The 576,716-nt window shown below is 44.2% G+C and overlaps 6 protein-coding genes across 19 annotated transcripts; 3 read left to right on the top strand and 3 right to left on the bottom strand.

Moving 5' to 3' along the window:
* Nucleotides 1–94,928: 94,928 nt before the first annotated feature.
* LOC130313982 (jeltraxin-like) lies at nt 94,929–114,471 on the bottom strand. The gene is made up of 4 exons (XM_056552714.1): nt 114,354–114,471; nt 113,552–113,785; nt 96,377–96,465; nt 94,929–95,623 (listed from the first exon to the last, which is right to left on the bottom strand). Exons 1-4 carry the CDS (start codon nt 114,469–114,471, stop codon nt 95,180–95,182), a joined length of 885 nt encoding a protein of 294 aa, XP_056408689.1. The 3' UTR covers nt 94,929–95,179.
* Nucleotides 114,472–118,072: 3,601 nt separating this feature from the next.
* Nucleotides 118,073–118,450, top strand: LOC130313967 (H/ACA ribonucleoprotein complex subunit 3-like). Its single transcript, XM_056552702.1, has one exon. The coding sequence runs from the start codon at nt 118,127–118,129 to the stop codon at nt 118,319–118,321; it is 195 nt and encodes a 64-aa protein (XP_056408677.1). The 5' UTR covers nt 118,073–118,126; the 3' UTR covers nt 118,322–118,450.
* Nucleotides 118,451–136,815: 18,365 nt separating this feature from the next.
* Nucleotides 136,816–401,732, bottom strand: LOC130313964 (SLAM family member 9-like). 10 transcript variants are annotated; one of them, XM_056552695.1, is made up of 9 exons: nt 401,625–401,732; nt 221,151–221,250; nt 192,089–192,136; nt 190,850–190,912; nt 188,498–188,687; nt 184,730–185,047; nt 161,327–161,626; nt 158,275–158,370; nt 136,816–136,974 (listed from the first exon to the last, which is right to left on the bottom strand). In XM_056552695.1, the coding sequence occupies exons 5-8, from the start codon at nt 188,646–188,648 to the stop codon at nt 158,282–158,284; spliced, it is 858 nt and encodes a 285-aa protein (XP_056408670.1). In that variant the 5' UTR covers nt 188,649–188,687; nt 190,850–190,912; nt 192,089–192,136; nt 221,151–221,250; nt 401,625–401,732; the 3' UTR covers nt 136,816–136,974; nt 158,275–158,281. The 10 variants fall into 10 exon arrangements, 9 of the variants coding, with proteins under 9 accessions (XP_056408670.1, XP_056408669.1, XP_056408663.1 ...); XM_056552694.1 differs by lacking the exon at nt 136,816–136,974 and adding an exon at nt 157,421–157,536; XR_008861756.1 differs by lacking the exon at nt 136,816–136,974 and adding an exon at nt 159,542–159,639 and having other exon boundaries at nt 158,335–158,370.
* LOC130313980 (olfactory receptor 1019-like) lies at nt 241,492–242,570 on the bottom strand. The gene has a single exon (XM_056552713.1). It carries the CDS (start codon nt 242,560–242,562, stop codon nt 241,492–241,494), a length of 1,071 nt encoding a protein of 356 aa, XP_056408688.1. The 5' UTR covers nt 242,563–242,570.
* Nucleotides 262,395–381,046, top strand: LOC130313966 (uncharacterized). Of its 5 annotated transcripts, XM_056552699.1 has the most exons (10): nt 278,118–278,202; nt 323,785–324,040; nt 325,597–325,782; nt 337,340–337,636; nt 346,615–346,683; nt 354,581–354,685; nt 358,921–359,013; nt 359,739–359,791; nt 361,134–361,186; nt 379,548–380,292. In XM_056552699.1, the coding sequence occupies exons 4-10, from the start codon at nt 337,354–337,356 to the stop codon at nt 379,618–379,620; spliced, it is 729 nt and encodes a 242-aa protein (XP_056408674.1). In that variant the 5' UTR covers nt 278,118–278,202; nt 323,785–324,040; nt 325,597–325,782; nt 337,340–337,353; the 3' UTR covers nt 379,621–380,292. The 5 variants fall into 5 exon arrangements, with proteins under 5 accessions (XP_056408675.1, XP_056408672.1, XP_056408674.1 ...); XM_056552698.1 differs by lacking the exon at nt 325,597–325,782; XM_056552700.1 differs by lacking the exons at nt 278,118–278,202; nt 323,785–324,040; nt 325,597–325,782 and adding an exon at nt 262,395–263,173.
* A 128,632-nt stretch (nt 401,733–530,364) lies between the features above and the next one.
* LOC130313979 (uncharacterized) lies at nt 530,365–537,163 on the top strand. The gene is made up of 6 exons (XM_056552712.1): nt 530,365–530,407; nt 530,713–531,039; nt 534,217–534,519; nt 535,447–535,566; nt 535,693–535,736; nt 537,017–537,163. The coding sequence occupies exons 1-6, from the start codon at nt 530,374–530,376 to the stop codon at nt 537,083–537,085; spliced, it is 897 nt and encodes a 298-aa protein (XP_056408687.1). The 5' UTR covers nt 530,365–530,373; the 3' UTR covers nt 537,086–537,163.
* The last annotated feature ends 39,553 nt before the right edge of the window (nt 537,164–576,716 follow it).

Below are 576,716 nucleotides of genomic sequence, written 5' to 3'. Positions count from 1 at the left end.
ATAATTTTTGGCCAGGTTGTTCGATAACTTGGCAAAGTGAAAACAGTATAAGTGCATGATGGTTACCCCTGCTATCGGCGCTGCTGCCCCTTCTCTCCCCCTGGCTATCAGTCCCGCTGCCCCATTGCCGGCGCCGATAGCCAGGGGGAGAGAAACGGCGCCGGCAATGGGGCAGCGATGTCGACAGACAGGGGGAAAGAAGGGGCAGCGGCACCCATTGCCAGCGCCGCTGCCCCGTTGCCTCCCCCATCCCCGGTTGTATAATTACCTGTTGTTGGGGTCGGGTCAGCGCTGCTTCAGGCCTCCGGTGTGCATTCCCTGCGTCGTTGCTATGCTTTGCATGGCGCGGCGCAATGACGAGAGACGTCACTCGTCATTGCATCTCGCAACGCATAGCAATGATGCAGGGGACGCACAACAGAGGCCTGAAGCAGCTCGGACCCGACCCCGGCAACAGGTAATTATACAACTAGGGATGGGGGAGGCAACGGGGCAGCGGCACCGGCAATGTGTGCCGCTGCCCCTTATGCCCCCTGGCTATCGGTGCCGTTGCCCCATTACCGGCGCCGCTTCTCTCCCCCTGGCTATCGGCGCTGGCAATGGGACAGCGGCACCGATAGCCAGGGGGAGAGAAGCGGCGGTAGCAGGGCTCCAGACCCCAGGAAAGGCAGGGGGAGAGAAGCAGGCAGCGACGGCCTCTCTCCCCCTGCCTTTCCTGGGGGCTCTGTGGGTTGAGAAGCAGTGTATCGGGGTACACACATGCACACAAACGCAGCCTCATTTTATGAAGGATATTTGGGTAAAAACTTTTTTTACCCAAATATCCTTGGTAAAATGAGGGTGCGTGTTATAGGCCGGTGCGTTGTACACCCCGATAAATACGGTAATGTTCCCTTATGCTGCTACCCTTTTATAATCCATAATTTTTGGGCCAGGTAGTCTAATTACTTGGCGACATAATAACAGTATGAGTGCATGGTTTGGGAAAATAGATGCAGAAGGACAAATGGATGAAAGGATGGCTGCTTCTGGCAACTTTACTGTTTGCTTTTTTTCAATGCAAAGGAGGAGCGTATAATTATTAAAAAGGGTATTTTTGGAAATGGACAGGCAGGCTGTAGGGGAGGAGGTAGGCCTGTATTTTGAACTTAAAAACTCAAATGGGTTTTTGGGTTCAAAATGTGTTTTTTTCACTAATGCTACTATCCTTTTATAATCCATAATTTTTGGGCAAGGTAGTCTAATTACTTGGCGACATAATAACAGTATGAGTGCATGGTTTGGGAAAATAGATGCAGAAGGACAAATGGATGAAAGGATGGCCGCATCTGGCAACTTTACTGTTTGCTTTTTTTCAATGCAAAGGAGGAGCGTATAATTATTAAAAGGGTATTTTTGGAGATGGACAGGCAGGCTGTAGGGGAGGAGGTAGGCCTGTATTTTGAACTTAAAAACTCAAATGGGTTTTTGGGTTCAAAATGTGTATTTTTCACTAATGCTGCTATCCTTTTATAAACCATAATTTTTGGGCCAGGTAGTCTAATTACTTGGCGACATAATAACAGTATGAGTGCATGGTTTGGGAAAATAGATGCAGAAGGACAAATGGATGAAAGGATGGCCGCATCTGGCAACTTTACTGTTTGCTTTTTTTCAATGCAAAGGAGGAGCGTATAATTATTAAAAATGGTATTTTTGGAGATGGACAGGCAGGCTGTAGGGGAGGAGGTAGGCCTGTATTTTGAACTTAAAAACTCAAATGGGTTTTTGGGTTCAAAATGTGTTTTTTTCACTAATGCTACTATCCTTTTATAATCCATAATTTTTGGGCAAGGTAGTCTAATTACTTGGCGACATAATAACAGTATGAGTGCATGGTTTGGGAAAATAGATGCAGAAGGACAAATGGATGAAAGGATGGCCGCATCTGGCAACTTTACTGTTTGCTTTTTTTCAATGCAAAGGAGGAGCGTATAATTATTAAAAGGGTATTTTTGGAGATGGACAGGCAGGCTGTAGGGGAGGAGGTAGGCCTGTATTTTGAACTTAAAAACTCAAATGGGTTTTTGGGTTCAAAATGTGTATTTTTCACTAATGCTGCTATCCTTTTATAAACCATAATTTTTGGGCCAGGTAGTCTAATTACTTGGCGACATAATAACAGTATGAGTGCATGGTTTGGGAAAATAGATGCAGAAGGACAAATGGATGAAAGGATGGCCGCATCTGGCAACTTTACTGTTTGCTTTTTTTCAATGCAAAGGAGGAGCGTATAATTATTAAAAATGGTATTTTTGGAGATGGACAGGCAGGCTGTAGGGGAGGAGGTAGGCCTGTATTTTGAACTTAAAAACTCAAATGGGTTTTTGGGTTCAAAATGTGTTTTTTTCACTAATGCTACTATCCTTTTATAATCCATAATTTTTGGGCAAGGTAGTCTAATTACTTGGCGACATAATAACAGTATGAGTGCATGGTTTGGGAAAATAGATGCAGAAGGACAAATGGATGAAAGGATGGCCGCATCTGGCAACTTTACTGTTTGCTTTTTTTCAATGCAAAGGAGGAGCGTATAATTATTAAAAGGGTATTTTTGGAGATGGACAGGCAGGCTGTAGGGGAGGAGGTAGGCCTGTATTTTGAACTTAAAAACTCAAATGGGTTTTTGGGTTCAAAATGTGTATTTTTCACTAATGCTGCTATCCTTTTATAAACCATAATTTTTGGGCCAGGTTGTCCGATAACTTGGCAAAGTGAAAACAGTATGAGTGTATGATGGTTTGGGAACATAGGTGTAGAAGCACAAATCGATGAAAGGATAGCAGCATATGGCAACTTAACTGTTTGTTTTTCCAAAGCAAATGAAGAGTGCATAATTATTTAAAAAGGGTATTTTTGGAGATGGACAGACAGGCTGATGGGGAGGAGGTAGGCCTGTATTTTGAACTTAAAAACTCAAATGGGTTTTTGGGTTCAAAATATGTATTTTTCCCTTATGCTGCTATCCTTTTATAATCCATAATTTTTGGGCCAGGTAGTCTAATTACTTGGCGACATAATAACAGTATGAGTGCATGGTTTGGGAAAATAGATGCAGAAGGACAAATGGATGAAAGGATGGCCGCATCTGGCAACTTTACTGTTTGCTTTTTTTCAATGCAAAGGAGAGGCGTATAATTATTAAAAATCGTATTTTTGGAGATGGACAGGCAGGCTGTAGGGGAGGAGGTAGGCCTGTATTTTGAACTTAAAAACTCAAATGGGTTTTTGGGTTCAAAATGGTTTTTTTTTCACTAATGCTGCTATCCTTTTATAATTCATAATGTTTGGGCCAGGTAGTCTAATTACTTGGCGACATAATAACAGTATGAGTGCATGGTTTGGGAAAATAGATGCAGAAGGACAAATGGATGAAAGGATGGCCGCATCTGGCAACTTTACTGTTTGCTTTTTTTCAATGCAAAGGAGGAGCGTATAATTATTAAAAAGGGTATTTTTGGAGATGGAAAGGCAGGCTGTAGGGGAGGAGGTAGGCCTGTATTTTGAACTTAAAAACTCAAATGGGTTTTTGGGTTCAAAATGTGTATTTTTCACTAATGCTGCTATCCTTTTATAATCCATAATTTTTGGGCAAGGTTGTCTAATTACTTGGCGACATAATAACAGTATGAGTGCATGGTTTGGGAAAATAGATGCAGAAGGACAAATGGATGAAAGGATGGCCACATCTGGCACCTTTACTGTTTGCTTTTTTTCAATGCAAAGGAGGAGCGTATAATTATTAAAAAGGGTATTTTTGGAGATGGACAGGCAGGCTGTAGGGGAGGAGGTAGAAAGAAAGAAAGAAGGGGCAGCGGCACCCATTGCCGGCGCCGCTTCCCTGTTGCCTCCCCCATCCCCGGTTGTATAATTACCTGTTGCTGGGGTCGGGTCAGCGCTGCTTCAGGCCTCCGGTGTGCATCCCCTGCGTCGTTGCTATGCGCTGCATGGCGCGGCGCAATGTTGAGTGACATCACTCGTCATTGCGTCTCGCAACGCATAGCAATGATGTAGGGGTCGCACACCGGAGGCCTGAAGCAGCGCGGACCCGACCCCGGCAACAGGTAATTATACAACTAGGGATGGGGGAGGCAATGGGGCAGCGGCGACGGCAATGGGTGCCGCTGCCCCTTATGCCCCCCTGGCTATCGGTGCCGTTGCCCCATTACCGGCGCCGCTTCTCTCCCCCTGGCTATCGGCGCTGGCAATGGGACAGCGGCACCGATAGCCAGGGGGAGAGAAGGGGCAGCGGCGCCGATAGCAGGGGGAGAGAAGCAGCGGTAGCAGGGCTCTAGACCACAGGAAAGGCAGGGGGAGAGAAGCAGGCAGCGACGGCCTCTCTCCCCCTGCCTTTCCTGGGGGCTCTGTGGGTTGAGAAGCAGTGTATCGGGGTACACATATGCACACACACGCACCCTCATTTTATGAAGGATATTTGGGTAAAAACTTTTTCTACCCAAATATCCTTGGTAAAATGAGGGTGCGTGTTATAGGCCGGTGCGTTGTACACCCCGATAAATACGGTAATGTTCCCTTATGCTGCTACCCTTTTATAATCCATAATTTTTGGGCCAGGTAGTCTAATTACTTGGCGACATAATAACAGTATGAGTGCATGGTTTGGGAAAATAGATGCAGAAGGACAAATGGATGAAAGGATGGCCGCATCTGGCAACTTTACTGTTTGCTTTTTTTCAATGCAAAGGAGGAGCGTATAATTATTAAAAAGGGTATTTTTGGAGATGGACAGGCAGGCTGTAGGGGAGGAGGTAGGCCTGTATTTTGAACTTAAAAACTCAAATGGGTTTTTGGGTTCAAAATGTGTATTTTTCACTAATGCTGCTATCCTTTTATAAACCATAATTTTTGGGCCAGGTAGTCTAATTACTTGGCGACATAATAACAGTATGAGTGCATGGTTTGGGAAAATAGATGCAGAAGGACAAATGGATGAAAGGATGGCCGCATCTGGCAACTTTACTGTTTGCTTTTTTCAATGCAAAGGAGGAGCGTATAATTATTAAAAGGGTAATTTTGGAGATGGACAGGCAGGCTGTAGGGGAGGAGGTAGGCCTGTATTTTGAACTTAAAAACTTAAATGGGTTTTTGGGTTCAAAATGTGTATTTTTCACTAATGCTGCTATCCTTTTATAAACCACAATTTTTGGGCCAGGTAGTCTAATTACTTGGCGACATAATAACAGTATGAGTGCATGGTTTGGGAAAATAGATGCAGAAGGACAAATGGATGAAAGGATGGCCGCATCTGGCAACTTTACTGTTTGCTTTTTTTCAATGCAAAGGAGAGGCGTATAATTATTAAAAATCGTATTTTTGGAGATGGACAGGCAGGCTGTAGGGGAGGAGGTAGTCCTGTATTTTGAACTTAAAAACTCAAATGGGTTTTTGGGTTCAAAATGTGTATTTTTCACTAATGCTGCTATCCTTTTATAAACCATAATTTTTGGGCCAGGTAGTCTAATTACTTGGCGACATAATAACAGTATGAGTGCATGGTTTGGGAAAATAGATGCAGAAGGACAAATGGATGAAAGGATGGCCGCATCTGGCAACTTTACTGTTTGCTTTTTTCAATGCAAAGGAGGAGCGTATAATTATTAAAAGGGTAATTTTGGAGATGGACAGGCAGGCTGTAGGGGAGGAGGTAGGCCTGTATTTTGAACTTAAAAACTTAAATGGGTTTTTGGGTTCAAAATGTGTATTTTTCACTAATGCTGCTATCCTTTTATAAACCACAATTTTTGGGCCAGGTAGTCTAATTACTTGGCGACATAATAACAGTATGAGTGCATGGTTTGGGAAAATAGATGCAGAAGGACAAATGGATGAAAGGATGGCCGCATCTGGCAACTTTACTGTTTGCTTTTTTTCAATGCAAAGGAGAGGCGTATAATTATTAAAAATCGTATTTTTGGAGATGGACAGGCAGGCTGTAGGGGAGGAGGTAGTCCTGTATTTTGAACTTAAAAACTCAAATGGGTTTTTGGGTTCAAAATGTGTTTTTTTCACTAATGCTGCTATCCTTTTATAATTCATAATGTTTGGGCCAGGTAGTCTAATTACTTGGCGACATAATAACAGTATGAGTGCATGGTTTGGGAAAATAGATGCAGAAGGATAAATGGATGAAAGGATGGCCGCATCTGGCAACTTTACTGTTTGCTTTTTTTCAATGCAAAGGAGGAGCGTATAATTATTAAAAAGGGTATTTTTGGAGATGGACAGGCAGGCTGTAGGGGAGGAGGTAGGCCTGTATTTTGAACTTAAAAACTCAAATGGGTTTTTGGGTTCAAAATGTGTATTTTTCACTAATGCTGCTATCCTTTTATAATCCCTAATTTTTGGGCATGGTAGTCTAATTACTTGGCGACATAATAACAGTATGAGTGCATGGTTTGGGAAAATAGATGCAGAAGGACAAATGGATGAAAGGATGGCCGCATCTGGCAACTTTACTGTTTGCTTTTTTTCAATGCAAAGGAGGAGCGTATAATTATTAAAAAGGGTATTTTTGGAGATGGACAGGCAGGCTGTAGGGGAGGAGGTAGGCCTGTATTTTGAACTTAAAAACTCAAATGGGTTTTTGGGTTCAAAATGTGTATTTTTCCCTTATGCTGCTATCCTTTTATAATCCATATTTTTGGGGCCAGGTTGTCCGATAACTTGGCAAAGTGAAAACAGTATGAGTGTATGATGGTTACCCCTGCTATCGGCGCTGCTGCCCCTTCTCTCCCCCTGGCTATCAGTGCCGCTGCCCCATTGCCGGCGCCGATAGCCAGGGGGAGAGAAACGGCGCCGGCAATGGGGCAGCGATGTCGACAGACAGGGGGAAAGAAGGGGCAGCGGCACCCATTGCCGGCGCCGCTGCCCCGTTGCCTCCCCCATCCCCGGTTGTATAATTACCTGTTGCTGGGGTCGGGTCAGCGCTGCTTCAGGCCTCCGGTGTGCATTCCCTGCGTCGTTGCTATGCTTTGCATGGCGCGGCGCAATGATGAGAGACGTCACTCGTCATTGCGTCTCGCAACGCATAGCAATGATGCAGGGGACGCACAACAGAGGCCTGAAGCAGCTCGGACCCGACCCCGGCAACAGGTAATTATACAACTAGGGATGGGGGAGGCAACAGGGCAGCAGCGCCGGCAATGGGTGCCGCTGCCCCTTATGCCCCCCTGGCTATCGGTGCCGTTGCCCCATTACCGGCGCCGCTTCTCTCCCCCTGGCTATCGGCGCTGGCAATGGAATAGCGGCACCGATAGCCAGGGGGAGAGAAGGGGCAGCGGCGCCGATAGCAGGGGGAGAGAAGCGGCGGTAGCAGGGCTCTAGACCCCAGGAAAGGCAGGGGGAGAGAAGCAGGCAGCGACGGCCTCTCTCCCCCTGCCTTTCCTGGGGGCTCTGTGGGGTGAGAAGCAGTGTATCGGGGTATACACATGCACACACACGCACCCTCATTTTATGAAGGATATTTGGGTAAAAACTTTTTTTACCCAAATATCCTTGGTAAAATGAGGGTGCGTGTTATAGGCCGGTGCGTTGTACACCCCGATAAATACGGTAATGTTCCCTTATGCTGCTACCCTTTTATAATCCATAATTTTTGGGCCAGGTAGTCTAATTACTTGGCGACATAATAACAGTATGAGTGCATGGTTTGGGAAAATAGATGCAGAAGGACAAATGGATGAAAGGATGGCCGCATCTGGCAACTTTACTGTTTGCTTTTTTTCAATACAAAGGAGGAGCGTATAATTATTAAAAAGGGTATTTTTGGAGATGGACAGGCAGGCTGTAGGGGAGGAGGTAGGCCTGTATTTTGAACTTAAAAACTCAAATGGGTTTTTGGGTTCAAAATGTGTATTTTTCCCTTATGCTGCTATCCTTTTATAATCCATAATTTTGGGGCCAGGTTGTCCGATAACTTGGCAAAGTGAAAACAGTATGAGTGTATGATGGTTTAGGAACATAGGTGTAGAAGCACAAATCGATGAAAGGATAGCAGCATATGGCAACTTAACTGTTTGTTTTTCCAAAGCAAATGAAGAGTGCATAATTATTAAAAAAGGGTATTTTTGGAGATGGACAGGCAGGCTGATGGGGAGGAGGTAGGCCTGTATTTTGAACTTAAAAACTCAAATGGGTTTTTGGGTTCAAAATGTGTATTTTTCACTAATACTGCTATCCTTTTATAATCCATAATTTTTGGGCCTGGTAGTCTAATTACTTGGCGGCATAATAACAGTATGAGTGCATGATTTGGGAAAATAGATGCAGAACGACAAATGGATGAAAGGATGGCTGCATCTGGCAACTTTACTGTTTGCTTTTTTTCAATGCAAAGGAGGAGCGTATAATTATTAAAAAGGTTATTTTTGGAGATGGACAGGCAGGCTGTAGGGGAGGAGGTAGGCCTGTATTTTGAACTTAAAAACTCAAATGGGTTTTTGGGTTCAAATTGTGTATTTTTCACTAATGCTGCTATCCTTTTATAATCCATAATTTTTGGGCCAGGTAGTCTAATTACTTGGCGACATAATAACAGTATGAGTGCATGGTTTGGGAAAATAGATGCAGAAGGACAAATGGATGAAAGGATGGCCGCATCTTGCAACTTTACTGTTTGCTTTTTTTCAATGCAAAGGAGGAGCGTATAATTATTAAAAAGGGTATTTTTGGAGATGGACAGGCAGGCTGTAGGGGAGGAGGTAGGCCTGTATTTTGAACTTAAAAACTCAAATGGGTTTTTGGGTTCAAAATCTGTATTTTTCCCTTATGCTGCTATCCTTTTATAATCCATAATTTTTGGGCCAGGTTATCCGATAACTTGGCAAAGTGAAAACAGTATGAGTGCATGGTTTGGGAACATAGGTGTAGAAGCACAAATCGATGAAAGAATAGTTGCATATGGCAACTTAACTATTTGTTTTTCCAAAGCAAAGAAGAGTATATGATTATTAAAAAAGGTATCAGTATCTTTACAGTTCCCGGGTTTCCCGCGTGACTAGCGGCAGAATGTCTAAGAAAAGAGGTCTGAGTGTCGATGAAAAAAAGAACGAAGATGATGGAAATATTTTTCGAAACTAAAGATGTATTCTAACTAAAGGATCTGGAGAAAATTGCCCCAAAGCAGAAGGAAGATGGACAGGCAGGCTGAAGGGGAGGAGGTAGGCCTGTATTTTGAACTTAAAAACTCAAATGGTTTTTTGTGTTCAAAATGTGTATTTTTCCCTTATGCTGCTATCCTTTTATAATCCATAATTTTGGGGCCAGGTTGTCCAATAACTTGGCAAAGTGAAAACAGTATGAGTGTATGATGGTTTCGGAACATAGGTGTAGAAGCACAGATCGATGAAAGGATAGCAGCATATGGCAACTCAACTGTTTATTAGTTTTACCAAAGTAAAAGAAGAGCGTATAATTGTTAAAAAATTTATTTTTGGAGATGGACAGGCAGGCTGTAGGGGAGGAGGTAGGCCTGTTTTTTGAACATAATAACTCAAATGGGTTTTTCGGCTCAAAATGTGTACAGTATTTATCGGCGTATAACACGCATTTTTTAGGCTAAAATTTTTAGCCTAAAGTCTATCTGCGTGTTATACGCCGATAAGCCGATGCAGTTCAGTGATTTAAAGCGGGCGCTTTAAATCAATGAACTGCAGCAGCTTTTGCAGTTGCAGAGACCTGCTGTCGCTGACTGCTTCTCTCCCCCTGCTATCGGCACCGCTGCCCCTTCTCTCCCCCTGGCTATCGGTGCCGCTGCCCCATTGCCGGCACCGATAGCCAGGGGGAGAGAAGCGGCGCCGGCAATGGGGCAAAGGCGCCAACAGACAGGGGGAGAGAAGGGGCAGCTGCAGCCATTGTATAATGTTGTATAATTACCTGTTGCCGGGGTCAGGTCAGCGCTGCTTCAGGCCTCCGGTGTGCATCCCCTGCGTCGTTGCTATGCACTGCACGGCGCTTCGCAATGACGAGTGACGTCACTCGTCATTGCGTCTCGCAGCGCATAGCAACGACGCAGGGGACGCACGCCGGAGGCCTGAAGCAGCGCACCGTCACCGGCAATGGCTGCCGCTGCCCTTTCTCTCCCCCTGGCTATCGGCGCCGCTGCCCCATTGCCGGCGCCGCTTCTCTCCCCTGGCTATCGGCGCTGGCAATGGGGCAGCGGCACCGATAGCCAGGGGGAGAGAAGGGGCAGTGGCGCCTATAGCAGGGGGAGAGAAGCGGCGGTAGCAGGGTTCTAGACCACAGGAAAGGCAGAGGGAGAGAAGCGGGCAGCGACGGCCTCTCTCCCCCTGCCTTTCCTGGAGGCTTTTGTGGGGTCAGAAACAGTGTATCGGGGTGTACACATGCACACAAATGCACCCTCATTTTATCAAGGATATTTGGGTAAAAAAAAATTTTGCCCAAATATCCTTGGTAACATGAAGGTGCGTGTTATAGGCATGTACGTGGTATACCCATATAAATATGGTAATTTTCCCTTATGCTGCTACCCTTTTATAATCCATAATTTTTGAGCCAGGTAGTCTAATAACTTGGCGACATGATAACAGTATGAGTGCATGGTTTGGGAAAATAGGTGCAGAAGGACAAATGGATTAAAGGATGGCTGCATATGGCAACTTTACTGTTTGCTTTTTTTCAATGCAAAGGAGGAGCGTAAAATTATTAAAAAGAGTATATTTGGAGATGGACAGGCAGGCAGAAGGGGAGGAGGTTGGCCTGTATTTTGAACGTAATAACTCAAATGGGTTTTTCGGTTCAAAATGTGTACCTTATTTATCGGCGTATAACACACATTTTTTAGGCAAAAATTTTTAGCCTAAAGTCTATCTGCGTGTTATACGCCGATAAGCCGCTGCAGTTCAGTGATTTAAAGCGGGCGCTTTACATCAATGAACTGCAGCGGCTTTTGCAGGTGCAGAGACCTGCCGTCGCTGACGGCTTCTCTACCCCTGCTATCGGCGCCGCTGCCCCATTGCCGGCACCGATAGCCAGGGGGAGAGAAGTGGCGCCGGCAATGGGGCAGCGGCGCCGACAGACGGGGAGAAAAGGTGCAGCGGCACCCATTGCCTGCGCCGCTGCCCCGTTGCCTCCCCCATCCCCGGTTGTATAATTACCTGTTGCTTGGGTCGGGTATGGGCTGCTTCAGGCCTCCAGTGTGCATACCCTGCGTCGTTGCTGTGCGCTGCATGGCGCGGCGCAATGACGAGTGACGTCACTCGTCATTGCGTCTCGCAGCACATAGCAATGACGCAGGGGACGCACACCGGAGGCCTTTAGCAGCGCGGACCCGACCCTGGCAACAGGTAATTATACAACCAGGGATGGAGGAGGCAACGGGGCAGCGGCGCCGGCAATGGGTGCCGCTGCCCCTTCTCTCCCCCTGGCTATCGGTGCCGCTGCCCCATTGCCGGCACCGCTTCTCTCCCTCTGGCTATCGGCGCCGGCAAGGGGGCAGCAGCACCAATAGCCAGGGGGAGAGAAGGGGCAGCGGCGCCGATAGCAGAGGGAGAGAAGCGGCGGTAGCAGGGCTCTAGACCCCAGGAAAGGCAGGGGGAGAGAAGCGGGCAGCAACGGCCTCTCTCCCCCTGCCTTTTCTGGGGCTTCTGTGGGGTCAGAAGCAGTGTATCGGGGTATACACATGCACACACACGCACCCTCATTTAATGAAGGATATTGGGGTATAAAACTTTTTTTTACCCAAATATCTTTGGTAAAATGTTATGTGCGTGTTATAGGCCGGTGCGTGGTATACCCCAATAAATACTGTAATTTTTCCTTATGCTGCTACCCTTTTATAATCCATAATTTTGGGGCCAGGTTGTCCGATAACTTGGCAAAATGAGAACAGTATGAGTGCATGGTTTGGGAAAATAGGTGCAGAAGGACAAATGGATGAAAGGATGGCTGCATGTGGCAACTTTACTGTTTGCTTTTTTTCAATGCAAAGGAGGAGTGTATTATTATTATTAAAAAGGGTATATTTGTAGATGGACAGGCAGGTTGAAGGGGAGGACGTAGGCCTGTATTTTGAATTGGTTTTTCGGTTCAAAATGTGTATTTTTCCCTTATGCTGCTATCCTTCTATAATCCATAATTTTGGGGCCAGGTTGTCCGATAACTTGGCAAAGTGAGAAGAGTATTAGTGCATCCCAACCTCATATTCTGTCCTCATATCAATCCTCTTGTCACGACCTAATATCCTGTCCTCATATCCCGACCTCACATCCTGTCCTCACATCTTGTCCTCATATCCCTACCTCATATCCCGACCTTATATCCCATCATCTTATCCTGTACCTCATATCCTGTCCTTATATCCCATTCTCATATCCCGACCTCGTATGCCATCCTCATATGCTCTCCTCCTATCCAGACCTAATATCCCATCCTCCTATCTCGTCCTCATATCCCATCCTCATATCCCGACCTCATATCCTGTCCTCATATCCCATCCTCATATCCCGTCCTTATCTCCCATCCTCCTATCCCGTCCTCATATTTCATTCTCATATTCTGTCCTCATATCTCAACCTCATATCCCATCCTTATATCCTGTCCTCATATTCCCACCTCCTATCTTGACCTCATATCCCATCCTCATATCCCGACCTTATATCCCATCCTCATATCCTGTCCTCAGATGGGACTGATTTGTGATGAAGATATTGTAAGCTGAAAATAGAAGGGGACGTGGCTTTGTGGGACTGGGCATGATTTGCAAGCCAGACCGATGCACATAAAAGGTAGATAATATAAGGAGTGGGGCTTAAAATGTGGGCTTGTCTATGTGAGATGGAGTATGGCTTACAAGCCGGATTGACACATTCACCATGAGATGCAGAACGGAGCTTGTGGAGTAAGGTACTGGAAGTTCCATATACTTGCATGGGACTTGAAACAAAAACCCATCTTTTATATAAGGTTAATTTAACTATCATATCTTTTTATTTGACATATAAGTAATATGTGTACCAGGTATTATTGAAATATCTCCAGCTGTACGGAAGTTATGTCGGAACATACATTTCCCAATGATTTGCATGGGACTTTAAACAAAAACCCCGACCCTGACAAATGGGGGTAGTTAAGGGTTAAATTAATTATCCTATAGTTTAAGTGGTCATATAAGTAACATGTGACCAAGTATTATCGAAATATCTCAAGCCATTTTGGAAAGTTATGCAGTAACATATATTTTCCATAGACTTGTATGGGACTTTAAACAACAACCCTGACCCTGGCAAATGGGGTGTAATGGGGAGTAAGGGTTAAATCACCTATCATATCTTTGTTGTTGACATTTAAGTAACGTGTGTGCCAAGTTTCATGTTTATATCTTTTGCCTTTTAGACGTGATGCTGGAACATACACACACATACATACACACACACACACACACACACACATTGGGGGAGATTTATCAAAACCTGTCCACAGGAAAAGTTGTCCAGTTGTTCAGTTGCCCATAGCAACCAATCGGCTTGCTTCTTTCCGTTTTTAATAAGGCCTCTGTAAAATGAAAGAAGCAATCTGATTGGTTGCCATGGGCAACTGCACCACTCTTGCTCTGCACAAGTTTTGATAAATCTCCCTCATTGAGTTTTATATATATATACTAGCTGAATACCCATCATTGCCCGGTTTTTCCTTCCTAATGCTTGTTGGGGAGGAAAATAAACAAAGGAGGAAGCTTTTGACTTCATATCCCGTCCTCATATATTGTTTCATATCCCAACCCCATATCACGTCCTCATATCCCAATCTCCTATCCCGTCATCATATCTCGACCTCCTATCCCGACCTCCTATTCCGTCCTTCTATCCCGTCCTCCTATCCCGTCCTCATATCCCATCCTCCTATCTCGACCTCCTATCCCGACCTCCTATCTCGACCTCCAATCCAATCCTCATATCCCTTCCTCATATCCCGACCTCATATCCTGTCCTCATATCCATCCTCTTATCACGACCTAATATCCTGTCCTCATATCCCGACCTCACATCCCATCCTCACATCTTGTCCTCATATCCCTACTTCATATCCCGACCTTATATCCCATCCTCTTATCCTGTCCTCATATCCCGTCCTCCTATCCAGACCTAATATCCCATCCTCCTATCCCGTCCTCACATCCCATCCTCATATCCTGTCCTCATATCCCATCCTCATATCACAACCTCATATCCCATCCTTATGTCCCATCCTCATATCCTGTCCTCATATGCTATCCTCATATCCCGTCCTTATGTCCCAACCTCATATCCCATCCTCAAATCCTGTCCTCATAACTCGACCTTCTATCCCGTCCTCATATTCCATTCTCATATTCTGTCCTCATATCTCAACCTCATATCCCATCATTATATCCTGTCCTCATATTCCCACCTCCTATCTTGACTACATATCCCATCCTCATATCCCGACCTTATATCCCATCCTCATATCCTGTCCCCACATCCCGTCTTTGTATCCCGACCTCATATACCATCCTTATATCCCATCCTCATATCCTGTCCTCATATCCCGACCTCATATCCCTTCCTTATGTCCCATCCTCATATCCTGTCCTCAGATGGGACTGATTTGTGGTGAAGATATTGTAAGCTGAAAATAGAAGGGGACGTGGCTTTGTGGGACTGGGTGTGATTTGCAAGCCAGACCGATGCACAATAAGGGTAGATAATATAAGGAGTGGGGCTTAAAATGTGGGCTTGTCTATGTGAGATGGGGTGTGGCTTGCAAGCCAGATTGACACATTCACCAGGAGATGCAGAACGGAGCTTGTGGAGTAAGGTACTGGAAGTCCCATATACTTGCATGGGACTTGAAACAAAAACCCATCTTTTATATAAGGGTGTATGTAAGGGTTAATTTAACTATCATATCTTTTTATTTGACATATAAGTAATATGTGTACCAGGTATTATTGAAATATCTCCACCTGTACGGAAGTTATGTGGGAACATACATTTCCCAATGATTTGCATGGGACTTTAACCCCTTAAGGACGCAGCCCATTTTCACCTCTGGGACGAAGCCCTTTTTTGCAAATCTGACCACTGTCACTTTAAACATTAATAACTCTGGAATGCTTTTACTTATCATTCTGATTCTGAGATTGTATTTTCGTGACATATTCTACTTTAGCATAGTGGTAAATTTTTGTGGTAACTTGCATCCTTTCTTGGTGAAAAATCCCCAAATTTGATGAAAAAAATAAATATTTTGCATTTTTCTAACTTTGAAGCTCTCTGCTTGTAAGGAAAATCTGTGAGGGGTGTAGTTTCCAAAATGGGGTCACATGTGGGTGTGTTTTGTCAGAACCGCTGTAACAATCAGCCACCCCTGTGCAAATCACCTCAAATGTACATGGCGCACTCTCCCTTCTGGGCCTTGTTGTGTGCCCCAGAGCACTTTGCGCCCACATATGGGGTATCTCCTTACTCGGGAGAAATTGCGTTACAAATTTTGGGGGGGCGTTTTTCCCTTTTACCTCTTGTGAAAATTAAAAGTATAGGGCAACACCAGCATGTTAGTGTAAAAATGTTTATTTTTTTACACTAACATGCTGGTGTAGACCCCAACTGTTCCTTTTCGTAAAAGGAGAAAAAGCCCCCCAAAATTTGTTAGGCAGTTTCTCCCGAGTACAGGGATACCCCATATGTGACCCTATACTGTTGCCTTGAAATACAACAGGGCTTCAAAATGAGAGCGCCATGCGCATTTGAGGCCTGAATTAGGGACATAGGGGTATTTTATGCCAGTGATTCCCAAACAGGGTGCCTCCAGCTGTTGTAAAACTCCCAGCATGCTTGGACAGTCAATTGCTGTCCAGAAATGCTGGAAGTTTTCGTTTTGCAACAGCTGGAGGCTCCATCTTAGAAACACTGCCGAACAATAGGTTTTTCATTTTCATTGGGGAAGGGGGGTGGTAGGGGGGGCAGTGTATGTGTGTATATGTAGTGTTTTACTCTTTATTTTATGTTAGTGTAGTGTAGTGTTTTTAGGTTGCATTCACACTGGAGGCAGATTACACTGAGTCTCCCGCTAGGAGTTTGAGCTGCGGCAGAAAATTTGCTGCAGCTCAAACTTGAAGCGGGGAACTCACTGTAATCTGCCGCCAGTGTGAATGTAGCCTGTACATTCACATGGGAGGGGGGGTCAAAACTACAACTCCCAGCATACACTGACAGACCATGCATGCTGGGAGTTGTAGTTTTGCAACAGCTGGAGGCACACTGGTTGGAAAACCTTGAATTAGGTTCTATGACCTAACTCAGTATTTTCCAACCAGTGTGCCTCCAGCTGTTGTAAAACTACAACTCCCAGCATGTTCTGATTGCGGAAGGGCATGCTGGAAGATGTAGTTATGCAACGGCTGGAGGCACGCAAGTACAACTCCCAGCATGCCAAGACAGCCTTATGCTGTTCCTGAATGCTGGGAGTTGTAGTTTTGCAAGATTTAGAGGGGTTCAGGTTGTAAATCACTGTCCAGTGGTCTCTAAACTGTGGCCCTCCAGATGTTGCAAAACTACAACTCGCAGCATGCCCAGACAGCAAACTGCTGTCTGGGCATGCTGAGAGTTGTAGTTTTGCAACATCTGGAGGTCTACAGTTTGAGACCACTGTATAGTGATCTACAACCTGAACCCCTCTGTAAACTGTGGTCCTCCGGATGTTGCTAGGCAACAACTCACCTGGCAGGACCCGGATGAATTGCTGCTGCCACCGCACGTGGTGGATCCCCGCATGGAGGATCGCGCTCCGGGATCCAGGTAAGGGACCTTCGGCGCCGGTCCCTGGACAGTTCCCCCATTTTGCCCGGACACTGATAGGTGGGCAAAGCGGGGAAACCGAACTTTAACCCCCCCCCTTCCCCCGGTCTGCTATTGGTCGGTTGCTCGGCCGACCAATAGCAGGGATAGGAGGGGTGGCACCTATCCCTTCAGGGGGATCAAGAGTGTCTCGGACACCCCCGAACCCTCCAGTGACCCGTATGACCCGGAATCGCACAGATCGCAGGTCTGAATTGACCTGCGATTGGCGCCCATCGCGGTCATGGGGGGGTCTCAGTACCCCCTCGGCGATGTGCCGGGATGCCTGCTGTTGGATAACAGCAGTCATCCCGGCCCGATCACCGCTACCGGTGACGCGGCGCTCCCGGAACCCCGCGACGTACATGTACGTCGCCGCACGCCAAGTGTCACTTCGTGGCGCCGTACATGTACGTCACTCGTCGTGAGGGGGTTAAACAAAAACCCTGACCCTCACAAATGGGGTAGTTAAGGGTATTATCGAAATATCTCCAGCCATTTCAAAAGTTATGCAGTAACATATATTTTCCATAGACTTGTATGGGACTTTAAACAAAAACCCTGACCCTGGCAAATGGGGTTGAGTAAGGGTTAAATCACCTATCCTATCTTTGTTGTTGACATATAAGTAACATGTGTGCCAAGTTTCATGTTAATATCTTTTGCCGTTTGGACGTGATGCTGGAACATACACACATACATACACACACTCACATTGGGGGAGATTTATCAAAACCTGTCCACAGGAAAAGTTGCCCAGTTGCCCATAGCAACCAATCAGCTTGCTTCTTTCCTTTTTTAAAAAGGCCTCTGTAAAATGAAAGAAGCAATCTGATTGGTTGCCAAGGGCAACTGCACCACTCTTGCTCTGCACAAGTTTTGTTAAATCTCTCCCATTGAGTTTTATATATATATACTAGCTGAATACCCGGCATTGCCCGGTTTTTCCTTTCTAATCCTTGTTGGGGAGGAAAATAAACAAAGGAGGAAGCTTTTGATTTCATATCCCCTCCTCATATATTGTTGTCATATCCCAACCCCATATCCCATCCTCATATCCCAACCTCCTATCTCGACCTCCTATCCCGTCCTCCTATCTCGTCCTCCTATCTTGTCCTCCTATCCCGTCCTCCTATCTCGACCTCCTATCCCGACTTCCTATCCTGACCTCCTATCCAGTCCATCTATCTCGACCTCCTATCCCGTCCCCTATCTCTTCCTCCTATCACGTTCTCATATCCCATCCTCCTATCCCGTCCTCATATCCCGTCCTCCTATCCCGTCCTCCTATCTCGACCTCCTATCCCGACCTCCTATCCAGACCTCTTATCCTGGTCCTCCTATCCCGTCCTCCTATCCCGACCTCCTATCCCATCCTCCTTTCCTGTCCTCATATCCCGACCTCCTATCCCGACCAGTAATATGTGTACCAGGTATTGAAATATCTCTTGAAGTTATGTGGGAACACACATTTCCCATTGACTTGTATGGGACTTTAAGCATAAACCCCGCCCCTGGCAAATGGGGGTGAGTAAGGGTTAAATCACCTATCCTATGTTTGTTGTTGACATATAAGTAACATATGTACCAAGTTTCATGTTAATATCTTTAGCCGTTTGGACGTGATGCCGGAACGTACACACATACACACATTGGGGGAGATTTATCAAAACCTGTCCAGAGGAAAAGTTGCTGAGTTGCCCATAGCAACCAATCGGATCGCTTCTTTCATTTTTAGGAAGGCCTCTGCAAAATGAAATAAGTGATCTGATTGGTTGCTATGGGCAACTGGGCAACTTTTCCTCTGCACAGGTTTTGATAAATCTCCCCGATTGAGTTTTTATACATATATATATATATATATATATATATATATATATATATATACATATATATATATATATATATATTAAAGCATGCAGAATAGAACTACTATGTAGAAGAAAATGGCAGAAAAATTCAAAAATTACCCTTTTCCATAGCAATAGAGACAAGTATCTATCTATATATATATATTATATGTGTGTGTGTTTTTTACATTTCTTCCCTCGCTTATAGAACTGTGAGACAAGGTTGGTGACATCACACATGTGACCTCACAAGGGATTAGCTATATCTTTGCCTTTCTTATAATCAGGCAACAAAGAAGACAAGACATTTCAAGGATCAGAGGGAGGATGGCCAGGAGCAGCCGAATACAACCAACAAACCAAGAAGATTGGTTCCTAGCATGCCTTCAAAATGCCTAGGACAGGATAAAGAAAACATTCAGCAAAGAGAAGTTGAAAGGGGTAATCCAGGATGAGAAAATCAGAGCTGATTTCTTCTGAAAACTGCACCACCTCTGTCCTAATGTTGTGTGTGATATCGCTGCTCAATTCTTCAAAAGTGAATGGAGAAAACTTGTAATATTACATACAACATGAGGACAGGTATGGTGCTGTTTTTGGAAACAAATAGCTCTGTTTTCTATTCCCTTTTAACAAACTCCTAGGATGCAGCAACATTCATCTGATGGACGGCACAGGTAGGACACTACATGTTTTTCTATACATTTCTCACTATTAACACCAGATTCATGTAACTAACACAATCATTTCAATGGCCTCAGTGCTGAACTTCTAGACACATGGGATATTTATCAAAACCTATGTACAGGAAGAGTATCATCTTTCATCCTTTAGAGATTTTTGGTGAGATTTATCAAAATCTGTGCAAAGGAAAAGTTGACCAGTTGCCAATAGCAACCAATCAGATTAATTTTCATTGTCAGATTAAAATTAATTTTGCAGAGGCCTTGTTAAAAATAAAATAAGCAAGCTGATTGGTTGCTATGGGCAACTGGGCAGCATTTCCTCTGCACAGGTTTTGATAAATTGTGAGCTGCTGGAGGGGACTTTTTTTGTGCGAACTTGGCGAGTAGTACTGGTTGCTAGTTTTGGTCACCCCAATGTGAAATCAGTCAAATGCATTCTACACCTCCCCCCTTTTTCTTTATACACTTTCCCTACAATATCTTTCACCCCCCTGCTATTTGGGGAAATTGGAGAAGGGAGTGCTTACACACATTGTGTTAAATTTTTTGCGCAAGCAGTTTTTTTGCGTCTTGTTTTGCGCACATTCTGGTGGAGCATTTCCTCCAGATGTGTAAGTTTTGGTGTACCTTGGAGTGACATATTTAGTACACACAAATTTATTAACTGCATACATTTCATTTACCGACAGAAATCTTGCGGGATGACCATATTTTTAAAGCCATCTTGGACTGCACTTAGCAAGATGCTCTAAATCATGCATTTAATTTTCCATTTGGATTGCGGAGATTACTATGCTTTTGTCGCCAGTCAGATTATCTCTGTGATACTTAAAATCTTTTTCATGTACCTTTTAAAAAATTTTTAATGATTATAGACCACTTATGATCACCCCTTCACCCGCAGTCTAACCTGATTCAACTGGAAAATACATCAGGTTATAGTGCAGGTGAAATACTTCCGGCACAGTTCAGACTTCAAACTGTGTGAAATTCAAACTCCCCAGCTGCTCTTGATGAGTGCAGGAGATTGCACCTGTGTAGTGTAACCATGGTGACCACAGCTAAGACTATACCACTGTATGTGCAGGGAGAGACAAGAAGATATCGCTGTTAGGTCTATGTATATGTGTGAGTATGTGTATGTAGCAGAGGCAGGTGTGTGAGTGTGTGTATGTAGCAGAGCTGGGGGGTTAGAGTTAATTTCCCCCGCTCTGGCCACCGATCGGAAGTCGGTACAGAGCGGGGAAACACGAGCGGAGAGGGGGGAGCATGACCCGACTTACCCGGACCTTCGGAGGCGGCATCCCGTAGCAGTGGCGCAAGCAGGAAGAACGGCGGCCGGAAAGTGCGGCGGAGAAGGCTGCAGTGAAGATCGCACATAAGTGATCTTCACTGTGGCCTTCTATAAGCTGCAAAACTACAACTCCCAGCATGCCCACACAGCCAAAGGCTGTGTGGGCATGCTGGGAGTTGTAGTTTTGCAGCATCTGGAGGGTCACAGTTTGGAGACCACTGTGTAGTGGTCTCTAAACTGTGGTCCTCCAGATGTTGCAAAACTACAAATTTCAGCATTCACTGACTGTCTGGGCATGCTGGGAGTTGTAATTTTGCAACATCTGAAGTGGCACAGTTTGGAGACCACTATATGGTGGTCTCCAAACTGTAGCCCTCCAGATGTTGCAAAACTACAACTCCCAGCATGCCCAGACAGTCAGGGATGCTGGGCGTGTAGTTCTGCAATATCTGGCCCTTCAAATGTTGCAGAACTACAACTCCCAACATGCCTGGACAGTCTGGGCATGCTTGGAGTTGTAGTTTTGCAACATCTGGAGGGCTACAGTTTGGAGGCCACTACTTAGCGGTCTCCAAACTGTTCTTCCCCAGTTGTTGCATAACTACAACTCCTAGCATGCCCAGACTGTCCAGGCATGCTGGGAGTTGTAGTTCTGCAACATCTGAAGGGCCAGATATTGCAGAACTACATGCCCAGCATCCCTGACTGTCTGGCCACGCTGGGAACTGTAGTTTTGCAACAGCTGTAGGCACACTGGTTGGGAAACACTGAGCAAGAGTCTGTTTCCTAACTCAGTGATTCCAACCCGTGTGCATCCAGCTGTTGCAAAACTACAACTCCCAGAGTGCACTGACAGACCGTACATGCTGGGAGTTGTAGTCTTGCAACAGCTGGAGGCACATGGGTTGGAATCACTGAGCTAGAGTCTGTTTTCTAACTCAGTGATTCCCCACCAGTGTGCCTACAGCTGTTGTAAAACTACAACTCCCAGCATGTACGGTCTGTCAGTGCATTCTGGGAGTTGTCATTTTGCCACCGCTGAAGGTTTGGGGCGCCCCCCCCCCCCTGTGAATGTACAGGGTACATTCACACAGGCGGATCTACAGTGGGTTTCCTTCAAGGAAACTTATTGTGAACCCCTGCCTGTGTGAATGTACCCTAAAAACACTACACTAACAAATAATAAAAAATAAAACGCTACATATACACCCCCTTGCACGTCGCCCCCCCCCCCCCCCAATAAAAATGAAAAACGTCTCATACGGCAGTGTTTCCGAAATGGCGCCTCCAGCTGTTGCAAAACCACAACTCCCAGTGTTGCCGGACAGCCATAGACTGTCCTGACAGGCTGGGAGTCTTGCAACAGCTGGAGGCACCCTGTTTGGGAAACACTGCTGTAGGGTTTTGGTGGAGACAAGCCCCGTCCTTGTAACCGGGTCCGCCCCTATTGAAAATTCCTTATTCAGGCCTCAAATGCGCACTTCAGAGCCCTGTCGTATTTCAAGGCAACAGTTTAGGGCCACATATGGGGTATCTCCATACTCGGGAGAAATTGTGTTCCAAATTTTGGGGGGATTTTTCTCCCATTACCCTTTGTAGAAATGGTACATTTGGGGGAAAAAACTGCACTTTAGTGAAATCTTTTTTTTTCATTTACACATCCGAATTTAACAAAAAAGTCGTCAAACACCTGTGGGGTGTTAAGGCTCACCGGACCCCTTGTTACGTGCCTTGAGGTGTGTAGTTTCCTAAATAGTATGCCATGTGTTTTTTTTTTTTTTTTTTTTTTTGCTGTTCTGGCACCATAGGGGCTTCCTAAATGTGACATGCCCCCAAAAACAATTTCAGCAAAATTCGCTCTCCAAAATCCCATTGTCGCTCCTTCCATTCTGAGCCCTCTACTGCGCCCGCCGAACACTTGACATACACATATGAGGCATTTCCATACTTGAGAGAAATTGGGTTACACATTTTGGGGGGCTTTTTCTCCTATTCCCCCTTGTAAAATTTCAAAAACTGGGTCTACAAGAGCATGCGAGTGTAAAAAATGAAGATTTTGAATTTTCTCCTTCACTTTTCTGCTATTCCGGTGAAACACCTAAAGGGTTAACAAACTTACTGAATGTCATTTTGAATACTTTGAGTGGTGCAGTTTTTATAATGGGGTAATTTATGGGGTATTTCTAATATGAAGGCCATTCAAATCCACTTCAAAACTGAACTGGCCCCTGAAAAATTGCTTCTGAACTTTTAAGCCCTCTGATGTTTTACAAAAGTAAAAACATGTCAACTTTATGATGCAAACATAAAGTAGACATATTGTATTTGTAAATCAATATATCATTTATTTGGAATGTCTGTTTTCCTTACAAGCAGAGAGCTTCAAAGTTAGAAAAATGCAACATTTTCAATTTTTTCATCAAATTTTTGCATTTTTCACCAAGAAATGATGCAAGAATCGACAAAAAATTACCACTAACATAAAGTAGAATATGTCCAGAAAAAGCAATCTCAGAATCAGAATGACAAGTAAAGGCATCCCAGAGTTATTAATGCTTAAAGTGACAGTGGTCAGAATTGCAAAAAATGCTCCCGTCCTTAGGGTTATAATGGGCTCCGTCCCCAAGAAGTTAAAGGGGTACTCCGGTGAAAAACTTTTTTCTGCTGAATACTACAGTGGAAATTCTGCTGACAACTGCTGAATACTACAGTGGAAATTCTGCTGACATTATGAGCACAGTGGTCTCTGCTGACATCTCTTTCCATTTTAGGAACTGTCCAGGGTAAAAGGAAATCCCCATAGCAAACATATGCTGTTCTGGACAGTTCATAAAATGGACAGAGATGTCAGTAGAGAGCACTGTGCTCGTGATGTCAGCAGACAGTTCTGTGTTTCAAAAAGAAAATAATTTTTGCTGTAGTATTCAGCAGCTAATAAGTACAGGAAGGATTAATATTTTTTAATAGAAGTCATTTACAAATCTGTTTAACTTTCTGGCACCAGTTGATTTAAAAAAAAAAAAGTTTTTCACCGGAGTACCCCTTTAAAGATGGACAGGTAGGGTGAAGGGGAGTAGCTAGGCCTGTATTTTGAATTTCAAAACTCAAATGGGTTTTTGGGTTCAAAATGTGTATTTTTCCCTCATGCTGCTATCCTTTTATAATCCATAATTTTGGGGCCAGGTTGTCCGATAACTTGGCAAAGTGAAAACAGTATGAGTGTATGATGGTTACCCCTGCTATCGGCGCTGCTGCCCCTTCTCTCCCCCTGACTATCAGTGCCGCTGCCCCATTGCCGGCGCCGATAGCCAGGGGGAGAGAAACGGCACCGGCAATGGGGCAGCGGTGTCGACAGACAGGGGGAAAGAAGGGGCAGCAACACACATTGCCGGCGCCGCTGCCCCGTTGCCTCCCCCATCCCCGGTTGTATAATTACCTGTTGCTGGGGTCGGGTCAGCGCTGCTTCAGGCCTCCGGTGTGCATTCCCTGCGTCGTTGCTTTGCTTTGCATGGCGCGGCGCAATAACGGGAGACGTCACTCGTCAGTGCGTCTCGCAACGCATAGCAATGATGCAGGGGACGCACACCGGAGGCCTGAAGCAGCGCGGACCCGACCCCGGCAACAGGTATTATACAACTAGGGATGGGGGAGGCAACGGGGCAGCGGCGCCGGCAATGGGTGCCGCTGCCTCTTATCCCCCCCTGGCTATCGGTGCCGTTGTCCCATTGCCGGCGCCGCTTCTCCCCCCTGGCTATCGGCGCTAGCAATGGGACAGCGGCACCAATAGCCAGGGGGAGAGAAGGGGCAGCGGCGCCGATAGCAGGGGGAGAGAAGTGGCGGTAGAAGGGCTCTAGACCCCAGGAAAGGCAGGGGGAGAGAATCAGGCAGCGACGGCCTCTCTCCCCCTGCCTTTCCTGGGGGCTCTGTGGGGTGAGAAGCAATGTATCGGGGTATACACATGCACACACACGCACCCTCATTTTATGAAGGATATTTGGGTAAAAAAATTATTTTACCCAAATATCCTTGGTAAAATGAGGGTGTGTGTTATAGGCGGATGCGTGGTACACCCCGATAAATATGGTAATGTTCCCTTATGCTGCTACCATTTTATAATCCATAATTTTTGGGCCAGGTAGTCTAATTACTTGGCGACATAATAACAGTATGAGTGCATGGTTTGGGAAAATAGATGCAGAAGGACAAATGGATGAAAGGATGGCCGCATCTGGGAACTTTACTGTTTGCTTTTTTTCAATGCAAAGGAGGAGCGTATAATTATTAAAAAGGGTATTTTTGGAGATGGACAGGCAGGCTGTAGGGGAGGAGGTAGGCCTGTATTTTGAACTTAAAAACTCAAATGGGTTTTTGGGTTCAAAATGTGTATTTTTCACTAATGCTGCTATCCTTTTATAAACCATAATTTTTGGGCCAGGTAGTCTAATTACTTGGCGACATAATAACAGTATGAGTGCATGGTTTGGGAAAATAGATGCAGAAGGACAAATGGATGAAAGGATGGCCGCATCTGGCAACTTTACTGTTTGCTTTTTTTCAATGCAAAGGAGGAGCGTATAATTATTAAAAAGGGTATTTTTGGAGATGGACAGGCAGGCTGTAGGGGAGGAGGTAGAAAGAAAGAAAGAAGGGGCAGCGGCACCCATTGCCGGCGCCGCTTCCCTGTTGCCTCCCCCATCCCCGGTTGTATAATTACCTGTTGCTGGGGTCGGGTCAGCGCTGCTTCAGGCCTCCGGGGTGCATCCCCTGCGTCGTTACTATGCGCTGCATGGCGCGGCGCAATGACGAGTGACATCACTCGTCATTGCGTCTCGCAACGCATAGCAATGATGTAGGGGACGCACACCGGAGGCCTGAAGCAGCGCGGACCCGACCCCGGCAACAGGTAATTATACAACTAGGGATGGGGGAGGCAACGGGGCAGCGGCGACGGCAATGGGTGCCGCTGCCCCTTATCTCCCCCTGGCTATCGGTGCAGCTGCCCCATTGCGGACACCGCTTCTCTCCCCCCTGGCTATCGGCGCTGGCAATGGGACAGCTGCACCGATAGCCAGGGGGAGAGAAGGGGCAGCGGCGCCGATAGCAGGGGGAGAGAAGCGGCGGTAGCAGGGCTCTAGACCCCAGGAAAGGCAGGGGGAGAGAAGCAGGCAGCGACGGCCTCTCTCCCCCTGCCTTTCCCTGGGGGCTCTGTGGGGTGAGAAGCAGTGTATCGGGGTATACACATGCACACACACGCAACCTCATTTTATGAAGGATATTTGGGTAAAAAAATTATTTTACCCAAATATCCTTGGTAAAATGAGGGTGTGTGTTATAGGCCGATGCGTGGTACACCCCGATAAATACGGTAATGTTCCCTTATGCTTCTACCCTTTTATAATCCATAATTTTTGGGCCAGGTAGTCTAATTACTTGGCGACATAATAACAGTATGAGTGCATGGTTTGGGAAAATAGATGCAGAAGGACAAATGGATGAAAGGATGGCCGCATCTGGGAACCTTACTGTTTGCTTTTTTTCAATGCAAATGAGGAGCGTATAATTATTAAAAAGGGTATTTTTGGAGATGGACAGGCAGGCTGTAAGGGAGGAGGTAGAAAGAAAGAAAGAAGGGAAAGCGGCACCCATTGCCGGCGCCGCTGCCCCGTTGCTTCGCCCATCCCGCGTTGTATAATTACCTGTTGCTGGGGTCGGGTCAACGCTGTTTCAGGCCTCCGGTGTGCATCCCCTGCGTCGTTGCTATGCGCTGCATGGCGCGGCGCAATGACGAGTGACGTCACTCGTCATTGCGTCTCGCAACGCATAGCAATGATGCAGGGGACGCACACCGGAGGCCTGAAGCAGCGCGGACCTGACCCCGGCAACAGGTAATTATACAGCTAGGGATGGGGGAGGCAACGGGGCAGCGGCGACGGCAATGGGTGCCGCTGCCCCTTATCTCCCTCTGGCTATCGGTGCCGCTGCCCCATTGCCGGCGCCGCTTCTCTCCCTTCTGGCTATCGGCGCTGGCAATGGGACAGCGGCACCGATAGCCAGGGGGAGAGAAGGGGCAGCGGCGCCGATAGCAGGGGGAGAGAAGCGGCGGTAGCAGGGCTCTAGACCCCAGGAAAGGCAGGGGGAGAGAAGCAGGCAGTGACGGCCTCTCTCCCCCTGCCTTTCCTGGGGGTTCTGTGGGGTGAGAAGCAGAGTATCGGGGTATACACATGCACACACACGCACCCTCATTTTATGAAGGATATTTGGGTAAAAAAATTCTTTTACCCAAATATCCTTGTTAAATGAGGGTGTGTGTTATAGGCCGATGCGTGGTACACCCCAATAAATACGGTAATGTTCCCTTATGCTGCTACCCTTTTATAATCCATAATTTTTGGGCCAGGTAGTCTAATTACTTGGCGACATAATAACAGTATGAGTGCGTGGTTTGGGAAAATAGATGCAGAAGGACAAATGGATGAAAGGATGGCCGCATCTGGCAACTTTACTGCTTGCTTTTTTTCAATGCAAAGGAGGAGCGTATAATTATTAAAAAGGGTATTTTTGGAGATGGACAGGCAGGCTGTAGGGGAGGAGGTAGGCCTGTATTTTGAACTTAAAAACTCAAATGGGTTTTTGGGTTCAAAATGTGTATTTTTCCCTTAAGCTGCTATCCTTTTATAATCCATAATTTTGGGGCCAGGTTGTCCGATAACTTGGCAAAGTTAAAACAGTATAAGTGTATGATGGTTTGGGAACATAGGTGTAGAAGCACAAATCGATGAAAGGATAGCAACATATGGCAACTTAACTGTTTGTTTTTCCAAAGCAAATGAAGAGTGCATAATTATAAAAAAAAAAGGGTATTTTTGGAGATGGACAGGCAGGCTGTAGGGGAGGAGGTAGGCCTGTATTTTGAACTTAAAAACTCAAATGGGTTTTTGGGTTCAAAATGTGTATTTTTCCCTTATGCTGCTATCCTTTTATAATCCATAATTTTTGGGCCAGGTAGTCTAATTACTTGGCGACATAATAACAGTATGAGTGCGTGGTTTGGGAAAATAGATGCAGAAGGACAAATGGATGAAAGAATGGCCGCATCTGGCAACTTTACTGCTTGCTTTTTTTCAATGCAAAGGAGGAGCGTATAATTATTAAAAAGGGTATTTTTGGAGATGGACAGGCAGGCTGTAGGGGAGGAGGTAGGCCTGTATTTTGAACTTAAAAACTCAAATGGGTTTTTGGGTTCAAAATGTGTATTTTTCCCTTATGCTGCTATCCTTTTATAATCCATAATTTTGGGGCCAGGTTGTCCGATAACTTGGCAAAGTGAAAACAGTATGAGTGTATGATGGTTACCCCTGCTATCGGCGCTGCTGCCCCTTCTCTCCCCCTGGCTATCAGTGCCGCTGCCCCATTGCCGGCGCCGATAGCCAGGGGGAGAGAAACGGCGCCAGCAATGTGGCAGCGATGTCGAAAGACAGGGGGAAAGAAGGGGCAGCGGCACCCATTGCCGGCGCCGATGCCCTGTTGCCTCCCCCATCCCCGGTTGTATAATTACCTGTTGCTGGGGTCAGGTCAGCGCTGCGTCAGGCCTCCGGTGTGCATTCCCTGCGTCGTTGCTATGCTTTGCATGGCGCTGCGCAATGACGAGAGACGTCACTCGTCATTGAGTCTCGCAACGCATAGCAATGATGCAGGGGACGCAAAACAGAGGCCTGAAGCAGCTCTGACTCGACCCCGACAACAGGTAATTATACAACTAGGGATGGGGGAGGCAACGGGGCAGTGGCGCCGGCAATGGGTGCCGCTGCCCCTTATGCCCCCCTGGCTATCGGTGCCGTTGCCCCATTACCGGCGCCGCTTCTCTCCCCCTGGCTATCGGCGCTGGCAATGGGACAGCGGCACCGATAGCCAGGGGGAGAGAAGGGGCAGCGGCGCCGATAGCAGGGGGAGAGAAGCGGCGGTAGCAGGGCTCTAGACCCCAGGAAAAGCAGGGGGAGAGAAGCAGGCAGCGACAGCCTCTCTCCCCCTGCCTTTCCTGGGGGCTCTGTGGGTTGAGAAGCAGTGTATCGGGGTACACACATGCACACACACGCACTCTCATTTTATGAAGGATATTTGGGTAAAAACTTTTTTTACCCAAATATCCTTGGTAAAATGAGGGTGCGTGTTATAGGCCGGTGCGTTGTACACCCCGATAAATACGGTAATGTTCCCTTATGCTGCTACCCTTTTATAATCCATAATTTTTGGGCCAGGTAGTCTAATTACTTAGCGACATAATAACAGTATGAGTGCATGGTTTGGGAAAATAGATGCAGAAGGACAAATGGATGAAAGGATGGCCGCATCTGGCAACTTTACTGTTTGCTTTTTTTCAATGCAAAGGAGGAGCGTATAATTATTAAAAAGGGTATTTTTGGAGATGGACAGGCAGGCTGTAGGGGAGGAGGTAGGCCTGTATTTTGAACTTAAAAACTCAAATGGGTTTTTGGGTTCAAAATGTGTATTTTTCCCTCATGCTGCTATCCTTTTATAATCCATAATTTTGGGGCCAGGTAGTCTAATTACTTGGCAACATAATAACAGTATGAGTGCATGGTTTGGGAAAATAGATGCAGAAGGACAAATGGATGAAAGGATGGCCGCATCTGGCAACTTTACTGTTTGCTTTTTTTCAATGCAAAGGAGGAGCGTATAATTATTAAAAGGGTATTTTTGGAGATGGACAGGCAGGCTGTAGGGGAGGAGGTAGGCCTGTATTTTGAACTTAAAAACTCAAATGGGTCTTTGGGTTCAAAATGTGTATTTTTCCCTTATGCTGCTATCCTTTTATAATCCATAATTTTGGGGCCAGGTTGTCCGATAACTTGGCAAAGTGAAAACAGTATGAGTGTATGATGGTTTGGGAACATAGGTGTAGAAGCACAAATCGATGAAAGGATAGCAGCATATGGCAACTTAACTGTTTGTTTTTCCAAAGCAAATGAAGAGTGCATAATTATTAAAAAAGGGTATTTTTGGAGATGGACAGGCAGGCTGATGGGGAGGAGGTAGGCCTGTATTTTGAACTTAAAAACTCAAATGGGTTTTTGGGTTCAAAATATGTATTTTTCCCTTATGCTGCTATCCTTTTATAATCCATAATTTTTGGGCCAGGTAGTCTAATTACTTGGCGACATAATAACAGTATGAGTGCATGGTTTGGGAAAATAGATGCAGAAGGACAAATGGATGAAAGGATGGCCGCATCTGGCACCTTTACTGTTTGCTTTTTTTCAATGCAAAGGAGGAGCGTATAATTATTAAAAAGGGTATTTTTGGAGATGGACAGGCAGGCTGTAGGGGAGGAGGTAGAAAGAAAGAAGGGGCAGCGGCACCCATTGCCGGCGCCGCTTCCCTGTTGCCTCCCCCATCCCCGGTTGTATAATTACCTGTTGCTGGGGTCGGGTCAGCGCTGCTTCAGGACTCCGGGGTGCATCCCCTGCGTCGTTGCTATGCGCTGCATGGCGCGGTGCAATGACAAGTGACATCACTCGTCATTGCGTCTCGCAACGCATAGCAATGATGTAGGGGACGCACACCGGAGGCCTGAAGCAGCGCGGACCCGACCCCGGCAACAGGTAATTATACAACTAGGGATGGGGGAGGCAACGGGGCAGCGGCGACGGCAATGGGTGCCGCTGCCCCTTATCTCCCCCTGGCTATCGGTGCAGCTGCCCCATTGCCGACACCGCTTCTCTCCCCCTGGCTATCGGCGCTGGCAATGGGACAGCGGCACCGATAGCCAGGGGGAGAGAAGGGGCAGCGGCGCCGATAGCAGGGGGAGAGAAGCGGCGGTAACAGGGCTCTAGACCCCAGGAACGGCAGGGGGAGAGAAGCAGGCAGCGACGGCCTCTCTCCCCCTGCCTTTCCTGGGGGCTCTGTGGGGTGAGAAGCAGTGTATCGGGGTATACACATGCACACACACGCACCCTCATTTTATGAAGGATATTTGGGTAAAAAAATTATTTTACCCAAATATCCTTGATAAAATGAGGGTGTGTGTTATAGGCGGATGCGTGGTACACCCCGATAAATACGGTAATGTTCCCTTATGCTGCTACCCTTTTATAATCCATAATTTTTGGGCCAGGTAGTCTAATTACTTGGCGACATAATAACAGTATGAGTGCATGGTTTGGGAAAATAGATGCAGAAGGACAAATGGATGAAAGGATGGCCGCATCTGGCAACTTTACTGTTTGCTTTTTTTCAATGCAAAGGAGGAGCGTATAATTATTAAAAATGGTATTTTTGGAGATGGACAGGCAGGCTGTAGAGGAGGAGGTAGGCCTGTATTTTGAACTTAAAAACTCAAATGGGTTTTTGGGTTCAAAATGTGTATTTTTCCCTTATGCTGCTATCCTTTTATAATCCATAATTTTGGGGCCAGGTTGTCCGATAACTTGGCAAAGTGAAAACAGTATGAGTGTATGATGGTTTGGGAACATAGGTGTAGAAGCACAAATCGATGAAAGGATAGCAGCATATGGCAACTTAACTGTTTGTTTTTCCAAAGCAAATGAAGAGTGCATAATTATTAAAAAAGGGTATTTTTGGAGATGGACAGGCAGGCTGATGGGGAGGAGGTAGGCCTGTATTTTGAACTTAAAAACTCAAATGGGTTTTTGGGTTCAAAATGTGTATTTTTCACTAATGCTGCTATCCTTTTATAATCCATAATTTTTGGGCCAGGTAGTCTAATTACTTGGCGACATAATAACAGTATGAGTGCATGGTTTGTGAAAATAGATGCAGAAGGACAAATGGATGAAAGGATGGCCGCATCTGGCAACTTTACTGTTTGCTTTTTTTCAACGCAAAGGAGAAGCGTATAATTATTAAAAGGGTATTTTTGGAGATGGACAGGCAGGCTGTAGGGGAGGAGGTAGGCCTGTATTTTGAACTTAAAAACTCAATGGGTTTTTGGGTTCAAAATGTGTATTTTTCCCTTATGCTGCTATCCTTTTATAATCCATAATTTTGGGGCCAGGTTGTCCGATAACTTGGCAAAGTGAAAACAGTATGAGTGTATGATGGTTTGGGAACATAGGTGTAGAAGCACAAATCGATGAAAGGATAGCAGCATATGGCAACTTAACTGTTTGTTTTTCCAAAGCAAATGAAGAGTGCATAATTATTAAAAAAGGGTATTTTTGGAGATGGACAGGCAGGCTGATGGGGAGGAGGTAGGCCTGTATTTTGAACTTAAAAACTCAAATGGGTTTTTGGGTTCAAAATATGTATTTTTCCCTTATGCTGCTATCCTTTTATAATCCATAATTTTTGGGCCAGGTAGTCTAATTACTTGGCGACATAATAACAGTATGAGTTCATGGTTTGGGAAAATAGATGCAGAAGGACAAATGGATGAAAGGATGGCCGCATCTGGCACCTTTACTGTTTGCTTTTTTTCAATGCAAAGGAGGAGCGTATAATTATTAAAAAGGGTATTTTTGGAGATGGACAGGCAGGCTGTAGGGGAGGAGGTAGAAAGAAAGAAGGGGCAGCGGCACCCATTGCCGGCGCGGCTTCCCCGTTGCCTCCCCCATCCCCGGTTGTATAATTACCTCTTGCTGGGGTCGGGTCAGCGCTGCTTCAGGCCTCCGGGGTGCATCCCCTGCGTCGTTGCTATGCGTTGCATGGCGCGGCGCAATGACGAGTGACATCACTCGTCATTGCGTCTCGCAACGCATAGCAATGATGTAGGGGACACACACCAGAGGCCTGAAGCAGTGCGGACCCGACCCCGGCAACAGGTAATTATACAACTAGGGATGGGGGAGGCAACGGGGCGACGGCAATGGGTGCCGCTGCCCCTTATCTCCCCCTGGCTATCGGTGCAGCTGCCCCATTGCCGACACCGCTTCTCTCCCCTTGGCTATCGAAGCTGGCAATGGGACAGCGGCTCCGATAGCCAGGGGGAGAGAAGGGGCAGCGGCGCCGATAGCAGGGGGAGAGAAGCGGCGGTAGCAGGGCTATAGACCCCAGGAAAGGCAGGGGGAGAGAAGCAGGCAGCGACGGCCTCTCTCCCCCTGCCTTTCCTGGGGGCTCTGTGGGGTGAGAAGCAGTGTATCGGGGTATACACATGCACACACACGCACCCTCATTTTATGAAGGATATTTGGGTAAAAAAATTATTTTACCCAAATATCCTTGATAAAATGAGGGTGTGTGTTATAGGCGGATGCGTGGTACACCCCGATAAATACGGTAATGTTCCCTTATGCTGCTACCCTTTTATAATCCATAATTTTTGGACCAGGTAGTCTAATTACTTGGCGACATAATAACAGTATGAGTGCATGGTTTGGGAAAATAGATGCAGAAGGACAAATGGATGAAAGGATGGCCGCATCTGGCAACTTTACTGTTTGCTTTTTTTCAATGCAAAGGAGGAGCGTATAATTATTAAAAAGGATATTTTTGGAGATGGACAGGCAGGCTGTAGGGGAGGAGGTAGGCCTGTATTTTGAACTTAAAAACTCAAATGGGTTTTTGGGTTCAAAATGTGTATTTTTCACTAATGCTGCTATCCTTTTATAATCCATAATTTTTGGGCAAGGTAGTCTAATTACTTGGCGACATAATAACAGTATGAGTGTATGGTTTGGAAAATAGATGCAGAAGGACAAATGGATGAAAGGATGGCCGCATCTGGCACCTTTACTGTTTGCTTTTTTTCAATGCAAAGGAGGAGCGTATAATTATTAAAAAGGGTATTTTTGGAGATGGACAGGCAGGCTGTAGGGGAGAAGGTAGAAAGAAAGAAAGAAGGGGCAGCGGCACCCATTGCCGGCGCCGCTTCCCTGTTGCCTCCCCCATCCCCGGTTGTATAATTACCTGTTGCTGGGGTCAGGTCAGCGCTGTTTCAGGACTCCGGGGTGCATCCCCTGCGTCGTTGCTATGCGCTGCATGGCGCGGCGCAATGACGAGTGACATCACTCGTCATTGCGTCTCGCAACGCATAGCAATGATGTAGGGGACGCACACCGGAGGCCTGAAGCAGTGCGGACCCGACCCCGGTAACAGGTAATTATACAACTAGGGATGGGGGAGGCAACGGGGCAGCGGCGACGGCAATGGGTGCCGCTGCCCCTTATCTCCCCCTGGCTATCGGTGCAGCTGCCCCATTGCCGACACCGCTTCTCTCCCCCTGGCTATCGGCGCTGGCAATGGGACAGCGGCACCGATAGCCAGGGGGAGAGAAGGGGCAGCGGCGCCAATAGCAGGGGGAGAGAAGCGGCGGTAGCAGGGCTCTAGACCCCAGGAAAGGCAGGGGGAGAGAAGCAGGCAGCGACGGCCTCTCTCCCCCTGCCTTTCCTGGGGGCTCTGTGGGGTGAGAAGCAGTGTATCGGGGTAGACACATGCACACACACGCACCCTCATTTCATGAAGGATATTTGGGTAAAAAAATTCTTTTACCCAAATATCCTTGATAAAATGAGGGTGTGTGTTATAGGCGGATGCGTGGTACACCCCGATAAATACGGTAATGTTCCCTTATGCTGCTACCCTTTTATAATCCATAATTTTTGGGCCAGGTAGTCTAATTACTTGGCGACATAATAACAGTATGAGTGCATGGTTTGGGAAAATAGATGCAGAAGGACAAATGGATGAAAGGATGGCCGCATCTGTGAATTTACTGTTTGCTTTTTTTCAATGTAAAGGAGGAGCGTATAATTATTAAAAAGGGTATTTTTGGAGATGGACAGGCAGGCTGTAGGGGAGGAGGTAGGCCTGTATTTTGAACTTAAAAACTCAAATGGGTTTTTGGGTTCAAAATGTGTATTTTTCACTAATGCTGCTATCGTTTTATAATCCATAATTTTTGGGCATGGTAGTCTAATTACTTGGCGACATAATAACAAAATGAGTGCATGGTTTGGGAAAATAGATGCAGAAGGACAAATGGATGAAAGGATGGCCGCATATGGCAACTTTACTGTTTGCTTTTTTTCAATGCAAAGGAGGAGCGTATAATTATTAAAAAGGGTATTTTTGGAGATGGACAGGCAGGCTGTAGGGGAGGAAGTAGAAAGAAAGAAAGAAGGGGCAGCGGCACCCATTGCCGGCGCCGCTGCCCCGTTGCCTCCCCCATCCCCGGTTGTATAATTACCTCTTGCTGGGGTCGGGTCAGCGCTGCTTCAGGCCTCCGGTGTGCATCCCCTGCGTCGTTGCTATGTGCTTCATGGCGTGGTGCAATGACGAGTGACGTCACTCGTCATTGCGTCTCGCAACGAATAGCAATGATGCAGGGGACGCACACCTGAGGCCTGAAGCAGCGCGGACCCGACCCCGGCAACAGGTAATTATACAACTACGGATGGGGGAGGCAACGGGGCAGCGGCGACGGCAATGGGTGCAGCTGCCCCTTATCTCCCCCTGGCTATCGGTGCCGCTGCCCCATTGCCGGCGCCGCTTCTCTCCCCCTGGCTATCGGCGCTGGCAATGGAACAGCGGCACCGATAGCCAGGGGGAGAGAAGGGGCAGCGGCGCCGATAGCAGGGGGAGAGAAGCGGCGGTAGCAGGGCTCTAGACCGCAGGAAAGGCAGGGGGAGAGAAGCAGGCAGCGACGGCCTCTCTCCCCTGCCTTTCCTGGGGGCTCTGTGGGTTGAGAAGCAGTGTATCGGGGTATACACATGCACACACACGCACCCTCATTTTATGAAGTATATTTCGGTAAAAACTTTTTTTACCCAAATATCCTTGGTAAAATGAGGGTGCGTGTTATAGGCTAGTGCGTTGTACACCCCGATAAATACGGTAATGTTCCCTTATGCTGCTACCCTTTTATAATCCATCATTTTTGGGCCAGATAGTCTAATTACTTGGCGACATAATAACAGTATGAGTGCATGGTTTGGGAAAATAGATGCAGAAGGACAAATGGATGAAAGGATGGCCGCATCTGTGAATTTACTGTTTGCTTTTTTTCAATGCAAAGAAGGAGCGTATAATTATTAAAAAGGGTATTTTTGGAGATGGACAGGCAGGCTGTAGGGGAGGAGGTAGGCCTGTATTTTGAACTTAAAAACTCAAATGGGTTTTTGGGTTCAAAATGTGTATTTTTCCCTTATGCTGCTATCCTTTTATAATCCATAATTTTGGGGCCAGGTTGTCCGATAACTTGGCAAAGGGAAAACAGTATGAGTGTATTATGGTTTGGGAACATAGGTGTAGAAGCACAAATTGATGAAAGGATAGCAGCATATGGCAACTTAACTGTTTGTTTTTCCAAAGCAAATGAAGAGTGCATAATTATTAAAAAAGGGTATTTTTGGAGATGGACAGGCAGGCTGTAGGGGAGGAGGTAGGCCTGTATTTTGAACTTAAAAACTCAAATGGGTTTTTGGGTTCAAAATGTGTATTTTTCCCTTATGCTGCTATCCTTTTATAATCCATTATTTTGGGGCCAGGTTGTCCGATAACTTGGCAAAGTCAAAACAGTATGAGTGTATGATGGTTTGGGACCATAGGTGTAGAAGCACAAATCGATGAAAGGATAGCAGCATATGGCAACTTAACTGTTTGTTTTTCCAAAGCGAACGAAGAGTGTATAATTATTAAAAAAGGTATTTTTGGAGTGGACAGGCAGGCTGAAGGGAAGGAGGTAGGCCTGTATTTTGAACGTAATAACTTAAATGGGTCTTTCGGTTCAAAATGTGTACCGTATTTATCGGCGGATAACACGCATTTTTTAGGCAAAATTTTTTAGCCTAAAGTCTATCTGCGTGTTATACGCTGAAAAGCCGGTGCAATTCAGTGATTTAACCTCCCTAGCGGTACGATTCCGTCTGGAAATTTGTACCAAAAGCGGTACAATTTTTTGCATTGAAATTCCACATCTCCCCCCGTCACATTCCCCCTCCCTTGTCACATTTCCCCCCCCCCCATATCACATTCCCCCCCTGTCACATTCCTCCCCTTGTTGCATTCTCCCCCCCTGTCACATTCATCCCCCCTGTCACATTCCCCCCTTGTTACATTCTCCCCCCCCCCCTTGTTACCTTCTCCCCTCTCCATGTTACATTCCACTCCCCCCCTGTCACATCCCCCCTTTGTCACATTCCTCCCCCCTGTCACATCCCCCCCCCTTGTCACATTCTCCCCTCTGTCACATTCCCCCCTATGTCACATTCCCCCCTATGTCACATTCCCCCCCCCTTGTCACATTCCCCCCCCCCTTGTTACATTCCCCCCTATGTCACATTCCCCCCCCCCCTTGTTACATTCTCCCCTGTGTCACATTCCCCCCTTGTTACATTCTCCCCTGTGTCACATTCCCCCCTTGTTACATTCTCCCCTGTGTCACATTCCCCCCTTGTTACATTCCCCCCTCTGTCACATTTCCCCCCCCCTCCCCCCTGTCACATTCCCCCCTTTGTCACATTCCCCCCCCCTGTCACCTTGTCCTGCAGCAGCATACACTGGGTTTGCCGGGCAGATTTCAAACCTAGTGTATTTGCTGCAGAACAAGTCCTTTCCCCTTCAGCCAATCACAGGCTTTACACCACTGCGGCCTGTGATTGGCTGAAAAGGGAAAGGTCCTGTAAGATGAAGAGAGCAGTGAACAGAGCGCACGGAGGGGAACGACATCTTCAGGGACCGGGACTAGGTGAGCAAAAGGTTTTTTTATTTTCTTCCTTCTTACTTTTACACTTAGTTCAGGGTTTTCTACCAGGGGGCCTCCAGCTGTTGTGAAACTACTGCTCCCAGCATGCCCGGACAGCCTTTGGCTGTCCGGGCATGCTGAGAGTTGTAGTTTTGCAACATCTGGAGGCCCCCTGGTAGGGAAACACTGACTTTTAGTATATGTCTTTACCTGCTCTGGCCGGCCCCCGCAACGGGAGCCGACCCGAGCAGATAATCACATGTTTTCCCGGGGGCTGCATCACTATATCGCAAAAAGCAAAAATCGCGATTTGATTGCTTTTGCGATATATTGTGCAGCCCGCACAGCAACTCTGCAATTCTACCCCGAGCGTGACTCGGGGTTACCGCTTCTAGCAGCGAAAATTAACCCCGAGTCACGCTCGGGAATACCGCTAGGCTGGTTAAAGCGGGCGCTTTAAATCAATGAACTGCAGCGGCTTTTGCAGGTGTAGAGACCTGCTGTCGCTGACGGCTTCTCTCCCCCTGCTATCGGCACTGCTGCCCCTTCTCTCCCCCTGGCTATCGGTGCCGCTGCCTCTTCTCTCCCCCTGGCTATTGGTGCTGCTGCCCCATTGCCGACACCGATAGCCATGGGGAGAGAAGCGGCGCCGGCAATGGGGCAGCGGCGCCAACAGAAAGGGGGAGAGAAGGGGCAGCGGCAGCCATTGTATAATGTTGTATCATTACCTGTTTCCGGGGTCGGGTCAGCGCTGCTTCAAGCCTCCGGTGTGCATCCTCTGCGTCGTTGCTATGCGCTGCATCGATGAAAGGATAGCAGCATATGGCAACTTAACTGTTTGTTAGTTTTTCCAAAGAAAAAGAAGAGCGTATAACTGTTAAAAAAGGTATTTTTGGAGATGGACAGGCAGGCTGAAGGGGAGGAGGTAGGCCTGTATTTTGAACTTAAAAACTCAAATGGGTTTTTATGTTCAAAATCTGTATTTTTCCCTTATGCTGCTATCCTTTTATAATCCATAATTTTGGGGCCAGGTTGTCCGATAACTTAGCAAAGTGAAAACAGTATGAGTGCATGGTTTGGGAACAAAGGTGTAGAAGCACAAATCGATGAAAGGATAGTTGCATATGGCAACTTAACTGTTTGTTTTTCCAAAGCAAAGAAGAGTGTATAATTATTAAAAAAGGTATCAGTATCTTTACAGATCTCGGGTTTCCCACGTGACTAGCGGCAGAATGTCTAAGAAAAGCGGTCTGAGTGTCGATGAAAAAAGAACGAAGATGATGGAAATATTTTTTGAAACTAAAGATGTATTCCAACTAAAGGATCTGGAGAAAATTGCCCCAAAGCAGAAGGGAGATGGACAGGCAGGCTGAAGGGGAGGAGGTAGGCCTGTATTTTAAACTTAATAACTCAAATGGGTTTTCGGGTTCAAAATGTGTATTTTTCCCTTATGCTGCTATCCTTTTATAATCCATAATTTGGGGCCAGGTTGTCCAATAACTTGGCAAAGTGAAAACAGTATGAGTGTATGATGGTTTCGGAACATAGGTGTAGTAGCACAGATCGATGAAAGGATAGCAGCATATGGCAACTTAACTGTTTATTAGTTTAACCAAAGCAAAAGAAGAGCGTATAATTGTTAAAAAAGGTATTTTTGGAGATGGACAGGCAGGCTGTAGGGGAGGAGGTAGGCCTGTATTTTGAACGTAATAACTCAAATGGGTTTTTCGGTTCAAAATGTGTACCGTATTTATCGGCGTATAACACACATTTTTTAGGCTGAAATTTTTAGCCTAAAGTCTATCTGCGTGTTATACGCCGATAAGCCGCTGCAGTTCAGTGATTTAAAGCGGGCGCTTTAAATGATGGAATTGCAGCGGCTTTTGCAGGTGCAGAGACCCTGCTATCGGCGCCGTTGCCCCTTCTCTCCCCCTGGCTATCGGTGCCGCTGACCCATTGCCGGCGCCGATAGCCAGGGGGAGAGAAGCGGTGCCGGCAATGAGGCAGCGGCGCCGACAGACAGGGGGAGAAAAGGGGCAGCGGCACCCATTGCCGGCGCCGCTGCATCGTTGCCTCCCCCATCCCTGGTTGTATAATTACCTGTTGCTGGGGTCGGGTCAGGGCTGCTTCAGGCCTCCGGTGTGCATAACCTGCGTCGTTGCTGCGCGTTGCATGGCGCGGCGCAATGACGAGTGACGTCACTCGTCATTGCGTCTCGCAGCGCATAGCAATGACGCAGGGGACACACACCGGAGGCCTGAAGCAGCGCGGACCTGACCCTGGAAACAGGTAATTACACAACCAGGGATGGGGAAGGCAACAGGGCAGCGGCGCCGGCAATGGGTGCCGCTGCCCCTTCTTTCCCCCTGGCTATCGGTGCCGTTGCCCCATTGCCGGCGCCGCTTCTCTCCCCTGGCTATCGGCGCAGGCAATGGGGCAGCGGCACCGATAGCCAGGGGGAGAGAAGGGGCAGCGGCGCCGATAGCAGGGAGAGAGAAGCGGCGGTAGCAGGGCTCTAGACCCCAGGAAAGGCAGGGGGAGAGAAGCGGGCAGCGACGGCCTCTCTCCCCCTGCCTTTCCTGGGGGCTTCTGTGGGGTCAGAAACAGTGTATCGGGGTATACACAAGCACCCTCATTTTATGAAGGATATTTGGGTAAAAAACTTTATTTTACCCAAATATCCTTGGTATAATGAGGGTGCGTGTTATAGGCCGGTGTGTGGTATACCCCGATAAATACGGTAATTTCCCCTTATGCTGCTACCCTTTTATAATCCATAATTTTTGGGCCAGGTAGTCTAATAACTTGGCGACATGATAACAGTATGAGTGCATAGTTTGGGAAAATAGGTGCAGAAGGACAAATGGATGAAAGTATGGCCACATCTGGCCACTTTACTGTTTGCTTTTTTAAATGCAAAGGAGGAGCGTATAATTATTAAAAAGGTTATTTTTGGAGATGGACAGGCAGGCTGAAGGGGAGGAGGTAGGCCTGTATTTTGAACTTAAAAACTCAAATGGTTTTTGGGTTCAAAATGTGTATTTTACCCTTATGCTGCGATCCTTTGATAGTCTATAATTTTGGGGCCAGGTTGTCCGATAACTTGGCAAAATGAGAACAGTATGAGTGCATGGTTTGGGAAAATAGGTGCAGAAGGACCAATAGATGAAAGGATGGCTGCATGTGGCAACTTTACTGTTTGCTTTTTTTTCAATGCAAAGGAGGAGTGTATTATTATTATTAAAAAGGGTATATTTGGAGATGGACAGGCAGCTTGAAGGGGAGGACGTAGGCCTGTATTTTGAATGAGTTTTTCGGTTCAAAATGTGTATTTTTCCCTTATGCTGCTATCCTTCTATAATCTATAATTTTGGGCCAGGTTGTCCGATAACTTGGCAAAGTGAGAAGAGCATTAGTGTATCCCAACCTCATATCCTGTCCTCATATCCATCCTCTTATCACAACCTAATATCCTGTCCTCATATCCCGATCTCACATCCCGTCCTCACATCTTGTCTTCATATCCCTACCTCATATCCCGACCTTATATCCCATCCTCTTATCCTGTCCTCATATCCCGACCTCATATCCTGTCTTCATATCCCATTCTCATATCCCGACCTCGTATGCCATCCTCATATGCTGTCCTCCTATCCAGACCTAATATCCCGTCCTCCTATCCCGACCTCATATCCCGACCTTATATCCCATCCTCTTATCCCGTCCTCATATTCCATTCTCATATTCTGTCCTCATATCTCAACCTCATATCCCATCCTTATATCCTGTCCTCATATTCCCACCTCCTATCTTGACCTCATATCCCATTCTCATATCCCGTCCTCACATCCCATCCTCATATCCCGACCTCATATCCTGTCCTCATATCCCATCCTCATATCACAACCTCATATCCCATCCTTATGTCCCATCCTCATATCCTGTCCTCATATGCTATCCTCATATCCCATCCTCATATGCTGACCTCATATCCCGTCCTTATGTCCCAACCTCATATCCCGTCCTCATATCCCGACTTCATATCCTGTCCTCATATCCCGACCTTATATGCTATCCTCATATCCCATCCTCAAATCCTGTCCTCATATCTCGACCTCCTATCCCGTCCTCATATTCCATTCTCTTATTCTGTCCTCATATCTCAACCTCATATCCCATCTTTATATCCTGTCCTCATATTCCCACCTCCTATCTGACCTCATATCCCGTCCTTATGTAAAAAAAAACTCATATCCCGTCCTCATATCCCGACTTCATATCCTGTCCTCATATCCCGACCTTATATGCTATCCTCATATCCCATCCTCAAATCCTGTCCTCATATCTCGACCTCCTATCCCGTCCTCATATTCCATTCTCATATTCTGTCCTCATATCCCGACCTTATATCCCATCCTCATATCCTGTCCCCATTTCCCGTCTTTGTATCCCGACCTCATATACCATCCTTATATCCCATCCTCATACCCTGTCCTCATATGCCGACCTCATATCCCTTCCTTATGTCCCATCCTCATATCCTGTCCTCAGATGGGACTGATTTGTGATGAAGATATTGTAAGCTTAAAATAGAAGGGGACGTGGCTTTGTGGGACTGGGCGTGATTTGCAAGCCAGACCGATGCACAATAAGGGTAGATAATATAAGGAGTGGGGCTTAAAATGTGTGCTTGTCTATGTGAGATGGGGTATGGCTTGCAAGCCGGATTGACACATTCACCAGGAGATGCAGAACGGAGCTTGTGGAGTAAGGTACTGGAAGTTCCATATACTTGCATGGGACTTGAAACAAAAACCCATCTTTTATGTAAGGGTGTATGTAAGGGTTAATTTAACTATCATATCTTTTTATTTGACATACAAGTAATATGTGTACCAGGTATTATTTAAATATCTTCAGCTGTACGGAAGTTATGTGGGAACATACATTTCCCAATGATTTGCATGGGACTTTAATGCAGCCCATTTTCACCTCTAGGACGAAGCCCTTTTTTGCAAATCTGACCACTGTCACTTTAAACATTAATAAATCTGGAATGCTTTTACTTATCATTCTGATTCTGAGATTGTTTTTTCGTGACATATTCTACTTTAGCATAGTGGTAAATTTTTGTGGTAACTTGCAACCTTTCTTGGTGAAAAATCCCCATATTTGATGAAAAAAATTTAAATTTTGCATTTTTCTAACTTTGAAGCTCTCTGCTTGTAAGGAAAATCCGTGAGGGGTGTAGTTTCCAAAATGGGGTCACATGTGGGTGTGTTTTGTCAGAACCGCTGTAACAATCAGCCACCTCTGTGCAAATCACCTCAAATGTACATGGCGCACTCTCCCTTCTGGGCCTTGTTGTGTGCCCCAGAGCACTTTGTGCCCACATATGGGGTATCTCCGTACTCGGGAGAAATTGCGTTACAAATTTTGGGGGGCGTTTTTCCCTTTTACCTCTTGTGAAAATGAAAAGTATAGGGCAACACCAGCATGCTAGTGTAAAAATGTTTATTTTTTTTACACTTACATGCTGGTGTAGACCCCAACTGTTCCTTTTCATAAGGGGTAAAAGGAGAAAAAGCCCCCCAAAATTTGTTAGGCAGTTTCTCCCGAGTACAGGGATACCCCATATGTGACCCTATACTGTTGCCTTGAAATACAACAGGGCTTCAAAATGAGAGCGCCATGCGCATTTGAGGCCTGAATTAGGGACATAGGGGTATTTTATGCCAGTGATTCCCAAACAGGGTGCCTCCAGCTGTTGTAAAACTCCCGGCATGCTTGGACAGTCAATTGCTGTCCAGAAATGCTGGGAGTTTTCGTTTTGCAACAGCTGGAGGCTCCATCTTAGAAACACTGCCGTACAATGTTTTTCATTTTTATTGGGGAAGGGGGGTGGTAGGGGGGGCAGTGTATGTGTGTATATGTAGTGTTTTACTCTTTATTTTATGTTAGTGTAGTGTAGTGTTTTTAGGTTGCATTCACACTGGAGGCAGATTACACTGAGTCTCCCGCTGGGAGTTTGAGCTGCGGCAGAAAATTTGCTGCAGCTCAAACTTGAAGCGGAGAACTCACTGTAATCTGCCGCCAGTGTGAATGTAGCCTGTACATTCACATGGGAGGGGGGGCAAAACTACAACTCCCAGCATGCACTGATAGACCATGCATGCGGGGAGTTGTAGTTTTGCAACAGCTGGAGGCACACTGGTTGGAAAACCTTGAATTAGGTTCTATGACCTAACTCAGTATTTTCCAACCAGTGTGCCTCCAGCTGTTGTAAAACTACAACTCCCAGCATGTACTGATTGCGGAAGGGCATGCTGGGAGATGTAGTTATGCAACGGCTGGAGGCACGCAAGTACAACTCCCAGCATGCCAAGACAGCCTTATGCTGTTCCTGAATGCTGGGAGTTGTAGTTTTGCAAGATTTAGAGGGGTTCAGGTTGTAAATCACTGTCCAGTGGTCTCTAAACTGTGGCCCTCCAGATGTTGCAAAACTACAACTCGCAGCATGCCCAGACAGCAAACTGCTGTCTGGGCATGCTGAGAGTTGTAGTTTTGCAACATCTGGAGGTCTACAGTTTGAGATCACTGTATAGTGATCTACAACCTGAACCCCTCTGTAAACTGTGGTCCTCCGGATGTTGCTAGGCAACAACTCACCTGGCAGGACCCGGATGAATTGCTGCTGCCACTGCACGTGGTGGATCCCCGCATGGAGGATCGCGCTCCGGGATCCAGGTAAGGGACCTTCGGCGCCGGTCCCTGGACAGTTCCCCCATTTTGCCCGGACACCGATAGGTGGACAAAGCGGGGAAACCGAACTTTAACCCCCCCCTTCCCCCGGTCTGCTATTGGTCGGTTGCTCGGCCGACCAATAGCAGGGATAGGAGGGGTGGCACCTATCCCTTCAGGGGGATCGAGAGTGTCTCGGACACCCCCGAACCCTCTTATTTTCCAGGTCACCGGGTCACCAGTGACCCGTATGACCCGGAATCGCGCAGATCGCAGGTCTGAATTGACCTGCGATTGGCACCCATCGCGGTCATGGGGGGTCTCAGTACCCCCTCGGCGATGTGCCGGGATGCCTGCTGTTGGATAACAGCAGTCATCCCGGCCCGATCACCGCTACCGGTGATGCGGCGCTCCCGGAACCCCCGCGACGTACATGTACGTAGCCGCACGCCAAGTGACACTTCGTGGCGCCGTACATGTACGTCACTCGTCGTGAGGGGGTTAAACAAAAACCCTGACCCTCACAAATGGGGTAGTTAAGGGTATTATCGAAATATCTCCAGCCATTTCAAAAGTTATGCAGTAACATATATTTTCCATAGACTTGTATGGGACTTTAAACAAAAACCCTGACCCTGGCAAATGGGGTTGAGTAAGGGTTAAATCACCTATCCTATCTTTGTTGTTGACATATAAGTAACATGTGTGCCAAGTTTCATGTTAATATCTTTTGCCATTTGGACGTGATGCTGGAACATACACACATACATACACACACTCACATTGGGGGAGATTTATCAAAACCTGTCCACAGGAAAAGTTGCCCAGTTGCCCATAGCAACCAATCAGCTTGCTTCTTTCCTTTTTTAAAAAGGCCTCTGTAAAATGAAAGAAGCAATCTGATTGGTTGCCAAGGGCAACTGCACCACTCTTGCTCTGCACAAGTTTTGTTAAATCTCTCCCATTGAGTTTTATATATATACTAGCTGAATACCCGGCATTGCCCGGTTTTTCCTTTCTAATCCTTGTTGGGGAGGAAAATAAACAAAGGAGGAAGCTTTTGATTTCATATCCCCTCCTCATATATTGTTGTCATATCCCAACCCCATATCCCATCCTCATATCCCAACCTCCTATCCCGACCTCCTATCTCGACCTCCTATCCCGTCCTCCTATCTCGTCCTCCTATCTTGTCCTCCTATCCCGTCCTCCTATCTCGACCTCCTATCCCGACTTCCTATCCTGACCTCCTATCCAGTCCATCTATCTCGACCTCCTATCCCGTCCCCTATCCCTTCCTCCTATCACGTTCTCATATACCATCCTCCTATCCTGTCCTCCTATCCCGTCCTCCTATCTCGTCCTCCTATCTCGACCTCCTATCCCGACCTCCTATCCCGACCTCTTATCCTGGTCCTCCTATCCCATCCTCCTATCCCAACCTCCTATGCCATCCTCCTTTCCTGTCCTCATATCCTGACCTCCTATCCCGACCAGTAATATGTGTACCAGGTATTGAAATATCTCTTGAAGTTATGTGGGAACACACATTTCCCATTGACTTGTATGGGACTTTAAGCATAAACCCCGCCCCTGGCAAATGGGGGTGAGTAAGGGTTAAATCACCTATCCTATGTTTGTTGTTGACATATAAGTAACATGTGTACCAAGTTTCATGTTAATATCTTTAGCCGTTTGGACGTGATGCCGGAACGTACACACATACACACATTGGGGGAGATTTATCAAAACCTGTCCAGAGGAAAAGTTGCTGAGTTGCCCATAGCAACCAATCGGATCGCTTCTTTCATTTTTAGGAAGGCCTCTGCAAAATGAAATAAGTGATCTGATTGGTTGCTATGGGCAACTGGGCAACTTTTCCTCTGCACAGGTTTTGATAAATCTCCCCGATTGAGTTTTTATATATATATATATATATATATATATATATATATATATATAAGCATGCAGAATAGAACTACTATGTAGAAGAAAATGGCAGAAAAACTCAAAAATTACCCCTTTCCATAGCAATAGAGACAAGTATCTATCTATATATATATATTATATGTGTGTGTGTGTTTTACATTTCTTCCCTCGCTTATAGAACTGTGAGACAAGGTTGGTGACATCACACATGTGACCTCACAAGGGATTAGCTATATCTTTGCCTTTCTTATAATCAGGCAACAAAGAAGACAAGACATTTCAAGGATCAGAGGGAGGATGGCCAGGAGCAGCCGAATACAACCAACAAACCAAGAAGATTGGTTCCTAGCATGCCTTCAAAATGCCTAGGACAGGATAAAGAAAACATTCAGCAAAGAGAAGTTGAAAGGGGTAATCCAGGATGAGAAAATCAGAGCTGATTTCTTCTGAAAACTGCACCACCTCTGTCCTAATGTTGTGTGTGATATCGCTGCTCAATTCTTCAAAAGGGAATGGAGAAAACTTGTAATATTACATACAACATGAGGACAGGTATGGTGCTGTTTTTGGAAACAAATAGCTCTGTTTTCTATTCCCTTTTAACAAACTCCTAGGATGCAGCAACATTCATCTGATGGACGGCACAGGTAGGACACTACATGCTTTTCTATACATTTCTCACTATTAACACCAGATTCATGTAACTAACACAATCATTTCAATGGCCTCAGTGCTGAACTTCTAGACACATGGGATATTTATCAAAACCTATGTACAGGAAGAGTATCATCTTTCATCCTTTAGAGATTTTTGGGGAGATTTATCAAAATCTGTGCAAAGGAAAAGTTGACCAGTTGCCAATAGCAACCAATCAGATTAATTTTCATTGTCAGATTCAAATTAATTTTGCAGAGGCCTTGTTAAAAATAAAATAAGCAAGCTGATTGGTTGCTATGGGCAACTGGGCAACATTTCCTCTGCACAGGTTTTGATAAATTGTGAGCTGCTGGAGGGGACTTTTTTTGTGCGAACTTGGCGAGTAGTACTGGTTGCCTAGTTTTGGTCACCCCAATGTGAAATCAGTCAAATGCATTCTACACCTCCCCCCTTTTTCTTTATACTCTTTCCCTACAATATCTTTCACCCCCCTGCTATTTGGGGAAATTGGAGAAGGGAGTGCTTACACACATTGTGTTTAATTTTTTGCGCAAAGTTTTGCGCAAGCTGTTTTTTTGCGTCTTTTTTTGCGCACATTCTGGTGGAGCATTTCCTCCAGATGTGTAAGTTTTGGTGTACCTTGGAGTGACATATTTAGTACACACAAATTTATTAACTGCGTACATTTCATTTACCGACAGAAATCTTGCGGGATGACCATATTTTTAAAGCCATCTTGGACTGCACTTAGCAAGATGCTCTAAATCATGCATTTAATTTTCCATTTGGATTGCGGAGATTACTATGCTTTTGTCGCCAGTCAGATTATCTCTGTGATACTTAAAATCTTTTTAATGTACCTTTAAAAAAAAATTTAATGATTATAGACCACTTATGATCACCCCTTCACCCGCAGTCTAACCTGATTCAACTGGAAAATACATCAGGTTATAGTGCAGGTGAAATAGTTCCGGCACAGTTCAGACTTCAAACCGTGTAAAATTCAAACTCCCCAGCTGCTCTTGATGAGTGCAGGAGATTGCACCTGTGTAGTGTAACCATGGTGCCCACTATAAGCTGCAAAACTACAACTCCCAGCATGCCCAGACTGCCAAAGGCTGTCTGGGCATGCTGGGAGTTGAAGTTTTGCAGCATCTGGAGAGCTACAGTTTGGAGGCGGTCTTAGCGGTCTCCAAACTGTTCTTCCCCAGTTGTTGCATAACTACAACTCCTAGCATGCCCAGACTGTCCAGGCATGCTGGGAGTTGTAGTTCTGCAACATCTGAAGGGCCAGATATTGCAGAACTACATGTCCAGCATCCCTGACTGTATGGCCACGCTGGGAATTGTAGTTTTGCAACAGCTGTAGGCACACTGGTTGGTAAACACTGAACTAGAGTCTGTTTCCTAACTCAGTAATTCCAACCCGTGTGCCTCCAGCTGTTGCAAAACTACAACTCCGAGTGCACTGACAGACCGTACATGCTGGGAGTTGTAGTCTTGCAACAGCTGGAGGCACATGGGGTTTGGATCACTGAGCTAGAGTCTGTTTTCTAACTCAGTGATTCCCCACCAGTGTGCCTACAGCTGTTGTAAAACTACAACTCCCTCCATGTACGGTCTGTCAGTGCATTCTGGGAGTTGTCATTTTGCCACCGCTGAAGGTTTGGGGCGCCCCCCCCCCCCCATGTGAATGTACAGGGTACATTCACACAGGCGGATCTACAGTGGGTTTCCTTCAAGGAAACTTATTGTGAACCCCTGCCTGTGTGAATATACCCTAAAAACACTACATTAACAAATAATAAAAAATAAAACACTACATATACACCCCCTTACACGTCGCCCCCCCCCCCCCCCCCCCAATAAAAATGAAAAACGTCTCATACGGCAGTGTTTCCTAAACGGCGCCTCCAGCTGTTGCAAAACCACAACTCCCAGTGTTGCCGGACAGCTATAGGCTGTCCTGACAGGCTGGGAGTCTGACGAAGCGCATTGACGAAGCGCATTGGCGTGAAACGTGCGTTGGGGTAGGTGCAGGTAACTACATGGCTCGGTTGTGGTAACATACTTCTGTAATTCTTTCTGACTGCTGTTGCATTTGTACTCAAATATTGAACTTTATTGCATGGTCTGCATCTTCTCATGTGAGTCTCTTGTTTATGCAACGTTTGTCAGTGTTCTTTGTATTCATATACCCCTTACCTTGAGCCTGTATGTTTCTGCCTTTTCTTCCAGCTGTGTACACTGTGCTTTTTAATAGCTATGATGCATTGTTTTATTCTCAATAAATAAACTTTTGTAATGTTTCATACATCTTTGTTGCTGACGCTTGTTTTGTTGGTGTTGAATTTTCCCAGTGGGTGGCCTCGGTAACATATTCTTTGTTATATTGCCTTATAGGTGACAGGCTGGGAGTCTTGCAACAGCTGGAGGCACCCTGTTTGGGAAACACTGCTGTAGGGTTTTGGTGGAGACAAGCCCCGTCCTTGTAACCGGGTCCGCCCCTATTGAAAATTCCTTATTCAGGCCTCAAATACGCACTTCAGAGCCCTGTTGTATTTCAAGGCAACAGTTTAGGGCCACATATGGGGTATCTCCGTACTCGGGAGAAATTGTGTTACACATTTTGGGGCGATTTTTCTCCCATTACCCTTTGTAGAAATGGTACATTTGGGGAAAAAACTGCACTTTAGTGAATTTAGTCGTCAAACACCTGTGTGGTGTTAAGGCTCACCGGACCCCTTGTTACGTGCCTTGAGGGGTGTAGTTTCCTAAATAGTATGCCATGTGTTTGTTTTTTTTGCTGTTCTGGCACCATAGGGGCTTCCTAAATGTGACATGCCCCCAAAAACCATTTCAGCAAAATTCACTCTCCAAAATCCCATTGTAGCTCCTTCCATTCTGAGCCCTCTAATGCGCCCGCCGAACACTTGACATACACATATGAGGCATTTCCATACTTGAGAGAAATTGGGTTACACATTTTGGGGGGCTTTTTCTCCTATTCTCCCTTGTAAAATTTCAAAAACTGGGTCTACAAGAACATGCGAGTGTAAAAAATGAAGATTTTGAATTTTCTCCTTCACTTTGCTGCTATTCCTGTGAAACACCTAAAGGGTTAACAAACTTACTGAATGTCATTTTGAATACTTTGAGGGGTGCAGTTTTTATAATGGGGTTATTTATGGGGTATTTCTAATATGAAGGCCCTTCAAATCCACTTCAAAACTGAACTGGCCCCTGAAAAATTGCTTCTGAACTTTTAAGCCCTCTGATGTTTTCCAAAAGTAAAAACATGTCAACTTTATGATGCAAACATAAAGTAGACATATTGTATTTGTAAATCAATATATCATTTATTTGGAATGTCTGTTTTCCTTACAAGCAGAGAGCTTCAAAGTTAGAAAAATGCTACATTTTCAATTTTTTCATCAAATTTTGCAATTTTTCACCAAGAAATGATGCAAGAATTGACAAAAAATTACCACTAACATAAAGTAAAATATGTCACGAAAAAACAATCTCAGAATCAGAATGAAAAGTAAAGGCATCCCAGAGTTATTAATGCTTAAAGTGACAGTGGTCAGAATTGCAAAAAATGCTCCCGTCCTTAGGGTTATAATGGGCTCCGTCCCCAAGGAGTTAAAGGGGTACTCCGGTGAAAAACTTTTTTCTGCTGAATACTACGGTGGAAATTCTGCTGACAACTGCTGAATACTACAGTGGAAATTCTGCTGACATCATGAGCACAGTGGTCTCTGCTGACATCTCTTTCCATTTTAGGAACTGTCCAGGGTAAAAGGAAATCCCCATAGCAAACATATGCTGTTCTGGACAGTTCATAATGGACAGAGATGTCAGCAGAGAGCACTGTGCTCGTGATGTCAGCAGACAGTTCTGTGTTTCAAAAAGAAAATAATTTTTGCTGTAGTATTCAGCAGCTAATAAGTACAGGAAGGATTAATATTTTTTTAATAGAAGTCATTTACAAATCTTTTTACCTTTCTGGCACCAGTTGATTTAAAAAAAAAAGTTTTTTACCGGAGTACCCCTTTCAAGATGGACAGGCAGGCTGAAGGGGAGAAAGTAGGCCTGTATTTTGAACTTAAAAACTCAAATGGGTTTTTGTGTTCAAAATATGTAATTTTCCATTATGCTTCTACCCTTTCATAATCCATAATATTTTGGGCCAGGTATTCTGATAATTTGATGAAATGAGAAGAGTATGAGTGTAGGATGGTTTGGGAAAATCTGTGTAGAAGGACAAATGGATGAAAGGATGGCAACATATGGATACTTTTTTCAAAGCAAAGGAGTGTAAAATTGGTAAAAAGTCCAATTTTGGAGATGGAGAGGAAGGCTGAAGGGGAGGAGGAGACCTACATTTTGAACTTGAAAACCCTCATGTGTTTTTGGGTTCAAAATGTGTAATTTTCCCATATGCTGCTACCCTTATATAATCCATAATTTTTGGGAAAGGTAGACCGAAAACTTTGCGGCAAGAGCACAGTATTAGTGTAGGATGATTTCGGAAAAGGCTATTTTTAGAGATGGACAGGCAGGCTGAAGGGGAGGAGGTAGGCCTGTATTTTGAACTTAAAAACTCAAATGGGTTTTTGGGTTCAAAATGTGTATTTTTCCCTTATGCTGCTATCCTTTTAAAATCCATAATTTTGGAGCTAGGTACTCCGATAACTTGTTAAAGTGAGAACAGTATGAGTGTATGATGGTTTTGGAACATAGGTGTTGAAGCACAATTCGATGAAAGAATGGCCGCATATGGCAAGTTTACTGTTTGATTTTTTTCAATGCAGTGAAGGAGCTTATAATTATTAAAAAGGGTATTTTTGGAGATGGACAGGCAGGCTGTAGGGGAGGAGGTAGGCCTGTATTTTGAACTTAAAAACTCAAATGGGTTTTTGGGTTCAAAATGTGTATTTTTCCCTTATGCTACTATCCTTTTAAAATCCATAATTTTGGGGCCAGGTTGTCCGATAACTGGGCAAAGTGAAAACAGTATGAGTGTATGATGGTTTGGGAACATAGGTGTAGAAGCACAAATCGATGAAAGGATAGCAGCATATGGCAACTTAACTGTTTGTTTTTCCAAAGCAAATGAAGAGTGCATAATTATTAAAAAAGGGTATTTTTGGAGATGGACAGGCAGGCTGATGGGGAGGAGGTAGGCCTGTATTTTGAACTTAAAAACTCAAGTGGGTTTTTGGGTTCAAAATGTGTATTTTTCTCTTATGCTGCTATCCTTTTATAATCCATAATTTTGGGGCCAGGTTGTCCGATAACTTGGCAAAGTGAAAACAGTATGAGTGTATGATGGTTACCCCTGCTATCGGCGCTGCTGCCCCTTCTCTCCCCCTGGCTATCAGTGCCGCTGCCCCATTGCCGGCGCCGATAGCCAGGGGGAGAGAAACGGCGCCGGCAATGGGGCAGCGGCGTCGACAGACAGGGGGAAAGAAGGGGCAGCGGCACCCATTGCCGGCGCCGCTGCCCCGTTGCCTCCCCCATTCCCGGTTGTATAATTACCTGTTGCTGGGGTCGGGTCAGTGCTGCTTCAGGCCTCCGGTGTGCATCCCCTGCGTCGTTGCTATGCGCTGCTTGGTGCGGCTCAATGACGAGTGACATCACTCGTCATTGCGTCTCGCAACGCATAGCAATGATGCAGGGGACGCACACCGGAGGCCTGAAGCAGCGCGGACCCGACCCGGCAACAGATAATTACACAACTAGGGATGGGGGAGGCAACGGGGCAGCGGCGCCGGCAATGGGTGCCGCTGCCCCTTATCTACCCCTGGCTATCGGTGCCGCTGCCCCATTGCCGGCGCCGCTTCTCTCCCCCTGGCTATCGGCGCTGGCAATGGGACAGCGGCACCGATGGCCAGGGGGAGAGAAGGGGCAGCGGCGCCGATAGCAGGGGGAGAGCAGCGGCGGTAGCAGGGCTCTAGACCCCAGGAAAGGCAGGGGGAGAGAAGCAGGCAGCGACGGCCTCTCTCCCCCTGCCTTTTTTGGGGGCTCTGTTTGGTGAGAAGCAGTGTATCGGGGTATACACATGGACACACATGCACCCTCATTTTATGAATGATATTTGGGTAAAAAACTTATTTTTGGAGATGTACAGGCAGGCTGATGGCGAGGAGGTAGGCCTGTATTTTGAACTTAAAAACTCAAATGGGTTTTTGGGTTCAAAATGTGTGTTTTTCCCTTATGCTGCTATCCTTTTATAATCCATAATTTTGGGGCCAGGTTGTCCGATAACTTGGCAAAGTGAAAACAGTATGAGTGTATGATGGTTACCCCTGCTATCGGCGCTGCTGCCCCTTCTCTCCCCCTGGCTATCAGTGCCGCTGCCCCATTGCCGGCGCCGATAGCCAGGGGGAGAGAAACGGTGCCGGCAATGGGGCAGCAGCGTCGACAGACAGGGGGAAAGAAGGGGCAGCAGCACCCATTGCCGACGCCGCTGCCCCGTTGCCCCGTTGCCTCCCCCATTCCCGGTTGTATAATTACCTGTTGCTGGGGTCGGGTCAGTGCTGCTTCAGGCCTCCAGTGTGCATCCCCTGCGTCGTTGCTATGCGCTGCGTGGCGCGGCTCAATGACGAGTGACGTCACTCGTCATTGCGTCTCGCAACGCATAGCAATGATGCAGGGGACGCACACCGGAGGCCTGAAGCAGCGCGGACCCGACCCCGGCAACAGGTAATTATACAACTAGGGATGGGGGAGGCAACGGGGCAGCGGCGCCGGCAATGGGTGCCGCTGCCCCTTATCTACCCCTGGCTATCGGTGCCGCTGCCCCATTGCCGGCGCCGCTTCTCTCCCCCTGGCTATCAGCACTGACAATGGGACAGCGGCACCGATAGCCAGGGGGAGAGAAGGGGCAGCGGTGCCGATAGCAGGGGGAGAGAAGCGGCGGTAGCAGGGCTCTAGACCCCAGGAAAGGCAGGGGGAGAGAAGCAGGCAGCGACGGCCTCTCTCCCCCTGCCTTTCCTGGAGGCTCTGTGGGGTGAGAAGCAGTGTATCGGGGTATACACATGCACACACATGCACCCTCATTTTATGAAGGATATTTGGGTAAAAAACTTTTTTTACCCAAATATCCTTTGTAAAATGAGGGTGCGTGTTATAGGCTGGTGCGTTGTACACCCCGATAAATACGGTACTGTTCCCTTATGCTGCTACCCTTTTATAATCCATAATTTTTGGGCCAGGTAGTCTAATTACTTGGCGACATAATAACAGTATGAGTGCATGGTTTGGGAAAATAGATGCAGAAGGACAAATGGATGAAAGGATGGCCGCATCTGGGAACTTTACTGTTTGCTTTTTTTCAATGCAAAGGAGGAGCGTATAATTATTAAAAAGGGTATTTTTGGAGATGGACAGGCAGGCTGTAGGGGAGGAGGTAGGCCTGTATTTTGAACTTAAAAACTCAAATGGGTTTTTAGGTTCAAAATGTGTATTTTTCCCTTATGCTGCTATCCTTTTATAATCCATAATTTTGGGGCCAGGTTGTCCGATAACTTGGCAAAGTGAAAACAGTATGAGTGTATGATGGTTACCCCTGCTATCGGCGCTGCTGCCCCTTCTCTCCCCCTGGCTATCAGTGCCGCTGCCCCATTGCCGGCGCCGATAGCCAGGGGGAGAGAAACGGCGCCGGCAATGGGGCAGCGGCGTCGACAGACAGGGGGAAAGAAGGGGCAGCGGCACCCATTGCCGGCACCGCTGCCCCGTTGCCCCGTTGCCTCCCCCATTCCCGGTTGTATAATAACCTGTTGCTGGGGTCGGGTCAGTGCTGCTTCAGGCCTCCGGTGTGCATCCCCTGCGTCGTTGCTATGCGCTGCGTGGCGCGGCTCAATGACCAGTGACGTCACTCGTCATTGCGTCTCGCAACGCATAGCAATGATGCAGGGGACGCACACCGGAGGCCTGAAGCAGCGCGGATCCGACCCCGGCAACAGGTAATTATACAACTAGGGATGGGGGAGGCAACGGGGCAGCGGCGCCGGCAATGGGTGCCGCTGCCCCTTATCTACCCCTGGCTATCGGTGCCGCTGCCCCATTGCCAGCGCCGCTTCTCTCCCCCTGGCTATCGGCGCTGGCAATGGGACAGCGGCACCGATAGCCAGGGGGAGAGAAGGGGCAGCGGCGCCGATAGCAGGGGGAGAGCAGCGGCGGTAGCAGGGCTCTAGACCCCAGGAAAGGCTGGGGGAGAGAAGCAGGCAGCGACGGCCTCTCTCCCCCTGCCTTTCCTGGGGGCTCTGTGGGGTGAGAAGCAGTGTATCGGGGTATACACATGCACACACACGCACCCTCATTTTATGAAGGATATTTGGGTAAAAAAACTTTTTTTTACCCAAATATCCTTGGTAAAATGAGGGTGCGTGTTATAGGCCGGTGCGTTGTACACGCCGATAAATACGGTAATGTTCCCTTATGCTGCTACCCTTTAATAATCCATAATTTTTGGGCCAGGTAGTCTAATTACTTGGCGACATAATAACAGTATGAGTGCATGGTTTGGGAAAATAGATGCAGAAGGACAAATGGATGAAAGGATGGCCGCATCTGGGAACTTTACTGTTTGCTTTTTTTCAACGCAAAGGAGGAGCGTATAATTATTAAAAAGGGTATTTTTGGAGATGGACAGGCAGGCTGATGGGGAGGAGGTAGGCCTGTATTTTGAACTTAAAAACTCAAGTGGGTTTTTGGGTTCAAAATGTGTATTTTTCCCTTATGCTGCTATCCTTTTATAATCCATAATTTTGGGGCCAGGTTGTCCGATAACTTGGCAAAGTGAAAACAGTATGAGTGTATGATGGTTACCCCTGCTATCGGCGCTGCTGCCCCTTCTCTCCCCCTGGCTATCAGTGCCACTGCCCCATTGCCTAGAGGACTTAGATCAACGAAGACACCTGCACAATTCCAGGACGATAAGATATTCATGGACATGTGGAAAAAAGCTCATAATGAACATGCATTGAAATTATTGCACTTGGTTCTGACCAGAAACCGCATTGAATATGACCGTATAACCAAAGATCTAAACAAAGTCAAAACAGTTTATAACAAAAGAGCTGAGAGCGCCACCGCAAGTGCGTTTTTTTCTAAGATCAGACCTAAACTGAAGGCTATACAGAAAGACACAAAAATCAATAAACGAGAACATTTTCTTCGTGATAAAACAGATTACAATACCGAGTATTTAATTGGCATGTGAAAATCAAAAAAAATTTATCTTACCCGCCTAAAAAGAATAATTGCAAGATGATTAAAAGTACCATATCTCTACCTACCAATCAACAGTCTGAACAACCTCATAACACTGCAATAAATAGCCTCTCTTTAGAAAAACTCACACGCGACGCTCCAGAAGAAAAGGGAACAAAAGATCAAAAGAAAAGGAAAATAAATCCTTGGAGGAGTCAAGATTAAACACTAGCATCAATGTAATAAATCTTACAAAAGAAACCCTGGATGCCGACACAATAGCTCTACTATCAAGAGGACTGAACTACGGACTGAATGAAGACTTTAACCTCACTACGTTCAAGATTGACTTAGAAAGATCAATAAGAAATTATAATGTAATAATTTTTTTTGCAAGTAGGCCTGCAGCAGACCAGACATTACACCCAGGAGAAATACCTGTTACAACCGAGACTTTGAGACTGATGCCTACTGGGTTTTCTGAGACAGACAGAGAATGCATAGAAATGCTAGTTACTGAATTTGGTACAGTAGATGTTAATACCCCAGAGTACACATTACAAAGGTTTACTAAAGGAAAAAAATCGACATTTTCCCACCCAGTTGCTTCGGGAGAATGTGTTGATTTGTTCCACAAAGCGGTCTTGAAAGATTTAAAATCTATCCTATACCCTGTTTCTGCCAATAATCTGCCGAACAACGAAAATGAAGCATTAAATAAGCTTAAAAAGCATAATGACATTGTCGTAGTTAGAGCAGACAAACGAGGGAGTGTAGTAGCGGTCCCCAAGACTCTATACAATGAAGAAGCCGAAAGGCAACTGTCTGACCGCATTACTTACACACCCCTTACTAAATGATCCAACAAGCAAGATATTGGAGAATTTAAAGGGTTTTGTTAGTAAATCTGTATTCACAGGGGTTATATCTAAAAAAAAACTGCGGATAAACTAATCCCTGATTGTCCTAAACCTGCGAAGTGGTACCACCTGCCGAAGGTGCATAAGCCACTGAGCCGACCCCCAGGACGCCCCATTGTGGCGGGGATCGGTTCGGTGACCGAGCACCTGTCCCAGTACATAGATTTTCTGCTACGACCTATTCTACCCACTATACCAGCCTATATCAAATGGGAAGAAGGATGGAGTCTGTGCTCAATCGACGTCACTAGCCTGTACACCCGTATCCCCCACAATACGGGTGTACAGGCAGCAGTCGATATTCTTAAGAGAACCAATAAGTCAGAGCAATTGCTTCATTAAACTCCATTTTACAGCGTTCCAGGCTATTGGAGAGCTAAGATGGCGGATCCACATGTGAGTACATGGGGCAGGGGATTATGGGAGGGCGGGAAACAGCGGCGGGAATGAGATAGGCGGGCTGACCCTGAATCACATGTGAGATGCAGCTCATCAGTGTTTACTGACCCCTGTGATGTCACAGGCCCTATATAATCATTGGCCATCTTGCCTCTCTTTATTTCATCTATGCAGTCAGATAGAGAGGACGGGACTGCGTGTGTGTGAATAGCTCATACCACAGCGTTACACTGCAACTGCTAGTCACATCAGCATTAGGGAAAGGGAGTGCTTTCCTATTACACTGAGAAGAAGGATCATTGATAGCTAAACCTCCTATTCATGTTATTGAGCATTGCAGCAGAGAGGGGCAGATAGCTGTCAGCTGCCTTATACAGATCTCCAAGCTGCCTGAACTTTCTGAAGCATCTTATCATGTCCTAATTTTTCAGCACAATTGAGTTTATTTTTATTTGCTCCACAAATCTTCTGCTGCTCAGAATTGTGTGACAGAGTGCAATTTAGGGTTTAATCCCTGGATTATTTTTTTTTGTGGTGCTGCACTGTTGGGTCCTGCTGCTGTTCAGAAATACGTGATTGTTCAGTGGACGGTAGTGCATTTGTACCATTTTGTACCTGTTCATCTGTCAAGGGGCTACATACTGTGCAAGTCCAAACAATACTATTCACTGTCTTTTTTTTTTTTAATCGTTTTTTCTGCGTATAGTTACGCATATAACTGCCCTCATCAGTGCATACCGCATAGGTACATCCAAGTATTGTACCATTTAGCACCTGTTAAGCTGTCAAGGTGCTTCATACCGTCAAAGTCCAAACCATAGTATCCACCGGCTGGTGTTTTTCAAAAATACAGAGTTTTTCTGCTAATAGTTAGGCATATTACTGCCCTCATCAGTGCATAGCGCATAGGTACATCCAAGTATTGTACCATTTAGCACCTGTAAAGCTGTCCAGGTGCTCCATACCGTCAAAGTCCAAGCCATAGTATCCACGGGCTGGTGTTTTTCAAAAATACAGAGTTTTTGTTTGCTAATAGTTAGGCATATTACTGTCCTCATCAGTGCATAGCGCATAGGTACATCCAAGTATTGTACCATTTAGCACCTGTTAAGCTGTCAAGGTGCTCCATACCGTCAAAGCCCAAACCATAGTATCCACTGGCTGGTGTATTTAAAAAAATACAGTTTTTTTTCTGCTAATAGTTCGGCATATTACTGCCCTCATCAGTGCACAGCACATAGGTACATCCAAGTATTGTACCATTTAGCACCTGTTAAGCTGTCAAGGTGCTCTATACTGTCAAAGTCCAAACCATAGTATCCACGGGCTGGTGTTTTTAAAAAATACAGTTTTTTTTCTGCTAATAGTTCGGCATATTACTGCCCTCATCAGTGCATAGCGCATAGGTACATCCAAGTATTGTACCATCTAGAACCTGTTAATCTGTCAAGGGCCTACATACTGTTCAAGGGCAGCCGTAAGTAATCACCTGCTGCTGTTCTAGACAAATACTGTTTAAAGAGTAGTGTAGCGTATTGTAATACCCTCATAAACGCACTAAGTATGTCAGGCAGAGAAGTGCCAGGACGTGCACAGAGGAGTGGCAGAGGCCTAAATACTTCAGGCAGAGTTGGAAGCAGACTTGGGGCGAGTGGCAGCAGGAGTCGCAGCGAGAGGCCTGAGCTCCCTTTATCAGCCAGCGGTCGTGTCTCTACCAGCAACCCATCTGCTGTCGTGGATTGGTTAACACGTTGATCCACATCATTACAAGTGACATCTGACACCCCCAGTCAACAGTCAGTGGGTTCCTCAGACACAACCCTCAGTTGGCATGGCCCGGGAGCAGTCCCTGTCCTCCCATTGCCTTTGTCCTATGCTGTTCCCTCTCCTAAAGAAGTATCTTATGCTGTGGGTTCAGCTCCACTATTTACTGAGGACGATCTAATAGAGCACGGTCAGCAGCTACTGAACAGCCAAGAAGGGGAGGAGACATGCGCTGCTTGCTCCGCTAGGCGGCCAAGTAGTGATGCGGAGAGTGACTTGGGAGGCGGTGTTGCAAGTGTTCAGGGTCCTGAAACAGACACTGTTGATGATGATGGAGGACATCAGTGACGTGCACACAACTGTTGATGATGATGAAGCCGATCGCAATTGGGAGCCGGTTGCAGAAGGGGCTTCATCATCATCAGGAGAAGAGAGTTGCAGGTTGCCCTTGAGGCAGCAAGGTGGTAGAACGGTTGGCAGTCAGCGTGGTGGTAGTAGTGGAAATTCAGGAGCCAAACGTTCCCGGGGGAGACCACCTGATTCGCGGCAGCCTACCTTTCCGGGAAGTAGTGGAACAGTGGTTCCTGGAGACGGCGCCAGTAGCAGTCCATTAGTGCGGACTGCGGGTGGGAAAATCAGCTACTCGGCGGTGTGGAAGTTTTTCATAAGGCATCTGGAGGAGGCTCACGTAGCCACATGCAAGATCTGTCGGCAGAAGGTAAAGCTTGGCCAGGGTCCCAATGTCGGCACCATGGCCCTGCATCAACACATGCTTTGCCACCATAAAGCGGCCTGGGAGAACCATGGCTCCGATGTAGTGGTCCAGCCTGCTGCATCACCCAGTGGCCATCCGCTCCCTCCTTCATCCAGCTAAGGCTCCACCACCTCAGCCGAAGGGAGCTGTGTGTCAAACCCTCCTTCTGTCACTCCTGCTTCTCCTGCTTTTAGTCAGCCATTCCGCCAACAATCCATCGGTGAAGCCATGTCCAAGAGACAACAGTATGCGCCCACTCATCCAACGGCGCAGAAGTTGAATGTGCTCCTGTCCGAGTTGCTGGTGTTGCAGTCCCTTCCTTTTCAAGTGGTGGACTCTGCACCTTTCAGAGAATTGATGGCTTGTGCCGAGCTGAGGTGGAGAGTCCAAAGCCGTCATTTCTTTGCGAAGAAGGCAGTACCAGCCCTGCATAAGTTTGTACAACAGAAGGTGGGCCAGTCCTTGAGCCTGTCGGTGTGTTCAAAAGTGCACGGCAGCGCCGACGTGTGGAGCTGTAACTACGGGCAGGGACAATACTTGTCTTTTACAGCTCACTGGGTAAATGTGGTTACTGCACAGCCACAACAGCAAATTGGACAGGTCACACCGCTTCCTCCTCCACGCTCTTGCTCCCAGGCAGTTGGTCCTGTTACTGTGTGTGACACCACCTCCTCATCCTCCACCCTGTCCTTGGCCTCCACTGCACGGCCAAATCTCGGTGGCCCTTCATCATACCATGTATGTAGGGCACGGCGGTGTCAAGCTGTTCTTCACATGGTTTGCCTTGGTGAACGGAGTCACACAGGGGAGGAACTGCTAAAGTTAATTCGTAAAGAAATCCGAGTATGGCTTACTCCACGAAATCTGGAAATGGGGACCATGGTGACCAACAACAGGAAGAACATTGTGTTTGCGCTGCGACAAGGAAGTGTGAAACATGCGCCCTGCATGGCACACGTGTTGAATCTGGTTGTCAAACGCTTCCTCAAGTCTTCACCCCATTTGCAAGACATCCTGAAAATGGCAAGGAAACTGTGCATGCACTTCAGCCACTCGTACACCGCCAAGCACACCTTCCTTGAGCTGCAGCGTCAGAACGGTATCCCACAACATAGTCTTATTTGTGACGTCGCCACACGTTGGAATTCCACCCTCCATATGTTGGACAGACTATACGAACAAAGAAAAGCCATCACCGCTTTCTTGATGATCCAAGCAGATAGGATTACTCCCCTGTGTAACTTTAATGTGAACCAGTGGCAGCTCATATGTGACACCTGCCGTTTGCTGAGGCCCTTTGAGGAAGCCACATTATTTGTGAGTCGCCTGGATTACGCCATGAACGACGTAATTCCACTCCTACATTTCCTACAACAAATGATTGAAACCATGGCTGGTCATGGCAATGGAGACGTTGCGCCTACATCTCCAGGCTACATGGGCCCTGTGGGGGCTGAACTGGAGGAGGAGGATGATGAGGGGCAGAGCGGAGCACAGTTTAGGTTGGATGAAATGGCCGGTGTTTCTAGTCTTCGGACAGGAGAGGAGGAGCAGGAGCAGCCAGAGGAGCTGGAAGGTTATGAGGAAGTTGAGACAGAGGACCCAGTTGAGACAGAGGACCCAGACACACCGTGGCAGTATGCAGTGGAGATGGAGGCAGGAGTCACTGGCGCAAATGGCACGATGCCTTCTCTGTTACATAGTTACATAGTTACATAGTTAGTATGGTTGAAAAAAGACATACGTCCATCAAGTCCAACCAGGGGATTGAAGGGAAGGATGTAAGGGGATAAGGGAAAGGGATGTAGTTTTATAATTCTGCATAAGCATTAATGTTATTTTGCTTGCGTAGTGACCCCCGAATTGTCAAAATTCGTCAGCGGGATGACTTCTGGATATCCACCTTATTAGACCCTCGCTGCCGTCCCAATATGGGGGCCTTTTTTACACCCACTGCGCTCACCTTCCACTGCCATGGCTGCTGGGGAGGGGAGGGGTGGCAGGAGCAGTACCAGCTCAATCAGCAGCACCCTGAGTCTACAGTCGCTGATGAGTAGCTTTCTTCACCCGCATAGTGAAGCAACTCATCAACAGCAGGTAGACATGGAGCAGGACCTGAACCAGCAGGTGGTGGCATACCTTGACATGGCCATGCCAACAAGCATTGAAGATCCGCTGGACTTCTGGGCAGCCAAACTTGATTTATGGCCACAACTAGCAGAGTTTGCGAAGGAAAAGCTGTCCTGCCCGGCCAGTAGTGTGCCATCAGAGCGGGTGTTTAGTGCGGCCGGGGCCATAGTCACCCCAAGGCGAACTCGTCTGTCCACTAAAAATGTGGAGAGACTGACGTTTGTCAAGATGAATCAGGGATGGATCAGCCAGGATTTCCAGCCACCAATGCCAGATGGCTCGGAGTAGATTGACCATGCTCCTACAACAAAAATTTCTCAATTATGGTTGGTTATGAAACCTTCTGGGGCAGACCTGGGCATTGTATGGCCCTCTTTCCATATACGGTCCTTTGATTGGCTCTGAACGGCCCGCGCTCACTGGGTGACAACTATGCTGCCTAATCTGGGGGACATCTATGCTGCCTAATCTGGGGGACAACTATGCTCCCAATCTGGGAGACATCTATGCTGCCTAATCTGGGGGACATCTATGCTGCCTAATCTGGGGGACATCTATGCTGCCTAATCTAGGGGACATCTATGCTGCATAATCTGCGGGACAAATATGCTCCTAATCTGGGGGACATCTATGCTGCCTAATCTGGGGGACATCTATGCTGCCTAATCTGGGGGACAAGTATGCTCATAATCTGGGGGACATCTATGCTGCCTAATCTGGGGGACAACTATGCTCCTAATATGGGGGAAATTGATGCTTCTGGGCCTATAATTTTTTGAAGTTTAGCAGTAGCTAAATACATGCTTAATGCAAATGTCAAAATTGATCTTTAAATGTAAGGGGTAATGAAACCCTCTTGAGTACTGCGAATGACTGCTCTAGAATCATTCTGTGTCTTTCAGGAACTACTTGCCTCCCTGGCGCCTCATGCCTTGGGCCTTTAATTTTTGGATGTTTAGCAGTAGCTAAATACATGCTTAATGCAAATTTCAACATTGATCTTTAAATGTAAGGGGTTATGAAACCCTCTTGGGTACTGCGAATGACTGCTCCTGACTCATTCTGTGTCTTTCCGGAACTACCTGCCTCCCTGATGCCTTGGGCCTTAAATTTTTGGATGTTTAGCAGTAGCTAGATATATGGTTAATGCAAATTTCAACATTGATCTTTATATGTGGGGGTTATGAAACCCTGTTGGGTACAGCGAATGCTTGCTCCTGACTCATCCTGTGTCTTTCAGGAACTTCTTGCCTCACTGATGCTTGGTGCCTTGGGCCATTATTTTTGGATGTTTAGCAGTAGCTAAATACGTGCTTAATGCAAATTTCAACAATGATCTTTAAATTCTCGGCGTTCTGTCAGGGCCGTGGCCTACCCCGTCAGGGCCGATCCGAGGAACTCACTAAACCATCCAATCGGTAGTAGAGAGTGTGTACAAAGGTGAGGGACTTAATGAACCTGAGCTTATGACCCGCACTTAGTTGGAATTCTTCTTTCATGGCAAATAATTGCAATCCCCAATCCCTATCACGAACATGGTTCAGCAGGTTACCCGCACCTGTCGCTTGAAGGATACACACAGGCTGGTCCGTTCAGTGTAGCGCGCGTGCAGCCCCGGACATCTGAGGGAATAACACACCTGTTATTGCTCGATCTCACGATTGATGGTGCAATGTAAGGGGTTATGAAAGCCTCTTGGGTACTGCTGATGCCTACTCCTGACTGCTCCTGTGTCTTTCAGGAACTACTTGCCTTCATGATGCTTCTGGGCTTGGCCCTTCAATTTTAGGATTTTTGAAATAGATACATGCATGCTTAATTTAAATTTCAACATTTATGATGCAATGTATTGGGTTGTTAAACCCTCTTGGGTACTGTTTTTTCAAAAGTTTCTGATACTATTTTTGGTAATAAACTTGAATTTTCCAGAGTACTAACCATTACACCATGGAAAGCTTGTTGTGTATGATTTTTTTAATTTACATTTTCAAAAATAATACGGAGAGGGATGAACTCTGCTTCTTTATTTCAGAAAAAATTACTTTAGAGAAGAATGTCTTTTGGTGGTCCACCGTCCTGCATTATAGAGTCTTCTGGACTATTGGATATGCGCTTGTTCTTAAACAAAGGTACAAAAAAAAAAAAAAATGGCCGGTCAGGGCAATGGAGACGTTGCGCCTACATCTCACGGCCACATGAGCCCTGTGGGTGCTTGTGACATTACGTCCTTTGTACCCACACGGCGGAGTCCGGGACACAAATTTTGATCTAAATTAAAAAAAAAAAAAAATGTAGACATTTCAATGGTCTCCTCATGCTTCAGCCCACTCCAGGCTGCGTCATTCAGTTAATATATAGGTAACACCCGCTGTCTTAAATTTCCGTAAAAAATTTTCGTCAAAAATGTTTGTCTTTTTTTCGTAGGGATTGTGAAGCTTTGGTGCGTACTCATGCATCCGCCAACTCCAGGCTGTGTCATTGAGGCAATATATAGGTAGCACACGCTGTCCTAAATTTTCGTAAACATTTTTCGTCAAAAATGTTTGTCTTTTTTCTTAGGAATTGTAAAGCTTTTGTGCGTACTCATGCATCAGCCAACTCCAGGCTGTGTCATTGAGGCAATATATAGGTAGCACTCACTGTCCTAAATTTTCGTAAAACATTTTCATCAAAAATGTTTGTCTTTTTTCGTAGGGATTGTGAAGCTTTGGTGCGTACTCATGCATCAACCAACTCCAGGCTATGTCATTCAGGCAATATATGGTTTACTGATGGTGCTGCTGGGCCTGGGAATTTCAAATTTTCTCATAGGTAGCACCCGCTATCCAAAATCTTTTTAAAAAATTTCGAAAAATTTTGTGTTTTTGGGGGGGGGGATTGTGAAGCTCTATTGTGTACTCATGAATCAGCCAACTCCAGGCTGTGTCATTCAGCCAATATATGGTTTACTGATGCCGCTGCTGGGCCTGGGTCTGGGAATTTCAAATTTTCTCATAGGTAGCCAAAATCTTTTTCAAAAATTTCAAAATGTTTTGTGTTTTTTTGGGGGGGGGGGGGGGGGGGGGGGGCTGTGAAGCCCTGCTGTGTACTTGTGAATCAGCCAACTCCAGACTGTGTCATTCAGGCAATATATGGGTTACTGATGCCGCTGTTGGGCCTGGGTCTGGGAATTTCAAATTTTCTCATAGGTAGCACCCGCTATCCAAAATCTTTGGTTTAAATTTCTTAATTCATCTTTTAAACTTAGGGATTGTGAAGGCCTAGTGCCTACTCATGCTGCTTGCAACTCCGGGCTGTGCCATTCATCCACTATATGGTCTCCTCATGCTGCCAACACCTCCATGCTGTGTCATTCAGCCACTATATGGTCTCCTCATGCTGACAACCAGTCCATGCTGTGTCATTAAGCCACTATATGGTGTCCTCATGCTTCAGCTTTATCCAAGCTGTGTCATTAAGCCACTATATGGTGTCCTCATGCTGCCAACACCTCCACGCTGTGTCATTCAGCCACTATATGGTCTCCTCATGCTGCCAACACCTCCACACTGTGCCATTCAGCCACTATATGGTCTCCTTATGCTGACAACCTTTCCATGTTATGTCATTCAGCCACTATATGGTGTCCTCATGCTTAAGCTTCATCCAAGCTGTATCATTCAGCCACTATATGGTGTCCTCATGCTGCCTACACCTCCACGCTGTGTCATTCAGCCACTATATGGTGTCCTCATGCTGCCAACACCTCCACACTGTGCAATTCAGCCACTATATGGTCTCTTCATGCTGCCAACACATGCACGCTGTGTCATTCAGCCACTATATGGTGTTCTCATGCTGCCAACACCTCCACGCTGTGCCATTCAGCCAGTATATGGCGTCCTTATGCTGCCAACACATCCACGCTGTGCCATTCAGCCACTATATGGTCTCCTCATGCTGACAAGCTGTCCATGCTGTGTCATTCAGCCACTATATGGTGTCCTCATGCTTCAGCTTCATCCAAGCGGTATCATTCAGCCACTATATGGTGTCCTCATGCTGCCAACACCTCCACGCTGTGTCATTCAGCCACTATATGGTGTCCTCATGCTGCCAACACCTCCACGCTGTGTCATTCAGCCACTATATGGTGTCCTCATGCTGCCAACACCTCCACACTGTGCCATTCAGCCACTATATGGTCTCTCCATGCTGCCAACACATCCACGCTGTGTCATTCAGCCACTATATGGTGTCCTCATGCTGCCAACACCTCCACGCTGTGCCATTCAGTCAGTATATGGTGTCCTCATGCTGCCAACACATCCACGCTGTGCCATTCAGCCACTATATGGTCTCCTCATGCTGACAAGCTGTCCATGCTGTGTCATTCAGCCACTATATGGTGTCCTCATGCTTCAGCTTCATCCAAGCTGTATCATTCAGCCACTATATGGTGTCCTCATGCTGCCAACACCTCCACGCTGTGTCATTCAGCCACTATATGGTGTCCTCATGCTGCCAACACCTCCACGCTGTGTCATTCAGCCACTATATGGTGTTCTCATGCTTCAGCTTCATCCAAGCTGTGTCATTCAGCCACTATATGGTGTCCTCATGCTGCCAACACCTCCACGCTGTGCCATTCAGCCACTATATTGTGTCCTCATGCTGCCAACACCTCCACGCTGTGTCATTCAGTCACTATATGGTCTCCTGACACTGATGCCACCACCAGGCTCTGTAATTGTGCTGTTGTGCGGCAGTGATTCTCAAAGCGAGGCCAGTAATCTGCATGTTATTCTGAATAACAGTATTATTTCACTAACCCAGCACTCTCCATATGCGTTTTAGAACACAGCAAAGTGTTCTATACCCCTATAGAGGCTGTATGTAGGCTAGAAATAGCCTTTTTTAATAGCGATTCGCCGCAAAAAAATTCGAAACAAAACTAACTTTTTCGGAAATTTTTCGAATTTTTGAAAAGTTTGCTCATCTCTATTCTTAGACATTAAGCTAGTAGTGAAAGACGACAGGCTAATAAGTGAAGGCTACAGGAAAGAGGTAGCCAAAAATACCATACTCCACTAACACAGTTCCCATGTTCAAAGAGTAAAAAATGGAATTCCGTTGCGTTCACATTTCAGAATTCACCTGTCAATAAAATACTAGAAAGGGCAATTAGAAAAAACTGATACATAATAGAAACAGATGAAGACCTCAAAGAAATTGCAGAAAACAAACCCCTGATATCCTACAGAAAAACTAAAACAATAGGTGATACAGTCAAACAATCGCATAAAAATCATAAAGAAAAAGAAAAAAAGAGAAAAACTGATTGGCTAACGGATCAAGTATCAGTAGGGAATTTTCAATGCAGGAACTGTAATTTTTGCAAATACAATTTAGGTTTGAGAACATTCAGGATAGGTCCAATAACTCACACTGTCCAAGAGCTTATCACATGCAAATCCAAAAATATAGTGTACGTCATTTTTTGCCCGTGTGGCTTCTATTACATTGGGAAGGCGATCAGACAATTGTGCGCCAGAATTAGAGAACACTTTTATTCTCTACGCACTAAAAAGGGAGCTCCCAGATTCATCTCCCATATAATGGAAACCCACAAAGGAAGCCACGAGTCCTTGAGATTCACTGGCATAGAAAAAGTTACTGCTAAACCAGGAATAAAGTCAGACAAAAACCTACTGAGAAGAGAGACACACTGGATTATAACCACTGAGGCAACAGGGGTCCTTGGACTCAATGATAAAGTTGACGTCTCAGTACGCTTCCAATAGGTTTTTGGTTCCTGGCTCTCAGGTCTAAACTACGAGCAAGATCGCTGTAGGAGCAAGCTAGAAATAGTAACCTCCCTCTTTTTAACGTCACAAGGTGTAAGAATTGGTGATTGGTGTAGGTAATCCCTCACCTGTATAAAAGATGACACATTCCGGTTCAGAGACAGGCCCGTCGAAGCACTAATCAGTGTGAAACATCGGTGTCGCCTCTCTGTGATACCCCCCCGGTTACCATCTGCTGTTCTCCCTTTGATCATGTATCAGGCTGTGAGTATGTGCAATAAATCTTACTGGACTGGAAGTACCGGTGAGTGCCGACTTTTCATTCTTCTATCAAGTACACATGCAGAAATCAGCCTATCAGCAGCCAGTAACCCCTGTAATGTCACTGCCCTATATAATCGGCAGCCATATTGCAGCCAATCACTTCATCCTTTCACTGCAGAGAGAAATATAGGGAAAGACAGCACTGTGTGTTACACAAACTCTCAAGGGGCTAGATACTGCTTAACTCTCAAGGGCCTAGATACTGTGAAAGGACAGGAAAAAGTACACACCTGCTGTTCTAGACAAATACTGTTAAGTGTAGTGGAGCGCATTCTACTGCCCTCATAAGTGCATCCCACATACGTACATCTAAGTGTTTTACCATTTTGTTCCTGATAAAGTCTTAAGGGCCTAGTTACTGTAAAAGGCCAGTCAAAAGTACACACCTGCTGCTGTTCTAGAAAAATATTGTTTTAAGCGTAGTGAAGCGTATTGTACTCCCCTCATATACGCACTAAGTATGTCAGGCAGAGAAGTGGCAAGGGCCAAAATTCATCAGGCGCAGGCAGAGGTTGCAGTAGACTTGGGGCAAGTGGCAGCAGGAGTCGCAGCGAGAGGCCATTATCTCCCGGTATCAGCTAACAGTTGTGTCTCAACCAGCAACCGATCTGCCCTCATCGATTGGTTAACACGGTCATCCACTTCATCACAAGTGACATCTGATACCCCCAGTCAACAGTCGGTTGGTTCCTCAAACACAACCCTCAATTGACATGGCACAGGAGCAGTTCCTGTCCTCCCATTGCCTCTGTCCTATGTTGTTCCCTCCCCTACAGAAACGTATGCTGTGGGTTCAGCCCCACTATTCACTGAGGATGATCTAATAGAGGACAGACAGCAGCTACTGCCCAGCCATGAAGTGGAGGAGACATCCGCCGCTTCCTCCACTAGGCGGGCAAGTAGTAATGAGGAGAGTGATGTGGGAGGTGGTGTTGCCAGTGTTCAGGGTCCTGAAGCAGACACTGTTGAGGAACCTGAGGAGGACATCAGTGACGTGCAGACACTTGTTGATGATAATGAAGCCGATTGCAATTGGGATCCGGGTGCAGAAGGGGAAGAGGGTTGAAGGTTGCCCATGAGGCAGCAGCTAAGCCAGCAAGGTGGTAGCATGGTTAGCAGTCAGCATGGTGGCAGAAGTGGAAAGTCTGAAGCGAAATGTGCCCGGGGAGACAACCTGCTTCGCGGCAGCCTACCTTCCTGAGAGGTAGTGGAACCGGGATTCCTGGAGATGGCAGCAGTAGCAGTCAATTAGTGCGGACTGTTGGTGGGAAAATCAGCTACTCGGTGGTGTGGAAGTTCTTCATCAAGCATTCGGAGAAGGTTAATATAGCCACATGCAAGATGTGTTGGCAGAAGGTGAAGCTTGGCCAGGGTCCCAATGCTGGCACCACGGCCCTGGTTCAACATATGCTGCGCCACCATAAAGCGGCCTGGGGGAACTGTGGCTCCCATGTGGAGGTCCAGCCTGTGGCATCACCCAGTGGCACGCCGCTCCCTGTTTCAGCCAGCCAAGGCTCCACCCCCTCAGCCGAAGGGAGCTGTGTGACATACCCTTCTTCTGTCGCTCCAGATGCTCCTGCTCCTCCTTGTTTAAGTCAGTCATTCCACCAGTAATCCAACGGCGAAACCATGTCCAAGAGACAACGGTATGCGCCTACTTGGACAGTAGCACAGAAGCTGAATGTGCTACTGTCCAAGTTGCTGGTGCTGTAGTCCCTCCCTTTTCAAGTGGTGGACTCTGCAACTTTCAGAGAACTGATGGTTTGCGCCGGGCCAAGGTGGAGAGCCCCAAGCCGTCATTTCTTTGCGGAAAAGGCAGTATCAGCCCTGCAGATTTTGTGGAAGAGAAGGTGGGCCAGTCCTTTAGCCTGTCGGTGTGTACCAAAGTACACTGCAGTGCCAAAGTTTGGAGCTGTAACTTTATGGCTCACTGGGTGAATGTGGTTCCTGCACAGAAACAACACCAACGTGGACAGGTCACCCCGCTTCCATTGGGCCATTGGTCCTGTAACAGTTTGCGACTCCACCTCCTCATCCTCCACTGTGTTCTCAGTAGAGATGAGCGAATCGAAGCTGACGAACCTGAATTTGTTACAAATTTCATGAAATATTCGATTCGCGCGAGTCGCTTCATTAAATTCCATTTTACAGCGTTCCTGGCTAAAGGAGACCTAAAATGGCGTATCCACATGTGAGTATATTTGGCAGGGGATTATGGGAGGGCGGGAAAGTACGGCGGGAAGGGAGGTAGGTGGGATGACCCTGAATCACATGCGAGATGCAGCGTATCAGCATTCATTGACCCACAGCCCTATATAATCGGCAGCCATCTTGCTGCTGCTCATTTCATCCATGCACTCAGAGAGAGAGAGGACGGACTGCGTGTGTGTGAATTGCTTATACCACAGCGTACCACTGCAACTGCTAGTCACATCAGCATTGTGGACAGACAGAATTGCAGTGCTTTGGTGTTCTCACTGAGAAGGATCTTACGGTATATAAACCTCTATTCACGTTATTGAGCATTTCATCAGAGAGGGGCAGATAGCTTTTCGTTGCCTCATACATATCAACAAGCTGCCTGAACTTTATGAATCATCTTATCACCTTATTTTTCAGCTGAATTCTGTGCTTTTTTTGCTCCACAAATCATCTGCTGCTTAGAATTGTGTAGACTGTATGAAAACCAGTGCACACCATTCCTAACACTCTGTGACAGAGTGCAATTTAGGGTTTAATCCCTGTTTTCTTTTTTTTTTTGTGGTGCTGCACTGTTGTGTCCTGCTGCTGTTCACAAATACGTTTTTTCAGCAGACTGTAGTGCATTTGTCTACCCTCATACGTGCATACCATATGCGTACATCGAAGCAGTCTACTATTTTGTATCTGTAACAAGTCGAGATACAGGGAAAGTCCTGGCAAAAGTAATCACCTGCTGGTGTTTTACAAAGAAACAGATTTTTTCAGCATAATGTTGCGCATTTTTCTGCCCTCATCAGTGCATACCGCATACGTACATCCAAGTCGTGTACCATTTTGTACCTGTTAATCTGTCATAGGCCTACATACTGTGAAAGTCCAAACAATAGTACTCACCGGCTGGTGTTTTACAAAAATTACAGAGTTTTTAGGTTCATTGTAGCGCATTTTTCTGCCCTCATCAGTGCATATCACATACGTACATCCAAGTAGTGTACCATTTTGTACCTGTTAATCTGTCATGGGCCTACATACTGTGAAAGTCCAAACAATAGTACTCACCGGCTGGTGTTTTACAAAAATACAGATTTTTTCTGCATATTGTTGCGCATTTTTCTGCCTTCATCAGTGCATATCGCATGTGTACATCCAAGTAGTGTACCATTTTGTACCTGTTAATCTGTCAAGGGCCTACATACTGTGAAAGTCGAAACAATAGTACTCACCGGTTGGTGTTTTACAAAAATACAGATTTTTTTCTGCATATTGTTGCGCATTTTTCCGCCCTCATCAGTGCATACCGCATACGTACATCCAAGTCGTGTACCATTTTGTACCTGTTAATCTGTCATGGGCCTACATACTGTGAAAGTCCAAACAATAGTACTCACCGGCTGGTGTTTTACAAAAATTACAGAGTTTTTAGGCTCATTGTAGCGCATTTTTCTGCCCTCATCAGTGGATATCGCATACGTACATCCAAATAGTGTACCATTTTGTACCTGTTAATCTGTCATGGGCCTACATACTGTGAAAGTCCAAACAATAGTACTCACCGGCTGGTGTTTTACAGAAATTACAGAGTTATTAGGCTCATTGTAGCGCATTTTTCTGCCCTCATCAGTGCATACCGCATACGTACATCTAATTAGTGTACCATTTTATACCTGTTAATCTGTCAAGGGTCTACATACTGTGAAAGAACATCCAATAGTAATCACCTGCTGCTGTTCTAGACAAATACTGTTTAAAGAGTAGTGAAGCGTATTGTAATACCCTTATATACTCACTAAGTATGTCAGGCAGAGAAGTGAAAGGACGTGCACAGAGGTGTGTCAGAGGCATAAATACTTCAGGCAGAGTTGGCAGCAGACGAGTGGCAGAAGGAGTCGCAGCGAGAGGCCTGAGCTCCCGTTATCAGCCATCGGTCGTGTCTCGACCAGCAACCCATCTGCCGTCGTCGATTGGTTAACACGCTCATCCACTTCATCACAAGTGACATCTGACACCCCCAGTCAACAGTCGGTGGGTTCCTCAGACACAACCCTCAGTTGGCATGGCCCGGGAGCAGTCCCTGTCCTCCAATTGGGAAAATCAACTACTCGGCGGTGTGGCTGTTTTTCATTAGGCATCTGGAGGAGATTCACCTAGCCACATGCAAGATATGTCGACAGAAGGTGAAGCATGGCCAGGGTTCCAATGTCGGCACCACGGCCCTGCGTCAACACATGCCTCGCTGCCATAAAGCGGCCTGGGAGAACCATGGCTCCGATGTAATGATGCAGTCTTCTGCATCACCCAGTGGTCATCCGCTCACTCCTTCGTCCAGCCAAGGCTCCACCACCTCAGCCGAAGGGAGCTGTATGTCAAACCCTCCTTCTTTTGCTCCAGATGCTCCTGGTTCTCCCGCTTTTAGTCAGCCATTCCGCCAACAATCCATCGGCGAAGCCATGTCCAAGAGACAACAGTATGCGCCCACTCATCCAACGGCGCAGAAGTTGAATGTGCTCCTGTCCAAGTTGCTGGTGCTGCAGTCCCTCCCTTTTCAAGTGGTGGACTCTGCACCTTTTAGAGAATTGATGGCTTGTGCCAAGCCAAGGTGGAGAGTCCCAAGCCGTCATATCTTTGCGAATAAGGCAGTACCAGCCCTGCATAAGTTTGTACTAGAGAAGGTGGGCCAGTCCTGTCCTTGGCCTCCACTGCACGTACAAATCTTGGTGGCCCTTCATCGTACCATGTGTGTAGAGCACGGCGGTGTCAAGCTGTTCTTCACATGGTTTGCCTTGGAGAAAGGAGTCACACAGGGGCGGAACTGCTAAAATTCATATGTCAAGAAATCCGAGTATGGCTTACTCCACGAAATCTGGAAATGGGAACCATGGTGACCGACAACGGGAAGAACATCGTGTCCGTGACAAGGAAGTGTCAAACATGCGCCCTGCATGGCACACGTGTTGAAGCTGGTTGTCAAGCACTTCCTGAAGCCCTCACCCCATTTGCAAAACATCCTGAAAATGGCAAGGAAACTGTGCATGCACTTCAGCCACTCGTACACCACAAAGCACACCCTCCTTGAGCTGCAGCATCAGAATGGTATCCCACAACATAGTCTTATTTGTGACATTGCCACACGTTGCAATTGCACCCTCCATTTCTTGGACAGACTATACGAACAAAGAAAAGCCATCACCGATTTCTTGATGATCCAAGCAGATAGGATTACTCCCCTGTGTAACTTCAATGTGAACCAGTGGCAGCTCATACGTGACACCTGCCATTTGCTGAGGCCCTTTGAGGAAGCCACATTATTTGTAATGAACATCGTAATTCCACTCCTACATTTCCTACAACAAATGATTGAAACGATGGCTTGGGATGCGATTCACGAGCGAGCGCGTCCCGCTATGCGAATCGCATCCCCGCCGGCAATGTCAGTGCAGCGCTCCCGGTCAGCGGGTCTGACCGGGGCGCTGCAGAGAGAGGGACGCCGCGAGCGCTCCGGGGAGGAGCAGGGACCCGGAGCGCTCGGCATAACAGTGTCTTGGGCCTTTAATTTTTGGATGTTTAGCAGTAGCTAAATACATGCTTAACCCCTTAAGGACCAAGGACGTACCGGTACGTCCTTGGTCCTGCTCTCCTGATATAACACGGGGTTACACAGTAACCCCGCGTCATATCACGGCGGGCCCGGCGTCATAGTGAAGCCGGGACCCGCCTCTAATAGCGCGCAGCGCCGATTGCTGCGCCGCGCGCTATTAACCCTTTAGCGGAAAGCAAAACCGAAAGTGGCCGGCTAGCTCAGTCGGGCTGTTCGGGATAGCCGCGGCTAATCGCGGCATCCCGAACAGCTGACAGGACAGCTGACAGGACTGCCTCCTCGCTGTCCGATCGCCGAATGACTGCTCAGTGCCTGAGATCCAGGCATGAGCAGTCATGCGGCAGAATTGTTGATCACTGGTTTCTTATGAGAAACCAGTGATCAATGATAAAGATCAGTGTGTGCAGTGTTATAGGTCCCTATGGGACCTATAACACTGCAAAAAAAAAGTGGAAAAAAAAAGTGAATAAAGATCATTTAACTCCTCCCCTATTAAAAGTTTGAATCACCCCCCTTTTCCAATAAAAAAAAAAACACAGTGTAAATAAAAATAAACATATATGGTATCACCGCGTGCGGAAATGTCCGAATTATAAAAATATATCATTAATTAAACCGCTCGGTCAATGGCGTGTGCGTAAAAAAAATTCCAAAGTCCAAAATAGTGCATTTTTGATCACTTTTTATATCATTTAAAAATGAATCAATAAGTCCTATCAATGCAAAAATGGTACCGTTAAAAACTTCAGATCACGGCGCAAAAAATGAGCCCTCATACCGCCCCATACACGGAAAAATAAAAAAGTTATAGGGGTCAGAAGATGACAATTTTAAACGTATTAATTTTCCTGCATGTAGTTATGATTTTTTCCAGAAGTCCGACAAAATCAAACCTATATAAGTAGAGTATCATTTTAATCGTATGGACCTACAGAATAAAGATAAGGTGTAATTTTTACCGAAAAATGTACTACGTAGAAACGGAAGCCCCCAAATTTACAAAACTGCGTTTTTTTTCCAATTTTGTCGCACAATGATTTTTTTTCCGTTTCACAGTAGATTTTTGGGCAAAATGACTGAGGTCATTACAAAGTAGAATTGGTGGCGCAAAAAATAAGCCATCATATGGATTTTTAGGTGCAAAATTGAAAGAGTTATGATTTTTTTAAAGGCAAGGAGCAAAAAACGAAAATGCAAAAACGGAAAACCCCCCGGTCCTTAAGGGGTTAATACAAATTTCAACATTGATCTTGCAATGTAAAGGGGTTATGAAACCCTCCGGTGTACTTCTGATGCCTGCTCCGGTGTCTTTCAGGAATTACTTGGCTTACTGATGCTTCTGGGCTTGGGCCTTAAATTTTGGATGTTTAGCACGAGATAAATACATGCTTAATAGAAATTTCAACTTTGATCTTTCAATGTAAGGGGTTATGAAACTCTCTTGTGTACTGCTGATGCCTGCTCCTGACTGTGTGTTTCAGGAACTACTTGGCTTATTGATGCTTCTGGACTTGGGCCTTAAATTTGGATTAAATGCTTAAAGGGGTACTACCGTGCTGACAACTTATCCCCTATCTAAAGGATAGGGGATAAGTTGCCTGATAGCGTAGGGTCCCACCGCTGGGGACCCTCGCGATCTTGCACGCAGCTCCCCGCTCTCATCAGGCCCCGGAGCGAACATCCGCTCTGGGTGTGATGACGGGGCCGGTGATCGTGACGTCATAGCTCCACCCCCGTGTGACATCACGCTCCGCCCCCTCAATGCAAGTCTATGGCAGGGGCGAGACAGCTGTCTCGCCCCCTGCCATAGAATAATATTGAGGGGGTGGAGAGTGATGTCACATGGGGGGCGGAGGCATGACGTCACGATACTCCGCCCCACGTGATCGGCAGTCATCAGACCCGAAGCAATGTTTGCTCCGGGGCCTGATGAGAGCAGGGTGCTGCATGCAAGATCGCGGGGGTCCCCAGCAGCGGGACCCCACATGATCAGGCAACTTATACCTTATCCTTTAGATAGGGGATAAGTTGTCAACACGGTAGTACCCCTTTAATTGAGATTTCAACATTGATCTTTCAATCTTAGGTGTTATGAAATCTTCTTGTGTACTGCTGATGCCTTTTCCTGACTGTGTCTTTCAGGAACTACTTGGATTACTGATGCTTCTGGGCTTGGGCCTTAAATTTTTGGATTTTTGGACTAGATACATACATGCTTAATTTAAATATCAAAATTTATGGTGCAATGTATGGGGTTATTAAACCCTCTTGGGTTCCGTTTCTTTTTTTAATTTTCTGAAAATTTTCTCAGAAGTAAACTTGAATTTTCCAGAGTACTAACCATGACACCATGGAACGCTTGTTGTGTGTGATTTTTTAATTAAAATTTTCCCAAAATAACACGGTGAGGGATGAACTCTGCTTCTTTATGTCAGAACACATTACTTTAGAGAAGAATGTCTTTCTGTGGTCCACCGTCATGCATTATAGAGTCTTCTGGACTCTTGGATATGCACTTGTTCTAACACAAAGGTATTTCATCAGACAACATACCTAAAACAACTTTAATATTTTCTTCTGACTGAGGGAACTATTGAATTCTTCCAGTACACCTTTTAATAAACACTGAAGTTAGCTTTCTTATTCAGTCTATTCTTTATTGTGGGAATCTCGATTTTGTGCAAGCTTTTATTTGATGGAACTGGGCTACAGCTGACTGCTTTGTCATGTGACTCAACACTATTGTCCACTTTTAATGAGAGTGTCTAAAGGTTGTCATTTTTACTTTCTATTAAAATTGGAGTGTCAGTCTGAATTTCTGAGATAGAATCTGATATCTGGTGATCTCAAGTTAAATAATTAAAATCCTCGAAGGATTTACTTTTTGCTTCTTTGGATGGACCTATTTCCTATGTGTGTGAGCCATAGTGGTTTCCCATTGCTTCAGCCACCTCAATGATGTGGCATTCAGACACCGTATAGTCTAGAATCTGCTATCAGTTGATCTTGAGTTACATAATTAAAATCCTTGAATTAATTAGTTGTTGCTTCTTTGGATGTACCTATTTCCTATGTGTGTGAGCCATAATGGTTTCCCATTGCTTCAGCCACCTCAAGGATGTGGCATTCAGACACCGTATAGTCTAGAATCTGCTATCAGTTGATCTAGAGTTACATAATTAAAATCCTCTAATTAATTACTTGTTGCTTCTTTGGATGTACCTATTTCCTATGTGTGTGAGCCATAATGGCTTCCCATTGCTTCAGCCACCTCAGGGATGTGGCATTAAGACACCGTATAGTCTAGAATCTGCTATCAGGTGATCTTGAGTTAAATAATTATAATCCTCTAATTAATTACTTGTTGCTTCTTTGGATGTACCTATTTCCTATGTGTGTGAGCATTAACGGCTTCCCATTGCTTCAGCCACTTCAAGGATGTGGCATTCAGACACCATATAGTCTAGCATCTGCTATCAGGTGATCCTGAGTTAAATAATTAAAATCCTCGAATTAATTCATATTTCAATCTTATAGCTTATTAAATCCCCCGGAGTACTGCAGATGCCTTTTCCTAACTGTTTTTATCCGTAACTTATTTACTTAAAGTAGTAGTCTGGTGGTGATAGGGGATAAGTTGCAGATCGCGTGGGGTCCGACCGCTGGGGCCCCCTGCGATCTCCTGTACGGGGCCCCGACAGCCTGCGAGAAGGGGGCGTGTCGACCACCGCACGAAGCGGCGGCTGACATGCCCCCTCAATACAACTCTATGGCAGAGCCGGAGTGCTGCCTTCGGCAATCACTGGCTCTGCCATAGCAATGTATTGAGAGGGCTCGTCGGCCCCCGCTTCGTGCGGTGGTCGACACCCGCTATCTGGCCCCGTACAGAGAGATTGCAGGGGGCACCAGTGGTCGGACCCCCGCGATCTCAAACTTATCCCCTATCCTTAGAAAAAGGGATACATTTTTCACAACTGGACTACCCCTTTAATGCTGCTTCTGGCCCTCAAATTTGGTGATATTTAGCACTAGCTTAATTGAAATTTCAACATTGATCTTGCAATGTAAAGGGGTTGTTAAACCCTCGGGTGTACTGCTGATTCCTGTGCCTGTGTCTTTCAGGAATTACATGGCTTACTGATGCTTCTGGGCTTGGGTCTTACATTTTTGGATGGTAGCACTACCTAACAATAGAGATTTCAAAGTTCACCTTTTAATTTTAGGGGTTATGAACTCCTCTTGTGAACTCATGCTGCTTCCTGCTCCACTCTGTCAGCCCGTTGGTCCTGTGACAGTGTGCGACTCCGCCTCCACATCCTCCACTGTGTCCTAAGCCTCCACTGCCCGGACAAGTCTCAGTGGCCCTTCAGCATACCATGTGTGCAGGTCACGGCGGTGTCATGCTGTTCTTCACATGGTTTGCCTTGGCGAAAAGTCTTAGAAACAATGGCCGGTCATGGCACTTTGGTACGTTGCGCCTACATCTCACGGCCACATGAGTCCTGTGGGGGCTTGTTGGATATGGTCCTTCGTACCCACAAGCTGGGGTCCAGGACACTCAAACTTTGATTTAAATTTCAAATAAAAAAATCAGACATTTCAATGGTCTCCTCATGCATCAGCCAACTCCAGGCTGTGTCATTCAGGCAATATATGGTTTACTGATGGCACTGCTGGGCCTTGGTCTGGGAATTTGAAATGTTCTCATAGGTAGCACCCGCTATCCAAAATCTTCAAACATTTCTAAAATTGTTGTGTTTTTGGGGGGATTGTGAAGCCCTAGTGTGTGCTCATGTATTAGCCAACTCCAGGCTGTGTCATTTAGGCAATATATGGTTTACTGATGCCGCTGCTGGGCCTGGGAATTTCAAATTTTCTCATAGGTAGCACCCCCTATCCAAAATCTTCTAAAAAATTTCTAAAATTGTTGTGTTTTTTCTTAGGGATTGTGAAGCCCTGGTGTGTACTCGTGCATCAGCCAACTCCAGGCTGTGTCATTCAGGCAATATATGGTTTACTGATGCCGCTGCTGGGCCTGGGTCTGGGAAATTCAAATTTTATCATAGGTAGCACCCGCTATCCAAAATCTTCAGTTTAAATTTCTAAATTCATCTTTTAATCTTAGGGATTGTGAAGGCCTAGTGCCTACTCATGCTGCCAACACATCCACGCTGTGTCATTCAGCCACTATATAGTCTCCTCATGCTGCCAACACCTCCACGCTGTGTCATTCAGCCACTACATGGTGTCGTCATGCTGCCAACACCTCCACGCTGTGCCATTCAGCCACTATATGGTCTCCTCATGCTGCCAACACCTCCACGCTTTGTCATTCAGCCACTATCTGGTGTCCTCATGCTTCAGCCTCATCCAAGCTGTGTCATTCAGACACTATATGGTGTCCTTATGCTGCCAACACCTCCACGCTGTGTCATTCAGTCACTATACAGTCTCCTCACACTGATGCCACCACCAGGCTCTGTCATTGTGCTGCTGTGCGGCAGTGATTCTAAAAGCAATTCCTGTAATCTGCATGTTATTCTGAATAACAGTATTATTTCACTACCCCCAGCACACTCCATATGCATTTTAGATAAGAGCAAAGTGTTCTATACCCCTATTGAGGCTGTCTGTAGGCTAGAAATAGCCTGTTTTATAGATTCGCCGCAAAAAAATTTAAATCAAAACAAACTTTTTGGGAAAATTCGGTGTATTGGCCGAATCAAATTTTTGAAAAGTTCGCTCATCTCTAGTTCTTACCCTTAGGTGTTGCGCTTAGGGCACAACACCTACAGTAGCGTCTCAAAAGAAACGGCCGGACCCCTGCCACGAAGAACTTCCCGGAGTGACGTCAGTCTGTCCGGTGGAAGTAGAATATCAGAATTTTTGGAAACAGGTTTCTCTGAATGAAGACGCTGGTCCCCAAATGTCATGAAAAGGCTTTATTAGCAACGCGTTTCGATCACGGACAGGGATCTTCGTCAGGCATTACTTCCAAAGCATGTAAAAAAAGAAAATGGCAGCAGCACACTTGGTCAACAAAATGGAGGCTCTTAGCGCACTTTTTGATCAAAACGTGTCCCCCCATCCACCACGCGGAGGTGGCCTCTTATCGAATGGGTCCCTAAACACTCACCTACCTCAGGCTGGGTGACATGTTGGATCCACTAACGATCCAAACCACCTCCTGTGAAAATAGGGGAGGGGATGCACGGCTACAGAAGAAGCCACTCCCCCCAAATTTGCACAGCAAAGAAAAAAAAAAACTGAAAATGTAACCAGCACCTAAACCCAATACACGGGTGCACGCTGCTGTGGCAAGTACAAAACATGTAAAAAAAGAAAATGGCAGCAGCACACTTGGTCAACAAAATGGAGGCTCTTAGCGCACTTTTTGATCAAAACGTGTCCCCCCATCCACCACGCGGAGGTGGCCTCTTATCGAATGGGTCCCTAAACACTCACCTACCTCAGGCTGGGTGACATGTTGGATCCACTAACGATCCAAACCACCTCCTGTGAAAATAGGGGAGGGGATGCACGGCTACAGAGGGAGCCACTCCCCCCAAATTTGCAAAGAAAAAAAAAATGAAAATGTAGCCAGCACCTAAACCCAATACACGGGTGCACGCTGCTGTGGCAAGTACAAAACATGTAAAATAAGAAAATGGCAGCAGCACACTTGGTCAACAAAATGGAGGCTCTTAGCGCACTTTTTGATCAAAACGTGTCCCCCCATCCACCACGCGGAGGTGGCCTCTTATCGAATGGGTCCCTAAACACTCACCTACCTCAGGCTGGGTGACATGTTGGATCCACTAACGATCCAAACCACCTCCTGTGAAAATAGGGGAGGGGATGCACGGCTACAAAGACATACATTTATAAGTACAAGTTAATGACGACTTCCGGAAAACCGGAACAAAGCCGTGTGCAAATTTTTAAAAAAATGGGAATAAAAACAATACCATACACAAAATCTATAAAACTATTATTTTGAGAGGCAGTAATGGATTAAAACCGAATAAATACTCAATATTAACCTCTTCAGGACATAGGGCGTATGGATACGCCCTGCATCCCAAGTCCTTAAGGACCGAGGGCGTATCCATACGCCCGTGGGATTTCCGGCCCCCACCGCTAGCCAGTTGGGGACCGGAGCCGGATGCCTGCTGAAATCATTCAGCAGGCATCCCGGCATATCGCCCAGGGGGGTCATTATGCCCCCTCATGTCGGCAATCGCCGCAGATTGCTGGACAATTCAGTCCAGCAATCTGCGGCGATTCCTGGTCAATCGGGTCTCCAGTGACCCGGTGACCCGAAATTACTGGCTGTTCGGGGCCGTCTCTGACGGCCCCGAACAGCCACAGCCTGCAGGGGTGAGGTGGCACTGGTGCCACCTCACGATCGCCCTGATTCGTCGGCCGGATTACCAGCCGACCAATCAGGACGCCTGCTGCGGGTGTCACTACCGCACCCGCTCCGCCCCTCTTCCGGAGGACGTGAGCGGGTGCGGGACGTGCACCCCGGGTGCTGGGGACCCCGATCCCCGGCGTCAATGTTGGGATCGGGGCCCCAGGAGCAGCTGCGGTGGCAGTGACGACGAGGGACTGACTCTCCGGCGTGGATCGTTGGAGGTGAGTGACAGCCTCCTGCTGTTGCTTAGCAACAACTCCCAGCATGCAAAAAGGGCATGCTGGGAGCTGTAGTTATGCAACAGCAGGAGGCAGATCACCACAACTCCCAGCATTCCCTTATGGGCATGCTGGGACTTATGGTTTTGCAACAGCTGGAGGCACATTTTTTCTATGGAAAAGTGTACCTTCAGCTGTTGTATAACTACAACTCCCAGCTTGCACAAACAGCTAAAGTGCATGCTGGGAGTTGTAGTGGTGCATCTGCTGGTTGCATAACTACAACTCCCAGCATGCCCGTTGGCTGTCGGTGACTGCTGAGAGTTGTAGTTTTGCAACAGCTGAAGGCACACTGGTTGTGAAACTCAGAGTTTTTTTTTTACCTAACTCAGTGTTTCACGACCGGTGTGCCTCCAGCTGTTGCAAACTACAACTCTCAGCAGTCACAGTACACCATGCACCGTACATGCTGGGAGTTGTAGTTTTGCAACAGCTGGAGGCACACTGGTTGTGAAACACTGAGTTAGGTCACGAACTCAGTGATACATAACCAGTGTGCCTACAGTTGTTGCAAAACTACAACTCTCAGCAGTCACCGACAGCCAACGTGCATGCTGGGAGTTGTAGTTATGCAACAGCTGGATGTCCCCCCCCCAATGTGAACGTACAGGGTACACTCACATGGGCGGAGGATTACAGTAAGTATCTGGCTGCAAGTTTGAGCTGCCGCAAACTTTCTGCTGCAGCTCAAACTGCCAGCGAGAAACTACTGTGAACCCCCCGCCCGTGCGACTGTACCCTAAAAACACTACACTACACTAACACAAAAAATAAAATAAAAAGTAAAAAACACTACGTATACACATACCCCTATACAACCCCCCTCCCCTCCCCAATAAAAATGAAAAACGTCTGGTACGCCACAGTTTCCAGAAAGGAGCCTCCAGCTGTTGCAAAACAACTCCCAGTATTGTCGGACAGCCGTTGACTGTCCAGGCATGCTGGGAGTTTTGCAACAGCTGGAGGCACCCTATTTGAGAATCACTGGCGTAGAATTCCCCTATGTCCACCCCTATGCAAGTCCCTAATTTAGGCCTCAAATGCGCATGGCGCTCTCACTTTGGAGCCCTGTCGTATTTCAAGGCAACAGTTTAGGGCCACATATGGGGTATCGCCGTACTCGGGAGAAATTGTGTTACAAATTTTGGGGGGTATTTTCTGCTTTTACCCTTTTTAAAAATGTAAAATTTTTGGGAAAACAAGCATTTTAGCTAAAAAAAAATTTTTTTTTTACATATGCAAAAGTCGTGAAACACCTGTGGGGTATAAAGGTTCACTTAACCCCTTGTTACGTTCCCTGAGGGCTCTAGTTTCCAAAATGGTATGCCATGTGGTTTTTTTTTTGCTGTCCTGGCACCATAGGGGCTTCCTAAATGCGGCATGCCCCCAGAGCAAAATTTGCTTTCAAAAAGCCAAATGTGACTCCTTCTCTTCCGAGACCCGTAGTGCGCCAGTAGAGCACTTTTCACCCCCATATGGGGTGTTTTCTGAATCAGGAGAAATTGGGATTCAAATTTTTAGGGGTATTTTCTGCTATTACCCTTTTTAAAAATTAAAAAATTTTGGGAAAACAAGCATTTTAGGTAAAAAATTTTTTTTATTTTTACATTTGCAAAAGTCGTGAAACACCTGTGGGGTATTAAGGTTCACTTTATCCCATGTTACATTCCCCGAGGGGTCTAGTTTCCAAAAGTATGTGCTTACTCGAGAGAAATTGGGCTACAAATACAAGTAAAAATTTTGTCCTTTTACCCCTTGTAAAAATTAAGAAATTGGGTCTACAAGAACATGTAAGTGTAAAAAATGAAGATTGTGAATTTTCTCCTTCACTTTGCTGCTATTCGTGTGAAACACCTAAAGGGTTAAAACACTTACTGAATGTCATTTTGAATACTTTGGGGGGTGTAGTTTTTATAATGGGGTCATTTATGGGGTATTTCTAAGATGAAGACCCTTCAAATCCACTTCAAACCTGAACTGGTCCCTGAAAAATACTGAGTTTGAAAATTTTGCGAAAAATCGGAAAATTGCTGCTGACCGTTGAAGCCCTCTGGTGTCTTCCAAAAGTAAAAACTCATCAATTTTATGATGCAAACATAAAGAAGACATATTGTATATATGAACAAAAAAAATGTATTCGTAATATCCATTTTCCTTACAAGCAGAGAGCTTCAAAGTTAGAAAAATGCAAAATTTTCAAATTGTTCATCAAATTTACGGATTTTTCACCAAGAAAGGATGCAAGTATCGACAAAAAATTACCACTATGTTAAAGTAGAATGTCATGAAAAAACAATCTCTGAATCAGAATGATAACTAAAAGCATCCCAGAGTTATTAATGTTTAAAGTGACAGTGGTCAGATGTGCAAAAAATGCTCCGGTCCTTAAGGCCAAAATGGGCTCCGTCCTGAAGGGGTTAAGTGACATTGTCATTCATTCTTAGAATAAAATTTTTACCGGCAGGAGATTAGTGTCAGTACTGAAAAACAACCACTAGATGGCGGTATTGTGTAACTAAAGTGCTTCACTGTATGGATGTTAACTTGTAAAAGACCCGAAAAGGGAGCATATGCATAAAGAAAAACATAGTGGTAGGATTGTCGGTCAGAGATCCAGGATTTACACATCCACACTGCAAACGATATTCAATATGGTGAGTTGAAAATAGATTGAAAAGTCAGCATATCAGTTGAACAAGCTTAAGGAATAGGTATGTGTATTTTTTTGAGAGTGTTTAGAATGAAGAGGGAGTGGTAGAATTAATAACAGTGGTTGATAGTATAAAAATGAGGAAATCAATATAGAACTAAGAGCAACAAATACACTAGATAGCTGGATAAGGAAACAACATAAAGATTCAGAGTAATGAATACATGATGTATATGTAAGAGAGAGTGATGTGAAACTACAGAATTACTTCAGAAAATGTGTTCAATCCATCAGGAACCAAAGTTCCCATTCTATAAATCCAATAAACTTCCTTACGCTTGTCAAACACGATGTCTGGCCATGTGTGATTTCGTGTAACACATGCAGTTTTTCCTATTGCACTTGTAGCTCCCAGGCATGGCCAAAAAATCAGCTTTCTTTGAAACTTCTTGGTAACGATGTTGTAGTTGGCTGGGGGCTAGCAGACTCTTGAGATTCAGTGCCCTTCGGAAAGTCAGTTGCGGCATCGCGGGTAGAGATTTATTCAGATGGGTAGAGATTTAGGCTAAGTTTCCACTTGTTTTTTTTTCTGGCAGTTTCTGAATATCTGCCATAGTGTTGAGCGGCATAGGCCATATTCGAATTCGCGAATATTCGCGAATATATGGACGAATATTCGTCATATATTCGCGAATATTCGCATATTCGTTATACCCTCGTTTTATTTTCGCATATGCGAATATTCGCGTATGCGAAAATTAACATATACAAATTAACACATGCGGAAATTCGCATATGCGAAAATCAGCATATGCTAATTTTCGCATATGTGAATTTCCGCACGTCAGTCTCACACAGTAGTATTACAGCCTTCTTTACACCACACAAGCTGGAAGCAGAGAGGGATGATCACTGTGATGTGTACTGTGAAGAAAAAAAAAAAATAAAAAAAAAAAAAAACGAATATTCGTAATTACGAATATATAGCGCTATATTCGCGAAATTCGCGAATTCGCGAATATGCGATATTCGCGAATAATATTCGAATTGCGAATATTCGCGAGCAACACTAATCTGCCACTGCAGTTTTTGAGCCAAAGTCAGAAGTGGATCCATAAGGGAGGAGAAGTATAAGTCCTTTCTTTATATGTCCTATTCCTTTTGAATACACTTCTGGCTTTAGCTCAAAAAATGCAGTGGCAGTTTTCCAAAAACTGACAGAAAAAAAAACAAGTGGAAACTTAGCATGATTCAGATGACTATCCTGTTGGAGTATGTTCCAATGGGATTTCAAAATACCTCTGATAGAGTTGGTATTGCTATTAAATGTAGTGATAAAGTTAACAGCAAATGTATTGTTTTTTTCTTTGTCCCCTTTGTCCTTTTTGGGGGGGTATGGACAGTATTAACAGTATTATATCAGTATTGACTGATATACCGTGCTAATTTACCTTGATCTCAGTATTAATTAATGATATCATCTTGTGCGTATGTTCCTAATCTACGTCTAACTGAGAGTTAGCATAAAATAGACATCTAACCACCCGCTATGTCCGTCTCATGTGTGTAAATAGCTCATACGTGTGATATTACACTTGAACATAACATAATATAGAACTTACAATATTCTAGCTCTGCATTATCTGAGGAAAACGAAATAGGGTAAATAGAAAGAAGCAGAAGGATAGAATGGAAAGTGAGAAAGAAGATAGGTCAGGTCAATGATTGGCGGAGGTATGATGTGGAGAATGAATCCAAATGTCCCACAGCTACTCAAACCTAGCATACTTGAATTGAGCCAAGGCGTAAGAGTGTTCGTATTCACAGTTTATAGAAACATGTTGTAGTACTTCAGATAGACTAGGAGGCGTTACAGATTTCCACTTTCTAGTTATAAGTAGCTTGGTTGACATAAATAGGGGGGCAACAACAGTGCGAGAATGTATTGGGAAGTCATCTAGGTTGATTAACAATAGGGCCATGAGAGGAGTTATATTCCTTGGGAATCCAAGAAGTCTACATATTATCATCTCTACTCCCCTCCAAAGGGGCTGCAGCTTCGGACACTCCCATAACACATGCAGGAGTGAACCCACCCCCCACACTGTCTCCAACAGAGATTAGTACAATTGGGATCTAAGTGTTGGAGTCGAGAGGTTGTGTAGTACCACCTAAACATAGTCTTTGCAATAGCTTCCTGGTGATTAGTACATTTGAATATCCGTTTAAGATGATGGAATGCTCGCTGCCATTGATGTACAGTAATATGAATTCCTAATTCCTTTTCCCACCTTTTCATGTAGTCAAAAGTAATCAGCGATTGTTTGCCATTAAGAAAGTTGTAAAAATATGTGATACCTTTAGGTTTTGTGTGAGATTTAGGGATCTTAATATCATTAAGAATGTCAGTATTGACATTCTAATTTGTAGGCTCTTATAGAACTCTCTATTAGAAATCTCATATCTTACTCTCAATGAAGGAAAATGGATGTTTCCATCAGGTTCCAGCAAATCTCCCACCGATTCCACTCCCCGTTGTCTCCACGTATGAATGTCTATGCTAGGAATACACACTGAAAGAAAGTCTAGAGGTATGCTGGAGGGTGGGCAGGTTGTCACCTGTGATGATTGTAGCAGTGCTTTCCTCCAAATTGATTCTGAAACTGTGACTGAAGACAAGTATGATTTGGGGGTAGGTTTGTTAATAGAGATGGCTAGTAATCTTGAACTCAGCGAATAACCTGAGCTACATTTTTGTTCTAGATCTATCCATGATTTATGTGGAGTCGGTGTCCACCAATGTTATAATTGATCAAGGATACATTCCTTGTAGTAATCCTCTACATGCGGTAAACCCAGTCCCCTGTGTGCCTTTCCATGTACCATAACTTTTTTCTGAATCCTCGGCCGTCTTCCCTGCCAAATGAAGGTACTTATTGATTTGTTGGCTGCTTTAAAAACAAGGCTAGGATGGTTTTTGGGATGGCTCTAAATAAATACAAAAGTTTGGGGAGTAGTAACACCTTGAAGGATGCCATTCTGCCAAACCAGGAGATAAAATGTTTGGCGTAAGTGTGCATTGAATCAGTTAATGATTTTAGAAGAGGTAAAAAGTTTGTGTGATATAGCCTAGAGGATGGATGGGTAAGTTTTGTTCCCAAATATGATATCGAACTAGTTTGCCAGTCAAGATTAAATTTAGTCTTGAGCATTGACAACAGCGTTGGGGAAAGATCAATGGGAAGAATTTGCGACTTGGTAGCATTTAATTTGTAGTAGGAAATGTGGCTAAAAGTATGTATGGTTTGGAACAAAGCTGGTAAGGACGACTGGACATTTGTAAGCGAAAGCAAAATGTCGTCCGCAAACAACGCAAGTTTGTGGTCTGATGCTAATTCCCGAGATATCAGTGTTAAGTCTAATAGCTTGTGCCAAGGGCTCAATAGAAAGAAGAAAAATCAGGGGTGACAGGGGGCAACCCTGGCGTGTGCCATTCGGCAGGGTGAACCGGCGTGAGAGAGCTCCATTTGTGAAGACCCTTGCTACAGGGTTGGAATACAGAGCCCTGTTTGCTGATACTATCAGACCAGAGAATCCAAACATTTCAAGTGCCGAGAAAATATATTTCCAGTTCACCCTGTTGAATGCCTTCTCTGCATCAAGTGCCAAAAAGGCGGATGGAATGTGATTTGTTTCGCAATATTGTAACAATGAAATAGCCTTGCGTGTGTCATCTGGCGCCTGTCTGCCCAACGTGAAGCCAACTTTATCGGTGTGTAGAATGCTGGGTAGTAATGGTTGCAACCTGGCCGCTATTATTTTGGCATACATTTTAACGTCTCCATTTAGTAATGATATCGGATGATAGATGTCGTGTCGGTTGGTTTGCCTGGCTTGGGAATGGTAGAGATAAGGGCCTTGAGCATATCTGGAGGGAATGAACCTGTGTCCATAGCATTGTTAAGTACGGGTGTAGATGGGGTAGTAGAGTAGAAAGAAATCTCTTATAATACTCGTTAGGTAAGCCATCTGGGCCAGGAGTTTTATGGGAAGGCAAAGAGCGTACTGCATCAGCAAGTTCTTGGGCGGTAATAGGACCATTAATGAGAGTAAGAGAGCTGGGGTAAATTTTAGTCAAGTTGAGAGATGCAAGGAATGAGTTAATCAAATTCAACGAGGGTTGTGGGCAGGAAGAGTCATCTTTGAGGTTACATTGATCTGCGTAATAATCACTAAAAGCATTGGCTATGTCTCTGGGTGCCATTAGTGGGGTATGGTGCTTGTGGTGTTTGAGTAGCGGTATACGTTGCTTGTAAAATGCTGGTTTCAACTTGTTGGCCAGGAGGGACCCTGGTTTATTATCCTGAGAATAGAATTTCAGTTTGGACTTAGTGAGGGCCCTCTCATAGTCATAGAGCAAAATTTTCCGTAAACGCAACCTTTCTAGTCTAAGTTGTAAGTCTGTGGTTTCGCTATAGAGGTTTTTCTGCAAGGCCTCCAATGCAGCGATATTAAGTGCTTCAGTCATATTTTGCAGTCTGCGCTTTTTCAGGGTAGCACCCAGCTGTATGATTGAGCCTCTTATCACTGCCTTGTGGGCCTACCAGATAGTTGTAGGGGATACTTCTGATGTCACATTGAAATTAAAGTATTCCTTCAATGACTTTTGTAAAGAATGAGAGTGTTCTGTATGAGCAATTAGGTGGGAATTTGCTTGCCAGACAAAGTCACTATGTGTGTCTTGTTTATAAAGAATAGTGAGACTGACAGCAGCATGGTCAAGAGAAAGGGAGGAAGGCGCCTCATGTGCGGGATCAGTAGATCTTGCAGGTGGGGGTAGGGGACGGTAATTCCCAAGCCGCTTACCAAAGTTGGTTGTGCGCCCACACACAACAAGGTTAAGAGCAGAAGGGATATAGAAGAAGGTCCACTGCAGCCCTCCTGGGTAAGAGCAAAATCAAAAATGAATGACCAGGGAGTCAGGAGTTTGTCTGGCGCAGAGAGGAACCATCAGGCAGCCAAGTAAAATCAATGGATTTATTAGATGCAACGCGTTTCGCTGCGCATGCGCAGCTTCATCAGGCATCAATGGTCAGACCATGTGGGAACTCCAATTTTAGAGACCTTTACCTTATCAATGAGGCTCCTGTCAATGAGTATAAGATCTATCCTGGAGTAGGTGTGAAATCTGGGTGAGCAGTAGGTGTAATCTTGTTCTGAAGCGTGCTGTATACGCCAAATATCAAAAAGATCATTAGTGGCAATAGTGTCAGTTAGATAAAAAGATCTATGGCCTAGGGGAGCTGATAAGTCTAATGAGGGGTTTATCACTGAATTGAAATCACCACATACAATAAGAGCTCCTTTCCTGACAGATTGTACTTTTTTAAAGACCTTTTTCAAGAAGTGGTTTTGGTGTACATTTGGTGCATACAAATTCACAACGGTATAATCAACATTATTTATAGAGCAAACAACAATAATACATTTACTCCGGGGGTCTACAATCTGTTTTTCTATTGACAATGCCAGTCTGTCACTAAATGCTATTAACACCCCCCTCTTTTTTTTCTGAAAAGAAGATGTGATTATGGTAGGACATTTTCTATGCTTCAAAGGGGGAGGATTGCTTGCACCAATGTGTGTTTCCTGTATGCACACAACATCTGCATTATTTTGAGTCACCTCTCGCCACATAAAGTTACGTTTAGGGGGGCTATTAAGCCCGTTCACATTTAAAGAGAACACCTCCAAACTCATTGCTGTGTTATAAGTTGCGATTAGAAAGGAAGAAAAGAAAAAGAGGTTACCTCAGAAATACAGGTATTACAATAAGCAAAAAATATAACCTTATATTAACAGGTAATAATTGGCAAACAACAATGCAATACTTTTTGTCAGTATTTGAGATAAGGGTAATAAGGGGGAAAACTAGAAAGTAGTGCAACAAACTTGTAGTAAAGTGTCACAGTGTAAGGCACTAAGCCTTCCACAATAATTGGGGTAACGTGGAATAAAAAGTCATAAGAGGAAATAAAACAGAAGTATAACAGTCACTGATACGTCATTACCCTTCAAGGCACTGTGGAACTGTATGGGACGAGGTCCTCTCAAACAGCAACAGGAGAATCAGTCTTGCAGTATCCTTAGGAGATCAAACAGGAGAAGAACCCAAGGGACTTTTGATGGGTAATCCCCAGTTCCGGAGCGTCTGCATACCCTCCTCAACCCTGTTAAGAGCGAAGATCTTGTTCTGGCGCAGTATAAGAAGCTTGGTAGGGAATCCCCATCTGTATGGCATTCCAAGCCTGCGCAATTCCAATGTTAGTGGGTTAAAGTCACGTCTTGCCTGTAGAGTGGCTGATGAGAGATCTGCAAACATGAGAATGTCCTCATAAGGCTCAGGTAAAGATTTGTGCTTTCTGGAAAAGCGGAGCAGGAGATCCTTAGTGTTATAAAAACTAAATCGAGCTAGCACATCCCTAGGGACGTCATCAGGTAGGGCTTTAGGCTTGGGAATCCAGTGGGCTCGATCTATGCTGTATTTATAGTTTTCCAAGTTGGGCAAAAGATTTTGGGTCAAGTCTTTTAAATATGCTGCCAGCTGGGAGCCGGGTATGAACTCCGGGATGCAACAGAACTTGACATTGTTTCTCCTTTTCCTATCTTCAGCATCCACTAGTTTGACCTAGACTGCTTTCAGTTTGTCGTCCAGTCCATTGTGAGCATCAACAAGTTTGTTATGAGCATTTGCAAGGGAACCCATTTTGTTTTCAACATGTATGATTTTAGTGTCCATTTCCTGTATGGAGCAGCGGATCGGCTGTAACAGCATGGTAAAATCTTTATGTATCGACGATCTGAGTAACAGGAGCATGTCCTTCAGAGTGGACTCTGTTACTGTTTTGTCTGAGGTCTGGTACTCTGCAAAAGTATCCGTGTCCCCCACTGCCCCCACTTCCATATCTGTAATCACACATCTATTTGTAGTATGACTGTCCACATCTAGCCTGGGCTTTTGTTTAACAGGACTTACTTGTGGGGAATATTCAGACAGCACGCCCGCGTCCGGAGTTTGGATGTCGCTGTTAAACTCTGCTCTGAACTGCAACTGCGCCGCCGGGGATAGAGGCAGCGTGTCATCCGCCATTAGCGAGTCCCGGGAGTTCGCACTGCTCTGGAAGGCCGGCGTGCTTTGCTGAGTAGGCAGCTCACAGGATTTGGGGGCTCTGGAAGAAGGTAGGTGTTGTCCCACCTTAGGAACAGGCTGTTTAGGAGAGTGCGATGTACGCTGCTGGATCGCGGCTGCAGTGTTCCGCGAAGTCAGTGAGGGGGAAGACGCTCCAGCGCCATCTTTAACTCGCCTCCTGTTTGGCTTCTCCGTCTGGAAAAAGTGCTTTAGGGACCTCGTATCCCCAGTTTTGTTAGATCGCCGTTTACCCCAGGACACCATGTGGGTTCCGTGACCCAGTAGGTGGCAGTGGGAGTCACTGGTGGGATTTTATAGCTGGTTCTTACTGCTGGTGCCTTTGACGGAGCAGCTCTTTCAGGCGGCCATTCACTTCCGCAGCCAAGCCACGCCCCCCCCTGAACAAACTTTCTGAAGTATTTCTGTAGTTTCACATCAATCTCTCTTACATATACATCATGTATTCATTACTTTGAATCTTTATAGTCTTTCCTTATCCAGCTATCTACGTATTTGTTGCTCGTAGTTCTATATTGATTTCATAATTTTTATACTATCAACCACTGTTATTAATTCTACCACTCCCTCTTCATTCTAAACACTCTCAAAAAAATACACATACCTATTCCTTAAGCTTGTTCAACTGATATGCTGACTTTTTAATCTATTTTTGACTCACCATATTGAATATCGTTTGCAGTGTGGATGTGTAAATCCTGGATCTCTGACCGACAATCCTACCACTATGTTTTTCTTTATGCTTTATGCGCATGCTCCCTTTTCGGGTCTTTTACAAGTTAACATTCATACAGTGAAGCACTCTAGTTACACAACACCACCATCTAGTGGTTGTTTTTCAATACTGACACTAATCTCCTGTCGGTAAAAAATGTATTCTAAGAATGAATGACAATGTCACTTTATATCTAGTATTTATTCGGTTTTAATCCATTACTGTGTCTCAAAATAATTGTTTTATAGATTTTGTGTATGGTATCGTTTTTATTCCCATTTTAAACATCTTTTGCACGTGGCTTTGTTACGTTATTCCAGAAGTCATCATTAACTTGTACTTATAAAAGTATGTCTTTGGAAGTAATACGTATGCCTGACAAAGACCCCTGTCCGGGATTGAAACGCGTTGCTAATAAAACGTTTTCATAACATTTGGGGACCAGCGTCTTCATTCAGAGGAACCTATTTCCAAAAATTCCGATATTCTACTTCCACCGGATAGACTGATATCACTCCTGGAAGTTCCTCGAGGCAGGGGTCCGGCCATTTCTTTCAAGACGCTACTGTAGGTGTTTTGCCCTGAGTGCAACACCTAAGATTAAGAACCCATCTTTATCTCTTTTTGGCTACATCCATTAAACGGTCTTCACTAGGGGCGCACCTCTTGTTGTTTTGTCTTTCTTTTATATTTGAAAACAATTTTTGTGATTCCCCATAGTAAATAGAGGGAAGTCCTAGGAATCGGAAACAACATTTCACACTAGTAATAACCCAACACTCTTAGTAAATCAGGGCCAATGTATCTGCTGCAGGTTTGCTGTAGTGGATTTCCTGCTGGAAAATCAATAAAAATACATAAAATAGTTGAATCCATGCATACTTGATTTTTGCATGTAATGATGCTTTTACTTGTGAATATTACCTTGAAATAGAACTAGTGGGTCCCACTATCAACTGTCTTTACCAATAGAACTTTCCATCAAGCATTCATTTCCAATACTGCATATTGGTGAAGTAAACAGGCCCCCCACCCCCAAAGTAATGCACAAACATGCTAGATTCTCAAAATCAGTTGATGTCCTTCATATCAATTCTATACTGATATATTGGTAACTGAGAAGGGTCCTAAACAAACGCCTGTCATTAACTCCATAAGTACTAATATTAACCCCTTAAGGACTCAGGGTTTTTTCATTTTTGCGCTTTAGTTTTTTCCTCCTTACCTTTAAATAATTATAATTCTGTAAATTTTGCACCTAAAAATCCATATGATGGCTTATTTTTTGCACCTCCAGTTCTACTTTGTAATGACATCAGTAATTTTACCCAAAAATCTACGCAGTACATTTTTCAGTAACAATGACACATTCTCTATATTCTATAGGTCCATATGATTAATGAAATAAAATGATACCCTACTTATATAGGTTTGATTTTGTCGTACTTCTGGAAAAAATCATAAATACATGCACGAAAATGTATACGTTTAAAATTGTCAACTTCTGACCCCTATAACTTTTTTTTTTCTGAGTACAGGGCGGTATGAGGGCTAATTTTTTGCACTGTGATCTCAAGTTTTTAGCGGTACCATTTTTGTATTGATTGGACTTTTTGATAGCTTTTTATTCCTTTTTTCATTATATAAAAAGTGACCAAAAATTACGCTACTTTGGAACTTGGAATTTTTTTGCGCGTGCGCCATTGACCGGGCGGTTTAATTAGCAATATATTTTTAGAATTCAGACATTTCCGCATGCAGCGATACCACATATGTTTATTTTTATTTACAGAGTGTTTTTTTAAATGGGAAAAGGGGGTGATTCAAACTTTTATTAAAGAAGGGGTTAAATGATCTTTATTAACTTTTTTTCACTTTTTTTTTTTGCAGTGTTATAGTTCCCATAGGAGGCTATAACTGTCCCGAACAGCCCGACTGAGCAGCCGGGATACTTTCACTTCAGACGCGGCGGTCAGCTTTGATCGCCGCGTCTGAAGGGTTAATACAGTGCTTCCCCGCGATCGGTGATGTCCTGTATTAGCCGCGGGTCCCGGACATTGATAGCCGCCGTGACCCCGCGGCATATCGCGGGAGTCGGCGGAGGGCTTAAATATACGTCATTCGTCGTTAAGGGGTTAAATAGTTAAAGGGGTACTCCACTAGAAAACATTTTTCTTTAAATCAACTGGTGCCAGAAAGATAAACAGATTTGTAAATTACTTCTATTAAAAAAATTTAATCCTTGCAGTACTTATCAGCTGCTGTATGCTCCAGAGAAAGTTATTTTCTTTTTTTACTTCTTTTCTCTCTGCTGGCACCTCTGTCCATTTCAAGAACTGTCCAAAGTAGGAGAAAATCCCGATAGTAAACATCTCCTGCTATGCACAATTCCTGACATGGACAGAGGTGTCAGCAGAGAGCACTGTGGTCAGACAGAAAATAAATTCAAAACGAAAATAACTTCCTGTGGAGCATACAGCAGCTAAGTACTGTAACATAGTAACACAGTTCATGAGGTTGGAAAAAAGACCAGAGTCCATCAAGTTCAACCTATATCCCTACTGAGTCCCTACTGGAAGGATTAAGATTTTTAAATAGAATTAATTTACAAATCTGTTTAACTTTCTGGCAACAGTTGATTTACAAACATTTTTTTTTTATAGTGGAGTACCCGTTTAATTGGTCTCTTGTGCAATTAGGACACAGAGCAGAACAAGTGCTGTTTCAGAATAAAAGCCTCCAGTGGAGAACCACTTTGTGAATTCAACCTAAAATTATTACTGTTCCCGATCCACTCATTTGTAGCACCTTATTTACTGCACCAGGTTATAAGGCTTATATATCAGTAAAAAAAAATGACATGACAAGCTTTGCAGTTGTCAAGATAAGATTTATTAACCATAAGGATATGGAATTACAGGATTTAGATGGAGTATATACACTATGCATAATGAGTGGCACATGTTCAGGGCGTATTTATGTTCAATAAGATAGAGTGCTCACTACAGAAAACATATGGTAGTGCAAGAATGACTGAACATGAGAACAGGGAATACTACAGTAAATACAGTATATCATTATAATATCAAGTCAGACTAGATCATAAAATGTGCAGGTAAGGAAGTGAATTAAATGGCCTTACATTGCCTTTGGGGCTTCCTATCATAGAATTGATTAGTCAAGGAAACAATGTTCCCATGGACTTTATATGCACCAGTTACCCAGCTATAGATATTTCCAGTTATATTATAATAGTCATCAAAATAGGCCTTTATAACTTCTGGGGGCAGAACATAATCCCACATATTGACATCACATATTTCTCCTAGAAAAGACTGACTTGCCTGAAACCCACCACCAAAACTGTCCTGATCCTGCCCGAGGATGATGCTCATCTGAGGACCAATGGGAGATCTGCTTGTAGTAATTCTTCTGGGGTAGCGTTTGCCATTAATCCACAGTTGGAGCAGTCCTGTAACAGAGTCCCAAGTGACACAAGTGTGAAGAAGAGACAAAAAGGTTGGGGCGCTCTCTCTTGGATGATGGCTGCGTGATGAGTTGGTCGAAAACCACTACACCCTGGGTGGTGTGATGTCCCGCCGAGGTTATCAACGGGGACCGCACCTCACCAGGCGGGTGTAAAGTGGAGACTGATGGTGGCAGTTGTGCTGCTCGAGATCCCCTGTCCGTGACCGCGAAGGTGTACGGATATGTTATGACCAGGAAGAGGAGAGTGAAAAAAGGGGGTACTGGACGAGCGCTACTGCTGAAATAAAATGGATCCGGAAAGCCAATAAAGCACAGGACAGTTTATTATGGTTTAGAACAAACGGACAACGCGTTTCGGCACTAGCATGTGCCTTCCTCAGGTCCATAAAATGAATAATTACGGCATCCTCGAGCCTCTGGTGTGCTGTGGTGGCATGACCATAGCACACCAGAGGCTCCAGGACGCCGTAATTATTCATTTTATGGACCTGAGGAAGGCACATGCTAGTGCCGAAACGCATTGTCCGTTTGTTCTAAACCATAATAAACTGTCCTGTGCTTTATTGGCGTTCTGCATCCATTTTATTTCAGCAGTAGCGCTCGTCCAGTACCCCCTTTTTTCACTCTCCTCTTCCTGGCCAAGTGACACAAGTGTGTTTCCAGTCTAGACTATAGTGGTCGACCCTGAAGTATATATCTTCATTATTTATGGAGATGGACATATTTTTTGGAGGCATTGGATAAAAAAGGAAAGTGTTGTCCTTGCCTTGGCCTTTCACAGCTAAAGAAAAAAGGGCATGCTCTTGGGTCAGCTCAGAGTAGGAGCGAAGACATACAGTAATTTGCCTTAAAGCTTTGTCCGGAGATTGCAGAGTCACGAAGTCTGTGCTTGTTTGCTTGGAAAAAAGGATGATGGTTTTATCAGCTAAAGAAATAAAATAATACTATATTAATAATAATGTTAATAATTATAATAATACTCCACAACTTTAAGCATCATTACTATCACAAACAGTATGAAGGTCGCCATCAACCTTATTACCAAGTTCATCATCCTTACCCTTATTAAAGGGGTACTCTGGTGGAAAGCAATATTTTTTTAAATCAACTGGTACCAGAAAGTTAAACAGATTTGTAAATTATAAACTATAAAAAATATTGACTATAAAATATAAATAATTGGACAGCTCAGGTCATTTTGTTAGTTGGATAGACAAGAGCCTCTCCAATATATATTTTGTATTCAGATTTGTAAATTACTTCTATTTAAAACATCTTAAGCCTTCCAGTACTTATCAGCTGCTGTATGCTCCAGAGGAAGTTCTTCTCTTTTTTAATTTCTTTTCTGTCTGACCACAGTGCTCTCTGCTGACACCTCTGTCCATGTCAGGAACGGTCCAGAGTAGGATAGGTTTGCTATGGGGATTTGCTTCTACTCTGGGCAGTTCCTGATATGGACAGAGGTGCCAGCAGAGAGCACTGTGGACAGACAGACAATAAATTCAAAAAGCTTCCTGTGGAGCATACAGCAGCTGAAGGAAGAATTAAGATTTTTAAATTGAAGTACTTTATAAATCTGTTTAACTTTCCGGCACCAGTTGATTAAAAAAAAAAAGTGTTTTCCACCGGAGTACCCCTTTAACAAGATCATTCTCATAATTTGTTATATGAACATAATTTTACAGCACAAACATGTATAGTGGAGTCAACAGAGTCCAAAAACTCTTGATGCACATCCTACCAAAACCACAAGTAGAAACAAATCCCCATCCTTACTCTGCAAAAATGAAGATTGGTTTATTATGACATTTGCATAGGTAAAAATACATGGGATGTTTCCTTTCTACATCTCATGCTGTTACTACAGCTAAAAGCTAAGCTATAAGATTTAAGACATTGCCTGTATTTTACCTATGCAAATTACATATTAATCTGTGATGTCCCAGTACGGGATATAATCCCGTACAGTAGTTAGGCCCTGTCAAGTTGAGTCCCTCTGTGTCCTAGGGGCCCTCCTGCAGTGTCTTCCCCATAATAATGGATGAAATATATAGTGTCATGTGAGTTATGTATTAAGGACAGGTGGGTCAGCTGCTAGGGCTTTTGTTTGGAGAACTTGTGAGTAGGGGTGGGCCGTATATATTCTCGTTTTTTTTACACTGGGAAAAAGCTCAGAACCTGACTGTCATTATCCTGGGAACCTGGGTGGTGTGGTGGTACAATACAACCTACTAGAAGGCGGTGTCACAGGGCAGTTCACATAAGGCAGATTCCACCGAACAGAGATTGGCCAAGACATTTTCAATGGGGAATTCGAATAGGGTATGTAGTGTTAACCGACAATGGGTTAATACCGGTAATTAATACATTGAGGCATTGTGGACCCTAGGAGCCGCCGTAGTGATGTCACCATCTACCATCACACTTGGCAGCCGCTTAGCAGTTCGGTTGAGACGCTGCCAGCCGGGGCATTCTCCCGCTGCACTACGGCACTACCATCAGCCGGGAATACCAGACGGGATCTTCAGCACAGAGAATCACAGAAAAGCGCACATACGGCACGACAACAGTGACAGGTAACCTAGCCTGCCGAATGTATTAATTACCGGTATTAACCCATTGTCAGTACTCATGCTTATCCATTATCTTGTGACTGCCTTATTTACACCAAGGACATTTTGACTGGTGCCTACACCCTCTGGATATTTATTGGTTTTCATTCTTGTTTACACAGTTTTTAGAGAATGCACCAGTGCATAGTCAGGACGACCATCTTCCATAGCAACCGTTCATCCGGCTAACTTTCTTATACCGGCCTGGGGACATTCCATGTCAGGTATAACCCCAGTAGCTACGTGAATTTATTCTAAAGTAGCACCTCAATTAATTGTACTAATATTAATTACTAGTTCATTTTATACAGCTACACAGTCTGCTATATACTGCAATACTGTTACTTCTACTTGCACCACCGATCAGCTCTTCGTTGACAAGCTCTCCTCCACTACAGGATCAGGTAAGCACCATTAACACACCAATTCATTAATACCCCAGCAGCGCTTACGATTATGCTACCAGGGCTCAAGTCCTGCAGGAACTCATGGGAACGGATTTCCAGCACTTTTTACACAGCAGGAACGCAGTTCCCATTAGCAGGAGTCCTGCCCTTAAAGGGGTTCTCTGCCCCTAGACATCTTATCCCTAAATCCAAAATATAGAGGATAAGATGTCAGATCGTGGGGGGTCCCGCTGCTGGGGACCCCCGCAATCTCAACTGTGGCCCCCCCGACATCTGGTGCACGGAACGAGCTTCGCTCCTTGCCGGATGACTGTTGATGCGGGGCGGAGGCTTGTGACGTCACAGTAATGCCCCCTCAATGCAAGTCTATTGGCGGGGGCGTGGCGGCCGTCACTCCCCCTCCCATAGACTTGCATTGAGGGGCCATGACTGTGACGTCACAAGCCTCCGGCGCTGCACCCAATGCTCTAAACGAATGCCAGGTGCAGCAGGAAGAACGTTGGGGTCCCCAGTGTCAGGACCCCCAGGATCAGACACCTTATCCGCCTATCCTTTGGATAGGGTATAAGATGTCTAGTACCCCTTTAAGTGGAGTTCTTTTTTTTCCCAGGACTTGACCCCTGTATACTACATATACTTATAGAACATTAGCACAGCATATGGGGACGTTTGCTTTTAGTATAGCTGCAGTGAGCGGCTTTTTTTGTTCCATTTGACACTAGAGCTTGTGGCAATCTGATATATTTAAGTTACGAATTCAAATAGGGATTGATAAGGTCTTGGTGTTGTGTGGGGAAGCACATCCAATCTTGGTGTGAGTTGTTAGTTCTGGGAGAGACATAACATTACTGTTGAAGGGAAAGCCAATTGCATGTTTATTTGGGTTGAAAGACTTTGGTAGAACATAAGGAATGACCTAAATGGTTGGAAAATTACTACTGGTGATACCCTGGGACAGGAGCAAGTTTAGGGCTGACCATTAAAGGGAAATTGAAAATGACTATACTACTGTATGGGGGTGAACTGTAAAATTGGTGATTTTTCAGGGGAGCATGCCTGTGAAGACTGAATAACAAGATCTTCCTATGGCAGGCACATAGGCCTTTAGAAGGCCTCCAGCTGACATAGTAACCCCGGACAGACACACCACTAGTCAGTTCCCTCTCTGCATGCTGCGATCCCTATTGATACTGGCATGCAGAAGGTTAAACTGCTGGGATCAGATAAAGGGCTGTAAAAAGGTTTTTACACCCAGAAAAATGAAGTCAAAACTCACCACTTCACTAAAATTTATATGAGGAGATTTATCAATCAGCCTAAAACCCTAATTGTCTGGTTTTTTTTTTTCCCCAGAACAACCAATCAAAGCTCAACTTTCATATCTTAACGAGCTCTGGTAAAGTAAAAGTTGATCTGTGATTGGTTGATGTGAGAAAAAACAGACAATTAGGGTTTCAGGCTTATTGATAAATCTGGGCCATAGTCTTTATTAATTTACCATTAAAAACTTTACTATATACAGGGTGTTTGGGAGAAATCCTAAAATGTTCCATGTGAAGCGTCAATTTATAGTCATCATTTTTAATCCACTGAATCACAGATTTATAACTGTATGTTTTAGTAAAATATATCACTCTGGGTATATCATACAATATAGAGTATATGGTAGATCAAAATAAATATCTCTTCTCCACAGTATAACAAACCTTACCATGAAGTACATGTGCAATATCCCACTAAGATAGCTTTAGTCCCATAGCTACATCACAGCAATGGCAGACAGAGTATATAAGTAACATCCTGTGATATAGCTATAACTCCTAAGGCCTACATTGCATCACCAAAATAGTGCTAGTGCAGTATATACATCTTAGTGGTATATATAAATCTTACCCATGGTATGTATCAAAAGTGCCGCACCAGATCCCCAAACGTATGCTTTCATTATCTTCCTAAAGGGGATTAAACCTATAGAACGTATGCTTCTTCAGAGGGTTGTCCATCATGTACACTAGTCTTTTGCTGCTCCAATATAGCTATGGGACTAAAGATATCTTAGTAGGAAATTGCATATGCACTTCATGGTAAGGTTTGTTATACTGTGGATATAGAATATTTATTTTGACCTTCTATATACTCTGTATCGTATGATATACCCAAGGGGATATATTGTTTTTAAAATATACTATTATAAATCTGTGATGCAGTGGAATGAAAACTGATTAGAAACTGATCCCTCACTAGGAGAATTTTGGGATTTCTCCCAAACACTCTGTATATACCGTATATACTCGAGTATAAGCCGAGTTTTTCAGCACGATTTTTCGTGCTGAAAACACCCCCCTCGGCTTATACTCGAGTGAACTCTCCACCCGCAGTGGTCTTCAACCTGCGGACCTCCAGAGGTTTCAAAACTACAACTCCCAGCAAGCCCGGGCAGCCATCGGCTGTCCGGGCTTGCTGGGAGTTGTAGTTTTGAAACCTCCGGAGGTCCGCAGGTTGAAGACCACTGCGGCCTTCGACATCATCCAGCCCCCTCTCACCCCCCTTTAGTTCTGTACAGTACTCACCTCCGCTCTGCGCAGGTCCGGTGCTGCAGGACTGTCCGGAGAGGAGGTGGTCCAGTGGGATAGTGGTTCCGGGCTGCTATCTTCACCGGGGAGGCCTCTTCTAAGCGCTTCGGGCCCGGCCCCAGAATAGTCACGTTGCCTTGACAACGACGCAGAGGTACGTTCATTGCCAACGTACTTCTGCGTCATTGTCAAGGCAACGCCTCTATTCCGGGCCCGCAGCGCGGAGAAGAGGCGCCCCCAGTGAAGATAGCAGCCCGGAACCACTATCCCACCGGACCACCTCCTCTCCGGACAGTCCTGCAGCACCGGACCAGCGCCGAGCGGAGGTGAGTACTGTACAGAACTAAAGGGGGGTGAGAGGGGGCTGGATGATGTCGAAGGCCGCAGTGGTCTTCAACCTGCGGCCGATGGCTGCCCGGGCTTGCTGGGAGTTGTAGTTTTGAAACCTCTGGAGGTCCGCAGGTTGAAGACCACTGAGGGCGGATGATGACAAGAGGATGATGAAGGGGGGTGTGGGATGATGACAAGAGGATGATGAAGGGGGGGTGTGGGATGATGAAGGGGGGTTGGGATGATGACAAGGGGATGATGAAGGGGGGTGTGTGGGATGATTACAGGGGGATGATGAAGGGGGGGGGGTGGGATGATTACAAGGGGATGATGAAGGGGGGTGGGGAGGATGACAAGGGGATGATGAAGGGGGGATGTGTGGGATGATGACAAGGTATTGATGACAGGTGATGATGATGAGGGTCTGGATGATGACAGGCGGTGATGATGATGAGGATGTTAATGACGGGTCTGGATGATGACAGGGGGGGATGATGTATTTCCCACCCTAGGCTTATACTCGAGTCAATAACTTTTCCTGGGATTTTGGGTTGAAATTAGGGGTCTCGGCTTATACTCGGGTCGGCTTATACTCGAGTATATACGGTAGTTAGATTTTTAATGGTAAATTAATAAAGAATATGAATTTTAGTAAAGTGGGGAGTTTTGATTCTTGGTGTAAAATGATAAGAGTCAGTCCACTAATAATATGTTATGTGGGTTGGGTTATACTATGACAGAGTTCCAGGTGTTACAAAAATAAAATAAACCTCATGGAACTATTTGTGTTTAACTGTTAACAAGTACCATATTTTTCGCTGTATAAGACGCACTTTTTCTTCCCCAAAACTGGGGGGAAAAATACACCCCTATCGCTGCGGCCATCAACGGCCGGGACATGCGGCTAATATAGGACATCACCGATCGCGGTGATGCCCTGTATTAACCCTTCAGACGCGGTGATCAAAGCTGACCGCCACGTCTGAAGCAAAAGTGACACTAACCCGGCTGTTCAGTCGGGCTGTTCGGGACCGCCGCAATTTCACCGCGGCGGACCCGAACAGCCCGACTGAATAGCCGGGTTAGTGCTTACAGGACACCGGGAGGGACCTTACCTGCCTCCTCGGTGTCTTCTCCGTTCAGCGATCCCCTGTATGGCCGGCGCTCTCCTTCCTCGTCATCACGTCGTCGCGTACGTGCGTCGGCGTGCGTAACGACGTGATGGCGGCGACGGAGAGCGTGGATACCCGGCCGGCAGCAGAGACGTTCCGGAGCGACGGGGACACGTGGCAGCGATGGAGCGACATCCAGGGCAGCAGTGACGGGTCCGGAGCGGCGGGGACATGTGAGTATTACCTCCTATGCAGTGGTCTTCAATCTGCGGACCTCCAGATGTTGCAAAACTACAACTCCCAGCATGCCCAGACAGCCTTTGGCTCTCTGGGCATGCTGGGAGTTGCAGTTTGGCCTCCCTAGTGGTTGCCACAGTAAAGATCGATTTACTTTCACTTTCAATTCCCCCCCCTCCCCCCCCACTGTTGGCTGTCCGGGCATGCTGGGAGTTGTAGTTTTGCAACATCTGGAGGTCCACAGGTTGAAGACCACTATTGGGTTCAAAATCTTAATTTTTTTTAGATTTTGCACCTATAAATTGGGTGCGTCTTATACGCCGGTGTGAAAAAATACGGTATATATGTGGTATACCACAACATGTTGTCAGTTTAGCTCTTGGTGAGTGGGGGGGTTTTGGGGAGTTTAGACCATGGAGGACTCAATATGTTGGGATGTACCACCTTCTGCTGCACGAATCAAGTGGTAGGGATATAAAATAATGTTTTTTCCTATTGGCCTTCTGAAGTTCCAAATTTCAATGCCACTATCACTGTATAGATTATAGAAGCAGTATCTTATCACATGCACACATAGCGTTGTAATAGGGGGCACAAATGCAAGAAACATACCTCCAGTTTCATGACATCCAGCGAAAAGGCAAATTAAAATTGCAAGACTTTTCATCTACAAAACAAAAGCAAAATAAAACTCAATATTGTCAATTATACTCTCTATATAAGGTATATTTCTCAAAAAGCTATTTATCTACTCTATCTATCTATCTACAAATATTATTGTTAGGTGTTCAATTTGCCTTTATACTGTTGACACTGTCTTTTGCTTAGGTATATTTTACGTTGTATACTTTTAGAAAGGGTAGCTGGCACTACCGTACTATTCACTGTATTCTGTGGATACAGACTCACGGGTGATTGCTCCGAGGGTCCGGACGGTGCACAGGCAGACTAGCAGCAGCAGATCCAGTAACACATTTGTAGGAATAAAGTGTCTGTGGCACACGACATGGATCCAACACAACTTTATTGTCAGCTTATGCAGCGCACAGTCAACAATTATTTCGCTTCCAAAGCTTCTTCACAGCCTCGAAGAAGAAGCTTTGGAAGAAGCTTTGGAAGCGAAACAATTGTTGTCTGTGCGCTGCACAAGCGGACTAGTGTTGGGCGCGAATATTCGCATTTTGAATTTTTATCGCAAATTCATGAATATTGCGAATATATTCACTATATGTTCGAAATTGCGAATATTCGCTTTTTTCACATATGCGCATTTGCGCATATTCGCATATGTGAATATTCGCATATTCCTTCTTTTCACTTGTGGGCCAATTAGAATGATGCAAATACACTTGTCAGAGGTTATCAACAACATCCCTAGCAACCAATAGTAAAGTTGCCCACCCCCTCACTGTTTTCTTCCTCGAATACGCAAATATAACGAATACTCGTCTATATATACGCGAAATATCGCAAATTCGAATATAGGCAATGCCGCTCATCACTATTGCAGCACATTTGCTAAGCACCAGTTCTGTAGAACAATCCTTATCATTATAGAATATTTAAATATAATAAATAAGGGTTTGTCTAGCACTACCCAATACCTGAGAACTCAGGGATGGATGCTATCTGGGCCCTGTGATTTGTATGTTTTAATGTCAGTAAGACAGCGCTATACTTCTTGTTGAGTTTTGTAGGTGACATGTGCACTTTCTGTGGCAATCATTCTTACTGTTGCAATTTTTGCAACTTTTGTTTTTTACATAACCTATTTTTTCCCTTACAATTTTTTACTTCCCATTTTCCTCTTTTTTTAAAACATTTTTTAATAACCCTTTCTGGAGTATCCATAAAAAACTAGCACATCCACTGTGGCTATCACCCAGCAGCTAGGAATTATTGTACAAAAAAATACAAAACAAAAAAAAAACTAAACCATTTTGGTATTGACAAGCATTTAATTGTTCAAGCAATTAAAAAATATTGCTAATGAAACCATTTGGTGAGTAGCATAAATGTAAAAAACAAAAATAATAATTTCAGATTTTTGTATGGTAGAAAAATAAAAATAATAAAAATCTGTAGCAAAAGCAACATATCCCCTATCCACAAGATTGGGGATAAGTGTCTGATCGGGGGGTCCGAACACTGGGCCCCCACTCGATCTCCTGCACAGGCCGACACTCCTCCTCCATGGAGTTTTATGGGAGAGGCGGGGAGGCAGCGTTCGTACCGTCGACCTAGGCAATGCGACATAATTGAAAACATTTTGTAACTTTTGGGGGCTTCTGTTTCTACACAGTGCATTTTTCTGAAAAAATCATGCCTGATTTTTATTCTGTAGGTCCATACAATTAACATGATACCCTACTTACATACGTTTGATTTTGTCGTACTTAAAAATGTCCTCTTCTGGCCCCTATAACTTTTTATTTTTCCGCTTATGGGGATGTATGAGGGCTAATTTTTTTGTGCTGTGATCTGAAGTATTTATTGGTACCATTTTTGTTTTTAAAGGGGTACTCCGCTGCCCTGCTTCGGAAGCTCCGCTCCCCAGTGTCACGGGGGGAGGCCATGAACATGGAAGCCCTCATGCAGCCTTCAAAACAATAAACTTCCGGAAGCTGGGGAGCGGAGCTTGCAAAGCAGGGCAGCAGAGTACCCCTTTAATTAGACTTTTTGATCGCTTTCTATACATTTTTTATGGTATAAATAGTGACCAAAAGGATGCTATTTTCGACTTTGGAATTTTTTTAAGTGTATGCCATGGACCTTGCGGTTTTATTAGCTATATGTTTTTATAGTTTGGACACTTATGCAGTGGCGATACCACATATCTTTACACTGTATTTACTTTTATTTACATGTTTTTTTTTATGGGAAAAGGGGGTGATTCAGACTTTTATTAGGGAAGGGGTTAAATCACATTTATTATCTCCTTTTCTAAACTTTTTTTCAATGTCATAGTCCCCATAGGGGGCTATAACATGCAGTACATTGATTGCCAGCACTGTTCAATGCTATGCCATGGCATTGCATTGATCAGTGTTATCGGCGGCCGATTGCTCAATCCTGGATCTAAGGCTTGGAACAAACAATCGCTGATCAGACGTGCCAGAGGCAGGTAAGAGACCATCCTCTTGAGTCCTAGCTGATCGGGACACCACGGTTTCATCGTGGTGGTCCCAATCAGCTCCACTGAGCTGCCGGAAATGCTTTTTTTTATATTTTAGACACGCATCTAAAGGGTTAATAGCGCGATCGGTGACATGCGCTATTAACCCCAGGTCCCGGCTACTGTTAGACACTGGGACCGACCCGATATGACGCTGGGTCATTTGTTAGCCATGGGGACCAACCCGATTATATTGCAGGAGCAGGCGCAGGATGGACAGGTACGCCCTGCGTCCCCAAGAAGTAGTAATACAAAGCAAAACCTATGTATATACAGGTTATTGTTGTTATCATATTGACCTACATAATAAAGAAAACATGTAATTTATACCGTAATACCAAATATGGCCCAGTAGAGTTATGGCTCTTTGAAGAAGAAGAGGAAAAAGAAAAATTGTCACCATCAAAGGCACCCAACCAACATCACCCATCCAAGATGTGAAACCAGATTGTGACACTTAAAGGGGTTATCTACCATAAGGTTATTTTAGTATGTACCTGGCATACAGTAATGGACATGCTTAGGAAGGATCTGCGCTTGTCTTGGGACTAAATGGCTATGTTGTGAGATTACCATAACACTGTGGCTAGCTTTTTGTGAACTGGTATTTCCTGTTTGAGTTTTCTTCTTTGCCTACAAATCCCATAATTCAATTTTCCTCCCTCCCACACATCAGCCAACCCACCCATTGAAACATAAATGAACTGCATCCATTCAAAAAACCTGTGGTTTTCAATCAGGGTGCCTACAGCTGTTGCATTAGTTGCAGATTGATCTCTCTCCCACCAAGCGATCGCTCCACCCATTGAAGCAGACAGGCTCCCTGTCATCAGCTGACTAGTGAGTCAGGTCTCAGCCGCATTGCAACCTGGGAAAAATCTGAGACAACAGTAATTTTGTATGCTGTTAAAAATAAATATTGGGGTAAAAATCACATAAGAATTGTGAGAAAACCATCACACACAGGTACAGACACTATATTATGAACTACACTAACTTTACAGCCCCTGTAGCATAGTCAAAAAAAATCCTGGAATACCCCTTTAAGGGACTACGCCCCTCATCATCTATCTGTTTGCATCCCAATGGCCTTATGCTCCATTTTCCTATCTCATGCTTCCATATGCTACTGAAAATCATTGAGTTTTACTTACAGGCACAGCACCATATTATGGCTCCATGCAACTTAGGTGTAATATGGCACCCAGAGAGGTCTAATTGGTGTATTGCAGAACTGTATGCCACTGCTTTCATATGGAGGCATATTTATTATGGTGATATTCTCTCCTAGAAACATTATTTCTAAAAGGACTGGGGGGCTGCCTCTATAATAAAGTGCCATACAATGGCACCATGCATTACTCTGTGTGCCTATGTATTTTGTTCTACTACTCCTGTAAAGCTCCAATGCAGAATCTGTAATATAGTCCTTAACTTATCATGTGCCATTTCTACTTAATCTGTCTGTCTGTCGATCCATCCATCCATCCATCCATCCATCCATCCATCCATCCATCTATCCATCCCTTAGGCAAAGATTCAGTTTGGTGCTCAGATCTATCTCTTATCTATTTGCCAGCATGAATTGGTTCATCATAATAGACCTTACCTTTTTTCCTTTTCTCAACCAATGAAGTTTTGTAATTGCCTGCAAACAGAATTTTACAAACATCTATTACAACATTTGAATACATTAAAAACAGGACAAAAAATGAACAAAAGGTCATAATAGCACAAACTTAAAAGGTGACTTAAAGACAAACATTTTTATATAAAAAGCACAACAGCAAATTCAGAGAGAAATGTCATGATAACTGCAGGATATAATGAAATAGAAGTGATACCTTTTCCTCTGTCTCAAAGTGTAAGGTAACTACTGTATACAGATGCTTCCTTATATATACTTATCTCGACAACTATGCAAATCTTGTAAAATTATTAGTTGTTAGAAGTTCCGCCCAGGAGTTAATTTTGCCAACTATAATTATTATTATTTTTTTTTTTTTGTCTTTAAGCTGAAGCCGGCTCAACCAATCTCTGTATCATATAAGGCAATGTAGAACTCCAACATGTGAGGATAAGAAAATGGATCTACTTTTCCCCTACAAATAGCACCATTCTTGTTTACAGACGGTGCCTGATATTGCAGCTCATCTCATCAATTTAAATGTAACACCACATACATTTTTGTTAAAGAGTAGCTCCCCTCATCCTTTTTTTTTGTCCCTGCCTATTACCCATCTATCCCTAACCCCCTTCCATGCCTTTACATTTCTTTTTTACTATATGAGAAATGGCTTTTTGTATAGGTGTATACAGGTGTTTATAGGTGTATTCTGTATAGGTGAACTAAGGACGGAAGTCGGCCCCCCCAGCAGGCATCATTGAGCACACTACCAGGCAGACTTCCCCAGTAGGTGCGACGTCACTGATGCCTGCTGGGGGGGCCGACTTCCGTTCTTAGTTCACCTATACAGGGTGCCTCCAGCTGTTTCACCACTACAACTCCTAGCATGCCCTGACATCTATTGGCTCCCTGTGTTGAAAACAATAACCTTGTTAGGGCCATGGCTGCGGCTCTACCCCGAACCCCGCTCTCCTCCCCCTGTTGAAAACAATAGTTTATTTAGGGTCGCGGCACTACCCCAAACTCCGCTCTCCCCCCCCCCCCCCCGAGTGCAGAGCAGCAGCAGCGGCACATATATGCCGGGAGGCGGGGCCTGAGTGTGAGGCCAGGGAGCCAATGCTCGCTCCCGCCTGTCATATTGACAGGCAGGGAGCGAGCACAGGCTGAATTAATTAGGTCCGATTGCCCGGCCGGCATCGGCCCGAATTCAAGCATGATGTCACGCCAACCTGCAGCCGGCCACTAGGAGGGAGACCCCTAGTGGCCGGTTTTCAAAATTAAAATAAACAATTTTAATGAAAAATAATGGATTTGTATTAGAGATATGTTGTAGTACATAAGTACTACAACATATAAAAAAAAAGTTTGGTGACAGTGCCCATTTAACTTCATCTAATGGTCTTTCCCAATTCCCCCATGTGAAAAAAATTGAGAGAGTTAAGTATTCGTAAACATTGTTGATGGAGAACTGGGGCTGAAACTTTGGTTTAACTAGATATGTATTTTTCCCACTGCACTCCCAACACATTTTTATTGTTGGGTTACCAAGACGTCATCAGAGGAGATAGCACAGTACACAAAAATAACATGGAGTAGCGACAGTATCAAGATCTGTATGAATAATAATAATATTATTATGATGAAGCAGTAGCGAAAACGTATGTTCGGGGTAATTAGGTGAGGTGGTTTCAGGCAGAATGCATGGCAGGAATCTTTTAAAATGTGACTTATGCCTCTTTCTCTAACTCTGTTTTATACCGTGATCATTTAACAGTGTGTACAATATACCATCTTGATTTTGACCTGTGAATGCTGCTTTTATCAGCATCCATTCACATTGTATTTATACTGTTATGCTGCTCCCCATGATATTCCAGCTAACATCTTCACCCCCATTTTTCTGTATGTGTACCTTGGTGCCTTATCTTTAATCTGTCTATTTTCTAATAAAGAGTGCTTATTCTACAATCATAAATGGCCTCTATTTTGAGAGAGAATAATAATGTAAAGTAATGTACAAATAATGTAAAAATATTGAGAATCAAGAGAACCTCTGTTCTGCTGATCTGTAAGAGTCAGATTCCATTAATTATACACTTATACCATACTCTACAGCTACAAATGGGAAATATATTTGTATGGATCAAGAACTTTCCCACTGGTTTTTACATAACACATGGCAGTTGTAGGCAGATCTTCCTTGTTTACATGGATCAGGGCGTTATAACACTGATTGTTGGCCGCCTCCTCAGTAATACAGTTTTCTACATGTACAAACAAATCTACTTTAATGTTCTTTGGAAATTCTGTCTGGCAGAGTAACCACTTCTGTAGAAATTTGCCTGCACTGAGCTGTGTATCAGATTCACTCTAGGGATAAAATAATACACCTGGCAAATAACAAAAAAAGAATATTTGAAGTAAATGTATTATCAAAAAAATGACCTCTTGTTTAAATATATTTTTATGTTAAACATATCTTTTAAGAATTGGTGATGTTTTTATACATTTCCATTTTACTATCTATATTATAAAATAATCCTGATTTCAATCTGACCACTAAGCCTAAAGCTAAGCTCAGGCATCATGTTCTATCTGTGATGATGAGGAGGAGGCTGCTGGAAAGTGATCTGTACAGAATTACAGCGAAAGGTGACACCAGTAATAGATAGATGAAACCTTAGGAGCTCAGCCTCCCCTTCCCTGTAGAATGACCCCTGCACAGATAGCAGAGCTAGCTTACAAGTTTCCCCATACAAAGAATAGGCTCTGGAAATATCCATTGTGTCTATGTCCATGGGGCTTACTAAATGCTGTAAAAAAAAAAACAGTTCAGGCAAGATGGAGCCCCCCAGAATAGTGTACAAAAAAAAATTCCAATCAGAATTGTTTTTGCCAATTTTAACTATGCTTTTTTCTTTTTGAAAATGCAGCTGAAAGATGTTACAGAAGTGTGATAAAGGCAGATACCAGAGAACAACATTGAGTGAGTACTATATGTGCTTGTTTCTTTTTATTTATTTTTTTATTGTTAGCAGAAAATAGTGGTAGTTTACCCCCAAGTCCTTTACCCACCAGCTTAACCCTATATGAGCCTCTTTCCTGTGACCTCTGTAATTTTAGCCCTGTCACGTACTGCTCAGTATAACTGCCAATGTAATAAGGGGCCATGTCAGTAAAAAAAAAAAAAAAAAAATTGTTAAAAAAATGCTATATGTTCAAAAAATTTTAATCATTTTTTGCTAGCGACTAAGCACCTGTTCACTGCCGAAGAGACATATGCTGGTAGAAAGTGACATTATTAGTCTCTGCTTCAAATGCAGCGGCAGATTATTATAAAGGAAATCTAGACTATTACCTGAAAACCTGATCAAATCCTCCCTAAGATGTTTTTTTTCCAAACTAAATGACCCCAAGCTTGATAACCTGTCTTGGCCCTGTAATCCTCCCATACCATTAATTATCTTTGTCGCCCTCCTCTGCACCCTCTCCAGCCTTGTCCTTCTTATATACAGGGGCTCCAAATTGGACACAACACTCCATCTGAGGTCTGACTAATGATTTATACAGAGGCAAAGCTGTGTCCCCGTCACAAGCCTCTCTTGATACATCCCATGACTTTGTAGCCTCCGCAGCCACTGCCTGGCACTGATCACTAAAGTTGAGCTTACTGTCCACCAATATCCCCAGATACTTTTCATTAGTAGTTTTACCTAATGTCTTTTTACTAAGCACATAACTGTACAATTTGTTTTTATGGCCCAAGTGCATAAATTCATATTTATCCACATAACATTTAGTTTACCAAGCCTCCAGCTTCCCCAGATCCCTCTGTAATATTATGTTATCCTCCTCAGTGATGATCACCTTACCCAGTTTAGTGTCATCTGCAAATATTGAAATTCTACTCTTTAATCCCTCTACAAGTTTATTTATAAACATATTAAAAAGAAGTGGACCCAGTACTGACCCCTGCAGTACCACACTTGTAACTGTCACCCAACCAAAGTAAGTTTCAATGATACCCACCCTCTGCTTCCTATCACTTCATTTTACATACTAACCTTTTGTGTATCACAGTATCAAATGCCTTTTGGAGCAACTACCAAATTACTGTGAGTGACACACCTACCTATTGGGGAACAGCCTGCTCTGTACAATGGCATGAGCACTTCCCTTTTTACTGCTACTACCTCTCCCTATACATCAATCATTCTGCTAGCATTTTCTGCTGCTTTATTACATTGTCTTCCTACCTTCTAGGAAGTCTTCTAAGAAAGTTACCTCTATATCCCTTTCCTTAGATACTGAGGTCAGGAATGTGTCAAATATTCTATATTCTGCCTGAGGGTTTTTACACCCAAAGGTGCATTATCTTGCACTTATCCACATTAAATGTCTGCTGCCAGAGTTCTGACCATTGTTCTAGTTTACCTAGGTAGGGATCCTACCTATAGGAGAGGGAAAAAACCTACCTACAGGGAGAGCAATCTATCAACAGGGAGATCCTACCAACAGGGGAAAACTACCAACAGGGAATCATATCTATAGGAACATCAAACTACCTATAAGGTGAAACTACCTACATAGAGTTCTTTCTAAAGGGGGCAAACTAGCTACATGGGTAAACCTACATACAAAGGCAACCTATCTGCTTCCTTCCTATAGCTGACAAATTATGTACAGTGGTGCAAACTACCTACCTACAGAGGGACAAAATACCTACTGGGGGCACCAGCTTACTGGAGGTAACTACAACTGAGGTCACCCCCCTAACGGAGGAAAACTACTTACTGGACCAACCTATCTTACCTAATGATAACTATATGTGTATATAACTTTTTTTTTCTTTTGTGTGTGTGTGTGTGGGGGGGGGGGGGGGGGGGGTTGTTTGTACCTTGGGTCTTGTACCTTTGATCTTTTAAAGGCATCTTTTAACTTTGTAGTAGGTATGAGCTGCATACACCAGTGATTAGCTAATAGAAAAAGAGCTCTCCATCCCTCTTAGCTACTCGCCATTGTCTGCAGGTCTGTACCTGTACCTGCAGGTCTGTTCGCTTTTATATCTTTAGCAATGGTCTTTGGAGAGAAGGGTTGGGATGAGATGATGTATGTGGAGAGAAGGGCCAGATATGTTGGATTTTTGCAGCCCATCCCTATTGTTCTTGGAGAGATGGCCCCAGAGAAGTATGGCTGTAGCTCACCCCTTCCCAGTGAGGTCAGGTAAGATAAATGTCAGCTGAACGAACATTCGGCCAATGGTTAGTTAAATGTATGGACACCTTCAGTTCTTGTCTGCTTTCTTCTTCTACTGAATCTCTCAGTGTGGGTGATTAGAAAAGGGTTTTTGTCAGGGAAGATTTCAAAAAAGGCCTTTTTTTATTTCATTTTTTTGAGTCATTGACCGCAGTAACCATTTGTCATATTGACAGGATGTGGACAAGCAGGCTTTGTAACAGGACAGATGTCTGTTAACATTTGTGTTGTCTGAGTCACGGGCTGTAGCCTCACTGCTATGTTCTGCTATATTTTAATGCTGTGCTCATAGAGCAGGTAATAAGAAAAAACTATACTTACTTCCCCATACTCCCCCTAGAGAGACCGCTATATTACAAGGGCCGTCCTGTTCTGCCAATCAGAGGCTGAGGTGGGACACAGCTGCAGCCACTGATTAGCTAAGCAGGAGGACCCCTGTGTGACACAGACAAGGAAGTCCAGTGAGTTCGGGGACCAACATGGAAAAAACAGGCATGACAGGGAAAGGAGAGGGGTAAGTATAGGTTATTTTCTACTACTTAAAGATTTGGGTAAACCAGTCACTAGCCAATCTCTGAATGTCTAAAGTGCATAGAGCATAGGGGACACCTCTGAATGATAGTTTGGGGAAGACCAAGTAGGAAACGTTATACGCTTGTAGATATGTTTTAACAGTGCTTACAAAACTGTGTCTGTTGGTTTGGGTCATTGCATTCCAGAGAACTTGTAGGATGGTTGACAGAGATGAGAGAGAAGATGTAGTCAGGGGCAGCATTGTGTGGAGTTTTATGCTTAGAATTGAGTTTATATTGTATTCTGAACTGAATAGGTAAGCAGTGTAGTGACAGAGGGGAGATAAATGGCTGGAAAGGTAAATGAGTCGGGCTGCTGAATTTAGGATGGACTGTAGGAAGGCCTATAAGTAAAAAGTGAAAATAGTTGAGGCAAGAATGAATCAGAACTACAACAACAGTTTAAGCTGTTTAAACCTACGAAAAGGTCAAATTCTGGACATTGTTTTTTAGGTGTAGATGACAAGATGTGTAAAGGGAATGAATATCAGGAGTTAAATATAGACCTGTCGTTCAAGAAGATGATTCCACGGAATTCAAACTTAATTTTGAATCGGTACCTTGTAATACACTGGTTATCGGCCTTCAAGGGGTAAGTGGAGCGAGGAAAACACAATGTAAAGAAGGAATGGTAACAGAACTCTGGTCTTGTGTGAAACTTACCTAACACCTTCTTTATAACAGCCACATCAGACAACAGGCACAATTTTCAAGGGGAGTGGAATGGAATAGGACAACGGTCATTTTGCAGCGCCTCGCTACTTCAAATGGTCCCTGTGTCAGAACTCAGATACCACCCTTAAATGCAATTAACTTTATTAACACAGGCAATGTACTTTCCTAGTGACGTTGCCATACATCAATATAGGGTTGTAAAAGAGGAAAATATTTGTCCTGTTCAGTTCCACTTACTCTGAGAATTGTACCTGTTGTCTGATGTGGCTGTAATTTTTTTCAATGTGAATTGGAAGTCAAGACCTCGGTTGGCAACTGAATACCTGAGAGTCTGTGTCAAGCTGTTGGGATACATGGATCAAGCCCACTAATGAAACAGGTGGGATGAGTGGTGAGCAGTGCAGACTCCATTATAGTACTTAATGGGGGACTCCGGTGGAAAAAAATTTTTTTAATCAACTGGTGCCAGGAAGTTATATAGATTTGTAAATTACTTCTATTTCAAAATGTTTATCCTTCTCGCACTTATTAGCTGCTATAAACTACAGAAAAAGTTCCTTTCTTTTTGGATTTCTTTTTCTTCTGTCCACGGTGCTCTCTGCTGACACCTCTGTCCATTTAAGGAACTGTCCAGATTAGAAGCATATCCCCATAGTAAACCTATCCTGCTCTGGACAGTTCCTGACATGGACAGTGGTGTCAGCAGAGAGCACTGTGCGCAGACAAAAAAAGAAATCCAAAAAGAAAAGAACTTCCTCTTTAGTATAAAGCAGCTAATAAGTACTGGAAGGATAAAGATTTTTTAAATATATGTAAATGTAAATATTTTTACAAATCTGTTTAACTTTCTGGCACCAGTTTCTTAAAAATGTTTTCCACTGGCATACCCCTTTAACACCTTAACCCCTTAAGGACTTAGCCCATTTGGACCTTAAGGACTAAGACAATTTTATTTTTACATTTTCGTTTTTTCCTCCTCCCCTTCAAAAAATCATAACTCTTTTATATTTTCATCCACAGACTAGTATGAGGGCTTGTTTTTTGTGTGACCAGTTGTCCTTTGTAATGCCATCACTCACTTTACCATAAAATGTATGGCGCAACCAAAAAAAATGCTATTTGTGTGGGGAAATGAAAAAGAAAACCGCAATTTTGCCAATTTTGGAAGGTTTTGTTTTCACGCCGTACAATTTATGGTAAAAATGACATGTGTTCTTTATTCTGTGGGTCAATACAATTAAAATGATACCCATGATTATACACTTTTCTATTACTGTTGTGCTTAAAAAAAGTCGCAAACTTTTTAACCAAATTAGTACGTTTAAAATCCCCCTATTTTGAAGACCTATAACTTTTTAATTTTTCCATCTAAGCGGTGGTATGAGGGATAATTTTTTGCGCCATGATCTGTACTTTTTATTAATACCATATTTGCTTATACAAATCTTTAATTAAATTTTTTATTATTTTTTTTGGAATAAAATGTTATAAAAAAGCAGCTATTTTGGACTTTTTTTTTTTACATTCACGCCGTTCACCGTACGGGATCATTTACATTTTATTTTAATAGGTTGGATATTTACGCACGCGTTGATACCAAATATGTATATAAAATAATTTTTTTTACACTTTTTGGGGGTAAAATAGGGAAAATGGGACAATTTCCGTTTTTATTGGGGGAGGGGGTTTTTCAAATTTTTTTTACTTTTATTTTTACACTTTAATAGTCCCCATAGGGGACTATTTAAAGCAATCACTCGATTGCTAATCCTGTTCAGTGCTATGTATAGGACATAGCACTGATCAGGGTTATCGGTGATCTTCTGCTCTGGTCTGCTCTGGTCTGGAAGGCAGATCAGAGCAGAAGATTCCCGGGAGACAGCGGAGGCAGGTGAGGGGACCTCCGTCTGCCGTGCAGGATGATCGGATCGCCGCAGCAGCGCTGCGGGTGATCCGATCATCCTATTAAGTGACCGCGATGCAGCAGATGCCGTGATCGATATTGATCACGGCATCTGAGGGGTTAATGGCGGACATCCACGGGATCGCGGGTGTCCGCCATTACCGGCGGGTCCCTGGCTGTGATCCACAGCCGGGACCTGCCGCGCATGATGCCGGCATCGCTCCGATGCCCGCGGTTATGCTCAGAACGTAAGTACCACATCACCAGGACATACATTTACGTCCTGCGTCGTTAAGGGGTTAAGGACATGGGGCTGTCCGAGACCGATTACCAATCATGTGATTGATAGGTTGGAATGACCGACCAATCACGGACCTGCTCGGCGGTGATCTGGATGGCGATCGGAGCGGAGATAGGCGCCGGCGGGGGTCTCCTACCTAGCCCTGGTTCAGCGGGGGTCCCCTCAGGATTGGTAGCGGCGACAGGAGCAGCAGGATCGGTCCCAGCGGCAGTATACAGTAGGAGGTGAGCCTGTTCACCTCCTACTGTTGCTTAGCAACAATGCGCAGCATGCAAAGCCAAAGGGCATGCTGGGAGTTGTAGTTTTGCAACAGCTGGAGTTCCAACTAAAACTCCCAGAATGCCCTTTGGTAGTTTGTGCATGCTGGGGGTTGTAGTTTTGCAACAGCTGGAGGCACATTTTTTTCTATGAAAAAGTGTGCATTCACTGTTGCTTAACTTCAACTCCCAGCATGCACAGACTACCAAAGGGCATGCTGGGAGTTGTAGCAGTGTGCCTCCAGCTGTTGCAAAACTACAACTCTCAGCATGCCCTTCGACTGTCAATGCATGCTGATTGTTGCAGTTTTCTAACAGCTGTAGACACATTGGTTGTGAAACAGAGTTTGTTACCTAACTGAGAGACTGTGCATGCTGGGAGTTGTACTTTTACAACAGCTGGAGGCACACTGGTTGCGAAACACTGAGTTAGGTAACAAACTGAGTTAAGTAACAAACTCCCAGCATGTATGGTCTGTCAGTGCATGCTGGGAGTTGTAGTTTTGCAACAGTTGGAGGCTTGGCCCCCATGTGAATATACAGGGTACATTCACGCGGGTGGGTTTACAGCAAGTTTTCTGCTGCAAGTTTGAGATGCTGAAAATTCTCCACCACAGGTCAAACTCCCAGCTCAAACTCACTGTAAACCCAACCGTGTGAATGTATCCTAAAAACACTACACCTACACAAAATAAAAAGTAAAACACTACATATACACATATCCCTATACAGCCCCCCCCCCCAATAAAAAAAAAAAAAAAAACGTCTTGTACAACAGCCTCCAGCTGTTGAAAAAAAACAACTCCCAGTATTGCCGGACAGTCACTGAATGTCCAGGCATGCTGGGAGTTTTGCAATAGCTGGAGACACCCTATTTGGGAAACAATCCCCAATTTAAGCCTCAAATGCGCATGGCACTCTCTCACTTTGGAGCCCTATCGTATTTCAAGGAAACAGTTTAGGGCCACATATGGGGTATCTCCGTACTCGGGATAAATTGCGTTACAAATTTTGGGGGGCTTTTTCTCCTTTTACCCCTTATGAAAAGGTAAAGTTGGGATTTACACCAGCATGTTAGTGTAAAAAAAAAAAAATTTTTACACTAACATGCTGGTGTTGCCCCATACTTTTAATTTTCACAAGCGGAAAAAGGAAAAAAAAGACCCCCAAAATTTGTAACGCAATTTCTCCTGAATGCTGAAATACCCCATATGTGGGCGTAAAATGTTCTGCGGACGCACAACAAGGCTCAGGAGTGAGAGCGCACTATGTACATTTGAGGTCTAAATTGGTGATTTGCACAGGGGTGGCTGATTGTTACAGCGGTTCTGACATAAACGCAAAACAATAAATACCCAGATGTGACCACATTTTTGAAACTACACCCCTCACGGAATGTAACAAGGGGTAAAGTGAGACTTAACACCCCACAGGTGTTTGACAAATTTTCTTTAAAGTTGGATGTGAAAATGAAAAAAACGTTTTTTTTGTGTGTAGCGGGGAACGCAAGTAGTGTGGTGTGACCGAGGCTTCGCTGTACGCGGCAGACATGCTCCTGCAATTTTACCTGAACGAGCAGGGGGAGCGGGTGTACACAATGAAGAAAGTGTCTCCTAGTGGACAGCCAACCTCCTCAGCTCATCCTGCCCGCTTCTCACCAGATGACAAGTATTCCCAACACCGCGTCTCTATCAAGAAGAGAATCGGCCTGCTACTAACTCAGCAACCAAGACCTATTCTATGAGACCAATGGGAATAGATGCAAGTTTCTGGAGGAATGACTGCTGGACATAGTCATATAAAACCTTTACTTTATCACATGCAATCCTATTGGACATTTGTGACTATCATTTACCATGGGATGTACATCCTGTTTTTTATATGTACATTTGAGGTCTAAATTGGTGATTTGCACAGGGGTGGCTGATTGTTACAGCGGTTCTGACATAAACGCAAAACAATAAATACCCAGATGTGACCACATTTTTTAAACTACACCCCTCACGGAATGTAACAAGGGGTATAGTGAGCCTTAACACCCCACAGGTGTTTGACAAATTTTCGTTAAAGTTGGATGTGAAAATGAAAAAAAAAGTTTTCATTTTCACAAGGGAGAATAGGGAAAAAGCCCCCAAAATTATTAGCCTCCTTTCTTCTGAGCAAGAACATACCCCATATGTGGATGTAAAGTGCTCTGCGGGTGAAGTACAATGCTCAGAAGAGAAGGAGAGCCATTGGGATTTTGGAGTGAGAATTTGTCCGAAATTGAAGGCCATGTGTGTTTACAAAACCAACATAGTACCAGAACAGTGGACCCCCCCCCCCCCATGCGACCCCATTTTGGAAACTACATCCCTCACGTATTGTAATTAGGGGTACAGTGAGCATTTACACCCCACAGGTGTCTGACTGATTTTTGGAACAGTGGTCCGTAAAAATGAAACATTTTTCATTTGCACAGCCCACTGTTCCAAAGATCTGTCAAACGTCAGTGGGGCATAAATATTCACTGCACCCCTTATTAAATTCTGTAAGGGGTGTATTTTCTGTAAATTTCTGTAAATTTCTGTAAGGGGTCACTTTACATCCACCTATGAGGTATTTCCTTACTCGAGAGAAATTGGGTTACAAATTTTGGGGGGCTTTTTCACCTTTTAACCCTTGTAAAATTTCAAAAACTGGGTCTACAAGATCATGAGAGTGTAAAAAATGAAGATTTTGAATTTTCTCCTTTATTTTGCTGCTATTCCTATGAAACACCTAAAGGGTTAACACACTTTCTGAATGTCATTTTGAATACTTTTGGGGGGGGGGGGGTGCAGTTATTATAATGGGGTCATTTATGGCATATTTCAAATATGAAGACCCCTCAAATCCACTTCAAAACTGAACTGGTCCCTGAAAAATTTCCGATTTTGAAAAGTTTGTGAAAAATTTATGAAAATTGCTGCTAAACTTTGAAGCCCTCTGATATCTTCCAAAAGTAAAAACATGTCAACTTTATGATGCAAATATAAAGTAGACATATTGTATTTGTGATTCAATATATAATTTATTTGGAATATCCATTTTCCTTACAAGCAGAGAGTTTCAAAGTTAGCAAAATGCTACATTTTCAAAATTTTCATGAAATTTTGGGATTTTTCACCAAGAAAGGATGCAAGTAACGACGAAAATTTAGCACTGTGTTACCCCAATACGGACCCAGGGTTTTTCCGTTTCTGCATTTTCGTTTTTTTCTAACCTTTAAAAAATCATAACTCTTTCAATTTTGCACCTAAAAATCCATATGATGGCTTATTTTTTGTGCCACCAATTCTACTTTTCAGTGACATTAGTCATTTACCCAAAAATCTACGGCAAAATGGAAAAAAATCATTGTGAGACAAAATTGAAAAAAAAACACATCATTTTGTAACTTTTGGGGGCTTCCGTTTCTACACAGTACATTTTTGGGTAAAAATGACTCCTTATCATTTTTCTGTAGGTCCATACGATTAAAATGATTTCCTACTTATGTAGGTTTCATTTTGTTGTACTTCTGGAAAAAATCATAACTACATGCAGGAAAATTTATACGTTTAAAATTGTCATCTTCTGACCCCTATAACTTTTCTATTTTTCTGCGTATGGGGCGGTATGAGGGCAAATTTTTGCGCCGTGATCTGATGTTTTTAGCGGTACCATTTTTGCATTCATAGGACTTATTAATCTTTTTATTCATTTTTTCGTGATATAAAAAGTGACCAAAAATGCACTATTTTGGACTTTTGAATTTTTTTGCGTGTACGCCATTGACTGTGCTGTTTAATTAACAATATATTTTTTGTAATTTGGACATTTCCGAACGTGTCGATACCACATATGTTTATTTTTATTTACACTGTTTTTTTTTTATGGGAAAAGGGGGGTGATTCAAACTTTTGTTAGGGGAGGGGTTAAATGATCTTTATTCACTTTTGTTTTCATATAGGGGGCTATAACACTGCACACACTGATCTTTTACATTGATCAGTGGTTTCTCATAAGAAACCACTGATCGATGATTCTGCCGCTTGACTGCTCATGCCTGGATCTCAGTCACTGAGCAGTCATTCAGTGATCGGACAGCATGGAGGCAGGTAAAGACCCTCCGGCTGTCTTGTAAGCTGTTAAGGATACCGCAATTTCGCCGCGGTGATCCCGAACAGCTCCCTGAGCTAGCCGGCATGGTTTTACTTTCACTTTGGATGCGGCATTAAACTTTGAATGCTGCGTCTAAAGGGTTAATAGCGCACGGCACTGCGATCAGTGCCGTGTGCTATTAGCCACAGGTCTCGGCTGTTGTTAGAGGCCAAGCACGACCCGCTATGACGCGGGGCCACGCCGTTGCCCCGCATTATAGAACGGGAGCGGACTCATGACATACCGGTACGTCATGGGTCCTTAAGGGGCTAAAGTAGAATATGTCACGAAAAAACAATCTCGGAATCAGAATAATCGGTAAAAGCATCCCAAAGTTATTGATGCATAAAGTGATAGTGGTCAGAATTGCAAAAAATGGGCTTAAGGTGAAAAAAGGCTCAGTCCTTAAGGGGTTAAGGATACATACTGAGAAAGAATTGGTGATCTACACTGTCAAATGCAGCAGAAAGATCCAGAGGAATCGAAAAGAGAGAAGTCATCTTTAGATTCAGCCATCAGGAGATCACTAGAGACTTTGGGTAGGTTAATTTCTGTAGAGTGTAGGGAGCAGAACTGATTAGATGGAAAAAACAAATGTTTCAAAAGTTTTTAAATGAATGAGAGGTTAGAGACTGGTCCATAGTTAGCTGCTAATGACTGGTCTAGAGATGATTTTGTGAGTGGTGACAGCAGGGGAGAGAGATTGGATTTTCCTCCAGAGACTTTTAGCATGCCCGGAGCATTAAAAATAACAAAAATAACATTTCACCTGGACATAAGTATTCAGACTCTTTGCTATGACACTTGAAACTTAGCTGTGGGGCTCTCCCATTTCTAAACCCAGAGATGTTTTTTACATCCTAATAGCCAGTGGCATACCTACACTTTGGTGATCCAGACACCCTGGGGGATGCCACCACAGCAGAGGTCTGCTTCTAGCGGAGGGCCATGGGACACTTGTCCTGGATGTGAGCGAGCGTCGCTTTTAGCTGTGCACATGCGCATACCATTGAAAGCTTCCTCTCGTTGTCAGCCACAGGAAAAGGAGACTTAGCTGTATGCCTGTCATTACAAAAGCAACAAAGCATACAGCTCACCATCCTTGACAGCTATTCTGAGGCCCAGGCTTGTTTTTTCTCTGTCCCATACTACCCCTTCCCTACCTCAGCAAAGCATTCAGTGATTGTGGGGGCTCCAGGTAGCTACCAGAGGTGGAAAAATACTTATCTAGCAGCCAGAATAAAGAAATGGTAAAGAGATTTAGATGTTCGTGATAGACCACCAGGAAACTCAGACAGGAGCAAAGGGGCAGATTAGTTCTCATCAGTCACTCCAGTGATTTGTGCATTAGATTTATGACTTGTACCCAGAATTGCTGAATACCCAGAAATTGCTACAGGACCACCATATGTAATTCTTTGCACCAAACCCCTGGTTGCAGGCAGAATCAGTCTCCTGCCAAACTTTTCCAGTAAATGGCACAACATGACATGCAGAGGCGTTTACACAAGCTGTCACTGGGAAAGCTGCAAGATTGGTGTGTAGAACACTTTTCCTTGCTGTAACACGCATAGGGAGTGTGCTAGGTTAGTGAAATCATACTGTTGTTCACTTTGGCATGCAGATTACAGGCATTGCCTTTAGAATCACCGCTGCAGAGCATCTATGTGGCAGCAGCAGGGAGACCATAAGGTGTCAACATTGAAGAGGATAAAGAGATCATTTATGTCATATTTAATGTAATTTGATGTGAAAATTTAATTTTTACATGACCCATTCTGGCGAATTAAAAAATGAATACTGAAATCTCTATTGAAGATGTATGTTAGCTAGTGCTACCATCAAAACATTTTTGGGCCCAGGCCCAGCAGCAACATTAAGCCAAGTAGTTCCTGAAACACACAGAGTGGAGCAGGAAGCAGCATGAGTACACAAGAGGGTTCACAAGCCCTAACATTAAAAGGTGAATGTTTAAATCTCTATTGAAGATTAATGTTAGCTTGTGCTACCATCCAAAAATGTAAGGCCCAAGTCCCGAAGCAACAGTAAGCCAAGTAGTTCCTGAAAGACACAGGAGCAGGTATCAGCAGTACACTTGAGGGTTTCATAACCCCTTACATTGAAAGATCAATGTTAAAATCTCAATTTAGCATTTATGTTAGGTAGTGCTACCATAACCTATATTGAGTTAATATCCCAGTCCCAGCAGCATCAGAAAATGATATATTGGCTGAATGACACAGCCTGGAGGTGGGGAAAGCATAAGGAGTAGACATTGAGTAGACATTAGGTCTTCACAATCCCTAAGATTAAAAGATGAATTCATACATTTAAACTGAAGATTATGGATAGCTAGTGCTTCCTACCATAACAAAAATTGTATCCCCTTACCCAGGCCCAGCAGCGGTATCAGTAAACCATATATTGCCTGAATGACACACTCTGGAGTTGGCTGAAGCATGAGGAGACCCCAGGGCTTCACAATCCCCAAGAAAAAACACAAGAATTTTTGAAATTTAAAATGGAGATTTTGGATAGCCAGTGCTACGTACCATAGCAAACTTTGTATTCTTACACCCAGGCCCAGCAGCGGTATCAGTAAACCATATATTGCCTAAATTACACAGCCCAGAGTTGGCTGAAGCATGAGTATAAACCAGGGCTTCACAATGCCCAAGAAAAAACACAAGAATTTTTTTAATAGAAAATTAAGATTTTGGATACTTAGTGCTACCATAACAAAATTTTCAGTCCCAGACTCAGGCCCAGCAGCAATATCAGTAAGCAAGAGGAAAGAGGATATCCGGCTCCCAATACTGGATAAAAGTAATGGCTTTATTGATTCATATTAAAATCCAAAATAGAAAATGAAAATAGCTAAAAGCACAAACGAAACGCACCGATATGTTTCGACTTGTATACAAGTCTTAATCATGGTCAACATAGAAGACAACGAATGTACCTTAAATACAATTCTGACTAATGACGTCACACGCTGAAAACAGGTGGATTGAGGGTAAAGATAAAATACGGAGTGGACACATACCAATAAAAATATATTGCACATGAAAAATATTAATGAGAGACATATATATAAATATACACCAACACTTTAGTAAATGTAACTAAGATCATGTCTGAAATTGAGTCCAAGCGGGAAGTGAGTATCAAGGCAAAGAATCCAGTACGCTTCCCGTTTGAACACGGCCCTACTCCAATCTCCGCCTATACGTGGCGGACATACCCTTTCTAAGCCAGTCACAGAGATTTTTGGAATAATGCCTGAATGTCGATCGACAATGTGTTTCGTAAAGCCTGACATGGATTTGTTAGTAATTCTACTACAGGTGTCTGTAGATGATCTTCTTGATTTCGTGAAACTGTTTAGAAAATGATGTTGTGAATGTAGGTAGAACATGTGAGGTTGTATAGGTAGGCTGCTTGTCTTGGAGATAAAAAAACAGCTGGTTTAGAGTTGACTATATTTTCAGCTCTTTTAATTACCTGGGATGTATAACCTCAAGCATATAGTCGTTTTCTAATATCTGAGCAGGTATTAATGTATATGTGCTCCTCAGATGAAGCACGCCTAGCCCTAACAAATTTGCCTATGGGCAAGTTGCGAGTAACATGTTCTGGATGGCAACTGGATGAGTGGAGCAAACTGTTACCTGCACAGGATTTGCGAAACATTTTAGTATGTATACACTGCGATTCTCGATCACCTGTGAGGGTAATATCTAGAAAATCTATTTGCTCTGATGAAATATTACAGGTGAAAATCAAAGATAAATCATTATTATTAAGAAAATTAGAACAATCAATGCCTTGTGATTTGGTCCCCCTCCAAATCAGGAGGAGGTAGTCTATGTATCTCCCATACCAACCCACAAGATGGAGAGCAAGACGACCTCCTCCCAATAAGCCATATACAGATTGGCTAAAGAGGGGGAGAACTTGGAGCCCATCGGGCAACCAGTAACCTGTAAATTGAAAGTGGAATCAAAACAGCAAAAATTGTGAAGTAATAAAAATTGTAGAATGTCCAGAATATACTGCTGCAGAACCAAACTATAGGTGCTATATTTTTTGAGATGATAAGAAATAGCTAGCATCGTTTTATCATGTATACAGAGCAGTTATGTCACATGACATCCAACTATCTGTACTTTGCCATTTGCGAATCTTCATAGCCTGTAGTAAGGTTTTGGTGTCTCTGATGAATCCTGTAGTACGGGACACTAGTGGCTGCAGCAGTCCGTCAAGCCACGCACTTAGCCTTTCTAGTAGCGAGTCGATGCCCGCCACTATGGGCCTCAAAGGTGGAGGAAACTTGTCTTTATGTAGTTTAGGCAGCGCGTGGAACACTGGACATTTAACAAAGGTAGGTAAAAGATATTCTGCTTGTCTTTTTGTTATAATGGACATTCTTTTAGTAGATGTGATAATTTTTTCTTGACACAATCTGTCAGATCATTAGTTAAACAACGATATGTGTGTGTATCACTCAACATCTCTAGTACCAGTTTTTTGTAGAGTGAAGAGTCCAGTACAGCAACAGAGCCTCCTTTGTCAGACTGACGAATGACCAGTGTCTTATTGTTGGACTGATCACGTAAAGCCTGGCGTTGGAGGAAAGTAAGGTTGTGATGGGATATAGTGGATGTTTGTTGATACAGCTTTTTTAGATCCTCCTCTACCCTGGCTTGAAAAATATCCATGCCCTCCGATCTGGATTGTATAGGGTAGAAATCGGGATTTTTGACTGTAAAAGATCTAAATGTATTTTCAACAGTATCAAAGTGTTCAATTGTTTGAGATTGTAGATCTATTAAAGCTTGAATATTGATTTGTTCCATGAAATCACTATGAAGAGGTAGACTATTGTGTCCCAGACTATTGAGTGGATCCATATTCTCTGTTTGTTCTAGTATTTCATTTGTATCATGTACTTCATAAAAATGTTTCTTAACAGTTAAAAGACGAACAAATTTGTTGACATTAAGTAAGGTACCGTATAAGTCAAAGTTACAGGATGGCACAAAAGTTAGCCCTTTCTCCAGGACTTCTATTTGGGCTTGACTCAAGACCTGTGCTGACAGATTAACCACTGAAAAATGTATTACTTGTATTTGTGTTGATACTTGTTCACTCTTTTGTAGACAGTTCTTGTGTTTCCTGCGTCTCCTTTTATGTTTTGAGAATTGTCCTTGTTCACATATTGCGTTTATGTGTTTTGTGGTAGGGATTGCGTTTTCCCGTTTTTTGCCGGTGTCTGTTGTTGGGAACCGCTGTTGGTTGGTCTCATTGGCCCATCATTGCACTCAAAGATTTCACCTTCACTTTCTGTTCCATAGTCAATTACTTCATTTTCAGAAGAGCTTAAGCTGACATTTTTCCTAAGGTGCGAGGTGTCTTGGGTGTGTGAATTTTTCAGTATGGATCTGGGTCTGCACTGTCTTTTACTCTGCCAGTCATATACCGTATTAGTAGAATAGTCCTTTAAATCACGGTTAAACTTGGTTTTCTTTATATTTGTTACAGTATGCTCTAACTTTTGTATGTGCTCATTCATTTTATTTTGTAGGGCTTCAAAGTCCACAGTATCTTTATATGGTTCTATAGACAGCATGATTTAATTAATGCTGGACTCTAGGTCTGCAAGTTTGAGCTCTTCTTTTTCCACTATGAGCTTCATTAACTCCAGTGAGCACCTGGTTAGTGCTTCATTCCACCTGATGGAAAAGTCTATGGATGGAAATAGTTGATTTTTTTCAGATACGAAGACCTCTGGGAATCATGTGTTCCCTTACGTCCTAACCAGCAGCACAAGTGGGGTGTTCTGCCCCTGTGAAGCTGGCAGGACGGTGGAATTTTTAATTCCGCCCAAGTAATTAAAGACTTAATTAGACCCCCCATATAAGGCCTCCTCCCTTAGGCCACATTGCTTTTTTTCTGTCCTGTGCAGGACAGCAGGACGGTGCAGGCTCTGATTTTAGCAGAGCCTGCATGGAGTTTTTCCCTTCCCCCTCTTTATGTGGAGAAGGGTTTGTTTCTAGCAGGGTTGCAGCTTGCTGCCCCTTCTTTTCTGTCAGCCTGGGCGGCGTTGTTTGGCGCTGCCCCAGCTGAGTTTTTTCAGACTCTGTATCTATGACCCGGGACTCGGTACGGGTTCGTAGATACAGTTTATTTTCTCTGTTCAGGCAGCGCTGAGCGCCGCCCTCTATGGTTCAGGGATCCTCCGATCCCTCTGCTACTCGGGCATTCCACCCTTACCTTTCCGGCAGCGCCGCTGTCTCGCTCCGGTCCTCTGCTGTGTGCGGAGCCGCGGACCGGAAGTGCGTCATCTGACGACTTCCGGTCCGGCATCGGAGCCTTCTGGCGCAATGAGCGCTAGTTTTAACTATATTAGTTACTTGCCCCTTCCAAGGTAAGGAAGGGGCTCAGAGCAAAAATGGTTTATTTCAGATCGTTTTTTAGATTTCGATCTGGTTGGTGCTCTGACTTCCTGGAGGGGCGGGGCTTATTTTAAAATTGCCGCCCTCTCCCCTATTTAAGGCAGTACTGGCCTTCATTTGGCCTCTTGCTGCCTTGCTAGCTTGACTACACTTGTGTGGTTCCTGCTATTCTTGGGTTTTGTAAAAGAGCTTGTCTATTTTTCAATAGGTACTCTTTTTCCATTTGCGCTGCAATGGTAACAGTTCTGGTGTCTTTCTAACCTATTGTTTTAATTCCAGAACTATGTCCACTCCTCCGTCGAGTGATACACATGCTGGTAGTCGCAAGTCTGCTTCAAAGAAGCGCCATCTAACTTGCGCTGACTGTGGTACTCCACTACCTGATTCCTATGAATATAACAGGTGTCCTGGATGTCGTCCACCCGTTAATCCAGCTGAACCTACAGTCCAGGACATGTTCATCTGGATGAAAGAATTCATGGGAAATTCTATCAACGAGATCAAGAATTCCTTTGCCCCTAAGAGGCCTAGGACCGAGTCTGGTCCTCCATCTGTTGTGGAGGATTCCGTTATGTCCGTGGGCGATCAGTCGGAACAGTCAGTTGAGGAAGTGATCTCTCCGCCTCTTTTTCCTGTGGAAAAGACGCAGAGATTGCTTAGATCCATCCGATCAAGGGATCAGGATGTTGATCAAGGGGAAGCCTCTACATCCACCTCTAGAGGACCTCTGGTTTTCAAAGTGGATGATACACTCAGGAAACTGATGAAAGCCGAGTGGAAGCACCCAGACAAGCCTGCTGTTGTTACCCGGAGGTTCAAGCTGATGTCGGAATCCTGGATGCCACCGCCAAAAGTGGATATGGCTGTTAACAAGCTGTCCAAGAGGGTTCTAGTTCCTGCAGATGATGGCAGTAACCTCCAGGACCCCCTTGACAGGAAGGTGGACTCCCTTCTAAGACGCAACTATTCAGCGGCCTCAGCATCTGCCTCGGTGGCTGTCGCTTCAAGTGAGGTTGCCGACTTTGTCAAAGAACGCGTACAACGCATTCAGTCTGAGATTGAAAGTAATGTTGCTAGGGAGGATATTCTGGACAGCTTCAGAACGCTACTCCTTGGGGTAGACTTCCTATGCAAATCATCCCAACAGCACCTCAAACTTGCTGCCAAGTCCATGGCGCTCTCATCCGCAAGCAGGCGCCCCCTGTGGTTGCGTCCCTGGGTAGCTGATAATACCTCAAAGTTCAACCTCTGTGGGATGCCCTTTGAGCCTAATTGGCTCTTTGGGTCTGAGTTAGACCGAATCATGGAGGGTTTTGCGGATAAAAAAGGTAAATGCCTACCTGTACAGTCCTTTCGGGGCAAGGGTAGATCCAGGGGGGGGGGAAGTTCCAGGGCCCTTCCAGATCCCAGAGACGCCAGTCTACTCAAAAGCGTGGTGGAGGACGCGGCCGCGGTAAAGACCGTAAAGCCGAGCTATGACTCTCCTCTAAGGTCCACCAACGTTTCCCCTCTCCCTTCCCCTCGGGAAGTTCAGGTAGAGAAGCTATCTACCAATCCCCCTCCGGTCGGAGGACGTTTAAGTTTGTTTCTGTCAACCTGGATGCAAGAAATCCAGGATCCTTGGGTTCTGGATGTCATTCAGTCGGGGTACAAAATAGATTTCATTTCCCCTCCTCTAAGGAAATTTGTTTTAACAAAGTTACTTCCTCAGCCAAAACAGGCTATTCTAGAGGACTCTGTCCTACAGTATGTGGGGAAACATGCACTAGAAGAAGTTCCCCCCGACCAAAGAGGGTCAGGGGTGTATTCCCCAATATTTCTGGTGCCGAAACCATCGGGCGACTGGCGTATGATCATAGATCTTCGCTTTTTGAACCGTTTCATAAGGAAAAGGCGGTTCAGGATGGAAACCATTCGCTCAGTAGTCAGTATCCTGGACCCTCAAGATCTCATGGTTACCATCGACCTAAAGGATGCTTACCTGCATGTTCCTATTTTTCCTGCTCACAGGAAATATTTGAGGGTTGCTGTCACCATAAACGGTATGGTAAAGCATTTCCAGTTCGCTGTTCTGCCTTTCGGCATCACTTCAGCCCCCCACACCTTTAAAAAGGTGGTGGCTCCAGTGGTCTCTGCTCTAAGACTAAAAGGTCTAGAGATCATTCCTTATCTAGACGACTGGCTTCTAAAAGCCGCTACTCTAGACGTTCTACAGTCTCATCTTCATCTGGCTCTAGATTTTCTCCAGCGCTTGGGCTGGCTTATAAATTGGGAGAAATCAGAAATCAACCCGTCCACCTCAAGGAAGTTTCTGGGGTTTGTCCTGAACTCCTCTCAGATGACTCTATCCCTCACTCCAGAAAGGAAAGGTCGAGTCATAAGAGCCGCCGAGTTTTTGATGGTCCCTGGCAAGGTTCCCATCAGAACTTCAATGAAGATGTTGGGTCATATGTCAGCGTCTGCAGAGGCAGTCCCCTGGGCCCTATGGCACCTCCGGCCTCTCCAAGATCAAGTCTTGAAGGTCTGGAATCGCAACCCCAGTGGGTTGGACAAAAAGTGCAACCTGTCGACCGAGGTCCGTGCATCTCTCAGATGGTGGACGAATCTGACAGATGGGAAGTCCTTGATTCAACATCAGTGGATCACTTTAACCACGGACGCCTCCCTCCTGGGCTGGGGAGCCCATCTGGACGAGAATCCAGTACAGGGTACTTGGAACCCTCAGGAGAGACTTCTCTCCTCCAACATGAGAGAACTGAGAGCAGTTCGTCTAGCTCTTCTCCATTTCGCACCCCTTATTCTAGGGAAAGCGATAAGAGTTCGGTCAGACAACACCACTGTGGTGGCTTACATCAACAGACAGGGTGGCACAAAGTCCCAAGTGCTCCTCAAGGAGACCGGACTAATTCTTTCTTGGGCAGAGCTCAATCTAACCCACCTTTCTGCAGTCCACATCAAGGGGGATCTCAACATAGTGGCAGATCGTCTAAGTCGAGGGCTTCCGGTCCAAGGGGAATGGTCCCTGAACGAAGACATCTTCAAGAAGATAACCCTAAGGTGGGGTATGCCAGAGATAGATCTCATGGCAACTCGTCTGAACGCCAAGGTGAACAAGTTTTGCTCTCTTTACAAAGAGGACAATCCAGTGGCGATAGACGCTCTGTCCATTCCATGGAGGTTCAGGCTGGCCTACATATTCCCTCCACTTTCCATGATACCAAGGGTATTGATGAAAGTCAGGCAAGACCAGACCTCAGTGATTGCCATCATACCATTCTGGCCCAAGAGGTCCTGGTTCACCCAACTCATGAGGATGAGTCAGGGGTGTTATTGGAGGCTTCCCCACGTGCAGAACCTTGTGTCTCACAACACAGGCTCCTGCCTAGATCTGAGGAGACTCAATCTGACAGCCTGGAGATTGACAGGACCCTACTAAGTAGTGGGCTTCCTGCGGAGGTCTTGAGAACTATTGCACACTCTAGAGCAGAGTCTACAAACAAAGTCTATTCTAGGATAAAGAAGATTTTCCTTCGATGGTGTGCTACGAAAGAGGTAGTAACCTCAGATCCTCCTCTTTCGGCAATTTTACGTTTCCTTCAGGATGGCCTTGACAAGGGTCTTAGCCCATCCACTCTGAGGGTTCAAGTTTAAGCGCTCTCTGCCTTTTTAGGCAGATCTTTATCACAAGAATCCCTGGTTAGAAGATTCCTCAAAGGGGCTGAAAGACTTAAACCTACAGTTCTCAGACCCATTCCCAAATGGGATTTGACCATTGTTCTTAAGGGGTTATGCTCACACCCCTTTGAACCTCTGGAAGAAGTCGACTTTAGGTATTTGTCCCTTAAAGTCACCTTCTTATTGGCCATAACCTCAGCCAAAAGGATTGGCGAGCTTCAGGCCCTTTCGGCTTTCGAGCCTTATACGCTTTTTCTCCAGGATAGAGTCCTGTTGAGATTTTTGCCCACCTTTGTTCCTAAGGTCCCGACGTTCTCCAACATCAATCAAGCTATATCCCTTCCAGTTCTGTGTCCTAATCCATCCTCTCCCGAGGAAGCTGCTGACCATACTCTGGACATTTCAAGAATCCTCAGAATTTACATCTCAAGAACTGGAGAATTTAGAAGATCGGAGCACCTTCTTGTTTCCTTTTCTGGGAAGAACAAAGGTCTTAAAGCCTCTAAACCCTCTCTGAGTAGATGGATTAAAGAGGCAATCCGGGAGGCTTTTGTAGCCCAGGAGTTAGCTCCTCCTGCCTTTGTCACTGCCCATTCCACTAGGGCAGTCTCTACTTCTTTTGCAGAAAGAAAAGCTGTTCCTCTAGAACAAGTCTGCGCTGCTGCCTCCTGGAGCACGCATAATACATTTATTAGTCATTACAGGGTTAATGCCAAACGTTCGGAAGAGTTGGCCTTCGGGCAATCAATCCTAAGTGCCACTCTGCCGTAGTCCCTCCCTATTTGTGTTGTTACTTGCTAAGTCCCCACTTGTGCTGCTGGTTAGGACGTAAGGGAAGCGTTAATTTTTAACGTAAATTTGTTTTCCCTTAGTCCTAACAGCAGCACACAAATTTTCCCGCCCAAATTGTTTTGTTTTACTTGTTATTAAGCAATGTGGCCTAAGGGAGGAGGCCTTATATGGGGGGTCTAATTAAGTCTTTAATTACTTGGGCGGAATTAAAAATTCCACCGTCCTGCCAGCTTCACAGGGGCAGAACACCCCACTTGTGCTGCTGTTAGGACTAAGGGAAAACAAATTTACGTAAAAAATTAACGCTTTTTCTAGATACTGTGTGAGTATTGTGGCATCCCACCATACTTTAAGTTGCTGTGATTTCAAAGTCTCAAGGTCCCACATGAGTTTTTGTAGGTCAAAAACACATGATGCGTTTACATCTCCAGAGAAAACACTGGCTATTCTAGCCTTATGTAAAGTGTTATTAAGTGTAGAGAAGTCAGGTAAATTTAATGTACTGGGTTCAGGTAATGGTACATTCGCATCATTCGTTTGTACATACATTTTTCAAATAAAAATGTAAATCAATATTAAAGTACAATCAATCTGTGTCTGACAAAGTATTCCTTATAGGGTAACTGCAACGTTCTTGGGACACCGTTTGTGTACAAAATTAAAGAGTACGGCTTGCACGAATCGCTTCCTCAATTTCAGGCATGATCTTAGTTACATTTACTAAAGTGTTCGTGTATATATATATATATATATATATATGTCTGTCATTAATATTTTTCATGTGCAATATATTTTTATTGGTATGTGTCCACTCCATATTTTATCTTTACCGTCAGTCCACCTGTTTTCACTGTGTGACGTCATTAGTCATTAGCTATTTTCATTTTCTATTTTGGATTTTAATATGAATCAATAAAGCCGTTACTTTTATTCAGTCTTGGGAGCCGGATATCCTCTTTCCTCTTGCTTACCTGTTGCACCTGGGAACACGGCCCTTGTCTTCACTCCGAAGCTTCCGCTGGAGGGTGTGCTGAATACTATTACGATCTGGGTCTGCATGCTGTAAACGGTGAGCTGAATCTTACTATATCTACTTGGAACTAGCAGTATCAGTAAACCATATATTGCCTGAATGACACAACCTGGTAGGATGTATGATTTTTTTATTTAAATTTAAGATGTTGAAATTTAAATGAATGATTTTAAAATTGAACTTTTAACTCCCAAGTTTTAGTGTCCCGGACCCCAGTGTGTGGGTACAAAGGGCTAAATTTAACAAGCCCCCACAAGGATGATGTGGCCGTGAGCTGTAGGTGCAACATCTCCATTGCCCTGACCAGCCATCGTTTCCAACACTTGTTGTGTGAAATGAAGCAGTGGAATGACCTAGTTCATCCCATAATCCTGGCGACTTACATATAATGTGGCTTCCTCAAAGGAGCTGAGCAAACGGAAGGTGTCATGTATGAGTTGCCACTGGTTCACATTGAAGTTACACACAAGATTACCCCTATCTGCTTTGGTCATCAAGAAATCACTGATGGCTTTTCTCTGTTCATATAGTTGGTCCAACATATGCAGGGTGGAATTCCAACATGTGGCAACGTCACAAATCAGACTATGTTGGGGGATACAATTCTGACGCTGCAGCTCAAGGAGGGTGTGCTTTGTGGTGTACGAGTGGCTGAAGTGCACGCAAAGTTTCCTTCCCATTCTTAGGATGTCTTGCAAATGGGGGGAACACTTCAGGAACTGCTTGACAACCAGATTTAACACGTAAGCCATGCAGGGCGCATGGGTCACCCTTCCTTGTCGCAGCGGGGCCACGATGTTCTTCCCGTTGTCAGTCACCATGATTCCCATTTCCAGTTTTCGTGGAGTAAGCCATGCTCCGACTTCTTTATGAATTACTTTTAGCAGTTAATCCCCTATATGAGGAGGGTATGACACACAACTCTCTTCGGCTGAGGTGGTGGAGCCTTGGCTGGCTGAAGGAGGGAGCGGCTGGACACTGGGTGATGCAGCAGGCTGGACCACTACATCGGAGCCACGGTTCTCCCAGGCCGCTTTATGGTGGCGAAGCATGTGTTGACGCAGGGCTGTGGTGCCAACAATGGGACCCTCGCCATGCTTCACCTTCTGCCGACATATCTTGCATGTGACTATGTGAACCTCCTCCGGATGCTTGATGAAAAGCTGCCACACCGCCGAGCAGCTGATTTTCCCACCAACAGTCCACACTAATTGACTGCTACTGCCGCATGTTCCACTACCTTCCGGAAAGGTAGGCTGCCGCGAAGCAGGTGGTCTCCCCCAGGCATGTTTGGCTCCAGACTGCCAACCATGCTACCGCCTTTCTGGCTCAGCTGCTGCCTCACAGGCAACCTGCAACTTTCTTCTCCTGATGATGATGAAGCCCCTTCTGCACCCGGCTCCCAATTGCGATCGGCTTCATCATCATCATCATCATCGAGTTGTGTCTGCACGTCACTGATGTCCTCCTCAGGTTCCTAAACGGTGTCTGCTCCAGGACCCTGAACCCTGGCAACACTGCCTCCCTCGTCACTCTCCTCATCACTACTTGCCCGCCTAGCGGGGGATGCGGCACTTGTCTCCTCCCCTTCTTGGATGGGCAGTAGCTGCTGACTGTTCTCTATTAGATCGTCCTCAGTGAATAGTGGAGCTGAACCCACAGCATAAGATACTTCTGTAGGAGAGGGAACGGCATAGGACAGAGGCATTGGAAGGACAGGGACTGCTCTCGGGCCATGCCAACTGAGGATTGTGTCTGAGGAACCCAACGACTGTTGACTGGGGGTGTCAGATATAATTTGTGATGAAGTGGATGACCATGTTAACCAATTGACAACGGCAGATGGGTTGCTGGTCGAGACACGACCGCTAGCTGATAACGGGAGCTCAGGCCTCGCTGCGACTCCTGCTTTCCCTTGCCCCTAGTCTGCTGTGACCTTTGCCTGAAGGATGCCTCTGCCACTCCTCTGTGCACCTCCTGGCACTTCTCTGCCTAACATACTTAGTGCTTCACTATTCTTCAAACAGTATTTGTCTAGAACAGCAGCAGGTGATTACTTTTGCTTGGACTTTCACAGTATGTAGGCCCTTTACAGATTAACAGGTACTAAATGATACAATACTTGGATGTATGTATGCGGTATGCACTGATGAGGGCAGAAAAATGCGCTACAATATGCCTAAAAAATCTGTATTTTTTTTAAAACACCAGCCGGTGAGTAATTTTGTTTGGACTTTCTCAGTATGTAGGCCCTTGACAGATTAAGGGAGCATGCACACTACGTTTCCTAAGATACGGGACCGTATACGGTTGGGGAGAGGGGGGCAGAGAGTCGGGGGCAAGGCAACTGCACACTGCCATATGCGTTCCCGTATATAATGTATTTCAATGAGCGACCGGAGTGAAACGTTGCCTCCGGTTGGCTCCGTTTTGGCCCGTATACGGTTTCCCGACCGGACCTAAAAACATAGTCAACAGCATTTTTAGGTCAGGTCGGGAAACCGTATACGGGGCAAAACGGAGCCAACCGGAGGCAGCATTTCACTCCGGTCGCTCATTGAAATACATTAGATATGGGACTGCATACGGCAGCGTGCGGTTGCCCCACCCCTGACTCTCCTCCCCCCTCTCCCCAGCCATATACGGTCCCGTATCTTAAGAAACGTAGTGTGCCTGCACCCTAACAGGTACAAAATGGTACACTACTTAGATGTAGGTATGTGATATGCACATATGAGGGCAAAAAAAATTTCCACAGTACACTTGGAAAATGTATTTTCGTAAAACACCAGCCGGTGATTACTTTTGCTTGGACTTTCACAGTATGTAGGCACTTGACAGATTAACAGGCACAAAATGGTACACTACTTAGATGTACGTATGCGGTATGCACTGATGAGGGCAGAAAAATGCGCTACAATATGCATGACTGTTGCACGTGCCTCTATATATCCAGGGAAAGAAACAGTCTGAAATTTAATCAAAGACAGCAAAGTGTTCATCTTTTTCTTAAAAAAATCAATCAATGCAAGAATTGAACAATTTTAAAGCTTTTAAAGTCTCTAGGAAAGTGAGGATTACCCTTTTAACAGTGGTTTGGCCAAACAAAAATTTATATTAAACACCAAACAAAGGGTGCGTACAGTGACAACTAAAGTTTATCTCTGATACTACTACGTCCCCTGATACAGAAAAAGATACTCAGCTGATGGAAATCAAAAGATATCAGATTAAAATCTGGTACATACATAATATATCAGGAGTGCAATCAACCAAAAGTTACCAGGGACTTCGAACACAGAAATCTACGGCACTCTTAACTCCCTTGACCGAATCCACTGGATAGATCATAAAGTCAACAAATCAAAATTAAATCCAAGCAAGAAAAAGAACTAGATTTTTTAAAGACTCAAAAAAAAAAGGCTTTCATAGTTAAATTCGTGCCATCATAATTATGGTTATCATTGAGGAGTACATTTGACCATGTTTTGGTACACTGTGTTTAGCGTTTTTGATAAGCCATTCACAGTGAGCTGAGAGAGAAAAAAAAATGTTTTTTATAAGGCTGCAAAAATCTCCCTGCTTTTATGCCTTCTGAGCTTATTTAAAGCGGCAGTCAGTCACCAGCGACCAAAAACTCTCAGAACTCTTAGAAATTGAGACCACACTCAGCGGGGAGTTCCCCAGTCGCTTGAGCTAGTCCTAGTGGGTCGACAATAACCATCCCCCAAGCTTGTAAAACCGTCATATGAACATTGATAAGCTACATATTTATAACAATATCAGCAGACTTACCGCGTTCCGTGGAGTTGATCAGGCCCCTGGTTGAACAGCTATAGATTGCCCTGGACGGTTAGAGGTGTCGGCCCACCAGAGTGTAGTCCAGGGAACCGCAATCCCACTTCTGACACCATCTGTCAAGGATGCCTTAAGGTGAGGCCTTAAACTGTGAGTGACTACCGCTGTGCTATTTTGTTGAGTGTCGATATAAGCAAATTCACACCAGACAATGTTGGTATAAATCCCCTCATCAGCACTGACTCCCAAGGAGCTCTGCCCTTTATTAGAAAATCACATTAGTTTTTACAGTTGACAAAAAGGGGAGGGTAAAACTATTGCATCAATTCATCTTTTTATATGCTGATTGGTCATTTCAGCATGGCGTAGCATAGCATTCCATCCTTCCACAAAGCCCAATGTTTAGACTTCAACTGCTAACTTCTTGTATCTTGACTCTATCCAAGGTTCTCATCTTTATTACAGGAAAAGAGCAAGCTGAAATGTTTTGAATTAAAGGAAACAAAGTTCTGTGATATTTTAGCAATAGTATATAGCATTTAGCAAAGGCAAATGAGTATAGATGTAGCAATCAATATATCAGACTTTTATAGACCCAATAATTCTACTAACAGTTATTCTGGATAGTTCTTCTCTTTGAAATCTTCTGTCAGTATACAGACTTCTTTTTCAAAATCCGCTTGATCTGTTCAATTTCTTTTTAACAGTCAGTATTGTCCTTGTGATACATTTAAAAGCCAACGCGGTAAGTGGCAGCTGGAAAATAAAATAATTCCTAGCCGTCGATCAGCAGGCACCCGCGCAAATGCCCAGGGTGGGATCGGTTTGCGCCGATTCCTGGTCATACGGGTCTACAGTGACCCGGTAACCTGGAATATAAGGGGGATCGCGGTTGTCCATGACACCCACGATCCCCCTGAAGGGATAGGAGTGAGGTTGCAGGGGTGCCACCCCTCCTATCCCTGCTATTGGTTGTCAAGGAGCGTCAACCAATAGCAGATCAGGGGCGGAGGGGTTTACTTTCGTTTTCCCTGTTCTGCCCACCCACAATAGGCCGGGCAGGATGGGGAAACCGACAGGGACCGGGCGCCGAAGTCCACTTACCCATCGGCGACGGCTGCGGGCTGCGATCTGGACAGGAATCGGCGGAAGAAGAGTACAGCGATGTGACTCCCTGGATCCTACGGAAGCCGGTGAGTTGCCTAGCAACATCTGGAGGGTTACAGTCTGAGACCACTATACAGTGGTCTCTATACTGTAGCCCTCCAGAGGTTGCAAAACTACAACTCCCAGCATGCCAGACAGCTATTTGCTGTGTGGGCATGCTGGGATTTGCAGTTTTACAACAGCTGGAGGGCTACGGTTTGGAGATCACTGTGCAGTGATCCAACTGTGGCCCTCTAGATCTTGCAAAACTACAACTCCTAGCATGCCCACACAGCAAATAGCTGTCTAGGCTTGCTGGAAGTTGTAGTTTTGCAACATCTGGAGGGCTACAGTATAGAGACCACTGTATAGTGGTCTCAGACTGTAGCCCTCCAGATGTTGCAAAACTGCAAATCCTAGCATGCCCAAACAGCTGTCTCGGCATGCTGGGAGTTGTAGTTGAGTACCTCCAGCTGTTGCATAACTACATCTCCCAGCATGCCCTTCAGCGATCAGTACATACTGGGAGTTGAAGTTTTGCAACAGCTGGAGGCACACTGGTTGGAAAATACTGAGTTAGATAACTGAAGGTTTTCCAACCAGTGTGCCTCCAGCTGTTGCAAAAGTACAACAGCTGGAGGTTTGCCCCCCCCCCATGTGAATGTACAGGGTACATTCACACTGGCGGGTTTACAGTAAGTTTTCTGCTTCAAGTTTGGGCTGCGGAAAATTTTTCGCCGCAGTGCAAACTCCTAGCGGGAAACTCACTGTAAATGCCCGCCAGTGTGAATGTACCTTAAAAACACTACACTGCACTACACTTACACATAATAAAGGGTAAAACACTACATATAGACCCCCTTACACTGTCCCCCCCAATAAAAATGAAAAACGTATCGTACGGCAGTGTTTCCAAAACAGAGCCTCCAGCTGTTGCAAAACAACAACTCACAGCATTTCCAGACAGCCACTGACTGTCCAGGCATGCTGGGAGTTTAGCAACAGCTGGAGGCACTCTGTTTGGGAATCATTGGCGTAGAATACCCCTATGTCCACCACTATGCAATCCCTATGTAGTCCTCAAATGCGCATGGCACTCTCTCACTTCGGAGCCCTGTCGTATTTCAAGGAAACAGTTTAGGGTCACATATGGGGTATTTCTGTAGTCGGGAGAAATTGCACTTCAAATTCAAAGGGGGCTTTTTTCCTTTTACCCCTTATGAAAAGGAAAAGTTGGGGGCTACACCAGCCTGTTAGTGTAAAATGTTTTACTTTTTTATACTAACATGCTGGTGTTGCCCCATACTTTTTATTTTCACAAGCAGTAAAAGGAAAAAAAGACCCTCAAAATTTGTAACGCAATTTCTCCTGAGTAGGGAAATACCCCATATGTGGGTGTAAAATGCTCTGCGGATGCACAACAAGGTTCAGGAGTGAGAGCGCACTATGTACATTTGAGGCCTAAATTGGTGATTTGCACAGGGGTGGCTGAAAAAATAAATACCCACATGTGACCCCATTTTGGAAACTACACCCCTCACGGAACGTAACAAGGGGTATAGTGAGCCTTAACACCCCACAGGTGTTTGACGAATTTTTATTAAAGTTGGATGGGAAAATGAAAAAAAAAATGTTTTTTACTAAAATGCTGGTGTTACCTAAAATTTTTCATTTTCACAAGGGAAGATTTGTGTTTACAAAGCCCTTATAGGGCCAGAACAATGGACCCCTCCCCCACATATGACCCCATTTTGGAAACTACACCCCTCACAGAATGTAATAAGGGATACAATGAGCATTTACGCCCCACAGGTGTCTGACAGATTTTTGGAACAGTAATCCGTGAAAATGAAATTTTTTTTTCATTTGCACAGCCCACTGTTCTAATGATCTGTCATTTTCTCCTATTACCCCTTGTAAAAATGTAAAATTTGGGGAAAAAACTGCACTTTAGTGAAAATTTCTTTTTCATTTACACATCCGACTTTAACGAAAAGTTGTCAAACACATGTGGGGTGTTAAGGCTCACTGGACCCCTTGTTACGTGCCTTGAGGGGTGTAGTTTCCAAAATAGTAGCATGTTTTTTTTTTTTTTTGCTGTTCTGGCACCATAGGGGCTTCCTAAATGTGACATGCCCCCCAAAAACCCTTTCAGCAAAATTCACTCTCCAAAATCCCATTGTCGCTCTTTCCCTTCTGAGCCCTCTACTTCGCCCGCTGAACACTTGACATCCACATATGAGGTATTTCCTTACTCGAGAGAAATTGGGTTACAAATTTTGGGGGGCTTTTTCTTCTATTACCCCTTGTAAAAATTCAAAAACTGGGTCTACAAGAACATGCGAGTGTAAAAAATGAAGATTTTGAATTTTCTCCTTTACTTTGCTGCTATTCCTGTGAAACACCTAAAGGGTTAACAAACTTTCTAAATGTCATTTTGAATACTTTGAGGGGTGCAGTTTTTATAATGGGGTCATTTATGTTTTTTTTTTAATTTTTTATAAGAAAGCCTTTCAAATCCACTTCAAAACTGAACTGGTCCCTGAAAAATTCAGATTTTGAAAATTTTGTGAAAAATTAGAAAATTGCTGCTGAAATTTGAAGCCCTCTGATGTTGTCCAAAAGTAAAAACGTCAATTTTATGATGAAAATATAAAGTAGACATATTGTATTTGTGAATCAAAATATAATTTATTTGTAATGTCTGTTTTCCTTACAAGCAGAGAGCTTCAAAGTTAGAAAAATGCTAAATTTTCAATTTTTTCATCAAATTTTGGAATTTTTCACTAAGAAATGATTCAAGTATCAGCGAAAATTTACCACTAACATAAAGTAGAATATGTCACAATTTTTTTTTCTTGGAATCAGAATGAAAGGTAAAAGCATCCCAGAGTTATTAATGCTTAAAGTGACAGTGGTCAGATGTTTAAAAAATGGCCGGGTCCTTAAGGTATAAATTGGCTGGGTCCTTAAGGTGGTTAAAAATAAGTTCAATGATTCTTCAGTGCCTCTCCATATTCTTTGGCGATAAAACTGTTTCATTGGCGATAAAATTGTTGGTTAAAAATAAATAGTTATGTTGTAAGTTAAAATCCATGCTGTCTGTTAAAAATCCAATTTGGAGGGGTGGGATGTGGTTTTAGTTGGTTAAAAAGTAGAAAGCAGCTTGAATTCCTTGTTGGTGATTGATACAGGTGTACAAGGAACTCACGTCTAAGGTGCATAGAATCCAATCTTCTTCCCATTTAAAATTTTCTACGATTCTAATTATGTCTATCATGTCTTTCAAGTATGAGGGAATCTGTTTGACCAATGGTTGAAGGTATTGGTCCACGTATTTTGAAAGGTTTGTGGTTAGGGATTGTATCCCTGAAACTATGGGTCTTCCTGGAGGTTGTGTTGCATTTTTGTGTACCATTGGTAGAACGTAGAATAGTGGGAGTCTTTTTTTTGGTACCTAGTAGAAAGTCCCTCTCTGATTTGTTTAAAATGTGATCCGTGAAGGCTTTATTGCACATTGTTTGCATCTTTGTTGCATATTTCTCAGTGGGGTCCGATGATGATATCTCATAGGTTTCTTGATCTTGTAGTTGGCAATTACACTCCTGGACATAGTACTCTGTATTTAGGATCATGTTTGTCCCTCCTTTATCCGCAGGTAGAACAGTGATTTCATTTTCTTCCCACAATTCCTTTATTGCTTTTATTTCTTTTTGTGTGATGTTTTTGCGTACTTTCTTTGGGGTTGGGAGTTCTCTAATTTCTTTCTCTACCGCATACCGGAAGGCATTCATCTCCCCTACTACTTCATGTATGGGGAAAAATATAAACTTTTTATTTGGATAGCGGATAAGTAATTTTCTCGCGGGAGTACTCCTTTAAGTTAATAATACATGAGTCATTTGCTATCTTGTTTTCCGCATCTGCACAAGGCTTCCTCCTAGGTCTATTAGTTCTGGTTCTGATTCTAGGCCTCTTTTTTTGCGTTTCTCTTGGATGATGTGGATCATTCTTGACTGTTATTTTCGGTGATGATGTTTGGTTTGGATGTATTCCCTGTTGATGGATTTGTGCTGTTACTTTTATTTATTTATTTTTTTGTTCCAGTGGATTTTGTAATGGAATGGCTTGATTGTGGATGGGTTCTGGTAGTAATGTAACAGGTTGTATTAGTGAGGGTATTGAAGGTGGGAGGTGAGGGGGTGTCCGATGTATGGTCCTCTGTTTTCCTTGGTGAGGGGGTGTCCGATGTATGGTCCTCTGTTTTTCTTGGTAGGTTCTGGGTGGGTGTTTGTGGTTGTGCAAACCATTCCCTAAAAAAATTTTCTTGTGTGTTATAAGTTGTTCTCTGTGGATAGAAACGTTGGTAGTAGGGTCTGGATCTGTCCACTGGTTGTACTCGACTAAATTGCCTGTTGTTTTGATGCATTTCTGTCCTCTTGTTATAGTAGCCTTGATTGTATGAAAAGTTCTGTCTTGTATAGGGGCATCAGTCTTCATACTGCTTTCCATATGTTTTTCTTTCTAGCATAGCTTGTTCATTTGGTTAGTAAATCTTCTGTCTTACATTTGTTGTCAGCTGAATTTTTCCAGACTTTCTATCAATGATTTCACGTTCCAGTTGGTTTAGTGAATGTTTTACTGCTGTTTGGTATTTAAGGTATTCATCATTTTTTTTGGAACTTCTCTAATTCTATTTTGTGGATTTTTAGTTATTTTTCCAACTCCTGGGTTATAATCGTTCTCCTATCTATAATTTTTTTTCCATGTGATACTGAAGTCCTCATCATAAAGATCAGTAGCCAATTGTTTGTGCAATGTAAGACCCTTTGGTAAGATGTTTTGTTGTAGATGGTGTGTGAGCAATTTGATTTCCCATTGTTGTCTTAACATTTTTTTCAGCAGGTTTTCTACTTGTCTGAATGTTTGGGATAAGTTGTATGTTGTGGTGAGTGTTACTGTATGTTGTGTTGTGGGGTTTGTTGGCATACTTTCCTTTTGTATGTTTTGTTGTAGATGGTGTGTGAGTGATTTAATTTCACATAGGCGTGGAATAATTAATCAGAAATCTAAGTTTAAAAGTATGCATAGGCGTGGAGAAATTAATCAGAAATATATGTTTAAAAGTATACATAGGCGGGGAGAAATTAATCAGAAATCTAAGTTTAAAAGTATACATAGGCGTGGAGAAATTCATCAGAAATCTATCTTTAAAAGTATACATAGGCGTGGAAAAATTTATCAGAAATCTAAGTTTAAAATTTTTTTTCATGAGGAACAACCGAACGGACACCATGTACACCCACTTCGGTCTAAAGAAAAAGTCCACATTTTTCCCCATACATGAAGTAGGAGGGACAATGAATGTCTTCCGGTATGCGGTAGAGAAAGAAATTAGAGAACTCCCACCCCCAAAGAAAGTATGCAAAAACATCACAGAAAAAGAAATAAAAGCAATAAAGGAATTGCAAGAAGAAAACAAAATCACTATTCATCCTGCGGATAAATGAGGGGCGATCATGATCCTAAATGCTACTATGTCCAGGAGTGTAATCGCTAACTACAAGATCAAGACACCTATGAGATATTATCATCGGACTCCACTGAGGAATATGCAACGAAGATGCAAACAATGTGCAATAAAGCCTTCACGAATCACATCAGAGAGGGTCTTTCTACTAGGTACCGAAAGAAGACTTCCGCTATTCTACATTCTACCGAAGGTACACAAAAATGCCACACAACCTCCAGGAAGACCCATAGTTTCAGGGATACAATCCCTAACCACAAACCTTTCAAAATATGTGGACCAATACCTTGGTCAAACAGATTCCCTCATACTTGACAGACACGACAGACATCATTAGAATCGTAGAAAATTTCAACCCCTTAAAGGGGTAGTCCAGTGGTGAAAAACTTATCCCCTATCCTAAGGATAGGGGATAAGTTTGAGATCGCGGGGGGTCCGACCGCTGGGGCCCCCTGCGATCTCTCTGTACGGGGCCCCGGCTCTCCGCCGAGATAGCGGGTGTCGACCCCCGCACGAGGCGGCGGCCGACACGCCCCCTCAATACATCTCAATGGCAGAGCCGGAGATTGCCGAAGGCAGCGCTTCGGCTCTGCCATAGAGTTGTATTGAGGGGGCGTGTCGGCCGCCGCTTCGTGCGGAGGTCGACACGCCCCCTTCCCGCGGGCTGTCGGAGCTCCGTACAGGAGATCGCGGGGGGCCCCAGGGGTCGGACCCCCCGCGATCTGCAACTTATCCCCTATCCTTAAGATAGGGGATAAGTTGTAAACCACTGAATCACCACTGGACTACTCCTTTAAGGACGGATGGTTTTTCAGTCTTTGCACTTTCATTTTTTCCTCCTCACCTTTTAAAAATCATAACCCTTTCAATTTTGCCATATGATGGCTTATTCTTTGCGCCACCAATTCTACTTTGCAGTGACATCAGTAATTTCATCGAAAAATCTATGGCGAAACGGAAAAAAAAATAATGGCTTCCGTTTCTACACAGTACATTTTTTGATAAAAATGACACCTTATCTTTATTCTGTAGGTCCATATGATTAAAATGACACCCTACTTATATAGGTTTGATTTTGTCGTACTTCTGTAAAAAATCATAACTACATGCAGAAAAATGTATACGTTTAAAATTGCCCTCTTCTGACCACTATAACTTTTTATTTTACCGTGTATGGGCCAGAATGAGGGCTCATTTTTTGCGCCGTGATGTAAAGTTTTTAGCGGTACCAGTTTTTGTTTTCATCAGACTTTTTGATCGCTTTTTATTCATTTTTTCATGATATAAAAAGTGACCAATTTTTGGGACTTTGGAAATTTTTTGCGTGTCCGCCAGTGACCGTGCGGTTTAATTAATGATATATTTTTATAGTTCGGACATTTACACACGTAGCGATACCACATATGTTTATATTTATTTTTATTTACATGTTTTGTTTTTATTTATGGGAAAAGAGGGGTGATTTGGACTTTTATTAGGGAAAGGGTTAAATCACATTTTTTTTACACTTTTTTTGCAGTGTTATAGCTCCCATAGGGACCTATTACACTGCACACACTGATCTTATACACTTTTCAATGCAAAGCCATTGCTTTGCATTGATCAGTGTTATCGGTGGTCGATTGCTCAAGCCTGCATCTCAGGCTTGGAGCAATCAATTGCCAAAGGGACACGCCGGAGTGAGGTAAGAGAACCTCCGCTTGTGTCCCAGCTGATTGGGACACCGCATTTTCATTGAGGTTGTCCCGATCAGCCCCACTGAGCAGCCGGGCAGCTTTCACTTTCGTTTTAGACACGGCGTTCAACTTTGAACGGCGCGTCTAAAGGGTTAATAGTGCGCAGCACCCCGATCGCTGCCGCGCGCTATTAGCCCCGACCCGATATGACGCGTTATATCGCAGTAGCCGGCCAAGGACGTAAATATACGTCCTTGGTCATTAACGGGTTAAATTGGAGAAGATTGTATTCTATGCACCTTGTCCGTGAATTCCTTGTACCATGTATCAATCACCAACAAGGAATTCAAGCCGATTTCTACTTTTTAACCAACCAAAGTGACATCCCACCCCTCCAAATTAGATTTTTAACCGACAGCATGGATTTTATCTTACAACGTAACTATTTATTTTTTAACCAACAGTTTTATCGCCAAATAATCAATACCACTATAGGAACCAGGTCCGCGCCAAGCTATGCCAACTTGTTTATGAGCTCTTGGGAACATTCCACCATTGACCCACTGCTTGGCGCGAGCCTGGTCCTCTGGCAGAGATATATAGACTACATTTTTATGATATGGAGAGGCACTGAAGACTCATTGAACGTAGTTTTAACCACCTTAAACAACAATTCCTGTAATCTTGACTTCACTCCACAGACCAGCAAAACCCATGTGGAATTCCTGGACCTTACGATTAAGGTGAAAGAGTCTAAGCTAGTGTGTGAAACTTTTAGGAAACCGACAGCTAGGAATTATTTTATTTTATTTTCCAGCTGCCACTTACTGCATTGGCTTTTAAATGTACCACAAGGACAATACAGACGGTTAAAAGGAAACAGATCAAGCGGATTTTGATAAAGAAGCTCATTTACTGACAGAAGATTTCAAAGAGAAGAACTATCCAGAAGAATTGTTAGTAGAATCACTAGTTAAAATTAGAGAACAAAAAAGGGAAGACTTCTTCAAAGAAAAAAAGATGACGAATGACAAAAGAGAACAACAGATGAAATTGATCTTACCCTTTAACAACCAATATAAAAAAAGTAGAAAACATTATAAACAAGTACTGTTCCTTACTTCAACAGGACAAGACTCTAGCTCCACTCTTAACAAATAAAGCCAAAATCGTATATTCTAAGGTGCCAAATTTAGGTCTGAAATTGGCACCCATGACCAAACAACCAATCCAGCAAGAGAAAGAAGAAAAGAAAACATGGCTAGCCCTGAAAGGATTTTTTAAATGTGGGAAATGCAGCAATTGCACGATGACCAAATTCCCAAAAGTGACAAAGACTATCACGTTGAACAGCAATAACTACCAATATGATATCACAAAATTTTTTATGTGTACAAGCACCTACATACTGTATATTGTAACATGCCCATGCCAAAATCGGCAGAACAAAAAGAAGCCTGAAAATCTGAATAAGCGAGCATATACACAATATCAAAATAGGATTCAAAAAACATTTGCTATCAATGCACTTCAAAGAAGCACACAATTGTGATCCGTGTGGCATAGTTTTTTCAGCCATAAAAACCATAAAAAGAGACTGGAGAGGGGTAGACCACATCCCAAAAATGTCAAGAGAGGAAAGCAAAATGATCTACGAATTCAACACTTTGGCACCTTTTGGACTAAATGCGGACCTAGAATTATTTGATTTTTTAACATAATATACCAATCAGTACATCTCCCTTTTTCAACATGCTCACCTCCCATTTTTTCATTTTTATATACATTTTTATACACATTTCTATACATTTTTAAACATATATGTTTTATGTTTATATTTTTAATTATATCTTTTTTTATATATCTTTTTTTATGTTCATGACTCCACTTCCAAATCCATGCATTTTATGTTCTCCTCAAGTCTTTTATTTACCATTTATTTAGTATATATCATTCACTATTTATTTAATCCATGTTATATGTTATATATACGTACATTTTATATTATGGGAAAATACTTTCTTCACCATAGCACACATGTGACCACTGTTACTCTGCAAATTTATCTGCAAATACATCTACATCATGCACATCAAAATTTTCATCCTTTCCAGGTTTTACCCATTAGCCACCAAAAGTATGTGGAGGTAGTGATCCACTGCAGGTTTTTACAGCACCCATTAAGGACCCTATAAATACACTTCAACCCCTTAAGGACTCAGCATTTTTACGTTTTTGCATTTTCATTTTTTCCTCATCACCTCATCATAACGCTTTCAATTTTGCACCTAAAAATCCATATGATGGCTTATTGTTTGCGCCACCAATTCTACTAGTCATTGTACCAAAAAATCCATGGCGAAACGAAAAAAAAATCCTTGTGCGACAAAATTTCATTTTGTAAATTTTGGGGGCTTTCGTTTCTACACAGTGCATTTTTTTGGTCAAAATTACACCTTATCTTTATTCTGTAGGTCCATACGGTTAAAATGATACCCTACTTATATAGGTTTGATTTTGTCGCACTTCTGAAAAAAATCATAACTACATGCAGGGAAATTTATACGTTAAAAATTGTCATCTTCTGACCCATGTAACGTTTTTATTTTTCCGCGTACGGGCCGGTATGGGGGCTCATTTTTTGCGCCGTGTTCTGAAGTTTTTATTGGTACCATTTTTGTGTTGATCAGACTTATTGATCGTTTTTTATTCATTTTTTTATGATATCAAAAGTGACCAAAAATACGCTATTTTGGACTTTGGAATTTTTTTGCGTGTACGCCATTGACTGTGCAATTTAATTAATGAGATAATTTTATAGTTTGGACATTTACGCATGCGGCGATACCACATATGTTAATTTTTATTTTTATTTATGCAGTTTTTTTTATGGGAAAAGGGGGGTGATTCAAACTTTTATTAGGGAAGGGGTTAAATTTCCTTTGTTAACTTTTTTTTAAACTTTTTTTTGCAGTGCTATAGCTATAGCACTGCACACACACTGATCTGCTATGCTGATCCATGCAAAGCCATAGCTTTGCAGGGATCAGGGAGATAGGGGCTTGATTGATCAAGCCTGTAGCTCAGGCTTGGAGCAATAAATCGACGATCGGACGCCGCGGAGTCAGGTAATGAGACCTCCGCCTGCGTCCCAGCTGATCGGAACATCATTGATGAATCAGGACATTAAAATATATGCTAAAGTGCTAATTCTACCTTCTATTGTCCACACTGATCAGTCTTGTTTTGTAGCAGGCCACCAGGCCTCAGACAACTCGAGACACCTACTCAACATACTGGCCCAACTAGAAAGCTCCAAGGTTCCAGCTGTAATCTTAGCACTGGATGCCTAGAAGGCGTTCAACCGTCTTAGATGGTCGTATGCCTTCTCAGTCCTTGGACACCTGGTATTCTGGGGACCAATACTCTCTGCACTTTCCTCTCTCTACTCATGCCCGTCTGCTAGGGTTCTGGCAAATGGATCATTCTCTGATCCGTTCCACATCACCCGACAGGGATGCCCACTCTCATCATTAATTTATGTATTGTCCATGGAACCGCTTGCACAGGCACTCAGATTAAATTCTAACATTCAAGGAGTAACCATAGGAGATCAACAACATGTTATATCATTATATACACATGATGTAATACTGCCACTCATGAATCCTGGGCTCTCTCTGCCTGCGGTCATGGACACTATATCCTCTTCCGGTGCTCTACCTTATTACCATTTAAACTAAACTAAGACTCAAGCGCTGCCTATTAACCTATCCCCTTCTGCAATTAACTCCCTGAAACTTTCCCATCCATTCGACTGGCGTACCTTTTCCATACAATATTTAGGTAACCTCTCATATCAGCACAAAACACTATATGCTACTAACTACTTGCCACTCATAACTACAATCTGACAGGAAGTGGACAGACTGGCTCAAGCAGAAAGTTCATGGGTGTGTAGGGTAGCTACATTCAAAATTTTTCTGCTCCCACGCTTTCTCCATCTTTTTTCGCCCTTTGCCTATCTCCCTCCCCAATTACTGTGTTCTTTTGTTTGGGCGGGTAAACGTCTACATCTGTCATCTATGCTATTCATTAGAACGAGACTTACGGGGGGACTGGGTGTGCCTGATTTAAAAAGTTATTTTGTAGCCATGTTGGTATCTGCATTGGTGGTGCAACAAAATGAATCTTTCTTGGCTCGAAATTGAAAACCTGTCAGTATCTCCCTATAAAATCATAGATCTTTTCTATTTGCCATATTGGAAAACTCCTACTCAGACTTTTCACAATCCATTAGTTAAGGTGTCATTCCAAGCCCAGTCGATGTACATTTCCCGCTCACATACATACACATGTGCCAAGAATGGAGACCTACCCCTTACTCTCATACAAGCATCAATTCCAAATTTAGACTTAAGCTTATGGATAACCAACGGGTTGACACATGTCCACCAATTGCTTGAGGATGGGGAATTACTCTCATTTCATATATAAATATTTTCAACTCCGACATTTCTTATACCACCTAACACTGGTACCACCTGAGAAGGACGGGAGGGCCCTTCACCAACTTTATTCCCCTCATAAAGTACTGAATTTGTTATATAACAATTTTTCCCAGGTCACCATGTTTATTAACCCCTTAAGGACACATGACGTACTGGAATGTCATGTGTCCACTCCCGATCTATATGGAAAAAATTACCCTAGGGTAGAGGCGTACAAGAAGAGGCGAGATGGATTGGGCGACTACGTAGTCAGTCACCGTTGGGCCTGAATTAAGGTTTTTCTTTCGCAGCTTTTTTATAAATATTTTCGAATAAGTGCATATTATCAATTTCCCCAAATTATATTTACAAATTTTTGGTAGCAGCCGGCTGGCAACTGATCTAATAAAAATAATTCTATTGTATTTTGTATCGGTAGTCCCTTCATAAACCCTCCCTTTTTGTTTAGATGTCAGTCCATATTCTTTGAGGAATAGTTGGAATTCTTATTGCGCTACTTATCGTGTTCAAAGTTGGAACATTATAAGGAGGTTATATGCCTAATGTGGAATGACTATATACCCCACTCCTCTATTTCTCCCCCTTTTTTTCACCAACCCCGCTGTACTCTGTTAATTCACCTCTTGAATGGGAACATTGTAACAAGGTTACTAAACGATGAGACAAATGACCATATTGTAACAAGGTTACTAAACGATGAGATAAATGATTATATGTCCCCCCTCCTCCCCCTTCTTTCCTTTTGTTCTCTTGACAGCTATATATTGTTACTTTTAAGAGCTGGTCGTTATGTATCTTATATACAAGGCTAGGGGTTTGATTGAGGGCACTCAGAATCATGTTTTTGCTAACTATGAGAGAGCATCAAGTCACTGTGTGTTTTTTTCTAAGTTTTAGCGCATGCGCGGCGAATATCTGGGGAGACATTAGCGCAGGCGCAGCTGATCCCAGCGGACCGGCGGATGTTTGAAGTTCTCCGTAGACGGCTTCTGACATGCGCCGCGCATCCTGATGATGTCGGTAGTAAGTGCTGACATCAATTGATGACGGAGTATGACGTGGGACCGTCGGATCAGGTAATTCAGGTCCCGCATTGGTGAATGATTTTCGCACACAGATGGCGCTGATTACAAGCTACATTTTATTGGTTGCCCTAGCGGCAATGTCTGTTACAATGGACTACATTGGAGAACATGACTGGGCCCATATTGATGATATCAGAGGGATGGGTTATATATACCCCCTCCGCCATTTTGGCAGCTGCCATTGCCACCATTGCCTCTTGAGAAAGCCGCGGAGGCGGCGAAACATGTAGAGGCGGCAATTGTGTTTATGTTTTAAGCGACACCAGAGTGATCCCCTTAACAGGCAGCCACTGCAGGGCTACCTAGTACCTGAGAGGACATTGATCCTATAGATGCACCCACTGACATATTTGGATCACATGGTTGTCAGTTTTAATCGTTTTTGTTGTGGGAACTATATTTTAATAAATATCAATAAAAGCTAATTTTTAAGGGGTAAGCAATAGGGGTTTACACCCCGGGCTTCGGCCTTGGGGTTTAGTGATTGAGTCACTCCCGATCTATATCACGGGGCCCGGCCTCTAACAACGGCCGGGACCCGTGGCTAATAGCGCGCGGCATTGATCGCTGTGCCGTGTGCTATTAACCCTTTAGACGCGGCGTTCAAAGTCGAACGCCGCATCTAAAGTGAAACTGAAAGCATGCCGGTTAGCTCAGTGGGCTGTTCGGGATAGCCGTGGCGAAATCGCGGCATTCCGAACAGCTTACAGGACAGCAGGAGAGTCCCTACCTGCCTCCTCGCTGTCCGATCGCCGAATGACTGCTCAGTGCCTGAGATCCAGGCATGAGCAGTCAAGCGGCAGAATCGTCGATCACTGGTTTCTTATGAGAAACCAGTGATCAATGGTAAAGATCAGTGTGTGCAGTGTTATAGGTCCCTATGGGAGCTATAACACTGCAAAAAAAAGGGGAAAAAAAGTGAATAAATATCATTTAACCCCTTCCCTATTAAAAGTTTGAATCACCCCCCTTTTCCCATAAAAAAAAACACAGTGTAAATAAAAATAAGAATAAACATATATGGTATCGCCACGTGCAGAAATGTCCGAATTCTAAAAATATATCGTTAATTAAACCGCACGGTCAATGGCGTGCGCGCAAAAAAATTCCAGAGTCCAAAATAGTGCATTTTTGGTCACTTTTTATATCATGAAAAAATGAATAAAAAGCGATCAATAAGTCCTATCAATGCAAAAATTGTACCACTAAAAACTTCAGATCATGGCGCAAAAAATGAGCCCTCATACCGCCCCATACAAGGAAAAATAAAAAAGTTATCGGGGTCAGAAATGACAATTTTAAACGCATTCATTTTCCTGCATGAAGTTATGATTTTTTCCAGAAGTACGACAAAATCAAACCTATATAAGTAGGGTATCATTTTAACCGTATGGACCTACAGAATAAATATCAGGTGTCATTTTTACCAAAAAATGTACTACGTAGAAATGGAAGCCCCCAAAATTTACAAAACAGCGTTTTTTTTTTCAATTTTATCTCACAATGATTTTTTTTTTCCATTTCACAGTAGATTTGTGGGCACAATGACTGATGTCATTACAAAGTAGAATTGGTGGCGCAAAAAATAAGCCATAATATAGATTTTTAGGTGCAAAATTGAAAGAGTTATGATTTTTTAAAGGCAAGGAGCAAAAAACGAAAATGCAAAAACGGAAACCCCCCCGGTCCTTAAGGGGTTAAATTATATCCCCTACACCTCTAGGAAAGGGACTTGGGTCGTTCCTTTTCCTCAGAAGAATGACAGCAGGCTTTTAAATGTAGCCAACCAGCATTCCAATGCACTTCACACATAGAATACGCATATAAAACAATTTTAAGATGGTATTACACTCCTGATCACTTAGCCAAAATCTAAAAATCTATGCTGGGACATCTAATCTCTGCTAGCGAGGCTGCGGGGCAAAAGGCACCCTAACTCATGTTCTTTGGACTTGCCTGATGATCAGACCCTTCTGGATAACCTGCAAATTGCTTATTAGAGAACTGATTGGAAGTAGTTTTCCATAGAGCACTCAAGATTCTCCTTTTTTGCCAAAAGGTGGAGATGTTGGATCGCCTCACAGCATTGTAAGGACATTTAACAGACCATTGGTCCGTTAAGTATATCTGACTTCTGGCCCATCACAGACAACCGTTCTCCATTCACCCTAATGGTAGGGTAATTCCTTTCACTGCTCAACACTATGAATGTTCATTTTCTCATGTTAGTAGTCAATGCGATTTTCACTTCATATTGCTGTTTACTAGCTCCTCTGGGACTTATGGCACCCTCTTATCTAGAGACTCTTTCTTTTCATGTCGCCAATTAGTTCTGTTATGTTTTTTACTGTTTTCTTGGATACTATGAAAATATACCCAACCAACAACAGTACACCCTTGTTGTATGTACGAAGGGCTTTAACTGTATGTATCCACAGTTCTTTTCTTGTATATTGAAAAAATTGAATAAACACCTATTCACGAAAAAAATAAAAAGAAAAGAAAGAAAGAAAGCGTGTGCATTGTGCTCAGCTCCCTTGCTTTCAAGAGTGGACATTTAAATTTGGGCACTATTAAGGGGGATTCATCAAAACTTGTGTAGAGGAAAAGTCCTGTGACTGTAGATTTCCCATCAGAAGCTGTGATTGGCAGGTGAGGTCTGGACAATTCACCTTTCTGAAATGGAAATATAAAATTACCCTGTGATAATTACTTTTACTGGATGGACGCCTCAGCTCAATGGCCACACGCCCAAAAGCTGTTGGAACTACAACTCGTATCATGTCCTCACTTCTACGGGCATTTTTTGAGTTGCAGTCCTGCAATAGCTAGCAGGTAGGTGGTCGAGGGAATGAGATGTGTGGTATAATATATTGTAAAAAAAATATTACATGTTATATTCTTCTAAAAAGCAATTTTTTTGATAGAAATAAACAACATGTGGAAGCCTAATTTGTGGAAGCGGCGAGAGGGTATTTAACGCCCCTGGCCTTGACGTCAGGGCGTATGGTGTGTTTTGCAGTGTATTAATTTTGTTGCACCATGTGAGCCCATACGTCTGGAGCGGAGGAATTTTGTCAAGCGGAGGAGTGCAGCATCACAGTTATCCCGACACTGTTCAACTCGGGGGTGTAAGTGCTGGTTACCGGCACTTACCGACATTACCCACGTGGCGTCAGCTTGTACTTTCGGGCCTCACTCCAGTCAGCTTAGGTGCACAATGCCGGGTTCGGGGCTCAGTTGAATTCTACTGTGCTGTTATGTCGGCTAGCTGCCACTAGGGCGCAGCAAACAGCAATCGTGTGTCATAGCTCTGCCATAATGCTAAACGGCCAGCAGGTGGCAGTATGTAAAAGTAAAAAAAAAAAAAAAAGAATATATATATATATATATATATATATATATACACACACACACACACATGTGTATATATATATATATATATATATGTAATAAAATGGTTTCAATTAACTGTGTATATACATGTCATTTGCCTATGATTAAAAAAAATAATTTGAATGGTGTAAGATGCATGATTATACAAAAGTACAGACGAATTAGGTAATCAAGGTAAATATGTGTATATATTTGGTGCAGGTACATATACGGATATAGATAGACGCTGATGGAGATATATGTGCATACACATAGATATATAGATAACCCTAGTTTTATAGGTATTGGGGAGTTAGGTTGAGGGGGACTCAACATATAAGAGTTCCATTACGGCAAGTCATACCCGCATATATATATATATATATAAAAAAAAATTATATAAAAAAATATATATATAAAAATCTGCCCTTTATATACAATCAGTAAATCACAATATAGCATTTATGTTACTTACATTATTTTTATTGCAGTCAGGGTACATTCTGTACTATCCGTTATACCTATGTTTGTTACGTACATGGAGATAGGTGCGTTATCATTATCAGAGTTTGTTTGTCACATACATATACAGTACATGCATATAAAAAAAATTGTATGTCTGTATATTTAAGTATGCAAATAGGGTATGTATATGTGAGTATATATATATACATGTGTATATATGTATAAAATTTAAGTGACATAGGGCAGTGGTCACCGTATTTCCTGTTTCGCCTTCAGGAGGGTGCTCTGCTAAGTTATTGTTACTGACACGTCTTCAGAACAATAATCAGTCAGTGGAGTGTTTTGCCCACGACTTTGGGTGCTTCACGACAAAAAAAAATTTTAAATAAAAATCGCCATTGCAATGGTTTACGTTTTATACACATAGTTGGCGATTATTGTTTGATACCAACACGTCTTTGGTAAAGTCGCTACGTGGTTATTGTTTCTGGCACGTGGTTTCAGAGCAATAACATCGCTTACAAATAGTAGTTGGTCACCGTATGCCTGTTACGTTGCAGGTGGGGCCACTGCATTTTCAAGCTGTGGCCTACTTGTGGCAATACAACAACGCTTGAGGCATGGTCATTTCATTCAGCACGTTTACGTTCAGTCACGTTAAAGACATTGCACGTTTATTGTCATCACGGTCATGGCCGAACCTACTCCGGGGGCCAGTTATGAGGTGATGTCTTCTCAGTCCATTTCCACCTCCTTGGGACAATTACATGCAATGATGACCACCATGATGGGTTCCTTGGCAAGCGTCGAAGCAATGTTGGATGTGGTTGAAAGGGGCAATGGCAAAGATGCTTCCAGTAGCCAGTCAGTGGTGGTGCCTGCTACATCCCAGAGTTCCCCCGCTACCAGAACACAGGGTCCGAACAGGGGCACCCACCATTATTCCCTATCATTTCATTCCTGCCACAATGCGCACAGACATTCTGGATGGTAAGGACATTAAAGGGGTACTCCGGTGAAAACCTTTTTTCTTTTAAATCAACTGGTGGCAGAAAGTTAAACATATTTGTAAATTACTTCTATTAAAAAATCTTAATCCTTCTAGTACTTATTAGCTGCTGAATGCTACAGAAGAAAATTCCTTTCTTTTTTGGAACACTGATGACATCACGAGCACAGTGCTCTCTGCTGACATCTCTGTCCATTTTAGCTACCATGCATAGCAGATGCATAGCAGATGTATGCTAAGGGCAGTATGGTGGCTCAGTGGTTAGCACTCCTGCCTTGCAGTGCTGGGGAATTGGGTTCAAATCCCACTAAGGACAACAATAAATAAAGTGTTATTATTATTAAAATAACGTCAGCAGAGAGAACTGTGCTCGTGATGTCATCAGAGAGCATTCCAAAAAGAAAAGAATTTCCTCTGTAGTATTCAGCAGTTAATAAGTACAGGAAGGATGAAGATTTTTTAATAGAAGAAATTTACAAATATGTTTAACTTTCTGCCACCAGTTGATTTAAAAGAAAAAAAGTTTTCACCGGAGTACCCCTTTAACCTAGCCTCATTACTGATTGCGACTCAAGATGTGGCGGACACAAAAACGGTCAATTGTGGTGAATTATCTGTCACTTTTTAAAGCAAGACTGAGTCGTAAGTTGAGCATACCAGAGTTTGTACTAGCATTTGGGTTATACAGGGATGTAGTCTGCTCTGCAAAGCCCGATAGGAGAGAAGAGCTTGACTTATATCTACATCACGGTAGGGACCAAGTCGACTTTCTGTCCGCCAATACAGACAGGTACTCCCCTCGATTTATTTTTCAAAAAAGTACTAGAGGATATTCATGCATTAAGGTATCCGACTAACAGAAATAATTTATCTAAAGCAGGAATGGAAGCACTAGAGGTATTGAGGAAAAGGGAAGATATCATCACGAAAAAGTCAGATAAAAGGGGGCAATATAGTATTAATGTCCAGACAGTATTATTGACAGGAAGCCTATAGACAGTTAAATGATGTGAGGAATTATTGTAAGCTATCAGGAAATCCCATACAGAGACTTACAAATAAATTACATTCACTGCTTAGGTCTTACATGGAAAAAGGAGGGCTGTCCAAAAGAATGGCAAAAAAAACTGTTACCTAAGAACCACTGATCTGCCTAATGCTCCGCCCGTTACTAATGGAAATTCCTTCCTTAGTGAAGGATACTACCGAATTCTTACAAACCTTGGAAGGTATGGCTTGGCCAGAAAATAGTCTCTTGATGTGATTGACATTGAGAGCTTATATATCAGCATACCCCAAGACAAAATTGTGGCAGTGATGAGAGAAATTCTTAGAGATGCGGATAAGAGCAGCAAATACATTGACTTTGTATGTGACTGATTGGAATTTATCTTAACAGGGAATACCTTCCAATTTGAAGATTCTTGGTTTGCACAGACGGGAGGAGTGGCCGCCGCAGAGATCAGGATGGAGAGAGCCAACAGCGGGGACACACATTTCTACATCCCCAGCTGATGAGAGCCGTGGGGATCAGCTTCACAGTTTTACAGCAGCGGCAAGAGTGTGCCACAGCAGCAGTGACATGGTTTTCAACATCCCTGTTCTCCGCCTCTGTCCAGATCTCGCCACTCTCATAGCGAGGATACAATTTGCTTTATCCTGCTGTGAGAGCGTGGAGATTGGGGTGTAGGGAAATGTGTCCAGTGAGCTGGTGCCAAATACTGAGCTGAGCTTGCACAACCCCCCAACAACCAATATGGGTGGGTGTGCGCATCTCAGCCAATCACAGTGGCTTTGCTGACTCAACATTTATCATCAGCTGCTTGGACACATTTCTCTACAGGGAACAGTATTCTTCACTACATCGGTAACTATGACAAAGGGGCATACTCAACGTCTAGAAGAAAGAAGGTTTCACCATCATCAGAGACAGAGATTCTTTACTGTAAGAGCAGTGAGACTATGGAACTCTCTGCCGTATGATGTCGTGATGTCTGACTCAATTAACAACTTCAAGGGGGGGGCCTGGATGTTTTTTGGAAAAATATAATATAGCAAGTTATGGATACTAGATTTATGGGGATATAATGTTGATTGAGAGATTTATTCTGATCACCATATTGTAGCCGGGAAGGAATTGTTCCTGTCATAGGGCAATCGGCATCAGTCTCATGTTTTTTTTTTCCTTTGCAATTGACATTTGCTGACAGGAAAATAGTTTTCCATTACGGAAGCCTGTTCACTGAAATATAAGAATGAGGTTGGATTACAGATATGTATTCCTTTATCCATTGTATTAGCTAAGAAAAAGGTTCAATTTTAGGAGATCCAACTGAGATAAACTAGCCCCACCATTATATCTACATGTCTTCCTTTTTAAAATAACAAAAAAATCCCACACCTCAAAGGTCATTAAATATGCTAAAACATTGCATAAAGCAAATCATCTTCAAAAAACAGTTATTCACTTTTTAAATTCTTAAAGAGGTATTCCAGGTAAAAAAACTTTTTTTTTTTTTTTTTTTTTATATCAACTAGCTCCAGAAAGTTAAACAGATTTGTAAATTACTTCTATTAAAAAATCTTAATCCTTCCAATAATTATCAGCTGCTGAAGTTGAGTTGTTCTTTTCTGTTTGGCAACAGTGCTCTCAGGAACTGCACAGAGTAGAAGAGGTTTGCTATGGGGATTTGCTTCTAATCTGGACAGTTCCTGAGACAGGTGTCACCAGAGAGCACTTAGACAGAAAAGAACAACTCATCTTCAGCAGCTCATAAGTACTGAAAGGATGAATATTTTTTAATTCAAAGTAATTTATAAATCTGTTTCACTTTCTGGAGCCAGTTGATATATAAAAAAAAAAGTTTTTTCCTGGATAACCCCTCTAATATTACCAACACATTTTTTGTTCTTTGAACTTTAACAAAATCAGAGAATGGTTGAAATCCTGGTAATGTAGAGCAGTAATTTAGTGTTTTACCTGTGTATTATTGATAGTAGTGGCACACATATAAGAAGGACAGGGATATGAACAAGTAAGCCGCTGTTAGGCAGGACCTTAAATACATATAACATCCTAGAGGCAAGTAAGAGATACATATACAGTTAGAATGATCATTATATTGCAGAGATCTATACCAGTTAAACTTTAAAGGGGTACTACATTGCTGACAACTTATCCCCTAACTAAAGGATAGGGGATACGTTGCCTGATCGAGCGGGGTCCCACCGCTGGGGACCCCTGCGATCTCGCACACAGCGTCCCGCTCTCGGGTCTGATGACGGGGCTGGTGATCGTGACATCACAGCTCCACCCCTGTGTGACGTCACGCTCCGCCCCTCAATGCAAGTCTATGGCAGGGGGCGAGACAGCTGTCTTGCCCCCTGCCATAGACGTACATTGAGGGGGCGGAGCGTGATGTCACATTGCAGCGGAGCCGTGATGTCACGATACTCCGGCCCTGTGATCGGCAGTCATCAGACCCGGAGCGATGTTTGCTCCTGGGCCTGATGAGAGCAGGGCACTGCGTGCGAGATCGCAGAGGTCCCCAGCGGCGGGACCCTGCGTGATGTCACAAGGGGGCGGAGCTTTGATGTCGCGATCACCGGCCCCGTCATGAGACCTGGAGCGGATGTTTGCTCCGGGGCCTGATGAGAGCAGGGTGCTGCGTGCGAGATTGCAGGGGTCCCCAGCGGCGGGACCCCGCGCGATTAGGCAACGAATCCCCTATCCTTTAGATAGGGGATAAGTTGTCAGCATGGTAGTACCCCTTTAAATATAAGGACAGATGTAAGAAAACAGCTCTGCTTACTTCCATTTAGGAGCAAAGGACATAAAAAAAAGAGTTAAAAAAAGGATACATTTTTACCATAAACCTCATCACTTTTTCTACTGGGGCTGTGTCTATTATTGCAGCACTGCCTCATTCACTAGAATTTAGATGAGATGTACCCTCAGATGCAGGTCATGGACAGAAGTGGTCGTTATACATGTTTATAGGGATGTGCGCACATATACATAAAAGGGGGCTTAAGTCCCTGTCCTTTTTCTGACCTTAGCAAAAATGCACAATGCAAATGATAAGACATGCCTGAACACTGAGAATACCTGAAAACTGCCATACTATACTTGCTGCACAAGCAAATCTGAGGCAGTTAGTGCACATTTTGAGCAGATAGTTTGAACCCCAAAACAAAGATAGATAGATAGAGAATTAAGAATCAAAAAGTAAAGGCAAAATCAATACCTGCTTGAACATATCACTTTCTCTCATACTCCCCAAGACAATACATTTATCCTATTCTTCAACTAGTATTCCTGCAGAGAAGTTGTTTTTGACTGCCCCTAAAACCAGATGAGCACATTTTCCTTAATTTCCTCATCAGAAGACATTCTGGGACCATGTGACCTCTCCTTCAGTGGGCCGAAAATGTCTGGTTGGAGGATACAACATCCAAGCTGATGCACTATTTCTACTGTGGCTGCCGCTGCATATGGATGTGTATTGTCATCGTGCTGCTGCTACATGTTCAGATCAGTAAGCTGTTTGTATCTTAAGTCATTGTGCATTATGGCAAACGCAGAGCCATAGTTGATATTCAAATGTGCGGCCGATTGAGACACTGTTATCCATCAGTCTTCTCGTATCAAGGCATTGGCCTTGCTCTTGTGTGCAATGTTGATGGACAACCAAAAGGATCTCCATCAGTTACACCTGTTCTTCCCAGTTTAGCCCTTTCTATCAACTCATAAATGGGTTTTCCAGGAAAAATATCAACTGGCTCAAGAAAGTTAAACAGATTTGTAAATTACCTCTATTAAAAAATCTTAATCTTTTCAGTACTTATGAGCTGCTGAAGTTGAGTTGTTCTTTTCTGTCTAAGTGCTCTTTGATGACACCTGTCTCGGGAACTGTCCAGAGTAGAAGCAAATCCCCATAGCAAACCTCTTCTACTCTGTGCAGTTCCCGAGACAAGCAGAGATGTCAGCAGAGAGCACTGTTGCCAGACAGAAAACAACAACAACTCAACTTCAGCAGCTGATAATTATTGAAAGGATTAAGATTTTTTTAATAGAAGTAATTTACAAATCTCTTTAACTTTCTGGAACCAGTTGATATTAAAAAAAAAGTATTTTTTTCCTGGAATACCCCTTTAAGTTTCACAATGTAAAATGTAATGTATGTACATGAGTGCTAGATATTTCACACAGAGAGACAGATAAATATGTAGATATGAAATAAAAATATATGAGATATAGTAGATGTTTTGATTTAAGGCGCTGTTTATGGTTGCACACTCATAGAACAGTTTTGGGGAAATTCTGTTGGCACTATTGTTCTTAGGGGCAGTACGTTGGCATGATTTATTGAAAGGCGTTTAGCAGACATTATTGGTTATCGGGCACAAATGTCGAATAAAAAAGACATGGCTGCACATTAACACGTTGCTCACTGATCCACTGCATCTCAGCACAATTTAAAGCACAACTGTCACAAAGAATCCGCTTGTATATAATTACAGAATGCAGCTTTATAATCCATCCGGGAGTCGGGCTGACAGTCAGGGAGGCGGAGCCTAGGGTCCGCTCTGCTCAGGGCAGAACTGCTTTTTTTTGCCTGCGTTGCTTATTTGTTTGACAGGCAGAGCTTGTGTGCAGCAGAGCTACTCAGGACAGCTGCAATCAAGTGCGCAATGTAGGTAAAAAGAGGCGCTTTGGCCTGGAGCAGAGGAGATCCCGGGCCACGCCTTCTCGACTTTCAGCCTGACTCCCGGATGGATTATAAGGGTATGTTCACACTGAGGGTTTGGAGAGGAATTTCCGCAAGTAATTCTGCTCGCATATTCCTCTCCAAATCATTCAGCAGTGAAAAACCCATAGCATGTAATGAAAATTCTGCTCCTCAGTTCACACTGAGGAATTTCCGCTAGCGCTAGTTACTCAATTCCGTTCTACATGAAGAATGAACATGTTCTTTCTTCATGCGCAATTCACGTCGAAACTCCATAGAAGTCAAAATGTTTTATGTTACCTCTGTTTTGTATTATATTTGTTCCCACACAGAACTGTCCTATGTGAACAGAGACATTCTTCAGGTCAGCTGGGTTCTTGACTATACATAGGAATTCCATGTCCAGTTGGTCTGGTGGTAGTGATATCCGGATGCTGCTTCCAGTACTATACAGGTAAAGCTCAGAGTTCCTATGTCTACGTTTCCAAGTATATGAGAAATCTGGTGTAATTGATGGGACAGAACAATGAAGAGTGACATTACATTGATCTGTGGTATTTTCTTTCTGTTCAGTCCATATAGCTGGGGATGAAACAGGCTCTATAATGAAAATTACGTAAACACAGTGAAATTCAGGAAGGAGTGCAATGATGTTACTTTTGTGTCTCTCTTCATATCAATTGCTTTTTAAACTAAAAATATGCTCCAGCTGCAACACCATGTCTGACATACAGTGTTAGCTAGAAGAATATACACAGAGTACAAAGCACTTTCATTCACATGAATTAAAACATTCTAATACTATATTTAGTGGCATAAATTATTAAAATTATCATTTACAAAAACTTTAAAGTGTACCTGTGGTTTCACGTGAATTTTCAGGATAAGCTACCCTGTGTGTGTAAATTAGAAGCAGCACTAAACAGCAGCAGCAGCTTGGAAGGCATGATAAAGCAGCATTGGTTAGTCTAAACTGAGCAGACTTCTATCTGCTATTTCTCCCAATCTCATTGTAGCCTTGCACATCCCAGACCCATCGCGATTCTCTCCCTCCTCCTCCATAGACTGGTATTGCTTATAATTTGATTCCAGGCTAAGCTATATGATAAACCCTGAGCAGACTAGGAGAAAACTGAGCTGATTTTATGAGAGAAAGACAGTCTATAAAGGGAAAGGGGGAGGGCTGGGTAGAAGCTTGATAAAAGGAGAAAGAAGTGTTTTGTCTTGTATTCAGAGAAGTAACAAAATGGTGAGCAATCACTTAAAACGTTTAACTTTTTCATAGTTTTATGCAAAAATTTCACAAAAATTTGCTACCTTTTTCCTCCAATTGTCTGGTGCCATCATTGCAAAATTACACCCATTGTCTTTGTGATGTGCAGAATGAATGTGTAAATGGTTTCTATATGTGTGGTTCTCATCATGGAGGAAGAGATGTGATGGTGTGGGGTGATTTGGTATGATTTATTCAAAATTCAAGGCACAGTTCACTAGCATGTATATAAAAGCATTCTGCAGAGACATCCCATCCTATCTAGTCTTAGGGACCATTACAATAACCCCAAACACACCAACAGACTATGTGAGGGCTATTTGACCAAAAAGAAGACTTGAAGGGGTACTCCGGTGGAAAACTATTTTTCTCATATCAACTGGCTCCAGAAAGTTAAACAGATTTGTAAATTACTTCTATTTAAAAGAAATCTGAATCCTTCCAGTACTTATCAGCTGCTGTATGTTCCAGAGGGAGTTGAGTTCTTTGTTGTTCTTTTCAGTCTGACTACAGAGCTCTCTGCTTACACCTCTGTCCATGTCAGGAACTGTCCAAAGTAGGAGCAAATCCCCATAGCAAAACCTCTCCCGCTTGGGACAGTTCCTGACAAGGACAGAGGTGTCAGCAGAGAGCACATCCTGTGAACACAGCAGTTTCAGTGTGTGAAGTTGTCGGGTGTGTCTCCTTTGAGCTCCAGACTTCCACACAGAGAGAAGCAGCGTTTTTCACCTGCCTTCCCAGGGGTGTGGCAGGCCCCTGGGGAGAGCTTTCCTGCATGGAGCCAAGGGAGTCTCGGGCTTCTACCTCTCGTTCCCGGCTGGCGAGAGGGGGGAAGATAGCATCTACAGCCGGTTCCAAGGTCGGGGTGAGGCGTTCCAGCAGGGCCCGCAGAAATGCGGAGCCCGCTCCCCCGTCCAAACCCGAAGGACGCAAGGCTACAGCCAAGAACAGCGGACCTTCTGCTACCCCTGAACCCCAGCAATGGGGGGTACGGGGTCCAAGGGAGTCTCTGGAGATGTATGGGTCACGGATCCAATCCAAGATGGCGGAGTATGAAGAGTTGGGAAGAAAACTTAGGAGCCTGAGGGAAGACCTGAAGTTTTCACGCTACCAGGCTGACAATGCCTCTGCAGGTAAGAGGCAGAAGTTTACTGCTCAGGTGCGGGCTCTTAAGGCAAAGGTGGCTGAGGTGGAGGAGGCCAGAAGGAACATTGCTGAGGATGCAGGGTTCTTTAAGGAAAAACTTACTAACAATGAAAGATTTAAAAACCCGCATGCATGTGCAGACAGCCATGAGGACAGCAGTGAGGAGGAAGATGGAGAGGAGGAAGGTGATGGAGAGTCAGGTGAAGCTGTGGAGAGTGAGGGGGATGCTGCCCCTGGTGCATGTGACCCCCAGCCCCCCCAAGATAGCTACCCAGAGCCCTATCAAGTGGCGTTACCTTCCAGTGATGGGGAGATGGAGGATAGCTGTGAAGAGGACGCAGCTAGTGGGGGTTTGCTGAGAGCTATTGTGCAGCAGGAGTCACCTACCCGCTTTGAGGATTTTGCCTTTGGTGAAGATCTTGGCAAGAATGATGTAGTGAAAAAAAGGAAGAAGCAGAAAGTTCAGGAAACGGTATCTTTTGTTTTTCATTCATTCAAGCAGTCTGGGCCAGCTGTGAAGTTGGTTCAGGCTGCTGGGCCCCCCAAACTGCCAGACCCCGTTCCTGTCATGGACCGGGGCCAGCAAGGGGGGTACAGCATGGCGTCTGAAAAGGCTGTAGGCGCAATAGATGTGAAGCCCACCCATCCTGCCGGTAGGGAGGGGCAGGATGGGCTCATGGTGGGAAGTGGCGAGGCAAGCTATGCCGCCGCGTGCTCGGGGGGCGGTTCCCCGAGTGCTGTGGGCATTACCGGCGCTGCGGGGCACTCCCCTGTGAGGGGGGGGAGTGTCCAGGCGCCGTTGGCAGAGAATGGTGGGTCCAGGTGCTCAGGGGGCGGTCCTCCGAGTACTATATGTTCTGTGGGCGCTGCGGGGCACTCCTCTGTGAGGGAGGGGAGTGTCCGGGCGTCAGAGTCTGCTGCAGAGCCCGTGCGGACGGGCACAGCTGGCACGGTGGGGATTCCCTGCGTGTCAGAGAGTGTGGGCGGAGCTGGGGTGCGCCCGGGGGGGCAGCTCCAGACTCCAGAAGGGACATCGCCCATGGAGGAGGAGCCCTTGGCGTCAACCCCAGCAACAGCTAAGAAAGCAAAGAACATTATTAAACCAGCTATACTACAAGTCCCAGCCAGCCCAGAATCTGTTAGGCAGGTAATGAGTGGAGGATGTGAGAATGCTGAGTGTAGTAGTGTTGTGGATGAGAGGAGTGCATGTGGGAGTGTAAGTGGAGTGAATGATGGTGGGACTAGTAGTGGTAAGAGTGGAAAGTCGGGTATGAATGGGAATAAAGATGGGAGTAGTGGTGTGAGTGGCTGTACTGACGGTTCTGGGTCTGGGTCTGGTCTGGCTGCCCCCCCGGTAGTGGCTGCTTCTAGGAGCTATGCCAATGTCACTGCCGGGGGTTCAGGGGGGTCCCCATCTCTGTCCGGCTCTGGAGGCCACTTGCAACAGCACCTCCTGGAGGCTTTACGCAGGGGCGACAGGTCGATCCAGGTAGAGGGAAGGGGTGAGGTCGACCTGTCTTTCTGGATAGAGAGGCACGGTTTGGGGGCTTTCCGAGAGCGGAATGGGGAGGTGGTCTGGTCCCTCCCGACAACCGGGCAGGACAGTAACCGTAGGAATGTGGTCCGTCTGATTTGGAGGGGCGAGGATGCGTGCCCACCTCGCTCTAAAGTGGTTGAGCTCCTCCTTCAGATGGAATTCAGGGCAAGTGACATCTTTGCCCTCATTCACCCCTACGGTTCATCCGAGTTTGATGTCAGTTTCGTACGGCCAGAGGGTCTCGAACTCTTCTGGTCAAACTACGAAGTGGCAAAGAACGAGCCCGGCTGGCGGGATTTTGCCGTCAAGGCGATTTCCCGTCAGAACTCTGTCAAGAAAGTTACCGTTTTGACCCGTAACGAGTCACTTTCTTGTTATGACATCATGACCTGGCTCGGTCGGTATGGGGATGTGACGGATATGCCCAAGAAAAACTTGGATGAGCACGGGATCTGGTCCAGGGGCCTGGACGTTTTCCGTCAAACTCAAGCGTTCAGGGAGTACAGTTGCCCACATTCCGTCAGCCGCCTTCCTTGGACGCGATAGGATCCAGGTCTTCTACCAGGGGCAACCCAAGGTCTGTCACAGGTGTGGCAGCCCCACCCACTTTAGCGCAGCCTGTACTGTGCAGGTCTGCGCTTTGTGTGGTGGGGTGGGTCATCTGGCCGCATCCTGTAGGCAGATCCGGTGCCACCTGTGTGGTGTCCTCGGGCACCCTTTTAGCCGTTGTCCTAGCGCCTTCGCCCGTGCGGCGGCCGCTCCGGCTGAGGAGAGCTGCGAAGTTGCCTCGGCTGGGGAGGGTACGGGCAGGGATGGGGGCGCAACAGGGCTAGTGAGGAGGAAAAAGGGCCCCGCCAAACTAAGGCGGGAGGAAAATCGTAGAAGGAGTAGGGAGCTGGAGAGTGCCCAAGTGACGGGGGCAGCTTTAGCCCCTGCTCCTGAAGCTGGCCCTGTAACCGCTGAAGCCCTAGAAGAGAACGTGCTGGATGAGGAGATCAGGAGACTTCACAGAGAGAAAGGCAATATGGCCGACCCTTCTGATTCCTCCCACTATGAAAGTGTGGATGAGGAAAGTGGGGTGAGGCCCAAAAAGAAAGATAAGGGCAAAAGGAAAGGGAGAAAGAAGAGGTCAGAGCCCTCTGAAGTTCCTTGTACTACGGGCCAGGTCCAAAACGGAAGCCTGACTGCCCCCCCTCTGGTTGACCTGTCAAACCGATACCTCGTCCTCGATACCATCTCCTCCCCCTCCTTGGAGGGGGAAGGTGAGGACGGGGTGCCTAGGGAGAAGGAGCCTCTGGGGGGAACTGGGCCCTGTCCTGTTGAGGCACCTTCCTCAGAGGGCAGGGCTAGACCGGAGCCGGACAGAGACGGGGACCATATGGATCAATCGGAGTGTAAAAAAAGATCCAAGAGTGGTCCTGCCCTCTCGTCTTCTTCGGGGGATGAGGGGGCAAAAAAGAAGGGAAAGAGAAAGTAAAGGGTGTGGCCGTCTAATTTAATCACCCTGTATGGCGGCACTCACCCCATTGACGCTGGCATCTATTAACTGTGCCAGTATAAAGTCAGATACGGCTAGATTCGCAGCCTTTGATTTTCTCGGCCGTGTTGAAGCCGACATTTTCCTTTTACAGGAGACCAGGTTGTCAGATCTAGCCTCTCTGGTAAAAGCCAGAAGAGAGTGGAGGCGCGGTCCCTCCCACTGGTCTCTTGCGGCTGAGCCGTATAGTGGGGTGGCGGTCCTTTTTACCGCTCCTGTTGAATGCCGACGGGTTATTGAATTAGAAATGGGGAGGTGCCTGATCTTAGATGTCTTCATGAAGGGACAAGAGCTCCGGCTCATTAACATCTACGCCCCGCAAACTAAGCGGGGCCGTAAAGATCTCTTTATGAGGATTAAGCCCTTTCTTTTTACGAGTCGGCAAGTGATCTTTGGAGGGGACTTCAATAATGTCACGAGGTCCCAAGATAGGAGAGGCTCCAATGGTCCGCTGACTTGCGATAGTGTGGCACTGATTAGCATAGCTAGAGAAGCTCGCCTAGAGGACGCCCACATCCGGAGCCCCTCAGGCCACACGGGTTTCACCTATCATCAAGGTAGTCGCAGGTCTAGGATAGATAGGTTTTATTTAAAGGAGGAAGCTGTCTCTTCCGTAGTGTCCGTGGTTGAGGTGGAGTTCTCCGATCACTGTATGATTTTGTTTTCCCTGAATGTTTCAGAGACCCCCCGGATGGGAAAAGGTTATTGGAAGCTGAATTCGTCCCTCCTGGAGGAAGCGGAAGTAAGACAGTCCTTTGAGGATTTTCTTCAGAGCCAGGTACCTTTACTGGGCCTATGTAGTAGTAAGTCAGAGTGGTGGGAGATATTCAAGAAGCGGGTTGCGGGGTTCTTCCGCCAGCTCTCGAGCCTCAGGTCCCTGAACAGGTACCGCCTGTATCAGGGTCTGAGGAGGAAACTCGAGCTTCTCGTCTCGACTGGAGGTAGCCGAGAGGATATCTCCAGAGTGAAGTCCTTGCTGATGAGGTGTCAGTACGATAGGCACACATCTTTGGTTTTTGAGAGGGATTTCGGGAAGTACCGCTCGCCCGACCCTTACAGAAACTGTAAGATGTCAGTGAGTAGTAAAGTCATTTCAGGACTGATTGATAGTACAGGATCTCTGAATCGGTCCAGATCAGGGATCTTGGAGGTTGTCAGATCCTTCTACTCGCACCTCTTGGGAAGGAAGGATCTAGATCGAGACAGGATGTCGGTTTTCCTGACTGAAACCATTCCTGAGCCAGGGGTAGACCCCTCTCTTGATGTTTTGGCAGAAGAAATCAGGGAAGAGGAAGTGAGAATGGCGATCGAGGGGCTTGCCCCTAAGAAGTCGCCAGGTCCGGATGGCTTAACATCCGAGTGGTACAGGACCTTTAAGGAGTCTTTAGCTCCCCTCTTGACTGAGGTATTCAATGAGTGTCTCTCCTCGGGCACTCTGCCAAAGTCAATGAGGAGGTCAGCCCTGATTCTTCTGTCAAAGGGTAAAGATCCTAGCCGGATTGAGAATTGGAGACCCATAGCTCTTCTCAATACGGACAGGAAGCTTCTGGCTAAGATATTGTTTAATCGGCTGGTGAAGTTTGCACCCCGGCTCCTTTCGGGGGCTCAGCACTGCTCTTTTCCAGGCCGAAGCACCTTAAGTGCTGTCCTTAGTGTCAGGGAGGCAGTGGAGCGGAGTAGTGCAGGTCTCTGGAAGGGGTACTTGCTGTCCTTGGATCAGGCCAAAGCATTTGATCGGGTGAACCACGAGTACCTATGGTCCGTCCTCCTGAGATATGGCTTACCAACTACTTTTGTTAATTGGCTTAAGATCTTGTATGCAGGGGCAGAGAGTTTCCCGCTGGTGAACGGGTGGTCTGGCCGCTCTTTTGTGGTGGGTTCCGGAGTCCGTCAGGGTTGTCCTCTTAGCCCGCTTTTATACGTGTTCGCAATCGATCCCTTCGTCCGGAGGGTAGATTGTGGGCCGTTGGCGGGAGTCGGGATGAGTCTGGCGGAGCTGGATGTCGCCCAGAGAGTGGTGGCGTACGCTGACGATGTCACTATTTTCGTCTCCTCAAGAGAGGAGGTCGATGTGGTGATGTCGGAGGTGGACCGCTACTCGGAGGCATCCGGGTCTAAGATCAACCGGGATAAGTGTGAGAGTCTCTGGCTGGGAGGGGGAGACCCCACGTTTGATCTCCCGGACACCCTTCCAGGGCCCCAAGAGTCAGCAAAAGTCTTAGGCATCACATTCGGCCAAGATGATTATCCCACCAAAAACTGGGATGGTAAGCTCCAGGATGCCGCTCAGAAGGTGGACCAGTGGAAGGGTTGGTCTATGACCCTCAGGGAAAGGGTACACCTGATGAAATCATACCTGCTCCCCTTGTTTATCTATCTGGGCAGTGTATGTATCTTGCCAGAGGCTTACTACACTAGGATCTACAGCCTGTTTTTCCAACTGTTATGGGGGAACAGGATGAACCTAGTCAAGAGGGAGGTTACGTACCGCACGAGGAGACTAGGGGGTTTATCTATGGTAAACCCTGTGGTGTTCTTTACGAACACCTTCTTGAAAGCTAACATCGCAAACCTCTGGTCAGAGAGGGCTTCTCCGTGGGTACTCTCCTGCAGGGAATGGTTTCGGCCTTTCTTCCAGGAATGGGAGAGAGGAGGGCGAGTGAAGGACCTCCGTACACCCCATGGATATCTTCCGGCTTACGCTACCCCGACTCTGAAGGCGATACGCCGGTGGGGTCTGGGAGTGTGGGAGATCAGGACCCAGTCAAGGCAGTTCCTTGACAAACGGGTTCTGTTGACCCACTTCCAGAAGCCTCTGGCGCTCAGGGACTGCCCAGGTCGGGATCTGAGGGTGGGGTTGTATCTTTTGAACATGAAAAGGATCCCCCAGAAGTTTTGGGACTTGGCCTGGCGCTGCTTTCAGGGGAAGCTATATGTAAGGGACAACCTGAAGTGTAGGAACTCTGATGACCGGGGATGTCCCCGAGAAGAGTGCGGGGACACGCTGGAAAGCATGGACCACTTCCTGCTTCATTGTCCCTTTAATATAGGGGTTTACAACCGGGTGGGCGCTTCCATCAACTGGAGTCAACTTGCCGGCCTTACCTATCCGGAGTGGGCTTATGGGGCATTCAGGTCCCTGGGTGGCCGAGACCGGGGCACTTTATTCTTAGTTAGTTTAGTGGTTAGGTACTACACATGGAATGCACGGTGCTTAGTATCGACCCAACAGAAAGTCCTCTCCGAGGTGGAGGTCTGTAGGAACATCACTGGTGACCTCGGGAAGATCAGGTCTTTGGAGTATGGCAGTCTTGGTACCAGTAGGGCTTCTCTCCTATGGAGAGGTTTTTCTTTTGATGTGCCCTAGGTACTAGGCCCTTAAGGTGAAGTACCTTATTTTGGCCAGGGATAGTGTATATATCTTAGGGTGAGTATAGGGTCAGTTTCATGAAGGGATAGTGATAGGGTTAGAGGTTGATAGGGAGAGGAATTTAAATTTAATTTTATCAGGATTGCCATCCTTCTTCCTGGTGGGGGGCTATGCATGTCACCTTAGCCTTTTGTTTTGTTTTCTATGGATGGATTGTAAAGGGCTTGCAGGCAGCCAAACTTGGGCCTTGTGGTTTTGGTGTATTGTACTGTTAATATTGCTTTGTTGTAGACTATGTATATATTGTTTTGTATATATTGTTCTGTTTACATTAGGTGGGTAGGGGTGTATTTTAGGTTGGGTGGGGTTTCTTTTTTTGGGGGGGGGGGGGGTGGTGGTGGTGTGTACCCAGGACTGGACTGTTGCAGTGGGTACTATTTTGGGGGTCTGGTATGGGTCAGTTGTGGACAAAAACTGTGACCTATGGACTCTGACCCATGTCCAGAGGGGGTGGTGGGATAGTTTAGTATAGGTTGTTTTTCTGTGTTATTTTTTTTTTTTTTTCTGTGTTATTTTTTTTTTTTTTTTTTGGTATGTATATTCTGTATGGTTTTATGTATAGTGGGAATTTTTTTTTTTGTATTTTTATTTACATTTTTTATTTTTTTTTATTTTATTTTATTTTTATTATTATTTATATAATGTCATAATTATTTTGAGAGAAAGGCAGTCGGACCAGTTTTCAGTTACTATAGTATTATATTATTTTTGTTAAGGCAGCTAGCCATATTTTTGTTTTTAGGGGGGGGGGGGGGGGGGGAGTGTGGTTATGTTTCCTAGTTTGGATATTTTTAGTTTTTGATCCAAGCGAGGAAAACTTTATTTATGTTCATTAGGTATGTGTGTGTGTGTGTGTGTGTTGGACTATAGTAGGTAATGATTTATTTATTCATTTATTTTTGGTTTATCTGGGCTGGCCGGTTAGGAAGGTTTAAGTTGTTATTTTGAGACGGATAGTTTGTTTTTATGTTCAGTTTTGTTAATTTTGTTACAGTGAAATGAACTTGTTTTGTGTTTTGTACTTTTATAATAAAAAAGAGTGTCAGCAGAGTAATTAAAAAAATTCCTTATTCTAACCCCTTTATAGTTTTTAAATTTTTCTGTATAAGCGGCTGTATGAGGGCAAAATGTTTCCACCCTGATCAGTAGTTTTTATAAATACCTTATTGCTTGTATATGTGACGTTTTGATTACTTTGATATATGAACTTTATTAGTTTCGATATTTCCACATGCAGTAATACCAAATATCTCCTTATTTACTGGGGGGTGGGACACCCAGTCTATGAAGTATATGCAGCTCCTTCAATTGTTTCATACATTGTACAAGCCGGAGGACAAGGCATGCATTTTGTGTCAATACTTTTTATTTCTTTAATTCCATGACTGTTTCTTTAAATTCATTTTTTTATGTTTTTAACATGTATTCAAACTTTTGACTAGTACTGTTATTTCTAGACATATGCATCATGGCGAAAAGCGCAAATGCTACATTTGGTTTTATCAATATAATAAGATTTGATACTCTTTATGGAAGGACTAATATCTATTTTTATTAATCATTAAGTTAATAATTAAGTGACAGTGTTGGAAAATAACATCCGACTTAGCACCAACATGGGTTAATGTGGGATAGGTCCTGTCAGACTAATCTGATCATCTTCTATGAGGAGGTCAGTTATAGATTGGACCAGGGTGAAGCTGTGGATGTTGTGTATCTTGACTTTTCTAAGGCATTTGATACTGTGCCACACAAAAAGTTAGTACATAAAATGAAGATGCTAGGACTAGGGTATATATGTAAATGGGTTAGCAACCGTCTCAGGGATAGGAAGCATATGGGTATGAATGGTACTTACTCTGGTTGGGTGACCATTACAAGTGGGCTACCACAGGGGGCAGTACTGGGTCAACGTCCTTTCAATAAATTTATTAACCTCTTGGGGACTCAGGGCGTACCTGTATGTCCTGAGTCCCGCTCTGGCGATATAACGCGGGGTCACGCGGTGACCCCGCATCATATCGGGTCGGACCCGGCTTCTAACGGTAGCCAGGACCCGGGGCTAATAGCGTGCATCACCGATCGTGGCGACGCGCTATTAACCCTTTAGACACAGCGTTCAAAGTTGATCGCCGCGTCTAAACTGTAAAAAAAAAAAAAGAAGCTTTCCCAGCAGCTCAGTCAGGCTGATTGAAATAATTGCAGTGAAATCGCTATGTCCTGATCAGCTAGGACGTGAGCGGAGGGTCCGTTACCTGCCTCTGGTGCGTCCGATTACGTAACGTCCGATTTGATAATACTGATCAGTGCAATGCTATGGCTTTGCATTGTCCAGTGCTGGAAATGAATGTACTGCATGTTATAGCCCCCTATATTGCAAAAATAAAAGTGTAAAAAAAAAGGAGTTAATAAATGTGATTTAACCCCTTCCCTAATAAAAGTTCAAATCACCCCCCTTTTCCCATAAAAATGTAAATAAAAATAAATATAAGTGGTGTCGCCGCATGCGTAAATGTCCAAACTATAAAAATATATCATTAATTAAATGGCGTACACGCAAAAAAATTCCATAGTCCAAAATAGCGTATTTTTGGTCACTTTTTATACCATAAAAAAATTAATAAAAAGCTATCAAAAAGTCAGATAAAAAACAATTATTGGGATGGGTGGATTAGATACTAAGACAGGTTATCAAGCACTTTTTTTTAGTTTAGAGAAAAGACGTCATATAGACATCACACATTCATATATGTACATATATGCGAATGTACAAAACAGAGATCTTTCTAGTGATCTATTTTTTTTATATAATTGTTTTAAAGAAGTTTTTCATTTTATAACATATCAGGTACAGAAAAAGAAAATGGTACATCACACAATAATATAAAGAAAACCGAGAGGAGAAACATATTTTCCATACAGTAATATGCTCTACATTTTAAAGTGAAGCCATTATATTCCTCAAGTCGTGCAAAATGAAAACAAAATGTGATTCCTTTGGGTCTCTAGTTTTTGAAACTTATATTGTGTAAAGTCCCAAAGATTCAGTATGAATTAAATAATGGCCAACTTAGAGATTATCCTGAGAAACAGAAAGTATTATGACATATATATTTCTCATTGGAAGAGAAAATATACCACTAGAAATTATGAAGAATATATGTGAAGATCAAAAACATAGAAAAAGAAAGAGTAAGAATAGAGGTAAAGGAATAATACACATTGAGACTGGAGGAGGGAAAAAGAGGAGAAAATTATATCCACACAGTCTCATATTGTGGAGGGATTTGAAAACTGACTAGGGTCTGTATTGTTCCTCCTCCCATAAGTCCCAAGGCCGCCATGTCGAGTGAAATTGAGACAAGGTATGGTCTATAAGGGCAGAGAGATATTCCATCCATCTCACCTCCCTAATCCTGTCTAGTAACACCAACAAGGGTGACGTTTTGGTACGTTGCCACCACTGTGCTATGAGGCATTTGGATGCAGTCAAGACATGGAGACAAAGTTTGACCTGGAACTTATTAAGACAATTCGGGGGGAGATTAAGGAGGAATATGGCAGAATCCATCTGAGCTTGATAGCCAAGGAGCTCATGAATAACAGAGCACACCCTTAGCCAAAGCTGTTTCAAAGAGGAACACTCCCAGAATATATGAGGGAGAGTCCCTTTATCAATTCCACAATGCCAACATGTTTCAGAGACTTGGGAAAAGAATATGTGCAGTATATCAGGGGTGTGGTACCAAAACATAATGGTTTTAAATTGATTTTCCTTATGGGAAAGGCAGGAAGAGGACTTAGCAGCATTGGACCAAATTGACCGCCAGCATCCTAAGTAGGATTTCCATTTGGAAATGTACGAGTGGGGATTCAACACCAAATCAGTAGGCATAACCTGAATCTTGTAAATATTTGATATAAGGCCTTTGGATATCACCGTTCTTCTACATATTGCTTCAAATTAAGTTAGGGAGGGAAGTGGTGAAATCGTGTAGGAGGGGGAAAATTGATTAATGATTTCTCTATACAAGGGAAGGAAAGAGTCAGGAAGGTCATATTTATCCTGGAGGGTCTCAAATGGCAATGTGGCACGCCTAAGGGGGTCGATTATATCAATTAGTTGAAACAATCTAGCCTTCACCCAAGGAGAAATCACAGCACTGTCGTTACTCAATGGAATAAGAGGATTAAAGAGTAAAGGGGTTAACAAGGATTTGGGAGATATCAGAAGAAATTCAGAAAAAGATTTCTCCCATATGAGGTTAATAAGTTTCATAGAGCCCAGTAGGTCTCTGGAAGGTTTAGTTGGGTTCCAGGCCCATATATGGGAACTAAGAGGGGTAGGCGAGATCCAGTTTTGTTTGATTTTGCACCACCTATGGAAAATGAAAAAAGATGACCAGGCAGGTATTCTGCGTAAATGAGCGGCCATAAAGTATTTATAGAGGTCGAGGAATGCCAAAGAGGTGTCGCTTCAGTTTTCGTAGAATTGATTTTAGAACCCGAAACTTTAGAATACAAACAAATAGAGGAGAGGAGGTTTGGTAAAGAAATGTGGGGATTAGTTAATCTGAGAAGGATGTCATCTGCAAATAGAGACATTTTTAACTCAGAAGAGTTTAATCTAACTCCAGTTATGTCAGGGTTATTTCTTATACTAGCTGCTAGGGGCTCAATACTTTAAAAAAATAAATAAATAAAGGAGACAAGGGACACCCCTGCCTCATCCCATTGGAAATCTTAGAAAGGGGATAGTGCATGGGCCAAGCGAACCTGAGCTGATGGTGTAGTATAAAGGCTAGAGACAGCCGAAAGAAACATACCTGTGATACCATAAGATTTGAGGGCTTGCATGAGGAATGGCCAACTCAATCGGTCAAATGCTTTTTCAGCATCCAAGCTGAGGAGAAGACACAATTTAGGTTATCTCCGCTGCACATTGTGGGGCGAGCCTGCATCCTCCGCTCCAGGAATTTCAGTGATTTCTCCTAGTCAGAGGAGTCCTTTAATAACATAGTAACATGGGGAGATTTATCAAAACCTGTGCAGAGAAAAAGTTGCCCAGTTGCCCATAGCAACCAATCAGATCGCTTCTTTAATTTTGAACAGGCCCTTTTAAAAATGAAATAAGCAATCTGATTGGTTGTTATGGGCAACTGCACATCTTTTCATCTGCACAGGTTTTGATAAATCTCCCCCGTAGTTCATGAGGTTGAAAAAAGACCAGAGTCCATCAAGTTAACCAAATCCCTAATGAGACCCTACTGAGTTGATCCAGAGGAAGGCAAAAAACCCTCATACTAGAGGTAAAAATGTCTTCCCGACTCCAAACCAGCAATGTTATTACTCTCCAAGAATGTATCCAGACCTGTTTTGAACTCTTTTACAGAGTTCCCCATGATCACCTCCTCAGACAGAGAATTTGCTCTTACAGTAAAGAACCCCCGTCTGTGCTGGTGTAGAAACCTTCTTTCCTCTAAACGTAGAGGATGCCCCCTTGTTATAGATACAGTCCTGGGTATAAATAGCTCATGGGAGAGATCTCTGTACTGTCCCCTGATGTATTTATACATAGTTATTAGGTCTCCCCTAAGCCTTCTTTTTTTCTAAACTAAATAACCTTAATTCTGATCATCTTTCTGGGTACTGTAATCCTCCCATTCCCTGTATCACTCTGGTTGCCCGTCTTTGAACCCTCTCCAGCTCCACTATATCTTTCTTGAACACTGGTGCCCAGTACTGTACACAGTATTCTATGTGTGGTCTGACTAGTGATTTATACAGCGGTAGAATGACTTCCTTGTCGTGGGCATCTATGCCCCTATTGATGCATCCCATGATTTTATTTGCCTTGGCAGCAGCTGCCTGACACTGGTCACTACAGCTAAATTTACTGTTAACTAAGACTCCTAAGTCCTTTTCCATGTCAGTCGTCCCAAGTGTTCTCCCATTTAATACATAATCCCAGCCCGGATTTTTCCTCCCCATGTGCATTACCTTACATTTATCAGTGTTGAACCTCATCTGCCACTTCCCAGCCCAAACCTCCAACCTATCCAGATCCATTTGCAACAGTGCACTGTCCTCCACAGTGTTTACCACTTTACAGAGTTTAGTATCATCTGCAAAGATTGTTACTTTACTATTCAACCCATCTATAAGGTCATTAATAAATATATTAAACATAACAGGACCCAAGACGGACCCCTGTGGTACCTCACTAGTAACAGTCACCCAATCAGAATAAGTACCATTTATAACCACCCTCTGTTTCTTATCACTGAGCCAGTTACTTAACCACTTACACACAATCTCCCCCAGCCCCATCCTTCTCATTTTATGCACCAACCTTTTATGTGGAAGCGTATCAAATGCTTTGGAAAAATCCAGATATAAGACATCCAGCGATTGCCCCTGGTCCAGTCTGGAGCTCACCTCCTCATAAAAGCTGATCAGCTTAGTTTGACAGGACCGATCCCTCATAAAGCCATGCTGATATGGGGTCATACGTTTATTTTTATTAAGATACTCCAAAATAGCGTCTCTTAGAAAACCCTCAAACTATTTACATACAATGGAGGTTAAACTAACAGGCCTATAATTCCCTGGGTCACCTTTTGTTCCTTTTTTAAATATTGGTACCACATTTGCTATGCGCCAGTCCTGGGGAACAGTCCCTGTTACTATAGAGTCCCGGAATATTAAAAATAGCGGTCTGTCTATAACATTACTTAATTTCTTTAGAACACGGGGGTGAATGCCATCTGGACCTGGTGATTTGTCTGTTTTCATTTTTTGTAGGCGGCACTGTACTTCTTCCTGGGTTAGACAGGTGACCTGTACTGGGGATTTTAACTTATCACACTGTATTTCACCTGGCATTTCATTTTCCTCAGTTAAGGGGCCCACACTTTCATTTTGACCTTTTTGCTATCTATATAGTTAAAGAACATTTTGGGGTTAGTTTTACTCTCTTTAGCAATGAGTCTTTCTGTCTCTATTTTTGCGGCTTTTATCAGTTTTTTACATATTTTACATTTTTCTCTATAGCTTTTTAATGCTTCTTCACTGCTGTCCTGTATTGGTATTTTAATTTTTTTATTTTTGTCCTTTATTGCCCCATTTAATGTTTTTATTCATCCATATTGGCTTTCTTTTATTTCTGACCCTTTTATTCCCATAAGGTATATATTTATTACAGTGATAATTTAAGATATCTTTAAAGGGGTTATCCAGCATAAGGTGATTTTAGTATGTACCTGGCAGACAGTAATGGACATGCTTAGGAAGGATCTGCGCTTGTCTTGGGCTAAATGGCTATGCTGTGAGATTACCATAACACTGTGGCTAGCTTTCGGTGAACTTGTATTTCCTGTTTTCAGTTTTCTTGTTTGCCTACAAATCCCATGATTCCATTTTCCTCCTTCCCACACATCAGCCACCCCACCCATTGAAACATAAAAGAGCTGCAGACCTGTGGTCTTCAATCAGGATGCCTACAGCTGTTGCATTAGTTGCAGATTGCTCTCTCCACCCATTGAAGCTGACAGGCTCCCTGTCATCAGCTGACTAGTAAGTCAGGTCTCGACCGCATTGCAAGCTGCAAAAAATCCGAGACAGCAGTCATTTTGTATGCTGTTAAAAATAAATATTGGGGTGAATATCGCATAAGAATTGTGAGAAAACCGTCACACACAGGTAAAGACACTATATTATGAACAACCCTAACTTTACAGCCCCTGTAGCATAGTCAAATAAAAAAAAATCCTGGAATACCCCTTTAAAAGTCTCCCATTTAGTTTCCGTATTCTTGTTTTTGAGGACAATATCCCATTTTATATTGTTAAGGGCTTCTCTGAGCTGATCAAACTTTGCCTTCCTAAAGTTCATTGTTTTTGTGGCCCCTCGAGAGATTCCCTTATTGAAAAATAAGTTATAATGTATTATATTATGATCACTATTTCCCAGGTGTCCTTTTACCTGCACATTAGTTACTCTGTCAGGTCTGTTGGTTAATATTAAGTCCAGTAGGATGCCCCCTCTGGTAGGGCCCTGCACCATTTGGGACAGATAATTGTCTTTAGTTATAGTCAGAAACCTGTTTCCTTTATGAGATTCACAGGACTCAGTCTCCCAGTTTATAACAGGATAGTAAAAGTCCCCCATTTTTATCACATCGTTTTGATTTGCTGCCTTGTTTATTTGCCTCAGTAATTGATCTTCTGCCTCTTCCATTATGTGTGGTGGCTTATAACAAACCCCTATCAGAATTTTTTTATTCTTATCTCCATATATTTCTACCCATAATACCTCCACATTATCGTCTCCCTCCCATATATCCTCCCGCAGTGCGGCCTTCAGACTTGATTTCACATACAGACAAACTCCTCCCCCTTTCCGTTTTGTCTGATCCTTCCTGAATAGACTATAACCCTGTATGTTGACCGCCCAGTCACAGCTATCATCCAACCAAGTCTCTGTTATACCCACTATGTCATAATCCTCCTCAGACATTATCAACTCCAGTTTGTTAGTTTTATTGGACAGACTTCTGGCATTAGTAATGATGCAATTCAATGGTGTATGTTTTTTCTTCCTATGAAGCCTATCCGTATTAACTATTCTAACCCCCCCCCCTCTGCTCCATCCCCAGGTACATTACTAAGTCCCCCCTCTCTATCTACACTGTCTTCCCCCTCTATGTTATAGGTTCCCTCCCCCCAGTCCCTAGTTTAAACACTCCTCCACCCTTCTAGCCATCTTCTCCCCGAGCACAGCTGCACCCTCCCCATTGAGGTGCAGCCCATCCCTACGGTAGAGCCGGTAACCGACAGCTAAGTCAGCCCAGTTCTCCATGTTGTGATAAGCAAGTTTAAGAGGGGCCTGGAAGTTATGGATACTAGAGGATAGAACATTGATCAAGGGATTAAAGGGGTATTCCAGGAAGTAATTTTTTTGACTAAGTTACAGGGGCTGTAAAGTTAGTGTAGTTCATAATATAGTGTCTGTACCTGTGTGTGATGGTTTTCTCATAATTCTTATGTGATTTTCACTCCAATATTTATTTTTAATAGGATACAAAATGACTGTTGTCTCAGATTTTCCCCAGATTGCAATGTGGTTGAGACCTGTCTCACTAGTCAGCTGATGACAGGGAGCCTGTCTGCTTCAATGGGTGGAGCAATCGCTTGGTGGGAGAGAGATCAATCTGCAACTAATGCAACAGCTGTAGGCACCCTGATTGAAAACCACAGGTCTTTTGAATGGATGCAGCTTATTTATGTTTCAATGGGTGGGTGGCTGATGTGTGGGAGAGAGGAAAATGGAATTATGGGATTTGTAATAAAAAAAAAGAAAACTGAAACAGGAAATACAAGTTCACAAAAAGCTTGCCACAGTGCTATGGTAATCTCACAACATAGCCATTTAGCCCCAAGACAAGCGCAGATTCTTCATAAGCGTGTCCATTACTGTCTGGCAGGAATGTACTAAAATCACCTTATGGTGGACAACCCCCTTTACTTCTGATTGCCATATCAGAGTCAGAAAAAAACACATTTCTGTCATTGGACACTAGGCAACAGCCTCATGGAAGGTGGTGGGGTTGGGATTGCCTTTCTCTGGATCAACAAAATAGGGTTTTTGGTTAAACTTGATGGACTTTTTCAATCTTGGCACGATTAATAAATAGGAAAAGGTAAAATAATATTCATAGAATTAAAGAATTTTCATTACTGATATTCATAACATGATTAATAATAATAATGACCACTCATATTTATGAGCCTCAGTCTCAAAGTGATATACTGTATGCGTTAACAGGTTAAGCAATTAATGCCAATAAATGTTACTGTTTGTATCTTGGAAAGTCATAAAACTTTCTAATATATTTCTTTATTAATTCCTCCTATTTTTTAAGATCTCAGCTTGCTATTATACAGAGAAAACCTAATTGTTTACTTTCAGTGGATAATAACCTGTCCTGGTCATGTGATGGAGACACAGGTGCACGGCTCTGGACTGCCAACGTAACTATGTGTCCATAACATGACCAGGACAAATGAACACTAAGGCTGGCATTATTACTGAATGGGGGGCAATGAGGGGGCATTAATAATAAGTGGAGGCAAGAGGGAGCAATATTATTACATGGGGCAACTAAGAGAACAATAATATAAGTGTTGACAATTAGGGATCAATAGGGGAAGATTTATCAAAATCTGCCCAGGGGAAAATTTGCTGAGTTGCCCATAGCAACCAATCAGATTGTTTCTTTCCTTTTTGAAAAGCCCTCAGAAAAATGAAAGAATGATCTGATTGGTTACTATGGGCAACAAAGCAACTTTTCCTCTGTACAGGTTTTGATAAATGTCCCCCAATATGCCTAAGTAGAGGGCAATAAGGGGGCACCATTTTTAAATGGGAGACTAGGTTTTTTTTATTGTTTTTTTTATTGTTTTTTTAACTAATGAGGCATCATTACATAGTTGAGGCACTAAAAGGGGAATTATTACTAAGGGGCACTAAGTGTCCATTATTACTAATTGGGAGTATAATTGATAAAAGGGGCATCAATACTAAGTGAGGCATTAAGGGGCCTTATTGCTACCTGGAGGTGCTAAGGGGGCATTATTATGATTATAATTCTTATGTAGTTAAACTATTGCTTAACTTCTTGGGGATGAAGCCCATTTTAACCTTAAGGACCAGGCCATTTTTTTTTGCAAATCTGACCATTGTCATTTTAAGCATTAATAACTCTGGGATACTTTCAATTATTAATTTGATTCCGAGAATGTTTTTTCTTGACATATTCTACTTTGTGTTAGTGGTAAACTTTTGTCCATACTTGCATCATTTCTTGGTGAAAAAAATCCAAAATTTGATAAAAAATTTGAAAATTTACAATTTTTCTAACATTGAAGCTCTGCTTGTAAGAGAAATGGACATTCCTAATAAATTATATATTGATTCACATATACAATATGTCTACTTTATGTTGGCATCATAAAGTTGACATCTTTTTACTTTTGGAAGACATTAGAGGGCTTCAAAGTTTAGCAGCAATTTTTAAATTTTTCACAAGAATTTCAAAATCAGAATTTTTTTAGGGACCAGTTCAATTTTGAAGTGAATTTGAGGGTCTTTATGTTCGAAATATCCCATAATGACCCCATTATGAAAACTGCACCACTCAACGTATTCAAAATGGCATTGAGAAAGTTTGTTAAACCTTTAGGTGTTTCACAGGAATAGCAGCAAAGTGAAGGAGAAAATTTAAGATCTTCCTTTTTTACACTAACATGTTCTTGTACACCCCTTTTTTTCTTCATTCTTACAAGGGATAAAAGGAGAAAAAGTCACCAAAATGTGTAACCTAATTGCTCTCGAGTAAGGAAATACCTCATATGTGCATGTGAAGTGCTCTGTGGATGCAATAGAGGGCTCAGAAGGGAAGGAATGTCAATGGGCTTTTGGAGAACAAATATTACTGAAATGGTTTTTGGGGGGCATGTCGCATTTAGGAAACCCCTTGGTGCCAGAAGAGAAAAAAAAACACATAGCACACTATTTGGGAAACTACATGCCTCAAGGAACGTAACAAAGGGGTATAGTGAGTCTTAACACCACACAGGTGATTGACACATTTTCACTAAAATTGGATGTGAAAATGCTGGTGTTGCCCCAAATATTTCATTTTTACCAGGGGTAATAATAGAAAATGCCTCCCAAAATTTGTAACCCCATTTCTTCTGAGTATGGAAATACCCCATATGTGGATCTTAAGTGTTCTGCTGGTGCACTACAGGGCTCAGAAGAGAAGGAGCGCCATTGTGCTTTTGGAGAGAGAATTTGGTTGGAATAGAAGTTGGGGGCCATGTGTGTTCACAAAGCCCCCTGTGCTACCAGAACAGTGGACCCCCCCACATGTGACCCTATTTTGGAAACTACACCCCTCATGGAATGTAACAAGAGGGGCAGTGAGCATTTACACCTCACTAGTGTTTGCAGATCTTTGGAACAGTGGGCTGTTCAAATGAAAAATAAACTGTTTAATTTTCATGGACCATTGTTCAAAAAATCTGTCAGACACCTGTGGGGTGTAAATGCTCACTGTACCTCTTGTTATGTTCCATGAGGGGTGTAGTTTCCAAAATGGGGTCACATGTGGGGGGGTCCACTGTTCTGGTACCATGGGGGCTTTCAATTCAAGCCAAATTTTCTCTCCAAAAAACTAATTTTGCTCCTTCCCTTCAGAGCACTGTAGTTCGCCCGCAGAGCACTTAGCATCCACATATGGGGAATGTTCTTACTCAGAAGAAATGGGATTACAAATTTTGAGGGGCTTTTTTCCTATTACCCCTTGTGAAAAAGAAAAATTTGGGATAACCCCAGCATTTTAGTGAAAAAAATCTAATATTTCATTTTCACGTCCAACTTTAACAAAAATTCGTCAAACACCTGTGGGGTGTTAAGGCTCACTATACCCCTTGTTACATTCCTTGAGGGTGTAGTTTCCAAAATGGGGTCACATGTGGGTGTTTTCTTTTTTGCATTCATGTCAGAACTGCTGTAACTATCAGCCATCCCTGTGCAAATCACCAATTTAGGCCTCAAGGCCTCACATGTACATGGTGTGCTCTCATTCCTGAGCCATGTTGTGCACCCGGAGAGCATTTTACGTCCACATATGGGGTCTTTTTTTCCTTTTACCTCTTGTGAAAATGAGAAGTATGGGGCAACATCAGCATGTTAGTGTAATTTTTTTTTTTTACAATAACATGCTGGTGTAGACCCCAACTTTTCCTTTTCATAGGGAATAAAAGGAGAAAAAGCCCCCAAAATTTTTTGCACAATTTCTCCAGAATAGGGAAAAACCCCATATGTGGCCCTAAGCTGTTGCCCTGAAATACGACAGGGCTCCAAAGTGAGAGAGCGCCATGCGCATTTGAGTCCTGAATTAGGGATTCGCATCGGGACAGACCCGAATGCAAGCATTACACCAAATTACGCTACTGCACTGTTTCCCAAACAGGGTGCCTCCAGCTGTTGAAAAACTCCCAGCATGCCTGGACAGTCAATGGCTGTCAGACAATACTGGGCTGTCAGATAATACTGTTATTTTGCAACAGCTGGAGGCTTCGTTTTGAAAATAGTGCTGTAAAAGACGTTTTTCATTTCTATAGTGGGGGGGGGGGGGGTAGGGGTGTACGTAGAGTTTTACTGTTTTACTTTGTGTAGTGTAGTGTTTTTGGAGTACATGCACACGGTCGGGTTCGCAGCAAGTTTCCTGCTGGGAGTTTGAGCTGCAGCAGAAAATTTTCAGAAGCTCAAACCTAAAGCGAGAAACTCATTGTACTCGCCCGTGTGGATGGACCCTGTACTTTCAGTGGAGGGGGTTGCAAAACTACAACTCCCAGCATGCACTGACAGACCGTGCATGCTGGGGGTTGTAGTTTTGCCACAGCTGGAGGCACAATGGTGGGGAAACACTGAATTAGGTTACAGACTAATTCAGTGTTTCACCACCAGTGTGCCTCCATCTGTTGCAATACTACAACTCCCAGCATGCCCACCCAGACTGTCCAGACATGCTGGAAGTTGTAGTTCGTCAACATCTGAAGGGCCAGATGTTGCAGAACTAAGACTCCCAACATGACTGACTATCTAGGCATGCTGAGTTGTAGTTTTACAACATCTGGAGGGCCACAGTTTGGAGACCACTGCACAGTTGTCTCCAAATTGTGGCCCTCCAGATGTTGTAAAATTACAACTCCCAGCATGCCTTTGGCTGTCTGGGCATACTGAGAGTAGTACTTTTGCAACATCTGGAGTACCACAATTTGGAGACCACTGCATAGTGGTCTCCAAACTGTGGGACTCCAGATGTTGCATAACTACAACTCCTAGCATGCCCAGACAGCCAAAGGCTTTTATAACTTTTACAAGGCTGCAGTGAAGATCACTCACCAACGAGCTTCACTGCCACTTGCCGTCACCGCCGCCGAGCCGCAGCTCCGGATCACTGCCGCCCCACTGCTCTGGATCATTGCCGCCCGCTGCTGATCACTGCCACCTTGCCGCTGATCACAGCCGCCGGTAAGCAGCCCTGCAGCCCCCGCAACCCCCCGACCCCAACTTTAACCCTCCCACCCCGCCCTCCTGCCATAAGTCAGTTAGTCCTGACTGACCAATGGCAGGGGATAGGAGGAGGTGGCACCCCTGCCACCTCACTCCTATCCTTTATGGTGATCGGGCTGTCTCTGACAGCCCCGATCACCTTTATTTTCCGGGCGATCGGGTAAGTACTGGAAGGATTACGGTTTTTATGTAGAAGTAATTTACAAATCTGTTTAACTTACTGGCACCAGTTAATAAAAAATAAAAAAAAGTACTCCTTTTAAATGTTGCAGATCAAATATGCCAAGATATGTCACATCGAACTTAATATATATTATATTGCAATTGTAAACTAACTTGTATCATTTAGATATTATTGTAATTAATTTAATTTATTTGGTAAAAAAAAGAACCGAGAAAGAGTGATAGAGATTTCAACAATGATCTGATGCCCAATAGTACCTGGGTGGGTTCTTGTAACCCTTGCAGTTGTTTTCAGAACAAATACATTACTGGTATCCTAGGATATTTATTGGACAGTATTTAAAATAACCACAGGGTTAAATTATATAATTGAAGAATACTAGTGTTAGTGGATGGATTACTGTTTATAAGGTACCAGATTCTTAGTAGTTTGGGATTAGCCATGAACTTACCATACACAGTGAGGATAAATGACGACCTGCGCATCTCTTTGCTGGCAAGTATGATCTCAGCACAGTATTCTCCAGCATCCCTCAGGCTCAGATGTTGGATAACTATGCTGGTTCCACTTCTAAAAGCTTCTATACGGTTTTTGAATTGTTCACTGTATGTCAAAAGTGACACACTTCCAACTTCTGCCACTTTAACTGTCCTGCTATCAGATGTGAATTTCCATACAGTTTCTTGTACAGGAAGTAGAAGGTTAAGGCGGGTGGACAGTTGAATGGAGCTGTTAACAAGGCCTATCACCAGCTCAGGCTCTTGTTTGGCTATAAGGAACCAGACATCAAAAATATTATTTTAATAAAAAAAAATCCCAAAAAATCATCTATGAAGTAATTCATTGTAAGCTGGCTGGCAGCTAATACAGTAACCAGAGACTACCGAGTTTTCAACCATCTTTCCTAGCTTACTGAATGGTCTAAAAGCAGTCTTGTTATTCACAGACCCCAGACTAGAAACACTTAAAAAAATACAGACCTAGATTGAAATAACCCTAAAATAATAAAGTTTTAAAGAAATATAACAAGGGAAAATAAATACAATTTATTTTCTAAATTAATCAGAGAAAAAAAATTGGAATCAGTGGAAGGAGTCAGAGTTGGGTAATTTGTGACACCCGGCTGTGTACTGCAGAAATGTCTTCAGTCCCACTTTTTGTTATCCAAGAACAAACTTTTTGTTATCCAAGCTCCCTCCTCACAATGCAGCTGTTAGTCTCACCTATTCATTTGATCCAAAGGAACAATGGATAATTAACACCTTTATAAAAAATTTCTATTGGTCTATTTTCTAAAGATTATCTGGTCAGAGCAAGAGAATACCCTGGCTTTAGGCTAGTATTACGTACTCTCAGTGCTGTAACATACTTTCCAGAGGGGTGTAATGATGCACACTAATTGGCACATTCTCCTAAATTCTGTAATCTGCTAGATGCTCTACAATACCCAGTTTTAGGGTATAGGCAATGTTTTTCAGCGATTTCAGCTACCCTGATAACAAGGTCTAGCCTAAAGCTCAACAAGTCCTGGAATTAAGTAAAGTTGAGCAAGTTCCCTTCACTGGCAGTAGCTCTCTCAACCATTTTTAACAAGAATAATAAAGAAAACACCAATTCTCTAGAGATTCCCCTGGCACTGCTGCGGGGCGATCAATAAATATATCTTGTGGTCGCATGTTGAGCTCTATTCACACTAGCATTTAGGTGGTGGTGCTCTCACTAAGTAGTCACTGTATAAACACATTGAAGAGAAATGAAAAAAGACGCGGATCACTCACCACTGTTCCGATACCGTGTTCTTTATACAGATGATAAAAGGTGGCTATACATGGACAGATGGTATGACAGGGCAATGGGTCGTGGGGAGCCCCTGTCCATGTATATCCCCCTTTTATCGTCTGAATAAAGAACACAGCATCGGAACAGTGGTGAGTGATCCGCATCTTTTTTAATTTCTCTCCAATGTGTATAATAAAGAAAACCCCTTGATGTGGACTGGTACTCCTGATTAAGTTTTACCACCATCGGGCTGTAATCCTATACAACCCTTTGTGGTATCAGCATACTAGGCCTTAGGAGTGGGTGCCAGGCTGCTTTTGCCTCCTTGCTCTCCTCTACAGTACTCTCCTCTAGACTAGACAAAAACTTGGCCCCTAGGTGGAAGCAGAATAACAATTAAACAAAGTGTACTAAATGACCTCTAGGAGTATACACAGTAAATAAAGAAAACATTTGACCAATGTAAAAGATAGATTATAAATTGCATAACAACATAACATCTTGCATGGTTACATAGTTACATTTCATCAAGGTCAACCTATTGTGTCCCTACAAAGGACAAATGAAATACATTCTAACCCCTCCCATCACTCCACCCCCAGGTACATTAATTAGATCCCAGTTCTTTATCTACAGCGTCTTGTTCTCTACTTTTGTGTTTTCCTAACTGCCTAGTCCCTAGTTTAAACTCCACCACCTTCTGGTCATCTTCTCCTTGAGCACAGCTGCACCCTCCCCATTGAGGTTCAGTCTGTCCCTACCATAAAGCCTGAAGCCAGCAGAGAATTTGGCCCAGTTCTCCAAGATTCCAAACCCATCCTTCCTACACCAGCTTCTGAGCCACTTGTTTAGCCCCCCCCCCCCCTCTGCGTATTTGTAGTGACACATGGAACTAATAGTATTTCCTAAATAAAATATTCCATTCGAGGTCCATGCCTTAAGCTTGCTGACCAAGTATCTGAAATAATTTTTAAGGATGCTCCACCTACCGTCTTACTTTGTCATTGGTATCTGACATGTAGCTTACTTTACTGAGCTGTAGTATCAGATTCAGCCACATGGATGCTACCATAGTGAAATATCTAGCAAGTGTCATGGCATTTTTGTTCTGCTGTTTGGTGGTGGAGGTGGTTGGGGGGGGGGGGGGAAGGGTGGCTTCAGAGGTTGTTCTAAGGAAAAGCTGTGAATTTTATATAACAGGATATAGATACAGGTCAAAAGAAAATTTCAACTCCCTCATACAGTTACTTTAAAAAAAACTACCTTGATCCTGTTTAGATAATAAAGTAAGTTGACTTTAGTGTTAGTGACCATCCCACATCCTGTTTTCCAGACCAAGTTAAGGAACAAAGTTTTTAAAAGTTTCCTTTGCAACTTGTAAATATAACTACCTGAAAGTCCAAGAAATACCCAAAATGAGACTAAGACTAAGAAACGAGAACTTGTGCTGGTTACGTGTAGCTGCAGGCCTGGTGTCTGCTGGCTACAACATCATTGTGATGTTAACTGTAAGAAAACAAAATGAATATTCGTCATAACGAAGATATAGCGGTATATTCTAAATATTCGCGAAATCACAAAGTGCCAATATTCGCTGAAAAAATTTGCATTTCGAATATTCGTTCTCAACACTATTGTTGACTGGTGATTGTTTTAGCCATAGCGGTATTTGGTATTGCTATAATAGTACAGACCCATATTTAACATGTTAACTGTAAAAATGAAAGCCCCAACAATTAACAAAACTGTGAATTCAACTTTAATTTCATCCCACAAATATTTCTTTTTTCAAAAAGGCATCTTTTATGGTGAAAGGTATCATTACAAAATAAATTTGGTCCAGCAAAAATACTGTATGCCCTATTATGGCTTTGGGGATTGGAGTTATGGCTCTTAGATGGTAGGGAGAAAGAAAGTAAAATGCATTAACAAAAATTGGCCCTGTTAAGGAGTCAAACTCTATAGGGCTGCATTGTTTATGCATTACAATACTACACTGAAATAAGACCATGCAGAGCATTCACCCATGTTAAACCAAAGTGAAGAACATAAAAATTGCCACCATACCTGTCCCTACTTTCCTAAGTAAGTACAAGTTGTAAGTGCATACAGATGTAGCATTAGAAATATTGAAACATGTTTATCTTTAGTTCCATTGAAAACCATAGATAATTTCTTATGATATTTTTATGGGTTGTGCTGAATTAAAGGGGTACTCTGGCGCTAAACATCTTATCCCCTATCAAAAGGATAGGGGATAGGATGCTAGATCGCGGGGATCCCGCCAGTGGCGGGATCCCCACGATCTAACATCTTATTCCCTATCTTTTTGATAGGGGATAAGATGTTTGGCACCGGAGTACACCTTTAAGTCAGCCTGCTATATCATAAGAAAGGTGAATGCGGTTGAATATATGATAAATATACTTAGGGCTTTTACCTGCAGCCAGGAGAAGGATAGGCACCATCATAGAGAGTAGCTCTGAGGTTGCGTGCAGCATCTTCACACCCTTATAAGAATACTTATAATGTAAGCTTACTTCCTCTTTGGTGTGAATAACACACAGCATAACAACCTGTCCTGGCGTCATGTGGGCTGTGATTTTATTGTCTTTAAAATTGCGGTTTAGCTGAATAATAAAACAGAAAGTATATAAAAACAACTTTCAGAAGTTTTTATGCTTCAGGAAAAGCTGGATGCCAACTAATTCTGTACCCTACTGAGTAGTGTCGCAAACTATAATGTATTATCATAAAGTACGGTATATATATATATATATATATATATATATATATATTTTTATTATCTATATGTTCCACAAAAACTTGGGATATGAGGACGGGATGGGAGGTCGGGATAGGAGGTCGAGATAGGAGGTCGGGATAGGAGGACGGGATATGAGGAGGAGATATGAGGTCGGGATAGCAGGTCGGGATAGGAGGATGGGATAGGAGGACGGGATATGAGGATGGGATAGGAGGTCTGGATAGGAGGTCGGGAAAGGAGGTCAAGATAGGAGGTCAAGATAGGAGGTCGAGATAGGAGGACAGGAAAGGAGATCGGGATAGAAGGACGGGATAGGAGGATGGGATAGGAGGTTGTGATAGGAGGTCGAGATATGAGGACGGGAAAGGAGGACAGGATAGGAGGACGGGATAGGAGGACAGGATAGGAGGACGGGATAGGAGGTCAAGATAGGAGGTCGAGATAGGAGGTCGAGATAGGAGGTCGAGATATGAGGACAGGAAAGGAGGACAGGAAATGAGGTCGGGATAGGAGGACGGGATAGGAGGTCGAAATAGGAGCTCGAGATATGAGGACGGGAAAGGAGGTCGGGATAGGAGGTCAGGATAGGAGCTCGAGATTGGAGGACGGGATAGGAGGTCGAGATAGGAGGACTGGATAGGAGGACGGGATAGGAGATCGAGATAGGAGATCGAGATAGCAGGTCGGGATAGGAGGACGGGATAGGAGGACGGGATAGGAGGACGGGATAGGAGGATGGAATAGGAGGACGGTATAGGAGGTCAGGACAGGAGGTCGGGATAGGAGGTCGAGATAGGAGGACAGGATAGGAGGTTGGGATATGGGGTTGGGATATGACAAGAATATATGAGGACTGGATATGAAGTCAAAAGCTTCCTCCTTTGTTTATTTTCCTCCCCAACAGGGATTAGGAAGGAAAAACCGGGCAACGCCGGGTACTCAGCTAGTATATTTATATTGCACACAAACAAGTACAGTATGTTACTACACATCATAGCTACTCCCAGTTCTCCTGGGACATACTAGAAGCAGGGATTATCTAGTTCGTCAATCATCATAATTTCAGACAAAAAAAAGAATTATTAATGCAATGGCTTAGCTGCTGCTATAAGATGCATTGCCAGCAAGTGTCTTGAAGGTCGAAGACTCTTGTCTGGCATTGACAGCATCACAAATTGGGGAGTTAGAACATGATGAAATTGACATAGCCTGTTTATTCTAGATTCAATTTATTTCCAATAGGGAATGATTAATAGACAGTGCCCCCCTATATGGGACAGAGTCTATGGCCCTAAGACACATCCCCTATGTCTAGCAAAGAGATCCATTTTACATAATAGAAGTAATTTATAATGATTCTCCTGAAGTTTAATACATCTTGCGTAACCATGTGCATTTCTTAATATATAAGTACATTCTCAGTCCGAAAAAGTCTGCTTTTATTCCAATTTCCAAGCTTTAAAAAATCTTGGTTGGTCCTACTGTGTTCCTGCAGGAGAGGCCGTTAAAAAGCAGACAGATCCCATTTTACCATAAGAGCAGAGGTTATTACCCTCTCAATCCACATAAGGTTGAAATTTGCTTTATGTTGTTTTAGGAAATATTCTCGGGTCACTCTTCTTGTCTGCTCATGTAAATAGTTATTAGCTGTTGCAAGAGATTCTCAAGGAAAAAAACTGGAAAAGTTATTCCGGGTAATCGGCGCCAACTGTCAAAGAAACTTCAGGGTAGACTGGTACATATTCAAGTAATCTTTTATTTTGCTTTGCCATTGGCAAAGCAAAATAAAGGATTACTTGAATATGTACCAGTCTACCCTGAAGATTCTTTGACGGTTGGCGCCGATTACCCGGAATTACTTTTCCAGTTTTTTTTCCTTTAGAATTTACCAATCGAGTGTGGAGGAAATCCCCCTCGAAAATATCTGGATGGCAGCACCGTTACCCGAACATGACATAAAGCTACTAAGGTTGTTGTATGCTTAACACAACCCCATAAGGTGAGTGGCAATTCCTTACTACTCACCTTGAACACCCTTACGATCAAACGTACCGCTCAATGGAAGCTCTGTCTTGTGCTTTTTCTTGTCTGTTGCAAGAGATGGTATTAGAGAATATAGATTATCGTAGTCTGGAACTCTGAGATTCTGGGATAGTCTGGAATTCCCTTTAATCAAATCTATTATTTTAATTATAGTTAGAAGAGAGAATACAGAGCTATACTGTGCTAGTGGATTTCATGACTTATATGGTAATAATGAACTAGGTATCAGCAGGCATGGCGGAGGAACAGGGGTAATAATAGCAATTAACATTTCCTTGCTATAGGCTAATTTAACCTTTTAATGTCCTCCTCAAAAGAGGGTTTGCATGACAGCTCACTAAGTCTTTCTGGGGAAAACAAACTAGGTAAACAAAGTCCCTGCCGTCCCAGTTGTGTCAGTTCCAGCTCTTGCCCTCTCAACAGCTCTTGACCTATAATCATTTCTGTCCATCTCTGCAAGTAAACTGGCTTGTATAGAAATAAAACATCAGGCAGTCTAAAGTCTTCGAATAGGCAGGTCACACAAGGTTTTTCATGTGTCCATAAAAACCTAGATAATAGGCAAGTCCATGATTTAATATATAACCTTGGAATCATTCCCATACTATGTATAGAAAAGAAGGAACTATATAGGTTTGCAACAAAGTTTTGGATCCCATCCATGAAAGGTATGATATTTTATATACTGCCAAGTTAGCAGATAGTTTAGGGAAACGTAGATCACTCTTTCTTAGAGATAAAATTGGACCAACAGGAGAGGTTTTCTATGGGGATTTGCTCCTGCTCTTCACAGTTCCTAAATAGACAGAGGTGTCAGCAGGGAGCACTGTGGTCAGGCAGAAAGGAAATTCAAAAAGAAAAGAACTTCCTGTGGATCAAACAGCAGCTGATGAGTACTGGAAGGAGTAGGATTTTTTATAGAAGTAATTTACAAATCTGTTTAACTTTCCGGCACCAGTTGATAAAAAAAAAAAGGTTTTCCACCGAAGTACCCCTTTAAAAAGAGATGCATGTGCACAATGCACATGGCTGGATAGATAGCAGGGAATAAAGACTAAACATTGGTGCAATAGGTGAAAAGACATGCATCAACCAAATCAAAGAGAGCACACATGTAGTTAAGGCATATAGACCTGAAAATAATTGCTCAAGATATTGTAAACACATGAAAGGAAAGACAAAAGGATTACCAATGCAGAGCCATGCACAACCTGCACTTACCCCAACGTACGTTTCACGCTATTGCACTTCATCAAGGGGCTTCTGACACTGTAAGAAAAAGACAGAACTTTTCTACTTAAGTCTTGGACGAAGTATGTACAGTTCTTGATACTTTTCCTCCTGGTAAGAGACCCAGATGGCCTAACATTGGCATGTTATGAAAGATTTGGGGATGTGCTTATCCCCCATATGACTGAATTGTGTAACTCCCTTTAACTGGAGGGTGCCTACCACATCAATCCCTTAAGAATTACAATACTGTCATACCAAATAAGGCAAGGACCTCACTAAATATTCAAACTATCGGCCTATTTCTTTGCTCAACTTGGATTTTAAGATGTTGGCAAGTGGATTGTAGTAGATTGAATAATTATCTCCCTGAGTTATTACATCTGGACCAAATGGGATTCCTAAAAGGAAGAGGAGGAAGACAATGCTATTGCCATGATTTACAGGCAGGGAGAAGTGAGTCCTAAGCTATCCCTAAAAACCACTCTCCCTGCCTAATTGCACATCCACGCTAAACGATGGACCGACAACTGGGCACCGATCCCTTCTTGTGCTAAAGTGTATGGGCGTAAGAGTCAAACAAAGCAAACTGTACATGTCGGGAAACAAGTCAGGAACATAACGGGAATACTACAAAGCTACAGTTATATCAAGACAGGATATAGCATACTAACATACAGTTCAGAAACCGGGATCAAGATTAACGGCAGATATGATAATATGAACAAGACTAGATATGAAGATAAGTATACAGCAGACAAAACCAGGAGATGCAGGGAATGAACAGGTTAAATGAAAGTCAGAACACTAAATGGGTCAGGTAATCAAGAGCACTGTTCACACTGGACTTAGAACAAGAAACACACTAGACACCCCACTCCATGGAGGGACAACAATGCTAAAGCCAAATAGGCTCCTAGCTAACAGGCACTCCACAGAGTGATCAGGATACTAGCTTAGGAGGAAATAAAAATTCTAAATACAAGCAAACACGGGTACAGATACAAAGCCAACTCACTCCTAGATAGACGGATTAGCACAAGGCTCAGAACAGGATTCTATCCTAGGAGATCCAGGATCAAACAAGGTCACAAGAGGACTGACAAATGCACAATGTGAACATGGACTAGGGAACACACAGCAGAACGAACAATGCAAGAATACTAAAACCTGACAAAGGTACTAAAACAAGGCAAGCTAGAATCTATATATCCTCCCAGTGCTGAAGGGTTAACTCTTCTTAAAACAGGAAGAATAAACACAGAAACAGTTCAGACACAAACCTAATGTCTGAACAGGAATCAAAGCAGAAAAATGCAAAACACAGACAAACGGACATTACAGATATTAGGGTAATGCATGCTATACAATATGCACATGATTGTCAAGTGCCCATAAGTTATGCTGAGCATTAACACTGAAAAGGCATTTGACAGAGTAGCATCATACTACATGGAACAGGTGTTTTGGAAGTTTGGATTCCCTTTGCATTTTTTTTTTGAGGATATCCACAATGGTACGCCTTCTCCGCCCTGCGGTATAACCAATGGCACATGACAAGGATGTCCCTTCATCCCCCTTGTCATTCACTTTTGTTATGGTGACAATTTTTCAGAAATTACGTCAAGATAAAGTAATCAAAGGTTTGAAAGTAGGCCAACATATACATCTAGAGGCTGCTTTTGCAGACAACCTACTTTTACTACTAAGAAATTGGGAATATTTTCAACACCAAGGGGAACTACATTATGTTTGAGATAATGAATAAAACATTTTCTCAGACAAAGGTAACATGTCTGAAAAAGGGGTCCCCATTTCAATGGCCAATAAAAGGTCTAAAGTTAAAGAAACAGTATCATCTTATTCCAATATTTTCTAAAGCAATTGCCATACTTTAGCACTAATAGCAACCGGGATACAGTTTTCCAATCAAACCACAAGGACATTATGGGCTCTTGTGGATCGCAACTCTAGTTGTGTATTTATTGACCCATCCTTAAAGTGGTTATTTAGGAGCAGGAAAGGTATTATATTTCCTTATCCTTTGGCATTTAATCACTGGCCACTGCCATTGGTCCCCCATGTGGATGTGCTTTTGCTTGCATGCAATGATCGTGAAGGTGTCCCTACCCCTGACCACACTATCTCAAAAGTTATACTTCCAAGATGACACCAAAGAAAAGGAGTGATCATGATGAAGTCCAGCATTAACCCTTTAGATCCCGCGATCTCCATAGTAAAATACATCTACCAGTTAACTCAGGTGGCTGATCGTATTGTGGGATCCCAATCAGCTCAGGTGGTGGTCAGAGGTCTCCAGCCTACCTCTGTGTCACTAGGTGAGGCTCTTCTTGTATTTTTGACATGACTAAGGGCTTGTACTAAGCCCGAAAAGAGTCAGCGTGTATGTCTTTATCCCTTGGATCCTACCATGTTTTAATAGGAATCATTAAAGCTTGAATTTTAACACAATATCCGCTTGGAAGCTGGACCTACCACTTTTTGCTCTACATTCTACATGGGGAGGCGACCCGCTTTGTCCGAGCTCCAGCGCTGCAAAAATTGAGGAAGTCCATCTACATCTGGTTTAAATGGTGAGTGAGTTGAGTTGCAATCCATACTATTTTGCTTACTGTATAGTCGCTCTCAGCCACAAAGCGGTGATAACATTGATCAATGCTACGCTATGTCCAAACTGTAGATGTAAAAAAAAAATCAAATACCTGAATTGCTGATTTTTGGTCTCTTTATACTGTATATCAGGAAAAAAATAGAATAAGAAGTGAACATAAAGTCCCATCTTAACAAAAATGGTACGAAGGAAACTATGGATCACATTGCGAAAAATGAGACTTCATACTGTCACGATGCCGGCTGGCAGGAGGTGGATCCTCTGTGCCAGAGAGGGATTGGCGTGGACCGTGCTAGTGGACCGGTTCTAAGTCACTACTGGTGTTCACCAGAGCCCGCCGCAAAGCGGGATGGTCTTGCTGCGGCGGTAGTAACCAGGTCGTATCCACTAGCAACGGCTCAACCTCTCTGACTGCTGAAGATAGGCGCGGTACAAGGGAGTAGACAAAAGCAAGGTCGGACGTAGCAGAAGGTCGGGGCAGGCAGCAAGGATCGTAGTCAGGGGCAACGGCAGGAGGTCTGGAACACAGGCTAGGAACAAACAAGGAAACGCTTTCACTGGCACGATGGCAACAAGATCCGGCGAGGGAGTGCAGGGGAAGTGAGGTATACATAGGGAGTGCACAGGTGAACACACTAATTAGAACCACTGCGCCAATCAGCGGCGCAGTGGCCCTTTAAATCGCAGAGACCCGGCGCGTGCGCGCCCTAGGGAGCGGGGCCGCGCGCGCCGGGACAGGACCGACGGAGAGCGAGTCAGGTACGGGAGCCGGGGTGCGCATCGCGAGCGGGCGCCACCCGCATCGCGAATCGCATCCCGGCTGGAGGCGGTATCGCAGCGCACCCGGTCAGTGGATCTGACCGGGGCGCTGCAGTAGTGAGAGTGTAGCGAGCGCTCCGGGGAGGAGCGGGGACCCGGAGCGCTCGGCGTAACAGTACCCCCCCCCTTGGGTCTCCCCCTCTTCTTTGAGCCTGAGAACCTGAGGACCAGACTTTTATCTAGGATATTGTCCTCAGGTTCCCAGGATCTCTCTTCAGGACCACAGCCCTCCCAGTCAACCAGAAAAAAGGTTTTCCCTCTGACCTTTTTGGAGGCCAGTATCTCCTTTACAGGAAAGATGTCCGAAGAACCGGAGACAGGAGTGGGAGAAATAAGTTTAGGAGAGAAACGGTTGAGGATGAGTGGTTTAAGAAGAGAGACATGAAAGGCATTAGGAATACGAAGAGAAGGAGGAAGAAGAAGTTTGTAAGAGACAGGATTAATCTGGCACAAAACTTTGAAAGGACCAAGATAGCGTGGTCCCAATTTGTAGCTGGGAACACGGAAGCGGACATATTTAGCGGAGAGCCATACCTTGTCTCCGGGAGAAAAAATGGGGGGAGCTCTTCTTTTCTTATCAGCAAACTTCTTCATGCGTGATGAAGCCTGTAAGAGAGAATTTTGGGTCTCTTTCCATATGGTGGAAAGATCACGAGTTATTTCATCCACAGCGGGCAAACCAGAGGGCAAGGGAGTAGGGAGGGGGGGAAGAGGGTGACGGCCGTACACCACGAAAAATGGGGATTTGGAAGAAGATTCAGAGACTCTGAAGTTATACGAGAATTCGGCCCATGGTAGAAGATCTGCCCAGTCATCCTGGCGGGAGGAAACAAAATGCCGTAAATAATCACCCAGGACCTGGTTAATTCTTTCTACTTGCCCATTGGATTGAGGATGATAAGCAGAAGAAAAGTTTAATTTAATCTTGAGTTGTTTACAGAGAGCCCTCCAGAATTTTGACACGAATTGGACGCCTCTATCCGAGACGATCTGCGTGGGCAACCCGTGAAGACGAAAAATGTGTACAAAAAATTGTTTTGCCAACTGAGGCGCTGAAGGAAGACCAGGAAGAGGAATAAAATGTGCCATCTTGGAAAATCGATCAACGACCACCCAAACAACAGTGTTGCCACGGGATGGGGGTAAGTCTGTAATAAAGTCCATACCAATCAGAGACCAAGGCTGTTCGGGGACAGGCAGAGGGTGAAGGAGACCAGCAGGCTTCTGGCGAGGAGTCTTGTCCCGGGCACAGACAGTGCAGGCCCGCACAAAATCAACAACATCCGTCTCCAGAGTCGGCCACCAATAGAAACGAGAGATGAGTTGCACGGATTTCTTGATGCCCGCATGGCCTGCGAGATGGGAGGAGTGACCCCATTTGAGGATTCCGAGGCGTTGGCGTGGAGAGACGAAGGTCTTCCCTGGAGGAGTTTGCCTGATGGAGGCTGGAGAAGTGGAGATCAGGCAGTCAGGAGGAATGATGTGTTGCGGAGAGAGCCCTACTTCCGAGGCATCCGAGGAACGAGAGAGAGCATCGGCCCTGATGTTCTTATCGGCAAGGCGAAAGTGAATTTCAAAATTAAACCGGGCAAAGAACAGAGACCACCTGGCCTGGCGAGGATTCAGCCGTTGGGCAGACTGGAGATAGGAGAGATTCTTGTGATCGGTGTAAATAATAACTGGAAATTTTGATCCCTCCAGCAGATGCCTCCATTCCTCAAGTGCTAATTTAATGGCCAGTAGCTCTCGATCCCTGATGGAGTAGTTCCTCTCCGCCGGAGAGAAGGTCCTAGAAAAAAAACCACAGGTAACAGCATGCCCGGAAGAATTTTTTTGTAGAAGAACCGCTCCAGCTCCTACTGAGGAGGCATCAACCTCCAATAGGAAGGGTTTAGATGGGTCAGGTCTGGAGAGCACAGGAGCAGAAGAAAAGGCAGACTTAAGCCGTTTAAAGGCGTCTTCCGCTTGAGGAGGCCATGACTTAGGATTGGCATTCTTTTTGGTTAAAGCCACGATAGGAGCCACAATGGTGGAAAATGTGGAATAAATTGTCTGTAATAATTGGCGAACCCCAAAAAACGTTGGATAGCACGGAGTCCAGAGGGGCGTGGCCAATCTAAGACGGCAGAGAGTTTGTCTGGATCCATTTGTAGTCCCTGGCCAGAGACCAAGTATCCTAGGAAAGGAAGAGATTGACATTCAAACAGACATTTCTCCATTTTGGCATAAAGTTGGTTGTCACGAAGTCTCTGAAGAACCATGCGGACATGCTGGCGGTGTTCTTCTAGGTTGGCAGAAAAAATCAGAATATCGTCCAGATACACAACAACACAGGAATATAAGAGATCACAAAAAATTTCATTAACAAAGTCTTGGAAGACGGCAGGGGCGTTGCACAGGCCAAAGGGCATGACCAAATACTCAAAGTGTCCATCTCTAGTGTTAAATGCCGTTTTCCATTCATCCCCCTCCCTGATGCGGATGAGATTATAAGCACCTCTTAAGTCCAGTTTGGTAAAGATGTGGGCACCTTGGAGGCGATCAAAGAGTTCAGAGATAAGAGGTAGAGGGTAGCGGTTCTTTACCGTGATTTTATTAAGACCGCGGTAGTCAATGCAAGGACGTAGGGAGCCATCTTTTTTGGACACAAAGAAAAATCCAGCTCCGGCAGGAGAGGAGGATTTGCGGATAAAGCCCTTTTTTAAATTTTCCTGGATGTACTCAGACATAGCAAGAGTCTCTGGGGCGGACAGAGGATAAATTCTGCCCCGGGGTGGAGTAGTGCCCGGGAGGAGGTCAATAGTGTTGAGCGGCATAGGCCATATTCGAATTCGCGAATATTCGCGAATATATGGACGAATATTCGTCATATATTCGCGAATATTCGCATATTCGTTATATTCGCGTTTTATTTTCGCATATGCGAACATTCGCGTATGCGAAAATTAGCATATGAGAAAATTAGCATATGAGAGAATTAGTGTATGCGAAAATTCGCATATACGAAAATTCGCATATGCGGATTTTCGTATATGCGAATTTTCGCATGACAGTCTCACACAGTAGTATTACAGCCTTCTTTACACCACACAAGCTGGAAGCAGAGGGGGGTGAACACTGATGTGTACTGTGAAGAAAAAAAATAAAAAAAAAATAAAAATAAACGAATATTCGTAATTACGAATATATAGCGCTATATTCGCGAAATTCGCGAATTCGCGAATATGCGATATTCGCAAATAATATTCGAATTTCGAATATTCGCAAGCAACACTAGAGGTCAATAGGACAGTCATAAGGCCTGTGAGGAGGTAGAGTCTCAGCTTGTTTTTTGCAAAACACATCAGCAAAGTCCATATAGGCCTTAGGAAGACCGGCTACAGGGGGAACCACCGGGTCACGGCAGGGAGTACTGGGAACCGGTTTAAGGCAGTCCTTGAAACAAGAGGTACCCCAGCTCTTGCTCTCCCCTGTGGACCAATCCAGGGTTGGGGAATGGTGTTGAAGCCAGGGTAGTCCAAGGAGAATTTCGGAAGTGCAATTGGGGAGGACCAAAAACTCAATTTTTTCGTGATGAGGTCCGATGCACATTAGGAGGGGCTCCGTGCGGAAACGTATGGTACAGTCCAATCTTTCATTGTTAACACAATTGATGTAGAGGGGTCTGGCGAGACTGGTCACCGGGATGTTGAACCTGTTGATGAGAGAGGCCAAAATAAAATTTCCTGCAGATCCGGAATCCAAGAAGGCCATGGTAGAGAAGGAAAAGGTGGAGGCAGATATCCGCACAGGCACAGTAAGACGTGGAGAAGCAGAGTTGACATCAAGGACTGTCTCACCTTTGTGCGGAGTCAGCGTACGTCTTTCCAGGCGGGGAGGACGGATAGGACAATCCTTCAGGAAGTGTTCGGTACCGGCACAGTACAGGCAGAGATTCTCCATGCGGCGTCGTGTCCTCTCTTGAGGTGTCAGACGAGACCGGTCAACCTGCATAGCCTCCACGGCGGGAGGCACAGGAACGGATTGCAGGGGACCAGAGGAGAGAGGAGCCGGGGAGAAAAAACGCCTCGTGCGAACAAAGTCCATATCCTGGCGGAGCTCCTGACGCCTTTCGGAAAAACGCATGTCAATGCGAGTGGCTAGATGAATGAGTTCATGTAGGTTTGCAGGGATTTCTCGTGCGGCCAGAACATCTTTAATGTTGCTGGATAGGCCTTTTTTAAAGGTCGCGCAGAGGCCCTCATTATTCCAGGATAGTTCTGAAGCAAGAGTACGGAATTGTACGGCGTACTTGCCAACGGAAGAATTACCCTGGACCAGGTTCAGCAGGGCAGTCTCAGCAGAAGAGGCTCGGGCAGGTTCCTCAAAGACACTTCGAATTTCCGAGAAGAAGGAGTGTACAGAGGCAGTGACGGGGTCATTGCGGTCCCAGAGCGGTGTGGCCCATGACAGGGCTTTTCCAGGCAGAAGGCTGACTACGAAAGCCACCTTAGACCTTTCAGTAGGAAACTAGTCCGACATCATCTCCAAGTGCAGGGAACATTGTGAAAGAAAGCCACGGCAAAATTTAGAGTTCCCATCAAATTTATCCGGCAAGGATAGTCGTAGGCCTGAAGCGGCCACTCGCTGCGGAGGAGGTGCAGGAGCTGGCGGAGGAGATGATTGCTGAAGCTGTGTTAGTAGCTGCTGTAGCATCACGGTCAGTTGAGACAGCTGGTGGCCTTGTTGCGCTATCTGTTGTGACTGCTGGGCGACCACCGTGGTGAGGTCGGCGACAACTGGCAGAGGAACTTCAGCGGGATCCATGGCCGGATCTACTGTCACGATGCCGGCTGGCAGGAGGTGGATCCTCTGTGCCAGAGTGGGATTGGCGTGGACCGTGCTAGTGGACCGGTTCTAAGTCACTACTGGTGTTCACCAGAGCCCGCCGCAAAGCGGGATGGTCTTGCTGCGGCGGTAGTAACCAGGTCGTATCCACTAGCAACGGCTCAACCTCTCTGACTGCTGAAGATAGGCGCGGTACAAGGGAGTAGACAAAAGCAAGGTCGGACGTAGCAGAAGGTCGGGGCAGGCAGCAAGGATCGTAGTCAGGGGCAACGGCAGGAGGTCTGGAACACAGGCTAGGAACACACAAGGAAACGCTTTCACTGGCACGATGGCAACAAGATCCGGCGAGGGAGTGCAGGGGAAGTGAGGTATACATAGGGAGTGCACAGGTGAACACACTAATTAGAACCACTGCGCCAATCAGCGGCGCAGTGGCCCTTTAAATCGCAGAGACCCGGCGCGCGCGCGCCCTAGGGAGCGGGGCCGCGCGCGCCGGGACAGGACCGACGGAGAGCGAGTCAGGTACGGGAGCCGGGGTGCGCATCGCGAGCGGGCGCCACCCGCATCGCGAATCGCATCCCGGCTGGAGGCGGTATCGCAGCGCACCCGGTCAGTGGATCTGACCGGGGCGCTGCAGTAGCGAGAGTGTAGCGAGCGCTCCGGGGAGGAGCGGGGACCCGGAGCGCTCGGCGTAACACATACAGCACCATATATGGGAAAATGAAAAAGTTATAGATGTCACAAAAAGGCAATTTTAAGCATACTTATTTTCTTAGAAAAAGTAAAAAAGAAAAAAAATTAAAAGCAGTAAGTACAAAATCTATATAAATTGGACATCATTGTAATCAAATGGACCTACAGAATAAAGATAACCAGTCATTTTTACTGTAAAGTGTACTGTACAGAAACTAAACCCCCAGAAGTTGAAGAGGGGCAGGTTTTTATTTATTTATTTTTTTTCTATAAAGTTTGCCCCACAAATATATATTTTTTTAATTTCATTATAGATTTAGTGGTAAAATGAGTTATGTCACTACAAAGTACAATTAGTCCCGCATAAAACAAACTGTAGGTGAGATGAGGAGGAAAAAATAAAAATGCATAAATGAAAGATCACCTTAAAGGGGTACTCCACTGGAAAACATTTTTTTTTTTTATCAACTGGTGCCAGACAGTTAAACAGATTTGTAAATTACTTCTATTTAAATATTAATCCTTCCAGTATTTATCAGCTGCTATATGCTCCACAGGAAGTTCTTTTCTTTTTTAATTTCTTTTGTGTCTGACCACAGTGCTTTCTGCTGACACCTTTGTCCATTTTAGGAACTGTTCAGAGTCGGAGCAAATCCCCATAGCAAACCTATACTGCTCTGGACAGTTCCTGAAACAGACCCGAGGTGTCAGCAGAGAGCATTGTGGTCAGACAGAAAGGAAATTCAAAAAGATAATAACTTCCTCTGTAGTATACAGCAGCTGGTAAGTACTGGAAGGGTTAAGATTTTTAAATAGAAGTCATTTACAAATCTGTTTTTCCAGTAGAGTGCCCCTTTAAAGGACTGTTATACAATGGTGAACATGCTGATGAGAAAAGATGTGGCTGGACCTTTCCGTTTGCTGTGGGTGTGGATCATAAGTATTTTCCCACTAACTATTGGAGGGTGAGACCTGAATGAAAAGGCTTCAATTTCCTGTGGTTTTGCAGCGTATTAGACCAGTTCACAGTTTCCTGATGTTGGTTTACAGTCAAGTAGCAAGAAACAAATATTAATATCTGATCTACAGAATCAACTTTTAGCATGTCAGAGCAACAATTGTATAAGTTGAAAACCACTGATATAAAACCTACCCACAACCAACAAGTATGTCCATCAAACTTCACAGTGACATAATGCAGAAATCAGCCTAAACTATTTGATGTTAAAGGGGTTCACAGCCCAACTCTTGTTCCTAGACGGTGCCTTATATTGACCCTCATTTACATTCACTTGAATTGGAAGGGTTAAGATTTTCAAATAGAAGTAACTTACAAATCTGTTTAACCTCTTGGGGACGCATGGTGTATGCCTAGCACCCTGCATCCCCGATCCCTAAGGACTGGTGGGGACCGGACCGGGATGCCTGCTGAAATCATTCAGCATGCATCCCGTGACAATGCCTGGGGGGGGGGTCCTGAGACCAATTCAGATTGGCAATTTGCGGCAATTCAGGTCCCCGGTGACCCGGATAAAAAGGATGGTAGGTCCCGTCCAAGATGGCACTGATCATCCTTTAGCAGCAGGAGTGAGGTTGCACACCGGTGCCACCTCACGATCATCCTGATTTGTCGGCTTTTACAGGCCGACGAATCAGGATGCCAAGGGCTGGTGCAAGGATTTTTGCCGCCCTAGGCGAAAGTTAATTTTGCCGCCCCTTGACCCCGCCCACTGGCTACGCCATTTGACACGCCCCATCTTACAACTCCGGTGACACACTGTAACAAACCTCCTCATGTAATCTCCTTACTACTGGGTTGACACAATGTAACAAACCTCCTCATGTAATCTCCTTACTACTGGGGTGACACACCGTAACAAACCTCCTCATGTAATCTCCTTACTACTGGGGTGACACACTGTAACAAACCTCCTCATGTAATCTCCTTACTATTGGGGTGACACACTGTAACAAACCTCCTCCTCATGTAATCTCCTTACTACTGGGGTAACACACTGTAACAAACCTCCTCATGTAATCTCCTTACTACTGGGGTCACACACTGTAACAAACCTCCTCATGTAATCTCCTTACTACTGGGGTGACACACTGTAACAAACCTCCTCCTCATGTAATCACCTTACTACTGGGGTAACACACTAACAAACCTCCTCATGTAATCTCCTTACTACTGGGGTGACACACTGTAACAAACCTCCTCCTCATGTAATCTCCTTACTACTGGGTTGACACACTGTAACAAACCTTCTCATGTAATCTCCTTACTACTGGGGTGACACACCGTAACAAACCTCCTCATGTAATCTCCTTACTACTGGGGTGACACACTGTAACACACCTCCTCCTCATGTAATCTCCTTGATACTGGGGTGACACACTGTAACAAACCTCCTCCTTATGTAATCACCTTACTACTGGGGTGACACACTGTAACAAACCCCCTCCTCATGTAATTTCCTTACTACTGGGGTGACACATTGTAACAAACCTCCTCCTCATGTAATCTCCTTACTACTGGGGTGACACACTGTAACAAACCTCCTCCTTATGTAATCACCTTACTACTGGGGTGACACACTGTAACAAACCTCCTCATGTAATCTCCTTACTACTGGGGTGACACACTGTAACACACCTCCTCCTCATGTAATCTCCTTACTACTGGGGTGACACACTGTAACAAACCCCCTCCTCATGTAATCTCCTTACTACTGGGGTGACACATTGTAATAAACCTCTTCCTTATGTAATCTCCTTACTACTGGGAGGTAGTATGTGTAAAACTACAACTCTCAGCATACCCAGACATCTATTGGGCCTCTGGGCATGCTGGGAGTAGTAGTTTTGCTATATCTGGCACCCAGGTTGGGAAAAATTGCCTCAGAAGTTACAGGACACGGAGTAAAGATGGCGATAAGAAGTTATAGGTACATGATACTTTATGCACCAGGGCATACCTCCTCACCTCCATCTTTACTCCTTCTGTAACTTCTGAGGCAGTGTTCCCCAACCAGGGTGCCTCCCGATTTAGAAAAAAACTACAACTCCCAGCCAGGGTCGTTTGAAGGAATTTGGGGGCCCCAAGCAAAATGGACATGGAGGCCCCCCCCTTTGATAATCATGCACGTCACTCTCTAGGGCCGGCGTCAGGACATAGTAACGCCCGCCCTTGAATTCTGGGAGCGCAACGTGAGCGAACGTCGATACGATGCACATTAGGTGCAGCAGAGTTCCCCCCACATTAGGTGCAGCATAGTTGTCCCCACATTAGACAGGCAGTGTTCCCCCTTAGTAGGCAGGCAGTGTTCCCTACCCATACCCCCTGTCCACCCCACCCCCCCCAGGGCAATTTTTTTTGGTGGGGGTCTGACTGCTGAGACCCCCACCGATCACCTGGGTTGAAGTGGTTCTCCAGCTGTTGGAAAGTTAAAACTCCCATCATGTCTGGAAAGCCTCAGGCATTATGGGAGTTTTAGTTTTGTAACAGTTGGTGAGACACAGATTGGACACAGTTTTACTGAATGAAAAGGCTTCAATTTCCTGTGGTTTTGCAGCGTATTAGACCAGTTCACAGTTTCCTGATGTTGGTTTACAGTCAAGTAGCAAGAAACAAGTATTAATATCTGATCTACAGAATCAATTTTTAGCATGTCAGAGCAACAATTGTATAAGTTGAAAACCACTGATGTAAAACCTACCCACAACCAACAAGTATGTCCATCAAACTTCACAGTGACATAATGCAGAAATCAGCCTAAACTATTTGATGTTAAAGGGGTTCACAGCCCAACTCTTGTCCATAGACGGTGCCTTATATTGACCCTCATTTACATTCACTTGAATTGGAAGGGTTAAGATTTTCAAATAGAAGTAACTTACAAATCTGTTTAACCTCTTGGGGACGCATGGTGTATGCCTACACCCTGCATCCCCGATCCCTAAGGACTGGTGGGGACCGGACCGGGATGCCTGCTAAAATCATTCAGCATGCATCCCGTGACAATGCCTGGGGGGGGGGGTCCTGAGACCAATTCAGATTGGCAATTTGCGGCAATTCAGGTCCCCGGTGACCCGGATAAAAAGGATGGTAGGTCCCGTCCAAGATGGCACTGATCATCCTTTAGCAGCAGGAGTGAGGTTGCACACCGGTGCCACCTCACGATCATCCTGATTTGTCGGCTATTACAGGCCGACGAATCAGGATGCCCAGGGCTGGTGCAAGGATTTTTGCCGCCCTAGGCTAAAGTTAATTTTGCCGCCCCTTGATCCCACCCACTGGCTACGCCCTTTGACACGCCCCATCTTACAACTGCGGTGACACACTGTAACAAACCTCCTCATGTAATCTCCTTACTACTGGGTTGACACAATGTAACAAACCTCCTCATGTAATCTCCTTACTACTGGGGTGACACACCGTAACAAACCTCCTCATGTAATTTCCTTACTACTGGGGTGACACACTGTAACAAACCTCCTCATGTAATCTCCTTACTATTGGGGTGACACACTGTAACAAACCTCCTCCTCATGTAATCTCCTTACTACTGGGGTAACACTAACAAACCTCCTCATGTAATCTCCTTACTACTGGGGTCACACACTGTAACAAACCTCCTCCTCATGTAATCTCCTTACTACTGGGGTGACACACTGTAACAAACCTCCTCCTCATGTAATCACCTTACTACTGGGGTAACACACTGTAACAAACCTCCTCATGTAATCTCCTTACTACTGGGGTGACACATTATTACACACCTTCTCCTCATGTAATCTCCTTACTACTGGGGTGACACACTGTAACAAACCTTCTCATGTAATCTCATTACTACTGGGGTGACACACCGTAACAAACCTCCTCATGTAATCTCCTTACTACTGGGGTGACACACTGTAACACACCTCCTCCTCATGTAATCTCCTTACTACTGGGGTGACACACTGTAACAAACCTCCTCCTTATGTAATCACCTTACTACTGGGGTGACACACTGTAACACACCTCCTCCTCATGTAATCTCCTTACTACTGGGGTGACACACTGTAACACACCTCCTCCTCATGTAATCTCCTTACTACTGGGGTGACACACTGTAACAAACCCCCTCCTCATGTAATCTCCTTACTACTGGGGTGACACATTGTAACAAACCTCCTCCTCATGTAATCTCCTTACTACTGGGGTGACACATTGTAACAAACCTCCTCCTCATGTAATCTCCTTACTACTGGGGTGACACACTGTAACAAACCTCCTCCTTATGTAATCACCTTACTACTGGGGTGACACACTGTAACAAACCTCCTCCTCATGTAATCTCCTTACTACTGGGGTGACACACTGTAACACACCTCCTCCTCATGTAATCTCCTTACTACTGGGGTGACACACTGTAACAAACCCCCTCCTCATGTAATATCCTTACTACTGGGGTGACACATTGTAATAAACCTCTTCCTTATGTAATCTCCTTACTACTGGGGTGACACATTGTAATAAACCTCCTCTTTATGTAATCACCTTTTTACTGGGGTGACACACTGTAACAAACCTCCTCCTCATGTAATCTCCTTACTACTGGGGTGACACACTGTAACACACCTCCTCCTCATGTAATCTCCTTACTACTGGGGTGACACACTGTAACACACCTCCTGCTCATGTAATCTCCTTACTACTGGGGTGACACACTGTAACACACCTCCTCCTCATGTAATCTCCTTACTACTGCGGTGACACACTGTAACAAACCCCCTCCTCATGTAATCTCCTTACTACTGGGGTGACACATTGTAATAAACCTCTTCCTTATGTAATCTCCTTACTACTGGGAGGTAGTATGTGTAAAACTACAACTCTCAGCATACCCAGACATCTATTGGGCCTCTAGGCATGCTGGGAGTAGTAGTTTTGCTATATCTGGCACCCAGGTTGGGAAAAATTGCCTCAGAAGTTACAGGACACGGAGTAAAGATGGCGATAAGAAGTTATAGGTACATGATACTTTATGCACCAGGGCATACCTCCTCACCTCCATCTTTACTCCTTCTGTAACTTCTGAGGCAGTGTTCCCCAACCAGGGTGCCTCCCGATTTAGAAAAAAACTACAACTCCCAGCTAGGGTCGTTTGAAGGAATTTGGGGGCCCCAAGCAAAATGGACATGGACGTTCATGCACGTCACGCTCTAGGGCCGGCGTCAGGACATAGTAACGCCCGCCCTTGAATTCTGGGAGCGCAACGTGAGCGAACGTCGATACGATACACATTAGGTGCAGCAGAGTTCCCCCCACATTAGGTGCAGCATAGTTGTCCCCACATTAGACAGGCAGTGTTCCCCCTTAGTAGGCAGGCAGTGTTCCCCCCACATTAGGCAGGCAGTGTTCCCTACCCATACCCCCTGTCCACCCCACCCCCCCAGGGCAATTTTTTTTGGTGGGGGTCTGACTGCTGAGACCCCCACCGATCACCTGGGTTGAAGTGGTTCTCCAGCTGTTGGAAAGCTAAAACTCCCATCATGTCTGGAAAGCCTCAGGCATTATGGGAGTTTTAGTTTTGTAACAGCTGGTGAGACACAGATTGGACACAGTTTTACCCATCATCACTGCAGAACTTACAAGTGACTACAGCTCTGATGGGACAGTCAGGAGAATACACAATGATATCAGTGACCTGAGTGACGTCTTCTCACTTGAGTGATATCTTCTCTGTTATCTTTTCTTCTTTATCGGATCCAGAGACCAGGTTTTCCTCCAGCTCCATCTTCTCTGAAGAGTCTGACATCCAGACATCATTGGCTCCTCACTGTCAGCAGATCCTCATCCTCTGCATGAAGACAGTAATCATTATAACCTTGCCAGAAAGTGTACCCTAAATAAAATACTGCCCACACTGTACCCTGAATATAATACTGCTATACACTGTACCCACTATATATAATCCTGCCCCACACTCTACCCTGAATATAATCCTGCCACACAATGTACCCTGAATATAATCCTGCCACACAATGTACCCTGAACATAATATTGCTATACACTGTACCCTGAATATAATACTGCCACACACTGTACCAACTAAATACTGCTATACACTGTACCCACTAAATATAATCCTGCCACACAATGTACCCTGAACATAATACTGCTATACACTGTACCCTGAATATAATACTGGTACACACTGTACCCACTAAATATAATCTTGCCTCACACTGTACCCTGAATATAATACTGCCACACACTGTACCCTGAACATAATACTGCCACACACTGTACCTTGAATATAATACTGCCATACACTGTACCATGAATATAATACTGCCACACACTGTACCCTGAATATAATACAGCCATACACTGTACCCTGAATATAATACTGCCATACACTGTACCCTGAATATGATACTGCTATACACTGTACCCACTAAATATAATACTGCCCCACACTGTACCCTGAATATAATACAGCCATACACTGTACCCTGAATATAATACTGCTATACACTGTACCCTGAATATGATACTGCTATACACTGTACCCACTAAATATAATACTGCCCCACACTGTACCCTGAATATAATACTGCTATTCACTGTACCCACTAAATATAATACTGCCTCACACTGTACCCTAAATAAAATACTGCCCCACACTGTACCCTGAATATAATACTGCCATACACTGTAACCTGAATAAAATACTACTATAACCAGGGGGGGTATGGGGGGGGGGGGGGTGATGAGGAGAGGTGCAGGGGGGGGGGGCACCTCTCATCACCCCATAACACCCCTCCCTGCATCTCTTATCACCCCCATAACACCCCCTGCACCTCTCATGACCCCCATAACACCCCCCTGCACCTCTCATGACCCCCATAACACCCCTGCACCTCTCATGGCCCCCATAACACTCCCCCCTGCACCTCTCATCACCCCCATAACACCCCACATAACATTCCCCATAACACCCCTGCACCTCTTATCACCCCCATAACACCCCTGCACCTCTTATCACCCCCATAACACCCCCTGCACCTCTTATCACCCCCAACACCCCTGCACCTCTTATCACCCCCATAACACCCCCCTGCACCTCTTATCACCCCCACAACCCCCCCTGCACCTCTTATCACCCCCATAACCCCCCCTGCACCTCTTATCACCCCCATAACACCCCCCTGCACCTCTTAACACCCCCATAACACCCCTACTGCACCTCTTATCACCCCCATAACACCCCTACTGCACCTCTTATCACCCCCATAACACCCCCCCTGCACCTCTTAACACCCCCATAACACCCCTACTGCACCTCTTATCACCCCCATAACACCCCCTGCACCTCTTATCACCCCCATAACACCCCCTGCACCTCTCATCACCCCCATAACACCCCCCCTGCACCTCTGGACACCCCCATAACACCCCCCTGCACCTCTCATCACCCCATAACACCCCCCCTGCACCTCTCATGACCCCCATAACACCCCCCTGCACCTCTCATCACCCCCATAACACCCCCCTGCACCTCTCATGACCCCCATATCACCCCTGCACCTCTCATGACCCCCATAACACTCCCCCATGCACCTCTCATCACCCCCATAACACCCCCCATAACATTCACCATAACACCCCTGCACCTCTTATCACCCCCATAACACCCCTGCACCTCTTATCACCCCCAAAACACCCCCCTGCACCTCTTATCACCCCCATAACAACCCCTGCGCCTCTTATCACCCCCATAACACCCTCCTGCACCTCTTAACACCCTCATAACACCCCTACTGCACCTCTTATCACCCCCATAACACCCCCCCCACACACACACACACCTCTCATCACCAATGTAGTCCCTAACCACCATACAATCCCTTGACCCCCCCCCCCCCGGGCCAGTTTACTTACCCTGCCGCGGATCGTTGCAGCGGCGTGAGTCTTCTGCTGCTCCTGTCACTGCATGAGGAGGATGCTGGAGGTTCGCGTAGGGACGTAAGCAAGGACAGGTCAGGTGATCGGAGTGGACGTGCGTGCCTGCGTGGGGCACGTGACGTCTCTACTCCCATCAGCCCCTGACCTGTCCGGTGCGGCCCTGCGCTTTGTTTCTTAAGGGGCCCGCGCCCTACAAAGGTAATTTAATTGCAATGTGCGGGCCCCCCGAAGTGCCCCGTCGCTACTGGATGTGCTCCGGCTCTGCTCGGGGCCCCCAGCCAGCTCGGGGCCCCAAGCAATTGCTTGGTTTGCCGGTCCGGTAGCGACGGGCCTGCTCCCAGCATGCCCAGAAAGCCTTTGGCTGTCTGGGCATGATTGGAGTTCTAGTTTTGCTATATATAGTGAGGAGGTGGGGACACCAGGTTCAGTGCAGTTTCATTGAGATACCTGGTGTCCTGCATGACACGGGTGAGGTGGTGTAACCGCCGATGGGCCCATGGGTAGGGTAGGTGGCGTGGCGCTTCGCTCTTCCTCGGCACGTTTCAAAACGCCTCCCCGCCTGTTCTTCCTGCTCTTCAGAGCAGTCATTGCAGGTGGGCGTTTGTCTATTAAAAAAATATATTTTAAAACACAGGAAATATCTATCTATCAATGAGATAAAAGATAGATAGAAGATACATGGATAGATATGAGATAGACAGATATGAGATAGACAGATAGGTAGATAGATAGATAGATAGATAGATATGAGATAGATAGATATGAGATAGATAGATAGATAGATATGAGATAGATATGAGATAGATAGATAGATAGATATGAGATAGATAGATTGACAGACAGACACAGACAGACAGATAAATATTAGAGAAATTGATATGAGAGAGATAGGAGATAGATAGATAGATAGATATGAGATAGACATGAGATATATAGATAGATAGATATGAGATAGATAGATAAATATGAGATAGATAGACAGATAGATAGATATGAGACAGATACATAGATATAAAATAGATATATATTAGATAGATAGATAGATATGAGATAGATAGATATGAGATAGACATGAGATAGATAGATAGATAGATATGAGATAGATAGATATGAGAGATAGATAGATAGATATGAGAGAGAGATAGATAGATATGCAAAATACCCGATATATGAGATATGCAAAAAAGTAGATATGAGATAGATAGCTAGATATGAGATAGATAGATATGAGATAGATAGATATGAGATAGATAGATATGAGATAGATAAGATAGCTAGATAGATATGAGATAGAGATGAGATAGATATGAGATAGATAGATTGACAGACAGACACAGACAGACAGATAAATATTAGAGAAATTGATATGAGAGAGATAGGAGATAGATAGATAGATATGAGATAGACATGAGATATATAGATAGATAGATATGAGATAGATAGATAAATATGAGATAGATAGACAGATAGATAGATATGAGACAGATACATAGATATAAAATAGATATATATTAGATAGATAGATAGATATGAGATAGATAGATATGAGATAGACATGAGATAGATAGATAGATAGATATGAGATAGATAGATATGAGAGATAGATAGATAGATATGAGAGAGAGATAGATAGATATGCAAAATACCCGATATATGAGATATGCAAAAAAGTAGATATGAGATAGATAGCTAGATATGAGATAGATAGATATGAGATAGATAGATATGAGATAGATAGATATGAGATAGATAAGATAGCTAGATAGATATGAGATAGAGATGAGATAGATATGAGATAGATAGACAGACAGACAGACAGATAGATATGAGAGAAATTGATATGAGAGAGAGATAGGAGATAGATAGATAGATAGATAGATATGAGATAGATAGACATGAAATAGATAGATAGATATGAGATAGATATAAGATAGATAGATATGAGATAGACAGACAGACAGACAGATAGATATGAGAGAAATTGATATGAGAGAGAGATAGGAGATAGATAGATAGATAGATAGATATGAGATAGATAGATTTGAGACAGATACATAGATATGAGAAAGATAGATTGATGATAGATAGATAGATAATATACAGATGTATAGATCAGTATCTCCCAACTAGGGTGCATCCAGCTGTTGCAAAACTTTAACTTTCAGCATGCCTGGACAGCCAAAGGCATATTGGGAGTTAAAGTTTTGCAACAGCTGGAGGCACCCTGGTTGGGAAACGCTGAAATATAAGATAGATAGGAAATATATAGGAGAAAGATAGATATAGATAGATAGAGGGAAGGGGACAAAGTGCTGTTTAGGAGTCAGTGGGCAGAAAATGGGCAATTTCTCAATGTTTCCTCAGCAGGGTGCCTCCAGCTGTTGCAAAACTACAACTCCAAGCATGCCTGGACAGGCAGAGGCATGCTGGTAGTTGTAGTTTTGGCACAGCTGGAGGAACCCTGCTGAGGAAACATTGAGAAATTGCCCATTTACTGCCCACTGACTCCTAAACAGCACTTTGTCCTCTTCCCTCTTACCCCCAAGAAATTTACCCTATAGATGGTGGCCTCAGCGCGGGCAGGTGTAGAAGTGTGCGGCGCAGTGGAGCAGGAAGTTTAAAGTTGATGTTGATTTGTACACTGTTGATTTGCACGCTTGGAGGAGTGCAGTGCTTCATGCCGCATTCCTCCAAGATAAGAAGCACAAGGGGGTGAGCGCTCTCTGATCTCTGGTGAAGTTTTTTTTGCGGAGGTCAGAACTGCGCCCCCCAAGAAAGGCCGCTGTAGGCGGCCGCCTACTTTGCATATAGGCAAAACCGGCCCTGGGATGCCTGCTGTGGGGGTGTCCCTAACGGCACCCGCTCCACCCCTGTTTCATAGAGCAAGAGCGGGTGCCAGGAGTGTGTCCCTGAGGCTGGGCCCCGATCCCTGGCATCGGCAGCGGAGTGGAGTCAGAGGCATCGACGGCAGGCAGATCTTCAGTGTGCAGCAGGAGGTAAGGCTGGCCTCCTGCTGTTGCTTAGCAACTACTCCCAGCATGCACACAAGGGCACGCTGGGAGTTGTTGTTATGCAACATAAGAAGGCACAACTACAACTCCCAGCATGCCCTTTGGTTGGTAGTTTGTACATGGTGAGGGTTGTAGTTATGCAACATCTGGAGGCATATTTTTGTGCCTCCAGCTGTTGCATAACTACGATCCCCAGCATGCACAAACTACAAAAGGGCATGCTTGGAGTGGCAGTAGTGTGCCTCCAGCTGCACTTATAGACTGTACATGCTGGGAGTTGTAGTTTTGCAACAACTGGAGGCACACTGGTTGCAAAACACTGAGTTAAGTAACAAACTCCCAGTGTTTTGCAACCAGTGTGCCTCCAGTTGTTGCATACCTACAACCCCCAGCATGCACAGGCAACAAAGGGGCATGCTGGAAATTTTTGTAGTATGCCTCCAGCTGTTGCATAACTACAAATTCCAGCATGCCCTTTGGCTGTCCTGGCATGCTGAGAGTTGTAGCTTTTTGCAACAGCTGAAGGCACACTGGTTGCAAAACAATGACTTTGTTACCTAAATCAGTGTTTTGCAACCAGTGTCCCTCCAGATGTTGCAAACTCCCAGCATGCACTGATAGGCCGTACATGCTGAGAGTTGTAGTTTTGCAACAACTGGAGGCACACTGGTTGCAGAACATTGAGTTAAGTAACAAACTCTCAGTGTTTTGCAAACAGTGTGCCTCCAGCTGTTGCATAAATACAAACCCCAGCATGCACGACAGCCAAAGGGCATGCTGGGAGTTGTAGTTTTGCAACAGCTGGAGGTTTGACACCCCCCCCTCCCATTTGAATGTACAGGGTACATTCACACGGGCAGGGGTTTACAGTGAGTTTCTCGCTGCAAGTTTGAGATGCTGTAAATTGTCCGCTGCAGCTCAAACTCGCTGTAAACCCCCGCTGTTGTGAATGTACCCTAAAAACACTACACCTACACAAAATAAAGGGTAAAACACTACATATACCCCTACACAGTTATGCCCCCCCCCCCCCCCCCCCCCCCCCCGCACACACACACACACATACACATGCAAATATAAATGAAAAATGTCTGGATGTCTGGTACAGTACCCTTTCAAAAACGGAGCCTCCAGCTGTTGCAAAACAACAACTCCCAGTATTGCCGGACAGCCATTGACTGTCCAGGCATGCTGGGAGTTTTGCAACAGCTGGAGACACTCTGTTTGGGAAACACTGCTGTATGGTAATTTTGGTATCGGAGGCAAGTGTATTTCTTGCAAATCCTTAATTTAGACCTTAAATGCGCATGGCGCTCTCTCACTTCGGAGCCCTGTCGTAGATCAAGGCAACAATTTAGTGCCACATATGGGGTATTTCCGTACTCAGGAGAAATTGCCTAACACATTTTGGAGGGCTTTTTCTCCTTTTACCACTTGTGAAAAGGTAAAGTTGGGGTATAAACCCAAAAATAAATAGTTTACACTAACGTGCTGGTGTTGCCCCATACTTTTCATTTTCAAAAGAGGTAAAAGGAAAAAAAGACCCCCAAAAGATGTAACGCAATTTTTCCTGAGTAGGAAAAAAAAGCCCCCAAAATGTTTAACCCCATTTCTTCTGAGTAAGAACATACCCCATATGTTGATGTAAAGTACTCTCTTTTGGAGAGAAAATGTGTCCGGAATTGAAGGCCATGTGTGTTTACAAAGCCCCCATGGTGCCAGAACAATGGACTCCCACCCCACATGTGAACCCATTTTGGAAATGACACCCCTCACGTAATGTAATAAGGGATGCAGTGAGCATTTACACCCCACAAGTGTCTGACAGATTTTTGGAACAATGGTCCGTGAAAATGAAAAATAAAATTTTTCATTTGTACAGTCTACTGCTCCAATGATTTGTCAAACGCCAGAGGGGTGTGAATGCTCACTGCAGACCTTATTAAATTCTGTGAGGGGTGTAGTTTCCAAAATGGGGTCACATGTGGGGAGGGGTCCACTCTTGTGGCACCATTGGGGCTTTGTAAACGCACGTGGCCCCCGACTTCCATTTCAAACAAATTATCTCTCCAAAAGCCCAATTGTGCTCCTTCTCTTCTGAGCATTATAATTCGCCTGCAGAGCACTTTACATCCACATATGGGGTATTTCCATACTCAGATGAAATGGGGTTAAAAATGTTGGGGGGCATTTTCTCCCATTACCCCTTGTAACAATGTAAAATGATTTTTTTTTTCCATCTACACATCCGACTTTAACAAAAAGTCATCAAAAACCTGTGGGGTGTTAAGGCTCACTGTACCCCTTGTTATGTTCCTTGAGGTGTGTAATTTCCAAAATAATATGCCATGTGGTTTTTTTTCTTTTTGCTGTCCTGGCACCATAGGGGCTTCCGAAATGTGACATGCCCTCCAAAAACCATTTCAGCAAAATTTGCTTTCCAAAAGCCCATTGTCGCTTTCCAAAAGCCAATTGTGACTCCTTCCCTTCTGAGCCCTCTAGTGCACCCACAGAACACTTTACATCTACTGATAAGGTATTTACATTCTCAGAAGAATTGGGGTTACAAATTTTTCCTATTATCCCTTGTAAAAATGTAAAATTTGGGGAAAAATATCATTTTAGTGAATTTTTTTTTCATTTACACATCTGACTTTAACAAAAAGTTGTCAAACACCTGTGGGGTGTTAAGGCTCACTGTACCCCTTGTTACGTTCCTTTAGGGGTGTAATATCCAAAATAGTATGCCATGTGTTTTTTTTTCTTCTTGCTGTTCTGGCACCATTGGGGCTTCCTAAATGCGACATGCCCCCCAAAAACCATTTCAGCTAAATTCACTCTCCAAAATTCCTTTGTCACTCCTTCCCTTCTGAGCCCTCTTGTGCACCCACAGAGCACTTTACATCTACATATGAGGTATTTCCTTACTTGAGAGAAATTGGGTTACAAATTTTGGGGGGAGCACGCAGCTCCGCTCTGCCCACCATTTTCTTCTGATCTGGTGTGCAGGACGGAGCTTCGTACCGCAATCTCCCCCCTCAGTACTGAAAAAGGGAAAAAAAGTGCCCCCTTGCCCCCTTTCTGTGGCCCCTTGGCACAGAAAGCAGTCAGGGAAAGCATTAGATTAGGTAGGGACCGTTAGGTGTTAACATTTTTTTTTTTTTGGCGCACTGTCTGTAGGTGTCTGTGGGTCCGTAGCACCTTCAGCTGCATGACCCCGGCCCTACAGGGTCGCTGCTGTCTGCCCCCAGCATTTTTTGGGGGGCGCAGACCTTTTTTTTTTTGCTAAACATGTGGCAGGCCCTCTTAGCTATAAAAGAGCGGTCTGCCACCGTTAGCTAAAGCCCACCTGCCGCTGATCAGTCCCGTAATACTGATCAGCATTTTTTTGTGGTGAAGTCGCTTTTTCGGGTTATATCATCTTTTTTATTTTATTTTTTTTGCACCTATAGTTGGTCCGTGCCACCAGTAGCAGGCCTGTGCTGTGTGGACGGATTGTACCTGTGTGTGCGGCCTGCCCCACCCCTGTCAGTGATTTATCACTGATCAGCATTTTTTTGGGGTTCAGACGGGTGCTTTTTTGGGGGTTTTAATCGTTTTTTTATTTTATTTTTCTGTTTTTTTGTGTGGGGATCTGTGTACGTGCCACCAGCCACTGTTCTGGGCTGAGTGGCCGAACCCCCCACTGACTTCTTCACCCCCTGCAGCCACCAAGCACTAATCAGTGTGCACAAAACTGATTATGTGAACGCTTTTTTTTTGGCGCAGGTTTTTTTGCGTTAGAAGTCTTTTTTTTAAAGTTTCTTTTTCTTTTTTAAGATTAATTTTATTTTATATTTTTGTTCTTAGTGCGGGTTAGTTAGTTAGGTTAGGGCGGGTTAGGGAGGTATTATCCCACCACACCACATGCAGCACACACACCAATAAAGTTTCCCCCCACATTTATACACTCCACCCCCCATTAGAGTAGGGAAATGGCCCGCAGGGCGTTTTCAGCAGAGGAGGCATATGCCATAATTGCCTCCAACTCTGAAAGCGCCTCAGAGGACAAGGAAGACCCCACCTTCCTTATTTCCTCATCCTCCTCATCATCTTCTGATGATGAGCCATCAAGGTGGCTAACATCCCCACTCTGGGTGTTAGCGGGAAAATCATTTGGGGCATTTTGCACCCATTGCTAGATAAAGGTTACCACCTTTACGTGGATAACTTTTATACTAGTATCCCTCTCTTTACATCCCTCGCCGCCAGATCCACGCTCGCTTGTGGGACAGTCCGGAAGAATCAAAGAGGCCTTCCGCCCCATCCGCTACATGCTCCTATCCCCCGGGGTGAGTCCTGTGCCTTTTCCCAAGAAAACCTGTTGCTGGTCAGGTATAAGGACAAGAGGGATGTCCTTATGCTCACCACAATTCATGGGAATGGCAGCACCCCTGCCCCTGTGCGAGGTACCGCGGGATCGGTCCTCAAGCCCGATTGTATTCTGGACTACAATCGGTATATGGGGGGAGTTGATCTTTCTGATCAAGTCCTCAAGGCATATAATGCCATGCGGAAAACACGGACATGGTACAAAAAAAGTTGCGGTCTACATGGTACAGGTTGCCATGTACAACTCTTTTGTACTGTCCCAGTACACTGGCAACACAGGGACATACCTGCAGTTTCAAGAGCTAGTTCTAAAGGCCCTCATCTTTGGTGGCCGCCAAGGAGTGGGTCAGAGCACCTCTGGAACTGTGGGCCCCCGAAAGATGCAGAGTGTGTCACAGGAGGGGGATTTGTAAGGACACCACCACTCAGTGTGACACTTGCCCCGATCATCCGGGCCTCTGCATTAAAAACTGCTTCAGGGAGTATCACACTTCCATGGAGCCCAAAATTGTTAATCCTTTTCCCTAATTTTAATTCCCCAGAATTCAACTCCAATGTACCAGTCCAGAGTACATTGTCTTCCAAATTTTAAAACAAAAACACCCCCCCCCCCCCCAAAAAAAAAAAAAAAACCAAAACCTCTTTCCCAATACCCCGGTATATTTTTTTCCCCAAAAAAATTAGTCAAGGGACACAGAGTCAACAGCATTGGGGGTTTGCAGTTGCCTCAAATGCGCAGCACTCTCTCCCCACCTGAGGGGGGTGCGCATTTGAGGTAACAGAATTGGGACGACCACACACATGACATTCCTAGAATGATGACTCAGAGCATAGGGTTTGGGGCATCATTTTTATTTTGGGCTATACTCTGGGTCATCATTCTAGGAATTGGCATATCAGTATTAAAATAGCAATTTTCATCCCCCCCCCCCCCCCCCTATAGACACCATTCCTGGAAAAAAAATTTAGGGAACACCCATCTGTTCCAAATGTCCACTTCACTCCTATACACCTTCCCTAGGGGGTGTATTGTTTGTAACAGGCTCACATGTGGGTATTTTCCTCTGAATGTATGTAACTGCTAGGTCCGTAAGAAACATCGGCCTCAAATGCGAAGAGTTCTTAGTCATGAGCTCTGTCGTATTTCCAGAAAGATGAAGCAGAGTATAGGTTAAAAATTGCAATTTTCAAAAGCTACCCTTCATCCATTCCTGGAAAATAAATTTAGCAAACACCCGTGCTTTCAAAATGTCCTTTTTAGCTGTATACCCATTCCTCAGGGTGGGTACTTTCTGTAATGGTGTCACATGTGGGTGTATCATTTTTGTATTTTCCTCTGAATGTATGTAACCATCAGCTACTGCTATGCCATAGGCCACAAATGCAAACAGACCTCTATAACTTCTGAGCCTTGTTGTGCGCCCGCCCAGCATGTTACCCCATATGTGGATGTATTTCCATAGTCAGGAGAAAAAGCCCTCCAAAATTTGTAACCCAATTACCTCTTGTGAAAATGTAAAAAATGGGGTAACCCCAGCATTTTTGTGTTAAAAAATCTAATTTTTCATCTTACAGCCCACTGTTCAAAAAACCTGTGAGGTATAAGTACTTACTGTACTCCTTGTTACCTTTCTTGAAGGGTGTAGTTTCAAAATTGTGGTCACTTGCCAGGGTTTTTTATTTTAGATTTTATGTCAGAACCTCAACCATTGCAGTGCAAAGCACCACTTTAGGCCTCAAATCTCATCGGTGCTGTCTCACTCCTAAGCCCTGTTTTTGCACCCGCATAGTGCTTTACCGCCATATATGGGGTATATTATTATTCTGGAGAAATTGGGCTACAAATTTTTGAAACTTTTTTTCTCTTATTACTTGTGGAACTAAAAAAAACGTGGTTAATACCAGCAATTTAGTGTGAAAAATCTAATTTTTCACTTTTACAGCCCACTGTTCAAAAAAATCTGTGAGGTGTAAGTACTCACTGTAACCCTTGTTACGTTCCTGTAGGGGTCTAGTTTCCAAAATGGTGTCACATGTGGGGGGTTTCTGCTGTTCTGGCTCCATGGAAGGTTTGAAAATGCACATGACCCCCGACTTCAATTTCAGCAAAATTCTCTCTTCAAAAGACCAATGGTGCTCCTTTTGTTCTGAGACCTATAGTACACCAGCAGAGCACTAAACATCCACATATGGGGCATTTTCTTAATCAGGAGAAATTGGGCTTTACATTTTTTGGTCCATTTTCTCCTATTACATCATGTGAAAATGAAAAATTTGGAGTAACACCATCATTTTAGTGTTAAAAATCTAATTTTTCACTTTTACAGCCCACTGTTCAAAAAACCTGTGAGGTGTAAGTAGTCAGTGTAACCCTTGTTACGTTCCTGGAGGGGTCTAGTTTCCAAAATGGTGTCACATGTGGGAGGTTTCTGCTGTTCTGGTTCCATGGGAAGTTTGAAAATGCACATGACCCCCGACTTCAATTTCAGCAAAATTCTCTCTTCAAAAGACCAATGGCGCTCCTTATGTTCTGAGACCTGTAGTACACCAGCAGAGCACATAACATCCACATAGGGGGCATTTTCTTAATCAGGAGAAATAGGGATTCAAATTTTGTGGTCCATTTACCCCTTGTAAAAAAGAAAAAATTGGAGTAACACCATCAAGTTAGTGTTAAAAATCAAATTTCCCATTTTCACTTCCAACTATACCCTTGTTACATTACTTGAGGGATGTAATTTCAAAAATTGTATGCCATGTGGGTTTTTTATGCTGTTTTGGCACCCTGGGGACTTTTTAAATTCAACATATCCCCCAAAAACCATTTCACCAAAATTCTCTTTCAGAATTTTGCTCCTTCTCTTCTGAGCACTGTAGTGCGCCAGCAGAGCACTTAACATCCACGTTTTCTTAAATGGGGCGTTTTCTTAAATGGGAGACATTGGACTTCAAATTTTGGGATCCATTTTTCCCTATTACCCCTTGTGAAAATGAAAAATTTGGGGTAACACCATAATTTTAGTGTTAAAAATCAAATTTTCCATTTTCACATCCAACTTCAACGCAAAGTCGTCAAACACATGTAAGGTTCACTATACTCCTTGTTACGTTACTTGAGGCGTGTAGTTTCAAAAATTGTATGCCATGCGATTTTTTTTTGCAGTTTTTTTTGCTGCCGTCACACAGGGGCGGAGTCCTGACGTCACGGACTTCCATTCCCGTAGTCGCGACTCAGACCCTCCAGCGGTTCTGGTGAAAAAACAGGTGGGTGCCGCATGCAATAATGCGGGGGTCCCCAGCGGCGGGACCCCCGCGATCAGACATCTTATCCCCTATCCTTTGGATAGGGGATAAGAGGTCTAGGGTGGGAGTACCCCTTTAAGGGTTTAAGGTGAAAATGGGCTGAGTCCCTAAGGGGTCAACTTTCTGGCACCAGTTGATTAAAGAAAAAAAAATTCCAAGGGAGTACCCCTTTAAACAAATCCACATAGTGTGAAAAAATATGCATGGCAGTTTATCTTGGATGGAGATTTAAAATTTGCAGTGTTTCAGTTTGTTGTGGAAACATTACAGATTTGTTTCAGATGTTTTTCATTGATTTTAACGAAGAAATCAAAATCTGAAAAAATCTTCACAATTAACTCCTTAAGGACCCAGCCAATTTTCACTGTAGAACCCGGCCATTTTTTGCACATCTGACCACTGTCACTTTAAACATTAATAGCTCTGGGATGCTTTTACCTTTCATTCTGATTCCGAGAATGTTTTTTCGTGACATATTCTACTTTATGATAGTGGTAAAATTTCATTGATACTTGCATCATTTCTTGGTGAAAAATTCCTAAATTTGATGATAAAAATGAAAATTCTGCATTTTTTAAAGGGGTATTCCAGGCCAAAACTTTTTTTTTATGTTTTAACTGGCTCCGGAAAGTTAAACAGATTTGTAAATTACTTCTATTAAAAAATCTTAATCCTTCCAATAGTTATTAGCTTCTGAAGTTGAGTTGTTGTTTTCTGTCTAACTGCTCTCTGATGACTCACGTCCCGGGAGCTGTGCAGTTCCTAAACTTCAGAAGCTAATAACTATTGGAAGGACTAAGATTTTTTAATAGAAGTAATTTACAAATTTGTTTAACTTTCCGGAGCCAGTTGATATATATATATATATATATATATATATATATATATATATATATATATATATATATAAAAAGTTTTTTCCTGGAATACCCCTTTAACTTTTAAGCTCTCTGCTTATAAGGAAAATGAATATTCCAAATAAATTATATATTGATTTCACATATGCAATATGTCTACATGTCATAAAGTTGACATGTTTTTACTTTTGGAAGACATCAGAGGGCTTCAAAGTATAGCGGCAATTTTCCATTTTTCAAAAATGTTTCTAAATCGACATTTTTCAGGCACCAGTTCTGTTTTGAAGTGGATTTGAAGGGCCTTCATATTAGAAATACCCGACAAATGACCCTATTATAAACTGCACCCCTCAAAGTATTCAAAATGACATTCAAAAGGTTTGTTAACCCTTTAGGTGTTTCACAGGAATAGCAGCAAATTGAAGGAGAAAATTCAAAATCTTTATTTTTTACACTGGCATGTTCTTGTAGACCCAGTTAATGAATTTTTACAAGGGGTAAAAGGAGAGAAATCTTTCTAAAATGTGTAACCCAATTTCTCCCGAGTAAAAAAATACCTCATATGTGTATGTTATGTCAAGTGTTCGGCGGGCGCAGTAGAGGACTCAGAAGGGAAGGAGCGACAGTGGGATTTTGGAGAGTGAGTTTTTCTGAAATGGTGTTTGTGGGACATATCACATTTAGGAAGCCCCTATGGTGTGTTACGCCGAGCGCTCCGGGTCCTGTCCCGGCGCGCGCGGCCCCGCTCCCTAGGGCGCGCGCGCGCCGGGTCTCTGCGATTTAAAGGGCCACTGCGCCACTGATTGGCGCAGTGGTTCCAATTAGTGTGTTCACCTGTGCACTCCCTATGTATACCTCACTTCCCCTGCACTCCCTCGCCGGATCTTGTTGCCCTTGTGCCTAGTGAAAGCGTTCCCTTGTGTGTTCCTAGCCTGTGTTCCAGACCTCCTGCCGTTGCCCCTGACTACGATCCTTGCTGCCTGCCCCGACCTTCTGCTACGTCCGACCTTGCTTTTGTCTACTCCCTTGTACCGCGCCTATCTTCAGCAGTCAGAGAGGTTGAGCCGTTGCTAGTGGATACGACCTGGTTACTACCGCCGCAGCAAGACCATCCCGCTTTGCGGCGGGCTCTGGTGAACACCAGTAGTAACTTAGAACCGGTCCACTAGCACGGTCCACGCCAATCCCTCTCTGGCACAGAGGATCCACCTCCTGCCAGCCGGCATCGTGACAGTAGATCCGGCCATGGATCCCGCTGAAGTTCCTCTGCCAGTTGTCGCCGACCTCACCACGGTGGTCGCCCAGCAGTCACAACAGATAGCGCAACAAGGCCATCAGCTGTCTCAACTAACCGTGATGCTTCAGCAGCTACTACCACAGCTTCAGCAATCATCTCCTCCGCCAGCTCCTGCACCTCCTCCGCAGTGAGTGGCCGCTTCCAGCCTATGACTATCCTTGCCGGATAAATTTGATGGGGACTCTAAGTTTTGCCGTGGCTTTCTTTTACAATGTTCCCTGCACTTGGAGATGATGTCGGACCAGTTTCCTACTGAAAGGTCTAAGGTGGCTTTCGTAGTCAGCCTTCTGTCTGGAAAAGCTCTGTCATGGGCCACACCGCTCTGGGACCGCAATGACCCCGTCACTGCCTCTGTACACTCCTTCTTCTCGGAAATTCGAAGTGTCTTTGAGGAACCTGCCTCTTCTGCTGAGACTGCCCTGCTGAACCTGGTCCAGGGTAATTCTTCCGTTGGCGAGTACGCCATACAATTCCGTACTCTTGCTTCCGAATTGTCCTGGAATGATGAGGCCCTCTGCGCGACCTTTAAAAAAGGCCTATCCAGCAACATTAAAGATGTTCTGGCCGCACGAGAAATTCCTGCTAACCTACATGAACTCATTCATCTAGCCACTCGCATTGACATACGTTTTTCCGAAAGGCGTCAGGAGCTCCGCCAGGATATGGACTTTGTTCGCACGAGGCGTTTTTTCTCCCCGGCTCCTCTCTCCTCTGGTACTCTGCAATCCGTTCCTGTGCCTCCCGCCGTGGAGGCTATGCAAGTTGACCGGTCTCGCCTGACACCTCAAGAGAGGACACGACGCCGCATGGAGAATCTCTGCCTGTACTGTGCCGGTACCGAACACTTCCTGAAGGATTGTCCTATCCGTCCTCCCCGCCTGGAAAGACGTACGCTGACTCCGCACAAAGGTGAAACAGTCCTTGATGTCAACTCTGCTTCTCCACGTCTTACTGTGCCTGTGCGGATATCTGCCTCTACCTTCTCCTTCTCCACTAAGGCCTTCTTGGATTCCGGATCTGCAGGAAACTTTATTTTGGCCTCTCTCATCAACAGGTTCAACATCCCAGTGACCAGTCTCGCCAGACCCCTCTACATCAATTGCGTTAACAATGAAAGATTGGACTGTGCCGTGCGTTACCGCACGGAACCCCTCCTAATGTGCATCGGACCTCATCACGAAAAAATTGAGTTTTTGGTCCTCTCCAATTGCACTTCCGAAATTCTCCTTGGACTACCATGGCTTCAACGCCATTCCCCAACCCTTGATTGGTCCACAGGAGAGATCAAGAGCTGGGGTACCTCTTGTTTCAAAGACTGCCTTAAACCGGTTCCCAATACTCCCTGCCGTGACCCTGTGGTTCCCCCTGTAACCGGTCTCCCTAAGGCCTATATGGACTATGCTGACGTATTTAGCAAAAAACAAGCTGAGACTTTACCTCCTCACAGGCCTTATGACTGTCCTATTGACCTCCTCCCGGGCACTACTCCACCCCGGGGCAGAATTTATCCTCTGTCCGCCCCTGAGACTCTTGCTATGTCTGAGTACATCCAGGAAAATTTAAAAAAGGGGTTTATCCGCAAATCCTCCTCTCCTGCCGGAGCTGGATTCTTCTTTGTGTCCAAAAAAGATGGCTCCCTACGTCCTTGCATTGACTACCGCGGACTTAATAAAATCACGGTAAAGAACCGCTACCCCCTACCTCTTATCTCTGAACTCTTTGATCGCCTCCAAGGTGCCCACATCTTTACCAAACTGGACTTAAGAGGTGCTTATAATCTCATCCGCATCAGGGAGGGGGACGAATGGAAAACGGCATTTAACACTAGAGATGGACACTTTGAGTATTTGGTTATGCCCTTTGGCCTATGCAACGCCCCTGCCGTCTTCCAAGACTTTGTTAATGAAATTTTTCGTGATCTCTTATATTCCTGTGTTGTTGTGTATCTGGACGATATTCTGATTTTTTCTGCCAACCTAGAAGAACACCGCCAGCATGTCCGCATGGTTCTTCAGAGACTTCGTGACAATCAACTTCATGCCAAAATGGAGAAATGTCTGTTTGAATGTCAATCTCTTCCTTTCCTAGGATACTTGGTCTCTGGCCAGGGACTACAAATGGACCCAGACAAACTCTCTGCCGTCTTAGATTGGCCACGCCCCTCCGGACTCCGTGCTATCCAACGTTTTTTGGGGTTCGCCAATTATTACAGACAATTTATTCCACATTTTTCCACCATTGTGGCTCCTATCGTGGCTTTAACCAAGAAGAATGCCAATCCTAAGTCATGGCCTCCTCAAGCGGAAGACGCCTTTAAACGGCTCAAGTCTGCCTTTTCTTCTGCTCCCGTGCTCTCCAGACCTGACCCATCTAAACCCTTCCTATTGGAGGTTGATGCCTCCTCAGTGGGAGCTGGAGCGGTTCTTCTACAAAAAAATTCTTCTGGGCATGCTGTTACTTGTGGTTTTTTTTCTAGGACCTTCTCTCCGGCGGAGAGGAACTACTCCATCGGGGATCGAGAGCTACTGGCCATTAAATTAGCACTTGAGGAATGGAGGCATCTGCTGGAGGGATCAAAATTTCCAGTTATTATTTACACCGATCACAAGAATCTCTCCTATCTCCAGTCTGCCCAACGGCTGAACCCTCGCCAGGCCAGGTGGTCTCTGTTCTTTGCCCGGTTTAATTTTGAAATTCACTTTCGCCCTGCCGACAAGAACATTAGGGCCGATGCTCTCTCTCGTTCCTCGGATGCCTCGGAAGTAGAGCTCTCTCCGCAACACATCATTCCTCCTGACTGCCTGATCTCCACCTCTCCAGCCTCCATCAGGCAAACTCCTCCAGGGAAGACCTTCGTCTCTCCACGCCAACGCCTCGGAATCCTCAAATGGGGTCACTCCTCCCATCTCGCAGGCCATGCGGGCATCAAGAAATCCTTGCAACTCATCTCTCGTTTCTATTGGTGGCCGACTCTGGAGACGGATGTTGTTGATTTTGTGCGGGCCTGCACTATCTGTGCCCGGGATAAGACTCCTCGCCAGAAGCCTGCTGGTCTCCTTCATCCTCTGCCTGTCCCCGAACAGCCTTGGTCTCTGATTGGTATGGACTTTATTACAGACTTACCCCCATCCCGTGGCAACACTGTTGTTTGGGTGGTCGTTGATCGATTTTCTAAGATGGCACATTTTATTCCTCTTCCTGGACTTCCTTCAGCGCCTCAGTTGGCAAAACAATTTTTTGTACACATTTTTTGTCTTCACGGGTTGCCCACGCAGATCGTCTCGGATAGAGGCGTCCAATTCGTGTCAAAATTCTGGAGGGCTCTCTGTAAACAACTCAAGATTAAATTAAACTTTTCTTCTGCTTATCATCCTCAATCCAATGGGCAAGTAGAAAGAATTAACCAGGTCCTGGGTGATTATTTACGGCATTTTGTTTCCTCCAGCCAGGATGACTGGGCAGATCTTCTACCATGGGCCGAATTCTTGGAAAGAGACCCAAAATTCTCTCTTACAGGCTTCTTCGCGCATGAAAAAGTTTGCCGATAAGAAAAGAAGAGCTCCCCCCATTTTTTCTCCCGGAGACAAGGTATGGCTCTCCGCTAAATATGTCCGCTTCCGTGTTCCCAGCTACAAATTGGGACCACGCTATCTTGGTCCTTTCAAAATCTTGTGCCAAATTAATCCTGTCTCTTACAAACTTCTTCTTCCTCCTTCTCTTCGTATTCCTAATGCCTTCCATGTCTCTCTTCTTAAACCACTCATCATCAACCGTTTCTCTCCTAAACTTATTTCTCCCACTCCTGTCTCCGGTTCTTCGGACATCTTTCCCGTTAAGGAGATACTGGCCTCCAAAAAGGTCAGAGGAAAAACCTTTTTTTTGGTTGACTGGGAGGGCTGTGGTCCTGAAGAGAGATCCTGGGAACCTGAGGACAATATCCTAGATAAAAGTCTGGTCCTCAGGTTCTCAGGCTCCAAGAAGAGGGGGAGACCCAAGGGGGGGGTACTGTTATGCCGAGCGCTCCGGGTCCCCGCTCCTCCCCGGAGCGCTCGCAACATTCTCGCTATGGCAGCGCCCCGGTCAGATCCACTGACCGGGTGCGCTGCGATACCGCCTCCAGCCGGGATGCGATTCGCGATGCGGGTGGCGCCCGCTCGCGATGCGCACCCCGGCTTCCGTACCTGACTCGCTCTCCGTCGGTCCTGTCCCGGCGCGCGCGGCCCCGCTCCCTAGGGCGCGCGCGCGCCGGGTCTCTGCGATTTAAAGGGCCACTGCGCCACTGATTGGCGCAGTGGTTCCAATTAGTGTGTTCACCTGTGCACTCCCTATGTATACCTCACTTCCCCTGCACTCCCTCGCCGGATCTTGTTGCCCTTGTGCCTAGTGAAAGCGTTCCCTTGTGTGTTCCTAGCCTGTGTTCCAGACCTCCTGCCGTTGCCCCTGACTACGATCCTTGCTGCCTGCCCCGACCTTCTGCTACGTCCGACCTTGCTTTTGTCTACTCCCTTGTACCGCGCCTATCTTCAGCAGTCAGAGAGGTTGAGCCGTTGCTAGTGGATACGACCTGGTTACTACCGCCGCAGCAAGACCATCCCGCTTTGCGGCGGGCTCTGGTGAACACCAGTAGTAACTTAGAACCGGTCCACTAGCACGGTCCACGCCAATCCCTCTCTGGCACAGAGGATCCACCTCCTGCCAGCCGGCATCGTGACATGGTGCCAGAACAGCAAAAAAAAAAATAAAAAAAACACATGGCATACTATTTTGGAAACTACACCCCTCAATGCACGTAACAAGGGGTCCAGTGAGCCTTAACACCCCACAGGTGTTTGACGACTTTTCGTTAAGGTTGGATGTGTAAATGATTTTTTTTTCACTAAAATGCTAGTTTTCCCTCAAATTTAAATTTTTTACAAGGAATAATAGGACAAAATGCCCCCCAGTATGCCGAGTATGGAAATACCCCATGTGTGGACGTCAAGTGCTCTGCTGGCGAACTACAATGCTCAGAAGAGAAGGAACGCCATTGAGCTTTTGGGAAAAAAAATAGTTTGGAATGGAAGTCAGGGGCCATGTGCGTTTACAAATCCCCCCGTGGTGCCAGAACAGTGGACCCCCCCACATGTGACCATATTTTGGAAAATACACCCCTCACAGAATTTAATAAGGGGTGCAGTGAGTATTTACACCCCACTGGCGTTTGACAGATCTTTGGAACAGTGGGCTGTGCAAATGAAAAAGTACATTTTTCATTTTCCTGGACCACTGTTCCAAAAATCTGTCAGACACCTGTGGGGCGTAAATGCTCACTGTACCTCTTCTTACATTACGTGAGGGGTGTAGTTTCCAAAATGGGGTCACATGTGGGGGGGGGGGGTCCATTGTTCTGTCACTATGGGGGCTTTGTAAACACACGTGGCCTTCAATTCCAGACTAATTTTCTCTTCAAAATCCCAGTGGCGCTCCTTCTCTTCTGAGCATTGTAGTGCACCCGCAGAGCACTTTACATCTACACATGGGGTATGTTCTTACTCAGAAGAAATGGGGTTACAAATTTTTGGGGGCTTTTTTCCTATTTTCCCTTGTGAATTTTTTTTTTTTTTTTTTTTCATTTTTCCATCCAACATTGAAGAATTTTCATTAAACACCTGTGGGGTGTTCAGGCTCACTATACCCTTTGTTACGTTCTGTGAGGGGTGTAGTTTCCAAAATGGGGTCACATGTGGGTATTTATTTTTTTGCGTTTATGTCAGAACCGCTGTAAAATCAGCTATCCCTGTGCAAATCACCAATTTGGAACTCAAATGTACATAGTGCACTCTCACTCCTGAGCCTTGTTGTGCACCCGCAGAGCATTTTACGCCCACATATGGGGTATTTCCGTACTCAGGAGAAATTGCGTTACAAATTTTGTGGGTCTTTTCCTTTTACCTCTTGTGAAAATAAAAAGTATGGGGCAACACCAGCATGTTAGTGTAAAGCATTTTTTTTTTACACTAACAGGTTGGTGTTGACCCCAACTTTTCCTTTTCATAAGGGGTAAAAGGAGAAAAAGCCCCCAAAAATTATAGTGTAATTTCTCCCGAGTCTGGAAATACCCCATATTTCCGTACTCAGGAGAAATTGCATTACAATTTTTTTTTTCCTTTTAACGCTTGTGAAAATAAAAAGTATGGGGCAACACCAGCATGTTAGTGTAATTTTTTTTATTTTTTTACACTAACAAGCTGGTGTAGCCCCCAACTTTTCCTTTTCATAAGGGGTAAAAGGAGAAAAAGCCCCCCAAAATGTGTTGTGCAATTTCTCCCGAGTGCGGAAATACCCAATATGTGCCCCTAAACTGTTTCCTTGAAATACGACAGGGCTCCGAAGTGAGAGAGCTCCATGCGCATTTGAGGACTAAATTAGGGATTGCATAGGGGTGGACATAGGGTTATTCTACGTTAGTGATTCCCAAACAGGGTGCCTCCAGCTGTTGCTAAATTCCCAGCATGCCTGGACAGTCAGTGGCTGTCCGGAAATGCTGGGAGTTGTTGTTTTGCAACAGCTGGAGGCTCCGTTTTGGAAACACTGCCATACAATACGTTTTTCATCTTTATTGGGGGGACATGTAAGGGGTGTATATGGAGTGTTTTACCCTTTATTATGTGTTAGTGTAGTGTAGTGTTTTTAGGGTACATTCGCACTGGCGTGTTACGGTGAGTTTCCCGCTAGGAGTTTGTGCTGTAGTGAAAAATTTGCCGCAGCCCAAACTTGAAGAAGGAAACTTACTGTAAACCTGCCAGTGTGAATGTACCCTGTACGTTCACATGGGGGGGCAAACCTCCAGCTGTTTCAAACTACAACTCCCAGCATGTACTGACAGACCGTGCATGCTGGGAGTTGTACTTTTGCAACAGCTGGAGGCACACTGGTTGGGAAACCTTCAGTTAGGTTCTGTTACCTAACTCAATATTTTCCAACCAGTGTGCCTCCAGCTGTTGCAAAACTACAACTCCCAGCATGTACTGATCACCGAAGGGCATTCTGGGGATGTAGTTATGCAACAGCTGGAGGTGCACAACTACAACTCCCAGCATGCCAAGACAGCTGTTTGTGCATGCTGGGATTTGCAGTTTTGCAACATCTGGAGGGCTACAGTTTTAGAGAACACTGCAAAGTGATCTCCAAACTGTGACCCTCCAGTTGTTGCAAAACTACAAATCCCAGAATGCCCAGACAGCAAACAGCTGTTTGGGCATGCTAGGAGTTGTAGTTTTGCAAGATCTGGAGAGATACAGTTTAGAGACCACTGTATAGTGGTCTCAAACTGTAGCCCTCCATCTGTTGCAAAACTACATATTCGAGCATGCCCAAACAGCTGTCTGGGCATGCTGGAAGTTGTAGTTTTGCAACATCTGGAGGGCTACAGGTTAGAGACCACTGTAGCCCTCCAGATGTTGCTAGGCAACTTACCGGCTTCTGTAGGATCCAAGGAGCCGTCCTCTTCTGCCGCACGACGTCGCCGATCATCGTCGCCGCCCGCCGATCTCCGTCGCCTGCTGCCTCCGGACAGGTAAGTGGACGTCGGCGATCGGTCCCCTTTGTTTCCCCGTCCTGCCCAGCCTATTGTGGGTGGGCAGGACGGGGAAAACAAAAGTTAACCCCCCCGCCCCTGATCTGCTTTGGTGGTCGCGTCTAGACCACCAATAGCAGGGATAGGAGGGGTGGCACCCCTGCCACCTCACTCCTATCCCTTCAAGGGGGATCGTAGGTGTCTTAGACAAACCCGATCCCCCTTATATTCCGGGTCACCGGGTCACCATAGACCCAGAATCGGCGCAAATCGCAAGTGTGAATTCACTTGCGATTTGCGCCGATCGCCGACATGGGGGGGTCTGATGACCCCCCTAGGCATTTGCACGGGGTGCCTGCTGATCGATATCAGCAGTCACCCCGGCCCGCGGGGACCGAAATTCCTAAGGGCGTATGGATACGCCCTTCGTCCTTAAGTACCAGGACGCAAGGGCGTATGCATACGCTCTTCGTCCCCAACAGGTTAAAGCAAGCTCTCATCTAAAGTCATCTCATTCAAGCCCAAACTGTGAGCTGCAATTGACAAAAAGATTTGATGGGGAACACTTGCATGATAGTAGTGGAGTCTATTTTTCATACTAACACAACATTTGCACCTACTATGCGCATACCAAAAACCTCTCACAGATTGGATCAAATCAGAATTTATCAAACTTTTTGTCATGACAGATAGAACTGATCAGGTGGTACAATCATAAATAAGAGGAGATATGAAATATCCAGGTACATTAGGATATGTGGTGTACCAATACATCAATAAACCTAAAGGGGGAGTGGGAGGAGAGGGGGAGGGGGGGTCAAGGCAAATATACATCACATAGTATTGTTCAGTAAAAGCAAATTTCAGGAGTAGACAGGCTCAAGGCATTAAGATGTCTATAAACTTGGCATGGGTCCAAGTTGTCCAGTTAGTAAATTCTTCTCGTATGTAGATGTGATGAACATATACAAGACATTGTTGCTTGGACAGAGACAGTAAAGCCATAATAAAGGGATCCTGTATTTTTCTGCAGACAATAAATGTGTGGGAAGAGAGTCTTTAGGCGGCCTAAAGTCTTAAGAGCATAATCCTAAGGCTATAAGAGGCAGCAGGAGCGACAGGTGGGTTCAACATATCACATTAACCCCTTAAGGACCAGGCCATTTTTCACTGTAGGACCAGAGCGTTTTTTGCACATCTGACCACTTTCACTTTAAGCATTAATAAGTCTGGGATGCTTTTACCTTTCATTCTGATTCCGAGCTTGTTTTTTGTGACATATTCTACTTTATGTTAGTAGTAAAATTTAATCCATACTTGCATAATTTCTTGGTGAAAAATTACCAAATTTGATGAAAATTTTTTAAATTTTACATATTTCTAACTTTGAAGCTCTCTGCTTGTAAGGAAAATAAACATTCCAAATAAATTATATATTGATTCACAAACACAATATGTCTACTTTAGGTTTGCTTCACAAAGTTGATATGTTTTTACTTTTGGAAGACATCGGAGGGCTTCAAAGTTCAGCAGCAATTTTCCAATTTTTCACAAGATTTTCAAAATCAGAATTTTTCATGGAGCAGTTCAGGCTTGAAGTAGATTTGAAGGGCTTTCTTATTAGAAATACCCCACAAATGACCCCATTATAAAAACTGCACCCCTCAAAGTATTCAAAATGACATTCAGTAAGTGTGTTAACCCTTTAGGTGTTTCACAGGAATAGCAGCAAAGTGAAGGAGAAAATTCAAAATCTTCATTTTTTACACTCGCATGTTCTTGTAGACCCAGTTTTTGAATTTCTAAGGGGTAAAGGGAGAAAAATCCTCTAAAAATTTGTAACCCAATTTCTCTCAAGTAAGGAAATACCTCATATGTGTATGTCAAGTGTTCAGCGGGTGCAGTAGAGGGCTCAGAAGGGAAGGAGCGACAGTGGGATTTTGGAGAGTGAGTTTTTTTAAAAATGTTTTTTGGGGGGCATGTCACATTTAGGAAGCCCCTCTGGTGCCAGAAGAGCAGAAAACTCCCCACATGGCATACCATTTTGGAAACTACACCCCTCAAGGCATGTAACAAGGTGTCCAGTGAGCCGTAATACCCCACAGGTGTTTGACGACTTTTCGTTAAAGTCGGATGTGTAAATGAAAAAAACTTTTTTTTTCACTAAAGTGCAGTTTTTCCCCCAAATTTACCATTTTTATAAAGGATAATGGGAGAAAATGCCCCCCAGAATTTGTAACCCCATCTCTTCTGAGTATGGAAATACCCAATGTTAGGACGTAAAATGCTCTGCGGGCGAACTACAATGCTCAGAAGAGAAGGAGTCACATTTGGCTTTTGGATAGCAAATTTTGCTGAAATGGTTTTGGGGGTGCATGTCGCATTTAGGAAGCCCCTATGGTGCCACAACAGCAAAAATACCCACATGGCATACTATTTTGGAAACTAAACCCCTCAAGGAAAGTAACAAGGGGTACAGTGAGGCTTAACACCTCACAGGTATTTCATGACTTGTTAAATTTGGATGTGTAAAGGAAAAAGAAATAATTCACTAAAATGCAGTTTTTCCCCCAAATTTTACATTTTTACAAGGGGTAATAGGAGAAAATTATCCTCAAAGTGTGTAACCCAATTTCTTCTGAGTATGGAAATACCCTATGTGTGGACGTTAAGTGCTCTGCGGTCGAACTACAATGCTCAGAGGAGGAGCGCGCCATTGAGCTTTTGAAGAGTGAATTTGTTTGGAATGGAAGTCCGGGGCCATGTACGTTTACAAAGCCCCCCCGTGGTGCCTGAACTGTGGACCTCTCCACATGTGACCCCATTTTGGAAACTACACCCCTCACAGAATTTAATAAGGGGTGCAGTGAGCATTTACACCCCACTGACATTTGACAGATCTTTGGAACAGTGGGCTGAGCAAAGGAAAAATTACATTTTTCATTTTCACAGACCACTGTTCCAAAAATCTGTCAGACACCTGTGGGGCGTAAATGCTCACTGTACCCCTTATTACATTACGTGAGGGGTGTAGTTTCCAAAATAGGGTCACATGTTGGGGGGGTCCATTGTTCTGGCACTATGGGGGCTTTGTAAACACACGTGGCCTTCAATTCCGGACACATTTTCTCTTCAAAATCCCAATAGCGCTCTTTCTCTTCTGAGCATTGTAGTGCACCAGCAGAGCACTGTATATCCACATATGGGGTATGTTCTTACTCGGAAGAAATGGAGCTACAAATTTTGGGGGGCTTTTTTCCTATTTTCCCTTGTGAAAATGAAAAATTTAGGGTAACACCAGCATGTTAGTGAAAAAAAATTTTTTTTCTCATTTTCCCATCCAACTTTAAAGAAAATTTGTCAAACACCTATGGGTTGTTAAGGCTCACAATACCCCTTGTTACATTCCGGGTGTAGTCTCCAAAATGGGGTCACATGTCGGTATTTATTTTTTTGCGTTTATGTCAGAACCGCTGTAAAATTAGCCACCACTGTGCAAATCACCAATTTAGTCCTCAAATGTACATAGTGCGCTCTCACTCTTGAGCCTTGTTATGCGTCCGCAGATCATTTTACGCCCACATATGGGGTATTTCAGGAGAAATTGCGTTACAAATTTTGTGGGTCTTTTCCTTTTACCTCTTGTGAAAATAAAAAGTATGGGGCAACACCAGCATGTTAGTGTAAAGCATTTTTTTTTTACACTAACAGGTTGGTGTTGACCCCAACTTTTCCTTTTCATAAGGGGTAAAAGGAGAAAAAGCCCCCAAAAATTATAGTGTAATTTCTCCCGAGTCTGGAAATACCCCATATGTGTCCCTAAACCGTTTCCTTGAAATACGACAGGGCTCTGAAGTGAGAGAGCGCCATGCACATTTGAGGACTAAATTAGGGATTGCATAGGGGTGGACATAGGGTTATTCTACTCCAGTGATTCCCCAACAGGGTGCCTCCAGCTGTTGATAAACTTCCAGCATGCCTGGACAGTCAGTGGCTGTCCAGAAATGCTGGGGTTTGTAGTTTTGCAACAGCTGGAGGCTCCGTTTTGGTTAACACTGCCGTACAAGACGTTTTTTTATTTTTATTGGGGGGGGGGGGGGCAGTGTATGGGGTGGTGTATATGTAGTTTTTTACCCTTTGTTATGTGTTAGTGTAGTGTAGTGTAGTGTTTATAGGGTACAATCACACTGGCAGAGGTTTACAGTGAGTTCCCTGCTAGGAGTTTGCGCTGCGGCGAACAATTTGCCGCAGCTTATACTTGAAGCAGGAAACTTACTGTAAACCTGCCCGTGTGAATGTACCCTGTACGTTCACATGGGGGGGGGGGGGGGGAAAACCTCCAGCTGTTTCAAAACTACAACTCCCAGCATGTACTGACAGACCGTGCATGCTGGGAGTTGTACTTTTGCAACAGCTGGAGGCACACTAGTTGGAAAACCTTCAGTTAGGTTCTGTTATCTAACTCAATATTTTCCAACCAGTGTGCCTCCAGCTGTTGCAAAACTACAACTCCCAGCATATACTAATCGCCGAAGGGCATGCTGGAAGATGTAGTTATGCAACAGCTGGAGGGATCGCAACTACAACTCCCAGCATGCTGGGATTTGCAGTTTTGCCACATCTGGAGAGCTACAGTATAGAGACCACTGCAAACTGTGGCCCTCCAGATGTTGCAAAACTACAAACCCCAGCATGCCCATACAGCAAACAGTTGTGTGGGCATGCTAGGAGTTGTAGTTTTGCAAGATCTGGAGGGCTATAGTTCAGAGACTACCATATAGTAGTCTCAAACTGTAGCCCTCAAGCTGTTGCAAAACTGCAAATCCCAGCATGCCCAGCATGGGAGTTGTAGTGTTGCAACATCTGGAGTACTACAGTATAGAGACCACTGTATAGTGGTCTCGGACTGTAGCCCTCCAGATATTGCTAGGCAACTTACCGGCTTCCATCGGATCCACGGAGCCTGCTGCAAGTCATCGCCGCCCGCCGATCTCCGACACTGATCGTCGCCTGCAGACTCCGGAGGGGTAAGTGGACCTTTGGCGCCCAGTGCCCTTCGGTTCCCCGTTCTGCCCCACCGATTGTGGGTGGGCAGGACGGGGAAAATGAAAGTTAACCCCCCCGCCCCCGATCTGCTATTGGTGGTCACATCTAGACCACCAATGGCAGGGATAGGAGGGGTGGCACCCTTGCCACCTCACTCCTATCCCTTCAGGGGGATCGTGGGTGTCTTGGACAACCGCGATCCCCCTTATATTCCGGGTCACCATAGACACATAATGACCACGAATCGCGCAAATCACAAGTGTGAATTCACTTGCGATTTACGCCGATCGCCGATATGGGGGGGTCTGATGACCCCCCTGGGCATTTGCGCAAGGTGACTGCTGATCGATATCAGCCTGGCGCGCGGCGGGGACCGAAATTCCCACGGGCGTACAGGTACGCCCTTGGTCCTTAAGTACCAGGGAGCAAAGGCGTACCTGTACACCCTTGGTCCTTAAGGGGTTAATGAATTACAGCGTATTGTTTTCAGCATTGGCAAGGTGAATGGCATGTAATACTCAGAAATGTATGGTGTCCCTATCCTCAGGCATCATCCTAAACTGTCTTCTCTCTGTCAAAACTCTGTCCTCCCTCATCCCAAACTTCTACCTTCCTCATCCCTCAGACAACACTCCATCCTGCCTCACACCTGGGAGTTGTAGTTTTGCAACAGCTGGAGGCACCCTGGTTGAGAAACACTGCACTATGCTCCCGTGTGTGACCTGGAGCAGCGAGTTTGGTCTGAAGGAGGATGTAGTTTTACCTGAGGGAGGATGTAGTTTTGCATGATGGAGGAGGAAGTTTTGCCAAAGGGAGGATGCAGTTATGCCTGAGGGAGGAACAAGTTTTGCCTAAAGGAGGACAGAGGAAGGAGTTTTGCTTGAGGGAGGACAGAGTTTTGCCTGTGGGAGGAAGGAGCTTTGCCTGAGGGAGGATGGAGTTTTGCCTGAGGGAGGAGGGAGGAAAGAGTTCAGTATGATGCCTGATGCCTAATATGGACAGCATCTAAATTAGCAAAATGAGATTAAACCAAGGAAAAGAATAGGGCAAATAGGTGCCCAAGTAACTGGCACTGTATACTAGAATAGCAGAGTAGATGTCAGGAAAGACAAAGTAGAAAAAAGACGAGGTGAAGTAAAAAAAGAAGAGGTGAAGTAAAAAAAAAAAAAAGGGTAAAATAATATAAATATGAAAGATATAATCAATTATCTATGCAAGCTGAGCGTTAAAGAAACACAAGCTTAGGGATGACAGTAAGAAATAAGCAGTAATATAGTATTGCAGAAAACCTTTTAGAACACATAAAACTGAAATGTATTTAGTTATTTATGTATTTATTTACAGATATTATGTATTTTTAACAGACGTTTAATAACGGGTGAATTAAGGGATGCTACAAAACATCCGTCATGTACTGGACGTTTTTACACCTCTGCCTACAGACTCCCACAGCCAGGACTACTACTACTCCCATCATGGAACAGACTTGCTTCCATGATGGGAGCAGTAAATCCCTAAATATCCATGATAAAATGAGGGTGCGTGTGTGCGCGTGTATACCCCGATATACCCCCTGGAAAGGCAGGGGGAGAGAGGCCGTCGCTGCCCGCTTCTCTCCCCCTGCCTTTCCTGGGGTCTAGAGCGCTGCTGTCGGCCCTTTTCACCCCCTGGTTATCGGCGCCGCTGCCCGTTCTGTCCCCCTGACTATCGGTGCCGGCGCCGATAGCCAGGGAGAGAGAAGCGGCGCCGACAGCCAGGGGGAGAGAAGGGGCAGCGGCACCCATTGCCGGCGCCGCTGCCCCGTTGCCTCCCCCCATCCCCGGTGGCATAATTACCTGAGTCAGGTCCGCGCTGCTCCAGGCCTCCGTCGTGCGTCCCCAGCGTCGTTGCTATGCACGGCGCGGCGCTCTGACGTCATGCGCCGCGCCGTTCAGCGCATAGCAATGACGCCGGGGACGCACGACGGAGGCCCGGAGCAACGCGGACCCGACTCAGGTAATTATGCCACCGGGGATGGGGGGAGGCAACGGGGCAGCGGCGCCGGCAATGGGTGCCGCTGCCCCTTCTCTCCCCCTGGCTGTCGGCGCCGCTTCTCTCTCCCTGGCTATCGGCGCCGGCACCGATAGTCAGGGGGACAGAACGGGCAGCGGCGCCGATAACCAGGGGGTGAAAAGGGCCGACAGCAGCGCTCTAGATCCCAGGAAAGGCAGGGGGAGAGAAGTGGGCAGCGACGGCCTCTCTCCCCCTGCCTTTCCTGGGGGTGTATCGGCATATAACACGCACACAGACTTTAGGCTAAAAATTTTTGCCTAAAAAGTGCGTGTTATACGCCGATAAATACGGTATGTTTCAAACGTACATGTATTAACGGGAGAACCTCATAGTGTGAAAGCAGCCTAAAATACACATGTAGGTGGCACATATCTTGCTTAAAAAAAAAAGGGTACGCTAAGATAACACATCCTAGATCAGAATGAATGAACTAATCATATGAAATACTTTCGTCTTAACATAGTTGAATGTACTGACAACAAAATCACACAAAAATTATCAATGGAAATCAAATTTATCAACCCATGGAGGTCTGGATATGGAGTCACACTCAAAATCAAAGTGGAAAACCACACTACAGGCTGATCCAACTTTGATGTAATGTCCTTAAAACAAGTCACAATGAGGCTGGCCTCCACGTGCCCGTATGACCTCCCTACAACACCTGGGCATGCTCCTGATGAGGTGGTGGATGGTCTCCTGAGGGATGTCCTTCCAGACCTGGACTAAAGCATCTGCCAACACCTGGACAGTCTGTGGTGCAACGTGGTGTTGGTGGATGGAGTGAGACATGATGTACCAGATGTGCTCAGTCGGATTCAGGTCTGGGGAATGGGCTGGCCAGTCTACAGCATCAATGCCTTCCTCTTGCAGGAACTGCTAACACACTCTGGCTACATGAGGTCTAGCATTGTCTTGCATTAGGAGGAACCCAGGGCCAACCGCACCAGCATATGGTCTCACAAGGGGTCTGAGGATCTTATCTCGGTGCCTAATGGCAGTCAGGCTACCTCTGGCAAGCAAATGGAGGGCTGTGCGGCCCCCCAAAGAAATGCCACCCCACACCATTACTGACCCACCACCAAACCAGTCATGCTGGAGGATGTTGCAGGCAGCAGAAGGTTCTCCACTGCATCTCCAGACTCTGCCATGTCTGTCACATGTGCTCAGTGTGAACCTGCTTTCATCTGTGAAGAGCACAGGGCACCAGTGGCGAATTTGCCAATCATGGTGTTCTCTGGTAAATGCCAAATGTCCTGCATGGTGTTGGGCTGAAAGCACAACCCCCACCTGTGGATGTCAGGCCCTCATACCACTCTCATGGAGTCTGTTTCTGACCGTTTGGGTGGACACATGCACATTTGCCTGCTTGAGGTCATTTTGCAGGGCTTTGGCAGTGCTCCTCCTTGCTGCTGCTGGGTTGTTGCCCTCCTACAGCCTCCTCCACGTCTCCTGATGTACTGACCTGTCTCCTGGTAGTGCCTCTATGCTCTGGACACTACGCTGACAGACACAGCAAACCTTCTTGCCACAGCTTGCATTTATGTGCCATTCTGGATAATCTGCACTACCTGAGCTACTTGTGTGGGTTGTAGACTCCGTCTCATGCTACCACTAGAGTGAAAGCACCGACAGCATTCAAAAGTGACCAAAACATCAGCCAAGAAGCATAGGAATTGAGAAGGGGTCTGTGGTCACCACCATGCAGAACCACTCCTTTATTGGGGGTGTCTTGCTAATTGCCTATAATTTCCACCTCTTGTCTGAATAGCCAGCTATTCGCTGAGCTGCAGCATAACACCACGGGCCCGGGTGCTTCCCAGGCCTGACATGTTGCAGCTTAGAAAGAAAATATATTGTATCGGGGGGCCGAGTAGGACACAGGCGGCACTGTGGGAGCTCTGAAGGTGAGTAAAGCTTTCATTTTTTTTTCAGATCCCACACAATGGGCATAGTTTTCAACCCCCTCCCCCCATATTCACACAAACACACACACACACTGTATAACCCTTTTAATGGCCGCTGAGGGAGCCTTCACTATGAAGAAGCTACAAGAATGCAGGGGGCATCTTGCTCAGGTTGAATCAATGGTCGCAGGTATGACATTCAGCTTGTGGGATCTAGGAGATTTAAATTTCATCACTTTGGACCAGGAGGAATGTTCCGGCAGCCCTAGCCTGTCAGACTCTACCTAGAAGGGCAGCCAAGAAGGTATATCCATTGGCTAGATGCTTAGGAGTCCCCAAGCTGAGTGAAGGTTGGATGGCGTGTCGATAACAACCTTCTTAATGTCTTCAAAGATGGACTGGCCAAAAAGGTACATACAAGTGTATATGAGCTTACAATATTTTGAGTGTGTATGTAATATTTATGAATAGGTAATCAAAGTGTGATTGAGAAAGGAGTGACCCCTGCTCGCCATGCCATTGGTGTACAGAAGGGTACACAGCAATTGCTTAACCCAAGCTCAGCCTCATCACCCAGTAACATAGTAACATAGTTCATAAGGTTGAAAAAGACCAGAGTCCATCAAGTTCAACCTATAACCCTAATAAGTCCCTTCTGAGTCCCTTTTTGAACTATTTTACAGAGTTCACCATAACCACCTCCTCTGGCAGAGAGTTCCATAGTCTCACTGCTCTTACAGTAAAGAACCCCCATCTGTGCTGGTGTAGAAACCTTCTTTCCTCAAGACGTAGAGCATGCCCCTTGTTATAGATAACAGTCCTGGGTATGAATAGATCATGGGAGAGATCTCTGTACTGCCCCCTGAAATATTTATACATAGTCATTAGGTCACCCCTAAGCCTTCTTTTTTTAACTAAATAACCCTAATACTGATAATCTTTCTGGGTACAGTAGTCCTCCCATTGCCATATTACCCTGGTTGCTCGTCTTTGAACCCTCTCCAGCTCCACTATATCTTTCTTGTACACTGGTGCCCAGTACTTTACACAGTATTCCATGTGGCCATTTCCTTGTCGTGGGCATCTATGCCCCTTTTGATGCACCCCATGATTTTATTTGCCTTGGCAGCAGCTTCCCGACACTGGTCTCTACAGTTAAATTTACTATTAACTAAGACTCCTAAGTCCTTTTCTACATCAGTCATCCCAAGTGTTCTCCCATTTAATACATAATCCCAGCCCGGATTATTCTTCCCCATGTGCATTACCTTACATTTATCAGCGCTGAACCTCATCTGCCACTTCCCAGCCCAAACGTCCAACCTATCCAGATCCATTTGTAACAGTGCACTGTCCTCTATAGTGTTTGGTATCATCTGCAAAGATTGCTACTTTACTATTCAACCCCTCTACAAGGTCATTAATAAATATATTAAATAGAACAGGACCCAAGACAGACCCCTGTGGTACCCCACTAGTAACAGTCACCCAATCAGAATAAGTACCATTAATAACCACCCTCTGTTTCCTATCACTGAGCCAGTTACTTACGCACTTACACACATTCTCCCCCAGCCCAATCCCTCTCATTTTATGCACCAACCTTTTATGTGGAACCGTATCAAATGCTTTGGAAAAGTCCAGATATATGACATCCAGCGATTGCCCGAGGTCCAGTCTGGAGCTCAGCTCCTCATAAAAGCTGATCAGGTTAGTTTGACAGGACCGATCCCTCATAAAGCCATGCTGATATGGAGTCATACATTTATCTTTATCAAGATATTCCAAAATAGCATCTCTTAGAAAAGCCTCAAACTATTTACATACAACGGAGGTTAAACTAACAGGTCTATAATTCCCGGGGTCACCAGTTCTGCAGTACTAGTCACTTCTGTATGGATAAATATTTTAGCATACCTAGAATAGCATTAATGAGACCACAGTGCTAAGAAAAGCACTGCAACCCCTTCATTTTGTGGATTTTGGGGATCCTGGCTGTTAGACCTCCACTGATAATACATTGGTGGTCATCAGTGGAAATTCATGTGGTGAGGCTTGCCGGCAATCATAAATGAATCACCTGTTCTGGATAGGTCATAAATGTCCTGCATGGGATGGGTTTATTGAATTTTATTTTAATTGAACCTTTAATATCTTTATTTCTGATACTGTAAATGATGGGGTTTAGCATGGGCGTAACAGCTGAGTAGAGAATAGACACAGACTTGTCAATGTTTGGAGAGTAATCGGAATGTGGGCGCAAATACATAATCATGATAGTCCCGTAGTAGAGAGTGACCACAATAATGTGGGAGGCACATGTGGAGAGAGCTTTATATCTGCCATGAGAAGAACTGATCTTCAAGACTGTGAATACAATAAGGATATATGAAATAAAAGTCAAGAAAAAGGATAGACTAACTATGATCCCTGCTGAAATATACATTGCTACATAATGGAGCCAAGTATCATTGCAAGACATCTGTAAGAATGGAGGCAACTCGCAAAAGAAATGGTTGAGATGGTGGGAATGGCAGAAAGACATCTGGAAGGTGTAGGTCACATGAATCATGGAATTGATGAAGCTTGATGTCCAGGATGCAGCTGCCAGACCAGTACACATCTTCTTGTTCATGATGGTATTGTAGTGTAGTGGTCTGCAGATGGCAGCAAATCTATCATAGGCCATGATGGCAAGTATGAAACACTCTGTAGACCCGAGAGCCAAATGAAAGTACATCTGAACAGCACATCCTGGTAGAGAGATGCTTCTATCCTGGATTAATGTGTTCATTAGAATTTTGGGAACCACAGTAGTGGAGAAGCAAATGTCAATGAAGGAGAGATTACTAAGGAAAAAGTACATGGGCGTTTGGAGCTTTGGATTAATCTTAACTACAATGATCAGTAGAAAGTTTGCTAACAATGTTATTAAATACATCACCAAAAATGCAAGAAAGCCAATAACTTTTAAGTAAGGAATAGAGGATAATCCGCTTAGAATAAAACTGCTTGGGGAGGATTGGTTGAACAGTTCCATACCACGTAAATTGACACCTGACATGACAGAAACATGCGCTGAAAAGTTAAATAAGTGGGAACTATGGATAATGCCTGGTTTGAGATTGCTTTTCATATAATTACTTTTTATATCAAATCTTCTCATAAAAAAGAATCTAAATATCAAATTCTAAAAGAAACTAATTATATTGCCCTCTGGAAACCATGACCGTGTGGCCTGGTTGTTGCTGTATAAACTATTTTTTACTTTTTTTTGTGTGTCTTTATTTAGTATCTTTAGTGCACAATGGAAGCCTTAGTAAATATGTTGGAATTTTTCGAAAATGTCAGGGGCACGCCCCCTTCTCCGGTACTCATGCCTCTTTTCTGGGTTTTCTCAGTAAAATGAAAAGTTGGTTTTAGATTTTTTTTATGCAAAGTCTGGCAGAAATTCTAGCGCAGACAGGTCAGGTTTACAATAGTAAATCAGGGACAATGGGGGGGTATTTACAAAATTACTAACAACGTGCACCAAATGATAAATTTGGTGCATGTTCACAAAAACCAAAGTGAAAAAAAAGGGTAAATATAAACCATCAACAGGCAAAATTGATAAATACCCCCCAATGTGTATTAGTTGTATATATTTGGGCAAAATTTGACTTGACTTATTAGAACCTTATTACACTTCACACCCTTTTTGTAGCTAATCTTTCTGGCTTATAAAATGAGTTTCAAGGAGTTGAGCTCTTTCTATGATGTTCATATAGATTCATATCTAAATGAAAAAGAAGGGTATTACCGTTCTCAAGCTAAATCCAGTAAATGTGTGCATATGTGTTAGTGAGAATGGTAAGGGCAATGAGTACTAAAGAAATTAGTTTAAAATTATTTATATTTATTATTTTATAAAAACAAATGCACATACATCAGTGCTTTATGTGTGGTGTCTGCAGGGCCCATGCAGATCACCCACAAAACAATGTACAATAAAAGTTTCTAAATAAAATCTAAAATATGTAGTGCAAAACAACTACACCACTGGCTATGAGCCTGTATACTGTGGAGCTGTACGTGTATGCCACAATGAGTATTTAAGTTTTTTAGTATACCATGTGTGCGACGTTTGTTTTGCCATTATATGTGGCTACTGGTGGTAAGCATATTTAAAAATACTGGTAAAATATGTAAAAATACTGTATATACTCGAGTATAAGCCGACCCGAATATAAGCCGAGGCCCCTAATTTCACCCCAAAATCCCAGGAAAAGTTATCGACTGGAGTATAAGCCTAGAGTGGGAAATACATCATCCCCCCTGTCATCATCCAGACCCCCGTCATTAACACCCTCATCATCATCACCCTGTCATCATCACCCTGTCATCATCCCTCCTTCATCATCACCGCCTGTCATCATCCCCTTGTCATCATCCCACACCCCCCCTTCATCATCCCCTTGTCATCATCCCACACCCCCCGTTCATCATCCCCTTGTCATCATCCCACACACCCCATTCATCATCCCCTTGTCATCATCCCCACCCCCCTTCATCATCCCCTTGTCATCATCCCCACCCCCCTTCATCATCCCCTTGTCATCATCCCACATCCCCCTTCATCATCCCCTTGTCATCATCCCCTTGTCATCATCCCACCCCCCCTTCATCATCCCCCTGTCATCATTCCACACACCCCCCTTCATCATCCCCTTGCCATAATCCCCCCCCTTCATCATCCCCTTGTCATCATCACCACATGTCATCATCATGGTCTTCAACCTGCGGACCTCCAGAGGTTTCAAAACTACAACTCCCAGCAAGCCCGGGCAGCCATCGGCTGTCCGGGCTTGCTGGGAGTTGTAGTTTTGAAACCTCTGGAGGTCCGCAGGTTGAAGACCACTGCGGCCTTCGACATCATCCAGCCCCCTCTCACCCCCTTTAGTTCTGTACTCACCTCCGCTCGGCGCTGGTCCGGTGCTGCAGGACTGTCTGGTGGGGAGGTCGTCTGGTGGGATAGTGGTTCCGGGCTGCCATCTTCACCGGGGAGGCCTCTTCTCCGCGCTTCGGGCCCAGAATAGAGGTGTTGCCTTGACGATGACGCAGAGGGACGTTGGTAATGAACGTACCTCTGCGTCGTTGTCAAGGCAACGTGACTATTCCGGGGTCGGGCCCCAAGCGCGGAGAAGAGGCCTCCCCAGTGAAGATGGCAGCCCGGAACCACTATCCCATCGGACAGTCCTGCAGCACCGGACCAGCGCCGAGCGGAGGTGAGTACAGAACTAAAGGGGGTGAGAGGGGGCTGGATGATGTCGAAGGCCGCAGTGGTCTTCAACCTGCGGACCTCCAGAGGTTTCAAAACTACAACTCCCAGCAAGCCCGGACAGCCGATGGCTGCCCGGGCTTGCTGGAAGTTGTAGTTTTGAAACCTCTGGAGGTCCGCAGTTTGAAGACCACTGAGGGCGGAGAGTTCACTCGAGTATAAGCCGAGGGGGGTGTTTTCAGCACGAAAAATCGTGCTGAAAAACTCGGCTTATACTCGAGTATATACGGTATGTGGTATATAAACCAGTTTTGTTGTGCAAACTTGTTTATTTTGCAAAAAAAGGCGGACAACACGTTTCGGCACACTCAAAGTGCCTTCCTCAGGTCCAAAACGTACAAAGCAAACTTCTTGGATAGTATGCAGAGTTACTGGAGATGATCCTGTGTGCAGTAGTGCTGGCGAGTACTGCACACAGGATCATCTCCAGTAACTCTGCATACTATCCAAGAACTCTGCATACTATCCAAGAAGTTTGCATTGTACGTTTTGGCCCTGAGGAAGGCACTTTGTGTGTGCCGAAATGCGTTGTCCGCCTTTTTTGCAAAATAAACAAGTTTGTCCTGTGCTGGCCTGAGTCTCTCTATTCTGTTACTTATGTGAGCAGTACCTCCTAAAGACCAGTTTTTGTAGCTCCTGGTTGCCTATCTTGATTCTCTACTTGCTCTTGCATAAGAGCCCAGCCCCGGTCGGAGCGCAGCAGCTCCCTCTTTACCACTCACAACTATATTCTGTGAGCTACTAGCAAAATCTGATACAAGATTCAGCATTGCATTCTACTTTGGGAGTGCCCCTTATTTTTGTCCTTCTCTCTATATATCAACATTCAGGATGGCAATTATAACCTATAACAAACAGCTCCTTCTGGGTAAACAATTTTCTAACACAATATAAGTCCTGGTGTCTGCAAAAATGCAAGATGGCTTTGAGGTTGCTTAATAACATGTGTGCACACTAAGGTACACTAAGCCTGTAAATAAGGAAAGTCATGTGGCATTGTATGCCAACTCCAGAAATGCTGTGGAGTAAAAGGACAGTAAATTACTGTTTTCTGTAGAGGTTATTGCATCGGCGCTATGTGCCGTTCCTTATGAGTACGGAGTGAAAGTTTATGCATATATTTAGTGTGATGGGTGTGCGCTGCTCACCCGATGCGCTAGTCCTTATGGAAGAAAAGTTATGCTGTACATAGTTATTAGGTGTGCGCTGCTCGCGCTGTTCATCCAATGCGCTGATCTTTACAAGTGTGGAATAAAAGTTATGCTATGCATACAGTTAGTGTAACAGTTGTGCGCTGCTCACGATACTCACCCAATGAAGATCCCACGGAGCTCTCACACTTGCCCGTCATAAGCTCAAGCCAGTCTTCTCCTCGCTGTCCTGCTGGCCGGTGTAAGATCACGGTGGGCCTAAGGAGGGAGAGGTCAGGTGGTGGAGGTCTGATGCTAGAAGTTTTACAGATGATGATCGCTCTCCAACTTATTTGGAAATTCAATTGTGCTTCTTGATAGATATAAGCGGCTATGTGCTCCTTATATGGTGGTGTACTGAGTAACCAGGCTGGACGCGTTTCGAGACTTAGTCTCTTTTTCAATAGCTGCTGTAGTTTGAAAGCCCATTCTCATTCTTCTTATATAGTCTGCAAGTGTGTGATTGATTGTTAATCAAGTTCTGCAAAAAATCTGAACTGGACCAGAAAACCAGAAAAGGCCCAAGGGGGATTGAATTTTGTATATACAAATGATAGTATGTGATGCAGTATAAATAAATATAATATAATAGAATGGATTAAATACAATAAGTACACATTTAAGGTGGATACTCTGAGGTCTTATAATGATCATTATGTTCAAATGAAATATAATAAATAAAATAAAATCGGTAAAATGGGACAAAATATAAGACAAAATGCTAATGTGGTTTGTCATACAGATTATAATGTGTGTTCAAATTATTGGTTTATGGTGTAATATATTAACCCCTTAACCTCCTGCGCGGTAATCCCGAGCATGACTCCGGGTTAATTTTCCCTGCCAGAATCGGTAACCCCGAGTCACGCTTGGGGTAGAATTACAGAGTTCCCGGCCGGGCTGCACGATATATCGCAAAAGCAATGCGATATAGCGATGCGCCCCCCCCCCCCCCCCCCCCCGGGAAAACATGCGATTATCTGCTCTGGTTGGCTCGTGTTGCGGGGGGCGGCCAGAGCAGATAAAGAAAAATACTAAAAGTCAGTGTTTCCCTACCAGGGGGCCTCCAGCTGTTGCAAAACTACAACTCTCAGCATGCCCGAACAGCCAAAGGCTGTCCGGGCATGCTGGGAGTAGTAGTTTCAAAACAGCTGGAGGCCCCCTGTCAGAAAAACACTGAGCTAAATGTAAAAGGAAAAAGTAGTAAAATAAAAAAAAACTTTTGCTCACCTAGTCCCGGTCCCTGAAGATGTCGTTCCCCTCCGTGCGCTCTGGTCCCTGCTCTCTTCACTATTCATCTTACAGGACCTTTCACTTTTCAGCCAATCACAGGCCGCAGTGGTGTAAAGCCTGTGATTGGCTGAAGGGGAAAGGGCTTGTTCTGCAGCAAATACACTAGGTTTGAAATCTGCCCGGCAAACCCAGTGTATCCTGCTGCAGAACAAGGTGACAAGGGGGGGATAGGAAGAATGTGACAAAGGGGGGAATGTGACAGAGGGGGGGATGTGACAAGGGGGGGAATGTGACAGGGGGGGGATGTGACAAGGGGGGGAATGTGACAGGGGGGGAATGTGACAAGGGGGGGATGTGACAGACAGTGGCGTCGCTAGGGGGGGGCCAGAGGGGGCCATGGGCCCCCCTAGATCAGGCCGTGCCCCCCCCTTGGGCCCCCCCAATTTAAAATAAATAGGGATGTCCCGATACATTGATGGCTCCGCCCCCAGCACAGGAGAGAACGGGCAGAGAGCTGACAGGTCACACAGCAGAGTGGCCGCTTCATGTGAGGTGAGTGATGTCCCCATGTCCTGCCTCTCTCCCCCCTGATCAGCAGTATAACCCGGGGCTGAGTAATGTGTATAGTAGCAGTCCAGTGGGGTCACTTTATCACAACAATTTTTGGGAAAAATCGCGGCAAAAATTGCGCGCTTTTACCGCGATTTTTCGTAAATCGCGGTAAAACAGCGCAATTTTTGCCGCGATTTTTCCATAAATTTTTCTGGTAATGTGACCTGTTGGAGACCTGTGGACACTGGAGGAGGGAAAGTGACCCCTCTGGAAGGACAACATGTGAACACATTAACCCCTCATTAACCCCTCAAGGGTACATTCACATGTACAGGATCTGCTGCATATTTTTGCTGCATATTTTGTGCAGCTGATTTTGCAACCCATTAGCTTCAATAGGTAGTAAAATCAGCTGCAGAAAATATGCAGCAGATCCTGTACGTGTGAGCGTATCCTAAGGGCTCATTCAGGGGTGGATCCGCAGTGTATTTTACGCTGCGGATCCCCCGACAATGCACCCTACAGTGCTGCCTCTATCTGTGCCTGATCATAATGGCAATCCTCCGCTACCAGCAGACACACTTTGATGTGTATACTCGCGCACATCATGGCCGCTCCTGCTCTCTGAGCTAGGCCGAGAGCAGCCGCGATGTGCGCGAGTATACACATCAAAGCGTGTCTGCTTGTAGTGGAGGATTGCCGTTATGATCAGGCACAGATGGAGGCAGCACTGTAGGGTGCATTGTCGGGGGATCCGCAATGTGTACGTCCAGTGCCTGCTCCCACTGTGTTGTATAAATCATTAGCTAGAACCCTCGGCTAATGCCAGAAATCACCAATCAGGCTGATGTCTGACATTAACACTTTAGATGCCGCTATCAAAGTTGATGGTAGTGTCCAAAAGTTTTAACGCCTTAAGGTCCGAGCGTTTTTCCGTTTTTGTACTTTTGTTTTTTTCCTCCTCACCTTTTAAAAATCATAACCCTTTCAATTTTGCACCTAAAAGTCCATATGATGGCTTATTTTTTGCACCACCAATTCTACTTTATAATGACATCAGTCATTTACCCAAAAATCTATGGCAAAAACGGAAAAAAAATCATTGTGTGTTTATATATATATATATATATATATATATATATATATATATATAAAAAATATATATATATATATGTGTGTATATATATATATATATATATATATACACATACACACGTTTTAAAATTACCCCCCCACTTTTGTCACTGGCCCCCCATGTGCCCCCCCTAAATTTGAATGCTGGAGACGCCACTGGTGACAGAGGGGGGAATGTGACAGGGGGGGGATGTGACAGGGGGAGGGGAATGTAACATGAAGGGGGAGAATGTGACAAGGGGGGGGGGGGGATGTGACAAGGGTTGGGGATGTGACAGGGGGAGGGGAATGTAACATGAAGGGGGAGAATGTGACAAGGGGGGGAATGTGACAAGGGGGGTTCAAAAGTCCACGGCAGCGCCGACGTGTGGAGCTGTAACTGCGAGCAGGGACACTACTTGTCTTTTACGGCCCACTGGGTAAATGTGGTTCCTGAACAGCCACAACAGCAACTTGGACAGGTCACACTGCTTCCTCCTCCACGCTCTCGCTACCAGGCAGTTGGTCCTGTTACAGTGTGCGATGCCGCCTCCTCATGCTCCACTGTGTCCTCGGCCTCCACTGCACGTCCAAATCTCGGTGGCCATTCATCGTACCATGTGTGCAGGGCACGGTGGTGTCACGCTGTTCTTCACATGGTTTGCCTTGGTGAACGGAGTCACACAGGGGAGGAACTGCTAAAGTTCATTCGTAAAGAAATCCGAGTATGGCTTACTCCACGAAATCTGGAAATGGGAACCATGGTGACCGACAACGGGAAGAACATCGTGTCCGCGCTGCGACAAGGAAGTGTGAAACATGCGCCCTGCATGACACACATGTTGAATCTGGTTGTCAAGCACTTCCTTAAGTCTTCACCCCATTTGCAAAACATCCTGAAAATGGCAAGGAAACTGTGCATGCACTTCAGCCACTCGTACACCGCAAAGCACACCTTCCTTGAAGGGGGGATTGTGAAGCCCTGCTGTGTACTTGTGCATCAGCCAACTCCAGGCTGTGTCATTCAGGCAATATATGGGTTACTGATGCCGCTGTGGGGCCTGGGTCTGGGAATTTCAAATTTTCTCATAGGTAGCACCCGCTATCCAAAATCTTCGGTTTAAATTTCTTAATTCATCTTTTAATTTTAGGGATTGTGAAGGCCTAGTGCCTACTCATGCTGCTGGCAACTCCGGGCTGTGCCATTAATCCACTATATGGTCTCCTCATGCTGCCAACACCTCCACGCTGTGTCATTCAGCCACTATATGGTCTTCTCATGCTGCCAACACCTCCACGCTGTGTCATTCAGCCACTATATGGTCTCCTCATGCTGCCAACACCTCCACGCTGTGTCATTCAGTCACTATATGGTCTCCTGACACTTATGCCACCACCAGGCTCTGTCATTGTGCTGATGTGCGGCAGTGATTCTAAAAGCGATGCCGGTAATCTGCATGTTATTCTGAATAACAGTATTATTTCACTAACCCAGCACACTCCATATGCGTTTTAGAACACAGCAACGTGTTCTATACCCCTATAGAGGCTGTATGTAGGCTAGAAATAGCCTTTTTTAATATAGATTCACCGCGAAAAGTTTTGGATCGAAACGAACTTTATCGGAAAATTCGGCCGAATCGAATTTTTGAAAAGTTCGCTCATATCTAACCAGCATGTTAGTGTAAAAATATTGGTTTTTTTACACTAACATGCTGGTGTAGACCCCAACTTTACCTTTTCATAAGGGGTAAAAGGAGAAAAAGCTCCTCAAAATTTGTAATGCAATTTCTCCCGAGTACGGAGATACCCCATATGTGTATCAATCATGTGATCGTGAGGCGGCACCCGTGAGGCGGCACCCTCACTCCTGTTTGGTAAGGGGGAATGGGGCTGTCTCGGACAGCCCCATTCACCCTTTTTTTTTGGGTCACCAGAGACCCGATTGACCCCGAATAGCAGCAAATCGCAGGTCTGAATTGACCGGCGATTTGCCGCGATCGCTGACATGGGAGGGTCTCAGGACCCCCTGGGCGATGTGCCGCGATGGCTGCTGATAGATATCAGAAGTCATCCCGTTCAGATCACCGCGTCCAGAGACGCCGTGATCCAGGAAAGCTGCGCCGTAAATGTACACTGCTGTGCGGTAAGTACTTCTTAGCAGTGCCGTACATTTACAGCGCATGTCCTTTAAGGAGTTAAGGGGTTAAAAATCACATTGACCCCTTTGCCATTGGTTTTATTGCCGGCTACATTTTCACATCCCTGAATGCTCAGATAAATCATTCCCTGATAGAAGAAAAAAAAATTGGTTAAAAATCACTACTGCCAACAAGACCTTATTGATTTTTTTTTACGTCTTGATCCGTGGTTTTTTTATTGGTACCATTTTTGTTTTGATGGGACTTTTTGATCTCTTTTTGCAATTTTTTTCTGGTATTTTAACCCCTTAAGGACAATGGACGTACTCCTACGCCCCCGTTTCCGAGTCCTTAAGGACCGAGGACGTAGGAGTACGTCCTGTCCATTCCCGGCCCCCCGCCGCTAGCCGGAGGGGAGCCGGTGCCCGATGCCTGCTGAAATCGTTCAGCAGGCATCGCGGCATATCGCCCAGGGGGGTCATTATGCCCCCCCATGTCGGCGATGGCCGTAGATCGCTGGACAATTCAGTCCAGCGATCTGCGGCGATTCCGGGTCAATCGGGTCTCCAGTGACCCGGTGACCCGGAATTACTGGCTGATCGGGGCCGTCAGAGATGGCCCCGAACAGCCAGAGCCTGCAGGGGTGAGGTGGCACTGGTGCCACCTCACGATCGCCCTGATTCGTCGGCCGTCCAATCAGGGCGCCTGCTGCGGGTGTCACTCCCGCACCCGCCCCGCCCCTCTTCCGGAGGACGTGAGCGGGTGCGGTACGTGCACCCCTGGTGCTGGGGACCCCGATCCCCGGCGTTAATGTTGGTATCGGGGCCCCATGAGCGACGGCGGCGGCAGCGTCGATCAAGCAGCAGCAGGAGGTGACTGACAGCCTCCTGCTGTTGCTTAGCAACAGCTCCCAGCATGCAAAAAGGGCATGCTGGGAGCTGTAGTTATGCAACAGGAGGAGGCAGACCACCACAACTCCCAGCATTCCCTTATGGGCATGCTGGGACTTATGGTTTTGCAACAACTGGAGGCACATTATTTCTATGGAAAAGTGTATCTTCAGCTGTTGTGTAACTACAACTCCCAGCTTGCACAAACAGCTAAAGTACATGCTGGGAGTTGTAGTGGTGCATCTGCTGGTTGCATAACTACAACTCCCAGCATGCCCGTTGGCTGTCGGTGACTGCTGAGAGTTGTAGTTTTGCAACAGCTGAAGGCACACTGAGTTAAGTAGCAAACCAGTGTGTCTCCAGCTGTTGCATAACTACAATCCCCAGCATCCCCAGCCAAAGTAGTATGCCTCCCGCTGTTGCATAACTACAACACCCAGCATGCCCTTCCTGGGGGTTGTAGCTTTTGCAACAGCTGAAGGCACACTGGTTGCAAAACACTGAGTTTGTTGCCAAACTCGGTGTTTCACAACCAGTGTGCCTCCAGCTGTTGCAAAACTACAACTCCCAGCATGCACTGATAGACCGTACATGCTGGGAGTTGTAGTTTTGCAACAGCTGGATGTTTCCCCCCCCCAATGTGAACGTACAGGGTACACTCACATGGGCGGAGGATTACAGTAAGTATCCGGCTGCAAGTTTGAGCTGCGGCAAATTTTCTGCTGCAGCTCAAACTACCAGCGAGAAACTACTGTGAACCCCCCGCCCATGCGACTGTACCCTAAAAACACTACACTAACACAAAATAAAATAAAAAGTAAAAAACACTACATATACACATACCCCTACACAGCCCCCCTCCCCAATAAAAATGAAAAACGTCTGGTACGCCACCGTTTCCAAAACGGAGCCTCCAGCTGTTGCAAAACTACAACTCCCAGCATGCACTTATAGACCCTACATGCTGGGAGTTGTAGTTTTGCAACAGCTGGATGTCCCCCCCCCCCCCCCAATGTGAACGTACAGGGTACACTCACATGGGCGGAGGATTACAGTAAGTATCCGGCTGCAAGTTTGAGCTGCGGCAAATTTTCTGCCGCTGCTCAAACTGCCAACGAGAAACTACTGTGAACCCCCCGCCCGTGCGACTGTACCCTAAAAACACTACACTACACTACCACAAAATAAAATAAAAAGTAAAAAACACTACATATACACATACCCCTACACAGCCCCCCTCCGCTCCCCAATAAAAATGAAAAACGTCTGGTACGCCACTGTTTCCAAAACGGAGCCTCCAGCTGTTGCAAAACAACTACTCCCAGTATTACCAGATAGCCACTGACTGTCCAGGCATGCTGGGACTTTTACAACAGCTGGAGGCACCCTGTTTGGGAATCACTGGCGTAGAATACCCCTATGTCCACCCCTATGCAAGTCCCTAATTTAGGCCTCAAATGCGCATGGCGCTCTCACTTTGGAGCCCTGCCGTATTTCAAGGCAACAGTTTAGGGCCACATATGGGGTATCGCCGTACTCGGTAGAAATTGTGTTACAAATTATGGGGGGTATTTTCTGCTATTACCCTTTTTAAAAATGTAAAATTTTTGGGAAACCAAGCATTTTAGGTAAAAAAATTTTTTTTTTACATATGCAAAAGTTGTGAATCACCTGTGAGGTATTAAGGTTCACATTACCCCTTGTTACGTTCCCCGAGGGGTCTAATTTCCAAAATAGTATGCCATGTGTTTTTTTTTTGCTGTCCTGGCACCATAGGGGCTTCCTAAATGCGGCATGCCCCCAGAGCAAAATTTGCTTTCAAAAAGCCAAATGTGACTCCTCCTCTTCTGAGACCTGTAGTGCGCCAGCAGAGCACTTCTCACCCCCATATGGGGTGTTTTCTGAATTGGGAGAAATTGAGCTTCAAATTTTGGGGGGTATTTTCTGCTATTACCCTTTTAAAAAATGTAAAAATTTTGGGAAACCAAGCATTTTAGGTAAAAAAAAATGTTTTTTTTTTACATATGCAAAAGTTGTGAAACACCTGTAGGGTATTAAGGTTCACATTACCCCTTGTTACGTTCCACGAGGGGTCTAGTTTCCAAAATGGTATGCCATGTGTTTTTTTTTTTTTTGCTGTTCTGGCACCATAGGGGCTTCCTAAATGCGGCATGCCCCCAGAGCAAAATTTGCTTTCAAAAAGCCAAATGTGACTCCTTCTCTTCTGATACCTGTAGTGCGCCAGCAGAGCACTTCTCACCCCCATATGGGGTGTTTTCTGAATCGGGAGAAATTGGGCTTCAAATTTTGGGGGATATTTTCAGCTATTACCCTTTTTAAAAATGTAACATTTTTGGGAAACCAAGCATTTTAGGTAAAACATTTTATTTTTTTTTTTTTTTTACATATGCAAAAGTCGTGAATCACCTGTGGGGTATTAAGGTTCACTTTACCCCTTGTTACGTTCCCCGAGGGGTCTAGTTTCCAAAATGGTATGTCATGTGTTTTTTTTTTGCTGTCCTGGCACCATAGGGGCTTCCTAAAGGTGACATGCCCCCCAAAAACCATTTGTCGCTCCTTCCCTTCTGAGCCCTCTACTGCGCCCGCCGAACAATTAACATAGACATATGAGGTATGTGCTTACTCGAGAGAAATTGGGTTTCAAATACAAGCACAAATTTTCTCCTTTCTACCAATTGCAAAAATTCAAAAATTGGATCTACAAGAACATGCGAGTGTAAAAAATGAAGATTTTGAATTTTCTCCTTCACTTTGCTGCTATTCCTGTGAAACACCTAAAGGGTTAATACACTTATTGAATGTCATTTTGAATACTTTGGGGGGTGTAGTTTTTATAATGGGGTCATTTATGGGGTATTTCTAATATGAAGACCCTTCAAATTCATTTCAAACCTGAATTGGTCCATAAAAAATAGCGAGTTTGAAAATTTTGTGAAAAATTTCCAAATTGCTGCTGAACTTTGAAGCCCTCTGGTGTCTTCCAAAAGTAAAAACTCATAAATTTTATGATGCAAACATAAAGTAGACATATTGTATATGTGAACCCAAAAATGTTTTATTTTGAATATCCATTTTCCTTACAAGCAGAGAGCTTCAAAGTTAGAAAAATGCTAAATCTTCATTTTTTTCATCAAATTTTGGGATTTTTCACCAAGAAAGGATGCAAGTTATCATAAAATTTTACCACTAAGTTAAAGTAGAATATGTCACGAAAAAACAATCTCAGAATCAGAATGATAACTAAAAGCATTCCAGAGTTATTAATGTTTAAAGTGACAGTGGTCAGAATTGCAAAAAACGCTCTGGTCCTTAAGGTTTAAAATGGCCTGGTCCTTAAGGGGTTAAGTGACCAAATATCAGCAATTCTGTAGTTTGGTATTTTTTTTAATTTTCCCCATTTACCATGCAGTTTCAATAATGCTATATTTGAACAGATCAGACATTTCCGCATGCGGCTATACAAAATATGTTTATGTTTATTTTTGTTTACATGATTTTATTTTAAAAATGTGAATAGGGGGGATGATTTAAACTTTTTTTAGCGAAGGGGCTTTTTTTTACATTTATTAACATTTTTAATTTTTTTTCAAAATGTTCTTGTCCCCATAGGGGAATAATACATGGGAACATGCCTTTGCATACACCAGTGTTTCCCAACCAGGGTGCCTCCAGGTATTGCAAAACTACAACTCCCAGCATGCCTGGACAGCCTTTGGCTGTCCAGGCATGCTAGGAGTTATAGTTTTCCAACAGCTGGAGGCACCCTCATTGGGAAACACTGGCATACACTGAACCATTGTTTCCCAACCAGGGTGCCTCCAGGTGTTGCAAAACTGCAACTCCCAGCATGCCTGGACAACTAAAGGCTATCAAAGGCTGTCCAGGCATGCTGGAGTTGTAGTTTTGCAACAGCTGGAGGCACCCTGGTTGGGAAACACTGCACTGAACAATGCTGTCTGCCTTACTACAGTCTTGCTAGTAATCCTCTGTGCTGCTGGGAAGCTTCTCCATCATTCACTATTTTCTACCTGCCTTTTACCGCTCGCTACATGATGGTACAGTCAGACATATAAGTTACCAATGGTAAGAGAATGGTCGGCACCACTCCACCTGTGAAGTCTCATCAATCAGAGGCTGGATCCTGTCCGGAGGTCAGCGGACATACAGAAGACTACCCGGTGCTCGTGTCCAACACCAAGGCGGATACAATATCTTGTAAAAGATGAATGACACGACACTCTGGAAACTTCATGCAACCTGCAGCTTTATTGCTAGGAGCGGGGTACACGAGGATGCACAAACCAACAAACAGCGCGATTGTTTCACATTATTATGACGCTTTATCAAGGGAAGCTGGAAAGGAGGGCGGTACCTTCCATTAACCCTTCATGCAAACAAACAAATATAACAGTGCTATATAATAAAAAATGAAAGATACATGTACATATAAATCATATGCAATCGCTTACAAAAATGATAGCCTGACACACATATCCAGCATGGTATCAACTTTAGAAAAAGGCTGACAGATCATTCCTGTCATTAAGTCCCAGAGTGCCGGTGGCTCCAGTCTGGATTATGCTTTGGAAAACGCCTCATTACCCTATCGGAGAAAGACGTAAATCTATTTTGGACTATCAACACTTTACAATCGTATGTTGAAGCCAATCGGTCTCCTAGAGGTTTGAGGATTTAAGGTTTCACAGTACCAGGAAGAGAAAGTATTTATTGCTAAATGGTAGCAGGCACATTTAAAGCATGATTTGAATCTTACAAGGCTAGTTCTGGACAGATCCAACCTGGACTACGTGATGGTTGAAACCGATCTGGAGAAAGCAAAATGCGAGCTGAAATCTAGACTGACTAGTCTACAATGGACCAATCTCCTACGTAAACTGGACACTAAATTGATCCCTATACAAAATGAAATTAAGGAACGGAAACGTGATAAATTTATAAGGGACAAGCTGGACTTTGATCTAGATGAAGTATTTGACGTAAGCTGAGTAATTTATTATTCTTCAATGGTGACTGTGTCAAATGAAATTTGACCAGTATAAGAATGTAACAGGAATCAACAGCAACATCCGAGATCTAATAAAGGCAGGAACCAGCGGAGAAAACCCAGACGTCCAAGGCAAAAACCGGACTACTGGACGACGGACTCTGGGTCTGATTCCAGTAATACAGAGGACGCTATACAGATTTCATCTAAACAAGCAGTACGTGAGGGTGCCAATAGCACCAGCACGCCAAGGCCCTTTAGGCGAGGGACGCGGCGGGGTGGCCGAAGCAAAAGATCATTCCCTAATAGGGATCGGAGCGAAAAGGAAGCAGGTCTCCTGGAGACAGTAGGAGATGTTGCTACGAGGGATTCCAGGACAACCAATATGGTCAGTTCACCTTTGGGTGAAAAAGTTATTAACATTTCTAAAGTTACGTTATCAGATGCATGTTTATCACTACTATCTAAAGGATTAAACTACTGTACCATCAGTAAGTTTGATGTAGTTAATTTTGAGATCGATTTAGCAAAATCCTTGCGTAAATTAAATCTACACAAAATATTTAAAAATAAACCACCTCAGAGATGTGTAGAAGCCCACTCAGGAGAGGTACCTGCTGTTATTGGCCCCTTAGGATTTATAGCTAATCCGTCTTATACTGACAAAGAAGCATTGCAAGTGATTTATTCTCTTTATTAATGGAAGGGGATGATGTAGTGAACACACAAAATGCCGACACATTTTTGGGAGGAGTTAAATCAAAAATGTTTCCTCCTTTGTCACCGGGCTCAAGTCTGGACTATTTTTACAATAGTGTCCTCTCAGAAGTAAAAAGCCTGGTATATCCAGAGGCTGAAGAGAAGCATAACCTCTTAAGGACGCAGGGTGTACCTGTATGCCCTGTGCTCGGTCCCAGTGTTTAAAGCGTGGTCACGCCGTGACCCCGCATCACACCGGATTGGTCCCTGCTGCTATTGATAGCCGGGACCCTGGGCTAATAGCACGTGACACAGATTGTTGTGCTGCGCATTATTAACCCTTCAGAAGTTGATCGCCGCGTCGAAAACTGAAGTAAAAGCTTCCCGGCAGCTCGGGCTGATCAGGACTATTGCAATAAAATTGTGATGTCCTGATCAGCTAGGACGCCAGCGGAGGCCCCTTTATCTTGCTACGATCTGCGTTTAATTGCTCCAAGCCCGAGCTACCGGCTTGAGCAATCAACCCCCTATTATGCTGATCCATGCAATGCTATGGCTTTACAGGGATCAGTGTAAATGATCAGAGTGTGCAGCGTTATAGCTCCCTATGGGAGCTATAACACTGCAAAAAAAAACCTTCCCTAATAAAAGTTTGAATCCCCCCTTTTCCCATAAATAAAAAACAGTGTAAATAAATATAAAAATAAACATATGTAGTATCGCCGCATGCATAAATGTCCAAACTATAAAAATATATTGTTAATTAAACCGCACGGTCAATGGCGTATGCGCAAAAAAATTCCAAAGTCCAAAATAACGTATTTTTGGTCTCTTTTTATATCATATAAAAATGAATAAAAAGCGATCAAAAAGTCCGATCATTGCAAAAATGGTACCAATAAAAACTTCAGAACACGGTGCAAAAAATGAGCCCTCATACCGCCTGTATGCAGAAAAATAAAAAAGTTATAGGGGTCGGAAGATGACAATTTTAAACGTATACATTTTCCGGCATGTAGTTATGATTTTTTTCAGAAGTACGACAAAATCAAACCTATATAAGTAGTTTATCATTTTAACCATATGGACCTACAGAATAAAGATAAGGTGTCATTTTTACCGAAAAATGCACTGCGTAGAAACAGAAGCCCCCAAAATTTACAAAATGACAGTTTTTCTTCAATTTTGTCACACAATGAATTTTTTTTCTGTTTCCACGTGCATTTTTTTTGGTACAATGACTGATGTCACTGCAAAGTAGAATTGGTGATGCAAAAAATAAGCCATCATATGGAATTTTATGTGCAAAATTGAAAGCGCTATGATTTTTAGAAGGTAATGAGGAAAAAATAAAAATGCAAAAACGGAAAAACGCTGAGTCCTTAAGGGGTTAATCATGATGAGAGGGAAGCACTAAAATGGTTGCAGAATAATGAACAGATAATAATTAAGCCTGCTGACAAAGGGGAAAATATTGTTGTGATGGATAAGGACATGTACACACAAGAGGCAATGCGGCAACTATCAGACCCCCTCACTTACAAAGAACTTAATAAGGACTCCACAGCAACCTATCAAAGTCAATTACAAACACTCCTACAGAAGGGGGTACAGCAAAAAGTCATCTCAGAGGATATGGCCATAAAACTGTTTCCCACAAATCCCACTAAACGGAACTGGTACCATCTCCCCAAAATTCATAAGGATCTCGGGAACCCACAGGGGAGACCGAACGTCTCGAATCGAGGTTCGGTTACCGAGCCCCTTTCTCGATTCAGAGATTGGTTCCTGAGACCTGTATTGAATTCTGCTCCATCATACCTGGCAGACACTAAGGCCCTGCTCCAAAGCATGGATGACATAGACTGGCAGGGTGAGTGTAGCCTAGCCACCATTGATGTGGTGAGGCTATATACCCGGATTCGCCACAAGGATGCCATCTTTGCCATGAGGCAGTTATTGTTGAGAGCACGGAAAGGCACAGGTTGTACTGAGTATATTTGTGAGTCCATTAGATTCATTTTGGAGCATAATGCATTTAAATTTGGGGACCAATGGTATGCCCAGTGCCTTAGTACGGCCATGGGCATGCCCATGGCACCTACCCTATCTATAATTTCTTTGGCCGTGTGGGAGGAAAGCGTCATCTATGGATATGCTTTTTTAGAATATATTAATATCAATAATGTAAATATTTTCGGCTAAGTTTGGGGGCGATAGGGTACAGTTTCTTGATTTAGAACTGTCCTTACATCAAGGAACAATAGAGGTGAGCGTTTACCAGAAACCCACCACGACAAATTCCTTATTGGCATATACTAGTTATCAGGCCCGTCGCTACAAGACAGGCAAACCAAGCAATTGCTTGGGGCCCCAAGCTGGCCTGGGGCCCCGAGCAGAGCCGGTGCTTGCCTGCCGGGAGATAGCGCAAGCCGGGATGTCACTGATGTCCCGTGCATTCGCCCATAGAAACGGAGGTGCAGAAGACCGGAGTATCGAGGAGGAGGAAGACGCGCTCTGGCCAGCTTGGTAAGTGACTGGCGGGATGTCATCTTCGGTGTTCCGACCAACGCTTCTCCGGTCCCAGAAACTAATGCTATGGCCGGACCGGAGGAGCAGTGGTCGGAGCACTGAAGCGGGGCAGTACACAGGCATACAGCCTCCAGCCATACACTGTATATGGCTGGAGGCTGTATGTCTGTGGGGATAACTGCCTACCTAATGTGGGGGAACACTGTCTGCCTAATGTGGGGGGAACTCTGCCTGCCTAATGTGGGGGAACACTGCCTGCCTAATGTGGGGGAACACTGCTGCACCTAATGTGGGGGGAACACTGCTAACCTAATGTGGGGGGAACACTGCTGCACCTAATGTGGGGGGAACACTGCTGCACCTAATGTGGGGGGAACACTGCTGCACCTAATGTGGGGGGAACACTGCTGCACCTAATGTGGGGGGGGGGAACACTGCTGCACCTAATGTGGGGGGAACACTGCTGCACCTAATGTGGGGGGGAACTCTGCTGCACCTAATGTGGGGGGAACTCTGCTGCACCTAATGTGGGGGGAACTCTGCTGCACCTAATGTGGGGGGAACTCTGCTGCACCTAATGTGGGGGGAACTCTGCCTGCCTAATGTGGGGGAACACTGCCTGCCTAATGTGGGGGGAACACTGCTGCACCTAATGTGGGGGGAACACTGCTAACCTAATGTGGGGGGAACACTGCTGCACCTAATGTGGGGGGAACACTGCTGCACCTAATGTGGGGGGAACACTGCTGCACCTAATGTGGGGGGAACACTGCTGCACCTAATGTGGGGGAACACTGCTGCACCTAATGTGGGGGGAACACTGCTGCACCTAATGTGGGGGGAACACTGCTGCACCTAATGTGGGGGGAATTCTGCTGCACCTAATGTGGGGGGAACTCTGCTGCACCCAATGTGGGGGGAACTCTGCTGCACCTAATGTGGGGGAACACTGCTGCACCTAATGTGGGGGGAACACTGCTGCACCTAATGTGGGGGCCTCGTATCGACGCTCACTCACGTCGCACTCCAAGAATTTATGGGCCGGCGTTACTACGTCCTGACCCCGGCCCTAGAGCGTGACGTGTCTGAGCATCCAGCTCCATGTCTATTTTGCTTGGGGCCCCCAAATTCCTTCAAACGGCCCTGCTAGTTATCATCCCTCACATGTGACTAAAGCCTTGCCATACAGTCAGTTCTTAAGGTTACGCAGGAACAATTCTGATTTTGCCACTTTCATTGAACAGTCCTGTGCCCTGATGGATAAATTTAGGAAGAGTGGGTATCTGGACTCTTCAGTCCAACAGGCTTTCCACAGGGCTAGAACTCAGGAACGGCGAGAATTGATCTTTGGGGCCAGAAAACACAATAAGAAAACACAAGTTAAACGAGCTATTTTTTCATTTGAATTTAATCCCGTTGCAGTTTTAATTAAATAGAGTATCAACAAGAACTGGCATCTCCTTCAAACTGACAGGGATCTGTTAGAACTGACAAATCAATGCCCCGAAGGACACAAAATTTACGGGACGCACTCGTAAAAAAACGCATCTCCTCTACTAATGTGAATTGGTTGCAGTGGGGATTGCCCCAGGGCAACTTTCGATGCAAACAATGCTCATTCTAAAGCATTTGGACACATCTTGCTGTGTCTGCTTGGGTCCTGTAAATCATGTTGTGAAAGATTGTATAACTTGTAGGTCTTATTTAATTGTTTATGCTATTATGTGCCCCTGCCTTTTATTCTACATCGGTAAGACTATTCGCCCATTATTCCATAGGATACGTGAACATTTTTATTCTATTCGTACAGGTAAAGGATGTCCCCGCTTTATCACACACATGATTGATAGTCACAATGGGGACACAGCGGGAGTCCGTTTCGTAGGATTAGAACGCATTCATAACTCTGAGAGCAGCTTGGAGAGAAACACCAGGTTACTCCAGGCCAAAGCCAGGTGGATAATCCGGACAGGAGCCACCGGCAGTCTGGGACTTAATGACAGAAATGATCTGTCAGCCTTTTTGTAAAGTTGATACCACGCTGGATATGTGTGTCAGGCTGTCATTTTTGTAAGCGATTGCATATGATTTATATGTACATGTATCTTTCATTATTTATTATATAGCACTGTTATATTAGTTTGTTTGTTTGCATGAAGGGTTAATGGAAGGTACCGCCCTCCTTCCCAGCTCCCCTTGATAAAGCGTCATAATGACGTGAAACAATCGCGCTGTTTGTTAGTTTGTGAATCCTCTTGTACCCCGCTCCTAGCCATAAAGCTGCAGGTTGCATGAAGTTTCCAGAGGGCCATGTCACTCATATTTTACCAGATAAGTTATAGCTGTGACTGTACCACTGCCATCATGTAGGGAGCAGTAAATGGCAGGTAGAAAATACAACTACATTTATAAGCCACCCACCTGGCCAGGCTGGCTTGTTCTCGTGTCCTTGGCCCTGCGCCTGCAGACACCGACTGAGAAAGCTGAGAAAGCAGAGCAGGCAGTTATTTAATGGCCACGGCATTGCGAACTCCAGGGCTTATATAAAGTCACATGTGTGGCGTGACCTAAGCCAGAGTGGCTGTCTGGAAGAGGAGTGATGTCGACAGCCAGCTCCGGGCCCGGCTCTAACACGGGGAATCTCTGCAATAGCTCATCGACTGCGGTGGGCCTTTTCCCCGGGGCAGGCAGGGGTGTTAAAAAAATAAATAAAATTGTTGTGATAATTTGTGACAGGTGGCGGACTGCTTGCCCCTTTCCCGTCCGGGGCCTCGGACCACTTCCTAATGGACCGGCCGGTCAGTCCGCCCCTGTTCACCACCATATCAGGAACACATAGCCAATTACATCTATCAAGAAGCACAATTGAATTTCCATATAAGTCGAAGAGCGATCATCATCTGTAAATGTCATCACTACTTCCAGCGACAGATCTCCACCACCTGACCTCTCCCTCCCTAGGCCCGCCGTGATCTTATTCCGGACAGCAAAGAGGAGACCGGCATGAGCTTACGACGGGTTAGTGTGAGAGCTATGTGGGATCTCCATCGGGTGAGCAGCGCGAGCAGCGCACATCTATTACACTAGCTGTATGCATAGCATAATTTTTATTCCACACTTGTAAAGATCAGCACATACGTTATGAAGCAACCTCAAAGCCATCTTCCATTTTTGCAGCCCCCAGGACTTATATTGTGTCAGCAAATTGTTTAGCCAGAAGGAGCTATATGTTATAAGTTATAACTGTGATCCTGAATGTTCGCAAAACAAAACACGTTTATATACTACATATTTTTACATATTTTACCTGTATATTTAAATATACAGGTAAAGAATGTAAATCTTATACAAGGATTAATAAGTAACCCAGTCCAAAAGTATAGTATAGGACGGGTTTATTTCAAGTTTATATATTATCACAAAAAAATTGTAAAAGAAAATATTTTGTTTAGTTTGTTTCTAATTATCCATTTTACTATTTATATCCAAAAATATTCCTAAAACCTTATTTTTGTTAGACAAGCCACTAAACCTAATAATAAACTGACACTCCCTGTTCTGTAGAGAAAATGTGTTACCATTCTCCAAATTATCACATGCAGGATTACAATAAAAGGTGACACCAATATTTAGATAATAGATCAAGGTAATGACCACCCTCTTGACCTCCATGCACACTGACCTCTGCCCAGCCCACAGAGTATATCTAGAAAACATTTTCCTAGAGATTAAATAGTAAACCCTATTTTGTTGCCTCCTATGGAAACAATCTATAAACATCTATAAAGCTTTAAGCACTCAGACTTTTTTTTTTTGTGTTTTTTTGAAAATTGGAAAAAAAAATTTTTTATTAACTGGTGCCAGAAAGTTAAACAGATTTGTAAATTAAAAATATGTGGATGTGTGCAGCTCACAACTATTACGCACCGAGGTCAAACAGGGCAAGCAACTATACCTTAATTGCTAAAAAAGGGAAACCAGAAAAATGCAATGTAGCCCGGACCTTCTAGGTGAGTATAAAATAGATATACAAGGATCGTGCTTCAATAATAATTATCATTTATTTATAAAAATAAAATTTCATCACTTCTCACAGGGCCCTTGTGAGAAGAGCATACATAATAAAAAGGCAACCTAACAAGATATTAGGCAATAGTATTAAAATTAAATTCTACACTTGGCATAGAGTATAGAGTAATAGAATAAGATAGCAAAGTAAGAGCTGTACCATACAAATATATTAGAAAATTGCTCTTCTAGATGTTTAGGGTAAATATGTCCCTTTTTTTGGATACAGTGACAAACAGTCTGTATTGATAGCAATTGTTACCGGTCTGTCGATTGTGGCTCAGGCGGTAGATGTTGCTCCCGCAATAGCTAAGTGTCCGTAGTGTATACAGTCCACTGTGTGGTGCCTCCGATCATATGCCTGGTCCAGTAGGGTCTAAGCGTGGTGGCAGTCGCTGTCGGATAAGGCGCTGGCAGGCGCCAAAGATCGTGATGGTGTCCGGGGACTGCTGGCGCTGGCGTGCGCTAAAGTTGATATTCCTCACCGCTTCATTAGTTGGAAAGCAGGACCATATACTGGAAGGCTGGAGGTTCACCTCGTGGTGCCGGCGTCTGACGTCAGAGCCGGGATGGTTACAGCAGAATAGTTGCACCGGGATGATTGCGCCGGGATGGATCTGAACCGCTGGACCGGGTGAACAGCAAAGCGTGAGCACAAATGGTGGTACAGTTCATAGAATGTAACTGGCCATAGAATTTGGGCACAGTTTTGATACTACTATGCCAGTAGATAAAGACTAGACGCGTTTCAGGGTTGTATGGTATAACCCTTTCCTCAGTAGTCATAATGGTTGCCATAGATCATCAGTTGTTTTATATGGGCACAAATCCCACCCCTTAACACATTGATAGATAATAGTAAAAGACATGAATGGATTTAATGGATCGGTTCACCTAGAGAGCAATACTAGATATAGAGTAGTGTGTCAATTTTGTTGGAAAATTGTAGCAATGCGTTTTCAAATAAATGAGTTTTTCTTGTATAGTAAAGGAACATAGTATTGTATAACAAAGTGTTGGAAATAAATAAATGAGGGAATACAATGAAATACAATTAAAACAATATAATAAAACAAAATAAAACAGGAAGACATGAATGAAAATATAAATAGAAATAATAATAAAGAATAAAGATAAAAATGAAAATAAAAATAAAAATAAAATGAAATAAAATAAAATAACATGAAAATAAAAATAAAAAATGAAAATAAATGAAAATAGAAATGAAAATACAATAAATAAACATAAAAATAATGAAAATAAAAATAAAAATAGAAATAAAAATAAAAATAAAATAAAATAAAATAAAAATAAAAATAAGAATAAAAGTAAAAATAGAAATAAAAATAAAAATAAAAATGAAAATAAAATTAAAATAAAAATAAAAATGGATATAAAAATAAATGTAAATATAAGTATAAAAAATAGAATTACAATAAAAATAATAAAAAATAATAAAAATAAAAATAAAATAAGAATAAACTAAGATAAAATAAAATAAAATAAAAGATAAAAAATATACAATTTAAATAAATGAATGACTACATATAAAGATAATGGTAACCCAAAAATAATAATAATAAGACGTCATTGTAGATGAATCCATAGGGGATAAGGTCAGCCCATGGGATAACCCCTTGATGACCAAATAGGGGTGTTCCGATGGGCCGAGTGAATCCCCTATAGGAATCCGAAGAGTTCAAAGTTGGAGTTGAGTCCGCCAGGTTCTAATGTTGCAAATTCAAATATTTTCTTACTTTCCGCTTTGGACATTTTCAATAAGAAACTGCCCCCACGCCAATCTTTTTTGATTAGCTGGAGACCGGTGAAGGAGAGGGAGGACATGTCACTATTATGGACTGTGGAGAAATGTGCAGACAGTGGATGTTTCAGATTTTTGTTTTTAATATTATTAAGATGTTCAGCTATCCTCATTTTGAGGGCCCTTTTGGTTCGGCCAATATATTGCTTCTTACATCCACATTCTATGATGTACAAGACACCTTTTGAATTGCAAGTTATTAGATCTTCAATTTTCCATTTAAAAGTGTTGGTTTGGGAACAGATTTCTACAACTTTTTTGGGGCCCTTTATTTTTGTACAGTTAGCACATGTTCCACACCTAATAAATCCTTTGGTGGTTAGCCAGGAGTTGTTTAGTTTTTTTGGGGGTGGTTTTATGGATGGAGTACGTGGATAGGTTTCTCCAGCCATTTGTTCAAAAAACTCATACGTATTTAAAGGATACCACTCAGATCATAGAAATCTTGGAAAAATTCAAATGGACTAACAAACACATATTAGCCACTTTAGATGTATCATCATTGTACACCATTATTAAACACGATTTAGGAATAGCAGCAGTTACACACTTTCTCCAACAAGGTCATATCAAATCACCTCAGATTAATTTCATCACATCAGCTATTCGTTTTATTTTAACTCACAACTATTTTTATTTTGAAGGGGATTTTTATTTGCAGTTAATTGGTACCGCGATGGGCACCAGGTTTGCGCCAAGTTACGCCAATTTATTTATGGCAAAATGGGAGGAGAGTACCATCTTACCCCGGCTTGGCGCGGCCTGGTGCTCTGGAAGCGGTACATTGACGATATCATTTTAATTTGGGAGGGGGATATGGTTGATTTAGAACACTTTATAACTAATTTAAACACTAATGATCACAATCTTCACTTCACATCCACCATCAGTAAAACCAGTATCGAATTTTTAGATATTGTTGTGGGTGCTGATCGGGATAACCTTATATGTAAGACATATTACAAACCAACAGCCAAGAACTGCTTTATAGGCTACACCAGTTGCCATCTTCCTAGATGGTTAACTAATGTCCCAAAAGGACAATATCGGAGGTTAAAAAGAAATTGTACCTCAGACGATCAATTTTTGGAAGAGGCACAACAACTCACCAATCAGTTTAAAGAGAAGGATTATCCCGACCAGCTACTCCAACAGTCTCTGGATCATGTGAGAACATTAGATAGGACCACCTTTTTTTCAAAAAGAGAAAAAAACACTAATGCTGATATCTTTGGAGGTAAATTGGTGATTCCTTTCAATAGATCATATAAAAAAATAGAAGGAATAATTAAAAAACATTGGTATCTATTACAACAAGACCGAGAGGTGGGCCCACTACTACCGTCACGTCCCCCAATAGTATACACCCGAGCCCCGAATTTAGGCTTGACTATAGCTCCATCCATAAAACCACCCCCAAAAAAACTAAACAACTCCTGGCTAACCACCAAAGGATTTATTAGGTGTGGAACATGTGCTAACTGTACAAAAATAAAGGGCCCCAAAAAAGTTGTAGAAATCTGTTCCCAAACCAACACTTTTAAATGGAAAATTGAAGATCTAATAACTTGCAATTCAAAAGGTGTCTTGTACATCATAGAATGTGGATGTAAGAAGCAATATATTGGCCGAACCAAAAGGGCCCTCAAAATGAGGATAGCTGAACATCTTAATAATATTAAAAACAAAAATCTGAAACATCCACTGTCTGCACATTTCTCCACAGTCCATAATAGTGACATGTCCTCCCTCCCCTTCACCGGTCTCCAGCTAATCAAAAAAGATTGGCGTGGGGGCAGTTTCTTATTGAAAATGTCCAAAGCGGAAAGTAAGAAAATATTTGAATTTGCAACATTAGAACCTGGCGGACTCAACTCCAACTTTGAACTCTTCGGATTCCTATAGGGGATTCACTCGGCCCATCGGAACACCCCTATTTGGTCATCAAGGGGTTATCCCATGGGCTGACCTTATCCCCTATGGATTCATCTACAATGACGTCTTATTATTATTATTTTTGGGTTACCATTATCTTTATATGTAGTCATTCATTTATTTAAATTGTATATTTTTTATCTTTTATTTTATTTTATTTTATCTTAGTTTATTCTTATTTTATTTTTATTTTTATTATTTTTTATTATTTTTATTGTAATTCTATTTTTTATACTTATATTTACATTTATTTTTATATCCATTTTTATTTTTATTTTAATTTTATTTTCATTTTTATTTTTATTTTTATTTTTATTTCTATTTTTACTTTTATTCTTATTTTTATTTTTATTTTATTTTATTTTTATTTTTATTTCTATTTTTATTTTTATTTTCATTATTTTTATGTTTATTTATTGTATTTTCATTTCTATTTTCATTTATTTTCATTTTTTATTTTTATTTTCATGTTATTTTATTTTATTTCATTTTATTTTTATTTTTATTTTCATTTTTATCTTTATTCTTTATTATTATTTCTATTTATATTTTCATTCATGTCTTCCTGTTTTATTTTGTTTTATTATATTGTTTTAATTGTATTTCATTGTATTCCCTCATTTATTTATTTCCAACACTTTGTTATACAATACTATGTTCCTTTACTATACAAGAAAAACTCATTTATTTGAAAACGCATTGCTACAATTTTCCAACAAAATTGACACACTACTCTATATCTAGTATTGCTCTCTAGGTGAACCGATCCATTAAATCCATTCATGTCTTTTACTATTATCTATCAATGTGTTAAGGGGTGGGATTTGTGCCCATATAAAACAACTGATGATCTATGGCAACCATTATGACTACTGAGGAAAGGGTTATACCATACAACCCTGAAACGCGTCTAGTCTTTATCTACTGGCATAGTAGTATCAAAACTGTGCCCAAATTCTATGGCCAGTTACATTCTATGAACTGTACCACCATTTGTGCTCACGCTTTGCTGTTCACCCGGTCCAGCGGTTCAGATCCATCCCGGCGCAATCATCCCGGTGCAACTATTCTGCTGTAACCATCCCGGCTCTGACGTCAGACGCCGGCACCACGAGGTGAACCTCCAGCCTTCCAGTATATGGTCCTGCTTTCCAACTAATGAAGCGGTGAGGAATATCAACTTTAGCGCACGCCAGCGCCAGCAGTCCCCGGACACCATCACGATCTTTGGCGCCTGCCAGCGCCTTATCCGACAGCGACTGCCACCACGCTTAGACCCTACTGGACCAGGCATATGATCGGAGGCACCACACAGTGGACTGTATACACTACGGACACTTAGCTATTGCGGGAGCAACATCTACCGCCTGAGCCACAATCGACAGACCGGTAACAATTGCTATCAATACAGACTGTTTGTCACTGTATCCAAAAAAAGGGACATATTTACCCTAAACATCTAGAAGAGCAATTTTCTAATATATTTGTATGGTACAGCTCTTACTTTGCTATCTTATTCTATTACTCTATACTCTATGCCAAGTGTAGAATTTAATTTTAATACTATTGCCTAATATCTTGTTAGGTTGCCTTTTTATTATGTATGCTCTTCTCACAAGGGCCCTGTGAGAAGTGATGAAATTTTATTTTTATAAATAAATGATAATTATTATTGAAGCACGATCCTTGTATATCCATTTTATACTCACCTAGAAGGTCCGGGCTACATTGCATTTTTCAGATTTGTAAATTACTTCTATTAAAAAAGCTTTACCCTTCCAGTACTTTTAGCAGCTGTATGCTACAGAGGAAATTATTTTCTTTATGAATTTCTTTTCTGTCTTGTCCACAGTGCTCTCTGTTGACACCTGATGCCCATATCAGGAACTGTCCAGAGCAGGAGAAAATCCCCATAGCAAACCTATGCTGCTCTGGACAGTTCCTGACACAGACAGAGGTGTCAGCAGAGAGCACTGTGGACAAGACAAAAAAGAAATTCAAAAAGAAAAGAATTTCCTCTGTATCATACAGCTGCTAAAAAGTACTGGAAGGGTAAAGATTTTTTTATAGAAGCAATTTACAAATCTGTTTAACTTTCTGGCATCAGTTCATTAAAAAAAAAAAAAAAAGGTTTCCACCGGAATGCCCCTTTAATGAGGTAGGAGAAGTATAGGTCCTTCATTTATATTATCCATTCCTTTTGAATAAACTTCTGGCTTTGGCTCATAAACTACAGTTTCCAAAAAACACAAAAAAAACAAACTGTGTGTAAACTTTGCCAAAAATTTACATATATTTAAATTCTCTCTGAAGCCATTACTAGAGAAAGCTTAGGCACTGAGGTAGAGACATTTTTTTCATTAATCTCAATAATAAAATAATGTGAAGTAATTCCGAAACTCCCTCCCTTGTTATATCTGCAAGCTGACTGAATGTTATCATTGAATTACATGAGTATGTAGGGCATTTGTAGCTCTGTATTAGAAATATGGAGCCAAAACTGCTATAAAGATATTTGATATATAACATTATTTAGAATTTAGAATGAAAAACAACACATGAAATGTTGGGCATTCATTTTAATGATGATCTACAGCCACAACCTGAAAAATCAGGCCTGGATGCATTTTACCCTAATATGTTATATTTCTACAATTTCTGCTTATATGCTTATGTGTGATTCGGAAGCTGCTGCTTCTTCCTGCCCAGACTGCCAGATATGATATGATATGTCTCTCTTTCTCTAGCAGTCTATAAGGTGAGACGCATCACTGAGCATGGGACAGCTGCCAGGAGCCACCCCAATGACCTGTAACTTGTGTCCTGGCACCATTTTCTGAATTGTGATAACTCTAAAACACCCTAGTGTACCAGTATAATTCATAGTGTCCTGGCATCCCGCTGCCTGCACCAATTTTATGCTGCATGAGGTTTGGACAGGTTCCCTTTAAATGCTGCTGATGCCTGTTGGCAGAATTGACAAAAACACTAATCAATGTTGTTTAACCCCCAGATGTTGATGTCAATGGTGACTGCAGCATCTAGGTGATTAAATGCTGTGTGTTAATCCTCTTAGCATTCTGATCCTTATATAAAAAATGTATCGTGAACACACTGTAAATGAAAAAGTAGTGCCTGCCAAAAAAACATGATTTCGAAATTGGCAAAAATTTCCATCTACCCCAAAACATCAATGATAACCACAGCTCATCCATAGAAACATAGAATGTGCCAGCAGATAAGAACCATTTGGCCCATCTAGTCTGACATTTGTTAGGTCATTTTTTGAAAATTGTAGAACTTAAGTTATGTGGTATTTTTTTAAGTTTTTTAGTAACCATGCTGACCGCCAAACAAAATTTCAACTGAAAAAAAAATGAGAATACAACAAAAAGGTCAAAACATGATACAATTGTGTGCTTTTTTTTTTCAATTTTACACTGTGATTTTATTTTAAAACAAATCTTCTTTTGGTTTGCAAAACATTATATGGTAAAATCAAGGGTGCTGCTAAAAACTTTAGCCCACTGTACAAAAGCACACAACTCCATACACAGAACAATAAAGTTAAAGGGGACTGAATATGGCGATACAAAGGAGTTTATTTTTTAAAAGATGTACAACTATATAAACTTGTAAGCTTACTAACCTACAGATGAAAGTAACATGTCATATTTACCACACAGTACAACTTGCTGTATAAAAACAACCCCTTGCTATAAAAAAAACAAAAAAATTATCATTATAACCAAGCAGGAAAGAAACAAAAATCACTGTACCAAAATTAATAAATGGTGTGTTCTCCAAGCCCATTACCTCTCATCTGATGATGTCCCTCTGACTAGTAGTGGGGCTTCCATTACATTGCAGTCAACATCAGATCTTCAAGATGTGATCTTAAATAATGTGTGAACTAATTGGCCTAGAAACAATTACCGAGATCAAAACAAACCTGTGGGAAGAGGTGAATAATCAGCTTTCTCCTATGGGGACTATTTCCTATGACTTCAAGAAAAATGGTTTAAGACTTTTTATGAATCATTTTTCTTGACCTTACATGACCTTGTTTAACCCCTTAACAACAATAGAGGTAAATTTACGTCATGACACGGACTTCCCACACCTTGACGTACATTTTCACTCCATATGTTTTGGATCACCGCGTCTCCTGACACGGTGATCGGGTGAAGATGACTGCTGTTTTCTAGCAGCAGCCATCTTCACATGTCGCCCAGGGGGGATTTAACCCCTCCTGTTATGGCAATCACTGCAATTGGACGGAACTTTTTACTGTTCAATCGCAGCGATTCAGCTTCATTACAGCCCCCCCCGTGACCCAGTGACCCGGTAATACATGGTGATTAGCGCTGTCCGAGACAGCGCCAATCACCATTCAGTAAAGGAGGGAGGTGGCAAGGTTGCCACTCCTCCGATTACTGCCATTGGTTGGTTGGGACCAACCGACCAATGGCAGCACAGACTAACAGCCTTGAAAACTCCTTCCCCCGCTTTGCCTGCTCACTTGAGTCCAGGCAGTGAGCAGAGGAAGGAATTTTTGCGGCGGCTGTGTCGGGTCTAGTGTGCTGTGGTGCGGTGTGTGCGGCATCTACAGACCTGAGGGAGGTGTGCGGCGGCTGCAGCATCTGCTTCCAGTGACCAAGCATTGGTGACTGAGGGTGAGCTGTAGTACAGGCAGCGACAGATAGTGGGTTCTGAAGCAGCACTGCTCTTTGGGTCTAGGTGACCCATCAGTGCATTTTGTTGCTGCAGTCTGTCCCTATATATATATATATATATATATATATATATATATTTTTTTTTTGTGCAGGTTTTTTTTCCTGTAGTTTTTCCCCCCCAGTTTTGAAGCATTTGCGTTTTGTACTGTAGCAACATCACTACACTACACTACACCTACACTTCTCACTAATAAAGTACATAAAAACACTACATTTTCACACACCCACTTACAACCCCCGTCCCTGTCCCTACCCCCCCCCCCCCCAACAAAAAGGAAATGGCCAGTAGGGTGTTTTTGGCAGAGAAGGCATACACCATGCTTGCCTCCGATGCCAAATCAGTCAGTGATGGGGAAGAGGAAGATCCCAGCTTCCTCTTTTCTTCCTCTTCCTCATCATCCACTGATGATGAGCTCCCTAGAAGGCGGCGGCACGTGCGCCGCAGGGCAATACCGGTAGAGGCCCCCTAAACTAGCAGCCCTGTCCCCCAAACTAGTAGCCCTGTCCCCCAAACTAGTAGCCCTTGTCCCTCGTACATTGTTCCCTGTCCACCATACAAGTTTCCCTGTCCCCCATATAGGGGACCCCGTCTGGACCCCAGTTCCGGATGATTATGCGCCACTGATTGCTGGGTTTGCTGGCCTCCCAGAAATCCAAATTGACACCACAGACCTCACTGAAATAGACTTTTTACATTTTATTTCAGTGCGGAATGTCAATTTGATGGTGGCCCAAACAAACTGGTACGCTGAACAGTTTGTGACCCAGCACCCTGATTATTTTTTGGCTAGGCCCTATAGATTGGCTCCCATCAATGCAGCCAAGATGAGGACATTTTGGGGCCTCATGCTGCATATGGGCTTAGTCAAAAAGCCGACCATTAGGCAATACTGGAGTCTGGATGTTCTGTATAACACCCCACTCTACCGTATGGCCATGCCACGGGCACGCTTTGAGACTGTCCTCAAATGTTTGCATCATGTTTATAATGCAACGTGCCCTTTCCAAAATGATCCGCCATTTGACCGCTTGTTCAAAATCTGTCCAGTTATAGTTCATTTCACTAATAAATTTGCAGAGGGTTACATCCCCCGAAAGGAGGTTGCCATTGACGAGTCCCTTATTAGTTTCAAAGGGAGACTCCATTTCCGCCAGTACATTCCCAGTAAAAGGGCAAGGTATGGCATGAGAGTATACAAACTCTGTAAGAGTACCTCATGGTACACTTACAGGTTTAGAGTGTGCGAACTGAAGGATTCCCGCACTGAACCCCCAGAATGCACCCTCATCCTTGGAGTTAGCGGGAAAATTGTGTGGGAACTGATGTATCTACTGCTAGATAAAGGTTACCACCTCTACAAGGATAACTTTTATACAAGACCCTTTCCACCAGAGCCACTGTAGCTTGTGGCACTGTGTGGAAAAATCAAAGAGGCCTTCTGACAAGTCCCCCACTGATCCCTAGGGATGAGAGTGGAGCCGTTACTAGACAAGAGGGAAGTCCTTATGCTGACCACCATTCACGGTAACAGCAGCACCCCTGTCACTGTGCGAAGTACTGCTTCAATGGTCCTAAAGCCCGATTGTATCCTGAACTACACTTGGTATATGGGGGGAGAATCTCTCTGATCAAGTCCTCAGTAGTGTTGGGCGCAAATATTCGCATTTCAAATTTTTATCGCGAATATTGCAAATATTCGCTTTTTTTCTGCATATGCGCATTTGTGAATATTCGGATATGCGGATATTAGCATATGTGAATATTCGCTTATTACTTCTTTTCACTTGTGGGCAAATTAGAATGATGCAAATACACTTGGCAGAGGTTATCAACAACATCCCTAGCAACCGTTGCCCACCCCCTCACTGTTTTCTTCCTCGAATACGGGAATATGGTCTTCTACTTTTTTGAGCTTGCACCTTCATATGTGAAGAAGCCTGGGATAACGACTATCGGGTCTGTTGCCAGATTGTGGAGAAGTAAAGGACCAGCTCATCAACAGCAGGCACTCCTGAGGAAACTGGGAGCGAAAGAGGAGAACGGAGAAGGAGTCCATAGACAACAAAAAAGGGAGATGACCTTTTGGACTCGAAATCCTTAAGAGAATTCAGCCTTGGCGAGCTGAAACAAAATGCTGAAGATAAGTCTCAAGGATTTGATTTCGAGTATTGAAGGCCCTTTTCCATACATCTCCCTTGCGGATACTAATGAGGTTATACACTCCATGTAAGTTCAACTTGCAGAAGACCTTGGCACCAAGGGAGCAGAGTCTAAGGTGCCATTGGTTTTCACCAGAACCCGCCTCAAAGCGGGATGGACTTGCTGCGGCAGGCGGCACCCAGGTCGCCACCCCTGGTAAGGCTCAACAACACAGGCGGCTGAGTAGATGCGAGGCACAGGAGGGATAAGGCAGCTGATAGTCAGGATAGCAGAAGGTCAAGGCAGGCAGGACAAGCAGCTGTTTGCTGTTTGGGCATGCTGGGATTTGTAGTTTTGCAACAGCTGGAGGGTCACAGTTTGGAGATCACTGTGCAGTGATCTCTAAACTGTGGCCCTCTAGATCTTGCAAAACTACAACTCCTAGCATGCCCACACCGCAGTTTGCTGTCTGGGCATGCTGGGATTTGTAGTTTTGCAACATCTGGAGGGTCACAGTTTGGAGATCAATGTGCAGTGGTCTCTAAACTGTAGCCCTCCAGATGTTGCAAAACTGCAAATCCCAGCATGCCCAAACAGCTGCCTTGGTATGCTGGGAGTTGTAGTTGTGTACCTCCAGCTGTTGCATAACTACATCTCCCAGCATGCCCTTTGGCGATCCGTACATGCTGGGAGTTGTAGTTTTGCAACAGCTGGAGGCACACTGGTTGGAAAATACTGAGTTAGGTAACAGGTACCTCCAGCTGTTGCAAAAGTACAACTCCCAGAATGCACGGTCTGTCAGTACATGCTGGGAGTTGTAGTTTTGAAACAGCTGGAGGGCTAGAGTTTGGAGATCACTGTGCAGTGGTCTCTAAACTGCAGCCCTCCAGGTGTTGCAAAACTGCAAATCCCAGCATGCTCGAACAGCAAACAGCTGTCTCGGCATGCTGGGAGTTGTACTTGTGTACCTTCAGCTGTTGAATAACTACATCTCCCAGCATGCCCTTCGGCGAGTTGTATGGAGTTGTCGTTTTGACAGGGTAAATTCATATGGGCGGGTTTACAGTGAGTTTCCTGCTTGAAGTTTGAGCTGCGGAAAATTTTTCGCCGCAGCGCAAACTCCTACGGGGAAACTCACTATAACCTGCCAGTGCAAATGTACTCTAAAAACACTACACTACACTACCACATAATAAAGGGTAAAGCACTACATATACACCCACTTACACTGCCCCCCCCCCCCCAATAAAAATGAAAAAGTATTGTATGGCAGTATTTCCAAAATGGAGCCAATGACTGTCCAGGCATGCTGGGAGTTTAGCAACAGCTGGAGGCACTCTGTTTGGGAATAATTGGCATAGAATACTCCAATGTCCACCCCTATGCAATCCCTAATTTAGTCCTCAAATGGCGCTGTCTCACTTCGGAGCCCCGTCGTATTTCAAGGAAACAGTTTAGGGCCACATATGGGGTATTTCCGTACTCAGGAGAAATTGCACTACAAATTTTGAGGGGATTTTTCTCCTTTTACCCCTTATGAAAAGGAAAATTTGGGGGCTACACCAGCCTGTTAGTATAAAAAAATACAAATGTTTACACTAACATGCTGGTGTTGCCCCATGCTTTTTAAAAAAAGACCCCCAAAATTTGTAACCCCATTTCTTCTGAGTAAGATCATACCCCACATGTGGATGTAAAGTGCTCTGTGGATGCACTACAATGCTCAGAAGAGAAGTAGCGCCATTGGGCTTTTGGAGAGAAAATGTGTCCGGAATTGCAGGCCACGTGTGTTTACAAAGCCCCCATAGTGCCAGAACAATGGACCCCCCCCCACATGTGAGCCCATTTTGGAACCGACACCCCTCACATAATGTAATAAGGGGTACATTGAGCATTTACGCCTCAGAGGTGTTTGACAGATTTTTGGAACAGTGGTCCGTGAAAATGAAAAATGTAATTTTTCATTTGCACAGCCCTCTGTTCCAAAGATCTGTCATACACCAGTGGGGTGTAAATACTCAATGCACCCCTTATTAAATTCTGTGAGGGGTGTAGTTTCGAAAATGGGGTCACATGTGGGAGGTCCACTGTTCTGGCACCACCGGGGGCTTTGTAAACGCACATGGCCCCTGACTTCCATTCCAAACGAATTCTCTCTCCAAATGGCGGTCCTCCTCTTCTGAGCATTGTAGTAAGCTAGCAGAGCACTTGTCGTCCACACATGGGGTATTTCCCTACTCAGGAGAAATGGGGTTACAAATTTTAGGGGGCATTTTCTCCCATTACCGCAGAAAAAAACTGCACTTCAGTGAAACTGAAATATTTTTTTTTCATTTACACAACCGATTTTAACGAAAAGTCGTCAAACACCTGTGGGGTGCTAAGGCTTTCTGGACCCCTCGTTATGTGCCTTGGTGGGGTGTAGTTTCCAAAATGGTATGCCATGTGGGGGTTTCCTGCTGTTCTGGCACCATAGGGGCTTCCTAAATGTGACATGCCCCCCAAAAACCATTTCAGCAAAATTCACTCCCCAAAATCCCATTGTTGCTCCTTCCTTCTGAGCCCTCTGTTGCGCCCGCCGAACACATGACATACACATATGAGGTTTTTCCTTACTCGAGAGAAATTGGGTTGCACATTTTGGTGGGCTTTTTCTCCTATTACTCGTTGTAAAAATTCAAAAACTGGGTCTACAAGAACCAGTGCTCTGTGCACTGGTTGACTGGAGTGCCGAGCTGAAGATGACAGGGGGTCCCAGCGGTGACCCCCCCCCACGATCAGACATCTTATCCCCTATCCTTTAGCCTATACATGGCTGATTGGACAAGAAGGCTGTCACATATCTCAGCTTCATGCATGTGATAACTACACCATAGTGTTAAAAGAGCCATTTATTGACCACGTACCTAACCAGAACATTATAAGGCCTAGTGGATGGTACGAGCCCTCTGATGTCATGGGCCCATGGCAGCCACTATGGCTGCTACAGAAGTAATTTTACCTCTGGGACAGTCTTTTCCAGGCTATTCTGTCTGTGTCCATGGGGCTTGATGTAAAGGCTGCCCCCATACTGTAAATGTAAATAAAATTACAATCAGGAAATAGAAGCAGATTAGAAAATAGAATGTGTTTTATTATCTATCTCTAATCAGTACAAAAAACATCTAGGAACAGTGCTTAAGTATTTATAATATCTTGGGCACACCTTACCACAGTACAAGGAACTTTACCATTGAAGCCTAAACAATGATTGGCTTGATGTGTGGGTGGAGCTATTGGGAAAAGTCAGAACTCTAGGGAGCTTCCTCTCTTGTGCTTTATGCACTCAACAACATGAAGACATTACTGTTCCTAACAGTATATGTTTTATCTTCACTAGGTGAGTGACACTTGTGTAGCAGACTTAATGTGTAGTGAGTGACACTTGTGCAGCTGGCTGTATGTGTAGTGAGTGACACTTGTGTAGCGGGCTGTATGTGTAGTGAGTGACACTTGTGTAGCGGGCTGTATGTGTAGTGAGTGACACTTGTGTAGCGGGATGTATGTGTAGTGAGTGACACTTGTGTAGCGGGCTGTATGTGTAGTGAGTGACACTTGTGTAGCGGGCTGTATGTGTAGTGAGTGACACATGTGTAGCGGGATGTATGTGTAGTGAGTGACACTTGTGTAGCGGGCTGTATGTGTAGTGAGTGACACTTGTGTAGTGGGCTGTATGTGTAGTGAGTGACACTTGTGTAGCGGGATGTATGTGTAGTGAGTGACACTTGTGTAGTGGTCTGTATGTGTAGTGAGTGACAATTGTGTAGCGGGCTGTATGTGTAGTGAGTGACACTTGTGTAGCGGGATGTATGTGTAGTGAGTGACACTTGTGTAGCGGGCTGTATGTGTAGTGAGTGACACATGTGTAGTGGGCTGTATGTGTAGTGAGTGACACTTGTGTAGCGGGATGTATGTGTAGTGAGTGACACTTGTGTAGCGGGCTGTATGTGTAGTGAGTGACACTTGTGTAGCAGGCTGTATGTGTAGTGAGTGACACTTGTGTAGCGGGCTGTATGTGTAGTGAGTGACACTTGTGTAGTGGGCTGTATATGTAGTGAGTGACACTTGTGTTGTGGGCTGTATGTGTAGTGAGTGACACTTGTGTAGCGGGCTATATGTGTAGTGAGTGACACTTGTGTAGCGGGCTGTATGTGTAGTGAGTGACACTTGTGTAGCGGGCTGTATGTGTAGTGAGTGACACTTGTGTAACAGGCTGTAAGTGTAGTGAGTGACACTTGTGTAGCAGGCTGTATGTGTAGTGAGTGACACTTGTGTAGCGGGCTGTATGTGTAGTGAGTGACACTTGTGTAGCTGGCTGCATGTGTAGTGAGTGACACTTGTGTAGTGGTCTGTATGTGTAGTGAGTGACACTTGTGTAGCGGGCTGTATGTTGTAGTGAGTGACACTTGTGTAGCGGGCTATATGTGTAGTGAGTGACACTTGTGTAGCGGGCTGTATGTGTCGTGAGTGACACTTGTGTAGCGGGCTGTATGTGTAGTGAGTGACACTTGTGTAACAGGCTGTAAGTGTAGTGAGTGACACTTGTGTAGCAGGCTGTATGTGTAGTGAGTGACACTTGTGTAGCGGGCTGTATGTGTAGTGAGTGACACTTGTGTAGCTGGCTGCATGTGTAGTGAGTGACACTTGTGTAGCGGGCTGTATGTGTAGTGAGTGACACTTGTGTAGCGGGCTGTATGTGTAGTGAGTGACACTTGTGTAGCAGGCTGTATGTGTAGTGAGTGACACTTGTGTAGTGGGCTGTATGTGTAGTGAGTGACACTTGTGTAGTGGGCTGTATGTGTAGTGAGTGACACTTGTGTAGCTGGCTGTATGTGTAGTGAGTGACACTTGTGTAGTGGTCTGTATGTGTAGTGAGTGACACTTGTGTAGCGGGCTGTATGTGTAGTGAGTGACACATGTGTAGTGGGCTGTATGTGTAGTGAGTGACACTTGTGTAGCGGGCTGTATGTGTAGTGAGTGACACTTGTGTAGTGGGCTGTATGTGTAGTGAGTGACACTTGTGTAGCGGGCTGTATGTGTAGTGAGTGACACTTGTGTAGCGGGCTGTATGTGTAGTGAGTGACACTTGTGTAGCGGGCTGTATGTGTAGTGAGTGACACTTGTGTAGTGGGCTGTATGTGTAGTGAGTGACACTTGTGTAGCTGGCTGTATGTGTAGTGAGTGACACATGTGTAGCGGGCTGTATGTGTAGTGAGTGACACTTGTGTAGCGGGCTGTATGTGTAGTGAGTGACACTTGTGTAGTGGGCTGTATGTGTAGTGAGTGACACTTGTGTAGCGGGCTGTATGTGTAGTGAGTGACACTTGTGTAGCTGGCTGTATGTGTAGTGAGTGACACTTGTGTAGCGGTCTGTATGTGTAGTGAGTGACACTTGTGTAGCGGGCTGTATGTGTAGTGAGTGACACATGTGTAGTGGGCTGTATGTGTAGTGAGTGACACTTGTGTAGCGGGCTGTATGTGTAGTGAGTGACACTTGTGTAGCGGGATGTATGTGTAGTGAGTGACACTTGTGTAGCGGGCTGTATGTGTAGTGAGTGACACTTGTGTAGCTGGCTGTATGTGTAGTGAGTGACACATGTGTAGCGGGATGTATGTGTAGTGAGTGACACTTGTGTAGTGGGCTGTATATGTAGTGAGTGACACTTGTGTTGTGGGCTGTATGTGTAGTGAGTGACACTTGTGTAGCGGGCTATATGTGTAGTGAGTGACACTTGTGTAGCGGGCTGTATGTGTAGTGAGTGACACTTGTGTAGCGGGATGTTTGTGTAGTGAGTGACACTTGTGTAGCGGGCTGTATGTGTAGTGAGTGACACTTGTGTAGCTGGCTGTATGTGTAGTGAGTGACACATGTGTAGCGGGATGTATGTGTAGTGAGTGACACTTGTGTAGTGGGCTGTATATGTAGTGAGTGACACTTGTGTTGTGGGCTGTATGTGTAGTGAGTGACACTTGTGTAGCGGGATGTATGTGTAGTGAGTGACACTTGTGTAGTGGGCTGTATATGTAGTGAGTGACACTTGTGTTGTGGGCTGTATGTGTAGTGAGTGACACTTGTGTAGCGGGCTATATGTGTAGTGAGTGACACTTGTGTAGCGGGCTGTATGTGTAGTGAGTGACACTTGTGTAGTGGGCTGTATGTGTAGTGAGTGACACTTGTGTAGTGGGCTGTATGTGTAGTGAGTGACACTTGTGTAGCGGGCTGTATGTGTAGTGAGTGACACTTGTGTAGCGGGCTGTATGTGTAGTGAGTGACACTTGTGTAGCGGGCTGTATGTGTAGTGAGTGACACTTGTGTAGCGGGCTGTATGTGTAGTGAGTGACACTTGTGTAGTGGGCTGTATGTGTAGTGAGTGACACTTGTGTAGCGGGCTGTATGTGTAGTGAGTGACACTTGTGTAGTGGGCTGTATGTGTAGTGAGTGACACTTGTGTAGTGGGCTGTATGTGTAGTGAGTTACACTTGTGTAGCGGGCTGTATGTGTAGTGAGTGACACTTGTGTAGCGGGCTGTATGTGTAGTGAGTGACACTTGTGTAGCGGGCTGTATGTGTAGTGAGTGACACTTGTGTAGCGGGATGTATGTGTAGTGAGTGACACTTGTGTAGCGGGCTGTATCTGTAGTGAGTGACACTTGTGTAGTGGGCTGTATGTGTAGTGAGTGACACTTGTGTAGCGGGCTGTATGTGTAGTGAGTGACACTTGTGTAGTGGGCTGTATGTGTAGTGAGTGACACTTGTGTAGCTGGCTGTATGTGTAGTGAGTGACACTTGTGTAGTGGGTTGAATGTGTAGTGAGTGACACTTGTGTAGTGGGCTGTATGTGTAGTGAGTGACACTTGTGTAGCGGGCTATATGTGTAGTGAGTGACACTTGTGTAGCGGGCTGTATGTGTAGTGAGTGACACTTGTGTAGCTGGCTGTATTTGTAGTGAGTGACACATGTGTAGTGGGCTGTATGTGTAGTGAGTGACACTTGTGTAGCGGGATGTATGTGTAGTGAGTGACACTTGTGTAGTGGGCTGTATGTGTAGTGAGTGACACTTGTGTAGCGGGCTGTATGTGTAGTGAGTGACACTTGTGTAGCGGGCTGTATGTGTAGTGAGTGACACTTGTGTAGCGGGATGTATGTGTAGTGAGTGACACTTGTGTAGTGGGCTGTATGTGTAGTGAGTGACACTTGTGTAGCGGGCTGTATGTGTAGTGAGTGACACTTGTGTAGCGGGCTGTATGTGTAGTGAGTGACACTTGTGTAGCGGGCTGTATGTGTAGTGAGTGACACTTGTGTAGCGGGCTGTATGTGTAGTGAGTGACACTTGTGTAGCGGGCTGTATGTGTAGTGAGTGACACTTGTGTAGCGGGATGTATGTGTAGTGAGTGACACTTGTGTAGTGGGCTGTATGTGTAGTGAGTGACACTTGTGTAGCGGGCTGTATGTGTAGTGAGTGACACTTGTGTAGCGGGCTGTATGTGTAGTGAGTGACACTTGTAGAGCGGGCTGTATGTGTAGTGAGTGACACTTGTGTAGCTGGCTGTATGTGTAGTGAGTGACACATGTGTAGCGGGATGTATGTGTAGTGAGTGACACTTGTGTAGTGGGCTGTATATGTAGTGAGTGACACTTGTGTTGTGGGCTGTATGTGTAGTGAGTGACACTTGTGTAGCGGGATGTATGTGTAGTGAGTGACACTTGTGTAGTGGGCTGTATATGTAGTGAGTGACACTTGTGTTGTGGGCTGTATGTGTAGTGAGTGACACTTGTGTAGCGGGCTATATGTGTAGTGAGTGACACTTGTGTAGCGGGCTGAATGTGTAGTGAGTGACACTTGTGTAGTGGGCTGTATGTGTAGTGAGTGACACTTGTGTTGTGGGCTGTATGTGTAGTGAGTGACACTTGTGTAGCTGGCTGTATGTGTAGTGAGTGACACTTGTGTAACAGGCTGTAAGTGTAGTGAGTGACACTTGTGTAGCAGGCTGTATGTGTAGTGAGTGACACTTGTGTAGCGGGCTGTATGTGTAGTGAGTGACACTTGTGTAGCGGGCTGTATGTGTAGTGAGTGACACTTGTGTAGCTGGCTGCATGTGTAGTGAGTGACACTTGTGTAGTGGTCTGTATGTGTAGTGAGTGACACTTGTGTAGCGGGCTGTATGTGTAGTGAGTGACACTTGTGTAGCGGGCTGTATGTGTAGTGAGTGACACTTGTGTAGTGGGCTGTATGTGTAGTGAGTGACACTTGTGTAGCGGGCTGTATGTGTAGTGAGTGACACTTGTGTAGCGGGCTGTATGTGTAGTGAGTGACACTTGTGTAGTGGGCTGTATGTGTAGTGAGTGACACTTGTGTAGCGGGCTGTATGTGTAGTGAGTGACACTTGTGTAGTGGGCTGTATGTGTAGTGAGTGACACTTGTGTAGCTGGCTGTATGTGTAGTGAGTGACACTTGTGTAGTGGGTTGAATGTGTAGTGAGTGACACTTGTGTAGTGGGCTGTATGTGTAGTGAGTGACACTTGTGTAGCGGGCTATATGTGTAGTGAGTGACACTTGTGTAGCGGGCTGTATGTGTAGTGAGTGACACTTGTGTAGCTGGCTGTATTTGTAGTGAGTGACACATGTGTAGTGGGCTGTATGTGTAGTGAGTGACACTTGTGTAGCGGGATGTATGTGTAGTGAGTGACACTTGTGTAGTGGGCTGTATGTGTAGTGAGTGACACTTGTGTAGCGGGCTGTATGTGTAGTGAGTGACACTTGTGTAGCGGGCTGTATGTGTAGTGAGTGACACTTGTGTAGCGGGCTGTATGTGTAGTGAGTGACACTTGTGTAGCGGGCTGTATGTGTAGTGAGTGACACTTGTGTAGCGGGCTGTATGTGTAGTGAGTGACACTTGTGTAGCGGGATGTATGTGTAGTGAGTGACACTTGTGTAGTGGGCTGTATGTGTAGTGAGTGACACTTGTGTAGCGGGCTGTATGTGTAGTGAGTGACACTTGTGTAGCGGGCTGTATGTGTAGTGAGTGACACTTGTAGAGCGGGCTGTATGTGTAGTGAGTGACACTTGTGTAGCGGGATGTATGTGTAGTGAGTGACACTTGTGTAGTGGGCTGTATGTGTAGTGAGTGACACTTGTGTAGTGGTCTGTATGTGTAGTGAGTGACACTTGTGTAGCGGGCTGTATGTGTAGTGAGTGACACTTGTGTAGCGGGCTGTATGTGTAGTGAGTGACACATGTGTAGCGGGATGTATGTGTAGTGAGTGACACTTGTGTAGCGGGCTGTATGTGTAGTGAGTGACACTTGTGTAGTGGGCTGTATGTGTAGTGAGTGACACTTGTGTAGCGGGATGTATGTGTAGTGAGTGACACTTGTGTAGTGGTCTGTATGTGTAGTGAGTGACAATTGTGTAGCGGGCTGTATGTGTAGTGAGTGACACTTGTGTAGCGGGATGTATGTGTAGTGAGTGACACTTGTGTAGCGGGCTGTATGTGTAGTGAGTGACACATGTGTAGTGGGCTGTATGTGTAGTGAGTGACACTTGTGTAGCGGGATGTATGTGTAGTGAGTGACACTTGTGTAGCGGGCTGTATGTGTAGTGAGTGACACTTGTGTAGCAGGCTGTATGTGTAGTGAGTGACACTTGTGTAGCGGGCTGTATGTGTAGTGAGTGACACTTGTGTAGTGGGCTGTATATGTAGTGAGTGACACTTGTGTTGTGGGCTGTATGTGTAGTGAGTGACACTTGTGTAGCGGGCTATATGTGTAGTGAGTGACACTTGTGTAGCGGGCTGTATGTGTAGTGAGTGACACTTGTGTAGCGGGCTGTATGTGTAGTGAGTGACACTTGTGTAACAGGCTGTAAGTGTAGTGAGTGACACTTGTGTAGCAGGCTGTATGTGTAGTGAGTGACACTTGTGTAGCGGGCTGTATGTGTAGTGAGTGACACTTGTGTAGCTGGCTGCATGTGTAGTGAGTGACACTTGTGTAGTGGTCTGTATGTGTAGTGAGTGACACTTGTGTAGCGGGCTGTATGTTGTAGTGAGTGACACTTGTGTAGCGGGCTATATGTGTAGTGAGTGACACTTGTGTAGCGGGCTGTATGTGTCGTGAGTGACACTTGTGTAGCGGGCTGTATGTGTAGTGAGTGACACTTGTGTAACAGGCTGTAAGTGTAGTGAGTGACACTTGTGTAGCAGGCTGTATGTGTAGTGAGTGACACTTGTGTAGCGGGCTGTATGTGTAGTGAGTGACACTTGTGTAGCTGGCTGCATGTGTAGTGAGTGACACTTGTGTAGCGGGCTGTATGTGTAGTGAGTGACACTTGTGTAGCGGGCTGTATGTGTAGTGAGTGACACTTGTGTAGCAGGCTGTATGTGTAGTGAGTGACACTTGTGTAGTGGGCTGTATGTGTAGTGAGTGACACTTGTGTAGTGGGCTGTATGTGTAGTGAGTGACACTTGTGTAGCTGGCTGTATGTGTAGTGAGTGACACTTGTGTAGTGGTCTGTATGTGTAGTGAGTGACACTTGTGTAGCGGGCTGTATGTGTAGTGAGTGACACATGTGTAGTGGGCTGTATGTGTAGTGAGTGACACTTGTGTAGCGGGCTGTATGTGTAGTGAGTGACACTTGTGTAGTGGGCTGTATGTGTAGTGAGTGACACTTGTGTAGCGGGCTGTATGTGTAGTGAGTGACACTTGTGTAGCGGGCTGTATGTGTAGTGAGTGACACTTGTGTAGCGGGCTGTATGTGTAGTGAGTGACACTTGTGTAGTGGGCTGTATGTGTAGTGAGTGACACTTGTGTAGCTGGCTGTATGTGTAGTGAGTGACACATGTGTAGCGGGCTGTATGTGTAGTGAGTGACACTTGTGTAGCGGGCTGTATGTGTAGTGAGTGACACTTGTGTAGTGGGCTGTATGTGTAGTGAGTGACACTTGTGTAGCGGGCTGTATGTGTAGTGAGTGACACTTGTGTAGCTGGCTGTATGTGTAGTGAGTGACACTTGTGTAGCGGTCTGTATGTGTAGTGAGTGACACTTGTGTAGCGGGCTGTATGTGTAGTGAGTGACACATGTGTAGTGGGCTGTATGTGTAGTGAGTGACACTTGTGTAGCGGGCTGTATGTGTAGTGAGTGACACTTGTGTAGCGGGATGTATGTGTAGTGAGTGACACTTGTGTAGCGGGCTGTATGTGTAGTGAGTGACACTTGTGTAGCTGGCTGTATGTGTAGTGAGTGACACATGTGTAGCGGGATGTATGTGTAGTGAGTGACACTTGTGTAGTGGGCTGTATATGTAGTGAGTGACACTTGTGTTGTGGGCTGTATGTGTAGTGAGTGACACTTGTGTAGCGGGCTATATGTGTAGTGAGTGACACTTGTGTAGCGGGCTGTATGTGTAGTGAGTGACACTTGTGTAGCGGGATGTTTGTGTAGTGAGTGACACTTGTGTAGCGGGCTGTATGTGTAGTGAGTGACACTTGTGTAGCTGGCTGTATGTGTAGTGAGTGACACATGTGTAGCGGGATGTATGTGTAGTGAGTGACACTTGTGTAGTGGGCTGTATATGTAGTGAGTGACACTTGTGTTGTGGGCTGTATGTGTAGTGAGTGACACTTGTGTAGCGGGATGTATGTGTAGTGAGTGACACTTGTGTAGTGGGCTGTATATGTAGTGAGTGACACTTGTGTTGTGGGCTGTATGTGTAGTGAGTGACACTTGTGTAGCGGGCTATATGTGTAGTGAGTGACACTTGTGTAGCGGGCTGTATGTGTAGTGAGTGACACTTGTGTAGTGGGCTGTATGTGTAGTGAGTGACACTTGTGTAGTGGGCTGTATGTGTAGTGAGTGACACTTGTGTAGCGGGCTGTATGTGTAGTGAGTGACACTTGTGTAGCGGGCTGTATGTGTAGTGAGTGACACTTGTGTAGCGGGCTGTATGTGTAGTGAGTGACACTTGTGTAGCGGGCTGTATGTGTAGTGAGTGACACTTGTGTAGTGGGCTGTATGTGTAGTGAGTGACACTTGTGTAGCGGGCTGTATGTGTAGTGAGTGACACTTGTGTAGTGGGCTGTATGTGTAGTGAGTGACACTTGTGTAGTGGGCTGTATGTGTAGTGAGTTACACTTGTGTAGCGGGCTGTATGTGTAGTGAGTGACACTTGTGTAGCGGGCTGTATGTGTAGTGAGTGACACTTGTGTAGCGGGCTGTATGTGTAGTGAGTGACACTTGTGTAGCGGGATGTATGTGTAGTGAGTGACACTTGTGTAGCGGGCTGTATCTGTAGTGAGTGACACTTGTGTAGTGGGCTGTATGTGTAGTGAGTGACACTTGTGTAGCGGGCTGTATGTGTAGTGAGTGACACTTGTGTAGTGGGCTGTATGTGTAGTGAGTGACACTTGTGTAGCTGGCTGTATGTGTAGTGAGTGACACTTGTGTAGTGGGTTGAATGTGTAGTGAGTGACACTTGTGTAGTGGGCTGTATGTGTAGTGAGTGACACTTGTGTAGCGGGCTATATGTGTAGTGAGTGACACTTGTGTAGCGGGCTGTATGTGTAGTGAGTGACACTTGTGTAGCTGGCTGTATTTGTAGTGAGTGACACATGTGTAGTGGGCTGTATGTGTAGTGAGTGACACTTGTGTAGCGGGATGTATGTGTAGTGAGTGACACTTGTGTAGTGGGCTGTATGTGTAGTGAGTGACACTTGTGTAGCGGGCTGTATGTGTAGTGAGTGACACTTGTGTAGCGGGCTGTATGTGTAGTGAGTGACACTTGTGTAGCGGGATGTATGTGTAGTGAGTGACACTTGTGTAGTGGGCTGTATGTGTAGTGAGTGACACTTGTGTAGCGGGCTGTATGTGTAGTGAGTGACACTTGTGTAGCGGGCTGTATGTGTAGTGAGTGACACTTGTGTAGCGGGCTGTATGTGTAGTGAGTGACACTTGTGTAGCGGGCTGTATGTGTAGTGAGTGACACTTGTGTAGCGGGCTGTATGTGTAGTGAGTGACACTTGTGTAGCGGGATGTATGTGTAGTGAGTGACACTTGTGTAGTGGGCTGTATGTGTAGTGAGTGACACTTGTGTAGCGGGCTGTATGTGTAGTGAGTGACACTTGTGTAGCGGGCTGTATGTGTAGTGAGTGACACTTGTAGAGCGGGCTGTATGTGTAGTGAGTGACACTTGTGTAGCTGGCTGTATGTGTAGTGAGTGACACATGTGTAGCGGGATGTATGTGTAGTGAGTGACACTTGTGTAGTGGGCTGTATATGTAGTGAGTGACACTTGTGTTGTGGGCTGTATGTGTAGTGAGTGACACTTGTGTAGCGGGATGTATGTGTAGTGAGTGACACTTGTGTAGTGGGCTGTATATGTAGTGAGTGACACTTGTGTTGTGGGCTGTATGTGTAGTGAGTGACACTTGTGTAGCGGGCTATATGTGTAGTGAGTGACACTTGTGTAGCGGGCTGAATGTGTAGTGAGTGACACTTGTGTAGTGGGCTGTATGTGTAGTGAGTGACACTTGTGTTGTGGGCTGTATGTGTAGTGAGTGACACTTGTGTAGCTGGCTGTATGTGTAGTGAGTGACACTTGTGTAACAGGCTGTAAGTGTAGTGAGTGACACTTGTGTAGCAGGCTGTATGTGTAGTGAGTGACACTTGTGTAGCGGGCTGTATGTGTAGTGAGTGACACTTGTGTAGCGGGCTGTATGTGTAGTGAGTGACACTTGTGTAGCTGGCTGCATGTGTAGTGAGTGACACTTGTGTAGTGGTCTGTATGTGTAGTGAGTGACACTTGTGTAGCGGGCTGTATGTGTAGTGAGTGACACTTGTGTAGCGGGCTGTATGTGTAGTGAGTGACACTTGTGTAGTGGGCTGTATGTGTAGTGAGTGACACTTGTGTAGCGGGCTGTATGTGTAGTGAGTGACACTTGTGTAGCGGGCTGTATGTGTAGTGAGTGACACTTGTGTAGTGGGCTGTATGTGTAGTGAGTGACACTTGTGTAGCGGGCTGTATGTGTAGTGAGTGACACTTGTGTAGTGGGCTGTATGTGTAGTGAGTGACACTTGTGTAGCTGGCTGTATGTGTAGTGAGTGACACTTGTGTAGTGGGTTGAATGTGTAGTGAGTGACACTTGTGTAGTGGGCTGTATGTGTAGTGAGTGACACTTGTGTAGCGGGCTATATGTGTAGTGAGTGACACTTGTGTAGCGGGCTGTATGTGTAGTGAGTGACACTTGTGTAGCTGGCTGTATTTGTAGTGAGTGACACATGTGTAGTGGGCTGTATGTGTAGTGAGTGACACTTGTGTAGCGGGATGTATGTGTAGTGAGTGACACTTGTGTAGTGGGCTGTATGTGTAGTGAGTGACACTTGTGTAGCGGGCTGTATGTGTAGTGAGTGACACTTGTGTAGCGGGCTGTATGTGTAGTGAGTGACACTTGTGTAGCGGGCTGTATGTGTAGTGAGTGACACTTGTGTAGCGGGCTGTATGTGTAGTGAGTGACACTTGTGTAGCGGGCTGTATGTGTAGTGAGTGACACTTGTGTAGCGGGATGTATGTGTAGTGAGTGACACTTGTGTAGTGGGCTGTATGTGTAGTGAGTGACACTTGTGTAGCGGGCTGTATGTGTAGTGAGTGACACTTGTGTAGCGGGCTGTATGTGTAGTGAGTGACACTTGTAGAGCGGGCTGTATGTGTAGTGAGTGACACTTGTGTAGCGGGATGTATGTGTAGTGAGTGACACTTGTGTAGTGGGCTGTATGTGTAGTGAGTGACACTTGTGTAGTGGTCTGTATGTGTAGTGAGTGACACTTGTGTAGTGGGCTGTATGTGTAGTGAGTGACACTTGTGTAGTGGTCTGTATGTGTAGTGAGTGACACTTGTGTAGCGGGCTGTATGTGTAGTGAGTGACACTTGTGTAGCGGGCTGTATGTGTAGTGAGTGACACTTGTGTAGCGGGCTGTATGTGTAGTGAGTGACACTTGTGTAGCGGGCTGTATGTGTAGTGAGTGACACTTGTGTAGCGGGATGTATGTGTAGTGAGTGACACTTGTGTAGTGGGCTGTATGTGTAGTGAGTGACACTTGTGTAGTGGGCTGTATGTGTAGTGAGTGACACTTGTGTAGCGGGCTGTATGTGTAGTGAGTGACACTTGTGTAGTGGGCTGTATGTGTAGTGAGTGACACTTGTGTAGCGGGCTATATGTGTAGTGAGTGACACTTGTGTAGCGGGCTGTATGTGTAGTGAGTGACACTTGTGTAGCTGGCTGTATTTGTAGTGAGTGACACATGTGTAGTGGGCTGTATGTGTAGTGAGTGACACTTGTGTAGCGGGATGTATGTGTAGTGAGTGACACTTGTGTAGTGGGCTGTATGTGTAGTGAGTGACACTTGTGTAGCGGGCTGTATGTGTAGTGAGTGACACTTGTGTAGCGGGCTGTATGTGTAGTGAGTGACACTTGTGTAGCGGGCTGTATGTGTAGTGAGTGACACTTGTGTAGCGGGCTGTATGTGTAGTGAGTGACACTTGTGTAGCGGGCTGTATGTGTAGTGAGTGACACTTGTGTAGCGGGATGTATGTGTAGTGAGTGACACTTGTGTAGTGGGCTGTATGTGTAGTGAGTGACACTTGTGTAGCGGGCTGTATGTGTAGTGAGTGACACTTGTGTAGCGGGCTGTATGTGTAGTGAGTGACACTTGTAGAGCGGGCTGTATGTGTAGTGAGTGACACATGTGTAGCGGGATGTATGTGTAGTGAGTGACACTTGTGTAGTGGGCTGTATGTGTAGTGAGTGACACTTGTGTAGCGGGCTGTATGTGTAGTGAGTGACACTTGTGTAGTGGGCTGTATGTGTAGTGAGTGACACTTGTGTAGTGGTCTGTATGTGTAGTGAGTGACACTTGTGTAGCGGGCTGTATGTGTAGTGAGTGACACTTGTGTAGCGGGCTGTATGTGTAGTGAGTGACACTTGTGTAGCGGGCTGTATGTGTAGTGAGTGACACTTGTGTAGCGGGCTGTATGTGTAGTGAGTGACACTTGTGTAGCGGGCTGTATGTGTAGTGAGTGACACTTGTGTAGCGGGCTGTATGTGTAGTGAGTGACACTTGTGTAGCGGGATGTATGTGTAGTGAGTGACACTTGTGTAGTGGGCTGTATGTGTAGTGAGTGACACTTGTGTAGTGGGCTGTATGTGTAGTGAGTGACACTTGTGTAGTGGGCTGTATGTGTAGTGAGTGACACTTGTGTAGCGGGCTGTATGTGTAGTGAGTGACACTTGTGTAGTGGGCTGTATGTGTAGTGAGTGACACTTGTGTAGCGGGCTGTATGTGTAGTGAGTGACACTTGTGTAGTGGGCTGTATGTGTAGTGAGTGACACTTGTGTAGTGGGCTGTATGTGTAGTGAGTTACACTTGTGTAGCGGGCTGTATGTGTAGTGAGTGACACTTGTGTAGCGGGCTGTATGTGTAGTGAGTGACACTTGTGTAGCGGGCTGTATGTGTAGTGAGTGACACTTGTGTAGCGGGCTGTATGTGTAGTGAGTGACACTTGTGTAGTGGGCTGTATGTGTAGTGAGTGACACTTGTGTAGCGGGCTGTATGTGTAGTGAGTGACACTTGTGTAGTGGGCTGTATGTGTAGTGAGTGACACTTGTGTAGCTGGCTGTATGTGTAGTGAGTGACACTTGTGTAGTGGGTTGAATGTGTAGTGAGTGACACTTGTGTAGTGGGCTGTATGTGTAGTGAGTGACACTTGTGTAGCGGGCTATATGTGTAGTGAGTGACACTTGTGTAGCGGGCTGTATGTGTAGTGAGTGACACTTGTGTAGCTGGCTGTATTTGTAGTGAGTGACACATGTGTAGTGGGCTGTATGTGTAGTGAGTGACACTTGTGTAGCGGGATGTATGTGTAGTGAGTGACACTTGTGTAGTGGGCTGTATGTGTAGTGAGTGACACTTGTGTAGCGGGCTGTATGTGTAGTGAGTGACACTTGTGTAGCGGGCTGTATGTGTAGTGAGTGACACTTGTGTAGCGGGATGTATGTGTAGTGAGTGACACTTGTGTAGTGGGCTGTATGTGTAGTGAGTGACACTTGTGTAGCGGGCTGTATGTGTAGTGAGTGACACTTGTGTAGCGGGCTGTATGTGTAGTGAGTGACACTTGTGTAGCGGGCTGTATGTGTAGTGAGTGACACTTGTGTAGCGGGCTGTATGTGTAGTGAGTGACACTTGTGTAGCGGGCTGTATGTGTAGTGAGTGACACTTGTGTAGCGGGATGTATGTGTAGTGAGTGACACTTGTGTAGTGGGCTGTATGTGTAGTGAGTGACACTTGTGTAGCGGGCTGTATGTGTAGTGAGTGACACTTGTGTAGCGGGCTGTATGTGTAGTGAGTGACACTTGTAGAGCGGGCTGTATGTGTAGTGAGTGACACTTGTGTAGCTGGCTGTATGTGTAGTGAGTGACACATGTGTAGCGGGATGTATGTGTAGTGAGTGACACTTGTGTAGTGGGCTGTATATGTAGTGAGTGACACTTGTGTTGTGGGCTGTATGTGTAGTGAGTGACACTTGTGTAGCGGGATGTATGTGTAGTGAGTGACACTTGTGTAGTGGGCTGTATATGTAGTGAGTGACACTTGTGTTGTGGGCTGTATGTGTAGTGAGTGACACTTGTGTAGCGGGCTATATGTGTAGTGAGTGACACTTGTGTAGCGGGCTGTATGTGTAGTGAGTGACACTTGTGTAGTGGGCTGTATGTGTAGTGAGTGACACTTGTGTAGTGGGCTGTATGTGTAGTGAGTGACACTTGTGTAGCTGGCTGTATGTGTAGTGAGTGACACTTGTGTAACAGGCTGTAAGTGTAGTGAGTGACACTTGTGTAGCAGGCTGTATGTGTAGTGAGTGACACTTGTGTAGCGGGCTGTATGTGTAGTGAGTGACACTTGTGTAGCTGGCTGCATGTGTAGTGAGTGACACTTGTGTAGCGGGCTGTATGTGTAGTGAGTGACACTTGTGTAGCGGGCTGTATGTGTAGTGAGTGACACTTGTGTAGCGGGCTGTATGTGTAGTGAGTGACACTTGTGTAGCGGGATGTATGTGTAGTGAGTGACACTTGTGTAGTGGGCTGTATGTGTAGTGAGTGACACTTGTGTAGTGGGCTGTATGTGTAGTGAGTGACACTTGTGTAGCGGGCTGTATGTGTAGTGAGTGACACTTGTGTAGCGGGCTGTATGTGTAGTGAGTGACACTTGTGTAGCGGGATGTATGTGTAGTGAGTGACACTTGTGTAGTGGGCTGTATGTGTAGTGAGTGACACTTGTGTAGCGGGCTGTATGTGTAGTGAGTGACACTTGTGTAGCGGGCTGTATGTGTAGTGAGTGACACTTGTGTAGTGGGCTGTATGTGTAGTGAGTGACACTTGTGTAGCGGGCTGTATGTGTAGTGAGTGACACTTGTGTAGCGGGATGTATGTGTAGTGAGTGACACTTGTGTAGCGGGCTGTATGTGTAGTGAGTGACACATGTGTAGCGGGATGTATGTGTAGTGAGTGACACTTGTGTAGCGGGCTGTATGTGTAGTGAGTGACACTTGTGTAGCGGGCTGTATGTGTAGTGAGTGACACTTGTGTAGCGGGCTGTATGTGTAGTGAGTGACACTTGTGTAGCGGGCTGTATGTGTAGTGAGTGACACTTGTGTAGCGGGCTGTATGTGTAGTGAGTGACACTTGTGTAGCGGGCTGTATGTGTAGTGAGTGACACTTGTGTAGCGGTCTGTATGTGTAGTGAGTGACACTTGTGTAGCGGGCTGTATGTGTAGTGAGTGACACTTGTGTAGCGGTCTGTATGTGTAGTGAGTGACACTTGTGTAGCGGGCTGTATGTGTAGTGAGTGACACTTGTGTAGCGGGCTGTATGTGTAGTGAGTGACACTTGTGTAGTGGGCTGTATGTGTAGTGAGTGACACTTGTGTAGCGGGCTGTATGTGTAGTGAGTGACACTTGTGTAGCGGGCTGTATGTGTAGTGAGTGACACTTGTGTAGCGGGCTGTATGTGTAGTGAGTGACACTTGTGTAGCGGGCTGTATGTGTAGTGAGTGACACTTGTGTAGCGGGCTGTATGTGTAGTGAGTGACACTTGTGTAGCGGGCTGTATGTGTAGTGAGTGACACTTGTGTAGTGGGCTGTATGTGTAGTGAGTGACACTTGTGTAGCGGGCTGTATGTGTAGTGTCAGTGTGTCCTGTAATTTTGTCACATTAATGTGGAGCATCGTATCAGAACTGTATACAACATGTTACATATTTTACCAAAACAGTAGAAGTTAGTTCAGCCTTGAGAGTAAATTTCTTTATTGTTTTCCTTCATTTCTTACAGTTTAGCTTCTGGAATGTTCTATGTGTTTTACTCTTTATAGTTATTGCTTTTTCTCTGATGTGGAAATCCCCTGCCTGTCTCCTGTGCAACTGCAATAACTTCACATTTAGAAATAGTTTAACCCCTTAACCCCTTCAGGACCAAGCCCATTTTGGCCTTAAGGACCAGAGCGTTTTTTGCACATCTGACCACTGTCACTTTAAACATTAATAACTCTGGAATGCTTTTAGTTATCATTCTGATTCCGAGATTGTTTTTTCGTGACATATTCTACTTTAACATAGTGGTAAATTTTTGTGGTAACTTGCATCCTTTCCTTGTGAAAAATCCTAAAATTTGATGAAAAATTAGAAAATTTTGCATTTTTCTAACTTTGAAGCTCTCTGCTTGTAAGGAAAATGTATATTACAAATAAAAAATTTTTTTATTCACATATACAATATGTCTACTTTATGTCTGCATCATAAAAGTGACGAGTTTTTACTTTTGGAAGACACCAGAGGGCTTCAAAGTTCAGCAGCAATTTTCCAATTTTTCACAAAATTTTCAAACTCACTATTTTTCAGGGACCAGTTCAGGTTTGAAGTGGATTTGAAGGGTCTTCTTATTAGAAATACCCCACAAAAGACCCCATTATAAAAACTGCACCCCCCAAAGTATTCAAAATGACATTCAGTAAGTGTTTTAACCCTTTAGGTGTTTCACAGGAATAGAAGCAAAGTGAAGGAGAAAATTCACAATCTTCATTTTTTACACTCGCATGTTCTTGTAGACCCAATTTTTTTATTTTTACAAGGGGTAAAAGGAGAAAATGTATAGTTCTATTTGTAGCCTGATTTCTCTCGAGTAAGCACATACCTCATATGTCTATGTAAAGTGTTCGGCGGGCGCAGTAGAGGGCTCAGAAGGGAAAGAGCGATAAGGGGATTTTGGAGAGTACGTTTTTCTGAAATGGTTTTTGGGGGCATGTTGCATTTAGGAAGCCCTTATGGTGCCAGAACAGCAAAAAACCCTCACATGGCATACCATTTTGGAAACTAGACCCCTTGAGGTACGTAACAAGGAATAAAGTGAGCCTTAATACCCCACAGGTGTTTCACGACTTTTGCATATGTAAAAAAAAAAATTTTTTTTTCACTAAAATGTGTGTTTCCCCCCAAATTTCACATTTTCCAAGGGTTAATAGCAGGAAATACCCCCCAATATTTGTAACCCCTTCTCTTCTGAGTATGGAGGTACCCCATAAGTTGACCTGAAGTGCACTATGGGTGAACTACAATGCTCAGAAGAGGAGTCATATTTGGCTTTTTGAGAGCAAATTTTGCTCGGGGGGCATGTCGCATTTAGGAAGCCCCTATGTTGCCAGAACAGCAAAAAATACCCACATGGCATACCATTTTGGAAACTAGACCCCTTGAGGAATGTAATAAGGAATAAAGTGAGCCTTATTACCCCACAGGTGTTTCACGACTTTTGCATATGTAAAAAAAAATTTAAAAATTTCCACTAAAATGTGTGTTTCCCCCCTAATTTCACCTTTTTGCAAGGGTTAATAGCAGAAAATACCCCCCAAAATTTGTAACCCCATCTCTTCTGAGTATGGAGGTACCCCATAAGTTGACCTGAAGTGCACTATGGGCGAACTACAATGCTCAGAAGAGAAGGAGTCATATTTGGCTTTTTGAGAGCAAATTTTGCTCGGGGAGCATGTCGCATTTAGGAAGCCCCTAAGGTGCCAGAACAGCAAAAAAAAACACACATGGCATACCATTTTGGAAACTAGACCCCTTGAGGAACGTAACAAGGGGTACAGTGAGCATTTGCCCCCCACTGGTGTCTGACAGATCTTTGGAACAGTGGGCTGTACAAGTTTTCATTTTCATGGACCACTGTTCCAAAGATCCGTCAGACACCTGTGGGGGGTAAATTCTCACTGCACCCCTCATTACATTCCGTGAGGGGTGTCGTTTCCGAAATGGGGTCACATGTGTTTTTTGTTTTTTTTTTGCGTTTGTCAAAACCGCTGTAACAATCAGCCACCCCTGTGCAAATCACCTCAAATGTACATGGTGCGCTCTCCCTTCTGGGCCTTGTTGTGCGCCCCCAGAGCACTTTGCGCTCACATATGGGGTATCTCTGTAGTCGGGAGAAATTGCGTTACAAATTTTGGGGGGCTTTTTTCCCTTTTACCTCTTGTGAAAATGTAAAGTATAGGGCAACATCAGCATGTTAGTGTAAAAAATAAAAAATTTTTACACTAACATTCTGGTGTAGACCCCAACATTTCCTTTTCATGAAGGGTTAAAGAAGAAAAAGCCCCCCAAACCTTGTAACGCAATTTCTCCCGAGTACAGCGATACCCCATATGTCGCCCTAAACTGTTGCCCTGAAATACGACAGGGCTCCAAAATGAGAGCGCCATGTGCATTTGAGGCCTAAATTAGGGATTTGCATAGGGGTGGACATAGGGGTATTCTACGCCAGTGATTCCCAAACAGGGTGCCTCCAGCTGTTGCAAAACTCCAAGCATGCCTGGACAGTCAACGGCTGTCCGACAATACTGGGAGTTGTTGTTTTTCAACAGCTGGAGGCTCTGCTTTGGAAACAGTGGTGTACCGGACGTTCTTATTGGGGGAGGGGGGCTGTGTAAGGGTATGTGTATATGTAGTGTTTTTAACTTTTTATTTTATTTTGTGTTAGTGTAGTGTAGTGTTTTTAGGGTACAGTCACACGGGCGGGGGATTACAGCGAGTTTCCCAGCGCAAAATTTGCTGCATCTCAAGATGCGAGAAACCCACTGTAAAAGCCTCGCCCATGTGAATGTACCCTGTACATTCACGGGGGTGGCGGGGCGGGGGGGGGGGGGGGGGGCTTGCATCAGCTGTTGCAAAACCACAACTCCCAGCATGCATGGTCTGTTAGTGCATGCTGGGAGTCATAGTTTTGCAACAGCTGGAGGCACACAGGTTAGGAAACACTGAGTTAGAAACAGACAATGTTTCCCAACCAGTGTGTCTCCAGTTGTTGCAAAACTACAACTCCCAGCATGCCCAGACAGCTGAAGGGCATGCTGGGAGTTGTAGTTCGGCAACATCTGAAGGGCCAGATGTTGCTGAACTAAAACTCCCAGCATGCCTGGACAGTCAGTGCATACTGGGAGTTGTAGTTTTGCAACAGCTGGAAGAGCACAGATTGGAGACCATTATACAATGGTTTCCAAACTGGGGCCCTCCAGATGTTGCAAAACTACAACTCCCAGCATGCCCAGACAGCCAAAGGCTGTCTAGGCATGCTGGGAGTTGTAGTTTTCAGACTCCTAGAAGCAGCAGTGAAAATCTTCACTACTGCTTCTGAGGACCATATACTTACCTGCTGGTCCCGTCGCTGCTCCTCCACGTGGCCGGTCCTGCCGCTGCTCCTCGGTCCTGCCGCTGCTCCAGGTAAGTCCGCCGGTCCCCACGTGTTCCCCCCGTGTGCCGCAGGTCCCCGCGAGTCCCTGCAGCCTTCGTCCCCCGTTCTGCCCGACTTCCAGGGGCGGGCAGTGCGGGGGATCTGAACTTTCACCCCAGATCACTGTGATTGGTCCACAGGGACCAATCACAGTGATCGCTGACCAGGACCATCAATGGATGGTCCTGGGGGTGAAGCAGAAGTTGTCCCCTGCTGGAAACAGCGGGACTTCTGCCAGTTAACCCGTGCGATGCTGCGCATCGCCGGGTTAACTGCATGTCATTTATAAACGCCGGGATGCGCGAACGCACTGCACAACCCGGCGTTTATATATGACATTCTGCGGGAAGGGGTTAAGGACCAAGACAATTAGGTCTGTACACCCTTTAAAGGCCAGGCCTGTTTTTTTCAAATTGGGGATGTCTAACTTTATTAGAGAACTAGCTTTTGACCGCAGCTTCGCTCGCGTTAAATTTGGGGTAACATAGATTTACTTTTTACGATCCTATATTAATGAGGCCGCACTGGGTAAAGTCTACGGGCATCCAAACAACCCGAAACATTACATCTGCTGTTTCATGGAAATGAAGATGGAAATCCTTCGAGGACTTTTACCGAGTCTGCGTGCAGGGGAACCCGCCTTCTCGCGATGCTTATATGCTGCCAGCAGTCCTCATATCCCATCCTCCTATCCCGTCCTCCTATCCCATCCTCCTATCTCGACCTCCTATCCCGACCATCCCGTCCTCCTATCTTGACCTCCTATCTTGACCTCCTATCTCGACCTCCCATCCCGACCTCCTATCCCCTTCTCCTATCCCGTCCTCCTATATCGACCTCCTATCTTGACCTCCAATCCCGACCTCTTATCCCGAACTTCTATCCCGACCTCCTATCCCGTCCTCCTGTCTCTACCTCCTATCTTGACCTCCTATCCCGACCTCCTATGCCGACCTCCCATCCTGTCCTCATATCCCGACCTTTAATATGTGTACCAGGTATTGAAATATCTCCAGCTGTACAGAAGTTATGTGGGAACATACATTTCCCATTGATTTGCATGGGACTTTAAACAAAAATCCCGACCCTCACAAATGGGGGTAGTTAAGGGTTGAATTAACTATCCTATTTTTTAAGTGGACATATAAGTAACATGTGACCAAGTATTATTGAAATATCTCCAGCCGTACGGAAGTTATGCGGGAACATACATTTTCCATTGATTTGCATGGGATTTTAAACAAAAACCCCGACCCTCACAAATGGGGGTAGTTAAGGGTTAAATTAACTATCCTATATTTTAAATGGATATATAAGTAACATGTGACCAAGTATTATCGAAATATCTCCAGCAGTTTTGAAGTTATGCGGTAACATATACTTCCCATAGACTTGTATGGGACTTTAAAAAAAAACAAAAAAAAAACAACCCCTTTTTTCACCCCCTTAAGGGTGGAATTTCGAAAAATCCTTTCTTATTCCTTGTCTATGTCTTAAAAACAACACCTGTGCAAAAATTCAGGTTTCTAGGTCCAAGGGTTGAGGCTGGGCGTTGACGAGTCAGTGAGTCAGGTCTTCTCCTTCTATATATTAGATAACTCTGGTTACGTTTTGCCAATCACGATAATTCTGACATTTTTTTTTTGTCACAAGTCGTCCTACATGTACATAGTAACAGTAAGCCGATATCATTGGTAGTAATTTTTTTACAATGCAAAAAATCATGAAATAAAAAATAAAGATTGTTTTGCTATTCTAACACTAATAGGTTGCATATACTGTATTTATACTTACTGACCAAATAGTTTATGAAACTTATACTTTCAGATGTCTACTTTATTTTGAAAGCATTTTTGTTTTTTAATTAACATTTTAGATGAATTAGAAGCCTAAGAATTTTACTTGAAATTTTGAACATTTTTTATGCGGTATGCAAGGATTGCAGAAATTTTAAGGTGGTAGAACATAGGACCCCCCCCCCCCCCCAAATGACCCCATCTTATAAACTAGACCCCTCAAGGTATTCGCTAGGGGGTACAGTGAGCATCTTAACACCAAGTTTTTTTTGGCAGGAATTATTAAAAAATCAGTGTTTAAAATTCAAAATTTGCTTTTTTTCACACATGCATAATTTGTGGCACATATTTTTTTTGTACATTGCATCTGAAAAGGAGGAAATGCGCCCCATATTTTATTGTGCTGTTTGTTCCGTGTTCAGTAATATAGTATGGCTTAGGCCATATTTGGTGGCATGGCCACATGGTGGGACCCAAAAGGAGAGGAGCACCATTTGGCTTCCAGGACATCATTATACAAATTATAGGCCGAACTTCATCTTGCAAAGCATTCCAGCTGTCAGAACAATACTGCACCCCCAGATGTGACCCCATTTTCGAAACTACATCCCCTAAAGTATTCACCTAGGTCAAAAGTGAGTACGTTGAGCCCTTATTGTGTGGCTAGAATGATTTTAAAATCAGTGGAAAAACATAGCAATTAGCTAACAACATTTTGGTAAGTCTGAAATGGAGGAAATGCACCCATATTTTATTACCCTGTTTGTCCCGGGCTGGGCAGTACCCCTACTTAGGCCATATCTGGTTGACTGACCGCCTGGTAGGACCAAGAAGGAGAAGAGCCCCCTTTGGCTTTCAGGTCATATTTATATGAATTATAGACCCCACCCCATGCCTGCAAAGGATCGAAGCTGTCAGAACAATACCGCACCCCTACAAGTGTATTGGCTAAACCAGGGATGGCTCTGATTGATCCTTAGTCGGCTAGCAGTGACGTGCGGCTGTCTGTGACAGTTAAAGTTCCTGATGAATATATCTGTCATGTTGTGGGAATAAGCACCCACTCATGGCGAATATATCCATCACTGGGTACTGAAAAAGAAAAAAAAAAAATTGGGGGAAAAAATGGCTTATTTTGTTGGGGGGGGGGGGGGGTGATTGTCCCCATTCATATTGCATTTCTGCAGTATAGGTGTCCATTGGAGTCATGTCAAAAAAGGGATGCCAATGTATACTGTAGCAGTCTCATTCAGAGATCAATGGAGCTGCTACAGTATACATCAGCATCCCTTTTTTTGACATGATGCTGACGGATACCTCTAACATACTGCTGAAAGTCAGTATGAATGGGACACAGTGTAAGATCACATAGAGCACGTCCGCAGCGTATTTCACACCGCAGATGTCCCCCAGCAGTCACAAGGGCAAGATCACAGCTGGGTAGCTCAGTGTGTCAATTCATGACTACCCACAGGAAATCCTTCGCTATGAGTGGACACACAAAGCTGCCCAGCCGCAGCAGGTAGCTCATTATTGTGACTGCTGGCTGGCATCCGCAGCATGTAATATGCTGCGGATGTGCGCCGTGTGATCCTAAACATTATGTATTTTTATTTTTTATTATATTTATTTGATAAATGTATTTTTATTTTTTATTTAATTTTTTTACACTTTTTACATTATCTTTTTTTACACTTATTGTTTTTACACTTTTGCTTTACACTTTGATTTATTTTATATGACTTTTTTTTACGCTTTGGAATACTTAGTATTCCAAAGCATTGTAGTTATATGCTGCCAAAAGTCTCTGGTACATCCTGACAGGCAATAACCGGGGCAGACTTGGGGGTCCTTGTAAGACCCCCGGCTGCCCAGGTAACTAGCAGCACCCCGCGGTCGCTGCGGGGTACTACAGGAGAGAGACAGAGGGAGTCCCCTCCCTCTGTCAAACTCCTTACAAATCCTTCTGACCGCTGCTGTAAGGGTTAAACTGCCGGGACCGAAGTTTACTTCAGTCCCGGCAGTGCAGCAGGCCCCGGCCTGCTGAGGATCTCACACAGCACCCCGCAGTTGTGCTGTGGTGTGCTGCAGGGAAGACAGAGAGCTCCCTCTGTCAAAACACTCACAGTCCACGGTCACTTCCGACCGCGGCTGTAAGAGTTAAACTGCAGAGATCGAAGTTTACTTCGGTCCTGAGAGTGCGGCAGGGTCCCGGCTGTCTGTTACAGCCGAGTCAATGACGCATTCTCGTGGGTGCACTGGGCAGCACCCACGAGAACCATGGACGTGTATACTCCTTCAAGTGCGGGAACATGCATCCCCCCTGGACGTGTATACACATCCATGGTCGTTAACGTGTTAAGTAAACAAAGTTAACAATATAGTTCAGAGACTTTCTGCAGTGTAACGTCTATGGACACGTTTAAATGCATTTTTTATTCTTGCTTTGTTCTTAATATGGTACAAAAACATTTTCTTTATAGATCTTATTTATAAATATAGCAGTTTCTTAGTTACAGCCTCTAATGTGAAATGTCTTGTTTATCAGCACTTATGTTTCCTTTCCTGGTGAATTGTAGTGATGAGCGGCATAGGCCATATTCGAATTTGCGATATTTCACGAATATATGGACGAATATTCGTCATATATTCGCGAAATTTGCATATTCGTTATATTTGGTTTTTTTTGCATATGCGAAAATATATGCGCATATTCGCGAATATTTAGCCCTCCCTTCTTTTTTGTATAACTGGTTATTTAAAGAATTTTGTATTTTAATACAGAAGAAAAATACGACATGTGTACAGTGAGCATGAGTACATTGCAATATGGTATAGGGATATGTGACTGGTGCATTAATTCTGTGATTTTTTACTCATTGAAACCAATAGGCCCATTGTGGTCTATGGAGAGCTCACTGCATTTAAAACGGTAAGCTAAGCAGTACTGTCTTGGCAGCACAGTGGATGGGAGACCACCTTGGGTTTGAGTCCTAGGGTGTTACAGTGTTGTGGTTTAACTTTACTTTCCTGGAAACGCTGCAGAGTTGCCCATAGCAACCAATCAGATTACTTCTTTCATTTTTCACAAGGCCTCTGCAAAATAAAAGAAGTGATCTGATTGGTTGCTATGGGCAACTCAGAAACTTTTCCTGGAAAAGTTTCTGAGTTGCCCATAGCAACCAGATTGCTTCCTTCATTTTTCAGAGGCCTTTTCAAAAATGAAGGAAGCAATCTGATTGGTGGCTATGGGCAACTGCACAACTCTTCCTCTACACTGGTTTTGATGAATCTCCCCCATAGAGGGAGATTTATCAAAACCTGTCCAGAGGAAAAGTTTCTGAGTTGCCCATAGCAACCAATCAGATCGCTTCTTTCATTTTGCAGAGGTCTTGTGAAAAATGAAGTGAGCAATCTATTTGGTTGCTATGGGCAACTGCACAACTCTTCCTCTACACTGGTTTTCCGCATATGCGCATATTCGCGAATATTGAGCCCTCCCTTCTTTAATGGTATAGGGAACTGTGACTAGTGCATTAACTCTGTGTTTTTTTGCCCATTGAAACCAATAGGCCAATTGTGGTCTATGGGGATCTCACAGCATGTAAAACAGTAAGCTAAGCAGGACGTGGTACAGTGCTGTGGTTTAACTTTACTTTCCTGGAAAAGCAGCTGAGTTGCCCATAGCAACCTATCAGATTGCAAAATGAAGGAAGCGATCTGATTGGTTACTATGGGCAACTCAGAAACTTTTCCTCTGGACAGGTTTTGATAAATCTCTCCCAGTGTAGAGGAAGAGTTGTGCAGTTGCAAATAGCAACCAATCAGATTGCTTCTTTCATTTTTGATAAGGCCTCTGAAAAATGAAGGAAGCAATCTGGTTGCTATGGGCAGCTCAGAAACTTTTCCAGGAAAAACTGCTGAGTTGCCCATAGCAACCAATCAGATCGCTTCTTTCATTTTGCAGAGGCCTTGTGAAAAATGAAAGAAGCAATCTGATTGGTTGCTATGGGCAACTCAGCAGCTTTTCCAGGAAAGTAAAGTTAAACCACAACACTGTAAAACTCTGTCTGACCCCAGGACTCGAACCCATGGTGGTCTTCCATCCACTGTGCTGCTAAGATGGTCCTGCTTAGCTTACTGTTTTACATGCCATGAGATCCCCATGTACCACATTGGGCCTATTGGTTTCAATGCGTAAAAAAATCACAGAGTTAATGCACCAGTCATAGTTCCCTATACCATTAAATAAGGGAGAAAAAAAACGAATATTCGTAATTACGAATATATAGTGCTATATTCGCAATATTCGCGAATTCGTGAATATGCAATATTCGTGATTAAAATTCGATTTGCGAATATTCGCGAGCAACACTAGTGAATTGTTTAACCCCTTAAGGACACAACCCATTTTGGCCTTGAGGACACAGCCAGCCAGCTTGTTTATTGTGTGACATTTTCAATTTTACAATAAAATGTACAGCGCAACAAAAAAAGTCATTTTGTGGGGAAATTGAAAAGTAAACAACAATTTTGCAATATTTGGAGGGTTTTGTTTTTACACAGTGCACTTTATTGTAAAACTGATATGTTTATTTTTTTTCTGTGAATCAATATGATTAAAATGATACCTATGGTTACATGCTTTATTATTATTGTACTACTTTTAAAAGGACAAATTACTATGTATAAAATTACCCCATTGTGATCCCCTATAATTTTATAATTTTTCCATAAACGGGGCTGTATGAGGAATTCTTTTTTGCAAAAGTGATCTGAAGTTTTTATTTGTTCCACTTTGCATATTTTTGACATTTTGATCACTTTTTATTTCACATTTTCTGGGATGTGATGTGACCAAAAAGTAGCAATTTTGGACTTGCAGCGATACCATAATATGTTTATTTTTGTTTCTTTTTTGTAATTTTCTGTTGTAAAATGGGAAAGGGGTTAATTTTTAATGAGGAAAGGGCTTATTTACATTTTTTAACATTTATTTCTTTATTTAACAAACTTTACATTTTTTATGCCCCCACAGGGGACTATTTATAGCAATCACTCGTTTGCTAATACTGATCAGTACTATGCATAGGCAAAATTGCAGCTGAGTGGCACAAAGGCAGGGGAGGAGACCTCCGGCTGCCATCTTAACCCCTTAAGGACCAGGCCATTTTACACCTTAACCTGTTGGGGACGAAGGGCGTATGCATACGCCTTTGCGTCCTGGTACTTAAGGTAGAAGGGCGTATCCATACGCCCGTGGGAATTTCGGCCCCTGCCGCGCGCCGGGCGGGGACCAGGCCGGGGTGACTGCTGATATCTATCAGCAGGCACCCCGTGCAAATGCCCAGGGGGGTCATTAGACCCCCCCATGTCGGCGATCGGCGCAAATCGCAAGTGAATTCACACTTGCGATTTGCGCCGATTCCGGGTCATTACGGGTCTATGGTGACCCGGTGACCCGGAATAGAAGGGGGATCGTGGGTGTCTAAGACACCCACGATCCCCCTAAAGCGATAGGAGTGAGGTGGCAGAGTTGCCACCCCTCCTATCTCTGCTATTGGTGGTCTAGACGCGACCACCAATAGCAGATCTGGGGCGGAGGGGTTTACTTTCGTTTTCCCCGTCCTGCCCTCCCACAATAGGCGGGACAGAACGGGGAAAATGAAGAGGAGCGGCGCCGGAGTCCACTTACCCCTCCGGATGCAGCGGAGCGACGGGGATCGGCGGTCGGCGACGGAGATCTGCGGCGACGTGCGGCAGAAGAGGACGGCTCCCGGATGCGACGGAAGCCGGTGAGTAGTTGCCTAGCAACATCTAGAGGGCTACAGTCTGAGACCACTATAGTGGTCTCTAGACTGTAGCCCTCCAGATGTTGCAAAACTACAACTCCCAGCATGCCCAGACAGCTGTTTGCTGTGTGGGCATGCTGGAATTTGTAGTTTTGCAACAGCTGGAGGTCTGCAGTTTAGAGACCACTGCACAGTGATCTCTATACTGCCCTCTAGATCTTGCAAAACTACTACTCCTAGCATGCCCACACAGCTGTTTGCTGTCTGGGCATGCTGGGAGTTGTAGTTTTGCAACATCTGGAGGTCCACAGTTTGGAGATCACTGTTCAGTGGTCTCTAAATTGTAGCAAAACTACAAATTCCATCATGCCCACACAGAAAACAGCTGTCTGGGCATGCTGGGAGTTGTAGTTGCGTACCTCCAGCTGTTGCATAACTACATCTCCCAGCATGCCCTTCTGTGATCAGACATGCTGGGAATTGTAGTTTTGCAACAGCTGGAGGCACACTGGTTGGAAAATACTGAGTTAGTTAACAGAACCCAACTCAGTATTTTCCAAACAGTGTGCCTCCAGCTGTTTCAAAACTACAACTCCCAGCATGTACTGACAGCCCGTGCATGCTGGGAGTTGTAGTTTTGCAACAGCTGGAGGCTCATTGGTTGGAAAATACTGAGTTAGGTAACAGAACCTAACTGAAGGTTTTCCAACCAGTGTGCCTCCAGCTGTTGCAAAACTACAACTCCCAGCATGTACTGACAGACCGTGCATGCTGGGAGTTGTAGTTTTGAAACAGCTGGAGGTTTGCCCCCCCCATGTGAACGTACAGGGTACATTCACACGGGCGGGTTTACAGCAAGTTTCCTGCTTCAAATATGAGCTGCGGCAAATTTTTTGCCGCAGCGCAAATTCCTAGCAGGAAACTCACCCTAACCCGCCAGTGTGAATGTACCCTAAAAACACTACACTACACTTCACTAACACCTAATAAAGAGTAAAACACTACATATACACCCCCTTACACTGTCCCCCCCCCCCCCAATAAAAATGAAAAACGTATTGTACAGCAGTGTTTCCAAAACGGAGCCTCCAGCTGTTGCAAAACTACAACTCCCAGCATTTCCGGACAACCATTGACTGTCCAGGCATGCTGGGAGTTTAGCAACAGCTGGAGACACCCTGTTTGGGAATCACTGGCGTAGAATACCCCTATGTCCACTCCTATGCAATCCCTAATTTAGTCCTCAAATGCGCATGGCGCTCTCTCACTTTGGAGCCCTGTCGTATTTCAAGGAAACAGTTTAGGGCCACATATGGGGTATTTCCGTACTCGGGAGAAATTGCACTACAAATTTTGGGAGGCTTTTTCTCCTTTTACCCCTTATGAAAAGTAAAAGTTGGGGTCAACACCAGCCTGTTAGTGTAAAAAAAAATTTTTTTTACACTAACATGCTGGTGTTGCCCTTTACTTTTTATTTTCACAAGAGGTAAAAGGAAAAAAAGACCCCCAAAATTTGTAACGCAATTTCTCCTGAGTACGGAAATACCCAATATGTAGGCGTAAAATGCTCTGCGGGCGCACAACAAGGCTCAGGAGTGAGAGCGCACTATGTACATTTGAGGCCGAAATTGGTGATTTGCACAGGGGTGGCTGATTTTACAGCGGTTCTGACATAAATGCAAAAAAATAAATACCCACATGTGACCCCATTTTGGAAACTACACCCCTCACGGAATGTAATAAGGGGTACAGTGAGCATTTACACCCCACAGGGGTCTGACAGATTTTTGGGACAGTGGTACGTGAAAATGAAAAATTTAATTTTTTTGTTTGCACAGCCCACTGTTCCAAAGATCTGTCAAACACCAGTGGGGTGTAAATGCTCACTGTACCCCTTATTACATTCCGTGAGGCATCTAGTTTCCAAAATGGGGTCACATGTGGGGGGGTCCACTGTTCTGGCACCACGGGGGGGCTTTGTAAATGCACATGGCCCCCGACTTCCATTCCAAACAAATTCTCTCTCTAAAAGCTCAATGGCGCTCCTTCTCTTCTGAGCATTGCAGTTCGCTCGCAGTGCACTTGACGTCCAAACATGGGGTATTTCCATACTCAGAAGAAATGGGGTTACAAATTTTGGGGGGCATTTTCTCCTACTACCCTTTGTAAAAAAGTTAAATTTGGGGAAAAACCAGCATTTTAGTGGAAAAATATTTTTTTTTCATTTACACATCCGACTTTAACAAAAAGTTGTCAAACACCTGTGGGGTGTTAAGGCTCACCGTACCCCTTGTTACGTTCCTTGAGGGGTGTTGTTTCCATAATAGTGTGCGATGTGGGGGGTTTTGCTGTCCTGGCACCATAGGGGCTTCCTAAATGGGACATGCCCCCCAAAAACCATTTCAGAAAAACTCACTCTCCTAAATCCCATTGTTGCTCCTTCGCTTCTGAGCCCTCTACTGCGCCCGCCGAACACTTGACATACACATATGAGGTATTTTCTTACTCGAGAGAAATTGGGTTACAAATTTTGAGAGGATTTTTTTCCTTTTACCCCTTGTAAAAATTCAAAAACTGGGTCTACAAGAACATGCCAGTGTAAAAAATTAAGATTTTGAATTTTCTCCTTCACTTTGCTGCTATTCCTGTGAAACACCTAAAGGCTTAACACCCTTACTGAATGTCATTTTGAATACTTTGAGGGGTGCAGTTTTTATAATGGGGTCATTTATGGGGTATTTCTAACCAGAAGACCCTTCAAATCCACATCAAACCTGAACTGGTCCCTGAAAAATTCTGATTTTGAAAATTTTGCGAAAAATTGGAAAATTGTTGCTGAACTTTGAAGCCCTCTGGTGTCTTCCAAAAGTAAAAACTCATCAATTTTATGATGCAAACATAAAGTAGACATATTGTATATGTGAATCAATATATAATTTATTTGGAATATCCATATTCCTTATAAGCAGAGAGCTTCAAAGTTAGAAAAATGCTAAATTTTCAAATTTTTCATGACATTTTCAAATTTTTCACCAAGAAAGGATGCAAGTATCGCCGAAAATTTACCACTAACATAAAGTAGAATATGTCACGAAAAAACAATCTCGGAATCAAATTTATAAGTAAAAGCATTCCAGAGTTATTAATGCTTAAAGTGACAGTGGTCAGATTTGCAAAAAATGCTCCCGTCCTTAGGGTCATAATGGGCTCCGTCCCCAAGGGGTTAAAGGACAACTGTAGTGGTCAAAAATCCCTGCCCAAATGTTCCCCAAACAAAAGTTATACAATTCAGTCAATTAGTTCTATTTACCTATATGCAGCCGTTTCTGAGATATTAGAGTTGCCAGCTTAGCCCAGTAGTCCTGCGTCCGTCCCCTATTCATTACATTGCAGCCGCCATCTTGGGGACGGAGATCTCTTCCTCCCAGCAGTGTTTGTGCTCCCCCTAGCCTCTGTCAGCTCCTCCCTGCTTATGCATATGCATGAGCGGGTGCTTTCTGAGGCAGCCATAGGCTCATCCTCAGAAACGCCCCTATCTGTAAGATTGAAGCAGGGGGAGAATGAGGACGTCCACAGCTCCTCCCCCCTCCCCTGCTCTGTCTACATAGGACCTCACTTATCACCGGGAGGATTCAAGTTTTCATGGGGGAAACACAGAGCAAACCACAGAGCAGGGAGGGGAGGACGTGTGTGTGAAGGAGACATATTACACTGCACGGGCTGGTGGTGTATACAGGGAATAAATATCATACTGGAGATGATTCTGTGTGTGAGATGGGGGGGAGGGGGACTACTGAATGACACATGCTGGGAGTTGTAGTCCCTGTTATGTGTGTGTGTATGCCAGTGTTTCCCAATCAGGGAATGCTGGGAGTAGTAGTTTTGCAACATCTGGAGGCACCCTGGTTGGGAAACACTGGTGTATGAACTACAACTCCCAGGAGACTACAGAGATACAATAGAGGTGTTTGTGAACTACAACTCCCAGGAGACTACAGAGATACAATAGAGGTGTTGGTGAACTACAACTCCCAGCCAGGAGACTACAGAGATACAATATAGGTGTTGGTGAACTACAACTCCCAGGAGACTACAGAGATACAATAGAGGTGTTGGTGAACTACAACACCCAGGAGACTACAGAGGTACAATATAGGTGTTGGTGAACTACAACTCCCAGGAGACTACAGAGATACAATAGAGGTGTTGGTGAACTACAACTCCCAGGAGTCTCCTGATACAGTAGAGGTGTTGGTGAACTACAACTCCTTTATACACTCAAACAGCAGAAAGCTGTCACGGCATGCTTGGATGTATAGTCTTACAACAGCTGGAGTCACCTCTGCAACTCCAAGCATGCATATACAGCAGAAAGCTGACAGGGCATGCTGGGATTTGTAGTTTTGCAACAGCTGGAGGCACCACTGGATTTCCCAGCATGCCCGAACAGCATATAAAATAACTGGGCATGCTTGGAGTTGTAGTTGTGAAAAAGATGGAGGGACCCCTATCAGGACAGTTTTATAGACAAACAATTATGTTTTTTTTACCATTTTTACTTTCACTCTCCACTCTCCAGTGCCCACACTACAGTGAGCATGGAGGCAGCTGCTTCATCACTGGACAGGAGCCAGCATGGGGAGGGGGAGATGAGCAGAAGGGGAGGGTGTATGCATAGGGAAGGGAGATGTGGGCGTTACAATATAATAATTTGCTCGGGGGATAGAACAGGGGGAGGGCAGCAGCTTACAGGAAGTAAGCACATGGCATGATGGGAGATGTAGTTTTTATTTCACTTGTCCTCAGTAATTCATGTGCTGATAACGGGAGAACGACTGGGCCAATTTTGATGGGGGAGACATCGTTGGAAAGGTCTTTCAAAGACCTATTAAATGAGGTAAAAAAAAGTTTTTTTGCCCAGCACTGCAGATGTCCTTTAAGGACCGGTGCGTTTTTTGCAATTCTGACCACTGTCACTTTAAACATTAATAACTCTGGAATGCTTTTAGTTATCATTCTGATATAGTTTTTTCGTGACATTTTCTACTTTAACTTAGTGGTAAACATTTTTGGTAACTTGCATCCTTTCTTGGTGAAAAATCCCAAAATTTGATGAAAAAAATGAAAATTTAGCATTTTTCTAACTTTGAAGCTCTCTGCTTGTAAGGAAAATGGATATTCAAAATAAAACATTTTTGGGTTCACATATACAATATGTCTACTTTATATTTGCATCATAAAATTAATGAGTTTTTACTTTTGGAAGACACCAGAGGGCTTCAAAGTTCAGCAGCAATTTTTGACATTTTTCACAAAATTTTCAAACTCGCTATTTTTCATGGACCAGTTCAGGTTTGAAGTGGATTTGAAGGGTCTTCATATTAGAAATACCCCATAAATGACCCCATTATAAAAACTACACCCCCCAAAGTATTCAAAATGACATTCAATAAGTGTATTAACCCTTTAGGTGTTTCACAGGAATAGCAGAAAAGTGAAGGAGAAAATTCACAATCTTCATTTTTTACACTCATGTTCTTGTAGATCCAATTTTAGAATTTTTGCAATTGGTAGAAAGGAGAAAATTTGTGCTTGTATTTGAAACCCAATTTCTCTCGAGTAAGCACATACCTCATTTGTCTATGTTAATTGTTCGGCGGGCGCAGTAGAGGGCTCAGAAGGGAAGGAGCGACAAATGGTTTTTGGGGGGCATGTCACCTTTAGGAAGCCCCTATGGTGCCAGGACAGCAAAAAAAAAACACATGGCAAAATTTTACATTTTTAAAAAGGATAATAGCAGAAAATACCCCCCAAAATTTGAAGCCCAATTTCTCCCGATTCAGAAAACACCCCATATGGGGGTGAAAAGTGCTCTGTTGGCGCACTACAGGTCTCAGAGGAGAAGGAGTCACATTTGGCTTTTTGAAAGCAAATTTTGCTCTGGGGGCATGCCGCACTTAGGAAGCCCCTATGGTACCAGAACCGCAAAAAAAACCCACATGGCATACCATTTTGGAAACTAGACCCCTCGGGGAACGTAACAAGGGATAAAGTGAACCTTAATACCCTACAGGTGTTTCACGACTTTTGCATATGTAAAAAAAAAAATTTTTTTTTTCCTAAAATGCTTGGTTTCCCAAAATGTTTACATTTTTAAAAAGGGTAATAGCAGAAAATACCCCCCAAAATTTGAAGCCCAATTTCTCCCGATTCAGAAAACACCCCATATGGGGGTGAAAAGTGCTCTGCTGGCGCACTACAGGTCTCAGAAGAGAAGGAGTCACATTTGGCTTTTTGAAAGCAAATTTTGCTCTGGGGGCATGCCGCATTTAGGAAGCCCCTATGGTGCCAGAACAGCAAAAAAAAAAACACATGGCATACCATTTTGGAAACTAGACCCCTCGGGGAACGTAACAAGGGGTAAAGTGAACCTTAATACCCTACAGGTGATTCACGACTTTTGCATATGTAAAAAAAAAAAAATGTTTTACCTAAAATGCTTGGTTTCCCAAAAATTTTACATTTTTAAAAAGGATAATAGCAGAAAATACCCCCCAAAATTTGAAGTCCAATTTCTCCCGATTCAGAAAACACCCCAAATGGGGGTGAAAAGTGCTCTGCTGGCGCACTACAGGTCTCAGAAGAGAAGGAGTCACATTTGGCTTTTTGAAAGCAAATTTTGCTCTGGGGGCATGCCGCATTTAGGAAGCCCCTATGGTGCCAGAACCGCAAAAAAAAAACCACATGGCATACCATTTTGGAAACTAGACCCCTCGGGGAACGTAACAAGGGATAAAGTGAACCTTAATACCCTACAGGTGTTTCACAACTTTTGCATATGTAAAAAAAAAAAAAAATTTTTACCTAAAATGCTTGGTTTCCCAAAATGTTTACATTTTTAAAAAGGGTAATAGCAGAAAATACCCAACAAAATTTGAAGCCCAATTTCTCCCGATTCAGAAAACACCCCATATGGGGGTGAAAAATGCTCTGCTGGCGCACTACAGGTCTCAGAAGAGAAGGAGTCACATTTGGCTTTTTGAAAGCAAATTTTGCTCTGGGGGCATGCCGCATTTAGGAAGCCCCTATGGTGCCAGAACCGCAAAAAAAAAACCACATGGCATACCATTTTGGAAACTAGACCCCTCGGGGAACGTAACAAGGGGTAAAGTGAACCGTAATACCCTACAGGTGATTCACGACTTTTGCATATGTAAAAAAATAATAATAATGTTTTACCTAAAATGCTTGGTTTCCCAAAAATGTTACATTTTTAAAAAGGATAATAGCAGAAAATACCCCCCAAAATTTGAAGTCCAATTTCTCCCGATTCAGAAAACACCCCATATGGGGGTGAAAAGTGCTCTGCTGGCGCACTACAGGTCTCAGAAGAGAAGGAGTCACATTTGGCTTTTTGAAAGCGAATTTTGCTCTGGGGGCACGCCGCATTTAGGAAGCCCCTATGGTGCCAGAACCGCAAAAAAAAAACACATGGCATACCATTTTGGAAACTAGACCCCTCGGGGAACGTAAAAAGGGTTAAAGTGAACCTTACTACCCTACAGGTGTTTCACGACTTTTGCATATGTAAAAAAAAAATTTTTTTTTTTACCTAAAATGCTTGGTTTCCCAAAATGTTTACATTTTTAAAAAGGGTAATAGCAGAAAATTTCCCCCAAAATTTGAAGCTCAATTTCTCCCGAGTACGGCGATACCCCATATGTGGCCGTAAACTGTTGCCTTGAAATACGACAGGGCTCCAAAGTGAGAGCGCCATGCGCATTTGAGGCCTAAATTAGGGACTTGCATAGGGGTGGACATAGGGGTATTCTACGCCAGTGATTCCCAAACAGGGTGCCTCCAGGTGTTGTAAAAGTCCCAGCATGCCTGGACAGTCAGTGGCTGTCTGGTAATACTGGGAGTAGTTGTTTTGCAACAGCTGGAGGCTCTGTTTTGGAAACAGTGGCGTACCAGACGTTTTTCATTTTTATTGGGGAGGGGAGGGGGGCTGTGTAGGGGAATGTGTATATGTAGTGTTTTTTACTTTTTATTTTATTTTGTGTTAGTGTAGTGTAGTGTTTTTAGGGTACAGTCACACGGGCGGGGGGTTCACAGTAGTTTCTCGCTGGCAGTTTGAGCTGCGGCAGAAAATTTGCCGCAGCTCAAACTTGCAGCCGGATACTTACTGTAATCCTCCGCCCATGTGAGTGTACCCTGTACATTCACATTGGGGGGGGGGAACATCCAGCTGTTGCAAAACTACAACTCCCAGCATGTACGGTCTATCAGTGCATGCTGGGAGTTGTAGTTTTGCAACAGCTGGAGGCACACTGGTTGTGAAACACAGAGTTTGGCAACAAACTCAGTGTTTTGCAACCAGTGTGCCTTCAGCTGTTGCAAAAGCTACAACCCCCAGCATGTACGGACAGCGGAAGGGCAACAGCGGGAGGCATACTACTTTGGCTGGGGATGCTGGGGATTGTAGTTATGCAACAGCTGGAGACACACTGGTTTGCTACTCAACTCAGTGTGCCTTCAGCTGTTGCAAAACTACAACTCTCAGCAGTCACCGACAGCCAACGGGCATGCTGGGAGTTGTAGTTATGCAACCAGCAGATGCACCACTACAACTCCCAGCATGCACTTTAGCTGTTTGTGCAAGCTGGGAGTTGTAGTTACACAACAGCTGAAGGTACACTTTTCCATAGAAAGAATGTGCCTCCAGCTGTTGCAAAACCATAAGTCCCAGCATGCCCATAAGGGAATGCTGGGAGTTGTGGTGGTCTGCCTCCTCCTGTTGCATAACTACAGCTCCCAGCATGCCCTTTTTGCATGCTGGGAGCTGTTGCTAAGCAACAGCAGGAGGCTGTCACTCACCTCCTGCTGCTGCTGATCGCCGCACAGGTCAGTCCCGCCGCCGCCGCCGTCGTCGTCGCTCCTGGGGCCCCGATCCCAACATTAACGCCGGGGATCGGGGTCCCCAGCACCCGGGGTCGTCTTCCCGCACCCGCTCACGTCCTCCGGAAGAGGGGCGGAGCGGGTGCGGGAGTGACACCCGCAGCAGGCGCCCTGATTGGTCGGCCGGCCGACGAATCAGGGCGATCGTGAGGTGGCACCAGTGCCACCTCACCCCTGCAGGCTCTGGCTGTTCGGGGCCGTCTCTGATGGCCCCGATCAGCCAGTAATTCCGGGTCACCGGGTCACTGGAGACCCGATTGACCCGGAATCGCCGCAGATCGCTGGACTGAATTGTCCAGCGATCTGCGGCCATTGCCGACATGGGGGGGCATAATGACCCCCCTGGGCGATATGCCGCGATGCCTGCTGAACGATTTCAGCAGGCATCGGGCACCGGCTCCCCTCCGGCTAGCGGCGGGGGGCCGGGAATGGACAGGACGTACTCCTACATCCTCGGTCCTTAAGGACTCGGAAACGGGGGCGTAGGAGTACGTCCATTGTCCTTAAGGGGTTAAGATTACGTCACGTGTGGTGTAATGTGTCTGACTAAACCCCAATGATACTTCAGATGCTGTGATCAATATTGATCACAACATCTGAAAGATTAATGGCGAGCATCATCATGTCTGATGATTTCTGCTATTACTAGCAGGTTTTCCAGCTGCTGAAAAAAGCCAGGACCGGTAGTGCGTAATGCGACCCCAACTATTGTGGAAATGAGTATCCTGATGTGTTAAGTGCCACAGCACAAGGACATACAATTCCGACTACTTTATGTTTTCATCATAAAGTTGACATGTATTTACTTTTGGAAGACATCAGAGGGCTTCAAAGTATAGCAGCAATTTTCTAATTTTTCACAAAATTTTCAAAATCGAAATTTTTCAGGGACCAGGTTTGTTTTGAAGTGGATTTGAAGAGCCTTCATATTAGAAATACCCCATAAATGACCACATTATAAAAATGCACCCCTCAAAGTATTCAAAATGACATTCAAAAGGTTTGTTAACCCTTTAGGTGTTTCACAGGAATAGCAGCAAATTGAAGGAGAAAATTCAAAATCTTATTGAATTTTTACAAGGGGTAAAAGGAGATAAATCTTCCTAAAATGTGTAACCCAATTTCTCTCGAGTAAGAAATACCTCATATGTGTATGACAAGTGTTCGACGGGCGCAGTACAGGGCTAAGAAGGGAAGGAGCGACAGTGGGATTTTGGAGAGTGAGTTTTTCTGAAATGGTTTTTGGGGGGCATGTCACATTTAGGAAGCCCCTATGGTGCCAGAACAGTAAAAATTCTCACATGGCATACTATTTTGGAAAATACACCCATCAAGGCATGGAACAAGGGGTCCAGTGAGCCTTAATACCCCACAGGTGTTTGACGACTTTTCGTTAAATTTGGATGTGTAAATGATTTTTTTTTTTTTTACTAAAATGCTAGTTTTCCCTCAAATTGATTTTTTTTACAAGGGATAATATGACAAAATGCTCCCCAAAATTTGTAATCCCATCTCTTCTGAGTATGGAAATACCCCATGTGTGGATGTCAAGTGCTCTGCTGGCGAACTACAATGCTCAGAAGAGGAGTCACATTTGACTTTTGAAAAGCACATTTTGCTGGAATTGTTTTTGGGGGGCATGTCACATTTAAGAAGCCCCTATGGTGCCAGAACAGCAAAAAAAAAAAAAACCCACATGGCATGCTATTTTGGAAACTACATCCCTCAAGGCACGCAACAAGCTGTCCAGTGAGCCTTAACACCCCACAGGTGTTTGACAACTTTTTGTTAAACTTGGTTGTGTAAAAATTTTTTTTTCCACTAAAGCACTAGTTTTCCCTCAAATTTAAAATTTTCACAAGGAATAATAGGACAAAATGCCCCCCCAAATTTGTAAACCCCTCTCTTCTGAGTATGGAAATACCCCATGTTAGGACGTCAAATGCTCTGCTGGCACACTACAATGCTCAGAAGAGAAGGAGCTCCATTGAGCTTTTGGAAAAAAGAAATTGTTTGGAATGGAAGTCGGGGGCCATGTGCGTTTACAAAGTGTCCCGTGCTGCCAGAACAGTGGACCCCACCACATGTGACCCTATTTTGGAAACTACACCCCTCACAGAAATTAATAAGGGGTGCAGTGAGTATTTACACCCCACTGGCGTTTGACAGATCTTTGGAACAGTGGGCTGTGCAAATGAAAAATTTTATTTTTCATTTTCACTGACCACTGTTCCAAAAATCTGTCAGACACCTGTGAGGCATAAATACTCAATGTACCCCTTATTACATTACGTGAGGGGTGTAGTTTCCAAAATGGGGTCACATGTGGGGGGTCCATTGTTCTGGCACTATGGGAGCTTTGTAAACACACGTGGCCATTTCGGACAAATTTTCTCTTCAAAAAACCAATGGTGCTCCTTCTCTTCTGAGCATTGTAGTTCGCCCGCAGAGCACTTTACATCCACACATGGGGTATGTTCTTACTCAGAAGAAATGGGGTTACACATTTTCTGGGGCTTTTTTCTTATTTCCCCTTGTGAATATGAAAAATTTAGGGTAACACCAGCATTTTAGTGAAATATGTTTTTTTTTTTTCATTTTTCCATCCAACTTTGAAGAATTTTCATTAAACACCTGTGGGAATTTAAGGCTCACTATACCCCTTGTTACATTCCGTGAGGGGTGTAGTTTCCAAAATGTGGTCACATGTGGGTATTTCTTTTTTTGCGTTCATGTCAGAACCGCTATAAAATCAGCCACCCCTGTGCAAATCACCAATTTAGGCCTCAAATGTACATAGTGCACTCTCACTCCTGAGCCTTGTTGTGCGCCCGCAGAGCATTTTACACCCACATATGGGGTATTTCCGTACTCAGGAGTAATTGCGTTACAAATTTTGGGGGTCTTTTTTTCCATTTAATGCTTGTGAAAATAAAAAGTATGGGGCAACACCAGCATGTTAGAGTAATTTTTTTTTATTTTTTTACACTAACAAGCTGGTGTAGTCCCCAACTTTTCCTTTTCATAAGGGTAAAAGGAAAAAAGCCCCCCAAAATTTGTAGTGCAATTTCTCCTGAGTATGGAAATACCCCATATGTGGCCCTAAATTGTTTCCTTGAAATACGACAGGGCTCTGCAGTGAGAGAGCTCCATGCACATTTGAGGACTAAATTAGGGATTGCATAGAGGTGGACATAGGGGTATTCTATGCCAGTGATTCCCAAAACAGGGGGCCTCCAGCTGTTGCTAAACTCCCAGCATGCCTGGACAGTCAATGGCTGTCCGGAAATGCTGGGCGTTGTTGTTTTGCAACAGCTGGAGGCTCTGTATTGGAAACACTGCCATACAATACGTTTTTCATTTTTATTGGGGGGGGGGGGCAGTGTAAGAGAGTGTATATGTAGTGTTTTACTCTTTATTATGTGTTAGTGAAGTGTAGTGTTTTTAGGGTACATTCGCCACTGGCGGGTTACGGTGAGTTTCCCGCTAGGAGTTTGCGCTGCGGCGAAAAATTTGCCGCAGCTCAAACATCAAGCTGGAAACTTACTGTAAACCTGCCGTGTGAATGTACCCTCCAGCTTTTTCAAAATGACAACTCCCAGCATGTTCTGACAGACCGTGCATGCTGGGAGTTGTACTTTTGCAACAGCTGGAGGCACACTGGTTGGAAAACCTTCAGTTAGGTTCTGTTACCTAACTCAGTATTTTCCAACCAGTGTGTCTCCAGCTGTTGCAAAACTACAACGCCCAGCATGTACTGATCGCCGAATGGCATGCTGGGAGATGTAGTTATGCAACAGCTGGAGGTGCGTAACTACAACTCCCAGCATGCCGAGACAGCTTTCTGCTGTTTGGGCATGCTGGGATTTGCAGTTTTGCAACATCTGGAGGGCTACAGTTTAGAGTCCACTGCACAGTGATCTCCAAACTGTGGCCTTCCAGATGTTGCAAAACTACAAATCCCTGCATGCCCAGACAGCAAACTGCTGTGTGGGCATGCTAGGAGTTGTAGTTTTGCAAGATCTAGAGGGCTACAGTTTGGAGTTCACTGTGCAGTGGTCTCTAAATTGTAGACCTCCAGCTGTTGCAAAACTACAACTCCCAGCATGCCCAAACAGCTGTCCGGGCATGCTGGTAGTTGTAGTTTTGCAACATCTGGAGGGCTACTGTTTAGAGACCACTGTATAATGGTCTCAAACTGTAGACCTCCAGATGTTGCTAGGCAACTCACCGGCTTCCGTAGGATCCAGGGAGCCAGCCGCACAACATCGCCACCTGCCAATCACCAACACCCGCAGCCTCCGCAGATCGGTAAGTGACCTTCGGCGCCGGTCCCTGTCGGTTTCCCCGTCCTACTCCGCCTATTGTGGGTGGGCAGAGTGGGGAAACCAAAGTAACCCCCCCGCCCCCTATCTGCTATTGGTCATCACGTCTATACGACCAATAGCTGAGATAGGAGGGGTGGCACCCCTGACACCTCACTCCTATCCCTTCAGGGGTATCGTCTGTGTCTTAGACAACCGCGATCCCCCTTATAGTCCGGGTCACCGGGTCACCAAAGACCCGTAATGATCCGGAATCGCAAGTGTGAATTCACTTGCGAGTTGCCGCGATCGCCGACATGGGGGGGTCTGATGACCCCCCTGGGCGTTTGCACGGGATGCCTTCTGAATAATTTCAGCAGGCATTCCGGTCCGGTCCCCACTCGGCGTGCGTCAGGGACCGGAATTCTCCATGACATACGCGTACATCATGGGTCCTTAAGTACCAGGGTGTCATGACGTACGTGTATGTCAAGGGTCCTTAAGAGGTTAAGGGGTTAAGCTGATATTTGACAACACCAAAGGTGAGGTGCCCATGAATCATTTGCAGGGGATGAAGTATACAGATCCTTAAACAGCTTTTCTCTTCTAAACTTTACTAACATGTAGTATAGAATGTTTACAGAATATGCTCTACTTTACATATTTTTATTACCAGTATGAAGGGACTATAAATGTGACCATACACTTTATATTGCTATTGAGCAAATGTCCAACTTTCCTATGCACAAACATTTTCAGCACAGCTGAATGTTTGTGTTTCCTCCATGGGGAGAGTTAAGCCACAGCCAGACATAGTTTAGCATAAGGTATATGGGCACCCATAGTTTTCATATGTTTTTGGTGCTCTTCTCAAGGAGAAACATAAGTCTTATGTCAAGGGGATCTTTGCTAGCCAGACATCACCCTGCTCTATAACTTTTCCTTTAGGGAGAAATTCTGGCTTGCAAATCAGAAATGTGCATTCAGAAAACAGTAAAATATTAACATTTGCTTTTTTGTAAATAACAAACAGTTCATAAACTAAAAGTTAAATACAAAGTGTATACAAGGGTAAATTTAAACAAGATCCAATATAACCAATACTTTCATGTAAATCAAGAAATATTGGTGCCATAAAACAGGGAACATGCTACCTTCATTCTGTAAAATAAAGAACAAGTAAAAAATGTATATAAGTGCAAGAAAAGGTATTGAAAGAGCTTTATTCATCATTCAGTCATCATTACAAATCATACAATAAATTACAATCACACAAAGCATGACAGTACAATATACAGCACAGTTTCCACAGGCTATACACCGTACCATGTGCTACTCTAACCCTCCGCTCCATCACTCGTTATCGAAGAAACAAAGTTGAAAACCAAAAACACATTACAGTCTGTGATCGGGGAGGGGCATGAGATTCATGGGGGTAGGGAGGGGCGGATCACAGGGCCAAACTACTAGGCAAACATATGTGGAGGTAGGGGAGGCAGAGGGGCTTTAGTCCTCTTCTTCATCAATGTCCGTACTGTCCAAGATGGAATAGCCTCTAAGCAGGATGTGAATCAGCCTGCAGCATTCAGTGCAAAGTTCTTAACCAGGACCAAATAATTGTTCCCAGGTGGTTGAGAGAGGGGACACACATAGAAAGAGGCTTGTGAGAGGACTCCACACATCTAGTAGAAAGTTACTTTGCATATACAGAATTTCTAATGAAAGACCTAAGGAGAAACAGTTTCTTTTTTTACCACAATAAGCACAAGGCAAGAATACACAAAAGCACCATGAGTCTGATATTTACAGCCTTCCGTTCTGCCACTGCCGGAGCGCGCTGTTGTTTTCCCTGAAACAGGATCTGCTAATCGATGTCCAGCACTTGGGGTCATGTACAGTGAATGACCCAGGACTGGAACTGGGAGTTGAATATTCGCTACTGCCATGATGCTATAAGGCTATAATGATATGGCGATAATGCTACAATGATAGGGTGATGATGCAATATGTTAAAATACTAGAATGATATGGTGATTTAAAAGAGGCATTGTTACTACACTATCATAGGGATCTGTTAGAGTAGAAATATCTCTGAAGGTTCTGATTAATTGCTCTATACCTAAGGGCGCTCCCCTAATGATGTTGCAGTTACTTGCGATAGAAATGTGTTGGGAGGACCTATGAGGATGAGTACATTTTTGGGGTACCCATGAGGTGCATAATCCAATCATTGCATTCCAGTTGAGATTAATTGTGGCATTTTACCAGTCTATGTACAGGTTTGCTTTCCACAATATAATTTTCGGCACAACACTTACATTTTTCTTTATGTGTATTTTTAGATGATTAAATAAAAGTTATATTTTAAGGCACCCCCCTCACACTGGTATGGTCAGCTGGTGTTGGTTGTATATTTTATTGCTGGGAGGTTCACAATAGGGTTGTGTGCAGGACCCAAAATCAGTGTACATAGTTACATGTGTTGATCCAGAGGAAGGAAAAAACCTGATGAGGCTGATGCCAATTGCCCCATGACAGAGAAAAAATTCCTTCCCAACTCCAGTATCGGAATCATAATTAAATCCCTGGATCAACATTCTATCCACATAAATCTAGTATCCATAACATGTAATATTATATTTTACCAGAAAAACATCCAGACCCCCCCCCCCCCTTGAACTTGCTTATTGAGTCAGACATCACAACATCATGTGGCAGAGAGTTCCATAGTCTCACTGCTTTTACAGTAAAGAATCTCTGTCTGTGATGATGGTGAAACCTTCTTTCCCCTAGATGTTACCGGCCTAAGTATAAAAAAAATCACTAGAAAGATCTCTGTACTGTCCATTCATGTTTTTGTACATTGTGATCATATTGCCCCTAATATGTATTTTCTCCAAACAAAATAACCACAGTAATCAGTAATTTATTGTTCTTACCCTCTCCCCTTATTTCCACCAGTAGAGACTCCATTTAATCATTTTCCTCACCTATGTCCTTGGGCAGAATGGGCCTAGGACAGGATTTTAAATATAAGCAAAACCCTCCCCTTTCTTACATAGTCATTTCTGAACAAAATGTAACTCTCTACTTTAACCGCACAGTTATAGCTTGCCTGCAGCCATGTCTCATTTATCCCCACTACACTATAGTCTTCTTCCAACATTAATAGTTCCAGTACCTCCATCTTATTATTGGGGCTTCTGGCATTAGAATATATGTACTTAACGTTTTCTTTCCTATTTTCTTTCTTCTGATCACTTATGACTGTTGTAACCCCTACCTCCACTCCACCCCTAATTTCATTACCTTTTCCCTTCTCTCTATCTACACTGTCTTCCCCTTGTAAATTGTAATTTCTCTCCTCCAGTCCCTAGTTAAACACTCCTTCACCCTTCTGGCCGTCTTCGTCCCAAGCACAGCGCCACCATTCTCAATGAGGTGCAGCCCGTCTCTATGGTAGAGCCTGTATCTGACAGTGAAGTCAGCTCAGTTTTCCATGAACCCAAACATTTCCTTACACCAGCTTCTGAGCCACTTGTTTACTACACTAATCTTCAGTTGCCTCTCTAAAGTGGCACATGGTGTAGGTTATATTTTAGAAAATTCTACCTTGGAGGTCCTTGCCTTGAGCTTGTTTGCTAAATTCCTGAAACCATTTTTAAGGACATTCCACCTACCTCTTACTTTGTCATTGTGTGACAAGGTCATAGAGAGCAGTCTATAGGAAGCAGTGTTTATGGGAGGTCATAGGGAACAGTATATATGAGGGAGGTCATAGGGAGCAGCAAAGAGGGGGGCTGCCTTTTCTAGTTACGCCCCTGACTGGGACTTTCCCAATCATGAGGACATAGATGCCTTGTCCTCCAGGTGAATAAAACAGTAAAACACTAGATCATCTGCTGCTCCATTCATTGTCTTTGGAACTTATGAACATCACTAATCACTGAATCCATCAATGCATGAAAGTCCCATTGTGAATAAACGGAGTGGTTGGAGGTCATGTGCACTACTGTTCTATTCACCTGGGGATCAAGGAATCTGTTTTCATGATGGGGGTGTTTCGGATCTTGGGGTCCCAGTTGTCAATTCCTACCAATCTGTTACTTGAATTATTCCCTATCCCAAGGATATGTGACTCTGAGTCACTGGTCTGGTGCCCAATGTTTGGTAGTTACCCCTCTGTTGCTTCCTTGAATCATGCTAAACCTCAGTTAATGCATGTAAATAGAGTCACATCACGACTCCCAAATTGCCACAGCCATAAATCTGTCATGGATAGAATTATCACGTTTATCAGGCCACAGTCACAGCCCCTTTCAGTTTGCAGCACAGCCCCATTCACTCACATTAGGTTAGATGCCGTACAATTCAAGGATTCAGGGAGCACTTAAAGGGGTACTCCGGTGGAAAACTTTTTTTTGTTTTTTATCAACTGGTACCAGAAAGTTAAACATATTTTTTAATTACTTCTATTAACAAATACTACAGAGGAAATTATTTTCTTTTTAGAACACAGTGCTCTCTGCTGACATGATGACCACAGTGCTCTCTGCTGACACCTCTGTCCATTTTAACAACTGTCCAGAGTAGGAGAAAATCCCCATAGCAAACATATGCTACTCTGGACAGTTCCTAATTTGTTGCCTGATGAAGCTGCGCATGCACAGTGAAACGCGTTGCATTCTGGACAAATTAATCATTTTAATCCTTCACCTGTTGTGGTCGTTCAGCGCCATTGAGCCGGGTTCCCTCTGAAGCCTTTTATTCCTTTGCCTGATATTTACCGGAGGGCAGCAGGCGACTTCGCCTATTTCTACGTTTACATCATTGTTGTGTATGAAGTTGCACAACCCCCCAGGGTGAGCATTTCATTCATATAATTACCTCACCATTGGATCACTTACGTTACTACTCTATGGAGCATGTCAGCAGAGAGCACTGTGGTCATGATGTCAGCAGAGAGCTCTGTGTACCCAAAGGAAAATAATTTATTCTGCAGTATTCAGCAGCTAATAAGTACTGGAAGGATTAAGGTTTTTTTTAATAGAAGTAATTTACATATCTGTTTAACTTTCTGGCACCAGTGAAAGGAAAAATAAAAAATGTGGTTAATAATCAACATGTTGCTATATGATGAAAGCACAGCAGATTAAATCAGAACAAATGTGAAGACATATCACATTAAATCTTATATATCATGTGAGTCCGATTATTTAATTTACTGTATTTACTATATTACATGTAATTTACAGTATGTGGGTTCAACTATCTGAAGATTTAAAGAATTTAAGAACATGTAACAGACTCACAGTTCTTGGATACTATCCAGACTATAGCGATATCTGGATCTTCAAAGCATTTGTGTGCTTCATGCAATGGGAGTGTATCCTCCCTGCGAATGATTTCAATCCCTTCCTGGGAGGGCGATTGGAGACGGAACCTTCTAGCACGGGAGACGTTCTGGATAATCAAACTTAGAACATGATCACCGATAGGTCTAAATAACAGGTCTGATATTGTGATTTTTTTTTTATTAATAACATTACTTAGTATGTTATTTTTTCTCTGTTAGTGTAAATATTATTTATTTTGAGCATTTATAATATGTTTTTGTCATTGTCTGATGAATTGGTTTATTTAGCTATTATGGCTATTGGTTTAGTATAGGTGGTCTGTATTAGACGTGCACAACCTAAATTTTTCATTTCTTTTCGTTATGTTTTGTTAACTGCATTTTTTTGGTTTGGCAGTTCTTTTGCATATGATATTTCGTACGACTTTATCTTTTTTGGATAGATTCAGTATTCGGACTATTGTTTTTCATTTAGCTTCATTTTGTTGCTTGAATTTTTTTCCATTATTCGGAATGATTGATTATTGTAAAGTGGAAATTTTTCGCCTGATTTCGGCCTCAGGCGTCGTCACGTGAATGAAGAAGTGGTTTTTGTTTGGAAAGATGCAGGAGAGGAGGTGTGCAGGTGAGAACTCTTTTTTAGTTAGACAGCCTCCCTTACTGGAATACAGTACGGATCAATAGGGATAAGTTGATTGGCTAAGAATTAACATGTGACGATGAACTGACCTCTGCCCTTCTGACAGACAATTCAAAAAAATCTAATTTGTAAAAATTATCTGCATCATTTGGATGTTTGTCATTTCGGCTTTCATTAATATTTCATTTGGGCTTTAGTTTTTTTCGGAATGGAATGCAAAAATTCATTCTGCCTATGTGTTCGATCCAAATATACAAAAACAAATTTGTAACTAAAAAAATTACACATATCTAGTCTGTATTAGGCCCCTTTCCTGCTTTCACGCTGCCATTGTGCCCACTTTTTTTTGTCCTTTTAATGTCCGTTTTCTGGACAGTGCACAATGGGCAACAACGGGTCCTGACAGATCCCATTTACTATTATGGAGTCTGTCGGGCGCTGTGGTTTTTTGATGGGAGTAGCAGGAGAAAAAGACGTTGCATGATGTATTTTTCGCCCGCTAATCTCCCTGTGTTCCCTGACATCTGTCACACGGGAGTGTGAAAGCCTTAAAATATTAGATACTAGCTGAGTACCCCGGTTTTTCCTTCCTAATCCTTGTTGGGGAGGAAAAGCAACAAAGGAGGAAGCTTTTGACTTCATATCCCATTTTCATATCCAAACCCCATATCCCGTCCTCATAGCCCGTCCTCATATCTCAACCTCATATCCCGTCCTCATATCCTGTCCTCCTATCCTGACCTCCTATCCCGTCCTCATTTCCCGTCCTCATATCCCGTCCTCATATCATGTCCTCATACTCCGACCTCATATCCCTTCCTCATATTCCGTCCTCATATAATGTCCTCATAGCCCAATCCCCATATTCCGTCCCCATATCCTGACCTCATATCCCGTCCTCATATCTAGTCCTCATATCCCATTCTCATATCCAGTTCTAATATCCCACCTTCATATCTGTCCTCCTATCCCTCCCTCCTATCCCAACCTCATATCCCATCCTCATATCCCGTCCTCATATGCTGTCCTCATACCCCGTCCTTATGTCCAATCCTTATATCCTGTGCTCAGGTGGGACTGATTTGTGATGAAGATATTGTAAGCTGAAAATAGAAGGGGACATGACTTTGTGGGACTGGGCGTGATTTGCACATTCACCAGGAGATGCAGAACGCAGCTTGTGGAGTAAGGTACTGGAAGTCCGATATACTTGCATGGGACTTGAAACAAAAACCCATCTTTTATAGAAGAGTGTAGGTAAGGCTTAATTTAACTATCATATATTTTTATTTGACATATAAGTAATATGTGTACCAGGTATTATTGAAATATCTCAAGAAGTTATGTGGGAACACACATTTCCTGTATATTTGCATATTTGCATATTTAACCCCTTAAGGACCAGGCCATTTTACACCTTAGGACCAGAGCGTTTTTTGAATATCTGACCACTGTCACTTTAAACATTAATAACTCTGGAATGCTTTTAGTTATCATTCTGATTCTGAGATTGTTTTTTTTTGTGACATATTTTACTTTAACCTGGTGGTAAATTTTTGTGGTAACTTGCATCCTTTCTTGGTGAAAAATCAAAAAAATTGATGACAAAATAGAACATTTTGCATTTTTCTAACTTTGAAGCTCTCTGCTTGTACGGAAAATGATATTCCAAATAAAAAAATTTTGATCCACATATACAATATGTCTACTTTATGTTTGCATCATAAATTTGTCAAGTTTTTACTTTTGGAAGACACCAGAGGGTTTCAAAGTTCAGCAGCAATTTTCCAATTTTTCACATTTTCAAACTCACTATTTTTCAGGGACCAGTTCAGGTTTGAAGTAGATTTGAAGGGTCTCCATATTAGAAATACCCCATAAAAGACCCCATTATAAAAACTGCACCCCCCCCAAAGTATTCAAAATGACATTCAGTCAGCGTTTTAACCCTTTAGGTGTTTCACAGGAATAGCAGCAAAGTGAATGAGAAAATTCACAATCTTCATTTTTTACACTCGCATGTTCTTGTAGACCCAATTGTTGAATTTTTACATGTGGTAAAAGGAGAAAATGTATACTTGTATGTGTAGCTCAATTTCTCTCGAGTAAGGACATATGTCTATGTAAAGTGTTCAGCGGGCGCAGTAGAGGGCTCAGAAGCGAAGGAGCGACAAGGGGATTTTGGAGAGTACGTTTTTCTGAAATGGTTTTTGGGGGGCATGTCGCATTTAGGAAGCCCCTATGGTGCCAGAACAGCAAACCCCCCCCACATGGCATACCATTTTGGAAACTAGACCCATTGAGGAACGTAACAAGGAATAAAGTGAGCCTTAATATCCCACAGGGGTTTCACGACTTTTTTGTCGACAAATTTTTTTTCACTAAAATGTGTGTTTCCCCCCAAACTTCACATTTTTGCAAGGGTTAATAGCAGAAAATACCCCCCAAAATGTGTAACCCCATCTCTTCTGAGTATGGAGGTACCCCATAAGTGGACCTAAAGTGCACTGCATTATCTGCATAATGAATGGCCTTGAACCGCCTCAGTGTCATCGCCATACTGTAAAGCGGGGTCTGATAGAGGATGTCCCCGCTCCAGTAATGACGAGCACTTGGTTTTTTGCCCAGGCCCATATGCAGCGAGAGGCCCCAAAATGTCCTCATTTCCGCTGCATCAATGGTGTACCATTCATTGGGCCTGGCCAAAACCGCCCAGCGCACGGCGGGATGCGAAATTCGCCAGGACGTATGAGTACGTGCATAGTTCTTAAGACCCAGGGCGCTGGGACGTACTCATGCGTGCCTGGTCCTTAAGGGGTTAAACAAAAACCCCAGCCCTCACAAATGGGGTAGTTAAGGGTTAAATTAACTATACTATATTTTTAGTGGACATATAAGTAACATGTGACCAAGTTTTATCAAAATATCTCGAGCCATTTCGAAGTTATGCAGTAACATATACTTCCCATAGACTTGTATGGGACTTTAAACAAAAACCCCGACCCTGGCAAATGGGGGTGAGTAAGGGTTAAATCACCTATCATATGTTTGTTGTTGTCATATAAGTAACATGTGTGCCAAGTTTCATGTTAATATCTTTAGCCATTTGGACGTGATGCTGGAACATACATACATACATACATACATACACACACACACACACACACACACACACACACACACACATACACACGTACATACATACAAACACACACACACACATTGGGGGACATGTATCAAAGATTTTACCCCTGTTTTGTGTTAAACATTTTGCGAAGAATTTTGCGCAAGCTGTTTTTTTTTTCATTTTTTCTGAAATCTTGCGCAATGACCATATTTTTTACGCAAATATAAGCCATCTCGGACTGCACGTAGCAAGATGCTCTAAATCATCCATTTCATTTTTCAAAGAGTGGAGGTATGAGGAGATTACTATATTTGCCCACAATTTATGAAACTCATTGCGCTTGATTGCCGAACACTGTGTGCGGGCTTCCGTATTCGAGGCCACCCTCTTGTGACGCCCGCCCCCTCAACGAAAGTCTATGGGAAGGGGGCGCCACCACTGTCACACCCCCTTCCCATAGACTTTCGTTAAGGGGGCGGGAGTGACGTCACGAGGGGGTGGGCGTGACGTCACGAGGGAGTAGGCGTGATGTCACGAGGGGGCGGCCTCGAACATGGAAACCCCCACACAGTGTTCAGAGTAATAAACTTCTGAACGCTGCGAGCGGAGCTCCGGAAGGCAGGGCAGTGGAGAATCCCTTGAAGGGGTTAAATCTCCACCCATAGATACATCAGCCTTGACTCCCAAATACCTTACCCCATCATAAAACCTAACATATTGCATATATAATAACTAATCTCTGAATAATAGACATTTATTTACCAAATAGTAGAAATATACAGTACAAGGGCCAAACAATATTAGATACAGTCAGGGCCGGATTAAGAGCATCATGGGCCTGGTGCTGAAGATTTTGATGGGCCTTTTTATCGGAATATATAAAATGAAAATGCAACACAAAGTAATTTTTCTTAACACAAATAAAGCGCATCTGTCACATGTTTTATGTACATTAAATTACCAGGATAGCTGAAAATATGTTAGTGTCCAGAGGAAAAATTGCTGAGTTAACCATAGCAACGAATCAGATCGCTTCTTTCATTTTCCAAAGGCTTTTTCAAAAATGAAAGAAGTGATCTGATTGGTTGCTAGGGGCAACTCAGCAACTTTTATACTGGAAGAAAGGAGATTTTGTCTAAGGCAAAGGAAAGGGTTTTTTACACTAAGAACAATAAGGATGTGGAATCCTCTGCCTGAAGATATGATCTTATTAGAGTCTGTAAAGACGTTTAAACAGCAACTGGATGAATATTTGCAAAAACATAACATTAAGGGATATAGGCCCTGATTTTTTAGCATGTTGTGATGCCCGCGCTGTAGCATGTTGTGATGCCCGCGCTGTAGCATGTTGTGATGCCCGCGCTGTAGCATGTTGTGATGCCCGCGCTGTAGCATGTTGTGATGCCCGCGCTGTAGCATGTTGTGATGCCCGCGCTGTAGCATGTTGTGATGCCCGCGCTGTAGCATGTTGTGATGCCCGCGCTGTAGCATGTTGTGATGCCCGCGCTGTAGCATGTTGTGATGCCCGCGCTGTAGCATGTTGTGATGGCCGCGCTGTAGCATGTTGTGATGCCCGCGCTGTAGCATGTTGTGATGCCCACGCTGTAGCATGTTGTGATGCCCGCACTGTAGCATGTTGCAGAAAATTATTTCCAGTATAATAATCAAATATACCAACTGCCACAGAATGGGAAAGTGCTAAAAAAGTTTTTACCATTTAAAATTACAGCTCCCAGCATGACCTTAAGTATGTGGTAAGGCTATGCTAGGAGTTGTTGTTTCACCCCTCATTACTGCAGAACTTACTAGTGACTCCAGCTCTGATAGGACATAGTGAAGAGAATACAGAATGATATCAGTGACTACAGGTGACGTCTTCTCTATAGTGAGGATGATACACAATGATATCAGTGACTACAGGTGATGTCTTCTCTATAGTGAGGAGAATACACAGTGATATCAGTGATTACAGGTGACGTCTTCTCTATAGTGAGGAGAATACACAATGATATCAGTGACTACAGGTGACGTCTTCTCTATAGTGAGGAGGATACACAATGATATCAGTGACTACAGGTGACGTCTTCTCTATAGTGAAGAGAATGTACAATGATATCAGTGACTACATGTGACGTCTTCTCTATAGTGAAGAGAATGTACAATGATATCAGTGACTACAGATGACGTCTTCTCTATAGTGAGGAGAATACACAATGATATCAGTGACTACAGGTGACGTCTTCTCTATAGTGAAGAGAATACACAATGAAATAAGTGACTACAGGTGACGTCTTCTCTATAGTGAAGAGAATACACAATGAAATAAGTGACTACAGGTGACGTCTTCTCTATAGTGAAGAGAACACACAATAAAATCTGTTACAACAGGTGACGTCTTCTCTATAGTCTTTTCTTATCTAATTCAGATGGTGCATAACGCCAGGACTTGTTTCAGCTAAATGTTCACTCAGCAGAACTTGATGCCCAGACGTCTCCTCACTATGTCAGCGGATTCTGCTCCTCTATATGAAAACAATAATTATTATAATACTGCCAAACACCATATCCTTTGAATATAATACTGGCACACACTGTACCCTCTGAATATGATACTACTACACATTGTACCCTCTGAATATAAAACCGCCACACACCGTAACCTCTGAATATATTAAAAGCAAAATGTCCTGCGCGAATATGAAGGAACTGGATGTTTATTCCAATAGCCAAAAAGACAAGGAGAACATGACAAGGTGACGCGTTTCGGTCCTAAGGCTGGACCTTAGTCATACACTAGTATACAGTGAGTATATTACTACAACACACTGAACCCTTTGAATATAATACTACCACATACTGTGCTCTCTGAATATAACCTTGCCATGCACCCTCTGAATACAATACCGTAATTATGTGGCCCATAATAACAATACTATCCCAAAATTCCTTATAATATACACTATGGCCAACATGTATAATTGTCTTTAGACTGTTTTTTTGTGTCTAAAAATGGTGCAAAAAAGGCGCAAGCAGGGTTTATTTGTTCCTTTTTTGCGCTTGAGTTGTAATTCACTGATTTTGGCAATACACATAATATGGATGGGTTTTATGAACTGCACCTTTTTGTGAAAAGGCACAAAAAATGCGCAAAACCACTGAAAAGTCTCTAAAATTACACCAGCCCAGACTTAGCTTTTTGGTGTATGTGAAGAGTGAAATTTTAGAAAATGTGACCTGCACAAAATTTATCAAATGGTCTGCTACCTTTTAATAAATTTGGTGCTCCTACACATTACAGCATTACAAATGCTTCTCTTACACCTACAATGATAAATGCCGGCCCATACCTCTGAAATGCAAAACACTCTGTGCCCCTCATATATGGTAATAATGCCCCATCCTGTGCCCCCACATATAATAATGATAACCCGTCCTGTTCCCCCCACATAATAATAATGCCCTCTGTCCTGTGCCCCTCGCATATAATGCACCCTGTCATGTTCCCCTCACATATAATGCCCCCTGTCCTGTCTCCTCAGGGGGCATTATATGTGAGGGGCACAGGACATAGGGCATTATATGTGGGGGGCACAGGACAGCACATGGGGCATTATGTATAAGGGGCACATGTCAGGGGGCATTATATGTGAGGGGTACAGGACATGGGGCATTATATATGAGGGGCACATTTCAGGGGGCATTATATATGTGGGGGGGGGGGCACAGGACAGCCCCCCCCCCCCCCGTCATGTGCCCATATAATGCACATATAATGCCCCCTGACATATATCCCTGACTTATAGTGCCCCCTGTCCTGTGCCCCTAAAATGTAATGCCCCCCTGAGGGGGCAGGACAGGGGGCATTATATGTGAGGGGCACAGGACATGGGGCATTATGTATAAGGGGCACATGTCAGGGGGCATTATATGTGAGGGGCACAGGACATGGGGCATTATATATGAGGGGCACATTTCAGGGGGCATTATATGTGAGGGGCACAGGACATGGGGCATTATATATGAGGGGCACAGGACAGGGGGTATTATAAGTAAGCAGCAAATGTCAGGGGGGCATTATATGTGCATTATATTGGCACATGACAGGGGGGCCCCTGTCATGTGCCCCCACATATAATGCCCCCCTGTCATTTGCCCCCCACATATAATGCCCCCCTGTCATTTGCCCCCCACATATAATGCCCCCTAACATGTGCCCCTCATATATTATGCCCCTGGACATGGGGTATTATATATGAGGGGCATTATATATGAGGGGCATAGGACATGGGGCATTATATATGAGGGGCACATGTCAGGGGGCATTATATGTGAGGAGCAAATGACAGGGGGGCATTATATGTGGGGGCACATGACAGGGGGGCATTATATGTGAGGGGCACAGGACAGGGGGTGTTATAAGTAAGCTGCAAATGTCAGGGGGGCATTATATGTGCATTATATTGGCACATGACAGGGGGGACCCTGTCATGTGCCCCCACATATAATGCCCCCCTGTCATTTTGCCCCCCACATATAATGCACCCTGACATGTGTCCCTCACATATAATGCCCCATGGACATGGGGTACTATATATGAGGGGCATTATATATGAGGGGCACAGGACATGGCGTATTATATATGAGGGGCATTATATATGAGCGGCACAGGACATGAGGTATTATATATGAGGGGCACATGACAGGGGGGCATTATATGGACACATGACAGGGGGGGGTCCTGTCATGTGCCCCCACATATAATGTCCCCCTGTCATGTGCCCCTCATATATAATACCCCATGTCCTGTGCCCCTCACATATAATGCCCCCCTGACATGTGCCCCTCACATATAATGCCCCCCTGACATGTGCCCCTCACATATAATGCCCCTGAGGGGGCAGGACAGCCAGGGGCATTATATGTGAGGGGCACATGTCAGGGGGGCATTATATGTGAGGGGCACAGGACATGGGGTATTATATATGAGGGGCACATGACAGGGGGGCATTATTTGGGCACATGACAGGGGGGTTCTGTCATGTGCCCCCACATATAATGTCCCCCTCATATATAATAAACCATGTCTTGCAACCTATAATGCGGGGGGTGGGGGGGGGCATTAGATGTCGGCGTTAGGTGTTGGCGGCAGAACGGGAGGCGGGTCATCAGTCCGGGCGGCCTATGCGGGCCACCTGTGCAGGCCACTGGGCCTATTTTAATGTAAGGGCCTGGAGCGGCAGCTCCATCCGCCCCTACATTAATCCGGCCCTGGATACAGTACATACACCAGGGTCTAAAAAGCAGCTCTGGCACTCAAATCCCAACAGCCCACATACAATATAGTCTCCATCATATCATGGAAAAATAGTGTGGTGCATTACCTGCTGCAGTGAATTTTAGCTAATATGGTCCAACCTGTCAATAAATTGTAAATTACACTATGAACACAACAATAAATATAAAATAGGAACAAAGAAACACCTAGTCACATAGTCAGGCATACATTACCACTATACATAACCAATAATTCCTGGTCAGATCTCAGGTCTACATAGAATCAGCAAAGTATTATCACTATTATTATATCATTATTGATAAGACTCACAAGTTATATGCACAACAATAATAGATGTCCTGTTGATTCTCCTGACCTGTCTACTTTAGTAATTTCCTGTATTTCCTGTATTTCCCATTAAATACATTTTGAACATCCAAAGGTACAGATACAGATAAGGTACAGATACAGAGGTCCACACAACCTCAAAATTCACACAATCGTCAATAAACAAACAATTTGACCAGCTTGCACTGATGGATGAAGTAAGATAGCCCGCAGGGTGCTCAGCCTCTTGATTATTCACAGAAGAATTACCGTATTTTTCGCCATATAAGACGCACTTTTTCTTCCCCAAAACTGGGGGGGAAAAGTTGGTGCGTCTTATACGGTGAATACACACCTATCTGGGTCGGTCCCGGCAGCCATCAACGGCCGGGACCCGCGGCTAATACAGCACATCACCGATCGCGGTGATGCCCTGTATTAATGCTTCAGACGCAGCGATCAAATGTGACCGCTGCGTCTGAAGTGAAAGTGACACTAACCTGGCTGCTCAGTCGGGCTGTTCGGGATCGCCCGGTGAAATCGCGGCGTCCCGAACAGCCTACAGGACACCGGGAGGGACCTTACCTGCCTCCTCGGTGTCTGCTCCGTTCCGGGATCCCCTGCATGATAGGCGCTCTCCTTCCTCGTCATCACGTCTTCGCGCACGCCATCCCGTCATCCAATAGGAGCGGCGTGCGTATCGACGTGATTACGGTGCCGGAGAGCGTGGATCCCGGGGAAGACGTCCGGAGCAACGGGGACACCACGGGGACGCGGCGACAGCGATGGAGCGACATCCAGGGCAGCGGTGACGGGTCCGGAGTGGCGGGGACAGGTGAGTACTACCTCCTATACCAGTGGTCTTCAACCTGCGGACCTTCAGATGTTGCAAAACTACAACTCCCAGCATGCCCGTACAGCCGTTGGCTGTCCGGGCATGTTGGGAGTTGTAGTTATGCAGCATCTGGAGGTCCGCAGGTTGAAGATCACTGTTGGGTTCAGAATCTTTTTTTTCTAGATTTTGCACCTTTAAAATTGGGTGCGTCTTATATGCCAGTGCATCCTATAGGGCGAAAAATACAGTACTTAATAAGAACATGTAGCGCTGGATACTTTATTTTCTTGTACAGATAAAATCTGACTGGACAGAACACATATGTACCAACCTTCTTCTTGGTTCAGGTCTTTTCTAATGTAGCTCCGCCCCCTAATGTCATCATTAGAGGCGTGGGTATGCTTTAGAGATGAAGCGCAGGATTGTGCCAACAGAGAGGTATGTAGCAACTATAGTTTAATGGACCAGTATATAATGCATTTCATTGCATGCTGATCCATTAAACCATTGTTTAGATTCCCCAGGTTTAGATTCTTAGTTTACACTATGGTTGGTAAGTCAGATCTTCTGTATACAGTATACAGCAAAGGCTGTAAACTGTATACGACCCCCCGTTAGATAGCTAGACACGTCAAAAGTTGTTGATTGCATCAGGTCTCACTCCTAAGAGGATAAAAAAATTAAATCAACTGTTGCCAGAAAGTTAAACAGATTTGTAAATGACTTCTATATAAAAATCTTAAATCATCAGGGACTTATCAGCTGCTGTATGCTCCAGAGGAAGTTGTGTAGTTCTTTCCATTCTGACCACAGTGCTCTCTGCTGCCCCTTTTGTCCATGGCAGGAACTTTCCAGAGCTAGAGAGGTTTGCTATGGGGATTTTCTCATGCTCTGGACAGTTCATGACAAGGATAAAGGTGGCAGCAGAGAGCACTGTGGTCAGACTGGAAAGAACTACACAAGTCTTAAAGGGGTATTCCAGGATTTTTTTTTTCTTATTTGACTATGCTAAAGGGGCTGTAAAGTTAGTATAGTTCATAATATAGTGTCTGTACCTGTGTTTCATGGTGGTCTAGCAATTCTTCTGTTATGATTGCCCCAAGGTTTAGTTTTAACAGCATACAAAATGAGCATTGTCTCAGGTTTTCCCAGGTTACAGTTCGGCTTGAGATATTACATCGCTAGTCAGGTGATCAGAGGGAGCCAATCTTTGCCTCAATGGGTGGAGGGACTGCTGGGTTGGAGGAAGATCATTCTGTTTTGCAACAGCTGGAGGCACCCTTGTCAGAATACACTGGTCTATTGCATTTATGAGATCACAGGTGTATTTCAATGGGTGGGTTGGCTGATGTGTGGGAGGGAGAAAAGTGACCTCAGTCAGTAGTTCTGCCCCCTCAGTCAGTAGTTCTACCCACTTTGTTTCTCCATTCATCGGGGCTGCCCCCTTAGTGCCCCTTAATCTTAAGTGCTGCCCCTTAGTGCCCCCAGTCAGTAATTCTTCCACCTTAATCTAACACCATTTCAACTGTTGTATAAAGAGTAGGAGAGGCTCTTATCAACTAGTCTCCTGGGACCCGAGCTACTCAAATAATACCTATACCCAAGGTGTAAAATGCAATAAATAAAAAATGGAAATTGAGGCTCAGGGTCAATGAATATCGGATGATGATAGGTTTATTATAATAAAATATATATGATAATTAAAGTGTGTGCCGAACCTCACAGGGCCCTTGTGGGTCGGCAAATACACAATAAAAATTCACAATAAATATACAAATATAATATGGCAATTGTAACTAATATCAACAGGTAATAGTAAAATTCATAAAATTGTAAAAAATATGTGTCCACAGTATCCGATTAAAACAGCCAAAATTATCCACAGTGTCCGATAAATCAGTCAAAATTATCCACAGTGTCTGATAAGACAGCCGAAAAAAATTGAGATATTTTTGAGAAATTGATTTAATAGTTCAGATGGTGGGTACCATGAAAATAAAGTGCATATTAATCTCTTAGTAGTTTTGTTCAAATGAATCCATTTGTATATGAATATTTGTAATCCAATGTATAAGTTCTGGCTCTTTATGCAAAGATACCGCTGCTAGAGACTGGACAGTCTCACAAAATGCAGCATTGTCTGAAGTGAGCTTATAGGACGGATACAATGTTGCTAGACAAGTGATACAATCAGAGGTCAAGTCCTGGGGAAAAAGTTTAGGAACTCACCTAAGATTTCCACGTAAGGGCTCTCTCCTGTTTAATGTTCTCTCCCCTTAGTGCCCCCTAGTTTGTACTACTTCCCCACTTAGTTCTCCCCAAGTCTATAGTGCTTAGTCTAAGTGCTGCTAGTCTGTATTGCCACCCCTTAGTGTCCCTTGTCAGTAGTATTTCCACTTAGTTTCCTCCAAATGTAGGGCTGCCACCTTAGTGATCCCCAATCAGTAATGCTGGACCCTTAGTGCCCCATCTTTTGTGCTGCACACTTAGTGCTCCCAGTTAGTATTACTGGACGATTAGTTCCCCTAGCGTGTAGTACATTCCCACATTAAGCAGCACTGCCCAATTGGTTCCCTCCAGTCAGTAAGGCTGCCCCCTTAGTGCTACCCTAGTCTATAGAGCAGCCATATCAGTTTATTGAGTTATAGACATGTGTTCCTTATCATTCATTAGGTTGAAAATACACAATCCAGTTGCATTGCAGTTTCAGTTAGTGAAATGCAGTGAATACTTCTAAAAAGCTGCTGTTAATCTGCATTTTTGTTATACTTGTTAGCTTTTACTTTTTATTAGTTGCTAACGAAGGTTAACAGAACATTTCAGAAGAATCCACTACATATGGCCAACCACAATCCAACTCGACGGCAATACAACTGGATCATGTGCTTTCACCCTTATGGCTTTCCATTGGGCCCATAAAAAATATTAGCTCTCAGTAATTTTTGGATAAGTTGCTTAAAAGAAGAAAACTTGTTGCTAACCTTGACAAAACTCATCCAGACAATACAGAAAGAAAGTATACATCTCCAATATATCTGGTCCAGAAATGGTGCTTGAAAAAATAAAATTTTTCCCAAATATACTAAGACCTCATAGCAGATTAAAGAAATGTATAAAAATGTGTCTATGAAAAATGTAAAACTTATTGCTTCATTAATTCAGAGAGGTAAACAACAAATATTTACTTCATCATCAAGGGGTTAAAAATCTATGAAAAAAAAATGATCCTATTTTGTGTGTTTGATTGTAGGACAACCTCTAAACATGTCTGGGGTTGAACATTCATCCTTGAACATGACGATTTCTTATGACCAACATGTGAAAGATATTACCTGGAAATATGAAAATAATGGAAAAAGAAGTCTAATAGCAAAAATAAAAAATGGCAAAATGGTTGGCAATATTGATGATGGATTTAAGTTGTTTGATTCAGGAAGAGTTTTGAGCATTAACAATCTGACGAAAAATCATTATGGACTCTACATCGCTGATGCTACCTTATTGAATGATACAACAATTGAGGAGGAATTTATTGTGACAGAGCCTGGTATGTATTCATGTCAAGCTATTTTTTTTAATCAACTGGTTCCAGAAAGTTAAATAGATTTATAAATCACTTCTATTTAAAAATCTTAATCCTTCCAGTACTTATCAGCTGTTATATGCTTCACAGGAAGTTATTTTCTTTTTGATTTTCTTTTCTGTCTGACCACAGTGCTCTCTGCTGACACCTCTGTCCATTTCAGGAACTGTCCAGAGCAGGAGAGGTTTGCTAAGGGGATTTGCTCCTACTCTGTACAGATCCTGACATGGACAGAGGTTTCAGCAGAGAGCACTGTGGTCATACTGAAAATAAATTCAAAAAGAAGAGAACTTATGGAGTATACAGCAGCAAATAAGTACTGGAAGGATTAAGATTTTAAATAGAAGTAATTTATAAATGTGTTTAACTTTCTGGAACCAGTTGATTTAAAAAAAAAAAAATACCCATGGAATACCCCTTTAAAGTCAGATTTTTTAAAATTTTATTAGATTATTTGGCCTCCACAGCCTAATAATGCAAATTTTCTACCACCTATACCCTGGAGCGCCATTTTTTTTTATGTGCTGGGCCTGTTGGTACCCCTGTGATATAAAAAAAAAAAAAAAAAAAAAAAGAAGAAGAAGCAGCATGTGAAAAACATGGCGTGAGAACACTTAGCCATCCGGTTTCCTGACTGTATTTTTCTTAAATCTCTAATTTATCACTAAATATATACCCCACTTTATCCACTCTGCACCTCTGTATACTGCTGACAGGCCGCTCTTTTATGTTGGGAGTCCTGCTCTGATGCTGCAACAGCCATACGCTATACATTGCTGTACATAGCACATCCCAAGGCGTTTCTAATTCTGTGCATTGTGCACAAAATTATAAACCCCAAAACCACAGAACTGGTTTTGTTTTTTCCAAAATGATAAATGTTGCAAACAGCTGATGCTAGCAGGACGATGGCTTTTAATCATTATGTACATGATAAATCCGGGTGTAAATAATATACCAGGATTATCATGCCCACTCCCTGCCCACGAAACGCCCCCTGGATTGGCCAGTTCAGAAAAGCCATCTGTGCCGGTAAATACAGGGTTATACATGAGATTAAAATATAGACCAATTAAGGCTACATAACCCTAGAGGGGCACAAGCAGAAGGTACTCGGACACTGGAGAGGGCACTCACATAGAGAAAGTTAGACTGTGGAGCTTGTCCACCAGGGAGACAAACTATAAGGCAAAAATATTAGGGACATGGACTGGATGGATGAAGGTCGCAGAGTTGACAGTAGACTTGTGCACTAGAAAAATTTTCGTTTAATTTCGTTTCGTTTTGGAAAAATTTTTCGGTTCGGCAATATTTTCGGTTTAGATTTTTCGGATACTTTCGGTATTCGGGTATTCGTGTTGGTTTTTTTCGGATACATTCGGTATTCGGGTACATTCCGTAAATCTTTTTAGTCTTTTTTTGGACTTTAGCGATCCTAATAAATAGTGGAGATACCTTTTTTATTAAAATTTCGCAGGGTATCATAAAAAAATCATAATAAAAAAGATACAGTGGTGATGGAAAAAATTGTATCTAACAAAATGTATCTATTTTATTATGAAATGTTTATTCATTTTTAAACAGGGATCAATTTATGTGAGCGGGTAAAGCACAAAAAATGGAGCCGACAATAATAAAAATGTAGTGTGTGCGTGTTTTTCACTTTTTTTTAAAACATTTTTTAGGTAGTACTACTACTCCCAGCATGGAACACACTCTTCCATGATGGGAGTAGTAGTTACCTGTACTAATTGACAGACCGCAGGGGTCCCTTGCGATCCTCTTGTATAATGTATAGATGTGGCGGCTGCTCTTCTATGGGTCCCCTGCACTCACGTATATATACACATATTCATATTTCCCGCAGAGCTGTGATTGGCCAGATGGTTCCAGCCAATCACAGCTCTCTGTGAGAAATAGGAATATGTGTATATATACGGCCATGCAGGGGTCCATAGGAGAGCGGCCACCGCATTCATACATTATACTGGAGGATCACAGCCGGTGTCAGGAGTGATACCCGCAGTGATCTTTCCTTTACTACAAGTACTACCACTCCCAACATGGAGTACACTCTGCTCCATGCTGGGAGCTGTAGTATCTGCATTAATAGACAGATCGCAGCGGGTGTCAGAAGTTACACTCGCTGTGATCTGTCTCTATTAATGCAGGTACTACAGCTCCCAGCATGGAGCAGAGTGTGCTCCATGTTGGGAGTATTAGTACCTGCAGTAAGGGACAGATCCCAGCGGATGTCACTTCTCCTGACACCCTCTGCGATCGTCCTTATGTGAATGTCAGGATCAGCTGTTCTCAGGGCTACAGAGCCGGGAGAACAGCTGACGCTGAGCCGTAGGTATACATCGTATATCTACTGCCCAGCAAGAACTTACAGTGAGCCTGCAATGTGTATATACAGTATACACATTGCTGGCTCACTTAACCACTTGCTGAGCTGTGCGCTATGCGCAAGCCCAGCAAGGGAAGAGTTAACTTACACTGCTGGACAGTGTAGGTTAACCCTTTGGGCGGTATACACTTTATACAACTATCTATAGATAGCTGTATACAGTGTATACAGAAGACGAAGTCCAGCTTACTTCCCTCGAGTCCCGGGCTGGGTTTGTGTGGCTCCGCCCCTAGTGATGATGTCATTAGGGGGCGGAGCTACAGAAGGGAACAAGGCTAGTTAATCTGAAGCTCTGTTCACATTGTACGTTTTGTATAATGTGAACAGACCCTTCTGGCAGTGTCTACCCAGACAGGGAGACTCCAGCTGTTGCTAAACTACAACTCCCAGCATGCCCAGACAGCCAAAGGCTGTCTGGGCATGCTGCGAGTTGTAGTTTTGCACCAATTGGTTGCTCCCTGTTTGGGTAGACATTGCATCATGGGTTCTCTCCCCAGCGGACAGCGCCAAAAATGTCATAACCAATTTTTTGTGTTTTTTTTCTTCTCTTTTCAGATCCGTCTATGCAGAGGATTACTGCGGATTCGATGGATTACGGCGGATTATTTATTTTTTCCTTTAATAAAATGGTTAACGAGGGCTGTGGGGGAGTGTTTTTTTAAATAAAATAATTTTTCCAATGTGTTGTGTTTTTTTTTTATTTTTATTGAATTTTCAGGGTTAGTAGCGGAAGCTGTCTTATTAACGGAATCCATTACTAGGCCAGGGCTTAGTGCTAGCCCCAAAAACAGCTAGCGCTAACCCCCAATTATTACCCCGGTACCCACCGCCACAGGGGTGCCGGGAAGAGCCGGTACCAACAGGCCCGGAGCGTCAAAAATGGCGCTCCTGGACCTAGGCGGTAACAGGCTGGCGTTATTTAGGCTGGGGAGGGCCAGTAACAATGGTTCTCGCCCACCCTGGTAACGTCAGGCTGTTGCTGTTTGGTTGGTATTGTGCTGAGAATGAAAATACGGGGAACCCTATGCGTTTTTTTTTTTTATTTAAATAAAAAAAAAAACGCATAGGGTTCCCCGTATTTTCATTCTCAGCACAATACCAACCAAACAGCAACAGCCTGACGTTACCAGGGTGGGCGAGGACCATTGTTACTGGCCCTCCCCAGCCTAAATAACACCAGCCTGTTACCGCCTAGGACCAGGAGCGCCATTTTGACGCTCCGGGCCTGTTGGTACCGGCTCTTCCCGGCACCCCTGTGGCGGTGGGTACCGGGGTAATAATTGGGGGTTAGCGCTAGCTGTTTTGGGGGCTAGCACTAAGCCTTGGCCTAGTAATGGATTCCATCAATAAGACAGCTTCCACTACTAACCCTGAAAATTCAATAAAAAAAAAAAAACACAACACATTGGAAAAATTATTTTATTTAAAAAAACACTCCCCCACAGCCCTCGTTAACCATTTTATTAAAGGAAAAAATAAATAATCCGCCGTAATCCATCGAATCCGCAGTAATCCTCTGCATACACGGATCTGAAACGAGAAGAAAAAAACACAAAAAATTGGTTATGACATTTTTGGCGCAGTCCGCTGGGGAGAGCATCCATGATGCAATGTCTACCCAAACAGGGAGCCACCAATTGGTGCAAAACTATAACTCCCAGCATGCCCAGACAGCCTTTGGCTGTCTGGGCATGCTGGGAGTTGTAGTTTAGCAACAGCTGGAGTCTCCCTGTCTGGGTAGACACTGCCAGAAGGGTCTGTTCACATTATACAAAACGTACAATGTGAACAGAGCTTCAGATTAACTAGCCTTGTTCCCTTCTGTAGCTCCGCCCCCTAATGACGTCATCACTAGGGGGGCGGAGCTACACGAACCCGGCCCGGGACTCAGGGAAGTAAGCTGGACTTCATCTTCTGTATACACTGTATACAGCTATCTATAGATAGCTGTATATTGTGTATACCGCCCAAAGGGTTAATTTACACTGTGCAGCAGTGTAAGTTAACTCTTCCCTTGCTGGGCTTGCGCATAGCGCACAGCTCAGCAAGGGGTTAAGTGAGCCAGCAATGTGTATACTGTATACACATTGCAAGCTCACTGTAAGTTATTGCTGGGCAGTAGATATACGATATATACCTACGGCTCAGCGTCAGCTGTTCTCCCGACTCTGTAGCCCTGAGAACAGCTGATCCCGACATTCACATCAGGAGGATCGCAGCGGGTGTCAGGAGGAGTGACATTCCTGGGATCTGTCCCTTACTGCAGGTACTAATACTCCCAACATGGAGCACACTCTGCTCCATGCTGGGAGCTGTAGTACCTGCATTAATAGACATATGGCAGCGAGTGTAACTTCTGACACCCGCTGCGATCTGTCTATTAATACAGGTACTACAGTTCCCAGCATGGAGCAGAGTGTACTCCATGTTGGGAGTGGTAGTACTTGTAGTAAAGGAAAGATCACTGCGGGTATCACTCCTGACACCCGCTGCGATCCTCCAGTATAATGTATGAATGCGGCGGCCGCTCTTCTATGGTCCCCTGCACGGCCGTATATATACACATATTCCTATTTCTCAAAGAGAGCTGTGATTGGCTGGAACCATCTGGCCAATCACAGCTCTGCGGGAAATATGAATATGTGTATATATACGTGAGTGCAGGGGACCATAGAAGAACAGCCACCGCATCTGTACATTATACAAGAGGATCGCAAGGGACCCCTGCGATCTGTCAATTAGTACAGGTAACTACTACTCCCATCATGGAAGAGTGTGTTCCTTGCTGGGAGTAGTAGTACTACCTAAAAAATGTTTAAAAAAAAAAAGTGAAAAACACGCACACACTACATTTTTACTATTGTCGGCTACATTTTTAGTGCTTTACCCGCTCACATAAATTGATCCCTGTTTAAAAATGAATAAACATTTCATAATAAAAATCATACATTTCATTAGATACAATTTTTTCCATCACCACTGTATCTTTTTTATTATGATTTTTTTTATGATACCCTACAAAATTTTAATAAAAAAGGTATCTCCATAACTTTTTAGGATCGCTAAAGTCCAAAAAAAGAATAAAAAGATCTACCGAATGTACCCGAATACCGAATGTATCCGAAAAATCTAACTATCTGTATCCTTTTTATTAACTTTGTTATCAGAATTAATTCTTCACGTCGTTTACGGATAACGAATGCATTCGTTATTTACAGGTCGGGAAATAACGAATGTATTCGTTACTTTGCTATTCGTATTATCGTGGCTATTCGGGAATGTTCAAAATATGTTTTCGTGCATTCGGATGGGTCCGAATGCACGAAAACGGTAAAATTCGTTAATTTAGACATTCGTGCCGAACCGAATTGCACATGTCTAGTTGACAAACAACAACACAAGTCAGAAGTAACTAAACAGTAGAACACTTCTTTTACCACCAGAGGTAGTCTGCTAAATGTAGACTCTGAAATTGCATATATAGATTCTACAGTGTCCAGTAGTTGCAGGAGTAGACACAGGAAAACAGAATACTAAAGTGTTACATGAAATCCAGAAGGCGGAGACTAAAAGAATCCAGGAACATATCAGGTCCGAACCAGAAGGCAACTTGAAGCAAATTTATGAAACAAAATAAAATAATTGGAATCAGTTTTCATGGACAGAATCACTGTAAGGGGTACTCTGGTGGAAAACATTTATTTATTTATTTATTTTTTAAATCAACTGGTGCCAGAAAGTTAAACAGATTTGTAAATTACTTCTATTAAAAAAAATCTGCAGCTGTATGCCTCAGAGGAAATTCTTTTCTTTTTGAATTTCTTTTTTGTCTTGTCCACATTGTTCTCTGCTGACACCTGATGCCCGTATCAGGAACTGTCCAGAGCAGCATAGGTTTGCTATGGGGATTTTCACCTGCTCTGGACAGTTAATGATACGGGACATCAGGCGTTAGCAAAGGGTATCAGAGAGCACTGTGGATAAGACAAAAAAAAAATTCAAAAAGAAAAGAATTTCCTCTGTAGCATACAGCTGCTAAAAAGTACTGGAAGGGTGAATATTTTTTTTTATAGAAGTAATTTACAAATCTGTTTATCTTTCTGGCACCAGTTGATCTAAATAAAAAAAAAATATGTTTTCCACCGAAGTACCCCTTTAAGGGGGTACTCTGTTGGAAAAAATGTTTTTGAAAATCAACTGGTGCCAAAAAAGTTAAACAGATTTGTAAATTACTTCTATTAAATTAGTACCTGTCAAGAAACAATCTTTTCTAAACTAGCTCAGATGATAGTCCCTAACTACTCCTAACACCCCTCCCAACCTTAGAAATATTTTCCAAGCTTTAAAAAGCTCTGTTTCTTACCGGTTATCTTGCTCACATAGTGAGAGTCCTCGCTGGAGAAAATGTGCATTCCTCAGCAGGCGCAATGTAACTGAAGCCTGCTAGAGGATCACTTCCTCCCTCTTCGCAGGCCTTTGCTGGCTGTCCTGGCTGCTGTATGAGAGTTCGGATTAATCCCGGGCCAGCATAAGTCCAAACTCTATAAGAGACTTGCAGCCGGGATATGTAGGGAGACCCCTAGTGGTCATTTTTCAAAACGAAAATACACATAGAAATAAAATAAAAAAATGTAAATACATTAAATTGGAATGTTGTTTGGAATACAGTAATATACAAAATATCAAAAGTTTTTTTTGATGACAGGTACTCTTTAAATATCTTAATCCTTCCAGCACTTATCAGCTGCTGTATACTCCAGAGAAAGTTCTTTTCTTTTTTAATTTCTTTCCAGTCTGACCACAGTGCTCTCTGCTGACACCTCTTTCCATGTTAGGAACTGTCTGAAGCAGGAGAGGTTTGCTATGGGGATTTGCTCCTACTCTGGACAGTTCCTGACATGGACAGAGGTGTCAGCGGAGAGCACTGTGGTCAGACAGAAAATACATTTAAAAAGAAAAGAACTTTCTCTGAAGCATACAGCAGCTGATAAGTACTGGTAGGGTTAAGCTTTTTATATAGAAGTAATTTACAAATCTGTTTAACTTTCTGGCACAAGTTGATTAAAAAAAAAAAAAAAAGTTCCTCTGGAGTACCCCTTTAAGGCAGCCAGAACACAGGAACAGAATCTGAATGGGACCATAAGGTAGGTTACACTGTACAGACACCTGTCAGAGAGTAAACAGTGATAGTAACATAGATAACCTATAATAACAGGGTCTGTTCCCCAGTTCTGGTGTATAACAAATGTGTTGCAAATAGAGATGAGCGAACTTACAGTAAATTCGATTTGTCACAAACTTCTCGGCTCGGCAGTTGATGACTTATCCTGCGTAAATTAGTTCAGCCTTCAGGTGCTCCGGTGGGCTGGAAAAGGTAGATACATTCCTAGGAAAGAGTCTCCTAGGTCTGTATCCACCTTTTCCAGCCCACCGGAGCACCTGAAAGCTGAACTAATTTATGCAGGAAAAGTCATCAACTGCCGAGCCGAGAAGTTTGTGACGAATCGAATTTACTGTTAGTTCGCTCATCTCCAGTTGCAAATATTCCAGAAAGACAGTTTAATGGATTCTTCAGGACTAGAATAACAGAACAGCACCACTCCTGTCCTCAGGTTGTGTGTGGTTCTGCACCTTAGTTCCATTGAAGTAAATGAAGCCAGGTTAATATACTATACAACATGAGCTGTTTTTAAAGAGAAAATTACTTTATTTTTCTATTCTTGGAACACCTCTTTAGGAAGTAATTCTGGAAACCATAGACTTGTTAGTTTAATTTCGATGGTAAGAAAAATAAGATTTACTGGATGTTCTATATGTTGCTTTAGTCTAAAGCATTTGATACTGTGCCACATGAAAAGTATGGAAGTTTGGTTCATGAGATGAGAATGCTTGGGCTGGTGTACGTAACTGGTTCAGTGATAGAAAATATAGGTTATAAAGTGTACACAATCTAATCAGGGCCATAGGCAAGACCAGGACAAGGTATTGCTTTGCCCTAGGCAGATAAAACAAACAAATTGCACCACTAGCCCCCCTCCCCCCGGCCCAATCCCCTACACACACACTTTGCTATAGGCCATCCGCATCACTAGAGTCTAAAAACGTATATGTTTTGTCTAACTCACCTTGAAAAAAAATATACATACATAGCTGTAAGACAATTTTCTCTGTCTGATAATGTACCTCTAAGGCTGGGTATATCCGGTGATCTGACTCAGTGAACCCACCCTAAAACTGTACGGACCTGATGGCAGAGTACATAAGTTGGCATCAGTTGTCTAGTGTCCGCCACGTGGGGCCATGTGGGGAAATGCCGCAATACGTGTTCCCCCGTCTGGTGCTGTGCAGAGTGCCCAGCAATCCAGCATTCAAATTGAAGCACTAGATAAATGTGAACTATCCCCTTTAAATAGATGCGATCAGTTCTACCATCAGTTTGCCTCCCGCACCTTTTCTACAGTGGTGGATCACAGGACATATGTGAAGGGGGTCTAATATTATAGTATTTTTAAAAATCTTTTTTCTGTTACAGAGCCTGTCCCACCTGCAGAGGTCATACCTGAATCCCTACCGCCGGATGACCTAGCCAACCATTTGTCAGGTAAAGATTAAATATAAAAAGTTTTATTTTTATTTTTTTGCAGAAAATATCTTTTAATCATACCCTAATTAGTGATAGTGATCTATGAGGGTTTCAGACGAGAAAACCTGATCAATACCATATGCTGACTTATTTAATTATTATGTGCTGACTTATTTACTACATGTAAAGCAGTGAGGTTTAATGGAGTTAAAACCCCCCAAAAAAACACAGGACGCAGGATGTTATAAAAATCTGTAGCTGGCACCATATGAGACTCACTGTATGGGAGTTCACAGTTAGTGTTAGTCTATTAGGGTGTTTGGCCTTGTTGGTGGCAACGTATGTGGCCTCTGGGGCTATCTATGGATGAAGGCACTGTGGGGGGCATTGTATGGGGGCTCTGTAGCTATATTGTTACGACTCTAAGAACACAGTTGTCACGATGCCGGCTGGCAGAAGGTGGATCCTCTGTGCCAGAGAGGGATTGGCGTGGACCGTGCTAGTGGACCGGTTCTAAGTCACTACTGGTGTTCACCAGAGCCCGCCGCAAAGCGGGATGGTCTTGCTGCGGCGGTAGTGACCAGGTCGTATCCACTAGCAACGGCTCAACCTCTCTGACTGCTGAAGATAGGCGCGGTACAAGGGAGTAGACAGAAGCAAGGTCGGACGTAGCAGAAGGTCGGGGCAGGCAGCAAGGATCGTAGTCAGGGGCAACGGCAGGAGGTCTGGAACACAGGCTAGGAACACACAAGGAAACGCTTTCACTGGCACAATGGCAACAAGATCCGGCGAGGGAGTGCAGGGGAAGTGAGGTATACATAGGGAGTGCACAGGTGAACACACTGATTAGAACCACTGCGCCAATCAGCGGCGCAGTGGCCCTTTAAATCGCAGAGACCCGGCGCGCGCGCGCCCTAGGGAGCGGGGCCGCGCGCGCCGGGACAGGACCGACGGAGAGCGAGTCAGGTACGGGAGCCGGGGTGCGCATCGCGATCGGGCGCCACCCGCATCGCGAATCGCATCCCGGCTGGAGGCAGGATCGCAGCGCACCGGGTCAGTGGATCTGACCGGAGCGCTGCAATAGCGAGAGTGTAGCGAGCGCTCCGGGGAGAAGCGGGGACCCGGAGCGCTCGGCGTAACAGTACCCCCCCCCCTTGGGTCTCCCCCTCTTCTTGGAGCCTGAGAACCTGAGGACCAGACTTTTGTCTAGGATATTGTCCTCAGGTTCCCAGGATCTCTCTTCAGGACCACAGCCCTCCCAATCGACCAAAAAAAAGGTTTTCCCTCTGACCTTCTTGGAGGCCAGTATCTCCTTTACGGAGAAGATGTCCGAGGAGCCGGAAACAGGAGTGGGAGAAACAAGTTTGGGAGAGAAACGGTTGATGATGAGTGGTTTAAGAAGAGAAACGTGAAAGGCATTAGGAATACGAAGAGAAGGAGGAAGAAGAAGTTTGTAAGAGACAGGATTAATCTGGCACAAAATTTTGAAAGGACCAAGATAGCGTGGTCCCAATTTGTAGCTGGGAACACGGAAGCGGACATATTTAGCGGAGAGCCATACCTTGTCTCCGGGAGAAAAAATGGGGGGAGCTCTTCTTTTCTTATCAGCAAACTTCTTCATGCGTGATGAAGCCTGTAAGAGAGAATTTTGGGTCTCTTTCCATATGGTGGAAAGATCACGAGTTATTTCATCCACAGCGGGCAAACCAGAGGGCAAGGGAGTAGGGAGGGGGGGGAAGAGGGTGACGGCCGTACACCACGAAAAATGGGGATTTGGAAGAAGACTCAGAGACTCTGAAGTTATACGAGAATTCGGCCCATGGTAGAAGATCTGCCCAGTCATCCTGGCGGGAGGAAACAAAATGCCGTAAATAATCACCCAGGACCTGGTTAACTCTTTCTACTTGCCCATTGGACTGAGGATGATAAGCAGAAGAAAAGTTTAATTTAATCTTGAGTTGTTTACAGAGAGCCCTCCAGAATTTTGACACGAATTGGACGCCTCTATCCGAGACGATCTGCGTGGGCAACCCGTGAAGACGAAAAATGTGTACAAAAAATTGTTTTGCCAACTGAGGCACTGAAGGAAGACCAGGAAGAGGAATAAAATGTGCCATCTTGGAAAATCGATCAACGACCACCCAAATAACAGTGTTGCCACGGGATGGGGGTAAGTCTGTAATAAAGTCCATACCAATCAGAGATCAAGGCTGTTCGGGGACAGGCAGAGGATGAAGAAGACCAGCGGGCTTCTGGCGAGGAGTCTTATCCCGGGCACAGACAGTGCAGGCCCGCACAAAATCAACAACATCCGTCTCCAGAGTCGGCCACCAATAGAAACGAGAGATGAGTTGCACGGATTTCTTGATGCCCGCATGGCCTGCAAGATGGGAGGAGTGACCCCATTTGAGGATTCCGAGGCGTTGGCGTGGAGAGACGAAGGTCTTCCCTGGAGGAGTTTGCCTGATGGAGGCTGGAGAAGTGGAGATCAGGCAGTCAGGAGGAATGATGTGTTGCGGAGAGAGCTCTACTTCCGAGGCGTCCGAGGAACGAGAGAGAGCATCGGCCCTAATGTTCTTATCGGCAGGACGAAAGTGAATTTCAAAATTAAACCGGGCAAAGAACAGAGACCACCTGGCCTGGCGAGGATTCAGCCGTTGGGCAGACTGGAGATAGGAGAGATTCTTGTGATCGGTGTAAATAATAACTGGAAATTTTGATCCCTCCAGCAGATGCCTCCATTCCTCAAGTGCTAATTTAATGGCCAGTAGCTCTCGATCCCCAATGGAGTAGTTCCTCTCCGCCGGAGAAAAGGTCCTAGAAAAAAAACCACAAGTAACAGCATGCCCGGAAGAATTTTTTTGTAGAAGAACCGCTCCAGCTCCTACTGAGGAGGCATCAACCTCCAATAGGAAGGGTTTAGATGGGTCAGGTCTGGAGAGCACGGGAGCAGAAGAAAAGGCAGCCTTGAGCCGTTTAAAGGCGTCTTCCGCTTGAGGAGGCCATGACTTAGGATTGGCATTCTTTTTGGTTAAAGCCACGATAGGGGCCACAATGGTGGAAAAATGAGGAATAAATTGTCTGTAATAATTGGCGAACCCCAAAAAGCGTTGGATAGCACGGAGTCTGGAGGGGCGTGGCCAATCTAAGACGGCAGAGAGTTTGTCTGGATCCATTTGTAGTCCCCGGCCAGAGACCAAGTATCCTAGGAAAGGAAGAGATTGACATTCAAACAGACATTTCTCCATTTTGGCATAAAGTTGATTGTCACAAAGTCTCTGAAGAACCATGCGGACATGTTGGCGGTGTTCTTCTAGGTTGGCAGAAAAAATCAGAATATCGTCCAGATACACAACAACACAGGAATATAAGAGATCACGAAAAATTTCATTAACAAAGTCTTGGAAGACGGCAGGGGCGTTGCACAGGCCAAAGGGCATGACCAGATACTCAAAGTGTCCATCTCTAGTGTTAAATGCCGTTTTCCATTCATCCCCCTCCCTGATGCGGATGAGATTATAAGCACCTCTTAAGTCCAGTTTGGTAAAGATGTGGGCACCTTGGAGGCGATCAAAGAGTTCAGAGATAAGAGGTAGAGGATAGCGGTTCTTTACCGTGATTTTATTAAGACCGCGGTAGTCAATGCAAGGACGTAGGGAGCCATCTTTTTTGGACACAAAGAATAATCCAGCTCCGGCAGGAGAGGAGGATTTGCGGTTAAAGCCCTTTTTTAAATTTTCCTGGATGTACTCAGACATAGCAAGAGTCTCTGGGGCGGACAGAGGATAAATTCTGCCCCGGGGTGGAGTAGTGCCCGGGAGGAGGTCAATAGGACAGTCATAAGGCCTGTGAGGAGGTAGAGTCTCAGCTTGTTTTTTGCAAAATACATCAGCAAAGTCCATATAGGCCTTAGGGAGACCGGTTACAGGGGGAACCACAGGGTCACGGCAGGGAGTACTGGGAACCGGTTTAAGGCAGTCCTTGAAACAAGAGGTACCCCAACTCTTGATCTCCCCTGTGGACCAATCCAGGGTTGGGGAATGGTGTTGAAGCCAGGGTAGTCCAAGGAGAATTTCAGAAGTGCAATTGGGGAGGACCAAAAACTCAATTTTTTCGTGATGAGGTCCGATGCACATTAGGAGGGGCTCCGTGCGAAAACGTATGGTACAGTCCAATCTTTCATTGTTAACACAATTGATGTAGAGGGGTCTGGCGAGACTGGTCACCGGGATGTTGAACCTGTTGATGAGAGAGGCCAAGATAAAATTTCCTGCAGATCCGGAATCCAAGAAGGCCATAGTAGAGAAGGAGAAGGTAGAGGCAGATATCCGCACAGGCACAGTAAGACGTGGAGAAGCAGAGTTGACATCAAGGACTGTCTCACCTTTGTGCGGAGTCAGCGTACGTCTTTCCAGGCGGGGAGGACGGATAGGACAATCCTTCAGGAAGTGTTCGGTACCGGCACAGTACAGGCAGAGATTCTCCATGCGGCGTCGTGTCCTCTCTTGAGGTGTCAGGCGAGACCGGTCAACTTGCATAGCCTCCACGGCGGGAGGCACAGGAACGGATTGCAGGGGACCAGAGGAGAGAGGAGCCGGGGAGAAAAAACGCCTCGTGCGAACAAAGTCCGTATCCTGGCGGAGCTCCTGACGCCTTTCGGAAAAACGCATGTCAATGCGAGTGGCTAGATGAATGAGTTCATGTAGGTTAGCAGGGATTTCTCGTGCGGCCAGAACATCTTTAATGTTGCTGGATAGGCCTTTTTTAAAGGTCGCGCAGAGGGCCTCATTATTCCAGGATAGTTCTGAAGCAAGAGTACGGAATTGTACGGCGTACTCGCCAACGGAAGAATTACCCTGGACCAGGTTCAACAGGGCAGTCTCAGCAGAAGAGGCTCGGGCAGGTTCCTCAAAGACACTTCGAATTTCCGAGAAGAAGGAGTGTACGGAGGCAGTGACGGGGTCATTGCGGTCCCAGAGCGGTGTGGCCCATGACAGAGCTTTTCCAGACAAAAGGCTGACTACGAAAGCCACCTTAGACCTTTCAGTAGGAAACTGGTCCGACATCATCTCCAAGTGCAGGGAACATTGAGAAAGAAAGCCACGGCAAAATTTAGAGTCCCCATCAAATTTATCCGGCAAGGATAGTCGTAGGCCTGAAGCGGCCACTCGCTGCGGAGGAGGTGCAGGAGCTGGCGGAGGAGATGATTGCTGAAGCTGAGGTAGTAGCTGCTGTAGCATCACGGTCAGTTGAGACAGCTGGTGGCCTTGTTGCGCTATCTGTTGTGACTGCTGGGCGACCACCGTGGTGAGGTCGGCGACAACTGGCAGAGGAACTTCAGCGGGATCCATGGCCGGATCTACTGTCACGATGCCGGCTGGCAGAAGGTGGATCCTCTGTGCCAGAGAGGGATTGGCGTGGACTGTGCTAGTGGACCGGTTCTAAGTCACTACTGGTGTTCACCAGAGCCCGCCGCAAAGCGGGATGGTCTTGCTGCGGCGGTAGTGACCAGGTCGTATCCACTAGCAACGGCTCAACCTCTCTGACTGCTGAAGATAGGCGCGGTACAAGGGAGTAGACAGAAGCAAGGTCGGACGTAGCAGAAGGTCGGGGCAGGCAGCAAGGATCGTAGTCAGGGGCAACGGCAGGAGGTCTGGAACACAGGCTAGGAACACACAAGGAAACGCTTTCACTGGCACAATGGCAACAAGATCCGGCGAGGGAGTGCAGGGGAAGTGAGGTATACATAGGGAGTGCACAGGTGAACACACTGATTAGAACCACTGCGCCAATCAGCGGCGCAGTGGCCCTTTAAATCGCAGAGACCCGGCGCGCGCGCGCCCTAGGGAGCGGGGCCGCGCGCGCCGGGACAGGACCGACGGAGAGCGAGTCAGGTACGAGAGCCGGGGTGCGCATCGCGATCGGGCGCCACCCGCATCGCGAATCGCATCCCGGCTGGAGGCAGGATCGCAGCGCACCGGGTCAGTGGATCTGACCGGAGCGCTGCAATAGCGAGAGTGTAGCGAGCGCTCCGGGGAGGAGCGGGGACCCGGAGCGCTCGGCGTAACAACAGTAAAGACGGCACAGGAGTGACTTGGAACATTTCTGTAAATGTCCTTGACAGACTCAGCCAGAGCCTTGACTTGAACTGGAACATCTATGGAGAGATCTAAAAATGGCCTCCATTGACAATCCTCATCCAACCTGACAGAGCTTGAAAGGATCTGCAGGGAAAAATGGCCGAAAATCCCTAAATTCATTTGCATGTAGACACTTTGGAGCTCAGCCCGAGTGCACATTAGGTTCTTGGTTTTCTCTCTTACCAGGGCCTTTCTCCCCTGATGACTTTGGGGAGTCAGCCAGCTCTTTGAAGAGTCTAACTTGTTTAAGAATGATGAAGGCCACTATGCTTTTGAGAACTTTTCGTGCAGCAGAAATTTTTTTGACCCCTTCTCCAGATATGTGCCTCCACTCAGTCCTGTCCCTGAGCTCTACATGCTATACTCATGGCTTCTAACTCACGGCTTGGTTTCTGCTCTGATGTCCAATATCAACATTTGAAAAATGATCAAGAGGAATAGGAGGCCACCAGAGCAAAATTTTAAGTGTCATAGCAAAGGGTCTAAATATTTATGTTTATGTGAAAATGTAGTTGTTCCGTTTTAATAAACTTACTTACTTACTTTTTTACATTCTCATTAATGAGGGCATGAAGATTTTTTTGTATTTTGTTTATTTATTTATTTTTTGTTAACTCAACCATAAAGCCGCAACATAACAAAATGTGAAAAAAATCAAAGGGTCTGCAAACTTCTGAATGCATTGTATTATTTAGTTACTATTCTTATTATTTTATTTACCTGCCATTATTTATACAGTAACCCCCCGACATGCGATGGCCCCGACATATGATAAAATCGACATACGATGGCCTCTCAGAGACCATCGCATGTCGATGTCGATGACATACAATGCTTTTATATGTCGGGGCCATCGCATTAACTGCTATCCGACAGCGCAAAATGCTTAAGCTGCTGTCGGATAGCAGTTTAAGCATCCCGGACAGGTTCACTTACCTATCCCCGCTGCTCCGGGTCCACTTCGGGATCCTCCGGCGTCTTTTGCTTCTCCTCCAGGGTAAGGGCCTCGCTTTCCGGCGTCGTTATTACGTCACTACGCACGCCGTGCCGGCGCAGCAGCGTAATAACGTCACCAGAAAGCGAGGCCCGGACCCTGCAGAAGATGCGGAAGAAGCCAGAGGATCCCGAAGAAGACACCGGAGCAGCGGGACAGAATCGGGAGCCCCTGGGACAGCATCGGGAGCGGTAAGGACCTGGTACGGAGCGGCGGGGACAGGTGAGTAAAGCTTTTTATACTTTACATTGCACGGATCCCTCAACATACAATGGATTCGACAAACGATGGGCCGTTTGGAACGAATTACCATCGTATGTTGAGGGACCACTGTACAAGCTTTGTATTTTTTTTTCTTACAACTGATTGCTTGTAATACTTCTTGGTTCAGAACCAACTATCTGGATACTGGGAGTGACAATAAGAAATTATTCTATAAGTGAAGACAATTCTGTCATCTAGTGACCAGGTGGCATCTATACAGGCTGGCATTTTTTGGGGCTCTGTGACAATGTGGTTTGCACTTTAATGTGGCACTGTGGCTGAAGTAGTTATGGGATATTAACTAATGTTTTAATGCTTGTCTGTTATGAATACAATGGCACTAGATTGTTATGAGTTATGGGAACTGTGGTTGGCATTGTATGAAGATTACGAAAATGTTGAGTTTCCATTAAATGCTTACATAAGATGACTGTGGCACGGTTCTCTGTCTGAATAATGGGTTTTTATTATTACATTATGTTATATGAATTCTGAGATCTATTTTTGCTTATTACAGAAAGGTCATATATGGTTACCATATTCTCAATCATCATAATATTGGTGTTTGTGCCGGTGTGTTTGTACAAAAATTGGAAGAGATCATCAAACACAATTGAACAAGGTACTGTATCTATTTCTAGATGAGAACAACAAGCTCGATGTTGGTTTAACTGGGTACCGGTATTTTTTTTATTTGACTATGCTACATGGGGCTGTAAAGTTAGTGTAGTTCACAATATAGTTCCTGTACCTCTGTTTGACAGCTGATCTCATAATTCTTATGTGATCTTTGCCCCAATATTTATTTTTAACAGCATACAAAATGAGTACAAAATGTGTGGGAGGGAGAAAAGGGACCACGGATCCCCTTTAATGACAGGATCATATGCTTGAGCATATAAGCAATTACAGAGCGGGGGTAAAAGGAGAGTTTTAGAGGCACTGCTGTATAACTGGTGTAGGAATGACCACAGACATCCCATAACAACGGGATAATGTGTTTTGGACCAACTTGTGCCTTCCGCAGGTCCACCAAATTTGGCAGACCTGAGGAAGGCACAAGTTTGTGGCAAAACAAATTGTTCTGTTGTTACGTAACAATAAAGCTGATTTGTCCTGTGTATGAGCTGAAACACATAACAAAAAGAGGACCCTTAAATAAAATTAGGTACATAGCCTAATCAATTGGTCCCCAAACCATGGCCTAGCAAAACTACAACTTCCAGCATGCCCCGGGAGTCGGTGGCTGTCCGAGGATGCTGGGAGTTGTAGTTTTGCAACATTTAAAGGGCCGCAGTTTGGAGACCACTGGCCGAATCCATAACAAACAAAAAATGAAATCAGAAAAGGAAAACAAGAAGTAGGGGGTATGTTAACAGGGCATATCTGTCTTTTTTCATTTTATGTTACCATAAGATCCCAGTGTCTGACAATGTTTGCTACCAAATCAGATGAATGAACAAGATGTCCTGATACCGATAATGGTATCTGGACCAATACTGGACATTTGCACGAGTACTTGCGGGTACGCAAATGTCCCCGATACCATATCTGATATCTGATGGCAGGACCCCTGTTGGCAGGTATCACGGAGGTGCCCTGTGCACGCTGCAGAACTATGCTGTGCGCATCATAGACAGGACCTCTGGCTAATGCCGATCGCTGTGATTTCCGGCCTTAACCCTTTAGATGCCGCAATCAAAAAGTTCTGAAATGATTGCCAGTTAGATGCTGATCGGGATCACCGTGGTGGAATCACAGTGTCCCGATCATCTGAGATGATGGCCTGAGGTCCCTTACTGTGCTCCATGTTGTCCATTCGTCGCTCCTATACTGTAGCCAGCCATGGCAGGCAGTAGTAAAAGAGTACCGATAACACTGATCAACACTTGATCATGGTATGCAATCCACAGATTGCATGTAATAGTCCCCTACGGGAACTAAAAAAATAGTGAAAAAAAAGGGAATTAACCCTTTTCCTAATAAAAGTTGAAATCACTCCCCTTTTCAAAAGGTTTAAATAAAATAAAAAATATTTGTTTTGTTTTTTAATATAAAAAAATCCCTTCCTCTAATAAAAACTCAAAACACCCCCTTTTTCCCATAAAAAAAACCCTACAAAATCCTCTCACACGACATTTAAAAAAAAGTATTGGTAATTGGTATCAGCAAGTACTTAAAAAGAACTATCAGTACTCGTACTTGATCTTAAAAAAATGGTATCGGGACATCCCTACTAGCAAGTAAAGATCCCTTCAGGAAAGAAGACAATGGGCTGCTTAAAAGGGTTGTCCCAGTATATACATCAAGGCATACTCCATCCATAATGTGCTACCTCTTTTCTGTATAGTTCTGCCCATTAATATCTAGAAGCAATATATATCTCCTTTAAATGACCAACATGTAGACCATCTTAAAAATGTCCCTGGCATTGCACTAATCAGTAACATTGACAATCCACTGGTATAGTCTGTCAGAAGGCAGAATATGCAAATAGATCCTGGAAGAGCGGTGCGGAGGAAGTAAGGAAACCTATGACTGCCATTTTCACATTAATCAGACCCTGCAAGCAATATTGACCATGGCATCTAAAGGGTTAATGGTCTGATTAAATGGAATCCCGAAACCCATTGTTTTTGGGCCAGGTTTTTTGGAATAAAACCTTATTTTTTAACCCTATTGGAGCAGAGGATTAATTTGTTTTATGTCAACTGCATTGGTGTGCTTTGTTTCCATTAGGGGGTCTAAAGCTGTGTTGTTGCACCATATTTGCCACTTATTTCCAGAACCAGACATGTCCACCAGGGTACTGGGGAATCCCCCAATGGCCCTAGTTCTGCTACAGTAAAGGGGCCCCCATTTATATTTCTTTTCCTAGCTGATCTACCTCCCTAAAGTCTACAGAGCATCCTGCGTAGGATCCCTTTACTTACTCAAGTGATCTCCCTAAAGACATGCCCACTCATAATTTGCTAGAAGATAAGTGCTTCCATTGTGTAGAACTGTGAACCATTTTAGATCTGAAATTGTGGCCAGCCCAAGGGATTTTTATACAGAAACACAAACATGGATTTTTATACAGAAACACAAACATGGATTCCCTTGCCCTACACTGTTATGCCGAGCGCTCGGGGTCCCTGCTCCTCCCCGGAGCGCTCGCAGCGTTCTCCTCTCTGCAGCGCCCCGGTCATACCCGCTGACCGGGAGCGCTGCACTGACACTGCCGGCGGGGATGCGATTCGCATAGCGGGACGCGCCCGCTCGCGGATCGCATCCCAGTCTGCTCACCTGGCCCGGTCCCCAGCTGTCACGTCCTGGCGCGCGCGGCTCCGCTCTCTAGGGCGCGCGTGCGGCAGCTCTCTAAGATTTAAAGGGCCAGTGCACCACTAATTGGTGCCTGGCCCAATCAGTGTAATTAGCTCCCACCTGCTCCACGCCTATATAACCTCACTTCCCCTTCCCAGTATTGCCGGATCTTGTTGCCTTGTGCCAGTGAAAGCGTTTTGTGTATGTCCCAAGCCTGTGTTCCAGACCTTCTGCTGTTGCCCCTGACTATGACCCTTGCTGCCTGCCCTGACCTTCTGCTACGTCCGACCTTGCTCTTGCCTTGTCCTTCTGTACCGTGCCTGTCTCAGCAGTCAGAGAGGTTGAGCCGTTACCGGTGGATATGACCTGGTTGCTACTGCCGCAGCAAGACCATCCCGCTTTGCGGCGGGCTCTGGTGAATACCAGTAGCAACTTAGAACCAGTCCACCGGTACGGTCCACGCCAATCCCTCTCTGACACAGAGGATCCACCTCCAGCCTGCCGAATCCTGACATACACAAACATGAATTTTTATACAGAAACACAAACATGGATTCCCTTGCCCCACCAGTTGTGTGATTCCATAATTTGCCAACTGTAAAATAATATAATTTTCCCCCTATTATAAGTATTGTGCGGCAATATTATTATTATTATTATTATTTTTTACTCCGTATGTGTAATTTATGGTATTATTATTTGGAAATTATTATAAGGCCTACCTTACGGACATGTGGGGAATTTATCATTGTATGTATAAATCAAGTTTTTTTTCCCACTGTTTGTCTGTGCATATGTCATCTGTACTTGTGCCAGATTTATCAAAAAGGTGCATATTCTTCATAAACAGCTAAATGGATGTTATTTGTGACAGGAGAAAAAACAGTACATGCACTATTATTCTCCCATCACAAAATAATGTCCGTTATTAATAACGGGCTATGACGGGTTAAAACGAATAATGTAAAAATCCCATAGACTTTAATAGGATTTTGTAACGAGAGTATGGGATTTTATTTATTCATTTATTTTTTAACGGCTGTTTTTAAGGGTTTTCATAACTGAACATTATAAATCCTTTAAAAGATTTGAGATTTGCAGGTGCCCTGGGAGGGGTCTTTTTGGGCCCCCCTGTTTGTGCTTTAAAACAGAAGAACTTTATAGTGTGAAAGCAGTATTAGATCTAAGTATGTTTCAAAGTGTTGTACAGGCTGCAAACGTCAAAGCTAATTTCACTTCATCCTAAGAGTTTGATAAAAATAACTCAAGCAGTGTGGAAGTGAAAAAGTTGCAAACATTATTAATAATTGTAAACAAAAAAGCTGTATAAATACAATGATAAATTCCCCCAACCAAAGTGTTTCACAAGGGTGTCAACTTCTGTGTTTCAGAGGCAGCCACTATATGTTGGGATTAGTAACTGTGCCAAAGTTTGAAAATGTAGCACAGTAGACTAAAAGTGCCATATGTACTCTTTACAAAATTGTTGCTGAAAAAACTTTATTACATTTTTGATATGTGTGGATTGTAACAATATACTGTTGCTCACAGATGGCCAGAAAGAAGTCCAAACAAACCAAAATGAAAATGTGGCTAAGGAACGTGGGAATGAAGAAAATGTGAAGATCAGCATTGAAGACACAGGTAAGACATTATGAGCATGAGGATGGCCATTAGGCTATGGACACCTTTATTGACTTGTTTCTTGAAGGCAAAATGAAGCAACTTTCTAAATGTTGGACTGACTTTCTGCTTTGTCAATATTAGCATAAGAATAGGACCTCCAACGTGTCAACGGGATTCAAAGTGCAGGAAACACCAGTGAAGGGATCTGAGGTTTATTCACCCATGATACAACGCGTTTCACAGATAGACTGCTTCATCACCTGATGAACAGTCTATCTGTAAAACGCGTTGTATCATGGGTGAATAAACCTCAGATCCCTTCACTGGTGTTTCCTGCACTATGAACCCCGTCGACACGTTGGAGGTCATATTCATATGCTACATTTTATTTGGACGTGGAACAGCTACAGAGATAGTCTGCAGAGGAGAATCAAATAGGCTGTGTACAAGTATAGACAGAACATAGACTATACGCAACAAGATAGAGAGGCTGTAAAAGAAAAGTGCTTCTCTGGCACTCCCATAGAAATTAATGTAGTGCGCATCATCTAAAGAAATCTTGAGCCCCTTTCTAGAGATTGCTGGGATCCCCAATATTAGATACTTATCCCCTATCCTGTGGATAGTGGATAAAACATTTTCACTGGACAACCCCTTTAATTGATTAAGGAGTGATGTGTAAACAGGAAAAAGAAAATTCCATTAGTTGTTACTAATGTGATGTTTTTGTATTTACTTTTTAGGAACTGAAGAGTCCTTATTCATCAAAATCCCTCACCTCTTCGACAAATATTCAGTAAGAAATATTTTATCCCTTTCTCATTTAGCTATTTCGTGTATCTATTTCATTGCTGATAGAAAATATCACATGTTTGACTTCCAATCTATATACACACCAAAGCAAGTAGGCTCAGCTATATCCAAACATTATTTATTGGGGTGCTACTAAGTGTATCAATATACTGACACTACACCACAAGAAGAAAAGGAGGATACACAGTGCAGTGCACACCCAAAATATATATGTAAAAGTTTGTTTCAAATACAAAATTTCACAGCAGACAGAGACATTTAAAAACATCTAAAAGGGCCAAAAGGGCCACTGCACAAACAGGGGGGCCTAAAAAGACCCCCCCAGGGCACCTGCAAATCTCAATATGAACAAAAGCCAGTCACTTAAACCTGAACCTGAAAGTCACTTATTATAAGAAATATACCATGCATCATACACAATGCTGGCTATAAATACAGTGACCCCCCGACCTACGATGGCCCCGACATGCGATCATTTCAGCATACGATCACTCTCAGAGGCCATCGCATGTTGAAGGCAGCATCAACATACAATGCTTTTGTATGTCGGGGCCATCGCATAAACGGCTATCCGTCAGCGCAGACTGCTTCAGCTGCCACCGGATAGCCGTTTACGGTGACCCGTGTGGTCCGCTGATGATCACTTACCTGTCCTCGGGGCTCCGGCACATCCTCGGCCATCCTCTTCGGGATCTCCTGCATCGTCGGCGCTCTCCATCGTCATCACGTCACTGCACACGCCGTCCCGTCCTCCAATAGGAGCGGCGTGCGTAGCGACGTGATGGCGCCGACGGAGAGCGAGGATGCCGGGGAAGCAGAGGCCTTGCCGGAGCGTCGGGGACACCCCGGGGACGCAGCGACAGTGATGGACGGCGACATCCCGGGCAGTGGTGACACGTGAGTATAACCTCCAATACCAGTGGTCTTCAACCTGTGGACCTCCAGCCGTTGGCTGTCCGGGCATGCTGGGTGTTGTAGTTTTGCAACATCTAGAGGTCCACAGGTTGAAGACCACTGTCCTATACTTTACATTGCACGGATCCCTCAATATACGATGGTTTCAACAAACGATGGTTTCAACAAACGATGGTCCGTTTGGAACGGATTACCATCGTATGTTGAGGGACCACTGTAATATTATATTACAATCTGCATCCAGGTATCAAGATAGTCAGGGTACAGGTGGATAACGGATGGCAGATGGAGGAGTATCCCAGGCAGGTGCACCCTAGACCCTGCGCGTTACATTGCCCGTCAGCATCTTCCTCAGGGGTATTGTTAAATAATACCGTTACTAATGTGATGTTTTTATATTTACATTTTAGGAACAGAAGAGTCCTTATTCATCAAAATCCTTCACCTCTTCGACAAATATTCAGTAAGAAATATTTTATCCCTTTCACATTTAGCTATTTCATGTAGCAATTTCATTGCTGATAAAAATATGACATATTTGACTTCCAATCCAAACTTGAAAAATGGGATTTCATTGATTTGTTGTCGCAAGCTTTCACATCTCCTTATGCAGATGAGGAGGTAAGTTGTGACGACTGTTAAAATTTGTAGATAAACATCCGTTCTATTGTCTGAAATGGGCGTGGCCAAACTTTGTTTTTAGCATGAATACTCCTTTTTGTGAAGGTCTAGTCGTGCGATTTACCAGAGGACGTATGTTTAAAATACTGACACTGCTGCAATTGGCCACTTGCTCCACAGTCACGTCTTTTTGTTTTTTATAAATGACTCTACTACTCCTTCCTTCTACCGTCAATTCTATTTTAGTATGAGAAACCTATGGATTAGGAGTATTTCCCTTTGAGATTTGCTTGGGAAGCATAAACCAAACAAGGGACAGTTTTTTTCTTGTTTCTGCCTTCTGTGAGCTTACACTTTATATCATGTGTTCAAAAGTGTTGTCCCATTAAGAAAAACAGATCTATACTGATGCATTATGTGAAATTAAAAAGTACCTTTCACACTTTGCTATTTAATTGCTGTTAAAGGGGTACTCCGGTGGAAAACTTTTTTTTTTTAACCCCTTAACGACGAAGGGCGTAAATGTACGTCCTGGTGAGGTGGTACTTAACGCACCAGGACGTACATTGACGTTCTAAGCATAATCGCGGGCATCGGAGCGATGCCCGGATCATGCTCGACAGGTCCCGGCTGTTGGTCGCAGCCAGGGACCCGCCGCTAATGGTGGACATCCAGCGGATGTCCGCCATTAACCCCTCAGATGCCGTGATCAATACAGATCACGGCATCTGCAGCATCGGGGTCACTTAAATGGATGATCGCATCGCCCGCAGCGCTGCCGCGGCGATCCGATCATCCAGAACGGGAGACGGGGTTCCCCTCACTTGCCTCCGCTTCCTTCCGGGAGTCTTCTGCTCTGATCAGACCAGAGCAGAAGATGACCGATAACCCTGATCAGTGCTATGTCCTATACATAGCACTGAACAGGATTAGCAATCCAATGATTGCTATAAATAGTCCCCTATGGGGACTATGAAAGTGTAAAAATAAAATTAAAAAAAGTAAAAAAATAAAGTAAAAAAAATTTGAAAAACCCCCTCCCCCAATAAAAACGTAAATTGTCACATTTTCCCTATTTCACCCCCAAAAAAATGTTAAAAAAATATTTTATATACATATTTAGTATCGCCGCATGTGTAAATATCTGAACTATTAAAATAAAATGTTAATGATACCGTACGGTGAACGGCGTGAATGGCGTCCAAAAGAGCTGCTTTTTTTTATAACATTTTATTGCAAAAAAAATGTAATAAAAAATGTATTAAAGTTTTATATAAGCAAATATGGTATCAATAAAAAGTACAGATCACGGCGCAAAAAATGAGCCCTCATATCGCCGCTTATATGGAAAAATGAAAAAGTTGTGGGTCTTCAAATAGGGGAATTTTAAACGTACTAATTTGGTTAAAAAGTTTGTGATTTTTTTTAAGCGCAACAGTAATAGAAAAGTATATTATCATGGGTATCAATTTAATTAGCAAAATTGCAGTTTTCTTTTTAATTTCCCCACACAAATAGTATTTTTTTGGTGGCACCATACATTTTATGGTAAAGTGAGTGATGGCATTACAACGGACAACTGGTCGCACAAAAATCAAGCCCTCATACTAGTCTGTGGATGAAAATATAAAAGAGCTATGATTTTTTGAAGGCGAGGAGGAAAAATCGGAAACGTAAAATAAAATTGTCTGCGTCCTTAAGGCCCAAATGGGCTGCGTCCTTAAAGGGGTACTCTGACCCTAGACATCTTATCCCCTATCCAAAGGATAGGGGATAAGATGTCAGATCGCTGCGGTCCCGCTGCTGGGAACCCCGGGGATTGCCGCTGCGGCACTGCGCTATCATTACTGCACAGAGCGAGTTCGCTCTGTGCGTAATGACGGGCAATACAGGGGACGGAGCAGCGTGACATCATGGCTCCGCCCCTCGTGACATCACAGCCCGTCCGCTTAATGCAAGTCTATGGCAGGGGGTGTGACGACCGCCATGCCCACTCCCATTGACTTGTATTGAAAGGGGCGGGCCGTGATGTCACGAGGGCCGGAGCTGTGATGTAACGATGCTCCGGCCCCTGTATTGCCCGTCATTACGCACAGAGCGAACTCGCTCTGTGCTGTAATGATAGCGCGGTGCCGCAGCGGGGATCCCGGGGCTCCCCAGCAGCGGGACCGCAGCGATCTGACATCTTATCCTCTATCCTTTGGATAGGGGATAAGATGTCTAGGGGTGGAGTACCCCTTTAAGGGGTTAAATCAACTGGTGCCAGAAAGTTAAACAGATTTGTAAATTACTTCTATTAAAAAATCTTAATCATTCCAGTACTTATTGAATTCGGGTAGAAAAACAGACATGGTGCACATCTACAATCTTGTATAATGATCTGATTGCTTCTCAGCATAATATCAAAAACTAACAGGTTGTTAGTATACATTTTTGATCAAAAAGTACAAGCCCACTCGCCACGTCATCCGATCATCCAGAACGGGAGACGGGGGGTTCCCCTCACCTGCCTCCGCTTCCTTCCGGGAGTCTTCTGCTATGATCTGCCTTCCCGCAGACCAGACCAGAAGATGACCAATAACCCTGATCAGTGCTATGTCCTATATAGAGATGAGCGGAGCACCTGAAAGCTGAACTAATTTAAGCAGGAAAAGTCATCAACTGCCGAGCCGAGAAGTTCGTGACAAATCGAATTTACTGTATATTCGCTCACCTCTAGTCCTATACATAGCACTGAACAGGATTAGCAATCGAATGATTGCTATAAATAGTCCCCTATGGGGACTATTAAAGTGTAAAAATAAAAGTAAAAAAATAAAGTAAAAAAAATGTGAAAAACCCCCTCCCCCAATAAAAACGTCAATTGTCCCATTTTCCCTATTTCACCCCCAAAAAGTGTTAAAAAAATATTTTATATACATATTTAGTATCGCCGCATGTGTAAATATCTGAACTATTAAAATAAAATGTTAAGGATACCGTACGGTGAACGGTGTGAATGGCGTCCAAAAAAAAATGTAATAAAAAATGTATTAAAGTTTTATATAAGCAAATATGGTATCAATAAAAAGTACAGATCACGGCGCAAAAAATGAGTCCTCATACCGCCGCTTATATGGAAAAATGAAAAAGTTATGGGTCTTCAAATAGGGGAATTTTAAACATACTAATTTGGTTAAAAAGTTTGTGATTTTTTTTAAGCACAACAGTAATAGAAAAGTATATTATCATGGGTATCATTTTAATTAGCAAAATTGCTAATTCCTTTGGATAGGGGATAAGATGTCTAGGGGCGGAGTACCCCTTTAAGGGGTTAAATCAACTGGTGCCAGAAAGTTAAACAGATTTGTAAATTACTTCTATTAAAAAATCTTAATCATTCCAGTACTTATTAGCTGCTGAATACTACAGAGGAAATTCTTTTCTTTTTGGAACACAGAGCTCTCTGCTGACATCACGAGCGCAGTGCTCTCTGCTGACATCTCTGTCCATTTTAAGAACTGTCCAGAGCAGCACATGTTTGCTATGGGGATTTTTTCCTACTCTGGACATTTCTTTAAATGGACAGAGATGTCAGCAGAGAGCACTGTGCTTGTAATGTCAGCAGAGAGCTCTGTGTTCCAAAAAGAAAATAATTTCTTCTGTAGTATACAGCAGCTAATAAGTACTGGAAGAATTAAGATTTGTTAATAGAAGTAATTTACAAATCTGTTTAACTTTCTGGCACCAGTTCATTTAAAAAAAGTTTTCCACCGGAGTACCCCTTTAAACTTCTCAACCGTTATATGTTTTTAATGTGATTTAAAAAATGGCCACTAGGAGGCTCTGTTCTGTTCCCTGCTGCAAGTCAAACAGTTAGTTTGGTCTCCTCCCGGCCTGGCAGGAGACCAAACTCAGAAAGTGTGTGCGGGGCATGGTGAGGCACAGCTTTCACAGACTTCAGTGATGTTGCACCTGCTGAGGAATGCCCACTATCTCATGCTAAAAAGAGAGAAAATCTGGGGCTTCTTAATCGACAATTCTCCAAGACTAAAAGGACAAAATTGCTTTAATGGTAACATGCAACGCTAAAATACACATAAGCGTTTCCAGCCCGAACTGGGCTCTTCATCAGGCATAAAATAGACAGTGCATCTCATGTCTTTATACACATACAGAGTTAAAGGAAAATTGTCAGCTTTCTGCCCCCGCACTAACCAGTGGTACTGGCTGGTAATGCGGGGGACACTGATCAGTTTCATGCTTACCGTACCCGGAGCCACCACGCCATTCTGCCATAACCTTCTATTTTTGGTATATGCTAATGAGTGGCTAACTGGCACTCTGATGTCAATGCCGCCTGCTGCAGTGCAGCCCAGCTCATCAATATTCCTCCCCAATCTCTTCATTACAAAGCGGGGAGAAGAGGGAGAGGCAGAGGGAGGGGATTAATATTGATGAGCTGGGCGGCGCCGGCAGGCAGCCAGTTAGCCCAGCAGGTGCCAGTTAGCACCTCATTAGCATATACCGAAAATAGAAGATTACGGCCAAACGGCACGGCGGATCCGGGCACGGTAAGCACGAAACTGATTAGTGTCCCAGTGCGCTGGTTATGGGGGGGGGAGGGGGGGAGAAAGCTGACAGTTTTCCTTTAACCGTTCCGACTCACTGTTTTACGCTGACACCAGAACCCTTACGTAACACCAACATTCACAGTGAGTGCTAAAACATCATATTTTTTATATTTATTAAAAGAGGGATGAGAGGAGAATTCCTCTGATGTTATTAATACATTGCCTCCTTAATTTGGGGTCCGCTACTCACTGTACTGAGATCGCTGTGTACCGCGCTGAAATCACTGCTGTGTTATCTCCTGCAGCTGCGGTCACTACTTCTCCAGTGTAGTGATTTTATGAATGAGTGAAGTGTGATCTATTGTTTACAGGGGAGTTTAGAGTGTTGAGTGTGGTCTTTACATTTGGATGTGATGTTTACATTGTATTGCTTATTGGCAGCATCATTGTATTCTTGGACATCCGTCTTTACTTTTATTTTCATTGTGAATACGCTGGATGTTAGATTTCTGCTTTCTGCACTGGGATCACTCAGAGCTGGGTCTCATGTAGCGGAGATCACTACTTAGGTGACATCTGTCGTGCTATTACATGGGAATTGATTGGTGGAGTTCGTCAGGAAGAATCTCATAAGAGGAATTTATATCCACATCATTTTACTTGTTAAATGGTTTCAAATAGGACAGATTTGTATTTATTTTGTTTTTGGTTTGCAAATGTTGATGTTGTTGTATTAGACATCTATTCTTCATTTTTTTTTCCCCTCTCTTCTTTTTTCCCTTTTTTTTCTTGGTTGAGATTACACTCGATTGTACTAGTGCAAGCACTTACCTTACATACTGGAAAAATAACTATTTTACTTGTTGTTGAATGCCGCACCGGCGATTTAGCGGTGCGACTTCTTGAGTCGCTTGTGGTGTTACATTCACACCACATGCGATAATTATAATTATATTATATTATACATATTTATATACATATGTTTATAGGATTGCATTGTGCTTTCATATTGCTGTCTTATTACTATTTTTGTGATTTCTGTTTATATTTATTTATATATTTTTTTCATACATTGTCATATTGATATGTAATTCTATGTAACAACTCTTTTCAAAAAGCACTCTAATGGTTAATTCCTGGAGGTATATATACCTGTTACCAGCCTCCCTTTGTCATGCCTGATGAAGCTGCGCATGCGCAGCGAAACGCGTTGCATCTAATAAATCCATTGATTTTACTTGGCTGTCTGATGGTTCCTCTCTGCGCCAGACAAACTCCTGACTCCCTGGTCATTCGCCTTTGATTCTACACCTATCCAGGAGGGCTGCAGTGGACCTGCCTTCATATCTCTTCTGCTCCTAACCTTGTTGTGTGTGGGCGCACAACCAACTTTGGTAAGCGGCTTGGGAATCACCTTCCCCTACCCCCACCTGCAAGATCTACTGATCCCGCACATGAGGCGCCTTCCTTCCTTTCTCTATATTTTACTTACGATGGAAACATCTTCCATCTACGGCTCGGGACCGCTATGGGGTCAAAATGGGACCGCCTTTTGCTAACATCTTTATGGGAGTCTTTGAGTCCTTCCATATTATACAGGATCCAACCATCATGACCCATGTGGTGACATATTGGAGTTACACTAATGATTTGTTTTCTATCTGGAAGGACCCACCTGATACCATCCCAGAATTATTGGCACACCTTAACCACAATACTCGGGGCCTCAATTTCACATCAGAACACAGTAAAAACGAAATACAGCTTACAACAAAGTAAAAACTCAGAGCCAGACTGACAGTCTAACTGGCAAAAAAATTAAACAACATCAAACGGAAAAAAAAAATCAACAAATTTCATCTCAACATACAGCAGTTCTATAACATATAGCAGTGACACCCAAAAAATTAGGACCATTGTGCAAAAAAAACTGACATATAGTACTTGAAGATCCCTACCTTCAGAAGATTTTGCCAAAAAATCCAGGATTTACATTTAGGAGAGGCCCTACCTTAAAAAGTATACAGGGCCTAAGTCAAGTTAAAGGGGTATTCCAGGCCAAAACTTTTTTTTATATATCAACTAGCTCCGGAAAGTTAATATACTTCTATTAAAAAATCTTAATCCTTGCAATAGTTATTAGCTTCTGAAGTTGAGTTGTTGTTTTCTGTCTAACTGCTCTCTGATGACTCACGTCCCGGGAGCTGTGCAGTTCCTATGGGGATATTCTCCCATCATGCACAGCTCCCGGGACGTGACATCATCATTGAGCAGTTAGACAGAAAACTAATAGCTAAAGAAAACTAAAGCTAATAACTATTGGAAGGATTAAGATTTTTTAATAGAAGTCATTTACAAATCTGTTTAACTTTCCGGAGCCAGTTGATATATACATATATATATATATATATATATATATATATATATATATATATATATATATATATATAAAAGGTTTTGCCTGGAATACCCCTTTAAAAAACAACGGAAATAGATAGACCAACAAACAGATCTTTTTAGGAATCCTCAGAAAAAAAGTCAGTTTTAAATGTTACAAACGAAGATGTTAATGCTGCCAGGAAACTCATGAAGCCTCCACATTCAAGGCACACACCACTGGAGAAACCTTCAATATAAAATATCATCTTACCTGTGCGACTAGTCATGAAATCTACCTCATTCAATGTTTAAAATGCCCATTACAATATGTCGGTCGCATGACTCAGCCTGTTCATTGTCCTGCCAATCAATATAGATTAAACATAAAAAAGCAATTCATGCTGCACGGGCTATCACACCATTGTACATTAGTTCATCCACAGAGTGTGGACATCATCATCATTACACCTATTGATCATGTGCCATCTGTGAGCAATAGATTTGAGCAACTTATACGTCTTGAAATCTATTGGATCTACAAATCAGACACGATCTCCCCTAGGGGGTTAAATGAGATCACGAAAGTAATTGTAGAAATGCATCTATGTAAATCCATCTCAGTAAACCAATAGTAAGAAAGAAATCACCAATAATAATATTTTTTATTATTATTAAATTATGTGGACAGGGGATTATATACTTGTCCCCATTTTAAAAGTGTGCTGAAAACCCTACTCTATATTTTCTACTTACAACATCATTTTTTTGTAAAGTTGATTTGTGAAAACTCCATTGATGGAATCATTAACTGTGGCTGTAGCAAACAGCACAACTATGTACAATCCCGGCGCAGCTTTTTGATCTGTAGAGATCTAACTTCTCAGTGACCTCCCAGAATAAAACCATAATAACTAAAAACCAAACTAAAAGCCAGGGACGTGCACACATAGGGGTAAAAGGGGGCTGGAGCCCCTGCCCTTTTCCTCACCTGCCCTTCTAGTGCCCTCACAAAAGGAGCTACAGACTCAGGGTGACAGGTGAAGTAAAAAGGATCCGTTGCTGGGGAGTTGTATGTGGTTTACTGGAGGGTGCTGTGCCCTCCCTGCAGCAAGGGGGCGCCACTTACCCTGTCATTATCTGCCATGTCTAAGCTTCTCTCCACACGGAGGAGACAGGAGCAGAGGAGGCAGAGAGAAGCCCCGCCCACAGCATGTCCGGACACAGACTTCAGCCTGTGCAGCCCTTACTGTAAGTAACTGTAAATATATTTGACTGATTGTATGTCAGTGTGTGTATATGTATATATGTGACTGATTGTATGTCAGTGTGTGTGTATGTATATATGTGTGTGTATATATAGGTGTGTGTGTCTATCTCTATGTATGTGCAGAGAGGGATGGCTGGGGCCTTACTGTAAGTAACTGTAAATATATGTGAGTGATTGTATGTCAGTGTGTGTGTATGTGTATATATATGTGTATGTATGTGTATATATGTGTATGTATGTGTGTATGTATGTATGTGTGTATGTATATATGTGTGTGTGTGTGTGTATGTGTGTGTCTGTATGTATATATGTGTGTATGTATGTGTGTGTGTGTGTGTGTGTATGTGTGTAAATATGTATGTGTGTGTATGTATACATATGTGTGTGTGTGTGTGTCTCTATGTATATGCCTATATATGTGAGCAAGTGAATCTTTGTATGTGTGTATGTATATATGTGTGTATGTATGTATGTGTGTATGTATATGTGTGTGTGTGTGTATATGTGTGTGTATGTGTGTGTGTGTGTGTATGTATGTGTGTATGTATGTGTGTGTGTGTGTATATATATACATATATATATATATATATATATATATATATATATATGAGCACGTGAATCTCTGTATGTGTGTATATATCTGTGAGTGATTGTATGTGTGTACCTGTATGTATGATGTGCTTATTGGTTATATCTTTTAGTATATATTCCATGTTATATGTGTGTCTGTGTATTTATGTTTCTTAATGTATATTTGTACCTGTATGCATGGTTCAGTGTCTCTTTGTATGTGTGTATATTACCTATGTACTGTATGTGTGTATATTACCTATGTACTGTATGTGCCTTTATGTTATGTGCTTGTATGTATTGTATGAAGCACATTATTAGGGAATTATTGGAGGAATGTAAGCACAGTATATAGGGAATTTATGGAAGCACAGTATATATTTCATATATAGGTATAGGCTTTCTAGGTATTGCCCCACATTGCTAGTATGCGAAGTCAGTCTTGTGATCAATGGAGGCGGAGCTTCCCTGCCTCCATCCTGTATGCTGTGCTATGCCTGGCCGTCTTTCTATATTTATCATTCTTTTTTTTGCCAACTCTTGTATATTGTAGAAAGTAAGTATATATTAGTGTGGTGTCCATCTCTTCAGTGTAAGAACCAGAGCTGTGTGGAGATTCCTGCATATGGTGGGTGCTGGGTTATTGGGGATGGGTGATGGGTGCTGGGGGATGGGTGATTGGTGCGGGCGATTGGTGCTGGGTTATTGGGGATGGGTGATGGGTGCTGGGTGATTGGTGCTGGGTGATTGGTGCTGGGTGATGGGGGATGGGTGCTGGGTGATTGGGGATGGGTGCTGAGGGATGGGTGCTGGGGGATGGGTGCTGGGGGATGGGTGATGGGTGATTGGTGCTGGGGGATTGGGTGATTGGTGATGGGTTCTGTCATATAGAGGACAGACCGGGGCATATAGGGGCAGCTGTTACATGTTTTCTGTAAATAAGACTGACAGCACAGCCAAAGTGTATATACACATGGCTGACCTTCATAGAAACTGTTCTTGACTCGATTTTACAAAAACACCAACTTTTATGGGCATAGGAATGTTGAGGATGCCCGGCGGGAGTCCACTGTATCCCTGGCCGCAGTACATCTGCCCATTAAGTCTGGCAGACGTTTTTTAAATTATGAAAAGTGCCCTCTTTTTTTACTTGAGCCCCTGCCCTCCAAAATGTCTGTGCACGTTCCTGCTAAGAGCGGATACCTAATATGTGAACCCAGCTGCACTAGTACAGCCGAATGTAATCTCAACCAAGGAAAAAAGGGGGGAAAAAAAGACGAGAAAAAGAGAATAAGCAAAAATGAAGAAAAGATGTCTAATGCAACAACATCAACTTTTGCAAACCAAAAACAAAATAAATACAAATCTGTCCTATTTGAAACCATTTAACAAGTAATATGATGTGGATATAAATTCCTCTTATTAGATTCTCCCTGACGAACTCCACCAATCAATTCCCATGTAATAGCACGACAGATGTCATTAAATCACTACACTGGAGAAGTAGTGACCGCAGCTGCAGGAGATCAGCGCGGTACACAGCCATCTCAGTACAGTGAATAGTGGACCCCGAAATAAGAAAGCAATGTATTAATAACATCAGAGGAATTCTTCTCTCATCCTTCTTTTAATAAATATAAAAAAATATGATGTTTTAGCACTCACTGTGAATGTTGTTTTTAAGTAAGAGTTCTGGTGACAGTGTAAACAGTGATCCGGAACAGTCAACTCTGTATGTGTATAAAGACATGAGATGCACTGTTTATTTTATGCCTGATGAAGAGCCCAGTTCAGGCTGAAAACACTTATGTGTATTTTAGCATTGCATGTTACATCAGCTTCTATTCTTGAAGAAGCGACGATTAAGAAGCCCCAGATTTTCTCTGTTTTTATTATATATACACTACTACGGTGAAGTTGATCCTACATCGGAGGAGCCTACGGCTGCCTACCTTCTTATCCCTGCTAACAGAGAAGTTGTGCCCTGAGCGCAACTCAATCCTGTAAGGGGCCATCTTGTTGGTCCAGATTCTTTTTATACATCATCCCTGCGATTTTCAGAGGTGCGCACACGTTTTTTTTTCCCCCTTTCTTCACTTTCTCATGCAGAGAGCTCAACCAATGTGAGCACGGGGAAAGGTATGAAACAGAGATTTTTACAGCTCAGAAACTTTAAAGGGGTACTCCTGTGGAAAACTTTTTTTTTTTTTTTTTTTAAATCAACTGCTGCCAGAAAGTTAAACAGATTTGTAAATCACTTCCATTAACCTCCCTGGCGGTATGATTCTGTCTGGAAATGTGTACCAAAAGCGGTACAATTTTTTTTAACTGAATTTCACATCTCCCTCCGCCCATTTCACATCTCCCCCGTCACATTCCCCTCTCCCTTGTCACATCCCCCGTCACATTCTCCCTCCTTGTCACATTCCCCCCCCTTGTCACATTCTCCCCCCTTCATGTTACATTCCCCCTTCATGTCAGATTCTCCCCCCTTCATGTTACATTCCCCCTTCATGTCAGATTCCCCTCCCCCCCCTGTCACATCCCCCCTTCATGTCAGATTCCCCTCCCCCCTGTCACATCCCCCCCCCTTGTCACATCCCCCCTTCATGTCACATTCCCCTCCCCCCCTGTCACATCCCCCCCCTTCATGTCACATTCCCCTCCCCCCCTGTCGCATCCCCCCTTCATGTCGCATCCCCCCTTCATGTCGCATCCCCCCTTCATGTTGCATCCCCCCTTCATGTCGCATCCCCCCTTCATGTCACATTCTCCCCCCTTCATGTCACATTCTCCCCCCTTCATGTCACATTCTCCCCCCTTCATGTCACATTCTCCCCCCTTCATGTCACATTCCCCCCTTCATGTCACATTCCCCCCTTCATGTCACATTCCCCCCTTCATGTCACATTCCCCCCTTCATGTCACATATTCCCCCCTTCATGTCACATATTCCCCCCTTCATGTCACATATTCCCCCCTTCATGTCACATATTCCCCCCTTCATGTCACATATTCCCCCCTTCATGTCACATATTCCCCCCTTCATGTCACATATTCCCCCCTTCATGTCACATTCCCCCCTTCATGTCACATCCCCCCCCCTCATGTCACATCCCCCCCCCCTCTATGTCACATTCCCCCCTTCATGTCACATCCCCCCCCCCCTCTGTTACATTCCCCCCCCCCCCCCCCTTGTCACCTTGTCCTGCAGCAGAATACACTGGGTTTGCCGGCAGATTTCAAACCTAGTGTATTTGCTGCAGAACAAGCCCTTTCCCCTTCAGCCAATCACAGGCTTTACACCACTGCGGCCTGTGATTGGCTGAAAAGTGAAAGGTCCTAGAAGATGAATAGTGAAGAGAGGACACCCCGGACCGCACGGAGGGGAACGGCATCTGCAGGGACCGGGACTAGGTGAGCAATAGGTTTTTTTATTTTACTAATTCTTCCTTTTACACTTAGCTCAATGTTTTTCTACCAGGGGGCCTCCAGCTGTTGTGAAACTACTACTCCCAGCATGCCCGGACAGCCTTTGGCTGTTCGGGCATGCTGAGAGTTGTAGTTTTGCAACAGCTGGAGGCCCCCTGGTAGGGAAACACTGACTTTTAGTATTTTTCTTTACCTGCTCTGGCCGGCCCCCGCAACGGGAGCCGACCCGAGCAGATAATCGCATGTTTGCCCGGGGGCCGCATCGCTATATCGCATTGCTTTTGCGATATATCGTGCAGCCCGGCCGGGAACTCTGCAATTCTACCCCGAGCGTGACTCGGGGTTACCGATCCTGGCAGGGAAAATTAACCCCGAGTCACGCTCGGGATTACCGCTCAGGAGGTTAAAAAAATCTGAATCCTTCCAGTACTTTTTAGGGGCTGTTTACTAAAGTTTTCCATGGGAGTACCCCTTTATGGGCAGGATGGGGTGTTAGGAGTAGTTAGGGAATATAATCTGAGTTAGTTAAGAAAATATGGTTTGATGACAGGTACTCTTTAACCCCTTAAGCGTTTTTCCGTTTTTGCACTTTAGTTTTTTCCTCCTAACTTTTTAAAAAGCATAACCCTTTCAATTTTCACCTAAAAATGCACATGATGGCTTATTTTTTGTACCACCAATTCTACTTTGTAATGAAATCAGTCTTTTTACCCAAAAATCTATGGCGAAACCCCCAAAAAATCATTGTGTGACAAAATTGAAGAAAAAACCCAATTTTGTAAGTTTTGGGGGCTTCCGTTTCTACACAGTACATTTTTCGGTAAAAATTACACCTTCTCTTTATTCTGTAGGTCCATATGATTAAAATGATACCCTACTTATGTAGGTTTGATTTTGTCTTACTTCTGGAATAAAACATAACTACATGCACGAAAGTGAATGCTTTTAAAATTGTCATCTTCTGACACCTATAACTTTTTTTTTTTCTGCGGGGCGGTATGAGTGCTCATTTTTTATGCCGTGATCTGAAGTTTTAGTGGTACCATTTTGGTATTGATTGGACTTTTTGATCGCTTTTTATACATTTTTTCAATATATTTAAAAGTGACCATAATTTACGCTATTTTGGACTTTGGAATTTTTTTGCGCGTACATCATTGACTGGGTGGTTTAATTAACAATATATTTTTATAGTTCGGACAGTTATGCATGCAGCGATACCACATTTGTTTATTTTTATATGGAATTTGGGAAAAGGGAGGTGATTTAAACTTTTAATAAGGAAGGGGTTAATGGGTGTTTTTTTAAAACTTTTTATTCAACTTTTTTTTTCACACTTTTAGTTCCCTTAGGGGAGATCAATGTGGTTTCACACTGCGGGGGGGGGGGGGGGGGGGGGGGGGGGTCAATCCATTTAACTGGACCACCAGGGATGGTTTATATGTCTCTTTAGACGCCGCTGTCAACTTTGATTTGCCAGTTGTGGCAATCACCGCATGTCGGCTGCAGGAATCAGCTGAGGGCCGGCCAGTATGGCGTGGACTCGAATCGGGAGCCCGCATCATAGAACGGTTGCCATCTCAGGACGAGCCAGCTCGCCCTTAGACGGCAACCGGATGAGCATATTTTAAATTTATATACATAGGTAACCAATACACAAATTCGTTGTTGGGACAGAACACCAAACAACATAAGTACAAAATTAAAACATAAATAATCACTTGAAATTCATGCACCATGGTATTCTCAAAGAGGAACATATGTAGGGGAAGAGGCAAAAGCGATTGGCAAATATTTCAGGAAATGATATATTTGATCATAAACTGCACAAGAGAATGAAAGAAGAACTATTACAACTGTGTAGAAGGAAAAAGTGCAGAACCATAGAATAAATTTTATCACAAAAAAAGGATCAAATTAGAGCCATCAGATCACCAATATTACCAGCCATGTATTGTGCCAAAACTCCCACCACATTTGTACCCCAACATGTTTTGCTACCAACAGGCTTCTTCAGGGGGTTTGGTTCAACTGCGGTCTCATGGGAGTTTATATATGGATAAAGCGCATAAAGATTGTATGAGTGGCATATATAAATACCAAAGACCAGTATGGACAGCAGAGCCATTCATGCATAATATATTAGCACAAATGCCTCTGGGGAAACCAAATAGCAGTTTGAATATGGTCACAAGGCAACACAACACTTGGGCTCCCATAGACATACATAATGATCATAGAAGTGCAGGTGCAGGATCATAAAGTGACTAATGTATAAAAAAAACATAAATAAAGCAACACATTAATATTTTTTTTTAGGTATCTGCTACCTGTATTTAAGCGTACCTGTCATTAGCAAAAACATTATATAATGTAGAAAATAACATTATATTTATATTTTGTAATATACATTGGTTAACAAAATGTGTATTGTGTACATTATTGTCCCTGCAGCTATTGCCAGTGTGTCTCTGTGAGGAGACCAAATACAGAAAGTGTAGGTGGACAAGCAGGGCTCTGTGCACGGAGGACAAGCAGGGTTCTGTTCACTAAGGACAAGCAGGGCTCTGTACACTGAGGATAAGCAGGGCTCTGTACACTGAGGACAAGCGGAGCTCGGTACACTGAGGACGAGCAGGGCTCGGTACACTGAGGACAAGCAGGGCCCTGTACACTGAGGACAAGCAGGGCTCTGTACACTAAGGACAAGTAGGGCTCTGTACACTGAGGACAAGCAGGGCTCTGTACACTGAGGACAAGCGGGGCTCTGTACACTGAGGACAAGCAGGGCATATTTGAATTTGCGATATTTCGCGAATATATAGACGAATATTCGTCCTATATTCGCGAATTTCGCATAGTTGTTATATTCGCATATGTGAATATTCACATATGTGAATATTCGCATATTTGCGTATTCGAAGGAGAAAACAGTGAGGGGGTGGGCAACTTTACTATTGGTTGCAAGGGATGTTGTTGAAAAACTCTGACAATTGTATTTGCATCATTTTAAGTGGCCTACAAGTGAAAAGAAGGAATCTGCAAATATTCACATACGCGCATATGCGGAAAAAAGGGAAATATTCACAATTTCGAATATATAGCGAATATATTTGCAATATTCGCAAATTCGTGATAAGAATTCAAAATGTGAATATTCGCACCCAACACTACCAAGGACAAGCTGGGCTCTGTACACTGAGGACAAGCAGGGCTCTGTGCAGTGAGGACAAGCAGGGCTCTGTACACTGAGGACAAGCAGGGCTCTGTACACTGAGGACAAGCAGGGCTCTTTGAAGTGAGGACAAGCGGGGCTCTGTGCACTGAGGACAAGCAGGGCTCTGTGCAGTGAGGACAAGCAGGGCTCTGTACACTGAGGGCAAACAGGGCTCGGTGCACTGAGGACAAGCAGGGCTCTGTGCACTGAGGACAAGCAGGGTTCTGTACACTGAGGACAAGCAGGGCTCTGTACACTGAAGACAAGCAGGGCTCCGTGCAGTGAGGACAAGCAGGGCTCTGTGCAGTGAGGACTAGCAGGGCTCTGTACACTGAGGGCAAACAGGGCTCTGTGCACTGAGGACAAGCAGGGCTCTGTGCACTGAGGACAAGCAGGGTTCTGTACACTGAGGACAAGCAGGGCTCTGTAAACTGAGGACAAACAGGGCTCTGTGCGCTGAGGACAAGCAGGGCTCTGTGCACTGAGGACAAGCAGGGCTCTGTGCACTGAAGACAAGCAGGGCTCTGTACACTGAGGACAAGCAGAGCTCTGTGCACTGAGGACAAGCAGGGCTCTGTACACTGAAGACAAGCAGGGTTCTGTACACTAAGGACAAGCAGGGCTCTATACACTGAGGACAAGCAGGGCTCTGTACACTGAGGACAAGCAGGGCTCTGTACACTGAGGACAAGCAGGGCTCTGTACACTGAGGACAAGCAGGGCTCTGTACACTGAGGACAAGCAGGGCTCTGTACACTGAGGACAAGCAGGGCTCTGTGCACTGAGGACAAGCAGGGCTCTGTGCACTGAGGACAAGCAGGGTTCTGTACACTGAGGACAAGCAGGGCTCTGTAAACTGAGGACAAACAGGGCTCTGTGCACTGAGGACAAGCAGGGCTCTGTGCACTGAGGACAAGCAGGGCTCTGTGCACTGAAAACAAGCAGGGCTCTATACACTGAGGAGAAGCAGAGCTCTGTGCACTGAGGACAAGCAGGGCTCTGTACACTGAGGACAAGCAGGGCTCTGTACACAGAGGACAAGCATGGCTCTGTACACTGAGGACAAGCAGGGCTCTGTACACAGAGGACAAGCAGGGCTCTGTACACTGAGGACAAGCAGGGCTCTGTACACTGAGGACAAGCAGGGCTCTGTACACTGAGGACAAGCAGGGCTCTGTGCACTGAAGACAAGCAGGGCTCTGTACACTGAGGACAAGCAGAGCTCTGTGCACTGAGGAAAAGCAGGGCTCTGTACACTGAAGACAAGCTGGGCTCTGTACACTAAGGACAAGCAGGGCTCTGTACACTGAGGACAAGCATGGCTCTGTACACTGAGGACAAGCAAGGCTCTGTACACTGAGGACAAGCAGGGCTCTGTACACTGAGGACAAGCAGGGCTCTGTACACTGAGGACAAGCAGGGCTCTGTACACTGAGGACAAGCAGGGCTCTGTACACTGAGGAAAAGCAGGGCTCTGTACACTGAGGACAAGCAGGGCTCTCTACACTGAGGACAAGCAGGGCTCTGTGCACTGAGGACAAGCAGGGTTCTGTACACTGAGGACAAGCAAGGTTCTGTACACTGAGGACAAGCAGGGCTCTGTAAACCGAGGACAAACAGGGCTCTGTGCACTGAGGACAAGCAGGGCTCTGTGCACTGAGGACAAGCAGGGCTCTGTACACTGAAGACAAGCAGGGCTCTGTACACTGAAGGCAAGCAGGGCTCTGTACACTGAGGACAAGCCGGGCTCTGTGCACTGAGGACAAGCAGGGCTCTGTACACTGAAGACAAGCAGGGCTCTGTACACTGAGGACAAGCAGGGCTCTGTACACTGAGGACAAGCAGTGCTATGTACACTGAGGACAAGCAGTTCTATGTACACTGAGGACAAGCAGGGCTATGTACACTGAGGACAAGCAGGGCTCTGTACACTGAGGACAAGCAGGGCTCTGTACACTGAGGACAAGCAGGGCTCTGTACACTGAGGACAAGCAGGGTTCTGTACACTGAGGACAAGCAGGGCTCTGTAAACTGAGGACAAGCAGGGCTCTGTGCACTGAGGACAAGCAGGGCTCTGTGCACTGAAGACAAGCAGGGCTCTGTGCACTGAGGACAAGAAGAGCTCTGTGCACTGAGGACAAGCAGGGCTCTGTACACTGAAGACAAGCAGGGTTCTGTACACTAAGGACAAGCAGGGCTCTGTACACTGAGGACAAGCAGGGCTCTGTACACTGAGGACAAGCAGGGCTCTGTACACTGAGGACAAGCAGGGCTCTGTACACTGAGGACAAGCAGGGCTCTGTACACTGAGGACAAGCAGGGCTCTGTACACTGAGGACAAGCAGGGCTCTGTGCACTGAAGACAAGCAGGGCTCTGTACACTGAGGGCAAGCAGGGCTCTGTAGACTGAGGACAATCAGGGCTCTGTACACTGAGGACAAGCAGGGCTCTGTTCAGTAATGATCTTTGACACACACCTGGCTCACACAGCAGGATGATTGACAAGCCAGGAGCCTGCACAGAGCCCTGCTTGTCCTTCTCTCACTTCCTGTATTTGGACTCCTCAGAGACACGCAGACAATAGCTGCAGGGACAGTTTTTTTCACACACATTGTTTTAATCAATGTATATTACAAATAATCATATAAAAATGTTATCTACAATATGTAAGAAGGTTTTACTTATGACACTCTAATATAGAAATGTTATAGACCAACAGGAATAAGAGGTAAAATGAATAACTGATTGTGATTAATAATAGTGTTCGACATGTTCTTCTTTACAGACAGCTCACCATCACCTCAGACAGCAAGAACAGCACAAACAAGAGTGTTGAAGAGAAGATGCCCCGGGTTTAATAAAAGTTATGGAAAATATTTGGACCTATTGCTAGGTTATAGTACTCTGGAAGGGGTGGTCAATATGTCACACTCTAAAGAGCACATTATTTATTTATTTAATGATTTAATGAGCGTATTATTGTTTATATAATATAAAATAAAGGATTGGGCATATGATGAGTCATAAGATCTGATGCCCATGATCCTAAACTCCACCAAGGCTACCTGTTGTGAACAGCATAGCATGACATCATGATCATGTGTATACAATGGATCACTATAGAGATCATTTTAGTCCCTGTAATAGTCCATTCTATATTCTTCTCATAGATCATTTGTAGTTGCCTTAGTTGTAAAACAAAAACCCTTTAACCCCTTAAGGACTCAGGGTTTTTCCGTTTTTGCACTTTCGTTTTTTCCTCCTTACCTTTAAAAAATCATAACCCTTTCAATTTTCCACCTAAAAATCCATATTATGGCTTATTTTTTGCGTCGCCAATTCTACTTTGCAGTGACATTAGTCATTTTACCCAAAAATACACGGCGAAACGGAAAAAAAAATCATTGTGCGACAAAATCGAAAAAAAAACGCCATTTTGTAACTTTTGGGGGCTTCCGTTGCTACGCAGTGCATATTTCGGTAAAAATTACACCTTATCATTATTCTGTAGGTCCATACGGTTAAAATGATACCCTACTTATATAGGTTTGATTTTGTCGCACTTCTGGAAAAAATCATAACTACATGCAGGAAAATTTATACGTTTAAAAATGTCATCTTCTGACCCCTATAACTTTTTTATTTTTCCACGTACGGGGCGGTATGAGGACTCATTTTTTGCTCCGTGATCTGAAGTTTTTATTGGTATGATTTTTGTTTTGATCTGACTTTTTGATCACTTTTTATTCATTTTTTAATGTTATAAAAAGTTACCAAAATACGCTTTTTTGGACTTTGGAATTTTTTTGCGCGTACGCCATTGACCGTACGGCTTAATTAATGATATATTTTTATAGTTCGGACATTTACGCACGCGGCGATACCACATATGTTTATTATTTTTTTTTTTACACTGTTTTATTTTTCTTATGGGAAAAGGGGGGTGATTCAAACTTTTATTAGGGAAGGGGTTAAATGACCTTTATTAACACTTTTTTTTTACTTTTTTTTTGCAGTGTTATAGGTCCCATAGGGACCTATAACACTGCACACACTGATCTCCTATGCTGATCACAGGCGTGTATTAACACGCCTGTGATCAGCATTATCGGCGCTTGACTGCTCCTGCCTGGATCTCAGGCACGGAGCAGTCATTCGTCGATCGGACACCAGGGAGGCAGGTAAGAGCCCTCCCGGTGTCCGATCAGCTGTTCGGGACGCCGCGATTTCACCGCGGCGGTCCCGAACAGCCTGACTGAGCAGCCGGGATACTTTCAGTTTCACTTTAGAAGCGGCGGTCAGCTTTGACCGCCGCTTCTAAAGGGTTAATACCGCACATCGCCGCGATCGGCGATGTGTGGTATTAGCCGCGGGTCCCGGCCGTTGATTAGCGCCGGGACCCACGCGATATGATGCGGGATCGCGGCGCGATACCGCTTCATATCGCGGGAGCCGGCGCAGGACGTAAATATACGTCCTGCGTCGTTAAGGGGTTAAGTATAAAATGTTGCTAATTTCTGAAAGTCAAAAGTGAGGACATGTAGAAAGGTCCTTGATATTTTGGACCTTATTGCTTCATTTTTATATATATATATATATATATATATATATATATATATATATTTTTTTTTTTTGTACTATATTGTTTTACTGTGACTGGGGCTACTGTGCACCCAGCGTTGCTTACAACCAGAAATATTACATTCCGCTGTCAGACAGTTTAATCAACTTGCCTTATACTGCACTATAAATATTCAGTGAGTTGGCTAAAGGGCCGGGATTACCAGTTATAAACTTAAAATTGGCAGTCCTAGATCATGATACCAAGTTTCAATATGCTTCTACATTGTGCTCCTTTATGCATCTGTCTGCCCCCTACTGGCCACAAGTGTATAAAAAAATAAACAGATCATGTACATTCATTTTTATGTTTTTATTTTGCCAGTATTTTTCATCTAATGCAGTGATGAAATCATGAAATTTTACTAACAAGGGAAAACATCTAGTAAACACCATTTGAAAAAGGTAAGTGACAAACTGTGTGCTCATAAGATATACAGAAAGTAAGTCTTTTAACCCCTTTACTCAATAGTGTATTTTGACCTTAATGACAAAGGCAAATTTTCAAAATCTGACATGTGTCCACTTATTTTGTAATAATTTTGGAACGCTTTCACTTATGAAAGCGATTCTGAGATAGTTTTTTCGTGACATATTGTTCTTTACATTAGTAGTACATTTTGATTGATATATTTATATTTTTGTAAAAAATAATTCTGCGAAAAAAATGAAAAATTAGCATTTTTCTAGACTTTACATTTTCTGATCGTACGATAGTCATACCACATCAAATTAATGATTAATTCATAAAACTATTCAAAAAATACTAAAACTTAAAGTGTACCTGTCATAGTGCAAAAAAAAGAAAAAAAGTGATATGTTAGTCAGTACCTAATCCTGATCATGTGCATATAATTTTTATGTGTCTAGGACCTATATATCCAGAGATATAAGCATTTATCTGCCTCTGAGTAACTTTTTCATTGTGCAGGCTGGAGGGGGCGTGTCAGTCTGTCTCCCTCACAGTGATGACTCATCTGCTCTGAGTCTTGGAAGGAGCCTGGGCAGTCAGCCAATCACTGCACTCTACTCTGTTACCCTTTCCTCTCTGGTTTCATGCTGTACATGTTACGCAGAGGAAGATGCTTGGAGCTTGCCTGCAATAATCAGATATCTGCTTATTACTGCTCTATTACTTTATACACATAAAAACTTCTGAAATCATATAATAATCCATGTGATTGCAGCCATGCAGTTGCTGCACCATGATGTGCCATTCAGGAGGAAATTGAAAGCTGTGTGTGAAAGTCAGACCAGTCATACCATGTAATCATTACAGAGTCTGACTGTTACTAAGAGCTAGAAGCAGATTTGTCATTCAGGAGCATCAGTTGTCTCACCAAACTTTTTCAGTGCCCTGCACGGCAATTCTGCTCTGTAATCATTATACCAGGTTCACACTACGAACTTTCCAGTGCACACTTTGAAATTCTGGTGCAGAAAAAACCCATTGATGGCAATGGGATTGCACTGCACAGTGCACACTGCAGATTTTTACAGGCAGACTTTATACGTGATAAATCCCCTGTAAACCTTCCGCAAGAACATTGAATGAGTTCAATGTTCTGCCCGACCTCTGCTCCTCAGACATAACTGTCTATGGGGACCGAGATGTCTCTGTGGTCCTAGTGCAGACTTATTCACTCAGTGCTGTATGCACTCAGAATCTCCAACCGGATTTAGTCTGGATGTAGATTCTGCATTGTGAACTTGGTCTTACAAGATCTGATGGTCTCACTCAGCTTTTCTAGGCTTCTGAATAGCACATAAGCTTAGTTCAGCAACCACATGGTGGCCATTCTTGGGATCATTGCATGCTTTGTGAAATTTGCCTGGTCATAAAGTTATATAGCTATAAATAGAAATTCAATTCTGGAGCATAGAAAAGCTAGGTGAGAATATCTGACATAGCTTTTTCATGCTCTTGAAGGGCATATGTGCTTATAGCTTTATTACTTTATGCATTTCAAAGCTCCTTGCACATTCAGGTGCTTGGAAAAACTGGGGGATAGTGTGGAAGGAGTTTTGCAGCCAAAGTTTTTTTTTTTATTGGATAAATGTTAGTGGGAGTGGGTAGGAATGTACGCACATGTGGTAGCGGGCAGGAGTGAAACACATATATTGGAGAAGCAGGCAGGAATTGTCAGAAACCTTGGACCCTACAGCTAGTGCAAAACTACAACTCTTGTAATGCCCAAGCAGTCTGTAGATGCATAATGAGAGTTGTAGTTCTGCAGCTGCTGGAGTGCCCAAAGTAGGGGAGACAATGCCCGCAGCCCCTGGAGGTCTAACCTGTCTTCTAATTGCTGGCAATCTGTACTGTACAAAGAAGAGCCCGGCGCGGGACTGATTTTTCAATCCCATTACCACCCATTTCCAATGATTTTATTGACCAATCCCGCCCACTTCCGTAGGATTTTTGTCCGTAGGAGCGTGAGGACTTCCCGGCGCATGCGCACAACACCCTTGCAGTGTGCTATTACAATCTCGAGTGTCCTTTGCTGCCATCTAGTGCCTGCTAATGTTCAGTGCAACCCATATCAGTAAAAAAATACTGAATGGTTAGAAGCCATATCTCTAGTTATTACAATAGTAGTATTACAGCCTCTCAAATTACAATAATATTTCTCATATAATATTAAACCATAATAGGTTGTTAAGAAAGGTAATATTAAAATGACAAAAAATAATTAAAAATGTATTAAAAATTCAGAACATTAATTCCAATATGCGATTGACATAATTAAGTGAATCTAGTGCGATATTAATGTTTAAAGTGAAAATTTATAGTATTGTATATAATTAGTAATGGTAAAAAGATATCACAAGTGACTAAGTGCAATTCTTTATCACAGAAATACATGATCAACATTATAAAAAATAATAACCTATAATTACCACAAAAACATGAAAAAATTGTGCCCTAAGAATTTATATCGTGCCATGAAAAAAGAGGTATCGTGATAGACTAAAATTATAGTACCTTTATATTGAAAAAAGTGATCACACCCCCCCACCCATATGAATTAAACACACCACAATTTTATAAATAATAAAATGTGACCAGGGATAGAATTATAAACAGTGTGAAGAAAAGAAGAAAAGAGAGGCAAATATAATTAGCAGCACATCATGTTCTGGTAGATGGATTCTTTTCATTGCTCGTCTTCATCAGCATCATATGGAACGAAAGTTTAATGTACGTCAAAGTCATAGAAATATCACAACACTAAAAAGTAGGAGAAAAAAGATAACGTTAAAACCATATCAAAAGATGGGTATAATGCAAAAGATATCATAAAAATGGTGTGAAGCTCAATTGTTCGTTTAGACCAAGAGGTGCCATTGTGCCCAGAGTCACAATCCACCTAGTTTCTTTCTGGGCTAATATCTTTTTAAGATTACCACCTCTAATCCCTAAATTGAGATTTTCTATTCCTCTAATCTTTAACTGTCTCGGATCACATTGGTGGAACAGTTTAAAGTGCTTCTGTACTGTCTTCAAATTTGCAATATCCTCAACTTCCCTAGCTGCCAGTATGTCCTGCACATGCTCCCTTATTCTATTGCGCAATTCTCTGGAGGTTAGTCCTATATAGATCTTTTGACAAGTAGCATAATAAATTATGTAGGAACTACGGCACAAGACATACTGGCGGATAGAGAAGTTGCGCTGCCCATCAGCTGATGAAAAATCTGTGGTTCTCTCAATATTGCAGCATGCCCGGCAATCTCCGCAGGGGAAACAAGCCCACTCTGGGGCCCTTGGAACCAAAGGGGTTCACCACTTTTGCTACATAATGGCTCCTGACAAGGGTATCCTTTAGATTTTTATTTCTTCTAGCTGTCATTTGTACATTTTGTGATATAGCTGCAGCAAGTTGTGGGTTAGTTTCTAAGGTACCCCAATTCCTTTGCAGGCAGCTTTGCATAGTTTCCCATTAACAATTAAACAGGGAAAGGAATCTAACAGTTTCTTTGAATTTTTCTTGTTCTTACCTTTTAGTAAGTCCTCCCTTCGGGTATGTTGTGCTCTCTGATAAGCATGCTTGACACTGTGTTTGCTATATCCACGGTGTAAAAATCTTTCCGTTAAGAGTTGACTTTGCTGTTTAAAATCTTCCTCAGTGGAGCATATTCTCCTAAAACGTAAAAATTGGCCAATCGGTACCGCTTTTATAGTAGAAGCTGTATGTGCAGAGCTTACAGAGCGTGCCGTAGCCACTTTATCACTGAGACTCTACATGAATGATTCCAGTTGGGATACCGACCCCTACCAAAAAAACAACACATCATCGATGTATCTAATCCAGTACTGCACATGGTCGGAGTGAAACAAATCCTTCTCCCAGAATCTGAGAAAGAGGTTCACGTATGAAGGGGCGGAGGCCACCCCCATGGCAATACCCTTCTTTTGCAAATAAAATAGATTTTTAAAAGTAAAAAAAATTATGGGTCAAAATATATTCCAACAAACTCAAAATTAAGCGGCAGGAGTCAGTGTCCCACTGGCTGTACTCCAAAAAGAATTGTGTTGCTTTCAGCCCTTCTTAATGATGGATGCATATATACAGGGATTCTACGTCCACTGTCACCATGTGCATGTCCTGTTCCATAAAATCCTGTTGATTCTCCCCAGGACGCTTGTAGTATCTTTAACAAAAGACAGTTAACACTCAACGAGTGGTTGCAGATAGTAGTCTATAAATTTAAAAACTGGATCACATAATCACATAATGGATTTTGGGAATTATATAAAAAGTCGGAACTTGAGGACAATTAGACAGTAATTCTTCTCTAATACTCTTGTTAATAATTCCCTGTTGTAAAGCTCTTTCTAAAATATCCTCTAATTGGGACTTAAAGGAACTCAATGGAATGTATTGTAATTTCTCATAAGTATTCCTATCTTTAAGTTGACGGAAAATTTATTTTTCATATAGTGTTACGGGCCAGATCACCCCGTTTCCCCCTTATCTGCCGGTTTATATACTAAGTATTCATAGGCTTGCAATTCTTTTAAAGCTAAACGTTGTTTTCTAGTTAAATCATCTCCTTTTATCTTTGTTGAGATTTGCTTTAGTTCTTCTCCTACTTTTTTTGTGAAGATCTCAATGGCCGAACATGAAAAGGGGGGAAACGTTTTTGATCTGGACCGGGGCTGGTATGATTGCTTACCTTGTAACTCTGTGTCCTGTTCAGCTAGTAATTCTTCCAGAATCCTAATAGCCTCATCCGCACTAATCATGTGTGGTTCCCTCTTGCCATGCAGCTTCCTCAATAGCAGCTTACGTGAAAAAATATGTAAATCTTTTTAGAGCTGCAAAGTAATCTAAACGATAAGTTTGCACTAAATTGAATCCTCTCTGCCGTATGTCAAGTTGCTCATCAGAAAGCACATGCTTTGATAGATTGATTACCTCATTATTATTCCTTGTTTTTTTCCCATCCCTATTGGGTGGGGAGATTTGTCTCTTTTGTTTTCTCTGTTCCTAACGGTTATGGGTTGGTTGGCGAGCATTATCATTTTCTCTAGATGTGTTGGATTCAACAACAGATAATCTAGTTGAGGAAATTGAGGAAGATCTGGATCTAGTTGCAAACTGGGATCTGTACATACCTGGCCTACGGGATGTATGAGGGCTCATTTGTTTGCACCATGGTCTATAGTTCTTATTGGTACAATTTTTTGTTTTAATGGGACTTTTTGATCGCTTTTTATAATTTTTTATGACATATAAAGTGACAAAAATGCGCTATTTTGGAATTTAGTATTTTTTTAACGTGCACGTCATCGACAGTGCAGTTTATTTAGCATTATTTTTTAATAGTTCAGACATTTACGTAAATGGTGATACCACATACTTTTTATAATAATTTTTTTTGCATAATTTTATATAAAAAAAAGGAAAAGACAAAGGGGGGGATTACATTTTTTAATTAGGTAAGAGGTTAATGGGAAGGGGTTATTTTTTTATATTACCCTTTTTACTTTTTGTTATAGCTTCCATAGGATATTTGCAGACTGCAGAGCATTGCACCCTAGTCTGTAGAATACCATAGGGTGCAATGCTATGCGGTCTGCACTGCCCATGTGTATAACAGTGTGTGTGCGTATGTACATTCCTATACAGGTGGGGGTATGTGCAGAGCATTGCACCCTTGACTGCGGTACAGACTAGGGTGCAATGCACTGCACATGCCCCCACCTGTATAGGAATGTTCATATACACACTGTTTCACACATGGGGGAGGGGGGGTGGTATGAGCAGACTGCAGAGCATTGCACCCTAGTGTCTGTAGAAGACCCTAGGGTGCAATGCTCTGCAGTCTGCACATACCCCCCCAAGTGTATAACAGTGTGTGTGCGTATGTACATTCCTATACAGGTGGGGGCATGAGCAGAGCGTTGCACCCTTGTCTATAGTACATTTGTGTGTACATTTATTATTTACAATATTTTATTTTAAAAAAACTGGAAAGGTGGGGGGGGATTCAATTTTTTATTAGGGGAAGGGATTAATGAGAAGGGTTTATTTATTATTATTTTTTTACACTTTTTGTAATAGCTCTCAAAGGGTATGTGCACCCTAGTCTCTAGAATACCGTAGGGTGCAATGCTGTGCAGTCTGCACATACCCCCATTGTGTATAGCAGTGTGTGTATGTAAATTCCTATACAGGTGGGGATATGTGCAGAGCATTGCACCCCAGTCTGGAATGAGCACAGTTTCTAATCTGCAGTTACAAATCCTGCGCATCAAAACTGCGCAGGATCCTGTATGTGTAAAAGTTTAAGTACCCTAAAGCAGCATTGCTTTGTAATTTCTCTAGAGCACATTTTTCTTCTGAGGTGAGATCTCCATGTATCTTAGAACTACGAGGATGTATTTTTTTTATCTCCTCTGTCACAATGTTTACAAATGTATCTATCTGCGAAAACTGTGTGAAGGGGGAGTCATTTTTGATGTTGGTCTTAAATCTGTGAGAGGTATAGCTATCTCTGACTCGATTCCTTCATTTTCGTCTAACATGGATTCCAACACATTGATGGCGTCACGTTCTTGCTTATATTTGACTCTTTCATTTTTGTTGTTATGGATGTGCCATTTATGTAGAGCCAGTTTTCTTGCAAATAAGTTTATATCTTTCACCCAATCAAACTCACTAAACTTGGGTGTAGGGGTAAATGAAGGGTGTCTTCTTAGTAGAGATACTTCTGCTGCATCAAGGATGTAGGAGGAAAAGTAAAAAATTTGCATATTGTCTATTCCAGTTAATTTGTGATTGCACTGGCTCCATATGTATTGTACTTTGTGAATCATTTTCATGCTCTAAGGCTACATTCCTGTCCCTAAATTGACGTGTCCTCCTTTGTTGCCTGTCATCATTTGGCCTGTGTTCATTTGGGCTCCCCCTAAAAAATATGTGATTGTGGGGCACCTAAGGCACCTGTCGGTTGCAGGATGTTTGCATTGATGGCATCAAATTTGATCCCCCTTTTTGGTGAACATTTGGTACCCTTTGAAATGGTATCTTTCCCCCAGTTAAGTGAGACATCAACGGTGTCTGTCCACCTGTCATTTGAGGTATTAGTAATCCAGAGGATAAACCATAGCCATTACTGAAGGAGGAGGCCCGTTGAATATATCGACTGGCTAGTCGTAACCCAACGGGATTTTCATATTCCGCATTCTTAGAATAAATGAAACTAGAAAATCCATGCCGACAATGCATAAATATACCTCTAGAAGACAACAGGATAGGTATAAATGACTCGGCATACTAAGTTATATATACACAATCTATTAAGAGAGCCACAGAATAATCAAATAAATATACTTACCAGGTAGAAACAGTGGATGGCTTAGTCCAGAGGATGTGGAAATGGATGGTGTGTTGCAATCCAGTTGTTGGCACTATAAAATATAAAAATATTATCGCATATGCAATTGGGGTACAATGAAATAGAAAATTACATATATGACACATGAGCCCCTTGATGAATAATATACCAACTAAAAAGACTGCACATTGGTAGAGAATATATATATTTTCAGTAGTAATTACATCTATGCACACTTAGTATTTATTACCATCATATATTACAGTACAAGTATAAGTTTTATTGAAATACAAATATATTAAAAACATGTAAAAGACTTATAATAAGGGTAAAACAGAATACTCAGACAGATAGGAGGAAGGAGGTACAAATGTGTATTAAACAGTCGTGAGAAATACAGAATAGGGGGGCATGCAAAAAAATGTATGTAGGCACTTGAAGTCCTGGAACTAATCCTGGGGTACGGAACACAAATGTGAGCCAGACATATAATAGTTAATCCCTCAATAGTATAATATTGAAATGGTGTTGCCACGTGTAAATGATAAATGATGCAGATAGCAAAATCACAGGCCAAAAGCAGCACCAAACAAGTTCAAAAGGAAAAGCAGAGTTGCTGGAAATCATGCACCCTAAAGGACAATACCTCTTACCTCCTACCCCAAACACATTTTCACAGTAAAGCTTCGTCAGGGGGCGCTTATTTGCACATTTTTTGGTTCATTATGGTATTTTTGTTGGTGTGTATAGTTTTGGTGACCATAGGACATCTAGTCTCAGATTGCTATTGAACTATAGGGTAATTATTATCTCCACTTAATAGCATATGACAGTTAGTATTTATATAATCTATAATATCTAAATCCAGAATTAATGCGACCATACCCTAAATCCATTACCTAAAAGCAAGATGCTGCCACTTCATATAAAAAAACAGTCGAGCCCATAAAGCGAGATAGAATATAAGCTATTGTAACCCAATAAATGAAGTGCAATGAGAGATATCAAGTTACAAGACGTGCGCAGGCAAGCGCTAATAGGAGCAGTAGACTAAGTCCCAAAACATGCGCAGTTTGGTTGCGGCCGTGAGATACAGTCTAAGTTAACATACATTCGTGGGGCCAGTGCGAGAAGTGCTTCAGTTACATGACATAGTCATGTGATTGTCATGCTAAAGATAGTCATGTGATTGCTACTTCAGGCACACTACAATGAAGCGACGGACACTTATTGGACAAACAGCACACAGGAAGTGACGACATAGAAACATCATTAGAGAGGTTATAAATAGCCGAGGAACACAATACCATGCCGACCTCACACCTATGACAAAGCCAGGGAGCTGGCGAAACGTTAGGGAAGGAGGTGTACTGTTTTTAGATCGGCACCATACCTGTGGATATGTGGTTACTCATTAATGTGAGTACAGCTTGTCCAAACAATGGATAGAAGCAACTGCTCAATTATATAGCTTGCACTCTATAAAGCTGACAAAATGAGTCTCAGATTGAGACCGATATAAAACAAAGAACTACATGTATGGTGTACGTAATTAAAAAAAACACTTTTGTCACATGGGTATATAATAGTTTGAGCACTGGGACATTATATTGTCACGCTCCGTGTTCCGGCCACATGCAACGGCCGCGAGTGCATTGTTCCTATGTCCCCGGATGCTGGCGGGGCTGGGATTCGCATTGCGGGACGCACCCGCGTGCGAATCCCAGACCGTCCCTCACAATGCTCCCCTGCTGCCTCCGCTGTGTCTCAGCTCCGGTGCGCGCGTCCCCATCCCTTAGGGCTGCGCACACCGGAGCTCTAAAATTTAAAGGTCAGTACACCCATAATCATGTCATGCACCTGTCTCCACTCTATAATTTCCTTCACCTCCCCCTCTTCTCTGCTGGATCTTCAGTGCCCCTAGCCTGAGATCAAGCATTGCATATTGCCTGTTTGCCTTACCCGTGTATCCAGACCTTCCTGCTACGTTATTTGACTTTGCACCTTTGCCGCCTGCCTTGACCTTCTGCTACGTTTGACTACGCTACTGCCTTATCCTTCGGTACCTCACCTTGCCCAGCTACCTGTGTGGTCGAGTCGTGTCAGGGGTAGCGACCTGGGTGTCTTCTGGTGAAGACCAGCGGCACCTTAGACTCCGCTCCCTGATACGGTCCGAGTCATCAGCCACACAGGTTAGAGGATCCACATTCAGCTCTGTAACATATATTTTAATAACGGGAACATTAAAAGTTAAGTTTTAGTATATAATTGGGGAGTCTCTAGTTTAGGGCGATTCCTGAGGTACTAGTCCCTAAAACAGTGTTGTTTAGGGAATGACTCAGTCTCATATTATTCATACAGAGAGAAGCAGCTGCTGGCTGGGAATGTGAGCAGGACACAGTTCTCATTGGACAGGAGTCGGGACACGGTTGGACCATTGGAACATGTTTCTCATTCACCTGAAAGCTCCTAAGGGTAAGAGTAGACACACCTTTTATGTAATAAATATCCTTAAAACAGTATGTGTTCTCCATTGTTTTGCTTACCCACAGTGCTTCAAATTATACACCTAACGCATATCATGTGTCCATAACACTTACAGGCAGCACATAAAGGGAACCTGTGACTATATATAGGCTCCATAAACTTCCACCATATAGTTCTACATGATGTGAATATGTTTCCAAAGATGCCCCTGTATAATGAGAGTGAAGAACAAGTCTTTGATAGTGTTAGGTGCTATATAAGTATACAAGCAGTCCATTCTGTACACATATCTTCTCTAATATACAGGGGGTAACTTTATGGCAAGACTGCAGAGTCCTAGGACCCAAGAGGTTAAGTGTGAATCACAGCTCCGAGCATGATTTAAGTGTATGAGGCTAATCATGGTAAAAACTGGGTGGGCATGTGGGATTACATGGGGTAGAGGGTTGGGTCATCTGTCACCATTCCCAGATGGGGGGGGGGGCTGACATGTGGGGTTATGGGACAAAGGGGTGTGGCACCTGTCAACCAACTTTCAGTGGCCAGTTTGATGAGTAATATAGATGGTTTACTTTTCTTCGTAGTAAGTGCTTTTTAGCAGCTGAGCTGAATTTAGGATTTTTTAGGTACTTTAGCATTTGTATGTGCATTGTCTATTGCAGATGTAAATTAAATCATATATGCTTTGTGATACTGAAGTTCTCAAGTCCAAATTACTGAAACTATGGAATGAGGATCTTCACAGGTTGGTTTACGGTGGTGAAACTTGTAAAATAAGACTCTAGTCTTTCTTCGACAGTAATCTGTGACAAGGCACTGGGAAAAGAAGCACTTCCAGGGAATTCTTCCTGACTTGGCATACAGGCATCACTAACCTTACTGTTTGGCTCAAAGTAAAGATCTGTGAAAGGCAGAAAGACCCTTGTGTAACCTCTTTTTTCTTGAAAGATAATTCTTCTTCTTGGAGCTAAAATGTAGAATGCATCCATGGAGTGTGGAGTGGAACAGAAATCAGAAACAGCGACTGATTTGAAGACTAAACAGGTGGCATGTGGCCTTTATATAAGGTATGCTTAGCATTAGTTAACCTTGGGCTATTTTTACTTAGTATCCTCAGGAAAGAGCTAGAGACACATGTCTCTGGCAAAAGCCAGGCCTCTACTAACACTAACAGGTTTAGGTCTACCCACTTCCCCAGGAGAGGAGGATTTACTCTAGGGACTTTCTTCTGCAATCATTTGTTAGGAGATAACATGTGACCAAATTACTTTTTAGCTATACACTAGCTGAGTACCCGGCGTTGCCCGGTTTTTCCTTCCTAATCCTTAATGGGGAGGAAAATCTAGGAAGCTTTTTATTTCATATCCCGTCCTCATATATTGTTTTCATATCCCATCCTCATATCCCGATCTCGTATCCAGTCCTCATATCCGTCATCATATCTTGACCTCATATCCTGACCTCCTATCCTGTCCTCATATCTTGACCTCATATCCCATCCTCATATCCAAACCTCCAATCTCGACCTCATATCCTGTCCTCATATCCCGACCTCCTATCCCATCCTCCTATCTCAACCTCATTTCCTGTCCTCATATCCCGACCTCATATCCCATCCTCATATCTCGACCTTCTATCCCGACCTCCTATCCCGACCTCCTATCTTGACCTCATATCCTGTCCTCATATCCTGTCCTGATATCCCATCCTCATATCTCAGCCTCCTATCCCGACCTCCTATCCCATCTTCATATTCCGTCCTCATATCTTGACCTCATATCCCATCCTCATAACCCATCCTCATAACCTGTCCTCATATCCTGACCTCCTATCCTGTCCTCCTATCTTGACCTCATATCCCGTCCTCATACCTCAGTCCCTCATCAACTTACTTGTGGGAAGAATCTGGACCAGCTGTTCTGGGCACCAGACCTCCTGAGTCTCATATTACCGCAGTGTTCTCCCCATGCCCTCTGCCCCATGCCCTATGCTCTGCTCCATTCTACCAGTAATACAGCTGTTTAGAGAACTCTGGGCTCAGCTTAGGATTCACTTGTCTGGATTTGGTCTCTGGTCAGCTATTGTTTTAGGGGTTTGATCAGGAGTCTTAATTTGTTGCTACAGAGGCTAGAAGGGAGAGGCCAAAGATGATTCAGCTGTAAATCCTAGGTTGTCAAAAAGAAAGTAGTCTAAAGAGAGAAGACTTTACTTGTGAGTCACCGGACATAACTCTGTTCACTTCTGCATTATGGTTTTCATTTATAATAAAGATAAAAATAGTAAGCAGGAGTTTAAGTTCTTGGCACCTGTAAATGGATTTTTACACCTGACAGAACTATTTATCTTAATGTCTGAAACATGAGGAACTCCCTTGTAGAATTTCTAATTATTGGTTACCATGTACTTCCACCTCCCCCTTTAGCCTCTTCCCATATAGCAGGCCCCTGCCACATTGACTTACCAGACTGGTCTCTTCTTCCAGTTAACACCCACCTATCCAATGTGTATATGACATTCTGTATGCTCCACAGGAAGTTCTTTTCTTTTTAAATTTATTTTCTGTCTGACCACAGTGCTCTCTGCTGACACCTCTGTCCATGTCAGGAACTGTCCATAGTAGGAGCAAATCCCCATAGCAAACCTATCCTGCTCTGGACAGTTCCTGACGTGGACAGAGGTGTCAGCAGAGAGCACTTGTGGTCAGACGGGAAGTAAATTCAAAAATAAAAGATCTTCCTCTATAGTATACAGCAGCTGATAAGTACTGGAAGGATTAAGATTTTTTTCATAGAAGTAATTTACAAATCTTTATAACTTTCTGGCACCAGTTGATTTAAAATAAATAGTTTTCCACTGGAGTACTCCGCTGGAAAACTTTTTTTTTTTTTTTATCAACTGAAGTAATTTACAAATCTGTTTAACTTTCTGGCAGTTGATTTAAAAAAAATTATGTTTTCCAGTGGAGTGTCTAACGTGGGAACACTTTTAGTAATCGGAGGCTTCTTTGAAGAAAGTGTGCTCTTTCTTTTTATAGCATTTATGGTAAGTCATTTCTAGTGGGGTTTTCGATTTCCTTGTTATATGATGTTGTATCTTAAATTCCATAAGGAATTTTGAGTTTGTGTGTATCTATAGTTTATGTGAATGTTTATACACAGGTATGTAGATAAAGTTGGAACTGATTCCTGGAACACTGCAGTATTATGTGTAGTCCATAACTGCACTAATATGACAGTTGCCTGTACGAAACATGCCTGTTATGTTTTGTGACACATTATCATCTACAGTATGTTATATACTATTTCAATACATGGAATAACCCGTTGTCACTTTTTTTTCCAGTGGAAAAGTATTTAAATCCAAGACTTCTACACCATGTGATGGGACATAACTTTCATTTGGACCGTGGAAGGAGCCTTTGGTAGCCAGATTAAAGTTTTAGTTGGACTATGAAGAATGTATCTTTAAAGATTGAGGCACTGAAACCTTTTTGGTAAGACTATGAGGAAAAGTATTTTGGCCCCCTCAGGCTCAGGCCACTGGGCTCGACCCCTACCACTGCACTCCTATAGGTACACCTGAAATTAAGACATTTTTTTTCTTTTTGTTGTATACAGAAAACTACAAAGATCATTTTGTAATGTTTAACATTTACACATATATTGAAATTTTTTCATACTTAGTTGATAAATTGAAAAAGAAAACAAAACTCATGTTCATTGAGTTAAACATTTCATAGCCCAGGAGGATCTATAATCTTAGTAATCCCAGAGACATATACATTGGAAACAATTTGAATTGTGAAGTACCTGAAAGACCTCCATATTGAAAACCTGTCAACTCAGTGAAGATGATGCCCTGATTGACTGGAACTCAACACTCCAGTGAAATAAGAAAACAGTGCTATCAAGTGAGCAATGGTAACATACACTTCAGCTAAGGCCAAAAGTAAGATGACCAAATCATCCCTTCATATAAGGATTCTGTACCATGTCTTGACATTTTGTAGTACTTCAGCATCCTAAAATAATAATTGGATTCATGTTTGATTAGTTACCTAAGCTTTGATAACATCCCTGCGAGTGTTGACTAAGTTAAGAAAACAGTAAGAAAACTCCTTCAACTGTACAGGAGTTTTGGAAGAAGTTGCTTTTGTTGTGGGACTTTACATGCACTGTTGTGGATGAACCTTTGGTCATCTTCTGCTTAGATTTTGAATCTATGGTACATGCATTTTAGGGTCAGATCCAACAAATGTCTATGGATCTGAGAGGACATGGTCTTCTTATAGACTTCTCAATTTCTCTTTTGACTTTTTCCCAGGACTTATCTACAAAGGAGACCTAATACAAGCTTTCCCTATTACACAGCACCTTTTTCCTATAGCAACCAATCAGATTCCTTCTTTTATTTTTCAGAGGCTCTTATAAACTGAAAAAAAAGCTGATTGGTTGCTATGGGCAACTGATCAACTTTTCCTTTACACAGGTTTTGATAAATCTTCTCCAATGTGTTTGCACTGTTATGGGGGCAGGATGGTGAGCTCTCTGATGGTTCCAATGTAACTATCTTTATGGCATTATGACACCTGCAATGAACCAAATATTTATGTCTTATTTCCATTTACAAAGTTTGTTGTGGTGCACTTCCCCCATACTTCTTAAAGGAGAACTCCAGAATATAAAAATTGTCCCCCCATACTGCCGGCAGTAAAAAAAATAAAGATGTACATACATTCCTTCGCTCCCCTGGGGCCTCCGGTAACCGGCTCCGGTCTCCGCCGCGATCCTCTTCCTGGTTGCTGGTGGTCATCGAGTCATACTGCGCTCAGCCAATCACCGGCCACAGTGAAGTCCCGACTTGGCCGGCGATAGGCTGAGCGGCAGTGTGACGTTTTCGGCCCCAGCAGCAGTTGCCGGTGTAGTGAAGAATTTTGTGTCCTGAAGCGTTCTCACACTGCCACTCAGCCTATCGCCGGCCAAGTCGGGGCTTCACTGGCTGAGCGCAGTATGACTCACCGACCACCGGCAACCAAGAAGAGGATCGCGGCAGAGACCGGAGACGGTTACCGGAGGCCCCGGGGGAGCGAAGGAAGGTATGTACATCTTTATTTTTGTACTGTCGGCAGTATGGGGGACAATTTTTATATTCTGGAGTTCTCCTTTAATGATTTAGCTGGTCATGTGAGGCAATTATTTGTCTTATTTATGTGTTTATTTTCTTATGTATGTATTTATTTATTTATTTATTTATTTATTCATTCATGTATTTATTTATATTATTCAGATGTGTTATTTCTGGTGTGTTATTTCTGTGTTATTTCTTATTCATGTATTTGTTCTGTGTACAGCTTAGGAGTACTGAATCAGGTTCAGCCAATGCATGCCTACTGTGTATGACCAGTTTAACATAGTAAGATAGTTTGTTACTGACCGAAAGTAACAAACTATGTAACTATGCTAAGGCTTAAAAAAATATCCATCCATCCACCCACCCTAAAGCTCTATAGTGTTGATCAAGAAAAATACAAAAAAAAAAAAAAATGGGAGCTGCACTTGCTGCTCAGACCATTGATATCCTGCTAGGGTGTATAAGTAAACTACACCTTTTCTGAAGCTGATGGTGGTTGCCAAACTTATGAAATTGTCTGGCAGCCATGCAGTCACCTCCCAGGCCCTCCTTCACTGATGTACAGGTCTCTATTTGTCACTGAAGAAGGGGTTGGGCGTTAAAGGGGTACTCCGTTGCTCAGCTTTTGGAACAAACTGTTCCGAATGCTGGAGAGGCACCGGGAGCTCGTGACGTCATAGCCCCACCCCATCATGATGTCACGCCCCGCCCCCTCAATTCAAGTCTATAGGAGGGGGCATGACGGCTGTCACGCCCCCTCCCATAGACTTGCAATGAGGGGGGCAGGTGTGATGTCTTGAGGAGGCGGAGCTATGACATCACGAGCTACGCTGAGCAGCGGAGTACCCCTTTAAGAGTAAGCAAACAGGCTGTTGCACTTGTCTGAGAAATAAAAAGCTATTTGGTTGGGTCAGATATCATAGTAGAAATGCAGAGTTCTTATAAATACTATAAGTTGGTTTCACAACTGAGGAAAACATATATATGTATGTTTTAATCCTGGCTAAAAACATTGGCATACTTCCCAAACACTTGAGAATAGAGAGGTAGGGTACAGTAAAGTTCCCATGGTCTCCAATCCCTTTCTCCCTGCCTTTTAGAGTGTCCATCTACTGAACAATGTGGCCCCAGTGGCCTCAACCACATGGGCCATCCCTCACCTCTCATTATCACAGATAAATAAGAGGGGTGTATTAGCCTAGGCTAATACAGAAAATAGCCAGAATCAGAGCAATGAACAAACACCATGGTAAATTGTGCAATACAAAAATATATAGTATAGACAGAGTTAGAACAGAATATATATATATTGATGCCACATTGGTAAACAGGATGGAATAGATAAAAGTCATCAGTGCCAGTTGCAGTGGCAGTTCCAGTTCCAGAATTCTGGAAATTATCTGTATATGCCTTGGCCAATACCCCTACCACCTCTTTATATTTATTGTTTTGTCACCCTCCAATAATGAGGGGTTAGGGGCAGTCCGTGTGGTTGGAGCTACCCTGTTAGAAAGTGGGCACCCCAAGAGGCAGAGAGAGAAGAATAGAAGCCAAGTGTTACGGGTACTTTTTCCTCCCCTACCATTTATTCCCATTTGACGGCTTTCTGTTGCTATTTTTCAAAACTATCTAATGAACTATCTTTACTGTTTGCAAAATGTATCTTTTAAAAGTTTGGCAAACACTATCTGCTCCAGGAAATATATTATTTGCTTTCATACCCTAACATCTATCCAATGGTGTCTGCAGCAAATACATAAAACAGATTCCCTTTAAAGGAAATCTGTCACCAGTGTCACCTGTACTAACCTGTCGGTACTGTCAGGTAGTGCAGGTGACACTGATGACAATGGTACTTACCTTGTCCCGGTCCGTGCAGGCATTCTTCGGTAATCTTCTCCAGTTTCTCCAGCTCCGGGCCTGGCTAGGAGCACGGGCGGAGCTTAGTGACATCACTACTGCTGTTCTCCAGCAGCGGGACCCAGCAGATGTTACTAAGCTCCGCCCATGGTCCAAGCCATGCCCGGAGCTGAAGAAACTGCAGATTGACGAAGAACGACTGCACGGACCGGCACAAGGTAAATATCTTTGTCATCAGAGTCACCTGCACTACCTGACAATACCGATAGGTTAGTGCAGGTGACACTGGTGACAGATTTCCTTTAAGGAAAGTGAATAATAACATTCTCAGTTACTGTGTCCTTATAATTGTCTATATATAGACTGAAGTTGTTCCGCTTATAGATATCAATCTCTGTAAGTGAAAAGTATTTTGCTAAACTATGTCGGCTCTCATGTAAGCCTTGGACTTCTGAGCCCAAGGGAAGGGCAAGCCTTCTGCCATGGTTCCCTAGAGGTTTCCTCCACTGGGGGTTTTTCCTCTCCTGAGTGCTGAAGGATTACCATTTCTTAGACTTTTTAAATTGGTGAACCAGATCATGCCATCATTCTATACCTCTATTCAACAGCTGAGAAATAATTGCAATGTCAGTGAATCTCAGCACGAAAACGTACAACTTCTAAATGTATGTCCTATTTATTTAATTCATATACTGCTATGGATGTCCTTATTTTAGTGATATTAATACCATTATCAAGGCAGCAGTAAATTTTGACCTTGAAGCCCAGAAGATGTCTTTTACTGTTTTAATTCCAACATTTTCACAGTTATAACTCAGTTTTTGTGTTGATTGTAATGCCAGCGGTTGGAATCTGAACCGCTGTTTACCAGTACAGTACTGTGCCTGCAGCCCTCCTACCTGGCTGTAGGCCCTAGATGTACTTCTCCCCTGCGCATTCATATGCTGCAACAGTTTCTGGTGTATCCCATAAGGGCTGCAAGCGTGCACATGTCTTTTCGCATAGAGCCAGTGCACACACTCCTGATGCCCTTACTCACTAATCTCTGCCAGTCAGAGCCTATATAACTCTGCTCCACTCTTTCTCTGCTGCCCAAGCAATATTGTGTATCCACATAGTGAAGGTGTCTGTCTGCTTTTTCTGTGATGCTTCTGTCTGATCCTTTGGTACCATGCTGATTCTCCAGTGTATGATTCGGACTGTCGACCACGCTTGTACTCTTATTAAGTCTGCTCCACCCAGCTGCATCTGAGCTTCTCAGCTCTGGTGTTTTACAGACTCAGCACTGCTATAACACAATTGCAGCTCTGCCACTTTGTACTGTGCAGTGCTGTCCTACTACCAACTGCTATTGGCCAGCTGCCACCTAACATGGAACACTTTTGGGGTAGCGACTTGGTATCTCCCCTGCAGCAGAAAGTCAAATCGGTAGGTGACACAGCGGGTACACACCCGTGTGTTACATTGATAAAACTGTATAAGTATACATTCCACTAATAAAAAATAATAATAAAATGTTTGCCAGTTTTATATGAGGATGATAGAGTGTCTACCAAACTGGAAGATAGATATCATATAGTCTTACATTATGCCCCTACTCTGGGCAACTTTTTGTCACATAGGCGGAGATTTATCAAAACCAGTGCAGAGGAAAAGTTGCCCAGTTGCCTATAGCAAACAACAAAAAACGTGGTCTCAAATGGCTGGAGGTGCTCAACCCCAAATGCGGTTGTGCATTTATACTGGGGGAGCAGATCCTGCCCTTGTAGTCCATTGCTAGGGGCGATCCTCAGCATAAAAATGCATACAATGGAGGATGCCTGCAGCGGACTACAAGTGCCACAATAGAATCCTACACCAGATAAACCGTGTGGATGTGTAACAATAAGAATACAATACAGGAATGTGGGTGCACTATTGTGGTAGATGTATACAATGACATTGGCTATAACTCAACACTGATGTTAAAATTGAGACATTCGCCAGTGTATCCTTATATGAAGGACACACCAGAGCCCGCACACCAATGCCAAGGATTCTCAAAATGGCGCAGGACCTACGCTAATCCTACCTGTGCTTGATAAGCAAAACAGGAGCCAGTGGGCAATTACGGCAGCATTCGGTTGACTCACAACTTCCTCCCAGATACCCTCCAGCCTATAGCAACCAGTCAGATTGGTTCATTCATTTTGCAGAGGCCGTGTTAAAAATGAAAGAAGCAATCTGATTGGGTTGCCATGGGCAACTGGAAAACTTTTCCTCTGGATAGGTTTTGATAAATCTCCCCCATAGTGTTTATGCTAATAAGAAAATCAATGAACAGAGAAATTGACTGAAATATCAGTTTTTTTGTGTGGCATGTCCAGCATATTGACATATTAGAAATCTGAACAGTGCAAAGAATATTCTAACTCCCCAAAATGTTCTATGGCAAGCTCTATTAATTGCAATTCATGCAATGTTATCTGTAGTATTCTATGTATTGATTGTGATCTCATATATTTAGGGTTCACAATTCAAAGAGTAAACATTTTAATTTCATTAGGATCTCTGAACACCTGCAAGGTTTAAGATCGCAACATGACCGAAACGTATCCATGGCATCCATTTAATTGAAAACCTTGAATAGTACTACCGTATATACTCGAGTATAAGCCGAGTTTTTCAGCACGATTTTTCGTGCTGAAAACACCCCCCTCGGCTTATACTCGAGTGAACTCCCCCACCCGCAGTGGTCTTCAACCTGCGGACTTCCAGAGGTTTCAAAACTACAACTCCCAGCAAGCCAGGGCAGCCATCGGCTGTCCGGGCTTGCTGGGAGTTGTAGTTTTGAAACCTCCGGAGGTCCGCAGGTTGAAGACCACTGCGGCCTTCAACATCATCCAGCCCCCTCTCACCCCCTTTAGTTCTGAGTACTCACCTCCGCTCGGCGCTGGTCCGGTCCTGCAGGGCTGTCCGGTAAGGAGGTGGTCCGGTGAGGAGGTGGTCCGGGCTGCTATCTTCACCGGGGAGGCCTCTTCTAAGCGCTTCGGGCCCGGCCTCAGAATAGTCACGTTGCCTTGACAACGACGCAGATGCGTCGTTGTCAAGGCAACGGCTCTATTCCGGGCCGGAAGCGCGGAGAAGAGGCGCCCCCGGTGAAGATAGCAGCCCGGACCACCTCCTCACCGGACCACCTCCTTACCGGACAGCCCTACAGGACCGGACCAGCGCCGAGCGGAGGTGAGTACTCAGAACTAAAGGGGGTGAGAGGGGGCTGGATGATGTTGAAGGCCGCAGTGGTCTTCAACCTGCGGACCTCCGGAGGTTTCAAAACTACAACTCCCAGCAAGCCCGGACAGCCGATGGCTGCCCGGGCTTGCTGGGAGTTGTAGTTTTGAAACCTCTGGAGGTCCGCATGTTGAAGGCCGCAGTGGTCTTCAACCTGCGGACCTCCGGAGGTTTCAAAACTACAACTCCCAGCAAGCCCGGACAGCCGATGGCTGCCCGGGCTTGCTGGGAGTTGTAGTTTTGAAACCTCTGGAGGTCCGCATGTTGAAGGCCGCAGTGGTCTTCAACCTGCGGACCTCCGGAGGTTTCAAAACTACAACTCCCAGCAAGCCCGGACAGCCGATGGCTGCCCGGGCTTGCTGGGAGTTGTAGTTTTGAAACCTCTGGAGGTCCGCAGGTTGAAGACCACTGAGGGCGAATGATGAGAAGAGGATGATGAAGGGGGGGGGGGGGTGTGGGGATGATGAAGGGGGGATGTGTGGGATAAGGGGATGTGTGGGATGATGACAAGGGGATGATGAAGGGGGGATGTGTGGGATAAGGGGATGTGTGGGATGATGACAAGGGGATGATGAAGGGGGGATGTGTGGGATAAGGGGATGTGTGGGATGATGACAAGGGGATGATGAAGGGGGGATGTGTGGGATAAGGGGATGTGTGGGATGATGACAAGGGGATGATGAAGGGGGGATGTGTGGGATGATGACAAGGGGATGATGAAGGGGGGATGTGTGGGATGATAAGGGGATGTGTGGGATGATGACAAGGGGATGATGAAGGGGGGATGTGTGGGATGATGACAAGGGGATGATGAGGATGTTAATGACGGGTCTGGATGATGACAGGGGGGGATGAGGTATTTCCCACCCTAGGCTTATACTCGAGTCAATAACTTTTCCTGGGATTTTGGGTTGAAATTAGGGGTCTCGGCTTATACTCGGGTCGGCTTATACTCGAGTATATACGGTATACTGTACTAAACTTGTCTCTTTCAGATGGTTTACTATGTTTGTCACGTCTTTTTTATGTCATTAAATGTGCAAGTGTCTTTAAAGGGGTATTTGATAATGTGTTGAAATAAAACAACAAGCCTTTTACTTCTCTGGATCTGAACTGTCTTTTGTACTGTTTGCTGCTGAGTTCTGGTCAGAACTGAGATTCCGTGCTGGAGGAAAAGGTATTATTATAATTTGGGTCTGGGCTGGAATGTGTGATTGTTGGCAACTGTATAAGGCCTGGTTTTATGTAAAATAAAAAAATACATATTTTTGAGATTTTCTTTAAAGGGGTACTCCACCCCTAGACATCTTATCCCCTATCCAAAGGATAGGGGATAAGATGTCTGATCGCGGGGGTCCCACCACTGGAAACCCCCGCATTCTACCATGCTGCACCCACCTGTAACGGCTTCCGGAACTGCTGGAGGCCCTCAGGCTAATACATCCCCAACACTGGGACGTAAGATCGTGACATCACGACTCCGCCCCCGTGTGATGTCACACTCCGCCCCCTCAATGCAAGTCTATGGGAGGGGGCGTGTCAGCTTTCAAGCCCCCTCCCATAGACTTGCATTGAGGGGTGGGTGTGAAGTCACATGGGGGCGGAGTCGTGACGTCACAATCTTAAGTCCCCGTGGTCGGGATGGTATTAGTCTGAGGACCTCCAGCGATTCTGGAAGCCGTTACAGGTGGGTGCCGCATGGTAGAATGCGGGGTTCCCTGTCTGTATATGGCTGCTAATTAAAACCACAAGCCCTCGTCACCAAGTAAACGATTGGGAACACACTACACCATGAAGAACTGAAATCCTGAAGCCTGAATGGTCCCCCTGCTTAAAAAGCACACGTGCAGGCTCATCTGAAGTTTGCCAATGAGCTGCCTAATCGATCAAATGTTTATTGACAAACTTCTGACTAATCATTTCTTTGTCTTTGTCAGTGAGATGCTAAATAAGATATCTCCTCCTCTGAACAGTATTACAAAATATCAGTAGATGGCAGTGTTGCCTATCTTATGAAGCTGAATGTAGTGTGTGCGTGTGTGTGTGTGTGTGTGTGCGCGCCCGTGTACATGTTTCTGTGTGTGTGTGTGTGTTTGTGTGATTGGGGGGGGGGTAACTATAAAGTAACCCTTTCATTGCCTGTCAGTAGTGCAGGTAGTAAAAAATGCAATACATTGGAAAACACATTTATCTCAACATATTCACTCAACAAATACTGTAGTAGACAGGAACCATCAGAAGCCCAGCCACAAAATAGAGCTCTGGGACACTACAGTGATGTGTGAGGTGGCACAGCAAGATTTGTACATGGGTCATACTAATCTTAGACTTAAAGGCGACCCTCTTTTTGTGAAGTGGCTCCACTCAATGACTTCATTTCCAGTGCCATCCTGCCAAGTAATAACATTAAACCCTATAAACTAAATGTAAGGCAATTTTACACATAGGAACTAGGTCCAGATCAGAAAGTCACTTCCAGTAGAAAAAAAAAAAAAAGTTGGGTTTAAGAATTAATATAGAATTGTGAAGTTTCATTAATTCGTTATTTTCATAGCAGCAATGTATTAAACTGGACTTGGGCAATTTTTATAGAACCAAGCAATGTGTATACAATCGTGAGTGGATCAAAGTAGACCTGTCTGCAGAAAAACATGGATGTAAATAAGCCCATGGCTAGATAACGCTTGTTCAATATGGTGACCAGATCCGGCTGGGACATGTGAAAACTGGGCGCTCCCATTTCCCAAATGGCCCCGGCCCGCATCTCATTCATTTGAATGAGCTGACCAGAGTCAGATAGTGACTCCAGTTGGCTAATTTCTGCCCCGTATCCAGTTTTGTGACTGAACTAAAGATCACAGTCCGGTCACAAAACCTGATACAGCAAAAATGAGCAGACCGGAGTCATTATCTGAATCTGTTCGGCTCATTCAAATGAATGAGATGCGGGCTGGGTGGGATACGATAGCGCCCAGTTTTCCCATCTCCCAGCCGGATCCGGTTACTGTATGAAAGAATCGTTGTGTGAATGCACCCTAAGACTTGTTATCAGGATCACATGTATACCTTTGTTTTCTTTGTATTCCTATCCAGTACCATGTTGTAAGCCTTTAAATGGTCACTGTCATTAAAATTATTATTATTATTATTATTTTTTTTTGCATATGATAGAGCAGGTAAAGTGAATAAGATTTGTTATTTACTCCCTGTTAAAAAAATTATTTTTATGTCACTTTCATGGCCTTATAAATCTGGCCACTAGGGTTTCCCTTCTGATCCAGGCCACATTCCATTTCATTTGCTCAAAAGCACAGACTTTGGTCTGCTGGACTGGCAAGAGACCAAAGTCAGGAAGTGCGGTCTGACCATAGGCAAAAAATAGCACTCACTCTCCCTATTTCATACACAGGCAGAGAGTGAGTGCTATTCACTGCCTATGGCCAGACTGCACTCCCTGAGTTTGGTCCAGCAGGAGACCAAAGTCTGTGCTTTTGAGCAGACGGAATGCTGTCTGGACCAGAAGGGAGACCCCCCAATGGCCAGATTTAAAAGACCATGAAAGTGACATAAAAATATATATTTTTTTTTTACCAGGGTGTAAATTACAAATCTTATTTATTTTACCTGCTGTATTACATGCAAAAAATAATTTAACCCCTTGATGACGAAGGACGTATATGTACGTCCTCCGCCGGCTCCCGCGATATGCCACGGGGTCACGCGGTGTCCCCGCGGCATATCGGGTCGGTCCCAGCGGCTATCAACGGCCGGTTCCCGCGGCTAATACAGAACATCAAAGATCGCGGTGATGCCCTGTATTAAGCCTTCAGACGCGACTATCAAAGCTGACCGCCGCGTCTGAAGTGAAAGTGAAAGTAACCCGGCTGCTCAGTCGGGGTGTTCGGGACGTCCCGAACAGCTTACAGGACACCGGGAGGGCCCTTACCTGCCTCCTCGGTGTCCGATCAACGAATGACTGCTCCGTGCCTGAGATCCAGGCAGGAGCAGTCAAGTGCTGATAACACTGATCACAGGCGTATTAATACACGCCAGTGATCAGCATGAGAGATCAGTGTGTGCAGTGTTATAGGTCCCTATGGGACCTATAACACTGCAAAAAAAAAGTGGAAAAAAAAGTGTTAATAAAGGTCATTTAACCCCTTCCCTAATAAAAGTTTGAATCACTCCCCTTTTCCCATAAAAAAATAAAACAGTGTAAATAAAAATAAAAATAAACATATGTGGTATAGCCGCGTGTGTAAATGTCCGAACTATAAAAATATATTGTTAATTAAACCGCACGGTCAATGGCGTACAAGTAAAAAAATTCAAAAGTCCAAAAAAGCGTATTTTTGGTCATTTTTTATATAATTTAAAAATGATTAAAAAGTGATCAAAAAGTCCAATCAGAACAAAAATGGTACTGATAAAAACTTCAGATCACAGCGCAAAAAATGAGCCCTCATACCGCCATATACGTGGAAAAATAAAAAAGTTATAGGGGTCAGAAGAGGACATTTTTAAACGTATATGTCACGATTCGGCTAGCTGGGGGTGGATCCTCTGTGCCAGAGAGGGATTGGCGTGGACAGTGTCGGTGGACAGGTTCTAAGTTGCTACTGGTATTCACCAGAGCCCGCCGCAAAGCGGGATGGTCTTGCAGCGGCGGTAGCAACCAGGTCGTATCCACCAGCAACGGCTCAACCTCTCTGACTGCTGAGATAAGCACGGTACAAGGGAGTAGACAAAAGCAAGGTCGGACGTAGCAGAAGGTCAGGGCAGGCAGCAAGGATCATAGTCAGGGGCAACGGCAGGAGGTCTGGAACACAGGCTAGGAACACACAGGGAAACGCTTTCACTGGCACAATGGCAACAAGATCCGGCGAGGGAGTGCAGGGGAAGTGAGGTATAAGTAGGGAGTGCACAGGTGAGGATACTGATTAGGCCTGCTGCGCCAATCAGTGGCCCTTTAAATCGCAGAGACCCGGCGCGCGCGCGCCCTAAGGAGCGGGCCGCGCGCGCCGGGACAACACAGACGGGGAACGGGTCAGGTACGGGAGCCGAGATGCGCATCGCGAGCGGGCGCGTCCCGCATCGCGAATCGCATCCCCGGCTCGGAGTAATATCGCAGCGCACCCGGTCAGCAGGTCTGACCGGGGCGCTGCGAATGAGAGAACGCTGCAAGCGCTCCGGGGAGGAGCGGGGACCCGGAGCGCTCGGCGTAACAGTACCCCCCCCCTTGGGTTTCCCCCTCTTCTTGGAGCCTGAGAACCTGAGGATAAGACTTTTGTCCAGGATGTTGTCCTCAGGTTCCCAAGATCTTTCCTCTGGGCCGCAATTCTCCCAGTCAACCAAGAAGAATCTTTTACCTCTGACCGTCTTGGATGCTAGAATCTCCTTCACCGAAAATACGTCAGATGACATGGAAGGCATTGGGAATACGGAGAGAAGGAGGAAGAAGGAGTTTGTAAGAGACAGGGTTGATCTGGCACTTGATTTTGAAAGGACCAAGATAGCGTGGTCCAAATTTATAACTGGGGACACGAAAGCGGACATACTTAGCGGAGAGCCATACCTTGTCTCCGGGAGCAAAAATGGGGGGAGTTCTTCTTTTCTTATCAGCAAATTTTTTCATCCGGGATGAAGCCTGTAAAAGACAATTTTGGGTTTCTTTCCATATGGTGGAAAGGTCTCGAGTCACTTCATCAACAGCGGGCAAAATAGAGGGTATGGGAGTGGGGAGGGGAGGAAGAGGGTGACGGCCGTACACTACGAAGAATGGGGATTTAGCAGAAGATTCGGAGACTCTGAAGTTGTATGAGAATTCTTCCCATGGTAGAAGATCTGCCCAGTCATCCTGGCGGGAGGAAACAAAATGTCGCAAATAGTCACCCATGACCTGATTAATTCTTTCTACTTGCCCATTGGATTGGGGATGATAAGAAGAAGAGAAGTTTAATTTGATCTTGAGCTGCTTACAGAGGGCCCTCCAGAATTTAGACACAAATTGAACGCCTCTATCCGAGACGATATGCGTGGGCAACCCGTGAAGGTGAAAAATGTGTATAAAAAATTGCTTTGCCAACTTAGGCACACCGAAGGAAGGCCTGGAAGAGGGATAAAATGTGCCATCTTGGAGAATCGATCAACGACCACCCAAACAACTGTGTTGCCACGGGATAAAGGCAAGTCAGTAATAAAGTCCATACCAATCTGTGACCAAGGTTGTTCAGGAACAGGCAGAGGATGAAGGAGACCAGCAGGCTTCTGGCGAGGAGTCTTATCCCGGGCACAGACAGTACAAGCCCGCACAAAATCAACAACATCAGTCTCCAGAGTAGGCCACCAAAAAAATCGAGAGATGAGTTGAATGGATTATTTGATGCCAGCATTGCCTGCGAGATGGGAGGAGTGTCCCCACTTGAGAATCCCGAGGCGCTGGCGTGGAGAAACGAAGGTCTTCCCTGGAGGAGTTTGTCTGATGGAAGCTGGAGAAATGGAGATCAGACAGTCCGGAGGAATGATGTGTTGCGGAGAGGCTTCCACTTCAGAGGCATCTGAAGAACGAGAGAGAGGGCATCGGCCCTAATGTTCTTGTCAGCAGGGCGAAAATGGATTTCAAAGTTAAAACGGGCAAAGAACAACGACCACCTAGCCTGGCGAGGGTTCAGCCGTTGGGCAGACTGGAGATAAGAGAGATTCTTGTGGTCAGTGTATATAATAACTGGATATTTGGATCCCTCCAGCAGGTGCCTCCATTCCTCAAGCGACAATTTTATGGCCAGTAATTCTCGATCACCAATGGAGTAGTTTTTCTCCACCGGAGAGAAGGTCCTAGAGAAGAAACCACAAGTAACAGCATGCCCGGAAGAATTTTTTTGTAGAAGAACTGCTCCAGCTCCCACCGAGGAGGCGTCTACCTCCAATAAGAAGGGTTTAGATGGGACAGGTCTGGAGAGTACGGGAGCAGAAGAAAAGGCAGACTTGAGATGTTTAAATGCGTCTTCCGCTTGAGGAGACCAGGACTTAGGATTGGCGTTTTTCTTGGTTAGAGCCACGATAGGGGCCACAATAGTGGAAAAGTGTGGAATAAATTGTCTGTAATAATTGGCGAACCCCAAAAAACATTGGATAGCACGGAGTCCGGAAGGGCGTGGCCAATCCAATAAGGCAGATAGTTTATCTGGGTCCATTTGTAGTCCCTGGCCAGAAACTAAGTATCCTAGGAAAGGAAGAAACTGACATTCAAAGAGACATTTTTCCATTTTGGCATAAAGTTGATTGCCCCGAAGTCTCTGAAGAACCATGCGGACATGCTGGCGGTGTTCTTCTAAGTTGGCCGAAAAAATCAGAATATCGTCCAGGTAAACCACAACACAGGTATATAGAAGATCACGAAAAATTTCATTTACAAAGTCTTGGAAGACGGCAGGGGCGTTGCAAAGGCCAAACGGCATAACCAGATACTCAAAGTGTCCATCTCTGGTGTTAAATGCAGTCTTCCATTCGTCCCCCTCCCTGATGCGGATGAGATTATAAGCACCTCTTAAGTCCAGCTTGGTAAAGATGTGGGCACCTCGTAGGCGGTCAAAGAGTTCCGAGATAAGAGGTAGGGGGTAACGTTTTTTTTTACAGTGATTTTATTAAGTCCGCGGTAATCAATGCAAGGGCGTAGGGAGCCGTCTTTTTTGGAGACAAAAAAAAATCCAGCTCCGGCAGGAGAGGAGGACTTGCGGATAAACCCCTTTTTTAAGTTCTCCTGGATCTATTCCGACATGGCTTGAGTTTCCGGAGCAGACAGAGGATAGATTCTGCCCCGGGGTGGAGTAATACCCGGGAGGAGGTCAATAGGATATTCATAAGGCCTGTGAGGAGGCAAAGTCTCTGCTTGTTTTTTGCAAAAAACATCAGCATAATCCAGATAGGCCTTGGGAAGACCAGATACCGGGGGAACTACAGGGTCTTGACTGTGAGTACTGGGAGCCGGTTTAAGACAGTCCTTGTGGCAAGAAGTACCCCAGTTCTTGATTTCCCCTGTGGTCCAATCAAGGGTTGGGGAATGGCGTTGAAGCCACGGTAATCCAAGAAGAATTTCTGAAGTGCAGTTGGAGAGGACCAAAAATTCAATTTTTTTGTGATGGGGTCCGATGCACATTAAGAGAGGTTCCGTGCGGTAACGCACGGTACAGTCCAATCTTTCATTATTAACAGAGTTGATGTAGAGGGGTCTGGCGAGACTGGTCACCGGTATGTTGAACCTGTTGATGAGAGAGGCCAAAATAAAGTTTCCTGCAGATCCGGAATCCAAGAAGGCCATAGCAGAGAAGGAGAAGGTAGAAGAAGACATCCGCACAGGCACAGTAAGACGTGGAGAAGCAGAGTTCACATCCAGAGCTGTCTCACCTTTGTGCGGAGTCAGCGTGCGTCTTTCCTGGCGAGGAGGACGGATAGGACAATCCTTCAAGAAATGTTCGGTACCGGCACAGTACAGGCAAAGGTTCTCCATGCGGCGTCGTGTCCTCTTTTGAGGTGTCAAGCGAGACCGGTCAACTTGCATAGCCTCCGCGGCGGAAGGCACAGGAACGGATTGCAGAGGACCAGAGGAGAGAGGAGCCGGGGAGAGAAACCGCCTCGTGCGAACAAAGGCCATATCCATGTCAATGCGGGTGGCAAGATGAATAAGTTCATGCAGGTTAGCAGGAATTTCTCGTGCGGCCAGCACATCTTTAATGTTACTGGATAGGCCTTTTTTAAAGGTCGCGCAGAGGGCCTCGTTATTCCAGGATAATTCGGAGGCAAGAGTACGGAATTGGATGGCGTACTCGCCAACAGAAGAATTACCCTGGACCCGGTTCAGCAGGGCAGTCTCGGCAGAAGAGGCTCGGGCAGGTTCCTCAAAGACACTTCGAATCTCCGTGAAGAAGGAGTGTACAGAGGCAGTGACAGGATCATTGCGGTCCCAGAGCGGTGTGGCCCATGACAGGGCTTTCCCAGACATAAGGCTGACTACGAAAGCCACCTTAGACCTTTCAGTTGGAAACTGGTCCGACATCATCTCCAAATGCAGGGAACATTGCGAAAGAAAACCACGGCAAAACTTAGAGTCCCCATCAAATTTATCCGGCAAGGATAATCGAAGGTTGGAAGCGGCCACTCGCTGTGGAGGAGGTGCAGGAGCTGGCGGAGGAGATGATTGCTGAAGCTGTGGTAGTAGCTTCTGTAGCATCATGGTCAGTTGAGACAGCTGGTGGCCTTGTTGCGCTATCTGTTGCGACTGCTGGGCGACCACCGTGGTGAGGTCGGCGACAACTGGCAGCGGGACCTCAGCGGAATCCATGGCCGGATCTACTATGATTCGGCTAGCTGGGGGTGGATCCTCTGTGCCAGAGAGGGATTGGGGTGGACCGTGTTGGTGGACCGGTTCTAAGTTGCTACTGGTATTCACCAGAGCCCGCCGCAAAGCGGGATGGTCTTGCAGCGGCGGTAGCAACCAGGTCGTATCCACCGGCAACGGCTCAACCTCTCTGACTGCTGAGATAAGCGCGGTACAAGGGAGTAGACAAAAGCAAGGTCGGACATAACAGAAGGTTAGGGCAGGCAGCAAGGATCGTAGTCAGGGTCAACGGCAGGAGGTCTGGAACACAGGCTAGGAACACACAAGGAAACGCTTTCACTGGCACAATGGCAACAAGATCCGACGAGGGAGTGCAGGGGAAGTGAGGTATAAGTAGGGAGTGCACAGGTGAGGATACTGATTAGGCCTGCTGCGCCAATCAGTGGCGCAGTGGCCCTTTAAATCGCAGAGACCCAGCACGCACGCGCCCTAAGGAGCGGGGCCGCGCGCGCCAGGACAACACAGACGGGGAACGGGTCAGGTACGGGAGCCGAGATGCGCATCGCGAGCGGGCGCATCCCGCATCGCGAATCGCATGTCGGCTGGGAGTAATATCGCAGCGCACCAGGTCAGCAGGTCTGACCAGGGCGCTGCGAATGAGAGAACGCTGCGAGCGCTCCGGGGAGGAGCGGGGACCCGGAGCGCTCGGCGTAACAGTATAAATTTTCCTGCATGTAGTTATGATTTTTTCCAGAAGTCCGACAAAATGAAACCTATAAAAGTAGGGTATAATTTTAACCATATGGACCTACAGAATAATGATAAGGTGTCATTTTTACCGAAATATGCACTGCATAGAAACGGAAGCCCCCAAAAGTTACAAAAGGGCATTTTTTTCTTCGATTTTGTCGCACAATGAACGTTTTTTTCCATTTCGCCGTGAATGTTTGGGTAAAATGACTAATGTCCCTGCAAAGTAGAATTGGTGATGCAAAAAATAAGCCATAATATGGATTTTTAGGTGGAAAAATGCAAGGTAAGGAGGAAAAAACAAAAGTGCAAAAACTGAAAACCCCTGCGTCCTTAAGGGGTTAATGACAATGCCCATTTAAATTAGTGTGCAAATGAATCTCATAATCCCAGTAAGGCAAGAGCCAGGTTTGTCCAGCCCATATCTTCTTTATAACCGCCCACTGGCCTGCTTGCATCCGCCTAGCCACTAGTTAAAGATAATTTAGCATGCCAAGGCGAATTGCAGAAGTCTTGAAATAAAAATAAATAAAAATTGCTGCAGGCTGTCAACGGAAGCAGCTCGCACCATACATATACATATATAAAGTGATGGTGCTGCTGTCTATGAAAACAAACAGCCTTTATAGCTCATACAAAGAGGACACATAGAACAGGTTGTCCATAGAAACATGTATAAAATGAGCTTATAGTTATATTACAAATATGAATATTTTATCACTCAGGATATCTATAATCCCATGATTATGACCAATATGTAGCCTATATTAGAAAATAAAACAATAAATAACAGTGTGAGTAACAGTGGCAAGTATATTATGAGCACAAAAGTGCAAGAAGAGCAGAGAGATATGCAATACCTTACTGCATGTTATTTGTTCTGCCTGCTGGTAGTGCCGCCATGTGGTGCCGCCATGTTCTGCCATTTTTTGTTATGTATTTCACTATGTTTGCACTTGTGACATGTACTTGCTATTTATACTGTCAATGCACCATGACTGTCTATTGAGAGTGTTGCCTCAAGCTAGTGGATGTATTGTGGTAAGAGTATAAACAGGGAGCAATGTATCTACACCAGCACATACATATACTGCATATGGTAGAAAGAAAAGTGGTAGGTTTCTTGCTCAGCCCAGCCTTCCTCAGGGCTGAGGGAGGAAATCCAATCTGAACCAGTCTGTTTTTCAATACAGAGTCTACGACTAGCTAGCAGCATGTCAGGATGTGGCTGGAGCAGCCTGGCCCAAGTTACACTGCCGGGTGGGTGTTAGGTGTGGTGCCCCCATGTTGCGGTAGCAGGAAGGTGTGTGTCCAATCCCACCTTCTCCCGCAAACATGTTGTCACATATTTTAGAGGTAGTACCCCCATGCCATTTTATCACCCCTTTGTGCCCTTCAGTCATGCCTTGTATCATTTTATCAGCATTTCAGAGGTTTGTGAGACTGCACGCGATTTTGCAGGCCCCGCTGAATGTTCTATGACCGCCTGCTCCCGTCTAAAACCTCATTAATGCCCACATCTGCAAGTTTTTTATTGGGTCCCACAGGATCTTTAACTAGCACATTGATTTATATAGTAGAATGCCCCAGAAAAATGGAAAGTCCCTTGCTCAGGTCAGCCTTTCTCAGGTTTGAGAGAGGAAATCCAGTCTGAGCCAGTAGCCAGTGTTTGTGTTAGTACAGAGTAGGGATGAGCGAATCGAATCTGACGAATCCAAATTCCTTACGAATTTCAGGAAAAATTCCCTTAGCAACAAATTTGAATATCACCACGATTTGATCGCACAAATCACTTCATTAAACTCCACATGTGAGGAAATGGGGCAAGGAACTCTGGGAAGGTGGCAAGGTGGTAGGCGGGATGACCCTGAATCATATGCAGGATGCAGCCTATCAGCAGCCAACCACCCCCATGATGACAAAGCCCTTTTTAATCGGCAGCCATCTTGCGGCCAGTCACTTCAGCTTTTTTTTTTCAGAGAGAACCTTTCACTGCAGGGAGCGATAGAGCTTTGTGTGCGTTGCACAGAAAAACAGCTTTACAGCAGCGATTCACCACAAGCCCAAATCATGCATAAAAGCACTGACAGAGAGAGAGAACATTCACTTTTGGGTGTAATACACAGCGACTCCACTGCTGCAGTGGTTTACAGCAACTCTAAAGCTTAAAAGGGCCAGTCAGGCAGAGCAGTAAAAGCCATTTCCACCTGCTATTAGTGCCTAATACTGTACTGAGCTCTACTACACAGCGATTCTGTACTGCTGCAGTTGGTTGTACAACAACTGTAAAGCTAACAGGGGCCAGTTAGGGTAAGCAAGAAAAGCCATAGTCACCTGATTACAGTGCCTAATACAGGTTGCGTAGCGTAGCTTATTGTTCTCTCAAAAGTGTAACCTGTGCGTACATAGGTACTCAAAATTTTCAAAATCTGAATTTGTCATGGACCAGTTCAGATTTTGAAGTGGATTTGAAGGGCTTTCTTATTAGAAATACCCCACAAATTACCCCATTATAAAAACTGCACCCCTCAAAGTATTAAAAATGACATTCAGTAAGTGTGTTAACCCTTTAGGTGTCTCACAGGAAATTTCTTCATTTTTTACACTCAGATGTTCTTGTAGACCCAGTTTTTACAAGGGGTAAAAGGAGAAAAATACTCTCAAAATTTGTAACCCAATTTCTCTCGAGTAAGGAAATACCACTGCACAGTAGCCCCTTTCATTGCGCTACCATATGGTCTCCTCATGCTGATGCTTCCACCTCCAGGCTCTGTCATTGTGCCGCCATATGGTCTCCTCATGCTGATGCTGCCACCTCCAGGCTCGGTCATTGTGCCGCCATATGGTTTCCTCATGCTGATGCTACCACCTCCAGGCTCTCTCATTGTGCTGCCATGGATACTGCAAAACATAATTAATTCCTTAGAGCACAATGAAGTATTTAGGATATGCATTAGCTAAAATTTTACTTTTTGTGTGCAAAAACACTGTGTGCCACCTACACCACCAAGTATTGATGCGATGCAAAGACCTCTAAATGATGGAAAGGAACAACGTATGGTCCATTGTAACAGGTGGGGGTAAAAACTTCCCCTGTAAGGCCTTACTCTCGCACTATTAATTCTCTTCTTGGCAAGTGTTACTCGCCCTAAAAAGGGTGGCCCCACACAGCAACCTCTCCCTATTTCCACCTAAAAACACTGCCATTTTCCAGAGTTTTTAGGGCCCACTGGGTGAATGTGGTTCCGGCACAGCCATAACAGCAACTTGGACAGGTCACGCCGCTTCCGCCTCCACGCTCTCAGGCCGTTGATCCTACGACAGTGTCCTCAGCCTCCACTGCATGGACAAGTCTCAGTGCCCCTTCAGCTTACCATGTGTGCAGGGCACGGCGGTGTCACGCTGTTCTTCACATGGTTTGCCTTGGTGAAACAGGTGGTAGCTCACCTTGCAGAGGACTGCCAGCTCAATTTTAAGAGACAAGTACGAGCTTTTTCACTGCAGCCACTTCTAGCTTTATGTGCCCACTTATCCAACGGCACAGAAGCTGAATATGCTCCTGTCCAAGTTGCTGGTACTGCAGTCACTCCCTTTTCAAGTTGACACTCAGAGCACAGGGGTGCGCTGAGAGGCAAGGGCTGGGATAGGCAGTAGTTGGCCTTGCGGCGGACCGCCAGCTCGATTTTAAGATACAACTAGGAGCTTTGCCATAGTTTACACTGCAGCAATTATACACTATTGGAGCTGGAATTAACGCGGCTGCTAGCACCAGACTTTCCTTCCAATAGGTCCTCAAAAAAGGATTTAAAGTTTGCTCATTCCAGTTACCAGGCTCTGTCACTGTGCCGCCATGTGATCTCCACATGCTGCTGGCACAATAAACTTGTAATCTATTCAACATCTTCTATTTAAATAAATAACCATACAACAGTGGTGAGCCACTGTTATATGGTTGGACCACGGGTGCAGCGGACTGAGTAGTAAGGTCGGATAGTGTTAACCCCTGGGCAGGGCCAGGGCATTACTAACAATACTCCATTTTGTGCAAAATCGCGGTAAAATCACTACGTTTTTTACTCCATTTTACTGCGAATTTGTGCAAAATGCAGTATTCAGGGCCTAAGGTACTAACACTCCTCCCCCTGTCCTGAGCATTCTGGAGAAGCGCTGCTTGTGCTCCACTAATCAGACATCACCACGCTTGGAGGAATGCGGCAGGCAGCGCTCCACTAGTAAATCCCCCTCAAATCCTGCTTGCGCTCCACTGCTCTGGGGCCCGGGCGATCGCTGTCAGCACTTTTTTTTTACTTCTACTATGTGCGGCCCTGCAGGGCTGAGGAGGCCAGGGGCTGCTGGGAGCTCCTACTGACGTGACCCTGGCGCAGAAGCAAGGCAGCCTCAGCCAACCCAATCTCCAGCAATCATCTCCTGGAGGTAAGGAGAGGCTTTGGGTTGGGGATGTGTATTGTATATGTATGTGTATGATTTTGTATGATGTGTGCATGATAGATTTATGATGTGTGTATAAGGTTTGTTACAGTGTGTTACCCCAGTAGTAAGGTGATTACATGAGGAGGAGGTTTGTTATAGTGTGTCACCCCAGTAGTAAGGACATTACATGATGAGGAGGTTTGTTACAGTGTGTCACCCCAGTAGTAAGGAGATTACATGAGGAGGAGGTTTGTTACAGTGTGTCACCCCAGTAGTTAGGAGATTACATGAGGAGGAGGCGTTTTACATTGTGTCACCCCAGTAGTAAGGAGATTACATGAGGAGGGGGTTTGTTACAGTGTGTCACCCCAGTAGTTAGGAGATTACATCAGGAGGAGGTTTGTTACATTGTGTAACCCGAGTAGTAAGGAGATTACATGAAGAGGGGGTTTGTTACAGTGTGTCACCCCATTAGTAAGGAGTGGAAAAAAGCGGAACCTTTGGGTAGGCGCTGAGCTCAGAGTCCAAACAATTCAAACACAAATGTGTCAGGCAAAAGTGCCAAGAGGCACTATATTTATTAACAAGCTTCCAATGACGTGTTTGGGAGGATATATCCTCCTTCCTCAGATTGGTAATCTGAGGAAGGAGGATATAACCTCTGAAACGCCTCATTGGAAGCTTGGGCTTTTACCTGAAGGGGTGGCAAATTTAACTTTTGGCAAGGGTTGCAAAAATGGGCGGGGGGGGGGGCAAAAAAATGGCCCTAGCATTCTTGGTAGTGTAATTATCAGTGGCAGATCCAGGGGGAGGGGGGGTGGCAACGGGTGAATTGCCCCCCCCCCCAGATTAATTTCCCCCATCACTATTGGGACATCCCTATGTCCCGAAAGATCTTTTCGGGATACAAGGTTGCCCCCATTAACTCTCTGCGGCCCTGCATTAACTTTAAAAAGGCAGGGGCCGCCGAGAGAGAGCGCATACCGGGACATCACTGACATCCCGTGCATACGCCCATAGGAACGGAGGCGCGTAGCATCGAGCAGGAGGACGCCCGCTGGCCAGCATGGTAAGTTACCAGCGGCACGTCATCTTCAGTGCTCCGACCACTGCTCCTCTGGTCCCAGAATCTACTGCTATGGCCTATAAGCCAGGAGGAGCGGTGGTCGGAGCACTGAAGCCGGGCAATACATAGACATACAGCCTCCAGCCATACACTGTATATGGCTGTAGACTGTATGTCTGTGGGGGAACATACTGCCAGCCTAATGTGGGGGAACATACTGCCAGCCTAATGTGGGGGAACTATTCTGCCAACCTAATGTGGGGGAATATACTGCCAACCTAATGTGGGGGAACATACTGCCAACCTAATGCGGGGGAACATACTGCCAGCCTAATGTGGGGAAACTATTCTGCCAACCTAATGTGGAGGAACATACTGCCAACCTAATGGGGGGAACATACTGCCAGCCTAATGTAGTGGAACTATTCTGCCAACCTAATGTGGGGGACCATTCTGCCAACCTAATGTGGGGAACATACTGCCAACCTAATGTGGGGGGAACTATACTGCCAACCTAATGTGGGGGAAACTATACTGCCAACCTAATGTGGGGGAACATACTGCAAGCCTAATATGGGGAACTATTCTGCCAATCTAATGTGGGGGGACTATACTGCCAACCTAATGTGGGGACTATACTGCCAATCTAATGTGGGGGAACATACTGCCAACCTAATGTGGGGGAACTATACTGCCAACCTAATGAAAGGGAACTATACTGCCAACCTAAGGTGGGGGAACTATTCTTCCAACCTAATGTGGGGGAACTATACTGCCAACTTAATGTGGGGGAATATACTGCCAAGCTAATGTGGGGGAACTATGCTGCCAACCTCATGTGGGGGATCTATACTGCCAAACTAATGTGGGGGAAACTATACTGGGGGGACTATGCTACATACTTAAAGGGGTAGTCCACTCCCCTAGCGTTCGGAACATTTTCAGCAGGCTAGGGGCAGGTGGTGGCAGGGGAAGGGGGATGGCAACAACTGGAGGCACAAAATGGGTCGGGTTACCGGCGGATCCACAGGTGTTTCTGGCATGGAAATTCAATTTTCTTTGTCCGCACAGAATGCAGGGCTGTCTATGAGACGCTGCATTCCTGTGCAGTTCTAGTGCCGGCATATTATGTCGGTGTCCTGCAGTTTGCTGAATATCTGCACGGAGATTCTCCATGTGGACATTCTGTCTGTGAACTTAGCCTTATGTGTGCGGTGACTATTACTGTATAAAGAACAAGGTTACAATATAAGCTTAGGGCTACATGGCAAAAATGGGTCGCACAGTCAAAGATCGCCATGTTGTTCTCCTTGAATCATGCTGAATCTCAACTAATGTAAGTAAATGTGATCACACGTAGAGAAGTCCAGCGCAAATCAGTTCTTGCTCTTTAGGAGGTTTATTAATCCCTTAAAACAGCCTCATAAAATGTATGGCTTTCTGTGACCCTGTGGTTTCCTGTGACCATACATTTTGTGATGCCGTTTTGTGCTGGATTTCCCTACATGTCCTTACAAGTTGCTGTTGCTCCTAAGGTATCCGTGCACTTCGCTCTTGCAAGCTGAGCTGATCTGCGCTAAATGGGGTCACATTGCGACCCCAAATTGACGCAGCCACAAATTCATCCTGGATGGAATTTTTACATTTCTCATGTTGTAGTCACAGCCATTTGTGGTTTGCAGCGCAGTCTCATTTACTCGCATTAGCCGAGATGCAGCACAATTCAGGGGGCGCAACATAGTGATCTTTGGTCACGCAATCTGGGGGCCTCATTTTTCATTTTTGCCCAGAGCCACACTTAGTCTAATACCGGCCCTGCCCCTGGGGCAAGATGTTGTTGACCCCTAGTGTTCGTGACGCCAGGATATGGTTGTTTGGTGTAGGGCACTGCCGACAACCAACCCAAAACGGCATATAGTAAATGAGAGTCCAAAGCAGGTTTTGATGCAACTGGAACTTTACTGAAGTAGGCAGAAAACAATCTTTACAAATAGCCAACTCCCACAGAAGTGACCGGGACACAGGAACCTCTCAGGCTTGCTTGGACTTGTAGTAATAATAATGATGATGCAGGCCACTGTGCTACTGTTATGACTTTGGTCTTGTACTACCGGTATGACTTTGGTCTTGTACTACTGTTATGACTTTGGTCTTGACTTGTACTCACAGATTTGATGTGGCTGCAGATTTATAGGCTTTGGCCTAGATATTCTGGACTTGACTTGTGCAGGACTTGTGCTTGCCTTAAGGTCCAGGAAGTAAGAGATAAGAGAGAGAGAGAGAGAGAGAGAGAGAGAGAGTGGGGAGACTACACCCTTATATATCAGGGGGGCTGGACTAAATCCCATTGGTAGCTGGTTCCCTGTAGTTACCTGTGTCTCTGGAACTCTGGGTATCATGTGATCACATATGACATGACATATCACATGATATCACATGACCTTAGGAGGCTCCTGTACAGGGTTGATATCCTAATAACCTTTGTATATAACTTACATTCCCTGTACAAATACATAAAATAAATCTACATTCTCAATATACAATACAATACCATAACAATGACTTAAGGGGGGAACAATGCAGGAGAGCCCTGTGGACCTGAGGGACTCTACCTGAGGGGACTTGACTGTACAGAACCATGTTCTGTACCAGGACACCACACTATGTAATCTTTTCAAGACTGAGGCCCTATGGTCGTCGTCATATATTACCTCTGGAATTACCACAAGAATGCAATGAAACAGGTTGGGGTGATAACAATGAACCATAACTGATTAAATGAAACATTCGCAGTTTCACACAGAGTAAGACAGGGGAGGGGGGCTCTGAGAGGCAGAGGCTGGAGCAGATGGTAGCTCGCCTTGTGGCGGACCGCCAGCTCGATGCTCACCAGAATGGGTCTTCAAATAAATTAAAATTGAATTAAATAAAAATGACATTAAGAAATCTCTGGTATATCTCTATATGGTCTCCCTGTTGCAACATCCAGACTCTGTGCAGCAGTGATTCTAATAGCGATGCCTGTAATCTGCATGTCATACTGAATAACAGTATTATTTCACTAAAATAGAACACTCCCTATGAATGTTACGATAAGGCAAAGTGTTCTACACCCCTATTGAGGCTCTCTTTAGCCCAGAAATAGCCATTTTTAAATTCAGACTGAACCAAATTTTTTCATAAAATTCGGCTAATCGGACAAATTAAATTTTTCGAAAATTCGCTCATCTCCAGTAGAGAGCTTAGGCTAACCTAGCAGAGTGTGAGGAGATGTTTGCAGCAATAAAGATCCCCCTTCTCTAATTGAGACCTCAAGAAACCATCGGAGACATTTACATTGAAAAGTGCCCCTGAGGAACCAGGAATTACTAAAAAAATATATATATATATTTTTGTACAAGAAAAAACATTTTGCAAAACAAAAAAATAATATTTCTGGGGGACAAAATGAAAGAAAGGAAAAAAGACAGTGGCTTCCTGGTGTAGTATGTTGTGGACGAATGATCCAGTCACCACACCTGTTGTGCTGAACTAACCTTAATGAGTTGTGCTATATTATAGTGCAGATATGGTATGTATGCTGCTCAAGGACCCTATCAGCATACCATAGAGTGTGGAATGATGCATAGGTATATACAAGGGAACAAAAACGGGTCGTGAATGAGCACTGCTGTCTGTTTCACACAAACGATCACTGAGCCACTACAGTTGCAAGGAGTATTTAGGATTGTTCGGTAAATATAAAAAAGGACAATGCATTTCGGCACTCACTTGCGCCTTTCTCAGGTCCAAATACAATCAATTTCTATTGTGCTGCTACTGCAAACACGTTATGCTGTGGCACACTACAGCACTCATTTTGCATTTCATTTTTTGCAGTGCACTTTACGGTAAAGCTTACAAAATATGGTAAACCCGACAATTTGGCATATAGCGCTACAAATTGCCAGATGTATCATAGCCCATTTACCTCTTGACAAAGCCACTTATGTGGTGAAATGTTGAGGGGGGCTGTGTCTATGTAGTTTTAAACATACAGTGTCCTATGGCCTCCTGAGTGATATGAACATAATCTGTAGATGTGTCCCATAGGGGTAATTTTTTTTTCACTAAGCCAGCAGTTGTTTATAACTGTTTATTTTCCAATAAAGGTTTACTTTCTTACAATTAGTTTAGTATTAGTGTCAGTGTGAGAACATAGGGTTTTTGTGACCACTGAGATGGAATTTGGGGTAGCTTAATTAGATAGTTAATAACCCACCATTGGTTAATGTGCGCCAGATTTTTTGGCACATTGCCCCAAAATATACTCACAAATCCTCATAGTAAAGAGAGTGGAATCCTGTAAGTCTGAGCACTGCGAGTGTTTCGGGCTGCTTATAATTTCTTATATGGCATATAGCCAGAGATATTGCACCTTGACCATGGAAAGTGTGCAACTGAATAAACATTTTACCAGTCAGTCTGTTAGTTTCATATCTGTTTAACTGTAATGGAACTATGGAAACACTGGACAAAACACAACATCCTGTTTGCAAATGTATGTAATTGACTGATGTAGGTGTAAACCTCAGAACAGTAAACATGGTCATAAATATAGAATGATCAGTTGAATACGGAAAATCAGGTGTGTAAGCTATCAGATACACGTTGCTTTCATTTATTTAGAGATTCACCTTTTTGGGTTTTGAAATTTGGAGAATGTTACTCAAACACAATTAAAAAAAAAGTATCACATTTGAAGACAAAATGTTCAAATCAAAACAAGGGTATACTGACTTGAGCTTTCTCATGTGTAACTGGTTCCCGCAAATAGTGCAGAATCCGGTGTTCAGGAGCTGCACAAGTAACCAACTACAAAGTCCAGTGAAAAACACATTTATTATATACAAAGGACAACACATTTTGTGTACTTGCTGTACACTTCATCAGGTCCTTACAATGAAGTAATATACCTTTAACTTATATAGACACATCAGTAGGTGCAGAGACGCCCATTACAGGGTCTGGGTTTAAATTGGGGTGGGTAACCTGCGCTACCACTGCTGAAAGTCCATTGACTATATACAAACCAAAATAAACAGTAAGGCAATAAGCCATAAGATGGTAACTGACAAGTGATCAATAAATGGTTTATTTAAAAAAACATTCTGAAGAAATTAATCTAGAATGGGTTGAATTCTCCTATGCCATGGAATATTGTATCTAGAAGTACTACATAAAAATCTGGGTGGGATTTTTCAGTATAACTATGAAGTGGTAGGGGCGATATTTCTACGTTCCTTACATAAAGCAGAAGGAGGTTCACAGCAAAACTATGGCAGGTTTACCCAGCCCAATATTTAGAGGAACATAGCTAAACATTTTCTCATGAGCCCAAGAAGCATGTAGTCCCCTTCCTCCATAGGAATAATACAGCAAACACCGTCACAGTTCAGACTTATTAGACTCTAAGGATTCTTAACTTAATATTTGGTTGAACTGAAAAAAAAAAAGTGGGGAAAAAAATGGATCAAGCTACTTATGTATTTTAGGAAGAATAAAAAGAACAACAAACATGTCATTGTGCTGCTTTTGAGCCACTATTCATTGTCTGTAATTTAGTAGGCTCCATCTTTTGAATCCATTAAGGAATAATCCTATTATTATGTTTTCTGGTCACTCCGATCCTATACTTGGACCCCCCCCCCCTTCTCCCATTCATTTAAGCAGAAATCTACCGCACAAATGTTATCTCTGATTCTGGAAGCCTCAGTTCAACCATGAGGCTTATGGGACAACCCCTTAAAGCTACATTTACACCAGTGCATATAATTTACATACAGTCCCTGAAATCTGTTCTACATACAAATTTTCAATTACCTAAGATTCATTATTCAACTGGTCCTTTTCTGTACTATGTGGCAGATGAAACTTATTCAACATATGACAACAATTTGACTGGCAACAATTACAAAGGCATTCAAAATCTTCACTGCATAGGTGACTAACAATCACATATTAAAACACTACTTTTAATAGATAAAACAAACAGCTTAAAGCGTACCCGTCAGATCCAACAAAAAAACATTTTTTTAAAATATATTACTCAGTACCTAATGCTGACCATGTACATCTAATTTTTATGTGTCTAGCACCTTTATTTTTTTATTACACCTTTAATTTAGCTCACTATTCTGAATTCCTCTCAAAGGGAGGGGGCGTGGCCTCACTGTGCAGGTCTCCGCCCCCTCCCTCAGTATGCTGTCTGCTCACATCTCCCCAAGCATTAGCAAAACTACAACTCCCAGCTTGTCCTCACTGACAGTAGTGGGACACAAGCTGACAGTGGGAGGGTTTTTCCTCCAGCTGTTAGCCCCAGGGCCAGATTAAGGCTGCCTGGAAGACGGAGCACTTCATTATAATGGGCCCCCCCGACAGTCCCCCTTCCCTTCCACTGAGTGGAACAGGAGTCAGGCCCCCGTTAAAATAAAATGGGCTGCATGGTCTAAAATCACTTCAGTTCAAGTCACTCTTTCCAGCTGTTGCAAAGCTACAACAACCATTATGTCTGGAGAGCTTCAGGCATTATAGGAGTTGTAGTTTTGTAACAGCTGGAGCCTCAAATTGGGGTACAGGGTAAAAATCCATTATTACTGTAAAACTTAGACGTGAGGAGAGATCTAATGGGACAGTCAGGAGAATACACAAACATAAAATGACTCACAGGAGACGTCTTCAATGTTGTTTTTCCTTTTCTTCTTCATCTGGTCCAGACGCCATGTTTCCTTTCAGCTCCATCTTCCTCTGTAAAGTTTGACGCCTGGACATCATTGGTTCCTCACTTTGCCAGCCGATCCTCATCCTCTGTATAAAGACAACAATCATTATAACCCTTCAAGAGACTGTGCTTCCTAAATATAATACTGCCAAACCCTGTGCCCCCTGTATCTTATACTGCCAAACATCATGCCCTCTAAAAATAATACTACCACCCACTGTCTTCCATAGTGTGCACAGAGCAGCAGCATCCCATTGAAAACAAGCAAAATTCTGCTGGCGGAAGTTCGTAGTGTGGACAAGCCCTAATTCCCCCAGACCCCTCTGCCCCCAGACCCCTAAGTCCTCCTCCAGACTTCTGCTCCCAGAGGCCCCTTAGGCTAGGTTTCCCCCTTTTCTTTTTACCTGCAAAAACACTGAAAAACTGCTACAGCTTTTTCCTGAGTTATGATAATTTTTTGGCATTTTTTTCTTGTGCTTTTGCCTTCTCTGGAAATTTAGCCTTAGTCATCCCCTTGTCCTTAAAGGGGTACTCCACCCCTAGACATCTTATCCCCTATCCAAAGGATGGGGACCCCGCAATATAGCGTGCAGCACCCACCTGTATCTGCTTCCGGCAGCGCTGGAGGTTCTGGCTCCCGACCACAGGAACGGAATATTGTAATGTCACGACTTCGCCCCTGTTTGATGTCACGCCCCGCCCCCTCAATGCAAGTCTATGGGAGGGGGCGTGACAGTTCCCCCACAGTTGGTTGCAGTTCCCCGGCATTAGGTTGCAGTCCCCCCACATTACGTTGGCAGTGTCCCCCACAGACATACAGCCTCCAGCCATATACAGTGTATGGCTGGAGACTGTATGTCTGTTTACTTCTCCACTTCAGTGCTCCAACCACCGCTCCTCTGGTCCGGGTCATGATCTACTGCTATGGCCTAGGGGCATAGCAGTAGTTCCCGGGACCGGAGGAGCGGTGATGGGAGCACTGAAGATGACGTGTAGGTAACTTACCATGCGTGCAGTGATGTCCCTGCGTGCGCCACCTCCTGGCGGCCCCTGCGATTTTAAAGTTAATGCAGGGCCACAGGAAGGTAACCGGGACATCCTTGTGTCCCAAAAAGATCTTTCAAGACACAGGGATGTCCTGCTGAATGTGGGGGGGGGGGGGGGGGGGTAATGACAGTATTTATATGCGTATAACACGCACTGGCATATAACACGTACCCTCATTTTCACAGGAAAATTTTAGGGGAAAAAAATCAATGTAAAATAAATGACTTGGAAGCTCTGAACTATATGCCTCATCATCCCCCAAACTTTGATTCCCTTGATCCTCAGTTTGCCCCCCTCCTTCCTCCCCCTTTTATCAGCCCCAGTGCCATTTTTACCCCCCGCCTCCTTTCCCGTGTTTTCCCATGCTCATCATTCCCCTCCCCGCTCATCATCCCCCCTGCTCATCATTCCATCCCCCTGCTCATCATTCCCTCTGCTCATCATTACCCCCTCTGCTCATCATTACCCCCCTGCTCATCATTACCCCCCTGCTCATCATTACCCCCCGCTCATCATTACCCCCCTGCTCATCATTACCCCCCCTGCTCATCATTACCCCCCTGCTCATCATTACCCCCCTGCTCATCATTACCCCCCCTGCTCATCATTACCCCCCCTGCTCATCATTTCCCCCCCCTGCTCATCATTACTCCCCTGCTCATCATTACCCCCTGCTCATCATTACCCCCCCTGCTCATCATTACCCCCCCTGCTCATCATTACTCCCCTGCTCATCATTACCCCCCTGCTCATCATTCCCCCCTGCTCATCATTACCCCCCTGCTGGTCATTACCCCCCCTGCTCATCATTACCCCCCCTGCTCATCATTCCCCCCTGCTCATCATTACCCCCCCTGCTCATCATTCCCCCCTGCTCATCATTACCCCCCCTGCTCATCATTACCCCCCCTGCTGATCATTACCCCCCTGCTCATCATTACCCCCCGCTCATCATTACCCCCCTGCTCATCATTACCCCCCCTGCTCATCATTACCCCCCCTGCTCATCATTACCCCCCCTGCTCATCATTACTCCCCTGCTCATCACTACCCCCCCTGCTCATCATTCCCCCCTGCTCGTCATTACCCCCCCCCCCTTGCTGGTCATTACCCCCCTCTGCCTCATCATCCTCCCCCACTCATAATCCTCCCCTGCTCTTTGCTCTCCCCTCCTCCTCCTTTTTCTATTTTTCATATTTCCTTACCTGGCCGCGCTCGACAGGCTCAGGTGATGTGTCGGGTCTTGTGGGCTGTGACGAGTGACGTCTCCTGCGCCTCCTCTGCATGGCATCAGGGATGTCACTCCTCATTTCCTGCAGCGCTGGGGTGTAATGAAGAAAACTGTGCCCTGTAGGAAATGATGAGTGACATCACTGATGCCGAGCAGAGGAGCCACAGGAGACGTCACTTGTCACAGCCCACAAGACCAGACGCATTACCTGAGCCTGCCGAGCGCGGCCAGGTAAGGAAATATGAAAAATAGAAAAAGCAGGAGGAGTCCGGGCCCACAGGAGCCGCCGCTGGTCACTGTTTTAAAGTGGCCGCGGCCGGGCTACGTACTGATCTTTAACAAGCAGCTTCACCCCCCCGATCTGCTACTGAGCAGCCCACAGGGATGTCCTGAATGTAACGGGGCCCGGAGCAGGTGCTCCTTGAGTGCCAATGATGATCCGGCCCTGGTTAGCCCTGTTTAACTTTCTGGCACCAGTTGATTTAAAATATATTGTACCCCTTTTATGGCCTCAAGACATTAGCCTGTGTTGAAAGGTCCAATGTGGGGTTGCAACAGGATGGGATGAGAGAAAGTTACTAACTCTCCCTATTGACTGAATCTGTTGCCTGTTACTTGCCAGGTGTTGTTTCGCCTTTTTAATAGGTGACACCACACTGGAACCTGACCTACCTATATGTTTCTTCCACTTGTAACTGCTGAGACCTCAGAAGACACTAGTCAAGGTAATGGTGTGTAAAGGAATGATAAACTGTCAGCTCAGAATAAATAAATAGCCAAACAAAGTAAATTAAGGTCATGTAAATATTCAGCTTCCAACCATGCAATGTGCACTCAACGAGTGTTGGGTCATAGCAATCTCATACTTTATCGAATTCATGCCATCACCATATGGGCAAACATCCTGCCTAACAAATGTTGCATAGGATGCTCCAAAATTTGCTAAGACTGATCTATATTGCTAACTGATTTCAGTACACATTGCTTCCTTGATTCACTCTTTAACGGGGTATTCCAGGCAAAACCGTTTTTTATATATATCAACTGGCTCCGGAAAGTTACGGTAAACAGATTTGTAAATTACTTCTATTAAAAAAAATCTTAATCCTTCCAATAGTTATTAGCTTTTGAAGTTTTCTGTCTAACTGCTCAATGATGATGTCACGTCCCGGGAGCTGTGCATTATGGGAGAATATCCTCATAGGAGCTGCACAGCTCCCGGGACGTGAGTCATCAGAGAGCAGTTAGACAGAAAATAACAACTCAACTTCAGAAGCTAATAACTATTGGAAGGATTAAGATTTTTTAATAGAAGTAAAGGGCGAAACGCGCCAGACATCTTTATCTGTATGTATTCTGCAGTGGAATAAATAAAGACAAGCCTTTTTTACCTCATACCTTGGTGCCGAACGGAGTTCTTTCTAATTTACAAATCTGTTTAACTTTCCGGAGCCAGTTGATATATAAAAAAAGTTTTGGCCTGGAATACCCCTTTAATGTGTCTCAATCACAGTAACCAGAAGAGCTTGTATCCCTCACTAAATAGACAATACACAAATCATAGATCGGGATACTGTTGAATCTTCCACTGTGCGCAGGTATTTACAGCTCCCTTTTATGCATATACCAGGTGAGTACCCATTTAGTTGCAGCATCACCTTGGTGAGCGAGAGGTAGGTTTTCCCTCACCCATGCCATCTAGCTCAGTGGTGAACGCAGTGGGATCACATGGAGATACTTCTCCATTGGTTCAATACTGGTTGCATCTGTTGTCATCTCTGGGATACCCGACAGGTGTGTCAGCCGGCATGGCGCCAAAGGGAGGGCATGTCACTGCTCAGTTATAGGCCAAAAGTGACTGAGAGAGGTCCTATCAATTGGAGTTAACCCCTAGAGTGTTAACCCCTAGATTGATAAATAAGTATAACAGGGACATTATATCAGACTATACTGTAGTGGGACACAAGTCTGACAAATGTCACTGTGTCTCACTGACAGTTATACCACTTTAGAGGTAGCAAAGAGTAGAGGGAGGGGGTAATAGAACTTGACTTGATACACGAGGCAGGGGACCCTCCCAAACAGTCCCCAGTCCCCCTCCCCCCCCCCCAACTGCCTACAACAGTCACACAGGCATAGAAAATACGCCTTCTACCGCATCTTGAAACCAGGGAACATGTAGGACCCTTACCACTTGCACAAAAAAGTGAATACCCAGAACAAGTAAAAGTAAACAAAACTTAAAGTTTGCAGGTAATATAATTGAGTGGTATCTAAATTTCCCATGAAAAATTTCTTTAAAAAGTCTCACTTTAGGGCCTATGACTAAATATGATGCCTTTATATAGCTAAATGATATACACTTGTTCACTGGATGGTTGAAATGGCAAAACATTTTTGAAACACATCATAAAAGGGAGTGTTATAAACTGGGCATCCCTACTGAGGACCTGTAAATGGTCTTGGAGCAAGAGGACTTGACATCTAACAAAAGGGTAAAAGACGAGGGACCATTCACTCAAATTCCCACAGGTAATGGACATGTCTTTATAGAAGTATATGTGAACAGCCTTTAGTGACTGATGGGATTCCTCGAAGGCTCCCTAAAGAAGAAAGAGGGGCACTTATCACTTAACAGAAAAAAACATAATTTGCTAATAAGACCTTTGGACAGGGGGCAATACTGTCCTTCTCCATAGACATGCTTATGTATTGGAGCACCACAGAAGAAAGCGACACATCACAGTCTTGGTGACATATCAATAGTTTTGTTTGGTGGGGGTCAGATCTACCTTAAGGTACCACTGATTTCTGTTTGGGACCCCCAACTAATGCAATAAACAGGGGATTGTAGTGGTTGTGGTGCTCTGAAACTGCATAGTTGTTCAGAAAACCCAAGAGAAGGTGCTTTGTCAAATGTTGCTAGCACTGGGTGGTTCATGTGCATGCAAATATAAGTCTCTTTACTGTATAGAAATATGCCTGAGATGAAATGTGCAGGTATTTAGAATTGCCTTACTTGCTTAAATGGGAGGTGCCTGAGCCCATCACAATTCTATGTATGGGCACATACGGGGAGCATATAACAGGGTAATATGCTGTAATATCCATTATTATATAAGAACTGGACCTCTGTGCTGAGCAGCAGATATGGGTGTCATCTATATACTTCTGCTTATACCAGGTAAGAAATGTTACTTTATTATTATATCATTAATTATTATCTTCACCATTAATATCTTAGGTCAAATTTAACTAATAGTGAGCATTTCCATATAGCTTACATGATGTATGTTTTTGATGTTTGTTAAATATTTTATTCATTGAAATATGACAGTGTGCCAGAAGACTGAAGACTTTATCTTACAAGACTCTTTAAAGTGTTATTTAAAGAGATAGATAAGAAGTTAATGAATATATAAACAATTACAATTTATTAAAAAAACAGATAAATTAATGAATGAATACATTGAAAGAAAAAAAAATGTAATAGATAATTGTATAGAATAAGAAGAGAGACCAATTAACTCAATTTGAAAAAAATCAAAAGTGAAAAATGTTCATAACTTTTTCATAACTATTTCATATTCAAGAAAGAATAAACCCATAGATGATTAACTAGACGTGGATAAGTCTTTTTCTGATGTTTTGTTGTGTTTTGCTTCTTTTATTATTTACCTGATCATGTCCATAAGAAAACAAAGAAAGATCTTAGACCCAGAATGATGTAGGATGTTACCTTCTAGTCTCCGATATGACTGTCCACACCTGACATTAGCATTTCTTGACCCCCTAATCCACATTAATGGCTCACAGGATTATTGCAGTGAGGATACTTTTCACAAGTAGCTTAACTAAAGCATACTTCTATTTACACAGACAACTTATTATAGTGTAAGAATGTGCACAACAATAATTATTCTTAATTACGTTAATTGGCTTCTTTGCTTTTCAGTTTTCTCTATGGACCAAACACAGTCCAGGCTGTTGGCTCATCAAAACTACACATAAGGAGAGAAAATGTCCTTATTTGAAATACTTTCGACAAAAAATCTAATAGGCTCCTTTCTCTAGTATGGGACCCAGCACCGGAGAATTACAGTGCTTGATCCCATGCTGGAGGTGTGAGCCTAGAAGACACTGTTTTCTATCGCATAGTTATTAGCAGCCCCTAGGATGGACCATAAAAAAAAAGCTAAATTGTCAACTGGAAAGATTTAGAAAAATCATTATTGTGCTCATTTGTGCACTATAATACTTTTTCTGTATAATTGAAGTTGTGGTTTTAACTAAAAAACATCCTAAGCTACAATGCAAATTTCATGAGGTATACATTAAAATTGCAGTATCAAAATATAAATAGTTTACTAGATGTTAGTTAAGACACATGTACAGCTCACTATTTGACATGGTTTTTCGAGTCACTGTAGACTAAAGTTACACACACATACTGTACATGTATAACTGCACGCACAGCCATTAATGGTTATTATATGACGGTTATTAATTCATATGCTATACATATAACTATATTTTTCTGGTACCGTGTACCTTATGGGTCTAATTTATCAGTGCTGAAACCAGAAAACTGGTGTAAAACAAACAGTTGCAAATATTGCACAGCAATCAAAATTTTTGTGAAAGTCATTGGAATATAAACCATTTTTTTTGTGTGAAATTGAGCTTGCATAAAAAATGTTGACTTTTTTACACCAGAAAAAAGGCAACGAAGCCATGATAAATCCTTTCCTATGGCAGTAGAAAGAAGAAGAGCTTCCACGATAGAGAAGATTACTACTTATTATTGCCAGATGTTGGTAAACTGGTAAATAAGGGAAGGATTCACTTGAAGAGAGTACCCTTACTTAGATCATAAACTGGACCCACCCTCCATCCATTTTGACCCGTCTAAATTGTTTTTCGGGTGGCTGAGTAGTTTAGTGTTCTTTTCTCATGATCCAGTGGGTCTTCCACCACTATTGCCATGTTCAGAGTAGTTACCGATATTGTGGTCACAGAAATTTGGACACTTGTGATATGGCTTCTTATTAAATACTTCCTATTATGTCTTTTAGTGATTCCTGGTCAGATGCTTTTGTATCAGCCGGTAAATATTGTATCAGTTGAAGTTAATACTCATGCAGTGATCCCATGTGTGTCCAGTGAAAATACAGATAAAGGCCGTCAGATCTCTTGGTATCACAGGAAATGGACATGTGATGGAGGACCTCTTTTGGTGAAATCATGCTCAAATGATAATAATCCACACAAATATAACTGTACATCTGATCAAAACAAGTCTACTTTAGTTATTTCTAATGTTCAGACCAATGACTCTGGGCTTTATTTCTGCATATTTAACTATGTAAGCATTTACATTTTTGGAAATGGGACGTATCTGAATGCTAAAGGTAAGATATGAAGTAACTACATCAGTCTCATTTTACATATGCTCCAAAACAGGGAGCTTTAGTTAAGATTATCTAGTCTCTGCCCCTCACAGAATAAAGTTTACTAGTTTTTCCTCTCTTCGTGACATCAAGGAAACATAGTATTGTTGATTTCCTCTTCAAGCATTTAACTTCCGAGCTTGTGATAGTGCTTGGGATAAAAGCCGTAGCTTAAGAAATCTGACTGCAGGAACAACTGGTCAAAGTATAAGCATACCCATGGAAATGCGAGAACACTTTTTGTATTGGCTATGCTCTACTCAAACTTTAGTAATTTAAAGGGAATCCTTCACCTACAATTCACATTTTGAACTACTGACACTGATAGATAACTGTAAGGGCAAGGAGACACATGGGGGGGGGGGGGGTAATTATCATTGGTCCTTATGTTTAGTTGTGTTTCTTAGCATCTTTTTTGTGTGTTGTATTTTGTGGAGTTTACAATACCAATAACGACCTAGGTGGTCACTAGAACCCTTTGTTCCCAGACACTAACACTATTAATTAGATCTATCTAATATTTACAACGCATTCGTTATTGGAAAAATACACACAATTAAAATCCTACAGTGTCCTGCCTTGATGTAGGTAATGGATATAGTTTTATCTAATAGCCTACTGGCTAGATATGATCAAAGTGCAATCTTAGAGACATAATTGTGGGTTATGTCTTTGCCATGTTGAGGTTAGGAACACTGCTTATTTTAAAACCAATAATACACAGCCCCTCAAAATGTTACCACATCTGTGGCTTTGTCAAGAGGTACATGGGGATCTGTTAAAGGGGTACTCCACTGGAAAACTTTTTTTTCTAAATCAACTGGTGCCAGAAAGTTAAACAGATTTGTAAATTACTCCTATTTAAAAATATTAATCCTTCCAGTACTTATCAGCTGTTATATGCTCTACAGGAAGTTCTTTTCTTTTTGAATTTCCTTTCTGTCTGACCACAGTGCTCTCTGCTGACACCTCTGTCCATTTTAGGAACTGTCCAGAATAGAAGCAAATCCCCATAGCAAACTTATCCTTCTCTGCACAGTTCCTGACATGGACAGAGGTGTCAGCAGAGTGCACTGTGGTCAGACAGAAAGGAAATTCAAAAAGAAAATACATTTTATACTGGAGTACCCCTTTTAACCATCGGTTCCCTCCCAACCAGGGTGCCTCCAGCTGTTGCAAGACACACGGACTGATATTTGAGCCCTAAAAAGGGCTTTTTTGGGTGCTGTCCTTAAAGCAGATGTTACACTAGTGCTTTAGGAGTAAACTGGACCCTGAATACACCACCTAGCAGCAACCTAGCTATCGCTTTCCCTATACAGCAGGATCGGCTTCTCTGACCCTCCACTTCCTAAGCCTGCAGCATGCCGAATGAGGGTAAAATGGCGTAGGGGTAGGGGGGTCTGGAAGGGAGGGACTGCTGCTGATTGGCTGTAATGTGTCTGCTGACTATGACTCACAGGGTCAAGTTTACCGCAATGTAAAAGTACAGGGGGCAAATCGAACTTCACATATGTTCGCCTGGCGATGCGAACGCGAACATGCTAAATTCACAACAATTTACAACATCTCTAATCATCAGGTGTCAGAAATACCTCTTTCAGCCGTCAGACAAACCTCAGTCACACCTCAGACAAACCTCCCTCAGCTCTCAGTTCTCAGACAAACCTCAGTCATACCTCAGACAAAGCTCGGTCATACCTTAGACAAACCTCTGTCACACCTCAGACAAACCTCCCTCAGCCCTCTGCTCTCAGACAAACCTCCGTCACACCTCAGACAAACCTCCCTCAGCCCTCAGCTCTCAGACAAACCTCCGTCACACCTCAGACAAACCTCCCTCAGCTCTCAGACAAACCTCCCTCAGCCCTCTGCTCTCAGACAAACCTCCGTCACACCTCAGACAAACCTCCCTCAGCCCTCAGCTCTCAGACAAACCTCCGTCACACCTCAGACAAACCTCCCTCAGCTCTCAGACAAACCTTCGTCATGCCTCAGACAAACCTTGGTCATACCTCAGAAAAACCTCTGTCACACATCAGACAAACCTCCCTCAGCTCTCAGACAAACCTCCGTCATGCCTCAGACAAACCTTGGTCATACCTCAGACAAACCTCTGTCACACCTCAGACAAATCTCCCTCAGCCGTCAGCTCTCAGCCAAACCTCCGTCATGCCTCAGCCAAACCTCAGTCATACCTCAGACAAACTTTTGTCACACCTCAGACAAACCTCCCTCAGCCCTCAGCTCTCAGCCAAACCTCAGTCATGCCTCAGCCAAACATCCGTCATGACTCAGACGTCAGCCGGACAGCCGTTAAAGTTTTGCAGCCTCCCTACACATGAAAGCAGAGCATGCGCTCTGAGCGGTTCAGACAACTGCGCATGTTCAGGGCTACGCTAGCGCTGCCTACTTTAACCCTACACTGTCAGCGGAGTGCTGCAAATGTGCTCCCAGTTTTCTACGAATCGAGGAAAATTTTACATCAACAGCTGTTCGGCTGATTTCTGAGGCGTGACGGAGGTTTGGCTGAAAGCTGAGGGATGAGGGAGGTTTGTCTGAGATGTGACGGAGGTTTGTCTGAGGTGTGACAAAGGTTTGTCTGAGTCATGAAGGAGGTTTGGCTGAGAGCTGAGGGATGAGGGAGGTTTGTCTGAGAGCTGAGGACTGAGGGAGGTTTGTCTGAGGTGTGAAAGAGGTTTGTCTGAGGTATGACCAAGGTTTGTCTGAGGCATGAAGGAGGTTTGGCTGAGAGCAGAGGGATGAGGGAGGTTTGTCTGAGAGCTGAGGGCTGAGGGAAATTTGTCTGAGGTGTGACGGAGTTTTGTCTGATGCATGATGATGTCCTAATATGGATACTGTACAGTTGTCAAATCTCATTCCTCCAATATGCATACAAATTGTGCACAGGTGGGAGATTTGGAAACAGGGCTTGGCTTCCAGCTGACTGTTAATTAAGCAGAGACATGGATGGGAGGTAAAGTGAGGAGGCATTTGTTATTAGAGAATAATGTAGATGTTCTTATGTATGCCTTTTGCTTACCCCTTCGCCTGATGTGGCATTCATGGGGTAGGCTCCATTTTGGTTTGCAAATGCAGAATCATATGGGTTCTCTAATGCTGCTTACATTTACAGTCAGGTGTTTGATCACTCCAACTGGTTATCAAATTAAGCTCATAGTGCTGGAGGTTACACAGGTGAACTCATTAGACTCAAAAGTGAGTTGGGTTCAATTCACACTACATGCAGTTTAGATTGGTTTTCTTATTCAAATGTGTTGTTTAGAAAAATATTGCCATGAGGCGAAAGCGAATGAACTAAAATCACAATTGAAGTGTTTTATGAAGATTTGAAGACATGTTAACACTTTGAAATTTTACTGCAGTTTTCACAAATTTTTACTGCATTATGTTTATTCTTGTGAATTTCCAAAAATTGTGGTAAAAATTAAATATATTTTTACTTTTATTTGCACAATTGCAGAACAATATCACCTTTTTTTGCCATGATGTTGGGAAAATCACAGCAAAAAAAAAAAAAAACTTGTAGCAAGAAGAGCAATGAGGGAAGGGATTTGGTAGGTGATGATATCATCCTGCAGTTCACTGAAAGACAGATCCCAGCACTGACATCCTGTGATTCACATTAAGCACAGTAACCTTTTTTGAGTCAGACTGGTGATGACATGACCAAGTTACAGTAATAAAATGCAGAGATGCAGTTGTACTGAAATAAAATAAAAAACACTGTATAGCTAGTGATGGGCAAAAGAAAAAACAGAGTGCTTCTTTAACTATACAGTGACTGTTGCATCTCTAGATGAGGGCTTAAATAATTATTTATTTATCTTTTAATATAAATTATTATTTTTAATGCAAATTATTTTAATGCTACAAATGTTTCACATTTGCAGACAGATCCATTTCTGAGATGTCTGCTCATATTCTCGGTCCTGTTCAGCCTCCACTCACAAATAGCTCATTACAACTGGCTTGTGTAGTACATGAGGCTCATGATATAATTGATATAACCTGGAACATTTCCGGAACACATCATAAGGGCCAGATTACATCTAAAAAGGAGTCAAATGGAAGATGGACATTGATGAACTTAATTTCCCTACATGGAGACAACTGTAATCCAGGAGAGATGGTTATCTGTGAAGTTGGGCTTAGTTCTTCTCCTATTAGTGTTCAGTGGCTAATACAAGGAAAAGGTAACAGTGGGGGAAATTTATTGAGTTGGGGTGTCAGTTTTCTGTCATATAAAAAAGTCAAAAAGAAAAAAATGTAAAATGTAAAAAGAAAAAGAAACTGAAAAAAATGTTGACTGGAATTAGTGAAAGGAGGCTTTCTCTGGTGGCCTGGCAGGTTTACCATAATTGATGCCAGAAAGTAACTCCGCCTCATAGCTAGCATAGTTTTCAGTCTATAGGTACATGGACAGCTTAAAATGCACCAAATGTATTCAGGCTTGTGCTTCCTAAAGGGGTATTCCGGCCATAGACATCTTTTCCCCTATCCGCTGCTGGGAAGCCCGTGATCTCTGTGCAGCACCTGCATTCTATGCTGGGCTGTTGCTCCAGCCCCTTCCATAGACATGAATGGAAGCAGCATGGTGTGATGTCACATCTCCAGTCCCGGAAACACAGAGGCTTCTGAGAAAGGAGCAGCAGCCGGAAAAGAATGCGGGTGCCGCATGGAGATTGCAGGGGTCCCAGCGGTGGGCCCCCTGGCGATCAGACATTTTTCCCCTATCCTTTGGATAGAGGATAAGGTATCTATGGCCGGAATACCCCTTTAATGCATTTGGTGCAGCTCACTGTGGTATTGTTTCAATTGAAGTGTACATGTCACTTTAACAAACTTTTGACATGTTGTAGAGACATGTCAACAGTTTTGACCTGTCAGGGTCTGAGTGTTCAGATGACCACCAATCTCTAAAACATCTGCGTTGCTGAGCTCTTCTCTTTGCTCTCTTTGTGAGTGACCAAGATGGTCCAATAGACTTACATTGGAAGTTCATCTTGGTCCCATTGTCAAGGATGTCTCGACGATAGGCTCTCAAACGTGATTGACTGTGCTGTTATATACTGCTAAGTGTCAACACAAGAATTATACACCAAAGAGGATGTTCGTATAAACTCTTTCTCAGCATACTTGCAACTGCCCCAAAAGAGTTCTGTTTAATCCAGGAAGTACATTTAGTTTTTACATTTGACAAAGAAGGAGGTTTAGTTATGATGTCAGAATCAGCATGTTACGTTTTTATTGGTTGTTTGATTATTGCGTCCGTATATATTAGCATATCTAGTGTACATAAGTTTCTTGGCAGAAGTTCCTCTACAGAGAAATTCCAGAGTTCTCTGTTTGTCAGATATTTTGTCTTTCACTTCTTATCTCGGCCGTGCCGGCGTCATGGCAAGGCCTCCATCGCAGTCACGAGCAGATTGTAAGCTGGTTTATGGGTTAAGGGGTAGGTAACAAATATATTTTTAAAATATAACTTTTAATCAGACACGTCTAAAAGCAAACAAAACCACAGGCCCCACAACATATAGCCAGTACAGTAGAGTTGACACTGGATCTATAATGTACAATACAGACCACAATGGATGGAGGTGCGTCTGTAATGAGGGATGATGGGGAGAGCAGGGTCCCAAACAGTACAATAATCACCCTAAAAATCCCTATCAGGGAGATGTGGTGATGACTACCCCTGCTCCCACAGGGACCGTTGGAGCACTCGCCCTAAAAAGGGTGACCCCTGCCCGAACTATCCCTTTGACTCCGCCCTAAAATCCCTGGCAATATTACACATGCCCTTGCTCTGGTATATTCGACGCGTTTATACCACATCTGTGGGTTCCTCAGGGGTAAACCAGGCAAAATACAGTACAAGGATATATAGAATCAATATTACCAATAAATAGTTACAATAATATAAAAAAAAGGGCTGTCAACAGATAACAAATCTTACAATAGTATTTACAAAATGGCGATACCATGAGTATACATGCAGCTTAGCACCTATACAGTTTAGGCAATACTGGTGCTATTAGTGTCTGTTGTCTACTGGCAAAAATTGCCAGCAGGTGGCTACTCACGCTTACCACAGGTTGTCGCAGTGGCGGTATCCCCAGGTGCACTCCCACATTTTAAGTGTGTACCCCTCTGTGAATTGTTGTACTCTCTGGTACTTTAAGTATCCCATAGTGGACATAACTGTGAACTATTTGCAACAAATATATTTTTCAATCTCAGCAATGGCATATTAGTATTAATATATTGATCAGTCATTAGAAACATAAGGGCCATCCCTATCAATATGGCACAGAGCTGGGTAGAAAGTGCTTAGCTCCAACTCATCCTAGTGATCGGTTGGGGTCTAAACACCCAGACCTGACTCTAAAACCATTTAAGATGATTAATAGGAAGCACAAATATCAGTATGATCCACCAGAGTCTTGTATCTGGAATTTGTTACAAAGTAAATAGCTAAAAGGGATATATCTGAAATATATAATTTGTAAATTGGAACAAATGTATGTGCCACAATCCAACCAGAACACTCCTGATCAATTCCTTAACCAAACAATTTCTACTTTCGAAAAATTATGAAAAAGTTGAAAATGTGCATCAGAAATTGATGGGTGTGTTCTTCATTGGAGTAACCAAAGGTATTGCCATGCTTGAGGGTAGCCATTTTTCCACCATATAGTGGCCTGGATTGTGCACAGTGTTTGACTGCATGGTTAATGCAATAAGTAACATTGAAGGACCCTTCAAAGTGGTATCCTGCTGTCCCACTGTAACACTCACGTTTCTGAAGACAGGAACTCCAGTGTATGTGGATCCACTGGACCTGTGTGGCAGATGACTCGGACCGTGCCACGGAGCGGAGTCTAAGGTGCCGCTGGTCTTCACCAGAGCCCGCCGCAAAGCAGGATGCTACCCCCAGCACGGCTCGACCACACAGGTGGCTGAGGAGATGCGAAGCACAGAAGGGATGAGACAACTCGTAGTCAGGATAGCTGTAAGTCACGGCAGGCAGCACAGTAGCATAGTCGGGACGTAGCAGAAGTTCAGTAGGCAGGCGGCAGAGAAGCAAGGTCAAGGTCACGAGCAGGAGATCTGGTACACAGCAAGGCAATACTATGGAATGCTTTCTGTTACGCCGAGCGCTCCGGGTCCCCGCTCCTCCCCGGAGCGCTCGCTACACTTCCCTCACTGCAGCGCCCCGGTCGGTTCCACGGACCCGGGGCGCTGCGTTACCACCTCCGGCCGGGATGCGATTCGCGATGCGGGTAGCGCCCGCTCGCGATGCGCACCCCGGCTCCCGTACCTTACTCGCTCCCCGTCAGTTCTGTCCCGGCGCGCGCGGCCCCGCTCCCTAGGGCGCGCGCGCGCCGGGTCTTTGCGATTTAAAGGGCCACTGCACCGCTGATTGGTGCAGTGGTTCCAATTAGTGTTTACACCTGTGCACTTCCCTATATCACCTCACTTCCCCTTCACTCCCTCGCCGGATCTTGTTGCCCTAGTGCCAGTGAAAGCGTTCCTTGTGTGTTCCTTGCCTGTGATTCCAGACCTTCTGCCGTTGCCCCTGACTACGATCCTTGCTGCCTGCCCCGACCTTCTGCTACGTCCGACCTTGCTTCTGTCTACTCCCTTGTACCGCGCCTATCTTCAGCAGCCAGAGAGGTTGAGCCGTTGCTAGGGGATACGACCTGGTCACTACCGCCGCAGCAAGACCATCCCGCTTTGCGGCGGGCTCTGGTGAAAACCAGTAGTGACTTAGAACCGATCCTCTAGCACGGTCCACGCCAATCCCTCTCTGGCACAGAGGATCCACTACCTGCCAGCCGGCATCGTGACAGTAGATCCGGCCATGGATCCCGCTGAAGTTCCTCTGCCAGTTGTCGCTGACCTCACCACGGTGGTCGCCCAGCAGTCACAACAGATTGCGCAACAAGGCCAACAGCTGTCTCAACTGACTGTTATGCTACAACAGTTACTACCACAGCTCCAGCAATCATCTCCTCCGCCAGCTCCTGTACCTCCTCCGCAGCGAGTGGCCGCTTCTGGAATACGACTATCCTTGCCGGATAAATTTGATGGGGACTCTAAGTTTTGCCGTGGCTTTCTTTCCCAATGTTCATTACACTTGGAGATGATGTCGGACCAGTTCCCCACTGAAAGGTCTAAGGTGGCTTTCGTAGTCAGCCTGCTGTCTGGAAAAGCCCTGGCTTGGGCCACACCGCTCTGGGACCGCAATGACCCCGTCACTGCCTCTGTACACTCCTTCTTCTCGGAAATTCGAAGTGTCTTTGAGGAACCTGCCCGAGCCTCTTCTGCTGAGACTGCCCTGTTGAACCTGGTCCAGGGTAATTCTTCCGTTGGCGAGTATGCCGTACAGTTCCGTACCCTTGCTTCAGAATTATCCTGGAATAATGAGGCACTCTGCGCGACCTTTAAAAAAGGCCTATCCAGCAACATTAAAGATGTTCTGGCCGCACGAGAAATCCCTGCTAACCTACATGAACTCATCCATCTTGCCACTCGCATTGACATGCGTTTTTCCGAACGGCGTCAGGAGCTCCGCCAGGATATGGACTCTGTTCGCACGAGGCGTTTCTTCTCCCCGGCTCCTCTCTCCTCTGGTCCCCTGCAATCTGTTCCTGTGCCTCCCGCCGTGGAGGCTATGCAGGTCGACCGGTCTCGCCTGACACCCCAAGAGAGGACACGACGCCGCATGGAGAATCTCTGCCTGTACTGTGCTAGTACCGAACACTTCCTGAAGGATTGTCCTATCCGTCCTCCCCGCCTGGAAAGACGTCCGCTGACTCCGCACAAAGGTGAGACAGTCCTTGATGTCTACTCTGCTTCTCCACGTCTTACTGTGCCTGTGCGGATGTCTGCCTCTGCCTTCTCCTTCTCTGCTGTGGCCTTCTTGGACTCTGGATCTGCAGGAAATTTCATCTTAGCCTCTCTCGTCAACAGGTTCAACATCCCGGTGACCAGTCTCGCCAGACCCCTCTACATCAATTGTGTAAACAATGAAAGATTGGACTGTACTATACGTTTCCGCACGGAGCCCCTTCTAATGTGCATCGGATCTCATCACGAGAGGATTGAACTGTTGGTCCTCCCCAATTGCACTTCTGAAATCCTTCTTGGACTTCCCTGGCTTCAACTCCATTCCCCAATCCTGGATTGGTCCACTGGGGAGATCAAGAGTTGGGGGCCCTCTTGTTCCAAGGACTGCTTAAAACCGGTTCCCAGTAAACCTTGCCGTGTCCCTGTGCTTCCTCATGTAACCGGTCTCCCTAAGGCCTATATGGACTTTGCGGACGTTTTTTGCAAAAAACAAGCTGAGACTCTACCTCCTCACAGGCCTTATGATTGTCCCATTGACCTCCTCCCGGGCACTACTCCACCCCGGGGCAGAATCTATCCTCTGTCCGTCCCAGAGACTCTTGCCATGTCTGAATACGTCCAAGAAAATTTAAAAAAGGGCTTTATCCGTAAATCCTCCTCTCCTGCCGGAGCCGGATTTTTCTTTGTGTCCAAAAAAGATGGCTCTCTACGTCCTTGCATTGACTACCGCGGTCTTAATAAAATCACGGTTAAGAACCGCTACCCCCTACCCCTCATCTCTGAACTCTTTGATCGTCTCCAAGGTGCCCATATTTTTACCAAACTGGACTTAAGAGGTGCTTATAATCTCATCCGCATCAGAGAGGGGGATGAATGGAAAACGGCATTTAACACCAGAGATGGACACTTTGAGTATCTGGTCATGCCCTTTGGTCTATGCAACGCCCCTGCCGTCTTCCAAGACTTTGTTAATGAAATTTTTCGTGATCTACTATACTCCTGTGTTGTTGTATATCTGGACGATATCCTGATTTTTTCTGCCAATCTTGAAGAACACCGCCAGCATGTCCGTATGGTTCTTCAGAGACTTCGTGATAATCAACTCTATGCCAAAATAGAGAAATGTCTGTTTGAATGCCAATCTCTTCCTTTTCTAGGATACTTGGTCTCTGGCCAGGGACTACAAATGGACCCAGATAAACTCTCTGCCGTCTTAGATTGGCCACGCCCCTCCGGACTCCGTGCCATCCAACGTTTTTTGGGGTTCGCCAATTATTACAGGCAATTTATTCCACATTTTTCTACCATTGTGGCTCCTATTGTGGCTTTAACAAAAAAAAATGCCGATCCCAAGTCTTGGCCTCCTCAAGCGGAAGACGCCTTTAAACGACTCAAGTCTGCCTTTTCTTCGGCTCCCGTGCTCTCCAGACCTGACCCATCTAAACCCTTCCTATTGGAGGTTGATGCCTCCTCAGTGGGAGCTGGAGCTGTCCTTCTACAAAAAAACTCTTCCGGGCATGCTGTTACTTGTGGTTTTTTTTCCAGGACCTTCTCTCCGGCGGAGAGGAACTACTCCATCGGGGATCGAGAGCTTCTAGCCATTAAATTAGCACTTGAGGAATGGAGGCATCTGCTGGAGGGATCAAGATTTCCAGTTATTATTTACACCGATCACAAGAACCTCTCCTACCTCCAGTCTGCCCAACGGCTGAATCCTCGTCAGGCCAGGTGGTCTCTGTTCTTTGCCCGATTTAATTTTGAAATTCACTTTCGGCCTGCTGATAAAAACATTAGGGCCGATGCTCTCTCTCGTTCCTCAGATGCCTCTGAAATTGAACTCTCTCCTCAACACATCATTCCTCCTGACTGCCTGATTTCCACTTCTCCAGCCTCCATCAGGCAAACTCCTCCAGGAAAGACCTTTGTTTCTCCACGCCAACGCCTTGGGATCCTCAAATGGGGTCACTCCTCCCATCTCGCAGGTCATGCGGGCATCAAGAAATCTGTGCAACTCATCTCTCGCTTCTATTGGTGGCCGACTCTAGAGACTGATGTGGTGGACTTTGTGCGAGCCTGCACTATCTGTGCCCGGGATAAGACTCCTCGCCAGAAGCCCGCTGGTTTTCTTCATCCTCTACCTGTCCCCGAACAACCTTGGTCTCTGATTGGTATGGATTTTATTACTGACTTACCCCCATCCCATGGCAACACTGTTATTTGGGTGGTCGTTGATCGATTCTCCAAAATGGCACATTTCATCCCTCTTCCTGGTCTTCCTTCAGCGCCTCAGTTGGCTAAACAATTTTTTGTACACATTTTTCGTCTTCACGGGTTGCCTACACAGATCGTCTCGGATAGAGGCGTCCAATTTGTGTCTAAATTCTGGAGGGCTCTCTGTAAACAACTCAAGATTAAATTAAATTTTTCTTCTGCATACCATCCTCAATCCAATGGACAAGTAGAGAGAATTAACCAGATCTTGGGTGACTATTTACGACATTTTGTTTCCTCCCGCCAGGATGACTGGGCAGATCTTCTACCTTGGGCCGAATTCTCGTATAATTTCAGAATCTCTGAATCTTCCTCCAAATCTCCGTTTTTCGTGGTGTACGGCCGTCACCCTCTTCCCCCCCTCCCTACCCCCTTGCCCTCTGGTCTGCCCGCTGTGGATGAAATTTCTCGTGATCTTTCCACCATATGGAAAGAGACCCAAAATTCTCTCTTACAGGCTTCTTCTCGCATGAAGAGATTCGCAGATAAGAAAAGAAGAGCTCCTCCCATTTTTTCCCCTGGAGACAAGGTATGGCTCTCCGCTAAATATGTCCGTTTCCGTGTCCCGAGCTATAAGTTGGGACCACGCTATCTTGGTCCTTTTAAAGTTTTGTGTCAAATTAATCCTGTCTCTTACAAACTTCTTCTTCCTCCTTCTCTTCGTATCCCTAATGCCTTTCACGTCTCTCTTCTTAAACCTCTCATCCTCAACCGTTTTTCTCCTAAATCTGTTCCTCCCACTCCTGTTTCCGGCTCCTCGGACATCTTCTCTGTCAAAGAGATTTTGGCCTCTAAAAAGGTCAGGGGAAGAACTTTTTTTTTAGTGGATTGGGAGGGTTGTGGTCCAGAAGAGAGGTCCTGGGAACCTGAGGACAATATCCTGGACAAAAGTCTGATCCTCAGGTTCTCAGGCCCCAAGAAGAGGGGGAGACCCAAGGGGGGGGGTACTGTTACGCCGAGCGCTCCGGGTCCCCGCTCCTCCCCGGAGCGCTCGCTACACTTCCCTCACTGCAGCGCCCCGGTCGGTTCCACGGACCCGGGGCGCTGCGTTACCACCTCCGGCCGGGATGCGATTCGCGATGCGGGTAGCGCCCGCTCGCGATGCGCACCCCGGCTCCCGTACCTTACTCGCTCCCCGTCAGTTCTGTCCCGGCGCGCGCGGCCCCGCTCCCTAGGGCGCGCGCGCGCCGGGTCTTTGCGATTTAAAGGGCCACTGCACCGCTGATTGGTGCAGTGGTTCCAATTAGTGTTTACACCTGTGCACTTCCCTATATCACCTCACTTCCCCTTCACTCCCTCGCCGGATCTTGTTGCCCTAGTGCCAGTGAAAGCGTTCCTTGTGTGTTCCTTGCCTGTGATTCCAGACCTTCTGCCGTTGCCCCTGACTACGATCCTTGCTGCCTGCCCCGACCTTCTGCTACGTCCGACCTTGCTTCTGTCTACTCCCTTGTACCGCGCCTATCTTCAGCAGCCAGAGAGGTTGAGCCGTTGCTAGGGGATACGACCTGGTCACTACCGCCGCAGCAAGACCATCCCGCTTTGCGGCGGGCTCTGGTGAAAACCAGTAGTGACTTAGAACCGATCCTCTAGCACGGTCCACGCCAATCCCTCTCTGGCACAGAGGATCCACTACCTGCCAGCCGGCATCGTGACACTTTCACTAGGCACAAGGCAACAAAGGAGGAATTTATCAACAAGACACAGGTGGTTAGACTAATGAGCGTACTGGCCCTTTAAATTTTAAAGCTCCAGTTAATCACAGACAGACTGTCATCTCATTCTCCCCCACCACACATTCACCCTTCAGCTAGGAACCTAGCAATCACTTGTAAATACAGGTTATTTGCTGGATGAGGCATTACGATATATGTTACAACAAATCTAGTTGGTCAATCCTGCCTTACGGGCGTTGTTAACATGCTAGTCACTATTTGGCACTTGTTTTATTGTTTTATTGTTCCTTGATGTTTGACACTGTTTGGATTCAAGTATAAGTCACGCGCGCCAGTGTCGGTCTACGTATCGAAAATTTTGAATACCGCCTCATTTGAGGCTTATGTAACTAACTGACCATACTGTATTGTTCATTGAAAAATTTCAATAAAAAGTATTAAAAAAAAAAAAATCTTAAAGCTCCGGCATGCGCACGCCCTAAGGGACGGGGACACACACGCCGGAGCTGAGAGGCGGAAGCAGAGGCAGGGGAAACACCCGGATAGTGACGGACTGGGGCTCACATGCGGATGCGTCCCGCAATGCGAGTCCCAGCCCTGTTGGCAGCAGAAGGTAAGGGGACCATGCGCTCACGGCCAGTGTGTGAGGCCGGAGCACATAGCGTAACACCCACCTCAGCCAGTGATTGGTTGACCGGCAATGTGACGTGCTGTCTTTAGGTCAGGAAAGCAGTAACTGAGACTATTATAATATTTTATTCCACAGCCTAGGTACATTACATTTTTTTTCTTTTGGAAGGGGGGGGGGGGTTGATAGCCCTTTTAAAAGTTCAAAAAGTTTACATTTGAGTCCTATAAATATAATTTGAATAGACCATCCTTGTTCTATAGTAAACAAGAAATAACATTTTAACTGAAGGGAATGTTTATCTCAGCTGGGGAATGCTTAACTCCAAATGTTAATGTTGCAAGCTTTACAAGCAAAAGAATATCTAAATGAAAAATAGGACAAATAACAGGAATCAACTTTGTTGTACAATTAGACTGGTTTTGAAAATGATGTGTCTGACCATTCACAGATGACCTCCATGTTACTTCTCAATGTCAAAGCTTGCTGAGGCTGTTAGTGATTGCCGAGACTTTATTGCTGTTGACATTGTCTGTTCATCTGCTGAGGACATACAGGCTCTCAGGTAACACAAACAGAATACAAGTGAGGGAATGGTCGATCATTTACTTTTCTATGTTACTATTAGTTTCTGCATGTAGATTCCACAAATTTTGTTACCGCCAGCAATTAGCCTCTTAGATTTCCTCGATACGAATACAGTTTATTACTAAAGCTGCCTTATCTTTAATGTATATCATTCCTTAGTTATTTATTGACAACCTATCAGCTTTCAGAAAAAATGCAATACTTGACAGAAGATGAGGTCATAATACTTTTCTCATATACATTATTGTCATGTCTTATGACTTTCAGTATCACAGGGAAACAGGTTTTTACTTTCATTAAGCAGAAGAAAATGAACATCTTGTGAGATTCTTCTCTAACTCTTCTTCTCTGGGAGCTAGTTCCATATTACATGCAAACCAAAAGTGGGGCTTTGTGTTCCAATCTGGCCAGGATTTAGGGTGCATGAATCAATTCACCTACTTTTGTTTTATGGAGTCAATCATTTACATAATACAACAGGAGAATTGATTAATCTATTCTTCTCATACATTCACCAAATGTGAATAAAAAATTGTAAAATTAATTTATCAGTGCATGTCCATTGGGCAGTGAATCTGCAAAATGTAAATCAGACTAAAATTTTCCTTACCTCCCACCAAAAGCCTGAACTCATATCTTACCAGCCATAGCATATTATTATTCTTCAGCCATGTAATATTTTTTTCCTTGTGTTGTGTTCTATGCAGCACAGCTAAAGGGGGAGTACACAGTTGCTTATAAAGGGTTAATCTGCTGAAGGAGAACAGATCTGCCTTTAAGGTTAGGTTCAGACTACGGAATCTCCGGGCAGAAAATTTCCGCCCGGAGATTCTGAGTTCCGCCTGCCGCTGACTGAATTAGTCGGCGCCAAGACCGCGCGGACACTGCAGTCTCCTATAGACTGCTATGTGTTCCGCTCGGATTTCCGCCTGAAGAAAGAGCAACCCCTTTCTTCAGGCGGAAATTTTCTAGCGGATTTTCAAAGTGGATTTTCCGCTTCACAAATTCCGAAGTGTGAATTTGTGAACGGAAAAACATTCACTACACTAGACATTTTAGCAAGCGGAATTTCTGACTGAAATTTTACTTCTGAATTTCTGTCGGAAATTCCGTAGTCTGAACCTAGCCTAAGGGTTAAGCTGCTAGAGAAGGACATAGCTATTTGTAAAAGGTTACTGTGGGTCTCTCAAAACATAAACACAGATGTCTTTCAGCAGATACCCCATTAAGAAAGCTGTGAAAGTTTTTCTGCTAGGCCCATCAGATGTAAATGTAAAGGGGGAGTCCCCAACATACAGGCCTGATGTATTACAATCATGGCACTTAGTGTAATCTGTTATACATTGGGTCCCCTGTTAAAAAAAAAAAGAGTATACCGCAGAGGTCTGCACTATTCCATCCAGCAAACCCTGACACATATGTCCCAAATGTGGACCAAAGCTACACACACTGTCAGAAAATGGGGGTCTATGGATCCATTTAACACATGCCCCAGAACCTCAAAACTTATTTTAAATGGACCTTGCTAAACTTACTTAACTCAGAGCCTGCTCCTTTTGCACCATAATACACAAGAACCCTTCTCATATACAGTAACTGCTAATATAATAAGTAACACTAGCATGAGATAAGAGCATGGGTCTCTGGATGAAGAGGTCCATGGATAGCGCCCCACTGTCAAATTAACAGTTAAAACTTAAGCATATTTACTGTTCATATACATAGAATATCTGTTGTTGGTGTCCATCCTTGGGATAGAGGATAAAAAGATGGATGGATAGAAAGATGGGGGGGGGGGAGAAATATTAAAAATAATGGATAAATACATTGAATCTAATTTATTTCTTTATTTTTATAGGTGCTAACACTCAAGTCCCAATGGGCAATGAGACTGGGACTGAGGTAAACATAAAAAGTAAAAAAAAAAGGAATCACAATTTTGTTCAATTTTACAAAAGTAGCCTCATGTGTTATTTTCATAAATGCAATGTAAAGTTGGTCTACAACTAAAAGGAGATGAGGCCGTGTGTGTTTCTAATAGCCCACAAATGTTTGGGCTGACCTTGTTGTAGCTCCCTGTAAATTGTTCCTTCAGGCACCAGGTCTCAGACATCCTTGACCGGCATCTAATTTGTTAAATAAATAACTGAACATTGGTACATGTAAGAAGAAAAGACAGGTCTTTCCTAGGTACTGCTGTTGTTGGCTTATATGAGCAACACAGAGGATGCATAGATATAAAATCTTAGAACAAGTAGAAATTCGGACATGTTTTGTCGCACTCTTGATCCTTCCTCAGGTCCATAAAATAATGCCTCCTGGAACAAAGTGTTAGTATGAGGCCTCTGTTTAATAATTGAACAGTGATAGAAGGACACACTTGTATGGGTAAATGTATCAGGATAATGGTAGGTGCTGTTGATTGTGGAAAAGCCAGTCTAAAGCCCTCCTCCAGAGTAAAAAAGAAGAATGAACTGTATAACTATGCAACATGTTTCAGCTCTCAAAAACTAGACCCTTCATCAGGCTTATGGATTGCCTTTCATTAGAATGTCAGCTGCAGGCAAAACATATCAAACAGATAGGGGGTGGGTCACATTTCCTTAAAGGGGTATTCCGCCCCTAAACCTCTTATCCCCTATCCAAAGGATAGGGGATAAGATGTCAGATCGCCGGGATCCCACTGCTGGGGACCCCCGGGATCTCCGCTGCGGCACCCCACTATCGTTACTGCACAGAGCACACTCGCTCTGTGCATAGTGACGGCCAATGCAGGAGCATCGTGAAACCACGGCTCCGCCCCCTTGTGACATCACGGCCCGCTCCCTTAATGCAAGTCTATGGAAAGTGGCGTGATGGCCGCCACGCCCCCTCCCATAGACTTGTATTGAGAGGGCAGACCGTGATGTCATGAAGGGGCGGAGTCGTGTCGTAACGATGCTCCAGCCCCTGTATTGCCCTTCACTACGCACAGAGCGAGTGTGCTCTGTGCAGTAATGATAGTAGGGTGCCGCAGCGGAGATCCCGGGGGTCCCCAGCAGTGGGACCCCGGCAATCTGACATCTTATCCCCTATCCTTTGGATAGGGGATAAGATGCTAGGGGCGGAGTACCCCTTTAAAGTGTACATGTCATGAAAAAAAACAAAAAAAAACTATTGACATATTAAAAGTTTTGATTGGTTGGTGTATCAATGCAGAGACCCCCACCGATGAGGCAAAAAGTGGGGAAAAGCATGTGGTAACACAATTTACTTTCTAGCTTGTAACGATCTCTGCCCTGCAGACCCATCATGTACTGAGGAGGGACACAGGCTTCTCCCTGCTCACTCTACTGGTGGTGGGGGGGTCTCAGTTTTTTTTATTGACTGGTGCACTTTAAAAAATGAAGAATGTGTTGGGGGGCATTTAATGTTATTGGTATATATCCTAGAGCACTGATAAATTTATCTTTTTCTTTTTAGGATGAAGTTGTCTATTCAGTGCTAAATCTTACTAGACACAGACCACAGTGATATTTAAAGATATTGTGTAAATGAGGAAAAAAACACCCCTGAGGAAAACTCTTTTCTATATATGGAATTGGATGTCAGCCATATATTGTACATTTGGGAGTTGTAGTTTGCAACAGCTGGAGGCACACTGGTTGGGAAACACTGTCCTAGCCTATTCAGCATACACATCATGTTACACGATGTGTTTCCAAACCAGTGTGCCTCCAGCTGTTGTAAAACTACAACTCCCAACATGTCTGGACAGCCTTTGAGCATGCTGGGAGTTGTAGTTTTGCAACAGCTGGAGACATACTGATTGGGAAACACTGGCCTAGTCTATTCAGTATATTACAAACAAAGTGCATTATTTCCCAACCAGGGTGTCTTCAGCTGTATCAAAACTACAACTCCCAGCATGCCCAGACAGCTTTTGGCTGTCTGGGCATGCTGGTAGTAGTAGTTTTGCAACACCTGGAGGCACCCTGGTTGGGAAACACTATTGTATGCCCTATATAGAGGTGTGGTGAACTACAACCCCCAGGAGACTACAGAGGCAGCATGCTGGTGTTATACAACAGACTAAAGACTCCTGAATGACACATGCTTAGAGTTGTAGTCCCTTTTGTGTGTGTATGCCAGTGTATCACAACCAGAGCTGATTATATTAGTGAGTGTGCTGTGTATAAGGGGGCCGACCCGGGAAAATAGTAGGATGGGTAAAGGGCGGAACAAACAAACAAACAAACAAAAAAATAAAATAAAAAAAGGAGCCGCCCCAAACCAGCAAGGCATGTGGCATGCTGGGATTTGTAGTTTTCAGCACAGCAAGAAACAGGAAATAGAAGCAAAGATAGGAAAACAAAGTGGGGGATAAAAAGACAACAAAGAACAGAAATAGAGTAGGCTAAACAACAAGAATAGAAATGAAACAAAACAAATAGGGTAAGTCAAAAACGGAAAAACACCTTTTTTATTTTTGCACTTCTCACCTTCTAATAGCTATAACATTTTTAATTTGTCACCTACAGACCCATATACCAGCTTGTTTTTTTCACCACCAATTTGTAAAAAAAAAAAAAAAAGATGCAGTTTTGCAACTTTTGCAGGCTTCCATTACTACACAATGTACTTTTCAGTAAAAATGATCCATCATCTTTGTTCTGTTTAGTTAAAGGGGTACTCCAGTGGAAAACTTTTTTTTTTTTTTTTTTTTTATGAACTGGTGCCAGAAAGATAAACAGATTTGTAAATGACTTCAATTTAAAAATCTTAATCCTTTCAGTACTGATTAGCAGCTGTATTCTACAGAGGAAATTCTTTTCATTTTGAATTTCTTTTTTGTCTTGTCCACAGTGCTCTCTGCTGACACCTGGTGCCCATATCAGGAACTGCCAGAGCAGGACAAAATCCCCATAGCAAACCTATGCTGCACTGGACAGTTCCTGACACGGACAGAGGTGTCAGCAGAGAGCACTGTGGACAAGACAAAAAATTTTTAAAAGAAAAGAATCTCCTCTGTAGTATAGATCTGCTAAGTACTTTACAAATCTGTTTAACTTTCTGGCACCAGTTCATAAAAAAAAAAAGTTTTCCACCGGAGTACCCCTTTACGTTCATATGATAAAATAAACCCAACTTATATAGGTTTTGTTTTATTTTACTACTTTAAAAAAATTATAACTTTTTGTATGAAAATGATTATGCTTAAAGTTGTCCCTTTTCTGACCCCGATAACTCGTTGTTTTTTGTTTTTTTTTTGTATACAGGGCTGTATTTTTGCGCTGTGATACCATTTGGTACCATTTTTTTGTTATGGGACTTTTTGATCAATTATTATAAATTTTTTTCTGGTGTATGAAGTGACCAAAAATACGCATTTCTGGACTTTGGAAATTTTTTATGTTTATGCCATTGACCATGCGCTTTAATTAACATTAGATTTGAATAGTTCGGAAAATTACGCACTCGGCGACAACACAAATGTTTATGTTTTTTGTTTACATAATTATATTTTTTTAACAAATAGGAAAAGGGGATGATTTCAGCTTTTATTAGGGAAGGGGCTTATTCACATTTATAAAATTTTCCATTAAATTTTTTCACTATCTTTTAGTCCAAATAAGGGAACAATGCTTGCAATATTTAGATTGCAAACACTCAACAACGCAGCTCCATAGAACAGCTTTGACCATTGTTATCGGCCCTCCAGTACTACAGGCAGCCATGGCTTCCTGCAGTAAAAGAGTACCAATGTGTACCAGTGAGGAGGCAAGTAAAAAACCTCCCGTCGTCCTCTCAGTTGATTTGTCGCGGTAGTCCCGATTAGCCAACTTTAGATGCCGATTTTCCTGTTATAGATGCCATGATCAACTTTGATTGTGGCATCTAGAGGGTTAATGTCGGACATTGGTCCAGGAGAACAAGCACAGGATGTACATGTGGGTCCTGTGTCCTTAAAGCGGTTAACGTTTGAATCTGTCTTACTTTTCCTAATACTTTTCCTTTTTTTAACTGGCTTAAGTATAAAGGTGTCCATCTTATAAGACTGGTTACACTTGTTGCGTCTTAAAGGGGTTATCCAGGAATAGAAAAACAGAGCTAATTTCTATGACTAAGGCTACACACTGTGGACGAAATGCGTCACCTGTTTTCTATGTTGGCTGATTGCTGAATAAACTTCCAAGTATTGCTTGAACTACCACGCTGGACTTCTCTTTGTCTACTGCTACTTTTTCGGACTGGGGTCCGGTCCTGTCCGTGTCGTGGTGAGGGCTAAAGGGTGAGCTGTGTCCACTACTTTTGGTATCTTACTTTTCCTAATACTTTTCCTTTTTTTAACTGGCTTAAGTACACAATACTAACCGTGTGCAAGTACTGCTTAATAATCAGTCTTGATACCTTAAGGGTAGTTTACCCTGAGTAGTCCTTTGAGACCGTCGTAACACCACCTCTGAGCATTCAGGAGTCTCTTCACATAGCGATTCTGCAGAAACTTCCGTCCCCGAGGGACCAGCTTGAAGGCTGGACACAGGAGCAACATCTTCAGTTGGACTGGGAGATTCTCTGAAGCCGTTTCGGGATAGGGTATTGCTGTAAAAGTATAAGGTTCCGTTTCCCACAGAGAGTCCAATTAATGGGTCCTAGGAAATTTCCCGAGCCACACTTTATCTCCAAGTTGTAGGGGCTGAGCTGAAGCATGCCGATTATAATCTTTCTGCTGGCGGTCGTGGACTTCGCCCATTTTCTTCTCAACAATGTCTCTAGCCTCTTCTATTCGCCTTTGATGCTCCGAGACCCAGCCTTGAGATACTTAAGGGGACTTGTTGAAAGGGGTTGTAAGTTTCCAGGAGCTCAGGCAGTAATCGAGGCCACTTTTCATGCTTTGAGACAGAAGCAACTCTGAGCATATGGATGAAAACTTGATTGATCCTCTCACAGAGCCCGTTCCCCTGGGGATGGTAGGCTGTCGTCCTAAGCTTCTTGCAGTTATGCAACTGGCAAAGTTCCTGGAACAACTGAACTTCAAAGGCTGTTCCCCGATCCGTGAGGACCGATTCGGGACACCCGAGAGGTTGGATCAAGTGACTGTAGAAGAGTTGGGCAGCCGTTTTGGCAGTGAGGTCATTGACGGGAACCATGACCCCCCACTTGGAACAATGGTCCACCATGGTCAAGGCATAGCAATAGCCAGACCGAGTGGGGGTCAGTTTCACATGATCCAGGGCGACAATCTGATTAGGCCTCTCTGTGCGGATGGGATGTAAAGGAGCCCTTGCGTCCCTCCGTGGATTCTTGATAACGTTACACATGGAGCATTCAGCACACCACTTCTCAATGTCTCCCCACATCCCTATCCAGTAAAATCTTCATGGTAGGCATTCAGGACCATGACTGCATCTCTTCGAGGGACCAAAATCTGGTGTAGGTGGTCTCCTGAAACCGGGTCCAGGGAGTTCCGATATAGCAACCCCTTGTGCAGGAACAGGCAATTCCTCAGTCGCCACAGCGCCTTCAATTCAAAGTCCCCTTGTGCAGCCAAGTGGGGATTTTCTTGTGGAGTCAATAGTCCAAGAGGTCCCCAATAATCCGGCTCTCGTCCTGAAGTGTCTTCCAAGTGGACAATTCTTCAGGGACTTTGAGAGGTCCAGGTTCGTCACCCTTCAGGGCAGTTAGAGCACTCTGGCTCATGAACCTTCGGTAGAAGGGGGGCATCTCTACATCTTCCCACACATCTTCGGCAGGGGGTTCCTCCCCCCGGGCAATACGAAAAAGTACATCCGCATTAAAGTTAGTCTTTCCGCTGCGGTACTTAATGTTGAAATCATAGTTGGCCAGTCGGGAGGCCCAGCGCTGTTCAATAGCCCCCAACTTAGCAGTGTTCAAATGGGCTAAGGGATTGTTATCGGTATAGATCGTGAAGGGAGTAGCAGCCAGATAGTCTTTGAATTTCTCCGTGATGGCCCAAACTAAGGCCAGGAGCTCTAGTTTGAACGAGCTGTAGTTGGCGTCATTCCGTTTGGCGACTCGGAGATGTCGGCTGGCGTAGGCAATGACTCTCTCTTTGCCATTCTGGACCTGAGATAGAACTGCTCCCAGACCTTTGAAGCTGGCATCTGTATACAGACGGAACGGCAGGCTGTAGTCAGGATACACCAGAATAGGGGGTGCCGTAAGGAGGTATTTTAAAGGTCGGAAGGCATTTTCTTGATCTTCAGCCCACTTTATCGGTAGCCTCCCATTATAATTCTCCCGGGCAGTGCCTCTCAGTAGATGGGTCAAAGGCCCAGCAATTTGGGCAAAGTGTGGGATGAAGCGCCGGTAGAAACCAGCAAATCCTAGGAAACTTCGGACGTCTTGCACCATCTTGGGTGTAGGCCACTCCCTCACAGCACTTACTTTATCCGGATCGGGCTGAACACCTTCGGCACTGACGACATGCCCCAGGTAGTGTATTTGCGGCTTCAACAGATGGTATTTGGAGGGTTTAACCTTGAGTCCATGTTGAATAAGAACTTTGAAAACTTCTTTCAGGTGGTCCAGATGTTCCTGATACGTCCGGGAATAGACAATGACGTCATCTAGATACAAAAGAACACTCTGAAAGTTGAGATGCCCTAAACATCGCTCCATTAAGCATTGGAAAGTAGCCGGTGCATTGCACAGTCCAAAGGGCATACTTTTAAACTCAAAGAGTCCCATGGGTGTCACACATGCTGTCTTCTCTCTGTCTTCTTCTGCCATTTAGAAAGAGGAAGGAAGGCGCCTCATGTGCGGGATCAGCAGATCTTGTTAGTGGGGGTGGGGGAGGGTAATTCCCAGGCCGCTTACAAAAGTTGGTTGTGCGCCCACACACAACAAGGTAAAATGTAGAATAAATATAAGTGAAGGTCCACTGCAGCCCTCCTGGGTAGAAGTAGAATCAAAACAGGATGACCGTGAGTTCAGGAGTTAGTCCGGTGCAGAGAGGAACCATCAGGAAGCCAAATAAAATCAATGGATTTATTAAATGACACGCGTTTCGCTACGCATGCACAGCTTCATCAGGCATCATGCCTGATGAAGCTGCGCATGCGCAGCCAAACGCGTTGCATTTAATAAATCCATTGATTTTATTTGGCTTCCTGATGGTTCCTCTCTGCGCCGGACTAACTCCTGAACTCACGGTCATCCTGTTTGATTCTTCTGCCATTGGTACTTGCCAGTATCCACTTGACAAGTCCAGCGTAGAGAAGTAGGCTGCGGACCCCAATGCAGTCAAAGATTCTTCAATACGGGGGAGAGGGTAGGCGTCCTTGTGGGTTACTCCATTCAGTTTTCTGTAGTCCACACAAAAAGCAGATAGTCCCGTCCTTCTTCCTCACAAGGACAAAAGGTGCCGCCCAAGGGCTCTGGCTCTCCTGGATAACGTCGGCTTCGTTCATTTCCTCGAGCATTTATTATATGGTCTGATACATCCCAGGAGCCACGGGGCGATGCCTCTCTTTAATGGGTGGACTATCTCCAGTGAGGATCCGGTGCTTGATCATTGTGGTCCTGCCGAAGTCAGTGGGAAACTTGCTGAAAGCTTCTTGGTATTGCTTAGCTACCTGGATGACTCCTCCTACCTGCTCCTTGGGGGTGTCTTCATTCCCTATTTGTAGTTGGGTCCACCAGGGTTCTACAGGGTCTTGACCAGACCCTCGCTGGACAACTTGTGACTTCGAGACCACATCTCTTGCGTCGAAACGGTGCAGTTTAGCCACCGGGGTATACTTAGATAGTCGTGCGGCAAATTCAGAGAGGTTAATAAGTCTTACTCGAACTTTCCCATTTCGTACTGTCACCAGGCTTTTAGCTGCTCGTACCAAGGGATAATCTTCCAATATGATGGGCTCCAAGAGTGCTTGGTAATCCCAATTCTTCACCCCAGGTCGGGCACGAAACCAAACAACCGTCTCCGTCTGTGGTTGTAGGGTGACAGCACGTATGTCCTGGATCCTGACTCGACAAATTTCTCCTTGACGGTTCACAAACTTCTGTTCTGCTTGGAGTATCTTAAGGTGGTGTTGCGCGGCTCGCCGGCCTGGAGGTGACATGTGAGGGAGAGATGCATGCAGTGAATCAACAATATCATCAAAACAGTGCCTCATGATGTTCATCCCTAAGATGAAGTCAGCTGCCCCTTCATCCCTAACACTGGTGACAATTATACCCTGCCTTTCTAAAACATGTTCTCCCACCTGCACTGTGGACTCCCAGTAGCCATGCCTGGGTACTGGTTTCCCGTTCCCTGCGATTACTCTAAACTCCGCCTCCTTAGGCTCACACAACCTTTCTGGACCCCAATACTTATAGAAAACTCCCTGAGGAATAGTGGACACCTGAGACCCCGTTCTATTAGAGCTTGCAACCGGATACCTTCAACTATCACCTGTACATAAGGACAAGGAGCGACATACATTGACAGTCCTTTCTTGGTGCTGGTTGGTTCTGGACCTTCAACATCTACTCCTGGGGTGCGGTCTTCGACCCCAGGGGATGCACGTTTAAAGCCCAGCATTGGTTCTTCCAGTGTCCATTCTTGTTACAATAACTACAAACAGGCCTCTGACTTCCAGGTGGTCTCAGGTCAGGTTTCTTAGGTGGGAGTGTCACAGGTCTAGGGGGATTGGGCCGGACGGACATTTCTTTAAAGGCCTTTGCTAACTGTTCAATGTCCTGCTTAATGTCTTATAAATCAGCTGTCCATGGACTAGGAGGAGGGGTTGTAAGAGTAGAATAAAATCAAGGGCAGTGCAGCTCAATCAATGACTAGCCTGAGGTTAACTGGTAAGGTCTGATTACCCCAAGACCAAGAAATATATAGAAAAATATATAATGAAGAAATTATATGACCAGTCCTCAAGGATAGTGAAATAAGAAAAAATAAGTGAAAAGGAGAAAGAGCAAAAAGGAAGAAGCAAAAAGATGGAGATAAAAGATATAGAAAAATGACAGATATTAGATCACAAATAAATGGAAATGAAACTAATAATGACTAAAGTAATCCTATCTTGATTACTGTAATAATAATAAATACCTGCAAAATATAACTTAAGCAATAATGTGCATTTATTGAGTAAAAATAATATTAAAACACCGGGGCAGGGCCCTTGCCCAGGTATTAGAAAAAATGTTCTTATTAAAAATAAATTAAATAAAAAATGATTATGGATTGCCAACCTTCTTATAAAAATAATTATGTAAATGTTCATAAAATATTTTGTATCAGATAGCAGCCAATGACCAAAGTCAATACAATAGTTCTAATCTAGTTTAGCAGCCACAGTGGTTAGAATTGTTCATCACATGAAGCCAATGTACTGTATTGACAACAAAGTAGATACAAAGTGTCTGTTAAATGTAGCAGATGAGATGAGCGATACAGTTATAACTTCCACTTTACTTCAAAGACAGCCGTTTAGTGTAAATAAGAACAATAACAATATTTGTGTTACGCCGAGCGCTCCGGGTCCCCGCTCCTCCCCGGAGCGCTCACTACACTCTCGCTCCCGCAGCGCCCCGGTCAGATCCACTGACCGGGTGCGCTGCGATACTGCCTCCAGCCAGGATGCGATTCGCGATGCGGGTGGCGCCCGCTCGCGATGCGCACCCCGGCTCCCGTACCTGACTCGCTCTCCGTCGGTCCTGTCCCGGCGCGCGCGGCCCCGCTCCCTAGGGCGCGCGCGCGCCGGGTCTCTGCGATTTAAAGGGCCACTGCGCCGCTGATTGGCGCAGTGGTTCTAATTAGTGTGTTCACCTGTGCACTCCCTATTTATACCTCACTTCCCCTGCACTCCCTCGCCGGATCTTGTTGCCATTGTGCCAGTGAAAGCGTTTCCTTGTGTGTTCCTAGCCTGTGTTCCAGACCTCCTGCCGTTGCCCCTGACTACGATCCTTGCTGCCTGCCCCGACCTTCTGCTACGTCCGACCTTGCTTCTGTCTACTCCCTTGTACCGCGCCTATCTTCAGCAGTCAGAGAGGTTGAGCCGTTGCTAGTGGATACGACCTGGTCACTACCGCCGCAGCAAGACCATCCCGCTTTGCGGCGGGCTCTGGTGAATACCAGTAGTGACTTAGAACCGATCCACTAGCACGGTCCACGCCAATCCCTCTCTGGCACAGAGGATCCACTACCTGCCAGCCGGCATCGTGACAGTAGATCCGGCCATGGATCCCGCTGAAGTTCCTCTGCCAGTTGTCGCCGACCTCACCACGGTGGTCGCCCAGCAGTCACAACAGATAGCGCAACAAGGCCAACAGCTGTCTCAACTGACCGTGATGCTACAGCAGCTTCTACCACAGCTTCAGCAATCATCTCCTCCGCCAGCTCCTGCACCTCCTCCGCAGCGAGTGGCCGCTTCTGGTCTACGACTATCCTTGCCGGATAAATTTGATGGGGACTCTAAATTCTGCTGTGGCTTTCTTTCCCAATGTTCCCTGCACTTGGAGATGATGTCGGACCAGTTTCCTACTGAAAGGTCTAAGGTGGCTTTCGTAGTCAGCCTTCTGTCTGGAAAAGCTCTGTCATGGGCCACACCGCTCTGGGACCGCAATGACCCCGTCACTGCCTCTATACACTCCTTCTTCTCGGAAATTCGAAGTGTCTTTGAGGAACCTGCCCGAGCCTCTTCTGCTGAGACTGCCCTGTTGAACCTGGTCCAGGGTAATTCTTCCGTTGGCGAGTACGCCGTACAATTCCGTACTCTTGCTTCAGAACTATCCTGGAATAATGAGGCCCTCTGCGCGACCTTTAAAAAAGGCCTATCCAGCAACATTAAAGATGTTCTGGCCGCACGAGAAATCCCTGCTAACCTACATGAACTCATTCATCTAGCCACTCGCATTGACATGCGTTTTTCCGAAAGGCGTCAGGAGCTCCGCCAGGATATGGACTTTGTTCGCACGAGGCGTTTTTTCTCCCCGGCTCCTCTCTCCTCTGGTCCCCTGCAATCCGTTCCTGTGCCTCCCGTCGTGGAGGCTATGCAGGTCGACCGGTCTCGTCTGACACCTCAAGAGAGGACACGACGCCGCATGGAGAATCTCTGCCTGTACTGTGCCAGTACCGAACACTTCCTGAAGGATTGTCCTATCCGTCCTCCCCGCCTGGAAAGACGTACGCTGACTCCGCACAAAGGTGAGACAGGCCTTGATGTCAACTCTGCTTCTCCACGTCTTACTGTGCCTGTGCGGATATCTGCCTCTGCCTTCTCCTTCTCTACTATGGCCTTCTTGGATTCCGGATCTACAGGAAATTTTATTTTGGCCTCTCTCGTCAACAGGTTCAACATCCCGGTGACCAGTCTCGCCAGACCCCTCTACATCAATTGTGTAAACAATGAAAGATTGGACTGTACCATACGTTTCCGCACGGAGCCCCTTCTAATGTGCATCGGACCTCATCACGAGAAAATTGAATTTTTGGTCCTCCCCAATTGCACTTCCGAAATTCTCCTTGGACTACCCTGGCTTCAACTCCATTCCCCAACCCTGGATTGGTCCACTGGGGAGATCAAGAGTTGGGGGCCCTCTTGTTTCAAGGACTGCCTAAAACCGGTTCCCAGTACCCCTTGCCGTGACTCTGTGGTTCCCCCTGTAACCGGTCTCCCTAAGGCCTATATGGACTTTGCGGATGTTTTTTGCAAAAAACAAGCTGAGACTTTACCTCCTCACAGGCCTTATGATTGTCCTATTGACCTCCTCCCGGGCACTACTCCACCCCGGGGCAGAATTTATCCTCTGTCCGCCCCAGAGACTCTTGCTATGTCTGAGTAAATCCAGGAAAATTTAAAAAAGGGCTTTATCCGTAAATCCTCCTCTCCTGCCGGAGCCGGATTTTTCTTTGTGTCCAAAAAAGATGGCTCTCTACGTCCTTGCATCGACTACCGCGGTCTTAATAAAATCACGGTAAAGAACCGCTACCCCCTACCTCTCATCTCTGAACTCTTTGATCGCCTCCAAGGTGCCCACATCTTTACCAAACTGGACTTAAGAGGTGCTTATAATCTCATCCGCATCAGAGAGGGGGATGAATGGAAAACGGCATTTAACACTAGAGATGGACACTTTGAGTATCTGGTCATGCCCTTTGGCCTGTGCAACGCCCCTGCCGTCTTCCAAGACTTTGTTAATGAAATTTTTCGTGATCTCTTATACTCCTGTGTTGTTGTATATCTGGACGATATCCTGATTTTTTCTGCCAATCTAGAAGAACACCGCCAGCATGTCCGTATGGTTCTTCAGAGACTTCGTGACAATCAACTTTATGCCAAGATAGAGAAATGTCTGTTTGAATGCCAATCTCTTCCTTTCCTAGGATACTTGGTCTCTGGCCAGGGACTACAAATGGATCCAGACAAACTCTCTGCCGTCTTAGATTGGCCACGCCCCTCCGGACTCCGTGCTATCCAACGTTTTTTGGGGTTCGCCAATTATTACAGGCAATTTATTCCACATTTTTCTACCGTTGTGGCTCCTATCGTGGCTTTAACCAAAAAAAATGCCAATCCCAAGTCATGGCCTCCTCAAGCGGAAGACGCCTTTAAACGGCTCAAGTCTGCCTTTTCTTCGGCTCCCGTGCTCTCCAGACCTGACCCATCTAAACCCTTCCTATTGGAGGTTGATGCCTCCTCAGTAGGAGCTGGAGCGGTCCTTCTACAAAAAAATTCTTCCGGGCATGCTGTTACTTGTGGTTTTTTTTCTAGGACCTTCTCTCCGGCAGAGAGGAACTACTCCATCGGGGATCGAGAGCTTCTAGCAATTAAATTAGCACTTGAGGAATGGAGGCATCTGCTGGAGGGATCAAGATTTCCAGTTATTATTTACACCGATCACAAGAACCTCTCCTATCTCCAGTCTGCCCAACGGCTGAATCCTCGCCAGGCCAGGTGGTCTCTGTTCTTTGCCCGATTTAATTTTGAAATTCACTTTCGGCCTGCCGATAAGAACATTAGGGCCGATGCTCTTTCCCGTTCCTCGGATGCCTCGGAAGTTGAACTCTCTCCGCAACACATCATTCCTCCTGACTGCCTGATTTCCACTTCTCCAGCCTCCATCAGGCAAACTCCTCCAGGAAAGACCTTCGTCTCTCCACGCCAACGCCTCGGAATCCTCAAATGGGGTCACTCCTCCCATCTCGCAGGTCATGCGGGCATCAAGAAATCTGTGCAACTCATCTCTCGCTTCTATTGGTGGCCGACTCTGGAGACGGATGTCGTGGACTTTGTGCGAGCCTGCACTGTCTGTGCCCGGGATAAGACTCCTCGCCAGAAGCCCGCTGGTTTTCTTCATCCCCTGCCTGTCCCCGAACAGCCTTGGTCTCTGATTGGTATGGATTTTATTACAGACTTACCCCCATCCCGTGGCAACACTGTTGTTTGGGTGGTCGTTGATCGATTCTCCAAAATGGCACATTTCATCCCTCTTCCTGGTCTTCCTTCAGCGCCTCAGTTGGCTAAACAATTTTTTGTACACATTTTTCGTCTTCACGGGTTGCCCACGCAGATCGTCTCGGATAGAGGCGTCCAATTCGTGTCAAAATTCTGGAGGGCTCTCTGTAAACAACTCAAGATTAAATTAAACTTTTCTTCTGCATATCATCCTCAATCCAATGGACAAGTAGAAAGAATTAACCAGGTCTTGGGTGATTATTTACGACATTTTGTTTCCTCCCGCCAGGATGATTGGGCAGATCTTCTACCATGGGCCGAATTCTCGTATAACTTCAGAGTCTCTGAATCTTCCTCCAAATCCCCATTTTTCGTGGTGTACGGCCGCCACCCTCTTCCTCCCCTCCCTACCCCCTTGCCCTCTGGTCTGCCCGCTGTGGATGAAATTTCTCGTGATCTTTCCACCATATGGAAAGAGACCCAAAATTCTCTCTTACAGGCTTCATCACGCATGAAGAAGTTTGCTGATAAGAAAAGAAGAGCTCCCCCCATTTTTTCTCCTGGAGACAAGGTATGGCTCTCCGCTAAATATGTCCGCTTCCGTGTTCCCAGCTACAAATTCTCTTCTTAAACCACTCATCATCAACCGTTTCTCTCCTAAACTTATCTCTCCCACTCCTGTCTCCGGTTCTTCTGACATCTTTCCTGTAAAGGAGATACTGGCCTCCAAAAAGGTCAGAGGAAAAACCTTCTTTTTGGTTGACTGGGAGGGCTGTGGTCCTGAAGAGAGATCCTGGGAACCTGAGGACAATATCCTGGATAAAAGTCTGGTCCTCAGGTTCTCAGGCTCAAAGAAGAGGGGGAGACCCAAGGGAGGGGTACTGTTACGCCGAGCGCTCCGGGTCCCCGCTCCTCCCCGGAGCGCTCACTACACTCTCGCTCCCGCAGCGCCCCGGTCAGATCCACTGACCGGGTGCGCTGCGATACTGCCTCCAGCCGGGATGCGATTCGCGATGCGGGTGGCGCCCGCTCGCGATGCGCACCCCGGCTCCCGTACCTGACTCGCTCTCCGTCGGTCCTGTCCCGGCGCGCGCGGCCCCGCTCCCTAGGGCGCGCGCGCGCCGGGTCTCTGCGATTTAAAGGGCCAATGCGCCGCTGATTGGCGCAGTGGTTCTAATTAGTGTGTTCACCTGTGCACTCCCTATTTATACCTCACTTCCCCTGCACTCCCTCGCCGGATCTTGTTGCCATTGTGCCAGTGAAAGCGTTTCCTTGTATGTTCCTAGCCTGTGTTCCAGACCTCCTGCCGTTGCCCCTGACTACGATCCTTGCTGCCTGCCCCGACCTTCTGCTACGTCCGACCTTGCTTCTGTCTACTCCCTTGTACCGCGCCTATCTTCAGCAGTCAGAGAGGTTGAGCCGTTGCTAGTGGATACGACCTGGTCACTACCGCCGCAGCAAGACCATCCCGCTTTGCGGCGGGCTCTGGTGAAAACCAGTAGTGACTTAGAACCGATCCACTAGCACGGTCCACGCCAATCCCTCTCTGGCACAGAGGATCCACTACCTGCCAGCCGGCATCGTGACAATTTGGACATTCAGAGCGGTACCTTGTTTGCAGTCTTCACCGTATTGCACGGCAGCTGACCGTCTCCAGAGCGGCAGACTCCTGGAGACTGTAATGAATCAGTGCCCGCACGCACTAGAACGAGGGCAACCACCAACCTGACATGGGTGTAGGGGTTCCTCCGGGAAGGCGTTTGTGAAAGTACGTTGGTTCCAAATGATGAGATGTTGTCCTCTGTAATGCAGAGAGCCGGCATCCAATATGAAGCGGTGGGTGAATGAAGTTTTGCTGGGCACTATTCGCCCGTCGGCCTAAGGAGCAGCAATCAGCTGTAAGTCGGCATCCTCGTGGTGTGAATAGAGCGCTATTCAATAGTGGGCCACGGGTCTGGGTACTGCAGCGCTGGCAAGGCGTTCTCGGCTGACTTAGTGGCTGATATAAGCAAAAGATGGTAGTGGCAATACTTAAAGATTGAGGCTAAACGCGTTTCACCACAATTGTGGTATTCCTCAGTAGCCTTAATAGTACCCAGACCCGTGGCGCAATGGAGGTGGAGCTTCCCTGCCTCCATCCTGTATGCTGTGCTATGCCCGGCCGTCTTTGTATATTTATAATTCTTTTTTCTCCAACTCTTGTATATTTTAGCATGTAAGCATATATTAGTGTGGTGTCCATCTCTTCAGTGTAAGAACCAGAGCTGTGTGGAGATTCCTGCATAAGATGGGTGCTGGGTGAATGAGGATGTGTGCTGGGTGATTGGGGATGGGTGCTGGGTGAGTGCACGTTCTGTCATATAGAGGTCAGACCGGGGCATATAGGGGGAGATTTATTAAAACCTTTGCAGAGGAAAAGCCCTCTGCAAAATGAAAGAAATTATCTGATTGGTTGCTATGGGCGACTGCACCACTCTTTCTCTGCACAGGTTTTGATGAATCTCCTCTATAATACAGTATATTATAGTGCAGCTGTCACGTTTTCTGTAAATAAGACTGGTAGCACAGCCAAAGTGTATATACATATAGGAGACCTTCATAGAAACTGTTCTTGACTTTATTTTACAAAAACACCAACTTTTATGAGGGCTAGGAATGTTGAGGAGGCCCAGCGGGAGTCCACTGTATCCCTGGGCCACAGCACATCTGCCCATTAAGTCTGGCAGACTTTTTTTTTAATTATGAGAAGTGCCCTCTTTTTTACTTGAGCACCTGCCCTCCAAAATGTCTGTGCACGTCCCTGGTCTGAGGCGTACCTCAGAGGGGGAATGGGATTCAAACACTTGAGAGAGTCCCTCGAAGATCTGTCCCACTGTGACTTTGTCAGTAGCTGGCCAGGTGCGGATCTCCTCTAAGGCAGATCCCTGGAGCTGTCCCAGGAGCAACTGTACCTGCTGATGAGGGGGAAGGGCATAGAACCCCAAGAGGCTGCAGATCTTTTCTTTAAAGTCTCTTAATGTGAAAGGGTCACCATTGTAGGTGGGAAGCACAGGATTCCCCAAGAAGACAGGTGCAGCAACAGGGGCTCCCAGCATGTAGGGAGAAGCTAGAGGTGGACTAGATGGATCTTGTTATGCCCGTGGAGAAGGCCCTGCTGGAGTCACAGGAAGGTCCCGTCTTTGTAGGGTAGGCAGCGCTGGTGAGGGTGGCAGCACCCTTCTGACTTGTGGTGGAGACCCTATTGGAGGGGTCACTGGAGCATCACCCTCCTGTTGCTCAGGTGGTGACAATGGCGCTGCAGGCTCTGACATCTTTGTATTAGGTGTACTGGTCCTCTAAATAAATCTTGGATTCCTAGGTCCCAAGGTGATACGCAGTTGTTCTCTAATCTGGAACTTGAGTGCGTAGATTTCAAACTTGAGAGCTGTGACTTGAAACCTGAGCGCGTTGAACTGAAATTTGAGTGCGTTGATCGGCAGCTGAAATAAATCTATACCAGACCTCAATTTGGCAATCTGGCATCTTAGAGTCCTGTATTGCTCTGGCTCGTTACAACTTTCAACCCGCTGTCGCACTCTGCGCTTTTTCGTGCGCCGAACTATATCCTTTTTTTGGTCTCTGGCTCTAGACTCCGGCAAAATGGCCGCGGCGGCAACGAGGGCTTCGGTGGGCGGGGTTTCTGGATCACGCACGCGGGAAGGCCCTGCTAGCTTTAACTCTTTCCACTGCAACTTGTAACTCCGCTGTACTCTTCGCCTCCCCCCTTACTTTACATGCACACTTCCTCCACACACCACCGTGCGCGCAGCCCCGTACACCAGAGTATAATCCCCAGTACATGAATAAAGTCCGTTATATTGGGGGGAGTACAATTTCACTAGTGGCAACAGCAGCAGGCACACACCCGAATCCTGTTCATGAGACGCCAAAAAGGCTCTGTGGTATGCCTCGGGGGTATGTAGGGTAATTGGGGTGTTGCTGTTCTGAATCATAAAGGGCGCTGTTAACCCTTGTAGCTCATGATGCCAGGGTGAGGGTTAAATACTGTAATGGTGCTGGGCCTATCGCCACCCTCCCCAAGAGCGATAGGTGAGTGCGTAATAAATGGATTGTCCACAACCACTGTTGAACTGAAAACTTGCAGGAACTTTTACTGAAGATTTTCGGTAACAGGCAATATCAATAACAGTCCAGATAACAAAGTCTATTTGTAGTTGAGCAGCGATTGACAGTCGATTGGGATCAGATAAGCTCAGTTTAGCTTGAGAAGATTCTGTTGCATAGATCTGCTGGATTTAGGGGTGAGTTTAGGTCCAGTGATCTTGCGGAGAGTAGCGGGGAATTATAGATATATAACTGCTGTGATATAGGCTGAGGCCGCAAGGCTTTGGCCTAGCAAACGTACTTGAAATTTGCAGAGGTCCTACCTCATTCAATGACAGCAACCCAAGAGCAATGATGCTGCTTGCTTGGCAGCGCAGGAACAAGAGAGAGATTAATGGCTGCAGCTCCCTTATATGGGCAGGGGCTGAGCAGTTTTGGATTGGCCCATAACAACTGTCACTCACCGTTACACAGCATTATGGGTGGACACGTGACTTAAGAACCACCTAAGGTCCTTCAACATGCCATAGAGTTCTGAGTAACGGGTCACATGACCCACAGGTCCTGCGACGCTAAACATGTGAGTAATGAAATATACATATTTACAATGACAATATTAATAAATATTAACTTACTAAGGGGTGACTAGGGGCTAACTAGGGAAGCGGACCCCCACAGTCCTAGGAACTTTGACTTTGGGGACCCCCCCCACCAAGGCACAGTATGAAATACGGGACACCACATATCCATAGCGGGCATTTGGCCTAGATTGAAAGCAAATTGTTTTAGCAGACACCACTTTTTCAACAGCTAAAGCCACAGATGCCACATACCCATATAGGTTCTACCTGTTTTCACATTGTATGTATTTATTAGGCACTTACATATTTGTGATTGATTGCTCTTGTCTTTACAATCCCAAAAAAATCATCTATTTTATGATACAGTCCTGATCCTAGGTCTACTTTTTTGCTGTTCATCATACTATGTGTTTTGACTTTTTTTTTTCCAGAGAAGACCAAAATGTTTCTTATGGTGCCAACTTGTATTACAGTACTAAACATTTACCTTCATTTTAACCACTTAGGGACCCAGGGCATACAGGCACGCCCTGGCTCCCTGGTACGCCTGTGGGAATTCCGGTCCCCAATGCTCACCAGGTGGGATCCGGACCGGGATGCCTGCTTAAATCATTCAGCAGGCACCCCGTGCAAACTCCCTGTCAATTAATACTGGCGATCTGTGGTGATTCCGGGTCATAGGGGTGTCTGGTGACCCGGTGACCCAGAAAATAAGGGAGCTCGGGGCTGTCCAAGACACCCCCAATCCCCCTGAAGGGATAGGATATCACTGCTATTGGTTTTTCAGAAGAGACTAACTAATAGCAGATCGGGAGCGGGGAGGTTAAAGTTCTGGACACCCACGGTAGTCCAGGTAGAACGGGGGAACTGTCTTGTGACCGGCGGTCACTTAACGGCAGCGATCGGTGGCAGTGATCGGCCGTGATGAGGTGTGGCTCCCTGGTGCAGACTACAGAAGCCGATGAGTTGTTGTCTAGCAGCATCTGGAGGGCTACAGTTTGGAGACCACTATCCAGTGGTCTCTAAACTATAGCCCTCCAGATGTTGCAAAGCTACAACTCTCAGCATGCCCTGACAGCTGTTTGATGTTTGGGCATGCTGTGATTTGTAGTTTTGCAATATTTGGAGGGCTATCATTTGGAGATCACTGTGCAGTGGTCTCTAAACTGTGGCCTTCTAGATCTTGCAAAACTACAACTCCCAACATGCACAAACAGCAAACGGCTGTTGTAGTTTTGCAACAGCTGGAGGCTTACTGGTTGGAAAATACTGAGTTAAGTAACAGAACCTAACTGAAGGTTTTCCAACCAGTGTGCCTCCAGCTGTTGCAAAAGTACAACTCCCAGCATGCACGGTCTGTCAGTGCATGCTGGGAGTTGTAGTCTTGCAACAGCTGTAGGTTTGCTCCCAATGTGAATGTACAGGGTACATTCACACAGGCGGGTTTACAGTGAGTTTCCCGCTTCAAGTTTGAGCTCCAGCAAATTTTCCACCTCAGCGCAAACTCCTAGCGGGAAACTCATCGTAACTCCCCGCCCGTGGAAATGTACCCTAAAAACACTACACTACACAAAATAAATGGTAGAACACTACATATACATCCCCTTACACTGTCCCCCCAAATCAAAACAAAAAATGTATCGTACGACAGTGTTTCCAAAATGGAGGCTCCAGCTGTTGCAAAACAACAACTCCCAGCATTTCCGGACAGCCTCTGACTGTCCAGGCATGCTGGGAGTTTAGCAACAGTTGGAGGCACCCTGTTTCGGAATCACTGGCGTAGAATGCTCCTATGTCCATCCCATGCAATCCCTAATTTAGTCCTCAAATGCGCATAACGCTCTTTCACTTCGGAGCCCTGTCGTATTTTCAAGGAAACAGTTTAGGGCCACATGTGGGGTATTTCCATACTCTGGAGCAATTGCATAGCAAATTTTGGGGGGCTTTTTCTCCTTTTACCCCTTATGAAAAGGAAAAGTTGGGGTCTACACCAGCCTGTTAGTGGAAAAAAATATGAAAATGTTTACACTAACATGCTGGTGTTGCCCCATACTTTTTATTTTCACAAGAAAAAAAGACCCCCAAAATTTGTAACGCAATTTCTCCTGAGTACGGAAATACCCCATATGTGGGCGTAAAATGCTCTGCGGAAAGGCTCAGGAGTGAGAACGCACTATGTACATCGGAGGCCTAAATTGGTGATTTGCACAGGGGTGGCTGATTTAAACGCACAAAAATAAATACCCACGTGGGATCCTGTTTTGGAAACTACACCCCTCATGGAACATAACAAGGGGTGTAGTGAGCCTTAACACCCCACAGGTGTTTGATGAATTTTCATTAAATTTGGATGGGAAAATGAAACAAATTTTTATTTAACTATAATGCTGGTGTTACCCTACATTTTTCATTTTCAAAAGGGAAAATAGGGGAAAAAATTGTAATCCCATTTCTTCTGAGTAAGAACATACCCCATATATGGATGTAAAGTGCTCTATGGGCAAACTACAATGCTCAGAAGACAGGGAGCGCTATTGGGCTTTTGGAGAGAAAATGTGTCCAGAATGGAAAGCCACATGTGTTTACATAGTCCCCATAGTGCCAGAACAGTTCCAAAGTTCCAAAGATCTGTCAAACGCTAGTGGGCTGTAAATGCTCACTGCACCCCTTATTAAATTCTATGAGGGGTGTAGTTTCCAAAATGGGGTCACATGTGGGGGGTAGTTTTGGGCGCGAATATTCGCATTTCGATTTTCTATCGCAAATTCGCGAATTTGCGAATATAGCGAATATATTCACTATATATTCGAAATTACGAATATTCATTTTTTTCTGCATATGCGCATATTCGCATATGTGAATATTCACATATTCCTTCTTTTCACTTGTGGGATAATTAGAATAATGCAACTACACTTGTCAGAGGTTATCAACAACATCCCTAGCAACCATTAGTAAATGTACCCACCCCCTCTGTTTTCTTCCTCATATACATGAATATGTGAATATTAACATATGCGAATATTTGCATATGCAAATATAACGAATACGCGAAATTCGCTAATATAGGATGTATATTCGTCTATATATTCGCGAAATATTGTGAATTTGAATATGGGCAATGCTGCTCATCACTACAAATGAGTTTTGATCCCACATCATATGAATCTGTTGTTGATTTTGTAGTATATTCAAAGAACACTTTTCTATCCAATGCCCTCCCTTTAATCAGAGAATCATGAAATATTTGATTTGGATATTGTTTATCAGAAAACTGTAGGTTCAGACTCTCAGCTTCAATCTCAAACTGCTCAGTATTTGTACAATTTGTTTTGAGACGTCTAAACTGACTTGTGGGAACATTCAGCAACCATCTTGGCAAATGACAACTGGTATGAAGAATTAAACCATTTTTTGCAACTGGCTTACGGTAAGTACTAGTGATGAGACCTGTGGGTGTAGACGTAATTAACAAATCTAAAAACTCTACTGAACTATTACTGTTATGTGGAGTGAATTCTAGATTGTAAGGATTGATGTTGAGTGATGTGATAAATTGATGCAGTTCTTGTTCTGATTTGTTCCAAATAACAAAAGATGTCATCAATATACCTATGCCAGGACACTAGGCAGCTCCCCAGTTGTATTGTTTCCTCTTTAAAACTTGCCTTGAATATGTTGGCATAACAGGGGGCGAAATTGGTACCCATAGCAGTCCCATTAGTTTGTTAATAAAAATTTGAACCAAACAAAAAGTAATTGTGGGATAAGATGAAGTGGATACTCTCTAATATGACACTTATCTGATCTGGATCTAAATCGTTATTTTTGTGTAAAGTTTTTTCTATTGCTTTAATTCCCTGGTTAATGACTGTGGAAGGGAATTTACATTGAGTGTCCCCAAGATCCATTGAGGTTCCCACAAGGAGGTTTTAACTATTTTAATCATTTGTGTAGCATCTTTTAAAGAGGACGGTATTTTCTTAACATAGGGTTGTACAATTGATCTACATAGTGGGACAGGTTGGCAGTCAGTGATGGGATACCGGAGTCAACGGGTCTTCCGGGAGGGTCAGTGGGGTTCTTATGTAGTTTCGGGATGCAATAAAAAATTGGGGTTCTTTTATGTGTATCTATCAAAAATTCATATTCAGCCTTAAATAGAATACCTATGTCGAGGGCTCAGATGCATAATGTTTTAAGATCTGTCTCATATTGCAGGATTGGATCTCCTGTAAGTTTATTGTAAGTTTTATCATCTGCAAGATGTCGTAAGCATTCTCTATTATATTTCTCAGTATCCATTACTACTATTCCCTGGCATTTGTCGGCAGGTCGAATAGTGATAGTGAGATCTTTTTAAAACTCCTGTATAGCTCGTACCTCTTCTGTAGATAAATAATTTTTTCTTTTGTCTGCAAGAAATGGGGCCGGATTTGACGGCATTTTCACAGCTTAAACCCATCACAGACAAAAGAAAAAATAATTTATCTACACAAGAGGTACAAGATATACAGGAGTTTCAAAAAGATTTCTCCATCACTATTCGACCTGCCAACAAATACGGGGGGAATAGTAGTGATGGATACTGAGAAATATGTGATCCGACTATTAGATCTTATTTTATTTTACACATGGAGTTTTTTCAATATTTGATCACTGCATTTTTATTTCACTCTCTGACAAGGGCCCTGTCAGTTGAGATAGCATATGCATTTTTATACATATACTAATAAATTTCATCATGTTTCAATATTACATGTGCCTTATATTTATAGACCTCGAGCGCTAGTTCTTTTGTGTTTCTTACCATTTTACTTTTACACTTACGGTTTAGTGTCTCACTAGCTGCTTGGTCTTCACATTGTTTTATCAGGATCAGAGAGCCATCCTGCTTCTCCATTCTTACTTTCTTCCTCTGTCTGCAATAAAACACTCTCTCTCTCTCTGAAATACAACATTGGAATGGCTGGCCGCAAGATGGCTGCCGATTATCTAGGGCTGTGAAATCACAGGGCTGACTGTCTCCTGATGGGCTGCATGCTGCATTTGATTCAGGGTCATCCCACCAACCGCCTTCCCGCCTTCTCAGAGTTCCCAAAGTTCTCAGATGTGGATCCGCCATTTTAGATGCCCTGGAGCCTGGACCACACTAAATTAATGAAGCGATTTGTTTTATCGGATTCGGATTTATTCGGATTCGCTGCGAAGCAATTTTTCCTGAAATTCATAAAGAACTCAAATTCGTCAGATTTGATTTGCTCATCTGTAAGGGGGACAGTCCCTGCCAAAATAAGTGCAGGGAGTAAAACATCAACAACATAAACTTACAATACAGATGGATGTCGGGACACTGTTTGGAATCACACACACTAACAGAAATAATAAAATAACTAAACATACTCACACAATATGTCACAGTCCTCAAGCCGAGTCAGTACCAAGAGATAACAGAAAAGCCAAATCACAGAAACAGGAGAGAAGTCAGAGAGCGGAGCCAATGGGTCAAATATACCAGAAATACAAGATACAGTGCAAATGCTAGCTAGGAGTATGAGCTCTTTCACAGGCAAGGCCTTTATAAATACTGAGGGTATAAATAGGGAGCTAAGCAAGTGAAAAGCCAATGAGGTCAGCAGACCATCCAGAGAATAGGGCATTTCCATTGTAACTAGAATAACAAAAGACCTCAGTGCAGATTAACCCTTCGGGTTCTTACAGCCCCCCCCCCTTTTTAAAAGGGGCCACTGGACCCTTAACCCACTGAGATGACAAAGGTCTTGACTTGGATACAGATGGACAATCAATGTCCTCATCTGTATCCTCATCCTGCAAATCACACCACTCATTGGTGTCCTCACAGTCATCCTGCAAAATTTTACTACTTCCCCCTGACTGCAAGTCAACGGGAGTACTCTCCACTTTCTTATTGCCCATGGTGTCACATGAGGCTGATTTAGCCAGAGACTGATGTGAAACAGGCTTTACAATACTCTTAGATGTTAAGTAAGATTGTACACTAGGTGGAACAATGCCTCCCCCCCCAGAAGAACTTTGCCAGGTGTAGCGCTCTGAGAGGCATGACATACCTGTGCGCCCAAGTGGCCTCCACAATTGCCACTTGGACGTGGATGCTTGACACAGGAAGCGATGAAGTGTGTATTTTCCCCACAGTAAAAAAAAACAGACTGTTTAGTTGAAGAAATCTTCACAGCTCCTCCGGGGTACGAATGGACCCTATTTGCAGGGGCTCCACCTCAGGCAAAGGTTGGTTATTATAGACAGGTAAAGAGTCAAGCAAAAGAGGAGAATTGGAGGAAGATGAACACTACTATTTCAGGTGAAAAGCCAATGAGGTCAGCTGACCATCCAGAGAACAGGGCATTTCCATTTTAACCAGAATAACAAAAGATCTCAGTGTAGATTAACCCTTCGGGTTCTTACAATATGTTAGAGTTACACGTATCTAGCCTTTAGTGTGAATACAGTTCTGGTGCATTTTATATTGTTTCGCAAACACCTTCAGTATTCATTGTGCTGTCAACCCTGACATGCAAAAAGCATGTTGAAGTTACACGTATCTAGCCTGTAGTGTGAATACAATTCTGGTGGGTTTCATATTGTTTTGCAAACACCTTCAGTACTAATTTTTTCTGTCTTTTTTGCCATGCAAAAAGAGTTAAAACCATTGAAATTTGACACGTAGGTTGGTGAAAATTCACCAAAAGTGACCAGAAAAAAATAATATGTCTGGAATCAGGTAGAATCAGTGGTCAAGCCCAGCACAAGCGAAACTGGTGGTGGTAGGCGTGGTGGGGATACTGTAAGGCATCAAGGTGGCTATGATGAAAGGGAGCAAGGAGCCCAAGAAGTCCATGCAGAGAGGCGTGGACAATGAGGAGTTTGATGCTGATGATCATTTGGTGTTTGACAGCAAGAGGGTAGTGTCAGCAGAGAAGAGCATAGCCAAAGTAGGGAAAGAAAACCTGTGAAACGTAACAGGCATACAGCTGCTGGTATGATGGCCTCAGGTGACAGCAACGCTACTGCATGCTCAGGTTCTATTAAAAAATCATCCAGAGGAGGGGCACAGTCAGGTGGTGTAGTCTCTGTTCAATATTTTGATGTGTGGAACATGTTTTCTACCTTACCTGATGCAGAGAACGTGGCAATATGTTGTCTCTCCAAACAGAAAGTAAGCCGTGGCCAGAGTTCGAGTGCTGGAACTATGTCTCTACATAGGCATATGGAGTGTCACCACAAGGCCGCGTGGGACAGTCGAGATGCCCCACAATGTTAGCAAAATGCTGTTGCTGCTACTGATGTTCCTCTAGATCCCTCCCAACTGTCTAACAGCCAGGCTTCTTCCACAGGCAGCACATTTTTGGGATTTTTCTCATCAGCCCTTCTCCCCGATCCCGTCACTTATCCATTGGGGAATCCATGTCCTCCAGACAACAGTAGTCTCCCCTGTCACCCTGTTGTAATGTGCCTCAATTCGTACATGGCCAAGTTGTTTGTGGCACAGGCCCTCCCATACCATCTTGTGGACCCCACGGCCTTCAGGCAAGTAATGGGGTGTGGCCAGCCCAGGTGGCAGGTACCTAGTTGCCATTATTTTGCAAAGAAAGCCTTCCCCGTGTACAATCATGTGGCAGAGAGGGTGGGCCACTCCTTGAACTTGTCTGTGTCCCGGTTGATACGTGTAGTAATAGCTACGGCCAGGGGCAATATGTGTAAGAAAAAAAGTTTTGCTCCATTGCTGGGGTCTCAGTGTGATTCCCCAGCTGGGGCAAAATTCTAATTTATTGTGTTTGCTTTTGCAAATGCCCTGCAGCCAGCCAGGGCATGCTGGCCAAATTGAAAATTGATTTTTTTTGGAAAATCTGCTACTTCCAGCCAGGCCTTTGCCATCCGGCTGGCTGGGGCAAAATTCTAATTTATTGTGTTTGCTTTTGCAAACACCTTGCGGCCAGCCAGGGCTGCTGGCCAAATTCAAATAGATTTTTTTTGGCAAACCTGTTACTTCCAGCCAACGTCTGGGCCGCCTGGCTGGGGCAAAATTCTAATTCATTTTAAAGGTTTCTCATCCTGCTGCTATACGCAGACTACTAAATCTTCCTCCAGTAAACCACTGTGACATGCTGAAAGTTGCTATTGCAACCTCCTTCCCTCCTGTCAGCCAGGCCTGGGTCACTTGACTGGCCAAATTTGAATTAGTTTTAAAGATGTCTCAACCTGCTTCTTTACGCAAACTACTACGACTTCCTCCAGTAAGCAACTATGACATGTTCTGCGGGTAGTTTAAGCCAAGTCTTCACATACACAACCCATGGATGTCAGCATCACCAGTCCAGGAAACATATAATTGAATTTTCATTTAAATTTAAAAATAAAAAACTTAATTGAAACATTTTCACATTTAATTTAAAAACCACCACCTTCCTGCTACTACAAGTCCTCAATCTCCTGCTGTACGCTTTTGACATAACTCTGCCATTTCATGTTGTATACTAGTAACATCAGTCAGCCACCCCCTGCTGTACACTGGCTACTACTAGAAAAACTAATCCACATCACTCTACTGCCAGCCAGGCCTACACGTACACAACCCATCATCTAAAAAGGGATAATTTTTGGCACGCTTGGATAAAAGCCATTGTGTTTTCCCATGCCTCAATGTGCATATTAACACCGGCAGGCATCTACCGATAGGGATACTTTATGCCGCTTTATTTTGGTGTGAATAAGCCTAAAAAATAGGCGAGCTGTAATAGTTACCATGGGTTACCGCATGTCGCCATAACTGAGCATTAAAACACTTTAAAACTACTTGAATATGTGCCTAACAATGTTAGACAGGGTTTTAGAGCTGTTAGGCAGTGTTATAAATGTGTTTAGGAGATTATTTTATTGCTGGTTGGGGTCGAACCGAGCCGAGCCGAACCGAACTTACAATTTCTAAAAAGCACCTAGTAGGTTCCCTATAATAGATAAGTCAAAAAATAAACCTTCTATGTATCGTGGACCTGTCAATCACTCGGATCATTAACATAGCTTGGTAGTTCAGTTACATGACCATTGATCATGTGACTTCCCACCTGGAACTTTCTGGTTTAGGACAGGAAAATGCCTTTGCTGAAAATGGATTACATTGCCGTGTGCTGGTAATATGGGATCATTTCTTTCCCTTTTTACCATAGAAACCTTTCTCATTAAGTCCCGTGCAGGTTGTTCCACAAAGTATGTGGTTTATTTACTAACATGTGTCTGTGGTTTTCAATACATGGGCCGCAGCATACAAATGGTGCATCCCATATGAAACAACAATATTTTCTTAAAGTGTTTCCAAGTATATCACTTAAACAATCTTTGCTATATTAATGTTTTAAACACCTAACGTCATAGAAGTTATTCTAGAAACAGTAGCAAATATGTTCCAAAGACTAATAAATACAGAATCCTACTGAATTGTTCATTTCAATACTCTAGAACCTTAGGGTTTAAATAAGGTAATTGAAAGAAGAAGTAGGTAGTACAGTTTTGTCAGTTTTATAAAATGTGCATCGACTATTACTTACAAGTTTATAAATTGTTTAGCAATATAAGTTTTTATCTTTTTCTATTTTTTTTATTTTGTACCTTTCATTTTTATCGTGTATGATTGCCATTATACAGCACTTTTATGTGATTATGTGACTTATGTATGCTAATGTTTTTTGGACAATGGATGATGATGTTAATGTTGTTTGTAATTCTTATATAATATTTTTATTAGCAATTTCTACATAATAATACTACCTTGACTTGAAGCTACACCTTTTCCTGTGATGTTAAGAGTCTCGGGATTATTTTTACTTTGGTTTTTATTCTAACTGTTGTACCTGAAGAAGGAGCCAGTGTGGCTCAGAAATGTGTTGTTTGTAAATCCATTGTTTTATCATCCTTCACATTCTGTCAGCACCCATTATTCTCATGATTGGAGTTGGAGGAGTTTTTAATCAATGTAAAAAAATAGATTTGAAAAAAAGAACATGTTTCAGTACCAGGCTATAATCAGTAAATAATCAGTAATATTAACCCCTTAAGGACCAAGGGCGTACAGGTACGCCCTTGGTCCTGCTCTCCTGATATAACGCGGGGTTACACAGTAACCCCGCGTCATATCATGGCGGGCCCGGCGTCATAGTGAAGCCGGGACCCGCCTCTAATAGCGCGCAGCGCCGATCGCGGCGCCGCGCGCTATTAACCCTTTAGCCGCGCGCTCAAAGCTGAGCCGCGCGGCTAAAAGTGAAAGTGAAAGTTCCCGGCTAGCTCAGTCGGGCTGTTCGGGATAGCCGCGGCTAATCGCGGCATCCCGAACAGCTGACAGGACAGCGGGAGGGCCCCTACCTGCCTCCTCGCTGTCCGATCGCCGAATGACTGCTCAGTGCCTGAGATCCAGGCATGAGCAGTCATCCGGCAGAATCGTTGATCACTGGTTTCTTATGAGAAACCAGTGATCAACATAGAAGATCAGTGTGTGCAGTGTTATAGGTCCCTATGGGACCTATAACACTGCAAAAAAAAAGTGAAAAAAAAAAGTGAATAAAGATCATTTAACTCCTCCCCTATTAAAAGTTTGAATCACCCCCCTTTTCCAATAAAAAAAAAAACACAGTGTAAATAAAAATAAAAATAAACATATGTGGTATCACCGCGTGCGGAAATGTCCGAATTATAAAAATATATCATTAATTAAACCGCTCGGTCAATGGCGTGCGCGCAAAAAAATTCCAAAGTCCAAAATAGTGCATTTTTGGTCACTTTTTATATCATTTAAAAATGAATAAAAAGTGATCAATAAGTCCTATCAATGCAAAAATGGTACCGTTAAAAACTTCAGATCACGGCGCAAAAAATGAGCCCTCATACCGCCCCATATACGGAAAAATAAAAAAGTTATAGGGGTCAGAAGATGACAATTTTAAACGTATTAATTTTCCTGCATGTAGTTATGATTTTTTCCAGAAGTCCGACAAAATCAAACCTATATAAGTAGGGTATCATTTTAATCGTATGGACCTACAGAATACAAATCAGGTCTCATTTTTACCGAAAAATGTACTACGTAGAAACGGAAGCCCCCAAAAGTTACAAAACAGCGTTTTTTTTTCAATTTTGTTGCACAATGATTTTTTTTCCCGCTTCACCATAGATTTTTGGGCAAAATGACTGACGTCATTACAAAGTAGAATTGGTGGCGCAAAAAATAAGCCATCATATGGATTTTTAGGTGTAAATTTGAAAGAGTTATGATTTTTTAAAGGCAAGGAGCAAAAAACGAAAATGCAAAAACGGAAAAACCTCCGGTCCTTAAGGGGTTAAAAAAGAAATAAAAATAAAAAAAACAAGGTGACATATTCACTTTATTCATTAATTTTTTCCATTGATACTTATTAAATGTTTTTTTTTTTTTCCTTTTAAGATAATACCTCATTCTTTCCATAGGTCAATACATCCATTCAAAGAAAACCAAGACATATCACCAACCGCAGACCCACACATTCCCTTCAGATAAGTGGCCAGCACTGCTATAGTAGAAGCATGGTCCTTTGTTTCTTGAAAAGTTCCTTCTATCGTAAGAAAACATACATTATAAGCACCAAGCTACATAGGTTAATTTGTAGGAGCTGATGACCTGGAAAGAACTGACAGCTGATCTGGATTAAAACAAAAAATGAATGTGGCTGAGCATTCTGCATTCTTTAAAATGTCCAAAAGTACAGCTCATGGCCTAGTGAGGTGCAGAATAGCTAACAGGTCCTTGAGTGTGTCATAAAGACCCTAACGCAACTGGCATCTTTTGGTTGGATAATTCCACTGTAAAGCAATGTATCACTTACAAAATAAGCACATTAGTCCTCTACAGGTTTACACCCCTGATGGAGCAAGAGCAACTTAGATTCAGGTTTGTCATACAATAGAAAAGAATTGGTCAACTGTGAGCTTTTGGGCAAGAGAGAGGTTCCACTCCTTGGAATTCTCTTTCAGGAGTTCCAGATCCATGCCAGAAAAAAATAAAATAAAATCATGACAGAAATAAATTGTACATCTTGCAATTCTGTAACATAGGGGGGACAGGGTAAGGCGTCCCTAAATTCCATTCACACCACTGTCCTTACCTACTTGGTGAGTACCTCCAGGGTAGTGGCCCCACTTGGGCAAAGGGCCCTTTTCAAGGTAAGCATGAAGGCCATAGCTAAAGGATAAGATGCAGGTCAGAACTAGATGAGCACAAAAAGACAGAATCAGAACCAGATCAGTAGAAAAACCCATGATAAGAGGAAGAGGGTAATGTCAGGGATAAGGACAGCAGTTTAGCTATCTACTCTCTATTGAAAACACATTACACCAATGTATGGCTACCTTTATGGATCTGTGAACCAGTATAACAGTAGAGTTGAGCTATTATCGAGCAATGGATATTGTATTTGACTGTTTGACAGTATCATACCGTATAACTAGTCTAGTATAGTAGCTCTCTCTCCTAAAAATTCAAAAAAATCAAGAAGAAGCAATAGCCAAGCCTCAATCTGTTTTCATAATGAGTAACACAGGATGCTTACATGATGCAGCAAGTTGTTTCTCTTTTGCTCATTTTCTTCAAATTTTAAAAAGGTTTCTATCATACACTACATTTATTTTTCTAAGTTGGTGAACATTTGCTTAACCACAGAGACTGGACGTTATAACAGCATCCTGCTCACATTTAGATGAGAACTAAACTTGGCATGGTTTCAGACAGATTTGACAGAATATATATATATATATATATATATATATATATATATATATACATATACACAGCAACAGGAGAATACAGCAGCACACTGCTAGCACAAAGATATAGATAAAACATGAGTATATAGATAAAACATGAGTATATAGATGGAACATGAAAAGCTATACAGCTGTAGTGCAATAAATGAAAATATGAAACTATGAAATTATGAGGTACTTTGCTTGCAAATTTGGCAGTGTGCTGCTGTATTCTCCTGTTGCTGTATATTTACATAGCACCCGTGTATTAGGTTGCTGTGCTGACTATTTCTCTTTTTGCTTGTAATTACTACACAGGAAGAATGGCACCCTCTTTAGCTCTGCACCCCTCCCCCTTTCTCCCAGGTGGTGTTTTAAATTGTATATGGATCCAGCATGTCACCCAGTCAGAGGTGAGTTGGTATCTGAGTGTTAGGCTCAGAATGTGTGTTAGGGTCCCTTCCTAAATGAGGCCACCTCCCAGTGGTGGATGGGGGACACGTTTTTGATCAAAAAGGTGCGCTAAGAGCCTCAATTTTTTGACCAATGTGTGCTGCTGCAATCTTCTTTTTTGTATACTCTGTATCTGCCACAGCAGTGTGCACCCGTGTATTAGGTTGCTGTGCTGGCTATTTCTCTTTTTGCTTGTATTTACTACACAGGGGGAATGGCACCCTCTTTAGCTGTGCACCCCACCCCCTTTCTCATAGGTGGTGTTTTAAGGTGTATATGGATCCAGTATGTCACCCAGTCAGAGGCTATATGCCCAGCAGAGGTGAGTTGGTATCTGAGTGTTAGGCTGAGAATGTGTGTTAGGGTCCCATTCTAAATGAGGCCACCTCCCCGTGGTGGATGGGGGACACGTTTTTGATCAAAAAGGTGCGCTAAGAGCCTCAATTTTTTGACCAATGTGTGCTGCTGCAATCTTCTTTTTCGTATACTCTGTATCTGCCACAGCAGTGTGCACCCGTGTATTAGGTTGCTGTGCTGGCTATTTCTCTTTTTGCTTGTATTTACTACACAGGGGGAATGGCACCCTCTTTAGCTGTGCACCCCTCCCCCTTTCTCATAGGTGGTGTTTTAAGTTGTATATGGATCCAGCATGTCACCCAGTCAGAGGCTATATGCCCAGCAGAGGTGAGTTGGTATCTGAGTGTTAGGCTCAGAATGTGTGTTAGGGTCCCATCCTAAATGAGGCCACCTCCCCGTGGTGGATGGGGGACACGTTTTTGATCAAAAAGGTGCGCTAAGAGCCTCAATTTTTTGACCAATGTGTGCTGCTGCAATCTTCTTTTTTGTATTCTCTCTCTCTCTCTCTCTCTCTCTCTCTCTCTATATATATATATATATATATACACACACACTGCTCAAAAAAAATAAAGGGAACACTAAGATAACACATCCTAGATGTAAATGAATGAACTAATCGTATGAAATACTTTCGTCTTTACATAGTTGAATGTGCTGACAACAAAATCACACAAAAATGATCAATGGAAATCAAATTTATCAACCCATGGAGGTCTGGATATGGAGGCAAACTCAAATTCAAAGTGGAAAACCACACTACAGGCTGATCCAACTTTGATGTGTGGCCTCCAAGTGCCCGTATGACCTCCCTACAATGCCTGGGCATGCTCCTGATGAGGTGGCGGATGGTGTCCTGAGGGATGTCCTCCCAGACCTGGACTAAAGCATCTGCCAGACAGTCTGGGGTGCAACGTGACATGATGTCCCAGATGTGCTCAATCAGATTCAGGTCTGGGGAACGGACGGGCCAGTCCACAGCATCAATGCCTTCCTCTTGCTGGAGCTGCTGACACACTCTGGCCACATGAGGTCTAGCATTGCCTTGCATTAGGAGGAGCCCAGGGCCAACCGCACCAGCATATGGTCTCACAAGGGGTCTGAGGACTTCATCTCTGTTCCTAATGGCAGTCAGGCTACCTCTGGCAAGCACATGGACGGCTGTGCGGCCCCCCAAAGAAATGCCACCCCACACCATTACTGACCCACCACAAAATCAGTCATGCTGGAGGATGTTGCAGACAGCAGAACATTCTCCATGGCATCTCTAGACTCTGTCATGTCTGTCACATGTGCTCAGTGAAAACCTGCTTTCATCTGTGAAGAGCACAGGACGCCAGTGGCTAATTTGCCAATCTTGGTGTTCTCTGGCAAATGGCAAACGTCCTGCATGGTGTTGGGCTGTAAGCACAACCCCAACCTGTGGATGTCGGGCCCTCATACCACCCTCAGGGAGTCTGTTTCTGACCTTTTGAGTGGACACATGCAAATTTGTGGCCTGCACGAAGCCATTTTGTAGGGCTCTGACAGTGCTCCTCCTGCTCCTCCTTGCACAAAGGCAGAGGTAGCGGTTCTGCTGCTGGGTTGTTTCCCTCCTACAGCCTCCTCCACATCTCCTGATGTACTGGCCTGTCTCCTGGTAGTGCCTACATGCTCTGGACACTACGCTGACAGACACAGGAAACCTTCTTGCCACAGCTCGCATTGATGTGCCATCCTAGATGAGCTGCACTACCTGAGCCACTTGTGTAGGTTATAGACTCCGTCTCATGCTACCACTAGAGTGAAAGCACCGCCAGCATTCAAAAGTAACCAAAATATCAGCCAGGAAGCATAGGAACTGAGAAGCGGTCTGTGGTCACCACCTGCAGAACCACTCCTTTATTGGGGGTGTCTTGTTAATTGCCTATGATTTCCACCTGTTGTCTGTTCTATTTGCACTACAGCATGTGAAATTGATTGTCAATCAGTGTTTCTTCTTGAGTGGACAGTGTGATTTCACAGAAGTGAAGTGACTTGGAGTTACATTGTGTTGTTTCAGTGTTCCCTTTATTTTTTTGAGCAGTATATATATATATATATATATATATATATATATATATATATATATATATATATATATATTGTCAGGAGTGAATAAAAAAAACACTGAAAAAATGAATTTATTTATTAACAGTGATTTATGTTAGCGATACATTTACATGTACAGTTGTGTTAAGGTAGCAATATTCTGGTCAATAGGTGACTAAAATATTTTTCAAAACTCCTGTATAACCAGCCATATCCAAATCAGATGTATAAAGTATGCTTCTAAATTATAGCATCCTGTGCGAGGAGACAAAAATTATAATGCAAAAAATTGAAATAGCCCCTTAAAGGGAATGTGCCTAATAGAAGTAATATACAAATCTGTTTAACCTTCTGGCACCAGTGGATTTTAAAAGAAAAAGTTTTCCACGGGAGTACCCCTTTAAGGACCCAGCCATTTTTTGCACATCTGACCACTGTCACTTTAAGCATTAATAACTCTGGGATGAGTTTACTTTTCATTCTGATTCCGAGAACATTTTTTCGGGACATATTCTACTTTGCGGTAGCGGTACATTTTTGTCAATACTTGCATCATTTCTTGGTGAAAAATTCCAAAACTTGATGAAAAAATTTTAAATTTTGCATTTTTCTAACTTTATAATAACCAAAAAAGAGGGGCGCAAAATACTGACCTATGGTCCAACCTTGTCTCTGGCATACAGAGAAAAACAAATAATACCCAAGAAAATTGCACAGAGACACAGAGTAGTGAAAAAGTATATATAATCTTTATTAGTGGTGACTGGTTTAAAAACAGAATTAAAAGGAACGACAGTGGACAGACTACTGAGGCGTCTGGATGAGGGGAAGAGACAAAACTGGGCTACAGAACATCAATAAAAAGTGGGAGATAATAAAGTGACCCCCATCCGGGTGTATATACATGTAAAGGGTATAGGCTGTACAAAAATATACTAGCAATTACATACCAACATATGTAAACATATACACTCAGAATGGCTGTATAGATGTAAATCCAGTATTGCACAATGCCCAGAGAAAAAAGTTTTTATGACCGCACCATGGAGTAAGACAATAAGTAAAGTATACAATTATGAGAGTGATAAGCGGGTAAAAGGATAGAGAGTCCCAGGAACCGGGATGAGACATACACAAATGTTCAACAATCACCGGAATCCTGGAAAATCTGACTCAAGTATAAATCACCCATCTCACATCACAAGAGCATACAGCGGACATCTTACCCTAAGCCAGAACGCCACCCCTACAACGTTGTTTCGCAACAAGCTTCCTCAGGGAGTATATGGTATGAGAGGGAGGTAGATATTTATATACATGTGTAGCCAATAGGGATACAAAATACAAACAAAACAATCAGAGCACCTGAGAGGGGAATCAATGTGGACCGGCGTCCGAACGCCATTGCAGTCATCACTGCGCATGTTCGGCGTGATGATGATGCAGTGCGTCCACTGCGTCACCACGCCGAAAACTCATAGCAGAACTCCGTACTAACGGAAAGGTATGGGGTGTGCGGCGAAATCTCGCGCATGCGTATCACGCTGAGACAGCACGTGACGGCCATCTTGGGTGTGGGAAATGGAGCTGGCAGTATTATTGCGAACATCTTTGGGAAAAACATACAGCAGGTAGAAGTGAAGTGTGTGCGAAAACGTGAGACAAGCAGTGACATGCATCAGGTGAGATGTGCAAAACCAAAGTGCCATACCGTGATTATTGTGCATAAGTGCAGTACATATATTGCAGTGACGACCAAATATGACAGTATAGAGATATATAACAAATATATCTGTGTCACGATGCCGGCTGGCAGGTAGTGGATCCTCTGTGCCAGAGAGGGATGGGGACTGTCACGATGCCGGCTGGCAGGTAGTGGATCCTCTGTGCCAGAGAGGGATGGGGAGGACCGCGCTAGTGGACCGGTTCTAAGCCACTACAGGTTTTCACCAGAGCCCGCCGCAAAGCGGGATGGTCTTGCTGCGGCGGTAGTGACCAGGTCGTATCCACTAGCAACGGCTCACCTCTCTGACTGCTGAAGATAGGCGAGGTACAAGGGAGTAGGCAGAAGCAAAGTCGGACGTAGCAGAAGGTCGGGGGCAGGCGGCAAGGTTCGTAGTCAGGGGAGATAGCAGAAGTTCTGGTACACAGGCTTTAAACTCACAAAACGCTTTCACTAGGCACAAGGGCAACAAGATCCGGCAAGGGAGTGCAAGGGAGGAGACTAGATATAGCCAGGGAACAGGTGGGGGCCAATTAAGCTAATTGGGCCAGGCACCAATCATTGGTGCACTGGCCCTTTAAGTCTCAGGGAGCTGGCGCGCGCGCGCCCTAGAGAGCGGAGCCGCGCGCGCCAGCACATGACAGCAGGGGACGGGAACGGGTAAGTGACCTGGGATGCGATTCGCGAGCGGGCGCGTCCCGCTGTGCGAATCGCATCCCCAACGGCCATGACAGAGCAGCGCTCCCGGTCAGCGGGACTGACCGGGGAGCTGCAGGGAGAAAGACGCCGTGAGCGCTCCGGGGAGGAGCGGGGGCCCGGAGCGCTAGGCGTAACAGTACCCCCCCCCTTAGGTCTCCCCTTCTCTTTGTCCGGTAACTGCCTCCCCTGGGATGAGGACACCGGGAAAGGATGGAGGGATTCCTCAACGGCAGGCAGAACAGCAGGAGTAGGAATGGGGAGAGAGGGCAGAGGGCGAGACCTGGCACGGGGCAGTGTGACACCAGGACGAGGGCCATGAGGGGACACAGAGGCTTGCCTGATGGGACTGGGAGGGGGGGAGAGGCATTTCCTGTGGCAGGCAGAGTCCTTAATGACCTTAGGGGGACCGGATACAGGAGGAACCACAGGATCACGGCAGGGAGTACTGGGAACCGGTTGAAGGCAGTCCTTGGAACAAGAGGGACCCCAACTCTTGATCTCCCCAGTGGACCAATCCAGGGTTGGGGAATGGTGTTGAAGCCAGGGTAGTCCAAGGAGAATTTCGGAAGTGCAATTAGGAAGGACAAAAAATACAATTTCCTCGTGATGAGGTCCGATGCACATTAGGAGGGGCTCCGTGCGGTAACGCACGGTGCAATCCAACCTGGCTCCGTTGACCGCGGAAATTTGGAGTGGCTTGACAAGACGGGTCACCGGAATGCGGAATTTATTCACTAAGGACTCCCGAATAAAATTCCCAGAAGCTCCAGAGTCCAGGCAGGCCACGGCTGAGAGGGGAGAGCTGGCTGAAGTAGAAATCCGAACAGGCACCGTGAGACGTGGAGAAGCCGACTTAGCATCAAGAGACGCCACACCCACGAGAGCTGGGTGCGAGCGTGCGTTTCCCAGACGTGGAGGACGGATTGGGCAATCCACCAAAAAATGTTCAGTACTGGCACAGTACAGACAAAGATTCTCTTCCTTACGGCGATTCCTCTCTTCCAGGGTCAGGCGAGACCGATCCACTTGCATGGCCTCCTCGGCGGGAGGCCTAGGCGCAGATTGCAGTGGAGACTGTGGGAGAGGTGTCCAGAGATCTAAGTCTTTTTCCTGGCGGAGCTCTTGATGCCTCTCAGAAAAACGCATGTCAATGCGAGTGGCTAGATGAATGAGTTCATGCAGGTTAGCAGGAGTCTCTCGTGCGGCCAGAACATCTTTAATGTTGCTGGATAGGCCTTTTTTAAAGGTCGCGCAGAGAGCCTCATTATTCCAGGAAAGTTCAGAAGCAAGGGTACGGAATTGTATGGCGTACTCGCCAACGGAGGAATTACCCTGGACCAGGTTCAGCAGGGCAGTCTCAGCAGAAGAGGCTCGGGCAGGTTCCTCAAAGACACTTCGAATTTCCGAGAAGAAGGAGTGTACAGAGGCAGTGACGGGGTCATTGCGGTCCCAGAGCGGTGTGGCCCATGACAGGGCTTTTCCAGACAGAAGGCTGACTACGAAAGCCACCTTAGACCTTTCAGTAGGAAACTGGTCCGACATCATCTCCATGTGCAGGGAACATTGCGAAAGAAAGCCACGGCAAAACTTAGAGTCCCCATTAAATTTGTCCGGCAAGGACAGGCGGAGGCTAGGAGTGGCCACTCGCTGCGGAGGGGGTGCAGGAGCTGGCGGAGGAGATGATTGCTGCTGAAGTTGCGACTGAAGTTGGCGCACAATGGTGGACATTTCCGACAGCTGGTGGGTTAGATGGGCGATCTGTCGGGATTGCTGGGCGATCACCGTGGTGATATCCGAGATATAAGGCAGAGGGACCTCAGCGGGATCCATGGCCGGATCTACTGTCACGATGCCGGCTGGCAGGTAGTGGATCCTCTGTGCCAGAGAGGGATGGGGACTGTCACGATGCCGGCTGGCAGATAGTGGATCCTCTGTGCCAGAGAGGGATGGGGAGGACCGCGCTAGTGGACCGGTTCTAAGCCACTACAGGTTTTCACCAGAGCCCGCCGCAAAGCGGGATGGTCTTGCTGCGGCGGTAGTGACCAGGTCGTATCCACTAGCAACGGCTCACCTCTCTGACTGCTGAAGATAGGCGAGGTACAAGGGAGTAGGCAGAAGCAAAGTCGGACGTAGCAGAAGGTCGGGGGCAGGCGGCAAGGTTCGTAGTCAGGGGAGATAGCAGAAGTTCTGGTACACAGGCTTTAAACTCACAAAACGCTTTCACTAGGCACAAGGGCAACAAGATCCGGCAAGGGAGTGCAAGGGAGGAGACTAGATATAGCCAGGGAACAGGTGGGGGCCAATTAAGCTAATTGGGCCAGGCACCAATCATTGGTGCACTGGCCCTTTAAGTCTCAGGGAGCTGGCGCGCGCGCGCCCTAGAGAGCGGAGCCGCGCGCGCCAGCACATGACAGCAGGGGACGGGAACGGGTAAGTGACCTGGGATGCGATTCGCGAGCGGGCGCGTCCCGCTGTGCGAATCGCATCCCCAACGGCCATGACAGAGCAGCGCTCCCGGTCAGCGGGACTGACCGGGGAGCTGCAGGGAGAAAGACGCCGTGAGCGCTCCGGGGAGGAGTGGGGGCCCGGAGCGCTAGGCGTAACAATCTGTAAAAAAATATATGTGAAGATAAGACCTATATGTATATATAAAAATGTGTAACAAGTGCAAATATGTATGTGAAATATGCGGATAGATGGAAAAAACAAAAGTGAATGAATATTAATCGATATGTGCGAACACATTTATGTGAAAAGGGCTCACTATAAAAATATATGTGAGGTGATGAAAGGTACATGTAGATGAATATACACCAATAAATTAATGTGAGCCACAAAGGACTCACTGGAGAATATTCAGATGATGTGATAGAAGATACGTCTACTGACATATTTATATGAAATGTGAAAAATATACTGTATGCAAATATCGATGAATTTTTAGGATGTTGGATAAAGCCAGCCATTTCCTGGACTACTGCAAGGATAATTTCATAAATTCGTATCTTCCATTTCATAAATTCGTATCTTCCATACCATCCAGATCATTCCCCCAACTGTCTCAGTATCCTAATATAGACATCTTTGTACAATTAGTTTCAGCGGAGTTTGAAAAAATCCCCTTTACAAAAGCACATGACAATCTGACGTTTAAACAACGTCAAGCATTAAGGGACCTGGGCAGGATGGACGACATTGTCATCAAACCCTCTGACAAAGGGGGAAATGTCGTTCTCTGGCCCAGGTCCCTTTATGAGAAGGAGGCATTGCGACAATTAAAAGATGGTGTGTATTACAAGCGCCTAACTTTTAATCCATTAACTAAATACAAGGAGGATCTTTTTTGTATTCTGGATGAGGCTTGTACGAATGGGGTCCTAAGCAGGAAACAAGTGGAAAGTTTGCTACCAACCCATCCTATGATTGCGACCCTTTACCTCTTACCTAAGGTTCATAAACAGTTAGTTAATCCCCCTGGGAGACCGATTGTGTCTGGTAATAACTCTCTAACTGAACCGATTTGCAGGTACATTGACTACTACTTGAAACCGATTGTGGAATCCCTCCCCTCACATCTTAAGGATACGACAGATGTCCTCAAGCGACTGGATGGTATACAGCTGGATGAGTCTACTCTAATAGTCACTTGTGACATTGAATCTCTGTACACATCCATTCGACACACTGATGGCATGGAAGCGGTACGAACCTTTCTCTCAATGACGGACCTGGATCCAGACCTATGTAAGTTGATACTGGACTTATTACAGTATGCACTTACTCATAACTTCTTTCTATTTAAGGACCTCCTCTACCTACAACTCCAGGGAACGGCAATGGGAGCGGCTTGTGCGCCCTCATATGCCAACCTCTTTCTGGGGTTGTGGGAGAGGAGGATCTTCATGATCGACCCGGTACCCCTAATTGAGAGGATATCCTTATGGGGACGTTTCATAGATGACGTGTTGTTTTTGTGGCATGGGACTCCAGATGAGCTGTCTATCTTTATGTCTAATCTGAATAATAATATCTATAATATCAGATTGACATATAAATATGGGAGACAAAACATTGACTTTCTGGACGTGTCCCTGAACGTGGATGACAGTGGATTCATCCACTCAAATGTGTTTCGCAAAAAAACATCAACTAACTCGTTGCTCCATGCATCCTCCTCCCATCCGAAGTCACTGATTTCCAATATTCCCATAGGTCAATTCCTCAGAATGAGGAGAATATGTTCTAATGAGGAGTTCTTCGAACAGCAAGCCAAGGACCTTAAAGACCGCTTCCAGGAACGTGGTTATAGAAGTGCTGACATCCAAAGGGGATACAACAGAGCAAAATCCACTTCAAGATCTACTCTTCTGACCCAGAGAAAGAGACAGAAATCAGATACACAGGTGAGGTACATTTCTATGTACAACACTAGGTGGAGACAAGTACAACGGGCACTTAGAAAACATTGGTCGGTGTTGACAATGGATCCAGTCTTAAAATCATATCTATCTAATCAACCCTCTATCACATATCGCCGAGCCAAGAATCTGAGAGATTTATTGGTGCATAGCCACCATAAAAGCAGACAGAGCACTGGCCTATTTGGCTCTAAGGGTCCCAAATGGGGCTGTAGGCCCTGTGGGGGATGTGTAGCATGCCCGAATGTTGAGAAAGCTGAAGAATTTTTTAATTCCTCTGGGGAAAAGAAGTTTACTATAACACACACCATCAATTGTTGCACATCTGGTGTAATCTATTACGCCACTTGTCCCTGCCACCTAATATATGTTGGTCTCACCTCTAGAGAACTGAGGAGAAGGGTACGTGAACATGTCCTGGGGATTGAGGCTGCAAGAGACACTGAAGATCTATCTACTTTGAAAACAATACCTCGTCATTTCCGAGAACATCATGGATGTGATAGCAAACTCCTCAAGGTAAGAGGCATAGACAGGGTCTTGGTTGGCCCTAGGGGTGGTAACTGGCGCCAAATTCTTGCACAGAAGGAATCAAGGTGGATTTTTACCCTGAAAACTGTGACCCCATTTGGGCTCAATGAGCACAATAGTTTTGCGCCCTTTCTACGTACATGATTTATTTTGTTCCTATTCCCTTGGTATTGCCAGCTGGTTCGGTTTTGATTTTTCTACTTTAATATGGTTTTAATTCATTTTAACTTGTTCTTCTGTAGTCATTATGTCTCATCTTTGTTTTTTGTTGTTTTTTGTTCTTTCCCTTGGTACCCCCCTCTTTTCTCTTTCTCTTTCTTTTTCTTTTTCTCTCTCCTTTGCTCTCATTCATTTTTCTGGTCCCCCTCCTCCTTTTCCTCCTTTTCCCCTCTCCCCGCCTTCCCCCCCCCCCTCTTTCCCCCCCTCGTTTCCCCCCCCCCCCTTTTTCCCTTTCCCCCCCTTATCTTCCCTTCTCCCTTTAATTTTATTTTTCTTCCTTTGTTTTTCCCTTTGCCTGTTTCTGTGCTCCTTTGTTTTCTCCTTTCTGCTTTCCTCTTTTCCTTTTCCTCCCTACCACTTCTCTTTCTATCCCCTTTCTTTACTTCAGGGCACCCTAACCGGATCCGATGGAAGATACGAATTTATGAAATTATCCTTGCAGTAGTCCAGGAAATGGCTGGCTTTATCCAACATCCTAAAAATTCATCGATATTTGCATACAGTATATTTTTCACATTTCATATAAATATGTCAGTAGACGTATCTTCTATCACATCATCTGAATATTCTCCAGTGAGTCCTTTGTGGCTCACATTAATTTATTGGTGTATATTCATCTACATGTACCTTTCATCACCTCACATATATTTTTATAGTGAGCCCTTTTCACATAAATGTGTTCGCACATATCGATTAATATTCATTCACTTTTGTTTTTTCCATCTATCCGCATATTTCACATACATATTTGCACTTGTTACACATTTTTATATATACATATAGGTCTTATCTTCACATATATTTTTTTACAGATATATTTGTTATATATCTCTATACTGTCATATTTGGTCGTCACTGCAATATATGTACTGCACTTATGCACAATAATCACGGTATGGCACTTTGGTTTTGCACATCTCACCTGATGCATGTCACTGCTTGTCTCACGTTTTCGCACACACTTCACTTCTACCTGCTGTATGTTTTTCCCAAAGATGTTCGCAATAATACTGCCAGCTCCATTTCCCACACCCAAGATGGCCGTCACGTGCTGTCTCAGCGTGATACGCATGCGCGAGATTTCGCCGCACACCCCATACCTTTCCGTTAGTACGGAGTTCTGCTATGAGTTTTCGGCGTGGTGACGCAGTGGACGCACTGCATCATCATCACGCCGAACATGCGCAGTGATGACTGCAATGGCGTTCGGACGCCGGTCCACATTGATTCCCCTCTCAGGTGCTCTGATTGTTTTGTTTGTATTTTGTATCCCTATTGGCTACACATGTATATAAATATCTACCTCCCTCTCATACCATATACTCCCTGAGGAAGCTTGTTGCGAAACAACGTTGTAGGGGTGGCGTTCTGGCTTAGGGTAAGATGTCCGCTGTATGCTCTTGTGATGTGAGATGGGTGATTTATACTTGAGTCAGATTTTCCAGGATTCCGGTGATTGTTGAACATTTGTGTATGTCTTATCCCGGTTCCTGGGACTCTCTATCCTTTTACCCGCTTATCACTCTCATAATTGTATACTTTACTTATTGTCTTACTCCATGGTGCGGTCATAAAAACTTTTTTCTCTGGGCATTGTGCAATACTGGATTTACATCTATACAGCCATTCTGAGTGTATATGTTTACATATGTTGGTATGTAATTGCTAGTATATTTTTGTACAGCCTATACCCTTTACATGTATATACACCCGGATGGGGGTCACTTTATTATCTCCCACTTTTTATTGATGTTCTGTAGCCCAGTTTTGTCTCTTCCCCTCATCCAGACGCCTCAGTAGTCTGTCCACTGTCGTTCCTTTTAATTCTGTTTTTAAACCAGTCACCACTAATAAAGATTATATATACTTTTTCACTACTCTGTGTCTCTGTGCAATTTTCTTGGGTATTATTTTTCTAACTTTGAAGCTCTCTCCTTGTAAAGAAAACAGACATTCCAAATAAATTATATATTGATTAACATATAAAATATGCCTACTTTATAATTGTATCATAAAGTTGACATCTTTTTATTTTGGAAGTTCAGCAGCAATTTTCCAATTTTTCTCAACATTTTCAAAATCGGAATTTTTCAGGGACCAATTCAGTTTTGAAGTGGATTTGAAGGGTGTTCATATTAGAAATATCCCACAAGTGACACCATTATTAACCCCTTAAGGACTCAGCCCATTTTGGCCTTAAGGACTCAGACAATTTAATTTTTACGTTTTCATTTTTTCCTCCTCGCCTTCTAAAAATCATAACTCTTTTATATTTTCATCCACAGACTAGTATGAGGGCTTGTTTTTTGCGTGACCAGTTTTCCTTTGTAATGACATAACTCATTATATCATAAAATGTATGGCGCAACCAAAAAACACTATTTTTGTGGGGAAATTAAAACGAAAAACGCAATTTTGCTAATTTTGGAAGGTTTTGTTTTCACGCCGTACAATTTATGGTAAAAATGACATGTGTTCTTTATTCTTAGGGTCAATACGATTAAAATGATACCCATTATTATATACTTTTATATTATTGTTGCGCTTAAAAAAAATCACAAACTTTTTAACCAAATTAGTATGTTTATAATCCCTTTATTTTGATGACCTCTAACTTTTTTATTTTTCTGTATAAGTGGCGGTATGGGGGCTCATTTTTTGCGCCATGATCTGTACTTTTTTTTGATACCACATTTGCATATAAAAAACTTTTAATACACTTTTTATAATTTTTTTTTAATAAAATGTATTAAAAAAGTAGGAATTTTGGACTTTTTTTTATTTTTTTTCGTTCACGCCGTTCACCATACGGGATCATTAACATTTTATTTTAATAGTTCGGATATTTACGCACGCGGCGATACCAAATATGTCTATAAAAAAAGTTTTTTACGCTTTTTGGGGGTAAAATAGGAAAAAACGGACGTTTTACTTTTTTATTGGGGGAGGGGATTTTTCACTTTTTTTTACTTTTACTTTTACATTTTTTTACATTTTTTTTTACACTTGAATAGTCCCCATAGGGGACTATTCATAGCAATACCATGATTGCTAATACTGATCTGTTCTATGTATAGGACATAGAACAGATCAGTGTTTTCGGTGATCTTCTGCTCTGGTCTGCTCGATCACAGACCAGAGCAGGAGACGTCGGGAGCCGCACGGAGGAAGGAGAGGGGACCTCCGTGCGGCGTTATGAATGATCGGATCCCCGCAGCAGCGCTGCGGGCGATCCGATCGTTCATTTAAATCGCGAACTCCCGCAGATGCCGGGATCTGTATTGATCCCGGCACCTGAGGGGTTAATGGCGGACGCCCGCGAGATCGCGGGCGTCGGCCATTGCCGGCGGGACCCTGGCTGCGATCAGCAGCCGGGATCAGCCGCGCATGACACGGGCATCGCTCCGATGCCCGCGGTTATGCTTAGGACGTAAATGTACGTCCTGGTGCGTTAAGTACCACCTCACCAGGACGTACATTTACGTCCTGCGTCCTTAAGGGGTTAAAACTGCACCCCTCAAAGTATCCAAAATGACATTCAGTAAGTGTGTTAACCCTTTAGGTGTTTCACAGGAATAGTGAACAAGAAAATTCAAAATCTTCATTTTTTTACACTCGCTTGTTCTTGTAGACCCAGTTTTTGAATTTTTTACAAGGGGTAATAGGAGAAAAAAAAAAAAAAAGTTTGTAACCAAATTTCTCTCGAGTAAGGAAATACCTTACATATGTATGTCAAGTGTTCGGCGGGCACAGTGGAGGGCTCAGATGGTAAGGAGCAACAATGGGATTTTGGAGAGTGAATTTTGCTGAAATGGTTTTTGGGGGGCATGTCACATTTAGAAAGCTCCTATGGTGCCAGAACAGCAGAAAAACCCCACATGGCATTCCATTTTGAAAACTACACCCCTCAAGGCACAAGGGGTCCAGTGAACCTTAACACCCCACAGGTGTTTGATGACTTTTCGTTAAATTCGGTTGTGTAAATGAAAAAAAAAAGATTTCACTGAAGTGAAGTTTTTTCCCCAAATTTACCATTTTTAATGGGAGAAAATGCCCCCCAAAATGTGGAACCTCATCTCTTCTGAGTATGGAAATACCCAATGTTAGGATGTAAAATGCTCTGCGAGCGAACTACAATGATCAGAAAAGAAAATTTTGCTGAAATGGTTTTTGGGGGGCATGTCGCATTTAGGAAGCCCCTATGGTGCCAGAACAGCCAAAAAAAAAACACATGGCATAATATTTTGGAAACTATACCCCTCAAGGAACGTAACAAGGGATACAGTGAGCCTTACCTCACAGGTGTTTGACTACTTTTAGTTAAAGTCTGAGGTGTAAATGAAAAAAAAAATTTCACTAAAATGCTGGTTTTTCCCCAAATTTTACATTTTTACAAGGGGTAATTGGAGAAAATGACCCCCCAAATTTGTAACCCCATTTCTTCTGAGTATAGAAATACCCCATATGTAGACGTCAAGTGCTCTGCTGGCGCACTACAATGCTCAGAAGAGGAGGAGCGCCATTGAGCTTTTAAAGAGAGAATGGAAGTCAGGGGCCATGTGCGTTTACAAAGCCCCCCGTGGTGCCAGAATATGTGACCCCATTTTGGAAACTACACCCCTCACAGAATTTAATAAGGGGTGCAGCGAGTATTTACACCCCAATGGGGTGTGCAAATGAAAAATTTAATTTTTTCATTTTCACGGACCACTGTTCAAAAAATCTGTCTGACACCTGTGGGGAGTAAATTCTCACTGTACCCCTTATTACATTACATGAAGGGTGTAGTTTTCCAAAATGGGGTCACATGTGGGGGAGGGGGTCCATTGTTCTTGCACTATGGGGGCTTTGTAAACACAGGTGGCCTTCAATTCCGGACAAAATTTCTCTTCAAAAGACCAATGGCGCTCCCTCTCTTCTGAGCATTGTAGTGCACCCGCAGAGCACTTAACATCCACATATGGACTATTTATATACAAGAAATGGGGTTACAAATTTTGGGGAGCTTTTTCCGTATTTTCCCTTTTTTTTTTTTCATTTTCCCATCCAACTTTAATGAAAATTCTTTAAACACCTGTGGGGTAAGGCTCACTATACCCCTTATTACATTCCGTGAGGGGAGTAGTTTCCAAAATAGGGTCACATGTGGGTATTTATGTTTTTGCGTTTATGTCAGAACCGCTGTAAAATCAGCCACCCCTGTGCAAATCACCAATTTAAGCCTCAAATGTACATAGTGCGCTCTCACCCCTGAGCCCTGCTGTGCATCCGCAGAGCATTTTACGCCCACATATGGGGTATTTCCATGCTCAGGAGAAACTGCGTTACGAATTTGGGGGGTCTTTTTTTCCTTTTACCTCTTGTGAAAATAAAAAGTATGGGGCAACACCAGCATGTTAGTGTAATATTTTTTTTTTTTTTTTACACTAACAGGCTGGTGTAGCCCCCAACTTTTCCTTTTCATAAGGGGTAAAAGTATAAATGTAGCCCTAAACTGTTTCCTTGAAATACAACAGAGCTCCGAAGTGAGAGAGCGCCATGCACATTTGAGGACTTCATTAGGGATTACATAGGGGTGGACATAGGGGTATTCTACGCCAGTGATTGCCAAACAGGGTGCCTCCAGCTGTTGCTTGATTCCCAGTATGCCTGGACAGTCAGTGACTGTCCAGAAATGCTGGGAGTTGTTGTTTTGCAACAGCTGGAGGCAGGGCCGGACTGAGGCTAAAAACCAGCCCTGGAAAAATAGTCATACCAGCCCCACAGTATTGCATTATTGTAGCAGTCACTGGCTGCAGGGAAGGGACAGGGAAGCCTGGCACTTGATTTGCCATGCCTCTATAAGAGAACTATGCTGTGGCTGTGCCCTGACGTCAAAGGGGTGCAGCCTCAACATACAAGACAGTAATGTGGTATTAACGCTATGTAAAATCCACTTGGGGAAAACCGTAAAAAAATAAAAAAATAAAAGCAGCCCTTTCTTTTTTGCACTTGCGTTACCGCCAGAATCACGGAACTCAGTTCCCAGTGTCCAGCGCTTCTCTGGGTTAGGTTACCTGATCTCACACACCTTTTCCCAACTTTGCAGGTTCCGGCATACAGACTGGGTGCTCAATCCCAATAGTTAATAGCAGTAAGCATAACAGTCTCACAGTAGAACATTATTGGAAGCACTCACCAATCAACTGGGCAACATTTCCTTTGCACAGGCTTTGATAAATCTCCCCAAGGTCTTGAAACTGTGGACTGTTAGGTATTCCAACAACGGTCTGTGCATGCTGGGAGTTGTCATTTTGCTGGGAGTTTTAGTTTAGCAACAGCTGAAGATCCACAGTTTGGAGACCACTGATACAGGGAGAGATGCGTCACCTGCCCTGCTGAGACCCGCCCTGAGGACTAATCACCGGTTCCGGTGGCATTTACAAACTAAGATTCCTTTGAATGACTGAGTGTCATGGGATCATGATGCCTGCACCAGTTTTATGCTGCCCGCTGTTTGGGAAAAATAAAACTGATAACAGGTTCCCCTTAAGTGTAGTTAAATTAAAAAAATATATAGTTATCTAGAAATAATGAATAAACAACCGAAAAAGAAAAAAAAAAAGAGAACCAAAGTGCCCCATCCCTTACAAAGTAGTAACAGCAGGTCTCCTCTTCCCAGAACCTACCCCCTTACCCCACATTATAGGTCTCCCCGTCTCCAGCCACCTACATCAAAGGCATCCCCTCTTCAGCCCCCCACATCACAGGTATCCCCTTTCCAGCCCCTCATATCACAGGTCCCCCCGTCTCCAGCCTCCCCACATCACAGGTATCCCCTTTCCAGCCCCCAATACCACAGGTCCCCCCTCTTCAGCCTCCACATAACTGTTCTCCCTTCTCCCCCAGCACCCACCAACATTACAGCCCCCCTCCTTGCAGCCCCCCACATCACAGGTCCCCCCTCTGCAGCCCCCAACATCACAGTTCCCCCCTTTACAGACCCCATCATCACAGCTCCCCCCCTTTGCAGCGCCTCACTTCACAGGTCCCCCCTTTGTAGCACCTTACATCACAGGTCCCCCTTTACAGAACCCATCATCACAGGTCCCCCCCCTTTGCAGCCCTCCACATCACAGGTCCCCCTCTGCAGCCCCCCAACATCACAGTTCCCCCTTTTACAGACCCCATCATCAAAGGTCCCCCCCCCTTTGCAGCCCCTCACATCACAGGTCCCCCCTTTGCAGCCCCTCACATCACAGGTCCCCCCTTTGCAGCCCCCCTAATCACAGGTCCCCCTTTGCAGCCCCCCAACATCACAGGACCCCCCTTTGCAGCCCCCCAACATTACAATTTCCCCCTTTACAGCCCTCACATCACAGGTCCCACCCTTTTCAGCCCCCCCCCCACATCACAGGTCCCCCCTTTGCAGCCCCTCACATCACAGGTCCCACCCTTTTCAGCCCCCCCACATCACAGGTCCCCCCTTTGCAGCCCCTCACATCACAGGTCTCCTTTTGCAGTCCCCCAACATCACAGTTCCCCCCTTTGCAGACCCCATCATGACAGGTCCCCCACCCTTTGCAGCTCCTCCACATCACAGGTCACCCCTCTGCAGCCCCCCCCCCCACATCAAAGGTGCCCCTCTGCAGCCCCTAACATCACAGGATTACAGGTCTCCCCCTCTGTAGCCCCCCTCCCCCATCACAGGTCCCCCTCTGCAGCCCCTAACATCACAGGTCTCCCCCTTACCAGACCCACACACACACACACACACACACACCACATAACAGGACTCCCACCCTTTACCTTACATAGTAATAACATTAGGTTCCCTTTTCCTCTCACCCAGTATAGTAGATCTTCCCCCGAGCAGCTGCAGTCACTGTGTGCCGACAGGAGGAGGGGTCAGGAGCAGTGAGGAGGCAGAGAGTAGAGGTGAGTGTACTGTCTGTACAGCTCCCATTACAGACTCTGTACCCCAGACCTCCTGACTTTCGCTCACTGTATCAGCCTGTCTGGAGCCTCAGACCTGTGTGTGATGTTGCAGCTGTGGTGCACTCAGGTCCAGACACTGCTGACAGATCAGACACAGTGACTTGTCAGGAATCAGGCAGCCTGCGCTCCAGCCACTGCCGGCCCACAGGGCAGCGGCCTATTGTCAATTTTCCCAGTATCTCGGTAGGCGAGTCCGGCCCTGGCTGGAGGCTCCATTTTGGAAACACTGCCGTACGATACGTTTTTCATTTTTATTGGGGGGGGGGCAGTGTAAGGGGGTGTATATGTAGTGTTTTACCCTTTATTATCTGTTAGTGTAGAGTAGTGTTTTTCGGGTACATTTGCACCGGTGTTTACGGTGAGTTTCCTGCTAGGAGTTTGCGCTGCGGCACTGTAAACCCGCCCGAGTGAATGTACCCTGTAAATTCACATGGGGGGGGGGAACCTCCAGCTGTTTCAACACTACAACTCCCAGCATGCACTGACAGACCGTGCATGCTGGGAGTTGTACTTTTGCAACAGCTGGAGGCACACTGGTTGGAAAACCTTCAGTTTGGTTCTGTTACCTAACTCAGTATTTTCCAACCAATGTGCCTCCAGCTGTTGCAAAAATACAACTCCCAGCATGTACTGATCGTGAAAGGGCATGCTGGGAGATGTAGTTATGCAACAGCTGGAGGTATGCAACAACAACTCCCAGCATGCTGAGACAGCTGTTTTCTGTTTCTGCATGCTGGGATTTGCAATTTTGCAATATCTGGAGGGCTACTGTTTAGAGACCACTGCACAGTTATCTCCAAACTGTGGCCCTCCAGATGTTTCAAAACTACAAATCCCAGCATGCCCAGCCAGCAAACTGCTGTGTGGGCATGCTAGGAGTAGTAGTTTTGCAAGATCTAGAGGGCGACAATTTAGAGACCACTGCTCAGTGATCTCCAAACTGTAGCCTTCCAGCTGTTGCAAAACTACAAATCCCAGCATGCACAAACATCTGCCTGGGAGACTACTGTATAGTGGTCTCAGACTGTTGTCCTCCAGATGTTGCTAGGCAACTCATCGGTTTCCGTAGGATCCAGGGAGCCGCATCGCCGTCCTCTTCTGCCGCCGATCACCGCCGCCGATTGCTGCCCGCTTCTGCCGCCAATGGGTAAGTGGACTTCAGCGCTGGTCCCTGTCAGTTTCCCCGTTCTGCCCCGCCTATTGTGGGTGGGCAGAATGGGGAAACCAAAAGTTAACCCACCGCCCCCGATCTTCTATTGGTTGTTGATTCTTGATGACCAATAGCAGGGATAGGAGAGGTGGCACCCCTTCCACCTCACTCCTATCCCTTCAGGGGGATCGTGGGTGTCTTGGACCCACATGACCCGGAAATGGTGCAAATCGCCGGTGTGAATTCAAGGGGCCGACAAGGGGGAGGGGGGGTCTCAGGACCCCCCCTGGGCATTTGCACGGGATGCCTGTTGAATTATTTCAGGAGGCATCCCAGTCCGGTCCCCGCCCGGGGCACGGGTAAAGTAAATCGGAAAGATTTAAAAAAAAACAAGTTTAATAATTTCTGTCCCCTTGTTCATGATATTTAGAAATTCTCTGATGTCTGGTGTTGTGCCGAGTAGTGATGAGCGAATGGAATCTGACGAACCCGAATTCGATACGAATTTCATGAAAAATTCAATTCGCAATGAATGTGAATATCGACACAATTCTATTGCGTGAATCATTTAATCAAACTCCATTTAATGAGGTCAGGGCTCCAGGGCATCTAAAATGGCGGATCCACATGTGAGGACATGGGGCAAGGAACTATCAGCAGCCAGTGACCCCTGTGATGTCACAGCCCTATATAATCTGCAGCCATATTCCGGCTTGCCACTTCCTCCTTTCACTGCACAAAGATAGGACAGCGCTGTGTGTTACACAGACAAGCTTTTTCCAGCAGTGTTTCACCTCATAGTCATGTAAGAATTCTGGTGGACAGAGAGCAGTGCATTTTTCAAAGAAAATTATTTTTACTGCAGCTGTTAACGTCCCAGTCAATTTCTACAGCATTGTATTAAAGAGAGGGGCAGATAGCTGTTTGTTGCCTCATACATTTGAACAAGCTGGCTCAGCTTGAGAAATAGCAGAGGATGGAGGAATAATTTTTCAGCACAACTCTGTCTTTATTCCACAACAAATGGTCTGCTGGTTATACTAGTCTGTAGATGATATTATACCCAACAGTCCATTCCTAATAGTCTTTGATAGAGTGTAATTTTGGGTTTAGTACACAGCGATTGTGTGCTGCAGCACTGTTGTGTACTGCTGGTGTTGTGCAAAAATAAGTTTTTTTAAGCATACTGTAGCTAGTTTTTCTGCCGTCATAAGTGCATACCACATTCAAACATCTAAGTAGTGTACTATTTTGTACCATATTATCTGTCAAGGGCCTAGATACTGTAAAAAGGCTAGGCAAAAGTAATCAACGGCTGGTGTTTTACTCCAATACTTTTTTTAGCGTACTGTAGCCCATTGTTTTGCCCTCTTTGTTAAACAACGAATGATCTGCTGGTTATACTAGTCTGTAGATGGTATTATACACTCCCAGCAGTCCATTCCAAATAGTCTGTGAGAGAGTGGAATTTTGGGTTCTGTACACAGCGACTGTGTGCTGCAGCACTGTTGTGTACTGCTGGTGTTGTGCAAAAATATGTTTTTTAACCCCTTAAGGACTCGGGGTTTTTCCGTTTTTGCATTTTCGTTTTTTCCTCCTTGCCTTTAAAAACTCTTTCAATTTTGCACCTAAAAATCCATATGATGGCTTATTTTTTGCGCCACCAATTCTACTTTGTAATGACATCAGTCATTTTACCCAAATATCTACGGCGAAACGGAAAAAAAAAATCATTGTGAGACAGAATTGAAAAAAAAACGCCATTTTGTAAATTTTGGGGGCTCCCGTTTCTACGTAGTACATTTTTCGCCGCGTGCGTAAATGTCCGAACTATAAAAATATATCATTAAATAAACCGCACGGTCAATGGCGTACGCGCAAAAAAATTCCAAAGTAACTTTTTATACCATTAAAAAATGAATAAAAAGTGATCAAAAAGTCCGATAAAAACAAAAATCATGCCGATAAAAACTTCAGATCACAGCGCAAAAAATGAGTGCTCATACCGCCCTGTACGTGGAAAAATAAAAAAGTTATAGGGGTCAGAAGATGACATTTTTAAACGTATTTATCAGGATTCGGCAGGCTGGAGGTGGATCCTCTGTGTCAGAGAGGGATTGGCGTGGACCGTGTCGGTGGACCGGTTCTAAGTTGCTACTGGTTTTCACCAGAGCCCGCCGCAAAGCGGGATGGACTTGCAGCGGCGGTAGCAACCAGGTCCTATCCATCGGCAACGGCTCAACCTCTCTGACTGCTGAGATAGGCGCGGTACAAGGGAGTAGACAAGAGCAGGGTCGGACGTAGCAGAAGGTCAGGGCAGGCAGCAAGGATCGTAGTCAGGGGCAACGACAGGAGGTCTGGAACACAGGCTAGGAACACACAAGGAAACGCTTTCACTGGCACAATGGCAACAAGATCCGGCAAAGAAGTGCAGGGGAAGTGAGGTATTATAGGGAAGTGCACAGGTAAAGATACTGATTAAAACCAATGCGCCAATCAGTGGCGCACCGGCCCTTTAAATCGCAAAGACCCGGCGTGCACGCGCCATAGGGAGCGGGGCCATGCGCGCCAGGACAGCACAGACGGGGAACGAGTCTGGTAAGCGGGTCGGGATGCGCACCGCGAGTGGGCGTGTCCTGCATCGCGAATCGTATCCCGGCTGGGGACATAATCGCAGCGCACCCGGTCAGCGGGTCTGACCGGGGCGCTGCGAACAGGAGAACGCAGTGAGCGCTCCGGGGAGGAGCGGGGACCCGGAGCGCTCGGCGTAACAGTACCCCCCCTCCTTGGGTCTCCCCCTCTTTTTAGAACCCGAGAACTTGTGGATAAGGTCCTTGTCAAGGATGTTGTCCTCGGGTTCCCATGACCTCTCCTCCGGGCCGCAATTCTCCCAATCTACAAGAATTTTTTTTTTTTACCTCTGACCGTCTTGGATGCCAGAATTTCTTTAACCGAGAAGATGTCAGAGGACCCGGAGACAGGAGTAGGAGCAACAACCTTAGGAGAAAAGCGGTTAAGGATGAGTGGTTTAAGGAAAGAGACATGAAAAGCATTAGGAATACGGAGAGAAGGAGGAAGAAGGAGTTTGTAGGAGACAGGGTTGATTTGGCATTTGACTTTAAAAGGACCAAGATAACGTGGTCCCAGTTTATAACTGGGGACACGGAAGCGGACATACTTGGCGGAGAGCCACACTTTGTCTCCAGGAGAAAAGACAGGAGGAGTTCTTCTTTTTTTGTCTGCATGTTTCTTCATCCGGGATGAGGCCTGTAGGATGAGATGGTGGAGAAGTCCCGAGTCACCTCATCAACAGCGGGCAAACCAGAAGGCATGGGAGTGGGGAGGGGGGGAAGAGGGTGACGGCCGTACACCACGAAGAATGGGGATTTAGCGGAAGACTCAGAGATTTTGAAGTTGTACGAGAATTCGGCCCATGGTAGGAGATCGGCCCAGTCATCCTGGCGGGAGGAAACAAAATGTCGCAAATAGTCACCAAGAACCTGATTAACTCTTTCCACTTGCCCATTGGATTGGGGATGATAAGAAGACGAGAAGTTTAATTTGATTTTAAGCTGATTACAGAGGGCCCTCCAGAATTTCGACACAAATTGAATGCTTCTATCCGAGACGATGTGCGTAGGAAGCCCGTGAAGGCGAAAAATGTGTACAAAAAATTGTTTCACCAACTGAGGCGCAGAAGGAAGACCTAGAAGAAGAATAAAATGTGCCATCTTAGAAAAACGATCAATGACCACCCAAATTATTGTGTTGCCATGGGATAAAGGTAAGTCTGTAATAAAGTCCATAGCAATCTGAGACCATGGTCGCTCAGGAACAGGCAGAGGATGGAGGAGACCGGCAGGCTTCTGGCGAGGAGTCTTGTCCTGGGCACAGACTGTACAAGCCCGAACAAAATCAGCGACATCTGTTTCCAGGGTAGGCCACTAATAAAAATGAGAGATGAGCTGGACGGATTTCTTGATGCCAGCATGGCCGGCGAGGTGTGAGGAGTGTCCCCACCTGAGAATCCTGAGGCGCTGGCGTGGAGGAACGAAGGTCTTTCCAGGAGGAGTTTGTCTGATGGAAGCTGGAGAAGCGGAGATCAGACAGTCTGGAGGAATAATGTGTTGCGGGGAGGCTTCCATTTCAGAGGCATCCGAGGAACGAGAGAGAGCATCAGCCCTAATGTTCTTGTCAGCGGGGCGAAAATGAATCTCAAAGTTAAAATGGGCAAAGAACAATGACCACCTAGCCTGGCGAGGGTTCAGCCGTTGGGCAGACTGAAGATAAGAGAGATTCTTGTGATCGGTGTATAAAATAACTGGGTATTTGGAACCCTCCAGCAGGTGCCTCCATTCTTCGAGAGCCAGTTTTATGGCCAGTAGTTCTCGATCACCAATGGAGTAGTTTTTCTCTGCCGGAGAGAAGGTCCTACAAAAGAAACCACAAGTAACAGCATGTCCGGAAGAATTTTTCTGTAGGAGTACAGCTCCAGCTCCGACCGAGGAGGCGTCTACCTCCAGTGAGAAGGGTTTAGGTGGATCAGGTCTGGAGAGTACGAGAGCAGAAGAAAAGGCAGTTTTAAGATGGTTGAACGCCTCTTCCGCTTGAGGAGACCAGGACTTAGGGTTGGCATTTTTCTTGGTTAGAGCCATAGCTCGGAGTCCGGAGGGGCGTGGCCAATCCAATACGACTGATAGTTTGTCCAGGTCCATTTGGAGTCCCTGGCCAGAGACTAAATATCCTAGGAAGGGGAGAGATTGACATTCAAAGAGACATTTTTCCATTTTGGCATATAACTGATTGTCCCGAAGTCTCTGAAGAACCATGCGGACATGCCGGCGGTGTTCTTCTAGGTTAGAAGAAAAAATCTAAATATCGTCCAGGTAGACCACAACACAGGTATATAATAGATCACGAAAAATTTCATTTACAAAGTCCTGGAAGACGGCAGGGGCGTTGCAAAGCCCAAAAGGCATAACCAAATATTCAAAGTGTCCATCTCTGGTGTTAAATGCTGTCTTCCACTCGTCCCCCTCCCTGATGCGGATGAGATTATATGTACCTCTTAAATCCAATTTAGTAAAGATGTTAGCGCCACGTAGGCGGTCAAAGAGTTCCGAGATAAGAGGTAGGGGATAGCGTTTTTTTATAGTGATTTTATTAAGACCGCGGTAATCAATGCATGGTCGTAAGGAGCCGTCTTTTTTGGAGACGAAAAAGAATCCAGCTCCAGCAGGGGAGGAAGACTTGCGGATAAATCCCCTTTTAAAATTTTCTTGGATGTACTCCGTCATAGCTTGTGTTTCTGGAGTAGACAGGGGATAGATTCTGCCCCGGGGTGGAGTAGTACCAGGGAGGAGATCAATAGGACAGTCATAAGGCCTGTGAGGAGGCAAAGTCTCTGCTTGTTTTTTGCAAAAAACATCAGCATAGTCCAGATAGGCCTTGGGGAGACCATAGGGTTTTGACTGACAGGACTGGTAGCAGACATAAGACACTTTTCGTGGCAAGTAGTACCCCAGTTCTTGATCTCCCCGGTGGTCCAATCGAGGGTAGGGGAATGGCGTTGAAGCCAAGGTAGTCCAAGAAGAATTTCAGAAGTGCAGTTAGAGAGGACCAGAAATTCAATCTTTTCATGATGGTGTCCAATGCACATTAAGAGGGGTTCCGTGCGGTACCGCACAGTACAGTCCAATCTTTCACCATTAACAGAGGCGATGTAGAGGGGTCTGGCTAGACTGGTCACTGGGATGTTGAACCTGTTAACGAAAGAGGCCAAAATAAAATTTCCTGCAGATCCGGAATCCAAGAAGGCAACAGCTGAGAAGGAGAAGGTAGAAGAAGAAATCCGCACAGGCACAGTAAGACGTGGAGAAGTGGAGTTCACACCTAGAGCTGTCTCACCTTTGTGCGGAATCGGAGTGCATCTTTCCTGACGTGGAGGTCGGATAGGACAATCTTTCAAGAAGTGTTCAGCACTGGCACAGTACAGGCATAGGTTCTCATTGCGGCGGCGTGTCCTCTCTTGAGGTGTCAGGCGAGACCGGTCTACTTGCATAGCCTCCACGGCGGAAGGCACAGGAACAGATTGCAGCAGACCAGAGAAGAGAGGAGCCAGGGAGAGAAACCGCCTCGTGCGAACAAAGTCCATATCCTGGCGGAGCTCCTGACGCCTTTCGGAAAAACACATGTCAATGCGGGTGGCCAGATGAATAAGTTCATACAGGTTAGCAGGGATTTCTCGTGCGGCCAGCACATCTTTGATGTTACTGGATAGGCCTTTTTTGAAGGTCGCGCAGAGGGCCTCGTTATTCCAGGATAATTCGGAGGCGAGAGTACGGAATTGTATGGCGTACTCGCCCACAGAAGAATTACCCTGGACCAGGTTCAGCAGGGCAGTCTCGGCAGAAAAGGCTCGGGCTGGTTCCTCGAAGACACTTCGAATCTCCGTGAAGAAAGAGTGTACAGAGGCAGTGACAGTATCATTGTGGTCCCAGAGTGGTGTGGCCCATGACAGGGCTTTCCCAGACAGAAGGCTGACCACGAAAGCCACCTTTGACCTTTCAGTTGGAAATTGGTCCAACATCATCTCCAAATGCAGGGAACATTGCGAGAGAAAACCACGGCAAAGTTTAGAGTCCCCATCAAACTTGTCCGGCAATGATAAACGGAGGCTGGATGCGGCCACTCGCTGCGGAGGAGGTGCAGGAGCTGGCGGAGGAGATGGTTGCTGAAGCTGTGGTAGAAGCTGCTGTAGCATCACAGTCAGTTAAGACAGCTGGTGGCCTTGTTGCGCTATCTGTTGCGACTGTTGGGCGACCACCGTGGTAAGGTCAGCGACAACTGGCAGCGGGACCTCAGCGGGATCCATTACCGGATCTACTGTCAGGATTCGACAGGCTGGAGGTGGATCCTCTGTGTCAGAGAGGGATTGGCGTGGACCGTGTCGGTGGACCGGTCCTAAGTTGCTACTGGTTTTCACCAGAGCCCGCCGCAAAGCGTGATGGACTTGCAGCGGCGGTAGCAACCAGGTCGTATCCACCGGCAACGGCTCAACCTCTCTGACTGCTGAGATAGGCACGGTACAAGGGAGTAGACAAGAGCAGCGTCGGACGTAGCAGAAGGTCAGGGCAGGCAGCAAGGATCGTAGTCAGGGGCAACGGCAGGAGGTCTGGAACACAGGCTAGGAACACACAAGTAAACGCTTTCACTGGCACAATGGCAACAAGATCCGGCAAGGAAGTGCAGGGGAAGTGAGGTATTATAGGGAAGTGCACAGGTGAAGATACTGATTAAAACCCATGCGCCAATCAATGGTGCACCGGCCCTTTAAATTGCAAAGACCCGGCGCGCGCCGGGACAGCACAGACGGGGAACGAGTCTGGTAAGCGGGTCGGGATGCGCACCGCGAGCGGGCGCGTCCCGCATCGCGAATCGCATCCCGGCTGGGGACATAATCGCAGCGCACCCGGTCAGCGGGTCTGACCGGGGCGCTGCGAACAGGAGAACGCCTTGAGCGCTTCGGGGAGGAGCGGGGACCCGGAGCGCTCGGCGTAACAGTATACATTTTCCTGCATGTAGTTATGATTTTTTCCAGAAGTGCGACAAAATCAAACCTATATAAGTAGGGTATCATTTTAACCGTATGGACCTACAGAATAATGATAAGGTGTCATTTTTACCGAAATATGCACTGCGTAGAAATGGAAGCCCCCAAAATTTACATAATGGCGTTTTTTCTTCGATTTTGTCGCACAATGATTTTTTTTCCCGTTTCACCGTGCATTTTTGAGTAAAATGACTAATGTCACTGCAAAGCAGAATTGTCGACGCAAAAAAATAAGCCATAATATGGATTTCTAGGTGGAAAATTGAAAGGGTTATGATTTTTAAAAGGTAAGGAGGAAAAAACGAAAGTGCATAAACTGAAAAACCCTGAGTCCTTAAGGGGTTAATTAACGATATATTTTTATAATTCGGACATTTCCGCACACGGCGATACCATATATTAGAGATGAGCAAATTTACAGTAAATTCGATTTATCACAAACTTCTCGGCTCGGCAGTTGATGACTTATCCTGCATAAATTAGTTCAGGTTCAGGTGCTCCGGTGGGCTGGAAAAGCTGGATACAGTCCTAGGAAAGAGTTTCCCAGGTCTGTATCCACCTTTTCCAGCCCACGGGAGCACCTGAAAGCTGAACTAATTTATGCAGGATAAGTCATCAACTGCCGAGCCGAGAAGTTTGTGACGAATCGGATTTACTGTAAATTCACTCATCTCTACCATTAGAGATGAGCGAACTTACAGTAAATTCGATTCGTCACGAACTTCTCGGCTCGGCAGTTGATGACTTTTCCTGCGTAAATTAGTTCAGCCTTCAGGTGCTCCGGTGGGCTGGAAAAGGTGGATACATTCCTAGGAAAGAGTCTCCTAGGACTGTATCCACCTTTTCCAGCCCACCGGAGCACTGGAAAGCTGAACTAATTTATGCAGGAAAAGTCATCAACTGCCGAGCCGAGAAGTTCGTGACGAATCGAATTTACTGTAAGTTCGCTCATCTCTATCTACCATATATGTTTATTTTTATTTTTATTTACACTGCCTTTTTCTTATGTGGGAAAAGGGGGGTGATTCAAACTTTTAATAGGGGAGGTGTTAAATGATCTTTATTCACTTTTTTTTCCACTTTTTTTGTTGCAGTGTTATAGCTCCCATAGGGACCTATAACACTGCACACACTGATCTAACATTGATCAGTGGATTCTCATAAGAAACCATTTATCGATGATTCTGCCGCTTGACTGCTCATGCCTGGATCTCAGGCAATGAGCAATCATTCAGCGTTCGGACAGCGAGGCTATCCCGAACAGCTCCCTGAGCTAACCGGCATGCTTTCACTTTCACTTTAGACGCGGCATTCAACTTTGAACGCTGCGTCTAAAGGATTAATAGCGTCCGGCACCGCGATCAATGCCGCGCTCTATTAGCTATGGAACCGCTATGATGAGGGGTCGGGCCACGGTGTGGATCGGGAGCGGACTCATGACGTACGCGTACGTCATGGGTCCTTAAGAGGTTGAGCGTACTGTAACGCATTTCTTACCACAAAAGTGCATACCACATACGCACATCTAACTATATTGTACTTGTTAATCTGTCAAGGGCCTAGATACTGTGAAAGAACAGGCAAAAGCACTCACCGGCTGGTGTTGTACTCAAGTACCTTTTTAAGCGTACTGTGGCACATTTCTCTGCCCTCATAAGTGCATACCACCTACCTACATCTAAATAGTGTACTATTTTTTGCCTGTTTATCTGTCAAGGGCCTAGATACTGTGAAAGGCCAGGAAAAAGTAATCACCGGCTGTTTTTTTACTCCAATACGATTTTTTAGGTGTACTGTAGCGCATTTACCTGCCTTCATAAGTGCATACCACATGTGTACATCTATTTTGTACCTTATAATCTGTCAGATACTAGATACTGTGAAAGGCCAGGCAAAAGTAACCACCAGCTGGTGTTTTACTCCAATAAGTTTTTGAAGCGTACTGTAGCGCATTTTTCTGCCCTTATAAGTGCATACCACATACCTACCTCTAAATAGTGTACTATGTTGTACCTGCTAATCTTTCAAGGGCCTAGATACCATGAAAGTCCAGGAAAAAGTAATTACCGGCTTGTGTTTTACTCCACTATTGCTTTAAGCGTACTGTAGTGCATTTTTGTGCCCACATAAGTGCATACCACATACCTACATCTAAGTAGTGTACTATTTTGTACCTGTTAATCTGTCACGGGCCTAGATACTGTGAAAGGCAGCCAAAAGCATACTGTAGCGCATTTTTCTGCCCTCATAAGTGCATACCATATAACTACATCTAAACAGTGTACTATTTTGTACCTGTTAATCTGTCAAGGGCCTAGATACTGTGAAAGGCCAGGCAAAAGTACTCACCGGCTGGTGTTGTACTCAAATACTTTTATTAGCGTATTTTAGTGCATTTTTCTTCCCTCATAAGTGCAAACCACATACCTACATCTAAGTAGTGTATTATTTGGTACCTGTTAATCTGTCAAGGACCTAGATACTGTGAAAGGACAGCCAAAAGTACACACCTGCTGCGGTTCTACACAAATACTGTTTTAAGCGTAGTGAAGCGTATTGCACTCCTCTCATATACGCACTAAGTATGTCAGGCAGAGAAGTGCCAGGACATGCACAGAGGAATGGCAGAGGCCTAGAGGCCATCAGGCAGAGGTTGAAGCAGACTAGGGGCGTGTGGCAGCAGGAGTTGCAGTGAGAGGCCTGAGCTCCCGGTATCAGCTAGCGGTAATGTCTCAACCAGCAACCCATCTGCTGTTATCGATTGGTTAACACAGTCATCCACTTCATCGCAAGTGACATCTGATACCACCAGTCAACCGTCAGTGGGTTCCTCAGACACAACCCTCAGTTGGCATGGCCCGGGAGCAGTCCCTGTCCTCCCATTGCCTCTGTCCTATGCTGTTCCCTCCCCAACAGAAATTATCTAATGCTGTGGGGTCAGCTCCACAATTCAATGAGGATGATCTAATAGAGGACAGTTTGCAGCTACTGCCCAGCCAAGAAGTGGAGGAGACATCTGCTGCTTCCTCCGCTAGGAGGGAAAGTAGTTATGAGGAGAGTGACGTGGGATGCGGTGTTGCCAGCGTTCATGGTCCTGAAGCAGACACTGTTGAGGAACCTCAGGAGGACATCAGTGACGTGCAGACACTTGTTGATGATGATGAAGCCGATCGCAATTGGGCGCTAGGGGCAAAAGGGGCTTCATCATCATCAGGAGAAGAGGGTTGTAGGTTGCCCGTGAGGCAGCAGCTGAGTTAGGCTGGGTTCACACTACGTTTTCTCCCATACGGGAGCACATACGGCAGGGGGGAGCTAAAACCTTGCGCTCCCGTATGCCTTTGTATGCGCTCCCGTATGTCATTGATTTCAATGAGCCGGCCGGAGTGAAACGTTCGGTCCGGTCGGCTCATTTTTGCGCCGTATGCGCTTTTACAACCGGACCTAAAACCGTGGTTGACCACAGTTTTAGGTCCGGTTGTAAAAGCGCATACGGCGCAAAAATGAGCCGACCGGACCGAACGTTTCACTCCGGCCGGCTCATTGAAATCAATGACATACGGGAGCGCATACGAAGGCATACGGGAGCGCGAGTTTTTAGCTCCCCCCTGCCGTATGCGCTCCCGTATGGGAGAAAACGTAGTGTGAACCCACCCTTAGCAAGGTGGTAGCATGGTTGGCAGTCAGCATGGTGTCAGAAGTGGAAACTCTGGACCCAAACATGCCCGGGGAGACCATCTGCTTCGCCGCAGTGTACCTTCCCGGGAGGGGTTCCTGGAGATGGCGGCAGTAGCAGTCGATTAGTGCGGATTGTTGGTGGGAAAATCAGCTACTCGGCTGTAATGTCCGTTTATTTGTTTTTGTATTTTTCTGTTTAGGTGTGTATGCACACACTAGTTTGTTCAGAGCAGTTTGCTATTTTACCTAGATAGGAAATAGTTAATGCTCTAAACGAATGAAAACTCAGGTGTGGTTATTTAACCAGAGTTCTCCTGCATTCTGGTGCTGATTCTTGAGTGCAATACTACTATGTCTGTTTGTACTATATTCTGACTATGTCTGCTTGAGCATTTACCTTGTATTTATCTTGTCATTTTATTTGGGTTTTTAGCAATGGTTATATAGCATGCTCCTTGCATTTTAGTCTGTGTTACATTAGTCGGTTTCAGGATTATGTTTGTTCATTCTGCTCTGTCTCTGTTCACACTGTGTCTGAGTCTAGCTTGTACCCTGTGCTCTGTATGTTATATCCTTGTTCGGTATTCTGGAGTCTATTCAGACTCATCCGGTTCTAGTCTAGTGTTTCAATTTCATGTCTTATATTTCTGTTTCCTACTGGGTCAGCATTTTGTCCACACGGTGGAGTGTGTCTGCTGGCCAGTAGCCTATTTGGCTTTATTATTAATGGTTATTCCTTGTCATGTCTGTATTGGTCTGTGTTCACACACTGGCCCTCATTTACTATTCTAAACCCCACTTGTTTTGTCGGGCTTTTTTGGCACATCTTTGTCTGCGACATGTCGCAGACATAATGCGCCAGTCTGCGGCACAATGCAAAATTTTTTCCCGACGGACCCCAAAAAAGGGGCGTAACCCAACATTTCTGAGCTTTCTCACGTATTTATAAAGGTTTCCAACCTGAATTTGTTTAATTGTTGTGGATTTTTTCCCCGACAACTCAGAGGAGTTGGAAACCAAAACCAACAAAACCCACGTGCGACAAACAAGATGTGACATAATAATAAATACCAGGGGAAAAAAGCAGTCGGATAAGAAAGCAAGGTAGACTTACAACCTGATTTTCTAAGTAAATGAGGGCCACTGTGTGTGAACAGTTTTATGTTCCTGGTCAGGGTAGGGTTAAATGTTTCTGGCCTTTTCAGCCCAGGCCTCTGTTAGCCAATAGCCTTTCGGGTGTGTCTATTTATAGTCAGCCCAGCATAGCCTCTGTGCTCGTGATTACATCATTATATCCTGACTTACTAAGTTGCTGAACATGCTGCTAACTTGCTACTGCCATGTGGCTAATGGAGGCTGGGTGAATCTTTTCTTATTTGAGCTTTTATCTACTAAATCTGTTTTAGCATGCACTTTGTATTTTCTGGTTTTAGCCATGTTTTGGCATGCTCTTAGTAGATTTTAAGCTGTGTTTGTTTACTCGATTTTACGATTTGTATATCCATTCTGTTATGTTTCTTTTCACACTGTGTATTCTCCTGTATCCGTTTATGTGAAGTTCTGTGTTTTATATTTCTGTTTTCTTACTGGGCCAACATTCTGACCACACTGCGGTGTGTGGGCTGCTGATCAGTAGTCTATTTGGATTTATTATTAATGGCTATTCCAATAGTGGAGTGGAGTGTCCAGTTTGTGCGTCCAGTGTGAACAGTGTCCTATGTTAGTCAATCCTGTTTCTGCTCCATGGGGACAATCCTGTCTACTGGAGGTTTTCTGAGGGATTGTGATTCCTGTTTCGTTCGGTGTGAACTGTGTTCTATATAATTATATCCTATGTATCTAGATATCCCGGTTACCTGTCCATGGGGAATCCGGGGAATTGAGAATTAGTACAAGATATCTCCGTGCTCCAAGGTGGACTCTGGGAGATTGCGTTCTAGTATCAAGACATTCCTGTTTCTACTGGAGGTTATCTGGGGGATTGCGATAAATTCTGTTTAGCTATAGATCCCCCTTTTCTGGTCCAGTGGGACTTCATGTCTATTGGACGTTCTGGGGGATTATGCTATATTTGTGTCTGTTCCTGTTGTCTGTTGACTTATCCGTTTTCCTTTCTGCCTTTCTGGTGTTTTGAACTCTATTTGTTATTTAGTTCTTTATTCAGATCTTTGGAGTTCCGTTCATGATCACTTATCTATGAATCCCCTGTTCGTGTCCTCTGAGCTATGGTGTCCTCTGTCCACGACCGCTGATTTGTGTCCTCTGTACTACTCTTTGATCTGTGTCCTCTGAACTTATATACTATAGAGTTGTATGTTCCTGTTAGTTTTCTGGTTGGTGACCGACTATTTATTAGTGTGTTTTTATTCGGCCCCGGCACTTTAGTTCAGAGAGGGACCAGCACGCAGTTGTCAATTCACCGTTTAGGGTGAATGGGCAAGAAGGCAGGGAGAGATGGTTTAAGGGTAAGTTTAGGGCTCACTCTCCCTGTCCCCCAGTCAGTCCCTGACACTCCTATATAGGAGTGGGGAGTCCGGTTTGTTCTGTGTCCCAGTGTGAACAGTGCCCTATATTTATATAGTTTGGTTGATCTGACCTTTGTCCTTTGTACTTGTACCTGTTTGTGAACAGTTTTCTATGTTATCTGTCCAGTTTAGTGTTTTGGCTCACAGTTCTTCTGTTCATCCCCTTCATCTCCTGGATGTCTGCTGTGGGCTCTGCTGTATATAGCATGCCTAGTCTTGATCATTTTATCATGTCTGCCGTTTATCTGATATCCGGTTTATGAACTGTTTGTTAATTCACTATATTCTGCTCTGTTTGTGAGTTTATATTCTACCGTGTTAGTATTTGTATTGTCTGGTATATCTTGTTGTCTAGTAATTTTCAGTTTCTGTTCTGGCCTGTGACCGACTATGTATATTATGTGTTTTTACGCCACTGCCCTTTGGCGCAGGAAGGGACCAGCGCCCAGTTGTCGATCCATCGTTTAGGGTGGATGGGCAAGTAGGCAGGGAGAGTGGTTTTAGGGTCAGTTTAGGGCTCACTTTCCCTGTCCCTTGGTTGGTCCCTGACATCGGCGGTGTGGCAGTTCTTCATGAACCATCTGGAGGAAGTTAACATAGCCACATCCAAGATGTGTCAGCAGAAGGTGAAGTGTGGCCAGGGTCCCAATGTTGGCACCATGGCCCTGTGTCAACATCTGCTGCCACCATAAAGCGGCCTGGGAGAACCATGGCTCCGATGTGGTGATCCAGCCTACTGCATCACCCAGTTGGCATGCCGCTCCCTCTTTCAGCCAGCCAAGGCTCCAACACCTCAACCGAAGGGAGCTCTGTGTCATACCCTCCTTCTGTCGCTCCAGATGCTCCTGCTCCACCTACTTTTAGTCAGTCATTCCGCCAGCAATCCATCCGCGAAGCCATGTCCAAAAGAAAACAGTATGCACCCACTTATCTAACAGTGCAGAAGCTGAATTTGCTCCTGTACAAGTTGCTGATGCTGCAGTCCCTCCCTTTTCAAGTGGTGGACTCTGCACCTTTCAGAGAACTGATGGTTTGTGCCGAGCCGAGGTGGAGAGTCCCCGCCGTCATTTCTTTGCGAAGAAGGTAGTACCAGCCCTGCACAATTTGGTGGAAGAGAATGTGGGCCAGTTCTTGAGCCTGTCGGTGTGTGCCAAAGGGCACGGCAGCGCCAATGTCTGGAGCTGTAACTATGGTCAGGGACAATACATGTACTTTACGGCCCACTGGGTGAATATGGTTCCTGCACAGCCACAACACCAACTTAGACATGTCACGCTGATTCCTCCTCCACGCTCTCAGGCCGTTGGTCCTGTGACAATGTGCGACTCCGCCTCCTCATCCTCCACCGTGTCCTCAGCTTCAACTGCACAGACAAGTCTCTGTGCGCCTTTAGCATACCATGTGTGCAGGGAATCGCTGTGAGTCAAGTTATTTTTCACATGGTTTGCCTTGGCGAACGGAGTCACACAAAGGAGGAACTGCTAAAAGTAATTCATTGAGAAATCGGAGCATGGCTTACTCCATGAAAACTGGAAATGGGAGCCATGGTTACTGACAACGGGAAGAACATCTTGTCTGCACTGCGACAAGGAAGGCTGAGACATGCGTCCTGCGTGGCACACGTATTCAATCTGGTTGTCATGCGGTTCCTGAAGTGTTCCCCCCCATCTGCAAGACATCCTAACAATGGGAAAAAAAATTTGCATGCACCTCAGCCACTCGTACACCGCAAAGCACACCTTCCTTGAGCTGCAGCATCAGAACCGTATCCCCAACATAATCTTATTTGCGACATTGCCAAACGTTGGCATTCAACCCTCCATATGTTGGACCGATTAAACGAACAGAGAAAAGCCATGGAGAAGCAGAAGCTCATACTTGACACCTGCCGTTTGCTCAGGCCCTTTGAGGAAGCATCATTATTAAAGAGGTTTACTGGCTAAACAACTTCCACTGCTTCATTTCCTACAACTCGTGTTGGAAACGATGGCTGGTCAGGGCAATGGAGACGCGGCGCCTACATCTCATGGCCATATGAGCCCTGTCGGGGCTGAACTGGAGGAGGGGCACAGTTTAGGTTTTGCGAAATGGGCAGTTTTACTTGTCATCTGACAGAAGAGGCGGGGCAGAAGCAGCCAGTGGAGCTAGAGGGTTATGAGGAAGGTGAAACAGAGGACCCAGAAACACCATGGCAGGATGCAGTGGAGATGGAGTCAGGGAGTTCCTCCAAGTCACTTGCACAAATGGCACGATGCATGCTCACTTGCTTGCGTAGTGACCGCCGAATTGTCATCATTTGACAGCGGGATAACTTCTGGCTCTCCACCTTATTAGACCCTCGCTACCGCCACAAACTGGGGGCCTTTTTTACACCCACTGAGAGGGAGGATAAACTGACCTACTACAAAGACATAGTACGTAGTCAGTTGGCTGATGCCTATCAGCGCCATCGTCCATCCTCTCTCAGGTCTGACTCAGGGCCCTGCGCTCAGCTTCCACTGCCATGGCTGCTGGAAAGGGGTGGGGTGGCAGGAGCAGTACCAGCTCCATCAGCAATAGCCTGAGTCTACAGTCACTGATGAGTACCCTTCTTCACCCACATAGTGAAGCAACTCATCAGCAGCAGGTAGACCTGGAGCAGGACCTGAACCAGCAGGTGGTGGCATTCCTTGACATGCCCATTCCAACACACCTTGAATATCCGCTGGACTTATGGGCAGCCAAACTTAATTTGTGGCCGCAAATAGCAGAGTTTGCCCTGGAAAAGCTGTCCTGCCCGGCCAGTAGTGTGCCATTAGAGCGGGTGTTTAGTGCAGCGGGGGCCATAGTCACCCCAAGGAGAACTCGTCTGTCCACAAAAAATGTGGAGAGACTGACCTTTGAGAAGATAAATCAGGCATGGATCAGCCAGGATTTCCACCCACCAATGCATGATGCATCAAAGTAGATTGACCATGGTGCCACACCAACACTTCACAAATATGTATTATGCCAAACAGATTTAAGGTGCTACCCAGTTACAAACATTCCTCCGCATCAGGCCTTTTTTCACCCACCTTCGTCACCGGCAGGGCCGGTTTTAGACTTAATGGGGCCCTGGGCAAAATTAAAAGTGGGGCCCCAAAAGTCGAACAAGTCAGTCACATTTAGTTAATTCAGGATGTAGCATGCCAAGAGTGTTACAAGTTTAATAACTTCTTGAGGATGCAGGGCATACCTGTACACCCTGTACCCGCTCCCCTGCTATAACACGGGCTATCAATTGCTATGTCTAATGCAGTACATCACCGATCGTGTTGATCACCGCATCTAACGTGAAAGTAAAACTGTTCCTGGCAGCTCAGTCGGGATGTTCAGGATTGCCGAGGTGAAATCGGCTGGATCAGCAGAGTGCCGATAACACTGATCTATGCTATGGAAGATTGCATGTTATAGTCCACTATGGGGACTAAAAGATGGTGTAAAAAAAAGCTTTAAAAAAGTTAATAAATGTGATTTAACCCCTTCCCTAAAAAAAAGTTTGACTTACCCCCCTTTTCACATTAAAAAAATGTAAACAAAACATATGTGGTATTACCACGTGCGTAACCATCCAAACTATAAAATTATAATGTTAATTAAACCGCACGGTCAATGGCGTATATGTAAAAAATTTCCAAAGTCCAAAATTGCATATTTTTGGTCATTTTGTATACCCTAAAAAATGTATAAAAAGCTATCAAAACAAAAATGGTACCAATAAAAATTACCAACCACAGCGCAAAAAAATTGCCATCATGCTGATAACGGAGCTGGATGTGGATCCTCTACCTGTGTGGCTGATGACTCGGACCGTATCAGGGAGCAGAGTCTAAGGTGCCGCTTGTCTTCACCAGAGCCCGCCACAAGGTAGGATGGGCTTGCTGCGGCAGGCGACACCCAGGTCGCTACCCTCGACACGACTCAACCACACAAGTAACTGGGCAAGGCGAGGTACCGAAGAAGAAGGCTGTAGCGTAGTCAACATAGCAGAAAGTCAAGGCAGGCGACAAAGGTTCGTACTAAAAAATTGTAGCAGGAAGGTCTGGATACAGGGGAATGGCAAAACAGGCAATAAGGAATGCTTTTTCTCAGGCTATAGGCACTGAAGATCCGACAGGGGTGTGCGGTAGGTGCAACAACTTATAATGTGGTGTCAGGTGTAGTCACTGATTGTGGGCGTACTGGCCCTTTTAATTTCAGAGCTCCGGCGCACGCGCGCCCTAAGGGACGGGGACACGCGTGCCGGAGCTGAGAGAGAAAGAGAGCTGCAAGTTTGGTCTCCCCTTCCTTTTACTGCTCAAGAAACTTTTGAGGAGATTCTGATCTAGGATGTTATCCTGTGATTCCCAAGACCTCTCCTCTGGTCCAAATCCCTCACAATCTACAAGAAAGAAACATTTTCCACTGATGAGTTTGGAGTCTAGAATTTCTTTGTCAGAATATACATCCGAGGTACCAGAGATGGGAGTAGGAGAAACTTCCTTTTTAGAGAAGCAGTTATAGTTGACGGATTTCAAGAGGGAGACGTGAAAAGAATTTGGAATCCGAAGGGAGAAAGGGAGATGAAGAGAAAAGGCCACTGGATTTAAGCATTTCTTGACTTTGTAAGGACCCAAATAGCGTGGACCCATTTTCTAGCAGGGTACTTTGAAGTGGATGTATTTAGATGACAACCACACTTTGTCCCCGGGTGAGTATTCGGGAGGAGGACGTCTTTTCTTGTCTGTTTGAAATTTAATACGGGTCATGGCACGAAGTAGGGAGAGACGAGTCTTCTTCCAGATGGAGGAGAAGTTGCGTACAAATTCATATGCCATAGGGACACCGGAGGGAGAAGACAAGGGCAAAGGTGGACGAGGATGAAGTCCATATACTATGAAGAAAGTTGAAGATCCTGTGGATTCAGTATCTCTATGGTTGTAAGAAAACTCTGCCCAGGGTAGTAGATTGGCCCAGTCGTCTTGGCGTGCAGAAACAAAGTGGCGAAGCTAATCTCCCAAGACCTGATTCTCCCTCTCAACTTGACCATTAGATTGGGGATGATAGGCAGAGGAGAAATCCAGCTTAACTTGAAGATGTGAGCAGAATGCCCTCCAGAATTTGGAAATAAACTGGACTCCCCGGTCAGAGACAATATGTGTCAGTAATCCATGGAGACAGAAGATATGGGAAATAAACAGTTTAGCTAGTAGAGGTGCAGATGGTAAACCAGGCAAAGGCACAAAATGAGCCGCTAGAAGGAGGAAGGTCTGTAATGAAGTCCATTGCATTGTTAGTCCACGGCAGGTAAGAGACAGGCAAAGGATGTAGAACATCGGCTGGCTTGGCATGTGGTGTTTTGTCCCGGGCACAGACTGGGCAGAAACGATCAAAGTCTGTGACAACCCGTTTCGGAGTTGGCCACCAATACTGTCAGGATATTAGTTGCAAGGATTTATGGATACCGGCATGACCAGCCAACAGATAGGAATGACCCCATTTCAAGATTCGGAGTCTCAGACAAGGAGATACATAAGTCTTCCCAGGGGGCATATGCTAAAGACTTGCTGGTGCTGCGGAAATAACACGATCAGGAGGAACAATATGTTGAAGATGTGATTCCAGGTCTTGTATTTCAGAAGATCTTGATAGAGCATCAGCCCGAAGATTCTTCTCTGCTGGACAGAAATGAATAAAAAAGTTAAACCTGGAGAAGAACAGGGACCAGCGAGCCTGTTGAGGGTTGAGATGATGAACAGACTGAAGATAGAGTACTGTAAGTTCTTGTGATCCGTGTAGATGGTTATTGGATGCACTGAGCCCTCCAAGGCCAACTTAATAGCCAGAAGCTCACAATCTCCTACAGTATAATTTCTCTCTGCTGAAGAGAAAGTCTTAGAGAAAAATCCACAAATCATAGTCCTGCCCTTGGAAGATCTTTGTGTCAAGACTGCTCCAGCACCAACTGAAGATGCATCCACCTCTAAAGTAAATGGCTTGTCCGGATCAGGTCTTGACAACACCGGAGCAGAAGCAAAGGCAGACTTTAGGTGCTTGAAGGCTTCTTCGGCCTCTGGAGTCCAGACCTTCAGATTGGCAGTTTTCTTGGGGGCTACCACGGTGAAATAGTGAGGAATAAACTGCCGGTAATAATTGGCAAAGCCAAGGAAGTGCTGAATCGCTTTCAGAACAGAAGTTTGAGGCCACTCCAGTACAGCGGATGATTTGCTAGGATCCATTTGAAGTCCTTGACTGGTAACAATATACCCCAGAAATGGAAGACTGTTTTTTTCAATGGTACACTTTTCAAGTTTTGCGTAGAGTTGGTTATTTCGGAGACGTTGTAAAACTTGACGGAGATGGAGACGATGAGTGTGGAGATTTGGCGAATAGATGAGAATGTCATCCAAATAGACAACGGCACAGAAGTAGAGAAGGTCTCGAAAAATGACGTTGACAAACTCCTGGAAGTCTGCTGGTGCATTACATAGGCCAAATGGCATTACAAGGTACTCAAAATGCCTGTCTCGAGTATTAAATGCAGTCTTCCACTCATCCCCTTCTCTAATACGAATCAAGTTATAAACACCATGAAGATGCAGTTTGGAGAAAATCCGGGCACCTCGCAGCCAATCAAACAACTCCGAGATTAAAGGAAGGGGATAACAGTTTTTTACTGTAATTTTATTCAGTCCTCGGTAGTCGATACAAGGACGCAACGACCCATCTTTTTTTTTCCACGAAGAAGAACCCGGCTCCGGCAGGAGAAGAGGATTTCCCAATGAATCCCTTCTGAAGGTTCTCCTGGATGTAGGTTGACATGGCCTGGGTTTCAGGAACAGACAAGGGGTAGATTCGGCCCTTGGGAGGTGTGGTGCCAGGCAGTAAATCTATGGGACAATCGCAAGGGTGATGTGGAGGCAAGACTTTAGCTTGCTTTTCTCTGAAGACATCAGCAAAGTCCTGGAGGAACAAAGGCAAACCGGGCCGAGGACTAGATGAAAATTTCAACTTGATCACACGTATATGAATACAGTGGTTGTTGCAGTACGGGCCCCAGCAAAGAACTCCAGTTTTCCAATCAAGCTGCGAAGCATTGAGTTGCAACCATGGCAGAGAGGAGAAGTACAGTGTGGGAGAACGTAGAAAGACAAGTTCTCCCTATGGGAGACTCCGACTTGCATAGATAATGGTTCTGTGCGATATAGCACGGTACAGTCCAGTCTTTCTCCATTGACCATAGAGATTAGCAGTGGTTTTAAAAGGCGGGACACCGGCAGATGATACCTATGCACTAGGGAGGAATCAATAAAGTTTTCTTTAGAAGGAAGAAGAAGCTGGACTATCAGATTTAAGCGTGGAGAGGTGGAACTCACACCTTGAGAGGCCTCTCCCACAAACCCTAGGTGCGAGCGTTTCCCTTTGGCTGTGGATGCAGAGGACAATCCTTAAGGAAGTGATCTGCGCTGGCGCAGTAAAGGCATAGATTTTCGGTTCATCGGCAAGTTCTTTCCTGCAGGGTCAGGCGAGACCGATCCACTTGCATAGCCTCCACTGTGGGAGGCAACATAGAAGGTTGCGGTAGTTGCTGGAAGACCGGTGCCAGACGAGGAAAGCGCTAAGGTCGTGCAGATTCCCTTTCTTGTTGTAGTTCCTCTCATTGCTCAGAGAAACGGATATCAATCCGGGATGCCAATTGTATAAGTTCATTCAGGTTAGATGGCAATTCCCAGGCAGCGAGGCCATCCTCAATTTGACTTGATAATCCTCTCTTTAAAGTAGCACATAGAGCTTCATTATTCCAAGACAACTCTTACGCCAGGGTCCGGAACCGGATGGCATACTTGCCCACAGTGTAGGTGCCCTGAGAAAGACTCAGCAAAGCCGTCTCAGCGGAGGAAGCTCGAGCAGGTTCTTCGAAGACAGTACGAAATTCCATCAGGAATGCCTGGAGATTGGTAGTGATAGCATCACTGCGATCCCACAGCGAAGTTGCCCAGGCCAAGGCCCTACCAGATAGGAGACTGATGACGAAGGCCACCTGTGTTGTTCCATGGAGAACTGGTCCGCCATGATGTTCAATTCGCATAGAGCACTTCCGTCAAAAATCTACGACAGGACTTGGGATCCCCATCAAACTTCTCTGGAAGCGACAAACAGAGTTTGGTTCCGGAGGAGACTTCAGCAGCAGGAGGCTGTACTGGAGCTGGAGGAGACTGTGGCGGGTGCTGCTGGGCAGATAGCAACTGCTGCATCATGGCGTATAGCTGGTTAAGCTACTGTGCCTGCTGGGCCAACTGTTGTGACTGAAGCACCAAGATAAAAGCAAGATCCGTGTTGTCAGACAGAGGAACCCCTGTGGAATCCATGGCCGGATCTTACTGTAACGGAGCTGGATGTGGATCCTCTACCTGTGTGGCTGATGACTCGGACCATATCGGGGAGCGGAGTCTAAGGTGCCTCTGGTCTTCACCAGAGCCTGCCGCAATGCAGGATGGGCTTGCTGCGGCAGGCGACACCCAGGTTATTACCCCCGACATTGCTCGACCACACAAGTAACTGGGCACAGCAAGTCCCGAAGAAAAAGGGTGTAGCGTACTCAACGTAGCAGAAGGTCAAGGCAGGCGGCAAAGGTTCGTAGTCGAAAAACGTAGCAGATAGGTCTGGATACATGGGAATGGCAAAACAGGCAATAGGGAATGCTTTCTCACAGGCAATAGGTACTGAAGATCTGGCAGGGGGGTGTGGGAGGTGCAACAACTTTTAATGTGGTGTCAGGTGTATTCACTGATTATGGGCGTCCTGGGCCTTTAAATTTCAGAGCTCCAGCGTGCGCGCGCCCTAAGGAATGGGGAAATGCGTGGTGGAGCTGAGAGAGCGAGAGAGCTGGAGGAGCAGAGCATGGTGAGTGACGGGCCGAGATTCGCATGCGGGCGCGTCCCGCGATGCGAATCCCAGCCCTTCTGTCTGTCGGGGACACGGGGACACTTGCTCACGGATGGTGCTTGCTTTTTGTATAGCACGGACAGTGCTATACAGAAAAATAAAGTAGTATAATAAAATAAAACCTACATAAATTGGGTATTTTTGCAACCATATAGAACAAATATGTGTCCCTTTTACCAAAAAGTGCACTGCGTAGAAACGGAAGCCGCTAAAAACTACAAAATTGCATTTCTTTTTTCCCCAGAAATAATTATTTTTTGGTTTCGTCATAGATTTTTTGGTGAAATGACTGATGTCACTACAAAGTAAAATTGGTAGTGCATAAAACATGCCCTCGTATGGGTCTGTAGGTGGAAAACTGAAAGTGGTATTTAGAAGGTGAGGAGGAAAAAACGAAAGTGCAAAAATGGAAAAACGCTGAGTCCTGAAAGGGTTAAAAGATCAGGAGCACAAAGCGTATGTCCCTGTAGACACAATATTTGCTACACACACAATACCGCTATATTGTTCCTAAATAAAAACCACGATCTATAGAGCAATAGATGGTTGGACACACCGGAGAGAGAACTTTTGATTACACGCCCTGAAATACACTACTGTGCATGTGTGTGTGTGTATATATATATATATATATATATATATATATATATATATATATATCATAGGAAAGAAAAGAAAAAAAAAAGAAAAAAAAAATATATATATATATATATATTTCCCAACCAGAGTGTATGCAGCTGTTGCAAAACTACAACTCTCAGCATGCTGGGATTTGTAGTATTCCAACAGCTGGAGGCACCCTGGTTGCGAAACTTTGATATATACACACACATGCATATATCAGTGTTTCCCAACCAGGATGCCCCCAGCTATTACAAAACTACCAATCCCAGTATTCCCAAACAGCCTAAACAGCTGGAGGCACCCTGGTTGGGAAACACTGATGACAATATATATATATATATATATATATATATATATACACATCTCAAATGTTAGCGCCATGAGATTTTGCAACGGCTGCAATATTTTCTGCACTAGGGTTGGGCCTTAGGTAGGCCTAGTTACAGACGCACCACTGTATATCATATATATAAAAAAATTGATACATACACACATGCATACATACAACACGTACATACTCACACATATATCATGCATGTGTATATCCATACATGCATTACATGCACATACAGCACACTATACACAAATACATGTAACAGATAAACTGTTTACATCACACATGTACATCTGCACATTACATCTATTTACTTTTATTGAAAGCTTGCTGAGTGCATTAAATACTTCAGGAGCTGCTAGATATTCATGTGTCCTGGTGCCTGCAGACTATCTACCCCATTGTCGGCTGACAGTTAGCTAAACTGTGCGATAGCAGCAGCAGGAGGAGGAGACGGGGGAAGGAGGGGGGTGCGTTAAAGGAGCCTCTCACTGCCAGCATTATGTAAATGAACTCTGCAGCGAGGCTCAATCCTGGATACCGCAGGGCTACACTGCTTCCCCAGCTACAAACACTCTAGCAGCGCAGCGGGCCCTCTGGAGTACGGGGGCCCTGGGCAATTGCCCAGTTTGCCATGCCCTAATACCGGCCCCGGTCACCGGATACTGGTATTGCCACCCACCACGCCATTCTGTCACCGGATCACTTCCAGGACTCCTGATGCTGCTGTTACCTCCAGGCTGTCTTATTCTTCCACCATATGGTCTCCACATGCTTCCGCCTACTCCAGGCTGAGCCATTCAGCCACTATATGGTCTCCTCATATGCCACCAACTCCAGGCTGTGCCATTCAGCCACTATTTGTTCTACTCATGCTGCTGCCAACTCCAGGCTGTGCCATTCAGCCACTGTATGTTCTACTCATGCTGCTGCCAACTCCAGGCTGTGCCATTCAGCCGCTATATGTTCTACTCATGCTGATGCCTACTCCAGGCTGTGCCATTCAGCCACAATATTGTCTCCTCATCTACCGCCAACTCCAGGCTGTGCCATTCAGCCACTATATGTTCTACTCCTGCTGCCGCCAACTCCAGGCTGTGCCATTCAGCCCTTATATGTTCTACTCATGCTGCCGCCAACTCCAGGCTGTGCAATTCAGCCGCTATATGTTCTACTCATGCTGCCGCCAAATCCAGGCTGTGCCATTCAGCCACGATATGGTCTCCTCATCTCTCGCCAACTCCAGGCTGTGCCATTCAGCCACTATATGTTCTACTCATGCTGCCGCCAACTCCAGCCTGTGCAATTCAGCCACTATATGTTCTACTCATGCTGCTGCCAACTACAGGCTGTGCCATTCAGCCACTACATGGTCTTCTCATCTGCTGCCAACACCATGCTGTGCTATTCAGCCCCCATATGGTTTACTGATGCTGCTGGGCCTGGGACATTACCTAAAAATGTTTTATGTTAGCACTAGCTACCATAAATCTTCAATTTAAATTTTAAAATTCATCTTTAAATCTTAGGGATTGTGAGGCTCTATGGTCTCCTCATGCTGCCGCGAGCTGCAGGCTCTGTCATTCAGCCACTATATGGTTTTCTTATGCTGCTGGGGCTGGGACATTACCTACAAATTTTTATGGAAACACTAGATACCATGAATCTTCAATTTAAATTTGAAAATTCATCTTTTAATCTTAGGGTTTGTGAAGCCCTGATGTCGCCTCATCTGCTGCCAACTCCAGGCTGTGCCATTCAGCCACTATATGCTCTACTCATACTGCCGCGAGATGCAGGCTGTGTCATTCAGCCACTATATGGTTTACTGTTGCTGCTGGGCCTGGGACATTACCTACACATTTTTATGGTAGCACTAACTACCATAAATCTTCAATTTAAATTTTAAAAGTCATCTTTTAATCTTAGGAATTGTGAGGCCCTATGATCTCCTCATGCTGCCTCGAGCTGCAGGCTGTGTCATTAAGCCACTATATGGTTTACTGATGCTGCTGGGCCTGGGACATTACCTACACATTTTTATGGTAGCGCTAGCTACCATAAATCTTCAATCTAAATTTTAAAATTCATCTTTTGATCTTAGGGATTGTGAGGCCCTATGGTCTCCTCATGCTGCCGAGAGCTGCAGGCTGTATCATTCAGCCACTACATGGTCTCCTCTCTGCCACCAATTCCAGGCTGTGTCATTCTGCCAGATTATAGTCTCCTCATGCTGCTGCCACCTCTAGGCTCTGTCATTGTGCCGCCATGTGACTCCTTGTTAGTTTGGGTTTTGTGGTCATACAGTATTAGGTCAAAGTAAACACCGGGACATTAAACTTGGGAATCTAAATAAATCTTACATTTAAATTTAAAAAAATTGATGTAATCTTTTCAAGACTGAGGCCCTATGGTCATCGCCATCATATTACCTGTGGATTTATCAAGAGAATCCAATGAAACAACTTGGAGCGATAACAATGAACCAGGTGGTATTTCGTCTGGCGGAGGAAAACTAGCTCGGTTTTAAGATACAGTGTCAAAAGCCTTCTCTATGTCAAGACCCAGTATCGAAATAGGGACTTTCTTAACTGAGGCACATTGTATGATGTTTAGAACCTTTCGTATATTGTTGGGAGCCTGCCTGCCAGGGATGAAGCCTACTTGGTCTTTATGTATGAGACTGGGTAGTAGTTTATTCAATCGCCGAGCAAGGATGGACGTAAACAACTTGGCATCTAGATTAATAAGGGATATGGATCTATAATTGGAGGGCAACAGGGGATCTTTATTAGGCTTTGGGATGACCACCAATGATGCCTGCAGGAAATCAGGTGGCATAGGCGAACCAGTCAATAATTTATTACAATAATCAACAATATGCGGAATTAGGATAGGGGCAAATTTCTTATAGTATAGGGCAGAAAGACCATCTGGGCCTGGAGCCTTGCCCGGGCGTAGATCGGAAATCGTGGCCTCAACCTCCTCGGATGTGACAGTTAAGTTAAGGGAGTCTCTGGCAGAGGGAGAAAGTGAAGGAAGAGATATATAGGATAAAAAAGAAGAAATAGAAGCTGGGGAAGGGGGGGATTGGCGAGTTCCATATAGAGCTGAATAGAAAGAATGAAAGACGGAATATATCCGGGAAGGGTCTGAAGTTGGCACTCCAGGTTTTAATTGGATTCTATGTACCTTGTTAATATTTTGCCTATTTTTTAGCATTGAAGCCAGATTCTATCCATCCGCAGGTGAGTGCTATCCGTCTGAGGCAGTAGTGCCGCAAAGAGAGCTGAGACCTTGCCTTGTAGGTCAGTTACGGATTCCGGTAAACCACGAATGCGCACATTGGCCCAGCGAGGCCGGTTCTCAAGGTCTTCTATTTTAACCCCTTAAGGACATAGGGCGTATCCATACGCCCCCATTTCCAAGTCCTTAAGGACCGAGGGCGTATGGATACGCCCTGAGCATTTCCGGCCTCCACCGTTAGCCGGAGGGGAGCCGGGGCCGGATGCCTGCTGAAATCGTTCAGCAGGCATCCTGGCATATCGCCCAGGGGGGTCATTATGTCCCCCCATGTCGGCGATTGCCGCAGATCGCTGGACTGAATTGTCTCCAGTGACCCGATGACCCGGAATTACTGGTTGATCGGGGCCGTCAGAGACGGCCCCAAACAGCCAGAGCCTGCAGGAGTGAGGTGGCACTGGTGCCACCTCACGATCGCCCTGATTCGTCGGCCGGTAATCAGGGCGCCTGCTGCGGGTGTCACTCCCGCAACCCGCTCCGCCCCTCTTCCGGAGGACGTGAGCGGGTGCGGGCAGAAGACCCAGGGTGCTGGGGACCCCGATCCCCGGCGTCCCTGTTGGGATCGGGGCCCCAGGAGCGATGGCGGCGGCGAGGGACTGACCTGCAGTGTGAATCGTTGGAGGTGAGTGACAGCCTCCTGCTGTTGCTTAGCAACAGCTCCCAGCATGCAACAAGGGCCTGCTGGGAGCTGTAGTTATGCAACAGCAGGAGGCAGACCACCACAACTCCCAGCATGCCCTTATGGGCATGCTGGGACTTGTAGTTTTGCAACAGCTGGAGGCACATTCTTTCTATGGAAAAGTGTACCTTCAGCTGTTGTGTAACTACAACTCCCAGCTTGCACAATCAGCTAAAGTGCATGCTGGGAGTTGTAGTGGTGCATCTGGTGGTTGCAGAACTACAACTCCCAGCATGCCCGTTGGCTGTCGGTGACTGCTGAGAGTTGTAGTTTTGCAACAGCTGAAGGCACACTGAGTTAAGTAGTCAACCAGTGTGTCTCCAGCTGTTGCATAACTACAATCCCCAGCATCCCCAGCCAATGTAGTATGCCTCCGGCTGTTGCATAACTACAAGACCCAGCATGCCCTTCCGCTGTCCGTACATGCTGGGGGTTGTAGCTTTTGCAACAGCTGAAGGCACACTGGTTGCAAAACACTGAGTTTGTTACCAAACTCGGTGTTTCCCAACCTGTGTGTCTCCAGCTGTTGCAAAACTACAACTCCCAGCATGCACTGATAGACCGTACATGCTGGGAGTTGTAGTTTTGCAACAGCTGGATGTTTCCCCCCCGCCCCCCCCCCCCCCAATGTGAACGTACAGGGTATATATGGGCGGAGGATTACAGTAAGTATCCGGCTGCAAGTTTGAGCTGCAGCAAATTTTCTGCCGCTGCTAAAACTTCCAGCGAGAAACTACTGTGAACCCCCCGCCCGTGTGACTGTACCCTAAAAACACTACACTACACTACACTAACACAAAATAAAATAAAAAGTAAAAAACACTACATATACACATACCCCTACACAGCCCCCCTCCCCAATAAAAATGAAAAACGTCTGGTACGTCACTGTTTCCAAAACGGAGCCTCCAGCGGTTGCAAAACTACAACTCCCAGCATGCACTGATAGACCGTACATGCTGGGAGTTGTAGTTTTGCAACAGCTGGATGTCCCCTCCCCCCCCCCAATGTGAACGTACAGGGTACACTCACATGGGCGGAGGATTACAGTAAGTATCCGGCTGCAAGTTTGAGCTGCGGCAAATTTTCTGCTGCAGCTCAAGCTGCCAGCGAGAAACTACTGTGAACCCCCGCCCGTGCGACTGTACCCTAAAAACACTACACTACACTAACAAAAAATAAAATAAAAAGTAAAAAACACTACATATACACATAGCCCTATACAACCCCCCTCCCCTCCCCAATAAAAATGAAAAACGTCTGGTACGCCACTGTTTCCAGAACGGAGCCTCCAGCTGTTGCAAAACAACTACTCCCAGTATTGCCAGATAGCCACTGACTGTCTAGGCATGCTGGGAGTTTTACAACAGCTGGAGGCCCCCTGTTTGGGAATCACTGGCGTAGAATTCCCCTATGTCCACCCCTATGCAATCCCTAATTTAGGCCTCAAATGCGCATGGCGCTCTCACTTTGGAGCCCTGTCGTATTTCAAGGCAACAGTTTAGGGCCACATATGAGGTATCGCCGTACTCGGTAGAAATTGGGCTTCAAATTTTGGTGGGTATTTTCTGCTATTACCCTTTTTAAAAATGTAAAATTTTTGGGAAAACAAGCATTTTAGGTAAAAAAAATAATTTTTTTTACATATGCAAAAGTTGTGAAACACCTGTAGGGTATTAAGGTTCACATTACCCCTTGTTACGTTCCCCGAGGGGTCTAGTTTCCAAAATGGTATGCCATGTGTTTTTTTTTTGCTGTTCTGGCACCATAGGGGCTTCCTAAATGCGGCATGCCCCAGAGCAAAATTTGCTTTCAAAAAGCCAAATGTGACTCCTTCTCTTCTGAGACCTGTAGTGCGCCAGCAGAGCAATTTTCACCCCCATATGGGGTGTTTTCTGAATCGGGAGAAATTGGGTTTCAAATTTTGGGGGTTATTTTCTGCTATTACACTTTTTAAAAATGTAAAATTTTTGGGAAACCAAGCATTTTAGGTAAAATTGTTTTTTTTTTTTTACATATGCAAAAGTCGTGAAACACCTGTGGGGTATTAATGTTCACTTTACCCCTTGTTACATTCCCTGAGGGGTCTAGTTTCCAAAATGGTATGCCATGTATGTTTTTTTGCTGTCCTGGCACCATAGGGGCTTCCTAAAGGTGACATGCCCCTCAAAAACCATTTGTCGCTCCTTCCCTTCTGAGCCCTCTACTGCGCCCGCTGAACAATTAACATAGACATATGAGGTATGTGGTCACTCGAGAGAAATTGGGTTTCAAATACAAGTAAAAATTTTCTCCTTTTTACCCCTTGCAAAAATTCAAAAATTGGGTCTACAAGAACATGCGGGTGTAAAAAATGAAGATTTTGAATTTTCTCCTTCACTTTGCTGCTATTCCTGTGAAACACCTAAAGGGTTAATACACTTACTGAATGTCATTTTGAATACTTTGGGGGTGCAGTTTTTATAATGGGGTCATTTGTGGGGAATTTCTAATATGAAGACCTTTCAAATCCACTTCAAACCTGAACTGGTCCATGAAAAATAGCGAGTTTGAAAATTTTGTGAAAAATTTCAAAATTGCTGCTGAACTTTGAAGCCCTCTGGTGTCTTCCAAAAGTAAAAACTCATAAATTTTATGATGCAAACATAAAGTAGACATATTGTATATGTGAACCCCCCAAAAAAAATATTTTGAATATCCATTTTCCTTACAAGCAGAGAGCTTCAAAGTTAGAAAAATGCAAAATTTTCATTTTTTTCATCAAATTTGGGGATTTTTCACCAAGAAAGGATGCAAGTTACCATAAAATTTTACCACTAAGTTAAAGTAGAATATGTCACGAAAAAACATTATCGGAATCAGAATGATAACTAAAAGCATTCCAGAGTTATTAATGTTTAAAGTGACAGTGGTCAGAATTGAAAAAAAAGCTCCAGTCCTTAAGGTGAAAAAGGGCTCGGTCCTTAAGGGGTTAAGTTCCAATAAGTCAAGTTTGTCAGAGTGCTCAGTTATAGCGTTTTTGTCAGCCTCCACCAGATCGTTCGCTCTCAATTCAATATCAGCCACTCTATTGCCCAAATCGCCCACCTGTTTAGCAAAGTCTGCCACAGCTTTAGTGAGTTCAGATTTGAACATAAGTTGGATGGACCTGTACAGCTCTGTAGGGTTCATCGGGTCAGTCGGCAGGACCAGTTGTGGCGTCTCATCAGTGATGTCTTCCTCTTCTGGGGCTGCAGGGCTGGAAGCGTGCGAAGGTGTTGGACTTCTGACCGGACCTGAAGATCTCGGGTATAGTTTGTGATAAGGAGCGCTTTAAGCCACCTGCTCGATTCTTCTCCATCACTGTAGGTGCAGCCCGGTGTCAGGATAGGAGATGCCGCTAGGGAACTGATAAATCAGCGCTAATGTAGGCTAAATCCCGGCAGGTGGTGCAGAGCTCACAGGGAACACGTCCTGCTCAGCGAGCTGTACGCATGCGCCCCCAATAACAGTATTATTTCACTATAACAGCACACACCCCGTGCGTGTTAGGACAAGGCAAAGTGTTCTACACCCCTATTGAGCCTCTCTGTCGACCAGAAATAGCTGTTTTTAAAAGTGATTCACCGCAAATAAATTCGGACCGAACCAAATTTTTTCGGAAAATTTTTCAAAAATGTGCTCATCTCTAACCTGCACCATAGTAAGCCCACCTATGTGGACCCTTCACAGTACAGATAAACTAACAAGATTTCTTTGCTCAGCCTGCTGCTTCTGCACAAATGTCAGATTATGTTGCATTTCTGAGAAAAATATGTTGCATTATAAGAAGTTTTGTATTAGATGCTGAGTTAAAGGAGTCTCATGGTTTATTAACTGTCCAATGACCTTAATTATTATGAGAGTACAATCCTTGTTTTGGGGTTAGAATGTGTTTCTTATTGTTGTACAGTTTTTCATCTCTCCATCAGATGAGATGTGTACGCATTTTGGTAATGTCTTTCATACTGACACAGGAGGAGCCAGAACTCTTTACATTTCTATATATGGTCACAATTGGGGAATATAATGTAGTACAGTATAATATACATTAATATTCAGTATACACTGAACCACTGTGCGGAACAGAAGATACAGAATGGGCATTGTCTATATACTTCTTCTAATTCAAGGTAAGAAATTTGACTTTCCAGCAAGAAATTGTAATTAGATAAAGTAAAATATGTCACACGAGACACAAAGATATATATATATATATATATATATATATATATATATATGTGTGTGTGTGTGTGTGTGTGTGTGTGTATAAAGATGTCATATTTTGATGTTCTTTATCTTTGATTTGTGTTTTCATTGTTTTAACAATTTATATTGAAGGAAATGTCATATGTAACCTTCTTTGCCTTATTGCATTTGTACTTTAAACACTCTTTTTGTACTTATGATGCATATTAACAGATCTGTACTGTTACAGGGATCACTGGTCAAATTGTATTGCATGAGCCGCAGAACATTGTATCTATGGATGTCAATGGCACTGCAGTCATCACTTGTGTGTCCAATGAAAACTCCTTCGGACCATTATTCTCCTGGTATCATAAGAAATGGGGAAGTATTAAAGACATAGTCCGTGTGAAGTCATGCATTAATGATAATGATACACACAAGTACGCCTGTAAACATGAGAAAAATGCGACCACTTTGGAGATATATAATGTACAGATCAATGATTCCGGAGTTTATTACTGTAGATATCATAATAGACTGAAATTTGGCAATGGCACATGTTTGAATGTTGAAGGTAAGATAATATCGCCAGATATTTCATTACTTATAGTCACAGGTTTAGAGAAGTTTTGGTACTGACCTACCTAAAGGGGTACTCCGGTGGAAAAAATTTTTTTAATCATCTGGGGCCATTAAGTTAAACAGATTTGTGAATTATTACTATTTGAAAATCTTAAAATCTTAATCCTTCCTGTACTTTTCAGCTGCTGTATACTACAGAGAAAGTTCATTTTGAATGTCTTTCCTGTATGACCACAGTGCTCTCTGCTGACACCCCTGTCCATGTCAGGAACTGTCCAAAGCAGGAGAGGTTTGCTATGGGAATTTGTTTCTGCTCTGGACAGTTCCTGACATGGACAGAGGTGTCAGCAGAGAGCACTGTGGTCAGACAGAAAATAAATTCAAAAAGAAAATAATTTCCTGTGGAGCATACAGCAGCTGATAAGTCCTGGAAGGATTAAGATTTTAAATTGAAGTAATTTACAAATCAGTTAAAATAAACTGTTTTCCACCGGAGTACCCCTTTAACTATGTTTTGAATTCTCAAATTCAATGAGCATGAAAGCACTTATGTTCATCTTGACTCATGATGGTGAAAAAGTTTAGAGAGTCTTCTATCTAGAGCCATGGATAGCTCAATAAAATGATACCTGACTATCAGTTGCTGGATCCTGACTAACTTCTTCAACTATCTCTGAAGACTATATCTGAATATTAGAAGACATGTTTTCTGTTTGTTTTCACTTACTTTAAGTAAATCTTGGGGTCTACAATGACCTCCTGATGAGTGGTTTAAAACACGTTGCGAGGTGGTGGTGGTGGTCCGTATTGCATCTACCTTTAGCATATATTGTACATCTTCATTTGGGATAACGTAATATTGGTCATGTTGATATTTATCAACACCTGTGTTTTTGGACTATTACAGTCTTGGTGATTTAGGTTTTTAAGGGCAGGTGGTTTTTAATGTGGGAGGGTCTCGTTGTTGTATGTATTGATTCTATAATAAAGTGATTCTGCTATTTTAAAATCCAGTGTAGTGCCAGTGCTTGTAGGTTTTGTATTTGATATTGGCTGACACATGGTATGTGGGGCTACTAGAATTCTTGTAGGTTGTTATATCTCTCTATCAATTGCTAGATCTTGACTTCTTTTCTATTCCTTCAACTATCTCTGAAGACTATATCTGAATATTATAAGATATGTTTTTGTGTTTGTTTTCCCCCTACTTTAAGCAATTCTTGGAGTCTACAGTCTTAATTGTCACTGTTATGTGTTATAAAATAATTTTAGATTTTAAAGGGGTTCTCCACCATAAGGTGATTTTAGTACGTACCTGGCAAGCAGTAATGGACATGCTTAGGAAGGATCTGCGCTAGTATTGGGGCTAAATGGCTATGTTGTGAGATTACCATAATACTGTGGCTAGCTTTCTGTGAACTTGTATTTCCTGTTTGACTTTTCTTTTTTTGACTACAAATCCCACAGGTCCATTTTCCTTCCTCCCACACATCAGCCACCCCACCCATTGAAACATAAATGAGCTGAATCCATTCAAAGACCTGTGGTTTTCAATCAGGGTGCCTACAGCTGTTGCATTAGTTGCAGATTGATCTCTCTCCCATCAAGCAATCGCTCCAGCCATTGAAACAGACAGGCTCCCTGTCATCAGCTGACTAATGAGTCAGGTCTCCGCTACACTGCAAGCTGGGAAAAATCTGAGACAACAGTCATTTTGTATACTGATAAAAATAAATATTGGGGTGAAAATCACAGAAGAATTGTGAGAAAACTGTCCCACACAGGTACAGACACTATATTATGAACTACACTAACTTCACAGCCCCTGTAGCATAGTCAAATAAAAAAAATTCTTGGAATACCCCTTTAACCCCTTAACGACCAAGGACGTATATTTACGTCCTTGGCCTGCTCCCACGATATAACGCGGGGTCACGCGGTGACCCCGTGTCATATCGGGTCGGTCCCGGGGCTAATAGCGCGCAGCAGCGCTATTAACCCTTTAGACTCGGTGTTCAAAGTTGAACGCCCCGTCTAAAACGAAAGTGAAAGCTGTCCGGCTGCTCAGTGGGGCTGATCGGGACTACCGCAGTGAAAATGGGGTGTCCCGATCAGCTGGGATACGAGCGGAGGTCCTCTTACCTGCCTCCAGCCTGTCCCCTCGCCGATTGATTGCTCCAAGCCTGAGATGCAGGCTTGAGCAATCGACCGCCGATAACGCTGATCATTGCAAAGCTATGGCTTTGCAGTGAACAGTGCTGGCAATCAGTGTGTGCAGTATTATAGGTCCCTATGGGAGCAATAACACTGCAAAAAAAGAGTGTAAAAAAAAAGTTCATAATAGTGATTTAACCCTTTCCTTAATAAAAGTTCAAATCACCCCCCTTTTCCTATAAAAAAAAAACACCATGTAAATAAATATAAACATATGTGGTATCGCCGCGTGCATAAATGTCCGAACTATAAAAATGTGTCATTAATTAAACCGCACGGTCAATGGTGTACGCGCAAAAAAATTCCAAAGTCCAAAATAACGTATTTTTGGTTGCTTTTTATATCATGAAAAAATGAATAAAAAGCGATCAAAAAGTCTGATCAATACAAAAATGGTACCGCTAAAAACTTCAGATCACGGCGCAAAAAATGAGCCCTCATACCACCCCATATGGGGAAAAATAAAAAGTTATAGGGGTCAGAAGATGACAATTTTAAACATATAAATTCTTCGGCATGTAGTTATGATTTTTTACAGAAGTACAACAAAATCAAGCCTATATAAGTATGTGGCGCCTATATGGCGTTTTTCTTCAATTTCGTCGCACAATGATTTTTTTTCCGTTTCTCCATAGATTTTTGGTGAAATGACTGATGTCACTGCAAATTAGAATTGGTGGCGCAAAAATAAGCCATCATATGGATTTTTAGGTGCAACATTGAAAGGGTTATGATTTTTAAAAGGTGAGGAGGAAAAAATGAAAGTGCAAAAACGGAAAAACCTGTGATCCTTAAGGTGTTAAGGTGGCCATACACATTTAATAGCTTTTGGCTAAACATCTGGTAACATACTGCAAGCATGTTGACTACTATGTTTCTGCTATTTATTGTTGAATACGTAAGTTTACAAGTACTATATACTTTATACAATGCTGGTTTCATTCTGTATTTACAGATGTGTCCACTTCAAATAGTTCAATTTATATTGTCAGTCATGTCCAGCCTTCGCATCCTGATAACTCTTTACAGATGGCTTGTGTAGTACTTGGGGCTCATAATGCAGTAAATTTATCCTGGAACATCTCAGGAACATATCACAAGGGCCATACAATCTCAAAAGAAGGTTCGGATGGGACATGGACTGTATTGAACTTTATTTCCCTTCCAAAGGACAACTGGCACCATGGTGTGAAAGGGATTTGTGAAGCTTGGATAAAATCCTCTCCTATCAGTGTTCACTGGGAAATATCAGGACAAGGTAACAATAGATTTTAGAAGTGAGGTGACATATTTCTGGAGCTACTTCTTGGCTTCCACAAGGCATGCTTAACATTAATAGACCTCTTTTCTGTTGTAGAGGTCATGTTTTTTAGGGTTCATTGTTTAAGGGGGGTATTTTATTTTGTTTCCTCCTACATGTTATTAATACCCTTTTGTGTATTATCATTGTCATTTATCAAAAATATATAAAGAAGACTGTGTTTGTATTGTAATAATCGAGTTTCCTGTATTTAAAGGGTACCTTTCATCAAATAAACTTTTGATATATTTTAGATTAATGAATGTTGAATAACTTTCCAATAGCATGTTAATGAAAAATATGCTTCTTTCTATTGTATTTTTCCCGATCAGTCCTGTCAGCAAGCATTTCTGACTCATGCTGGAGTCCTAAACACTCAGAGCTGCCAGCCTACTTTGTTCACAGCCAAACAGGCTGTGAACAAAGCAGGCTGGCAGCTCTGAGTGTTCTCCTTTGTGAACAAAGCAGACTGGCAGCTCGTAGTGTTTAGGACTCCAGCATGAGTCTGAAATGCTTGCTGACAGGACTGGTAGGGAGACCCCTAGTGGTCATTTCTTCAAAGTGGAAAATTAAATAGAAAGAAGCATTTTTTTATAACATGCAATTGTAAAGTTATTCTGCATACATTAATCTATAATATATCAAAAGTTTTTTTGATGAGAGGTACCCTTTAAAGTTGTCTTCATGATAAGTTTTTTAGTTTGTGATGCTCAAAGGTAAGTTCCTGAGAGAACATAATTGTAATAGGTACCATACCTTATACTAGGTTTATTAATCTTAAACTTTATGAGCACTGTAATGAATTTACAAGATAAACAGCTTCTGAATCAGGAAAGGACATGAGACGTTTAATCTAACATCCGAAGTCTGGCAATTTCTTTACAGGGGAGATCCATGGATGTGTTGCCTGTAAATGTGAAAACTTCCGGATACCTGTGGTCACTGCTGGGATTTTACTGCTGTTGATATTGTCTATTCATCTTATATGCACTCTCAGGCTCACAGGTAACGCATACATCACTGAGGAATGTTGAAACAGTTTCTACAAAAATTGCCACCCTACTGCCTATAAGTTTCCTATATTCAAAGTAGATTAATACTGTATATACTTGTTGTTTTTTTGTATTGCAGATAATAAGACTCCATGTGTAATGGAGAAGAATATTGTGATTGAGGTAAATATATAATGAACATAGTATAGTAAATCTTCAGAGTAGTTTTCATGAAGGCCACATTTACTTATGATCCTTACTTACCACATACGGTTGGTTCTTTTTATATTTATGATAAAGGGAGGTTTGTATATCTCTTTTTTTAATCCCTCTAGTGCATTCCACCCTCCAGTCCTACCGCAGGGATAAAATACAGTGGGGAAGATTCATTAAAACTTGTGCAGGGGAAGGTTGCCCATAGCAACTAATCAGCTTGCTTCTTTCATTTTTTCATTTTTAAAGAGACCTCTTAAAAATGAAAGAAGCCATCCGATTGGTTGCTATGGACAACTGGGCAATTTTTCCTCTGCAAAGATTTTAATAACTCTCCCCCAGTTTGTATTTATGCAGTCTACTATGAAAGCCACATCCGACATCTGACCATTAGTGCATGTATATATATATATATATATATATATATATATATATATATATATAACTTCAAAAATGGTGCCGCACTCCAAATATCCAAAAAATAACTATTTATTCCACAGCACTGTTTGACACGTGGAATAAATAGTTATTTTTTGGATATTTGGAGTGCCGCACCATTTTTGAAGTTATCTACATTTGGCTGTGATCGAGCCTAAGGGGCTGGCACCCGTCTACTGTGGTAAAGTAGTGCTGCAATTTTTTGGACATTTATATATATATATATATATATATATATATCTACATATCTATAAACATGCTTGAGTCTCTATATTTCCGTACACATCCGGATCTACACATCTGTAAACATGTGCAGGACACAAATTCAACTGACCACAGACTGTAAATAAAGTTTAAGCTTGTCAATATTCGTACACTGACACACAATTAAATATAGAATATCTATGTGTATGCCTATGATATGATGTTTATATACATACACAGATAAGTACATTTAAAAGGTAACAACCTGTCCCTTCTATAAGTGCTTATTCATCTTAAAAAATTGAGATAAAGACCCCTAAACTCCCCAGATATATTACACGTGATAACAGAAACAATATTCTTCTTTAATATTCACCAATAAATGATATATGGCAGGGTCTTTATGGGCTAATTTTTCTGAGTTTTAACAAGTGTCTTTGTTTGTTATTTCTTTTTTAAAGACTTCAAACCTACAAGTGCTGTTTGGGCATAATATACATTTACATAAATCCAAAGTCAATAGAATGCACAAAAACTAAGTATATTCTATATTGTATTGAAAGAAATAACACACAATGAATAACATATATATTTTTTTTTATTTCTAGGATGAAGTTACCTATTCAGAACTGAATATAAACAATCTTACTAGATTTAAAAAGCATCATGTACTGTGAAATCCAAGAATATTGTATAAACAGTGGAAAAAAAGCACTCACCAAGAAGAGCTACTCTTATGTTTGAAAGTTATCTGATTATCAGGCTGTGAATCTCTGTTGTTGTTATTTCAATAATTAGTTCAATAACCTGACAACAATCTTATTTTTTTTAACAAAAAAAAAAAAAAATCCACTATTTATATATGACCTTCATTGAGAGTCATGACCCAAATAAAGATCAGACAGTTAATACCATGGTGGAACATTGCGGACCAGGGTACATCGCAAGGATACAGCAACTAATAGTATCCTGAGGTGGGAGAGCTGGCACCCGGGTCCCCTAAAAAGGGGGATTCCACGGGGCCAGTATCTCCGCCTCAGGAGGAATTGTTCCAATACGCCTGACTACATTGCACAATCCCGAGATTTACGCACCCGCTTCAGGAATATAGGCTACCCAGATCGATACGCCACAAGGAAACGGAGTGAGGAGTTATTGGTCCCACGACCAAAAGAAGAGACCAACGCCCCTCTAAGAATGATAGGCACTTTTGATGAAGCATCTGGTTCCATTAGAAGCGTATTGGCCAAATATTGGCATGTACTCCAAATGGACAGCGATATCTCTGAAGTGATAGGTGACAGGCCCTCAATCACCTACAGGAGAGGGAAGAGCCTTAGGGATATGTGGACACAGAGTCATCTACCACCAGCTATTAACAATAGGAATCAGTGGTTGGGTGTGTCATCGAGACCCAAGGGCTGTTTCCAATGTGGCAGATGTAAAGCCTGCAATCTGGTGAGAAAGACTAAAATCTTTGAGGACACGACCAACAACATAAATCACGTGATTTGAGATTTCATTAACTGTGACTCGTGTGGCGTGTTTTATGTGGCCACATGCCCCTGTGAAAAGAAATATGTGGGGAAAACCATCAGGGCCTTTAAGAAGAGAATCCTCGAACATCTGATGGATATTCGCCATAAAAGGGATACATCTTTGCCAACCCACATAAATGATATACATGGGGGCTCTACAACAGGCTTGACCTTTGTGGCAGTGGAATGGATCAGACCACTACCACGAGGGGTGATATAGATCATCTACTCCTACAGGGAGAGTGTAGGTGGATTCACAAACTTAATTCCACCACACCTAGAGGACTTAATGAACAAATTAACCACTCCTGTTTTTTATGAGATGTTCATCCTGGCCCCCATTAATTGAGCACCATTATAGGTAGCTAGTGGACCCTTAGAAGGCGTCCTAAGTAAGCTGGGTGCTCTAGAAAGTGGAAAATAGGGGCTATTAGGAGGTTCCAGAGCTGGACCGCCCTTTTTAGGGTGGCCACCCCGCCTAGGCAGTAGGGCTTAAGATAGGGTGTTTTAGGGCACTAACTTAGGCTCACTAGGCCCATGCTTATTCCCCTCATGCCCTCAAATAGGGATCCCCCCATTTTACGGGGGTCAGGATAATGTTAGTTCCTTATCTCACATGCTGTACTCATGATTACTCGTATCTAAGTCTTTGTGAAGATGTTATCATCCTCCCCTTATTCCTCACAATATTTGGAAGGGGTTTACCCCCAATTATCCTTGCGCTGTGCCCTGGTAACATTGGTACATTGTGATGATTTCTGGCAATGTACATATTTTTGATTATTTTACTTGTCTTATTGGTCCTACTACCTGAGTGAGGCTGCTCCATAAGAGATTTTTTATTGTCTTTTCACCAGCGACTTAGTTGTTTACTTACCAGCCGAAATCACATATATTATGGACATGCCGTTCTGTCTTTGAATGGTATGTGAGCTGCTCCAATCAGATCGTGAAGGGCGGGGACTTTCCCCGGCACTCATTCCCTGTCATGAGGTTGTGGCTAATTGGAGCGCACACTGGATCCACTGCGCAAGCGTGGACCTGTGTTGTGCGTTCCACGGGATACTTCCGGTCTTCTGCCGGAAACCCGATGACGCTTCCTCGGTTCAGCATATCAGCTGACCGATATGCGGTCACATGATCGCTGGCATTCCGGATATAACCGGAGTGCCGGCGTGTAGCGGGCAGAGCGCCAGTAGCCTTAAGTCTGGTTCCCTGCCATTGCAGGTGCGCTCCGCTCCCCGCTCTCATACCACACCCGGACTTCAGAAACGTGAGTGTTTGGCCCTGGCCGTGCTTTCTTTTCACAGGCAACTTAGATTTTGGACAACAGTCCTAATGTGCGCTATATCTGTGCCTCTTTCTTTAGGTATCACAGGAGAAGGCTAGGTAGGAGGTCCTTTCTAGCTGCCTGATTTGGAACACATTTCTACATTCATGGCATCCTGATTATGGTGGTATTTTTTCTTTCTTTCACAGGTGCCTCTGATTCCCTGGAAGTCCGTGTGTAGCTATGAAACTTTAGTGTCAGGTCTTTGGTGCACAAATGCAATGCACATATCCTGAACACTGGGGACCCGATTCTATATTATTTACACATTAAATTTTATATTTTGTCTTGTACTGAGGTACTGTTAGTAACTACCCCTGATGAAACCGCTACAAGCGGTGGAAACGCGTTGGGTTATCTACATATAATTGTAGTATACATAAGGATATCTGTACAAGAGGCACTAACTAGTGCCACGATATTACAGGGTTCACTTTAGTGGTGTTATTTTATGTAATTTATAGTAAAAGTTACGTTTTAATATGCACTTCCCTACCTTCTATCTTGTTTACCATGAATTTTCCCTCAACGTTATTTCTTATTTCACTAAATGTCTTATATGCCTCTTTTTTAATTTTTACCAGTGTTGGGGGTCAAGAACAAATAGGGCATGGAGAACAGAAGGCACCATAGAAATAATCCTTATGATTGTAAAGCAGCATAACACTGGGGATCTTAGTACAGAAAGGTCTGCTTTGTTAAAGGGGTTAGCCGGCCAACGAGCAGCACCCACATTCTATGCGGGGCTGCATCTCCAGTCTCGGAAAGCTCTTTGTTTCCAGGACTGAAGATGTGACGTAATGCTGCGCCCCCTTGTGACATCACGCAATCAGGAAATCAGCAGCAATTGCTGAAAAAGGTAAGGGGATTACCAGAAGAAACAGTCTTATTTGAGAATGAGGAGAATAAAATACAGCCCTTGTAAGAAAGAAAACCCTGAGCAGCCGTGAGAGAGGGGGAACATGAGTTCAGTCTATATGGGGAAGGGGGGGCATGAGCAGCAGTCTTTGTGAGAGAGGGGAGCAATGAGTAGCATTCAGTATATAACAAAGAAAAACAGGCGACCTGCACTCACCGTCCAAACGCTGATAGTTCGGCTCCAATCTCGGGCTGCTTAAACCGGCATGGTAGACAAAGATAGCGTGGGGCGCTCAGAGCGCCCCATGCTACCTTTGTCTACCATGCCGGTTTAAGCAGCCCGAGATGGGAGCCGAACTATCAGTGTTTGGACGATGAGTGCAGGACGCCTGTTTTTCTTTGTTATATACTTTTACTTACTGGGTTTCCCATTGTCCTAGCACTGCTGTCAGCTGATTTGATCTGGTTGGTTGCTCGAGCGTCCACATTTCCTTCTCGAGGAGCTGCAGGTACCGGTGCCACTATTCTATTTTCTTATTTTATGCTTCTTTGAGTAGCATTCAGTGTGAGGTATGGCATGAGCAGCAGTATATGTGAGCAAGGGAAAGAGCAGAAACCCTATGTGAGAGATCGGGGTTCATGAGCGTCAATCTGTGCGAGGGGGGCCATGAACAGAATTCTGTGTGAGAGGGAAGACCATGAGCAACAGTCCACGTAAGACAGGGGACCAAGAACTGTAGTTTCATTTAGAGACAGGCAATGTTTTATACGAAGTAGAATGACAGTATTAATGGATAGGGTGCTATAGAAGGTAGGGTTGGCTGTAGAAGGGATGGACCAAATATGGCTGGGCAGCAAACTGTTTCTGGAGAAGGTGTCTTAGATTGAGTCGTGTCAGATGAAGGAGAGAGGAAAACAGAAGATATACAATCAGAGATGTCAACTGTGAATCACCATATGCAAAGGTTATATAGCTATAATATAAATATATTTATCATATGTATATGCATGATGCAGGACTTAGATGCATTTCTCATAGTTTTGGCCTTAGACTATTCATATGATTAGGTGAATATATACTGTATCAAAAAGCAGTTCAAATACCATAACAAGACACAGGAAAAAAAAACACATTATATTAACTAAATTAAAAGTTTGAAGTACACATCACTTAGTCTGACAACAGTACAGTAGAGTGGAATAGTGCTTTAATGAGATTTTTGGGTAGTCAGATGTACATCTGCCTATAGGTTATTCAGTGAAAATAATAAACTATAAAAAAAAACTATACCTTACCATGAAACAGTAAATATTTGTTTTTTGCCACAGCCATACCCACCGGTAGAACAAAGATGCTACAGCGCAACACATAAAGGAAATAAATAACTTTTTTACATTCTCCCCCAAAAGAACTCAACAAAAGACAATCAAGAATTATTAATTATACAAATTTGCTGTTAATAAAAAATGTATCTGGTGACATAAAAATGATTTCTCTTCCATGAAATATACTTTAGTGTGCGGTGAACCATAACAATGAGGCATATTTAGTATTTTTTCAGTTTTAATGACCTGTAGAATAAAGATTTTATGTTACTGATACTGTTCAGAGCATGCTGTAGCCGATTTACTACTTTCACACACATGCGGGGACTGGTATGATTGCTGCATAGATGACCTCATATTTATATGGAGTTGAGATGTGGCGGTCATACCAGATTTCATAGGGTATATGAATTCCTGGGGGACACAGGAATTATGTTTTTAGATTTCCATTTGTCAGTTAATATGGGAAAATTATGTAAAGCATAGGCAATCGTAAATCCTCCTCTCTTGGATTTTATTACTTCATATTTTGTGGAATTGAACAAAAAAAATTCATAAAAATCTTCTAGTATTAATTCTACATCACAAGATGTGTAAAATTCTTTAAGATGGTGTGAAGGTTGTTCCAAAAAAAAAAAAAAGCAAGAACTTTAGGACAACAACTATCACCAACTTTATTTAGTAGTGATAAAAACACACACACACACACACACACACACACACACACACAAAAAAAATGTTAGATTAGAGATAAGCAAACCAAACCCATTGAACAAGAATTTAGTTGGTACAAAAGAGCCGTAGTAATAGATCAGTATTATTTCACTAACCCAGCACACCCCTTATGTGTGTTACAGTAAGACAAAGTGTTCTACACCCCTATTGAGGCTCTCTGTAGGCCAGAAATAGCTGTTTTTAATAGTGATTTTTCGCGAATAAATTCGTACCGAACCAAATTTTGGGGGGAAATTTGACGATCCGACCAAATCGAATTATTAAAAATTCACTCATCTCTAATAGTGCAAAGGCAGAAAGAAAAAGAGTGGCGCTCTCAGGTGTGCAGTTTCTAGGGAAAAAATGGACAGAACCCCCCACCTAGTACTGGGTTTCACACTTGGTCCACTGGGGTGGTCCAGCAGAACAAACGAGACCCAGTGGCGGTGGTATGGTGGGTTGAATATGTGCAATGGGCAGCTCACTTCCCTTTTCCGTATCCACAATGCTAAGAAAGTATAGACGCAGAGTGAATGAAGAAAAGGATGGAAAAGGATGGAGCGCTTCTGCTTGTAATGACGGGACTCAGAACGCCACGGTAGCACAGGACGGTATTTATTTAAAAGATTTCGGACAACGCGTTTCGGCACAGGAATGCGCCTTCCTCAGGTCCACAAAATAATCATTGAAATGGTAACACATATAAATAAAGGGTAAACATAAATGTCATATTATAATGAAAACATGGTAAGGTGAGGTGAAGTGGAGCAAGGAAAAAGGGATCGCAGGCAGAAGAGGGAGTCTATAGAAAAAATGTGCATGAAGTACTAAAAGGGAGGGTAGGCAGGCAATTTTTCTGCAGCTATCCATGCATAGATATTTAAAAAGTCCTTAAAATAGTGTTCATTATGGGGGGGGGGGGGACAGAAAAACATATATAAAAATGCTTAAAGGTGCATGAGTCAACATAAAAATTCTGTATATGAATAAGTCCAAAATTGCAGTCCACATTTCCAATTCCAATCCATGGTGTTAGCAGCAAAGATAAGGGGAGGGGGTCACATGTTTATGGAAAGTCTGGAGCTCCAAATTGATGGATCCACATTGCCATGAAAGGCACATGTGGTGTCCCAGTACCGCATTTCATATGGTACTTATTTATCTATGGGTCCCCGTAGCCAGAGACCCTAGGACTTATTAATATCTTTTAGTCAGTCCGCCCCTAGTCGCCTCTATTATAGTGTATAGATTCCTAATTTATCCAAAGAATAATGTATATAGTATTATTTCTGCATATAAATGGTTAATTACTTGTTTCCATGGTGTCGCAGGGCCTTTGGGTCATGTGATGCGTTCCAAGCCTCATTCTGGATGCGTTCCAGGCCTCACTTTGGTATCTCTAGCCTCATTTTGGGTTTTGCAATGTATATAGATCCCGTGATGTAAGCAATCCCATGATACCATGTAAAGTGAGTGGCAGATGTTCGGACCAATCAAAATCGCCATGCCCCCTGCCCATATAAGGGAGCAGCAGCCATCTTATCTCTCTCTTGTTCCTGGGGTAGCAAGCAAGCAAGACCTGTATAGCAGTAATCGCAGTGAGTTAGGCCTGAGCCTTGCGGCAGCGGCTGAATGATCTAAATTATAGAGTGTGTCATCCCCTAAGCACTCTGCAGTATCACTGGACCCAATATTTCCCCTAAATCCGGACAGATCTGCACATCACTCCCTAAATTCAGAGACTATAAGTTTAATGCAAGGTCCGCAACTTCTGCCAGTCGCTAAGCAACCTAAGAACTGTTATATGAGACTGTTACTTCGCATTGGATATTGCAAGCACTGCAGTAAAGTCATTCAAGTTAAATCTGCTTGTGGACCTTCAGTCATTTCATTTCCCCTATCGCTTCTGGGAAGGGCGGCGATAGGCCGGAACATAAATTCAGCATACCAGCCCCCACCCTGGCGTCACAAGTGACTGGGTTAATATTAACCCCTCATATACCAACATCCTACCATCCCTACCATACACCCCCCAAGGGCTACCACACACATATCTACCAATGTGCACATATGTGCCCTGAAAGTGTATTCACATAAGTGACCTGAAGGGAAAAAAGTTTGCTGGGGTACTTACAATTGGTGCGTCCTGGGGTATGTTGCTTTTCTTTTGGTGGCATGGCCGTCTGGGGCGCAGCATCCCAGGTTATATAGGAGAGCCGCGAGAACCCCCGGAAATGCACATTGCGCAACTTCCGGTACAGCGCTCCGCAACTTCCGGTCCAGCGTGCGGCAGCTATGAGAGCTGCGCAGTTGGGTGGAGTGGGGAGCGCGTGTAGCGCATACACTACATGTGGAGTGATGTTGTATCGTACAATGCAGTGTGGAATAAATGGTGCAGTGGAATATATGGAATATATGTATGTATCTGAGTGAAACATAGGAAATGGGAGAGCTGGACAAGGAGTAGTAGTGATGAACAGAAGGTAGTGGACGGACGGGGGGATGACAGGAGGGGAAGATGAGAAATGGAAGAGGTCAGAGAGGAAACACAGAAAATGGGAATGATGAAAATTGAAAATGTATATGGGCTGGATGGGAAAGGAAAAGGGGAAAGAAAAAGGAAAAAAGGGAAGATGGAAAAAATGAATTGGTCAATGGAGAATCAAAAATGAATTAAATGAAATGGAATGGGAAAGTGAAATAAACATTAGAATGATGGTGCAGTGAAAACAAAATTGAAATTAAAATTAAAATTTCACCTCACCTTACCATGTTTTCATTATAATATGAGAATTGACGTTTATGTTTACCCTTTATTTATATTTGTTACCATTTCACTGATTGTTTTGTGGACCTGAGGAAGGCGCGTGCCTGCGACGAAACACGTTCTTTGTAATGAGTCCCATCATTACAAGCAGAAGGGCTCCATCTTTTTCTCTCCTTTTCTTCATTCACTCTGCCTAATCTCTAATAATAATTGTACGAAAGAAACTGAGTGTTATGCATCTGTTCTGTCAGAGCAAAATTTGTGTTATAGAAATTAAATGCGACAATTCTTTTTGTTTTACACTAACTGTGAAAAAGTCATACTTAGAGGGCTTTGTGTCACCTTTGTGCCCTTTCTAGGATGCCTATCATGTTGCTATGCCCCCAATTGGGAATAATTTCTATAGCTTGTAAAAAGCTATTGCTTATTCACTTTAAAGGCCCAAAACCTGATTTTACATCCAAAAAGGGCTACGTTTTGGACCACTTGGAGAACATCATTGCTTCTTTTGATATCTCTGTATGCTTATAAGCACTGGTAGGCATCTTCCTCCAAAAAAGTAATAATGTTTAACCCGATAACGACCACGGACGAGTATAGACGTCCAGGTTGGCGGCCGTTCCCGCACCTGGACGTCTATACTCGTCCATTATTCTCGTGGGTGCTGCCCAGTGCACCCACAAGATCGCGGTAGGGACTCGGCTGTATCACACAGCCGGGACCCTGCTGCACTGCCAGGACCGAAGTAAACTTCGGTCCCGGCAGTTTTAACCCATACAGCCACGGTCGGAAGTGACCGCGGGCTGTAAGTGTTATGACAGAGGGAGGGGGCTCCCTCTGTCTCCTCTGCAGCACCCCGCATCGCGATCGCGGGGTGCTGTGTGTGGCCGCGGCTGGCCGGGACCTGTCGCACTGCCGAGAGTGAAGTTCACTTTACTCCCGACAGTTTAACCCTTACAGCCGCGGTCAGAAGTGACCGCGCGCTGTAAGAAGTTCTGACAGAGGGAGGGGGCTCCCTCTGTCTCTCCTTCAGCACCCCGGAGCATCGTGGGGTGCTGCTGCATACCTGGGCAGCCGAGGGTCCTACAAAGACCCCCAGGTCTGCCCTGGGTATTGCCTGTAGGACGTGCCAGAGGCACGTCCTGATATGCTGTCTGCTAGTGAAAACTGGCAGGCAGCATATAACTGCAATGCTTTGGAATACTAAGTATTCCAAAGCATTAAAAAGTGTAAAAATAAATAAATAAATAAAATAAAAGTGTAAAAATTAATAAAAAAAGTAATAAAAGTGTAAAAAAAAAAAAAAAAATATATATATATATATATATATATGTATATATATACTAAAAATACATTTATTAAATTAATCTAATAAAAAAAATGCATACTGTGTAGGATCGCATTGGCGGACATCCGCAGCATGTAATATGCTGCGGATGTCCCCATGTGATCCTACACATTATGCAGCAGTCACGGTAATGAGCTCCCTGCTGCGGCTGAGTAGCTTTGTGTGTCCACTCATAGCGGCGGATTTCCCGCCGGCAGTCATGAGCGGACACACTGAGCTACCCAGCCGCAGCAGTGATGGATATATTCGCCATGAACGGGTGCTTATTCCCACAACATGGCGGATATATCCATCAGGAGCCTTAACTGTCACAGACAGATGTGTTATACTGCCAGCCGACCAAGGACCAATCAGAGAGGTCCCTGGTCCAGCCAATAACTTCTAGGGGTGCGGTATATAAATGGGGTCACTTGTGGGGGTGGGGGTACTGTTCTGCCCTGAAAGCCAAATGGCGCTCCTCTCCTACCACGCGGCCAAGGAACCATATATGGCCAAAGCGGGGGTATTTCCGAACATGGGACAAGCAGCTAAATAAAATATAGGGTGCATTTCATTCAATATAAGAAGTGATGTACAAAAAATAAGTCCCACAAATTATGCATTTGTGAAAAATTGCAAATTTCGAATTTTTAACACTGACTTTGTAATAATTCCTGCCAAAAAACTATGGTGTTAAAATACTCACTGTACCCCCTAGCGAATACCTTGAGGGGTCTAGTTTTTAAAATGGGGTCATTTGGGGGGGGTGTTCCTATGTTCTACTACCTTTTAATTTCTGCAAACCTTGCATAGCTCATAAAAAAATATGTACTTTTCAAATTTTCAAAATTTTCAAAATTTCAAGTTAAATTGTTAGGCTTCTAACTAATTTAAAATGTTAATGAAAAACAAAAAAATTACGTCAAAATAAAGTAGACATCTGAAAGTATAAGTTTCATAAACTATTTGGTCAGTATGTATAACTATATGCAACCTATTAGTGTTAAAATAGCAAAAAATCGTAATTTTTGGTAAAAAATGTCATGATTTTTTACATTGTAAAAAAAAACTACCAATGATATCGGCTTACTTTTACTATGTACATGAAGGACAACTTGTGACAAAAATACAATGTCAGAATTATCGTGATTGGCAAAACGTTACCAGAGTTATTCTCTAATAAAGACAGACATCCCCGATTTGAAAAAACAGGCCTGGTCTTTCAGGGGCGTACAGGTTTATTTGTATTGGTCCTTAAGGGGTTAAATATAAATTTTAAGAAGCACAAAAAATCTGTGTTTTTTTTTCAGTCTGTTAGTTACCACCGGGTACAATCTATTTACTGTAACATGTTGCTGTAATTTTGATATTAACTTTGCCTTCAAAGCATCTCTCAGAAGTTCATAGATACACTCCTATGTTACCTAGCAGTGTTATACAAGCCTTTAACCCCTTAACGACGCAGGACATAAATGTACGTCCTGGTGACGTGGTACTTAACGCACCAGGACGTACATTTACGTTCTGAGCATAACCGCGGGCATCATGCGCGGCAGGTTCCGGCGATGGATCACAGCCAGGGACCCGCCTTTAATGGCGGACACCCGCGATCCCGCGGATGTCCGCCATTAACCCCTCAGATGCCATAATCAATACCGCTCATGGCATCTGCAGCATCGTGGTCACTTAACAGGATGATTGGATCGCCCGCAGCGCTGCTGCGGCGATCCGATCATCCTGCACGGCAGACAGAGGTCCCCTCACCTGGCTCTGCTGCCTTCCGGGAGTCTTCTGCTCTGATCTGACTTCCCGCAGACCAGAGCAGAAGATCACCGATAACCCTGATCAGTGCTATGTCCTATACATAGCACTGAACAGGATTAGCAATCAAGTGATTGCTTTAAATAGTCCCCTATGGGGACTATTAAAGTGTAAAAATAAAAAATATCGCCGTGTGCATAAATATCCAAACTATTAAAATAAAATGTAAATGATCCCGTGCGGTGAATGACGTGAGCATATAAAAAAAAAAATCCAAAATAGCTGCTTTTTTATAACATTTTATTCCAAAAATTTAAAAAAAAAAATGTAATAAAAGTTTTGTATAAGCAAACATGGTATTAATAAAAAAGTACAGATCACGGCTAAAAAAATGAGCCCTCATACCACCGCTTATACGGAAAAATGAAAAAGTTATAGGTCTTCAAAATAGGGAGATTTTAAACATACTAATTTGGTTAAAAAGTTTGCGATTTTTTTTAAACGCAACAGTAATAGAAAAGTGTATAATCATGAGTATCATTTTAATTGTATTGACCCAGAGAATAAAAAACACATGTCATTTTTACCGTAAATTGTACGGCGTGAAAACAAAACTTTCCAAAATTTGCAAAATTGCGGTTTTCTTTTTAATTTCCCCACACAAATAGTTTTTTTTGGGTTGCGCCATACATTTTATGATAAAGTGAGTGATAGCATTACAATGGACAACTGGTCTCGCAAAAAACAAGCCCTCATACTAGTCTGTGGATGAAAATATAAAAGAGTTATGATTTTTTGAAGGGGAGGAGGAAAAAACGAAAACGTAAAAATAAAATTGTCCTTTAGGTCCAAATGGGCTGAGTCCTCAAGGAGTTAAAGGTACTCCGGTGGTTAATTTTTTTTGACTATGTTGCATCTTCTTTGTAAGTTTTGTTTTTTTGCAATATACATGTGTTATATGTTTTTGCAGCATGTGTGTGTTTTGCTTACCTGTTTGTTGGGCAGGAAGTTCAGTAGTTCAGAGTGTTTTCTTTTACTGTTGTCCACAGCGTCGGCCATGTTCTGAGTCTGCTGTGGACAACATGTCAGGGCTTTTTTTTTCTCTGTCTGAAATAAGCCACTCCCCTCACCCCTCCCGGAGATTTGCATGGGAAGCCTGAGTTCAAAGCTCCTCACCTCAGCTCCCCTTGCTCTGTCTTCTGAAGACGCAGGTCTGCACAGGAGAAGGAACACAGATAAGATAAGTGTGTTATCTGAAGGGGAGGATAACATGGTGCACGGGCTGGGGATGTATGGACTGCAGGGGCTGGGGAATAAATCTCATACTGGGGATGATCTCTATATGTGAAGGGGGAGAGGGGACTCCTGAATGACACATGCCGGGAATTGTAGTCCCTTTTATGTGTGTATGCTAGTGTTTCCAAACCAGTGTGCCTCCAGCTGTTGCAAAACTACAACTCCCAGCATGCCCTGACAGACTTTGGGCATGCTGGTAGTTAAATGGCACAAACAGGAAAACTGAGCCATTGTAGAGAATATACAAAAAATACTTTATTCAATGAGACAAAAAATACATAAAAAATGCAGGACTCCCATCAAAGGGGGGGGGGGGGAGAACAGCAAGGAAGACCCCCCAAGTCGCAAAAATTAGCTAAAGTAGACAAAAAAAAAGCATAAATCTTAATATGAAAAGTGTAAAACAACACTACAATCAAACAGTGTCCAACAAAGGGACTACAAGAACCAGTAAGTCCAAATGCAGTGATATATATGTATATATATATATATATATATATATATATATATGTATAATATATATATATATATATATATATATATATATATATATATATATATATATATATATTGCATGTGCATAACCACAATTAAAAAGGTATATAGAATATATTAATAAATGTGTAAAGTAAAAAGTTATAAAGAGTGAATCCAAGGTTATATACCAAAAATTCATAGTGGCACAAAACACACAAAAATGCACTAATAAAGTGCATGTGCAACAAAAGTGTAATATAAGGTGTAAATATAAAAAAAATATGTATATATAGTACATATTGAAGCCAGACCCCAGAAAAATTAAGAACATATAATAAGAACCGAATGGGGAAGAAAAGAAAAGAAATAATGAAAAAAGAGGGGGGGGGGGGGGGGAGGGAAGTAAGGGGGGGAGGGAAGAAAAGGGGGGGGGAGGGAAAAGAGGGGGGAGTAGGAGAAGGAAAAACAGAAAAAGTGGAGAGAAGGAATAATAATAAATACATATAGAACCATGACCATGAAATACCATACTGCTAAATACTAAAATCACAAACATGCAAGAGAGGGGGGGAGGGGAGAGAAGCCAGGGGAGGCAGCAATCAAGTAGATGAAGAAATCCGCAATTCATGTCCTGGATGCACATCTTATTAAAAATCCTGTGATAAATATGGAAAGAAAAAAATTAAAAACATTAAAAACAAAACACGCAAAATGATTAAGTGGTCAAAGAGATCACAACCAATGAAAGAAAAGGGTCAAACGGTAAGATGTCATTAAGACCATGAGGGTGAAGTGTATCCAAAGTCCATATCCACTTACTCTCCCTCTGTGACAGCACTTTACCGACGTCACCCCCACGCATCCCCAAGTCCACTCTATCGACGCCAATAACCCTCAAAAGGGAGGGATCGCAGTTATGAAACTTAAAAAAATGTTGTGGAATCAATTTCATCTCTTCTACACCCTCCCCGGACACAACTAACCTAATATCACGTACATGTTCCCTCACACGTACCTTGAGTGCACGGGTGGTCATTCCAATGGAGATTTTGGTCTGATACGTGATGTTAAAGCGAATATCAAAAGTCTTGGAGCCTGAAGAATTAGAGAAAGAATTAGATCTTTCAATATTCGGACATGCCACACAATGCCTGCATGGTGTGCACCCTTGTTTTGGACCTTGAGATCCAAAAATATCCAGTGGAGCTGATGGTGTATACTCACTGTGTACCAGAATGTCCTTAAGGCTATGAGATCTTTGGGCTGTGGCTGTATCTTTTGGAGTAACATAGTTCTTCAAAATGGGGTCCGTCGTCAATAAGGCCCAATGTCTCTCCAGGCATTTTCTCATGTTCCCCCACTGTGAATGGAAATTGGTGATTCATTTCACTGGTTGTTCACCTAAATTTTTACTCGCAGGTTGGAGCAATTCTTGCCTGGGGGTGTATCTTGCTCTATTGTACGCTCTTTTCAGACACCTCTGACTATACCCTCTGTCTGTAAACCTACGCTGTAGGTCCTTAGCTTGATATTGGAAAGATGTAAGTATTGTCCAATCGGGATGGCATTGATGACATGCTGTGGATGAGAGGAAGTAGCGTGTAAGTATGAGTTAGTGGAAGTCGGTTTTCTAAACATGTCCATCTGAATGTTTCCCAAGTTATCACGGATAAGTGAGATATCCAATTAGTTGACCCGATCACTATTACAGGTGTATGTAACATGGATGTTCTTGTTATTGTTGTTAAGTTGTGTGATGAAATGGGCCAATTCGGCCTCATCTCCCTGCCAGATCATGAGGACATCGTCGATGTACCATGCCCAAAAAAGGACACGATCCACCGCGAGGACCCCATGATCCGACAGGAAGATGTCCCTCTCCCACAGCCCAAGGAACAGATTATCATATGAAGGTGCACAAGCCGCCCCCATTGCTGTTCCCTGGAGCTGCAGGTAGAGGGATACCTTAAACGTTAAAACTTTGTGTTTGAGGGTAAATTCCAGAAGTTGTAGCAGTAAACCAGATAGATCCTGTCTCACACTACTCATCTCCAAGAAAAATCTTGTCGCTTGCAGACCATCCTCATGCTGAATGTTCGTATAAAGTGACTCAATGTCACAAGTAACAAGCAAAGAGTTGTCATCCAAATGTATGCCATCAATGTGTTTAAGCATATCGTTCGTATCCCGTACAAAAGATGGAAAACATTCACCCAATGGTTTCAGTTTAGCATCAATATATTTCCCTTTGCTGTGCTGTAAGATTGTCATCCTTTATTCCCTTATAAATCCGTTAGAAATCTTCACTCACGAAACGGACAAACATATCTACCACAGGACATACTGATAATGGCCGAAATATAGATGACTTAGTCCTAATAACCGTAGGTACCTGCATATCCGGTGAGGTGTCCTGTTCTAAAAGTAAATCCTCCAAAGTACATAGGGCTGCTCACTCCATTGGGGTAGTGAAGACTTCTTCAATGTCCTCCTTATGATGCCATCTTTTGAGGATTAGGGAACGAGCAAAAAGATGTAGATATTTTATGGCTGAAAAGTGATGAAATGATGCTGTAGGTGAAAAAGTTAGGCCTTTCGATAGAACAGATAATCATCATCAGACCAAACATGCTGTGAGAGGTTAATTACCTTCATAGTATTTTCCGAGGGTGCTACTGATCCTTGTTGTGCCCATCTTCGTTTATTATGGTGTTGTTGTGTGTCCAACTTCCTTTTCTGCTTACCAAAACCTCAATAAGTTCTGGTGTTGATACCTCCGTATTCGCTAGATGACGACATGGATGAAACCGACATAGATCTTGATCGGGAGGTGTGGTGATTAGTTCGAATAACCTGTGCATTTTGCTGCCACTTGTACATTCTTTTTTGTTGTACATCATTTTGGTCTCTAGTGACTTTTTTGCCCTTAATTTTCGAGATTTCCTTCTCCCAGACTGAAAAATTCTTCTCCATACGTTTATTAAAATCTTCCAACTCCGCTGAGGTGGATTCACTCCTCAGCTTACTCTGTAATTCCTCTATTTCTATTTCAAATTCCTCCAAGGAGCGGTTATGCAAACCAATAAGCAACTCCATAAACTTCAAGGATGAATTGGTACATATCCCCTCCCACCCGGTAATAAAGGTCTCTTCTTTAATTGGAAATGACGGGAATACTTGAATGCGGAGTCCATGTGGTACCAATCCCCTTTGAACATAGTTCCCCAAAAATGCTTTATTCCACCATGTGCAGAGTCTACGGTGTAACAAATTGCTAAGATTATTTTGCAAGGGAAGGATATTTCTTTGACCACCAGCCCCCATCGGGTTGGAGTCCTCCCTGAACACCAGGTTCAGTTGCCATTGCCAGGTCTGATCCCTGGCCCTAAAATCCATAGCAAAAAGAATATCTGAATATCTGATATAAAATTAGCTAAAGAAAGTAAAAAATGCATAAATCTTTATATGAAAAGTGTAAAACAACACTACAATTAAACAGTGTCCAACAAAGGGACTACAAGAACCAGCAAGTCAAAATGCAGTGATAAACATACTTATACAAATTGCTCCAAAGGGACCTAAGGGGACATCACCCCAACGCTGCAAAGCTATTTTATCATTATGCTGCTATATATTTTTGTATGACCATGCTACTATATTAATTTCATCTTTGTATCCATTGTCATCACTATGACCATGCTGCTATATTAATTTTATGTCTGTATCCATTGTCATCACTATATCCAGCTACATAGAGGGGCTGGCCCCAGGTTTTTAACATGCCGTTGAGCCGATGCGCATAAGTGTCGGCGTCTCTCCCTTCGTGGATTGCGTCACACCAGTCTGGTCAGCTGACTTGTCAGCTGATTGGGCTAGACGTGCACCAGGAAGAGGAAGGGACGTGCCGGAGCCTGAGTGTATGCGCTGAGTGAGGCTGCTAAAAATGAACATCTGAAGAAAAGATCACATAAAAATTGTGAGACCAGCCGTCAAACAAAGGTACAGACAAATAAAGAAAAATACAGAATACCCCTTTAAGGGCTCTTAGACAGTGTTATACCCTTATTTATGGGCTATTAGTGAATTACAGGTTTGGAGAGAACTAGTTTGGTATTAATGCATGACATATAGAAAACTGTATTTTTTTTTTCTTTTTTAACTGTAATTTTTATTAAAGATTTTCACAAAAAAACAAGAAATCACGAAAACTGAAAGCATCAAAGAATCAAAGCATTATCCGGGACGCAGCCCAGTACGATCACATCAGGGGCAAATGACAAGCCAAGATAGAGACCAGGGCTTGCGAAAACAATTGTAGATCAGAACAACTAGCCCCGACCCCAGATAGACCATAGAAACTATAGCTAATGAATATTGTTTTATAGCCAAATAGTCAAAGAGAGAACTAGAAACTCACCAACATGAAAGACATAGGGTGGAGACAAGAACAAAAACAGAAAAAAGACAAGACAACAAACCACAAACAAAAAACAAACAAAATAAAACAAAACAAGGGGGTGGGGGGGGGGGGGGGGAATATCAGCATCGCCTCAAGGAGGTTGCCTGTCAGAGAAACGGTCCCATGGTTCCCATACTGAAAGAAAGGCAGGGATAGTATTATTTAGAGAGGCAGTGAGACATTCTAAAGAGCGCATTTCACGTATACGAGAGAGCAGGTCTGATTCAGAGGGAGGGAGAGTCCTCTTCCAGCATTTAGCAACTAGTGTCTTAGCTGCCAAGAGCATATGCATAGCAAGCTTAAAAAGTTTCTTGGGCAAAGCAGAGTGTGAGAGGTGCAAGAGGTATACATGAGGGTCAGGAGGGATCGATATTCCAAGAACATCAGATAGTAGATGACTGACTAACTCCCAATACCCCGTAATAAGAGGGCAGGACCAGAAAACATGAAACAGTGTACCCAAACCCACCCCACAATGCCAGCACTGGGGGGGGGGGATATCCGGGTTCAGCCTATTCAATAACTCTGGGGTATGGTACCAACCCATAATCAGCTTGTATTGAGTCTCCTTATAGGCAGTACATATAGACGCCCTAGAGGCCCGCTCCAATATTATTTTCCACTGAGGAAGAGTGATAGTCGTATTAAGCGCTTCCTCCCAGCGAGACATATAGCAATGAAATATCTGAACTCCCTCCTGAGATTGGATAAGCAAAGAGTAAATATCGGAGAGAAGACCCCTCGCCTGAGGTCCACCACGACACAGCCTTTCAAAGCCTGTAGGTGAGGACACCACTAGGGAACCCAGAGTAGAGGACATAAAGTGTTGTAGCTGTGAATAATGAAATCTCTGAGACGAGGGAAGATCCAAACGAGACTGTAACTGTGAGAAAGACAGGAGGGCACGCAACAAAGGATCGACTACATCCGCCCAGCAAAAAAGGCCTCTAGACCCCCATTCCCTCACCATAAGAGAGGTCCGACCAGGGGGAAAGCTATGATGATAAAGGAAAGATCGAAGAGGGGAAGAAGGAGACAGTAGTTTAAATTTGACAGAACAGTAACTCCACACATATTTGGAAAACCCCATAGGGCCCAGGAGATGGGTAAGAGTTGGGGTGGAGGCAGGAAGGTTCAAAAGGAGAGCGTTAGGGTGGACAGGCGCTAGCCACAGCTTCTCTAGCTCCATCCAGCGGCTGTAGGTGTGATAGGTAGACCACGCCGCAAGATGGCGCAAATGGGCAGCCCAATAATACTTCACCACATCCGGGACCGCCAAACCCCAAAACGCCTACCCGGCCAACATCACAGACATCGGAAGCCTATGTCTTTTCCCATCCCAAATAAACAGGAAAATAGCCGCCTGTAGGGAGTGCAGGGCTGACAGCGGGACCCGAACCGGCAGGGTTTAAAAAAAGTAGAGGAGTTTTGGAAGAACAGTCATTTTCACCGTGGCAATGCGACCAAAAAAAGAAATGTATTGCGAGCTCAATTTTTCCATAAGGGCACGGAGTTCCCTGAAAAGAGGGAGATAGTTGGTGGAATATAGTGAGCAATAGTGAGAGGAGATCCAGACACCAAAGTATTTAATGGCAGAGGGAGACCATCGAAAAGAATAGTTAGAGCATAAAAGAGTAGAAAGAGGAGAGGGGAGGTTAAGAGGAAGGGCCTCTGACTTAGAAAGATTAACCTTGTAGCCTGAAACCACCCCATAGTCATGCAGAACCCTATAGAGAGAAGAAAGAGACAGTAGAGGACGAGAAAGCGTAAGAAGAACGTCGTCAGCAAATAGACAGACCTTGAATTCCCTATCATGTAAGGAAATACCAGTAATGTCCGGATCACCCCTGATCATAGCAGCCAAGGGTTCAATACAGACTGCGAAGATCAGGAGGGATAACGGGCAACCCTGATGAGTCCCATTGAACAAAGAAAAAGTAGGAGACGGCGAGTGAGGGAGCTTAAGTGAGGCAGTAGGAGAGGAATAGAGACCCCGCAGTGCAGTCAAAAACCTCCCCGAAATCCCAACTTTTTGTAAAGTAGCAAAAAGGAATGGCCACCCAAGCCTATCAAAAGCTTTCTCAGCATCTAGACTAAGGATTAATGCCTGCTCAGATCTCCGATTGATCAAATCAATCAGGTCCGCCACCCTCCTCGTGTTGTCTCCGCCCTGGCGACAAGGGATAAGTCCAACCTGGTCCTTATGAACAAGGGCCGGGAGGAAGGAGCAAAGTCTAACGGCCAATACCTTAGAAGAAAGCTTCAGGTCAGAGTTAAGGAGGGCAATGGGCCGATAGCTGGAGCAATCATGAAGATCTTTGCCAGGCTTGGGTATGAGGGTGATAAGGGAGTACAAGAAAGACTGCGGGATCATCTCCCCATCCAGAAAGGAATTGAAAAGCGGGGTAAGTTTAGGCACCAGCAGAGACGAGAATGTCTTATAATACAGATAAGGGAAGCTATCCGGCCCAGGGGAGCGACCAGCTGGGAGAGATTTAAGAACCTCAGAGATCTCCTCTCCAGTAATAGGAGCATTAAGAGCATCCCGGTCCATTCCCAAAAGAGAGGGCAATCCACACCAACAGAGATAGGCATCCAAAGCTGCCGCTCTCTCCCCCGGGTCGGACGGCAACTGGGAAGGAAGTGAGTAAAAAAGTGTGTAATAGTCAACAAAAAGACGAGAAATATCAGCGGGATGATAATGTAGCACCCCAGTAGGGTCCTTCAAAGCAGAGGGGGATTGAGCAGCAACCCGGTCACGCAAACATCTCGCCAGCATAGTGTGGGCCTAATTCCCTTTTTCATAGAAGCGCTGCCTAGCATAAAGCAATTGCCTTTCAACTTTATGGAGAGCCAGGTCACCAAGGCATGCCCGAGTTGCCACCAAGCCCCTCAAAATCGAAGGAGAAGGAGAAGACAACAAGCGAGCCACTAGTCGAGCAATCTCTGCTCGAAGTTCCCGAGATCGATTCAGAGCATTACGCTTGAGACCGGCGCCCAAAGCAATGCAATGGCCACGGATCACTGATTTGTGAGCTTCCCAAAGGATAGCCTGAGAGGACACTGAGCCTTCATTAATGGCAAAGTAGTCAGAGATACACTGCTGAATCGATTCGCGGGAAGGTAAAGTTTTAAGCAGAGAGTCATTCATTCTCCAATGACAAGATCTCAGAGAAGAAGGGGTAGAGGAAAAAGAGAGGAGAACTGGACAGTGGTCAGACCAGGAGATAGGATCCAGAGAAGTATCAGAGAGCATGCACACCATTGGAAGATTCCTGAAAAAAATAGTCAATACGTGTGTGCAACTTGTGGGGAGAAAACTGTATTTTAATATTGATACATGAGGTTGTATCTTTGATTCAAATCCATTGGATGCCTCATACCTTACCTACATACCCACTTTGCTTCTCTGCTTATTTAAAAACTTATAGACTTCTTCTGTCTCCACCTCTCCTCGGGGCAAAAACCTGTTCAATGCTCATACTCCCCAGGCCGCTATTGTCTCCCCGATAATAGGAGCAAAAATGATGTGGGACTGTCTGTTTCAGGAACTATCCAGAGCAGGATAGGTTTGCAATGGGGAAGTGCTCTTTGTCTGGACAGTTCCTTTCATGGACAGAGATGTCAGCAGAGAGCACTGATGTCAGACAGAAATTCAAAAAGAAACGAACTTCCTCTGCAGCATACAGCAGCTGAGAAGTAATGGAAGGATTACGATTTTCAAATAGAAGAAATTTTCAAATCTGTTTAACTTTCTGGCACCAGTTAATTTAAAGAAATTTTTTCCACCGGCATACCGCATTCAAATTTTTAAACATTTTTTCCATAACTCTCATAGCCGGAGGTCATGACGTCATGGCCACGCCACCTCGTGATGTCATGCCATGCCCCCTCCTTTCATGTCTATGGGAGGGAACGAGTTGACATCACGACCACTGCCGTCGTAACGCATCATTTGTTTAGATCGTCGGGTGCTGCAGGAGATCGCAGGGGGCCCCAGCAGCATGACCCTCGGAAACAGAAATGTTATCCCCTATTCTTTGGAAAGGGGATAGGATGTTTAGCACCAGAGTACCCCTATAAGGCATTAGAGTAAGCGCCATCAGATATGTGTCTCCTGTTGCAAAATGTTCTTCTGCTTCAACCTCCATACTGAATATTGGAAAATTTACACAAAATAACATACTACATTACTTTGTGCAAGAGTTCAGTGGCGGCTGAACCAAACTTTTGAAGAACTCACTCATCTCTATTAGATATAGTTGTTTGTCATAAATGTGGACATAATATTTGCAAAGTGTGCAAGCATAGGAAGTAAGGTAATTCCTTTAGTTTTGTTAGTAGAGGAGGCATTGACAGGATATTAAATGATTTGCAAAATGCAGTAATGTAGTATGTTATTTTGTATATATTTTCCAATTCAGTATGGAGGTTGCATCACAGGATGCTTAAATTTCTACCTAGGGTGAACTTAAATTCGCATTTCTAGCACTGAGAGTAAAAAATTGAATGGGAGTTTCTCCACCAATTGACAAGTTGCAAAAACGTTAAAAATAACCTCCAAATGTTAAAAATAAATAAATAAATAAATAAATAAATAAAAAAAGGGCTGCTAAAGTAATGGTTTGATGAGGACAGGGTAAAGGTAAGAGAACCTCTGCCATTGCCTCTGCCTGTAAGCATAATAGTAGCAGTACCAGCACTGTGGGAACCATCCATTTGCCCAGGCCCAGAACAGATAGCAGCAGTAGGCAAGTGCCTGACGGCAGTAATAGCATTACCAAGCAAATGTCCACGTCTTCCAGTGGTTGTATTGTTTCAGAGGATAATACAACTGGTTGGCTCATTCCCGGTCATCTCAGGAGAAATATTATGACGTTATGATGTTGAGCCAAGTGTCAATGGATTCCTCATCATCTACAGTTACACAGAGTGGTGGAAATTACCTTCTTAGACAGTCTGTTCTGAGTACTAGTGCTGAACAAAGGATAGTATACATGGAACCACAGACAGTTGGCCTTTGGAGTGTGTTGCAGAGGTGGTGGAGGTGGATGCTGTGGCAAGGCATAGCACTAGTGGGACTGGTGGTGGTAGGATTGGTGATGAGCATTTAAGGCATCATGACGGAAATAAGGTATAGCCAGGGTTCAAGTGTAGAAATTATGGCTCTACATAAGCATATGGAGCAGCACCACAAGGTTTATCTCTCAGGAGCAGTGTTATTAGGAAGTGTAGCTGTTAGTATTTACTTTTATGTATAGAGTATCCAGAGAGTGATCAATATTGGTCCTTTCCGGTTGTAGGTAAGCTCTTAGTTGAGTTTTTTTTAAAGTATTTATAGATGTAAGGCACTTTTTAGTTGCGTTGCCCAATAAACTTTATAGTATTTTGTATTACTTGGGTGTGCATTGTTCATGGTGAGTTTTTGGTTTTCACTCTTGACATTGCTATGGTATGCGCACAATAGCACCCCAATTGATTTACTGGCTGAGCTCCGCATCCCTATCGTGTTGCATAGTTGTCTTCTGGAGTCCAATGTAAAATCGAACCATCCCTACCCCAAACGATTACAAAGTCACATATACACAAAAGTGATACAGATAAAACAAAACTAGAGATTACGGCTAAAAAAATAAAAAAAATAGCCTGTATACAAAAATATGTTTTAAACATACTTATTTTGTTAAGATGGTTATTATTGGAATCCTATGGACCTACAGAATGAAGAAAACTTGTCAGTTGTACTGTAAAATGTGCTGAATAAAAAAAGCAAAACCCCCAACATTTTTTATCCCCACAAATAATATTGTTTTGGTTGTACTGTGCATTTTATGGTAAACCTGAAGATTTAATTATAAAGTACAAGTGGCAACACAAAAGAATAATCCTCATATGGCTCTGTGGATGGACAATATAAAGTGTTATGTCTTAAAATATGTGAGGAGGAAACAACAAAAACACACAAATAAAAATTGGCTCGTTGAAAACAGCAGTTGGCAATAGACATGAGTAATAAAGGCCAGATCAAAATTGAAGGGGTTATCCATTTTTTTTAAGTTAAATTCTCCTATTGCAGTAAAACAACAAACTAACTACTCCTCCATCGCCGAGGCTTCTGATTGGCTGCGGTGATCATGTGACCTCTGCTCCTAATGTAAGACCTGGGTGCCAACCGAAGGGTAAATGGGCTCAATGCAGGATCACAAAAGTAAGCAACAGTTTGTTGATTTAACGCATTTGGGTATCTACCACCTCCAAACACTACAACTATGGAGAATAAATGAGGTTACAGAATTAATCAGATAGAGATTGGTCACCTTCTTGATACAATTTTCCACCGCATTCATTCTAATCATATGTATGTTATGACCACAGATATGCTCCCCATACCAAATGTATATGTTATACAAATATGCTTCCCCAACATAAAAAAGTTTCTCAATGACAGGGCACTGTGGCTTTTTAACCAAATAATCTCTTATGGTGCTCTTTTTATATGTAATAAAATAATTTTATTTAAAAAAATTAATATATATATATATATATATTTTTTTTTTTTTTATATATATTTTCATATATATATATATATATATATATATATATATATATATATATATATATATATATATATATACTTTTTGTTGTAACTTACAAACAGAAGCTAAAACCAGCCCACTTTCCCAATATAAACTTATCTGAACTGAGCCCACATCTCCCATACAGTACAAGTTAGTACTTAATCTCTTTTGCTTATCTTCTTGCTCCAGACCACACCGTAGGAAACTGAGCCATATGGTCAGTTCATTTTAGTCCTGTATTACTCCTTCTGGTAAGACGCACAGCATTCTCTCATCACAACAGATGCTTTTTCACCTCCATGACCCCAGTGATGTCACAAGTTCATCCGGGTCAGGAGCCATTTTGATTTTATTGATTTTATTGTGTTATGTGTATATAAAGCAGACCTATGGCCACAATGTAGCAGGCCTGACGAAGAGGGTGTTCAACCCTCGGAACATGTTGTCAATAAACTACTCATTCTTTATTAATTTTGCTAGTCATGTCCGATGTTTCATGGGCTAGACCCCATTTCCTTCCTTCCAAATAGGACAGGAGTGCCATTCCAGGACATCAGTACTTTTACATAGGGACCCTCAGAGATCCTCCGGTTACTCCTGATCAACATCCGTGAGTCTACTACTACCAATTACTACACTACTGCCAAGCTTAGCCAGTGGCGGTCGATGTCTGACTGCACCTGTCCAAGAACTGATTACACACCAGAACATCGGTGATGTGCCCAAAGTGCAACACAAGAAGTTGAGCAGTTTCACTCATCTTTACCTATACTTACCTTAACATTCAAGTATCCCTGTTTTACGGCACTTAGAGTACCTTGTATGTGTACCTTTTTTTCTTTTTCTAAGCTAAGAAAAAAATCTTGGGAGGCATAAACAGTTGGATATTATTTATTGTCTGCCTAACTTAGACTATAATAAGTTTTACAATCTTTTTATTGGGTTTTCAAAACATAAAAGACATTTATAACATAGCATTTAACAGTCATGACATCTCTTACATGGGGGATCCGTCACATAATATAATATACATACATAGTACAAGGATATTATTGCAGGATTACGCGTATGCGGCGATCAACACTTCAATAGTTGGCGTGTGGCTTTTTGACATCTATGCTGTTTGTCGTTTAATTGTAGCTATCTGTTGAACATAATAAGAAAATGAGCATAGGTCCAAACCCTAGGAACACTGATGGAGAGAGAAAAGAGTGTCAACAAGATATACACTGTGGTAGGATATTTTAAGAACAATGGGGGGACATTAATAATTGTTTGCTTTGGTAAACAAGTTTTGAAGTCATTTATTTTGCTTTAATTTTGCTTATGTGCTACACCAAGACAACACAGCAACAAACAGAACTACTTTCCAGCACCCAAGCACCAAGTATCAGCGGCAACCGGGAACTGTAAGTGGACCTGAGGAAGGCATTAGTGTATGCCGAAACGCGTTGTCCCCACTATACCAATAAAGATTTTATCGTCCTGTGCTACTCGAGTCCTTCTTTCCCAACATAAAACTGAACAGCGCCTCACCCAACCGTTTTTTAATCTTGTAACTCCTTCCATTGCTCCCTATTGGTCACCATTATTGGGGTCCGATACCGGCAAGAATTCCGCAGCCAGCAACCACAATCATCTCCACTATCTCCAGCGCTGCACAGTCCAGCGCAGCTACTTAGAAGGTCGGTATATCACCTGGGTGTGGTGAAGGGTACACATCAGTAGATAAACCTTATCAGGGAGCGCCCCCTGTGTTTTTTATCCCCTCTCGTAAGCTTTGTGCAACATATTTATAATACTAAAACAGGGGGGTTTGATACATTTGGAGCACATAAGAAAAACACAAAAGTCGCAGTTGAGACTTTTGTGAGACTTTTCGCACTTTTAAAATTTGCTCACGTACGGGAATTTTGTACTCCAGGTCAGACCTGGAGTAGACTTGAAACTAAAGGATTTGGATAAATACATCTCAACTGCAAAGTGAAAACTAAAAATTGCTTAGGTAGGGCTGTTTGCAACTTTTTGTTTTAAAAATAAAAAGGCTCTAAATACCTTGATAAATGTCCCTCTGTATCATTATAGAACAGTGTCCTCCAAACTAAAGGAACAGATACGTAGTTTAAATATATTGAGTGATATACAGTGTGAACTGAAGCAGATCGTTCTAGAAGGAATAAAAGTACTAACCAATGGATTTATTCACCAGGAGATATTCTTTATTTACGCATTCTTAGTAGAGTGTAAAGCACAGAAGCCTGTCAAGTAGTAAGGTGGGCAGAGGACAGAAAAGGTGAGATGCCACAGAACATGAATTGGCATGACATTTTAGACAACCGTAGAAAACGTTCTACATCTTACCTATAAAAGTGGTTAAAGGGGTTCTCCGGTGCTTACACATCTTATCCCCTATCCAAAGGATAGGGGATAAGATGCCTGATCGCGGGAGTCCCGCAGCTGGGGACACTCGTGATCATGCACGCGACATCCCGTTTGTAATCAGTCCCCGGAGCGTGATTATGGGCGATTACGCTCCGCCCCTCAATGCAAGTCAACGGGAGGGGGCGTGATAGCTATCAAGCCCCCTCCCGTAGGCTTGCATTGAAGGGCGGAGCGTGACGTCACACGGGGGCGGAGGCGTGATGTCACACGCCGCCGGCCCTGTAGTCACCCGTAATCAGACCCGGAGCGAACACGCTCTGGGGACTGATTACAAACGGGGTGCCGCGTGCATGATCACGGGCGTCCCCAGCTGTGGGATTCCCGCGATCAGGCATCTTATCCCCTATCCTTTGGATAGGGGATAAGATGTGTAGGCACCGGAGAACCCCTTTAACTGTCAGTAAGGATAACATCATATTGATTTCTGTGCTTGGTTTTCTGCTTCTGTCCTTGCCAAATATCATCTTATCTTACATTTCCAAATTAGCAACAAGTGCCGGACTATCAGAATTTCTGGATCAGTGGCCAGGTTATAGAAGTTATGCACATATTACACATAATAAATGACCTAAATTGTTATTAGAAAACAATCCTGGTTTTGTATCACAAGGCTTTACTTACTATACAGTGTTCTGTACCTGAAATAAGATGTGTATAGTATATGTTAACCAGTGTCTTTCATAGTGAGGTGGGAGGAGCCAGAGCTCTTTACATTGCTATTTTTGGCCACATATGGAGATTATAGAACAAAATAACATAGAGTATTTTCCAGTATGTACCAGACTCTTGTACTAAGCGGCAGATATGGATATTATCTATATACTTTTGCTTTTTCAAGGTAAGAAATGCTACTTAATTATTTTAAACAACAACAGAGCTCCAGGATATATAGGTAAAAGAGCAACTTACACATCATCGAACATTTGTCACCATTTATCTGTCCTGAATGAATTACTTTGTGAATCAAGTAGTGATGAGGGTGGGATTATGGGGGATTGTTCCTTGTTCTTATTTATTCTGTTTAATAAATTCTGTTGCAATAATGAAAGTCTGTATTTAGAGAGTGTTATGTCTTGAGTTTTCAAAGTTCTGAAAATAAATAAACAACTAACTAAATAAATAAATTCAGCTAAAAGTGCCCAAATTTATTTGTATAAACACATACCTTTCTTTCAAATATTGCATTAGTATTGATGTACGTAGCAAGATGACATACAGTATCTATGTGTATATAAAAATAACATGGAAAAGAACATAAATTAAGATAGATAGAAAGAGGAACTATGAAGTGTGAATTGTGTTTCCATAAAAGTTAAAATAGCATTTTCCTATTAAAGGACATCTGCAGCGTGATTAACTTATCCCCTATCCACAGGGGATAAGTGTTTGATCGCGGGGGGTCCGACCGCTGGGACCCCCTGTGATCTCCTGTACGGGGCCGTGGCTGTCCCGTGCAGGGGGCGTGCCAACCGCAGCATGACGTTGCAGCCGGCAAGCCTCCTCCATACATCTCTATGGGAGAGGCGGGGAGGCAGCGTTCGTGCCTCCCCGTCTCCCCCATAGAACTGTATGGGGACGGGGGACCTCTAGGTCGACGCTTCGCGCCTTAGCGTTCACCATGAGCGCTAATGGCGGCGCCCCGTTAGGGAGATCGAGGGGGGTCCCAGCGGTCGGACCCCCCCCCGCAATCAAACACTTATCCTCTATCCTGTGGATAGGGGATAAGTGTCATACCGCTGCAGTTGTCCTTTAAGTGTCTGAGGCAGAGTAAAACTGCAGTGTATGTTTATGTGACCAATGTTTAGTTCAGTCAATATTTTTTCCCATTATCTTTCCATAAAAAGTTATATTGTTCACTTTTAATTTAGAAACAGTCCTATTTTTATTAACGTGTTACCTTTATTTTAGCATTGAACTGTTTAGTTCTTGTATTAGAAGCAGTATTGCTTTGTACCACCTCACAAAGTATATGCTACATACTGTAGCTAGTGGGTTAGAAAAAGTGAAGTTAAAGGGGTACTCCGGTGGGGAAAAAAATGTTTTAAATGAACTGGTGCCAGAAAGTTAAACAGATTTGTAAATTACTTCTATTAAAAAATCTTTACCCTTCCAGTACTTTTTAGCAGCTATATACTACAGAGGAAATTGTTTTCTTTTTGAATTTCTTTTTTTCTTGCCCACAGTGCTCTCTACTGACACCTGATGCCTGTGTCAGGAACTGTCCAGAGAAGGAGAAAATTCCCATAGCAAACCTATGCTGCTCTAGACAGTTTCTGATCCGGGCATAAGGTGTCAGCAGAGAGGACTGTGGACAAGACAAAAAAGAAATTAAAAAAGAAAACAATTTCCTCTGTAGTATGCAGCTGCTAAAAAGTACTGGAAGGGTAAAGATTTTTTAACAGAATTAATTTACAAATCTGTTTAACTTTCTGGCAACAGTTGATTTAAAAAAAATGTTTTCCACCGGAGTACCCCTTTAATCCAGAGAAAGACAACAACTTAGCAACGCAGACTGCCAGAGATTGGGAAAGAGGTATTTCTGGACCCCTACTTGGCCTGAATTAACAAGTTGTAACCCTATCTAGAAGTAACCCTATCTGAAAGCTGTCTGCCCCTTGAGTCATTACAAAATCCCTGGAAGCATAACCCATCATTTTGGAATTGCTTTTAAGTAGTGTACATGCCTTCTCTTAGGGTCCTCAAGAAGAATGTATAACATTATTTTTAATAGAAATGAGTTCTTGTTATGACAACAGTATCAACATACCAGATAGATGTATCTCTTGCTTTGTCAACATTTGTACACTTCTAGTTGCTTCAGGTAGGTGACCTGAGGAAGGGATCAGGGGTCAAGAAATTGAACCTTGCAGAAGGCTCACCTAGATTTCTGAGAATTTCTCACCTAGGTATTCTCAGAATCTACAGGAAGTAAAAGACAGTGTGAAGATCACATTCTCTGAGCCATTGTCTTGTGATGCAGAAAACTATCTTTCAATGTTATTTGTTTTTTTTTTGTTGTTTTTTAATCAGCAATAAACCCAAAAATGAGATGAAGCAACCCATTGCCTGAACATCTAAAATTCTCATAAATTATTAGTCAGGCAATTTACTATACATTACTTCGAATTATTTACTGTTTGATGTATGTCTTCAACTTTTATTTGTCTTTCCTGTTTTTGGTGAAATTATTTGCATTTGTTGCTTACTACATTTGTGCTTTCTGCAATTTTCCAGCAGAATCTGCTCCTTCTAAATGTCTTCATCTAAATGTTTAATGTCTTCCCTTACAGGACTCACAAGTACCATGGTTTTGCATCAGCCCCAAAACATTGTATCCAAAAATGTTAATGGCACTGCAGTCATCACATGTCTGTCAAATGAAGTTTTAGAAATTAAAGATAAGATCTACTGGTATCATAGAAAATGGAGAAGTAGTGAAAACCTGATGTGTGTGAAGTCATGCTCAAAGAATGATGATATATACAAATATATCTGTAAGCATACTGACCAGTCGTACACAACTAGTTTAGAGATACATAATGCACAAATCACTGACTCTGGAGTATATTACTGCGTGTATCGTTATAGTCCTAGTATTTGGAAATTTGGCAATGGAACTAATCTAATTGTGGAAGGTAAGAACATAGCCTACTATAGAGTGATGTTTCATTTTCCCACAGAATTGCTGGTTTGCAGCATTTTGGTTCTTTCCCCTTACAAAAACCTCCTTTTACTTGCAGTAATGAGGCTATGTTCACACGTCGGAATTTCCATGCAGAATTCTGCACTCGAATTCAACACGGAGATTCCGCCGCAGCAGCAGGGATTCTGCTGTGCTGTATACCCGGCAGAATTTCTGCACCAGATGTTTCTGGCGTGGAGATTCTGATTCCGCTGTCTGCAGAGAGAATGAACCTGTCCATTCTTTCTGCGGACTCCACACAGAATGCATTACTGTCTATAAGACACCACATTCCTGTGGGGTCCTAGCGCTGGCATAACATGCTGCAGTCTGCAGAATGTCTGTGCAGAGATTTTCTGTGCGGACATTTCAACGTGTGAACATAGCCTAAAGGTAAAAGTACAAGCTGAAGACAGCTAAAGAATGCCGAAATTTAATGGACCCATGTGCACTACAGATTTTTTGCCAGAATAAATTGCAGCAGCCTCCTATTGTCTTCAATGTGATTCTGTTGCACTGTGCACACTGCTTAATTTTTATGTCAGTACGGAAATGTAACCAGAATACTGCACAGAACTGCATTGCAGTCAATAGGGATGGTGCATGATTCTCCAGGGGGATATTCTGTAGTGTGCATGTGCCCTTACAGTAAAAACAATCATGAGAGGGAAAATGCAAACCAATAGCACTTTTTCTTTTATTTTACCTCTGAGAAAACTTCTGGTATAAACCTTTGACGGATAGACAAAAAGATAAAGATATATTTTTCTACCTCTATTTCAAATCTTTCACTAGAATATTACAAAAGTTCACCAGGGAAAGATGAATTAAATGAACAGTAGAGCTAAAGAGCATTCCTTCTATCATATACAAGTTCAGTTGGGGAATAGACGGCCTCCTTCTTTTGTTGGCCCTCGAATTTTGTTTCTTGAAGAATATGTATAATCAGAATATTACTTATTGTATTTAAATTTTATAATCTTATTTTCTATTTTATTATTTAAAAATAATATTTTTAAGGAGCCTCAGCTCCACACTGGTTCTGCACCTTCTCCATTGTTAGTGGGTGGTGGTGCTGACAGTCAGGTACCACTGATCAAGTGATGCTCTATTCTTGAGATCCCTAACTTTTTATTATTGTGAGGAAATAATTCAAGTTACACATAAATGTATGCCTTGCACCCGTTCCCCATTTATGACACGCGCTCAGGACCCATGGCTAATGCAGGACATCACTAATCGTGTTGATGCCCAGCATTAAAGGGGTACTCCGGTGGAAAACAATTTTTTTCAATTCAACTGGAGCAAGAAAGTTATACAGATTTGTAAAGTAGTTGAAGCAAGGAGATACAGTCCTTAAGCACTCCCTAGTGGGATATTATGGATGGGAGGGTTGGGGAAGGCGAGTGAGGAAGTCGTGACACCACTGATGAGCAATAAAACAAATTATTATTAAGATGCAAATAACGAAGAGGATGGGGTAGTCCGCAGGGCCCTTGCGGATACTATCCCAGTCCAACTAATGCTATAGTTAGTTCATATGCTGGATAAAATATAAAATACAGTAGTAATGTAAGAAAAATAACACCAGCAATGATAAATGATGAAACAATTCTAAAATTAGTCCATAAAAAAATGTACCACTAAGCCAATCCATCTAATTTTGCTAAAGACTCGATAATTATAATCCAATATGGATCAGGTAGTATAATTAGTTAATTGTGGCTACTGTTTAGCTAGTATATAGACTGTGGTCAAATAATAAGGTGCAACAATAAGAGCTATTCTCTCTGTAGTAGTCCTATCCTTTGCCAGTGGTAAACACCAGAGCGATGCCAAACATATGTTCCTGTAAATGAAGATGTGAGCCGTTTGCAGAGCAATTATCTGTTTGTGTGTCAAATCCTGTTGGCAAACATTAATGTCAAGCTTTGGAGCTGTGCTCCATTATTATTCTTATAAAGTAGCAGTTGTTGCAGAGCTTTGCTCTTTAAGGAACTCCTGTAGGGGAAGATAGCAGAGGACTATGTCCTGCTCATCCGTTCCTGGTGGTGGCAGTCCAGATCCTGCAGTGTGTTGTAGTGGAGTCTGCGAACTTGGTGTCTCCTGATGCAGGCTGGGTTGGGGTCTTGAGATCTCTAGAGTGCTAGGCTAAAAGCGTTTCTGGAAGTCCTTTCCATTCTTCAGTAGCTAGCAAGTGAATGAGGTTCTGGTCTTTATACATAACAGTGGTGTCACAAAAGGAGTGGAGAGGGAATGGGAATGGGTAGGGGAAAGAAGGGTCACATAGAAAACATTGAAAGAAGGAATCCAATGTAGGTAGGAGTCTGTTAAGTAACCTGATTAGCAGTGAGATTAATTACATAAATCGCCTATGTGGCTTCAGATATAGTGGATATGTGGTCCACATGTCAGCATGATAATGAGCACCCGCCACTTCTCCATTTTGTGGATATCAATAGGTCTGAAGAGTATTAGGTACAAAAAGTTTATGCACATATATTCCGTGGAAATAGCAATCCATGTGGCAGTGTTGTGTGTATACCTGTGTGTACCATAGAGATGAAAATCAGTCCATAATAAAATAACCTAGAGTTAATAGGGTGAATGTATAAGGAGTATGGTGTAAAACATGAAACAATCCGAAGTGTAGTCTTCTTGCTGGGTATAGGTGTTTGTGTCTATGTAGGTTGTGAATGGAGTTTGTTTAACATGTGTCAGGATCCGGACTGGTATGCAGCGAGGACACTGGAGGTGGATCCTCTGTGTCAGTGAGGTGATGGCGTGGGCCGTACCAGGGGAACGGAATCTAAGGGGTTATTGGTTTTCACCAGAGCCCGCCGCAAAGCGGGATGGACTTGCAGCGGATGGACTACACAGGCTTGGGATACACAAAACACTTTCTCAGGGCGCTAAGGCAACATTATCCGGCGAGGACAGGAAGGGGAAGTGGGTTTATATAGGAATGGGAAGTGATTAACAACTGATTGGGCCAGGCACCAATTAGTGGTGCACTGGCCCTTTAAATTTCAGAGAGCCGGCATGCGCGCCCTAGAGAGCGGGGCCGCGTGCGCCGGGACGTGAAAGCCGGGGAACGGGACAGGTGAGTGGATTGGGATGCGACCCGCGGGCGGGCACGTCCCGCTACGCGGATCGCATCTCCACCTGCAGTGACAGCGGGTCTGACCGGGGCGCTGCAGGCAGGAGAACGCCATGAGCGCTCCTGGGAGGAGCAGGGACCCGGAGCGCTCGGCGTAACAACATGGAAGTAAGGACAGAAAAAAAAGGGATGATCGCGAGACAATGTGGATAAAGAGATATTCATGGATATAAATACATTTAAATATATACAGTAATGTATGCAATGATACCAAAAAAGGGAGGTGGATACAGTCAGTGAAAGTACAATAGAGGTAGAAGGATATAAAATGTAAAAATTATAAACATTAATACAGAAAAAATTATATATTTTCTAAAAAAAAATTTCAAAAATGTCCTCAAAAATGTTCTCAATTATTTTTTTTCAAAAACCCTTCAAATAACTTCTTTAAAAATGTTTTGTAAATAAAAATGAAGTGAAAGATGACAATAAAATGATTGACTGTAATGATAAATGTAGGTGAAAGAAACTATATCATATGCGATTCGAATACAGTCCTATATCAGAGGAGTCATAGATCTGAAGTGGAATGTAGGACACAAGGGGTAAAGTTTCATAGTGGTCTTGAGGCCAATGCAGGTTTTGTTGGCTAGATGGTTAAGCTGGGTGTCTCTTTACGGGGGTACTAGTTCTCAGGGCACGCACGGGCGCTAACCAGCCTGGCACTGTGCCTGTCATGGGCAAAAAGCAGCCTCAGATTTATAGGAATCCAAACAGCTCACAACCGGTATTCAGTCCTCTCATTCTATGGTATTCAAATCACAAATGTTTCTTGTCTTGGCCCTTGACATTTGGATGGTGTAATTTCCCCCTATCCAGCTTTTCTTCACTGTCTGAATGACTGTGTATCTCAGGCCAGTGGGATCCTTGTTGTGGTGGGTCATGAAGCGTGCAGAGAGAGGGTGTTTCTTCACACCTATCTATTTATATTATACATGTGCTTGGCTATTCTGGTATTCAATTGTCTTTTTGTCCTTCCCACATACTGTTTGCCACATGAGCACTCAATGATGTAAATAACGCCACATGAGTTACAAGACAGAAATTCTTTGATCTCCCATTTAAATTTCATTGATGCCGATTTGATTATTGTGGTTTGCTTCCGGAAATATAGAGAAGTTCTTCAACCAAAAACTGGTATCTATTGCTGAACGACAAGATTTTGGGCACAACACTCCCGAAAAGAAACACCTATAGTATATTCGAGAGCACCGAATTTGGGAATTATAGTTGCACCATCTATCAAGAATCCCACACGAATAACCCGGATAGAGACATGGTTAAAACTAAAGGGCTTCTTCCATTATGGTACCTGTAACAATTGCCTATCAACATCATTCCAGAAGTAAACCACGAGAATCAAGTCGGCATCAACGGAATTTGAATGGGAGATCAAAGAATTTCTGTCATGTAACTCCTGCAGCGTTATTTACATCATTGAGTGCATATGTGGCAAACAGTATGTGGGAAGGACGAAAAGACTATTGAAAACCAAAATAGCCAAGCACATGTATAATATAAAGAAAGCTGTGATGAAACACCCACTCTCGGCACACTGTATGACCCACCACAACAAGGATCCCACCGGCCTGAGACGCATAGCCATTCAGACAGCTGGAGAGGGAGTACACCATCCAAATGTCAAGGGCCGAGACAAGAAAGATTTTTTATTTCAATACCATAGAACCGAGAGGACTGAATGCCGGTTGTGAGCTGTTTGGATCCCTATTAATCCGAGGGGGCTCTTTGCCCATGACAGGCACGGTGCCAGGCTGGTTAGCGCCTGTGCATGCTCCGAGCAATAGTACCCCCGTAAAGAGACACTCAGCTTAACCACCTAGCCAACACAACCTGAGTAGAATTGACAGCATTGGCTCCATTCCTCTTTAGATCTATGACTCCTCTGATATAGGACTGTATTATCACTCTCTACACGGTCTAACACTGTCTTTTTGCCATATTCGAATCGCAGATGGTATAGTTTCTTGCATTTACATTAATCATTACAGTCAAGGGTTTTTGAAAAAAAAAAGTAAAACATTTTTTTCTGAGAATTGTTTTTGAAACTATTTATATTTATATATTTATATGTATTTATATCCATTAATATCTCTATATCCACATTTACTCACAATCATCCCTTTTTTCTGTCTTTACTTCCTGTCTTTACTGTTAACCCCTTCACGACCACGGACGTCAATGTACGTCCTGGCTTGGCGGGACTTCCCGCACCAGGACGTACATTTACATCCTGTGTATGACTGCGAGCATCGGAACGGTGCTCGCGTCATACACGGCAGGTTCCGGCTGCAAGCAGCAGCTGGGGACCCGCCCATAATGGCCGACATCCGCGATCGCGCGGATGTCCGCCATTAACCCCTCAGATGCCGTGATCAATACAGATCACGGCATCTGCGGCATTGCAGTACTTTTATTGTATGATCGGATCGCCCGCAGCACTGCCGCGGCGATCCGATCATCCAGCGTGGCGGCCGGAGGTCCCCTCACCTGGCTCCGGCCATCTCCCGGGGTCTTCTGCTCTGGTCTGCGATCGAGCAGACCAGAGCAGAAGATCACCGATAATACTTGTCACGATGCCGGCTGGCAGGAGGTGGATCCTCTGTGCCAGAGAGGGATTGGCGTGGACCGTGCTAGTGGACCGGTTCTAAGTCACTACAGGTTTTCACCAGAGCCCGCCGCAAAGCGGGATGGTCTTGCTGCGGCGGTAGTGACCAGGTCGTATCCACTAGCAACGGCTCAACCTCTCTGGCTGCTGAAGATAGGCGCGGTACAAGGGAGTAGGCAGAAGCAAGGTCGGACGTAGCAGAAGGTCGGGGGCAAGCGGCAAGGTTCGTAGTCAGGGGAGATAGCAGAAGTTCTGGTACACAGGCTTTAAACACACAAAACACTAGGCACAAGGGCAACAAGATCCGGCAAGGAAGTACATGGGAGGAGGTCAGATATAGTCAGGGACCAGGTGGAAGCCAATTAAGCAAATTGGGCCAGGCACCAATCATTGGTGCACTGGCCCTTTAAGACTCAGGGAGCTGGCGCGCGCGCGCCCTAGAGAGCGGAGCCGCGCGCGCCAGCACATGACAGCAGGGGACGGGAACGGGTAAGTGACCTGGGACGCGATTCGCGAGCGGGCGCGTCCCGCTGTGCGAATCGCGTCCCCAACGGTCATGACAGTGCAGCGCTCCCGGTCAGCGGGACTGACCGGGGAGCAGCAGGGAGAAAGACGCCGTGAGCGCTCCGGGGAGGAGCGGGGGCCCGGAGCGCTAGGCGTAACAGTACCCCCCCCCTTAGGTCTCCCCTTCTCTTTGTCCGGTAACTGCCTCCCCTGGGATGAGGACACCGGGAAAGGATGGAGGGATTCCTCAATGGCAGGCAGAACAGCAGGAGTAGGAATGGGGAGAGAGGGCAGAGGGCGAGACCTGGCACGGGGCAGTGTGACACCAGGACGAGGGCCATGAGAGGACACAGAGGCTTGCCTGATGGGACTGGGAGGGGGGGAGAGGCATTTCCTGTGGCAGGCAGAGTCCTTAATGACCTTAGGGGGACCGGATACAGGAGGAACCACAGGGTCACGGCAGGGAGTACTGGGAACCGGTTGAAGGCAGTCCTTGGAACAAGAGGGACCCCAACTCTTGATCTCCCCAGTGGACCAATCCAGGGTTGGGGAATGGTGTTGAAGCCAGGGTAGTCCAAGGAGAACTTCAGAAGTGCAATTAGGAAGGACAAAAAATACAATTTCCTCGTGATGAGGTCCGATGCACATTAGGAGGGGCTCCGTGCGGTAACGCACGGTGCAATCCAACCTGGCTCCGTTGACCGCGGAAATGTGGAGTGGCTTGACAAGACGGGTCACCGGAATGCGGAATTTATTCACTAAGGACTCCCGAATAAAATTCCCAGAAGCTCCAGAGTCCAGGCAGGCCACGGCTGAGAGGGGAGAGCTGGCTGAAGTAGAAATCCGAACAGGCACCGTGAGACGTGGAGAAGCCGACTTAGCATCAAGAGACGCCACACCCACGAGAGCTGGGTGCGAGCGTGCGTTTCCCAGACGTGGAGGACGGATTGGGCAATCCACCAAAAAATGTTCAGTACTGGCACAGTACAGACAAAGATTCTCTTCCTTACGGCGATTCCTCTCTTCCAGGGTCAGGCGAGACCGATCCACTTGCATGGCCTCCTCGGCGGGAGGCCTAGGCGCAGATTGCAGTGGAGACTGTGGGAGAGGTGTCCAGAGATCTAAGTCTTTTTCCTGGCGGAGCTCTTGATGCCTCTCAGAAAAACGCATGTCAATGCGAGTGGCTAGATGAATGAGTTCATGCAGGTTAGCAGGAGTCTCTCGTGCGGCCAGAACATCTTTAATGTTGCTGGATAGGCCTTTTTTAAAGGTCGCGCAGAGAGCCTCATTATTCCAGGATAGTTCAGAAGCAAGAGTACGGAATTGTATGGCGTACTCGCCAACGGAGGAATTACCCTGGACCAGGTTCAGCAGGGCAGTCTCAGCAGAAGAGGCTCGGGCAGGTTCCTCAAAGACACTTCGAATTTCCGAGAAGAAGGAGTGTACAGAGGCAGTGACGGGGTCATTGCGGTCCCAGAGCGGTGTGGCCCATGACAGGGCTTTTCCAGACAGAAGGCTGACTACGAAAGCCACCTTAGACCTTTCAGTAGGAAACTGGTCCGACATCATCTCCAAGTGCAGGGAACATTGCGAAAGAAAGCCACGGCAAAACTTAGAGTCCCCATTAAATTTGTCCGGCAAGGACAGGCGGAGGCTAGGAGTGGCCACTCGCTGCGGAAGGGGTGCAGGAGCTGGCGGAGGAGATGGTTGTTGCTGCTGTAGCTGTGACTGTACTTGCTGTAGTTGTGACTGGAGTTGCTGTGTCATGGTGGTCAAGTACGACAGCTGGTGATCTTGTTGGGCGATCTGACGAGCTTGCTGGGCGACCAGCGTAGGGAGGTCAGCGACAACTGGCAGAGGAACTTCAGCGGGATCCATGGCCGGATTTACTGTCACGATGCCGGCTGGCAGGAGGTGGATCCTCTGTGCCAGAGAGGGATTGGCGTGGACCGTGCTAGTGGACCGGTTCTAAGTCACTACAGGTTTTCACCAGAGCCCGCCGCAAAGCGGGATGGTCTTGCTGCGGCGGTAGTGACCAGGTCGTATCCACTAGCAACGGCTCAACCTCTCTGGCTGCTGAAGATAGGCGCGGTACAAGGGAGTAGGCAGAAGCAAGGTCGGACGTAGCAGAAGGTCGGGGGCAGGCGGCAAGGTTCGTAGTCAGGGGAGATAGCAGAAGTTCTGGTACACAGGCTTTAAACACACAAAACGCTTTCACTAGGCACAAGGGCAACAAGATCCGGCAAGGAAGTACATGGGAGGAGGTCAGATATAGTCAGGGACCAGGTGGAAGCCAATTAAGCAAATTGGGCCAGGCACCAATCATTGGTGCACTGGCCCTTTAAGTCTCAGGGAGCTGGCGCGCGCACGCCCTAGAGAGCGGAGCCGCACGCGCCAGCACATGACAGCAGGGGACGGGAACGGGTAAGTGACCTGGGACGCGATTCGCGAGCGGGCGCGTCCCGCTGTGCGAATCGCGTCCCCAACGGTCATGACAGTGCAGCGCTCCCGGTCAGCGGGACTGACCGGGGAGCTGCAGGGAGAAAGACGCCGTGAGCGCTCCGGGGAGGAGCGGGGGCCCGGAGCGCTAGGCGTAACAGTACTGAGCAGTGCTGTGTCCTGTGCATAGCACTGCACAGTATTAGCAACCAAAGGATTGCTATAGATAGTCCCCTATGGGGACATAAAAAGTGTAAAAAAAAAGTTGAAAAGCGTAAAAAAAATTGAAAAATCCCCTCCCCCAATAAAAATGAAAATTGTCCGTTTTTACCATTTTACCCCCAAAAAGCGTAAAATATTTTTTTAAATAAACATATTTGGTATCTCCGCGTGCGTAAATGTCCGAACTATCAAAATATAATGTTAATAATCCCGTACAGTGAATGGCGTAAATGTAAAAAAATTTTTAAAAAAGTTCAAAAATTAATAAAAAATGATGTAAAAGTTTTATATATGCAAATGTGGTATCTAAAAAAAAGTACAGATGACGGCGCAAACAATGAGCCCTCATACCACCCTATACACGGAAAAATGAAAAAGTTATAGGTGGTCAAAATAGGGCGATTTTAGATTACTGATTTTGTACAAAAAGTTGTAGATTTTTTTTTAGCGGTACAAAAATATAAAAGTATCTAGCCATGGGTATCATTTTAATCGTATTGACCCACAGAATAAAGAACACATATCATTTTTACCGTAAATTGTACAGTGTGAAAACGAACCCCTCCAAAATTGCCTCCCTTAAATTTCCTCCCTAAAAAAAATGTTTTTTTGGGTTCGTTTATGGTAAAATGAGAGGTTTCATTACAAAGTACAATTGGTCGCAAAAAATAAGCCCTTATATGGGTCTGTAGATGGAAATATAAAAGAGTTATGGACTTTAGAAGGCTAGGAGGAAAAAACGAAAACGCAAAAATAAAATTGGCCTGGTCCTTAAGGTGAAAATGGGCTTGGTCATTAAGGG

Source organism: Hyla sarda, unplaced genomic scaffold (genome assembly GCF_029499605.1).
Source record: "Hyla sarda isolate aHylSar1 unplaced genomic scaffold, aHylSar1.hap1 scaffold_18, whole genome shotgun sequence".
Taxonomy (NCBI): domain Eukaryota; kingdom Metazoa; phylum Chordata; class Amphibia; order Anura; family Hylidae; genus Hyla; species Hyla sarda.
Note: the sequence above shows the minus strand (reverse complement) of the source record. Positions and strands in the feature narration are given on the sequence as shown.

Excerpts from the sequence above, each read along its gene's own strand:
- LOC130313979 (XM_056552712.1), top strand. The coding sequence starts at position 530,374 with ATGGGCATTGTCTATATACTTCTTCTAATTCAAG. Across the intron at positions 531,040-534,216 it reads CACATGTTTGAATGTTGAAG|ATGTGTCCACTTCAAATAGT; the intron begins GTAAGATAATAT and ends CTGTATTTACAG. Across the intron at positions 535,737-537,016 it reads AGAAGAATATTGTGATTGAG|GATGAAGTTACCTATTCAGA; the intron begins GTAAATATATAA and ends TTTTATTTCTAG.
- LOC130313964 (XM_056552695.1), bottom strand. The coding sequence starts at position 188,648 with ATGACGCCAGGACAGGTTGTTATGCTGTGTGTTATTCACACCAAAGAG. Across the intron at positions 185,048-188,497 it reads TATCCTTCTCCTGGCTGCAG|CCAAACAAGAGCCTGAGCTG; the intron begins GTAAAAGCCCTA and ends GGTTCCTTATAG. Across the intron at positions 161,627-184,729 it reads ATTTATCCTCACTGTGTATG|AGCCTGTTTCATCCCCAGCT; the intron begins GTAAGTTCATGG and ends TTTTCATTATAG.
- LOC130313982 (XM_056552714.1), bottom strand. The coding sequence starts at position 114,471 with ATGTATCCCAACAGCTTGACACAGACTCTCAGGTATTCAGTTGCCAAC. Across the intron at positions 113,786-114,353 it reads CAACAGGTACAATTCTCAGA|GCCTTCCTACAGTCCATCCT; the intron begins GTAAGTGGAACT and ends TTTTACTTATAG. Across the intron at positions 95,624-96,376 it reads AAGCTTTAAGGCAAATTACT|TGGTTTTCGACCAACTCATC; the intron begins GTATGTCTTCGC and ends CCCAGGGTGTAG.
- LOC130313966 (XM_056552697.1), top strand. The coding sequence starts at position 278,157 with ATGAAGACATTACTGTTCCTAACAGTATATGTTTTATCTTCACTAG. Across the intron at positions 359,014-359,738 it reads GATCAGCATTGAAGACACAG|GAACTGAAGAGTCCTTATTC; the intron begins GTAAGACATTAT and ends TTTACTTTTTAG. Across the intron at positions 361,187-379,547 it reads ACCTCTTCGACAAATATTCA|ACAGCTCACCATCACCTCAG; the intron begins GTAAGAAATATT and ends TCTTCTTTACAG.
- LOC130313967 (XM_056552702.1), top strand. The coding sequence starts at position 118,127 with ATGCTCCTGCAATTTTACCTGAACGAGCAGGGGGAGCGGGTGTACACA.
- LOC130313980 (XM_056552713.1), bottom strand. The coding sequence starts at position 242,562 with ATGAAAAGCAATCTCAAACCAGGCATTATCCATAGTTCCCACTTATTT.